We start from the raw sequence: 545385 nt of genomic DNA, 5'->3' as shown, positions 1-545385 counted from the left end.
TGAATTCCCCCCCAGCTAGGGCTGCAGTGAGCAAGGGACAAGGTGCGGAGAGAGGTACTATCATAGAATATCAGGGTTGGAAGGGACCGCAGAAGGTCATCTAGTCCAACCCCCTGCTCAAATTAGGACTATTCCCCAACTAAATCATCCCAGCCAGGGCTTTGTCAAGCCAGACCTTAAAAGCCTCAAAGGAAGGAGATTCCACCACCTCCCTAGTAAACGCATTCCAGGGCTTCACCACCCTCCTAGTGAAAAAGTTTTTCCTAATATCCAACCTAAACCGCCCCCACTGCAACTTGAGACCATTATTCCTCGTTCTGTCATCTGCTACCACTGAGAACAGTCTAGATCCATCCTTTCAGGTAGTCCCACTCTGACCCTTCCCAAGCCAGGGTGCAGCAAGACTGTTGGAAGTGGACCCCTATCCCTTGCTGTCACGTGCTGGTAGTGGGCCTTGTGCGTGTGGACAGTGGTGCTAAGGGCCAGTGCATGTTACTCTTCTGGGGGTAACTCTCCCTGTGGAATTGAACTGCACATACCCCAGGGCCCCTGCTTTGGCTCACCCTCCCTCCTTGATCTGCTCTGTCTGTGTCGCAGGCTACGACAGTGGGATTGTGGATAAGGTTTGGCAGGCAAAATCCCCTGCCTCTTTATAGGGTGAGAGAGAAACCCAGGCCCAGCTACCCAGCCTGCACTAGCCCTGCTGCTTTAGTGATCTCATCGCTTGTCTCACACACTGTGTTCCCGTGGCTCTTACCTGCTACAGCCCCAGACTCCAGCCTGGTCTTTCTTGCCTTTTGGCCCCTCTGGCTGGGCCTTCAGGGCTTTAATGCCTTATTTTCCCTTGCTCAAAACAAGCCAGTGGTGCTGTTGTCCTGGGCTCCTGGTGGGCTGGGAAACTCTTCCTGCCTTCTCTTCCGTGTCTATTGGCTCCTCATGAGCTGCGCTGCTGGCCGAAGCATGCACTGGAGTCCTTGTCCTGCATTGCTGCGGGGCACTCGGCTTCTGGGGGAAGAACACAATTGGCTGCTTCTCCTACCTCTGTAGATTGGCCTTTCCCCAGAGCTGCTGACACCCACTAGGACACAGAGATTTGTGTACCTCGGCCTCTCCTGTTTACCCCTGTGGCATGTAACCATCTGGTCTCTTGTTTGGTCATTGAGGTCAGTACGTGGGTGCTGGGTGGTGCTAGTGGTTTGTGATATACTGGAGGTCAGACCAGGTGATCTGTGGTCCCTTCAGGCCTTAAACTTCATGACCCTGTCCTAGATGGTCTTTCTGGATGTGCCCTGTGATCCTCAGTCTCTGCTGTTCGTGCATCCAGCAAACTGGGAGCACTTGGAGCTTGCAGCCCATCTAAATGGGAGAAGCATTGGCTGGACAGCCCTGGAGCCTGAGGCCTCTGTAACCCCCGAGCTGTGGCAGTGCTGGGTGCAAAGTGTCGCTTCCACATTGCTCTGGCCACTGTGAAGTGGGCACCTGGCCTTGAGAGCTGGGCTGAGTCCATCCTTGTCTTCCTGGAGGCTCCCACAGAAATGTGTGTGGGCTAGGAGCGCCCGGTGTTGCGTCTGATTCCATCTCCCCTGGAAACTATTAAAACCACATACGCGAATCAGTCCCCATTTGCAGGGCTCCTATAGGCGCTCCCCCTACCAACTCTGGGGAACAGATTGAATAGATTCATAGGCCAAGGTTGAAAAACTCAGATGAGGAGCTGCAGGATCCCGGAGCTGGGTTCTTCGGTCTGGGCTTAGGAGCCTGGCTTCATGCCCTTGTTCCCTTGAGAATCTTGGCCAGGGCCCTTCTGATTTCTAGTCTGACCTGCATGGCCCAGTAGTGTGTGATTGAACAGGAGCTGATGGTTTCTCCAATCTCAGACCCCAAGTGACAGAGAACCCTCCATTCGGTGGTCGCTTACCTGAACTGTAAATGCGTGCACCTTATTCCCACCTGAATTTTTCTAGCTTTAGCTTCCAGTTATTGGAGCACGTTCTGGCTTTGTCTGCTAGATTAAAGAGCTCTCTGCACCTAGCTGCTTATGAACTATCATCAGGTCACCCCTTAACCTTCTCTTTTCTAAGCTAAGGAGACCGAGCTCCTTCTATCTCGCACTGTAAGGTGGGTTTCCAGCCCTTGAGTCATTCTTGTTCTCTTCTCTAAACCCTCTTCAGTTTTTGAGCATCCTGTACGAAGAATGTGAAGCCCAGAGCTGGGTACGATGCTGCAATAATGGTCTTACCAATGCAGTGTCAGGTAATACCAGCTCCTGGAAATTCTCCCGGCTTGTGTTTCCCTGCATGGCAGAAAGGTCCAAGTGCTATGTGAAAAAAATTAATTCCAATTTGGCAGTCTCTCGCTGGAGTCTGTTTTTGAAGAGAGCTGTAGCTCACGAAAGCTTATGCTCAAATAAATTTGTTAGTCTCTAAGGTGCCACAACTACTCCTTTTCTTTTTATGTGAACAAACGTTCCTCAGACCCCCCCAAACAGGCTAAGCTGTGAACAACAGCGTTTTCCCCCAGAGAGCAAGGCCCTTCAGCTGCATCCTTCCTGCTCGCTGCTCTCACTGGCATGCATAATCTGTGAGGGTCAGGGTTGGGATCTGCCATGTCCTGTTGAGAATAGTGTCAAGTTTCTCTCTGGCCCTTCAGGGCTTTCTCCGGAGAGGGACGAAGATGATCACTTAGCCCTGGGAAAGCCGACATGCTGTTATCCCAGGGAGACTGCGAGGAATCCTGCAATGGGAAGGATTGGCTTGGCTGTTCTCGCGTCATTCCCTTTGGTCGGGGACAGCGCTGGCATAACGATGGCCAGTTGTGTCAGGCCGGAGAAGGCTGGCTTACAGTAACAGCGGCAAGGTGGCAGGGCTAGTGGGGTTCGTGGCCTGTCCGCGAGACCCCAATAAACAGGGATTTCTAACCCAGAGCTGGGGGGCTTCTTGCTTGTAGGAGATGCTCCCAGAAAGGCAACCATCTTGCATTGAGCCCCCATTTGTGTCTCCCTTACCTGCGCACTTTCCCAGTGGGCGAGGCAGAAGGGGCCGTGCTCACCAGGAATAGCCTTCCAGGCTGCTGGAGCCCATCACAAGGCTGCGTGCTCTCTCACTAAGAGTCAGTGAGTGGCAGTGAGGTGACGTTGGGCAGCTGACGGCAGGCGTGTTGCGGGGAGAGCCTGAGGAGCCTGGGGTGTTCGACCGCTGCTTCTGGAGGGAGGGAGGGAGTCCTGAGGTGACACTCGGAGAAACGGGCACTGGATGCTGCAGGATATTGGGCTAGTGTTTCAGATGCGCTGCTGCCTGTGGATGGAGACGTGCGTTCTCTTCACGCTGCCAGGGCAGTATCCAGGCCTGCTGCATTGCGTGTTCTGTGGCGCAGGCCAAGAGCGATCCTGTGCAGGAGCATCTCTGGGTCTCCGACCAGCAGGGGGGGCGGCTGTGGCTGTCCCCTGCCCAAGAGGGGCTCAGAGACTGCCGTGGCCAGGCTGCAAGCCCTGTCAGGAGCAAGCCCTGTGGCTGGGATTCTGGGGAGCGAGGGGCCTCGGCTCCTCAAGCCGCTGAGGAAGGGAGGAGGCAGACATTGGCATGTTTTATGCCCAGTGGCTCTGCACATGGCTTAGGCCTCCGAGTGTGCAGAGCCACATGGGGCGCAGCCCCACAGTGTTCCTGGCCTGGGGGCAGCGAGGGGCCATGCTGGGGTCTCTGCTGAGGCCTCGGCTGGGTTTAGTTCTTTTTTATTTGGAATCCACCGGGTTGCTCCCCGTTCTGGGAGGGGCTGAGTCCCTCCCTCGCAAACCTCTTCCTCCTCCCCGCCGCCAGATAGCTGCGCTGTCTCAGCCCTGCCTGCGTCCAGGGAGGGCGGTGCTCCAAAGGGCCCTTAGAAAGAGCTCAGGGAGGGCACCGGAACTGCCCCAGCTGTAGCTCCTAGCCTGGCCCGTAGGGGCAAAACCGCTGGCCTGCTACGGGGATAGGGCAGTGTGAAGGCAGGTCCCGCGCTGAGTTCCTCCCCTGACCCTTTCCCCAGGTTTCCTGCACTCTTCTCTGGCTGCCGCTCTGCAGGAGCTGACTTAAAGATGCAGCTGCTGTGTGTTGTGAGGAGCCGTGCGGGACAGTCCAGCCCTGCCTGGCCTCCATGGGGGGTGCTGGTGTCCAGGTCTGGGCAGGGCACCCTCTACCGCTACATGGCCCCAGTGGCTTGCTGCTTGGAGGGAGGGATTTGTGCTGCCTCTCTGAGGGGCTGGAGCACACAGCCTGGCTCAGGACCTGGCAGCCAGCCCCCAACTTCCTGTTTTGTTGAGCTGGAGTGTGAACGCCCTCCCTGCTTGGCTGCTCATTGGAGGAGCAGGGCCTGGAGCAGGGGAGCAGACTGTCTGAGGCAATGGATTTGGCAGCTTCCTGGGCGTCTGGTGCCCCGGCCGAGTTTTCACGCTGTGCCCTGGTGTGTGGTGGCTGAGGGGCTGACTCTAGACACAGAGCCATAGAATCATAGAATCATAGAATATCAGGGTTGGAAGGGACCCCAGAAGGTCATCTAGTCCAACCCCCTGCTCAAAGCAGGACCAAGCCCCAGTTAAATCATCCTAGCCAGGGCTTTGTCAAGCCTGACCTTAAAAACCTCTAAGGAAGGAGATTCTACCACCTCCCTAGGTAACGCATTCCAGTGTTTCACCACCCTCTTAGTGAAAAAGTTTTTCCTAATATCCAATCTAAACCTCCCCCATTGCAACTTGAGACCATTACTCCTCGTTCTGTCATCTGCTACCATTGAGAACAGTCTAGAGCCATCCTCTTTGAAACCCCCTTTCAGGTAGTTGAAAGCAGCTATCAAATCCCCCCTCATTCTTCTCTTCTGCAGACTAAACAATCCCAGCTCCCTCAGCCTCTCCTCATAAGTCATGTGCTCTAGACCCCTAATCATTTTTGTTGCCCTTCGTTGTACTCTTTCCAATTTATCCACATCCTTCCTGTAGTGTGGGGCCCAAAACTGGACACAGTACTCCAGATGAGGCCTCACCAGTGTCGAATAGAGGGGAACGATCACGTCCCTCGATCTGCTCGCTATGCCCCTACTTATACAACCCAAAATGCCATTGGCCTTCTTGGCAACAAGGGCACACTGCTGACTCATATCCAGCTTCTCGTCCACTGTCACCCCTAGGTCCTTTTCCGCAGAACTGCTGCCGAGCCATTCGGTCCCTAGTCTGTAGCGGTGCATTGGATTCTTCCATCCTAAGTGCAGGACCCTGCATTTATCCTTATTGAACCTCATTAGATTTCTTTTGGCCCAATCCTCCAATTTGTCTAGGTCCTTCTGTATCCTATCCCTCCCCTCCAGCGTATCTACCACTCCTCCCAGTTTAGTATCATCCGCAAATTTGCTGAGAGTGCAATCCACACCATCCTCCAGATCATTTATGAAGATATTGAACAAAACGGGCCCCAGGACCGACCCCTGGGGCACTCCACTTGACACCGGCTGCCAACTAGACATGGAGCCATTGATCACTACCCGTTGAGCCCGACAATCTAGCCAGCTTTCTACCCACCTTATAGTGCATCTCTGACCGCAGGCTGCCACTTGGCAAAGGCTCCCTGGGCTGTGCTGTGGGGGGAGTGCTGGGAGCTCGGGGAATGAAATCAGCTCGTACTCAGCTGCTTTGGCTCTTTCTTGCCTTTCCCACTGTTTGTGGGGCTGGAGGGGTGTGATAGTCCCCGTCCCCCACGAGGCTCAGCCTCCAGCTGCGCAGGATTGAGCGGGGTCCCTAGCTCAGCAGGGGTCGCTCAGTGGCTCCTCACGGCAGAGCTCTGCAACCTGACCCGAACGTGACTGAACGTGACGACGAGCGTTGGGTTTGGGTCGGGGTGTCACCTCCTCCTGCCTGTGGGGTTGGCACGGCCGGGGCTGCGTGCCCTGCCCCTGCCAGCCATTGCCGCCTGCCTGTGTTGCACTGCACAAGCTGTGCCGTGAGTGTGCCGGGGTGGGGCTCGGTGCATCGCAGGAGCTCCGGGAGGGGGTGTGTGTGTGTGTGTGTGATCGTGGCCAGTCCCTGCTAGCACAGGCAGCCCCCTCATGTTATCCTGCTTATAAACTTGCCAAAAGCCATTTTCAAACCAGTGGAGCAGGAGAGCTAACTGGGTCCCAGAGCCTCACTCCTCAGCGCTAGCCTGTGTCCTCGCGGCTGGTTTATCTCTGTTTGTTCTTGGGCCAGCATTGACCTTTAGCTTCAGCAGCTCTTCTCCCTCCCTGGTGTGTACTGCCCTGCTGGACGTGGAGAGAGCAATCCCATCCCTGCTCAGCCTGCCTTTGGCTCGGCTAATCCAGGCCAGTCTCCTCTCAGCACAGAGGCCCTCCATTTCCCTGATCATCCTAGGAGCTCTTCTTTGCACCTGGTCCTGTTTGATCAGTGCAGAGCTCTCGCCAGACTTCATGCTGCAAGGCATCAACTGCACAAGCAGCAGTGTGCCCTGAAACGGGGACTCCCTGAGGGCTGCTCGGGGAGAGAGGCAGGGAGCCCTGGGCACCTCCATAGCTGTTGGCAGTTTTGTGGGCTGTGCTGGGGACTGGAGTTGGGGAGCTGATGTGGGGGGTGGCCAGGATGCTGAATGCCAGCCCTGCTGTTTCCTGTGGCTTGTGCCGGTGGGCAATGGGCTACCTGTGTGGGTGAGAGGGAGTAGTGCTTATAAGTGTGGTAGGCCAGCTGCAGCAGTGAGCCCACTGTGGCTGTGCACCGGAAAGCTGTGTCCATGTGCTGGAGGAAGGTATGTTCTTACCACGGGTTTGCTAGCCCAAGGTGAACTCCCAGTGAAGATGGGGCAGCCTGCGGTTTTCACACATGTTCACAGGGGAGCGATAGCCATGGTAAAACACTCTGGGACTCACTTACCTGGGGACAGAGGCTTCCTCTCTCCAACTGCATTGGGGCCATTGTTTGTTGCCCGGTGTTGTGGTCACCTGCCAGGACTAGACCTGGGGCTGGGTACCATAGGAGAGCAGCGCCGTTCTCTCCAGAATCTCAACTGCTTGTGCCTTGGGCAGAGCAGGAAAGTGGATCAGCTCGCACCCTGGAGGTCAGTGGGTGGGTGGGCGGGCAGGGGCTGTCAGTGGCACACAAATGCTCCGGGCCCCTTGTGCCACACCGCCCTGGCCCCTTGTGCTCCCCATTTTATTAGACCGGAAATTAAAAGGAGCAGTGGCAAGGTTCATGGCTTCCAAGTCCCCACTAGACCCCGATTTCAGTTGTTATGTCCTGCCCCTGTTTGTACCACACCAGGGGTTCTCCAAACAAACAAGGATCCCGTTACTCTGCCCCTCCCTTGAGAGAGTGGGAATCCAAGTAAAGGCAGTGGTGATCTCTCTTTTTGCAGTTTTTTGGGTTTGCCCTTATGGGGCTTGGCTTCTCAGCTGGTAGAGTGTTTTTAATTGGGGTCTACCTTCAGCCCCTCCTCTTGGGGGCACCCAACCTTTTAGCTGGTCCATTCACTTCAGGGGTGATGAGGCCTGCAACTGTGTCCCTCTTGACTGATCTGTCTCTGTGGTCAGCAGTCTCTGATGTACAGCTGTCTTCTTCCTGTTCACGCTTTTCCCTTGTTAAGCTCCCCCCACCTCTTGGCCTGGTTAGCGCTGATTGAGCCCAGGGAGCCTGCTAGCCTCCTCTACCTGAGTGAGGGTGTGCCCCTGCACACAAGAGTTACATGCCTGCAAGCTACTTAAAAGGCCATAGTACTGGCTCAGCATAATGGGTGCCCCAAAGGAGAAAAGACAATGAGAGGACGAGAAGAATGCCACCATGGCTTAACAGCCGAATAGTAGAGGCCATTAGAGGCGAAAAGGCATCCTTTCAACTCTAAAAGTCTGATCCTAGTGAGGTGAACAGGAAGGAAAGCAAACTCTGGCAGGTTAAGTATAAAAGTGTAATAAGGCAGGCCAAGAAAGAATTGAGAAGCAACATGCCAAAGATGCAAAAATTCCCAGTGAGGATTTTTTAAAGTACATCAGAAGCAAGAAGCCTGCCAAACAGGCATGTCAATAGAATGTTTTAGTACAAATTGATACATTAAATAGTAATCAGTCACCAGGAGCAGATGACATCTGCCAAGGATTTTGAAGGAACTCGGATGTGAAATTGCAGAACTCCTAACTGTGGTATGCAATCTGTCACTTAAATCCGCTGCTGGGCCATGTGACTGGAGCGTAGCGACTGTGACACTGATTTTCTAAAAAGAGCTCCAGAGGTGATCCTAGCACTTCCAGGCTGGTGAGCCTACTGGGCACGTTGGTTGAAACTGTAGTAAAAAAAAAGAATGATCAGACACTGAGATGAACATGATTTGTTGGGGAAGAGTCAGCAGGGCTTTTGTAAAGGGAAATCCTGCCTCACCCATCTGTCAGAATTTTCTGAGTGCGTGAACAAGCATGTAGAGAAGGGTTTTCCAGTGGCTAGAGTGTACTTGGATTTTCAGAAAGCCTTTGATGTGATCTCTCACCAAAGACTCTTTAGCCTCTTACTCCACCTTTTCATATTCGCTCTGTGTGCGTGTGTGTATAGATATAGATATCTTTTCTTATTATATGTTCCATTCTATGCATCCAATGAAGTGGGCTGTAGCCCACAAAAGCTTATGTTCTAATAAATTTGTTAGTCTTGAACGTGCCACAAGTACTCCTGTTCTTTTTGTGGATACAGACTAACATGGCTGCTACTCTGAAACCTTAAGTAAACTGAGCAGTCATGGGATATCAGGGGACGTCCTCTTATGGATCAGTAACTGGTTAAAAGATAGGGAACAAAGAGTATGAATAAATGGTCAGTTTTCACAATGGAGAGCAGTGAGCAATGCAGTCCCCTATGTATCTGTACTGGGATCAGTGCTGTTCAACATATTCATTAATTATCTGGTTAAAAGAGTGAACAGTGAAATGGCTGAGCTTGCAGACGATAATAGATCTTGGAGTCAACGTGAATAGTTCTCTGAAAACTTCAGCCCAATGCGCAACAGCGGTATAAAAGGCTAACAATGTTAGGAAGCCATAGAAAATATCCTAATGCCACTATATACATGTGTGATACTCCCACACCTTGAATACTGTGTCCAGCTCTGGTCTCCCCATCTACAGGATAGTAGAACTGGAAGAGGTTCGGAGAAGGGCAACAGAGATGATCCATATGTGGAGAGAGCTGTTCATCTTAGAAAAGAGAAGACAAAGGGGGGATAATAGAGGTCTAGAAAATCATTTCTCTGTTCGCTGTCTCCACACCAGGCATGTTATTTACCCTTTCCCACAATACAAAGCCGGGGTCACCTGATGAAATTAATAGAGAGCAAGTCTATGACATACAAACAAGAGGAAGTATTACTTCATATAACACACAATTAACCTGTGGAACTCATTGCTATGGGTTCTTATGCTGGCCAAAAGTATAGGTGGGTTTCAAAGTGAACTAGATAAGTTCATGGAGGCTAGGCTATTGGCTACTGGCCAAGATAGTCAGGGACACAACCCTGTGCTTGGGGTGACCCTAAACCTCTGCATGCCAGAAGCTGGGAGGAGAAGATGTGTGGCTCTCTCAAAAATCGTGCTGTTCTGTATGCTCCCTCTGAAGCTCTGGTACAGGCCACTGTTGGAGGCAGAACGCTGGTCTAGGATCTGACCCTGTTTGGCAGCTCTTATGTTCTTAAGCTGAGAATGGAGGGGCATCCCACGGTTTCCACCCTGATAGGCCTGCAGATGCCTGACTATTGCACTGGGCTGGCCAGAGCGTGATATGTTATTGCCATGCTGTCTGGAGTGACTCCTAGCTGTGAGTGCCGACCTCAGGGCAGCCTGTCAGAAACAGAGCAGGTACCCCAAGTGGATGGTGTGTTCTGTAATTAGATTTCAGCAACAGACAGTCCCCTCCAGCCTATCTTAGGGCTTATCTACACTACGCAGCTTTTAGCAACAAGGCTGTGTTGACATAGTCTTGTCGCTAAAAGTCAGTGTGTGTAAACGCTATATTGGTATTTTGTTGGCACTGTTGCCAAATAAATACTTCCAGCCCCGCAAGCGGTGTTAGCTTTGTCAGCCGGAGGGCACTCCTGCCGACAAAGCCACGTTCACACTGCCACTAGCGTCGGCAAAACTTTTGTCGTTCATGGGGGGGGGCTTTTTTTAAGTACCTGTGAAAAACAAAAGTTTTGTTTCAGAGTAGCAGCCGTGTTAGTCTGTATTCGCAAAAAGAAAAGGAGTACCCGTGGCACCTTAGAGACTAACAAATTTATTAGAGCATAAGCTTTCGTGAGCTACAGCTCACTTCATCGGATGCATTTGGTGGAAAAAAGTTTTGTTGACAACATCGCAGTGTAGACAAGACCTAAGAGTCTCCAGCCTATCTCCCACCGAGACAAACAGAACTTTGTGATAATGGGCACTGAAACCAAAAATCAAACACATCAGGTTTCTCCCAGTCCCAAGAGACCAGTCACTTACCCAGGTCAATTGGCACTCTGGATCTTGCACCAAAGGCAACGCTGGCAGCCAATTCTATAGTAAACTTACTAATTAGCTAAGAGGAAACAAATAAGAGTTACTGAGAGGTTAAAGCAGGAACAATATCTGCACAGGTGAGTCAGTCTGTAACACCGAATGGTGGCAGTGACGTAATAAACCGCCAGTTTCCCAAAAGTATTTCAGGGGCTGGGTATCTCCGCTTTGCATCTAGTGCATTTCCCTGTAAGAATCCAAATAGTCCAGAAATGAGGGATCTTCCTTTGCATTCGTTCTTATATCATCTTCTGGCAGAAGACAAGCTGACCATTTCTCTACCATGGGGAGCTTTTCCTTTGATTAGGATGAGCAAGGAGCAATGCGCTTTGAGTCTCTGACCTCCCATTGTCACACACCATAGCCATTTGCTTTAGAATTAGCACCTTTTCTGAGAGTCCTTCCTTAGCATTCCCCAAGGCGTCTTTGCTGGCTTGTGAGTTGTTCAGTTCCGAGGGCATTTACAGTGTAAATGGTTGTGTCCCGAAGTCCCATGTTGCTATTATATTAGGACAGACACAGATAAGTAAAAACAATGCGTGTAATATCCCCTTAGTTTTATGAAGTTTAAACGCCCAATACACTAACCCAGTTATCACTTGGATCTATCCTAATACACCAGTAAATTGACATGAATACGCTGCTGCATGAGCTGGTCTGCCAGCATCACACTTATCACAAAGGGGAGGTCACAAAAATTGAGCAAGGTTTCAGAGGGGGAGCCATGTTCGTCTGTATCGACAAAAACAATGAGGAGTCCTTGTGGCACCTTGGAGACTAACAAATTTATTTGGGCATAAGATTTCGTGGGCTAAAACCCACTTCATCAGATGCATGGAGTGGAAAATACAGTAGTAGTTTTAAATACACAGCACATTAAAAGATGAGAGTTGTCTTACCAAGTGGGAGGTCAGTATAATGAGCCAATTCAATTAACAGTAGGATACCAAGGGAGGAAAAATTACTTTTGTAGTGGTAATGAGAGTGGCCCATTTCAAACAGTTGACAAGAAGGTGTGAGTAACAGTAAGGGGAAATTAGTATGGGGGAAATTGGTTTTTGTAGTGACCCATCCACTCAGTCTTTATTCAGGCCTAATTTGATGCTGCCAATTTGCAAATTAATTCCAGTTCTGCAGTTTCACGTTGGAATCTGTTTTTGAAGTTTTTTTTGTTGAAGAACTGCCATTTTTAGGTCTGTTATTGAGGTCCAGGGAGACTGAAGTGTTCTCTTACTGGTTTTTGAATGTTATAATTCCTGATGTCCAATTTGTGTCCATTTATTCTTTTGCATAGAGACTGTCCGGTTTGGCCAATGTACATGGCAGAGGGGTGTTGCTGGCACATGATGGCAGATATCACATTGGTAGATGTGCAGGTGAACGAGCCTCTGATAGTGCCGCTGATGTGGTTGGGTCCTATGATGGTGTCCCTTGAATAGATATGCAGACAGAGTTGGCACCAGGGTTTGTTGCAGAGTTTGGTTCCTGGGTTGGTGTTTTTGTTGTGTGCTGTGTGGTTGCTGGTGAGTATTTGCTTCAGGTTGGTGGGCTGTCCGTAAGTGAGGACTGGCCTGTCTCCCAAGATCTGTGAGAGTGAGGGATTCCCCCACCTTGAAGCAAATTGAATTCCAGAGCCTAAGGACTCTGCTGTCAGCCTCAGTGAACTGGCGCGATCTAGCCTGCCAGCTGCACACGGACCCTTCCACGCAGCCACAGCTCCCAGCGGCCTGCTGAGATCCACCAGGTCAGCTCCATGGCATAGCCTGGGTGGCAGCAGAAACCCCAGAGCCTCTGGCCCCCAGGAGCCCATTGCCTCTGGGGCACTTTGACTCCGCAGGGAGTGCCAAGGACCGTTTGAGGCCTCAGCCCTTGTCTCTGAGCCCTCTGTGGGGTTGCCCTCACTCACACACCCCCTCCCCTCGGGGGGGCAGAGGCTCTCCTTGGCCTGTTTGCTGCCAGGCTGCAGCATGGCTTTGCTCCCACATGCCAGTGAGCACAGCCGCTGCTTGCCCTTGTTCTGGGGGCAGAAGGATGCCCTCTCTCGTCCCCATGCACCATGTGTCTGTGCTGGTACATCTCCCGGTTGAGGAGCTGCCCAGAGGTCCCTGTGCCACTGCAGAGAGGCTCTGTGTGGGGAGGGCAAGGAGGCTGCCTGGTGTGGGGGTGCCTTTCCCCTTGGGGCTGGCAGTGAGCCCTTGGTGCAGGGCTCTGCACAGCCAGGCTGTGAGCCCTGCTGGGGAATTGCCTCCCATCCTGCAAAGTTTCTGCCTCGTTGGCAGGGTTCCCCATGGATTTGGTGACTGGAGCTGTGGCTAGGGCTAGAGGGAAGGAGGCCTTAAGGTCACACTGCCCAGCAGTACTGTAGCTGATCCCAGCCTACACTGTTCACTGTCCCTCCTCCCTGCTCTTGTCCCCTGGGCCCTGTGTTAGTGCTGGGATTGCATCAGGCAGGGCTGTGATCCGAGCCAGCCTCTGGAGCTCGGCCTCCCTGTGGATCCCCCAGCTCCTAGTTGGTATTCCAGGCAGGGCCATATCCGCATCAGCTGCGTGGTGCAGCTCCTCGCTGCCTCTGTGCTGGGACCCCGGGGAGGGCGAGTCGCCCCACAGCAGACTTGGCAGGTCCCAGTGTCTGGAGGGTGTAGCAGAGACCAAGCGGGCCTGACCGTGGAGTGAGCGGTCCCTCTCCCCACCTTCCTCGGTCCCCCGCAGTCCCTGCTTCCCAGCCAAGGTGCTCTCCCTCCAGCTCTGCCAGGGAGGGGGAGGGCAGTCTCGCTGTACACGTCTGGCCCGTGGTAGGCCGCGTGCACTGCCCCAGCTAGCTTGGGAAAGGGGTTTGGAGCTCCAGGGCCTGCTGTTGGGCTGTGGTGCCCCAGAGCTCAGGCGAGGACCCCTCGAGCTGTTCCAGACCTGAAGGCTGTGGTGCTGCTCTTGTGCCTGCCCGTCATTCGGGATTCCAGGCCAGGGGAGGGAGCAGAGCCTGGCATGTGCTTGCAGGCTGGGACCACAGACCAGGGTGGGAACCTCCTGCCCATTGAACATGCCCCGAGTGGCTCGGCAGCAGTTCTGCAGAAAAGGACGTATGGGTTACAGTGGACGAGAAGCTGGATATGAGTCAACAGTGTGCCCTCGTTGCCAAGAAGGCCAATGGCATTTTGGGATGTATAAGTAGGGGCATTGCCAGCAGATTGAGGGACGTGATCATTCCCCTCTATTCGACATTGGTGAGGCCTCATCTGGAGCACTGTGTCCAGTGTTGGGCCCCACACTACAAGAAGGATGTGGAAAAATTGGAAATCATCCAGCGGAGGGCAACAAAAATGATTAGGGGACTGGAACACATGATTTATGAGGAGAGGCTGAGGGAACTGGAATTATTTAGTCTGCGGAAGAGAAGAATGAGGGGGGATTTGATAGCTGCTTTCAACTACCTGAAATAGACTGTTCTCAGTGGTAGCAGATGAGAGAACAAGGAGCAATGGTCTCAAGTTCTCAAGTGGTAGAATCTCCTTCCTTAGAGGTTTTTAAGGTCAGGCTTGACAAAGCCCTGGCTAGGATGATTTAACTGGGACTTGGTCCTGCTTTGAGCAGGGGGTTGGACTAGATGACCTTCTGGGGTCCCTTCCAACCCTGATATTCTATGATTCTATGATAAGTTGCAGTGCGGAAGGTTTAGGTTGGATATTAGGAAAAACTTTTTCACTAGGAGGGTGGTGAAGCCCTGGAATGGGTTCCCTAGGGAGGTGGTGGAAACTCCTTCCTTTGAGGTTTTTAAGGCCCGGCTTGACAAAGCCCTGGCTGGGATGATTTAACTGGGACTTGGTCCTGCTTTGAGCAGGGGGTTGGACTAGATGACCTCCTGAGGTCCCTTCCAATCCTGATATTTTATGATCACGTGATCCAGGCCCTGTTGTCCAGTCCCAGGTTCTGGCAGTCAGTGGTTAGGGGACACCGAAGCATGGGGTTGTATCCTGAACATCTTGCCTAATAGCCATTGATGGACCTGTCCGCCATGAAATTATCTTTTTTTTTTTTTTTTAACTCTCTTATACTTTTGGCCTTCACAACATCCCCTAGCAATGAGTTCCACAGGTTAACTGTGCTCTGTTCATTCCCTCTGAAGCACCTGGCATTGGCCACCATCAGAAGACAGGATACTGGGCTGGATGGACCTTTGGTCTGAGCCAGTCTGGCCGTTCTTGTGTTGTGTGAAGAAATACTTCATGTTTCTTTTAAATGTGCTGCCTACTAATTTAATAGGGTGACCCCCAGTTCGTGTGTTAAGTGAAGAGGTAAATGACACGTCCTTATTCACTTGCTCCACCCCAGTTATGATTTTATAGACCTCCATCCTATTCCCCCCTTCGTTGTCTCTTTGCCTGGCTGAACGGTCCCAGTCTTATTCATCTCTCCTCAGCTGGGAAGTTGTTCCATCCCTCTAAATATTTTTGTTGCCTTTCTCTGTACTTTTTCCAATTCCAATAGATCTTTTTTGAGCTGGGCGACCAGATCTTCATGCAATATTCAAGATGGGGGCGTACCATGGATTTATATAGTGGCATTGTGTTATTTACTGTCTTCTTGTATATCCATTTCCTAACATCCTGTTTGCTTTTTTGACTGCTGCTGCACATTGAGGGGATGTTTTCAGAGAACTGTCCACAGTGACTCCAAGATCTTTCTTGAGTGGAAACAGCTAATTTAGACCCCATCATTGTATATGTAGAGTTGGGATTATGTTTTCCAATGTGCATTACTTTGCATTTACCAACACTGAATTTCATATGCCATTTTATTGCCTAGTCATCCAGTTTTGTGAGGTCCCTTTGTAACTCTTTGCAGTCAGCTATGGACTTAACTATCTGGAGTAATTTTGTCTTCTGCAAATTTTTCCACCTCATTGTTCACCCCTTTTTCAGGATCATTTATGAATACGTTGAACAGCATTTATCACAGTACAGAGCCTTGGGAGACCCTGCTGTTTACCTCTCTGAGTTGTGAAAACTGACCATTTATTCCTAGCCTCTGTTTCCTGTTTTTTAACCAATTACTGATCCATGAGAGGACCTTCCCTCTTATCCCATGACTGCTTACTTTGCTCAAGAGCCTTTGGTGAGGGATCTTGTCAAAGGCTTTCTGAAAGTCCAAGTATGCTATATCCACTGGTTCACCCTTGTCCACATGCTTGTTGACCCTCTCAAAGAATTCTAATAAATTGGCGAGGCAGGATTTCCCTTTACAAAAGCTGTATTGAATCTTCTCCAGCATATTACGTTCACCTGTGTCTGATAATTCTGTTCTTTGCGATAGTTTCAGCCAATTTGCCTGGTACTGAAGTCAGGCTCACTGGTCTGTAATTGCCAGGATCACCTCTGGAACCCTTTTTAAAAACAGCATCACATTAACTATCCTCCAGTCACCTGGTGCACAGGTTAATTTAAGCAATACCATGGTTATTTTTTCGGCAGTTTCATATTTGAGTTTCTTCAGCACTTTTGGGTGAATGCTGTCTGGTCCTAGTGACTTGATACTTTTTAATTTGTTCCAAACCCTTCTCTATTGAGCCTTCAATCTGGGACAGTTCCTCTGATTTGTCACCTAAAAAGAATGGCAAAAGTGTGGGAATCATCACCACGTTTTCCGCAGTGAAGACCAATGCAAAGAATTCATTTAGCTTCTCCACAATGGCCTTGTCTCCCTTGAGTGCCACTTTAGGCACTTGGAACATCCTGTGGCCCCACTGACTTCCTCATTTTTGTGTGGTTCCCCTTTTTGAAATGAAATGCTACTGTGGTGGGCTTCTTGGGAATTTTTCCGTCACAAGGATATTGAATTTAATTAAATTTTGGTCTCTGTAACTTCTTCATCCTTGTGATATGACTGGAGTACCTCATCCTGCTTCTTTCCAAATGCAGAAGTTGAACATTCCTGGCTTTCCTGCAGCATTATTCACATTTTCCCCATCTAATAATGGGCCTGTACCATTGGTAGGATTTTTATTCCTGACAGATTAAAACAAAGAACCCTTCCTTCCTTTTGTTGTTACCTAAATTCCCTCCAAGCTGTGTGGCTGCGCAGGAGTCTATTAAGCGCCGCACACGTGCTCAGGGCTGCGGTGGGGGGAGATGCCTCTCCCCTCCCCCTCCCCCAGACTAGGAGGTGCTGTGGGGAGAGAGAGCTTGGGAGTAGTCCTCTCTCTCTCTCTCTCTCCCTCCCTGTTGTAGCCCCGGAGCAGCCTGCACCCCAAACCCTTCATCCCCAGCCTGACTCTAGGGACTGCACCCCAGCTAGAGCCCTCACCCCCCAACGCCTCTACCCCAGCATCGAGCCCCCTCCCACTCTCTGAACCCCTGAGCCCCACACATCACCTCTATATTGGTGCACATAACAAAATTCATTCCGCATGTGTGGGGAAAAACTAGAGGGAACACTGGTGCTTACTCTGCCAGCCATGGATTTCTCCATGATGTCTTTAGCTTCCCTTATCAGTTTTGTACATGCCATAATTTCTAATCTATGTTGATTGCTATTTTGTTCTCCTTTTTCCCAGTTATATATTTATTTAAATAGCATTGTCCTTGTATGTGGTCCTGCTGCTTTGTGGTTTGGCTACCTGGCTGTCCACCAGCAGCGAAGGCTCAGTGCCGTCCACGCCAGCAGTGTCCTGGGGATTAAAGGGGACAGCTCTGCACAGCGTGGGCCTTAGCATTCTAAACCTGGAATGGGAGAGCAAACAAGCAAAGGGCGTAATCACCTCCTGAGTCAGCAGCTGCTGCTAAGGGATGAGTCCTTTTCTGTTCTCTCACAAGCCTGTCTTCAGGCAGCCCTGCCCCGCTCTCCCAGGGGCAGTCACGGAGTTGGCAAGCCCCTGGAAAGGCCTGTGTGGCATTAGCCTGCCAATTCTCCCTCCTCAGGCATCTGACTTCTCTGGCGGAGGGAGGGAGGGTGGGGAGGGGAGAGAGAGAGAGAGTGTGTGTGTGTGTGTGTGTCCCTGCCCAGCTAGAGGGAGGGAACCAGGAGCCCCATGCTGGGGACTGGATGGTGTCAGGCAAAGCCGCTGCTTCCTGGGGGTGGAGTTTCCAGCGCTAGGGGCCAAGGGAAGGGGGGTGCATGTGATGCTGGCTCCAAGTACCTCTGTGGGGGAGAGTCTCGGAGCAGGCAGATCTTCGCTCTGCCGGGCCAAGGCAGGACCAGAGGTGCCAGTGTTACTGGGGAGGGGCATTCGCCATCGCAACAGGGCGGCTCTCCCACCCTTGGAGGCTTCATGGCCAGCGGTGCTGTGCCTGCCAGCAGCTCTGCTGTGGCTCCCCAGGCCTCATGAGTGGGTGCATGGCTCACCGGGGGTGGGGGGATCTCTGCCCAGCGCAGTGCAGGCATCAGGTGGGGTGATGGGTTGGTCCCTTCTGGCCTTAGATGTTCTGAAGTCCCCCAGGTGACTCCCAACCCGTCAGGATTGCCCTGAGGAGTCCAGCTCCTAGTCCCGCTCTGCTGGGTCTGCCTCCACCCCCAGGGTCCACACTCGCCCCTCCCCAAGCTTTGCCTCCACACCTGCTGCCCCTCCCCCAGAGATACCTGGCCCGGGCTGCAGCCCTCACTGTGCTGCCCCACAGCCGAGCCCCATCTCCTGGAGGGTGCTGTGCCTGCTAACTCTGTAACGACTGCTGGGGCTGAGCAGGAGTTGGTGGCCAGCTGCTGTACCACAACAAAACCCACGTGGGCTCTGTGGGGCTAGTACAGGGCCTCGGCCTGGGGGGGCGTCCCAACTTCAAACCAGACTCCCTGCGGCCCTCCGCTCGGCCCTGCCTGGGAGGCCTGACGTGTGCCTGGGGGCTGGGCAGGGCAGAACCCATCGGGAGCGGGCGCAGGGCAGTGCCCTCCCACAGCGCCCGTGCCAGGTCACGGGCAAGTGCTGCCTCTTCCACAAACACCTCCCCCTGCTCGGGGGGCGCTGGGGTCTCTCCTCCCCTCTCCGTCCTTGGCGGGTTCCCTGCCCCCTTCAGGGCTCCCCAGCTCCGCTCCTGGCGGTGCCCCAGATGGGCGTTCTCAGCCCCTCTGCTGGGGGCTGGCTGTGATTGAGGGGTTACTTTCCCCCTGCAGGCCTATAACATCCACGTGAACGGCGTGCTGCACTGCCGGGTGCGCTACAGCCAGCTGCTGGGCCTGCATGAACAGGTGAGTCGCTCCCTGCCTGCCGCAGCCAGGAGGGCAGGTCTGTCCTCTGCTCCCCACCAGCCAAGAACAGCCCTGAGCTCCCCGGCAGCCGCTCCCTCCCTCAGCACCAGTCATTCCTGCTGGGCAGGTGCCCAGTGCCCTGCTGACATCTCCGGCCCCCCTTCCCTTGCAGGAGGAGAAGAGTCTGGCCCACGTGGAGGCTGGACTCTAAGGGTGGTCGGGGGGGAAGCTGAGCTGAGCTGAGCTGCTGAGAATCAGCCATTCCTGGCTCCGCACAGGGCAGGAGCTGTCTGAGGTGGCTCCTGGGCAGCCCTGGCACAGTCCCCTGCCAGCCCCAGAGCCCCGGTCCCCACAAACTGCTCCCTGCTGCGTGTAGAAAGGGCTGTCGCAGTCTGCAGGGCCGCTCTGGGCTGTCTGAGCTGGGAGTGCTGCTGCCGCGTGAGGCACTTACAGCCTGGGCTTCACAGCGCTGGGCCGTGCGTCTCTACGTCTCCCGGGTGGGCACAGTGTTCCCTCGTGGTGCCTTGATGAGCCATCTCTCGGGGTCCTGGGCGCTTAGAGGGATGGGCTCTCCCTCATGTTTGGGGCAGTGGAGTTAGATGCCATCCCATCCGCGTCTCCGGTTTGGAGGATGCTCCCTATGCCCCAGGAAAGGGTGGGGAAGACTCAGGCCAGGGGGCGATGGGCGGCCTATGGGTCTGTCCAGGCGTGCCCCTGGGGCGTCTCAGTGTTCTGTGCTCTCCTTCCAGCTAAGGAAAGAGTATGGGGCCAACGTGGTGCCCGCCTTTCCTCCAAAGAAGATCTTCACCCTCACCCCGGCGGAGGTGGAGCAGAGGCGAGAGCAGCTGGAGAAATACATGCAGGCCGGTGAGTGGGCAGGCAGAGAGCCCTCAGCGGCTGGCAGCAGCCAGTGTGTGCACATGGCCTGGGCGGAGAGCTGCCTGCAGGTCCCAGCACCTACCCTCCCAGGCCCCAGAGCACTGCTGGGCGGAGAGCTGCACTGAGAGGGCTGATCGCTCTGCTCCTCACACCACCACTGGCACAGACCTCGCTGCAGAGGTTCTGGCCGGGTGCGCTGCCATCACTGCCAGCGAACACCTGTGCCCAGAGACTGGCTGGGTGTCACACTCCATCAGCTCTAGCTGAGCCCTGCTTGGCTTGGGGCATCTCTCCAAGCGTGGAACCAAGCCTGGGCCATTAGGTGACCAGACTAGGGACCGAATGGCTCGGCAGCAGTTCTGCGGAAAAGGACCTAGGGGTGACAGTGGACGAGAAGCTGGATATGAGTCAGCAGTGTGCCCTTGTTGCCAAGAAGGCCAATGGCATTTTGGGATGTATAAGTAGGGGCATAGCGAGCAGATCGAGGGACGTGATCGTTCCCCTCTATTCGACACTGGTGAGGCCTCATCTGGAGCACTGTGTCCAGTTTTGGGCCCCACACTACAAGAAGGATGTGGATAAATTGGAAAGAGTACAGCGAAGGGCAACAAAAATGATTAGGGGTCTAGAGCACATGACTTACGAGGAGAGGCTGAGGGAGCTGGGATTGTTTAGTCTGCAGAAGAGAAGAATGAGGGGGGATTTGATAGCTGCTTTCAACTACCTGAAAGGGGGTTTCAAAGAGGATGGCTCTAGACTGTTCTCAATGGTAGCAGATGACAGAACGAGGAGTAATGGTCTCAAGTTGCAATGGGGGAGGTTTAGATTGGATATTAGGAAAAACTTTTTCACTAAGAGGGTGGTGAAACACTGGAATGCGTTACCTAGGGAGGTGGTAGAATCTCCTTCCTTAGAGGTTTTTAAGGTCAGGCTTGACAAAGCCCTGGCTAGGATGATTTAACTGGGACTTGGTCCTGCTTTGAGCAGGGGGTTGGACTAGATGACCTTCTGGGGTCCCTTCCAACCCTGATATTCTATGATTCTATGATTCTATGACCACTCACAGCGGCTGACTCTGGGCAGCCCGGCCTGGCTTTCCTTGGCTTCATGGCCCAGTAGCAGCCCTCCTATACCTCAGGCTGGCAGAGGTGGGCATGTGTGTGTGTCATCCATGACCCTGTGGGATCATATGCCCCAGCCTGGGAACAGTCTCTGGGAGGGGCCTGCAGTGACCCAGGTCCCCCGGGGTCTCGCTCTTCCCCCAGGGTGAGCCATGCGCCCTCACCACCTCCTGAGACTGGGCCCCTGGGCCTGCAGCCCCCTGCCCCACCCCGGGAGCTCCGGGCAGCGAGTCTGGGACAGACCCTGGGGGAGACGTGTCCCATCTGGGGGAGCAGCACCCCCCAGCCAGTATCTGCAGGGACACCCAGCCAGCGCGGGTGTATCCGTGGCCTGGCACATGGCACAGGCAGCCCTGGGGTTGCCCAGAGAAGTGAAGGTTCCAGCAGAGTCCGTTCCTGGCAGCAGGCGCCCAGCCCAGCTGCAGTGACCCCCGGGGTACAAGCTCTGTCCCCTCCATCTGTCCGATCTCCTTTGTCAGACTCCGAGGTGCCCCTGAGTGCTCCCCACAGCCCACACTTATAGATTCATAGATATTAAGGTCAGAAGTGACCATTCTGATCATCTAGTCCGACCTCCTGCACAGCGCAGGCCACAGAATCTCACCCACCCACTCCTATGAAAAACCTCACCCATGTCTGAGCTAATGAAGTCCTTAAATCATGGTTTAAAGACTTCAAGGAGCAGAGAATCCTCCCTCAAGTGACCCGTGCCCCATGCTACAGAGGAAGGCGAAAAACCTCCAGGGCCTCTCCAATCTGCCCTGGAGGAAAATTCCTTCCCACCCCAAATATGGCAATCAGCTAAACCCTGAGCATATGGGCAAGATTCACCAGCCAGATACTACAGAAAATTCTTTCCTGGGTAACTCAGATCCCACCCATCTAATATCCCATCTCAGGGGATTTGGCCTATTTACCCTGAATATTCAAAGATCAATTACTTACCAAAATCCCATTATCCCATCATACCATCTCCTCCATAAACTTATCGAGTAGAATCTTAAAACCAGATAGATCTTTTGCCCCCACTGCTTCCCTTGGAAGGCTATTCCAAAACTTCACTCCTCTGATGGATAGAAACCTTCAACTAATTTCAAGTCTAAACTTCCTGGTGGCCAGTTTATACCCATTTGTTCTTGTGTCCACATTGGTGCTGAGCTTAAATAATTCCTCTCCATCTCTATAAATATATCAGAGGGATAAATATAGGAGAGCAATCATATCTCCCCTCAACCTTCTTTTAGTTAGGCTAAACAAGCCCAGCTCCTTAAGTCTCCTTTCATAAGACAAGTTTTCCATTCCTCGGATCATCCTAGTAGCCCTTCTCTGTACCTGCTCCAGTTTGAATTCATCCTTTTTAAACATGGGAGACCAGAACTGCACACAGTATTCTAGGTGAGGTCTCACCAGTGCCTTGTATAACGGTACTAAAACCTCCTTATCCCTACTGGAAATGCCTCTCCTGATGCATCCCAAAACCGCATTAGCTTTTTTCACAGCCATATCACATTGGCAGCTCATAGTCATCCTATGATCAACCAGTACCCCAAGGTCCTTCTCCTCTTCCGTTACTTCTAATTGATGCATCCCCAATTTATAACTGAAATTCTTATTAATCCCTAAATGCATAACCTTACACTTCTCACTATTAAATTTCATCCTATTACTATTACTCCAGTTTACAAGGTCATCCAGATCCTCCTGTATAATATCCCTATCCTTCTCCGAATTGGCAATACCTCTCAGCTTTGTATCATCTGCAAACTTTATTAGCACACTCCCACTTTTTGTGCCAAGGTCAGTAATCAAAAGATTAAATAAGATTGGTCCCCAAACCGATCCCTGAGGAACTCCACTGGTAACCTCCCTCCAGCCTGACAGTTCGCCTTTCAGTAGGACCCGTTACAGTCTCCCCTTTAACCAATTCCTTATCCACTTTTTGATGTTCGTATTGATCCCCATCTTCTCCAATTTAACTAATAATTCCCCATGTGGCACGGTATCAAATGCCTTACTGAAATCTAGGTAAATTAGATCCACTGCATTTCCTTTATCTAAAAAATCTGTTACCTTTTCAAAAAAGGAGATTAGGTTGGTTTGGCACGATCTACCTTTTGTAAAACCATGTTGTATTTTGTCCCATTTACCATTGACTTCAATGTCCTTAACTAATTTCTCCTTCAAAATTGTTTCCAGGACCTTGCATACTACAGATGTCAAACTAACTGGCCTGTAGTTACCCGGATCCCTTTTTTTTCCTTTCTTAAAAATAGGAACTATATTAGCAATTCTCCAATCATTCGGTACTACTCCTCAGTTTACAGATTCATTAAAAATTCTTGCTAATGGACTTGCAATTTCAGGTGCCAATTCCTTTAATATTCTTGGATGAAGACTATCTGGGCCCCCCGATTTAGTCCCATTAAGCTGTTTCAGTTTCGCTTCTACCTCAGATATGGTAATATCTACCTCCATATCCTCATTCCCATTTGTCATGCTACCATTATCCCTAAGATCCTCTTTAGCCTTATTAAAGGCTGAGGCAAAGTATTTGTTTAGATATTGGGCCATGCCTAGATTATCTTTAACCCCCACTCCATCCTCAGTGTTTAGCGGCCCCACTTTTTCTTTCTTAGTTTTCTTCTTATTTATATGGCTATAGAACCTTTTACTATTGGTTTTAATTCCCTTTGCAAGGTCCAACTCTACTCGACTTTTAGCCTGTCTCACTTTATCCCTACATGTTCTGACCTCAATTAGGTAGCTTTCCTTGCTGATCCCTCCCATCTTCCACTCCCTGTATGCTTTCTGCTTCTTCTAAATCACCTCTCTAAGATGCTTGCTCATCCAGCTTGGTCTACAACTCCTGCCTATGAATTTTTTCCCCTTTCTTGGGATACAGGCTTCCGATAGCTTCTGCAGCTTTGATTTAAATTCTTCAGTCCAATCCACTTCCCTAACTAATTTCCTTAATTTTTGAAAGTCAGCCCTTTTGAAATCAAAAACCCTAGTTGCAGATTTATTTTTGTTAATCCTTCCATTTAGTTTGAACTGAAATAGCTCATGATCACTTGAGCCAAGATTGTCCCCTACAACCATTTCTTCTATGAGGTCCTCGCTACTCACCAAAATTAAATCTCAAATGGCATCCCCTCTAGTCGGTTCAGCAACTACTTGATGAAGGAATCCATCCGCTACCGCATCTAGGAAAATCTGAGCCCTATTATTATTACTAGCACTGGTCCTCCAGTCTATATCTGGGAAGTTAAAGTCTCCCATGATCACGCAGTTTCCATTAGTATTTACTTGATTAAAGACATTAAAGAGGGCTCTATCCATAACCAAATTAGATCCCGGAGGTCTATAGCACACCCCAAGCACCATCGTAGGAGAGGCTTTACTAGTTTTCTTCCCCAATGTAATTTTTGCCCAGACGGACTCCGTCTTATCCATTGCATCGCTTCTTATTTCTTTACATTCTACCTCATCATTGATATACAATGCTACTCCACCCCCTTTACCTTTGTTTCTGTCTTTCCTAAACAGCACATACCCTTCAATACCTGTAGTCCAGTCATGACTACTATTCCACCATGTTTCTGTTATCCCTAGAATATCTGGTTTCTTAGCCCCTCCCCACCGGGCCTTTGTTCCCAAGCTGGGGGATGTAGCTCAGCCCCCTGCGGAGGGGTGGGACCATCCATGGTGGTTGGTTGCCAGGTGTCCACGTCCTGGCCGTGGATCTGCCCTTCTCTTCTCAAGAGCTGCATGGAGATGGGACTTAAGGGCCCAGGCCGCCAGGCGCCATCCACACCTGTGTCTTCACCTGCCCCCAGACCTTCCCACCTGTTGGGAAACAGTGCTGCACACTGGGGAAACTGAGGCACGCACAGGCTTCATAAAATCATTACTAAAAATTCCCAGATTCATAGTCCATGTGCATGTGTCGGTTTGTGCTCTCAGTGCTGGGGGTTCCATGGGAGATGGGGGGTGCTCTCTGGGTATTTGAGGTACCATGGGGGTTGGGGGAGTCCATGAGGGGCCGGGGGTGCTCTCTGGGAGTGTGGGGTACCAAGGAGGGTCAGGGAGGTCTGTGAAGGATTGGAGGTGCTCTCTGGGAGTGTGGGGTACCAAGGTGGGTCGGGGGTTCCGTGAGAGCTCGGGGTTGTCTCTGGGAGTGTGGGGTACCAAGGAGGGTCAGGGAGGTCTGTGAAGGATTGGAGGTGCTCTCTGGGAGTGTGGGGTACCAAGGTGGGTCGGGGGTTCCGTGAGAGCTCGGGGTTGTCTCTGGGAGTGTGGGGTACCAAGGAGGGTCAGGGAGGTCTGTGAAGGATTGGAGGTGCTCTCTGGGAGTGTGGGGTACCAAGGTGGGTCGGGGTTCCGTGAGAGCTCAGGGGGTTGTCTCTGGGTGTGTGGGGTACCATGGAGGGTTGGGGATTTCGGTGAGGGTTCAGGGGTGAGCTCTCTGGGTGTGTGGTGTAACATGGGGGGATGAAGGGTGAGAATTCGGGGGCCAGGGTGGCGTTCCAGGGAGGAGTGTCTGGCTCTCTCTGGGCTGGGTTTCACAGGGCGGCGGGGGGGCGTCTCTGGGGCGGGGGGAGTTGCGGCACTCTCTGGGCAGGGGGGGCGTCCTGGGGGGGCTCTCTCTGGGCCGGGTTCTGGATGTGCCGCCTGACTCTGGGTTTGTTCCACCCTCAGTGCGGCAGGACCCAGTGCTGGGAGGCAGTGAGACCTTCAACAGCTTCCTGCGCAAAGCGCAGCAGGTGAGCAGGGGCAGAGGAAGGGGCGCAGGGGGCGGCTGGCTGCGGCAGTGGGGGGTGTCAGGGCTCCATGGGGTAGGGGCTACACCCAGCTCCCACAGTCGGTAGGGGGGACCTTGCAGTGAGACAGACCCCCTGGACACTCACTCTTCTTCTGGGGTCAGCCGTGCAGTCTCACTGCCTCCTAGCCCCTGGGCTCCAGCCCACCTGCCTCAACCCACGGAGGCTCCCGGCAGAGAGGCCCACACCGGCCAGGTATTCGGGGAGTCCGCCCCAGTGCGTGACACAGAGAGGCCATAGGAGAGCACAGAGAAGTGGGGGTTCGAGCAGCGCCCCAGTCCATCCCAGTGAGTCCAGCCCCAGCCGTGCGGTCATGAGCCCATGGTTGGGCTGTGTCTCTGTCTGCCTTCCTCAGTCAGATCCCGGGTCAGAGCCCCCCGGGTCGCCTGCCCCACCCCTTGCTGAGCCGGGACTTGCTGGTGCTGGTCTCTGGGCCCTCGATCAGCCAGCTCCGGGCTGACTGTTCATTCCACCCAGCAGGGAGGTGACGCCCACCTCGGGGCTCTAACCACACCCTCCCCCACCCCCACCCTGGGCAGTAATGCAATGTACTGGGGAAACTAAGGCACACCTAAACAGCCTAAAAAGAGCACTGAAAACTCGCCCTTGTCACGGGTGGTGGTATGGGCAGGGGCTGCGGGGACAGGGCGCAGAGCCCCTCACCTTGTCCCCATGTCCCAGGAGACGCAGCAGATCCCCACTGAGGAGGTGCCGCTGGAGGTGCTGCTCTCCAATGGCCAGAAGGTCACGGTCACCATCCTGACCTCGGACCAGACGGAGGACGTCCTGGAGGTAGGTGCGGCGGGGCAGAGGCGCAGGTGGGGGGCACAGGTGTGGGAAGAGCCTGGAGTGCGAGAGCAGAACTTGTGCTGGGGCAGGGGGTGAGCTCTAGGTCGCTTCCCGGTGTGCCCCCCCCCGGAGCTGGGCCGTCTCTGGGGTCGCTCACCAGCAGCCCCCACTCGGCCCCCCGGGCTGTATCTGTGGTCGCTCGCCAACACCCCCTAACTCCCCACCCCCGAGCTGGGCTGTCTCTGGGGTCGCTCGCCAGTGACCCCCCCCACCCCCTCGGCTGTCTCTGGGGTCGCTCGCCAGTGACCCCCCCCACCCCCTCGGCTGTCTCTGGGGTCGCTCGCCAGCGACCCCCCCCACCCCCTCGGCTGTCTCTGGGGTCGCTTGCCAGCAGCCCCCCCCACCCCCCTGGGCTGTCTCTGGGGTCGCTCGCCAACACCCCGTAACTCCCCCCCGGGCTGGGCTCTGTCTAGGGTCGCTCGCCAACACCCCATAACTCCCCCCTGGGCTGGGCTGTCTCTGGGGTCGCTCGCCAGCGGGGGCCGCCCCCTCCGGGCTGTCTCTGGGGTCGCTCGCCAACACCCTGTAACTCCCCCCCGGACTGGGTTGTCTCTAGGGTCGCTCGCCAACATCCCGTAACTCCCCCCTGGGCTGGGCTGTCTCTGGGGTCGCTCGCTCGCCAGCGGGGCCCCCCCCCTCCGGGCTGTCTCTGGGGTCGCTCGCTCGCCAGCGGGGCCCCCCCCTCCGGGCTGTCTCTGGGATCTCTGCCATCTGGGGTGCCCAGGGCAGCGGCCTGGCTGGAAGCAGGGTGCGGTGGGGGCTGCTGCCCCGGCAGGGCTCAGGGGCTGCGGGAAGAGGTGACTCTCTGCTCGCTCACCAGGCCGTTGCCTCCAAGCTGGACCTGCCCGAGGACCTAGTTGGCTACTTCAGCCTCTTCCTGGCAAGAGAAGCCAAGGACGGAGCCTTTTCCTGTGAGTGCCTCCCTCCCGGGGGCTGCAGCCCGGGAGCCCCGTGGTGGGCCTTGGGGTGGGGGAGGGCAGGGCAGGGCGCTGTGCGTGGGGCAGGCCCTTGGGAAAGGAGGGGAGGGCGACGGGCGTGAGGCAGGCCCCCGGGGAAGGAGCGGGGGGGCAGGGCATGGGGCAGGCCCCGGGGAAGGACGCCGGGCAGGGCGTGGGGCAGGCCCCCGGGGAAGGGGAGGGCGCCGGGCAGGGCGTGGGGCAGGCCCCCCGGGAAGGAGTGGGGGGGAGGGCGGGTGCCGGGGAGGGCGTGGGGCAGGCCCCCGGGGGTGGGGGCAGCTCTCCTGGTGTGGGAAGAGCCCCTGGCCTGGCTGAGTGCTGCTGTCCCTCGTCAGTCATGAGGAAGCTGCAGGAGTTCGAGCTGCCCTACGTGTCTGTCTCCAGCCTCCGCAACCCCGAGTACAGGATCATCCTGCGCAAGAGGTGAGTGGCTTGGCCGGCCAGGCTGCCTGGGGCCCCCCCAGCCCGGGGCAGGAACCTCGCTGGGCCGGGGGAGTGAGGAGCAAGGCTGGGCCCCTCCGCTCTGGAGATCGGTGACTCTTTCTGCCCTGTTCTCGGGGGCGCTGCCTGGCCACGCTTTCCCCAGCGCGGGTCACGCCCCACGGAGACTTCACCCGGTGCCGATCGGCAGGGCGCCCTTAGCTCAGCCGGGCCAGGCAAGTGCACGGCAGGCCGTGCTGGTGGGAGCAACGCCCCCACCACCACGCTCTGCCGAGAGCCGGTTCTCTCGCTGGGCCCTTTTCTCTGAGCCTCCCGTGCTCCCGGCTGGCTGGAACTGCGCTGGGTTCACCTGCTCGGCGTGCTTTGGCTCCAGGTGTGCTAGTGGCCTCCCACAATAAGGTTTGGTCACTTCGCTCCCGTTGTCTCTGCCAGCGTCTCCACTCGTGCTGATTCCAGCCAGTTCTTGTTAGAGGAGCTGCTCTCACCCAGGCAGCATCCCTGATGCTTGGCCATGCCTTGTTCCTTTTTGCACTCAGTACGCATAGAGCAGGGTACCCTGGGTAAACTGAGGCACACCTGTCCTAAAAATATTAGCAAAAGCTCCGCTGTGCACCATGCCTCGTTCCCTTTTACACTCAGCCCTGGTCTGCACGAGAGAATTGCTTTGGTATAACCGTGTTGTGAATAAGCCACGCCCCGAGCAACGGAGTGAGGCTGTGTAGACAGCACTGTGTTGGCGTGGAGTTGAGTTGTCTTCACCAGACACGCTGTAAATCTGCAGTGTAGACCTGTCCCCAGTGTGCTTAGTGAGCAGGGTAAACTGAGCCACATGCATAGAGCATAAAATCTCACCAAAAAGTCCCTTGTCTTGGGCCCCTGGGCCCGACACTGCTGCGCAGCATGGAGAACGAGAGCCTGGCCTAGCTATCTGAAAAGCCCTGGACCTCACAGGTTAGGGCAGGGCCTGAGGGGCTGGAGTGTGGCAATGCCCTGCCCGTGCCTCCCCCCTTAGCGGCACCCTCTCCCAGGTGTGTGGCTAGACCCCCTGCCACACACACACACACACACCTGCTCTTGTTCTCATTGTATGAAGCCTGTGTGTGCCTCAGTTTCCCCTGTGTGAGGCACTGTTACCCAGCAGGTGGGAAGGTCTGGGGGCTCTGGGGCAGGTGAAGACACAAGTGTGGACAGCGCCTCGTGGCCTGGGCCCTTAGGTCCCATCTCCATGCAGCTCTTGAGAAGAGAAGGGCAGATCCACGGCCGGGACATGAACACCTGGCAACCAGCAACCCAGAGAGACGTGGATTCCCTGCCTATCTGCAGGGGGCTGAGCCCCATCCCCCAGCTCGGGAGCAAAGGCCTGGGGGTGGAGGGGGCTAAGTGTGGGCTGTGGGGAGCAGTCGGGGGCACCCTGGGAGTCTGACAAAGGAGATCGGACAGACGGGGGGACAGAGCTTGAACCCCGGGGGTCGCTGCAGCTGGGCTGGGCGCCGGCTGCCCGCAACGGACTCTGCTGGAACGGGCCCGGTCTCAGGAGGTGGTGAGGCCGCATGGCTCACGCTGTGGGAAGTGAGACACCCTGGGGGGGCTGGCCCAAGGAAGGGCTCCTCCCTGAGCGTTCCAGAGCCCCGACCCTGTGGGTCTGTGACAATGTTGGTGGCCTGGGGAGAGCAATCAGAGCAGCAGCCGGGTTAGTCTGTATGCGTAAAAAGAACAGGAGGACTTGGGGCCCCTTAGAGACTAACACATTTATTTGAGCATTGGATGAATCCGATGAAGTGAGCTGTAGCTCACGAAAGCTTATGCTCAAATAAATATTAGTCTCTAAGGGGCCCCAAGTCCTCCTGTTCTTCCTGGGGAGAGCAGTGACTGGGCTGGGGTCACTCCACAGGGCTAGGAGTGGAGCCCTGCTCCCCCGAATGCCAGTCCAGTCTGTGGTCTGCTGGGCTCGCCGTGCCCCAGCCCTGGTGCGTGCCAGGGACCCGCTGACACCGTGTGCTCCGTCTCTCTAGTTACTGGGATTCTTCCTATGACGATGACGTCATGGAGCAGCGAGTGGGGCTGAACTTGTTGTATGCGCAGGTGAGTGTCCGCGTGGGCCCAGCCCAGCCTGGCTGCTCTGGCAGAGCTGCCAGGGGCACCGAGCCTGCCAGGCCCTCAGGCCCCTTGTCTGTGCTGCGGGGCCCGGCCCCACACAGGCTGCCCCTCATGGCCTCTGCTCCTTTGCAGACCGTGTCAGACATAGAACGCGGCTGGATCCTCGTCACCCAGGAGCAGCACCGGCAGCTCAAGTCCCTGCAGGAGAAGGTCTCCAAGAAGGAGGTGGGTGAGTGGAGCGTGCCGGGAAGGGAGCTGGGTTCACGCTGGCACCAGGGGTCTCAAGTAGGGTCTGAGGGGAGAGGCGGAGCTGGCTCAGGGTCTGTGGCCACTGGGCCCACTCCTTCACTTCCTGCACTGGGAGGAGTCTGGAGGTTCCCGCACCCCCTTGCCGGGAACAGCTGGGCAGAGGTGCTCCAGGCTGGTGGCAGTGAAGGTCCTTGGGCCCGGGTGAGGGGTGAGCCTGGCACTGAACCCGTACCCGGCTCTGCCTGCAGTTCATCCGCCTGGCGCAGACCCTGAAGTACTACGGCTATCTCAAGTTCGAGCCCTGCGTCACCGACTTCCCCGAGAAGGGCTGCCAGGTCATCGTCAGCGCCGGCAACAGTGAGCTGAACTTCCAGGTGCGGCTGCCCAGCGAGCAGATCAAAGAGGGCAGCTTCAAGGTGACGCGCATGCGGTGCTGGCGGGTCACGTCCTCGGTGAGTGCCCCTCGCCCGCCGTGGCTCGGGTCGCGCCCTCCCACAGAGCTGGGGGGTACCAGTCAGTCCATCTGGCTCACCCACAGTACCAGCCAGGCCCCTTGTCCGCCTGCCCCCCACAGCTCAGGTCGCACCCTCCTGTGTGGGATGCTGTGAGGGAGAGGTGGGGAGGTCTTGGAGGGGGGATGTGGGTGACTGGGGGTGGGGTCTGTGTGTGGAGGAGTCTGGGGGGGACTGGTCTTGGAGGGGGGACTGGGGGTGGGGTCTGTGGCTGTTTCCTGCTACGGCAGAAAGGCTACCTGAAGAGCTGGGCGCAGCCTCCCTCGGCCCCCCACCCCGGTGGCCCTGGGACTCAGGCTGGGAGACAAGGGCCCGGCTGGTGCCCCACTGGCAGGAGTGGGCAGGGACAGCCCCGGCCTCACCCTCCTCTTCCTCAGGTTCCCACAAGCAGCGGGCAGCCAGGGAGCAGCCTGGGGAAAGCGGAGGTGAAGCTGGAGCTGGCCTTCGAGTACCTGATGAGCAAGGACCGGCTGCAGTGGGTGACCATCACCAGCCCCCAGGTAAGGCCAGCTGCCAGCCTGCCCCAGGCTTCGCGCAGTGCTGCTCCCAGAGCTCTGTGGCTGGGGGGGCTGCAGGCTGGGCTGTGCTCTGCGGGAGATGGGGGGCCTGCTCGGGGCTGGCTGTGACGGGCGCTGTCTCCCCCAGGCCATCATGCTGAGCATCTGCCTGCAGTCCATGGTGGATGAGCTGATGGTGAAGAAGTCTGGCGGCAGCATCCGCAAGGTGAGGGGGCGGCTAGGCAGGAGGTGAACTTGTCCCTCTTGCATTGCTGCTGCCCCAGCCCCCCTCGGGATCCCCCGCCTGGCGAGGGGCTGTCCACCCGCCTCTGGGGCCTGTGTGGCCACCCAGCTGTCCCCCGCCCCTTGCTGAGCTGCTCTCGTCTGCTTTCCCCCAGATGTTCCGCAGGCGAGCCAACGGGGCCCTGCGGCGCTCAGACAGCCAGCAAGCTGTGAAATCCCCGCCCCTGCTGGTAAGTGCAGCCCCCCGCCCCCACCCTCCCTGCCCTGCGTGCTCACTCTGACCCATGTCCCTCTCTGCAGGACTCGCCCGATGCCAGCAGGGAGCCCCTGCTCAAACTCTCAGTGAGTAACTCACCACCTCGTGGGGGGTCGCGCAGCGCGGGTGGGCGGGCGCATGGGTCTAACCTGCCCTCCCTCCCTCCCTGCAGAGCAAGCTCACCTCCGTCAGCCTGCGGGGCATCAGCCACTCCGGCTCCACCAGCGACCTGGGCACCAACAACTTCCACGGCAACTATGCCTTCGAGGGGATCGGCGATGAGGACCTGTAGCCAGCTCCGGCCCCCCACGGCCACTGCGGCTCTGGGGAACGTCCCATGTGCCTCTGCTGGGTCACCATCTGCCTGCCCTGCCCCACTTCAGCCCCCTCCACCTGCCATTGCCTTGGGGGGAACCACCTCCCAGCTGCTGCCACCACCTTCTTGAGGGTGGCCCCTGCCCAGACTCAGCCCACGGAGCCCATTTCACAGGGGGACTAACGCTCCCCTGCACGTGGCGAGAGCAAAGGTTGCACACAGCCCCCATCAGGATGTGGGCCGGTCCAGCGCCATGAGGCAGCTGCCCCACCCCTGCAGGAGGGCTCAGCGGCCTGGGGCCAGGACTGGCCCGTAGCTTGCACTTAGAGCCAGTCTGAGGGCTGGCTGCCTGGGAGGGCAGGGGGAGGCAGCGCAGAGGCCTGGGGCTGTTCCCATGGCGACAGACGCCTCCTGGCCTTCATAAATGCCAAATTAGCAGATAGTCTTTGCACAAAGAAGAATGGACGAAGTTCAGCATTGGCTGCAGGCTGGTGCTGTGCCTGCCGCTTCTAACCCGCTCATAGACGCCTGCATAATCACCTAGGCTTGTAACCTGTAGCGCCCTGCTGTTCGCTGGGGACTGGAGCATTAATGGACATTAACCAATGTTTACACACTGCAGTGATTAAAGCGGATCATGATTGGTAACTGGTGTGTGGCTGTGGAGTGAGTTGGTGGCTCCATTGATACTGGCCTTGCCCTGGCTGTGGGGCTGGGACGTGTGTGGGGAGGGAAGCAGCCCAGAGAGGCCATAACTCCAGCTGGGCCCCGGCACCCCTCTTTGGCTGTCCCCAGGGAGGCTAAGCACTGCCATGCCTCCCTTTGAGCAACCCCCTGTAGGTCCAGGCCCTGGATGGCTCTTACCCCAAGTCAGGCCTGAGAGCCAGAGCCCCAGCAGGAGCAGGGTGCACAGGCCAGCGCTCCTGTGCCCTGCCCTGGGTGCTGTGAGGGCCAGGCACCCAGCAGGCCCAGAGAAGCTTGAGGCCATGTGACATCAGCACTTACATGGCATCGCACTCAGGCAGAATCGGTGGCAGTGTCGGGATGGGTGCTGGAGCGTGGGGCTCAGTATAGCTCACAACCCCCTGGGTGTGGCCAGCTACCCCAAAGAGTGAGGCCGGCTACCCAAACTGACTTTAATGCTGTTATACATAATATAAATTACACAGCCTTGAGACGCACCCTGGGTCGGTGGGCCAGGCCAGCCTCCCCACACCCCTCCCTCCCTGCTATACCCGAGGATGCTGGAGGGAAGGGGCCACACTTGGTGGTCACTGACAGGCTGCCTTGCGGGCTGGTGGCAGCAGCTAAGCTGTGCCCCGGAGTGCTCGGCCTCCTAGCCCCTGAACCCCCATTGCCAAGGTGGGGCTGGCCCAGGCAGAACGGCTGTGTATGAGCAGGGGGTCTATTCCCTCCCCCAGATAGCAGCTACGCACAGCTCCCTGCCTTCATGGGGCACTGCTGGGTCTGAGTCCCACGTGACAGCCCTCTAGTGACTACTGGGAGCTCAGACTAGACGAGGTTGCAGCCCCAGCTGCACCACGGCTGGGCAGCGGTTGTCCTGGCACTGCAGGAAGCAGAGGTGCAGCTGGGCACAGTTCGGGTGTGGAGCTTCCTGGCCCTAGCCCAGGTTACTGGGCAGCAATCGGTCTGAGTTCCTGCTTCCCACCCCTGAGGCCAGGCCCAGCCTGCATGGGGGGGGGAGGGAGAGGGGGAATCTGCAGCACTGCTGGGCCCTGCCCCCATGGCTGGCCAGCCCCCCACCCAGCACTACAGCCCCCTAAGGCCAGGCACTTGCTCCTCGCCATGTCCCCTAGGAAAGGACAGGCCCAGGAAGGCCATGCACCCAGGCTGTTGTGCCGGCAGGGGCCACCCGGCCCAAACCTCGTTCCAAGGAGCAGCATTTTAGCCCCTGGCCATGCTCCTGCTCTGGGCCAGGCCCAGGTCCTAGGGCAGGGAGGCAGCCGGGGGCGGCGGGGCCAGCCGGGGCTTGGCGCTCTGGGGGCTGGCCCAGCCCTCGGCAGCAGGGCCGTGGATCTTCTGGTGGCGCTTGTAGTTGTCCCAGTGGCCGGTGGTGTAGGGGCAGTGGCGGCAGCGGAAGGGCTTCTCGCCCGTGTGGCGCAGCATGTGGCGCTTGAGGTTCATGCTCTGGTTGCAGCGGTAGCTGCAGAGGCCGCAGTGGAAGGGCTTGTCGCCGGAGTGGATGCGGCCGTGCCGCTTGAGGTTGGCCAGGTTGCCACAGGCGTAGTCGCAGAGCTGGCACTTGTAGGGTCGCTCGCCCGTGTGCACGCGCTGGTGCCGCTTCAGGTTGTCCAGGTGGGCAGAGGCGTAGGGACAGAGGGGGCAGGTGAAGGGCTTCTCGCCACTGTGCGTCTTCATGTGGCGGGCCAGGTGGTTGGGGTAGTGTGTGGCGAAGGGGCACAGGCTGCAGGAGAAGCCCTTGGGGCCGGCCTCGGGGGGACTGTCACTCAGCACGGCCAGGCTGCAGCGGCTGCAGATCTGCTCGACCAGGCTCTCGTCCTGCACCAAGCCGTCGTCCAGCACCAGCCCGCACATGCGGCAGGTGAAGGGGAAGAGCAGCTCCGGCAAGGCGTCTGCCTCATCGGTCCGCAGGCGGGCGCAGCCGGGCAGGAGGGGGCTGCCCGCACCGCTCGCGCGCAGGCTCAGCTCTGGCAGCAGCGGCTCTGCAGGACGGGCAGAGAGGGCAGCTGTGAGATGGGGGGGTGGGGACCTCCTCCCCCCCCGCCATGTCCAGCCCCCTCCTCCCTTCCCCATGCACTGAGCTTCCCCAGTCACCCCTAGAACAAATCAAGTGGGAGAAGGGCAGCCCCCCGCTTCCAATGCTCCTCCCTCAATCCAATCCGAGCAGGGGGGGAGCTCCCTGCTCCCCCAGCTGCTGGCCACGGAAATCACTAAGGTTGCTCTGGGGACAAAGGCATTGCACACATCTCCTCCCCAGAGCGACTGCCAGGTGGGGTAGGAGTGGGCCCCGCAGGGGAACTGCCCCGGCTGCTTGACGGAGGGTTTGGGGCTCAGCGGGTGGGGAGCGAGCTGGGCTCCCAGGCCAGGTCAGCGGAGCGAGACCTGAGACAACTCCGCTCCCCCCACTGCCACAGAGCCTCTGGCTGCCCCTGGAGGCTAGTGACCACGCCAGTTCCTGGATGGGCTGGACTAGGGCTTCTCCTGCCGGGGCCCTGCAGCCCTACCCTGGACTGCCTGCTCCGGCCCACGTGATGAGCGGCTCCTGCCCCCTACCTTGGGCCGTGTCCTGGCAGCAGGGCCCCTCCTCCGCCTGGCGATGGCGCAGCATGTGGCGCTTGAGGTTGCGGCTCTGGTTGCAGCGGTAGTCGCAGGCGCTGCACTGGAAGGGCTTATCCTGGCTGTGGATGCGCTCGTGGCGCCGCAGGTTGCCCAGGCTGCTGCACGCGAAGCTGCAGGCCTGGCAGCGGTGGGGCCTCTCGCCCGTGTGCGTGCGCTGGTGCCGTGTCAGGTTCACCAGCTGGGCCGAGGCATAATCACAGTGCGGGCACTTGAAGGGCTTCTCGCCGTTGTGGGTCTTCATGTGGCGCTTGAGGTGGCTGGAGTAGTGGGAGGTGAAGGGGCAGAGCTGGCAGGAGTAGAGCACACGCTGGCCCTCGGCCCCTGCACACTGGGGGCAGCTCTGCCCCAAGCGCGCGGCCAGTTGCAGGCCACACTGAGGGCAAGGCGAGGCTGGGGGGCCAGGCTCCCTCCCCTCCTCGGGGTCACTCTCCACGCGCAGCTGGCGGTAGCAGGCGTCGTCGCTCAACGAGTAGGCCGGGATGGTGATCTTCCCCACCAGGGAGTCCACTGCAAATGCCGCAGGGAGAGGGGAGCAGTCAGCCCAGAGGCCCCACAGGACCCAACAGCCACCCACAAGCCCCCCCCCCCCCCCCGGGCTGGACACAAGAACGGCCAGGCCGGGCCAGCCCCATGGGCCAGCCAGCCCAGTGTCCTGTCTTCTGACAGCAGCCGGTGCCAGATGCTTCAGAGGGAATGAACAGAACAGCCATTTTCACGTGAGCCAGACCCTGTCATCGGTCCCAGCATTTGACAGCCAGAGGCTAGGTTACACCTAGAGTGTGGGGTTGTGTCCTGACCACATTGGCTAATAGCCATTGATGGACCTGTGCCCCAGGAACTTATTTCATTCTTTTTACCCGCTTATAGTCTTGGCCGTCCCAACATCCCCAGGTTGACTGTGTCGTATGAAGAAATACTTCCTTGTGTTTGTTTTAAACCTGCTGCCTGTTCATTTTATTGGTGAGCCCTAGTTCTTGTGTTATGAGAAGGCAAAAGTAACTCTTCCTTATTTACTTTCTCCACACCTGTTGTGCTTTCATAGACCTCAATCAGATCCCCCCTTAGTCGCCTCTTTTCCAAGCTGAAAAGTCCCAGTCTTGTTAATCTTTCCTCATGCAGCAGCCATTCCAGACCCCTCATCATTTTTGTTGCTCTTTTCTGTACCTTTTCCAATATCTCTCTTTTGAGATGGGGTGACCACATCTGCATGCAATATTCAAGCTATGGGCATACCAGGGATTTATATAGAGGCAACATGATATTTTCTGTCTTATCTGTCCCTTTCCTAAGGGTTCCTACGTTCTGTTTGCCGTTTTGACTGCTGCTGCACATTGAGGGGATGTTTTCAGAGAACAAGCCACACTGACGCCAAGATCTCTTTCTTGAGTGGTAACAGTTAATTCAGACCCCATCATTGTATATGAAGAGTTGGGATTATGTTTTCCAATGTGCATTACTTTGCAGTGATTGACATTGAATTTCACCTGCCATTTTGCTGCCCAGTCACCCAGTTTTGTGAGAGCCTTGTGTAGCTCTTCGCAATCTGCTTTGGACATTACCACCTCAGTGTTTACACCTTTTCCCCCCACATCCTTTATGAATGTGTTGAATGGCACTGGCCCTACTGCAGAAGCCCCCTCCTACCCATTCATGAGCCCTTCCCCTTGGGGCAGGGCCCACCCACCAGGCCACAGGGGCATTTGCACAGGACACCCCAGCAGACACCAGTTCCCAACAGATGGGCCTGCCAGTGCAGGGCCCCCCACTCTGTGCAACTGCACTGGTTCCCTCTACACCTGCTAGCCAGCGCTCTAAGAGGCCATTAAACCAGCATGAGAGCTGGCAAGGGGGCTAGCTGTACCTGCACTGATCGCCCACACAGCAGGGTCACCCCATGCCACAGCACAGCCAAAGCCAGGCAGCTGAGCTGAGAGAACCGTCCCTGCAATGCCCCAGCTGGACAGATGGCAGTCAGGGGCAATGCCAATGGGCTAAATGCTGTCCTGCTGGCAGCCTGGGCCAAGGGCGCTCCAGGCTTGCATCCAGTGGCCACCAGAGCAAGAGCCAGATGGAGACAGCTGCCCTCCAGGCCCTGAGAGAGGCTGGAGCAGCCCATGGACAGACACTGGGCCAGCAAGCTTTGCAGCAGTGGGCTCACAGAAATGGCATCATCCTAGACAGCACTGCTGCTCTAACAAAGCCGAACCCCATGCTGCCTTCTCACCACCTGCCCCCCTCTCCACAGCTTCCTGAATGGGGCCTCGCTGCTTGTCCAGAAAATGGATGAAACCCCAGGACCATCCCCTCACAGATGCAGAGGTTTCCTCTCTGTTTTCTTCCTCACTCCAGTGCCCCCACCCAGTCTCCTGCTCTGCCTTGTGCTCGCTCTCATCCTCTTCCTCTCCTCAGACTCCAGCCAGAACCAGCTTGCTTTAGTATCTCCCCACTTAAAAACCCACTCGCTTCTCCAACAACCACCACCCCAGCATCGTTTCCCCCTTCATCAGTAAGCTCACAGACTACACAGTGCTAGGGCGAAGCTGGTGGCTGGGGTATATATAGGTACCAGTGACATAGGGAAGGATAGGAGAGAAGTCCTGGAGGCTGCTAGGTTCGAGATTGGAGTCCAGGACTCCATAGGAGCCATTCTCTGAGATGTTTCCAGTTCCACACACAGGGCCAGGTAGAAAGGCAGAATTGCAGGGTCTCAATGTGTGGATAAGACCATGGTGTAGGGGTTTAGGGTTATTAGGAACTGGGGAACCTTTCGGGGAAAAAGGAGCCGATACAGGCAGGATGGGCTCTACCTAAACCAAAATGGAACCAGAGTACTGGCATGTCAAATTAAAAAGGTCATAGAGGTCTAAAGGTCTAAACTAAGGGCTGGGAGAAAGCCAAGAGATGCAGAGGAGCACGTGATTCAGACAGGGACATCCCTTAGGAGAGGATTTATTAATAGGGATTCTCTATGTCCTAGTAAAGGGGAGAGGACAGAAGCTGATAAAGTGCAGGCAGGAGTCAAACAAGAAAGTCCCATTCAATGACATCACAACAAGGCAGACAACTAAATATTGACAAATTTTGTAAGTGCTTGTTTACAAATGCAAGAAGTCTAAATAGTAAGATGGGTGAACCTGACTGCCTGGTATTAAAGGAGGCTGTTGATATAATTGGAAACACGGAAACTTGGTAGACTGCTGATAAACAATGCAACACAGTAATTCCTATATATTTTGTACCCTATAATTGAAAAAGCATAGAGTAAAAAAATCTTAAAATAACTCAAACTGTATCACAGAATCTCTATGGCTAGAAATTCCATGTGTGAACAACAAGAGTGTAGCAGTAGGGATATACTACTGACCACCTGACCAGGACGACGACGACAGAGATTGGAAATGCTCAGGGCAATTAGAGACTATAAAAATAGAAAACGCAGTAATGGGCAACTTCAACTATCCCCTTGTTGACTGAGAACAGGTCACTTCAGGATGGGATGCAAAGAGAACATTTCTAGACACCAGTAATAACCGCTGCTTGGAGCGGCCCATCCTGGAACCCCGGGGGGAGAGGCAAATCTTGACTTAGGGCTGCTTTATAGAACGCTGTAAATCGATCTAACTTATGCTAGTCCTGTTGTGTAAATTACATAACTCAAGTCAACATCACTTCGGTCGACGTACAGGGGTGTCTACACTGTGCTGTGTCGATGAGAGATGCTCTTCCATTGACATGGCTTCTGCCTCTTGGGGAGGAGGAGTGCACACCTTGAGAGGAGAGTGCTCTCCCATTGACTTAGCATGTCTTCACCAGACCCGCTAAATCGACTCCACTGCCTCACTCGCAGCAGTGCCGATGGAGCCGGTAGTGTAGACATGGCCTTTCTCCTACGTGGCACTCAGGGTCTGGTCCAAGCAGTGAGTATAGCTGAATCGTTCACTAATAGCGAATGCAATATAATTAAATGCAACATCCTTGTCGGGGGGAAATACGAAAGAAGCCCACCACAGTAGCATTTAACTCCAAAAAGGGGAACTACACAAAACCAAGGAGGCTAGTTAAGTGGAAAATAAAAGGAGCAGTCACAAGAGTGAAATGCCTGCATGGAAACATTTTACCACCACCATGACAGAGGCTCAAAGCATATGTATTCCCTTCCCCCCCCCCCACACCTCCAAAGAAGGAAACTAAGTCAACCAAAAGAATGCCATCATTGCTAAACAGAGCAAAAGCGGCAATCAGAGACAAAGAGACACCCCTTAAATATTGTAAGTCAGATCTTACTGAGGAAAGCAGAAAGGATAAACTCTGGCAAGTCATGTAAAGTTTAATTAGGCAGGTAAAAAAATATGAAGAGCAACTAGCAAAAGACTAAAAAAAAACAGCAAAAAAGTACGTACATCATCAGCAGGAGGCCCATCAGACAAGCAGTGTAGCCACTGGACAATTGAGGTGCTAATGGAGCACTCAAAGATGACAAGGGTATTGTGGACAAGTTACATGAATTCTTTGCATCAGTCTTCACTGCAGATCACCTGAGGGAAATTCCCATACTTGAGTCATTCTTTTTAGGTGACAAATCTGAGGAGCTGTCCCAGATTGAGGTGTCAGTGGAGAAGATTTTGGAACAAATGGATAAATTAAAGAGGAACAAGTCACCAGGACCAGATAGGATCCACCCAAGAATTCTGAAGGAACTCACATATGAAATTGAAGAACTAACTGTGGTATGTAACCTGTTGCTTAACTCTGTCTCTGCACCAGATGACTGGAGGGTAGTTAATATGATGCCACTTTTTTTAAAAAGGCTCCAGAGGCGATCCTGGCAATTACAGACGCCTGACTTCAGTAACAGGCAAATGGATTGAAACTATAGGAAAGAACGGAATTATCAGACACAGAGGAACACGACATATTGGAGGAAGAGTCAACCTTTGTTTTTGTAAAGGGAAATCATGCCTCAACAATTAGAATTCTCTGAGGGGATCAACAAACATGTGGACAAGGGGGAGCCAGTGGATATAGTGTACTTGGACTTTCAGAAAGCCGTTGACAAGATCCTTCAACAATGCTCTTAAGAAAACGTGGGATTAGATTAGGGGGTTAGATTAGATGACTCTTGCAGTCCTTTCTATCCCGATGATTCTGTAATTCTACAATAAGAGGGAAGGTCCTTTCATGGATCAGTAACTGGTTACAAAACAGGAAACAAGAGGCAAGAATGGTCAATTTTGACAGTAGAGAAAGGTAAACAGCAGGGTCCCACAGGGATTTGTACTGGGACCAGGGCTGTTCAACATATTTGTAAATGATATGAAAAAAGGGGTAAACGGTACAAAATGACTCCAGATAGTTAAGTCCAAAGCAGACTGTGAGGAGTTCCAAAGGGATTTTACAAAACTGGGTGACTGGGCAACAAAATGTCAGATGAAATTCAGTGTTGATAAATACAAAGTAATGCACACTGGAAACAAATCTGAACTCTACATACACAAGGATGGGGACTAAATCAGCTGTTACCACTCAAGAAAGATCTTGAGGGCATTGTGGACAGTTCTCTGAAAATATCTACTGAATGTGCAGCAGCAGCCAAAAAAGCAGACAGAATGGTAGGAACAAAAAGGAAAGGGGGAGACAATTGGCCAATAAATATCATAATGCCACTGTATAAATCCACGGTACGGCCATACCTTGAACACTGCGAGCAGTTCTGGTCGCCCCATCTCAAAAAAAAAAATTATACACACACACCCACACACACTGCAATTTGAAAAAGTAGATAAAAAGGCAGAAAAAATTATTAGGGGTATGGAATAGCTTCCACATGAGGAGATAGACTGACTTTTCAGCTTGGAAAAGAGAAGAGTAAGGGGGGTATGACTGAGGTCTATAAAATCACAACGGTGTGAAGAAAGTAAACTCTTCCTTATTCACTTTCTCAAAACACAAGAACAGGGGGTCACCAAATGAAATGAACAGGCAGCAGGTTTAAAACAAACCCAAGGAAGTATTTCTTCACACCACACACAGTTAACCTGTGGAACTCATTGCCAGGGGATGTTGTGAGGGCCAAAAGCATAACTGGGTTCATAAAAGAGTTAGCTAAGTTCACAAAGAAAAGGTCCATTAATGGCTATTAGCCAAAATAGTCAAGGATGAAACTGCATGCTCCAGGTGTCCTACTCCTGGAAGAATTCTGTACCACTGTGCATGTGCAGAATGACCTAGACAACTTAGAGGATTGGGCCAAAACAAATCTGATGAGGTTCAACAAGGACAAGTGCAGAGTCCTGCACTTAGAAAGGAAGAATCCCAGGCACTGCTACAGGCTGGGGACCAACTAGCTAAGCAGCAGTTCTGCAGAAAAGGACCAGGGGTTATGGTGGACGAGAAGCTGGAGATGAGTCAGCAGCGTGCCCTTGTCGCCAAGAAGGCTAACGGCATATTGGGCTGCATTAGTAGGAGCATTGCCAGCAGATTGAGAGAACTGATCATCCCCCTCTGTTCAGCACTGGTGAGGCCACATTTGGAGTATTGCGTCCAGTTTTGGGCCCCACACTACAGAAAGAAAGTGGACAAATTATAGAGTCCAGCGGAGGGCAATGAAAATGATTAGGGGGCTGGGGCACATGATTTATGAGGAGCAGCTGAGGGAACTGAGCTTATTTAGTCTGCGGAAGAGAAAAGAGTGAGGGGAGATTTGATAGCTGCTTTCAACTACCTGAAGGGGGGTTCCAAAGAGGATGGAGCTCGGCTGTTCTCAGTGGTAGCAGATGATAGAACAAGGAGCAATGGTCTCAAGTTGCCATGGGGGAGGTCTAGGTTGGATATTAGGAAACACTATTTCACTAGGAGAGTGGTGAAGCACTGGAATGGGTTACCTAGGGAGATGGTGGAATCTCCTTCCTTTGAGGCTTTTAAGGTCAGGCTTGACAAAGCCCTGGCTGGGATGATTTAGTTGGGGTTGGTCCTATTTTGAGCAGGGGGTTGGACTAGATGACCTCCTGAGGTCCCTTCCAACCCTAATCTTCTATGATTTATGTCCCCTGCAGATTCCTCAAGTCTCCCCCCACCCCCAAAAACAGATTCAGAAGAGGAGGTGCTGCAGTTTCACCTTTTGCCCACCAGGGGGTGCTGTGGCACTGTGCTGGCTCCAGGCTGGAGCAACTAGCTGCAGAGAGGGAGGGGGCAGCGGCTGCCTTCTTATAGCCCTCTGCCTGCGGAGCCAGGTGGGGAGACAGGATGTGGGGGGGACGACCAGAGTGGGGCACATGAGCCAGTGAAGTGACAGCATTGAGCCAGGGACAGAATGGGAGTGGGGGTGCAGGGACACCTGGGGATGGGGGGAAGGAGATGACTGAGCAGGGGTGCAGTGACACCTGGGGACTGGGGCAGATGTGCCTGACTGAATGGGAGAGGCTAGGGGTCAGCCAGGGTCTGCATGGGGAAGCTCCCTAACTCCCGAATAACATCCCCCACCCTGCCAAAAAACAACCCTGTTCCATACTTCTCCCACCCACACCCAACAACCCTCCAGGTTCACTCCCAGGCTCCTGCCCAGCAATTACTTCCCTCTCCCTCAGCTCTTCCTTTACCCGACTCCCCCCAGCCTTTGCACTGCTTCTGAGGGGTGCGGGAAATACAGTTCTGTGTTGTAGTTTAAATGAATTATTATTCAAAGGTCTGTATTAATACACCTAGTAAGGAATTTATTTGTCAAAAAACATTTCCTGAATCTTTTGTGTTGTCAGTATTGTTACAGACATATTTGCTGACAGGTATTTTGAAATAAATTACCAAAATAATTGAAACTGGTGTGGTTATATTGTGTTATTTTGACAAATAAAATATGCACAATTTTGAAATATTGCACGCAGAATTTTTAATTTTTTGTCACAGAATTCCACCAGGAGTAGTGTCCCTAACCCTTTGACTGGGACTGGATGATGGGATAGATCGCTCGATAACTGCTCTGTTCTGTTCATTCCCTCCTGAGCATCTGTCACTGGCCACTATTGCTCTGACCCAGTATGGCCGTTATGTTCACTTTCTATAATATCAGTCTGGAGTTCCTCTCCTCAACTCCATCCGAGGCCCTCTGACCTTGCTTCCATCCCTTACTCTCCACTGAAACCGTTCTTGCTGAAATCTCTGATGACCTCTCCCTAGCCAAATCTCAGAATCAGCACTCCATCCTCGCCCTCCTTGAGCTGTTAGCTGCCTTTCATACCGCTGACCATGCTCTTCTGCTTGAAGCCGTGTCTTGCCTTGGTTTCCATGTCTGTCCTCTCCTGGTTCTCCTACTGCTCCATGTGCTCATTCAGCGCATCCTTTGAGGGATCCTCTTCTCTTTCTGGGGGGGTTCCACAGGGCTCTGTGTTTGGTCCCCTTCTCTTCTCCCTGCACACCTTATCTCTGGGTCATCTCATCTGCAAACACACATTCAGCTACCATCTCCATTGTGACGGCTCACAGATCTACTGCTACTCCACACCTGTCTCCTGCCAAACTACACCTCGGCCTGTCTTGCTAACATCTCCTCATGGATGCCTAGCCATCAGATAAAGTGCAACATGGCTAAAACAGAGCTTCTTCATCTTCCCCACATCATCTGCCCTGCCACCTCCTTTCTGGATCACTGAAGACACCTCCACCATCTGGCTGTCAATCAGGCCTGTCACCTGAGCATCGTCTTCAACTCGGACCTCATTCTAGGCCCTCACTTGCAGGCTGTGTCTAAATCTTGCCGATTCTTTCTGCACAACAGCTCTCTGATCCAGCCTAATCTGTCCATCTGCCCCACTAAAACCTTCCGCCAGGCTCACATCTCAGTTACTACAACATCCTGCCCTCTGGCCTTGCAAAGGCAACCTTGTCCCACTCAGATCCATTCAGAATTCTGCTGCAAAGATCTCTGTCCTAGTCTGGCGCCCTCTGACCATGGCGCTCTGAATCCCTCCACTGGCTCCCCCTTCTCTACCACACCAAACCATCTGTGCAGAGCCTAGAAAGCGAGGACAAGCGATCTCTCTCTCACTCGCAACGGTCAAATCCTGCTGCTGATCAACCACTAGCACCCACTTGTTACATTTTAAACAAGCACCCCAGTGTTTTCTTCCTAGCTGCCTCTCACTTGGGGAGATCCCTGCAAAGTTCCACTAAACTCATTACCCTCCTTCGGCACCCGCTTTGCTCTGAGGCCTATGAAAACTCAGCCCACTGGCTATCATGCTGACCAATACAAGTTGCACTGTTCCCTTGTACCCCCACCATTGTCTGTGTCCACTAATTGTCTTAGGCCAGAGTGGGCAAACTACAGCCCGCGGGCCACATCCAGCCCACAGGACCGTCCTGCCCAACCCGAGCTCCCAGCCAGGGAGGCTAGACCCCGGCCCCTCCCTCGCTGTCTCCCCTCCCCTGGAGCCACGCCACCGTGCAGGCAGTGCAGCTTGCGCCTGCTCACCTCCCAGGCTTTCCAATAAGTCTGTCCTGCTGCTCTGAGTGGCATGGTAAGGGGGTGGGGGTTGTATAAGGGGCAGGAGGTCCTGGGAGGCAGTCGGGAATAGGGGGCAGTTGGATGTGGTGGCAGTTCGGGGGGGTGTGCAGTCAGGAGACAGGGAGCAGGGGGGGTTTGGATAGGGGTTGGGGCCCTGGGGGGGCAGGGAGGTTGGATAGGGAACAAGTGTCCTGGGAGCGGGCGGTCAGGGGACAAGGAGCGGGGGGGATAGATGGATGGGTCAGGAGTCTCAGGGGGCCTGGGGTGTGGATAGGGGTCGGGGCAGTCAGGGGACAGGGAACGGGGCGGGGGGGCCTGATGGGGGTGGGGTCCCAGGGGGGCGGTTAGGGGCAGGATGTCCCAGGAGGGGGCAGTCAAGGGACAAGGAGCAAGGGGGGTTGGATGGGTCGGGGGTTCTGAGGGGGGCGGTCAGGAAGTGGGAGGGGGTTGATAGGGGGCAGGGGCCAGGCTGTTTGGGGAGACACAGCCTTCCCTACCCGGCCCTCCGTACCGTTTCACAACCCCGACCCATTTCACAACCCTCGGGCCAAAAAGTTTGCCCACCCCTGTCTTAGGCAGCCAGCGCTTTGGGACAGGGTGTTCTGGCTGTACAGCCCCTAGCACAATAGGAGCCTGATCCATAGCTAAGCTCCTCGGCACGATGGGAACACAAATGAATAATACGAAGAGGGGCTGTCTTCAAGGACAATGCCCACCCTGGCACAGGGGTCAAAGTAGGTCGCTAAGTGATGGGGGCAGGGCAAACATACCGAGCAATTGGAATTGCTTGAGAAGCGGGGCTCACTAACCCAGCCAAATGTACAATCCTGCATCCAGGGACAGAGAGTTACAGCTCGGGGGACTATCCTGAGAGCAGAGAGTCAGAACAGGACTTGGGTATCTACTCTGACCTCTAACTGACCACGTGCTCCCAGCGGGATGCTCCATTGGAACAACTGGCTGAGGGCTGTGGTGGATTCTCCAGCCATTGACGTTTTTAGGCCAAGGCTTGGCGTAGGTCTACAAGTCCCACTCTAGCTCTTCTGAAAGTTGAGCCCAAGACAGGAATCACTGGGCGGGTTCTCTGGCCTGCATGATGCAGGAGGTCAGACAAGATGATCACAATGGTCCCTTCCAACAAGAGCGCTCTGCATCCTCTGTGACTATCCCAGAAAGAGTCCATGTGCTGCAGGGACTTACATGTGAACTGCTGTGGGTCCAGGAGCAGGGTAGAGAACAGGCCCACTCGCACAGCAGCAGAGCTCGAGGGATCTGCCCGGGGAGGCTGAGGGACAGCTCTGGTTAGAGCAGGCCCCAGTGTGACCAGCTCTGGGGAACCTGCCAAGGCTCCTGCACTGTTTAGTAGGGAGGGCCCAGCCCTTGTGCCAGTGCCACGCTGCCAAGCTCTCTTCTCACCCAGTGCACTGAGAGCCCACATAGTGCTTGGCAATGACACCTGCTGAGCCTCCTCCAGACTCCAAACCAGGAGCACAGGGCTAGCGAACACCAGGAGGAGATAGAGTTGCATGGCGGGGCGGGGCCAGTTGTCAGACGGGCATGCCGCGCAAGCCCTATCAGCACACCCAGCTGAGCACACGACCCAGCCTCTGCGCCACTAACCCCCAGAAACCTTTGTAGCATCATTGCACGTTGCCCCCAGAGACCTTGGAGCGCTCTGCAGAGGTCAGGGCCGCTATCCGGTCCGCAGATAGGAGCAAGGAGGCACAGAGTGCGGAACTTGCCACAGGTCAGTGACAGAGGCAGGAAGACATCCTGGCTGCCAGCCCAGGACCCCAGCCACAGCGACACTGCCTCTTATGGCCACCTGCCTAAATGACGTCTCTGCATCGATCTTCATTGCTGGGGTAATGAATTGCTGATTGGAGCTCAGAGATTGAAGGCCATTGCAACCATCAAGTGTGACCATTTGTAGAACAAGCCATAGACCCTCTTCCAGAGACTCCTGCATCAAGCACAGAACTGCTGGCTGAGCCAGAGCAGATCTTCAAAAAACAAGAGTGTCCAATCTTCTAACTTGTCCCAGGGCTGGAGAAACATCTGCACCTTATTTCCAAGCTGAATTTTTCCAGTTTCAGCTCCCAGCCACTGGCTCTTCTCCTGCCTTTGTCTGCCAGACTGAAGAGCCATCTGCTAGGAGAATCTTTTCCCCAGGGAGGTGCTTTTAGATCATGCTTTAGTCTTCACTTTCCCTTGGTTGAGCTAAATAAACTGAGCTTCTTCAGTCTCTCGCTGCAAAGCAGGCTTTCCAGATCTCAAATCATTCTTGTGGCTCTTCACTGAACTCCTTCCAATTCATCAATATCTTGTTTGCAGTGTGGGCGCAGCATCGAGTGATGGTTTCACTAATGCCACATACAGAGATAATATCACCTGCCGGCTCACACATCCAAGGATCACATTAGCCTCTTCACTACAGAGTGGCCCTGGGAGCCAACGTTCAGCTGGCCCACAAGTCATTTCCTGAGTCCCTGCTTTCCGGGAAGCTCTTCTGGCTCGTGAGCAGGATAATGCTCTGTACTAGTAGATAGACAACCTTGCATTGGGCGGTGTTAGAGACAGATGATGTTGAAATGACACCTGTTGCTGCAGGATCCCACTGATGCCTGGCAGGGCCCTGCGAGGATGCCAGGACCAGGGAGTTCCGCTTGGTGCATAGACATGACTTCATTTAAAACATACATTACAAATGCGTAGCTGGGAGGTGCAGCTTTGAGAAGCCAGGAATCCATCTATCATCTAAGGGTTTTTTACGGCCATTCATCGCACCAGCCGAGCATCTTCCACACCAGCTCAACAGCTCCAGCTGCACTCTCAGGGATTCTCTTTTCAGGGCCAGGACTCTGCTTGGGGCAGGTCTGGGGGAGTTAGGCGCGGGTGGGAAGAGAGAAGGGTGTTCCACCTGTGGGTGACAGGCTTTCTGAGAGAGGAAGGCTTGGCAGCATTTCCTAGATGACTGAAGGTCACATTCCCCTGATCTCTTCTGGAATTTTGTTCATTAGCCAGGTCCCCTCTGCTGCAACTGCTCTGCCATGCTGTTTCTGCACTCTGATCTGCACTGGCCCAGAAGAGCACAGCTCTTGGGGTGGTTCATAGATAAATTTGGTCTGTGATGTGCCTAGGGCTTGATCCATTGAAAGTACAGAACTGGAACTGCCTGGACACCTGACTGCCCCCGAGCGCATGCATTACAGGAGTCTGCAGCTACAGAAGCATGTGCTGTTTTACCAAGGGACTGTGTCTCATTCAGTGCACAGAATGAATGGACAGGGAATGAGGCAGCTGTTCAATATTTCTGTTTATCCTCCTAATTCAGCACATGAGCCACGGCCTCATTTACTGCACACCATCCAGACAGGGAATGACTGACCGCTCCTGGGCTTTTGTGTGTTACTTATCCCCAGAGTTTTGGAGCCCAGTAAGCATTCCTTCACCCCCCATTTTACAGACAGGGATCCAGGTCACAGGCAGGCTCCTGGCTGATCTGTGCTGGGTTTGCTGCACTGACATAGCTGTGTGGCCAACCCTGGTCAGCACAGGAGCGCAGCACATACACCGAAGGTCACTGCTCACAGCCCCAGGGCGGGAAGGGAATCCAGATCTTTGGGGTCTGTCCCATCCAGGCTGCCTCCGCCAGCACACTCCTGGCTCTGCCACGGGACTTGCAGCAGCCTCAGACCCATTTTCCCACAGCTCTGCCTGGTGAACTTGCCACGGCCCTGCAGCGACAGGTAGCACGTGACACCATCCCTAGTTATTGGCCATCGCAACCCATGTGCATGAAGGGTACCCAGGCGACCGTAGCGCTCTCATATCTTGACTTCGTCCATGTGCTCTCGCAGGTTCTCTCTCTCTCGACTTCCCTGTGCTTTTTACAGTGAGGAACAAAGCCCCTACCAGAAGCCAGGCAGCTCGGCTCCCCACCCAACCTGTTTCATAAGGAAGGAAGTAGCCTGCTCCTGGGCCCTGCCTCGCTCGGAAGGCACCATCACAGACCCCTGCCTTTCCTCCGCACCGAGCTCAGCGGTTGTGCACTTGTCCCACAGGAACCCAGGCCGCCTCCGAGAGAGTGGAACCCCCCACCACATGACAGTACAAGAGCCCAGAGCGAGGGGTCAGACACACCCCATCCACCTCTCACCCGACCTAGGCAAGCGTCAGCCCTGCCTCCACACGGGTCCCAGGGTCGCAGCTAATTAGGCACCTGGGCAGCACGATGGCAGATAAAAGTCAATGTAGCCAAGGGTGGGTGAGGCACATGCCCTGCCTGGCGAACTTGCCACGGCCCTGCAGCGACAGGTAGCACATGACACCATCCCTAGTTATGGGCCATCGCAACCCATGTGCATGAAGGGTATCCACGTGACCGTAGCACACTCATATCTTGACTTCATCCATGTGCTCTCGCGGTCTCTCTCTCTCGACTTCCCTGTGCCTCCCCACCCAGACACACGGGGACACATGTAGGAGTGCCGAGTCCTGTGGGTACTGCTCCCTTATGGCCCCAGGGGGCTCTGGGGACAGAACTTCACAACTCCCGCTCCCCCAGAAGCCCTAGCAGCAGCCGTTGGGCACCACAGAGGCTCCACATCCTGCTTGGGATGGAGGTGACTGCAGGGAGGGGCCTGTGCCAGGTCCCCAGGACCAACTTCCTCCCCAAAACCCCGGGCACAGGGCCAACTCACTCCCACCTTTCCTCCCTCAACCAGCAACAACAGCTGCTGCCTGGACTACCAGCCTCTCAGTGCCTAGCAGAGAGAGCAGGCCAGCTGGCTGGCAAGCTACTCCCTCCTCCTAGTGCAGGCCCTGCACTGGGGTCTAGCGGAGACCTGGTCTCACCCCGCTCCAATGAAACAGCCTCCCCCTTCACTGCAGGCCTACAGGGTCCCTCTGGAAAACACACGCAGCCCATAGACAAACCTTCTGAGTCTTTCTCAAAGCCCATGATCCTGTCGCTGCTGTCCTCAAACTCCAGGTCCTGGCCCAGCAGCAGGTCACTCTGCAGCACCAGGCCCCCTCCTGGCGTCTCCTCGAGAGTGTCTTCTGTGTCCACTGCAACACACGGAGCGCCAGCCAGTTACTGCTGGGGCACAAGGAAATGCGCTATCACAGGCTGAGGACTTGAGTGCCCAGCTCTCCTCTTTGCCGTCGCGCAACCATGGGAGGCATGGGAAATGGACATTACTGCTAGCGTCTTGGAGCCAGGGCTGGTCCCAGGCAGCTGGGCCCAGCCACATGGGGAGCCGTGGCTTCGGCAGTGGCTCCAGGGAGAGTCCTCCACATGCTACCAGCTGCATGTGAAGTGCCCTCCAAGCCTCCCATCCTACAGCATGGAGAAAAAGGTGAAACCCTCAGTCCCAATGCCCCTGCTCAGGCTGCCTTCAGCGTCATGGATCAGAGCTCCCATGGCATGTAGGGGAACTAGGCAAAACAAGGGAAGACTGGGGCAGCAGAGTGAAACAAATGCAGACACCTCCCTTTCCCCATGCAGCAGGGACTTCTCACCCGGTTCCTGCGTGAAGAGAAAGTTATACCCGAGGGGACTGGAGAAGCACTGACAGCCGGTAGAGGAGCCAGCCGCCCAGCCAGGCCTGCAGAGTGGAGCTCACCAATGCCCTCAGGTCACTCTGCAGGGCAGAAGCACTTCAAGTAAAAGGTCCAGGCACACCCCTGCACTCAGGCAGCCAGTGACAGCTAAGGGCCTAGCCAGCACCATGACCACCTACACACAACTAGCATTGCTGGTCCCAACAGGGTGGGGAACTTGGCAAGCTCTGTCCCCACATCCCAAAACCTAACACCTCTGCAGACAAGCCACAACGCTGCCAGGAGACACAGGTGACCAGATTAGGTTTCTCTGAGCCAGGGAGTTGCCAGTGTAGTCCAGGGGACGCTGAGCACAGCTGGGTGGTGGGAGAGAGAGTGTGCTGGCTTGTGTGAGCCCCGGGATGTGCAGCTTTCGCCCCACTGCACGGCAACTGGACTATCTGCAGTCCTGACCTGGCCCAATGTCTGCGGCCCCTGAGCCACGCCAGCTTTCCAGCCTTCACCCTCTCGCTCCCTTGGTGCTGCTGGGGAACTGAAACCCAAAGCGACTGGCCCAGGGCCACACAGGGAACCCATGGCAGAGCGCAGACTGGCTCCCAGGACAGCACCCTGCCCATGCAAGTTATTCCACCAAAGCCCATTGGTGCTCAGGTCAGATCTTGGGTTCTGCCATTCCACACACCCTTTCCTGCTCGTCCCCCTGCCATGTGGAGGCCTTCAGGAGAGGAGCCTGGAGCCATCTGCCTTGTACATTTTACTGGGAGGGGAGGAAGAACAGCTTCCCCGCTGGCTGCACCCCACCTGCTAAGAACGGGAAGAAATCGGAGACTCTGATGCCCGAAAGGAACCGCTCACACAGCTCCTCTGCCAGGGCTGGGGAGCTGCCCACCTATTCCCCCCCCTCATCCCTCCCCCCGCTATCCCCCAAGGGCTCTATCCCAGGCTATGGCTGCACCATGAGCTAAGACTGAGATTCCCTTGCTCAGGCTCTCAGTGAGCTAGTGAGAGTATAAATAGCCGTGTGGCCGCAGCAGTATGGCCTGGCTGTGCCAAGTCCATGCCCAACAGTTTCAGCTGTACCTCTGCGGCCGCTACCCATGCTCCTGCAGCTAGGCTGTGGCCTATACTCATGCTAACTTGCTGAGAGCTGGAGCGAGTACACGTACAGGATCAGGGGAATCATTGCCACAGCCTCCTCAGAAGGGAGTGGGGACGTCCCTAAGGGGAGACCAAGAGGGTCTCCTCTTCCGAGAAGAGAGCTGGCCAAGGCCCAGCGTAAGGGAAATGGACAGGACTGAAAGCTGAATGCGTGAGGGTCTGGGCATTGCCTCCGCTTAGATGGGGGTCCGTCTCCCAGTGCCCTACTGCTATGGACACACGGCACCTCTGGGCAACATGGGAAGGGGATCCTTGGGGTCCGCTGCAGCACCTGGCGCCTCGTGTCCCGGCCCCCCCTCGGACCAGCAGCACTGCGCTTGGCTAACGCAGGTTACAGCCGGGGGCACCGACACACCCTCCAGGGTTGCTCTGATGCCGCCTCACCTCAGCGCACCCCCCGGGAGAAGCCTCCGCTGGGTTCCCGGGACCCAGGCTGGGTCAGACCAATGGTCCAGCCCGCCCGGCGCCCGGCCCAAGGGAACGGACAGAGCCGGGCAATGACCAAGCCAGCCACCCCCTGCCAGCCACGGATGAACCCCAAGAGCTGCGTGCTGCTCCCCACGCCTCCTCCCCGGGGGGGTCCCCGCGCCTCCCCCGCCCCACGCCGGGGGCTCCCCCTCCAAGCCCTTGCAGACCCAGACCCCGACCCACCTTTCACGGGCTGCGGGTGTCGCTGCTTCCGGCGGGGCATCGTGTCCGGCTCCAGCCCGCCGCGTGCCCCGCCCCCGGCTCCGCCGCGCCGCCCCCGCCGCTCATGGGCCCCCCGGCTCGGAGCGGCCGGTAGCTCCGGCCCCACTTCCGCTTCCGGCCGCGGGGGACGCTGGGAGCCGCGGGGCCCTTCGGGGAAACGGCGGCCGCTGTGACGTCATCGGCGCGCCCACAGCCCGGGGCGGAAGCGAGGGGAGCGGGGCGGGGCCGGGGGGGTTACCGGAGGGGGGGGAGCGGGGCCGAGTGGGGGGTTTACTGGCGGGGGGGGGGGAGCGGGGCAGAAGCGAGGGGAGCGGGGCGGGGCCGGGGGGGTTACCGGAGGGGGGGGAGCGGGGCCGAGTGGGGGGTTTACTGGCGGGGGGGGGGAGCGGGGCAGAAGCGAGGGGAGGGGGGCGGGGCCGGGGGGGTTACCGGAGGGGGGGAGCGGGGCCGAGTGGGGGGTTTACTGGCGGGGGGGGGAGCGGGGCAGAAGCGAGGGGAGCGGGGCGGGGCCGGGGGGGGGTTACCGGAGGGGGGGGAGCGGGGCCGAGTGGGGGGTTTACTGGCGGGGGGGGGGGAGCGGGGCAGAAGCGAGGGGAGGGGGGCGGGGCCGGGGGGGTTACCGGAGGGGGGGAGCGGGGCCGAGTGGGGGGTTTACTGGCGGGGGGGGGGGAGCGGGGCAGAAGCGAGGGGAGCGGGGCGGGGCCGGGGGGGTTACCGGAGGGGGGGGAGCGGGGCCGAGTGGGGGGTTTACTGGCGGGGGGGGGAGCGGGGCAGAAGCGAGGGGAGCGGGGCGGGGCCGGGGGGGGTTACCGGAGGGGGGGGAGCGGGGCCGAGTGGGGGGTTTACTGGCGGGGGGGGGGAGCGGGGCAGAAGCGAGGGGAGGGGGGCGGGGCCGGGGGGGTTACCGGAGGGGGGGAGCGGGGCCGAGTGGGGGGTTTACTGGCGGGGGGGGGAGCGGGGCAGAAGCGAGGGGAGCGGGGCGGGGCCGGGGGGGTTACCGGAGGGGGGGGAGCGGGGCCGAGTGGGGGGTTTACTGGCGGGGGGGGAGCGGGGCAGAAGCGAGGGGAGGGGGCGGGGCCGGGGGGGTTACCGGAGGGGGGGGGCGGGGCCGAGTGGGGGGTTTACTGGCGGGGGGGGGAGCGGGGCAGAAGCGAGGGGAGCGGGGCGGGGCCGGGGGTTACCGGCGGCGGGAGGGGAGCGGGGCAGGGGGAGCGCTGCAGGTTGCTCCCTGGGGCAATTAAGGCAGGGCCTGGGGGCCGACCCAAGCCCATCAAGCCCCACGTTGCTCAGCTGCAGCTTTGTCCCCGTCGCTGGCTGCCGCTTCCAGGAGACCCCGAGGGTGTGGGGGCGTTTTGGGGTCACTGGCTGCCGCTTCCAGGAGACCCCGCATGTGTTGGGGTGTTTCGGGGTCACTGGCTGCCGCCCACCAGAGCCATGTCCCGGCAGAGTCGTAGGAGCAGGTAGCGGGAGGCGCAGAAACCAGAGGAGGAGAGACTCTGTTCCTGTGCCAGAAGCAGGACGCCTGTAACCCAGTCTAGGGCGCTGCTGGGTCCCCCCAGGTGAAAGGGAGCACTTAAGAAAGATAAGGACATTGAGGCAAAGAAATCCGGGAGCTTCTCAGCCGCCTGTACCGCTGATGGGGTTGGGAAGAGCAGCACCTTTCTGCTAATCCAGATGAGGCACAATCCCAGACTGCGGCATGAGGACCTGGAGCAAACTGGTCACCTAAGCAGCCGTCTGTCCAGCGGCCCAGCTGCTCCCTCCCCGGGTTCCGAGGGAGTTTGGGTATGAAATGGCTGAACAAACTATCCGATGAAGTGAGCTGTAGCTTATGCTCTAATAAATCTGTTAGTCTCTAAGGTGCCACAAGTACTCCTTTTCTTTTTGCGAATACAGACTAACACGGCTGCTACTCTGAAACCCAACATATGCATCCTCTCACTAAAGGCAGCCACTGTTCCAGAGGATGGAGAGTGGCAAATGTATTTCCTAATTCAAAACAATTCTCTAGAATTGATTCCGAAACTTACACCTCAGGCAGCCTCACATCACTACTGCGTGATTTGGTTAAAATGATCATTAACAGAACAAAATGCTTGGACAATCATGACCTGAGAGGCTCTAACCAACTCACTTTCAGCAAGGCTGTTCGAATTCTTTGAATGGAACAGTAAAGTACTTTCTAATGGAGAATTAGTTGACCTAATTTATTAGGCAAGACAAGGAGATGATAAAACTTTTACATGACTAACTTCTGTTGATAAGACAAGCTTTCTCCCTCCAGGAGCTCCATGTACTTCAAAAGCTTGTTTTTCTGACCCACAGAAGTTGATCCAATAAACGATATTCCCTCACCCACCTGCAGTCTCGCTCATATCCTAGGACCAACAGGGCTGCAACGACACTCTATATAAAAAGAAAAGGAGTACTTGTGGCACCTTAGAGACTAACAAATTTATTAGAGCATAAGCTTTCGTGAGCTACAGCTCACTTCATCGGATGCATGTAGCTCACGAAAGCTTATGCTCTAATAAATTTGTTAGTCTCTAAGGTGCCACCAGTACTCCTTTTCTTTTTGCGAATACAGACTAACACGGCTGCTACTCTGAACTCTATATAAAAGATTTTTGTAACAGACTCATATCCCCGCTGGTAACTGTCCCCTTGGGGTCAGTCATGGCATTATAGATGCTTTGTCTTAATCCCCACTCCCTGGGTGTTTCTAACAAGTTTAAGATAAGCTTTGTATCTAAGGTTTCAGAGGGGTAGTCATGTTAGTAGAAATTAGTATGGGGGAAATTAGTTTTTGTAATGAACCATCCACTCTCAGTCTTTATTCAGGCCTAATTTGATGCGGTCCAGTTTGCAAATTAATTCCAGTTCTGTAGTTTCACATTGGAGTCTGTTTTTGAAGGTTTTTTTTGTTGAAGAATTGCCACGTTTAGGTCCGTTATTGAGTGACCAGGAAGACTGAAGTGTTCTCTTACTGGTTTTTGAATGTTATAATTCCTAATGTCATATGTGTCCATTTATTCTTTTGCGTAGACTGTCCTGTTTGGCCAATGTACACAGCAGAAGGGCATTGCTGGCATATGATGGCATATATCACATTGGTAGATGTGCAGGTGAACGAGCCCCTGGTAGGACCTAACCACATCAGCCACGCTATGATGGTGGCTCTTGAATAGATATGCGGACAGAGTTGGCACAGGGACTTGTTGCAGGGTTTGGTTCATGGGTTAGTGTTTTTGTTGTGTGGTGTGTAGTTGCTGGTGAGTATTTGCTTCAGGTTGGGGGGTTGTCTGTAAGCAAGCACTGGCCTGTCTCCCAAGGTCTGTGAGAGTGAGGGATCGTCCTTCAGAATGGGTAGTAGATCCTTGATGATGCGTTGGAGAGGTTTTAGTTGGGGGCTGAAGATGATGGCTAGTGGCGTTCTGTTATTTTCTTTGACAGAGCCAGAAGGGTACCTAGAAGTTACTACAGGACAGGCCCAACAATCTTTCTTCACATCACCAGCTAGGTATTATAGTTTTAAGAATGCTTGATCGAGATCCTGTAGGTGTTTGTCTCTGAGGGGCTGGAGCAAATGCGGTTGTATCGTAGAGCTTGGCTGTAGACAATGGATCATGTGGTGTGGTCTGGATGAAAGCTGGAGGCATGTAGGTAAGTATAACGGTCAGTAGGTTTCCGGTAGAGAGTGGTGTTTATGTGACCATCGCTTATTAGTACTGTAGTGTCTAGGAAGTGAATCTCTTGTGTGGACTGGTCCAGGGGGTTGGACTAGATGACCTCCTGAGGTCTCTTCCAACCCTAATCTGCTATGATTCTATGATCTGCAGATGACTCAAAAGGATTAGGCTAGTCAGGACAGAGAGGGCTCCAAGGAATTTCAAAATGAAGCTCGTAAATGCCAAGTAATGCACCTTGGAGGGAGCCATTTAAACTACTTTTACAGGCTTCTAAATTAACTGCATTAACTCAGAGGGGCCTGGGCATCCCTGGGGGCAGCTCAGTGAGACCAGGCTTAATGTGCAGCTGCAGTCAAAAAGCAAACAAGATCAGAGTGCAGAAGGAAAGGGCCAGAGAATAATGAAGAGAAATTCCTAATGCCTTGTATCAATCAATGGTGTGGCCCCATCGGACATGGTTTGCAGTATCAGTCCCTGCATCTCAGACATGGTATTGCAGAGCAAGAGGGGTTGCTGAGGCAGGTGATGCCTGGGAAAACTTCTATGGAAAGAGATTGAGAACATTGGGATTGTTACCTTGGAAAGGTGATGAATGGTAGGCAGCAGAAGTATTTAAAACTGAATGGTCTAGAGAAGGGAGATAGGGAGCTTCTCATAAGAAGGGGACATTTGGTGACATTAAAAAGTGGGAAATAAACTGATTTAAAAACACTTTTCCATGTCTATTATTATTTATATTCCCAGTGTCTAGGAGCCAGTCATAGACCAGAGTACACTGTACTACACACTATGGAAAGGACACAGAATGACAGGCCTTGCCCCTAAAGACGTTACAGTGTTAACCTATGGAACAGACTGCCACACAAAGTCATTGAGGCCAAGAACGTGACAAGATTCAAAAAAGGATTAGAAGTTCCTGTGGTTACCAAGAATGTTCAGAGTTTTCATAATTAATGCTAACAGAATTCTGGCAGAGATATTAAACCTCCTGCTTCAGGGCTCAAGCCAATCTTTGATTATTAGAGACCAGGGTGAGACCCCTAATATAGAAGGCAAGTTACCCCCCCATCTGCAACTTCTTCCACTTCCTCTTCCCTTTATTGTCCCATCAGCTGGGGTTGGGTCATTGTGCAAGCCTCTGCCAGCTTCATCTCTCCGAGATGGCACTAAGGTCTTCCTGCCTTCTTTGATGCAATCCATCCATTGCTTCCTCAGATTCCTTGGCATCTCTTCCTTACCACTTTCTCCTACCATGCTATTTTCACCAGGTCCCCTCCATTCATCCTGTGCATGTGACTCCAACAGGGTCACACCTGGATTTTATCAGCCACCTCATGGGCTTTGACTTCCGTCTTAATACTCTCATTTTGAAATCTGTCTCTTACTATTATTATTTTTAATAGCATAAAGCCAGCTCATCTCTCATGCCTGCAGGTGTAGGATCTGCTGTCTCTTTTCTGCACCGAAGGAGCACCATTGTTCTGCACTCTTGGGCTTTCGGGCTCAATTGCGTACACCTGTCATATACAACCCCTGACGTGTTGTTCCAGCACATCCCAGTCTGGCCTGCAGCTCCCGCTCAGTCACACCATCTTCCATGACCCAGCCACCAAGCTGGCCGAACTGGTCCATCTGGTTTAATCATACTCGGTTAATCTCTAGGTCCAATTTCCCGCTACTGCCCCACATAACCTCAGTCTTGGTTGTGCTCATTTTCATCCCAGGCCTGCTTAGTTGGTCATACCCTGGCTTGCTATTTTCTTCAGGTCTTCTTTGGAAAACACCTTTATTGCCATATCACCTGCACATGGGATCTTCTCACCTTTGCCCCAGTGTCCTGCTGACTTAGTCCATCAGCATCACAAATAGCAGTGGACAAATAGCTGACCCTAGCTGCAGTCTCACTTTAACTTCAAAGGGGCCAGCGGCTGGTACAGGTCTCACTGCTACTCAGAACCAGGCTTCATTTGACCCATAGATGGGGGGTTGAAGTCAGTTTTCCTTCTTCTAGGTAGGCTGTGCTCCCAGGCTGAAGAGCCCCATTTGCCCTGAGCTATCTAGTTATTTTTAAAGGGCTCTGGATACAGGCCTGTCACACACCCACTTTTGGAGAGATCCCCTCTGCCCCATGTAAGCCAGTGCAAGCTGTCAGAGACACTGGCCTTTTATAGGTGCTGGGATCTCATCCCACCCCAGCCAACAGCCCTTGGACTGGAGGGGCGGGGGCGGATGCCTTCCTCAGCAAATCTTGTGTTCCAGTACTTGGACCCACAGAATCCCAGGCCAGTGCTGTGGCATCATGGCCCCAACCTTCAGCCGAGTGTCTCTCAAGAGGCTGGGGTGTGTTACTGGCCACCACTTCACCCTGCATATCCTGTTCTCCTCCATGGGAGGCAGCTCCACCGCCACACTAAACTCCATGTGATCCTGGCTCTAGAGATCTCCAGTGCTGGGAGAGGGTCTCCCGGGACTGGGCACAGCCCCCAGAGCTCCCGTTTCACACTCTGGGCTGGATTCACAAAGGCACGTGGGATTGCCAGGCCTAGCCATCTTGTGGGATCTTCAGCCTCGAGCTGGCGCTGGGCTTCTAAGGTGTGGTCTGAGCAGAGTTGGGCCCCTACAGAGATTCCCAGTAAGCTGAGCAGGGAGCCGCCTAATCTAGCCCGGAGGGACATGCCAAGGCAGGGGACTGGGTCTAGGCCCTGCGCCTCAAGATGTCGTTAGGCCCCCTCTCTGCCATTGCTCAGGGCCTCTAGGCACCGGCATTCAGCTAGGATGCTTGGTTGTGCCCCTCTCCTAGAGTTCAGTGCCTGAGCCAGGCCAACCCCGCTCATGGCAAACCAGAGCCACCCAGTGACTGAGGCACTCGCTGGAAGGGGGGCCAGAGTCAAGTGCCTCAGCTGCCCGATGTGGCCCAGGGCTTTGACCCCAGGTCTCCTGTCTTGGCAGCGGGCCATGGGTGTTCCGGGCAGGCTGCCTTGGGCTCTGCTGTACAGCCGAGCTACTGCTGGGCCAGACGGCCCTGGGGCCTTGTAAGGGGATGCTCCATCCAGCAGTCCAGGCGCTGATGGACATTGGGTATTGATTCAGCGTGGGGCTGCTAGGCACTGCCTGGCACATACAGTACGAGCCCACTGCCTAGGGATGCTCAGCCCGAGGCTGGCGGGGGGCTCTGGCTTGCAGCCAGCCCTCAGCACTCTTGCCCAGGGGTGGGGGGGGGGGGGAAACCACATTACCCAATGCTGTGCACCAGTGCACCCCTCCCCCCAGTGGGGCAGAGGCACTTGGCTGGTGGCAGCAGCACATTCAGCAATGGAAGTAGCGCCCCCCATCCCTCTGGCCCCCACCACATCACTTCTAGCCATGAGCAGTGTGTTTCCATTGTCTACAGTTTAGTTCAATGGCCCTCAGCACCTCCACTGTACAAATTGTTCCAGAACCCCTGACAATGCGTGTTGCATTGCAAAGGGCAGCATGTCACCCATGTCTCCCTGAGTGCCTGGCTGGGGCAGGGAGCGACATCTTCCAGAGGCCCTGAAGGCCCCACACCAGATAAGACAACACAGAAACTCGGTGGAACGAAGATAATCAATGGGACACAGTAATACCTGGATATAAAGATATACAGGGATGATGAATTAGTAGGGGTAGTGGCACTATTTGTTAAAGAAAGCACAGAGTTCAATAGAGTAAAAATCTTAAATGAATCAAACAATGCCACTGAATCTCTAGGGACAGAAATTCCATGCTTCAACAATGAGAATATAGAAGCAGGAACATACGACTGACCACATGTGAGCTGTAGCTCACGAAAGCTTATGCTCTAATAAATTTGTTAGTCTCTAAGGCGCCACAAGTACTCCTTTTCTTATCACCCAGATGGTGACAGTGATTGTGAAATGCTCATGAGAGAGGCTACAAAATGGGAAATGACTGCGGAAAGGGATCTGGGGGTCATAGTGAATCAAAAGCAAAATATGAGTCAACAGTGTAACACTTGCAAAAAAAAATGAACATCATTCTGGGATGTATTAGCAGAATGTTGTAAGCAAAACACAAGAAGTTACTCTTCTGCTGTACTCTGCTCTGATTAGGCTTCAGCTGGAGTATTGTGTCCAGTTCTGGGCACCATATTTCAAGAAAGATGTGGACAAACTGGAGAAAGTCCAGAGAAGGGCAATAAAAACAATTAAAGGTCTAGAAAACGTGATCTATGAGGGAAGATTGAAAAAAAACTGGGTTTGTTCAGTCTGGAGAAGAGAAGACTGAAAGGGAACACGATAATTTTTAAGTACATAAAAGGTTGTTACAAGGAGGACGGAGAAAAATTGTTCTCCTTAACCTCTGAGGACAGGACAAGAAGCAACCGGCTTAAATTGCAGCAAGGGCGATTTAAGTTGGACATTAGGAAAAACTTCCTGTCAGGGTGCTTAATAAATTTCCCAGGGAGTTTGTGGAAACCATCATTGGGGGTTTTTAAGAGCAGGGTTTTTTTTTTTTTTTTTTTTTTTTTTTTTTTTTTTTTTTTTTTTTTTTTTTTTTTTTTTTTTTTTAAGAGCAGGTCCTGCCTTGAGTGCAGGGGCTAGACTAAAAGATCTCTCGAGATCCTTTCCAGTCCTACGATTCTATGAAAAACAGAAAACTCAATAATAATGGGGGCTTTCAACTATCCCCATATTGACTGGGAACGTGTCACCTCAGGACAGGACACAGAGATAAAATTTCTAGACACCATTAATGACTCTTCCTTGGAGCAGCTAGGCCTGGCACCCACAGGGGGAGAGGCAATTCTTGATTTAGTTCTAAGTGGCGCACACGATCTTGTACAAGCAGTGACTATAGCTGAACCGCTCAGTATTAGTGAGCGCAATGTAATTAAATTGACCATCCTGGGTGAGCGGAAATACCACAGAAGTATTTAACTTGAAAAAGGGGAACTACATGAAAAAGAGGAGGCTAGTTAAACTGTAATTAAAAAGAACTGTCATAAGAGTGAAATGCCTACGAGCTGCATGGAAACTTTTAAAAACACCATAACAGAGGCACAAATGAAATGTATACTCCAAATTTAAAAAAAAAAAAAATCAACCCTGGCTAAACAGAGTAAAAGAGATGGTAAGAGACAAAAAGGCATCCTTTGAAATTTCGAAGTCAAATCCTACTGAGGAACATAGAAGGATAAACTTTGGCAAGTCAAGTGTAGAAGTATGATTAAGCAGGCCAAAAAAGAATATGAAGAGCCTGCCAAACAAATCAATAGGCTCACTGGATGACTGAGGTGTGAAAGAAGCACCCAAGGGAGACAAAGTCATAGTGGAGAAGCTAAATTAATTCTTTGCATCAGTCTTCACTGCAGAGGACGTGAGGGAGAGTCCTACACCTGAACCATTCTTTTTAGGTGACAAATCTGAGGAACTGTCCCAGATTGAGGAGTCAATAGAGGTGGTTTTGGAACAAATAGTTAATTTAAATATTAATATGTCATCAGGGCTAGATGGTATTCACCCAAGGGTTCTGAAGAACTCAAATATGAGGTTTCAGAACTACTAGGTGTAGTATGTAATCTCTTTCATAAATTAGCCTCTGTACCAGATGACTGACGGGTAGCTAATATAATGCTGATTTTTATAAAAGGCTCCAGAGGCGATCTCGACAATTACAGGCCAGTAAGCCTAATTTCAGTACCAGCCGAATTGGTTGAAACCAGAGTAAAGAACAGAATTATCAGACACAGAGATGAACATGATTTGTTGGGGAAGATCAACATGGCTCTTGTAAAGGGAAATCCTGCCTCACCAATCTATTAGAATTCTTTGAGGGGGTCAACAATCACTTGACCAAGGGGGATCCGCTGGATATAGTGTACCTAAACAAAGTCCCTCACCAAAGGCTCTTAAGCAAAGTAAGGAGTCAAGGGGTAAGAGGGAAGGTCCTCTCATGGATTGGTAACTGGTTAAAAGATAGGAAACAAAGGGTAGGAATAAATGGTCCGTTTTCCCAGTGGAGAAAGGTAAAAGGCAGGGTCTCCCTGGCCTCTGTACTGGGACCAGTGCTGCTCAACAGTCATAAATTGACCCATCTTTAAAAAAGGGAAGAAGGAGGATCCTGGGAACTACAGGCCGGTCAGCCTCACCTCAGTCCCTGGAAAAATCATGGAGCAGGTCCTCAAAGAATCAATCCTGAAGCACTTAGAGGAGAGGAAAGTGATCAGGAACAGTCAGCATGGATTCACCAAGGGAAGGTCATGCCTGACTAATCTAATCGCCTTTTATGATGAGATTACTGGTTCTGTGGATGAAGGGAAAGCAGTGGATGTATTGTTTCTTGACTTTAGCAAAGCTTTTGACACGGTCTCCCACAGCATTCTTGTCAGCAAGTTAAGGAAGTATGGGCTGGATGAATGCACTATAAGGTGGGTAGAAAGCTGGCTAGATTGTCGGGCTCAACGGGTAGTGATCAATGGCTCCATGTCTAGTTGGCAGCCGGTGTCAAGTGGAGTGCCCCAGGGGTCGGTCCTGGGGCCCGTTTTGTTCAATATCTTCATAAATGATCTGGAGGATGGTGTGGATTGCACTCTCAGCAAATTTGCGGATGATACTAAACTGGGAGGAGTGGTAGATACGCTGGAGGGGAGGGATAGGATACAGAAGGACCTAGACAAATTGGAGGATTGGGCCAAAGAAATCTAATGAGGTTCAATAAGGATAAATGCAGGGTCCTGCACTTAGGATGGAAGAATCCAATGCACCGCTACAGACTAGGGACCGAATGGCTCGGCAGCAGTTCTGCGGAAAAGGACCTAGGGGTGACAGTGGACGAGAAGCTGGATATGAGTCAGCAGTGTGCCCTTGTTGCCAAGAAGGCCAATGGCATTTTGGGATGTATAAGTAGGGGCATAGCGAGCAGATCGAGGGACGTGATCGTTCCCCTCTATTCGACACTGGTGAGGCCTCATCTGGAGTACTGTGTCCAGTTTTGGGCCCCACACTACAGGAAGGATGTGGATAAATTGGAAAGAGTACAACGAAGGGCAACAAAAATGATTAGGGGTCTAGAGCACATGACTTATGAGGAGAGGCTGAGGGAGCTGGGATTGTTTAGTCTGCAGAAGAGAAGAATGAGGGGGGATTTGATAGCTGCTTTCAACTACCTGAAAGGGGGTTTCAAAGAGGATGGCTCTAGACTGTTCTCAATGGTAGCAGATGACAGAACGAGGAGTAATGGTCTCAAGTTGCAATGGGGGAGGTTTAGATTGGATATTAGGAAAAACTTTTTCACTAAGAGGGTGGTGAAACACTGGAATGCGTTACCTAGGGAGGTGGTAGAATCTCCTTCCTTAGAGGTTTTTAAGGTCAGGCTTGACAAAGCCCTGGCTGGGATGATTTAACTGGGACTTGGTCCTGCTTTGAGCAGGGGGTTGGACTAGATGACCTTCTGGGGTCCCTTCCAACCCTGATATTCTATGATTCTATGATTCTAAATGATCTGGAAAAAGGGGCAAACAGTGAGATAGCAAAATTCACAAAAACTATCAAATTACTCGAGATAGTTAAGTCCAACGCTGACTGTGAAGAGTTACAAATGGATCTCACAAAACTGGATGATCGGGCAACAAAATGGGAGATGAAATTCAATATTGATCAATGCAAAATAATGCACATTGCAAAATATAATCCCAACTCTACATACAAAATGATGGGGTCTAAATTAGCCATTACATCTCAATAGAGAGATATTGGAATCATCGTGGATAGTTCTCTGAAAAGATCTGCTCAGTGTGCAGCAGCAGCCAAAAAAGCGAACAGAACGTTAGGAACCATTAGGAACGGGATAGATAATAAGGCAATAAATAACATAATCCCACTATGTAAATTCATGGTACGCCCACATCTTGAATACTGTGTGCAGTTCTGGTTGCCCCATCTAAAAGAAAAAGATGTATGAGAATTGGAAAAGGTTCAGAAAAGGGCAACAAAAATGATTAGGTGTTTGGATCAGCTTCCCTATGAGGAGAGATTAAAAAGACGGAACTATTCAGCTCGAAAAAGAGACAAACGGGATATGATAGAGGTCTATAAAATCATGACTGGTGTCGAGAAAGTGAATAGGGAAGTGTCATTACACAAAGTAAAACCATTTCCCCACCCCCCCCACCCCACTGTTCCTCACACGTTCTTGTCAACTGCTGGAAATGGCCCACCTTGATCATCACTACAAAAGGTTTCCCCCGCCCCGCCCCACCCCCCCGCTCTCCTGCTGGTAATAGCTCACCTTAGCTGATCACTCTCGTTATAGTGTGTATGATAACACCCATTGTTTCATGTTCTCTGTGTATATAAATCTCCCCACTGTATTTTCCACTGAATGCATCCGATGAAGAGAGCTGTAGCTCACGAAAGCTTATGCTTAAATAAATTTGTTAGTCTCTAAGGTGCCACAAGTACTCCTTTTCTTTTTGCAGATACAGACTAACACCGCTGCTACTCTGAAACCTGAATAGGGAAGTGTTATTTACCCATCACATAACAAGAACTAGGAGGTCACCAAATGAAATTAATAGGCACCTGATTTAAAACAAACAAAAGGAATTATTTCTTCACACTATGCACAGTCAACCTGTGGAACTTATAGCCACGGGATGTTGTGAAGGCCAAAAGTGTAACTGAGTTTAAAAAAAAAAAAAGAAAAAGAAAAAGGAGTACTTGTGGCCCTTAGAGACTAAAATTTATTTGAGCATAAGCTTTCGTGAGCTACAGCTCACTTCATCAGATGCATTTGGTGGAAAATACAGTGGGGAGATTTATATACACACAGAGAACATGAAACAATGGGTTTTATCATACACACTGTAAGGAGAGTGATCACTTAAGATAAGACATCACCAGCGGGGGGGGGGGGGGGGGGAAGAGGAGGAAAACCTTTTGTGGTGATAATCAAGGCGGGCCATTTCCAGCAGTTAATAAGAACATCTGAGGAACAGTGGGGGGTGAGGTGGGGGGGAGAAATAACATGGGGAAATAGTTTTACTTTGTGTAGTGACCCATCCACTCCCAGTCTCTATTCAAGCCTAAGTTAATTGTATCCAGTTTGCAAATTCCAATTCAGCAGTCTCTCGTTGGAGTCTGTTTTTGAAGTTTTTTTTGTTGAAGGATAGCCACTCTCAGGTCTGTAATCGTGTGACCGGAGAGACTGAAGTGTTCTCCGACTGGTTTTTGAATGTTATAACCAGTCCACACAAGAGATCCACTTCCTGGACACTACAGTGCTAATACACGATGGTCACATAAACACCATCCTATATCGGAAACCTAACTGACCGCTATTCCTACCTACTTGCCTCCAGCTTTCACCCAGATCACACCACACAATCCGTTGTCTACAGCCAAGCTCTACGATACAACAGCATTTGCTCCAACCCCTCAGACAGAGACAAACACCTACAAGATCTCTATCATGCATTCTTACAACTACAATACCCACCTGCTGAAGTGAAGAAACAGATTGACAGAGCCAGAAGAGTACCCAGAAGTCACCTACTACAGGACAGGCCCAACAAAGAAAACAACAGAACGCCACTAGCCATCACCTTCAGCCCCCAACTAAAACCTCTCCAACGCATCATCAGGGATCTACAACCTATCCTGGAGGATGACCCATCACTCTCACAGATCTTGGGAGACAGGCCAGTCCTTGCTTACAGACAGGCCCCCAACCTGAAGCAAATACTCACAAGCAACCACACAACAGAACCACTAACCCAGGAACCTATCCTTGCAACAAAGCCCGTTGCCAACTCTGTCCACATATATATTCAGGGGACACCATCATAGAGCCTAATCACATCAGCCACACTATCAGAGGCTCGTTCATCTGCACATCTACCAATGTGATGTATGCCATCATGTGCCAGCAATGCCCCTCTGCCATGTACATTGGTCAAACTGGACAGTCTCTACATAAAAGAATAAATAGACACAAATCAGTTGTCAAGAATTACAACATTCAAAAACCACTCGGAGAACACTTCAATCTCTCTGGTCACTCGATTACAGACCTGAGAGTGGCTATCCTTCAACAAAAAAACTTCAAAACCAGGCTCCAATGAGAGACTGCTGAATTGGAATTAATTTGCAGACTGGATACAATTAACTTAGGCTTGAATAGAGACTGGGAGTGTTCATTACACAAAGTAAAAAACTATTTCCCCATGTTATTTGTCCCCCCACTGTTCCTCAGACGTTCTTGTTAACTGCTGGAAATGGCCCACCTTGATTATCACCACAAAAGGTTTTCCTCCTCCCCCCACTTTCCTGCTGGTAATAGCTCATCTTAAGTGATCACTCTCCTTACAGTGTGCATGATAAAACCCATTGTTTCATGTTCTCTGTGTGTGTATATAACTCTCCCCACTGTATTTTCCACTGAATGCATCTGATGAAGTGAGCTGTAGCTCACGAAAGCTTATGCTCAAATAAATTTGTTAGTCTCTAAGGTGCCACAAGTCCTCCTTTTCTTTTTGCAAATACAGACTAACACGGCTGCTACTCTGAAACCTAGGTTTAAAAAGGAACTAGGTAAGTTCTTGGAGGACAGGTCCATCTATGGCTATTGCCAAGATGGTCAAGGACGCAACCCCATGCTTTGGGTGTCCCTAGGCCTCTGACTGCCAGAAAGTGAGAGTGGATGACAGGTCGGGATCACTTGATAATTGTCCTGATCTGTTCACTCCCTCAGAAGTACTTGGCGCTGACCCAGTACGGCCGTTCCTGTGTTCTCGTGGATTAAGAGCTGGCATGGAAGGAGATGTTTCTAGCGGAGTTCCACGGGGATCCATGCTAGTTCTGATGCCGTTTAACATTTCCATCAGTGATCAGGAAGTAAATATGAAAACCACTGCAGTGACGCAAAGCTTGGCACAGTGGTGAAGGACGAGAGGCAGGGCAGTCGCAGAGTGACTGGATCGCTTGGTAAACTGAGCCCATTCCAACAAAATGCATTTTAATACAACCCAATGCAAGGTCATACATCTAGGGACGAGAAACGCAGGCCAGATGTACAAAATGGGGACTGGATCCTGGAAAACAGGGACCCTGAAAAGGATTTAGGGGTCACAGTGGGCAAGCAATTCAACATGAGCTGCCAGCGTGATGCACTGGGGAAAAGGCCTAACGCAATCCTCGGATGTACACCCAGGCAAGGAGTGACTTGGAGGAGGGAGGTGATTTTTCCACTGTAGGTGGCATTGGTGAGGCCAGTACTAGAATACTGTGTCCAGTTCTGGGGTCCACATTTTAAAAAGGAGGTTGAAAAATCAGAGGGTGCAGAGAAGAGAGAAATTATCTGAGGGCTGGGGAAAATGCCTTACAGTGAGACTGAAAGAGCTCAATCTGGTTAGCTTATCAAAACGAAGACTGAGAGGAGACTTGATTACAGTGTCTAAGGAGAAAACACTGGTACTAACGGGCTCTTCAATCTAGCAGAGAAAGGCAGAACAAGAACCTATGGTTGGACGCTGAAGTCAGACAAATTAAAATTGGAAATCAGGCTCCAATTACTGTTACCAGTGCGGGTCACAAACCACTGAACTACCACAGCAATCAGTAGAGTCTCCATCTCCTGGAGCTGCAAGACTGAAGGTCTCTTTCGAAGAGATCTCTTCAGCTCCCCCAGAAGGGCAGCAGGAGGGAACACAGCTACGGTGGGCACATGAGCAGTGCTGGCACCTCCTGAGCAGTGAAAGTCTCCCAAGAGATCGGCTGAGAGCCCCATGACTGGGGAGAGCCCTGGGGAGGGACTGGATGATCCCACATCTCCACAGCCCCTTGGTCAGCAACGGCCTGTAGGAAACTCCTCCGTCAGTCCTTCCCCACATTGGCCAATCCCGATCCACGCAGAAGACCCGGGGTCGGGAGGAGAAGAGGGAAGAAGGAGCAGCTCAGTTTTCAGTAGATTGTTTCCAACCCAGGCACTTTGTGCTCTTTGCACCTGAGGGGGGCTGGAGAAGCAAGCTGCCAGAGATGGGTGCAGCGCTAGCACCCGCCCAACACACCGTGCTGCTGTCACATGGAAGAGAAGAGCTGGGTGGGCCCTGAGATGTTTGGGTGTCAGTCCTGCCTCTTGGGCCCAGGGTTCATATCAGCAACTCAGTAAAGACAAATGAGCTCAGGAGGTTTATCCCTACTGCCCATTTCTACACCCCCCCCCAAGCCATCCCCCCACAGCACTGCCAGCTTTCTGCTTGAACACTGCAGGGCCAGGGCTTAGCGGTGTCGCAGAGCTGGGGAGTGGGAGGGAGCCCAAGACTGGGGCCTGCAGACCAGGAGCAAGGTGCATGAGAAGAGCTGCAGCAGGAAAGGCAGTACTGGGTTGGGGCACCCACTATGCAATCGGCTCCTCGCATTCTCCTACGGTCTCCTAACCTGTAAAGGGGGAAAGATTCAACAGACAGACTTGGTTCTCCCCGCTTCCCGCCCCACCTCCTGTGAAAGAGCCAAGGACAAAGGTGCAGCTAAGTTTTCTGGGCGTTTAGTTTGAAAAAGTGTTGATTGAAAGTGTACAACAGAGCGAGGTGCAACAGTGGCACCCGAGTCAGATTGTTCCACAAATAAAAACAGAAAGGGTCTTAAATAAAGGGGGCGCAGATTAAAAAACCTCAACACTGAAAAAGTTCTTCCCCTCCAAACAGAACAGTCACAGGCACAAAAATGGCGACACCTACATGGAGACAACGTTGGGACGTCCATCCTCTAACCACTAACACGCTACTCACCTCTGCTGGGGCTCCTGTGTCCGCGGATCTGCAGCCAGCCCCACTCGGCAGCTCTCCTGTTGGCTCACTCTTTGGAATGGTTACAAATGAACAACATGACATGCCCTGGCTAGCCCACCCCACCCCTGTCCAGGACACAGACAAACGAGGCCTCTGCTAAGGCTAAAAAAAAGGACAAGACTTTGGAGTCTCGAGTTCAGCTTGTTTAAGAAACGAGTCTGGGGAGTGCACGACAAGTCTTTGTGCTGGGCCTGCTAGTCCAGCTTGGCCTTCTTGCTGCTGTCGCTGCCGTTCTCCTCCCCTGCTACCTGGGCCTCTGCCACCGGCAGTTTCCGTTTGCCACTGTCGGTGTGGGCTTGCGTGGAGCGTGGTTTGAAGCAGATAATGATGCAGGTCATGTTATCGCAGCCGGTGCCATCCCCTGATGTGTCGGGAGCCAAGCACTGATCCAGGAGCTGAGAGGGAACAGGACAAGTTAACAGCACACGGGGAGCAGCCAGCAGGACACCAGCCTCACACGCAGCCGAGGCAGTCCAAAGGGCCCCCGCCGGCTGACTCTGGGCTCCGGGGCCAGGCCCAGGCTTCAGCTCCTCCCAGGCGAGGGAACGGGACAGCTCAAGTTGTTGCTCAGTGCCTTGGGGGGCCGGCAGGCAGAGCCAGCGCGAGGCACCCCGAGCACCTCCAGGGGGCCCCTGTTCATTACTAGTATGTGTTGGGGCGCACCCCCCAAATATTCCTGCCTAGGGCCCCCGATGTGCTAATACCACCTCTGCTGGCAGGGCCCTGTGCTGCTCAGCACTGCCTCCTGCTGGCTGGTCAGGATAACACTAGGAAGGCAAAAACAACGAGGAATCCTTGTGGCACCTTAGAGACTAACAAATTTATTTGGGCATTAGCTTTCGTGGGCTAAAACACACTTCATCAGATGCATGGAGTGAAAAAATACAGTAGGCAGCTATAGACTTAAATGTGGCCATTCTTCAACAAAAAAACTTCAAAAACAGACTTCAGCGAGAAACTGCAGAACTGGAATTAATTTGCAAACTGGTCACCATCAAATTAAAGCCTGAATAAAGACTGGGAGTGGCTGGGTCACTACAAAAAGTAATTTTCCCTCTGTTGATACTGACACCTTCTTGTCAGCTGTTGGGAATGGGCCACATCCACCCTGATTGAATTGGCCTAATGAGCACAGACCCACCCCAACTTGGGAAGGTAATTGCCATCTTTTCACGTGCTGTATATGTTTCTATACATGCCTACTGTATTTTTCACTCCATGCATCTGATGAAGTGGGTTATAGCCCATGAAAGCTTTGCCCAAATAAATTTGATAGTATCTAAGGCGCCACAAGGACTCCTCATTGTTTTTGCTGATACAGACTAATATGGCTATCCCTCTGAAACTAGGAAGGCAGATGAAGTTGTTGGGTCCGTATGGATTTCGTCACCACCAAGCAATGGGCAGGCCCCAGATTCCTGTCCCAGTAACTCTCCCTGCAGGGAGTCACGGCCCAGCGAGCGTGCAGATGCCCAGCGAGCTGAGGAAGCCCATACAGCGAAGGGCAATTGGAGTCAGGCTGCTTACCTCTTCTACTATGCAGGAGAGAGGCCTCAGGTCTCCGTTCTCATCCTTCTGGCAGATCTTGGCCTGGATGAAATCCACCACTTCCTGGCTGCTCATCACATTCCTGCCAGCACAGCAGGAGAAGGGTCAGAACAGCTGGCAGGTCAAGGGAAGAGTGCCCTGCAGCTGACAGCAGGGAGGCCTGGATCTGCTGGTCCCCCCAACTCGGTTGTTCTAGGGAGGAGTGTGCTGGCTTGCTGAATGGGAGGGGCAGGGCACGCACCAAGGCAGATATTAAAGGAGATCCCCTTGTTCAGAGGCCATGGGCACCGTGGAACAGGAGAGATTGGGCTCTCAGTGCGCTGTGCCATCCTCTGCCCAGGGAATGGTGCCCCACTGGGGACAGCCTGCCTCGGGCTCTTTAACGAGCTATCCAGGAGGTCTCTAACCCATACTGAGGGCGTCATGGGGATATGCGCCTGGCCTGCTGCCCCATGCAAAGGCTGGGGCAGGATCCATCCCATAGGGGCTTCTGCTCTTCTGGCACTCACCAGATTCCGTCACATGCGATAACCATGAAGTCATGTTCCTCATTTATCGTCAGCACCTTGATGTCGGGTAAGGCTGAGATCATCTGCTCTTCCGGAGGCAGGTTCTTGTTCCTCTTGTAGAAGTGGTCACCTGGCAAGAGAAGGGAAGGTCAGTGCTGGCACAGTCTCCTCCAGCTACACTGCCCTGACTGCTGGGGAAGGGCTGGCTGAGAGCCCAAGCTAGCACTCCTGCAGGCACTCCCCCGTCCTCAGTCTGTGTTTGAGTTGGAGCATGGGGGCAGCTCTGCAGACCCTGGCAATTAAGCTGCTACATCACTGAAGAAGAGAGAGCACCCCAAAATAGAGCATCCCCAGCCCAGCCACACATCTCACCCCACTGCCTGTGCTTTTAGGAGCACAAACACAGACACTGCCCACGTGGACCAGACCAGGGTCCATTTAGTCCAGTGTCTCATCTCTGACAGGGGCCAGTACCAGCTGCTTCCGGAGAAGGGGCAGTGACCAGGGCCTGCCCCAGGGGAAGGTTCCCCCAGCCCCAGTAGTTAGAGGCTCATGCTCTGGGGCAGGAGGGTTCATGGCTAGTTCAGAACTCTGTTTGGGGGTCAGTATTTCCTCTGATAATTCCAGATATTCTCCATGCCTACAGAAATATTTAACTTCTTGCTGAATCCTGCTAGGCTTGTAGCCTCAATTATGTCATGTGACAGCGAGTTCCACAGGCCCCTTGTGTGAAAATATTTCCTTGGATCAGTTTTATTTTGCTGCCTTTCAATCCCAGTGAGTGTCCCCATCATTTAAACAGACACTTCTGATCTCCCTTCTCTCGATCATGCATTGTTTTAGAAACTTTAATCATGTCCCTTCTCATTCGTCTCCTTTCCAAGGGGTCAATCCACTGTGAACAGAAGAGTTTTTCCCAAGTCCTTGACCATTTCTTCTGCCCTTCTCTAACCCCCTCTAGTTGTGCAACACCCTATTTAAGAGGGTGATGAGAACTCCACATGGTGTTCAGATGAGCCCACACCACTGATTAAGGAATACACCATCCCATGCCTTATACACCCCAATATCTTTTTTGCTTTTCTGAGCCCAGCTGCGTGCTGAGTTGAGGTCCCATTGAGCTGCCAATGGCCCTCTCTGGCGCACAAGTAGTTCATGTTATTTTCTCCAATGTGCATCACTTTGCATCTCTCAGCAGGAAACATCACTGGCTATCAGTTTACCTGCTTACACAGCAGGCTCTTTGGCACCTAGCCCTACATGCCCCAGTCCTGGCTGACATACCTAACATGACTTGGGCCCCATCTAAATAATCCATCACTCACAAACCCACCGTGAAACAGGTGGTCTACGCACAGGTGCCATCCCCCAAGCTGCAGGGTGGCCTGGCCTGCCTCCTGGCTTCACTCACCGATTGCCCTGGAGAGGTTGAGGCCCCCATTCACTCTCCCATCCATGGTGACCTTGCCGCCGGCGTTCTTTATCCTGGCCAACTCCAGCTCATCCTCCGGCTTGTGGTCATAGGACATGTCCACGGCTTTGCCACCCTCCGACACCACACAGCGAGAGTCTCCAGCGTTGGCTACGATTAGCTGTTTCCCCCGAATAAGGGCTACCACGGCAGTCGTCCCGCTGTCAGAGCCAGGCTGAGAGGCAAGGGGTTTGGTGAGACTTCTTTCCAGATACACAATGCCCCTAGCCCTAAAGGAACCATTCAGGGGAGAGAAGGTACAGACCAGCCCCAGGAGCCCTTATAGGACATCAGATGTACCAGACCTCCCCTCCCAAAAGGTGCAGGGTCCAAAGAGGGGGCCACCGCAGGAGGCAGGGGAAGGGGAGGGGGCTTGGAATCTGTGTGAAAGGAACAGAACATGTGTACATTGTCCCAGGAGTGGGACATCTCCTCTCCCCCAGAGAAAAAACACCGTCCTAGGAACACCGGTGAGCTCAATAGCATGGCCTGCAGCTGTTCTCTCCTTTCATATGGAGGGGCAAGCGGTGGTGACTCCGGCCTCAGCCTGCCCCAAGCAGAGGCTGCACTGCAGGCTGGAGCCGACGGTCCTTGCAGCCTGCGCTTGGGTAGCGGAAAGGATGGAGATGTCTGCAGTCTCCATTCCACTGCATCGAGGCCTCTCAGCCAGCTGCCAATGCCATCCTCAGCTGGCTGGCTGGGGAGCTGCTCATGACCAGCGTTTGCTGTGTGCAGGTGAGAGACACAGCCAGCCTGGCTGCTCCCGAAGGCACTGCCGTGCTGTTCTGCAATACGCTCTGCGGAACTTAGGTCCTGGGCAGAGCTCAGACCAGATAGGCTAACCGTGGAATCTCCCTTTGCAGCTGTTTCTTGACTTTAGCAAAGCTTTTGACACGGTCTCCCACAGCATTCTTGTCAGCAAGTTAAGGAAGTATGGGCTGGATGAATGCACTATAAGGTGGGTAGAAAGCTGGCTAGATTGTCGGGCTCAACGGGTAGTGATCAATGGCTCCATGTCTAGTTGGCAGCCGGTGTCAAGTGGAGTGCCCCAGGGGTCGGTCCTGGGGCCCGTTTTGTTCAATATCTTCATAAATGATCTGGAGGATGGTGTGGATTGCACTCTCAGCAAATTTGCGGATGATACTAAACTGGGAGGAGTGGTAGATACGCTGGAGGGGAGGGATAGGATACAGAAGGACCTAGACAAATTGGAGGATTGGGCCAAAAGAAATCTAATGAGGTTCAATAAGGATAAGTGCAGGGTCCTGCACTTAGGATGGAAGAATCCAATGCACCGCTGCAGACTAGGGACCGAATGGCTCGGCAGCAGTTCTGCGGAAAAGGACCTAGGGGTGACAGTGGACGAGAAGCTGGATATGAGTCAGCAGTGTGCCCTTGTTGCCAAGAAGGCCAATGGCATTTTGGGATGTATAAGTAGGGGCATAGCGAGCAGATCGAGGGACGTGATCGTTCCCCTCTATTCGACACTGGTGAGGCCTCATCTGGAGTACTGTGTCCAGTTTTGGGCCCCACACTACAGGAAGGATGTGGATAAATTGGAAAGAGTACAGCGAAGGGCAACAAAAATGATTAGGGGTCTAGAGCACATGACTTATGAGGAGAGGCTGAGGGAGCTGGGATTGTTTAGTCTGCAGAAGAGAAGAATGAGGGGGGATTTGATAGCTGCTTTCAACTACCTGAAAGGGGGTTTCAAAGAGGATGGCTCTAGACTGTTCTCAATGGTAGCAGATGACAGAACGAGGAGTAATGGTCTCAAGTTGCAATGGGGGAGGTTTAGATTGGATATTAGGAAAAACTTTTTCACTAAGAGGGTGGTGAAACACTGGAATGCGTTACCTAGGGAGGTGGTAGAATCTCCTTCCTTAGAGGTTTTTAAGGTCAGGCTTGACAAAGCCCTGGCTGGGATGATTTAACTGGGACTTGGTCCTGCTTTGAGCAGGGGGTTGGACTAGATGACCTTCTGGGGTCCCTTCCAACCCTGATATTCTATGATTCTATGATTCCCCACAGCACATGCCCCATTCCAAACCCTCCACAGCTTCTGGGTGGGAAGACACCTGCTTCAGGCAGTATGCTCCGCCACAGAAAAGCTGTGTAGGAAATCAATGGGCAGCACACAGCAGAAAGCCTCCATGGCCAAAGGGCATTCTCCAGCTCCCCAGTGACCCGCGGGTGCTCCCCTGCACAGGACTAACAACGCTAGAGAAGGCAGAAATGGGATGTGCACCTCCTCTTTCCCCTCCATGCCTGGTAACATCATCTCTTCCTCTTCGTCCTCATCCTCCTCAGCCTCTTCTGTGTCATCTTCATCCTCTTCATTCTCTGCCTCCTCACTGCTGTAGCCATCCTCATCCTCACTGCACTCCTACAGAAACAAGAGAGACCATCAGACAGCAGGAATGCCTGGCTCTGAGGGCACAAGCCCCTCCGGGAGGATGGACAAGATGAGCTCAGCAAGAGGGAGCCAATGACCCAGCAGGTCTTTTCTCTCTCTGGTGCATAGGATCTGGGCAGCAGGTAGCAGCTCCCAGCTCATGCACTGGCCAGACTTCAGTGTCTGCAGCACCCTCGCTCCACAGGCCCACAGCGAGGCACTGCAGACGCAGGTGTTAGCCTGTAAATCCCACCTCGACGGCAGGCCTGGGGTGGCCCAATGCTCTCATAGCCCTCAAAGAATGTGGCGAGAGAGACATTCCCCACCCCCAGGAACGGCAGATGCCCCAGAGCTCTGGCGCCTACCTCACTATCCTCCTCTTCTTCGGCTTCATCTGACTCGTCCTCACTGTCTTCAAAAAATTTGGACTTGGTTGTGCCCTGGGGCTTTCCAGTGGAGGAGCAGGAAGGCCCCGCCTCCCCAGTGGAGGAGGTGACCGTCTCTTCACCCCTGCCCACTTCAGCCTGCTTTGCAGCACAGCTGTTGCCCCCAGCTTCGGCTCCGTCCGAGGTGGAGGAAATGCCTGTGGCTTCGTTGTTTGGCTTCCCATTCTTCCTCTCCCTGTGCTCGGCCAGCTCCTCTGGACTGGTCTCTCCATTCACGCTCATCTCCCCATCATGCTCCTGGCCCATCTCCCCGGCTGGTGGGAGTGGCTTGTTTCTGAGGTTCTTGACGCAGTTCTGTCCATAGCGGGTCAGCAGTTCCTCGATAGTCATTGTAGCTTCTTCGTGCAGAAGGGCCGCTTCCTCATGGTCAACTGCAAGAGAGAGGGAAAGTCAGAGCAGAAAACGCTGCCAGGGGGGCGGCAGCAGCACAGAAAGACAGGACAGATTTGGCTCCAAGCTGCACTAGCCAAGAGATGCCTTGTGTTCCAGCAGCACCCGCACACACACACACACACACACACACACACACACACACACACACACACACAGGGAGAGCGCTGTCCCCGCGCAGCTCCCAGGCCAAGCGGGCAGGCTGCCTGCAATGGGCAGTGGAGGGGGCGTCCATCACACTCACACAGCTGATAGGCACAGCGTGCACACTGGGCTCTGTGGACACACAGCAGCCAGCTCTCAGCCGCTAAGCCTGGCCGATGCTCACTAGCCAACATCATGGACATAGTGGCCACCAAGGAGGCACGTGAAGGGCCTTCCAGATTAGCCAATGGAATCTCAGCTCAAGGTGCTGGGGGAGACGGGGGGGCGCTCACAAGTGGGAACAGCTGATGCTGGCGAAGCATTTGGGTTTCGTTTCAGGGGGTCTGTGTTTGTGGGGGCCCCTGGTGATGCCGAGTACTGGAACACTGGCTGGTCTGTTTTCTTGTACAGATCAGACACCACAAACAAGAAAGGCTATGCTTCTCAAGGGCCAGGTCACTCTGCAGGGCTCTGGCACAGGTCGCTCGCCCACCTGAAATCCAGGCACTAGGGCCATGGGGAAACATGTAATGCTAAGGCACACCCTTCCCAAACACCAACCCGGGGCTAGGATTTCAAGGGAGAATCTTGCCGCTTCCCTGAAGCTGCCTTTTTGCTAGATTTTCCTTTGCTAGTCAGCTCGAAGATGGGAAGTGAAATGACTCTACCCAGAGTGCTGTCAGATGCAGAGAGCAAACTAAAGGGCTTTCCCCACCAGGTTTAGGAACCCAGGTGTCCCCAGCACTCGCAGAGAAATGCCATGGTCCAGTGCAGGTGCTCCTTTATGTTCACTCGAAGGCTGACAGCGAGGCCCCCACTAATTCTTGTTTCGTGGTCGGGGCTTTGCTCCTTGCCCTGACAGACATGCCCAGGGGGGAAAGCACATTTGCTTCTTTGAATGAAAAAGGCAGAGTCTTGGGCCAGAGTCACCTTGGGGAGGGGAGGGGGGGGCTTCAATTCACCTCCGTCCCACCACTTGTCCATCTGTCTGTGGCCCCCACCTCCCACCCAGAGCAGCGAGCTCAGGATGCTGCTGCCCATTTCACTGACATCACATCTCAGCTCAGACCAGTATTGCCATGGCCCAGAAAGCTCGAACCCTTGGCTGGAGCAGAGCACCTGCTGCAGATACGCTCAAGGGAGGGGTGTGTCAGTTAAATGAGCAAGCTTGCCAAAACAACTCCGACTCCCCCATGCCAGCCCGGAGCGCTGTGGGGTGAGGCGCCTCAAGGAGGCCGCTAAGTCAGCTCCAGCTGCACTGTGTTTAACTGGCTCCTTTAAACAACAAAACCGTTCCCTAACACAGTCACTGCCCTGCCCCTCCCACGGCTGGCGGCCAGCGCCTCAGTGCTCAGCCTCAGTGACTTACCATCATCTTCATCAGCCACTTTCTCCTTCTCCTCCTCGTCATCCTGGGGCCGCCCAGCGATCTGAGCGAGCTCCTTAATCACCTCCTCTGTGGTCAGCTTGGCATCGATGGCCAGGAAGGCGTCCTCCAGGGCCTATAGACAAACACACAGCATGGGGGCTACATGCTGTTCAGGGGAGCGCCCACCCCTCTCTCAGCAGCACCGGGATCGATCACGTCCCCAGCCCCTCCAGGAGAATCACTGAGGTGACTGACCAGGTTGGCCAAAGAGCGCATGGGGGGATGGGATGGCACTGGGGAGGGTTAGCATGAGGAACAACCCCTCATTCCTACAGGTCACTGGCTTGGCCAGACTGGTCTGCACCCAGAACATGCTGCCTAATGCCACGTTCTCCCAGAGCCCCACTCTGCCATCGCTGTGAGTCTCAAGTGGCTGGATTTCTCTCACCTACACTGCTGCCCATCAGTCCGATTCCTGCATTGATGTAGGAGGAGACTGAAAACTAGGGCAGCTCTGTGAGGATATGGAGAGCAGAGAGGGGGACTCTCTGTAGGGAACACAAGACATGGGCCAGAACTGAGCACTGCCTCTCAGTAACTTCAAGGGCGCTAAAGGAGAGATGAGGAACAGCTAAACAACAAGGCCAACAGTTAGTGAGAAGACCCAAGGTGAAGAAAGGAAGAAAGCTTCCCTGGGAGGCCCTGGCACACCCTCTGAGGGAGGGGCTGGGCAATCCCAGAGGACACCGGGACCTGGGTGGGAACTAGACACCCAGAGAGGCCTGTTCTCCTGCATTGGTGCCTACACTTATTCACTGCAGTGCCAGGCTCTTACCTTCTGTAGTTTGCCTTCCTTGTATGCCTTCTGGTCCTTGATTATCTCCGGGAGATACTTGGCACAATACAGGGCAACCTCTTCCCCTGAAAGAGAGCAGAGGCTGCTTGAAAAGCCTGCTCCTTCCAATGGCCATAGGCACAGAGCAAGCTGAGCTGTGACCGCCCCGAGGGAAATCTGGAGCCTCTGGCCAGGACGAAGGTCAGTGCAGAAACCATAGTAAAGAACAGAACTATCAAATACCAAGTTAAACAGAGTTTACTGGGGAAGAATCAACACAGCTTTTCTAAAGGGAAATCATGCCTCACCAATCTATTAGAATTCTTTGAGGGAGTCAACAAGCATGTGGCCAAGAGTGATCCAGTGGATAGAGTGTACCTGGATTTTCAGAAAGACTTTGACAAGGTCCCTCACCAAAGACTTTTAAGGAAACTTATGCTGTGGCTACACAAGAGAGCACTGATGCACCTACACCGCCCCAGAGAGCTCTCCTGTCAGCTTAACTACACCAGTCCCCGTGACAAGCTCTCCCACTGATATAGCACTGTCCACACTGGAATAAATTATGGCACTCAGGAGCGCGGCTAATTCACACTCATGAGCAACATAACTTACGTTGACTTAAGCTGTAGTGTAACCAGAGCCTAAGCTGTCATGGGATAAGAGGGTCCCCCAAGGATCTGTACAAAGACCTGTGCTGTTCAACACATTCATTGCTGATCTGGAAGAAAGAGTGAACAGTGAAGAGGCAAAGTTTGCAGACGGATACAAAGTTACTAGAGATAGTTAAGTTCAAAGCTGAATACAAAAAGTTCCAGGGGGAATCTCACAAAACTGGGCAATTGAGCAGGAAAATAGATGAAATTCAACATTGATAAGTGCAAAGTAATGCATGATGGGTTCGAACCTAGCTGTTATCACTCAAGAAAGATCTTGGAGTCAGTGAATTGTTCTCTGAAAACTTCAGCTCAATGCACAGCAGCAGTCAAAGAGGCTAACAGAATGGTAAGAACCATTAGGAAAGTGATAGAAAATAAGACTGAAAATATAATGCCCCTATGTAAGTCCATGGTACATCCACACCTTGAATACTGTGTCAAGTTCTGGTTATCCTGTCTCTGAAAGGATATAGTGGAGCTGGAAAAGGTTCAGAAAAGGGGAACAAAGATGATTAAATTTATGAAAGTGCTTCTATATGAGAGACTAAAAAGATTAGGGCTGTTCATCTTGGAAAAGAGACGACTAAGAGGGGATATGACAGAGATCTAGAAAATCATGCCTGGTGTGGAGAGAGTGAATAATGAAGTGTTATTTATCTTTTTCCACGATACAAAAACCAGGAGACACTCAATACAATTAACAGGTAGCAGAATGAATACAAACAAGAGGAAGTACCTTTTCACACAATGCACAATTCATCTGTGAAACTCACTGCCAGGGATGTTGTGATGGCCCAAGTAGAACCGGGCTCAAAAAAAGAAATAGTGAAGTTCATGGAGGGCAGGTCCATCAACGGCTATTAGCCAAGATGGTCAGGGACACAACCCCATGCTTGGGGCAACCCTAAAGCTCCGACTGCCAGAAGCCGGAAAGGGAAGACAGGATGGATCACTAACTGCCTTGGTATGTGCACTCCCCATGAAGCTCCAGTATGGACAACTGTCAGAGACAGGCTACTGTGCTAGAGGGACCATGGTCTGACCCTGCATGGCAGTTCTTATAGAATATAATTAATGCAAATCAACATGGGTTTATGGCCCTTGAAAACAGATCCTGTCAAATGAACGTGCTATCTATTTTTGATGAAACGACACATTTGGCTGATAAAGGTCATAGTGTTGATGTAACAGACTTAGATTTCTGTGATGTGTTTGACTTGGTACCACAACATTTTTATTAAAAAAAGGGAAGGTTAAGGGGTGACTTGACCCCAGTCTATACATACATACATGGGGAACAGCTATTTGATAACGGAGGGAGTCTTCAGTGTAGCAGGCAAAGGTGTAACAGCCCAATGTCTGGAAGCTGAGGCTGGATAAAGTCAGACCAGAAATAAGATGCAACTACTTTTTAAATTAAAATTTTTTTAAAAAATTAAAAAAAACCCACTGCAGATAACTAACCATTGGCACAACTTATCCTCCATCACTGGCAATTTTTAAATCAAGACTGGATAGTTTCCTAAAAGCTCTGCTCTAGTTCAAATAGGAATTAATACAAGGATTACCACAAGTGTTACACCAGAGGTCAGAGAGATGATCACAGAGGTTCCTCCTGGCTTTATGGTCTATAAATCTCTGGTTCCTAACTTAGGAGGACAGCAGAGGAGAGAGTCATTCTAAAACACCCTGGTAGGACCTAGAGAGACAAGGAGGCAGGAACATGGAGAGGCATACTGAGCTTTTAACAAAGATTGGCCAGACACACTCAAATGCGAGTTGCGGGTCTCAAATCACCCTAAATTGTGATCAGTAACTGCTAGTGGCTGTACCCCCTCAATCCAAGGCGCTGCAGCTACCCTCCATCTCTTTTAGCTGCTTCCCCCAACCCACCAGCATCACCTCAGACTGGTTTAGGATGAATCTCATCTGCACTCCAATCTCATTAGTACAATACCCTTCTCTCTGACTTTGACAAATACAGTCTTGTCTCACTCAGACCCCTTCAGAATGCTGCTGCAAATATCACTGTCCTAGCTGGGGCGCTCTAGGTCACCCCCCCTTCTCTACTGTAGCTAACAAAAGCTAATGGTCTTCACTCTCAAGGCCCTTCACGCCCTGTCAACACCAACCTGTCCTCTCTCATTCATTAGCAAAAGGCTGACTCTTGCCTCCGACTGGCCCGTGGTGCCGGCCTCAACTGCCCCCTTGGTACATTTTCAAGCATTCTCCCCTGCCGCCCACGTATTTGAGAGGAGCTCCCTCCAAACATCCACAAAGCTGCCTCGTTCTCCTCCAACACCCTCTGTTGCCATGAGGCTTCAAAAAAAAACCTGATCACCTCTAGGCTGCTGGTGTGTAGAGACCCCCTGCCCCTCCTGCTCACCAACGCTGACTCTCTGTTCCCTTGCCACCCCGTCTGGCTGGGTCCCTCTTGTCCTTACTTTGACTGTAAGCTATTTGGGGAAGAAGTCATCTTTTTGTCCCATGTCCGTAAAGCGCCTAGCACGGGGGTTCTGGCCCATGACGGAGGCTTGTAGCTGCTATGGTAACACAAGCCAATACTACCAACAAAACAAAACACAATGACACAATACACGGGGAGGCTGAGAATTCCGAGGGTTCAGTTTCAAAGTGAGCGCCCTGCTTGGATGCAGCAGCAAGAGACAGGGCAGAGCTTGCACTTACGATGGGGACTCCATGGCGACCGTGGGCCAGGCAGACAGCACGTGACTTTAGACAGTCGTGTCCAGCACCCAAACACCACCTGAACTCAAAGGCATTTCCAAAAAGTCCTTGATCTGTCTCTGTTCCCCAACTGCCAGCCAGAGGATAACAACCCTCTCCTACCTGGCAGGGCTGTTGCAAGATGCGAGCTGCTCAGATACGACCAGGGTGGGGTGGCAAATAAATAAATGCTGTTGTCCGCAGGCTCAGGCGGATGTCACTGTATTGGTTACACTGCAAGTAGAGATGCCAGACCATGTCTGCACAGAGATGGAGTCAGCAGCCACAGAATACATGCATTCTGATTGCAAACCGACCCTGGACAGAATCCATCCACCTAGGCATTTATATAAAGCTTAGGAATCTGTGGGTCCACGTATCTGGTACTGGTTTCGCTGGCATGCGGAGGCGAAGGGACTAGCTCGATGGTTCTCTAAGGTTTGCACTGGTGACCCCTTCACACAGCAAGCCTCTGAGTGCAACCCCCTTATACGTTAAAAGCACTTTTTAAAATCTTTAACACTATTATAAATGCTGGAGGAGAAGGAGGGTTTGGGGGTGGAGGCAGACAGTTCGCGACCCCCATGTAATAACCTCATGAGCCTCTGAGGGGTCATGACCCCTGGTTTGAGAACTCTTGGACTAGCTGGAACCTAACAGAACTTTTCCATCTCTTGGTCTCTATGGATACAGGCTTCAGTCTGACGAGGGAAGTGGGGCATGGGCAGCAGCATCAAGGCAAGGACCTTCAGCTACAGTCTAGAAACTAAAGCAGGATCAAGGCCACCAACTGCAGAGCCCCCCAGAGCAGCTTGCAAACCCCAAGTCATCCCCTCACCGCAGAACTGGAAGGGCCCCTTCCTCTAGGACCTGCTCTGTGTATGCATGTGCTCACCTCCAAGTGGTGACCCTCAAACCGCTCCCCCGCCCGACTGCACAGCTAGAAAAAACAGCCTCAGTCCTGGAATGCCTCCTGTGGACCCTTCAAGCCCAACTCCCACTGAACAGAGGAAGGTTGTGCAGATCCCACTGTGCCAACCCAGTGCCCTTCCTCCCACAGCCTCAGTCTGCGCTTTGCCCCAGAGAACACATCCCAAGAAGGGCTTTTACTGCCAGGGGGGTTTGCTCTGGAGGGGCAGCCACTGCAGCAGACCAGAGCAGTCCCATGTGAGAAGTTGCCCAAGTACAATTCCCTGGAAAGAGCGAGAGGAGCAGTTACCTCCGTGTCCATCGTAGACAGAGAACATGGCCGTCTCACTGTCCAGCTCAGGAATACAGTTGTGAGCATCCTGAAAGAGAAAGCACCAGGTCAGGAGTGTTGGGGTTGCACTGGCTCCCAGCAGATGACCTGGCATGAATGGAGCTGAGGGGCAGGAAAATATGGTACTAGCACAGACACACTCACATTTCACACCTGGAGATTTCTCCACTCCCACCCTGTTCTCACAAAACCAGAGGAGGGCAGGAACAGTAAGCAGCAGTGCCTGGGGCCGTGTCTCACTACAGCTGCTACAGCAGCACAGCTACATGCCACTGTGGCGCAGACACTTCCTTCAGTGACAGAAGGGGTGTTGCTGTCGCAGGAACTCCACCTCCCTTATCCATGGTATCTAGGCTGATAGCAATCCTTCATTGACCTAGCTATGTTGCCCCAGAGAGTGGGTCAGCGCAACTACAGCAGGCAGGGGGGTGAATTTGAGACCCCACTGAGACACTCCCAGACCCACAGCACACTCTCCATCTACAGGTCACCAGTGCAGCTCACTCCTCTGGGGAGGGGCATGCAAATCTTCAGCCTCCTGCCATGCACAGCAACCTCCTCACTCCTCCAGACTGAGAGCTCATTAAAATGGTAACTTGAGATTCTGCCAGTCCCGAGCCAGAATCCAGCCCTATCCATCCAGGCTCCCATCACCGTACCATCCGAGTGTATTTATCCCCACACCCCCTGTGTGGCAGGACAGGGCTATTGGCCCCATTGTACAGATGGGAACGGAGGTCCAGGGAGACCAAGTGCTTACCTACACAAGAAACCAACTAGGGCAGAGCTTTTCTTGACCTGCTGCTCACAAACCGGGAAGAATTAGTAGGGGAAGCAAAAGCGGGTGGGAACCTGGGAGGCAGTGACCATGAGATGGTCGAGTTCAGGATCCTGACACAGGGAAGAAAGGAGAAAAGCAGAATACAGACACTGGACTTCAGAAAAGCAGACTTTGACTCCCTCAGGGAACTGATGGGCAGGATCCCCTGGGAGAACAACATGAGGGGGAAAGGAGTCCAGGAGAGCTGGCTGTGTTTTAAAGAATCCTTATTGAGGTTACAGGGACAAACCATCCCGATGTGTAGAAAGAAAAGGAAATGTGGCAGGCGACCAGCTTGGCTTCACAGTGAAATCCTTGCTGATCTTAAACACAAAAAAAAAGCTTACAAGAAGTGGAAGATTGGACAAATGACCGAGTATAAAAATATTGCTCGGGCGTGCAGGAGTGAAATCAGGAAGGCCAAATCACACCTGGAGTTGCAGCTAGCAAGAGATGTTAAGAGTATCAAGAAGGGTTTCTTCAGGTATGTTAGCAACAAGGTGGTGGTCAAGGAAAGTGTGGGCCCCTTACTGAATGGGGGAGGCAACCTAGTGACAGAGGATGTGGAAAAAGCTAATGTAGTCAATGTTTTTTTTGCCTCTGTCTTCACGAACAAGGCCAGCTACCAGACTGATGCACTGGGCAGCACAGAATGGGGAGGAGGTGACCAGCCCTCTGTGGAGAAAGAAGTGGTTCGGGACTATTTAGAAAAGCTGGACGAGCACAATCCACGGGGCCGGATTCGCTGCATCCGAGAGTGCTAAAGGAGTTGGCGGATGTGATTGCAGAGCCATTGGACATTATTTTTGAAAACTCATGGCAAACTGGGGAAGTCCCAGACAACTGGAAAAAGGCTAATGTAGTGCCCATCTTTTAAAAAGAGAAGGAGGAGAATCCTGGGAACTACAGGCCAGTCAGCCTCACCTCAGTCCCTGGAAAAATCATGGAGCAGATCCTCAAGAAATCAATTCTGAAGCACTTAGAGGAGAGGAAAGTGATCAGGAACAGTCAGCATGGATTCACCAAGGGCAAGTCATTCCTGACTAATCTAAATGCCTTCTATGATGAGATAACTGGCTCTATGGATGAGGGGAAAGCAGTGGACGTGTTGTTCCTTGACTTTAGCAAAGCTTTTGACACGGTCTCCCACAATATTCTTGCCAGGAAGTTAAAGTAGTATGAGCTGGATGAATGGACTATAAGATGGATAGAAAGTTGGCTAGATTGTCAGGCTCAACGGGTAGTGATCAATGGCTCCATGTCTAGTTGGCAGCTGGTATTAAGTGGAGTGCCCCCAAGGGTTGGTTGAACAAACTCCTTTTGTTAATATCTTCATAATGATCTGGAGGATGGTGTGGATTGCACCCTCAGCAAGTTTGCAGATGACACTAAACTGCGAGGAGAGGTAGATACGCTGGAGGGTAGGGGTAGGATACAGAGGGACCTAGACAAATTAGAGGATTGGGCCAAAAGAAATCTGATGAGGTTTAACAAGAGCAAGTGCAGAGTCCTGCACTTAGGATGGAAGAATCCCATGCACCGCCACAGACTAGGGACCGAATGGCTCAGCAGCAGTTCTGCAGAAAAGGATGTATGGGTTACAGTGGACGAGAAGCTGGATATGAGTCAGCAGTGTGCCCTTGTTGCCAAGAAGGCCAATGGCATTTTGGGATGTATAAGTAGGGGCATTGCCAGCAGATCGAGGGACATGATCGTTCCCCTCTATTCGACATTGCTGAGGTCTCATCTGGAGTACTGTGTCCAGTTTTGGGCCCCACACTACAAGAAGGATGTGGAAAAATTGGAAAGCGTCCAGCAGAGGGCAACAAAAATGATGAGGGGACGGGAACACATGACTTATGAAGAGAGGCTGAGGGAACTGGGATTGTTTAGTCTGCGGAAGAGAAGAATGAGGGGGGATTTGATAGCTGCTTTCAACTACCTGAAAGGGGGTTCCAAAGAGGATGGATCTAGACTGTTCTCAGTGGCAGCAGATGACAGAACAAGGAGTAATGGTCTCAAGTTGCAGTGGGGGAAGTTTACGTTGAATATTAGGAAAAACTTTTTCACTAGGAGGGTGGTGAAACACTGGAATGCGTTACCTAGGGAGGTGGTGGAATCTCCTTCCTTAGAAGTTTTTAAGGTCAGACTTGATAAAGCCCTGGCTGGGATGATTTAGTTGGGGATTGGTCCTGTTTTGAGCAGGGGGTTGGACTAGATGACCTCTCGAGGTCCCTTCCAACCCTGATATTCTATGATTCTATGAAATGTACTGGCATGACTATACCATCATAGCACACCAGGAGAACGACAGTGGTAACATCGTACTGGTAGTTATGCTGGTAAGTTTCCCCATGTAAACAAGCCCCGAAGGACTCGGCCAAAGTCAAACAGGGAGTCTGTGGCCCCTCCCACTGCTGGGCTCCTTTCCCCAGTTCATAAGCAGCCCAGAGCTATGCACACTGGAGCGTCACCTGCTCCAGTCATACCTGACAGGAGGGAGAGAGCGTCCCACTGACCAGTGAGAGCAGGAAGTGGTATGGAGGCATCACCACACTCCCCAGGCCCTCACAGGAGATCCCTGTACACCTGGGCTAGAGATCTTTCCCCTCTCTCTGGCCTGAATGCGCCAAGCCTGTCCTGAGCACACCAAGTGGACTCTGCCCCGTGTAGCTGGGTAACAGTGTCCTGAAGGGCAGGCTGAGGAGTCCAGAACTGACGCTGTCCCCCACTGTTCTCTGGGCACTGGAGCGAATAAGAAATAGTGTCATGCAAATCCCACCTCCCAGGCAGGTGTGTCTGCCACGGCACTAGTGTCAGAATCCTGCTCATTCTCCAGCCACCCAGGCAACCTCCCAAGTGAGCCAAGCAGAAAGGGTGGCCCGCCAAGGGGACTGTTTAACACAAAAATGAAACCCTTCCTGGCCTTTATCTATAGGCACTCAGCCACTGAGGTAACGAGCACAGGACAATCACCTATACAAAGCAGAGTATCAGCCGTCTTAGTCTGTATTCACACAAAGAAAAGGAGTACTTGTGGCACCTTAGAGACTAACACATTTATTTGAGCATAAGGATGATGCATGCATCCGATGAAGCGAGCTGTAGCTCACGAAAGCTTATGCTCAACTAAATTTGTTAGTCTCTAAGATGCCACAAGTCCTCCTTTTCTCTATACAGAGCAGAACATCATAGCGCTGCAGACAAGGGCTCAAGACCAAATTCCTTCCCCGCCCCAGACCTGGGCCAGGAACAGCAGCTGGCAGTGACTTGGGCTGGAGTTGAAGCACAGACTGTACCTTTCAGACTAACAGTTCTCTGGCTGGTGCTCAGCCTGCAGGGGGTGTTTGTGTGAAATGCCTGGACATCTCTAAATGCTGAACACTCCCTCTCAACACAGGTGCTTTGTTCTTTGCTTGGTACTTGGGGATGGCTCTGGTAACAGTAGGCCATGGAGAAGGAGGGAAAAAGCTCCTCAGGTCACCTGCTGGATATTCTCCGAGCTGATTGCTAAGAACTCAGTGGCAGAAGCCTGGGAAGGGGACACTTGCAGGAAATCAAACAATGGCCAAGATAAGGTGTCATCACAGAAAACACCTCAGGACTTGAGAAAAGGTCATGCTGTTAACTGGGGGGAACCCAGCTGCCAAGCTGAGGCCAAGTCCCAGCCTGGGGGATACTCCGAGTATCCGGATGGGTGGGCAGCAACAGCTGGAGCAGAGTCTGACAGAGACAGAGCATACTGCAGCATACTGTCTCTGTCAGACTCTTGACTGGCCCCCTCCAGCCAGGAGCCCTGCCAGTTCTCACTGGGCGAGCAGGGGAGTCTGGGGTTTCCATGCAGGTGACAATCATTTTCCAGCACCAATCCACTGTCTCGTCTAACCTTAGAGGCTGGGGAGCCAGGGGGAAAGGGCAGCTCCCTGTGCTCTGCTCCCCTTCCAATCCCAGAATGGAAGGTGGAGGGAAGGAAATAGGCTGATCCAATGCATCCAACAGGGATTGTCATGGTTATCTGAATGCCACTGAGGGAGTTCTGTTGGGCTGGACCCAGAGTTCTGGGACAGGCTCGTTTACACTGGCACAGCAGATTAAATCCTACGCTAGGGTGACAGTAAGTGCATAGTTAAAAACTCGAAAATCAGGAAAAGCCAGAGGAACTTGATTTTGGCATGGGTCCTTCCTTTACTGTATCTTTATTTTTTATGGTATAGCAGAGAGACTAGAAAGGAGAATCTCCCCTGCAAAAGCCTTTGTTTATTTCTGTGGAAGTATCAGGAAATCTGTGTCTTGGCTCTTTTGCCAGGGGACTACTTGACTGAAACGTAGCGTAGCCTGGACGTTCTCAGCCCTTAACCACAGTGGTAGGGGTGTTGAATCCTTAGTAAGAGAGTTTGTTTCCATGGGATTTACATATGGCATTAATGAAAACAGAGTAAACCAAGTGAATAAACATCCCTTCATTGTAGTGGTGATGGCACTGTCCTACCAGGTCCCCAGTTGACCAGTGTCATTTCTAGATGGAAACAAGAGCTCCATTTAATGTCAGAACAAGCCAGGACCTTCTGTTTGTGTGTCAGACCTTCTTCATCCACTACGAGCAGCAAAATGGGCCCTAGCCCCAATAGGTCTTCCTTGTAGGTCACCATTAATGCTGAACACACAGCTTAAACCCTGCCCTCTTGGACCAAGAACTCAGCCTCTCCAGGGCAGAGCCATCTTTGTATTATATCTTTGTACAGCACCCTGCAGAGCAGGGCTCTAGCCCATGAGTGGGGCTCCTGGGCACCGTAATGCTACAAATAATATTTGGGTGGGGTGCGTGATGACACTGGTTTAATTAAATACAATCCAGTACAGCAGCTTCTGACATGTAAACGTAATGTAATCAGGAAATTGGGAGAGACAGCTACTGTGTGGTGACAAGGTGGGTGTAGGCGCCTACAAAGAGAACACAATGACTTCTGTACAGTCACTTGCCAGAAAATTCTAAGAAAGCTGGAGAGCTGGAATCACAAGAAAGCAGCCAGGATAAACCCTAGGTGGCTGAATGGCAGCTAATTCACAGCAAAAAATGGAAATTCTGTCACAAGAGATTTCAGAGTAGCAGCCGTGTTAGTCTGTATTCGCAAAAAGAAAAGGAGTACTTGTGGCACCTTAGAGACTAACAAATTTATTAGAGCATAAGCTTTCGTGAGAGCTGTAGCTCACGAAAGCTTATGCTCTAATAAATTTGTTAGTCTCTAAGGTGCCACAAGTACTCCTTTTCTTGTCACAAGAGAATTTACCACAGAGAAGAATCTCAGATTGTAAATGCTTTGGGCCAGGGACCATGTTTTCATTTTGTTTGTCCAGCGCCTAGCACCACACTGGTCCTACAGTAATACAAACAACAACGACAAGATACTTGGGCAGAAAGAGGGAGCTTAGAGCCTGTGATGGTGCTGCCTGTGAGAACCAGCCAAGGTCACTCAGTCAGGGTGAACTGCAAACAGAACAGGGCAGAAAACCCCCAAACGCTGGTGGGAATTCCACTACTTAGATTTACCGAAACAGCCCCAAACAGCTTCTATAGTACCTCCCTGGGTACTCAGAAGTCCAAATAATGCAGTTCCCTTAAAGTACCCAGCTGCAGGCCTCCATCCAGACACACGTCACACAACGGATGATAAATTCTGAAAATCTTATTTCATCATAGAAAAAAAAAAAAAAAAGGTTCTCCTGACCTCAAAGGACCAAGCGCCAGACCCAGGTCAAATGATAACTCAGATCTTACCCAAAATACACGCTTACAGTCAATCCTTATTAACTAAACTAAAATTTATTAAAAAAAGAAAAGAAAGAGCGTGCTGGTTAAAAGATCAATATACATACAGACTTGAGTTCAGTTCTTGAGGTTCAGATACATAGAGATGAGTTTGTAGTTGCCAAAAGTCCTTCTAGAAATAGTCCATGGGTTACAGTCCAATGTCCATGTTCAGGGTGACTCCAGTCAGTGACTGGGGATCTCAATCCTTATGGCTTAAGGTTTCCCCTTCTTGAAACCTAAAGCAGATCTGAGATGTAGAAGAATCGTGTCCAAAGGTTTTTATACATTTCCTGCAGCCATTTGGCCTGAGAAAACAATCGGCTTAACTTTCCTTCTTCCAAAGATCATGGCAATTAGCACAGGATAATTTATCCATTAAACAGTTCAGACACAGGTTATCAGAACCTTCAAAGAGACATATAGACAATAATACTATTTCACTCAAGTGTCTTCCTAAATGTTAATATTCCTCTTTTGATCTTTGAATCAAAGCTATAGCAATAAACAAGACTTGTTTGCTTACATCACAAGACCTGAACAAACTACCCTTCTATCTCTAACAATGCCAGCTGCATTTCAAAGCTCTATTCATTTACAGATCTTCCTAACCAGTCTTTAAAGTTCAGTCATGGGTCAGGTCAGTCTGTGAATTAATTTACTAACATAGCTGCTACTCTGAAACCTGTGAATTAATTAACTCTTTCTGGCCCTGTCACCTTTCAATGAGATATTATATTATACTCACAAAGTCACACCCCCAATGCAAAATTGATGCGGGAAGGGATGACACAAACATCACTGACTGCATCCCAAGAGTTCCCCATCCTGGGTTCGGTCTCACTGCAGCTTGTACTGGATTAGAAGCCATATTAGTGTATAACAGAAATGCTTTACCAAAGTCATGTTCAATAATATGATTGAATCTTTTTACAAACTCAAGTTAAAACTTGGTTAGAACAATAGTGGGTTAGATCTGCTCTTGCTGCATGGTTCCTGTATGTCTTATATGATCTTGCCAAGACCAAAAGAACATAGCTATTTTATCCACACAAGCTCTGGCAAATGTTTGAAACCCAATTAACATCAAGTCCATGAAGATATTAATGTTGTCCATAGTACAGGAATCTTGGAATTTAGCTGTGAAAGCAATATGGTTGTGTGCCTCAGTTTCCCTTTTCCTACAGCACATCAGGTTTGGAATGTCTTTTCCCCTGTGAAAAGTTCCAAGACTGTTTACAGGCATTAACTGTGCAATATCAGTATAACAAGGCCTTTTAATACACAAGATCACACTTTGTATCACTTTTAACATATTCAAGGGATTTTCCAAAAGGCACATTGTACATTTTTACAGCTTTGGTAATAGCAACACATTAGTTACAAGAATTACCATTAGCAATAACAAATTCATTGCAAGTGTCCATCTACAATCATTTTTGACAAGTGAGCTGTAGCTCACAAAAGCTTATGCTCTAATAAATTTGTTAGTCTCTAAGTGGCCACAAGTACTCCTTTTCTTTTGACTGCTACTGATTCCAAGGCTGGACTCAGTCTTAAAGAGATACCATCCATTTTCACTAACAAGCTAGACTCAGTGTTCTGTTGTTCTTCCCTTACCAACCTCTGCTTCCACATGGAATCAGATGTTAAGTTCACTGAGAGACTACAAGTCATATCCAAGGTGTCTTAGAGATGAGAGTATACCTGCCATCCCCTGCATTTTCAAGAGATTAGCTGCACAGCTGTTCTACTCTGCAAACTCAGCTACCAAGTCTTCCCTCTGAACTCAAGACACAGACAGTTCACTTACAGAATCAGCATGGAGACATTCCTCTCTCAACAACCTTGTCTCCCCAACAAGCTGGCCAAACACAGCCACCTGGTTATAGGACTGCTCAACTTTCTTAACAGCTAAAAGAAAAGGAGTACTTGTGGCACCTTAGAGACTAACAAATTTATTTGAGCATAAGCTTTCGTGAGCTACAGCTCATTTCATCGGAAGCATTTGGTGGAAATGCATTGGAATTTTTCCACCAAATGCATCCGATGAAGTGAGCTGTAGCTCATGAAAGCTTATGCTCAAATAAATTTGTTAGTCTCTAAGGTGCCACAAGTCCTCCTTTTCTTTTTGCGAATACAGACTAACACGGCTGCTACTCTGAAACATGGGGAAATAGTTTTACTTTGTGTAATGACCCATCCACTCCCAGTCTCTATTCAAGCCTAAGTTAATTGTATCCAGTTTGCAAATTAATTCCAATTCAGCAGTCTCTCGTTGGAGTCTGTTTTTGAAGCTTTTTTGTTGAAGAATTGCCACATTTACGTCTGTAATTGAGTGACCAGAGAGATTGAAGGTTTCAGAGTAGCAGCCGTGTTAGTCTGTATTCGCAAAAAGAAAAGGAGGACTTGTGGCACCTTAGAGACTAACAAATTTATTAGAGCATAAGCTTTCGTGAGCTACAGCTCACTTCATCAAATGCATCCGATGAAGTGAGCTGTAGCTCACGAAAGGTTATGCTCTAATAAATTTGTTAGTCTCTAAGGTGCCACAAGTCCTCCTTTTCTTTCAGAGAGATTGAAGTGTTCTCTGAATGGTTTTTGAATGTTATAATTCTTGACGTCTGATTTGTGTCCATTTATTCTTTTACGTAGAGACTGTCCAGTTTGGCCAATGTACATGGCAGAGGGGCATTGCTGGCACATGATGGCATATATCACATTGGTAGATGTGCAGGTGAACGAGCCTCTGATAGTGTGGCTGATGTGATTAGGCCCTATGATGGTGTTCCCTGAATAGATATGTGGACAGAGTTGGCAACGGGCTTTGTTGCAAGGATAGGTTCCTGGGTTAGTGGTTCTGTTGTTCGGTTGCTTGTGAGTATTTGCTTCAGGTTGGGGGGGCTGTCTGTAAGCAAGGACTGGTCTGTCTCCCAAGATCTGTGAGAGTGATGGCTCGTCCTCCAGGATAGGTTGTAGATCCCTGATGATGCATTGGAGAGGTTTTAGTTGGGGGCTGAAGGTGATGGCTAGTGGCGTTCTATTATTTTCTTTGTTGGGCCTGTCCTGTAGTAGGTGACTTCTGGGTACTCTTCTGGCTCTGTCAATCTGTTTCTTCACTTCAGCAGGTGGGTATTGTAGTTGTAAGAATGCATGATAGAGATCTTGTAGGTGTTTGTCTCTGTCTGAGGGGTTGGAGCAAATGCGGTTGTATCGTAGAGCTTGGCTGTAGACAATAGATCATGTAGTGTGATCTGGGTGAAAGCTGGAGGCATGTAGGTAGGCATAGCAGTCAGTAGGTTTCTGGTATAGGGTGGTGTTTATGTGACCATCGCTTATTAGCACCGTAATGTCCAGGAAGTGGTCCAGGCTGAGGTTGATGGTGGGATGGAAATTGTTGAAATCATGGTGCAATTCCTCAAGAGCTTCTTTTCCATGGGTCCAGATGATGAAGATGTCGTCATCAATGTAGCGCAAGTAGAGTAGGGGCATTAGGGGACAAGAGCTAAGGAAGCGTTGTTCTAAGTCAGCCATAAAAATGTTCGCATACCTTGGGGCCATGTGGGTACCCATCGCAGTGCTGCTGATTTCAAGGTATACATTGTCCCCAAATGTGAAATAGTTATGGGTGAGGACAAAGTTCAGCCACCAGGTTTGCTGGGACATTATCGGGGATACTGTTCCTGACGACTTGTAGTCCATCTTTGTGTGGAATGTTGGTGTAAAGGGCTTCTACATCCATAGTGGCTAGGATGGTGTTTTTAGGAAGATCACTGATGGACTGTAGTTTCCTCAGGAAGTCAGTGGTGTCTGGAAGATAGCTGGGAGTGCTGGTAACGAAGGGCCTGAGGAGGGAGTCTCCATAGCCAGACAATCCTGCTGTCAGGATGCCAATGCCTGAGATGATGGGGCGTCCAGGATTTCCAGGTTTATGGATCTTGGGTAGCAGATAGAATACCCCAGGTCGGGGTTCCAGGGGTGTGTCTGTGCGGATTTGTTCTTGTGCTTTTTCAGGGAGTTTCCTGAGCAAATGGTGTAGTTTCTTTTGGTAACCCTCACTGGGATCAGAGGGTAATGGATTGTAGAAAGTGGTGTTGGAGAGCTGCCTAGCAGCCTCTTTTTCATATTCCGACCTATTCATGATGACGACAGCACCTCCTTTGTCAGCCTTTTTGATTATGATGTCAGAGCTGTTTCTGAGGCTGTGGATGGCATTGTGTTCTCCACGGCTGAGGTTATGGGGCAAGTGATGTTGCTTTTCCACAATTTCAGTCTGTGCACGTCGGTGGAAGCACTCTATGTAGAAGTCCAGTCTGTTGTTTCGACCGTCCGGAGGAGTCCACCCAGAATCCTTCTTTTTGTAGTCTTGGTAGGAAGGTCTTTGTGGGTTAGTATGTTGGTCAGAGGTGTGTTGGAAATCTTCCTTGAGTCGGAGACGTCGAAAATAGGATTCTAGGTCACCACAGAACTGTATCATGTTCGTGGGAGTGGAGGGGCAGAAGGAGAGGACGTGATCGTTCCCCTCTATTCGACACTGGTGAGGCCTCATCTGGAGTACTGTGTCCAGTTTTGGGCCCCACACTACAGGAAGGATGTGGATAAATTGGAAAGAGTACAACGAAGGGCAACAAAAATGATTAGGGGTCTAGAGCACATGACTTATGAGGAGAGGCTGAGGGAGCTGGGATTGTTTAGTCTGCAGAAGAGAAGAATGAGGGGGGATTTGATAGCTGCTTTCAACTACCTGAAAGGGGGTTTCAAAGAGGATGGCTCTAGACTGTTCTCAATGGTAGCAGATGACAGAACGAGGAGTAATGGTCTCAAGTTGCAATGGGGGAGGTTTAGATTGGATATTAGGAAAAACTTTTTCACTAAGAGGGTGGTGAAACACTGGAATGCGTTACCTAGGGAGGTGGTAGAATCTCCTTCCTTAGAGGTTTTTAAGGTCAGGCTTGACAAAGCCCTGGCTGGGATGATTTAACTGGGACTTGGTCCTGCTTTGAGCAGGGGGTTGGACTAGATGACCTTCTGGGGTCCCTTCCAACCCTGATATTCTATGATTCTATGATTCTATGAGAGGCCCCGAGATAGGACAGATTCTTCTGCTGGGTTAAGAGTAGAGTTGGACAGATTAACAATATTGCTGAGTGGGTTAAGGGAACCAGTGTTGTGGCCCCTTGTGGCATATAGTAGTTTAGATAGTTTAGTGTCCTTTTTCTTTTGAAGAGAAGCGAAGTGTGTGTTGTAAATGGCTTGTCTAGTTTTTGTAAAGTCCAGCCACGAGGAAGTTTGTGTGGAAGGTTGGTTCTTATGAGAGTATCCAGGTTTGGGAGCTCATTCTTAATCTTTCCCTGTTTGCTGTAGAGGATGTTGATCAGGTGGTTCCGCAGTTTCTTCGAGAGTGTGTGGCACAAGCTGTCAGCATAGTCTGTGTGGTATGTAGATTGTAATGGATTTTTTACCTTCAGTCCTTTTGGCATGATGTCCATCTGTTTGCATTTGGAAAGGAAGATGATGTCTGTCTGTATCTGTACGAGTTTTTTCATGAAGTTGATAGATTTCCACTCCATACAGCTAAATTCAGTGCCTTGCATAATGCGTAAGGTATAGGGATACTCGTCTTCCACTATCCACGACTTCCCAAACTGCTGACTAGATAAAGCCATCAGCTCACAAAGCTGCCTAGGCTCATTCAAAATCTGCTTGTTCTCCTCTCCCTTTGCTTGTTCTAATTCCAGATTTACTTCTGAGACATTAGACCGACATTCAGAAACTTCATTCACAGCCAAACAGCTACTTTCCAAAGACAAACTTTTGGAAAAACCCTCCATAGACACAACCTGAGGATTAATCCTCCCCTATGCCTGGTTTGTGTTAACTTGACTGAACATAGCTTTAATATCATTTCCAATCGTAAGATCCTTAGGGATTGTGTTTTTCACTCCCGCAATCATGGTGCCCTCAAATCCCTTCCATTTCAGGTGGATCTTAGCCAAAGGCACCCTGACAAAATACTCAGATACAACACCACTTACACTTTTACCTGGCAAATAATCTTCCTCCCGATTAGTCTTGCTTTAACTAAGGTAATATCTGCTGCTGTGTCCCTCCATGCCATACACCTCACTCCATTCACTTCTGCACAGCTAATAAACTCTGCATTATTTTCCCCATATTTAGCTTTAATTTGAGTTTTAAGGTCAAATGCTTCACAGACCACAGAAACAGCATTTGCACACAGGGCACCAACACTGGGCTGTGTGTGGCTTGCCTGTGAGTTTATAATAATAGGATTAGCATTTACCGTGGCATTTGGGGTTGCTGGTTTTGGGCTGCCCTTCAGGGTTGGGCAATCTGGTCTCATGTGGCCAAGCACACTACAGTGATAGCATGTAACCTGTTTATTCTTGAGGAGAACGCTTTTTCCCTCTGGGCCCCCATGAGCTCCTTTATAAGAATCAGGGCCAAGTTTACTTTTCAATCCTGCCCTCCACTTGAACTGGGGAGAATGGTGATTAGCTTTCCCATGGGATTTCCACCCTTCCCAAGCCCTGTTTTGGGTATGGGCATCTGCAATCTCATTTGAGCAGGGGGTTGGACTAGATGACCTCCTGAGGTCCCTTCCAACCCTGATATTCTATAATTCTATGATTCTGTTATCTCTGCAGCCCGTAGGACTGACTCAGGGTCCCTATCACACACAGCTGCTCTCACATGGTCAGTCACAATGTCTAAGAACTGTTCCAAAGTTATTAAATCCAGCAGTTTTTCAAAACTCCCATGCACCTTTGCTCCCACAACCCACTTTTTAACAAAACCCATCAGCTTATGAGCACATTCTACAACAGTACAATCATTAAACATCTTAAACCTTCTAAACTTACTCCTGATTCTTACAGGGTTAACCCTGAATCGCCTTAAGACAGAATCTTTAAACCGCTCATAATCCAAGGCTTCTTGTTCCCCCAATTCATTAAATACCTCCCTGGCTTTTCCAGTCAGTCTGGTCAGCGGGACAGGCATTCGCTGACCATCGGGGATCTGGTAGAGATTGCAGAGACTTCAGAGGTAGACAAAGACTCCTCTATGTCCTCAGTATCGTTGTAAATGGGACACATCCTCTCCCAGTTCTTCTCACGGTGGTGGGGAAGTGGAGTACCAGGTGGCGATGACTTTCTCCGCTCTTCCATGACTTGGAGCTGAAGTTTGGCCATCTCCTGTTCCATCTTGTTACCTCTGTTGAGCTTTCTCCTCAGCAGCCAGCAGCCCCAGATGCCCCTTACGAGCTCGCTCTTCCAATTCAGCCTGCTTTTGCTTTTCCAGCAATTGAAGAACTGCTAGATTCTGTTCATGTTCCAGGTGCAGTGTATTTGCTGCTTTTTGCATCCTAATTTTTTCTCCATCTTCTGTAGCGTCCGGTAAGGGCTGTGCTCCTGCCCCCCGATCACTGACCATTAAAGGATCACTCAGTTCTTGATTTGCAGCTTTCTTTCTAAAGCTTACCCCCTTTTCTGAACACAAATCTTCCAGGGCTTTTTTGTCAAGACCCTCATATGCTCTTTGCTCACCCATTGCAACTGCTCTTTAACCAACCAAACTCTCACTACCAAAATTCAAATTTGGATAGCGTGGGGTTCTGACCCAAAGCTTAATTGACCTGGTTCTGTGGATCCTGCCAACTACGCCACTATGACGGTGCTGCCTGTGGGAGCCAGCTGAGGTCACTCAATCAGGGTGAACTGCAAACAGAACAGGGCAGACAAACCCCAAACACTGGTGGATATTCCAATACTTAGATTAACCCAGCCAGCACAAAGCAGATTCTATAGCACATCCTTGGGTACTCAGAAGTCCAAATAATGCAGTTCCCTTAAAGTACCCATCTGCAGGCCTGCTCCAGACACACTTGTCAAACATAGGATGATAAATTCTGAAAATTTTATTTCAACATAGGAAAGAAAAGGTTCTCCTGACCCCAAAGGACCAAGCCCCAGACCCAGGTCAAATGCCAAAATACACGCTTACAGTGAATTCTTATTAACTAAACTAAAATTTATTAAAAAAAGAAAAGAAAGAGCGTGCTGGTTAAAAGATCAATATACAGACAGACTTGAGTTCAGTTCTTGAGGTTCAGATATAGCAGAGATGAGTTTGTAGTGGCCAAAAGTCACCTTCAGCTGCCAACTAAAGCCTCTCCAGCGCATCATCAAGAATCTAAAACCTAACCTGAAGGACAACCCGTTACTCTCACAGATCTTGGGAGACAGGCCAGTCCTTGCTTCCAGACAGCCCCCCAACCTGAAGCAAATATTCACCAGCAACCACACAAAATCACTAACTCAGGAACAGAGTAGCAGCCGTGTTAGTCTGTATTCGCAAAAAGAAAAGGAGTACTTGTGGCACCTTAGAGACTAACAAATTTATTAGAGCATAAGCTTTCGTGAGCTACAGCTCACTTCATCGGAATGCATCCGATGAAGTGAGCTGTAGCTCACGAAACCTTATGCTCTAATAAATTTGTTAGTCTCTAAGGTGCCACAAGTACTCCTTTTCTTTTAACCCAGGAACCTATCCTTGCAACAAAGCCCGTTACCAACTGTGTCCACATATCTATTCAGGGGACATCATCATAGGGCCTAATCACATCAGCCACACTATCAGAGGCTCGTTCACCTGCGCATCTACCAATGTGATATGTGCCAGCAATGCCCCTCTGCCATGTACATTGGCCAAACCAGACAGCCTCGACATAAAAGAATAAATGGACACAAATCAGACATCAAGAATTAGAACATTTCAAAAACCAGTCGGAGAACACTTCAATCTCTCTGGTCACTCGATTACAGACCTAAAAGTCGCAATATTACAATAAAAAAACTTCAAAACCAGACTCCAACAAGAGACTGCTGAATTGGAATGAATTTGCAAACTGGACACAATTAACTTAGGCTTGAATAAAGAGTGGGAATGGATGTGTCATACACAAAAAGAAAAGGAGTACTTGTGGGGTTTTTTTTTCCTCCAAATGCATCCGATGAAGTGAGCTGTAGCTCACGAAAGCTTATGCTCTAATAAATTTGTTAGTCTCTAAGGTGCCACAAGTACTCCTTTTCATTACACAAAGTAAAACTATTTTCCCATGTTTATTTTTCCCCCCCTACTGTTCCTCACACGTTCTTGTCAACTGCTGGAAATGGCCCACCTTGATTATCGCCACAAAAGGTTGTTTGTTTTGCTTTTTCCCCCCCTCTCCTGCTGGTAATAGCCCACCTTAACTGATCACTCTCATTATAGTGTGTATGGTAACACCCCTTGTTTCATGTTCTCAGCATGTATAAATATCTTCTTACTATATGTTCCATTCTATGCATCCGATGAAGTGGGCTGTAGCTCACAAAAGCTTATGCTCAAATAAATTTGTTAGTCTCTAAGGTGCCACAAGTCCTCCTGATCTTTTTGCTGTCTACAATAGGGAAGCTTTCGAACATTTCTCACCATTGCTGAGAGCATTCCAGCTCCAGCAGTGCTAGCAATATTGGGAGCCCTAGCATAGATGGATTGTGGTGTTTTTAACACCAGGTCCTGTTCAGAGCACATTAACTGAGGGTGTTAAATCACTGGCACCAGCCAGGGACTGTCCATTACAAGTCCACCCCTACTCTTGATAAATGGACAATAGCTACCTGAGTGTCTCCAAGTGCCAAGATCTCTTACTCGTTAAAAACAAAAACAAAAACAAAAAAAACCAACTCCAGAGGCCTCCAAACAATACATTTAGCTTGTCTATGCACCTCTGTGTTCCTGTTACCCATACTCTTGTCCACTGGGTTCCACACTCACCTGTCACATGTTCCCTATTTAGACAATTATATATTTGCCCAGAGCCCAGCAGAATGAGGCCCTAAGCATGACCTGGGTGTCCAGGCCCTACTGAGATATAAATAAGTTAAAGTTGTCAAACATTTTCCATGTGAGCATTTCTACTACACAAACTTTTATTGGGAGTCACCTACAAATGTGTGTCACCCATCTACACTAGAATTTACAACTGTGCTAATTAACACCACCCAGAACTGAAAGTTCAAGTGCAAACATACAAAAATACATGTTACTCAGAGCTTCCACCCAACCCCATGGGAAAGTGAAAAATCTAATTAAAATCATGGAAAAGACAAATCTCAAAGCAAGTCAACTCATGGAGGGGGAGAGACTATGGCACTGGGACCCTAGGAAATGCAATGTGCTGGCCAAGTTCGGCTCAGTGCCACATGTGAGCCCACAGGCCATCACAGGAAATCTGCCGCTAGTGCAGCTCAGGGCACCAGTGTTTCTACCTCTGTAAACACACCCAAACCATAGCTACATTTAATGGTCCCACCACTGTTGCTGCTAGCAGGGAGTTTTGCCTATGAAGCTGGCCATACAGTACAGCTCCAGGCTCAGGCCTTGGTCCAATTTCAAGTGGTCAGGGGCAGATGTACCAGGCCTTAGAACCTTGACAACACTTGGAAAATTGTGCCAAAGTGTCTACTGCTGCTCCCATTGCTTTGGCTCCACCAGCATTAGGAACAGAGGCAGCCCTAGCAGAGTCACACCATCAAACATGCACCGTCTGTTGAGGACCGCTGCACCAGAGCAAGCACGATTGATGGCGTCAGACAGTACAGTAGAGTGAAGCTCCCAGGTCTGGCTCAACCCTGCAAAACCACGAATCTCTGGGGGTGGCCCCTCTTTGTGTATCGATGGCATGTCTGAAAGCACACATTTCTGAAAGCTGGAGGGCCTGTGTCCAATCTAGTGACATAGCCAAAGAGACGCAATTCTGCCTTTGAATGGAGTGAGTGAGCAGAGTCTCACCCACATCATCAAACCCACCTTATTTCAAACACTTCCAGCCTGTCTGCCCCAGGGCTCTCAGCATTGCTCCCACTAGTGCTGACACGGCCTACCTGCCCAACACACCCCTGCACCCTGTGCTACCTCAGTTCAACCTCCACCAACAGCCCCAAGCACTAACCGCCTAGCAGAAATCGCAGTGTGCATCCCCCCTGGGTACTAACACTGTCCTTATGCTACTACTCCACCTGTGCAGAGCTCATCAGCGCAATCGGACTGGGACACCACCATTCAGTCACCTGGGCACAAGCGCACACAGCATTCACCTGAAGGGTGCAGACAAAAGCTTCGTGGAGTTTCTCCCACACGTGCTGTGCTGAGCCATCTATTTCCATCCCAGTTTCTTTGAAAGGCAGCACAACTTTTTACAGCCCCCCTCCCCACCATGTAGTTCAATGAGAAATCAGAAAAAGCATCTGTTATGTTTTCACTCTCACATACAAAAAGGCTGAAAGGATTTTACTCAAATTTTGTAAACACTTCCCCCAAAAAGCCTCGAAAATTTCAGCCTAAAGGTGAAGGATTCATAGTCTCAAGTGTGTGACGAAAGAGGGACAAGATGGGTGAGGCAATATTGTATCTTTTATTGGATCAATTTCTGTTGTGAAAGAGAGAAGCTTTCAAGCTACACACAGCTCTTCTTTTTGTTACTAGTAAGATGGCTACAATATTTCAAAAGCTGTAAATCATTTGATACAACCCTACTTGGAAAAATAAATATCAGTGGGCTTGGATGTGACACTGTCTCAGAGACTGTGAACTAGCCAAAGGCTGAGTGTAGACAAAAAACTATAATCAATCAAACACCACTCTGTTGAGAGGAGAGCTGTACAGCAGGGAACAGAATTAGAATTAGCCCTTTCCTAATTTAACATCTTTGTTAATAATCTGGAAGATGGGAGCAAACAGCACATTAATAAAATTCACAGAGGGAGTTAAATGAAGAGAAGTTGTACATACTACTGAGGGCGAGAAACAATGTGAAGGGATGTGTGCAGTCTCCATAAAGAGGGAGTGTTACTAAGAAATTCCAACTGGTGATGAGAGCCTTACTTTGCTCCTGACCCTTGGCAGCCAGGTCCATTTTTACCCTGGTTTTAGTTTGGGCTGCGGACTGCAACCCTAACTAGTATGGTAGTTACGCTCCCATCTGGCTGCAGGAGCCTGCTGTATACCAAGGTCAGCCCCGGGACTTTTTTAACATAAGCAAGACTCTTGAGATATTAGATACACGGACACAGAATAAAATGAGATTTCACCTGAACAAATGCAGCCAATCCAGCTGGTGACAGACTCCAAAACCCAGCTCCTCATTGATTTATAGATTTTAACACCAGAAGGGATTATAAAATCATCTAATCAGACTTTCAGCATGACACAGGCCATGGTGTCTGACCCAGTTACCCCTGTTTTGAGCCCAATGATTTACATTTGACTAAAGAATCTTCCAGAAAAGCAGCCAGTCTAGATCTAAAGACATTAAGGGATGGACATCAAGGGATCCCTGCCCTTGGCAGTTTGTCCCAATGGTTCCTCACCCCACATTAAAAATGTGCAAAGGAGAAACAGGGTAGCAGGAATGGGTGAGACACTTGCAGCGGGGAGAGCAGAGAGGAAGCTAGCCAGGAGACTGCAGCGTGATATGGCTCCAATGAAAGGTCAGTACAGTTTGTGGCTACTAATACATCACATTCTACAGCAGGGAAAGGATGGTCTCTCACTCCTCAGCTCAGGGAAATCCCAGCTAGGATTCTGCTCTCAGCTCTGGCCCCTCAATTGCACCAGACTCATGTCACTGAGCAAGGAGCGGGCAGTCTGTCCCCTCTGTATGGCTCCTCTGGGACTACAAGAATATACTGTGCTCTGTTCTGGGCATTTAATTACCAGCAGGATATTGAGGGCTTGGCAGGAAGTTCAGAGATGAGCCACAGACATGCCCCAGGCTGGAAAAAGTGTGCTATGGGGTGTTAAAACAAGTGAAATCCCACCAACTCTGCAAAACAACAAGTGAGGGAAAGACACAATAGCATCCTGGGGATGTTTCACTATCAGTTTGGGGAAAGAGAGAATTAAATGTACAAAGAAACAATTAAGGGTGAATCTCAGGAGAGATGGACAGATCTGGCTGAGGAAGGGTCGGGAGACACTTAACACAGAATTCTCTGCAGGGAGCCTGTCCTGAGAGAGAGTGACGGGACCTAACAAGGCTTTAAAGGGGGCCTGTTGTACTTAATGTCACCCTCCCCTCCACCCTAGGGCTCCCCCCCCGGGGTCCCGCGCACCCCCCCATCTCTTCTCCCCCCCCGGGGTCCCGCGCGCCCCCCCATCTCTTCTCCCCCCCCGGGGTCCCGCGCGCCCCCCCATCTCTTCTCCCCCCCCGGGGTCCCGCGCGCCCCCCCATCTCTTCTCCCCCCCCGGGGTCCCGCGCGCCCCCCCATCTCTTCTCCCCCCCCCGGGTCCCGCGCGCCCCCCCATCTCTTCTCCCCCCCCGGGGTCCCGCGCGCCCCCCCATCTCTTCTCCCCCCCCCGGGGTCCCGCGCGCCCCCCATCTCTTCTCCCCCCCCCGGGGTCCCGCGCGCCCCCCCATCTCTTCTCCCCCCCCCGGGGTCCCGCGCGCCCCCCCATCTCTTCTCCCCCCCCCCGGGGTCCCGCGCGCCCCCCCATCTCTTCTCCCCCCCCCGGGGTCCCGCGCGCCCCCCATCTCTTCTCCCCCCCCCGGGGTCCCGCGCGCCCCCCATCTCTTCTCCCCCCCCCGGGGTCCCGCGCGCCCCCCCATCTCTTCTCCCCCCCCGGGGTCCCGCGCGCCCCCCATCTCTTCTCCCCCCCCGGGGTCCCGCGCGCCCCTCACCTCCATGGAGACCCGCCAGCCCTGCATGGCGCTGAAGCCGAAGTGCAGCGGGCGCGGCCCAGCCCCGGCGCCGTCCCCCGAGCTCTTCACCGTGCTGGGCTGGGACAGGTAGGCGCCCATGGTGAGGCGGGCCCGGGCCCTGCCGCGGGGCCGAGCGGGGACGGGCGGGACGCGAGCGGAGCGCGGGAGGGAGGCGGAACCAGGCACCACGGAGTCACCGACCGGAACCAGAGCAGCCGGAAGCGACGGCCATAGAGTCCCGCCGGGGGCGAGCGAGCGGCCGGAAATACCTGCCACAGAGCCGCCGCGGGCGGACAGAGCGGCCAAGGGCGGCCGGGCCGCAATCTAGGCCGCGCGCGGGCTCGGGGGGAAAGCTGGGGGCGGGGCCGGGAGCAGGAGCTCCGAGGCCCTGGGGGGCCCGGGGCCACCCTCCCCCACGTGCTCCCCCCACCCCTGGGACCCCTGTGTGTGCGCGCGCCCCTCCCCCACGGCATCCCCCCGGGCCCCTCTGTGCCCCTCCCCCATGTCATTCCCACCCGGGCCCCTCTGCGCCCCTCCCCCACTTCATCCCCACCCCTCTGGGGCCCCTGTATTTGCCCCTCCCCCTCATCATCCCCCACCCCTGGGGCCCTGCCTGCGTCCCTCCCCCCATGTGCTTCCCCCACCCCTGGAGCTCTGCGTGCACCCCTCCCCCACGTCATCCCCCACCCCTGGGGTCCATGTGTGTGACCATCCCCCACCCTCCAGGGACCCTGTTTGTGCCCCTCCCCCACCCCCTGGGGTCCCTGTGACCCTCCCCCATGTGCTTCCCAGGGCCCCATGTGTGACCCTCCCCCATGTGCTTCCCCCACACCCGGGGCCCCCCATGTGTGCCCATCCCGCAACATGCATACCCCCTGCCCTGGGGACACTTTGTGCACCCCTCACCTCCCCCACACACACATCCCCCACCTCCCAGGGATGCTGTGTGCACCCCCCATCTCTCAGGGACCCTGCGTGCACCCCTTCCCCATATGCTTCCCCTGGGGCCCTGCGGGCGCCTCTCTCCCACAAGCTTCCCCCCAATCCCCGGGGCCCTTCTGCGCCCCTCCCCCATGTGCATCCCCCACTTCCCAGGGACCCTGTGTGCACCCTTCCCCCACCCCCTGGGGTCCCTGTGTGTGATCCCCCCTGCCCCTCAAGGACCCTGTGTGTGCTTCCCATCCCCCATGTGTCCCTCCTGGGGACCCTGTGTATGATCCCTCTACCCACGTGCAACCCCTGCCTCTGTGACCCTGTGTGTGTCCCTTCTTACCCCGTGTGCCTCCTCCCACTGTGTGCATTGCCTGCCCCCCCGGGGACTGTATGTGTGCCCCCTCCCCCCATGTGTACCCCTGGGGACCTGGCCATAGGCTCCTGTTTGCATGCCACCATGGCCCATGGGCTGTTTTTGTATTCAGGATACCATGTCCCTGGAGTTGCTGTGGCGATGGGGGAGCTGGCACAGTTGCAGTTTGGGGCCCACTGCTATTGAGACACCCGACCTGACTAGCTTGAGGCAATCCTGCCTGGCTGCAACAGAATCCGTACCTTTTACAGTGTAGCAAGGCAACTTGGCTCCCAATCTCCCCATGAGCCCTCTGAGTGTGAGCTCATCCAGGCAGCACAGGACTTGCAACTTTCTGAGTGCTTGGAAAATTCCCAGCATTTTGTGGGTGCTACTGGGAACAAATATACTAGAGAGGGGGCAGTTCACAATCCAGAGAGTGTTAAACTGTGTTTGGTTGACACCTAGTTAATTCCAGCACTTAGGAGAAAACATAAAGTGAAAGGCTGATAAAATTCCCAAACCAGAGAGACCTGCCAAAGGGTGGACTGGAGACCTGATGAATTTCTCATGGAGAAGGGAAAGGTTTTATGTGGTCCCTGAACCCTTCCAAGCTTTTATACATCAGAAAAAGCAGGAATGGCACATATCCAATGTGTTTGATCAGTAGGTCACATTTAAGATGAAAGACTAAAAGTCTCTTGGTACCACTGAGGCAACTGGACACTGCTAAGAGCAGGATCCCAGCCTTCATTTGCCTTCGGATGGCCCCACCTCATTGGCACCTCCAGCAATTGCTGAGCTGGAAAAGTCCCAAGAGGGACATATTTATGAGCTTGTAACTGTGTTTAACGTGATGAATGTTTTGTGTCCGTTAAAGAGTTGATCATATCTCTTCATTTGTTCTTGGTCCTCAATTATATTCTCCCCCTGCACGTTCTTTCCTGTGGGCCTGATCCTCCTCTTCCCTATGCATGTGGGCATGGAAACTGGCACAGTAGGGGTCGTGGTGAAGTGGGAAGGTAGGAGGACCTTGGGCTTCCATTGCAAGGGGTTGCACAGGATACAGCTGTGGATACCATCTGTCTTCTCCTTGGAGTATTTTCTAGGAAGGAGCAGGCCCCATGGTCTGAGTACATTCCTGGGTGAAGTCCTTCAGAATCCTCACCAGTTGTGACCAACCATACGTTGCATAGAGTATTTTCCATATAATACTAGAAAACTGATAAATGTTGATAAGTGCACAGTAAGGCACATTGAAAAGGAGTACTTGTGGCACCTTAGAGACTAACAAATTTATTTGAGCATAAGCTGTAGCTCACGAAAGCTTATGCTCAAATAAATTTATTAGTCTCCAAGGTGCCACAAGTACTCCTTTTCTTTTTGCGAATACAGACTAACACGGCTGCTACTCTGAAACCTGTCAGTAATGCACATTGGAAAACATAATCCCAACTATACATATAAAATTATGGGGTCTAAATTAGCTGTTTCCACTCAAGGAAGTCAATTTATGAGAGCCAGACAGAAAGGGAAACATAATAATATCACCCTGATTCAGTGCTATGCTCTGACAAATGACAGTGATTAAGAAGTAAAGGACAAATTCTACCTTGCACTACAGGCGGAGTTAGAGAGAGTACCACACCATGACCTAACTATCGTCATAGGAGACCTGAATGCCAAGGTCGGTAAGGGCAACACAAACAATGACAGAGCAATGGGAAGACATGGGTGTGGCATCATGAATGAAAATGGAGAAAGGCTTGTTGATTTCTATAATATGAATGACCTAGTCATTGGCAGAACCCTATATGAACATTGTGAAATTCACAAGCTGACATGGTATTCTCCAAGTGGCAGAGATAAGAACCGGATTGACCATATCATGATCAATGGCAAATGGCGACACTCACTGACAGATGTGAATGTGAGAAGTGGTGCAGATGGTGGCAGCACCCACCACCTTGTGACAGCCTCTATCAAGCTAAAACTGAGAAGTGTGGGTCCACCAAACAAGGGACATAGACGTTATGATAAGCTAAAGTCCCTTGAAATATAGAAAACCTTCGTTCTGCAGTTAAAGAACAGGTTTCAAACACTTGCAGACCTTGATGAAGAGGGAATGCAGATGAGGAGATCAACAAGAAGTGGGACAAAGTAACAGCAATTTATAAACAGAGCAGTGAAGCCTGTCTAGGCTACCCGCAGAAGAGAAGGAAGGAGTGGATTACACCCAGCACATGGAACTCCAGAGAAATCAGATCAGCCCTGAAGAAAAAAGTTTTAGACACAAAAATCCCAGAAGCTAAAGAACAGATACCATGAGCAATATAGCAAGGCACACAGGGAGGTCAAATGCCTTGTGAGAGCGGACAAACTGCATTATATTGGTAATCTGGCAACACGAGCAGAGGATGCAACTGCTCATGGTGAACAAGGAACCGTCTATAAAACGACGTGGTTTATCAGTGGTAAACAACAGACACCAACAAATACACTCTACAGGAACAAACGAGGACACCAACTAACAACCGAAAAAGAACAAGAAATGCACTGGACAGAGCACTTCAAAGAATTGCTGAACAGGGCACCACCTAAAGAGGAAGCAAACATCCAGGAAGCAGAAAAAGATCTTGATATCAGACACCTCAACTAAGGAAGAGATCATTCAAGCCATCAAATCCTTAAAAAATGGGAAAGCTCCTGGCAAGGATAACTTGAATGCAGAATTGTTCAAGGTAAATCCTAAATTAACAGCATCTATCCTGGCCCCTCTGTTTACATCAGTCTGGGAAAGGGAAAAAGTGCCAGATGAGTGGACCAATGGGGTTGTAGTGAAGATACCAAAGAAAGGAACTCTCAGTGATTGTAATAACTGGTGTGGTATCACACTTTAATCTGTGCCAAGCAAAGTATTGTGTAAGATCATAGTTCAGCATATATCAGAAGCAGTTGATAGCGTTCTTAGAAAAGAGCAAGCTGGTTTTTGGAAAGGGTGGGGATGCACAGACCAGATCTTCACTCTCCGAAAAATAGTAGAACAGTGCTTAAAATGGCAATGGCAACTCTACATACATTTAATAGACTTTGACAGGGTTTTGATAGCATTCACAGGACCAGCCTATGGCGCATCTGTGGGAATATGGAATTTCTTTCCATATAATCAATGTCATCAAAAGCTTCTATTTCAACTTGACATGGAGTGTTGACCACAGTGAGCTCAGTTTTGAAGTCAAAACAGGAGTACATCTGGGATGTGTCATGCCTGCAATCCTCTTCAACATTGCCATCGAGTGGGTAATGCAGTGTAAAACAGAAGACATGACAATGACAAGAGGCATTAAGTAGACACCCTTCTCATCCTTTGAAGACCTGGACTTCGCAGATGGTGTCGCTCTCCTACCACATACCCAACCCCATATACAAGAAAAAACAACTCAACGCATTCAGCCAGAAAATTGGACTGAAAATCAACCTCAATAAGACAGGTTTCAGAGTAGCAGCCGTGTTAGTCTGTATTCGCAAAAAGAAAAGGAGTACTTGTGGCACCTTAGAGACTAACAAATTTATTAGAGCATAAGCTTTCGTGAGCTACAGCATCCGATGAAGTGAGCTGTAGCTCACGAAAGCTTATGCTCTAATAAATTTGTTAGTCTCTAAGGTGCCACAAGTACTCCTTTTCTTTTCGCAATAAGACAGATATCGTGATCTTTAATATTGCCTCACCATCACCAGTATGGATAGAGGATTATGTTCTCACCAATGTAGAAACATTCACATACTTGGGCAGCACCATCAGCCAGGATGGTGGAACAAGCCAGGACATCTGGAACAAAATCAATAAAGCCAGGAACACTTTCAGGAGCTTAAATACAGTCTGGAAATCATCAATATACAACACCAAATCCAAACTCAAGATTTATCAGAGCTGTGTACTTTCAACGCTACTTTGCAGAATGCTGAGGAAAGAGAAAGTCTGGGGAAAGAGAAAGTCTGACATGTCCAAACTATCTTCATTCCATAACCTGCCTCAGAAAAATCCTCCGTATCTTTTGGCCCAGAACAATCTCAAACTAAGATCTATTGACACAGTGCAGCCAAGAGGATCTGAGCACCATCATTGCCAGGAAGTGTTGGAGATGGATCTGTCGTGTGCTTCGGATGGAAACTGATTCCATCACCAGAGTAGCAATAAGATGGACACTTGAAGGCAAGCGAAAATAAGGCTGCCTAAAACCAACATGGCGAAGAGCTGTGGAAGCCAAGCTGAAAAACCTGGGGCACAGTTGGGGAACCATTGAAAGACTTGCCAGAAACAGACAGGAGTGGAGGAGCTTCATCCCTGCCCTAAATGCCAGAGCCGTAATAGGAACATGATGATGATGATGACACAAGAAAGAGATCTTGGAGCCATTGTGGATAGTTCTCTGAAAACTTCCACTCAATCTGCAGCAGCAGTCAAAAAAGCTAACAGCGTGTTGGGAATCATTAGGAAAGGGATAGATAATAAGACAAAATATCATATTTCCTCTATATAAATCCACACCCACATCTTGAATATTGCATGCAGATGTGGTCACCCCATCTCAAAAAAGAGATATTGGAATTGGAAAAGGTTCAGAAAAGGGCAACAAAAATGATGAGGGGTATGGAACAGCTTCCTTTAGGAGAGATGAATAAGACTGGGACTTTTCAGCATGGAAAAGAGATGACTAAGGGGGGGAGATGATAGAGGTCTATGAAATCATGAGTGGTGTGGAGAAAGTAGATAAGGAAGTGTTATTTACTCTTTCTCATAACACAAGAATTAGGGATCACCCAATGAAATTAATAGGCAGCAGGTTTAAAACAAACAAAAGGAAGTATTTTTTCACACAACGCACAATGCTTCCCCAAAAGTTTTTCCACCAAATGCATCCGATGAAGTGAGCTGTAGCTCACGAAAGCTTATGCTCTAATAAATTTGGTAGTCTCTAAGGTGCCACAAGTCCTCCTTTTCTTTTTGCGAATACAGACTAACACGGCTGCTACTCTGAAACCTGAGTATGCTCAGTTCATGTGAGCATGCTCAGTATACCCTAAGTAGCAAATTCGGTCAGGTAGCATTATTCACACTACATGGCTGCTGGTCAGCTGTGGGAGCCCCCAATGTCACAGAGGTTTCTGGAAGTCACAGATTCTGTGACTTCCTGACTTCTGTGACCTAATTGTAGCCTTAGGTATAAGCCAGGATGGGCAGGGATGGTGGCCCTAGCCTTGGTGTCCCAAGCTGGGAATGGGCGACGGGATGGATCACTTGATGATTGCCTGTCCTGTTCATTCCCTCTGGGGCATCTGGCATTGGCCACTGTCGGAAGACAGGATACTGGGCTGGATGGACCTTTGGTCTGACCCAGTATGGCTGTTCTTATGATCCTAGGGTGCTTTTCCCACTTAAGGCAGTGCTTGTGTAACCCACGCACCTCCTGGGTGTGGTTCTTCTGTCCCATATAGTGGCACTGAGACAGTTGGCTTTTAGCTCATGTGGTAGAGGCTCATGCACTAAGCTCCAGAGGCCCCAGGTTTGATTCCGCCTGCCGACGACCAACCGGGGTCTGTTGGTGTTACACTTGCACTGCCAGCCCTGAATTCTCACTAGAGAACCCATAGAAGAGTAGTAGGGGAATAATAAAATAGTGTTTGCTTTTGTTATATTGGAACAGTAACCACTCTAGGCTAATGTGTTTCTGCATTCTAGAAGTTGTTGGAAGAAGCTGGGGGTTTCTACAACTGCATAGGGGGATGGGCTCTTGTCACCTGGGGAAGTAGGGGAGACAGTTTGGATTGATAGTGTTAATTTTGCAACCATGAGGTTTAAAAACTTGATTTTTAAAAATGGAACCTTAGATTCTGGATCCTGACTCTGTAGTGATGAAAGCTACTCTGTAATGTAGACAGCTGTTACCAGAATAGGTTGGCCCAGAACAGGACTGTAGGCCCACATTAGATTTGGATTAACTATGTTTTTAAATTGAGTTGTGATATTGGCATGACCAATAGGCCCAAAGCACATGACCAAAAAGGAAATCATAAGAAAGAAGAGTTGTGTTAAAGTGACCCTTTGAAATACAAGCATTCCCTTTTTTAAGGTTTGAACTAAAGTACTAGAAATAAAACATCATTAATTGCAGTAAATACTTGGCTATATAAAAAACTCCTTCACCTGACCTTAGCTAAGGTTCAATAATTGGTAATGACATCACTTTATGTTAAGCATATAAAAATAAACTCTTAAAGGGTTCATTGCTAATAACTGCCTGACCAAGTTGGAGCTGACCAATGAGTCTAAGGACCCCTGGCTTTAGCCCATTTGTAAGTACCTGGATCAAATACTTTTGTTCTGTTTGGCTGTGGTAAATTGCTATTTATATAGGCTTTTTAGGCATGGTTAGCTCAATTGCATAAATACCATTTGACCTTTGGGAATTGAATAAAGGAATTTATGGTTAAATTAGTGTCATGGTAATACTCTGCATAAATAATAACTCCAACACCCAGGCAGGGGCTCCACAGAGCAGAAGGGAGGAGAGTAGAATCCAGGTAGCAATTGCAAGGCTTTCGCCAACCTACTGTAGGGAAGCATGTGTTCATGAACAGCCAGAATGAGATTAATAGATTCTAAAGCCACCAGGAAACATTGTGATAATCTAGTATGGCCTCCTGTAAAAAACAGGCAGAGAATGACCCACAATGATTCCTAGAGCAGATCTTTTATAAAACCTTTTTTATAAAACATTGCCAGTGATGGAGAATCTACCATGACCCTTAGTGAATTGTTCCAGTGGTTAATTACTCTCACTGTGACAAAATGTACGCCTTATTTCCAGTCTGAATTTCTCTAGTTTCAGCTTTCAGCCACTGGATTGTGTTAAACCTTTTTCTGCCAGACTGAAGAACCCATGATCAAATATTTGTTCCCCCTGTCAGTATTTATGGACTGCGATGTCCAGCCAAATAGACTGAGCACTATAAGGGAGGCTTTCTAATCCTTGAATCATTCTTGTGGCCCCTCTCTGACCCCTCTCCTGTTGATCAATATCTGACTTGAGCTGTACTTGACACCTGAATTGCACTCTAGCAGTGGTAGCACCAGTGCCAGATACAGAGGGAAAATCACCTCGCTGCTCCTACTGGAAGTTCTCCGTACCCCTGTTAGCCCCTTGGGCTGCAGCCTGGCCCATGTTCAGCTGATTACTCACCAGGGCCCCAACTCTCTTTGGGAGTTGCTGCCCCAGGCAGCATGCCTGGTGCCTGGATGGACGGGGGGCACTCATCTGTGGGGGAGGGCAGGCTGCGCCCATCCCCCTGGCCTCACGCCTGGTGCCTGCATGGACGGGGGGCACTCATCTGTGGGGGAGGGCAGGCTGCGCCCATCCTCCTGGCCTCACGCCTGGTGCCTGCATGGACGCGGGGGCCGCCAGCTGGGGGGCAGGGCAGGTGCGCCCATCCCCCTGGCCTCACGCCTGGTGCCTGGATGGACGGGGGGCACTCATCTGTGGGGGAGGGCAGGCTGCGCCCATCCCCCTGGCCTCACGCCTGGTGCCTGCATGGACGGGGGGGGCCGCCAGCTGGGGGGCAGGGCAGGCTGCGCCCATCCCCCTGGCCTCACGCCTGGTGCCTGCATGGACGGGGGGCACTCATCTGTGGGGGAGGGCAGGCTGCGCCCATCCTCCTGGCCTCACGCCTGGTGCCTGCATGGACGGGGGGGCCGCCAGCTGGGGGGCAGGGCAGGTGCGCCCATCCCCCTGGCCTCACGCCTGGTGCCTGGATGGACGGGGGGCACTCATCTGTGGGGGAGGGCAGGCTGCGCCCATCCCCCTGGCCTCACGCCTGGTGCCTGCATGGACGGGGGGGGCCGCCAGCTGGGGGGCAGGGCAGGCTGCGCCCATCCCCCTGGCCTCACGCCTGGTGCCTGCATGGACGGGGGGCACTCATCTGTGGGGGAGGGCAGGCTGCGCCCATCCCCCTGGCCTCACGCCTGGTGCCTGCATGGACGGGGGGGGCCGCCAGCTGGGGGGCAGGGCAGGCTGCGCCCATCCCCCTGGCCTCACGCCTGGTGCCTGCATGGACGGGGGGCACTCATCTGTGGGGGAGGGCAGGCTGCGCCCATCCTCCTGGTCTCACGCCTGGTGCCTGCATGGACGGGGGGGCCGCCAGCTGGGGGGCAGGGCAGGCTGCGCCCATCCCCCTGGCCTCACGCCTGGTGCCTGGATGGACGGGGGGGCCGCCAGCTGGGGGGCTGGGCAGGCTGCGCCCATCCCCCTGGCCCCGGGCCGCCCCGCCTCAGCCAGGGCCGCCGGTCAGAGCGTTCCAGAGGCCCCGCCCCCAGCGCGGTACCTGCCCGGCTGGAGGGGCGGGCTCTGCCCGGGCGCCCTCCAATCGGGAGGCGGCGGCGGCGGGCCGGGCGCGTGTCATTGGTCCGCCTGTGCGGGCCGCCAGCAGGGTGCGTTGCGCCGGGCTGCGGTTAGTGCCGCGGCTGTCGGCGACGTAGGGAGCAGCCCGGGCGGCGGCGGCGGCGGCGGCGAGAGCGGGAGGCGCCGGGCCCAGCCCAGCCCAGCCCGGTGAGTGCGGCCTGTGGGCGGCCGGGCCGACCCCGTCTGCTGCGGGCGGGCGCTGAGGGCCGCGACGGGCCTGGGGCGGCCCGGGCCGGTGAGCGGGGCCGGCGGCGGCGAGGGCCCGAGGCCCGGCCCGGCCCGGCGGGGCGGGGGGTCTCCGGGCGGGGCGGGGCGGGCGCTGAGCGGGGCTGCGGGGCTCCCGGCTCTCATCTGCTTCTCCCCGGGCGGGACGGAGACGTCCCATTAGCGGGAGCTGGGGCGGCGGGGGAGCCTGGTGCGCGGGGTCTGCCCCGGTAGCCGAGACCTAGCTTGGGCCCTTGCTGGGCAAGTCCCCGTCTGCTGCTCGCCACCTGGCCGGTGCGCGTGTGAGCTAGTGACGCTTCCCCGTGGCAGAGCTGGCCCCAAATCCGCCTCGTCCCTTGGTCCAGGGATCTGCTGCGTCGAAATGATTCTGGGAAGTCTCGGAGACCAGCCGACGGTGCTGCTGGCTGGGTCCCAGCCCACTCGCACCCATGTGTAGGGCTCGCTCTTGGCACGTCTGGTAATGCCCCGAAAAAGGCAGCTCTGCCTGCCTGAGCAGCAAGATTTCTCCCCCTTAACCAAGCCCTTGCTCTTTAGCCTTCCCAGAAAGCAAGGCATGCAGCCTAAGTGTGTGAGAGAGACTGAGGCCCCCCCAGTGATTGACTCAAAACTATCTGTGGGGGAATGGGAAACGAGCAAAACTCTTTGGCCTCTGCTGGATCAGATTTCACAGAGAGACTGTTCTCCCTAAGCGACTAGGGTGGCTGCGGTACTTCAGGAACATGTGGGGTGAGCTCACTGGTTGGGCCCAAAACAGATCTGCAGTGGTCAGACACTAAGTGCTGCTTTGCTAAGTCTTAGAAGAATCAAGTCAAATTCCTCGTCCTGAGTGAGCTGCCCTGAGCTGGAGAGTGGCTGTCCTTGGGGAATATCCGCTCCGCTTTCCCTAGTACAGTGCTGGGTGCTTGACTAGAGGTGGTATCTGATGAGCTTTGTCATGGTTTCCAGGTACTAGAGTTGCATCCCATCATGTCTGAAGGAGAAGCCAAGCAGGTTCCCAGCAGTGGCTCAGACACAAAGCCAGAATCCACATCTTCTGGGCCAGGAATGACCTCTGTGTCTCCACCAGTGACTTCTGCAGCTCCAGCAGTGCCCCAGGAGGAGGAGGAAGAGGAGGAGAGTGAAGATGAGTCTGAAATCCTTGAAGAATCTCCTTGTGGACGGTGGCAAAAGAGACGTGAAGAGGTCAGTGCCCACCAAATGAGCAAGGGGCAGGGAACTTGTAATGTTGTGAAGGCCAAGACTGTAACAGGTTCAAAAAAGAACTAGATAAATTCATGGAGGGTAGATCCATCAATGGCTATTAGCCAGGATGGGCAGGGATGGTGTCCCTAGCCTCTGTTTGCCAGAAGCTGGGAGTGGGCCATGGGATGGATCACTTGATGATTACCTGTTCTAGGCATTGACCACTGTCAGAAGACAGGATACTGGGCTAGAGGGACCTTTGGTCTAACCCAGTATGGCTGTTCTAATGGCCTCTATTGAGGGTGTGAAACACAGAAAATAGGGGAAGTGATGAGGATCAGAGGTAGGGGTCTATGTGAGCTGGTGAAATGCTGTACTTTCTTTTGGGTATAGCTAGTGTTTGGGGCTGGTGCAGAGTTACAATTCCCCAGGAAGACCAATGGTGGGATGAGGAAGCTCAGCCTCGGGATAAGGAACTGCTCTGTGGTCTGGCTAGAAGTGAACTAATCTGTCTGAAAAAAGAAAAGGAGCTCGCTTCATCACTGTAGCTCACGAAAGCTTGTGCTCAAATAAATTTGTTAGTCTCTAAGGTGCCACAAGTACTCCTTTTCTTTTTGCGAATACAGACTAACCCGGCTGCTACTCTGAAAACGAATCTGTCTGAGTAGCCCAGGGCATCTTGTCCTGTGGTTGTCATGTGACTACCTCAGAGTGAGCAGGACAGATTGCTGCCATCGGTTCTTTTTATTAGCGAGTGGTCTAGTCATAGAACCTGGTTCCCTTCCTGAGCTGAACTGTTCCCTACCTGTCTCAAAGTAGCTTTCTCCTGTTGGTTCCTTTACATCCTTCTCTCCCTCACCCTGTCGTCATTTCCAGATGATAGTTTGCTTTGCCCCTGTTTGTGTAAGAGAATGAGACAACATACTGAATGTACCTGAGCGCTACTGAATAGCACTTCACATGATGGTGGAGTTATCTCCTACCTAATCCCCTTTGGACGGTGGAATAAGAGAGAACTTCACAAGCCCCGTTTGAAAATGGTTTTCCTCAGTCTCTGGAATATCAAGTCCAGGGGCCTATCTGTGGTCTCTGTTAGTTAGGGTTTCTCTTTTTATCCAAGCTGGGTTAGAGCTGGTGCAGTTTACTTCTGCACAGAAAATGGGCAACAGAGAAGTGAGGGGGTTCCTTCCTCACTCTGAACTCTAGGGTGCAGATGTGGGGACCTGCATGAAAGACCCCCTAAGCTTATTCTTACCAGCTTAGTTTAAAAACTTCCCCAAGGTACGAACTTTGCCTTGTCCTTGAACCCTATGCTGCCACCACCAAACGTCTTACACAAAGACCAGGGAAAGAGCCCCCTTGGAGATGTCTTCCCCCCAGATATCCCCCTAAGCCCTACACCCCCTTTCCTGGGGAAGGCTTGATAAGAATCCTCACCAATTTGTACAGGTGAACACAGACCCAAACCTTTGGCTCTTAAGAACAATGAAAAATCAATCAGGTTCTTAAAAGAAGAATTTTAATTAAATAAGTAAAAGAATCACCTCAGTAAAATCAGGATGGTAAATACTTTACAGGGTAATCAGATTCAAAACATAGAGCATCTCTCTAGGCAAAATCTTAAGTTACAAAAAGACACAAAAGCTGGAATATACATTCCATTCAGCACAGCTTATTTTACCAGCCATTAAACAAAAGGAAATCTGATACATTTCTAGCTAGATTACTTACTTACTTATTTACTAACTAACAGGGGTTGTGAATCTGCATTCCTGATCTGTTCCCTGCAAAAGCATCACACAGACCCTTTGCCCCCCTCCTTCCAGATTTGAAAGTATCTTGTCCCCTCATTGGTCATTGTGGGTCAGGTGCCTGCTAGGTTACCTTAGCTTCTTAACCCTTTACAGGTGAAAGGGTTTTGCCTCTGGCCAGGAGGGATTTTATAGCACTGTATCCAGAAAGGTGGTTACCCTTCCCTTTATATTTATGACAGATGGTATTTGTAGCATCAGTGCACATGTCTCATCAAGCCCTTTGTTGTTGGTTATCCAGAGAGCATTGGCCAATTTGTGTTTTGCTGTCTTTGTCTTTGTCAAACCTTCTCTGATGTGGAGGTTACCACAATCATCCATCTCTCTGTCAGCTGCTGGCTGGACTCTTGTAGTTGTGGCTGTATTTTGGGCTTGACTTGGAACTTCAGCCAGTGCAAAATACTGCCTTTTACGTAGAGGTATGCCATGTAAACTTGACTCACATGCTGCTTGGTCTGCACTAAGCTCCTGATGCACAATAGGGTTTTGTTTGCCCTTTATAAAGCCCCCAGTGGGCTGTCACAGACTCTAGCTTCCTTCCATTCTCCACTGTGGCCCGTGCATTTCACGCAGTCCTAGATGTCTGTTACCAAAGCTGACCTCCAGGCAGGTGACATGACTTGTCTGTGAGGAGTCCTTGGGTCTGGGATTTGCTTCCTGATGCGGTCTGCTAAAACAAATGTGATCTTGAGGATCATACAAGACGCACCCCATCCTCTCTTCTCAGAGCTTGGCTTTACTAGGGAAAAAAAGTGCACACTTACTTCATGTCCGGTATTATTAGGTAACTTCTTAGGTGTTAAAACTACCACTGCTTTGTCTTCACTAAGTTAGAAGGTCAAGGTGAACCCAAGACTTGCTCATAGTCTTTATATTGACCTGTTAATACATGCAAAAACCATGTGGTGCCTTGTTTTTAATTTGATCTCATGTTAGCTAATACCAGGTAAGAGCACACCTTGTTTCCTAGTAAAGGCATACCCTTGATGGGTACAAGGAGGGTATGTACACTCTACCATAACTGCCTGCTTGTGTGTGGTGGGATGATAGTCTACAGTTATGCGAGCACATGTTGTTTCCTTCGTAGGGCCCCATCTTCCTAAGCACCCAGGATGAATGGTGGTTAAGGAATGAGGCAGCTGCTCAGTATTTCTGTTTAACATCTTAACTCAGTATGTGGCCCCGTGCCTCATTGACGGCACGCCCAGATATCCACACATGGAATGACTAATGGCTTCATGGCCTTTTCTGTGGTGCTTATCGCTGGTGTATTGGAGCCTAACAAACATTAAATCATTTCTCTGCAGCATGCTTGTGCGGTAGAGGGGGTTTTTGCAGATTAAGGCCAAAAGTTGCAAACTTCTCCAGCTGTACATTTTCCAGAATATTTGGCATTTCTATAAGCTTAGGTGGGAAAATGTGGCAATATTTAATAATGGAAAACCTAAAATAAATGAGCAAAGGGACCTGTCCAATGCCCCACAGTGAGCCAGGGGCAGAACCCCTGACTCTTCATTCCTCCAGATCAAACTGCCTTCCTGCTAGAGATGCTCAGCATCTACAGTTCCCTTTGATTTCACTGAAGTTGTGAGTGCTTACCACTTCTGAAAGTCAGGCTCCATGTATCTCAAGTGAGGCACCCAGAAAATGAGGAACACACAGCTAGTGGCTGTCTATGCAAATTTTGGCTTGACTTGCCCAATGGTCACATATGAAGTGTGTGGGTTGGATAGAAAACATTTTTTTCTGGGTGGTATTCCGTTATCTTAACCATGTGGTCTTTCTGCAGAAAAAATCTTCCTTAAGGCTTGCCTACATGGGGAAATTGACTGGACTAGTTGTAGCAGAATAAACTATTCATGAATAGTCCTTGTGTGGATGCTGTTCTGGAATAAGTCATTTTATTCCAGAAAAATTGCTATGGAAGTGCACTAATTATTTTGGAATTAAAGTGACTTTGATTCCAATACAGTGCTCACAGATGGAGCTATAGTGGAACAACTGTTCAGCTAATTTCTCTGTGTAGACAAACTTTTATACACTGTGCACCACCTCCTAATTTTTGCAGCAGTGAGGTAGTGATCCTGTTGAAAACCCTCTAGTCATTACACAGCTGATTCATTCCCTGAGCATCATCCATCCTGTGCACTGAAAGAGGCAAATGCCTGTGGAACAAAACAGTGTGTGATCATTAGACTACATCATGATGGATATGCATTGGGGAACAGAATTAAAGTTACACAGGCAACCTTCATTTTGGCATTTCCTTTCTTTTGGATCATTGACTTTGCGACCTAAAATTCTTTTAGTGTAGTTTGGTGTATGTAACGGCCTAGGTTTCTTTATAATTGTACAGAATTTGGCAATGGGTTTTAATCTAGTGAGACCATATGTAGCAGCTGGAGAACACTGGGGCCTTGGCAAGTCACCAAGAAGAGGGCAGGTTTTCACTAGGATTTGCTAATAGAATGATGATAGCTATTAAGTGCTTATCTTTTTTTATTGTACACTTTATTGGGTACCAAGGGAACATGTTCAGAAACGTTTTTTGTTTTTTTTTTTCCTTTCCACTTCACTCTCCTACCAGTCTTGCAATAGGACAACCCCCTACAAGGGGCTTGTAGTTACAAAGTATATAGTTTGAGTCACAAGTGAGGAAAAAAGTCTTAAAATGCTGCACATCTGTCTTCAGTAGTTTTCCTCCCACTTCCTTGTTTCTCAGCCATTCTTCCCCATAAATATGTACCCCTTGACTGAGCCCAAACATGGAAAGTGGTGAGTCAATGGAAACAAGTTTTTATAGTGACATCCCACATTCATAGCCAGAGAGCTGGTAAAATTCTATATGCCAGAGACTAACTCAAATTCTTTCTAAGAACTTAAAATTCTTTATGCAGGTTATTGAATGACAACACTTTGAATCAGTGAAATGCAGGATAGAAACATTAGAAAAAAGACCTAAAGTTTTAAATGAGAGTAATTAACCATGGGAACAATTTACCAAGGGTCATGGTAGATTCTCCATTAGTGGAAATTCTTAAATGAAGATTGGATGTTTTTCTAAAAGATCTGCTCTAGGAATTATTTTGGGGCAGTTCTCTAGCATGTGTTATACAGGAGGTCAGACTAGATGATCACAATGGTCCCTTCCGGCCTTGGAATATAGGAATTGTTAAGGCACACCTTCATGGGCTGCTCCGTGATCCTAAGTGCATAATATGGTTACCTAGCAGCTTCTCATCAGAATTGCCCCTTTGAAAATTGCCTCAGATTCCTACCTCGGGGTTTGTGTGTTCCTTGTGGTGGATTGGGGCTAAGGTTGTGGGGTCCCAGCTGTGGATAGCTGTGTCAACAAAACACTTAAACATCTCCAAGATCTATCTTGAGTGGTAACAGATAATTTAGACCTCATCCTTTTGTATGTATGGCAGCAGTCTTCCTCAGGTCTGGGAAATGTACTCAGTGTTGCACCTAAATACAAGGTTAAACAGATTGTGTACTAACTACTTATACTAAACTTTCTAAGGGACCATTTGAGGTGAAATGGCCTGTTAACACTCCTGTAGTCTTAGGACAAAAAGTCACCAGCTTAGTGAGATCACTTTGTAACTCTTTGCAGTCAGCTTAATTTTGTATAATCAAGTAATTTTGTATCATCTGGAAATTTTGCTACCTCACTGTTTACCCCCTTTTCCAGATTTATTATGAATATGTTGAACAGCGCAGGTCCCAGTGCAGATCTGTGGAAGATCCTGCAATTTACCTCTCATGCTATTTATGGCAGTTACTAGAAAACTACCTTTCCCTTCCCATGATGCTCACTGGGTATTTCACTAAGCAATGAAAACCAAAGAATGACCAAGAACCCCAGATCTCACAATGTTTCTCTGGCAGCTTTAGCTCATTTTTCTGCCTTCCTAGTGCACTGTCCAGAGAGTACATCGGGTCTTGTATGCATCCCTGGGCCAGAACAAATGAATCTTTGTCCACTAAAGCCCTATCTTTACAGAAAGGATATGTTTCAATGTTAGCTCAATCAGGTTATCTCATCAGGATTGAAAAGCCCTGTTGCAATACAGCCAAGGAAGTTGGAAGTTAGATTAGCTTGCTCTTTTAGCCTGGCCTTGCATAGCTAAAACATGGCTTCAAATGTGTTAAACAAGCATTTCATTAATGTCCACACTAGCCTTTACAAACATGTTAATTGACAGACAACCAACATGAGGTTAAAAACTCTGGTGTAGACATAGAACAGAATTTATTTTAATTTGTTGTTAGAACTTTCCAGCCCTGTAGTGTTACCTTGGGGTCTGCAGACCCCTTGTGACTGGCACTTGAACCAGATGCACCTGTGCACAGCTGGCATACTTAGCAGAAGTAAATAGTACTGGATCTGTGTGTTTGCTTTTCTCTAGTAACCAAGTTGCTTTCTCAGCTTGCTCCAGATGGGAGGACACTGATTGCATCCAATTACCCACAAGTGCCTGAAGTTTTTTTTTCAACCACCTTGAAAGAGCATCTAAATTTTTATTGATTACTGTAATTGTATCGAAGCTCATGATGCAGCCAGAGTCTGTGGTTGCCCTGAAGATTAAGGTTCACAGTCAGTGGTCAGTAGACTTGGAAGGGTTAATTTGATGGAGAAATTGAAATGGTTGTGGTGGCGCTGGCTTGAGATCACTTGAGCGCCCTGGGCATGCTTGGTGCTACATGCTGCACGGAAGAAGACAAGGAGCTGATATAATGGGGAAAGGGGGATGAAGAGGAGGGTGTAGAAGAAATTTTGGCTTTAATCCTATAATGACTTGTGGCTGCAGCAGGCTGTAGCAGTGTGATAGTGCCGGCTGGTTCCTTCCAAGTGCCTGCTGTGCAGAGCACATGCCCTCAGGGCCTGCAGCGTGAGAGTGGGATAGGTGATTCCACAGACTGCTCATCATCCAGTGCCTGTCGGTGCTGGGCTTTCTCCCTGCAGCCTCCCTGCGTCATGAGGCCCCCTGATGTCTTAAACTCAACCGGCTTCATTTTCCTCTGCCCTGTGATGCTGCTTCCCTTGCCAGAGGAGTCCCTGTTGCGCTGCCATGGAAACTGGGTATTGGGGAGGAAAAGAGCATCGGCCTCTGACCGGAGCAAGCAGCAGGGGTGAGCTTGCTCAGGGCTTGGGGGTGTTTGTGGGGAAACCGTGCGCCTCCCTGCAACTACCCTTGTGGGCAATAGATTCTGTGATCACAGGCTTGCCCGGATACTGGCAGGCTGAAAGGTGTCATTGGAGGCACCCTCTAGGGCTGTAGTCTACTGTGGAGTCACTTGGCATTAACTTCTCTGCAGCAGGGGGACATAAGAATGGCTGTACGGGGCCAGACCCATGGTCCGTCTAGCCCCGTGTCCTGCCTTCTGACAGTGGCTGGTGCCAGACGCTTCAAAGGGAATGAACAGAACAGGGGAATTATCAAGTGATCTATCCTGTCTTGTCCAGTCCCAGCTTCTGGCAGGCAGAGGCTTAGGCACACCAAGAGCATGGGATCGTGTCCCTGATCATCTTGGCTAATAATCTTGGAGGTACTGGGCCATCCTGATTATCACTACAAAAGGGTTTTTTTCCTCCTGCTGACAATAGCCCACCTTAATTAGTTGGTCTTATTACAATTGGTATGGCAACACTCATTTTGTGTGTGTGTGTGTGTGTGTACACTCTCTCTCTCTCTCTCTCTCTCTCTCTCTCCCTACTGTATTTTCCACAGCATGCATCCGATGAAGTGGGTTTTAGCGTATGCCCAAATACACGTACACGAAAGCATATGCCCAAATAAATTTGTTAGTCTCTAAGGTGCCACAAGTGCTCCTTGTGGTGTCCCCCCCCCCAATACAGCCTAACATGGCTACCATTCTGAAATCTGGTATTACTGTGTCCCATTGATTATCATTGTTCCACCAAGTTTCTGTGATGTCTATTATATCAATATCCTTATTTAGTACATCACTCGGGTTCACCCATCTTAATTCTTGTATTTGTATACAAATACTTATAAAATTTATCAGTATTTAGTTGTCTGCCTTCATGTGGTGTAATTCAATTGGACTGTTCTGTTTGACTAATTCTCTTCAGTTCCTACCTGTACTTAACTTCGATTCCTCTTCTCTTTGCTGAGTTGTAGAGAATCCACATTAATCTTCCTCTAAGGGATATGTCTTTCTGAACCGTATGCTTCTCCATATCTTTTGTCTGTCTTATGCCTTTAATGTAAAAACTCCTCTATGGCCTTTTAATTTGACATACCAGCAATCTGGTTTGGTTTAGGTGGAGCCCGTCCTGCCTGTATAGGGTCCTCCTTTCCCAAAAAGTTTCCTAGTTTTGGATAAACCTGAATCCTTCCTCCTTACACCATTGTCTCATCCACACAGTGAGACCCTGCAGTTCTGCCTGTCTAACTGACCCTGCGTGTGGAACTGGAAGCATTTCAGAGAATGGCTACTATGGAGTCCTGGACTTTAATCTTTTACCTAGCAGGCTAAATTTGGCCTCCAGGACCTCTCTTCTTTCCTACAGTGCTCCTAGATGTATTGAGAGGTCCACAAACTTTGAACTGGGCAGGCAATTTACCATACAGTTCTCCTGCTCATCACAAACCCAACTATCTGTATTTCTAATTCTAGATTATTATCTGTTACATAGGAGTCCCGTCCCCTTGAGTGGTATACTTAATGCACAAGGATACCATTACATCGTCTGTAAGGGTTCAAACTATGCAATTGTTTCTTTCCACTCCCTCTTGATGTTCTCCTTCCCAAATACATTCCCCCTCCTCAACAACACAGAGGCTGTTAGACTGTGGGTTGGATTGCTCTGCTGTGTCCTGGGTAGGGATGTGAATAGCGGCTAAAGAAAGTAACCATGTAACTGATAAAATTTTATCAGTTACATGGTTAAACGTTTAACCGAGGAACTAAGGAGGTCCACGGGGTGCTGCAGCACCCCCAGGTTTTAAGTGGGGTTCAGTTGCCTGCTGCTGTGCCCCTGTGGCCAGGTACTTCAGCTGCCGCCTCAGGGGTCAGTGGAATTTAATTGTTAACCGTTTTCTAAAACCGATAAGACTGGTTAACCGGTTAAACTTTTATATCCCTAGTCCCAGAAGACTTGTCTATGTACAGCTCTGTCTCCCTTAGCTCCTCCAGTTGAGTCACTCTGGTCTCCAGAGCCCGTACGCTGTCTCTGAGTGCTGGAGCTGTTTGCCCTGAATGCACGCACATTCCACCTGCCCCCAAGGCCAGTCGTACATGCTGCAGTCAGTGCAATAAACTAGATACCCCCTCCACTCGGCTACTGGACTTCTGCCTCCGTTATTTTTACTCTTGCTGTTTTTTTTGTTTTGTTTTTGGTTGAGGGGAGTTATTGGCCCAAGTTTAGAGAGTGTTTGTTAGGTATATCTGGCTCTCATGCTCCTTCTCTAAACTCTCTTGCAAAACTCTTGTTTGGTGCTCCTGTTTGCTAGTTCTTGTCTCTTATGAGCTGGCATTTTAAACCACATATTCTCCGTGAGTCAGGCCACCCCTTTGGCAAGGAATCCTAAAGGGTTAGGAATCAAAGCATGGCAGGCCAGACCCTCATTAAGAAGCTCTTGGCCTTGCCTAGCAGGTTGCTAGGCTCAGTACACAGCCCTCCAAACAGACCACACTAGAAACTTCAGTCAAGCAGGCACGCGGCAACCAAGCACACAACAGCAGACAGATAGCAAACTCACCCCAGGGGTCTTGTAGTTGCTCCTCCTCATCTGGAGAATTCCCTTGCAAAACTCATGTTGGCTGCTCCTGTTTGTTCTTCACACAACACCACACAGTAGGCCTGTGGAACTCCTTGCCAAGAGATATTATGAAGACCAAAAGTATAAATGGGTTTAAAAAAATTATGGAGGATAACCATTGACGGACCTGTTAGGAGATGGTAAAGGTTGCAACCCCATGCTCTGGGTGTCCCTAAACCTGTGCTTGTCAGAAGCTGGGACTGGATGACAGGGAATGGATCACTCAATAAATTGCCCTGATTTGTTCATTCCCTCTGAAGCACCTGGCATTGGCCCCTGTAGGAACACCGAATCCTGGGCTAGATGGACCATTGGTCTGATCCAGAATGGCTGTTCTGATGCGTAGCCATAAGGAGCTTTCTTGAGGTCTGCTCCACTGTCACCTGCTGATTATTGGATCACCAGCTCTGCAGGCTTCTATTTATGTGTAGTCAGTTGAGATTGACTGAGCTTCTAAGGAACCTTTCTGTGGACTGGAGTCCAAATAGTGATGAGATCCCCTGCATTAGGGCATTCTTGAGACATTTTTTGGTGGCCTCAGAGTGTGGCCACCAACTCTTGCTGGTGGCTGCTCTGACCATTTTTCCTAAAATACTTTAAGAAAAACAAATATGCACATATACGTGTCCAATCGTAATTTGTTTATGTAGGTTTTTATTGCAGACTCCAATAATAAAAATAATACACAGTTGTCTCTAGTCCTTACTGGACCGAAACAGAATAGACACAAATAAAGTGCTTTGCACATTCTTTTTTTTTATTGTTTTGCTTCTTTGGTTGCTTTTGGGGTGGAAAAGCCCACCTTGCTAGTTAGTAAGTCTATTTCTGTGAAAAGTGATATTTGTATGTTAGGTAACACTGCTTTGCCCACCACAATCACTGCCCAGGAGACTGTGGCTACATTTGAGAAATGCTGCCCTAATGTCTGAGCCACATGAGGTCAGGATAGCAGAGTTTGCTTTAAAAAAAAATAAAACAAAGTTTGCTGCTTAAAATAAAGTGCCCATGGATACTTGGGACTAGTTGGACTGGTCAGAGGGCTGGAGTTTGCCCTGTGAGAAGTGATAGAATACTTATGTCACTTGGTAGGTAGCAGTTTTCATGTGCTGTGACAGAGGAATAGCACTACGCACCAACTGTTGACAGGGTGAATCTTAGATGAGAACCCTTAATTTACAAGGGAAGTGCTTTTCATTGCTCATTGTCCTGAGCTAAGCCCTCAGGTAAGTTTAAAACAAGATGAGAACACGTACGTGGAGGAGGAAGGTCCACGATCTTTCTGATACTTCAGTAAAATAGTGTGCTGGGGCTAAAGCATCAAAGATGTCATCCAGAGGGCCCAGTCTGTTCAGAAGAGAGGCCTTGTGTGGCAAGGCCGTGTAGTCTCAGGAGTGGTTGCCATACTCTTTAAAGCTGCATGGATTGTAACATTGAGGACAGCAGTCCTCATTCGCCTTCTAATACCCTAGTTCATGGAAGGGCTGCTCCATGTACTGCTAGGGTTGTTTTGAGTTAACTTCTTTGCCTTGGTGACAGTGCTAAAGGAAACTAGATTTCTTCTTACCAGTACACTTGATTGCCCACCTGATGATGGTGGTCATTTTGCATATTCATTTAGCTATGCTGAAGGGTGCGGATATTCCCTCCCAACACATGTATCTTTCTTGATTTGGAGTTGTAGTCTTTTATGTGTCAAACCTTGGGACCTCTGGACTGCTATTTGTCAGAATATTTACTTTTTACTAGACACCTGTCAACAGCTACAGTCCATAGACTTAATGAGATACTGGCCAAATACTCAGTCCTCTATAAACTGTAGTCCATGTGGGAAATGTGATTTGGTTGATGTCCTCATCTCCACTTCCAGTCTCAAGTCATCTGTTTCCATCTTGAACAGGCCATTAACTTATCTGTTTTCCCTTTTACACCCTGCTATGACTACTTGGGTGTGAATTCACCTGGATATAGAAAAAGGCTTTCAGCTAATCAAAAGGCAGCAGCCATTGCAGGCCTTTAGTCTGTGTTTTCTTAGAATTTGCAAAGCTATTATTTGAAGATATACTTGTGTTTTGAAATAAAGTGTCCATAACTGAGGTATGATCTGGGAGAGCAAAATTACATTCGCTTCTAATTCTCTTGACGTGCCATCTAGAGCTGATTCTCATTTTGGCAGTTTAGTAGTTCCTGTTCACTTAGAAATTCTTAACCCACCTTCCTGGTGCAGGAATTGTACTGGTTGCTAATTTCCCACAAGTAGAAATATGTAGAGGCCACTGGAAGAAGAAAAAGGTTGCGTACCAGTAACTTCAGATTCCAAGATTTCAGAAAGAACCATCAGGATCATCTAGTCTGACCTCACGTGTAACACAGGCCAGAGAAGTTCCCCAAAATAATTCCTAGAGCAGTTTTTAAAAAACAAACATGCATACAATCTGGATTTAAACATTGTCACTGTTAGAGAATCCGCCATGAACAATGGTTAATTACCTTTGCTGTTAAAAATGTATGCCTTATTTCCAGTCTGAGTTTGTCTAGCTTCAGTTTCCAGCCATTAGATTGTGTTAGAACTTTCTCTGCTAGATTGAAGAGCTCATTATGAAATATTCCCCATGTAGGTACGGAGATCAACGTAGCCTTCTTTGTTCAGCTAAATAGATAGTCTCAAGGAGCTCAATCACTATAAAGCAGATTTTCTAATCCTTTAATCGTTCTCGTGGCTTTTCTTTGAACCCTCTCCAATTTATCAACTTCCTTCTTGGATTGTGGGCATCAGACCTGACCCCAGCATTTTAACAGTGGGGTGTGTGTGTGTGTGTGTGTGTGTGTGTGTGTGCGCGCGCGCATCCTCTCTGCACATTCACAGTTCAGCCCACCTTCCCCCACTTCGGTCTCAGGTCAAGAATTCCAAAAGTAAAGAAGGAACTGGGAGGTGGTTGGGGCCACTGCCCCTTATGTCTTCAGAACTGTCTGCAGGGTAGGGGGAGGAAGGGAAAAGTGGCCCCAAAGGACAGTCATCTCTAGAAGATGTTACACCGAGAGATGCCAATCCTACAAGTGTGCGTATGCAAAGGGCACTCTGACGACTGGTAGGTAACTTCTCTGTCTGTAGCGATAGGAAGGAAAGAGCAGGTATTCTGTTGGGCTATGTTACATTTTAGTTGATGCTGAGACATCTAGGACAGGCTGTGATTTGGCATTGGATGGAGGGACCTGAAGCAGTGAGCAAATTTGTAGTGGGGGATGTCTCCGTCATGGGACTTTCACAAACTAAGGAGGGTGTGATGTCTGGCCTCCTCTCCAAGGAGAACCCAACTTGTGACATTAAAGTCTGCCTTCTCAATCACCCAAGATGAGAAAACAATCTTGTCAGTACTGACCAAATGCCCTTTGCTGTGCTGCAGTGCTCCAGGTGGATTGATTTACATCAAGTGGAAAGCCTGCATTTAAATAGACTTTTAAAGAGGTGCATTCTCAATGGTTGATACAGCCATTTAAAGTTGGTCGATTTACAACGAAACAGAGTCTTTATGCTAGATTTGATAAATAATTTTTCTCCCTAGGAGGGTACATTATAACTACATACTTTTTATTTAAGCAGTTACGTTACTTAATATTTTCAGGTTCTTATTAATTCTGTATTTTTAGTATGTAGAAAACTGACTGATAAATTGCTTATTTATTAGATAAGTAACTTTTTTGCTTATGCTTTGTGTCAAGCTACTTTATGATGGTAACTGGCATTTAAATACAATAGCATATAACTTTTTTATTAAAACAAGCCCTTAATACAGTACATAACCTATTGTGCCATATTTATAAAGCTTGATCTCAAAAGTTAGAGGTTTTTCCTCTGATTCTTTCTTTATATAGAAAATCGGCCTTTAACTCAGTTTTTGATAGAGGCTCATGGATTCAGCATACTTTTTTTTATTGAAATGTTTTAAGAGGTTATAATAAATTTAGGCCTTAATTTAATACAAAATATATGTTTAGATTTCATTTAACAGGTTTATTTTGGAAAAAGAAAAACGTATTTAAATAATATCAATTTAAATCCAGTTTTGTTTTTTAAATCATTGATTTTCAGCAGCCAGGTTGGATGGCTGATCCCTGGCTGAATCAGTGCTGACCCAAGGGTCCCAGCATGGTGCTAAGGGTGTTGTGCTTCTGGTGGAGAGATGTAACACCGAAGTCCTGAGTGAGCGTAAGCAGCCCAGATTCCACGTGCAGTAGGAGAGATGAGGGCCTTGTGTGTTTGACAAATTCAAATATAAAGACTCTCACTGGCTAAAACTTCATGCAATTTCAGTCTGATATGGTGTCATTCATTTTCCTGATCTGTTTGTGTAGCTAGTTGTTGTTGGTAAACAGCAGCTGCTTTCCATCCCAGATGTAGGATCATGTTAGTGGTGTGATTCCTGTGTGTTTGTAGTGATGGCCAGGCAGAGGCAAATGGGAGTAGTCAGTGCCTTATTGTAAAAGGATTAAGAAATTGCAGCCATTTATAAAATGCATCTGTGCTCATCTTCCCCACCTTGTCTCTAAATTTGGAAGCACTTTGGGGCAGGGACAATCTCCTATGTATTTGAACAGTGCTTAATACAACAGGATGTGACCCAGATTTGGAGCCTCTGAGTGTATGTGGTACACTGGCTTGTTTGTTTTTTAAAATCACAATGAGTCTGAGTCTGGATCAGCTGACTTGGGCTCTTGGGGCATAGGCTGTGGGGTTATAAAATTGCAATGTCGAGGCTCGGCCTGGACCCTGGGGCTCTGAGACCTCCCATCTCGCAATTTTATAATCCTGTGAACCCAAGTCAGCTGACTTCAGCCAGCCATGGACATAGTGCACGTTTATTGCAGTGTAGACATACCCCAGGTGCCTCACAGAACCAAGACTTGTATGTCAGTAGAGCACTAGTAATAGTAGAAGGTGATCTAGAAATGACAGGCCCTGATGGAGGGAAATGGTCTGAGCAAATCATTGGGGTGTTGAAGTAAAAGAGTAATAGAAGTGTAAGGCTGGAAGAGATCTCAGAGGTCATAGAGTTTAGCCTCCTGCGCTGAGGCAGGACAAGGAACCCTAGACCATCCCTGCCAGGGGTTTGACCAGCCTGTTCCTAAAAACCTCCAGTGTTGGGGATTCCACAACCTCCCTTGAAGCCTGTTCCAGAGCTTGACCCTCTTACAGTATAGATTCTTCATGTATAACACACTGTCACCTCCCTCTTTCTCTGCCTTTCCTGAACAGACTCTATCACTCTCTCTACCAATAGTCCCGTCAGAAGATTGGTTAGTTAATCCATAAACTAAATTATTACTGAATACTTCTAGTTCTTGTTTGTTTTCTGTACTCCTTGCATTTGTCTGTAGGCACCTGAGGTGTTGAAAAGAGTCCCCCTCTGATTTCCCACATGTGGCTCCTATTACCCTATTGTAATTTTCTATGATCCCCCGGCAACATCAGCTGTACTGCTGACTTCTCCACCCTTGCTTCCAGAGACCTGTAGTCACTGCTGATCTGCTCAGGGTCACATCTGACAAATACCATAAGTACACACATGGATGAGCAGCATGGGGTAGCTATCGGGGGACAGATGAGCCATGGTAACCTTTCCGTAATGTCTCAGATGTGGGCTCTAGGCAGGCAGCACACCACATGGGACATCAGGTCAGTAGATCGAAACCTCCATCACCCTCAGAAGGGAGTCCCTGACAACTAGCTTTCTATGCTGCTTTCTCTTGGGTGCGGTGGCTGTGAGGCTCCCAGCCTTGTGGGGAGGTGGCTTCTCCTCCCCTCATGTTGCCAGTGCAGCATACTGGTGCTTGACCATGCTGGGTTGGGGATCTGGGGTTGGGGGTGGAGAACTGCTCCAAGTGGCCAATCTACTCCCTGCAGAGCAGACTGTTTTCCTCCATCCTCTGGTGATGCTCTAGTCATGTGAAGTCGGCTACCATCCTCGGTCCCAGATGCTTCGATGTGCATCCCATTGGTGAAGTCCTCTCACTTCCAGATTCCATGCAGACCTGCAACCTCCTCCTGCAGGTCTTACCGGCTTCTTGAGCGACTCCAGCAACAGCTATTTCTCAGACTGGGTGGTTCCACCTGCTTGGCTTGTGGCAGCAGGGACATGCGGGCCACGTTCCTAGTAGATCCTTGGCTGCTGCTGCATGTCATGGGAAAATGTACCTTACCAGTAGCAAGGGACTGCAACATTTCCTGCTGCTGTGACTTGCTCTTCCTCAAGTCTCTCTAACTGGCATTCAAGCACCTTTCCCTTACCCTCAGGCTCTCCTTGGCTCTTAAAAGCTTATCTGTACGAAGGCATCTTTGTCCCTCTCATGCTTTGTCTGCTCATCTCTATACTTCCTTGGAGCTCGTCTGTGCACTCTTCGCATATCTCTAGCGTGGGCATACTCGCACTGGGGTATAACTGTTCATTGGTAAGTCTGCTGATGCCTGCTGAAGTACTATCAACAGTTTCAATCTGTTCTACTTAAATTGGTGCAACAACTGTGTAGACAGCTGTGCATCTCACAACTGTCTTGATTCCCCTGTGCCTGAAATGGCTTCTGTGCTTCAAGCAACATCACTCCTTGCAAATCTCTCCTGACGCTTCATGTCTGCTTGGTTTCCACATGTGGGTCCTCTCTTCACACCCTGGATCTGCATGGGGGCATGATTCTGATAGAACTAGAAATATCATAAATGATACAAACAAATCAATGCTATGAGGTAACTTAAATTACAAGCTAATGTCTGTGCAAAAAGTTCTCTCCCTAGAGCATTCCCTCCTCTCCTGCCCACATGACCCCTGGTCTGCCTCTACACGTGTGGCTTAGAGTGTAGACTCTGCTGGGACAGACCATACCTTACATGAATAACCAAGTCTCAGATTGCACCCTGTGACTAAGTGGACTTGAGGCCGTAAGCTCAGTGTAGGAGGAAACTATAAATGAGTGACTGGTGTTTCCCTACCTTAGGAGCTTCACATCTGTCCCCATCTCTCTGTCCAGGTGAATCAGCGCAACGTCCCTGGGATTGATAGTGCCTACCTGGCGATGGATACAGAAGAAGGTGTGGAAGTTGTTTGGAATGAGGTTCAATTTTCCGAGCGCAAGAATTTTAAGCTTCAGGAGGTAAGTTAGGGTGAAGGCTGTCCTGCACCTTGTGCCAAGAATGTGTCCTGTGGCCAGGTGGGGATCATAGACCATGGTGGCTGAGTATAGTTACATAGCATAGAGTTTTATAAACCCAGCCGATCTGACAGGAGCGTTGAATTGCTCTGATTCTCCAACTGAACGTGCAGGCCTCTGGGCATGCTTGGAACTGAACTGTGTTGCGCTTCCAGTGCAGAAAGTATGACAGGCTGGTTCTGTCAGGCTCTTCTCCTTGGATGTGGAACATGATTTGAATCTGTCAATATCGGTGGCCAAATGTGCAGCCATAGTTAGGGGGCAAGGCTCGCAGTTTGTATCTAGCATTGGGGTCAGATGCTGCTAGTGTTAGGCACACCAGTGGGAACAATGCCATGGGGTAGTGCATGGCGTTGGAATGCCTGGGTCCTCAGACATGGGAGAAGAGAAGGTTGGGGAATCGATGGGAACGTTCCTTGGCTTAGGATGGTAATGTGGTTCTGCTTGTCTGGTTGTCATAGGAGAAGGTTAAAGCTGTCTTTGACAACCTGATCCAGCTGGAACACTTGAATATTGTGAAATTCCACAAGTACTGGGCTGATGTAAAGGAGAACAAGGCCAGGGTAAGTGGTGTAAGAAGCTCCTCTTATCCACTCGCTGGGGATACTGCGGGCTAGAGGGGAAGCTGCAGGTAATATCTCATCTTGTCCCTGCAGGTGATTTTCATCACGGAGTACATGTCCTCAGGCAGCTTGAAACAGTTCCTGAAGAAGACAAAGAAGAACCACAAGACAATGAATGAAAAGGTAATCTCTCCTCCTGCATGTGTGCCCTGCTTTGTCTGGGCCCGCTCTTTTCACAGGCCCCTGCTTATGGTTGAGGCTTGCTCTGTCCCTGTCTACTGTCCCTGTAGAAGCTCCATTCAGCTGCCATCCCTGGCAAAGTCAGCCAGCATAACTAGGAGTGGCTCTCCAGGAAAGCATCAGGCAGGTTGATGTAACTCTGCAGAGGGAATGAGCTAGTTTTGAGAAGTGCACAGATTGTGCACACCTCTCTCCTGCGTGTACCTGAGTGGAAGGAGGGGCTCTGCAGTCATCCTAGAGTACAGAAAGATGGTGGGGGATTTCTTGGTCACTGCATGAGTGTGGGGGCTGGGTTGAGCATGGGAGTGAGGATCCATGGTTACCATTCACCAGTACAGCTGGGATGGACTGGAGCTTAGAGGCCGGGCTGCAGCAGGAAAGGCGCCTTCCTCCAGATGAGCTGAATTAGTAGCAGTTAGTCCTACTTGCTGATTGTGACTTGTACTTCACCTTGTATTTTTAGGCGTGGAAGCGCTGGTGCACCCAGATCCTCTCTGCTCTCAGGTAGGTGAAGTAGGGAGATGCCCTGTGTATGAATGGCCAGCTGTTCTGGAGTTCGGCAGCCTGAGCCAGTCTTCCTGATTATCTGTGGGATGGAAGTGTGCAGCCTACTAATTAGGCAGTCTAGACAAAGCTACTCTTATTAGTAGACTTGGTTTCAAATATGACGACCTCCTCCCCACTTCCTCTTCTGCTGGTAATCCTGCTCCTCCCAGAGGCAGATTCAGACTGGACCTGTGGGCAGCTGGGGACACCGTGAGCCCCAGGTTACTTTTTAAATTGTAAACTCATTCACCCCATCACTAGCAAGTTACAAAAGTAGAGTGAAATATTCAGCCTTGCAAAGAGGAAGGCCTGAATCATCCCATCACTACCATTTTTGCCAAGCACAGATATCCAGAAATAGTGGGGCATCCAGTGAGCCCCTCAGGCTGTTAACTTGGCTAACAAAAGATGCAGATATAATCTCTACTTCTGGCTCTTTAAAGAGCCTGGGCCAAGGGCTGGGGAATAAGTTCCAGAACTGATGGCTCTCTGCTAAGAACCCCCTTGTCTAAACACATGGGCCCAAAGACAGTCAGCTCTAGGGATTTAGCTTACCTTGACTGCATGGAAACCACACTGATGTGCAAGGTATAAATACCTAGTAGGCCAAAGTGTGTGTGTGTAGGGTACCCGAGAGGCCCTTCTTGATCCAGGTATCTGAACTGTGTGTGTGCATGCATACTAGACTGCATGCTTGCTGGGACAAGGGCTAGGTCTAACGTCTGTACAATACTGGGTACCTTCTTGGTTCCCAGTAAATAAGATCAGAATGGGTGTCCCTTTTGGGGTGGACTTTGCTTTCAGACTCTGGTTTGTCTCGGTATAACGTCTGAACATTTTTGAAACCCCTGTGGCATTCTTCTCATCAGACATCAGGACAAGTAATATTTCTCTTCCTTCCCTTCCCACCCCATCCTCCATTTGTGGCATCCTAGGCTTTTGGGCTCCAAGAGTTGGTCAGCGATAGTTTCCTTTCCTTCTTTCCTGGGGTTCCTTAGCAGGAGCCAGTTTTATTGTGTCTTATTCTTTGTCTCCTCACCCAAAGACTGTGCACACCCAGTTCCTGAATTGTATCGCCCTGATATTGTAAATACTCTTGGCATATCATTCTGTAATGTTGCCTTTCCAGCAGGGCAGGGAGGAGCTGGGGTGTTCCCCTTCCCATTGCACTCTTTTCACCAGTGTTCTGTTCTGAATTCCCAGCTACCTCCACTCCTGTGATCCCCCGATCATCCACGGCAACCTGACCTGTGACACCATCTTTATTCAGCACAATGGACTGATCAAGATTGGGTCAGGTAAGACTCTCCAGAGGTGACCCTCAACAACAAAGCAGTTAACATGGTCAATCAGTAGTGGGCGCCTAATTCCTGAGCTACTGAGAAGCTACTGGAAGGGATATCTGGGGGAATGGGCTATGTCAGTACTAGCATTGCCCCTCACCAGACTGGGGAGAGGGCTGGGCAGGAGGGTCTGTCCTGCCTCTTCTGTTCCTGGGGCACAGAGGGGCTCAGTGGCACAAATTGCTTTCCCTTCCAGTCAGTTAGGTTTGGGTTTAGTTCGTGTCCTTGAGGCAAGGGATTAAAAGTAAAAATGGCACTGGAAATTCCCAGAGTCTTGGCTCTGGGCAGAGTCCTCAGTTGTTTAAGCCTCGCCTCAAAATCGGGCCTTTGTGCCTCTGCCTATTCACACTTAGTCACCCCCAGTGCTGTTGAGTTTTGAGAACTCCCTGGAAAATTGTCCACTGAAGCCACATGAGCACCCTCTTGGGGGCAACAACCGTTCAGAGCCAAAGTTATGGAAGGATTCTGTGGCTCCTACCCCCTTGGTTCCTTTCGCATGGCTAGCTGCTGACTGTGGGGACACAGTTCATCTCGTAGTGATGGCCTTGACCTGTACCTAACAGTATTGGTGCCTGTGCGCCCCTTCTACCATTTTTCAGACCTATTGCCTCACCACGCATGCCAGCCTAGAGTCACTGCATCTGGTCTGGGCCACAGGGCATCGTCTGACTGGACTAGGCCATCCAAGTGCAGAAAATTGGCTTCCAGTCCAGAAAGTCATCCCCACTGAAATGTGAATGCCAGAAGTTGGACAGGCATTTCCTAGGGAAGTGAAAAGCAACGTGCCTGCTCTCTGCCTCCATCTCATCTGTATTGCTGTTCTTAAGGCCTCTAAGACTTCGTCTGCAACCATGGTGCGCTGTCTGCCATCTAGGCATACCACCCTCCAGCTGACAGTGCTACTGTCTTTGGTCATTCCATCATCACTAGTAAATCCATCCAAAGGCCTAGGCCCTAGCCAATAGCATTCAGGCTGACTTGTGACCTATACCAGTTTGATGCTGCCAGTGTTTGGGGATTTGCCCTTTGAACTTGCTTGTTTCACCTGTCACCTAAAGAGAACATGCATACATGATCATGCCTACAGTTTTTGTGGCTGATCCTCCTTCACTGTGCTCCAAAGGGACACTGGTATCCTCATCTCAAATGTATACCACGTATGGTATCTGTATTCCTTCTAAATCAGACCACCAAACTCTGCTTCTCCCCGGAGGTTAGACTCCATACAGCAGGTGTCAGAGGCTTTGAACTCGCATAGAATGAAAATGTTGGAAATCCTCTACAAATGTTGTATTTCTTGGGGATCACTTTAGAAGATCATCCCGTCCACACCAGTGGATTAGGCTGTGTATTGAGCCCTATGATCTTTTAGCCAGAGTGGGGAGCTCTCAGGGCCCTGGTGCTTATTCCATTCTCTTTCTGATAAGCTCTGCATTTGGGAACACTTCCCAGGAGTTGCATGTCTGATTCCCCCTTGTTAGCAAACCACTTGCCCACCGTCATTCCCCAAGTTCAGCCCATTGATACTATAGGAAGGAGACTTGACTGGATCTGTGAACTATGCCTCCTACCTTTCCACATTGATAAGAATCGCAGGCACCTGCAGGTTTTCTGATTGAGTCAGCACTTCATTCAGAGAAGGAATCTACTCTTGACTTGGCATTTTAGATCTGAGGCTTGATTTGGAATGACTGTTCTTCAGTCTTTAACACTCCTCATACGCCTTCCTGGGGGTGTACTGCTTGCTGGATTCCCACAAACGGGACTATGCAGAGATTGCCTTGAAGAAGGTCATGATGGGATAGTCATGCTGCCTGCCTGCCTTTGCCTGGGTTTTGTTTTCTCTAGTGTGTATTGAAGCAGTTGGAGCCTTGCAGCCTTTCTAAGGACAGTGAAGTGCAAAGGTGCACAAGTGGTCTAACAGGTTGTGCTTTCTTAAAGATCTTCCCCCCAGCACTGGGGAGGGTATAGCCCATAAGCGTGAATATGCAGAGGCAATACTCAGAATTTGTTACTAGTAGGCAGCCCTCCCCACTCACAGCTACAGATTGTGCTGGCTGGGACCTTTTTTCCTTTTTCCTTACATACAGAAGAAGAATGATCAGAATCTCTCTGATTGAAGCATTTCTTTTAAGTAAAGGAGATGAACACTAAAATGGGTCTATGATCATAAAAGCTCCACTCTGTGTAGTAGCTCTCCTCCCAGTGTTCCCTAGAGTCAGAGCTGCCGATGTCAGTGACCACATTCCCACTCCTACAGCGCCCACACAGCTATGGGAGAGGGAGCTGGAGTCCGGTCTGAATAGTTAAGTGCATTCCAACTGCGTGATCTCTATTCCCTCTGACTATGGGAGCCAGCTAAACCAGTGTGACCCTCAAATCATAGGGAGAGTTTATGGTACTCTAGGATCCTTCAGGCAATAAATATGGAGCCTGTGTTGCCATTTAGTCACTTTTTAGGGACTAGCCAAACTTTGAGAACTCTTACTATCCTGTGTTTAATTGAAAGGAGTTGGTAAGCAGCTCAGCTCTGACAGTGTGAGGGGGAGCAATGACTGGCAATGCACAGAAAAGCAGAACTCAGATGCCACCTATATGCCCAGTGCTGTCCCTCATTGCGCTGCTCTGTTAGAACAGAAGGGCATGAAAGTGAGAGCAGGTTCAGTTCTCTTTGGGCTGAAGCAGCAGGTGAAGTCAGCACTGGGGAGCAGTGGAGCAGGAAGATGGGGGAAGCCACCACATTGCCCTGTTTAAAGGAAGAACACATAACCCCAGCTGGGCTGGAAGTGTTAAAGGTGCATGGTGCTTCTGGGGCAGCTGGCTCCTTTAAATAATGTAAAACTATTGATTGGGTGCTGTAGCCTCTAGTGCAGCTGCAGAAGCCAAGGCAGCTTGCTGCCTGCCTGGCAGCCCAGCTACGCAGTGCTCCCTGTGCAGTATTTGGATTGAGGTGGCATGTGCAGTGGCAGGACTGGTCCAGCTCTACATGCAGTCCTGGAGCAATACAGTCCCTTTTCTTCACCCATTCTTCCTAGGCATCCTGAGGGGGAGGTGGGACTTGCAAGAAGAAAGGACAATCAAGAAGCCCAGTCTGGGTAATAGTGTCTCAGAAACTGGTTGTGGGAGGGTTGGGGGAGTGGTAAGCTGCAGAGCAGTAAATAGAGCTGTGGATGTAGGGGGTCACCCGACACAGATGGGTTGGGCTGGACAAAAGATATGGGATAGTGATGGGTGTAGTCAAAGGCCACACAGTGCTGGGGCAGCAGTCCATCTGTTCCTGAGCCCATGTGGTCTTTTTCTCACACAAAAAGTGGGTTTAGGGATGGCGGAGAGGGGAGTTATTAAGGCACAGGGAGCGAGGGGGCTGGGAAGGCTGTGGCCAGAGCAAGGGAGATACCGGCACTTCTTTCTCCAAGTCAGAATCTTGTTTGGGGAAGGGGGGAGAGAATGTTTTGAGCTACTCCGTGAACTTCTTGTGTTCAGTTTAAATCACCTAGAAATAAAAGCTGCCTGCTTCCCCGTGTGTTTCACCAGATGATGTTCCCAGAGCCCCAATCTTACTGTCAGGAGGGCACTATGGTCAGGAGGGCGATTGCTTTTCCTCTCGCATTGGCAGCCGTGACAATAATCTCTCAGATGTTGCAGGGGGCTTTCTTTTGAAAATGCAGCTTGCTTCTGAAGGGTTTGTGGCCTGGAGATCCTTTGGGTGGGTCGGGGGAGAAAGGCACCATGGTGGCAGAGGTGGGGGTGGTGCTGTCTAGGAGGAGGGATCCTGGAGGAAGGAGATTCCAGGGAGATGTTGGGTTGGACCTAAGGGGCTGCCAGGCAGGGCCCTATAGGCAGAAGGGGAGAGAAGAATGTAATGTGAACTGGAAGCTCCAGTGTGGAATATGGCTGAGGGCTTTTCTCTCCAGGTTCACAGACTTCTTGGGAGTCACTTTGTGGGTGTTAGCAGAGGCCTGAGCCCAGGGGGCTGTGAAAGTGAGAGCCAGCCTGTGGTATGGTGGAGCTCTATAGGTGCATCATTGGGAACTGTTTGCTCTGGGTGAGCAATGCCTTGGATAGAGCAGCTTTTAAATGCATAGCAGAATTGGAAACTCTTAAACTGAAGTCTGGGTCTGATGATGAATTCTGGGGCTGCCCTCAGTGAAATCTGACTGGGTGGTGTATTGTGCTCCCTCAAAAGATTAGTCATTTCTACAGTGGCTGGGTGTGGGTGGCTTTGGAAAATGTTGGGGATTAGTCCTGCTTTGAGCAGGGGGTTGGACTAGATGACCTCCTGAGGTCCCTTCCAACCCTGATATTCTATGTTGGCCCCAAGGGCTGTAAGGGTAGCTTTGTGGGAGAGTCCCGAATATATTCATAGAGTCTGCCTTGAATCATTCACCACTTGCCACGAGCACCTTTTTGTCCTCTAAACGTGCTTGTTGGGCTTTTGGGTTGGATACATTCAGTGTCTCTCTCTACCCCAGCCATCACTACATCCCCACTGTGGGTGCTCAGGGAACATGAGACTTGACCTGAAGTTTCTGTTCATCCAGACAGCAAAACAAATTGAGTGCCAAGGCATGTGGTATGGGTGCAACTGCTAAAATCCATGTGCGGTGTTAGCTCTACTCCCAGCAACATGCTGCCCATATCTGCCTGCTGAGCATGGGCACAGGGACTGGTCACTGGACAACGGTGGCTGAGTGACGTGGTTGGAATTTCAGCCTTCTCAAAAGCCCAGAGCCTCAAACATAATGCCCTGGTGGGTGTGAGAGGCCCCCAGAGCCCACCTCTCCTTTGCCCCTCTACAGTTCTTGGTGTGTAGAGGCATCATGCTCCTGGCTTAGAGTCAGCAGGTGTAAGGGCTATTGAAAGGGCAGCCATCCTCTTCCTTTTGTCCTTGTTTTGCCTGGTTCTACCCAGCTGTCTGTATTGATGTTAAGTGCTTGCTGTTTCATCAACTCATCGACTTCTATCTTGTTTTACTTCCCGCTTACGGGCTGCTCTGTTACCAACAGTCTTTCATAGGATTTTTGCTAATGGTGAGCAAACTTCTCCGCTCCTGTGATGTGACTGTGTCACTATATATATAATGTTCATTTTATATATATATATATATATATATATAAAAATAACTTATCTATACGGTGTTCCCTTGCTATAAGGCTGGTGTATAAAACTGTCCAGCATAGGCCCCCCTACCAGCAATAGCCCTGTCCTGTGCTGGGAGATAATCTGTTCCTTGTGCTCCCAGCCAAAGCCTTACAGAGAGGGACACTGCCTTGTGTGACATCTTCTAAATGTTAGTTCTGTCCCTTCTCCTTGTTCTTAGACCGCACTAGTCTGTGGCCCCCATTGCATGCCAGCTCTTGCATGTCAAGCGAGATAAATGCATTGTTCTGACTGCTCAAAGCCAAGTTCTCCATGTACATTGGGCTCTTACGTGCTGCTCCCACTCTGCGGGGCTTGGCTGAGGGCCAGACTTAGACCAGGCTCTGCTTCTTGCTCGGACACCCTGCCGCTTGCTTGTAGCTTTGTTAACCCCATAGACATTTTGTTTTCAATCTGAATGTTTCAACAAAATGTGTTCTGCACCTGGTGACTAGACAGATCTTCCACCCAGGTGAGCCCATGGCTGTGAAATGAGGCCAATCTCTCCCTAGCCAGGCCTTTGGCATTCAGTGAGCTCACCTGAGCTCATGTGTGTTTGTGGGCAGGGAGTTTGCTGAAGCTTTTGGGTGGAGCAATGGCAGGGGCTGTTGGGTTGCCCCCTTGGTTTACTTAGTTCATAACCATGTTGGGTTTGACATGAGGAAACAAACAAACAAGGAGTCCACCCTTAGTGATCCTGTTCCACCTTCTGTCAAATGGGAATGATTTATGGTGCAATGCTCTGCTTTCCCCAAACCCTAGTCACTGCCATCTAAGGGGCTGTCAGAATAAACTCTGTGGGTTCCCCATGTCTGCAGATGTTCTACGGTAGGGGTAGACCAAAGCCTCTCCCAACGTGGCTGGTCCTGAGTCTTGTTGCATTAATGGTGAAGTTATTGGGTGTCATGTGGTCTTAGCAGTATAGCAGATCTCCTTAGCTCCCTTGCAGATCAGCCTCTGGAAAAAGAATTAGGTGGCAATATATTGTGGTGAGAGTCTGGCTCTGAAGTGTCAAGTGACTGGACAAATCCCTCTCTCCAGCAGGCCACGCTGGAGTGCGGAGGGGAAAGTGTGGCACACAAGAAGCATAGTGTCAGTAAGCACGTTGCAGCGCTGTAATGGGGACATAAGTTGGGACAAAATGCGACCTGTTGTTGGGAGAAGCTTCAGCACCATCACCCAGAAAATCCTTCTGCACTGGGCACTGATCGCCCACCTTATGGCTGCAGGGCTTGGAGCCCTCAGGAGGTGTTACTTCATAGTTATTACACCATCCTGCCTATAAACAAAGCTAAGATCTCAACCGATAACATATGGCAGTGCCCCCTGGGAAATGCTGTATTGTTAGCTACTCAGTGGTCTTGAAGACACCTGCAGAGGGGAAAAAACCCTCATGGGACCTCAGTTTTGCTGGAACAGCAGTGAGACCTCTTTCGAACCTCGGGCTTTCTCAGCCAATCTATTGAGATCTAGACCAAAAGACTGGAATGAGTTTTACTGCATTATCCCCTCACACTTTTGGCTCGTGAGAGCTGGGAATTAGACTCCTCAGTCACTTAGATGCACTTGAAAATGTTAGCCAGTGTGTAGCTGTTCTTCATGCATCCAGCTGGACTTGGTCATTTTTTCCACTCTTTGAATTTGTCACCTGGTGTTCAGGGCACATCATTGTCATTTTCATTTTCATATCTCTAACAGGCAGCATGCAAGTCGCATTTGTCACTTCACAGTGTAAGTGTTTACTGTTGCAGGAACTAGGACAGGGATTACTTTGGTATATTGGACTCCCTCCCCCCCCCGCCCTTAATGCCCAAGGTCACTAAACCATTCTGTCTTCTTTGCCTGAAGCTACAGTGGGTTTGATGTAAACATTGAAATGGTCTGTTAACTGATAGAAGTACTGACTCTGAAATATTAGCACCGAAATGACTTGGAGGATGTTGAGTGCTATACAGATGCCCAAGATCTGCTGGCTGTGCTGAAAAAGTTCTGGCTCTAGAAATGCCAGGCTTTGTGAATATTTTGTCTAGGGTAGACAGCCCTACGATGGGAGCACATCACACAGAGCAGCCATACAGGCTGTCACTGATTGTTAGCTTCTAATGTGTATTCGTATGAGGGCAATGGCTCACAAGTCAATAGCAATCCCTTCCCAGGCACATCTAGGCAGTTTGTACACTTGTAATGGTTTTAGTTTTCTTGCTTGTCTCGCGTGTTAATGAGATTCATGAGGACCAGATTTTTTTTTCTTTTTTCTTCCTTCCTCTCAGGAGATGTAATAATGTCCGGGTGACTAGCACGTGTTCTCCCAATGACCAGCTTCCCGAGGGCACCAAGTATTGACACCTTTAAAGGCTCTCTGTACAGGAGTCTCTCTCTCCCATTATACATGATCCTAGATGCAGAGCTCCCATAGCTCAGAGACCATGGTGAGAGTCCTGGCATAAGAACCTAGATAACTAGCTCAGTTTTTGGCTCTCTGAGGTAGTGGAGGCTGAAACAATACAGGCACACTCTCCTCTCTTCTGATCAGTAGCTTGCTGGCAAGTCCCACTGCCTCCAGCCAGTTCCTCCTCACCTGTGACCTGAAGGCTGTTTACCACAGGTGCTTGAGGCTCTACACATCTTAAACTCTCTCCCAGCCTCTTATTTGTATTGCAATGCCCCTAGAGCCCCTGAGATTTTTCAAGCCATAACTTACTTCAGCTTCCTCTTCTGATGCCAGTTGGGATCTCCCAGCAGCTCCTAAGCCTGTCCCCAGAGTGTGAGCGTTAGCCCATAGACCTCTTTGATTCCGAGCTACAGTTTGACTTCTGTCTTGAGTTACCTGTGCAGACGCCATACCATGGCAAGCATGGAGCCCACTCAGCTAACAGTCACCGTATGTCTCCTGGGTGCTGGCAGATGCGGTACTGCATTGCTACACAGCAACAGTTTATTTGCCTTTTGGCAGCAGACAGTGCAGTATGACTGGTAGCAGTCATCGACATAGTCCAGGGTGCTCTTTTCACTGACCTTGATGAGGTCAGGGGCACCTGGGCAAACATGGGAGTGATTCAGCCAAGTCATTTCCCATTTAAGTTTCGTTTCATGGCGATTGAGTCCTATTGGCCGTGCACTGTCTTTTTTTTTAATCTGCAGCCAGCAGAAAACGATGGCCAGCAGTCATACTGCACTGTCTTCTGCCGAGCACCCAGGAGATGACAATAGCTAGCGGTCGTATTGCACAGTCTGCTGCCAGCAAGATCTATAAAGATAGATGAAGTGGATCAAAACAAGAAATAGACCAGATTTGTTTTGTATTCATTTTCTCCTCCCTCCTTCTGTGAAATCAACAGCCTGCTAAACCCAGTTTTGAGTTCTATCCTTGAGGGGGCCATTCAGTTTCTTGCAAAGCCACCCCCTTTGTTGATTTTAATTCCCTGTAAGCCAATCCTGTAAGCCGTGTCGTCAGTCGCCCCTCCGTCCGTCAGGGCAACAGCAGACAATCGTTCTGCGCCTTTTTTCTGTGCAGACACCATACCACAGCAAGCATGGAGCCTGCTCAGATCACTTTGGCAATTAGGAACACATTAAACACCACACGCATTATCCAGCAGTATATGCAGCACCAGAACCTGGCAAAGCAAAACCAAGTGAGTAGGTGACGTCAGCATGGTGACGAGAGTGATGAGGACATGGACACAGACTTCTCTCAAAGCACGGGCCCTGGCAATGTGGGCATCATGGTGCTAATGGGGTAGGTTCATGTGGTGGAACGCCAATTCTGGGCTTGGGAAACAAGCACAGACTGGTGGGACTGCGTAGTGTTGCAGGTGTGGGACGATTCCCAGTGGCTGCGGAACTTTGACATGCACAAGGGCACTTTCATGGAACTTTGTGACTTGCTTTCCTCTGCCCTGAGGCGCAAGAATACCAAGATGAGAGCAGCCCTCACAGTTGAGAAGCGAGTGGCAATAGCCCTGTGAAAGCTTGCAACGCCAGACAGCTACCAGTCAGTCGGGAATCAATTTGGAGTGGGCAAATCTACTGTGGGGGCTGCTGTGATGCAAGTAGCCAATGCAATCACTGAGCTGCTGATATCAAGGGTAATGACCCTGGGAAATGTGCAGGTCATAGTGGATGGCTTTGCTGCAATGGGATTCCCTAACTGTGGTGGGACCACAGATGGAACCCATATCCCTCTCTTGGCACCTGAGCACCAAGCTGGCAAGTACATAAACCGCAAGGGGTACTTTTCAATAGCGCTGCAAGCACTGGTGGATCACAAGGGACGTTTCACCAACATCAACGTGGGATGGCCAGGAAAGGTACGTGACTCTCGCATCTTCAGGAACTCTGGTCTGTTTCAAAAGCTGCAGGAAGGGACTTTTATTCCCAGACCAGAAAATAACCGTTGGGGATGTTGAAATGCCTATAGTTATCCTTGGGGACCCAGCCTACCCCTTAATGCCATGGCTCATGAAGCCATACACAAGCAGCCTGGACAGTAGTCAGGAGCTGTTCAACTACAGGCTGAGCAAGTGCAGAATGGTGGTAGAATATGCATTTGGATATTTTAAAAGCGCGCTGGCGCAGTTTACTGACTCAGTTAGACCTCAGTGAAACCAATATACCCATTGTTATTACTGCTTGCTGTGCGCTCCACAATATCTGAGAGAGTAAGGGGGAGATGTTTATGGTGGGGTGGGAGGTTGAGGCAAATCACCTGGCGGCTGGTTATGTGCAGCCGGACACCAGGGCGGTTAGAAGAGCACAGGAGGGCGAGGTGCACATCAGAGAAGCTTCAAAAACCAGTTTCATGTCTGGCCAGGCTACAGTGTAAAAGTTTTTTGTCTTGATGAAACCCCCTGCCCCTTGGTTCACTCTACTTCCCTGTAAGCTACCTCCCCTCCCCTCCTCCCTTCGATCACCGCTTGCAGAGGCAATAAAGTCATTGTTGCTTCAAATTCATGCATTCTTTATTAATTCATCACACGAATAGGGGGATAACTGCCAAGGTAGCCCAGGAGGGGTGGTGGAGGAGGGAAGGACAAGGCCACAGAGCACTTTAAAAGTTTAAAACTTATTGAATGCCAGCTTTCTGTTGCTTGGGCAATCCTCTGGGGTGGAGTGGCTAGGTGGCCGGAGGCCCCCCGACCGCGTTCTTGGGCGTCTGGGTGAGGAGGCTATGGAACTTAGGGAGGAGGGCAGTTGGTTACACAGGGTCTGTAGCAGCCGTCTGTGCTCCTGCTGCCTTTCCTGCAGCTCAACCATATGCTGGAACATATTAGTTTGATGCTCCAGCAGCCTCAGCATTGAATCTTGCCTCCTCTCATCACCCTGCCGCCACCTTTCAGCTTCAGCCCTCTCTTCAGCCCACCACCTCTCCTCCGGTCATTTTGTGCTTTCCTGCACTCTGACGTTTTCTGCCTCCGTGCATTTGTCTGTGCTCTGTCAGTGTGGGAGGACAGCATGAGCTCAGAGAACATTTCATCGCGCGTGTGGGGTTTTGTTTTTTTTTGCCTTCTAATCTTCGCTAGCCTCTGGGAAGGAGAAGATCCTGTGATTCTTGAAACACGTGGAGCTGGTGGAGGGGGGGGAAAAAAAAGGGGACAGTGGTATTTAAAGAGACACATTTTTATAGAACAATGGGTATACGCTTTCACGGTAAACCTTGCTGTTAACATTCCATACATAGCACATGTTTTCATTCCAAGGTCGCATTTTGCCTCCCCCGTCCCCGTGGCTAACTGCGGGGAACATTTCTGTTCAGCTACAGGCAAACAGCCCAGCAGGAACGGGCACCTCTGAATGTCCCTTTAAGAAAAGCACCCTATTTCAACCAGGCGACCCTGAATGATATCACTTTCCTGTGGATAGCACGGAGAAATAGAGTGCATGTTTCATAGATACTAAGGTCAGAAGGGACCATTCTGATCATCTAGTCCGACCTCCTGCACAGCGCAGGCCACAGAATCTCACCCACCCACTCTTATGAAAAACCTCACCTATGTCTGAGCTATTGAAGTCCTCAAATCGTGGTTTAAAGACTTCAAGGAGCAGAGAAGCCTCCCTCAAGTCACCCATGCCCCATGCTACAGAGGAAGGCAAAAAACCTCCAGGGCCTCTCCAATCTGCCCTGGAGGAAAATTCCTTCCCGACCCCAAATATGGCGATCAGCTAAACCCTGAGCATATGGGCAAGATTCACCAACCAGATACTACAGAAAATTCTTTCCTGGGTAACTCGGATCCCATCCATCTAATATCCCATCTCAGGGGATTAGGCCTATTTACCCTGAATATTCAAAAATCAATTACTTACCAAAATCCCATTATCCCATCATACCATCTCCTCCATAAACTTATCGAGTAGAATCTTAAAACCAGATAGATCTTTTGCCCCCACTGCTTCCCTTGGAAGGCTATTCCAAAACTTCACTCCTCTGATGGTTAGAAACCTTCGTCTAATTTCAAGTCTAAACTTCCTGGTGGCCAGTTTATACCCATTTGTTCTTGTGTCCACATTGGTGCTGAGCCTAAATAATTCCTCTCCCTCTCCTATATTTATCCCTCTGATATATTTATAGAGAGCAATCATATCTCCCCTCAACCTTCTTTTAGTTAGCTAAACAAGCCAAGCTCCTTGAGTCTCCTTTCATAAGACAAGTTTTCCATTCCTCGGATCATCCTAGTAGCCCTTCTCTGTACCTGCTCCAGTTTTGAATTCATCCTTTTTAAACAGGGGAGACCAGAACTGCACACAGTATTCTAGGTGAGGTCTCACCAGTGCCTTGTATAATGATATTAAAACCTCCTTATCCCTACTGGAAATGCCTCTCCTGATGCATCCCAAAACAGCATTAGCTTTTTTCACAGCCATATCACATTGGCAGCTCATAGTCATCCTATGACCAACCAATACTCTAAGGTCCTTCTCGTCTTCCGTTACTTCTAATTGATGCGTCCCCAGCTTATAACTAAAATTCTTGTTATTAATCCCTAAATGCATAACCTTACACTTCTCACTATTAAATGTCATCCTATTACTATTACTCCAGTTTACAAGGTCATCCAGATCCTCCTGTATAATATCCCGATCCTTCTCTGAATTGGCAATACCTCCCAGGTATTGACTTTTTGTGCCAAGGTCAGTAATAAAAAGATTGGTCCCAAAATCGATCCCTGAGGAACTCCACTGGTAACCTCCCTCCAACCTGACAGTTCGCCTTTCAGTAGGACCCGATGCAGTCTCCCCTTTAACCAATTCCGTATCCACCTTTTGATGTTCATATTGATCCCCATCTTCTCCAATTTAACTAATAATTCCCCATGTGGCACAGTATCAAATGCCTTACTGAAATCTAGGTAAATTAGATCCACTGCATTTCCTTTATCTAAAAAATCTGTTACTTTTTCAAAAAAGGAGATTAGGTTTGTTTGGCACGATCTACCTTTTGTAAAACCATGTTGTATTTTGTCCCATTTACCATTGACTTCAGTGTCCTTAACTAATTTCTTCTTCAAAATTGTTTCCAGGACCTTGCATACTACAGATGTCAAACTAACTGGCCTGTAGTTACCCGGATCGCTTTTTTTCCTTTCTTAAAAATAGGAGCTATATTAACAATTCTCCAATCATTCGGTACAACTCCTGAGTGTACAGATTCATTAAAAATTCTTGCTAATGGGCTTGCAATTTCAGGTTCCAATTCCTTTAATATTCTTGGATGAAGATTATCTGGGCCCCCCGATTTAGTCCCATTAAGCTGTTTCAGTTTCGCTTCTACCTCAGATATGGTAATATCTACCTCCATATCCTCATTCCCATTTGTCATGCTACCATTATCCCTAAGATCTTCTTTAGCCTTATTAAAGACTGAGGCAAAGTATTTGTTTAGATATTGGGCCATGCCTAGATTAATCCCCACTCCATCCTCAGTGTTTAGCGGCCCCACTTCTTCGTTCTTAGTTTGCTTCTTATTTATATGGTTATAGAACCTTTTACTGTTGGTTTTAATTCCCTTTGCAAGGTCCAACTCTAGTTGACTTTTAGCCTGTCTCACTTTATCCCTACATGTTCTGACCTCAATTAGGTAGCTTTCCTTGCTGATCCCTCCCATCTTCCACTCCCTGTATGCTTTCTGCTTCTTTTTAATCACCTCTCTAAGATGCTTGCTCATCCAGCTTGGTCTACAACTCCTTCCTATGAATTTTTTCCCCTTTCTTGGGATACAGGCTTCCGATAGCTTCTGCAGCTTTGATTTAAAGTAATCCCAGGCATCCTCTACCTTTAGAGCCATAAATTCTTCAATCCAATCTACTTCCCTAACTAACTTCCTTCATTTTTGAAAGTCAGCCCTTTTGAAATCAAAAACTCTAGTTGCAGATTTATTTTTGTTCATCCTTCCATTTAGTTTGAACTGAAATAGCTCATGATCACTTGAGCCAAGATTGTCCCCTACAACCATTTCTTCTATGAGGTCCTCGCTACTCACCAAAATTAAATCTAAAATGGCATCCCCTCTAGTCGGTTCAGCAACTACTTGATGAAGGAATCCATCAGCTATCGCATCTAGGAAAATCTGAGCCCTATTATTATTACTAGCACTGGTCCTCCAGTCTATATCTGGGAAGTTAAAGTCTCCCATGATCACGCAGTTTCCATTAGTATTTACTTGATTAAAAACATTAAAAAGGGCTCTATCCATATCCAAATTAGATCCCGGAGGTCTATAGTACACCCCAAGCACCATCGTAGGAGAGGCTTTACTAGTTATCTTCCCCAATGTAATTTTTGCCCAGACGGACTCTGTCTTATCCATTGCATCGCTTCTTATTTCTTTACATTCTACCTCATCATTGATATACAATGCTACTCCACCACCTTTACCTTTGTTTCTGTCTTTCCTAAACAGCACATACCCTTCAATACCTGTAGTCCAGTCATGAGTACTATTCCACCATGTTTGTTATCCCTATAATATCTGGTTTCACTTCCTGCACCAGTAGCTCTAGTTCCTCCATTTTGTTACCTAGGCTCCTCGCATTGGTGTAAAACATCTTAATTTTTGCTGTTTGGCCTCGCTCACATTTTGTACCCTATTAGGCACAGTCATTCTACATCCAGTATAACCTATTAGACTAGTATCCACACCGCCCTCACTCCTTATATACATTCTCCTACCCACGGCTTTATCCTTTCTTACTTCGTCTTCTTCCCTCTCAATGCTAAAATCTGGCGTGGAGATTACCTGGACATCTCCCAACCATCTCCCCCTAATTCCTAGTTTAAAGCTCCCTTTGTCAGTTGTGCCAGCCTTGATCCTAGAAGTCTATTTCCTTCCCTACTCAGATGAAGTCCATCCCGAGAGAACTGTCCTCTGTCTGTGAATGCTTCCCAGTGGCCATACATCCCAAAGCCCTCTTTATAGCACCACTGCCTAAGCCATCTGTTGACAGTCATAATCTTGTCACACCTTTGTTGCCCTTCTCTAGGAATGGGAAGGATCCCACTAAAGATCACCTGAGCCTCAATTTCCTTAAGCGTCTTCCCCAGCCTAGCATAGTCTCCCTTAATACTTTCCAGCGAGAATCTAGCTGTATCATTTGTTCCCACATGAAGGATAACTAGGGGATTCTTTCCCGCTCCCTTTAGGATCCTTTTCAACCTCATGTCTACATCCCGTATCTTAGCACCCGGAAGACAGCACACCCTTCTATTCTCTGGATCAGCTCTGGTTACAGGCCTGTCTATTCTTCTCAATAAAGAGTCCCTGATCACATAGACCTGCCTTTTCCTGGTGACGGTGCTATTCTCCAGTCTCTCCCCTGTTCCCTCTGGCTGCAAGTTCTTTCCATTCCTATTTTCCCTTATAATCCTCTTCAACCCATCCTGTATCCTCCTGGGGCTCATATTTGGTGTAGTCTCCCTTGACTCTTCCCCTTTTCCTATAGGTCTAGCCTCTCTTCTCTTCTTCCTTTCCCTTCCACCTTCAACAAGTACCTGCTGAGCCCCTTCTTCATTTTGCAACTCTGCAAACATATTCCTAAGCTCTATTTCTCCTTCACTAGCCCTTCTTTTCCTCTGCCTGGTCCTTTTTAGTCACATGCTTCCACTGACTACTTTCCTCACCCAGTCTCCCCTCAAAATTACCCAGCCCTGCTTCCATCTGTGAGTCTGAGCTTTTCCCTTCAGATACTTCATATCTTTGCTCCATCATCTGCTCAAACCCCTTCCTAAACTCAACGAGACTTTCCACGTGCATCTCCAAACCTCGGATCTTTTCCTCCATCAGCTCTTTCAGACGGCATTTCATGCAGAAAAAACTCTTACCAGGTCCCCCCTCCAGGATCATGTACATACCGCAGCTTCCACATCTAGTCATCCTCAAAGTGTCTTCCACTACAGGAGTCACTCCCACAGCTGCCTCCGTATCTGTCATCGCCTTCCCACCTAAGTCCTGTTAATCTGGAAAACACAAGTCACACCAAAAAGACCACCCCCACCCCCAGCAAAAGCAAACCCCAAACAAGCACCACAATACAAACTCCCCTTTCAAATTCCCACTCACACTCCCCTGTTTACAGCTCTGTTTGCTAGCTCCTGTGCCGCTGCAGCTGTTTGAATGACAGCAAACATATACTGCAATGCTTTGTTCTACAATGATTCCCGAGTACGTTCTACTGGCCTGGTGTGGTAAAGTGTCCTACCATGGTGGATGGGATAATGCTGCCCTCCCCAGAAACCTTTTGCGAAGGCTTTGGGAGTACATCCAGGAGAGCTGTGAATGCCAGGGCAAATTAATCATTAAACATGCTTGCTTTTAAACCATGAATAGTATTTTAAAAGGTACACTCACCAGAGGTCCCTTCTCCACCTGGCGGGTCCGGGAGGCAGCCTTGTGTGGGTTCGGGGGTACTGGCCCCAGGTCCACGGTGAGAGACAGTTCCTGGCTGTCAGGAAAACCGGTTTCTCCGCTTGCTTGCTGTGAGCTATCTACTACATCCTCCTCCTTGTCGTTGTCGTCTTCCTCGTCCCCAAAACCTGCTTCTGTGTTGCCTCTATCTCTATTGAAGGAGTCAAACAACACAGCTGGGGTAGTGGTGGCTGAACCCCCTAAAATGGCATGCAGCTCATTATAGAAGCGGCATGTTTTGGGCTCTGACCCGGAGTGGCCATTCGCCTCTCTGGTTTTCTGGTAGGCTTGCCTCAGCTCCTTAAGTTTCACACGGCACTGCTTCGGGTCCCTGTTATGGCCTCTGTCCTTCATGCCCTGGGAGATTTTGACAAATGTTTTTGCATTTTGAAAACTGTAACGTAGTTCTGATAGCACGGATTCCTTTCCCCATACAGCGATCAGATCCCGTACTTCCCGTTTGGTCCATGCTGGAGCTCTTTTGCGATTCTGGGACTCCATCATGGTCATCTCTGCTGATGAGCTCTGCACTCCCCTGCAGCTTGCCAAGCTGGCCAAACAGGAAATTGAAATTCAAAAGTTCACGGGCCTTTTCCTGTCTACCTTGTCAGTGCATCTGAGTTGAGAGTGCTGTCCAGAACAGTCACAATGGAGCACTCTGGGATAGCTCCTGGAGGCCAATACAGTCTAATTGTGTCCACAGTACTCCAAATTCGACCTGGCAAGGCTGATTTCAGCGCTAATCCCCTTGTCGGGGGTGAGTAAAGAAATTGATTTTAAGAGTCCTTTAAGTCAAAAAAAAAAAAAAGGGCTTCGTCGTGTGGACGGGTGCAGGGTTAAATCAATTTAATGCTGCTAAATTCAACCTCAACTGTAGTACACCAAGGCAGAGAGACGTAATCACTAGAATCCTTTTTCATGAATATGTTGTCAGAGGTCATGCTGCTTTGTCAACTTAAATCACTCCAACTTTGTACAATCTCAACACCAACGTTAACACCCACAAAATAGTTTCCAGGTTCTGACACAAACTAGATGCTCCATAAATTGTAGTTAAAATCTATGCTTCTGTATAAGCTTATTTTTAAGACCCGAAGAGACAATTAAATCTGGTCTGATGTTTTGTATGTTACAAGCCATAGAACTGCATCCAGTATTGAGCCCAGCGACGTGCTTGACTAAAGCATATCTTCCAGAAAATCATCTCCTCTCATCCATGCAATGTGTGCCCCACATATTTACTGCACACCATCCAAACCCTGCAATGAATACACTATTTATTCATGGGTTTTCTATGACACTCTTGTAATTGAACCTTAGTACTTTACAAGGATTAATCATTAATTTTTCACAATTTCCCTGTGAGACGGTGGTATCCCCATTTTACACATGGGGTTCTGAGGCACAGATTAAAGCCCAAACTGTCAAGTGTCAGCTAATTTTGGTGCTCAGTTTTGAGAAGCAATGGGCCTGAGTTATCAGACTAAGCATTTTATAGGACTTTATATGCTCAGAGGAGAGCTCTCATTGACTTCAGTTGCAATTATGAGCGTTAGCTCTTTAAATCGGATCCTGGGTGACTAAGTTGAGTACCCAGAAAATGGGAAACACAGTGGCCTAGCTGTGAAAAGTTTTGGTGTATGTGACGTGCCCAGCCTCATGTAGTTTCTCTGTGTGGCGGAGGCATGGATAGAATCCAGTTCTCCAGGGCAGCATTCAGTTGCTTTAACTATGAGACTGTTTGTTTTTCTGCAGTCCCCTGCCTCATTCAGTACGTACTTTGCAACTCCTGCAAATGATGAGGTGCTGGTCCTGTAGACAACAGGCTCATTTGCTGCACATCCCTGATTCATTCCCAGAGCAAGTCTGTCCAGTGTGTGTGCTACGGTGGTGGCGGGGGAGAAGAATGTCGTCAGACAATTCAAGATGTACTGCGCACACACGAGAGATGCATTTGAGTTGCACAAGGAACTTTAATATTGGCATTCCCTAACTTGAGTGTTAAGAAATTAGGTGAAGTTCTTTGCAAACTCTTAAATTGAAAAAACAAATCACATGGAACAATATTGATTCCCAACCTGGGTCATCAGCAGGTTTGGGATCTCTGATCCTCAGCACAGCCCTCTGCCACTTGAGTAACTGGTAAGAGTAGGAATCTTATGTTCAGCGTGGCCCTGCTGCTAGAGGTGATGAGACTCGACAGCAGAGGAATGCCATGGCTCAGTAATAAACCTTGTAACTGGACTTATAGGAAGTGAGCATGCTGCAGTGGTCGGACTCTTTTTTCTGGAGCGATTCCCCCCAGCTCTTGCCTATGTTCTCTGCTCCTGTCCTTCCCTGCCCCCTTTTCTCAGCCCCTTGGTGCTTCTGCAGTCTGTCTAGTTTTGTTCCACTATCCCTCTGCATCTGGCTTTCTGCCTGGGCACCAGCAGGGGGAGCATGCACAGCATAGGAGAGAGTCTCCCAGCTCTCACTTCTGGTGCTTGGTGCCATAGCACCCCTGGCAGCTGGGAAGAGCAATTGCAAGGTAAGTCCTGCTCAGCCCCTTCAGACCTGGCATGGAGCATGCTCACTTACTCTGTGGGATTATACATAGATCCCTGGTTTAAAGCAGGGGTCTCAAACGTGCTATTTTCTGTAGCCCACCAGCTCCCTGTGGCACCCCCGCCCCCTCCAGCATTTACCTAGAGCGGCTCCAGCCCGGCGCACACCGGAATGGGGAACCGTGGCCAATGGGAGCTTCGGGGGAGGTACCTGGAGGAGCAGCCAGGGCAACACGCAGACCCCTGTGCCCCTCGAGGTCTCGGCCACTTCCTGGAGTGGTGTGGGGGCAGGACAGGCAGGCAGGGAGCCTGCCCTGACCCTGGTGCGTGCCAGGCTGGACCCACCTCCCAATGTACCCCGACCCCCTGCTGCACCCCACACACCACCTGCACCCTGAGCCCCCTGCCGCACCTTGCACCCCCTGGGGGCGGGGGGAGGAGCTGGGGTGGGGATTTCAGGGAAGGGGTTAGAATGGGGGCAGGGCTAGGGCAGCGGGGGTGGTGGTCAGTGGTGCGGCCCTCAGGCCAATGTACTAGTCCTCATGTGGCCCTCATGGTCATTTGAGTTTGAGACCCCTGGTTTAAAGTCAGAAGGGATCCCTGTGGTAATCTGTCTGACCTCCTGTATAGCACAGGCTATAGTGTGTGTGTGTGTGTGTGTGTGTGTATATATATGTGTGTATATATATAAACACAGGCTGCCCTGAATTAATTCCTGTTTGAACTAGGACAAATCTTTTAGAAAAATGTTATTTAAAAGGTAGAGACTCCACCACAGCCCTTTGGTAAGCACTTCCAAAAGTGCTTAATCCTCCCAGTTGAAAACATATGTCTTATTTGCAGTCTGAATTGGTCTAGTTTCAGATTCCAGCCCTTGGGTCTTGCTAGACTTTTTTCTGTTGGATTGGAGAGCCGTCTCCTATCAAATTTCTGTTCCCCATGTATGTACTTGTGTACTGTAATAGCCACCCTTTAATCTTCTCATTGCTGAGCTAAATAAATTGAGCTCCTGGAATCTCTTACTGTAAGACATGTTCTGTAATTCTTTAATTGTTCTTGTGGCTCTTCTCTGAACCCTCTTAAATTTATCAACCTTCTTGAATTGCAGACCCCAGTATTGGACATAGTATTCCAGGAACAGTTGCACCAGTAATAGAACCTCTCTATTTCTACTTGATTCCCCTGTTTATGCATCCAAGGATTGCATTAGCCTTTCTATCCAAGCATCACATTGGAGTTTATGTTCAGCTGATAATCACCATGGTCCCCAAGCCTTTTTCAGACTCACTGCTTCCTAGAATAGAGTCCACTGTCTTGCATAAATGGCCTACATTCTTTGTTCCTCGATGTGACTTTACATTTGTCCTTGTTGAAATGCATATTGTTTGCTTGCATGCAGCTTACCAAGCAATCCAGATTGCTCTGTATCTGTGACCTGTCCTCTTGATTATTTACCACTCTCCTATCTTGTGTGTCATCTTGAAATATCAGCGATGATTTTGTTTTATTCCAGGTCATTGAAAAAGATACCATGTAGCCTAGGGCTGAAATCAAACCCTGTGGCACCCAGCTAGAGAAACACCCATTTGATTTATAGATTTCAAGGCCAGAAGGGACTATTGTGATCATCTCATCTGACTTGCTTATAACATAGGCCAGAGAACTTTTCTAAAAGCATCCAATCTTGATTTAAAAATTCAGTGATGGTGAATCTTCCACAACCTTTGGTAAATTGTTTGTGGTTTAATTACCCTTACTGTCCAAACAAACACAACCCCCAAACCCCCTTGTCTTATTTCTGGTCTGAATTTGTCTAGCTCAGCGGATCTCACAACAAATTTTTTTGGTGGCCTCAGCGTGCGACCACCAACTCTTGCTGGTGGCCGCTCTGACAGTTTTCCCTAAAATACTTAATTAACTCTAGGAAAAACAAATATGCACATATACATGTCCAAATCATTGTAGTTTGTTTATGTAGGTTTTTATTGAAAACTCAACAATAAAAATATACAGTTCTGTTTTGATTTTTTTCTCCCCCCCCCCCCCCCCCCGACTTTCTAGCTAGTAAGTTTGCTACTGTGAAAATTGGTATGTGTATATTGGTTAATATCACTTTTCACAGCAGACTTACTCAGCCCCAGCAAGCTGGAGGGTAAATTAAGCCCTGTCTGGGGAGATAGAGAGTTGTGGGGGCTGGGTGGAGGCCTGGAGGAGGCAGCATGGGTCAGGGCAATCAATGGTGGGGAGGTGAGCACAGGATTGGAGCCTGGGGTCCTGCTGCACATCTGGGGACTGGAGGAGGCATTGGGAACAGGGGCAACATGGGAGGGCAAGCCCAGGGCCAGAGCCCGGTGGCTGGGAGATGGAGCCCACTGCTGCACAGCTAGAGCCTTCTGCCCACCACCCTGGGGCTGAAGCCTGAGCCCCACCACCCATGGGAAGGTGGAGAACTCGTACTGGTTGTCTGCATGTCCACTGTTTGGGACTCCGGAAGGGGTAGGGACCAGGCCCTGGGGGAGGGGCCACTGCTTCCTCTCCTCCATCATCACCCAGGAGACTGTGGCTGCAAGAAAAGCCCATTGTGGCCGCATTTGAGAAACGCTGGTCTAGCTTCGGCTGCCAACCATGGAATCATGCTATACCTATCTCTGCTAAATCAAAGAGCTTGTTATTTAATATTTGTTCGCCATGTAGATACTTGTAGATTATCAACTCACCCCTTAACCCTCTCTTGTTAAGATGAATAAGTTGGGCTCCTTGTCTATCATTATACAAGACCTGTTTTTTCATCCTTGAGTCATTCTTGTGGCTCTTCTCAGAACAATCTCCAGTTTATCAACATATTTCTTGAATTGTGCACAGCAGAACTGGACCCAGTAATCCAGTAGTGGTCACACCAGGGTCAAATACACAGGTAAAATAACCTCTTTGCTCCAACTTACAATTCCCCTATTTATGCATCCAATGATTGCATTAGCCCTTTTGGATACTACATCTCATGGCTGGGAGCTCATGTTCAGCTGGTAATCCAGTACAACCCCCAGATCTTTCTCAGTCACTGCTTCCGTGGATAGAGTCCTCCATCCTGTAAATATGGCCTACGTTCTTTGTTCCTAGATGGATATATTTACATTTGTCTTTTAAAACAGACGCTGCTTGCTTGCACCCAGTTTTCCAAGCAATCCAGAATAAGTGACCTATCTTCTTCTAATTTTTGTGTCATCTACGAGCTTTACCAGTGATGGTTTTATGTTTTCGTCCACGTTGATAAAAATGTTAAATACCATAATGCCAAGAACGAATCCCCTGGAAGCACACTTGGTTGATGACGATTTCACTTTTTACAATTATATTTTGAGACCCATCAGTTTGACAGGATTTTTATCCATTTAATATGTGCCATATTAAATTTATATTCTAGTTTCTTAATCAAAATACTTGTCGTATTAAGTAGGGATGTAAATACTGTTTAAAAAGCTAACCGTTTAAGCAATTTAAAATGTTGTTTAGGCCTGGAGGAGGCAGCATGGGTCAGGGCAATCAATGGTGGGGAGGTGAGCACAGGATTGGAGCCTGGGGTCCCGCTGCGCATCTGGGGACTGGAGGAGGCAGTGGGATCAGGGGCAACATGGGAGGGCAAGCCCAGGGCCAGAGCCCGGTGGCTGGGAGATGGAGCCCACTGCTGCACAGCTAGAGCCTTCTGCCCACCACCCTGGGGCTGAAGCCTGAGCCCCACCACCCATGGGAAGCTGGAGAACTCATACTGGTTGCCTGCTGCCGTTTAAGCAATTTAAAATGTTGTTTAAACGGTTAACCGATTGAGCAGCTGGGGTCGATGCGGCCAGCTGTGGTGCGGCTGGGGTCGTGGTTAACGATTAAGGCGGATTAACCAGTAAGACTAATGCTTACCGATTAACCTTTTACATCCCTAGTACAAAGTTAAGTGACTTACAGAAGTCTAAGTATATTACATCAACACTATTATCTTTGTTACCCAAACTTGTAATATAAAAAAATAAATTTGACTATTTTCTATACAATATTGATTGTCATATCTTCTTTTAATTCTTTATTAAGAATCTTGTGTCAGTCATTCCATTATTTGCCTGATTTGATTTTTGGTTCGGTGTTAGGCTGACTTGGCCTATAGTTATCCAGGCTGTCCTATTTATCTTTTTAAATATTGACACATTAGCTTTCTTCCATTCCTCTGGAACTTTCCCTGTTATCCAAGACTTATTAAAAATCAATATTAATGGTCCAGGGAGGCTTCTAGACAGCTCTTTAAAAACTTTTGGAGGCAAGTTATTCAGACTTGCTCATTTTAAAATGTCTAGCATTAGTAGTTGCTGCTTAACGTCTTCTGAGTTACTATTGGAATGGAAGGTTTCATCATGACATGACAGTTTGACTTTTTCCCAAATATAGAACAAATCTTTACTGAACACTTCAGTCTTTTCTGCATTATTGTTGCCAGTTCTACCATTTCCATTTGGTAATGGTTTGGATCAAATTTTTTGGGGGAGCTTTTTTTGGTATATTAAGAACCAGAACGAAACCGTGTTGTCTTGAACTCTGCTAGCCATAGAGTTCTTTTGCTTCCTTTATCAATCTTCTGTACTTTCTAGTATCTGGTTTATATTCATTACTGTCAACTTCCCCTTTCTTCCATTTGTTATATATGTGCTTTAGCTGCTTTCACTTCCATCTAAGACAGATTTTGTTGTTTGTTTTTTAAAGTGTGAGCTTTCTTGATTGTGGTTAAAGGTTTAGGCATTGCATTGACTGTCATGTGAGGGATGTGTTTGTCTACAGGTGATGGGGCTGTGTACTTCATTAAATAAGTCTATTTGGAGCTCTGACCCCACCGCTCAGATTTGGCTGATGACTTGTCCTTTTGGTTTCTGGATAGGGTACTTGATGGTGTATGGGATACTGTATGAATAAATGTTGTGTGGTGTTAGAGTACTTCATAATATCTGTGATACCTCAGTCACCTCCAGAAGGTAGCAATTCTCTTTTTCAGTCAGTTCCTTACAGTGGTAGAGGCTGGTGGCTGAGTCATGCTGTGTTGGGTGTGTTTTACCGCCAAGAGTTTAGGGCAGTGGTTTTCAGCCCGTGGTCCGTGGACCCGTGGGGGTCTGCAGACTATGCCTAAGATTTCCAAAGGGGTCCACACCTCCATTAAAAATGTTTAGGGTCCAAAAATGAAAAAAAGGTTGAAAACTCCTCCTTGTTTAGGGAAATGCCAGCTTAAACAGGCCCATCTGGCAGCATGCTGGCAAAGTGGCAAGAATTGTCAGCCTGATCTTCCATAATCAGAGTCCCTTCTCTGAGAATTATGCACCCCAACAGCTATTGGGAGTTGACAATTATGCTGTCAGCTCAAGTATCCCAGATGAGCATGGCAAGCAAGTTCTCCAACAGGCTAGGAAGAAAGACCATGATGTATATCTTTAAATACTGGCATGGCATCGGCATTACAGTGATGAGGCTCAGATAAGCCCTGAGGTAGGAGTAACTGGGCTATAATGAGATTACTAGTCTGTTTGAACTGGAATAGTGCCATGTCCAAAGGAGATTTCACACAGAACTTGCTGACAAAGGAGCTCTGTTATGTTCAAAGCTAGCTTTGATGGTTTCATCTTATCCGTCAGAATGTTCATTACTCAACATTAATTTTATGCTATGCTCTCTGGGATCTTAAAGTGGAGCAGTGAGTTGCCCAATTTGAGAGAGCATCAGTAGAAGTCAAAAGGGATCATTATGAACATCCAGTCTGACCACCTGCATCACACCAGTTAGAATGCCTCACCCAGTAGTTCTGCATCAAGCTATGACTTCTGGTTGAGTTGTAACAGATCTTTAAAAGGATCTCCAGCCTTGATTTAAAGATTCCAAGTGAGGGAGAATCCACTATGTCTTTAGGTAAGTTGTTCCAGTGGTTGGTTACGCTCACTGTTTTTTGTACTATTATTTTTTTTAAGTGACCCATATTTCTACTCTGGATTTTTTTAGCTTCAGCTTTGAGCTGTTGGATCTTGTTCTGCCTCTTTTCCTAGTTTGAATAGTCTGTTGCTGTGATGACATGCTTGCATTCTTTATGGATTGTGTCCATATCAGCCTTTCTATGGTTTTGCCCAGGACAGATGTCAGGCTAACTGGTCTGTAGTTACCTGGCTTAAGAAGGTTTTACCCTTTTAAAATACTGGCAGCATTTTTTCCAGTCCTCTGGAATGTCCCTGGTGGTCTAACATTTGTAAAACATCAATATTAATGGTTCAGAGAGCTCCTCAGCCAATTACCCTTGTCCTGAAGATTTAAAAACACTTAATTTTAACTGTTTTGGTTTATTATCCTCCCTGTTTACTGATGAAGCTTGGATCTGAAGTTTTCTCTTGATTGAGAAATTCTGCTTGATTTGCCCTCTGAAGTACCTGGACTGAACGGAATATCTGAATTCTAGCTGCTGTTCCAAAGAGGTACACATCTCCTCCTTCAACATTTAAGGCCATGTTCTCTTTTACTCAAGGTCACTGTTTTATTGGTATGTTATAATTACCACTTCACAGGAATTGGGGTTTGAAACCACAGTGCCTTCTGGCAATTGTGAACATTCTGAGTAATAACCTGATGAGATATTATAGCCCTGTGAGTGGGTAAGGCAGTGATGTATCAGAATTGAAGGTGCAACTTAGCCTGGCTGAAGCGAGAATCATAGAATATCAGGGTTGGAAGGGACCTCAGGAGGTCATCTAGTCCAACCCCCTGCTCAAAGCAGGACCAATCCCCAACGAAATCATCCCAGCCAGGGCTTTGTCAAGCCTGACCTTAAAAACTTCTAAGGAAGGAGATTCTACCACCTCCCTAGGTAACGCATTCCAGTGTTTCACCACCCTCTTAGTGAAAAAGTTTTTCCTAATATCCAATCTAAACCTCCCCCATTGCAACTTGAGACCATTACTCCTCGTTCTGTCATCTGCTACCATTGAGAACAGTCTAGAGCCATCCTCTTTGAAACCCCCTTTCAGGTAGTTGAAAGCAGCTATCAAATCCCCCCTCATTCTTCTCTTCCGCAGACTAAACAGTCCCAGTTCCTTCAGCCTCTCCTCATAAATTGTGTTCCAGACCCCTAATCATTTTTGTTGCCCTCCGCTGGACGCTTTCCAATTTTTCCACATCCTTCTTGAGGTGTGGGGCCCAAAACTGGACACATTACTCCAGATGAGGCCTCACCAATGTCGAATAGAGGGGAACGATCACGTCCCTCGATCTGCTGGCAATGCCCTTACTTATACATCCCAAAATGCCATTGGCCTTCTTGGCAACAACGGCACACTGTTGACTCAATATTAGAGATGTGGTTTCTTGGGCAATGCAGCACAGTACCTAAAGTGTAAAGTGATCCAGTGTAATGGCCATGTTTGGGCATTGCCTGTCAATTTCTTTTGTCCTTGTTCAGTGGGAGAGTGCCCTTGGAATGGGTCAGTCCATGAGAGTTGAGTGAAGTGCTTTTCTTTTGATATAATCTTGTGCAGGGGCATGTAGCTGCTGCAGTTGATCCACTTGTTGCCATGTTAGTTATGAATGAAACTAGAAAGAACAGTTTTCAGAGTAGCAGCCGTGTTGGTCTGTATTCGCAAAAAGAAAAGGAGTACTTGTGGCACCTTAGAGACTAACAAATTTATTAGAGCATAAGCTTTCGTGAGCTACAGCTCACTTCATCGGATGCATTTGGTGGGAAAAAACAGAGGAGAGATTTATATATACACACACACAGAGAACATGAAACAATGGGTTTATCATACACACTGTAAGGAGAGTGATCACTTAAGATAAGCCATCACCAGCAGCAGGGGGGGGAAGGAGGAAAACCTTTCATGGTGACAAGCAAGGTAGGCTATTTCCAGCAGTTAACAAGAATATCAGAGGAACAGTGGGGGGTGCAGTGGGAGGGAGAAATACCATGGGGAAATAGTTTTACTTTGTGTAATGACTCATCCATTCCCAGTCTCTATTCAAGCCTAAGTTAATTGTATCCAGTTTGCAAATTAATTCCAATTCAGCAGTCTCTCATTGGAGTCTGTTTTTGAAGCTTTTTTGTTGAAGGATAGCCACTCTTAGGTCTGTAATCGAGTGACCAGAGAGATTGAAGTGTTCTCCGACTGGTTTTTGAATGTTATAATTCTTGACGTCTGATTTGTGTCCATTCATTCTTTTACGTAGAGACTGTCCAGTTTGGCCAATGTACATTCCTTGTGGGACCCCACTAGAAATGCACCTATTGGATGATTCCCCATTTTCAATTACATGTTGAAGTCTATCAGCCAATTTTTAATAATTTTTTCTCATGTTGAAGTTGTATTCTGATTTTTAATCAAAAAGTCACGCAGTACCAAGTCAAATGTCTGCAGAAGTCACCCCTTAAACCTTCTCTTTGCTAAGCTAAATAGATAGACTCCAGGAGCTCTATCACTGTAAGGCAGGTTTTCTAATCCTTTAATCATTCTCGTGGCTCTTCTCTGACCCCCCTCTCTAATTTAACAAGCATTCTTACAGAAGTCTGTTACCGTACAGCAGTGATTTTATCAGTCACACTTATAAATTCATCATAAAGCTATCAGATTAGTTTGAAAGATCTGTTTTCCTTAAACTTATATTGATAGGAATTAATTAATTAGATTATCCTTGTTAATTCTTACTTGAGTCCCATATCAGCTGTTCCATTATTTTGCCCAGGATCAGTGTCAGACAGACAGGGCTATAGTTACCCAAGTCATTCTGTTTGCCCTCTTTGAACACTGGCACAAGATGAGCTTTCTTCCAGTCCTTGGAACTTCTCTCCTGTTCTCAGAATGATTGAAAACCACCATTAATTAAAAGGTGTTTAACTTTAGTAGTTGCTGTTTCCAGTCATCAGGAATTACTATTGGAATGGGAAGTATTTCATCATCTTGTATGATATGACTACATCTGGTTTTTACTGAACAAATTGATTGTACATGTCTGTATCTCGTTCTAGTAATGGACCAGTGCCGTTGTTAGGTTTCTTTTTGTTCCTAATAGACATCAACAATAAGGGATGAGAAACTCCCGGGCAGGTCATGGAAGTCGGGATTCTGGCTCCTCCCAGTGACCAAGCCCTCTCGCCACTGCTGTCTAGAGGGCCACATAGCTGTACAGTTACCATGCTTACAAGTACTGTGTAAGGACCCAAATGGAAACCTTAGCTTGGCAAACCCCAGGTCTTTGGCCCCACATGGGGAGGTCCTTGCTTTTACACCATATTAGAAATATTGTTCCTTTAGTAGCAAAGTGCCCCTAGCCCTCTCTGGGCATTGTTTCGGTGCTGATTCATGACTGACCGGCATGTGCTGAATCACCACCACTCTGCAGTGCTTCCCATCCTGATTTGGCCATTTGGCCTTTTTCATCTCCATCACTTCTCCAGGTCTCCTGTACCTCATGACTGGCTCAGCAGGGCAGTGTTGATGATGATTCACTCATCTAGCTCTCTGCCTCACTGGGGTTCTGGTGAACGGGAGGAATCTACTATTAATCTGTAGATTTGTGTCTGTGGGTGAGACCCTTAACCGTGGGGGCTTGTCCATGCTGCTTATGTGACCACATCCTCAGGAAGGGAACCAGCCTGACTTCGGGCAGCTGCTGCTCTCCCAGTTGCTTTCTGCGTTGCTGCAGGGTCCATGCACTCAGGATATGCCTTGCGATTGGCACTCTACTAATTCCAGGGTTTCCTCATAGTGTAAACTGCCACATGCTTGGTACAAGGGTGTGCTAGCCTCATGCGGTCTTTAATTTGCTGTCCCACTGACTGCTCTGGACAGCTTTTCCTGTGAGAATTTTGTCTTTCTGACAGTTTATAGGCATGTCTGATGCTTCCTAGGAGCAGCAAAGCAAATGCATCTGACTTCTCTGAGCATATTCTGTGGTGTGGCAATACTCCTAGGGATTTCTGTCCTTGCTCAGTCCCAATGGTATCCTTGGGTCAAGTGGGTATACAACAGCTATGGGCTGAGGGTGGGAGGCAATGTTGCTTCTGCTTCACTTGGTGACCACCTTCCCTTTGTCCGTCCCTTACCTGGGAGTGCAAGCCACTCCTGCTGCAGCGAGCTTTTCTTTACCAACTGTGCTAACGAAGTCCTCAGTTGAGGTTCTGCCATGCTGATCCCCCTTCCTACTAGTGAATCATCAGTGAACACTGAGGTTTAGCTAATGATGTTGGGCTGCTAAGCAAAAGTAGTTGCATTGTACTTACGCAAAACCCAACCGCTCTTTTAGAAGAGCCTGTAAATTAGTTTGGCCCAAGTTTGTAGGCCTGTCATTGGAAGTGGTTCCTGCCGGGTACTGTCCCCTCTGCTCATAGCTCCTGTGGGGTCACACCTCTGTTTAGAACTGAGTTGGATAAAGCGGAGAGGGGAGGCTGAAGCACAAGGGTGTTGTCTTTGTTCTTCCCCCATTCCCTGGGGGTAAATATCTCTGCTCTGCAGGCTCTCCACCGTAGTAGAAGGAGGGCCTGAGACCTACGGCCTTGTAGCAGAGGCCTAGGCTAACGTAGTGGTCAAAACTTTGCTGATATAAAGCAGAGTCAGGTTGTGAGCTATGAAGGGCCTGCTCCCAATCTGGCAAACAAAGGGCTGACATTGCAGAAACGCACCTTCCTAAGAAGTGCTGGACACACAGCATGCACGCAAACATATTCCGGAAGGGTCATACCAGAACACCTTGATATCAACACATTCCCTAAAGATAACAGGAACACACTGATCCATCCTAAAGATAAAGTCAGGATGACGGTGTGATGGATAGACACGTATAAGGTGATGGGTGGTAACTGGATACGTCAAAGCGTGTCAACTAACTATGTCAAAGGGGCAGTATGTAACTTGTTCTATGGATGTATAAAATGGAACCTCAAAGGGAACGTCTCTGGCCGGCCTAGAGAGGAATGGAAAAACCAGCCATTCACTGAGCTGTGTCCATTGTCATGGGCTTACATGTCTTAATATCCTCAGTCTGCCGGTGCTATTACTGCACTTCATAGACAATAAACCAGGGTGGGTGCCTTTGCTCCTTAATGGATCTTGTGGTCACTGGGTGGTTCGCTTGAGGTCTGCTGTGCCAGCTGTCTGTGCAGAGCTGGGACAGCACACGGAGAACACGCACACACAGCCCAACATCTGACAACACACTCTGCCTGGTGTGGAAAGTGCCTCATACGGTTTGTTCTTTGCAGTCATGGTCTCTGTTCAGGCAGAGACTTGGGTAGTAGGGGGCCCATTTGACGACTACTGTGCGGTGCCTTAGCCTGCCCTTGTGAAACAGACATCTGTGAAAGCTGCAGGGGCACTACCTGGAACCAGGTATATCCTTTGCTGTGACACTGATGTCTGTTTGGTGTTAGTGTACTGTCTGTGTTGCTAGTATCCTGCACTGCTTGCTTCCTGTTGGGCAGTGGGGTTGCTAGTGTTGGTAAGTTTCTCTGCAGTACTTTGTGAGGGAGGAAGCTATTTATAGCAGGAATGGGAGCAGCTGGAGTGTTACTAGAGAGGTCCCTGTTGTTTCAGTCCTTCATTCTGCTTTGGCGTCTCTGTTCTGGCAGGAGCACTGGGGTCTGCTCCTGCTCCTCTGTGCATCCCCTTGGGCGTATTGCTCCAAAGGAGAGGGTCACATGTCCCTTCATTGGTAAGCTGCTTTGCTTTTCCCCTTGGGAGATTTAGGGAGTCCAGGAACTGCCAGTATGGCTCAGGTCCATAATCCATATCCTCCAGTGGCCAGAGCCAGGTGCTCCAAAGAAAGATGTAAGAAGCCTCCTAATCCCTGGTAGTTACAGATTAGTTTAAGCCAAGCAGGAGGTTTAATCTTCCAGAACTATTGTTAATTATGAAGACACTGGATATTCTTGTGACCCAAGTAAATGTCCAGTCCCTCTTTAAATTTTGGTAGCGTCTTGGTCTCAAGGACTTCCTGTAGCAGAGAGTTTCACAAGCTAATTACTCATTGTGTGAAAAAGTACTTAATCAGTTTTGAAAATCCCACCTATATTAATCTCTTTGAATGTCCCTGTGTTTTTGTGTTATGAACCAGGGAGAATAGATTCTCCTAACTCCCTTCTTTAGACCGTTCATTATTTTAGACTTCTGTCATGTTCTCTTGAATTTATCTCTTAAACTCTCTCCAGAGCAGTTTTCCTAAGCCCTTGATCATTCTTGTCACCCTTTTCTGAACCCCCTCTAATTTTGCAGTGCCCTTGAGGATGGCATGACCAATCCTGCATGTAGTATACAGATGAGGCTGCATCACTGATTACATGAAGGCAGAATATTTTGATATTCTCTATGCCATTCCTTATGCATCCTAATATTGTGTGTTTTTCTTGACTGCAGCTGCGCATTGAGTCGTCTCCAGTGACGACATCCTCCTTCTCCTAGTTCTGTTCTTATTCCAGAGCACTCTGTTCATTCATAGAAACACAGATATAAGAGTTGAAAGCACCCTGTTAGGTCCTAGCCCCTGGGAGCAAGGGGCAGGATTGTCTCTACAGTCTGTTCTCCAAGGCTTTTCTGCAGCCCAGGTGACAGGGCTTTCTTGAGACTGTGGACTAGTCTGAGCTCACTCAGCGTGAAATTCCTTTTAGTTTCTCCCTGTCGTTCCTCCTTTGGAATAGAAAAATCTCTACCTTTTTGAAACAAGCACTGTATGGAGTCTCCCATTCAAACAGGTATGCTAGAAAGAATAGCCAGCTGTGATTCAGTTTGGAAGGCGTAACTGAGGCATATTCACTAGGCTTACTCCTGGGAGAATTGTGTGCCAAAAAATTAAAAATTCTGCGCACAATATTTTAAACTTGTGTATTTTATTTATCAAAATAAGTCACCAATTTCAATTTTGATAATTTATTTCAAAATACCTGTTGGCAAGTATATTTGTAACAATTGACGACAAAAATGATTCTGGACATTTTTTGACATAGATTCCTTACTAGGCATATTAATACAGACCTTTGAGTAACTCAGTTAAACTACAATACAGAAATGTATTTCCCACACCCCTCTCCCCAAACCTTTGCCCTGTTTTTGAGGGAAGTAATTGCTAGACGGGAGTCTGGGAGCAAACCTGAAAGGTTGTTGGGTGTGGGTGGAAGAAGAATGGAACAGGGTTTTTTGGGGGTGGGGATTGTTGGGGAGCCTTCCCCATGCAGACTTGGCTGATCCCTAGCCTTTCCCATTCAGTCAGGCACATCTGCCCCCTGTCCCCAGGTGGCCCTGCACCTCCAATCCTATTTAGCCCCAACCCCAGTCCATTCCCCCCACTAGCCCTTTGAACCCTAGTCTTTGACCCTCCCAGCAGCTCCGTGTGCCCTGTCCTCTGTGTCTCCCCCCATATCTCATGCCTCCTCTCCTGGCCCTGCGGGCATGGTGCTGTGAGGAATGCAGACTCTGACCCCTCCCTATCGGCGGCTGACTGCTACAGCTGGTGAGCTGGCTGTCCTCTGTTCTGGCACCACAGCAGCACCTGGTGGCTGAAAGGCATAACTGCAGAGCCTCTCTGGCAGAGTGTATTTTCTGCCGAGAGAAAAAACAAATCTGGAGGGGACATGAATTCTGCGCGTGCACAGTGGCGCAGAATTCTCCCAGGAGTAACTAGTGGGAGAATGTTCTGAGTTAAGTGTTGCTACTTTGTAGGATTATGGGTGGGACGGTGTGGATGCCTTGTCTCAAGGAGATGTGGTAGTGTTGGGAGGACTTTGGTGCAGGAGTGGCTGTGCTCCAGGGAGGGGTGAGTGCTAGGAAGGAGGGAACCCTTGTGTTCTCTATTTACCTTGATTTTTCCTCCCCACAACTTGTGGGGCTAATGTTTAGACTGCTGTTCTTTCTTGGAAACTTGTCCATAATCCCCTAATGGAGCAAGTTGTCTCAGGAGCTTATCCCCTCCCCTTGGAAGCCCCACATGCTCATGCTGCTCTGCTTGCCCTCACTGCTGGGTTTGGTGCCATCTTGCTGCTGCCAATAGGCCGAGTGCTCCTGGCAGAGGCCTCCTGCAGACATCCATAGGTAGACCCACAGAGGCACTGGGCTGGCTGGGCCTTCTCCATCAGGGTATCTGTTCTCTGTACTGGCGGTCTTTGTGCTTGACTCTGCCCTACTGAGAGACACCTCTTAGCAGAGAGGAATCTGCACCAGCAACAACTTGTTGGTCATGGAACAAGTAGCCTCATTGACAGCTCTGCAATCTGTCTGAAACTCAGTGCCTCAGTAGCCAAGCCTCAAGTGGCTGAATGCTGTGGATCTGAGCTGGGAGTCTTCAGGCTTGGCTGTAAACTTGAGAGGCCTTATTTAGCTGCTCCTTCCTCTAAAGGAGCCAGGGACTCCACAGTTGCTGTTTGAGCCCAAGACCAGGTCTCCTCAGTGAGTGTGCAGCCAAGGGAACAGGGTAGAGAAACATTCCAGTGCCCCTCTGCTCTCCTGTGCATGGGGAAGGAGCACCCACCTCCATGTGAGATGAGGGAGCTGGTGCCTGGGGTCAGTATGGACAGCTGTGCCATCCCCCTGAGCAGCCTGGGGCCCAGCTGGCAAGGATTACTGCATTGTAAGCATCTGTGACTCTTTTCCAGTGGCACCAGACACCATCAACAACCATGTGAAGACATGTCGTGAGGAGCAGAAGAACCTGCACTTCTTTGCCCCAGAGTATGGAGGTACAATACAGCAGCACAGTGCCCGCAGGCCTTGGGTGTGGCATGGCTGGCCTGTGTCTTGCTAGTAGCCGGTCTGTGGGTGGCTATTACCTGCATCTCCCATGAGAGGCTGCAGCTAAGGGGAGCTAATGCTACTCCCCCTGGGGCTGTGTGGCCTTGATCTGGAGCCACTGAGAGCCCTTGTCCCTGGAATAGTAGTGGAAGGGAGGGGGCTGCAGGATTTCACTGCCTGGTGTGGCAGCTCCTAGTGCTATAAGGTGCTGGGCCTGTCCTGTTGGGGACTGACTGTGGAGCCTTGTTCCTGTATTACAGAAGTCACCAATGTCACCACTGCTGTGGACATCTATTCCTTCGGGATGTGTGCGCTCGAGGTGAGTGGGCAGGGCTCCTCTTGTCTTAGCGTGAAGGGAGTTGGCATGGGGGTATGTTCTGGGCATGGGGAGGGATTTCTGAATGAAAAAAGAATCCTCTCTGATGGAGTTGCTCATTATCCCCCAATCCCTCAGCAGCAGTCCAACCATTTGTCACCAAGATCCATGCCCTCCCCCTGCTGCATCCCCCCCACCGGCAGTAACATGCTAGACAAGGATTTGGGCTGGTTGGGGCCTCTCCATCAGTGTCTGTCCTCTGTATTGGTCTCCTTTGGGTGGCTTTTTCTGTTCCAAATGTAACAAGTAACTTGTGGAACTTGGTGCCACAAGATATTGAGGCCAGAAGCTTACTAGGAGTCAAAGGAGAAGGATGAATTTTTATGGAGAATCTGAACCACCACAGTTTTGATAGTTTAATAAGGAATACGAAGCTTCCTGCTTCAGGGCATAAACCATCTGCCTGAGGTTAGACAGAACTGGCCCTGGGCAGTTTATTCTATAATTGTCCATTTTGGGGCTGCTTTTTCCTAACTCTGAAGCAGCTGGTGCTGGTTACTCTTGGAGCCAGGAGATGGGGGTAGATGGACCCCTGCTCTGATTTGGCCTGAACATTCCTATGTCCCTGTGTTCACCAGGCCTGAGCCAAGGAATCGGAAGTTCAGCAGAAAAAATATAATCTGCAACCGGTTTCAGGAAATAGATCAGGTAGAGAACTCTGCAGTCCGTAATTTAAGCCCCTGCAGCCTAGCAATAGAAGACGCAGGGAGGGGTCCAGATTAACACCACAAAAATAACCCTGCGAAGCAAAAATCTTAAACTACCTCCTTGAGTTCTAAGGGGTCTGTGGTAACAAGGGATTCTCATCTGACCTCGCTGATTGCCCATCGCTTCAGGGTTGTATGGAAAGTAGGTATTTCTCAATGCATGGAGCAGTGACAATGATACAGTATTTTGAAACCTGAGCCTGGGGAGCATGAAAATAAATTGTGGGAGTGACACATGGGGGCAAATAAATGCTCCGGAACAGCAAAGCAGAAAGTCTTGTCAGGGAGCTGGTGAGGCAGCTCCCTGCTGGAGACGAAAGGCAAGGAATGCAGAGCGCAGTCCAATAGTATTCTTCCCAGCCTGGGATACGAAGGCTCTGGTGCGGGCATAGAAAGAACTGAACAGTACAGAAGCCTTTGCAGTAGTTGACTTTCGCCTGCTTCCACAGAAGACCAAACAAAATGTGTACATGACAATTCCCCCAACTCTTGTCCAGGGCCTCAAAGTGCCCCCTCTAAGGGAGCAGCGTGTTTTCCTGAGGAGGAGTTCGCTGATTGTCTCCTCTGAGAAGAGCAGCAGTTTGTAACCTGAGTTGTTCACTGCAGAGGGGATCATGTTTTATTGGTCCTTATTGCCAGGGCTGCAGTGCTCTGCCCTGATGAGCTGTGCTCTTGGCAGAAGAAAGATCGGGTGCTTTGGAGACACCATCTATCGTGCAGACATTTGTCATTGGAAATGGCTGAGGCAACCTCCTCAGTGAATGCTGCCGGGTTTGCAGTTGAGTTAATTTTGATGGCATCAATGAGACCAGAAAGTCGCAGGTGTTTAACATGACCCTGTTGCTGCACAACGCTGAAGAGTTAGACATGGTTCAGAGTTTTGAGTACAGAGACCTCTGTGTGCTTAGTCCCATTGCAAACGCTAGAACAGTGGTCCCCAAACTGTGGTGTATACCCCCCAGGGGGGTGCAGAAAAACATTTGGGGTGGGGCCTGGACTGGGCCAGTCTCCAGAGGGGGCAGGGAGGGAGCTCCACCCACAGCCTTGCTCCTTTCTCAACCCCATTCAGCCCCCAGTCCTGCTTCGCCTCCAGGCCCAACTCGGCTCCTGTTCCTTCTCCACCCCCAGCTGCAGCCTGGCTCTGTCCCCAGCCTATTCTGCCCCCATTCCCTCTCCACCCCCAGCCGCAGCTCTGCTCTGTCCCCAGACTGGTTCTGCCCCCAGACCAGCTCCACCTTCAGCCCAAGCTCCGCTGCTGAGAAAGCCTTGGCTGTGCAGCAGTGGGGTTGGGGGCAGAGGCATGGACAAATTCCGTTACAGGCAAGGGGGCACAACTGGAAAAGTCTGAGCACCACTGCACTAGAACATTCATGCCAAAGTTGGAAGTTTATTGATTAGGGGAGACGGGGAAAAAAAGAATCAAACATAGAGCATTTTGAATTGGAATTGTTATGCAAAACAAACACAATCAGAACTTATCAGACCTCTTTTAGAGAGGATATTTGTCACTCTTATTTTGTCAAGCAGTCCTTAATGGAGAAGAAAGAGTTAGTGCTATTGAATTTTGAGTTGACTGTTGTGAGTGGTGGTTACTTTTCTGCCTTTGACAAAACAGACCAGCAGAAGAGATTAGAAAAGGGGCAGGAAATATGGCTTTTTTTGTTAATCTTGGGATGCAAGGGTCTTGGTGAATCACAGACAGATGTTCTGGGCTAGCAGGTCAGCCTCAACTTTGGACCCTAGCTCCCCTCTCTGGTGTGTGACGCTATCGGGCTGGTTTAGGGGGTCCCGCTCCATCACGGTTGCTTCTCAGGCTGGGCAGATGTGCATGCGCCACTTCATCCCACCATACCAAGACTGTGCAGGTCATTGCTGCTGTGAAAAGCAGTGGGGGATGGAAAGGAGCACAGGAGAGAGGGGAAAACAGAGTAGGATCTCATGAATATCAGTCTGGGGTCCTCACTGGTCTGGCCTCCTGATGACTGAGGCTCCTCGAGCACAATCAGTCAGGCTCTGGAGTGAAGCAATGGAATCCCCCAGGAGTCTGTTTCCTTGACATGATTCCTCAGAAGGGGGCAATGGGCAGAATAGTCCATCCCATAGTTTCTCTCTCAGCTAGGTCCAATTTCCAATTTGGTCCATTCTGATTCTTCTTATGTTGGTTCCCAGTGACGCTTCAACACAGTGCTTGGGTGGTGTCAGCTGAACTTTGTTTGGACTAATTCAGTCTCTATCTGTGCCTTCCTCGGTCCGCGGTTGGCATAGGTGATTGTAATGCTTTGAGCTTTCACCCTCTTTCCAATGCTGTTTTCAGGCGGCTAGACTCCAGTTATTACAACACTCCCATCTGTGTGTTGGGCTGCCATTGGAAGTGGATGGGGTAGCCTTGGTGGCTCTTTGAGGTTCCCTCTGAATTGCAACACTCCCACTGCTGAAAGCACTTTCTTAGCTACCTTTCTGATGGTATTGGGGGAAATAGCCTTTCCAGCTCGTTCTGGGTCACTGGAGTCACTGGGAGCAGGGACAATTTTGGCAAATTTATGGCAGCAGTCCAGATGGTTCCTGAGGGAGTGCAGCGGTGGAACCATTCCCTGCAGACAGCTCAGTTACTCTCCTACAATTAGATCCAGTATTGCCAGCCCCGAGAGCTCAAAAACCATGAGTAAGACCCCAGCAAATCTTGAGCTGGACTGGAAATTGGACCTAGCTGAGGGATGAAACTATGATTTTTAAATAACAGTGGGTGCTTTTATTTGCTTTCTGAGCCATTAGGCCATGTTAGAGTCCTGCTTTCAGGCTTGTCCCTACAACCATGAGGAATGAAAATATATAAGCAGAGATTCTCACTTAATCACATGCCTCCAGGGGCTGGTGCTTTACAAGAAACACCAAATATCATCTGATCAAATTACAAGAGTTGGCAATATGGAGTTTCCCTCCGTTCTCTCCCCGCCCCCGCAATTCCGGGAGTAACTCACTTGGGCTGAACTCTGGTAGAGTGACTAGGCCACCTGGGCTCAGCTGGGCCTGATGTTTGTTTTTGCTGGCAGATGGCAGTGCTGGAAATCCAGGGTAATGGTGAGTCATCCTATGTGCCCCAGGAGGCTATTAACAGCGCCATCCAGCTGCTGGAGGACCCCTTGCAGAGGGTGAGTACAAGGCGGTGTTAGGAATATGCCTGTTGACACGCAGGGCCCAGATTTGGCCTCTGGTGGCAGCAGCAGCACCCTCTTGGCTCTGTTGGATGTGCCTTCCTATGTCTGGCTTATTGCCTTGCAGGAGTTCATTCAGAAGTGCCTGGAGCTGGACCCTGGGAAACGTCCCACTGCTCGGGAGCTCCTCTTCAACCAAGCTCTGTTCGAGGTGCCCTCCATGAAGTTACTGGCCGCTCACTGTATTGTTGGACACCAGCGTGAGTATGAGATCCAGGGCACAACTTGCTCTGTGCTTTAGGAGACTCCAGCAGCCACCACCCTACAGCCATCCCAGCATTGGGAAGCCGGAAGCTTAGCCTGGAATGCGAGGCTTGGGATGGTTGCAGCACTTGAGTGTCCATCCCTTGGCAGTGCCTTGCCTGCTGCAGAGCAGTATGGCTGTCTCAAAGCTGCATCCCATGGCTTCCTGCAGCCCTCAGGCAAATTGGGCAGGGGTTGGGACAGTGTGGGTGTAATCTCCATCTTCTTCTTCTTCTGTGCAGATATGATTCCTGAAAACGCTCTAGAAGAAATGACCAAAAACATGGACATGAATGCAGTGCTGGCAGAGATCAACCACACAGACAGGGAAGGGGTCAGGATGATGTGAGTACACCTCTCTGCAGGAGAGCTAGCCTCCCCACACTGCTGCAGTGATCAGCAAGAGCTGCCCAGCACATCATGGTCTGTATTACTGTTGCACCTGGGAGCCCCAGTCCTTGGCCAGAACCCTCTGTGCCAGGCATTGTACAGAGACAGGCCCTGCTACCAAGAGCATAGTGCTCAGCATGTGAGGCTCCCAAACTCTGCTCCGGTGGGAGCCAACTCATTGTGTGGGGAATGACCCAAAGAGCCTGGGAGTGAGAGGAAGCCAGCCTGGCGGTCTCCATGGGGGTGGGAGGGTTGCTGCTGGTGCAGAGGAGGAGAAACTGGAGGAAGAGAATAGATGGTGGGGGTGTGGGAGGAGCAGTCTTTGGCTGCTCTGGGTTGTTCTGATCCAAATGGGACTACCCAGAGCAGCCATTGTTCAGTGTGCCTGGACTGATCCAGGGAGGGGATGTGGCTCCGGAAAGGCAGTGTCCCCTGGGCTGGGCTGGGCTGGGAAGCAGGAGCGATAGGCTAGCTCCGCTGACCTGCAGCTCAGTCTCCTCCCTGCTGGGTCAGGCTACCCCCAGAAGTCGGTGCTGAAGTTGGTGAACGCTTCAGGCCTAACCTGAGGTCACCTCTGTCATACTCACTGTACCCCAAGCCTTCAGAATCGGGGAAGTTTACTGAGTAACCAGTGAAAGGGTCTCTTTCTTCCCGCCTGCATTTTAAAGCTTCTCTCTACACCCCTGCTGGTAAGAAACTTGTTTTTCTTTGAGCTGTCGCCAGAGTGGATCCCACTGTAGGTGCATATGCACCTCATGCATGTGAGTGGAGTCTTGAGTAGCCGTGTCTGGGGCTGTGCATGTGCCCTGTGCCGCCTCTTGCGGCAGCACAAAGGGTAGAGCCGTCACGGCTGTCCTTCAGTTCCCTCTTGCTGCCTATGGCAGCCAGACAGAACATGGCAAATGTCTGACCCACTATCTCTGCTGCCTAGGGCAGAGCCCCACCCTGGACAGGTGTATATGCAAGTTCTCCTCTAGGAACCACACATCCAGGCTTGCCCAGCCTGTGACTGTCACTTCTGGGTCTAAAGTGACCCCTGTGGACTGCTCTCTGGCAGATTTAGCTTGAGCTGAGCATGCCTGGATATGTCCATCTCAATAGGGATCAGCCAATCAAAGGATGGGGGCAGGGTTTGGAATCTGCCAGGTGGTGTGGTGTGTACAAAGCAGCTTGTTCCTGTGCACAGGAGTGGGCTGGGGAGCCGGGGGCAGACACCGACAGCTTTTCTTCTTTGTCAGTGTCCAGTTCAATGGGACTGGGAAGATTCCGTCCCAAGGTTAGATGAAAAATTGGTTTTAAAGTCTAAGGAGGGTAGTGGGTGGGATGTTCACCATATGCCATCTGGCTGCAACTGCCAGGAGCAGAAGGAGGGTCATAGAATATCAGGGTTGGAAGGGACCTCGGGAGGTCATCTAGTCCAACCCCCTGCTCAAAGCAGGACCAACCCCAGCTAAATCATCCCAGCCAGGGCTTTGTCAAGCTGGGCCTTAAAAACCTCAAAGGAAGGAGATTCCACCACCTCCCTAGGAAACCCGTTCCAGTGCTTCACCACCCTCCTAGTGAAAAACTTTTTCCTAATATCCAACCTAAACCTCCTCCACTGCAACTTGAGACCATTAAGCCTTGTTCTGTCATCTGCTACGACTGAGAACAGTCTAGATCCATTCCCCTTTCAGGTAGATGAAAGCAGCTATCAAATCCCCCCTCATTCTTCTCTTCCGCAGACTAAACCATCCCAGTTCCCTCAGCCTCTCCTCAGAAGTCATGTGTTCCAGCCCCCTAATCATTTTTGTTGCCCACCCCTGGACTCTTTCCAATTTTTCCACATCCTTCTTGTAGTGTGGAGCCCAAAACTGGACACGGTACTCCAGATGAGGCCTCACCAATATCGAATATAGAGGAACAATCACGTCCCTCGATCTGCTGGCAATGCCCCTACTTATACAGCCCAAAATGCCATTAGCCTTCTTGGCAACAATGGCACACTGTTGACTCATATCCAGCTTCTTGTCCACTGTAACCCCTAGGTCCTTTTCTGCAGAACTACTGCCTAGTCATTCGGTCCCTAGTCTGTAGTGGTGCATGGGATTCTTCTGTCCTAAGTGCAGGACTCTGCACTTGTCTTTGTTGAACCTCATCAGATTTCTTTTGGCCCAATCCTCTAATTTGTCTAGGTCCCTCTGTATCCTACCCTACCCTCCACTATATCTACCACTTCTCCCAGTTTAGTTTAGTTTAGGGTTGAGGCTACTCTGCCCTTTTGTCCTTACACAGGGCACAAGGGTCCCAAGGGACATGGCTATTTCAAATTTCCAGTCTCATGTGCATGAAGTGCATGTACACCTACTATGGAATCTGCACAGACAACAAACACCTCAACAAACCACCGTTACTGTGGGGTAAGTAAACAAAAAGGAAAGGAATAATGTCACCTGATCACCTGGCTCCAGGAGCTGGGGCTTCAAGAGAACATGAAATATTGAGACAGGTGGCAACACTGTTGGGGAGGGAGTGGCTGCTTCCTTTTGGAGAGGAGCTCTGTCCCTTTTACCTTTAGAACACCACCCTGGTGGTGCACAGGGCTGTGCTCTGGGGGCTTACGCTACTTGTCGGACCTAGCTTGTCATGTGGGAGTGATGGGAGGCAGGAGGGGTGGGGTTGGGTAGATGAGGGTTGTAGCAGCTTGATTCCCCAGACACTCGGGTGACGCAGGTGCCATATATGTGAGGAGGTGGTGGTGTGGTGTCTGAGGTTTGTGCAGTCATATAAAGCAGGAGGCTCTTGCTGTGTGCCTGGCAGAGAGTGGAGCATTCAGGAGGGCTGGGGAGTGCAAGAAGTTAGGGGTTGGTCACCAGGAGTCTTTTCTCTGAATACCTTCTCATTCACAAGAGGCCTCTGACCTCTGGGATCTGCATTGTTGTTGGAGGGTCCAAGATTAAGCCCAGCCTTCAGTCAGGACACCAGGAATCCTGCCGCCAGTAGTGGAACAAGCTGGTGGGTCAGTTTCTTTCAACTGCTTTGTTTTATAACTAGTTTTACTCATTTTCATGCAGTTGTGACTTCATTTCAGCATCTAACTCCTCTTGCTCTCCTGAGCTGGGGAACTGAGGCTCTAACCCTCCAGTGCAGCCTCTCTCTAGCAGGCTCCCTCCATCTCCATCCCAGTAGTGCAGAGCCCCACAAGCATCAAGCAAAATCTAAGCGTGCTATAGGCATCTTTTGAGGCGCTGCAGAGGGCGAGCTATGCTCTGCTTCCCCAAGCTACTGACGCTCACTCTGCCAGGGCATGGGCCTTTGAATCAGACTGGCATACGAGGGTGTCAGCCCCTTGCCCGAAACAGCGACTGTCGTGGGAGGCCTGCCCTGGAGCATCTGGATTCCCTAGGGGACCAAAGCCCCTCTCAGCCTGCCCAGGGATAAGTCTTCCAGGCTCCAGGTCCCAAACAGACCACTGCTGGAAAACTGAATCTAGTTCTGGTGCCCACAATTCAAGAAGCATGTTGTTAAATTGGAGAGGGGGGTCAGAGAAGAGCCACAAGAATGATTAAAGGATTAGAAAACCTGCCTTACAGTGATGGACTCCAGGAGCTCTATCTATTTAGCTTAGCAAAGAGAAGGTTTAAGGGGTGACTTGCTGAGTCTGTAAGTACTTACATGAGGAATACACATTTATTAATGGGTCCTCTTGTCTAGCAGAGACAGGTCCAAAAAGTTCCAATGGCCAGAAGTTGAAGGTAGACAAAACTGGACTGGAAGTAAGATGTACATTTTTAACAGAGATGGTAATTTACTACTGAAACAATTTACCAGTGGTCATGGTGGATTCTCCATTACTGACCATTTCTAACCCAAGATTCTAGTTCAAACAGGAATTAATTGACGGAAGTCCTATGGCCATTGTTCTGTGGGAAATCAGAGTAGATCACAGTGGTCCCTCCTGCACTTATAATTTATGACAAAGGAAGTGTCCCTTTATAAAGTAATGATTTGTGTTGTTAATGAGCAGTTGGAGAAGGGTTATCAACTCCCTCCCTCCCATCCCAGCCATGCAGAGAAGCCTGGGACTCCTGGGAATCTCTGCCTCAGCTTGCAGTGTAATGGGAATTGCGCCTGCCCTGGCGTTCACCCCGAGACCCTTCCTTTGCCAGGGAGCATCGGAACGGCCAGACTGGGTCAGACCAATAGTCCATCTAGCCCAGTGCCCTGTCTCTAACGGTGGCTGCTGCCGGGTGCTTCAGAGGGAGAGAACAGAACAGGCAACTACTGAGTGATTCATCCCCTCTTGTCCAGTCCCAGCTTCTAACAGTCGGAGTCTTAGGGACGCCCAGAGCATGAGGTTGCATCCCGGACCATCTTGGTTGATAGCCATTGATGGACTTGTAAAAGTGGCAAAGAGTCCTGTGGCACCTTATAGACTAACAGACATATTGGGGCATAAGCTTTCGTGGGTGAACACCCACTTCGTCGGATCACATGCATGTGCTGCGCCCGCGCCTCCCCCTCCCTCCCCGGCAGCCTTGTGCCCTGGGGCTAAAGGGCTGTGCGGGTGAGCCGCCCTCAGTTCCTTCTCCACTCCTTGGCCTGAGATGGAGGCTCAGCAGCGTCCGAGTTGAGCTTGCCTCAACTGCATTTTCCTCTAGTTAGCATTAGTTCTTAGTTTCGTTTGCGGTAGTTAGCTGGAGTAATTTTTATAGTTTTTAGCATAAGGACCCTTGTCTCTCCCCCCTATTTCTTGTTCTCTTTCCCTCAGGGGAACTGAAACCCTGGGAGAGGGTATGCCTGGTTCTCCCAGGTTTAAAGGTTGCCTTGTGCACCAAGAGGCTGTCCTGGACAGGGATGGACATTCCTGGTTTATCCACTGCCTTGGAGAGTCGCATGTTCCCCAAAAGTGCAATTTCTGCCTGAAATTAAAGTTAAGCGCCAGAAGGAAATGGGAACTCCTGCTGTCTCCTTATGATTGGCCGTTATCTTTGAAAACTCATGGCGATCGGGGGAAGTCCCGGACAACTGGAAAAAGGCTCATGTAATGCCCATCTTTAAAAAAGGGAAGAAGGAGGATCCTGGGAACTACAGGCCAGTCAGCCTCACCTCAGTCCCTGGAAAAATCATGGAGCAGGTCCTCAAGGAATCAATTCTGAAGCACTTAGAGGAGAGGAAAGTGATCAGGAACAGTCAGCATGGATTCACCAAGGGCAAGTCATGCCTGACTAATCTACTTGCCTTCTATGACAAGATAACTGGCTCTGTGGATGAGGGGAAAGCAGTGGACGTGTTGTTCCCTGACTTTAGCAAAGCTTTTGACACGGTCTCCCACAGTGTTCTTGCCAGCAAGTTAAAGAAGCATGGGCTGGATGAATGGACTATAAGGTGGATAGAAAGTTGGCTAGATTGTCAGGTTCAACGGGTAGTGATCAATGGCTCCACGTCTAGTTGAGTGCCCCAAGGGTCGGTCCTCGGGCTGGTTTTGTTCAATATCTTCATAAATGATCTGGAGGATGATGTGGATTGCACCCTTGGCAAGTTTGCAGATGACACTAAACTGGGAGGAGAGGTAGATAGGATACAGAGGGACCTAGACAAATTAGAGGATTGGCCCAAAAGAAAACTGAGGTTCAACAAGGACTAGTGCAGAGTCCTGCACTTCAGATGAAAGAATCCCATGCACTGCTACAGACTAGGGACCGAATGGCTAGGCAGCAGTTCTGCAGAAAAGGACCTAGGGGTTACAGTGGATGAGAAGCTGGATATGAGTCAGTGTTCCCTTGTTGCCAAGAAGGCCAATGGCATTTTGGGATGTATAAGTAGGGGTATTGCCAGCAGATCGAGGGACGTGATCGTTCCCCTCTATTCAACATTGGTGAGGCCTCATCTGGAGTACTGTGTCCAGTTTTGGGCCCCACACTACAAGAAGGATGTGGAAAAATTTGAAAGAGTCTAGCAGAGGGCAACGAAAATGATGAGGGGACTGGAACACATGACTTACGAGAAGAGGCAGAGGGAACTGGGATTGTTTAGTCTGTGGAAGAGAAGAATGGGGGGGGGGGATTTGATAGCTGCTTTCAACTACCTGAAAGGGGGTTCCAAAGAGGATGGATCTAGACTGTTCTCAGTGGTAGTAGATAACAGAACAAGGAGTAATGGTCTCACAAGTTGCAATGGGGGAGATTTAGGTTGGATATTAGGAAACACTTTTTCACTAGGAGGGTGGTGAAACACTGGAATGAGTTACCTAGGGAGGTGGTGGAATCTCCTTCCTTAGAAATTTTTAAGGTCAGGCTTGACAAAGCCCTGGCTGGGATGATTTAGTTGGGGTTGGTCCTGCTTTGAGCAGGGGGTTGCACTAGATGACCTCCTGAGGTCCCTTCTAACCCTGATATTCAATGATTCTATTCTATATTGCTACAGACAAGTACTGGAGATCATTTCAACAGGTTACTCTGTTTCCCAATTCCCCCGTCCCTCCTCAGGGACCTCTTTCACAAGCACCTTTTGCGACAGGAAATCAACTCTCTCTCCTGAATCTGGGTGCTACAGAACTAGTTCCCACATGATACGGAGGGGATTTTAGTCCATATATTTCCTGGTTCCAAAAAAGATCTCCGATTACTCAACTGATTGATAACTATTCAGAGGTTCAAAATGGTAACTCTTGCAACAATAATTCTGTCATTGGACCAAGGGGACTTGTTCTTGGCAGTCAACTGTCAGGGTGCTTACATCCATATAGCAATCAGCCCTTCCCACAGAAGGGGCATACACTTCACTCTGAGTCAAGAATACTTTCAGTACAGGGTGTTCCTGTTTGGTGTCTCGTCTGCACCCAGAGTGTTCTCAGAAATTCTTTCTGTGGTAGTGGCTCATCTTCGCAAACAAGGAATTCTGATTTTTCCCATACCTTGATGACTGCCTGCTCTAAGGCAGTCCTTCAATGAAGCTTCAGTGGCCACTCAGAGGTTGTAGACCTAATTCTCAGACTGAGACTACAAATAAACATCCAAATGTCCACCTTAATCCCCATACAACATCTGGCATTCATAGGTGCTTACCTCAAAGCAGTAACACCCAGAGGATTCCTCCCTTCCCACAGGTTCATACCCCCTAGTCAATTTAGTCACTACAGTTCAAGTCAGCCCTCAAACATCAGCCAGAAATTGTCTTCAGCTATTGGGACGTATGGTGGCTGGCACATTTGTAATAAATCATAAAAAGAAAAGGAGGACTTGTGGCACCTTAGAGACTAACAAATTTATTTGAGCATAAGCTTTCTTGAGCTACAGCTCACTTCATTGGATGCATTCAGTGGAAAATACAGTGGGGAGATGATTCATATGAGACTTCGCATACCTTGCTTCCAAAGGTGGCTCAGAACTGTTTACTCACCAAGCAGACACAGCTTAAACATGCTACTCTCGTGCCTTTGGTAGTAAAAAATAAAAATCCCTCGCCTGGTGGAAGAACCCTCACAATGTTTGCACAGGGGTTCCCTGCGCTCCACCATTTCTAGAATCAGTAATAACAGATGCATCCCTACTGGGATGGAGAGCCCACCTAGATGCTCACACTGTTCAAGGCAGGTGGTCTTCTCTCGAGTCCACCCACACGTCAACTTGCTAGAACTGAGAGCAGTTAGAATGCTTGTATCCATTTCCTTCCACTGATCAGGAGGTAAATACATAAAACTAATGGTGGACAACATGTCATTCATGTTTTATATATACTGCCAAGGGGGAACGAGATTGCCTTCCCTCTGCACCAAAGCAGTGAGACTTTGGAATTGGTGCAGATGAAACCAGATCAACATCTCAGCATCTTACCTCCCAGGTGTACAGAACACCACAGCAGATGCTTCTCACAAGATCAAGAATGGAAGATAGATCCCACTATATGCCAATGCGTATTTCACTGTTGGGGTGTCCCACAGACAGTCTAGATCGCCACATCCAAAACCAAGAAATGTGCCAAGTTCTGCTCATGGTGGTCTGAGTCACCACTCCCTGGGAGATACCTTTCTCCTTTGTTGGAGTCCAGACTTCTGTATGAATTTCCCCTAGTTCCTCTGATGTTCAAATTGCTGTTCAAGATAAAGACATAGCTTAGGTTATTCTTGTAGAATCATAGAATCATAGAATATCAGGGTTGGAAGGGACCCCAGAAGGTCATCTAGTCCAACCCCCTGCTCAAAGCAGGACCAAGTCCCAGTTAAATCATCCCAGCCAGGGCTTTGTCAAGCCTGACCTTAAAAACCTCTAAGGAAGGAGATTCTACCACCTCCCTAGGTAACGCATTCCAGTGTTTCACCACCCTCTTAGTGAAAAAGTTTTTCCTAATATCCAATCTAAACCTCCCCCATTGCAACTTGAGACCATTACTCCTCGTTCTGTCATCTGCTACCATTGAGAACAGTCTAGAGCCATCCTCTTTGAAACCCCCTTTCAGGTAGTTGAAAGCAGCTATCAAATCCCCCCTCATTCTTCTCTTCTGCAGACTAAACAATCCCAGCTCCCTCAGCCTCTCCTCATAAGTCATGTGCTCTAGACCCCTAATCATTTTCGTTGCCCTTCGTTGTACTCTTTCCAATTTATCCACATCCTTCCTGTAGTGTGGGGCCCAAAACTGGACACAGTACTCCAGATGAGGCCTCACCAGTGTCGAATAGAGGGGAACGATCACGTCCCTCGATCTGCTCGCTATGCCCCTACTTATACATCCCAAAATGCCATTGGCCTTCTTGGCAACAAGGGCACACTGCTGACTCATATCCAGCTTCTCGTCCACTGTCACCCCTACGTCCTTTTCCGCAGAACTGCTGCCGAGCCATTCGGTCCCTAGTCTGTAGCGGTGCATTGGATTCTTCCATCCTAAGTGCAGGACCCTGCATTTATCCTTATTGAACCTCATTAGATTTCTTTTGGCCCAATCCTCCAATTTGTCTAGGTCCTTCTGTATCCTATCCCTCCCCTCCAGCGTATCTACCACTCCTCCCAGTTTAGTATCATCCGCAAATTTGCTGAGAGTGCAATCCACACCATCCTCCAGATCATTTATGAAGATATTGAACAAAACGGGCCCCAGGACCGACCCCTGGGGCACTCCACTTGACACCGGCTGCCAACTAGACATGGAGCCATTGATCACTACCCGTTGAGCCCGACAATCTAGCCAGCTTTCTACCCACCTTATAGTGCATTCATCCAGCCCATACTTCCTTAACTTGCTGACAAGAATGCTGTGGGAGACCGTGTCAAAAGCTTTGCTAAAGTCAAGAAACAATACATCCACTGCTTTCCCTTCATCCACAGAACCAGTAATCTCATCATAAAAGGCGATTAGATTAGTCAGGCATGACCTTCCCTTGGTGAATCCATGCTGACTGTTCCTGATCACTTTCCTCTCCTCTAAGTGCTTCAGGATTGATTCTTTGAGGACCTGCTCCATGATTTTTCCAGGGACTGAGGTGAGGCTGACCGGCCTGTAGTTCCCAGGATCCTCCTTCTTCCCTTTTTTAAAGATGGGCACTACATTAGCCTTTTTCCAGTCATCCGGGACTTCCCCCGTTCGCCACGAGTTTTCAAAGATAATGGCCAAGGGCTCTGCAATCACAGCCGCCAATTCCTTCAGCACTCTCGGATGCAATTCGTCCGGCCCCATGGACTTGTGCACGTCCAGCTTTTCTAAATAGTCCCTAACCACCTCTATCTCTACAGAGGGCTGGCCATCTCTTCCCCATTTTGTGTTGCCCAGCACAGCAGTCTGGGAGCTGACCTTGTTAGTGAAAACAGAGGCAAAAAAAGCATTGAGTACATTAGCTTTTTCCACATCCTCTGTCACTAGCTTGCCTCCCTCATTCAGTAAGGGGCCCACACTCTCCTTGGCTTTCTTCTTGTTGCCAACATACCTGAAGAAACCCTTCTTGTTACTCTTGACATCTCTTGCTAGCTGCAGCTCCAGGTGCGATTTGGCCCTCCTGATATCTTTCCTACATGCCCGAGCAATATTTTTATACTCTTCCCTGGTCATATGTCCAACCTTGCACTTCTTGTAAGCTTCTTTTTTATGTTTAAGATCCGCTAGGATTTCACCATTAAGCCAAGCTGGTCGCCTGCCATATTTACCATTCTTTCGACTCATCGGGATGGTTTGTCCCTGTAACCTCAACAGGGATTCCTTGAAATACAGCCAGCTCTCCTGGACTCCCTTCCCTTTCATGTTAGTCCCCCAGGGGATCCTGGCCATCTGTTCCCTGAGGGAGTCAAAGTCTGCTTTCCTGAAGTCCAGGGTCCGTATCCTGCTGCTTACCTTTCTTCCCTGCGTCAGGATCCTGAACTCAACCAACTCATGGTCACTGCCTCCCAGATTCCCATCCACTTTTGCTTCCCCCACTAATTCTACCCGGTTTGTGAGCAGCAGGTCAAGAAAAGCGCTCCCCCTAGTTGGCTCCCCTAGCACTTGCACCAGGAAATTGTCCCCTATGCTTTCCAAAAACTTCCTGGATTGTCTATGCACCGCTGTATTGCTCTCCCAGCAGATATCAGGAAAATTAAAGTCACCCATGAGAATCAGGGCATGCGATCTAGTAGCTTCCGTGAGTTGCCGGAAGAAAGCCTCATCCACCTCATCCCCCTGGTCCGGTGGTCTATAGCAGACTCCCACCATGACATCACTCTTGTTGCACACACTTCTAAACTTAATCCAGAGACACTCAGGTTTTTCCACAGTTTCGTACCGGAGCTCTGAGCAGTCATACTGCTCCCTTACATACAGTGCTACTCCCCCACCTTTTCTGCCCTGCCTGTCCTTCCTGAACAGTTTATAACCATCCATGACTGTACTCCAGTCATGTGAGTTATCCCACCAAGTCTCTGTTATTCCAATCACGTCATAATTCCTTGACATCACCAGGACCTCCAGTTCTCCCTGCTTGTTTCCAAGGCTTTGTGCATTTGTATATAAGCACTTGAGATAACCTGTTGATCGCCCCTCATTCCCAGTATGAGGCAGGAGCCCTCCCCTCACAGACATTCCTGCCTGTGCTTCCTCCCGGTATCCCGCTTTCCCACTTACCTCAGGGCTTTGGTCTCCTTCCCCCGGTGAACCTAGTTTAAAGCCCTCCTCACTAGGTTAGCCAGCCTGCTGGCAAAGATGTTCTTCCCTCTCTTCGTAAGATGGAGCCCGTCTCTGCCCAGCACTCCTCCTTCATGGAACACCATGTCCTGTTAGTTCCCTTTGACAGCTCAATCTGTAGCATGTCTGAACAGAACCAAGATCAGAGCGTCTCAGAGAAATATTGTCCCAAGCAGAGAAGAACCTGTTTCCTTTCATAACAGTTCACATAAAGGATATGGAAAAGAGAGATGTGAAGTCCTCCTTGTCCTTGTCTTATGGTGGCCAGGGAATCTCCATTGCACATGCAGAAAAGAACAGACCTCTTGAAGCAGATTTGGACTACCTACAGTTTTTCATGGCCGGAAGGGTTCTTTATGATCCTCTAGTCTGACTCCTGTACAACAGAGGTCTCTCAGTAATTCCTAGAGCACATCTTTTAGTAAAATATCCACAGCTTGGGGATTGGAATTGAGGTGCAGTTCAGCAAACCATCATTCAAGCTGTCCAGACAGAACTCAACCAGGAAACTTTTATTTATTGTTTAGTCAAGTTTCATTTCTGGTGCAAAGGGATATAGTAAGCACTTTGGGGAAAGAGCCATCTGTACAGGGCCTGGCACGGGGGCACTGGCCTCTAAATAATAATCATTGCAAAGTTATGGTGATCTTGGCTACACTAGTCTCCTGGTGGATGCTTGGAGTCCTACGAGCCAAGCCCTGTAGAAAAGTGGGTACCAGCCCTCGGAGCATTCTTTATGTAGGTACATGGGACTCTCCATTTGAGCATTATCCGGTGGTGATAGTCCTCAAACTGACCAAATTACACAAGCTTGTGGCTGGCTTTTCTACTTGCTGCTGTCTCTGAAAGGCAGGTTTTGCAACTGATGCCTCTATCTGTTATGCTGTAAGAGAGGGCTGTTCTTAGCTCCAGAAACCTTTCTGTCCAGGGGCCGCAGGGCTTCATAGTTGCAGCAGGCAAGAGGTTAAAATCCTGTTAGGCATTTGCGAAGCCATTCAGGAATCGGACAGGGGCTCTCTCCAAGGCCTAGCAGCATTGTGGGAAGAACATGTCTAAGCCTCATCTGAGGAAACGCTGTGCAAGGTTGGTGTCCGTCCCTTCACAGAAGGAACAGGTTTTGATCCGCGTTGGGTATGTGGTGGCAGTCTTAAGTTGCACACAGGAGCGTTGCTGTAGATAGTTTGGTGAGACCTGGGCTCTGTGCAGGGCAGTCAAGCAAACAGCGTGTTAGGATGCATGGAGAGCGGGATAGTGAATAGAGAACATTCTAATGCAGTTCTGTAAATTGGTGTGGCTTCAGGTGGGTTCTGGGTGGAGTGCTGGTCACTGACGCTTTCAGTGTTACCCCCGGGCTACAGGGTGAGTCACTCCCACCTGCTTACAGTGCAAGGGAGCCTTCTCTGTGCCCCCTTAGGGAACCTGCCCAAAACTAGCAGCTGCTGGCAACACAAGCAGCCCACTCCAGGCTCTGCAAGCCCTGTTCTTTCCTTCTGTAAGCGAACAATTTGCATACCCCAGCTCTTTGCCTCCAGGGCTCGCTTAGGGAGCCTGAGTGGAGATAATCTATGGGGCTAGTTAACCCCTTGAGTTCTACTGTGGCCCTGGGGCACAAGTCTCCCCAGCCTGTTTGTACACACCACTTCATTACACTCAAGTGCCCAGTCCCGCAACTTCTGGACACACGCAATGTACGGAGATTCGCTGCCTCTGTGGAAGCAGCATCCCCCCCCTTCACTAGCGTCACCACAGATCTGCTCTGTCCTTAACATACAGCATTGAGCCATGTCTCTAATAAAACCTAGTGGCAGTTTGGGACAAAGCTTGAGAGATTCAAATAGCAGCAAGGAGAAGAGCTGGAAACATCTGGTGACGGGTAAAAGAAAAACAGAAGATGCTCGTGTAGACTCCACGGTGTTAGCAAGTTCTTTTCTGGTCTGAGGGATTTCTCATGCAATGGTCAGTCTGTGCAACTCCTGCCCAGTCCAGAGAGCTGGGAGTCACTTTCCACTCATGCTGGCAGCACCTCACTTCTGTAATGGACAACATCTTGTGCCCTTCTTTCTCCTATTACACAGAACCAGACCTTTTGTCTCCTTTGTTATCAGCTTGTCCCATCGTCATCCCCCTGTTCAGGGTCTTTTTCTTGGGTTCTTTTGTGCTTTGTGTAAAGGTGCAAGCCTGCACCTTGTCTCGATCGTAGACTCTTGGTGGGGCTAGGTAGAAAGACATCTGTTGCTGTCATGTTTGATTGAGTGAGCTCTGAGAACCACCCCTCCTGCCCAATTTCACCTCCAGCAGCTTTGGGACACAATATTCCACCTGTCACATGACTCTTAATCTCTTCCACATGCACATCCCGCAATAACCATGACAACCAGCGAATTCGTAGCTTTCGGCAGGGACCAAATGGTCCCCTTTGCTGAAATACCATGAAGATGACAATCACAAGGAAAACATGCCCATCTAGGCAAGTCCCTGGGTACGTACTTAACTGTGTACCCGCCGACTGTGGCCAACATGGGGTACTTGGATCACCTTATCTCCCAGGACATTGCAGAACTGAAAGTGGTTCAGAGAAGAGCAATGAGAATGATCAAGGACCTGTAAAAATTCTCCAGGAAGACTGAAGAGATGGGGATTTTTACCTTAGAAAGGAGATGAATAAGAGGGGATGTGACAGAGGTATATAAAATCAATAGTAAAGAAGGGAGAGCAGGAGCATCTGTTCTCCCTGCACAAGAATGGCAGTGTTCAGTTATTAAAAGGGAAAGGAGGAAAAGAAACACCACACACACACACACACACGTACGTACATATGTACGTACGTACGTCGACCCCAAAGTGGGAAGTGGCTGAAGCCAGAATTTAGTAAATGCGAAAAGGGCTGGACACTGGATCAAAACTATTCAGCACGATCACAGTTGATAAGTGTGGCAGCAACATTAAACCTCTTCCTTCAGGGCTTAAATCAATCTCCAGCTATTAGATACCATGGTGAGGTCTATGTGGGGAGTAGATTATCCCACCTCTGCTACCCCAGGGTTCTCTCCTCTTCCTCAGCATTATCTAGTGCTGCCACTGTCAGAAGACAGGGAACCTGGTGTGATCCAGTCTGGAGGCTCCTGTGTTCATAAGCATCCTTTGGTAGGTAGGTGCTACTGGGTTGGTTCCCAAGTAAGTCCTTTAATTACAAAGATCTTGCTTTATATGGATGGAACTTCTACCTATTTCTGCCTGTTCTACTGCTCTGCTGACAGTTCTGCTTTATCCCTCTCCGCTAGTACAGCGTGAGTGATGAAGAGAAGCTGTGCAGCAGAGTGACTTCTCCGCTCGCAGGGCCTCTCCTCATTCATCCCTCCCTGGCAGAGGCTAAATGGCTGCACTACACTTTGTGATGTGTTAACATGCTGGTCAACACAGTGGGCTACCATTGTGTTAGGGCTTGTTAATTTCCCTTAATGCTCCTAGCGTGTTCAGCTTTGGAAGAGCCCCTTGGAAGGCCCAGGCTGAAGGGCAGGGCTTAGTCCTGGAGCCTCCATCCCCTGCATTGCAAAGGGGAGAGGCTCTACCTCCCTGGTTGTAATGAAGAGAGAACTGTCAGGCAAGCACCACGCCTGGCGTCTGGCACTGGGCAGGGAGGCGGTACAGGCTGGGTTTGGCTTGGCTTGTGACTTAAGTGCCTTTTTTTTTTTCCAGCTTCTCCCAGTCCCCGGCACTGGAGCTGGACAAGTTCCTGGAGGATGTGAGGTAAGAGGCCATCTCCCTCTATGCTGTGAGACTCCCTTGCCTGCAGCTGGCCCTGGGCAGGTCCCTGGATGCTGCCTCCACTCACCAGAAGGCAAGCGTCCTCCATAACACTGCTCCTCTTGCAGGAATGGCATCTACCCACTCACAGCCTTTGGGATGCCTCGGCCCCAGCAGCCCCAGCAGGAGGTGGTGAAGTCCCCCATTGTCCCCCCGTCAGTGAAGACCCCAACGCCAGAACCTGCTGAGGTGGAGACCCGCAAGGTGAGAGCGGGAGATGCTGCTGCTGCTCTCCCGCTAGTGGCTGCACGGTGCAGTGACAGCTGGAGTCACATGGCCTCTCTGCTTCCTTTCAGGTGGTGCTAATGCAGTGTAACATTGAGTCAGTGGAGGAGGGAGTCAAGCACCATGTACGTTTCTGTCTCCCTCTTGCACACGCATGTTCTGTACGGGCAGGGTCTTAAGGCCCCATTACTGAACACGCTGCTTCAAGTGTCTGCTCCCCCTTGGCAGCAGTGGTGGGGTGAACCGTGCTGTAGCCTGGACGTGCTGGCTCCTGAGCACTGCTGCCCTGGCAGGACTCCAGTACGCAGGGCCCAAAGCCACGACAGACTTGGTGATCTGGGGCAGAGCTTGGCAGCCCACCTGGAGCAGCGCAGTCCCTGCGGGATCCACGCTTCTCATGCAGGGGAGAGCGTGGCATTTCCTGGCTTGGGTGTGGTGCATTCTGTCCCATGGGGAGCTGAGGGGGTTGTACAGGGCCTGCTCCAGGCACTGCTCTAAGTACAGAGGGGGGCAGGGTGGGGAGTAAAGGGCAGGGGCCACCTGGGCTGTGGCAGCCCCCCAGATCATGCAGGAATTGCGGCTCCTTCTCATGCTCACCTTTCTCCTGCAGCTGACGCTGCTGCTGAAACTGGAAGACAAATTGAATCGACACTTGAGCTGTGACTTACTGCCCAGTAAGTACCTGCCCTTCCCCTCCCCTGGGCTGTGGGGCGTCCCCCGAGTCCAGGACTCACTCCTCCTCTCTGTTGTAGATGACAATATCCAGGAGCTGGCGGCTGAGCTGGTACAGCTGGGGTTCATCAGTGAGGTGAGCTACTGTCTCACACCTGCTGGCACGAGGGGGAGTTGGCCGCATGGGGTCCCCCCCCACACACCTCCCCAAGCTTATTCCTTTGCCAGCCCCTTTTCCTCACATAGCTGTGCTTGGGCGCTGCTCCTCCCCTCAGCACACAGGCTACAGGGTTCCTTGTCCAGCCGTCTCTACCAGTCTTCCCCTTCCCAGGGCCAGGCTCCTGCTGCTCCCTCTACCCCCGTCTCTCAGATGTGGGCTTGGTCAGGCCTATGGCCCAGCTTGCCTGACCCTGCCCTCTGCCTGCCCGGGGGGCGCCAGCTGGTGCTGCCTGGTGTGCAGAGTCGCGCTGCTCACTGCTCTGCTGTCCCTAGGCCGACCAGAACAGACTCACCTGTTTACTTGAAGAGGCGTTCAGCAAGTTCTTCTATGCCCGGACTGGAGCCCTGACGGCGGTGACCGTGTCGTCCTAGCAGCCCCTCCAAGCTGGCCAGCCCATGACCCTTTTCAGAGTCTGTCCATCTGGGTAGGGCACCAGCGAGACCCTAGACGCTGCGCTTGGAAGCTCATCCTGCATGTGCCGTCGCCAGGCCCAGCGACAGTCTGCCCTGCCTGCCTATTAAAGGGGACTTTGCGAGTCAGTATTATTTCAGCCGTGTTTTGTTGGGATTGTGTGGGGCGGCGTGGCCAGCCGGGCCGTGGGAATGTGCATGGTATTTGGTCTGTTGGAACTGTACAAAGTTTGGTGGGTTTTCTTTTGCACAGGACAGAAATCTTTTTATTTAAAGGTAGAAAAGAGGGGAGCCCCCTACCCCCATGTGCACCACATCTGGCATCTGCCTCTAGCACTGTACTGTACTCTGCCCCTGGGGCAGAGGTGAGGGAGTTCTGCAAAGCACCCTGCTCACCCTTGCCACAAGCAGCCCCTTGGCGCTTCACCCTGCGGCTCTCTATCCCTCTTGTTTACGTGTGTTACACAGCAGCTTGGCCGAGGCTGTGCTGGAGCCCTGGGGCAGGGGCCGTTACTGCTCTCCTGGACCTGGAGCGAGCTGGGCAGGGTTGGGGTTGGGGTTGGAGTTGGGAGCAGGTGCTTGCAGCACTCTCGGGTACCTCCTAGCACTCTTGCGGGAGGGGCACATGGGTGCTGCTCTTCCCCCTGCTGGCACTGGAGCCCCCCCGCTACGAGACTGGGCCCTGCGGGTGGGGAGGGGTAGCTGTAGTCACTGCTTCCCCTGGCGTTCATGGACTTCCTGCACCAGTTCTGCCCCACGTCTCCCTGGAGGGGTGGGGGGCCCTGAGCCCTGCTCCCAGTCCCCTGAGCCGGGCCTGTTCCTACCCACTCTGCTCCTACTGCAGCCCCTTCCCCAGGAGCTGGGGCCTCTGCCCTGGCAGCTGCCTCTGTCCCCGGAGCCTCCTGGGTCTAGTTTCTATCGTTTCCTATTTTTAATAAACTGTTTTGTAAATAAGTAAATATTGCCTCTTAGCCATGTGTGCGGGCCCCTGCCGGCTACCTCCGCCCTGGGGCTGGGCCCTGTCTGGGGCGGGGGGCCCAAGGGGGACGGGGGCAGCCCTGGAGGCTGATGCCTCAACCAGGGCTCGGAACCTGGAGGGGCCTAATGGGGGGCATCGACCCTCCCCCCAGGCGCTAAGGGGGCTCCGGGCACGCGTGGAGCAGCCGCCAAAGGGAGGGGGCGGCTCCTTCCCCCCAGCGCTGCCGGGGCCTGAACTCGGAGCGGGACCCCAGGCCCGGGCTCGCCGGCCTCGGAGGGGAAGGTGGAGAGAAGCGGCCCCCCCCGGAATCAATCGTTCGGCCGGGAGGCCGGACTCCTGGGTTCCGCGCGGGGGCGGGGCGGGGCCGGACTCCTGGGTTCCGGGCGGGGCGGGGCCGGACTCCTGGGTTCCGCGCGGGGGCGGGGCGGGGCCGGACTCCTGGGTTCCGGGCGGGGCGGGGCCGGACTCCTGGGTTCCGCGCGGGGGCGGGGCGGGGTCGGGCCGGACTCCTGGGTTCCGCGCGGGGGCGGGGCGGGGTCGGGCCGGACTCCTGGGTTCCGCGCCGGGCTGTGAGGCCGATCCGGGCTGGGCCTGTGGCTGCCGGCGGGGCGGTGACGGAGCCCGGAACCGGCGGGATGGGCTGCGGCCGCTGCGGGTTCGGTGAGTCCCGGAGCCCGTTCGGGGGGGGGCCTTCGTCGAACCCCCCCCAAACACCCATCTCCCTTACGGGCAGATTCCCGCCACTGCCGTGCGTGACCCCCCCCAGAGCACACTCAGGTGCCTCCCCCCCGCCGTGCGTGACCCCCTCAGTGCACACTCGGGTGCCTCCCCCCCGCCGTGCGTGACCCCCCAGTGCACACTCAGGTTCCTTTCGCCCCACCTGCGTGACCCCCCAGTGCACATTCTGGTACCTTTCCCCCTGTCATGTGTGACCCCCCAGTGCACACTTGGGTACCCTCCCCCCCTCCATATGTAACCCCCCATTGCACACTCAGGTGCCTCCCCCCCATTGCACACCCCCCCATGCCATGTGTGACCCCCCCCCACTCTCATAACCTCCCCCCATGTCGTGTGTGATCCCCCCCACATTCAGATACCCTCCCCCCATGCCATGTGTGATTTTCCACCCATTGCACTCGGGTACCCTCTCCCCCGCAATGCATGACCCCCCCAGAGCACACTTGGGTACCCTCTCCCCCGATGCCCATTGACACTTGGAGGTACTAGGCCCTTATGCAGTGTGTGATTCTCTCCATTGCCCCCAGTGGTACAAGCCCCCCTCCGGTGCCTGATGCCTGCCTCTCTTACAGACTTGGGGCACGGACCCCAGCGTCTCATGCGTTCTGGCATTACTCTGATCATCCTGGGCCACTTGAACTTCATCCTGGGTGCCATTGTGCACGGCACAGTCCTGCGCCATGTGGCCAACCCTGAGCGCACGGTCACCTCCGAGTACACAACCGCCAACGTCATCTCCGTCGGCTCTGGGCTGCTGGTGAGTGAGGCCCCACCGGCCGGTCCTGCTCCAGCACCAGTAGCCCCGGTGTCCCCTGGGGCTCCAGCTGCCTGCATGAGCCCCTACAGGCACTGTGGGGTCTGCTGATCTCCTAGCGATGTGCCCGGTGAGCTGGCAGGGCCCTGAGCCTGCAGGGACACGGCAGCACTTGCCTGCCGACCCCAGAGAGAGACAAGTGCTGGGCAGCTGAGCCCCGGCAGCGCCTCCCCTGCAGCTAGAAACTGGAGCTAGGGGGTGGGGAATTGAGGCCAATGCTGGCACCACTGGGCCAGTGCAAGGAACAGAAAGCAGAATCACTACTGCAGTGAGACATCAGCGATTCCAGTCCTGCCCCCTTCCACCCAAACCCCAGGTTCAGAGCAGGGGTGTGGCTGTTTCTGGGCCATAGGGCCCCTGATTGAACAATGCTTTTGCTTGCTATGCCCCAGGGACCAGCCACTGGGTCTGGGGCAGCTGCAGGGGGGGCATGCACTGGGGAAAGGACTAACCCTTCCCCCCATCTTTCCCTAGAGCATCACTGCTGGGATTGTGGCCATCTTGGTGTCCCGGAACCTCCTCAAGGCAGCCCTGGTGAGTGAGCCCTGGGGAGCAGGGGCCTGAGAGCTGGGAGGGCTGCAGGGCCAGGTGGAGCGAAGGCCAATGCTGGGGTCACAGCCAGGGGACGGGGGACAATGTTGGAGTCACAGCCTCGGGGGTGGCTGAGTTCGGGTAGGAAGCAGCATTCAGGGCTGTGGCCCAGCTCCTGCAGCAGCCACTCCCTGGACCTTGCTCTCTGAGGTGCCTGTCTCCTGCTGTGTGGGCCAGGCCTGCTTTCAGCTATGTCCTCAGCAGGCCACACCTGCTGCAGATAAGGCCCCAGCTCTTTCTATTCAAGCTGCTCCCTGTCCCTGTCTCCTCCCATGCCAGGTGCACGCAGCCCTCCCAAGCCCCCAGCCCCCACATGCCAGGCTGAAGTTCAGGCCCCTGGTGCTGGGCTCTGCACAGACCTCCCCTGGCTGAGTAAGGCCTCCCCAGCCCGTGCCAGGCACTCCCTGCTCTCCCCAGCTGAGGACAAGGCCCCACCTTGTGCTGCTGCGTAAATATATGACAGCCACTCCCTGCCACCAAGCACTAACAGGCAACCCCACAGCCCTTGACACAAGCCAGGGAGGCAGGTCCGTCCACCCCATTGCATGAGGCAGTGACTGCGCTGTGCAGCATGGCTGTAATGCAGGTGTCTTGGCTCAGACACTAGCATTGGCTCGGTGCAGGACGGCCCGTCCCCAAGGGAAAGCCAGGCGCAGAAGCGGGGCCTTAGGGCATTAGGAGGCAGAGGGGCGAGGAATGGCCACATGCAGAGGGCACCCAGGGTTTGTGTCAAGCCCTCCCCATGGCTAGGCTGGAAAAGGGCGCGTCTGACACCAGCTGTAAGCACAGAGGACAGTGCCAGGCGCAGTCACTGGGGGGTGGGGGAAGGGGCTGCCAAGAGCTGAGGCCAGGGCAATGGCTGCCAGGCACAAGTGCTCATTAGTGTTGGGATCAGTTAGCACTGGAGCAGGCGAGGCAGGGGAGACCCTGACCCCTGCAACTTCACATGGACACGGGTGGGGCTGCAAGGACCTGGGGTGCAGGGAGATGTGTGAGGTCCAGAGAAACGTTTGTCTGGGAGCACCTGCTCCAGTTGCTGGAGGAAGCTCCTTGTGCAATGGGAGGGGTCCCTGCTTGGGCGTGTGGGGCCCAAAACTGCTGCCCACTTCACCCCTGGGCTGCTGGAGCTGGTGAGTGGCCCATTGCGGGGGGGGTGGGGCTATGCCCCATGGCTGCCCGGCCTCCTACCCACCAGCTCTGGTCTCTGCCTACAGCACTGGGCCTTGCTGTGCGTCTCGCTGCTGAACTGCCTGCTCTCTGCTGCCTGCAGCTTGGGCTTGGCCCTGGCCATCTCCCTCACCATCGCCAGCAGGGGGCACCGCCTGGTTGTAGGATGCAACAGCTCCGCCCTTCCAGCCGACGCCCGGGCTGCCATAGCCACCAATGACTGCCCCTTCGACACCACCCGCATCTACGTGAGTCCCCCCGGTGGGCTGGGCTCCCCCTGCTCCCTGCATGCCCCCCTCCTGCATGCCCTGACCTGACTGCACACCCCACAGGACACAGCGCTGGCGCTCTGGTTCCCCTCCATGGTGATGGCTGCGGTGGAAGCTGCGCTTTCCGGCAGGTGCTGTGTGGTGTCCCTGATCCTCCGCGACATCGGTCCCTGTGCAGGCACCTACATCCGCCAGCAGGTCAGAGGTTCCAGCCAGAACTGCCCCCTTCTGCCCCTTGCCCTGCCAGAGACTCTCTCTCGGGGGGGTGGGGCTCTCCCCATTCGGTGCACCAGACAGATTCAGCTGCTGTAACCTTGAGCACAGCGTCCCAGGGGTTGTGTCCCCAACACCCATTGAGAGGTCTGCACCCCCCTCGGGTGTGAAGGGCATGAGGAGCCAGAGCAAACATGGGGTTGTGGGGGGTCCAAGGCCAGATATGTATGGGTTTTGGGGTGGGAGGGTCCAGATTGCAGTGCAGAGCCAGGGGTGTCTCCCCAGGGCTGATAGAGGGGCTGTCCCTCATCTATCCCCCATGCTCTGCCCACACAGCAGCATGTGACATTGCTCATCCAGCTCCAACCCTGAAAAAATCCACTCGATGCGCAGCGGCTGTCAAACCAGCTAACAGAATGGTGGGACCCGTTAGGAAGGGGATAGATAATGAGACAGAAGATGTCATAATGCCACTGTATAAATCCATGGGACGCTTACATCTTGAATACTGTGTGCAGATGTGGTTGCCCCATCTCAAAACAGATCTATTGGAATTGGAAAAGGTTCAGAAAATGGCAACAAAAATGATGAGGGGTCTGGAACAGTTTCCGTATGAGGAGAGATTAATCAGACTGGGACCTTTCAGCTTGGAAAAGAGACAGCTAAGGGGGGTTCTGATTGACGTCTCTAAAAGCATGACTGGTGTGGAAAAGTAAAGAAAGGAAGTGTTATTTACTCCTTCTCATAAACCAACAACTGGGCGTCACCCAATGACATTAACAGACAACAAGTTTAAAACGAACTAATGAAAGTATTTCTTCACACAACGCACAACTTGTGGAACTCATTGCCCGTGGATGTTGGGAAGGCCAAAGGTATAACTGAGCTGAAAAAAGACTCAAATTCACAGAGGGTAGATCCATCAATGGCTATTAGCCAGGATGGGCAAAGACACAATCACATGCTCTGGGTGTCCCTCACCTTGTGCCTTCCAGAAGCTGGGACTGGACCATGGGGTGGATCACTTGACAAACTACCCTGTTCATTCCCTCTGGGGCAGGGGTTGTCAAGCTTTTTCTTTCTGAACCCCCCCCCCATGCTATTAAAAACTCAATGGCCCACAACAACTGTTTTTCTGTATATAAAAGCCAGGGCCGGCATGTAGCAAGCAGGGCAATTTCCTGGTGCCTCATGCCACAGGGGGCCCTGCGAAGCTAAGTTGCTCAGGCTTTGGCTTCAGCCCCAGGTGGCAGGACTTGGAGCCCTGCATGGTGGGGTTTTGGCTTTCTGCCCTGGGCCCCAGCAAGTCTAATGCCAGCCCTGCTTGATGGACCCCCTGAAACATGCTCACGGCCCCACAGTGGGCCCCAAACCCCTAGTTGAGAACCTGGGCACCAGGCACTTGCCGCTGTGGGAACTGGAGACTGCGCTAGGTGGCCCTTTGGTCTGCCCGTTTGGCCGTTCTTATAACCCCTGCACACCTCCCTGGGGGTTCAGTCCCTGCCCCAGCCCTGGCACCGCACTCCCCTGGGGCGCTGCTGCCCTGGGTGCCTCGCTCAGGCCTCTGCATTCCTTCCCAGCTGGAGGAAGAGATGGCAACAAAGGAGGAGGCATCTGAGGACCGGCACAAGCAAGAGCTGTGCCAGCTGCTGGCTGTGGTGGACGGGGCCACGACCTAGGGGCAGAGGTGAGGGGAGTGTGTGGCACCACCTGGCCCAGCAGAGGGAATGGGGCACAAGGGGGAACCTGCTGGGTTGTTGGGTCTCTGACTGTCCAGCCCAGCCTGGCTAGGAGCTGCTTAACCCGGTGCAACTTCCGTCCAGGCACTGGGTACCCTGTCACTCCCCCTCCTGGCTGGGCAGGGCCCCATTCCTGGCCCACACCAGGGCTCCGAGTCCCGTGGTACCGCCCCCTCCCGGCCCACGCCGGGGCTCCGAGTCCCGTGGTACCGCCCCCACCTGGCCCACGCCGGGGCTCCGAGTCCCGTGGTACCGCCGCCCGGCAGGGCCCCATTCCTGGTCTGCAGGAGTCCCATGGTGCTGCCCCCGCAGGGCCACAGGATTCAGGAGTCTGCAGCCACCACAGCTGGACAGTTTCTTTCTCTTGCAGGTGCTGCTCCAGGAACCCCCCGGCGACATCAGCTGGGAGCGGGGTGAGTGAAGTGCCCTCATGCTGATGCAGCCCCATGGGAGAGGCAGAACACAGGGCCAGGAGGGAGGGGGCGGCTGCCCCTCTCTGCAGACTGTTCCTTGGGGAGCAGGCTCTCATCCACTGTGGCAGGGCCCTGCTGGTATCAGGGTGCCCGTGGCTGTCCCCCTCGTGTCATGAGTGTGCCAGTCCTGCTGCTGCCAGCCCTCCTGGGGGTCTTCCCACCATGCTGTGCTGCATTCCCACCCCCATATGGCCATGGGGGAAGGGATCCTGCCAGAGAGACCAGCAGGGAGGGGCAGGGACATCTGGACAGCCAGTGACCTCACTGCAGGTGGGACTGGCCTTTCTCAGCACCCCTCCCTCCAACTCTTCCCCTCAGCCTCACTCCACACTTGCCCCTTAGCTCGCCCCCTTCCCACTCACACACCCAGCCATGGCATGAACCGGCCCTCACCCTGGCACGCTGCGGGTGTGCTAGGCCCCAGGCCCCGGCAAGTCTGTGGCACTAGGACAGGCCAGGGCTCTGGGGCTGTACTGCATCTAGCACACAGGGCTTGGCTGGCCCTCAAGCACCATCCGAATAAACATGGTTAATAAACTTTCAGTGGTTTGGGACCTGGTTCCCCAAGTGACTCCCTGAGCCTGGGTGATCGGGCTGCAAGCGAGAGAGCCACTGGGTACAGCCCTTGGCTGTCCTCCGGGGGGGGGGGGGGCTGAGCCGCAATGGGAAGCAGGTTGTAACTGGGGTCAGTATAGCAGGGAGAGGAGTCTGGCTGTGGGTGGGTCTGTGTGTAGAAGGGGGGGAGCATGGCAATGGGACTGGTGTACGTAGAGAAGGGAGAGGCCTGGCAGTGGGGGTGGGGGTGTTTAGGGGGGAGGAACCTTGCAAGGGGTGGAGCCTACAGTGGGTGGAGCATTGAAGAAAGGGGAGGAGCCTGGCACTGGGGCCATGGTGGGGGGAAGGACTCTCTCTCTGGGGCCAGCCCGTTGCTCACCAGCTTGCTCGGTCCTGCCATTGTGCCCGTGCTCACTGTTCTGGGGGGGTCTCAGCCCTAGAGGAAGATGTGGGGTGCTGGACACTCTGCTTGCACAGTTGGGGCCTGCTGCTCGGCGCCCAATCATCCCCATGCACTTGCATCCCCCAGGCAGCGGAAGGGCCCAGCCTACCCTACGCCGCAAGTGGTAGCCCTGGAGGGCAGGGCCCCTGTGCTCGTTCTTGGTTGCTCTGAGCCTGGCCTGAGCCCCGTCACTTCAGGGCCCTCCAGGTGATGCGAGCCTGTATCGGGGTCCTGTGCTCACCCGCTGCCTGGCTGGAGGCAATGGGATGCTGCCCACTCCCAGGGGAAGCGCAGGACTCGCAAGCAGGGCCGGACACGGGATCCAGGATCAGAGCTGGGGTTCCACAGCCTACTTTAATGGGGAGCAGGGAGGGGGCAGGGGAGGCGCGGCCCCCACTCAGCCCTGGCGGCCGGCCCAGGGCACTGCCACGCTCATTGGAAGGAGAGGCTGCTGCTCGGCAGCCCCCCAGACCACTGGCCGATGAACTTGAGCACGTCTTGGCACACGGGGCTATGGGACGTCTGCAAGAGAGAAGAGCAGGTGCTGGGCACAGGCTGCGCGAAGCCACCCAGGCTTGGGGGATTCAGCGCATCCTCCCACTCCCTCCTGGGGGACAATGTGAGCCCAGCCCCCGAGCAGTGCCTGACCAGGCAGCAGCTGGGCCCAGCCCCCCTACCTCACATGCCTTCTGCCCCCAAGGTGGGGGCATTGCTACACTAGGGCAGCCAGGAGCCCGTCCCTTGGACTGGAGCAGGGTGGGGCACAGCCCTGGTCCCTGGGGCCCACTGGGGGTGAGCATGGGGCAGGGTCTGGGAAAGGGGGGAACCCAGCAGGATAAGGCACATGGGGGCTGTGTAACGCTGGGGGATGTTCACCTGAGGTGTGCCTGGGCCAGGCTGAGCCCCCGTCCAGGGGCTGAACCCAGCCACCGCTTCCCCTGCTGGGCCCAGCCAGTTCCCCTCGTGGGGAGCCAATGCCCCTGGACCCCCTGCCCTTTGTTGCAGCTCAGAAGCACTGGGCGGGGGGTGGTGGTGAATGACTGACCCCCCCCCCCCATTCTCCCTCCCAGGAGGCACAGGCCTGTGAGTGAGCCAGAGTCACTGCCTTGTCCTGTGCCCCCAGCCCCGTGCTGGGCCCCTCCCATGAAGACAGGCCCTGCTCTCACCCCAGTGCTGGGCGCTGAGCCCCTCCCATGAGGACAGGTCCTGCCCCCACATCTGTGCTGGGTGCTGAGCCCATCCCATGAAGACAGGCCCTGCCCCCCCCTCACCTTGACTGCCATCAGAAATTTGTTCCATGTGTCTTTGTTGGCTTCTTTCCCAGGCCGCTTGAACTCGACCTTGTTCCTCAGCACGGGGTAGCCTGGCCACAGACAGACGCCGCTGAGCGGGGCCAAGCTGGGCTGAGCCCAGCCCTGCCTGACCCCCCAGCCCTGCTGGCACCACTCCCAGCAGCCTGGCCCGGGCGCTTAGCCAACAGCGTGGGGACCCAGAGGTGCCATGTGGGGGCAGGGGCCCCAACACACAGCAATTCCCCTGCCATGATCCCAGGTGCCAGGACCCTGCCCCACACCCAAGGCCTTCGCCTGCAGTTCCCTCGCCAGTGTCTGATGCCCCCTACTGCCAATTCCACCCCCCCGGCCCAAACCTCCTCCCCACCAACCCTGCTCCCCCCAGGTCCCAATCCTTCTCCACGGTCCCAAACCTCCCCACCACCAACCCTGCTCTCCCCCAGGTCCCAATCCCCCCCACTACCAATCCGCCTCCATGGCCCAAACCTGCCACCGGGTCCCAATCCTCTACCACAGTCCCAAACCTCCCCCCGGGTCCAAACCTCCCCCCCATTGCCAATTCTGCCCCCGTGGGTCCAAAACCTCTCTCAATCCTGTCCCCCCTGCCAAGCCTGCCTCCCCCCAGGTTGCAACTCTCCCCCCCACTGCCAATCCTGCACCTCCAGGTCCAAATCTTGCCCCCCTACTCCCCAGGTCCTGATCCTTCCTCCTCTGTGCCAAACCTCCCCACCACTGCCAATCCGCCGCTCCCAGATCTCATTCCTGCCCCCTGGGTCCCAATCCTGCTCCCCCATCCCCTAGGAGCTAACTCACCGGTGAGCAGGCAAGGCAGGGAGCGCACGCCCGTGCTTGCGGCCACCAGTGAAGCCTCGTATGTGTCCCGCTCATCTCGGGGCAGAACCTGCTCCAGCCGCTGATCCATGGACATGGTGAGCACCCAGTCCCTGATCTCCTCCCGTGTCGCCTCCTGCCATGCAGCAGAGAGCACTGCTGACTCCGGGAACTGCCCTGCGAGCTGGCCTGGCCCCGAGACCAGGGCAGGGGTCAGGCCCCCAGATCATGAACCCCCACTGACAGAGGGGGTCCTGGTCACTTGTGTCCCCTGCCTGGTCCTGAGAGCTGGGAGGGGTGCAGGGGCTGGTCACTCACCCCCCACTCACCTGATCCTGAGAGCTGGGGCCTCATCCCTCGCTTCCCTTACCCCCTCAGTCCTGAGAGCTGGGGCCCTGGTCCCTTGAGCCACCTACCCCCGTGTTCCTGAGAGGTAGGAGCCTGGCCCCTCAACCCCCTAACCCTCTGGTCCTTAGACTTGGGGGCCTGGTCCCTCCCTCTCCCCACTCACCTGGCTCTGAGACCTGGGGCACTGGTTCCTTGCGTCATCCCCTAGTGCTGAGAGCTGGGGCCCTGCTCCCTCACTTCCCCCGGTACTGAGAGCCGGGGGCCTGGTCCCTCACTTCCCCCGGTCCTGAGAGCCGGGGGCCTGGTCCCTCACTTCCCCGGTCCTGAGAGCCGGCGGCCTGCTCCCTTGCACTCCCCTCCTCCTGTTGCTGAGCGTCAGATCCCGGACACCCTCGCTTACTGCTGAGAGCTGGGCCCTGCTGCCTCACTCCCTGCCTGTCCTGGGGCTGAGGGAAGCGGGAGGTGGAGAACATGGACGACACTCACAGCCACGTGCTGGTGCGCCGGGAGCGGCACCTCGAAGGGGATGTCCGTGTTCTGGAAGTCGACGTGGTCCAGGGCGTCGAGCGTGCCCTCTTCAATGGCCTGGGGGGCAGAGGGAGGTGCTGTGGGGGTGGGCAGCATCCTGCAGTGCCAGCCCAGGCAGGCCAAACCTCCCGCACCAGCAATGGCCCCAGCAGGGGCCCAGGAGATATGGGTGTGTCCGCTGGGAGTGGCAAAAGCGGCTCACATTAGCCCTGACCTTGCAGTCACCTGCTCTTCCACCCCGTGAGCCAGGCCCCATCCTGCCGGACCTACATTCTCTGTTCCAAGGGCACGTCCTGGCATTTAGCTCCGTTCACATGAGCCCAGCACACTGACGAATAGGTGAGGGAATAGCTTGTATTGGACCAGCTTCTGTGGGGGAGCAATGCAGGCTGTGGCGCTTACACTTGAGATACCTCAGAGGAAGACCTCTGTGCAGGGCTCTCTTGGTGCAATACAAGCTATGCCCTCCCCCACCTTGTCTGTCTCATACCCTGGGGCTGATCCAGCTACAATAGCCCTGCCTCCAGCTTACGATGGGAGCCAGATCGCTCGGTGGAATCCACGTGTCCCCATCATGATTTACCGAATTTTCTGTAGGCTGTAAGGTTTATCACCAGAGATTTTTATATTTTCTCCCAGATCCTCAAAGAAGATATTGAGTAACATGGAGCTGAGAGCAGCTCCTGGGCAGCATCCCATTAGAACCCCCCGACCCCCATTGGATGACAACTGCCCATTGACTTTTTGACATCCACTAGCTAGCCCCTGTTCAATCCATTTAATATGGGTGCTACTGATTTGGCATTGCGTTAATTTTCGTATGGCCTGTCGAGCAGGACTAAACCGCAGCCCTGACAGAAGTTTAGCAGCCAGGCTTATGAGAAGTTGTTTCTCTTATGAGACCTATTTTCCATAAAGCTATAATCAAATGCTGCTGTCTTTCAATTCTCAATGGAGTGTGTCCCAGCCAACAGGACAGCAACTGACACCCTTGGCCAGGGTGCCGGGGAACTGGGTCCCACAACTGGCCCCTGCTGCTAAGGAGTACAGGGTTAGAATGGAAACAGGCACAGGACCACTACTCGAGCAGCTGCTGCTGCAGTTTGGAACCTGAGTGACCCTCCTTGCCAGCTGCTCTGGGGTCTCTGCTGTGTGCCGGACCAACAGGAGTGCAAGGAAAGGGCCGAGCTGGATGCTTTCCTTCTTGGTTCTTGTAGGGGCAGCAGCTGAAGTATCAGGAAATGAGAACAGCTTCCCTCCCTTGTTCAGAGCCACCTCCATGCCAGACATCATGGCTCTTCTGGCCTGGAAGTCTCTTGGGTTAGGGGCCGTGCTGCTCCGGACACACAGCCAGGCTTTGCTCGTACAAGCCGTGGTTTCACTCTGTGCCATTTCCAACCTGCAGTGTTCAGCCAGATGCACCTTAACACAGGGCCCGCTCTCCCCTGTGGGTCCTCGAGGCAGGGCTGGAACATTCTCTGTCTTCCCATAGGCACCTCCCCTGCAGCCCCCCGACTCAGAACAGCCTGCCCCCTAGAGCCAGCGTTAGGAGTAAGCAGCCTGAGCAATTGCTTAGGGCCCCGAGCAGCTCAAGGCCCCCCGCATTCATTGTTAGTATCCTTGCTTAGGGCCCCCAGTGGGCTGGCACCAGCACAGCCACCCACCCCTGTGCCGCCTTTACCCTCATCCTGATGCGCTACTCACATCTGTGAGGTCCAGGAATCGGTTCAGGAAGATGAATGCCATGTTCTCCCAGCCGACCGCCTAGTGCAGAGAAAGCAAGAATGAGTGTGAGTGGTGGGAAGTGATACTCTGGGGAGCCCCGGCCAATCCCACCCACCAGTGATGTGGGGAAATGCCCTCTGGACTAAGAGCAGTAATAATTCAGCAGGACAAAGGGGGGCACCTGCATTGCGCCTTGCTGAGCAGCCAGGATTCGGGGGGAAAACGAGGCAAAGAAGGCTTGTGGGGGAGTGAATCTGCAGGGTTCAGAGAGAACAGCGGTATCCCCAGCTTGCTCAGCCTCAAGGCCCCTCAAGTCACAGCCCCAGCTACATCAGAGGCAGGTGTGAGACCATAAGTCCCCCAAAGCAGCAGATGTGTGATAACCTGCCCCCATGAGGGTCTCATCCTGGGTGCTCATACTTAGAGCTCAGATTATTTATTTGTGTGGTTGTTGAGTTTGCAGCAAGCTGGGGCATGAACTCACCGCACACTAGCCTGCCCTGAACTCCCCGTCCCTGGGTGCCTTCACCGGGCACTAAAGGTTCCCAGCATGCTTTGAGCTACTCCTGTTGTAAAGTGGAGTAGACAGAAGCACAAGCAGGGTGCCAGGGACAGTCAGCACATGGTGGGCTAGAGCACTGCAGACACCCCTAGTTTGCTGTGCAGTAACTGCATCTAGACATGAACGCAGTGCCTAGCAGCACTGCTCATGGGCCAGGCTCCCACGGCACTAGGCACTGTACAGACGCAGAATTAAAAAACAGTCTGTACCACAAAGCGCTGACAAGCCAAGCTTAACCCCTGAAACAGGTTAAAAATTCCTTCCACCATTTTTTTCCTAGCTCAGGTAATGCTGGATAGTCACATAATCCAGATAAACGCCCAGTCCCTTTCGGAATCTTGCCAAGACCTTGGGCTCAATAACTTCATGTGGAGATGATAAGCTACGCAAGCTAATAATGCATGGTGCAAAAAAGTATTCCCTTGCACTGGGTTTGAATTTCCCCCATTTGAATTGCATTTAATGCACCCTTGTTCCTATGTTATTAGACAAGAAGAGCAAAAGTGCCCGGTCTCCTTTCTCTAGGCCAGCCATTGTTTTAAGTGCTTCTGTCACATCCCCTCTTATTCACCTCTTAAGGGAACAGTCCCAATCGTTTTAATCTCTCTGAACCCCGTTCTGCAATAGTCTGAGATGAGGGACCCAGCACTGCACACAGTGCCCACAGGAGGCCGCGATACTGATCTATATGAAGGCACTAGGTTCTCCCAACACCCCCAACTTCCTGCTGCAGATGGCGTTTGCCTTTGGGATCCCCGTGCATGCTGAGCTGAGCTCTCGCTGCGCTGACCCAGCAATGCCCAGAGCCCTCTCCTGAGCTGCAGCAGGTTACCTTGCGCCCTTTCCTACATGCAGTGCTGTGCAGACGGTCTCTTCCCCAGCGCCAGCAGCAGGAGCCTGCAGTGACACACTGTTGCTCTAGGACAACTGCGCCCTGCACCCAGCAAACCTGGAGCCAGGTCACGTTGCAGGCCCTGCAGCCAGGCACATCAGTGCCCATTGGGTCTCCCCTCCCTGCCCAGGGTAAGCTGGGGAGCAGGAACACAGTCCCCCACCCCAGAGAACATGGTCTGGCACCTGCCAGCTCTTCTAGACATGACCGAGTCCTTTGCTGTAGCATGGCCTTTTGGGCGGGGCAGAGGCAGTCTGGGTTCCAGGGCTGGCTGCTGAGCCTTTCCCCATCCCCCTCTACTGGCTGCTTCGATAGGGGTGTGATGAGCTCTGACTTCACCTTGGACAGCAGGTCCTTCTGGGAGAAGTACTGATGTCAAGTATGCCTGGAATACGTTACCAATAAATTTGTTAGTCTCTAAGCTGCCACAAGTCCTCCTTTTCTTTTTGCGAATACAGACTAACACGGCTGCTACTCTGAAACCTGTTACTAATTACTACAGCTCCTGCTGGCCCTTGAACCAGGGACACACCCACAGTCACAGCCACCCACTGCTGTGCTGATTGCAGATGCTAGCTCTCCTACTAGCTAAAGACAAAGGAAGAGCAGCAATGCCCAGCTTAAATGGGAGACACCATCGAAGAAGGAATCCCAGATAAATGAAGTTGGCGTCTCAATCCCTCAGAGATAGAAAATGGCAAGTTTGAATAAAATCTCCGCCTTGCTGTTAGTCATTTAACCAGGGAGGGACTGTCCCTCTTCCCTCTGTCTAGTTATAAAGCCCCCCACAAATCTGATACTGGTATAAATCAAGGTCCCACAGGGAACTCAGAACTTGCTGAAGCCCCCAGGCAGCTGCAGAACATGGAAATGCAACCACACACTCAGACCAGGCCCTGGGGCAAACTCTCCCAGGGTTACCAGGCCTGAGAATGGCGAGATGTCATTGCAGACTCTGTGTTCTTTAACAGAAGAAACTGAATGTTTCCTTGCTGAGTCTGCACACGACAGTGGGACTATTTTGTAATACTGTTATGAGTCCTGTTTGTGTCTCAGTTTCCCCTATATGCTGCATTATTACCCAGTGGGTGGAAAAGAGCTGTTTGCTTTCAGGGCAGGCAAAGAGACAGAGGGTGGGTGTGGCCCGGCTACGTGGGCCTTAGTTTCCATCTCAGTGGAGCAGCTGAGGAGACTGGTGAATCTAATCGCCAGGACCTCGCACATAGCGACCAAGGACCCAGAGGGAGATGGACATCTCCACCTCCTTTAGGGAAGCTGAACAATCCCCTAGCTCAAGATCAATGGACTGGAGAGGTGTGAGAGGGGGGATAAGAGCTGGGGGCTGAAAGGAGTCGGGCTCTCACCTGACCAAGGAGGTTGGATGGAGAGACAGACAGAGCGTGAACCGAGGGGGTCACTGCAGCTGTGCTGGGCTGTAACCATCAGTTCTCTGGGCCACCCGATGGGCTGCCTGGGTCATGTGCCAAGTGAATAATAAACCCACCTGGTTTCACAGCACTAGGTGAGTGTCCCTGCAGACACTGGGCGAGGGGCACTGATCCCTGAGGAGAGGACACATCTCCCCCAGGATCTGTCTCAGCTGGACTCACTGCCTGCAACTTCTGTGGTGGGGCAGCAGACTGCAGGCTCAGAGGACCAGTCTCAGGAGGCAGTGAGGCTGTGTGGCTCACCCCAGAGGAAGAGTGAGACCCCTGAGGGTCTGGCCCACTGAAGGCCCCCTCCCAAGGACTGTTCCCAGGCTGGGGTGTAGCCCTGACCCTTTGAGTCCGTGACAGCTCTCTCCCTCAAGGAATTCTATTTGGGGATTTTTACTAAGCAATGCTATATGCATGCTTTCCCTTTGCAAATCCAAGGACATTGGTCTTAGAGACCTTCAGAGAAAGCTTTCCTTTCAAACCAAACACCTTCAGACAAGTGGTCCCTCATTCATTGGAGGATCACATGACATGTCATAACCTTATTAGAGATATGAAAGCTGATGAGTGGTGATTTCACTGCTTTATAGTATAACTGCTTTTCCTAAATGCTGGTCTTTGGCCAGGGTTTGTAGAACACTGGTGTGGTCCATATGTGCCTAGAACATCTTCTATTTGAACATAAGCCACAAACCTGTTCATTACATACCTCCATGGTTCTGGGTGACTTAATAAACTTGTCAATTGGCTAAGACTAACCAAGTACCTGATTTGAGAAATAATATCCCAGGTCAAAGCTGACCTGAGAGGAACCCAGCACAAACCATACTGAGATAGCGCTCCCTGGACTCAGTAACAAATGGTTTTCCACATCAGTTCTAGTTTGTTAAATTTCAGCTGTAAAATCCGACTTGCAAATCCACAAATTTTAACTTCTGCTTCCACTTCCCCTGTGCCCTCACTGGCTCACGCAGCTTGGCTGCTGTGCAGTAGTGGCCACTTTCTGCCCCAGGGATTCATGTCTGGGGAAAGAACCACTGCTGCAGCCCTGGCTCGGGATGATCATGTCTGAAGCCAAGAGCTGGCCCACAGGACTTGGGGTTCATCAACACAGAATTTTAAAGGCCACAGCAGCAAGCGTTGGACTTGGGCTTGCAGGCTTTGCACTACAGAGCTAAAAATAGCTGTTGTGATGAAGTGGGTTTTTTCCCCTTGTTGTGCTGTACATGAGCCGATGTGAATCTTACTGTTTTGCATGAATATGGCGTGTGCCTCAGTTTCCCTGCGTGCTGCACCAATGTTTAGGGTGGGAATAAGGGTGTGACTTTTGCTGAGACCCTCGGGGGCAGGTGAGGCAGATCCAGCTGCCTGCACATAAGTGATGGACGGTGCCCTTTGTAACCTGAGACCCAGGAGGTGGATGCGACCAGGTGACACTTTGCCCAGGAAGCAAGATAAAGACCAGAGAAGGGGCAACAGGCCTTTTGGAAGTTAGGCCACTGGAAGCCAGTCAGTCTCCTGTCTGGGACTTGGAGTGGGGGAGAGTCCAGGGCACCAGGCCTGGATCCCCGCAAGATGGACTTTACTGAATGGTCCTGCTTTCTGTGCTAACAAGCTCTGTTCTGATCTATGTTCCTGTCGACTAATAAACCTTCTGTTTTACACATTGGCTGAGAGTCACGGCTGACTGCAAAGCTGGGGGGCGGGGCCTTCTGGCTTTCCCAGGGGTCCCGTTCAGGTGGACCTACTGCGGGAAGCGCATGGTGAGAATAGGGGTCCTGAATGCTCTGAGGTCAGACCCAGAAAGGCCATAGCTGAAAACTCTTCTTACCCTAGTGATAGTGTGAGGGGAGGCATGCTATGCCAGAGTCCTGTCTGGCTTCATACAGAGCAGTTCCAGAGCACCGGGACTGTGTCTCTGTGACAGCTGTGTGTATGTTATGGCTCAGGCTGGAGCTCAGGCTCAGAAACCCAACCCCACCACAGCTTCAGAGCCCGGGCCCACCTGTCTCCATAGCTGTTTTTAGCGCTGTACCATGAGCCCTGCAAGCCTGAGTCTAGACCTGGGCTCCCAGACTCACTCAGGTTTTAGAAGTTTTGACGTCCCATTTGTCTCCCTGGGGCTGCCAAGTCCCATATCAACATACAGGAGTGGGAACATAAGAATGTCCATACTGGGTCAGACCAAAGGTCCATCTAGGCCAGTGTCCTGTCTTCCGACAGTGGCCAGTGCCAGGTGCCCCAGAGGGAATGAACAGAACAGGCAATCACCAAGTGATCCATCCCCTGTCACTCACTCCCAGCTTCTGGCAAAGAGAGGCTAGGGACACCATTCCTGCCCATCCTGGCTAATAGACATTCATGGACCTAGCCTCCTGGAACTTATCTACTTCTTTTTTGAACCCTGTTATAGTCTTGGCCTTCACAACAACCTCTGGCAAGGAGTTCCACAGGTTGATAGTCTGGGTGTGTGTGAAAAAAATACTTCCTTTTGTTTGTTTGAAACCTGCTGCCTAGTAATTTCATTTGGTGATCCTGGTTCATGTGTTATGTGAAGGAATAAATAACACTTCCTGATTCACTTTCTCCACCCCAGTTATGATTTTATAGACCTCGATCAGATCCCCCCTTAGTCGCCTCTTTTCCAAGCTGAACAATCCCAGTCTTATTACTCTCTCCTCGTATCAAAGCTGTTTCATCCCCTCATCATTTTTGTTGTCTATTTCTGAACCTTTTCCAATTCCAATGTATTTTTGAGATGGGGTGACCACATCTACACACAGTGTTCAAGATGTGGGCGTCCCATGGATTTATATAGAGGCAACATGATATTTTCTGTCTTATCTCTCCCTTTCTTGATGATTCCCAGCATTCTGTTCGCTTTTTTGGCTGCTGCTGCACATCGAGTGGATGTTTGCAGAGAACTCTCCACAGTGATGCCAAGATCTTTCTTGAGTGGTAACAGTTAATTCAGACTCCATCATTTTATATGTAGAGTTGGGATTATCTTCTCCAATGTGCATTACTTTACATTTATTAGCATTGAATTTCACCTGCCATTTTGTTGCCCAGTCACCCAGTTTTATGAGATCCCAGCATGGGTGTATTTTATGAGTGTGTGCACGAGTCCACGTGTCACTCACCACCACTCCGGTCTGATGAGCACAGTGCATGTGTGGCGTTCTTCTCCATTGCCCCAGTGGGCCATGCACTGACTGTGCAGCAAGGGCGGACAGGAGGCTTATGTTCAACATACCCCTGCTACTAGAGTGCGCCAGTAGGAGCCACCCGGGGGGCAGGTAGAGTGTGAGACACAACCTGCGGCTGGCGTGATGACACTAGTGCCCCAAGCCCCGCTGACAGTCTCTGTGGCTCGCCTCCCATCACACCCTTCCTGCACAGTCTGCCGAGTTGGGGGGAAAGAAGCTGGAGGGGCGATTGATGGCAGAGGAGGTCCAGGGCGGGGACTGGTCAAGGTAATTAAGGACCCTAGGTGGCATAGGAGGGCAGCTTTCCTGGGCCAGATCCTCCCGGTCCCCAATCAGGGGTGGGGGCCAGGGGTGCAACAAGGGGGGAATCGCTGACTCCCACAGCCCCATACCCATCCCTCGCTCCCTAACCCTCCCACCCTCCTCAATTTGAGGACACCCACTCCCCTGCCAGGCCTGTCACCCTCTCCTCATGCCCCCATGGGATACAAACTCATAGAGAACTCCCGGAGAAGGGGCATTTGCAGCCACATTTGCCGAGGGGCTGGTGGAAGGTGGAGGCAGGAGCCCACCAGGCAGGATGATGGGAGGGAGGGAAAGCTGCCAGAGAAGGACCGATTCCCCCACAGCAGACAGAGAGCCCATGGGAGCCAGGGACCAGGCCCTGCTGCCTCTGGCTCCTGCGAATCAGGCTGCCTCTTACCTTGGCTGCTGTGCCAGCTTCATAAAAAGCCTTGTCTGCGGGGATGAGCTCAGTGTGGCGCAGAAGGGAGATGGAGAGCTTGGCTGCCAAGACATCCTGCGGGCAAAGATGCCTTGAGAGCCACCATGTATGAGAGACAGTGACCCAGTCCGGATCCCCAGCACACAGTATCTGAGCCCCAGAGAGCCCTGCCCTCTCTCTGCCCCGTCTGTATCCCCAGCACCCATTGTCTGAGTCCTGGAGAGCCCTGCCTTCTCTCTGCCCTGCCCAGATTACCAGCACCCAGTGTCTGAGTCCTGGAGAGCCCCGCCCTCCCTCTGCCTGCCCAGATCCCCAGCACCCAATGTCTGAGTCCCGGAGAGCCCTGCCTGGATCCCTAGCACTCAATGTCTGAGTCCCGGAGAGCCCTGCCCTCCCTCTGCCCTGCCCGGATTCCCAGCACCCAGTGTCTGAGTGCCGGAGAGCCCTGTCCTTTCTCTGCCCTGGCCAGATCCCCAGCACCCAGTGGCTGAGTCCTGGAGAGCTCTGCCCTCTCTCTGCCCCACCCTGATCCCCAGCACTCAGTGTTCAAGCCCTGGAGAGCCCTGCCCTCTCTCTGCCTTGCCCAGATCCTCAGCACCCAGTGTCTGAGCCCTGGAGAGCCCTGTTCTCTCTCTGCCCCACCTGGATCCCCAATACCCAGTGTCTGAGTGCTGGAGAGCTCTGCACTCTCTCTGCCCTGCCCGTATCCCCAGCACCCAGTGTCTGAGTGCCGGAGAGCCCTGTCCTCCCTCTGCCCTGCCCTGATCCCCAGCCCCCAGTGTCTCAGTGCCGGAGAGCCCTGCCCTCCCACTGCTCTGCCTGGATCCCCAGCACCCAGTGTCTGAGCCTTGGAGAGCCCAGCCCTCTCTCTGCCCTGCCCGGATCCCCAAGACCCAGTGTCTGAGCCCCAGAGAGCCCTGCCCTCCCTCTGCCCTGCCCAGATCCCTGCCACCCAGTGTCAGCCCTGGAGACCCTTGCCCACTGTCTGTCCATCTATGGCTGGTTACCAAGGCCTGTGTCATAAAAATAAAGGGAAGGGTAACCATCTTTCTGTATACACTGCTATAAAATCCCTCCTGGCCAGAGGCAAAACCCTTTCACCTGTAAAGGGTTAAGAAGCTAAGGTAACCTAGCAGGCACCTGACCCACAATGACCAACGAGGGGACAAGATACTTTCAAATCTGGAGGGGGGGAAAAAGGCTTTTGTCTGTCTGTGTGATACCTTTGCCGGGAACAGATCAAGGATGCAAGCCCTTCAACTCCTGTAAAGTTAGTAAGTAATCTAGCTAGAAAATGTGTTAGTTTTCTTTGTTTTGGCTTGTAAATTCGCTGTTCTGGAGGAAATGTGTATTCTTGTTTTTGTGTCTTTTTGTAACTTAAGGTTTTGCCTAGATGGATTCTCTATGTTTTGAATCTGACCGCCTGTAAGATTATCTTCCATTCCGATCTTACAGAGTTGTTCTCTTATCTTTTTTTTGTTCTCCTAATAAAGTTCTGATTTTTAAGAATCTGATTGGGTTTTTTGGGTCTTAAAAATCCAAGGGGTTTGTGCTCATCTTGTTTATTTTCAAACCTCCCAAGGAAAGGGGGTGTAAGGGCTTGGGGGGATATTTTGGGAAAATAGGAACTCCAAGTGGTCCTTTCCCTGTTCTTTGTCTAAATCACTTGGTGATGGCAGCATACTGTTCAAGGACAAGGCAAAGTTTGTGCCTTGGGAAAGTTTTTAACCTAATCTGGTAAAAATAAGCTTAGAGGGTCTTTCATGCGGGTCCCCACATCTGTACCCCAGAGTTCAGAGTGGGGAAGGAACCCTGACATGGTGGCAGAGCGGTGGGATCATTTTGAACCAGAGATCATTTTGAACCAAAAGCACAGACCTGAAGAGTTTTTTGTTTTTTTTAACTGAAAGCAGTTAGAGTTTTTTTGTCCCTTTGCCTGGAGGCAGAGGTGTTAGTGGTTTTAAGAAAAGGATTTTTCTGTAGGCTGGGAACAGCTATCAGAGACAAAGGTATCAGGTTACAGCACTTCAAAACTTACAAGCAAAACAAAGAAAACTAACGCATTTTCTAGCTAGATTACTTACTAACTTTACAGGAGTTGAAGGGCTTGCATCCTTGATCTGTTCCCGGCAAAGGTATCACACAGACAGACAAAAGCCTTTTTCCCCCCCTCCAGATTTGAAAGTTTCTTGTCCCCTCATTGGTCATTGTGGGTCAGGTGCCTGCTAGCTTACCTTAGCTTCTTAACCCTTTACAGGTGAAAGGGTTTTGCCTCTGGCCAGGAGGAATTTTATAGCTCTGTATACAGAAAGGTGGTTACCCTTCCCTTTATATTTATGACAGCCTGTCAGGCGGAAGGCCTGTGAAGAGGGTGGTAAGGGGACCCTCCCCAAAGGCTGAATTCCTAGCATGCTGCTAGAGCTCCTCCTGTACGCTGGCTTGCAGCATGTCACTCTGCACTCTCACGGCAGGGATCCCTAAGGCCACCCCTGGTTCTGGCGGGGCCAGGGCACCATTCTCATGTTCCCCCGGGCAGCACCCTCTGCAATGGCTGAATGGACTGGGAAAGGCCCCAACCAGGTGTTTTGCCTCCAGGGCCCCCAGCCCATGGATCCCAGGGATGAAGGCCGAACAGAGGGCACGGCAGACCTTACCAGCTGCTTCACACCCTGCGCAGCGGAGCGGATGGCGTAGTAGTGTGATATCAGAAGCATGTTCTCAAACTCCTCGTGCGCGGGGGTGTTCACTTCACTCGACTTCATGAGGTTCTCACACTGCAGAGAGAGGGAGCATGTGAGCACATGGGGGCCGTGGCAGCCAGGCCATAGAGCGGGTAGGGCAGGGCTGGGGGTGGGTGGGCAGGGAAGCAGTGGGTGCTAAGCAGCGCTGGAAGGGGATGGAAGGGGCAGAGGGAGCTGAGATGTTGAGCAATGGGGGGCAGAGGGAGTCGTGGGTGTTGAGCAGTGGGGGGGAGGCAGAGGGAGCTGTGGGCGCTGAGCAGTGGGGGGTTGTCATAAATATAATGGGAAAGGTAACCACCTTTCTGTATACAATGCTGTAAAATCCCTCCTGGCCAGAGGCAAAACCCTTTCACCTGTAAAGGGTTAAGAAGCTAGGGTAATCTCGCTGGCACCTGACCCAAAATGACCGATGAGGGGACAAGATACTTTCAAATCTGGAAGTTGGGAGGGGAACAAAGGATCTGTCTGTGTGATGCTTTTGCCGGGAACAGATCAGGAATGCAGCCTTACAACTCTTGTTAAGTTAGTAAGTAATCTAAATAGAACATGCGTTAGATTTCCTTTTGTTTAATGACTGGTAAAATAAGCTGTGTTGAATGGAATGTATATTCCTGTTTTTGTGTCTTTTTGTAACTTAAGATTTTGCCTAGAGGGATTCTCTATGTTTTGAATCTGATTACCCTGTAAGGTATTTACCATCCTGATTTTACAGAGGTGACTCTTTTACCTTTTCTTTAATTAAAATTCTTCTTTTAAGAACCTGATTGATTTTTCATTGTTCTTAAGATCCAAGAGTTTGGGTCTGTGTTCACCTGTACAAATTGGTGAGGATTCTTATCAAGCCTTCCCCAGGAAAGGTGGTGTAGGGTTTGGGGGGATATTTTGGGGAAAGATGATTTCAAGTGGGCTCTTTCCCTGTTCTTTGTTTAAAACGCTTGGTGGTGGCAGCATAAGGTTCAAAGACAAGGAAAAGTTTGTAGCTTGGGGAAGTTTTTAACCTAAGCTGGTAAGAATAATCTTAGGGGGTCTTTCATGCAGGTCCCCACATCTGTACCAGAGAGTTCAGAGTGGGGAAGGAACCTTGACAGGGTTAGAGAAAGCCATGGGCGCTGAGCAGTGGGGGGCAGAGGGAGCAATGAGCGATGAGCAGTGGGGGGCAGTGGGAGCCGTGGGCGCTGAGCAGCGGGGGGCAGAGGGAGCTGTGGGTGCTGAGCAGCGGGGGGCAGAGGGAGCCGTGGGCGCTGAGCAGAGGGGGGAGCTGTGGGTGCTCAGCAGCAGGGGGAAGAGGGAGCCATGGGCGCTCAGCAGCAGGGGGAAGAGGGAGCCATGGGCGCTCAGCAGCAGGGGGTAGAGGGAGCCGTGGGCGCTGAGCAGAGGGAGCCGTGGACGCTGAGCAGTGGGGGGGGCAGAGGGAGCCGTGGGCGCTGAGCAGTGGGGGGGGCAGAGGGAGCCGTGGGCGCTCAGCAGCGGGGAGGCAGAGGGAGCTGTGGGCGCCGAGTAGTGGGTAGGCAGAGGGAGCCCTGGGTGCTGAGTAGTGGGTAGGCTAGAGGGAGCCGTGGGCGCTGAGCAGTGGGTAGGCAGAGATAGCCGTGCGCACTGAGCACCGGGGCGCAGAGGGAGCCGTGGGTGCTGAGCAGCAGGGGACAAACGGAGCCGTGGGCGCTGAGCAGCGGGGGGGGATACAGAGGGAGCTGTGGGTGCTGAGCAGGGGGCAGGCAGAGGGAGCCGTGGGCGCTGAGCAGCGGGGGGTAGAGGGAGCCGTGGGCGCTGAGCTGCGTGGGGCAGAGGGAGCCGTGGGCGCTGAGCTGCGGGGGGCAGAGGGAGCCATGGGTGCTGAGCAGTGCCGGAGGCCAGGGGGCAGAGCTCTGAGCTCCACTGTACTTGGAATCTCGCCAGCAGGGGCAGCGCGGTCAAACTCACCAGGTTGAAGAGGACATCGCGCAGGTCGGCCCAGCTAGGATAGGCCTCAGTGCTGTTCATGCCAGGTGCGTTCACCATCTCCACAAAGAGACGCTTATAGATGTTGAAATTCTGCATGAGAGGGGAAGCCACATGTCCTGGGCACTGGGTGGGAGCTGAGGGGAGCTCCAGCCCCCCCGCCGCCCAAGGGACGCAGACGGGGGTCCCAGCAACTCCACACATGCACGGTATCTTGCAGCGACGTGTCCAGCCAGTATGCAGGGAGCAGTGGTCCCAGAACTGCCCCCTGGCAATGTAGGCTCCTCCCCAGGCCTCTCCCTACAACCCGGAGTCTCCCAGGAAAGAACAAGACAAATGGTACCTAGCAGGACCTTGGCCTGTCCCCGCATGCAGTACACATGTGGGGTAGATCCTCAGCCTCCTCCCCACCTCGTCTGCAGAGGAGGGAGAGGGAACGGGAAGTGGCCGCAGACCCAGCATGGAGCAGCCCCTGTGGGTGCAGAGCTGGGTCCTACACCACCTTCCCTACAGACATAGCCCAGAGCAAGAGCGGCAGGGCCAGAGCACAAGGCCCCAGCCTGGGGCCCAGGTCTGGAGAGGATCCTGGTGCTGCACTGAACATCTCCTTTACCTGCAGGTTGGCAGGAGCTCCATGCTGGACATACAGACTCAGCGCTTTGTCATAGCTGCCTTCCCGGATGAGGTGGGTTGCGTACAGAGCGACATACTTGTGCAGGACCTTATAATTCTGGAGCAGGAACAGAGAGAGGAAGCAATGGCTGTGCCAGGCTTTAGATCCAGATCCTCTGTAGAACTTGCTCACCGTCTCATGATTTACCACTCCACTCATTTGGGTGACACTTCGGCATTTTACCAGCAAGTGATTTGATATATTCTGTCAGACCACTGATCTAGATATAGAACAGCACTGGACAGAGAACAGAGCCCTTCTGGACCTCACTAGAAACACCCCCTTAGACAAAGATTTCCTGTTCAGCACTTCTCGCAATCTACCATGCAAACAGCTTTTGCTCCATTTACTATTGCCTGCAATGATTTTGAATAATGCTAAATTTTTCATCATAATGTCATGTAGGACTAAGTCAAATACCTTACAGGGTATGTCTACGTTGGAAGAAAAGTCCTGTGGCATGGCCAGGCTGGCCCGAGTCAGCTGATTTAGCCTTGGGGGGTTCAGGCTGTGAGACTAAAAACTGCTGTGTAGATGTTGCGGGGCCCCAGAACCCAGGTTCCAGCCCAAGCCCGAATGTCTACACAGCAATTTGACATCCCCACAGCCCGAGTCAGCTGACCTGGGCCAGCCACAGGCATTTAATTACTGTTTAGACATAGAACCATTGAAGTGTAGGAGTGAAAAGGACCTCAACAGGGCATCTAGTCTAGACCCCTGCACTTAAGGCAGGACTATGTAATAAATAGACCATGCCTGACAGGTGTTTGTCTAACCTGTTCTTAAAAACCTCCAATGACGCAGATTCCACAACCTCCCTAGGCAATTTATTCCAGTGCTGAACCACCCTGACAGTTAGGAAGTTTTTTCCTAATCTCCAACCTAAACCGCCCTTGGTGCAATTTAAGCCCATTGCTTCTTGTCCTATCCTCAGAGGTTAAGGAGAACAATTTTTCTCCCTCCTCCTTGTAACATTTTATGTACTTGAAAACTGTTATCATGTCCCCCTCAGTCTCCTCTTCTCCAGACTAAACAAACCCATTTTTTTCAATCTTCCCTCATAGGTCATGTTTTCTAGACCTTTAATCATTTTTGTTGCCCTTCTCTGGACTTTCTCCAATTTGTCCACATCCTTCCTGAAATGTGGCACCCAGAACTGGACACAATACTCCAGTTGAGGCTAATAAGCGTGGAGTAGAATGAAATAATTACTTCTCATGTCTTGTTTACAACACTCCTGCTAATACATCCCAGAATGATATTCACTTTTTTGCAACAGTGTTCCACTGTTCACTCATATTTAGCTTGTGTCCACTAAGATCCCTTTCCGCAGGACTCCCTCCTAGGCAGTCATTTCCCATTTTGTATGTGTGCAACTGATTGTTTCTTCCTAAGTGGAGTACTTTGCATTTGTCCTTGTTGAATTTCATCCTATTTATTTCAGACCATTTCTCCAGTTTGTCTAGAGCATTTTGAATTTTAATCCTATCCTCCAAAGCACTTGCAACCCCTTCCAACATGTCTTTTCTTATTTTATTTTTTGTCCTTCTTATGTATAGTAGAGAAGTCCTTGCTTGGGCAAAATCCCCATGGAAATTTGAGTAAATTCATCTGGCAGTTTTGTCTTTTAGGATGGAAGAATCCCATGCACTGCTACAGGCTGGGGACCGATTGGCTAAGCAACAGTTCTGCAGAAAAGGGCCTGGGGATTACAGTGGACAAGAAGCTGGATATGAGTCAGCAGTGTGCCCTCGTTGCCAAGAAGGCTAACGACATATTGGGCTATATTAGTAGGAGCATTGTCAGCAGATCGAGGGAACTGATCATTCCCCTCTATTCAGCACTGGTGAGGCCACATCTGGAGTACTGCATCCAGTTTTGGGCCCCACACTACAGAAAGGATGTGGACGAACTGGAAAGAGTCCAGCGGAGGGCAACAAAAATGATTAGGGGTCTGGGACACACGAGTTATGAGAAGAGGCTGACTCTGACGAGTATTCCGTACCCGACCATGGGGGAGCAGAGCCTGATGGTGCCAGGGAGCGGTACCGGGGAGGCAGAGATCAGCGCTGCAACATCGTGGGCTTCCCTCGATGATGAATCAATGGTGGTGTTGCCATCGGTGCCACCGACGGTGCCACCATCGGCATTGCTGTCCTGACTGGTATCGTAATCGCCCACAGTGCCAGGCACGATGCCACAATTGGTGCCATCGCCGGTGTTACTGGCAGGGCCTGAGTTTGCGAGGCTAGGTACTGCGCCGTCATATCAATGAGGTCTCGAGCCACCTCATATGTGTCCGGACTGGAGGGGAGATCAAGGTCTTCCTCCAAATTGTCGCGGGTAGGAGACTCCATTCTTGTCGGACTCAATGGCTCTGCGCCTGGCGCCAGAGTCAACGGCGCCAGTTCTTGGGGACCAGACCGAGGGTGTCCCACCAGAGGACCACCCCACTGGAATCCCTGCTCAGCTTCCTGACCAGGGAACGTCCCGTCTGGTTTCTTTTTCTTAGGCGGCACTGGAGACTAAACGGCGCCGCTGCAAGGCACCGGTCTTGTGGGCTGGGGAGCGGTGCTGGTGCTCCCTGGCAGAGTCTTTCCTCGGTGCCGGGACATCCTGCACTGAGGCCGGTGTGCTGGGCATCGAGGGTGCCGGTGTCAGCTCAGGCTGAAGGGCCGACTCCATCAAGAGGAGCTTCAGGCGATAGTCCCGCTCCCTCTTAGTCCTGGGTCTGAAGCTCCTGCAAATAGGGCACTTATCTGTCTGATGGCCCTCCCCGAGGCACTTGAGACAGGTGGTGTGCTGTTCACTTGTTGGTATAGGTTTTGCACACTACTCGAATGCTTTAAACCCTGTGACCGAGGCATGCCCCAGTGCCAGGGAGAGTAGAATGGGGGGAAACCCCCCGAGTCAGCTAAACTAATCTACAACTATTAACGACTAACTAACAACTATTTACACTAGAAACAAGGGAACCACTAGGTAAGGCATTTGCAAAAGCAAGAGACTAAGCTGTTCCAATGACTCACGGGCGGTAGAGAAGGAACTGAGCAGGCAGCGGGTCAGCAGGGACATATATACACCGCCATGAGGGCGCCACTTTAGGGGTCTCCACAGCAGACCCAACGCGTACCGCTAGGGAAAAGCTTCCGGCAGTCATGCATGTGGCGCGTGCACACACCTATTGGAATGCACATGAGCAATCACTCGAAGAAGAATTGGGCTTATTTAGTCTGCAGAAAAGAAGAGTGAGGGGGGATTTGATAGCAGCCTTCAACTACTTGAAAGGGGGTTCCAAAGAGGATGGACCTAGACTGTTCTCAGTGGTAGCAGATGACAGAACAAAGAGCAATGGTCTCAAGTTGCAGTGGGCAAGGTTTACGTTGGATATTAGGAAAAACTTTTTCACTAGGAGGGTGATGAAGCACTGGAATGGGTTACCTAGGGAGGTGGTGGAATCTCCATCCTTAGAGGCAGGGTGGATAAAAATCAATTATTTTTTTTTTAAATCTTTTTTTTTTAATAAAATACTTTTTGAGGAAAAAACCTAACTAAAGATATCTTACATTATAGCTCAAAGATAGTTTTAATTATGTCATCATGGAAAGGGGATTATAAATTCTAATTCTATAGTATGAGACAATATATTCATGTAATGTTTAAGAAAAGTTTTGTAAATGAGTTTCAATAGTTCATGGATTAGGGACGCAATATTATGGGGTTCCAGTGGCTTCTGTTTCGAAAGATTAACCTAAATAATCTATCTACCCAATGGGTCTCAGTGCTTCTCAGTCTAGAAGAGACCATCAGAGATGCTTAGTTTTGCAGTTCTCAAACTGTGGATTTGTGTCTCCAGAGATAAAAATGCTCGTTAACAGCAAAAATGTTTTTAAACAAATAAATGAATATATAGAGGTGAGAAATAACAGACATCAACCCTATTGTCCCTCTGCAAATTTGTATACACAGAGTCAATCCCTTACCTCTCTCTAAAAGTGCAAAGTTTCAAAAAGTTCAATTAATAGAAGATTGCTGGGGGTGGAATAGATCTGGACAAGGAGAAGAAGTCTGGAGATAAATGTGAGAAGGGAGGGACAGGCGGCAGAAACAAAAGTGAAACTGTTTGAGCAGCATATTCCAGAAGTCTTGAGGTCTTTCTGAGCATAGCCTTCATTGACTTGAGATCTACCATACCATCCTCTCACTAAAAGGGAAAACTTATAATAGCTGCAGGCCGTAAAAGAGACCCAGTTTGGGACTATTTTAATGAAGTTCCTCTACTTGTGGGTAAGACTGGCATGCGTGCAAAATGCAAACAGTGCAACAAAGAAATGCAAGGCCTGATTGCCCGAATGAAACAACTTCATGAGAAGTGTTCCTTCTCAGGAGGAAGCTGCGTTGAAGATGATGAAAGGAACATGTCTGAACATGCAGGATCTTCAGGTTGGTAACAACCAACAAGAATGCACTTTTATGTAGAAATCCATAATTAAATCGAGTCTTCCTGCTAGTGATTTAAATCAATTTGATTTAAATCAAATCCACCCTGCTTAGAGGTTTTTAAGGCCCAGCTTGACAAAGCCCTGGCTGGGATGATTTAGTTGGGGTTGGTCCTGCTTTGAGCAGGGGGTTGGACTAGATGTTCCAACTCTAATCTTCTATGATTCTATGTGGGCATACTATGGTTTATATAGAGGCAATATGATATTTTCTGTCTTTCCTAATGGTTCCCAACATTCTGTTCGCTTTTTTGACTGTTGTTGCACATTGAGTGGATGTTTTCAGAGAATTATCCACAATGACTCCAAGATTTCTTTCTGAGTGGTAACCGCTAATTTGTACCCCATTATTTTATATGCATAGTTGGGATTATGTTTTCCAATGTATATTACTTTGCATTTATCAATATGAATTTCACCTGCCATTTTGTTGCCCAGTCACCCAGTTTTGTGAGATCCTTTTGTAGGTCTTTGCAGTCTGCTTTGGACTTAATCATCCTGATTAGTTTTGTATCATCTGCAAATTTTGCCACCTCACTATTTACCCCTTTTTTCAGATCATTTATGAATATGTTAAATAGTACTGGTCCCAGTACATATTCCTGGGAGACACCACTATTTACCTCTCTCCATTCTGAAAATTGACCATTTATTCCCTATCTTTTAGCCAGTTACCAATCCATGAGAAGACCTTCCCTCTTATCCCATGACAGCTTACTTTGCTTAAGAGCCTTTGGTGAGGGACCCTGTCAAAGGCTTTCTGAAAATCTAAGTACACTATATCCACTGGATCCCCCTCATCAATATGCTTGTTAACCCCCTCAAAGAATCTAATAGATTGGTGAGGCATGATTTCCCTTTAAAAAAACCATGTTGACTCTTCCCCAGCAAATTATGACAGGTTTCAGAGTAGCAGCCGTGTTAGTCTGTATTCGCAAAAAGAAAAGGAGTACTTGTGGCACCTTAGAGACTAACAAATTTATTTGAGCAGAAGCTTTCGTAAGCTACAGCTCACTTCATCGGATGCATTCAGTGGAAAATACAATGGGGAGATTTATATTCACAGAGAACATGAAACAATGGGTGTTACCATACACACTGTAAGGAGAGTGATCACTTAAGATGAGCTATTACCAGCAGGAGCGGGGGCGGGGCGGGAAAACCTTTTGTAGTGATAATCAAGGTGGGCCATTTCCAGCAGTTGACAAGAATATCTGAGGAACGGTGGGGGGAGGGGGAAATAAACATGGGGAAATAGTTTTACTTTGTGTAATGATCCATCCACTCCCAGTCTCTATTCAAGCCTAAGTTAATTGTATCCAGTTTGCAAATTAATTCTAATTCAGCAGTCTCTCGTTGGAGTCTGTTTTTGAAGTTTTTTTATTGAAGAATTGACACTCTTAGGTCTGTAATCGAGTGACCAGAGAGATTGAAGTGTTCTCCGACTAGTTTTTGAATGTTATAATTCTTGACGTCTGATTTGTGTCCATTTATTCTTTTATGTAGAGACAGTCCAGTCTGACCGATGTACATGGCAGAGGGGTATTGCTGGCACATGATGGCATATATCACATTGTACAACAGAACCACTAACGTAGGAACCTGTCCTTGCAACAAAGCCCGTTGCCAACTGTGTCCACATATCTATTCAGAGGATACCATCATAGGGCCTAATCACATCAGCGGCACTATCAGAGGCTCGTTCACCTGCACATCTACCAATGTGATATATGCCATCATGTGCCAGCAATGCCCCTCTGCCATGTACATTGGTCAAACTGGACAGTCTCTACGTAAAAGAATAAATGGACACAAATCAGACATCAAGAATTATAACATTCAAAAACCAGTCGGAGAACACTTCAATCTCTCTGGTCACTCGATTACAGACCTAAGAGTGTCAATTCTTCAATAAAAAACTTCAAAAACAGACTCCAACGAGAGACTGCTGAATTAGAATTAATTTGCAAACTGGATACAATTAACTTAGGCTTGAATAGAGACTGGGAGTGGATGGGTCATTACACAAAGTAAAACTATTTCCCCATGTTTATTTCCACCCCCTCCACCCCCCCACTGTTCCTCAGACGTTCTTGTCAACTGCTGAAAATGGCTCACCTTGATTATCACTATAAAAGGTTTTCCCGCCCCACCCCCCACTCTCCTGCTAATAATAGGTCATCTTAAGTGATCACTCTCCCTACAGTGTGTATGTAACACCCATTGTTTCATGTTCTCTGTAAATATAAATCTCCCCACTGTATTTTCCACTGAATGCATCCGATAAAGTAAGCTGTAGCTCACGAAAGCTTATGCTCATATAAATTTGTTAGTCTCTAAGGTGCCACAAGTACTCCTTTTCTTCCAACAAATTATGTGCATCTGTCTGACCATTTTGTTCTTTACTATAGTTTAAACCAGTTTGCCCAGTATGGAAGTTAGGCTTACCAGCCTGTAATTGCTGGAATCACCTTTAGAGCCCTTTTTAAAAATTAGCATCACATTAGCTATCCTCCAGTCATTTGGTACAGAAGCTGATTTAAATGATAGGTTACAAACTACAGTTAGGAGTTCTGCAATTTCACATGAGTTCCTTCAGAACTCTTGGGTGAATAACATCTCCCAGTGACTTAGTTCTGTTTAGTTTATCCATTTGTTCCAAAAAATCTCCTCTAATGACACCTCAATCTGGGACAGTTCCTCAGATTTATCACCTAAAAAGAATGGCTCGGGTTTGGGAATCTCCCTCACATCCTCAGCCATGAAGACTGATGCAAATAATTCATTTAGTTTCTCCGCAACGGCCTTATCATTCTTGAGTGTTCCTTTAGCATCTTGATTGTCCAGTGGCCCCACTGGTTGTTTAACAGGCTTCCTGCTTCTGATGTACTTACTTTTTTTTTTTTTGCTATTATTTTTGAGTCTTTGGCTGTTCTTCAAATTCTTTTTTGGCTTTTCTAATTACATTTTTATAGTTTATTTGCCAGAGTTTATGCTCTTTTTCTATTTTCCTCATTAGAATTTAACTTCCACTGTTTAAAGGATGCCTTTTTGTCTCTCACTGCTTCTTTTACTTTGTTGTTTAGGCATGGTGGCACTTTTTTGGTTCTCTTACTATGTCTTTTAATTTGGGGTATACATTTAAGTTGAGCCTCTATTATGGTGTCTTTAAAAGTTTCCATGCAGCTTGCCAGGATTTCACTTTTAGCACTGTATCTTTTAATTTCTGTTTAACTAACTTCCTCATTTTTGTGTAGTCCCCCTTCTGAAATTAAATGCTACAGTCTTAGGCTGCTGTGGTATTTTCCCTGCCACAGGGATGTTAAATTTAATTATACTATGGTCAATATTACCAAGCGGTCCAGCTATGCTCACCTCTTGGACCAGATCCTGTGTTCCACTTTGGACTAAATCAAGAATTGCCTCTCCTCCTGTGGGTTCCAGGACTAGCTGCTCCAAGAAGCAGTCATTTAAGATGTCAAAAGAAACTTTATCTCTGCACCCTTCCTGAGGTGACATGGACCCAGTCTATATGGGGATTGCTGAAATCCCCTATTATTATTATTGAGTTTTTTATTTTAATAGCCTCTCCAATCTTCCTGGGCATTTCACAGTCACTATTCCCATCCTGCTCAGGTGGTTGGTAATATATCCCTACTGCTGTATTATTATTAGAGCATGGAATTACTATCCATAGAGAGTCTATGGTACAGTTTGGTTCATTTAGATTTTTACTTCATTTGATTCTATGCTTTCTTTCACATATAGTGCCACTCTCCCACCAGCACAGCCTGTTCTGTCCTTCTGATGTATTTTGTACTCTGGTATTACTGTGTCCCATTGATTATCTTCATTCAAACAAGTTTCTGTGATGCCTATTATATCAATATCCAAAGGCACTCTAGTTCACCCATCTTGGTATTTAGACTTCTAGCATTGGTATATGAGCACTTTAAAAACTTGTCACTTTTTAGCTGTCTGCCATTACATGGTGTAATTGAATGGGACTTTTTTTCATTTGACCGTTTCTCATCAGATCCTGCCCATATTTTATTATCCTCCATCCTCTCCTCCTTACTAGAACATAGAGAATCTCCATTAACAGATCCTCCCCTAAGGGATGCCTCTGTCTGAACCATGTGCTCCTCCACACCTGTTGGCTTTCCCCCAGCCCTTAGTTTAAAAACTGCTCTATGACATTTTTAAGTGCCAGCAATCTGGTTCCAGTTTGGTTTAGATGGAACCCATCCCTCCTGTATAGGCTCCTCCTCTCCCAAAAGCTTTCCCAGTTCCTAATAAATCTAAAGCCCTCCTCCCTACACTATCATCTCATCCATGCATTGAGACCCTGCAGTTCTGCTTGTTTAACTGGCCCTGCGCGTGGAACAGGGAGCATTTCACAGAATGCTCCCATGGAAGTCCTGGATTTCAGTCTCGTACCTAGCAACCTAAATTTGGTCTCCAGGACCTCTCTCCTATCCTTTCCTATGTCATGGGTACCTACATGTACCACGACCACTGGCTCCTCCCCAGCACTACACATAATCCATCCAGATATCTGGAGAGATCCACAACCTTTGCAGGCAGGCAGGTCACCACGTGGTTCTCCTGGTCATCGCAAACCCAGCTATCTTTGTTTCTAATGATTGAATCCCCCATTACTATTACCTGTCTCTTACTAATAAATGGAATTTCCTCCCCTGGAGAGGTCTCCTCAGTGCGAGAGGATACCACAACATCATCTGGAAGGAGGGTCCCAACTAAGGGATCATTTCCCTCTGCTCCAGTTCGATGTTTTGCTTCCCTGAGACTTTCATCCTCCTCAACAGCACAGAGGCTGCCAGACCGGGGGTGGGACTGCTCTACTGTGTCCTGGAAAGTCTCCTCTATGTACCTCTCTGTCTCCCTTAGCTCCTCCGGTTCAGCCACTTTGCTCTCTGAAGCCCGTATACAGTCTCTTAGGGCCAGGAGCTCTTTGCACTGAATGCACACATATGCCACCTGCCCATAACCCAGGTAATCATACATGCTGCATTGTGTGCAATAAACTGGGTAGCCCCCACTCTGTTGCTGAACTTCTGCCTGCTTTCTCTTTTTACTCCTGCAGCTTGTTCCTTTGTTGTATTGTTTTTAATGGGGGTGGTTTTGGTTTTAAATTTAAAGAATGTTAAGTGTCTCTAGCCCCACCTCACACAACCCATATAAACTCCCTTGCAAAGCTCCCCTGTTAGCTGCTCCAGCTGAGGAGTTTTGGCAACAAACAGCTCCCCCTGTGAGCCTGGGAACTGCATCACAAACCCAGGAGAGAAAAGATGGTTACTCACCTTTGTAACTGTTGTTCTTCGAGATGTGTTGCTCCTATCCATTCCAATTAGGCGTGCGCATGCCGCGTGCATGGCAGTTGGAGAATTTTTACCCTAGCAACATCGGTGGGTCAGCTGTGGAGCCCCCTGAAGTGGCGCCTTCATGGCACTGGATATATACCCCAGCCGACCCAGTGCCCCCTCAGTTCCTTCTTGCCGGCTACTCCAACAGAGGGGAAGGAGGGCAGATTTGGAATGGATATGAGCAACACATCTCAAAGAACAACAGTTACAAAGGTGAGTAACCGTCTTTTCTTCTTCGAGTGCTTGCTCATACAGATTCCAATTAGGTGATTTCCAAGCCTTACCTAGGTGGTGGAGTCGGAGTGAAGTACCGTAGATTGTAGGACCGCTCTACCAAACGCCGCATCGTCTCTGGCTTGCTGGACGATGGCATAGTGAAAGGCAAAAGTATGTACTGAAGACCAAGTAGCAGCTCTGCAGATCTCCTGGATTGGAACCTGGGCCAGGAAAGCCGCTGAGGAGGCCTGAGCCCTTGTAGTGTGAGCAGTGAGGGGCGGGGTCGGAACAGCAGCCAGATCATAGCAAGCACAGATACAGGAAGTGATCCAAGAGGAAATCTGCTGGGAGGAGACCAGGAGGCCCTTCATCTCGTCCGCCACCGCAACGAAGAACTGGGTTGTTTTCCTGAATGGCTTCGTACGCTCAGAAGGCAAGGGCCCTATGAACATTGAGGGAGTGTAGCCGTTGTTCCTGATGAGTAGCGTGCGGTTTTGGATAAAAATCCAGGAGGAAAATGTCCTGGCTGATATGAAAGGTCGATACCACCTTGGGAAGAAAGGCTGGGTGGAGTCGTAGCTGCACCTTGTCCTTATGGAAGATCATGTATGGTGGTTCTGATATAAGAGCTTTGAGCTCAGAGACACGCCTCGACGACGTGATAGCGACGAGGCCTGCCATTTTTCAAGAGAGGTATAGGAGGGAACAGGCGGCCAACAGTTTGAACGGGGGCCCCATAAGTCTGGAGAGGACCAGGTTAAGGTCCCACGTGGGGACTGGCTGTCGTACCTGCAGGAAGAGACAGTCCAGGCCCTTAAGGAACCTACTGACCACGGGGTTGGAGAAGACAGATCTGCCATTCGCTCTTGGGTGGAAAGCTGAAATGGCCGCCAGATGAACTCTGATGGATATCACCAGGCCCTGTTGTTTCAGGCTCAGGAGATAGTCCAAAATGAGAGGCATGGACGCTTGGAGGGGGGGCCGTGCCGCGGTGAGAGCACCAGGATGAGAATCGCTTCCACTTAGCCATATATGTGGCCCAAGTGGAAGGTTTCCTGCTAGCCAACAGAACCTGCTGCACCAAATGAGAACAGAGGAGCTCTGAGAGCTCAGACATGCAGCATCCACGCTGTGAGGTGAAGGGATCGTAGGTTGGGGTGACAGAGGCAGCCGTGATCCTAAATGATCAGGTCTGGAAAAAGGGGCAGCGGCACTGGGGCGTCCACGGAGATCTCCAACAGCGTGGTATACCAGTGCTGTCTGGGCCACGCTGGGACGACCAGAATCAGCTGAGTCTTGTCCCTGCGCACTTTGAGCAGGACCTTGTGTACCAGGGGAAATGGGGGAAAGACGTAAAACAATCGGCTTGTCCACGGGAGTAGGAAGGCGTCTGTGAGAGAGCCCGGGGAGCGGCCTTGGAGGAAGCAGAAAGATGGGCATTTCCAGTTGCTGAGGGAGGCAAACAGGTCGACCTGGGGAAACCCCCACTTTAGGAAGATGGGGTGGATGACATCTGGTTGAAGCGACCACTCGTGGGAGTGGAAGGACCTGCTGAGGTGTTCTGGACCCCTGGGAGAAAAGATGCCACCAGGTGAATGGAGTGGGCTATGCAGAATTCCCACAGTTGGATGGCCTCCTGACAGAGTGGGGAAGAACAGGACCCCCCTTGCTTGTTGATGTAGAACATGGCCGTGGTGTTGTCTGTGAGGACTGCCATGCAACGACCCTACAACCGTTCCCAAAAGGCATGACACTCAAGACGCACCGCCATCAGCTCCCGTACGTTGATATGGAGAGAGAGCTTGGACGGGGCCCACAGACCCTGCATCTGGATGTCCCCGAGATTGGTGCCCTATTCCAGGGTTGATGTGTCTGTGATGAGGGACAAGGATGGCTGAGGGCTTTGAAAAGGGGTTCCTTTGCATACTGCCCTGGGGTCTAGCCACCAGCGGAGAGAGGCCAGGACCTTTTCCAGGACTGTGACCACGAGGTTCAGGCTGTCTCGAGCTGGGCGATAGATTGATGACAGCCAGGCTTGAAGTGGGCAGAGCCATAGTCTGGCATGTCTAGTCACATATGTGTAGGAAGCCATGTGCCCTAGAAGACTCAAGCACGTTCTTGCCGTCAAGGTTGGGAAGCTTTGAAGGCTCTGGATGAGGTCTGACAAAGGTTAGAAACGAGTGTCCGGCAGGAAGGCTCGGGCCCGGATGGAATCTAAGACCTCCTTGATGAATTCTATTCTCTGGGTTGGCTCTAGAGTCAACTTCGCCACATTGAGGAGGAGGCCTAATTGACAAAATGTGTCGAAGGTGGGACTGCACCTGTTCTTTGGTGCGGCCTCGGATGAGCCAGATGTCGAGATACGGGTGTACCTGTATCCATCTCCGATGAAGGAAGGCTGCCACAACTGCCATACATTTGGTGAACACCTGGGGGGCCATGGAAAGACTGAATGGAAGAACTGTGAACTGATAGTGCTCGCGGTTGACCACAAAGCGGAGGAAGCATCTGTGTGCTGGATGGATCGCTATGTGGAAATACGCGTCCTTCATGTCGAGGGTGGCGTACCAGTCTCCAGGGAAGCTATATTGGTGCCCAAGGAGATCATGCAGAACTTCAGTCTTACCATGAATTTGTTGAGTCTGCGCAGGTCCAGGATAGGCCAAAGCCCGCCCTTTGCCTTGGGGATTAGGAAGTAACAGGAGTAGAAGCCCCTGCCCCATAGCTCCCTTGGAATCTCCTTGATCACCCCCTTGCCGAGAAGCGTCTGAACCTCCTGAATGAGGAGCTGCTCATGAGAGGGGTCTCTGAAGAGGGATGGGGAGGGAGGGTGGGGAGAAAGAAAATTGGAGAGAGTATCCCCTTTACACTGTGCAAAGAACCCAACGGTCCATGAGGGACCAAGCATGGTGGAAATGGGATAAATGATTCAGGAAGGGTGGGGTAGGATCCTGAACGAGGCCCAGTACATCGTCCTCAGGCATCCCTTCAAAAGTTTTATTTAGGACCTGCTGAGAGCTTGGATGGGTCCTGGCTCTGCCCGGACTGGTGGTTGGAGAGTTTTTTCCTGCCACTACGTCCCCGTCTCCTGTAAAAATCCTGCCTTGGCTGAGGAGGGGGTAGGATTGTTGAGGCTGAGGTTTAAAGGGCTTTCGCTGGGTAGCCAATGTGTGCATGCCCAACAATCTCATTACGGCCCTTGAGTCTTTGAGGCTTAGAAGCCTTGAGTCAGTTTTGTCTGAGAACAGGCCTTCGCCCTCGAAGGGAAGATCATGCAATGTTTGCTGAAGCTCTGGTGTTAAGCCAGACGCTTGCAGCCGAAAGATATGCCGCATTGCGATCCCTGAAGAGAGGGTCTGAGCAGCAGAGTCCGCACCGAGGCCTGCAATGAGGTCCGTGCCACCATTTTGCCTTCTTCCACCAGGACCCCAGACATCTCTCTGGACTCCAAAGGAACCAGCTCTTTGAACTTTAACATGGAGTTCCAAGAGTTATAGTTGTATCGGCTCAGGAGTGCCTGCTGGTTCACAATCCGGAACTGAAGTCCACCCAAGGAGTAGACTTTGCACCCAAATAAATCGAGGCATTTGGCCTCTTTTGATTTTGGCGCCAAAGCTTAATGACCATGCCGCTCCCTCTCATTCACTGAGGCCACCACCAATGAAAAGGGCTGTGGATGTATGTACAAATAGTCATATCCCTTGGCAGGGACGAAGTACTTCCACTCCACCCCTTTAGCAGTCGGAGGAATGGATGCGGGCATTTGCCAGATTGTTCTGGCCATAGTCTGGATTGTCCGGATGAGTGGTAGGGCCACTCTAGATGGAGCCTCTGTGGATAAAATGTCAACCACGGGGTCCTCCACTTCCATAACCTCCTCTGCTTGGATGTTCATATTTCGCACCACTCTACGTAAGAGGTCCTGGTAGGCACGGAGGTCTATTGGAGGGGGACCCAAAATAGCAGTTCCTGTCACTGCCTCGTCAGGTGAGGATGAGGTGGAGACCACGGGAGAAAGACGATCGTCTGGGGCCTCTTGCTGAGCTGGGTCTTGTAGTCCTGAGCCCGCAGCGTCAGTGTCCAGACTGGGAACTGGAGTTGGAGGAGGGTCTGGAGCCAGGAAGGATGAAACCACAGCCTCCATGCCCCCAGGAGCAGGACGGCTGCCAGTGGCCTCTGGCACTCGCGGCTTGGAGGGGACTGAATGAGAAGCCCCAGATGGAGAACACTGGGCCTGATGGTACGCCCAGGGCATCCAAAAGGGCCATTGAGTAGACCCTTGAACAGGACCTTGTCCCTGCGCCTGCCAGTGAGCAGCCCCTGAGTCCAGGTGGCTGTGATCTAAGTGATGGCGGTCCAAGAGACGCGACCCCGCATCTGACTCTGTTGAATGAGAGGTGGAATGCGATGGCCACGGTGGTGCCAAGTGGGTCTGCGCCGAGTCACGTCGACATGATGGAGATCGGTGCTGCGAAGCTGGAGATCAGTGCTGCAAAGGTGGAGAGCGGTGCTGTGATGTTGGGGAGCGGTGCCGGGACCTAGACCGGTGCTGGGGTCTGGACCTAGTTCGCAATGATGACTGCCATCGGGAGTAGCTTCTGGACTGGGTTCTGCTCCTGGACGGTGACTGGCATACGAAGCAATGCCAAGAATGGTGCCAGGAATCTGATCGGTGCTGCGAGTACGACCGGTGCCGTGAAGGAGAGCGGTGCCAGGACTGCGAGCGTCGCCCGGACCGCGAGTGATGTTGGGAGTGGGAACGGTGCCGAGAGCGGGATCAGTGCTGCAGATCAACCGACAGTGTCGATGGGTGGATAAGGGCCAGCTTGCCCGAGGATGGTACCACATGAACAGGAGCCGGTGCCTTGGTCTGCTGAGGGGATGCCGACACTGTCATAGCAATCAGATCCCTTGCAGCCGCAAAGGAATCAATGGTGACTGGACCTCAACCACGCTACGAGTCGCGGAGTCCAGTTGCACTGGACTCAATGGCGCCGAAGTCGCCACTTGTGCCCCTGGTCGCTTCGCCATGAGACGCGGCTCTGAGGGCAGATCCAGGGAAGCTGGTGTCTGCTGGAGTGGGCCCGCCTTTTCCGGTCTGCAGTGCTGCTTCTGGCCAGGCGAGTGGGAGCAGTGCCAAACCGATGATGTCTGTTGTGGTGCCAGGAATGCTGGTGCCGCAGGTCTCCATCAGAGTCCAACCACGGTGCAGTTCCTACTGTTGCCACCGGGGAGCTGCACACTGAAGTGCTCAGTGCCAGGTCCTGGCGCGCTGGAGGTTGAGGGCTAAGAGCCGCCTTCATGAGGAGCTGTCTTAAGCGAAAGTCCTGCTCCTTCTTAGTCTGGGGCCGAAAACTTCTGCAGATCCTGCACTTCTCTGTCTGATGAGATTCCCCCAGACACTTTAGGCAAGAGTCATGGGGGGTCGCCTGTTTGCATGGGCTTGGAGCAGAAAGCGCAGGTTTTAAATCCTGGAGCCTTGGGCATAAGCCCAAGCTACCAGCGGGGAGAAGGGAAAAAACCCTTCCAACCCCACTAACTATACTATACTATAATTACAACTATTAAACACTATAACTATAAACTATTAACAAACTGTAGGAAAAAATGCTAGGGAGAGTGGAGAGCAGCAAAGCTGAGCTCCACAGTTCCAACGACCGTCATGGGCAGTAAGAAGGAACTGAGGGGGCGCTGGGTCGGCTGCGGTATATATCCAGCACCATGAAGGCACCACTCCAGGGGCTCCACAGCCAACCCACCGAGTGTTGCGAGGGAAAAATTCTCCGACGGCCATGCATGCGGCATGCACACACCTAATTGGAATCGATAGGTGCAAACACTCTAAGAAGAACTCCCAGTGATCAGCAACCCTATGGAACTAATAAGTTATTTAAGAGGGAAAAGGTTTCAGAGTAGCAGCCGTGTTAGTCTGTATTCGCAAAAAAGAAAAGAAGTACTTGTGGCACCTTAGAAACTAACAAATTTATTTGAGCATAAGCTTTCGTGAGCTACATGCATCCGATGAAGTGAGCTGTAGCTCACGAAATCTTATGCTCAAATAAATTTGTTAGTCTCTAAGGTGCCACAAGTACTCCTTTTCTTTTTTTTAAGAGGGAAAAGGTACAGGTAAGAACAAACAAACCTATCTTCTCACTCCCAGAATGGAGTATTAGAGATTTGCAAGCAGGGGGGATGAGCCTTCAGCTTCATTCCACACCTGTCCTCCTCACCTTCTTCTCCCCTGCCCTGCTGCCTTCCCCTCCCATTAGTTGCTCTCCTCCAAACAAAACAAATCCCTCCCCCCAGAACCCTGTGGCACTAATCTGGTTTGTGGTGTGTGACACCTCTTCCTTCACCCTGGGGCTTTTGGGGCTGTCAGCTACTCTGGGGCTGTTCACCACCCAGCAGAAGGAGGCCCTGTTCGTGGCTGACCCTTGGACCCCACCACAGATGGTGAATACAGGTTGTGCCATGCCTGCTCCTATTAGCTGCCCCATGCCGGCAGGGAGGGGAGGAAGGAGTGCCAGACAGACCCAGAAAAGGGAACAGACAGTGGCTTAGGACGGTAACCAGCTCTGGGAGAGGAGTTGCTGGAGCTGATGGGCATAGTCCGTTCCAGAAGGACAGCGTCCACCAGAGTTATACACGCACAGCACAATTGGCCACATCTCCGAGAGAGCAATGGCAAAGGAAAAACCAACACCCCGGCTAGCAGATTTGTCCCTCCACATAGCCCGCAGCCCCTCTGCTGTCTGCCCCAGCGCCCGCCTGTGGTTCTCAGCCTCTCCCACTCCCCTTCACAGTGGCAGGACCGTGACTACTCAGCACCTTCCAGGGCTTCACGCTACTTGTACCAGCTCTGGACAGGAACCTGGGCATCATGGGGGCGCTCAATGTGCAGGAGAATACACAGCACGTTAGGATGCATACAGAATTGGCTAGGAAATTGGCAAAGTGGAAAGGTTCAGAGTGGAACTACAAGAATAATGCAAGGTCTGGGAAAGCTGCCTTCCAATGACAGACTCAAACTATTGAGTTTAACAAAGAGAGGGTTTGGAGGGGACTTTTATAAGTATCTCAGTGGAGGAGAGTGAGCTTGGAGAAGAGGGTTACTGCACCTCACAGAAAAGGGCAGAATGAGATCCAGTGGCTGGAAGCTCAGGTAGTATGTCTCTTTCTAGCTCAGCCAGGAATCACTGGTTGGGTCTATGGCTGGTGCAATGCAGGTGGTCAGACTAGATGTCACCAGGGCTGGAGGAAATGCATCCTAGAATACCCAAGGAGCTGACTGATGAGATAGCTGAGCCATTAGCGATTATCTCTGAAAAGTCACGGGAGATGGGAGAAATTCCGGAAGACCAGAAAAGGGCAAATATAGTGCCCATCTATAAAAAGGGAAATAAGGACAACCTGTGGAATTACAGACCAGTCACCTTAACATCTGTACCCGGAAAGATAATGGAGCAAATAATTAAGCAATCAATTTGCAAACACCTAGAAGATAATGAGGTGATAACTAACAGTCCGCATGGATTTGCCAAAAACAAATCGTGTCAAACCAATCTGATAGCTTTTTTTGACAGGGTAACAAGCCTTGAGGATAGGGGGGAGACGGTATATCTTGACGTTAGTAAAGCTTTTGATACTGTCTCACATGGCCTTCTCATAAATAAACTAGGGAAATTCAACCTAGATGGAGCTACTATAAGGTGGGTGCAAAACTGGTTGGAAAATCGTTCCCACAGAGTAATTATCAGTGGTTCACAGTTATGCTGGAAGGACATAATGAGTTCGGTCCCGCAGGGATTAGTTCTGAGTCCGGTTCTGTTCAATATCTTCATCAATGGTTTAGATAATGGCATAGAGATTACACTTATAACGTCTGTGGACGATACCAAGCTGGGAGGGATTGCAAGTGTTTTGGAGGATAGGATTAACATTCAAAATGATCTGGGCAAACCGGAGAAATGGTCTGAAGTAAATAGGATGAAATTCAATAAAGACAAATACAAAGTACTCCACTCAGGAAGGAACAACCAGTTGCGCACACGCAAAATGGGAAATGACTGCCTAGGAAGGAGTACTGTGGAAAGGGATCTGGGGGTCATAGTGGATCACAAGCTAAATATGAGTCAACAGTGTAATGCTATTGAAAAAAAAAGCAAACATCATTCTGGGTTGTATTAGCTGGAGTATTGTAAGCAAGGCACAAGAATTAATTCTTCTGCTTTACTCCACTCTGATTAGGCCTCAACTGGAGTATTGTGTCCAGTCTGGGCGCCACATTTCAGGAAGGATGTGGACTAACTGGAGAGAGTCCACAGAAGAGCAACAAAAATGATTAAAGGTCTAGAAAACATGACCTATGAGGGAAGATTGAAAAAATTGGGTTTGTTTAGTCTGGAAAAGAGAAGACTGAGAGGGGACATGATAACAGTTTTCAAGTATGTGAAAGGTTGTTATAAGGAGGAGAAAGAAAATTTGTTTTTCTTAACCTCTGAGGATAGGGCAAGAAGCAATGTGCTTAAATTGCAGCAAGGGAGGTTTAGGTTGGAGATTAGGAAACACTTCCTAACTCTCAGGGTGGTTAAGCACTGGAATAAATTGCCTAGGACGGTTGTGGAATCTCCACCATTGGGGATTTTTAAGAGCCGGTTGGACAAACACCTGTCAGGGATGGTCTAGATAATATTTAGTCCTGCCATGAGTGCAGGGGACTGGACTAGATGACCTCTCGAGGTCTCTTCCAGTTCTATGATTCTATGATCACAATGGTCCCTTTTAGCCTTAAAAATCAATGAATCCATGAACAAGATGTAGAACAATATGCAGAATATTCCAATGCCTTTATATGAATCAACAGTGCAGGCTCATCCGGACACGGGAGTGCGGGTCCCCCATCTCAAAGGGTGTCACAGAGCTCAAGGGGGTTATAACAGAGTGATAGGAATCATCAAGGACCGGCAACAAGTCTGCCACGCAGAGAGACTGAAAGGGTTCTCAGACTCATAGATATTAAGGTCAGAAGGGACCATTATGATCATCTAGTCTGACCTCCTGCAAAATGCAGGCTAGAGAATCTCACCCACCCACTCCTGCAATAAACCTCTCACCTATGTCTGAGCTACTGAAGTCCTCAAATCATGGTTTAAAGACTTCAAGGTGCAGAGAATCCTCCAGCAAGTGACCCGTGCCCCATGCTACTGAGGAAGGCGAAACCCCCCCAGGGCCTCTTCCAGTCTGCCCTGGAGGAAAATTCCTTCCCGACCCCAAATATGGCAATCAGCTAAACCCTGAGCATGTGGGCAAGATTCACCAGCCAGATACCTAGGAAAGAATTCTCTGTAGTAACTCAGATCCCACCCCATCTAACATCCCATCCTAGGCCATTGGGCCTATTTACCATGAATAGTTAAAGATCGATTAATTGCCAAAATCACGTTATCCCATCATACCATCTCCTCCATAAACTTAGCGAGTTTAATCTTAAAGCCAGATAGATCTTTTGCCCCCACTGCTTCCCTTGGAAGGCTATTCCAAAACTTCACTCCTCTGATGGTTAAAAACCTTCATCTAATTTCAAGTCTAAACTTCCTGGTGGCCAGTTTATACCCTTTTGTTCTTGTGTCCACATTGGTACTGAGCTTAAATAATTCCTCTCCCACTCCGGTATTTATCCCTCTGATATATTTATAGAGAGCAATCATATCTCTCCTCAACCTTCCTTTAGTTAGGCTAAACAAGCCAAGCTCCTTGAGTCTCCTTTCATAAGGCAGGTTTTCCATTCCTCGGACCATCCTTTTCTGTACCTGTTCAAGTTTGAATTTATCCTTCTTAAACATGGGACACCAGAACTGCACACACTGTTTCAGATGAGGTCTCACCAGTGCCTAGTATAACTGTACTAAAACCTCCTTATCTCTACTGGAAATACCTCGCCTGATGCATCCCAAGACCTCATTAGCTTTTTTCACGGTCATATCACATTGGCAGCTCATAGACATCCTGTGGTCAACCAATACTCCAAGATCCTTCTCCTCCTCTGTTACTTCTAATTGATGCGTCCCCAGCTTATAACTAAAATTTTTGTTATTAATCCCTAAATGCATAACCTTACACTTCTCACTATTCAATTTCATCCTATTACTATTACTCCAGTTTACAAGGTCATCCAGATCCTCCTGTATGATATCCCGGTCTTTCTCTAAATTGGCAATACCTCCCAGCTTTGTATCATCCGCAAACTTTATTAGCACTCTTATGCTTTTTGTGCTGAGGTCAGTAATAAAAAGATTAAATACGATTGGTCCCAAAACCGATCCCGGAGGAACTCCACTGGTAACCTCCCTCCAGCCTGACAGTTCACCTTTCAGTATGACCCACTGTAGTCTCCCTTTTAACCAATTCCTTATCCACCTTTCAATTTTCATATTGATCCCCATCTTTTCCAATTTAACTAATAATTCCCCATGTGGCACGGTATCAAACACCTTACTGAAATCTAGGTAAATTAGATCCACTGCGTTTCCTTTGTCTAAAAAATCTGTTACTTTCTCAAGGAAGGAGATCAGGTTGGTTTGGTACGATCTACCTTTTGTAAAACCATGGGTTGGGATTGTTACCTTAGAGAGGAGACGATACAAGTGTCTATGGAGAGCTGGGGCACAGCACGGAGGTGTGTGTGTAAATCTACAGCGCCCTAGCCTGCCACGCCCTAACTGGCTGCGTGGACCCTGCCAACAATCCTTATGGCTCGGTCTGCACGTGGAGCTGGGAGCTACCTGCACTAGCCCTCACAGATGGCACTAAACAGCCATGCAGGTCCAGTAGCATGGGCAGCAGCCAGCAGTGGGAGGGCTTAGCTGCCTTGAGTTACAAACCTGCCTGGAGCCCGGGGAACACACTCAGGACAGCTCGCCTGTGCTGATGCTTGCCACTCTCCACTCCTGTTGTCAGCAGGCTAGCTCCACCAGAGCCGCCATGATGTGCCAGCACTCCCAGCTCCAAGTGCCATGTAGCCTATCCACAGTGCACTTGGCTCTAGAACTGCAGATCAAAGCACACGACAGAGCCCTGAGTGCACAGTAGCAGGGGCCCAGATTGTTCCGTGTAGACAAGCCCTAAGATACTGCGCGGTCCAGAGAAGGGAGACTGGGAGCATCTCGTCTCCCTACCCCTCAGCATGAGAATGCAGGAACATTCAACGACATCAAAAGGGGGGAAATTCAGAACTGTCCCATCTGCCCCACTCCTCTCCCTTACTCTTGTTCTCCCCCTGTTTGCCCCGCAGAACCTGGGCTCTGGCACTCGGCCTAGCCTGCACAGCCGTGGTGGGGACAGAGCTGCGAGAACAGTGGCCAGGGTTGGAGTGGTACCTGCTTGGCCGCGGTCTCCAGGCACTTCTCCCACTGCTCCCGCTCCGCATACATGTCCAGGGCAGCCATGACATCCACCCCCACTAGCTGTGGAACAGGAGAGAGCCACAACACCCTGAGAATGCATTGAGCAGGGAAGGTACCCCCTGGTGTGGGTGCCCAGCCCCCCACTGCTCCCCAACACGGGCGCCCAGCCCCCTCCCCCAGCACGGGCACCCAGCCCCGATGCATCACACCGTTCCCCAGCACAGGCATCTAGCTCTCCACTGCTCCCCAGTATGGGCACCGAGCCCCGATGCATCACGCTGTTCCCCAGCATGGGCACCTAGCCCTCCACTGCCCCCCAGCATGGGCACCCAGCCAAACATGTATCACACTGCTCTGCATGTTAGCACCCAGACCCCCAAACTATGCACCACCCCCAGCACAGAATGGCCCTGCCCCCTCACCCAGCTCCATGGGAGGATACCTTGGGCACAGAACGACCCCAGCCTCTTGCCAGCCCTGTGGGAGGGCCCCTTGGGCACAGAACGACCCTGGCCCCCTGTTCAGCCCCAGACAAAAACATTCTTACCGAATCAACTTTGCCCTGAGTCTTTAAATACTCCTTATAGCGCTGGTCCACATATTCCTCGGACCTGCCAGGTAGAGGAGATTTGTTGGCAGCCAAACCAAGGGTGCCCTATGGTCACCATGGGGAGGTGCCCAGAGTGGAGCACAGGGGCCCGGCGGGGGTCCCACTGCAGCTGCAGTGACAGGGACAGGGAGTGACCCAGCTGGGTTGTGTCTGCCAAGCTCCTGAGAGAAGCAGGACCCTGGAGGAGGAGCAGGCCCTTGTGGCACCTGGGGTGAGGGCAGAAATACACCCCCAACCCGTGGCAGAAGGCTGCGAGGGATGGAGGCGCCTGGGAGGAAGGCAGTAGAAAACTGCGCGCAGGGAGACAGGATCAAGAGCACTCCAGGTGGAAGGGGATGGAGACAGGCAAAAGGGAAGGGGGGGGGGGGAAGGACTGTAAGTGCCTTAAGGGCAGGAGTGGGAAATGGGACTGAGGGTGACTGGGGGACAACAGGGGAGTGGGGAAGGGTGGGAAAGAGGGGAACCTTCAGGGGGCACTGGGGAGGACAGGATGGAGGAGAACCTGCACGGGGCAGTGACAGGGGTATAGGATGGAGGGGAACCTGCAAGGGGCAGTGGGGAGGACAGGACGGAGGAGAACCTGCAAGGGACAGTGGGGAGGACAGGATGGAGGAGAACCTGCAGGGGGCAGTGGGGAGGACAGGGTGGAGGGGAACCTGCAGGGGGCAGTGATGGGGAGACAGGATGGAGGAGAACCTGCAAGGGGGCAGTGGGGAGGACAGGATGGAGGAGAACCTGCAAGGGGCAGTGAGGAGGACAGGATGGACGGGAACCTGCAGGGGGCAGTGACGGGGGGACAAGACCGAGGAGAACCTGCAGGGGTCAGACGGGGGGACAGGACGGAGGAGAACCTGCAGGGGGCAGTGGGGAGGAAAGGAGGAAGGGGAACCTGCAGGGGGCAGTGAGGAAGACAGGACGGAGGAGAACCTGCAGGGGGCAGTGATGGGGGACAGGACGGAGGAGAACCTGCAAGGGGCAGTGAGGAGGACAGGACGGAGGGGAACTTGCAGGGGGCAGTGACGAGGGGACAGGATGGAGGGGAACCTGCAGGGGGCAGACAGGGGGACAGGACGGAGGAGAACCTGCAGGGGGCAGTGAGGACAGGACGGAGGAGAACCTGCAGGGGGCAGTGACGGGGGGACAGGACGGAGGAGAACCTGCAGGGGGCAGTGGGCAGGACAGGACGGAGGAGAACCAGCAGGGGGCAGTGACGGGGGGACAGGACGGAGGAGAACCTGCAGGGGGCAGTGAGGAGGACAGGACGGAGGGGAACCTGCAGGGGGCAGTGACGGGGGGACAGGACAGAGGAGAACCTGCAGGGGGCAGTGATGGGGGGACAGGATGGAGGGGAACCTGCAGGGGGCAGACGGGGGGACAGGATGGAGGAGAACCTGCAGGGGGCAGTGATGGGGGACAGGACAGAAGAGAACCTGCAAGGGGCAGTGACGGGGGGACAAGATGGAGGAGAAACTGCAGGGGGCAGTGAGGAGGACAGGATGGAGGAGAACCTGCAGGGGACAGACGGGGGGACAGGACGGAGGAGAACCTGCAGGGGGCAGTGAGGAGGACAGGACGGAGGAGAACCTGCAGGGGGCAGACGGGGTGACAGGACAGAGGAGAACCTGCAGGGGGCAGTGAGGAGGACAGGATGGAGGAGAACCTGCAGGGGGCAGTGATGGGGGGACAAGACCGAGGAGAACCTGCAGGGGGCAGTGGGGAGGACAGGATGGAGGGGAACCTGCAGGGAGCAGTGATGGGGGACAGGATGGAGGGGAACCTGCAAGGGACAGTGAGGAAGACAGGACAGAGGAGAACCTGCAGGGGGCAGTGAAGGGGGGACAAGACGGAGGAGAACCTGCAGGGGGCAGTGAGGAGGACAGGATGGAGGAGAACCTGCAGGGGCAGTGGGGAGGACAGGATGGAGGGGAACCTGCAGGGGGCAGTGATGGGGGACAGGACAGAAGAGAACCTGCAGGGGGCAGTGACGGGGGGACAAGATGGAGGAGAACCTGCAGGGGGCAGTGACGGGGGGACAGGATGAAGGAGAACCTGCAGGGGGCAGTGAGGAGGACAGGATGGAGGAGAACCTGCAGGGGGCAGACGGGGTGACAGGACGGAGGAGAACCTGCAGGGGCAGTGAGGAGGACAGGATGGAGGAGAACCTGCAGGGGGCAGTGACGGGGGAACAGGATGGAGGAGAACCTGCAGGGGGCAGTGGGGAGGACAGGATGGAGGGGAACCTGCAGGGAGCAGTGATGGGGGACAGGATGCAGGGGAACCTGCAAGGGACAGTGAGGAAGACAGGACGGAGGAGAACCTGCAGGGGGCAGTGACGGGGGGACAAGACGGAGGAGAACCTGCAGGAGGCAGTGATGGGGGACAGGACAGAAGAGAACCTGCAGGGGGCAGTGACGGGGGGACAAAATGGAGGAGAACCTGCAGGGGGCAGTGGGGAGGACAGGATGGAGGAGAACCTGCAAGGGGCAGTGGGGAGGACAGGATGGACGGGAACCTGCAGGGGGCAGTGACGGGGGGACAGGACGGAGGAGAACCTGCAGGGGGTAGTGAGGAGGACAGGATGGAGGAGAACCTGCAGGGGGCAGTGACGGGGGGACAAGACCGAGGAGAACCTGCAGGGGGCAGTGACGGGGGGACAGGACGAAGGAGAACCTGCAGGGGTCAGACGGGGGGACAGGACGGAGGAGAACCTGCAGGGGGCAGTGGGGAGGACAGGATGGAGGAGAACCTGCAGGGGGCAGTGACGGGAGGACAGGACGGAGGAGAACCTGCAGGGGGCAGTGACGGGGGGGACAGGACGGAGGAGAACCTGCAGGGGGCAGTGGGCAGGACAGGACGGAGGAGAACCTGCAGGGGGCAGTGAGGAGGACAGGACGGAGGGGAACCTGCAGGGGGCAGTGATGGGGGGACAGGATGGAGGGGAACCTGCAGGGGGCAGACAGGGGGACAGGACGGAGGAGAACCTGCAGGGGGCAGTGATGGGGGACAGGACAGAAGAGAACCTGCAGGGGGCAATGACGGGGGTACAGGATGGAGGGGAACCTGCAGGGGGCAGACAGGGGGACAGGACGGAGGAGAACCTGCAGGGGGCAGTGATGGGGGACAGGACAGAAGAGAACCTGCAGGGGGCAGTGACAGGGGGACAAGATGGAGGAGAACCTGCAGGGGGCAGTGAGGAGGACAGGATGGAGGAGAACCTGCAGGGGGCAGACGGGGGGACAAGACGGAGGAGAACCTGCAGGAGGCAGTGATGGGGGACAGGACAGAAGAGAACCTGCAGGGGGCAGTGACGGGGGGACAAAATGGAGGAGAACCTGCAGGGGGCAGTGATGGGGGACAGGACAGAAGAGAACCTGCAGGGGGCAGTGACGGGGGGACAAAATGGAGGAGAACCTGCAGGGGGCAGTGGGGAGGACAGGATGGAGGAGAACCTGCAAGGGGCAGTGGGGAGGACAGGATGGACGGGAACCTGCAGGGGGCAGTGACGGGGGGACAGGACGGAGGAGAACCTGCAGGGGGTAGTGAGGAGGACAGGATGGAGGAGAACCTGCAGGGGGCAGTGACGGGGGGACAAGACCGAGGAGAACCTGCAGGGGGCAGTGACGGGGGGACAGGACGAAGGAGAACCTGCAGGGGTCAGACGGGGGGACAGGACGGAGGAGAACCTGCAAGGGGCAGTGGGGAGGACAGGATGGAGGAGAACCTGCAGGGGGCAGTGACGAGAGGACAGGACGGAGGAGAACCTGCAAGGGGCAGTGAGGAGGACAGGACGGAGGAGAACCTGCAGGGGGCAGTGACGGGGGGACAAGACGGAGGAGAACCTGCAGGGGGCAGTGATGGGGGACAAGACAGAAGAGAACCTGCAGGGGGCAGTGATGGGGGGACAAGACCGAGGAGAACCTGCAGGGGGCAGTGAGGAGGACAGGACGGTGGAGAACCTGCAGGGGACAGACGGGGGGACAGGATGGAGGAGAACCTGCAGGGGGCAGTGGGGAGGACAGGATGGAGGAGAACCTGCAGGGGGCAGTGACGGGGGGACAGGATGGAGGAGAACCTGCAGAGGGCAGTGAGGAGGACAGGACGGAGGAGAACCTGCAAGGAGCAGTGGGGAGGACAGGGTGGAGGGGAACCTGCAGGGGGCAGTGACGGGGGGACAGGATGGAGGAGAACCTGCAGAGGGCAGTGAGGAGGACAGGACGGAGGAGAACCTGCAAGGAGCAGTGGGGAGGACAGGGTGGAGGGGAACCTGCAGGGGGCAGAGGGTAGGACCAGACCCAAGGGTTACCTGGGTTCGAGCTCCTTGGCCACACGTTTTGCCTTGTTCCATTCCTCACCCTCAATGAAGGCATCGATAGCTTCTCGGATGAGGTCCAGGTTGAGGTAGAGCTCAGCTGCCTGCAGGACCACAGCAGGGTCACACTTGGGCACTGTCACCTGGGGCTCCAAGGCCAGAGGCCATCTGGGCCCACTTCTACAGAACCCATACCTACCATCATACCATGGGGCCAGAGCCCCGACTGCAGCCTCTGGGCACTACTGAAACATGCTCCACAAAATGAGAAGATCAGAATGGCCACACTGGGTCAGAGCAATGCTGCATTTAGCCCAGGTCCTGTGTGCCTTTACAGGCCAATGCCAGAGGCTTCAGGGGGAGTGAATTTTGTATCATTTGCAAATTTGGCCACCTCACTGTTCATCCCCTTTTTCCAGATCATTATGAGCATGTTGAACAGCACTGATCACCAGAGAGGCCTGCTATTTACCTGTCTCCATTGTGAAGACTAGCCACTAATTCCTACTCTTTGTTTCCTTTCTTGTAACTTGTTACTGATCCATGAGAGGACTTTCCCTCTTATGCCATGATTCCTTACTTAGCTCAAGAGCCTCTGGTGTGGGACTTTGTCAAAGGCTTTCTGAAAGTCCAAGCACACTATGGTGATTGGATCACCCAATATTTCACTCCCCTAGCCTCAGGACACGGCACCTGCCTCCTTCTCTGGGACACAATGCCCGCCCACTTCCCTTCTCGCCCCCGCCCCCAGGTCAGCACACAGCGACTGCACAGCCGAGGAACTAGTTGTTCCAGTAATTAATGACTCTCACTACTAAACATTCACACCTTATTGGCAGTCTGAATTCTTCTAGCTTCAGCTTCCAACCATGGGCTCATGTTAGCCCTGTCTCTGCTAGACTGAAGAGCACGTTATTAAATGTTTGTTCCCCATGTAGGTACTCACAGACTGTAACCAAGTTATCCCTTCACCTTTCATTCCCCTGACATTAACACCTCTCTTCAGCACTGTGCTGAAAGCAGCAGCCCTTACCGTGCTGTACTTCTTCATGGCCACCAGCTGGGGTCCCACCAAACGAGTCACCTCCACACTCCGGGGCTGGCCCAAGAATTTAATGGCTAGCTCAGCTGCCTGCAGGACAAAAGGCATCAGCGGTGCAAGGGATAGGAGCTGTCAGAGAAAGGGACCCTTTGGGGAGAGCTGGCCCCAGGCCCCGAGATTGGAGGGAAGCCCCCTTTGGGGAGAGCCGGACCTCGGCCCCGAGATTGCGGGGAGGGGCCCTGTCACGGAGAGTCCAACCCTGGCCCTGGCCTCAGGCGATGGGGTTGTTCAGAGCACAGCCCTCAATGGGTCACTGGTGCCCAGATCATCTCTCGGGTCTCAGTCAGCCTGAAGACCCCAGAGACACTTGGGGGTTGGGCATGGTGTCTCTTTGGGTGAGGGAGCCAGTGTATGGTGAGGCCCCTGGGGTATCAGTGGAGGGCCAGGGGCTCAGGACTTACCTTCAGCCAGCACTTCTCCACCAGCAGGCTGTTACTGGGATCCTGTACCTTCAGGTAGCAGTCCACGGCCCTGGCGTATTCCCCAGCCTGCTCCCACTGCCGGGCCTGCTCCAGCATGCCCTCCACGCCTCTGCCAGGACCAACACAGGACGTGAACCCCGTGCTGGGCACGGGGAGATGGTGCAGGGATCCTGGCGGGGCCAGGCCTGGGCATGAGCCCTGCACACACAGGGAGAGGCAGGTGCAGGAATGGAGAGAGGTTCAGCTGGGCCTGTCTCCTGCCCCCGCCCGGTGCTCAGGGAGGCAGCAGCGATGGGCTCTGGAGCCTCGGCTCAGCCCAGTGCCCCCAGCCGAACAGCCTTGGCCTACCTGGTACCTTTCTTGGCAACCTCCCTGTCGTACTCCTCCTGCAGCGCCTCCAGCTGGCTGGGGACGTACTCCTTACAGGTCCGCAGGGCGTCGCTCCACATGCTGGCCTCCTGCACCAAACACACCAGGGCCGGAGTGGGGAGGGTCTTTGCTCAGCCTGCTGGGCTCCCAGGCACCCCAGGGCTGATCCAGCCCCCAACTCCACCAGTCCAGCCCCTCACCCCCTCACTGCTACTACCATGGAGGGGACACCATAGCCCTTCCTGACCCCCCCACTCCCTCACAGCTACACCTGGGGAGGGGGCACCCACAGCCTCTCCCAATCCAACCTCCCAGTCCCCCACAGCTACTCACAGGGCAGGGGTTGTGGGTTCTAGGCCCAGACCCTGAGCTCTCGGGGGGACGGGACAGGAGAGGTGGTTCCTCGTCCACATACTGAGCTCTTGTATGGGAACGGGGTGGGGGGACATGGGAGGGTCCCCAGCCAGACACTGAGTGCTCAGGAGGATGATGCAGGGGGTTCCCTGCCCAGACACTGAGCTCTCAGGAAGGAATAGGGGTGGGTTCCCCACCCAGACACTGAGCTCTGTGGGGTTAAGCGATGTAACCACTGGCCGCACCCACCTTGTAATATTTCACGGCCAGCTCCGGCCGCTGGGCCCGCAGGAGGAAGGCCTCTGCTTTCTGAAATTCCTTCTGTTCCAAGGCGAAGCGAGCCTGCCCCACGAGCACATCAGCCACGCTGTCTGGGTCGTGGGCCTCAGCCACGCGCTGGGCAGCGTCCCAGTTCTGGCTGTGGACAAACCTGGGGAGCCAATGAGACATACCAGCCTGGGTTCAACAGATGGGAGGGGAGGGAGCACGAGATCGACTGGAAAGAAGAGCTGCCAGGCTGGGGTCCGGCAGGGGAGCAAGGCCCCCTGGCCTGGAACCTGGATGCAGTTAGCAGGGGGCACTCACATTAGCACTGCTTCCTTGGGCTTCCCAGCTTTAATGAACTCGGCCTCAGCTTCTTCGAACTTGCCCTAGGACAGAGGAGAGCAATCTGCTTAGGCACTGTGGCCTCCCGCTCCTCCTCGGCCAGGAGGGGCAAGGACTTCACCGAGCTGGCTTACACGCTCCAGGCTCCGAGCTGCTGCCACGCCACTTCCCTGGGGAGGTGTAAGAACCTGCCTCGTGCAGGCCCCCGGGCAAGCGCTCTGCAGCGTGGGCACAGTGCAGGGTCGTACCTCGTCCTCCAGGAACATGGCGTACTTGAAGTGGATCTCGGGTGTCTTCTGCTTCAGCGAGAGCCGAGCCAGTTCGAATGCAAAGTCAAAGATGCTGTGATGAGAGGAGAGGGACGGGGTGAGCCAAGCTAGGTCCTGGCTGTGCCCCACGTGGGGCAGAGCCCGGCCATGCCTCCCGCACAGCGGATGGGAGGGGAAGGGCTGGTGCTGGCAGGCAGAACCCAGGGCGAGGTGGGAGGCTTGTGAGGGGAGAGCTGGGGCTAGCACCCAGCACAGCAGATGGCTGTGCTGACTGATGGTGCAGGCAGTGAGAGAGGGCAGGGCAGGTGCTGGTGTACGACAGGAGGCGGCCCCAGCAGGTGGCAGCTTGTGGTGCTGCTGGTGAGTTGGCCCTGGCCCCCGCCCCTGAAGGTGGAAGCTCTGCAAGGCCTCACCTCCCTCAAGCCAAGACGGGAAAAGCTCCTTCCTAGCCCCGCAGGGGGAAGAGGCCACAACAGCTCCTCCTCAGTCCCAATGGGATGCAGAAGGAGCCTCCCTCCTGGGGCCTGTAGCGGCTGTGAGTGAAGGGCATTCGCCAGGCCTGGCTTTGCTCTCCCTGTGCCAGGAGGCAAGCTCCTGGTCTCAGGACACTCACCCATTGTCTGCTGCATGGTCGATGGCCATTTCCAGGAGCCCAAACTTATTGAGGAGTTTCACGGCAGCTTCCCCTCCAAGGCTCTTTGCCCACAGATAGGCCACATGCTTGTAGGAATTCGCCCCCCCGTGGGCCTTGGCTACCTGTCCAAAGCAAACAGAGCTGAAGGACCAACTGAGTCTCCCAGGGGCTCCTTGCTGGAGCAAGCTGAGTCCGTGGCTCCCACCCCAACATAGAGACCCTTCCCCAAGTTATGGCCTCCCTGTGGCTTGGTGAGAAGGAGGCAAGGACCTGCAGGGGACAGAATGCAGAGACCTCCCTGCCTCCTCAGCATTGCTCACCCAAGAGGGCAGCAGATGTGGATCCCAGCATGCAATGCTCCATCCTGACCCAAGCACCTCATCCATCATCACACTCAGCTTATGTTCAGACCAGTGGGGAGCAGTGCATGCTGGGACTTGCCGTGCTGCCAGTAATATTGCAGCTAGACACATGCAGGGACCTGCTGGTGCCATGCCATGCCCTGTCCTCTTGTTAAAGAGCTGCTGTTACCCTGTACGCTTCCTCCCACATGTCATTCACTCTGTACATGTTCACTGTGGCCTTCCAGTCCTTGGCTTCCAGGTAGTGGTACTCAGCCTCCTGCAGGCGGCCCTCAGTCTCCAGCTCCTGTAAGGAGGCGGTGTGTTAGGGAGTGTTTCTAGCCCTCCCGCTGGGATGACAGATCCTGGCCCGAACCCCAAGAGCTTTACCTTTCCCAGATGCAGGTGTGTGTCACTCAGCAAGTCCTTGTGGTACTTTGCTACCAGGCGAATCATCTCATCATACATCTTACACTTCTTATACATGGTAATGGCCAGATCAGGTTCCTCCACCGTGATGTACAGCCTGAGAACACAAGCACGGAAATGCTGAGACTGTCGCTGGGCCGGGTCCTGGGATACGGGCATGGCAGGCGTAGACTCTGTCACTGGTCCGGGCCCCGGGGGCGAGGAATAGCTCAGTGGTTTGAGCACTGGCCTGCTAAACCCAGGGTTGTGAGTTCAATCCCTGAGGCGGCCATTTAGGGATCTGGGGCAAAAACTGGGGATTGGTCCTGCTTTGAGCAGGTTGGACTAGATGACCTCCTGAGGTCCCTTCCAACCCTGATATTCTATGATTCTATGATTCAGGCGCAGACTCTGTTGCTGGGCTGGGCCCAAGAACCCATCTCCTCCCAGGCCAGCTGGAGCAGGGCATGGGCTGAATACTCATCAGACAGGAAACGGTGCACGGCATGTTGTGTTGATGAAAGGTGTGGAACTAAGTGCTGTGGAGATGGACGGCTCCATGTAACCTACCCACACAGAGGATGGCAGGACCACCTTCTCATCCTGTCCCTACCAGTTTGCCGCCGCTGTCCCCTGAAGGGACCCTCCTGGGTCTCTGGGGCCCAGTCATGCCCTGGCCTCCCTGCTGAGGTTGCCAGCAGTCCTGGTGGTTGATGACAGCTAGGTGATGTGGACCCCAGCTCACCTTGCTTAGGCCACTGAAGAGTTTATGTCACTACTGCCCTGGGATCGACTGGACCTGGTGACGTACAAAAGAATGGCCCAGTATCCCATTTCCGACCACGCCCTCGGCAGTCCTGTCCTGGGCTGACCAGAGCCAGTGCCCGTAGAGGAGAAAGGCTTTGTATTGCATTCCCAATCCCCAAGCCAGCCAGTCCACTCAAGCTGGGATAAGATAGGAGCTGGCACTCACTGGAGGGAAAAGGCCCTGACCACCCTCCTGAGCCAGTTGCTGGATCTGGTCCAGCTCCTCTCTGCCCATTTGCAAACAGATGCACAAACTGTACAACAGCTCCACCCCTAGGAATCCTTCCTGGCGTCTCAGCTGGAGGTTGCCAGTGGCTTGGTGCCGCCCTGCAGAATTCCCCACTGGATTGGTGAACTTCTGGCCTCTCTTGTGTACCCAGAGGCCTGTCAGGCTCCCCCTGCTTGTTTTTTATAATAGAAATCTCAGTCCCAGTTCCTCTCTTTTTGCGGAAGGGTTGTGTGGATGGTTCAGGTGCCAGAGATCAAACCCCATACTCGCTGAGGGGACAGCTTTAGCTAGACCAAACACTTGGGAGAGAAGACCCAATGTCCCTTCAGAAGGGCTGAGAAAGGTCTCATCATTCTCTGCTCCTCCAAGGAGCCCTCCATAGAACCAGGGGAGAGAGGGTAGGGCGTTCCTGACTGGTCCCAGAGCAGGAAAGGAGACTTGGTTTGGGGGGAAACCCAGAAAAATCACACTGGTTGCTGCAGTTAAGAAAAATGGAAGAGAGAAATCTGGAAAAGTAACTGCAGCTCCTTGGCCCATGGCAAGGCCAGCACATTCTGCCCCCGCACAGGGAAGAGTCCCTTCTCCTTGCCCTGGGGAGACATGCTGCATCATGCTGGTGCCCTCCCAGAAACCGGGAGTGGCAGCAGTGAGGCTCAGAGCTGGGCAGGGAATGATTACAGGTGGCACACAGGCGAACACCCAGCCCAAAGTTTGTATTGGGGGCTACTGGCCCAGCCACCAGCCTCACACAGCTGGGGAGAAGTTAGGACAGGACAGCCTGGCAGGGTTGCCTTGGGCTACAGAGGCATGTGAAAGGGCTCAAGGGCCATGTGGCTCAGCAATGACTTGTGACCTGCAGGGGGTTTCTGTTCCTCACCCTCAGCCTGGAACTCCCCTCTAGTCCCAGGAAAGCGCCTTTGTTCTCCCATCATAAAACCAACCTCACAGCAAGACTCCCAAGACTCCTAATTCTTGGCAGGCCTGGCTGGGGACTGGACTCTGGAGAGATTCAGCCCTGCTCCAAGTCCCCTGGGCCGCTACCGAGGCCTAGCCCCCCACCCATGGTGTCCAGGCAGACACTCACCGCTCTGCTTCTTTGTATTTGCCCTGCTTCTCCATCTCTTGAGCCTGGGTGATGTAGAGCACGGACACATCTTCCTGCCTCATGCACTTGGTCGCCAGCTGCAGGGAGACACGAAACAGGTTCCAGCCTCCTACCCAGCAACCTCAGCGTAAAGGGGATAATGAGAATTTGGGGAGAGACCCACAATCCCCTCACAGATCTGCTCTGGCTCCCTGCTGAGCTAGCCAGGCAGGCCACGGCATAAAACCAGCCATTCCCCCCAGGAATACCAGGTAGGTGTGTGGCGGGCTCAGCTCAGAAGCCCTAGGCACTGATTCCAGGCACCCACTGAGCACTCTGCACATGCTGGTGCCCATGGCCAATCTCACTGGTCTCCATTTTGGATGGTTTGGAGACAGACACTGACCCCTTTCTCCCTGGGGAGCAGATGTTGCATCCACTGCAGACTGTGGGTGCTTGGTCATGCAGCTCAGTGAGAGCGGGGCTGAGCCCGGGGGGTTGCCCAGTCCTTTTGAGAGGTGCTGTTATTCAGGCCAGAGCTGGAAGTGGAGGGAGACAAAGAGCAGGCACAGGGTGCAGTGGCCTGTCCCATTCTGTGGCTGGGAGCTCACGGCTCCCGCCTGCAGCGACCCTTTGTGAACACAGTTCTACATGCAGGCTGCTGAGCCCAGGGCATTAGGACCTCCTGGTATGGAGACAGTTACTGCTTTGGAAGGTGGCAGCAGGGCCCAAGAGACTCAGCCACTCTCAGCCTCTATCCGTACCTTGTGTGCCTGCTCCCAGAGCCCCGCCTGCGTATACATTTCAATAGCGTCCTTGGGCCGATCTCCTTTGATGTACAGCTCCTCTGCGATCTGTGGGGAACAGGACAGCCAGTGAGTCATCTCTGGCTGTTGTGGGGCTGGGAGATGCTGGGAGCTGGCATCTCACCTGGTACTCCTGCAAGGCTGCGTAGTGCTGGGCAATCCTGGGGTAGTACTTGACTGCTATCCTTTTCTCTTGTGAATCCAGAATGTAAATGGCCTTCTTCCACTGCCGGGCCCCAATGGCTGCCTCAATGGCCTTGATGGCGCACCTAGTGAGGGCAGAGATCCTTAGCAGGCCAGGGAAATCAGATCCGGCTGAGCTCTGCTCACGTTAGGGACAGGCAGCGAGACTGGGAACTGTGTGAGGAGACAACGAAGCAGCCTCGCTGCTAGGGTCACCTGCATGGATGTCTGCACAGGGGACTGGGGAGAAAGAAGGGTCAGGGAGAATGGCTGGCAAGGAGAGGAAGGCGTCACCAGACTTGGCACATGGAGGAGAGAAAGTTCACCAGCACCTTAAAGAAACGACCTAGCACAGGCTCTGGGCACCTCCCGCACATCACGAGGGAAAGGCAGTTTAGGCTCTGAGCCTAAACTCCAGTTTCCCCATCACAAAACCACTGTACACTGTGGCACAAGATGGTACGATCAGTGTCCCAAGCTGGGATAGCAGAGGGCTGTGAGCACCAGCAGAGCTGGGTGTGAGGGAGGGAGAGAGCTCAGGGCTGGGACAGCAGAGGGCTCTGGGCACCAGCGGAGCTGGGTGTGAGGGAGGAAGGGAGCCCAGGGCTGGGATAGCAGAGGGGTCTGGGCACCGGCAGAGCTGGATGTGAGGGAGGGAGGGACCCCAGGGCTGGGATAGCAGAGGGCTCTGGGCAACGGCAGAGCTGGGTGTGAGGGAGGGAGGGAGCCCAGGGGCCTGTGGGTCTGGCCTGCAGGGCATCAGAAGAACCGGGGAGGGGAGGGCTGGTGTGCTCCACGCCAGTCACGTCAGTAAGATTCAGCTCATGTAAGCCCACTCGTGTAAGGAGACTCACCCAAGTCACTGCTTTCTGAACTGCGCAGCTGCCGAGGCAATGCTCCAGCCTGGCCTTACCTGGCTTCAATGTAATGGTTAATGGCAGCATCCAGCTGCTTCTGCTGCACCAGGTGATCTCCCCAGGCCTCCTCCAGCTTCAGCACCTCCGCAGGGAAAGCCACGCGAGCGAGCTCCACCGCTGCAAGGGAGAGGAACTTGTCACAATGGCCACCAGCTAGGGAGAGGACGCTGATCTGGCAGTACTGAAGACAGGCCCTGGGAGGCATGGGGCTGATTCAAGTGGCGCCTGGCCTCCTGCTGGCTGATAAGCCCAAGAGGAACCTGCCCTGGGGCCACGAGTGACTACAGGAGAAAGGAACTTGGGACTGGAAGGGATGGCCTGGGGCATCGAGTCCAGTGCCCGCTTTGCAGGCAGCCTCACCAGGCAATCCTGGTCCTCAGCTCATGGAGCTCCAGCTCAGAACTAGAGCTGTTGAATGAGGGTTGGAAGACAGGCAGCAGTGACACACAGCCAGGTCCTCTGGGCTCTGGGGCAGCCGCTTGTGCAGCAACAGGACAGGGCATCCCTGCATCCCAGCAAGAGGCATTGGGGTACTCACACCAAGAAAGGGGGATGGAGACCACGGTACCTTTCAGGAAGGCGCAGGCCTTGCGGTAACACTCCAGAGCCTTCTGGGCGTTCCTGATCCTCTCAAACAGGTCTCCAGCCTAACACACACAGGCTGTCAGACAGGCTGCAGAGCTGCTGGCCCACCTGCCACATGTCACACGAGGCTGGGGGCCAGTACCAGAGCTCCTAGGCCCCCACCACTGCCTCAGCCATGCATCCCACCAGGTCCAGACCCCCAGGCCCACCCCACAAGCCATGCACCCTGCCAGCCGCAGGGCCAGTCCCAGTCCAGAGCCCCAGGCCCACCCCACAAGCCAGGCACCCTGCCAGCCCCAGGGCTGGTTGTCCTGGAGTCTCCTGTCCCAAGCCCTCGATCTCAAGGGCACGGGTATCTGGAGCTCTGTGCAAGTGAGGCTCCAACTCTCCTGGGGTGGGGGACGAGGGGAGTGTTGGGGTAAAGCTGTTACTCTGTGAGTGTGGAGACTATGTATGAGTGATGCTGGGGAGAGATGAGGCTCTAACCCTCAGGGGTGGAGTTGGGGCGAGGCTCTGACCTGGGGGAGTGGGGTTGGGGAAGGAGTGAGGCTCTGACCCGGGGGGAGGGGGTTGGGGAAGAGGCGAGGCTCTGACCTGGGAGGTTGGGGGAGGGGGGAGGCTCTCACCTGCTCGTACAGTTCCCCTTTGATCAGCGCGGTGGTGATTCGGTTGATGACATCCCCATTGGCCAGGAGCTGGTCCCTGGCCATGGCCAGCCGAGCGGCTCGGGCTGGCAGCCCAGCCCTCAGGTACAGGCCCACGGCGGCCAGGGGCTCCCCTTGGCTCTCCTGCACCTCCCCAGCCTTCTCCTCCTGCTGCGTGTCCAGCAGCCACTGGTAATAACCCTGACGCAGCTTCTCCAGTGCTGGGTGCCCCTGGTGTGGATGGGGGGCAGCGTCTGTCAGCACAGGCCAGCTCCCCCAGCCCGGCCCCACCCCTCCTGCAGGCTTCTCCCAGTGCCAGGCACAGACGCTGGCCAGAGCCCCCCAGAAACCTTGATGGGCCCCCACGTTCCCCTCCACTCCACCCCACAGCTCCCCAAGCTCCCTTCCCCTCCCCTCTGCCCCACAGTGCCCCCTGAGCTCCCCTCCCCACCCCTTAGCCCCAGTGCCCCCTGAATTCCCCTTCCCCCTGCTCTGCTCCACAGCGTCCTCTGAGCCCCTCCCCCTCTGCTCCGCCACACAGCGACTCCTGAGCTCCCCTCCCCTCTGCTCCACCCCACTGTGCCCCCTGAGCCCCCCTCCCCTCCCCTCTGCCCCAGTGTCCCCTGAGCTCCCCTCTGTTCCACCCCACAGCTCCCCCTGAGCTCCTCTCCCCTCCCCTCTGCCTCTTGAGCTCCCCTTCCCCCTGCTCTGCTCCACAGCATCCTCTGAGCCCCTCCCCCTCTGCTCCACCCCCCAACACCGAGCCCCCTCCCCCTCTGCTCTGCCCCACAGCGCCCACTGAGCCCCCTCCCCCTCTGCTCCGCCCCGCAGTGCCCCTTGAGCCCCCTCCCCTCTGCCCCAGTGTCCCAAGTTCCCCTGTGCTCCACCCAACAGTGCCCCCTGAGCCCCCCTTCCCCCTGCTCTGCCCCACAGCACCCCCTGAGCTTCTCTCCCACTCCGCGCAGCCCCATAGCACCCTCTGAGCTTCCCTCCCGCTCTGCTCAGCCCCACATGCCTCCCTCCCGCCATGAGCCCCTCTCAGTTCCATCCCCCAGCTGCACGGCCCAGCAGGATGCGCTGCCTTTCCTCCCAGGCCGCCTCACCTGCCAAGCCCACAGCCCCCAGGCCTGCCGCAGACCCGTGTACCCTCCCAGCCTTCCTTGGACAGCCGCAGGAATCCTCCTTCCTCACCCCATCCCTGGCGCCACAGCCAAGCCCCTCATTCACCCCCTGCCCTGTCCCTCCATTCCTTTCTGCAGCTCTGCGCACACGTGGCGCGATGACACCCTCTCCCCCCTTCTCTACAGCGGAGGCCTTGCCCAGGCTGGGAGCCCCCAGGCACCTCCCCACTCAGCCATCTGGCACTGAACTGGCTCATCCGAGTCCTACTGGGAGCCTCCCAGGCAGGTGCAGGCTCCCCGTGATAGAATCCACACTCAGGCATTATCCCCCCAGCGGCGATGGAGCACCCCAGCAGGACCCAGTCCACGGGCAAGGGAGGGCAAAGCGCAGTATGCACTGTACCTTGGCCTCTGCCACCACAATGCACTCGTCCCACATGTGCAGCTCCTGGTACATTTCCATGGCCTCCTCCACTGCGTTCTGGGCACAGAGAGCAGAGCATTACTATGGGGCGGGCTTCTTTTTCTGCTGATCGGAAGCCTGAGCCTGGGGAACACCCTGCCACATGGGGTTAGCTCCCAAAGAGAGGCCAGGCTGGGAACTTCAGCCAATGAGTCTGGAATGCTGGGCAGCAGGGTAAACCTCATAGCCAATAAATGAGCCCCCCGCACCTCAGGGAAACCTTGCTCCCACTGAGAAGAACCGTGAGAACGATTAAAGGTTAGAAAACCTGCCTCACAGTGACAGACTCGAGGAGCTCAAGGTGAAAGGGTGACTTGGTCACAGGGCTAACAGAATCCAGTGGCTGGAATTTAAAGCTACACAAATTCAGACTGGAAATAATGTGCAATTTTTTAACAGTGAGAGTAATTAACCACGGGAACAATTTACAAAGGGCTGTGGTGGATTCTTTAAATCAAGACTGGATGTTTTCCTAAAAGCTCTGCTCTAGGAAATATTGTGGGGCAGGTCTCTGGCCTGTGTTCTACAGGAGGTCAGACTAGATTATCACAATGGTCCTTTCTCTAGGGAACTATGAACCCCACCACACTGCAGGGCAAACCTCACAGCCAGTTGTGGAGTGGTTATACAGTTCCTAGTCCCAAGGGTCACCAGACAGAACCAGGATGTGTTGCAGTGGAGCTTAAGAAATGTAGGAAGGAACTTCCTGGTGAGGGAGTTCTCTAGATGCTGCTTAAGGCTTATATATAATATATATATGAGATATATGCCATCATGTGCCAGCAATGCCCCTCTGCCATGTACATTGGGCAAACTGGACAGTCTCTAAGTAAAAGAATAAATGGACACAAATTAGACGTCAAGAATTATAACATTCAAAAACCACTCGGAGAACACTTCAATCTCTCTGGTCACTCGATTACAGACCTGAGAGTGGCTATTCTTCAACAAAAAAACTTCAAAAACAGACTCCAACGAGAGACTGCTGAATTGGAATTAATTTGCGAACTGGATACAATTAACTTAGGCTTGAATAGAGACTGGGAAGGGATGAATCATTACACAACGTAAAACTATTTCCCCATGTTATTTCTCCCCCCCAACCCCACCCCCCACTGTTCCTCAGATATTCTTGTTAACTGCTGGAAATAGCCTACCTTGCTTGTCACCATGAAAGGTTTTCCTCCTTTCCCCCCCCCCTGCTGCTGGTGATGGCTTATCTTAAGTGATCACTCTCCTTACAGTGTGTATGATAAAACCCATTGTTTCATGTTCTCTGTGTGTGTATATCAATCTCCCCTCTGTATTTTCCACCAAATGCATCCGATGAAGTGAGCTGTAGCTCACGAAAGCTTATGCTCAAATAAATTTGTTAGTCTCTAAGGTGCCACAAGTACTCCTTTTCTTTTTGCAAATACAGACTAACGCGGCTGCTACTCTGAAACCTGCTTAAGGCTTGGCGCTCTGTGCTTATGTCCTCACAGCACAGGGTGTAGCAGTGGGAAACCCCTCTCTCTCAGGGGTAAAGGAAAGAGAATCCAGAGCAGCAGAGTGGTGCGGGAGTGGGAACAGTGGAAAACCAGGGAGCAGAGCTGAGAAAGCTGCAACAGGAAGGATGCAGAGTCCTCTCAGCTCAGCAACAGGGCCCATAGCACAGGGGACTGCGAGAGAAGTTTGATTTTGGAAACTCAGGCAGCAGCCTTGCTGGATCTGTAGATCGGAGTGATTCCAGATGGCTTGTGATTCACAGAGAAAGCACAAGAACAGCAGGTACATGCCCTGATGTTTGCCATAAGTGATACTGCTGCTGTGTGCCCGACCCCTCCCGGCTGAGGAAAAGCAAGAACACTCCAAAGCTGTGACAAGGTGGGATTTTCTGTAAGATTTTTGTGAATGATGCACATGGCAGTGACTCCCTGGTCTAGGGACTGCTGCCATGGGGGCAGAAGGGGTAAAAAGCTGCCCTGGAGCAGAGCCGGAGACATGAGATCTTGTGTCAGGTAACTGTCTGGGGTGGGAGGAATGGTTGGCTGACACCAACCCACATCAATGGAGGATCCAGAAAGAGCCCCAAATACTGAACAATTAACACCTATCCAAGGGAAACTCCAAGACCCGTTCCTGCCATGAGATTTGAACTTTGTGTTGTCAAGATTTATGGGTCCCTCATTTGAGCCTTTGGCTACGTGCTCGCTGCTGCATCCATTAATGAAAGTGCCATTTCTGGTTGCTGTTACCTCAGCCAGAAGAGTAGGAGAGCCGCATGCCCCAGTACCAGCATAGCCTGTAGAATTCTGAGGTGCAGTCTGACCTACTGAGTCGAAAGTGCTAGAGGCCATATGCCCCAAGGAGCCTCAACTTCACGTTGTTGTGATCAAGTGAGCTTTCATAGCTGTAACAATTGATCGAATTGCCAAAACTATAACAGTTCAGAAAAGAACTAGATAAGTTCACGGAAGATAGATCCATCAATGGCTATTAGCCAAGATGCTCAGGACGCAACTCCATGCTCTGTGTCCCTAGCCTCTGACTGTCAGAAGCTGAGTGTGGACGACAGGGGATGGTCGATAGTTGCCCTGTTTTGTTCATTCCCTCTGAAGCATCTGGCACGGGCCACTGTCCGAAGACAGGACACTGGGTTAGATGGAGCATTGGTTTGACCCAGTCTGGCCATTCTTATGGATTGTCTGAATCCTCAGGTACGGAAGAAAAACTCTGGCTTGAGACAAGTCCAGTACAGCCCTTATACACTCTATCCTCTGGATGTGGGGAAGCAGACATTCTCTGCACTGACTAGCAGTCCCAGAGCACTGAATGTTGACTGGATCAGGAATACACAAGAATACCTGGAGTCTGGATCACAAGCCAATCATCTAGGTAGGGGTAAACTTGGATTCCTGATCTTCTCAGGAAGCTAGCTACTACTGCCATAACTTTTGTAAAACCCCTGGGCTTTATCTCCTCCCTGGATCCGGGGACTGCTGATGATTTTGATTTACCACATATCTGAGGTACTTCTTGTGAACTTGGTTGATTGCCACATGGAAGTAGGCATCTTTTAAGTCAAGGTTGGCACACCAGTCCCTGGATCCACGGAGGAGATAACAGAAGTTAGGGTGACCATGAGAGACTTTTTCTTTTTTAAGAATATGTTGAGTTGGCACAGGTTTAAAACTGGACTGAGACTGTCCCCCTTCACTTTTGGGTTTAGGAAGTAATAGGAATAAAACCCCTTCCCTCTTGGCCTGTGTAGAACCTCTTCTCTGGCCCCTGACCGAAGGAGAGATTGCAGCTCCTGGAGAAGGAGCTCCTCCTAGGCGTGATCCCTGCAGAGGAATATAGGCGGGGAGGGAGAGGAAGAAACAAACTGAAGGATATATCCCACTTCCACAATGCTCAAAACCCGCTGGTTGAAGTAAGGTGGGAGCAAGCACTGAGGAAGTGGAACAGATGGCTTGCAAATGTGGGGGAAATAGGGTCTGGAGAGATGGAGACTGGCTTGGAATTTTCGACTGGCCCATCAAAATGACTGCTGGGCAGTTCCCAGGTGTCTTGAAGGGCACAGAGCTGGAGCCAAAGCAACAGGATGGAGAGGCCTGCACATCTAACCCCTGCACTTATTTTTTGACAGGTCCTGACAAGGAGGTGGAGTGGAAAAACTGCGGATCTGCTGAGGTCAATAGCACTTTCTGACCCAGCAGACAATATTTTGGCACCTGAGGCAGGCAGCTCAAATGACGCCCCCATGTCCCCTCGCTTGGGCCAAAACTTTGAAAGGTCTCAATTCTGCCTTCTTCCTGTTCTACTCTTCTCATGGTACTGTTCTGCCACCTACCCCAATAAAGGAGAACTAACAACTTAAAATGCCTTGTTCAAAAATTTTAAGTAACACTTAACTTTCTAAGGCCGGAACAGCAAATGTAACTCTTCTTGTCTGCATAGTAAACACTGGCATTTTTATCTGTTTGAATAATCAAACTGGTGCTTTCCGTGCCTTCTTGGTTGCAAAGATTTGAACTGCTTCCTGAAGGTCCACAGTCTGGGCCAGCTCATGCTTTGTTGAGATGGTTGCAAGGCCGACCAGCCTCTCCTGTGTCATTGTGGAGCGTAGATGTGTTTTTATTAACTTCAGCTTGGAGAAGCTGCATTCTCCACTGGCAACTGTTACAGGAAGTGTTAGAAGTATGCGCAGAGCAACAAAAGCATTTGGAAAGAGGGTGGTCATCTTATTTGTGCACATCTATTCCAGAACAGCCTTTGGAGTTGATCCAGCTGAAATGTATCTTGAAAGGGCTTTCAGTTCATCACCTAAATCACTCGCATCAATATCATGTCAACACTGTCTCTAGTGCCCTGCATTGCTGGTGCAGGTCTTCTTCAGGTATAGTGAGGAGTTTTGGAATATCATACAATGTCCCATATATACTGCTGTGTTCCTTGAGCTGCATGAAACATTCTTCAACTGACTGTATTGCATAATCTAGCACCTGGTTAAAGAATTCAACTTTGAATTGTTGTTTGGAGTATCCGTATAATGGCAACTATGGCATCATCTATCTTCCCAATTTGGCATTTGATAGGCTTTATCGCCTCCACTCAACTTTCCCATCGTGTGGCACTCAGTGGTTTCACAAAAAGAAAAGGAGTACTTGTGGCACCTTAGAGACTAACAAATTCATTTGAGCATAAGCCTTCGTGAGCTACAACTCACTTCATCGGATGCAGTGAAGCCGATGAAGTGAGCTGTAGCTCACGAAAGCTTATACTCAAATAGATTTGTTAGTCTCTAAGGTGCCACAAGTACTCCTTTTCTTTTTGCAAATACAGACTAACATGGCTGCTACTCTGAAACCTGTCAGTGGTTTCAGTGTCAGAGAGGATGTTCCCAGATGTTGCTTCAAAATTTGCCATTTATGAGTTGAGGCAGAGAAAAATACATAGATGCTTTGAATTACATTAAAAAATTCAGCAGCCTCACTAGAAGCTGATGCTGCATCACTGACCACCAAGTTCAATGAATGAGAACTGCATGGGACAAAAAAAGCTCAAGGGTTTAACTCTCAGATCTGCGTCTGCACTCCTTTGTTCATTCCTCTCATGTTGGCACCATTATCGTAGCCCTGACCTCTCGTGTCAGCTATCGCAATTCCGGTATCTTCCAGCTTTTTAAGAAGCACATTTGTCATACCAGCTCCTGTAGTATCATCAATGTCAATAAATTCTAGGAAATGCTCTCTGACAGTCACCATTGTGGGGACATTTTCACTAGGTTCTGTTGCTGTTACAAAACGTACCAGTAAAGTCATTTGATCCTTATGGCTGATGTCAGGTGTGCAGTCCAGAATAACAGAGTAGTATCTTGCTGACGTCAGATCTACCACAATCTTCTGTTTGACTTTTATTGCCAGTAACTGTATGATCTCATTTTGAATTGTTTTTCCAAGGTAATGGTGTGTGTACATTTCTTGGGTGGTGACTCTTCTTAGATGCTCCTAGAGTACCGCATCAAACTCAGCCATCAGCTCCACAATTTTAAGGAAGTTTCCACTGTCTGGCACATACAACTGATCTGAAGTGCCACGCAGTGCTAGGTTTTGGGTAGCAAGCATTCTCACAATGGCAATGAGCCTTTTCAGAACATTTTGCCAATAAAGTTGGCAAATCTTCTCATGCCAGATTTCTAGCCAGATTTTTCCAGTCCTTTGTTCCTGTAGAACCCAATGTGGCTGGAACATTAGACTGGAAGAGTTTGCAACAAAAACAGTATGCAGCATTCTGGGTTTTTGAGTACATAAGCCATGGCCTCTCCACTTTGTCACCATTGGGGATTTCACACCAGTAATATGTTGGATGGAAACTTCTATTTTCATTGTCTTTGGGGAACATGAAGTTTTTCACTTGCTGTGGCCCATGCAGTACAAGGACCCTCAGGCTCAAGTGGGTCCACAGTCCTGGATCATCTAGACTTAAGGAACTAAACTCAACAGCAGCTGTTTCTTGCGCCTCCACCACACTCTTCTCTGATCTACACTTTTCTTCAGGAATGTGCAGGGTTACATCCATTTGAGATGGAGATATGGATGCTGCAGTAGCTGCCAGGTCACCTGCACTCTGATTACCTGGAAGATCAGGCATCTCCTCACCACTCACATCCTCACTGGGGTCGGAAGGCTCACCGTGAACATTTGTGTCTATGTATCTCCTTCCTGCTTAGCTAGAAAAGCTTCCTTTCCTTGCTTTCTTTTTCTGAATGCTGCCCCAGAGGGGCGTTTTCTTCTTTCACTCATGACTGCTGTTCGGGGCCAGCTATAGTGGCTCCCAGCACTCAGTTGAAGGGGACAAATAAACAGGCTGGTAGCAGGGCCTGAGTGAGGGAAGATATCAGCGGCTTAATGGCCTAACTGGCTCCTACTACTTCAGTTGGCTGCCTGTTCTCCTCAAGTGGGTTCAGGGAAGCAGCAGGAAACAGGAAGCTCCCCAAGAAGCTGGGGTTAATCAGCCCAGGTTCCTGGGGGTGCTAGAGGGATACATAAGAGGCTCCTGCTCCTCTCTCTCCCTGCAGCTCCTGCTGCTTTCTGTTATTCCCTCTCACCTTTTCTCCTGCCTGCCTGTTACGTCTCTTGTGCCCTCCTTCCTCCAGCACAGCACTCCACCATCTCTGTGCATCCAGAGCAGAGAGAATTCAGATGCACCAGCAGCAGACATCATTTTCTGGGTCCTAGTGGTGCCCCCCCCAGTGTGGCATCTGAGGCAGCCGCATCAGTTCGCCTCATGGTAAGGCCAGCCCTGCCGGCAGGTGTGTACAAGCCCATAGAGCTTGTTGTCCACTTGGTCTGAGAACAGAGAAGGACCCTCAAACGGCAAGTCATGAATAGTACTCTGGACTTCACAGGGGAGACCAGAAGACTGTAACCATGAGGATCTCTGCATGGCAACAATGGAAACCACGGTTCTAGCAGCTGAGTCTACCACGTCCAGCGCAGCCCTTCAGTGATGTTCTCAGTACTAGTCTGCCCTCGTTCACCAGGGAAGAGAACTTCTGCTTTGCAGTCTCAGGAAGCAGTTCTTAGAACTTCTCCATGGAACTCCATACATTAAAATAATAGAATCAAAGAATTGTGGGACTGGAAGGGACTTCATGAAGTCATCTAGACCTGTCTCCTGCCCTCAAGGCAGGACTAAGTATTATCTAGATCATCCGTGACAGGGGTTTGTCATAAGGCCCCAGCAGAGCCTGCTCGTTGGCAATTCAAAGCTTCAATCCTATAGTTGAATAAATGTTCCTGCCAAACAAGTCCAATCTCTTTGAATCGGGGGGTGACAGCCTGATGCCCCATCACTCTCTCTCATTAGCTGCTGTAACAACTAAGGAACCTGGAGATGGGTGGGAATAAAGATATTCAAAGTCTTGGGAGGGCACATAGTGCTTCTGCTCTGCTCTATTTGAGGTGGGAGGCAATGAAGATGGGGTCTGCCATAGCAACTTTACAGATGCCAATATTGCCTCATTAATTGGCAGTCCCATCCTAGAGGGACCTGCCATTGATCAAACATCAATCAGGTGAGATGAGGACTCCCTGACCGCCTCGACTTGCAGCCACCCTCCCACACAATTCCTGATAAGCTTTAAAATCATCACGAAGGGTGAAGTTGCCTCTGAGGAAACCGCCTTGTCCAGAGAGGAGAAGGAGGAAGCCAAGACTGGACATGGTTGAATTTCTTCTACAGGCTGTTCCTCTGCTTTCAACGCCTCTTCTTGATGCTTGGTCCTGAGCCCAGTACTGGACATGGGATGGGGCAGCTTGGTGCAAGGAGTTCCCCCCCGAGATGAGGGCACTGAGTAGGCACGACGAGGGGAGGATCTAGAAGTTGGGGGGAAAACCCAGGGATTCCAACAAGCCACCGATAAAGGCCTGGTCCCCAGTGACCTCCTGGCCAGAGTTCCACAGTAATGCCCACGGTAGGGTTACGCTGGTGGGTGGAGAGGGAGGAGAGAGGGTGGATCTGCGGGATTCCGAGAGAGTTCAAGGGCAACAGGGGCAGCCGCAGCAGTGCATCCTCGTGGCCCAATTCCCCAGCAGCAAGTGTCCTCATGGCCCAATTCCACAGTGCTAGATTTGAAGGGGCAGAAGTTGGTGCCGAGGGAGAAGAACCTTCAGCTAGAGAAACAGAAGCTGAAGAATTGCAAGAGGCAGTGACAGCATGAACTGAATTTGGAGAAGCAGAGGAGCAAGAGGTTCCATAGAGGAGTATGTGTGGAGAGATCATGAGAAGCCAATTCCCCAGGGAATCTATGTACCAACTTGCCAAACAGACAGAGTGAATATTGGGGACTATGAACAAATCCAAAAGGCTCTACTGCTTAAGTTTGACTGGAAACCTGAGGCTTATAGGGAAAGGTTTCAGGGTGTACAAATGACTCAGGATGTGACGTATACAATAGCTACCACCCTGATGGGAGGAGATGTCCACAAATGAGGTAAAGGTGCAGATGTTGCTACATTGGAACATTTATATGGCCTAGTTGGGTTAGAGCAACTCTGTGAGATATGTCCCCATGAGCTTAAATGTGGTTAGTGGAGAGGAAGCCTGAGGATCTGTGTAGTCCAGACCAATTGGTGTCAGAAGTTGTGGACAGTAGGTCCAGATATGAAAAGACAATAGGTCCAGAGGGGACTGACCTAAGCATGGGTCATATAGAGTCTCAGAATTTAAAGCCAGAAGCGACCACTAGATTATGTAATTTGACCACCTGAATATCACGTCACCAACCACCACCCAGCAAAGGCACACTAAACCCAACAACCCAAATGAGACCAAAGTATTACAGCCCACAGGAGACTAGACAATCATAGAATCGTAGGACTGGAAAGGACCTCAAGAGGTCTTCTAGTCCAGTCCCCTGCACTCAAAGCAGGACTAAGTATTGTCTAGACCAGGGGTTCTCAAACTTCATTGCACTGTGACCCCTTTCTGACAACAAAAATTACTACATGACCCCAGGAGGGGGGACCAAAGTCTGAGTCCACCTGAGCCCCGCCACCTTGGATGGGAGGGCCAAAGCCAAAGGGCTTCAGCCCCAGGCAGGGGGCCTGTAACCTGAGCCCCACCGCCTAGCACTGAAGCCCTCAGGCTTCGGCTTTGGCCTTGGTGGGGCTCAGGCTTCGGCTTCAGACCCAGGCTTCAGCAGGTCTAAGCCAGCCCTGGTGACCCCATTAAAATGGGCTTGTGACCTATTTTGGGGTCCTGACCCACAGTTTGAGAACCGTTGATCTAGACGATCCCTGACAGGTGTTTGTCTAACCTGATCTTAAAAATCTTTAATGATGGAGATTCCACAGCCTCCCCAGGTAATTTATTCCAGTGCTTAACCACCCTGACAGCTAGGAAGTTTCTCCTAATGTCCAACCTAAACCTCCCTTCCTGCAATTTAAGCCCATCGCTTCTTGTCCTATCCGCAGAAGTTAAGGAGAACAATTTTTCTCCTTCCTTGTAACAACCTTTTATGTACTTGAAACTCTAATCATGTCCCCCCTCAGTCATAGTGGATCACAAGCTAAATATGAGTGAACAGTGGAACACTGTTGCAAAAAAAGCAAACATCATTCTGGGATGTATTAGCAGGAGCATTGGAAGCAAAACATGAGAAGTAATTCTTCCGCTCTACTCTGCGCTAATTAGGCCTCAACTGGAGTATTGTGTCCAGTTCTGGGCACCACATTTCAGGAAAGATATGAACAAATTGGAGAAAGTCCAGAGAAGAGCAACACAAATGATTAAAGGTCTAGAAAACATGACCTACGAGGGAGATTGAAAAAATTGGGTTTGTTCAGTCTGGAGAAGAGAAGACTGAGAGGGGACATGAAAACAGTTTTCAAGTACATAAAAGGTTGTTACGAGAACAAGGGAGAAAAATTTTTCTCCTTAACCTCTGAAGACAGGACAAGAAGCAATAGGCTTAAATTGCAGCAAGGGCGGTTTAGGTTGAACATTAGGAAAAATGTCCTGTCGGAGTGGTAAAGAGCTGAAATAAATTACTTAGGGAGGTTGTGGAATCTCCATCATTGGAGATTTTTAAGAGCAGATTAGACAAACACCTGTAAGAGATGGTCTAGAGATAATACTTAGTCTCGCCTTGAGTGCAGGGGATTGGATTAGAAGACCTCTCGAGGTCCCTTCAGTCCTACGATTCTATGACTCTGTGTCCACCCTGCTAGTGACAAACTCACAAAATCTGAGGGAGGGTGTGAAACTGTTCTGTATTGTGTTATGAAACCTGTGCTGTAAGAATCTTTGAAATGCCTGGGAGGAGAGCTACCAAGGGGGTGGGAAATCAATTTTGGCATCCATGAATAACAACTGTGGTTTGAACTTCCCAGGTCTCTCTCGAAAGGAAAAGATGTGACAAAATGGGAATTTCTATACTATTTTATGAGCATATTGTTGGCACGCAGCATGCAGTGTTGTTGTAGCCATGTTGTATCCAGCATATTAGCGAGACAAGGGGGGTGAGGTAATATCTTTTACTGGACCAGCTTCTGTTGGTGAGAAAGACAAGCTCTCAAGCTACACTTGCTAAACAAACTGTTCCACCTTGTATTTAGCTGTGACACTCTGAGTACTATTGCCAGACCTGAAGAAGAGCTGTGCATAAGCTTGAAAGCATGTCTCTTTCACCAACAGAAGTGGGGTCCAATAAAAGATATTACCTCACCCCCCTTGTCTCTCTATGTGGGGACTTACTGGACTAAGGATTGCTAGCCAGTGGGTGTGAAAGGGCTGAAAACCTGCTCGTGGGGCAGAGACAGAGACTTGAGATGTTTGTGTCACGTAACTGTCTGGGGTGGGAGGAATGGATTGTTAAAAGGTGTGACGTTATTGACATGAACTGTGACCGTAAAGATCATTGTTGCAACCAAGGTCCTATAGTTGCACCAAATCTTATACAAAAGAGGTCTATAGAAGAAAGATGTCTATAGAAAGGTTTCAGAGTAGCAGCCATGTTAGTCTGTATCCGCAAAAAGAAAAGGAGGACTTGTGGCACCTTAGAGGCTAACAAATGTATTTGAGCATAAGCTTTTTGTGAAGCTCACTTCCTCGGATGCATTCAGTGGAAAATACAGTGGGGAGATTTATATATACAGAGAACATGAAACAATGGGTGTTACCATACACACTGTAACAAGAGTGATCAGGTAAGGTGAGCTATTACCAGCAGGAGAGCAGGGGGGAAAAAACCTTTTGTAGTGATAATCAAGGTGGGCCATTTCCAGCAGTTGACAAGAATGTGTGAGGAATGGGGTGGGGGGGGGAATAAACATGGGGAAATAGTTTTACTTTGTGTAATGACCCATCCACTCCCTGTCTTTATTCAAGCCTAAGTTAATTGTATCCAGTTTGCAAATTAATTCCAATTCAGCAGTCTCTTATTGGAGTCTGTTTTTGAAATTTTTTTGTTGAAGAATCATCAAGGATTCAAGAATCATCAAGGATCTACAACCTATCCTGAAGGACGACCCATCACCCTCACAGATCTTGGGAGACAGGCCAGTCCTTGCTTACAGACAGCCCCCCCAACCTGAAGCAAATACTCACAAGCAACCACACAACAGAACCACTAACCCAGGAACCTATCCTTGCAACAAGGCCCGTTGCCAACTCTGTCCACATATCTATTCAGGGGACACCATCATAGGGCCTAATCACATCAGCCACACTATCAGAGGCTCATTCATCTGCACATCTACCAATGTGATATATGCCATCATGTGCCAGCAATGCCCCTCTGCCATGTACATTGGCCAAACTGGACAGTCTCTACGTAAAAGAATAAATGGATACAAATCAGACGTCAAGAATTATAACATTCAAAAACCAGTCGGAGAACACTTCAATCTCTTTGGTCACTCGATTACAGACCTAAAAGTGGCAATTCTTCAACAAAAAAACTTCAGACTCCAACGAGAGACTGCTGAATAAGTAGGGATAAGGAGGTTTTAGTACCGTTATACAAGGCACTGGTGAGACCTCACCTAGAATACTGTGTGCAGTTCTGGTCTCCCATGTTTAAAAAGGATGAATTCAAACTGGAGCAGGTACAGAGAAGGGCTACTAGGATGATCCGAGGAATGGAAAACTTGTCTTATGAAAGGAGACTTAAGGAGCTGGGCTTGTTTAGCCTAACTAAAAGAAGGTTGAGGGGAGATATGATTGCTCTCTATAAATATATCAGAGGGATAAATATAGGAGAGGGAAAGGAATTATTTAAGCTCAGCACCAATGTGGACACAAGAACAAATGGGTATAAACTGGCCACCAGGAAGTTTAGACTTGAAATCAGACGAAGGTTTTTAACCATCAGAGGAGTGAAGTTTTGGAATAACCTTCCAAGGGAAGCAGTGGGGGCAAAAGATCTATCTGGTTTTAAGATTCTACTCGATAAGTTTATGGAGGAGATGGTATGATGGGATAATGGGATTTTGGTAAGTAATTGATCTTTAAATATTCAGGGTAAATAGGCCAAATCCCCTGAGATGGGATATTAGATGGATGGGATCTGATTTACTATAGAAAACTCTTTCCTGGGTATCTGGCTGGTGAATCTTGCCCATGTGCTCCGGGTTTGGCTGATTGCCATGTTTGGGGTCGGGAGGGAGTTTTCCTCCAGGGCAGATTGGAGAGGCCCTGGAGGTTTTTTTGCCTTCCTCTGTAGCATGGGGCATGGTTGACTGGAGGGAGGCTTCTCTGCTCCTTGAAGTTTTGAACCATGATTTGAGGACTTCAATAGCTCAGACATGGGTGAGGTTTTTCATAGGAGTGGGTGGGTGACATTCTGTGGCCTGCGCTGTGCAGGAGGTCGGACTAGATGATCAGAGTGGTCCCTTCCGACCTTAGTATCTATGAATCTATGAATTGGAATTAATTTGCAAACTGGATACAATTAACTTAGGCTTGAATAAAGACTGGGAGTGGATGGGTCATTAGCATTGCCTGCAAAAAGATGAATCATTCATGGACATATGACTTGCCCAGGGGGCTACAAACTCCATCTTGTTGCTGTGATTTTGCACAGAAGAACAAAGGGGTTTCCGCCCACAAGAGGGAGAATATAAAAGGCCCTGGAAGCCCCTCCATTTTTGTCTTCAGCTGACTCAAGAAATGGCCTCTCCAACCCGAAGAGATGCCTGAAAGAAACTGGAACAAAGGACAGTAACTACAAGGGTGTGAGTGATTGCTAGACCCAGACTAGGAAGGAGTCCAGTCTGTGAAAGAAGCTTACTGGAACATCTCTGGGGGTGAGATTTCATCTACAATCAGTTTCTTACTGTATTAGGCTTAGACTTGCGTGTTCTATTTTATTTTGCTTGGTAATTCACTTTGTTCTGACTGTTATTACTTGGAACCACTTAAATCCTATTTTTTATATTTAATAAAATCACTTTTTGCTTATTAATTAACCCAGAGCAAGTAATTAATACCTGGGGGAGCAAACAGCTGTGCATCTCTCTCTATCAGTGTTATAGAGGGCAGACAATTTATGAGTTTACCCTGTATAAGCTTTATACGGAATAAAACAGATTTATTTGGGGTTTGGATCTTATTGAGAGCTGGGTGTCTGGGTGCTAGAGACAGGAGCCCTTCTTAAGCTGTTTTCAGTTAAGTCTGCAGCTTTGGGGTGCATGGTTCAGACCCTGAGTCTCTGTTGGAGCAGACTGGCGTGTCTGGCTCAACAGGCAGGGCTCTGGAGGCCTAAACTGGCAGAGAAAATGGGCTCAGAGGTAGTCTCAGAACATCAGGTGACAGTCCCTAGGGGGTTTCTGTAATCTAACCCATCGCAAAAGGACTGTCTGAAACCAACCCACATCAACAGAAGATCCGGAAAGACAAAGAGAGCCCCAGGGACTGAACAACTGACCCCTATTTATGGGAAACTGACAAAGAGACAGAGGGGGAGGGCCAACAAATGGATTCCACGTCTGCTTGGCTTTGTGGTGTGCTGGCTTGACCAGGCTGGACTACGTCTATGCAAACTTAAGGACTTTTTGACGCTGCTTTCCAGCTGACTAATCCTGCTCTGTTTTGAAATAGCTGCCTGGTGTCACTGCTAACACCTGAGGAGGTGCATTGGTCCCTGAAGATTGTATGAGTCTCTGTAATCTGTCTCAGGTGGATTCATTGGGCAGGAATCACAGTGTGAAACAGTAGTGCTGGAGCCCAGAGGCTCAGTTTAGGAGATGTGGCGGCCGCGTGGCCTTCCCTTAAGGAAAAGAAGGACTCTTGGGGGTCTGCAGGGGTTCCTCCAAGGGACTGCTTAAAAACGGGGCAGAGCACAGATCCTGTGGATCTGAGACAAAATGAAAGAGGCTTTTGAAGCCCATTTCATAGGTAGGCAGGATATTATGTGTGAAGGGCCAAATTTAATAGAGGGTGACAGGAACAAGGGGAAACAGTAGGGTTGCCAACAATACAAAGACTACACCTAGTAGAGAAACTGGAATGCATTAATGGCAGAAAGCAACCTGTACAGGAAATGTATCCACACATCTTCCCAGGGCCAGGACTGCTGTCAGGGGAGTTCAAAAGAAAACTGGTGCCTTTAGTGACTCCCTTTGCTCTCACAGCCCCACACCACATCTCCACACCCTGCTAGCAAAAGTCAAAGAATTCAAGAGAAAGGAAGATATGGGGGTTTCCCAGACAGAAGAACCCACCGACTGGCGTGCGAGAATGGTTGGAGTATTAAAAGCCCAATGGCAAAATCCAGATTTGCATGGACTTTACACAATAAAATAAACATGTGCAGAGAAAGAAAAGACACATGCTTCCTGCAATTGACCAGACATTAGAGATTAATTTATCCCTGCGGCAGGTACTTCAGAAACAGATGCTCTCCAAAATCCATGAGGGACACTAAGGTATAAACAAGTGCAAGGTATTTGCACAACAATTGGATGGTCTCTGAGAAGGCAAATTCAGACCTTAGTAGAAGGCTGTGAGATATGTAACAAGGAAAGAAAACAATCGCCAGAGCCACTGCTCTCTACAAAGCTACATGACAGACCATGGCAGTGGGTAGCGACAGTTTTTCTGGAAAGGACACATACATTATTGTAGCTGATTGACTTGGCTATCCTTACACAGAATTCATCAGCACAATCATCCAGAAACTAAAGTCAATATCTGCAAGACAGGGAGTTTCTGAAGTCCTCATGTCTGATAATGGGCCTCAATTCACCTCTGAAACATCCCTAGCGTTTGCACAGGACTTCGATTTTGAAAGTCATACTAGTAGTCCACATTACCCCAAGAGCAATGGGGAGATGGAGAGGTCAGTGCAGACATTACAAAGACTTCTGCAAATACCAGTGGACCCACAAAAAGGACTCCTGGCATATCAGTCAACACTGTTTGCCTCTGGGCTACCTCCGGCAGAACTTCTGATGCAGACAGTGACGGAGGCTTTTACCTGTGGCACTGACTCAGCTCAAACCTCAGTGGCCTGACCTGAAGGAATTTTGAGAATGGGATGCTGAAATAAACATTCGGCAGCAGCAAAACTTGAATGTTTGGCATAGAACAAAAGCAGGGCCTGGACTGAGACCAGCAACAAAGTTCAGCTTAAAGGCTTGCAGACATTTGGAACGTGGCAGAAACTCCCAGATCCTACCGAGAGACGATTCCAAGAAGACTTCTCTGGAGGAACTGGCTCCATCTTCAATATTTCCCAATCCAACAGAGGATCAGGACCCTGCAGGTACTCTGTGAGGACGTGAGAGCCTCTCTTAAGAACTCCACATCCAAACTCAACAGAAATGAGAACACAGTCTGGATGTGTGGCCACATCCCCTCCACAACTTGATCTTTAGAATACTGCTCAGGACTATTTAAATGCAATTGAAAAGGGGACATATTTGTGTAAACAGTTTTAAGGAATGTTCAGTGTATTTTGAATTACTGTGTGTAAATTCTCTGGTTATTAATTTAAGTTTTAATGTTTTATTATAAAGAAAGGAAGGTGTGGAGGAGTTACAGAGCTTCTATTCTCCACGAGAATTATAGCAAAAGTGAAAGTGATGTATTTTTACTATTTCTTGCAACATGACTTACACGCCAGCAGCATAGGGGAGACTACACTATTGACCCAATAAAGAGGAAAGAAACAATGTGAAAGGAGCAGACAGACCAAATATACAACATTAGAACAGTGCACAACCCGACTGGGAGACCAAAGCATCTTTGGAGGGAAGGTAGGAAAAGTTGTGCAAGATGTGGCAAGATACCAAGCCACAGGTGGCAACAACCAGCAAAAGAAGCACAATATAGGAGATGCCACAAAATAAGCACAACATTTTGGATGTGTTGTAGTGGGCAGCTCAAAAAACATAGGAAAGAACTTCCTGGTAGAGACTTCTCCGGATGTTGCATATGTCTCCTCACACGACATCAACGAATGAGACCCCCACTCCCGTATCTCAGGGAAAAGGTCACAGCCAATTAATCAGATCTCAGCCCCCACTCCCCAGGGCAAACCCCATAGCCAATGAACGAGCCCCACCCCCGCAGGGCAAACCCCACAGCCAACAACAGACCCCCAACTCCCTTCGCTTACCTGCTCTAGGAAGATCATCTCTGCCAGCTTGTAATTCTTCTCCAGCATGGCCAGGCGGGCACGCACTTGGTAATAATCTGTGCCGTCCCCACCCTATAAACACACACAAACATTTCAGAAGAGCTGGGGGACATGGCACTGGGCATGGTGCAAGAGAGGTGGCTGTGGGAGGCCAGCAACTGACACCCTGTGAGGGAGGCAGCCGTAGGAAGGGGGCTCTGGGCGCCCCGTGAGGGAGGCAGCCAGGGGAGCACACTGGACACCCCATGAGGGAGGAAGATGGGGGGCATTCTGGGCACCTCATGAGGGAGGCAGCTGGGGGGGCACTCTGGGCACACATGAGGGAGGCAGCCAGGGGGGCGCTCTGGGCACCCCATGAGGGAGGAAGATAGGGAGGCACTCTGGGCACCCTGTGAGGGAAGCAGCCGGGGGTGGGGGGCGCTCTGGGCACTCCGTGAGGGAGGCAGCCGGGGAAAGGGGGTGCTCTGGGCACCCCGTGAGGGAGGCAGCCGGGGAAGGGGGGCGCTCTGGGCACCCCGTGAGGGAGGCAGCTGGGGGAGGGGAGCTGGGAGGCCTGGGTGAAGGACAGTGTGAGCAATTCCCACATGGCTCAGGGTCTCCAGAGACCCCTGCCAGGCCAGTGTGATTGGCTGCACACTCTCCATGCCAGGGGATGTAGGTGTGGTGCACGCACTCACACACGCTGCTGCACAGCAGAAATGAAGTTTGACTCACGTATTCTTTGGCCACCTGGTCGGCAATCTCATTGATTTCATGGAGGAATCGCGCCTTTGACACGTGGCCCAGCGCTGAGAAGCATCTGGGGAGAGTGAGGAGGGCGGAGTCACCAGCAGTATGGGCTGCCAAGCATATACTTGGGCTTTCATCTGCCCTCAGACCCAGAAGGCGAGGCGAGGGTTCAGAACACTGGGGCAGGTAGTCACAACGAAGTAAGGCCAAGCCATAACACAGTCTGACTCCACAGGAGGGAGCTTGAGCCCCATGCTCTGCCTGTTTTCCACCCCCACAGGGCCATGAGCTCTGCTCTGCAGGAGAGAGCGCCAGCCATGTGCACTGTCCACATTATGATCTATAGCAGAGCTATGCTACACGGGATGTGTCCCCCACCTCTGCCCCAGGGCCTAGGATGATAAGATGGAGCCAGCTCCTGGGATGGAGAACACCGGGCACCCCACTGCAGGAACTCTGGCTCACAAGTAGCATTGAAAGGCACAAGATCCAGTTCCCCTTGGCTAAAACCTGGGCCACTGGGATTGGGCCTTTAGGGGCAAGAAACTCCCAGAAGGAAAGGTACCAGGGGGTATTTGGTTCCTCTCTCTACCTCTCAGCAATGTGCAACTGCTTGGCCTCCAGGGCCAGTCTGCTTAGGGTCTTCCACATGGCTTCGGTCTCTGTGGACATTTCCAGCGTCTCCAAGAATGCTGCTGCCCTGGGGAGAGGAGGATTTGCAGCACATTAGAGAAGAGGGAGGTGGGTTACCATGTTACCCTGCAGCCAGGATGAGGGCAGGTCACTGTGAGGTCTTGGGGCTGAGCAGCCCTTTAGCTGGGTCTGTCCGAGGAGTGTCTGACGTTCTTTTCCACTTTGGAAAATGCTGATGGATTTTGTTCCACACAATCACCACCCTTCGCTTGTTCTGGCCACAGACAGGGCTCTAGCTGGTGCTATATTAACTGCTCAGTCCCTGTCCTGCATGTCACTCCAGAGGCCCCGAAGCCCATCCAGCCCTGCCACCCACCCTCTAGCTGAGTCTGAAACCAACTCCCTCATGCAAGAACAGGCTGTGGGCAGCTCAAAGAGCCCCATCTGCTGGGCCACTCTGGGGATCCGTTGAAAAGCATCGCAGGTCTGCGGAGGGCAGTGACAGGGGAAGCCTGAGGATGGCACACCAGGGCTAGCCGTTTCTTGCTGCTTATAATAGTCACAGACGCATCCCGCTGTTACTCCTCTGGCTACAGCAGGGAAATCCTGTCCCCCCTGAACTCCCAGTGACTTCACTGGGGCCAGTGTCTCATACAGCGAGCCTCTGGGTGCTGAGAACTAGGCTGGCTCTTTTCAACCATTTGGCAAGAAGCACAAAGAAGTGCCATGTTTTACCTCAGAAGCAGCTCAATACCGCACCACCCCCTCAAACCTACCTCCCACTGTTATGCAAACAGAGGAGCCAAGGTGCAGTTCCAGCCCCACAGGTCCACAGAGCCCCACAGATGGCGTCTGCATCCATTCACAGGTCCATGTGGACTCAAGAGGCTTTTGCAGAGCTTTCCATCTCTGAAGAGACCTGACATATGCACGCAGTCTGGAACAGGCCCTCACACACATGGCTCAGAACCTGCACTCGTCCCTTTGCACAGGTTTAAGAACATAAGAACGGCCAGACTGGGTCAGAGCAAAGTTCCATCCAGCCCAGTATCCTGTCTTCCCACAGTGGCCAGTGCCAGGTGCCCCAGAGGGAATGAACAGAACAGGGAATCATCAAGTGATCCATCTCCTGTCCTCATTCCCAGCTTCTGGCAAAGAGAGGCACCATCCCTGCCCATCCTGGCTAATAACCATTGATGGATCTATCCTCCAGGAACTTATCTAGTTCTTTTTGAACCCTGTTATAGTCTTGGCCTTCACAACATCCTCTGGCAGAATTCCACAGGTTAACTGTGCATTGTGTGATGAAATACTTCCTTTTTTTGTTTTAAATCTGCCGCCTATTAATTTCATTGGGAGCCCCTGGTTCTTGTGTTATGAGAAGGAGTAAATAACACTTCCGTATTCTCTGTCTCCACACCCGTTGTGATTTTATAGATCTCTATCATATCCCGCCTTAGTCGTCTCACATCTATTAGCACATACTCATGCTCTGGCTGTGCTCTCATATTTGCACACATATCCTAGGACATCACACCTGGCTACTGCACTCCCTTCTGCTACTTATATTGGGCTCAGGGAAGTCTAGGCAGATTCATTCTGTAAGCTGCCACACCACTCACAGCTCCTGGCTCCGCTCCCCTCCAGCTCTCTGGGGATTTTCTCTCGCTGTCTGGGACCCTCTTCTTCCCTTGAACGAAGCTGGCACCATGTCTGGTGGCTATCCTCAGACATTGGTCCTGCTTTGAGCAGGGGGTTGGACTAGATGACCTCCTGAGGTCCCTTCCAACCCTGATATTCTATGATTCTATGATCTCCCTCCTGCCCACGCCATTCTGTTCAGTGGCCAGTTGCCCTGTCCCCCACAAATCGCACCGTCTGGGCCGGATGGCTCCCTCACGCCTGCTCTCCCTCACTTCCACCCACCCTTTAGCTTCCTTGTGAACTCCATTGTCCACCGCACCCTGGGTCACTGGCTGCCAGGACTCACCTGCTATAGTCCCCATCATCAATGGCTGTTCCAAACTCAATGAGCCCCTCGTCCAGCGTGTAGGACACCGTGTTCACCCCTTCTGCCACTATTACCTCAGTCTTCCCATTGTTCCGCTCCAGGTTCACGATATCCCCCTGAAAAAGCCCCAGACACCTCAGCACCTCCAATCTCAGCTCCCATTCCACCTTCCACTGTGTGCGGGGAGAGGGCCGGGGGCCACTGGGACAGCTCTGCCTTTGTCTCCTACAGGTAGATGAGCTCAGCAGAACTGACCCCCACTAGGCACTTGGGCTAACCCCACCGTCACAAGCAGAACTAAAAGAAAGGCCATTTCGCCCAGTGAGCTCCCCCACTTCATCCGCCCACTTTCTGCTCTCTCCATCCCCTCCTGCCCCCACAGCTTTCAGGAGGGTCAGACCCCAGGCTTCCTCCTGTTCCCCTTTCAAAGCACCCCCCATCTGTTCTCGCTGCATAAAATACTGAGCTGCCCAGCACCCTCCCAGAACTCCTACACATGATGGTGGGGAGCTCTGCGGGAAGTGAGAAGACTAGAATTTTACCTTCAGCGGGAACATGGTAACTCGCTCTGGGGCATCGTTGTTGTACCAAATGCAGAGGCTGTTTCTGTTCTGAGCCACCACCACGTCACTGCCTGGGACCCACTGCACATAGGAGCAATAGTTCAGGATCGTGGTCTTGGTGCTGCTCTCAATGTCATAAAGCTGCAACTAGATGAGGAAAGACACAGAATCAGCAGAGTCTATGATTGGCCTGTGACCCACCCCGGCAAGGACACTGGCACCCTGTATCCGCCACCTAGTACTGTGACACAGCCACATCTCACATGCTGAGCCAGGTCAGGCCTTCTCAGCACCTAGATGGGAGATTTTCTAGGCACAGACATCTGCTGCAGAGACTGCGGTGAGTAGGTCAGGGAGGGGGCAAAGCTCTCCCCTCCGGGCACTACGGATCCCAAGAACCCAGTATTGTGCTAGGCTGTGCTGTGGGTCCATTCCCAGAGAGAGCCGATTGTGATGAGCTGGGGAACCTGTCTTCACAATTTAACAAATTCCGTGTGAGATTATGAACTCCCTGTATGTATCTTTACCAAGCTGCATGCTCCAGTTTGAATATACAGCCCTTATATATTGAGTATTAGCCCTTAATAAATCCAGGGTCTTTATTAACAACATGATTTTTAAGGTCTAGCAAAGTTATAAATAAACTCCCAGGCTGGTCTGCCGAAAGTGCTGTGCAGGTTTCGTTTGAGGATGAGGACTTACCAGACCGATGTAAGATAGCTTGCAGCCTGTCTGGTATTGATGGGTCTCCTCTTACGAGCCCTCAGCCTCAAAGGAAACCTGCACCAGATTTTCAAAAGATGAGCCTGGGACCTTAAATTCATAACTCTGCTAGATGCTAAAAATCATGGTCTTAATGAAGACATTGGATTTATGGCATATTACAACAATCTGTAACCCACTAACCCCTTCCTTTTTTGTCCTATGACCACAGCGGTGTTAACGGGCCACTTCACCTTGAATGGTCTCTTACAATATGTGCTAACTACTTATGCTGAAAAGACAATTACCTTTTCCGTAACTGGTGTTCTTCTAGATGTGTTGCTCATGTTTATTCCACAATAGGTGTGCGTGCTCACCATGTGTACCCGTGCCGGAAGTTTTTCCCCTAGCACCCATAGGGGGAGTGCCCCCTCACCCCGCAACCCCTGGAGTGGCGCCTGCCTAGCGCGGTATAAGGGGAGCTGTGCGCTCCCCCCAACCCTCAGTTCCTTCTTGCCAGACAACTCTGACAGAGGGGAAGGAGGGTGGAACAGACATGAGCAACACATCTTGAAGAACACCAGTTACGGAAAAGTGTTTTCTTCTTTGAGTGATTGCTCATGTGTATTCCACAGTAGGTGATTCCAAGCTATATCTGTTGGAGGTGGACAGGAGATCACAAGTTCCCAGGACGAAGGACAGCCCTGCCAAACCTGGTGTCACCCCTGGTTTGGGGGACGATTGCATAGTTTGTGGTGAACGTGTGAACTGAAGACCACGTGGCAGCTCTACAAATGTCCTGGATGGGGACATGGGCCACAAAGGCAGCCGACGAGGCCTGCGCCCAAGTCGAGTGTGCCTTCACAATGGGTGGGGGAGGACACTCGCCAGCTCATAACAGGAGCGGATGCACAAAGTGATCCAATGAAAGCCGCTGAGTGGAAATCGGCTGGCCCCTCGCGCGCTCAGCCGAGGCGATGAACAGTTGCGAGGTGTTTCTGAACAGCTTGATCCGCTTGAGGTAGAAAGCTAGAGCCCGCCACACATCGCACGTGTGGCGATGGCCCTCCTCCCTGGATGCATGAGGCTTGGGGCAGAGGACCAGTAGAAAAATGTCCTTACCCATGTGGTAGGCAGAGACCACCTTCAGAAGGAACGCGGGGCGTGAGCTGGACTTTGTCTTTATGAAAGACAGTGTATGGTGGCTCGGAGGTCAGGGCCCTGAGCTCCGAGACTTGCCTAGACGATGTGATAGCTACCAGGAAGGCCACCTTCCACGAGAGGTGAGACCAGGAGCACATGGCCAGTGGTTCAAATGGGGGCCCTGTGAGATGAGCCAACACCAGGTTTAGGTCCCACTGCAGGACCAGGGGTCTAGAATACGGAAAAAGACAGTCCAAACCCTTAGGAACCGGCCAGTCATAGCATGGGAAAATACCGTGTGCCCTTGCACCAGCGGATGGAAGGCCTGATTCTCATGGGTGACTTTAATTTTCCTGATATCTGCTGGGAGAGCAATACAGCGGTGCATAGACAATCCAGGAAGTTTTTGGAAAGCGTAGGGGACAATTTCCTGGTGCAAGTGCTAGGGGAGCCAACTAGGGGGAGCGCTTTTCTTGACCTGCTGCTCACAAACCGGGTAGAATTAGTGGGGGAAGCAAAAGTGGATGGGAATCTGGGAGGCAGTGACCATGAGTTGGTTGAGTTCAGGATCCTGACGCAGGGAAGAAAGGTAAGCAGCAGGATACGGACCCTGGACTTCAGGAAAGCAGACTTTGACTCCCTCAGGGAACAGATGGCCAGGATCCCCTGGGGGACTAACATGAAAGGGAAGGGAGTCCAGGAGAGCTGGCTGTATCTCAAGGAATCCCTGTTGAGGTTACAGGGACAAACCATCCCGATGAGTCGAAAGAATAGTAAATATGGCAGGCGACCAGCTTGGCTTAATGGTGAAATCCTAGCGGATCTTAAACATAAAAAAGAAGCTTACAAGAAGTGGAAGGTTGGACATATGACCAGGGAAGAGTATAAAAATATTGCTCGGGCATGTAGGAAAGATATCAGGAGGGCCAAATCGCACCTGGAGCTGCAGCTAGCAAGAGATGTCAAGAGTAACAAGAAGGGTTTCTTCAGGTATGTTGGCAACAAGAGGAAAGCCAAGGAAAGTGTGGGCCCCTTACTGAATGAGGGAGGCAAGCTAGTGACAGAGGATGTGGAAAAAGCTAATGTACTCAATGCTTTTTTTGCCTCTGTTTTCACTAACAAGGTCAGCTCCCAGACTGCTGTGCTGGGCATCACAAAATGGGGAAGAGATGGCCAGCCCTCTGTAGAGATAGAGGTGGTTAGGGACTATTTAGAAAAGCTGGACGTGCACAAGTCCATGGGGCCGGACGAATTGCATCCGAGAGTGCTGAGGGAATTGGCGGCTGTGATTGCAGAGCCCTTGGCCATTATCTTTGAAAACTCGTGGCGAACGGGGGAAGTCCCGGATGACTGGAAAAAGGCTAATGTAGTGCCCATCTTTAAAAAAGGGAAGAAGGAGGATCCTGGGAACTACAGGCCGGTCAGCCTCACCTCAGTCCCTGGAAAAATCATGGAGCAGGTCCTCAAAGAATCAATCCTGAAGCACTTAGAGGAGAGGAAAGTGATCAGGAACAGTCAGCATGGATTCACCAAGGGAAGGTCATGCCTGACTAATCTAATCGCCTTTTATGATGAGATTACTGGTTCTGTGGATGAAGGGAAAGCAGTGGATGTATTGTTTCTTGACTTTAGCAAAGCTTTTGACACGGTCTCCCACAGCATTCTTGTCAGCAAGTTAAGGAAGTATGGGCTGGATGAATGCACTATAAGGTGGGTAGAAAGCTGGCTAGATTGTCGGGCTCAACGGGTAGTGATCAATGGCTCCATGTCTAGTTGGCAGCCGGTGTCAAGTGGAGTGCCCCAGGGGTCGGTCCTGGGGCCCGTTTTGTTCAATATCTTCATAAATGATCTGGAGGATGGCGTGGATTGCACTCTCAGCAAATTTGCGGATGATACTAAACTGGGAGGAGTGGTAGATACGCTGGAGGGCAGGGATAGGATACAGAAGGACCTAGACAAATTGGAAGATTGGGCCAAAAGAAATCTAATGAGGTTCAATAAGGATAAGTGCAGGGTCCTGCACTTAGGATGGAAGAATCCAATGCACCGCTACAGACTAGGGACCGAATGGCTCGGCAGCAGTTCTGCGGAAAAGGACCTAGGGGTGACAGTGGACGAGAAGCTGGATATGAGTCAGCAGTGTGCCCTTGTTGCCAAGAAGGCCAATGGCATTTTGGGATGTATAAGTAGGGGCATAGCGAGCAGATCGAGGGACGTGATCGTTCCCCTCTATTCGACACTGGTGAGGCCTCATCTGGAGTACTGTGTCCAGTTTTGGGCCCCACACTACAAGAAGGATGTGGATAAATTGGAAAGAGTACAGCGAAGGGCAACAAAAATGATTAGGGGTCTAGAGCACATGACTTATGAGGAGAGGCTGAGGGAGCTGGGATTGTTTAGTCTGCAGAAGAGAAGAATGAGGGGGGATTTGATAGCTGCTTTCAACTACCTGAAAGGGGGTTTCAAAGAGGATGGCTCTAGACTGTTCTCAATGGTAGCAGATGACAGAACGAGGAGTAATGGTCTCAAGTTGCAATGGGGGAGGTTTAGATTGGATATTAGGAAAAACTTTTTCACTAAGAGGGTGGTGAAACACTGGAATGCGTTACCTAGGGAGGTGGTAGAATCTCCTTCCTTAGAGGTTTTTAAGGTCAGGCTTGACAAAGCCCTGGCTAAGATGATTTAACTGGGACTTGGTCCTGCTTTGAGCAGGGGGTTGGACTAGATGACCTTCTGGGGTCCCTTCCAACCCTGATATTCTATGATTCTATGATTCTATGATATGGCTGCCAGGTGCACCTTGACTGACGAGGGCACCAGACCCTGGGCCCACAGGTGGAGGAGGTAATCAAAGATAAGCTGGATCGGGGCAGTCACCAAGGAGACACCCCTAGTCTGCTGCCCACCTAGAAAACCGGGACCACCTCGTCAAATAAATGCCAAATAAGCACGGTGAGTGGAGGGCTGTCTACTTTCGAGGAGGATGTGCTGAACCTGCTCTGAGCACATCCTTTCCTCTCCATCTAACCACTGAGCAGCCATGCTGTGAGGTGAAGAGCCGCCAGGTTGGGATGGAGGAGGCGGCACTGGTCCTGAGAGAGCAGGTCTGGGCAGAGCGGCAATGGCCATGGCAGAGCTACTGCCAGGCCTGTGAGGGTCCTGTACCAATGCTGCCTGGGCCACGCCAGGGCAATCAGGAGGACCCGGGTCTTGTCCGTCTTTATCTTCTCCATGACCCTGCTGATTAGAGGGAATGGGGGAAAGGCATAGAGAAGCCGGCCTGACCAGGACAGGAGAAAGGCATCGGGGATAGTGCCCCTCCCCAGGCCTCCCCTGGAGCAGAACTGGGGGCATTGCCAGTTCTGCCGAGTCATGAACAGGTCCACCTGGGGAGTTCCCCACCTTCAGAAGAGCCGGTGGGCCACTTCCGGGTGGAGGACCACTTGTTTTGCGAGGAAAAGTCCCTGCTCAAGAGATCCGCCCTCTCGTTCCGGGTGCCCCGTAGGTGGAAGGCCTTCAGGTGGATATCGTGGGCTATAGAGAAGTCTCACAGCCTGAGGGCTTCATGGCAGAGGATTGGGCCCTGCCTTGCCTGTTGATATAGAACATTAAGGCCGTGTTGTCCGTGAGGACCCTGACTACCTTGCCCTCCAGGTGTGAGCGGAAGGCCATACACGCCAGCCGCACCGCCCTGAGCTCCTTGACGTTTATACGTATGGTCAGGTCTTCAGCTGACCACAGGCCTTGGGTCTGAAAGTTCCCCACATGGGCCCCCCAACCCAGGTACCATGCATCGGACACCAGCTTTGGAAGACCACCACCGTAGGGAGGAGATCAGAGAGTCCGGCACGGTGAGGACCTTGTCCATCCTGTCCATGGCCTGGGAGAACTTCGAGGCCAACCAGAGCTGGAGGGGCCTCATCCTGCATCTGGCGTAATGGACCATGTACGTGCACGCCACCATGTGACCCAAGAGTTGTAGGCAAAACCAGGCTGTTGTCACTGGGAACCTTGTGACCAAGTCAATGAGACCTTTCAAGGTCTCAAATCTGGCGGGAGAGAGGTCCTGGCCGAAACTGCATCCAGGAGCACCCCGATAAACTTTATGCGTTGGACCGGGACTAATGTGGACTTGGTGTTATTTACCAACAGGCCCAAGGCGGTGCACGTGGACAAGAGGAGCACCACGTGATCCCTCACCTGATAAGCCAATCGTCCAGATAGGGAAATATCTGGGCCCCTGCCATCTAAGGTAGACCGCTACCACTGACATGCATTTTGTAAACACCCTGGGGGCAGTGGACAGACCAAACGGGAGGACCGTGAATTGGTAGTGATTCTGTCCCACCATGAAACGGAGGAAGCGCCCATGCCCCTCAAATATGTGGATGTGGAAGTACGCGTCCCTGTAGATTGAGGGCAATGAGAAGTCCCCGGGATCCAGGGAGGGGATGATGGAGGCCAGGGAGACCATGCGGAATTTGAACTTCACCATGTACTGGTTCAGACCTCAGAGGTCCAGGATGGGCCTGAGCCCCCCTTTGGCCTTTGGGATAAGGAAATAATGGAAATAGAACCCCTTGCCCATGAACTCCTCAGGCACCCCCTCTATCACTCCTTGACCTAGGAGCCACCACACCTCCTGCTCGAGCAGAGCTTCGTGCGAGGGGTCCCCCAAGAAGGACGGGGGTGGGGAGGAAGTAAACTGGAGGGTGTAACCCCAAGAGATGGTGTTGAGGACCCATCGGTCCGAGCTTAGCCGCGACCATTCCGGGAGGAAAGCACACAACCGGTTGGAGAAGGGAAGCTTTATTGGGGGTGGACCCCTGATGAGGACTGGCGGGATATCCCCGAGCGTCCCATCAAAAGCGTCTTTTCCCCGCCTGCTTGCCCTTGGAGGACCCAGGCTGGGGGCCAGGCCGAGACTGCCTCTGAGGGGGTCTCCTGCTGCTTCTTATGGGAGGCCTTGTACTTTGGGAGGGCGGCCTGGGCGGGAGTCTGCTGCGGCTTGAACTTAGGTTTTGCTGGAGCCAGGACACAGAGGCCCTGAGTCTGGAGGGTTGTGCGGGAGTCTTTCATGCCATGCAGCCTTGTATCTGTTTCCTCCGCAATCAGAGCTTTCCCATCAAATGGGAGATCCTGCATGGCAGACTGCGCCTCGCTGGACAGCCCAGTGAGCAGGAGCCACGACGCCTGTCTCATGCATACTGCGGAGGCCATTGATCATGCGGCCGTGTCCTCAGCATCTGAGGCTGCATGCAGGGACTCCCTAGCGGCCGCTGCCCCTTCCTCCATGAGCGCCTTGAACTCCTTCCTATCGTGCTCCTGGAGGGAGTCCTCAAACGTGGGCAGGGAGCCCCACAGATTGAATTCGTACCGGCCCAGGAGAGCCTGATGGTTTGCCACTCGTAATTGGAAGCTCGAAGATGAATAAATCTCCCCTTCCCAAAGAGTCCAGTCTCTGAGAGTCTTTGTTCTTTGGGGTCGGGGCTCACTGACCCTGCTGTTCCCAGTGGTTGACTGACACCAGGGAGTGAGCGCGGGGTGAGTATACAAGTATTCATGACCCTTAGCGGGTACAAAGTACTTGCATTCTTCCTTTTAGAGATGGAGGCCAACGAGGCTGGTGTTTGCCACAGGGCATTTGAAATCTTAGACACCCCTTCATGGAGAGGCAAGGCCACTCCACCCAGTGCCAATGGTGACAACACGTTAAACAGGGAGTCTGAGGGTCTCCTCCATCTCCTTTGCCTGGAGATGGAGGCTTGCTGCCACCCTCTTTAAGAGTTCTTGGTGGGCCCTGAAGACCTCCAGCGGGATGGAGGCGGGCAGGGCTGCAATTGCCTCATCCGGGCGGGGCGAAGAGGCTGGTGTGGTGCTCTGGGTGTTGGCCGGCACCGGAGGGTCTGCCCCCTCGTCGGACTCCAGGCATGGTGTTGAGGATGCACATCCCACCGATTCCTTCCTTGGGGGTCTGGAGAGGGAGGCCGACGGTGCATCTGAAGCTCCAGTCACCGAGTGAGCTCCCACTGGGAGCTGCACCAGAGGCCATGGTGCCCCACTGATACCATTGGGCCAGCAACGACGCTCGGTGCCACTGCACCCGCTGTGACACCTGTGGGGCCGGCTGTTCGGGTTGGCTGGCCTGACCCATCGAAGGACGGCTACGAATGGAGACCAGGTTGGCGTAAGATCTGCTGCTGTCTCTGGACCAGGAGGAGCGGTGGTGCCGGGATCTACAATGGCCATGGGACCGCGATCTTGACATGGAGGACCGGTACCGGCAGTAAAAGCTGCTCCAAGAATGGCCTCGACGGGCGGACCCGCAACGGCGCAACGCTGGTGATTGACGCCCAGGGCTGCGATGTCTTGGTGGAGACTTGGAGCGGAAGTCCGAGCAGGAATGGCATTGATGACTGTGCCGTGACTGACTGCGGTGCCCTCTCCGAGACGAGGACTGATGGTGACGCCCGCCGCGGTCCCGCCGATATTTGCTCCTTGAGGTCAACTGGTGCCGCGAGTCCCGTCTGGCCAGAACCCAGCCAGACAGTCTGGTCAGCGTTGAGGGCGATCCACCTGGACTCTGCCTCGAGCGATCGCTGGGTGGCAATTGGCATTGGGAACATTCCCTCGACTGAGACCGGGCTGGAGGCGACTGCGGAGATCCCAACAGAGGCTTGTCTCTAGAGCACAGGGCCGACATCAGCGGCGCTCCGGACACCAGCATGGACATAACATCCCAGGCCGCCTGGAGGGCTTCAGGCATAGACAGCATCCGGACATCCGGAGAGGCCTGTTCCAAAGGGGCCAGGCTACTCCGCTCAACGTGAGTCAGAGGCCTAGGGCCCGGTGGGGATCCAGGACTGCCCAACATGGGCCTAGCCTCTGTCCCAGACTTCCCTTGGTGCCGCTGTGAAAAGGGAATCTTCCTGGCCCTCTTAGAGTGCCCCGTGGATGGGGAATGGTGCCGACTGGTCGATGGCACTGGAGGGTCGCTGCATACCGGTTCGGAGCGGCATGCTGGGGTTGGAGTCAGTGCCAACTCCATCAGGATGGCCCGGAGTCTAATGTCCCTTTCTCTTTTGGTCCAAGGCTTAAACGACTTGCAAATCTTGCATCTTTCACTAATATGGGTTTCTCCTAAGCAGCACAAACAGTTTGTATGTGGGTCACTTCTTGGCATAGAATGCCTACAAGAGCCGCACGACTTAAACCCCAGGGCGCGGGGCATGCCCTGGCCCAGGCTCACTGACTAACTAAACTAACAAAACAGCTAACTAACTACAGGTACTAATGCTGAACAAACAGTTCTGGGGATGAGCTACAGCAAAGCTGGAGCACAGCAGTTCCAATGCACCTGCACTGACAGCAAGAAGGAACTGAGGGTGGGAGGAGTGCACAGCTCCCCTTATACTGCACCAGGCAGGCACCACTCCAGGGGCTGCGGGGGGCGCTCCCCCCTACGGGTACTGCTAGGGGAAAAACTTCCAGCACCGGTGCACTTGGCGAGCATGCACAACTATTGTGGAATACACATGAGAAATCGCTCGAAGAAGAACTATCTGTTCTACCTTGCATTTAGCTGTGACACTGTGATTGCCTTTCCCGGACCTGAAGAAGAGCTCTTTGTAGCGCGAAAGCTTGTCTCCCTCACCACTAGAAGATGGTCCAATAAAACGTATCACCTTATCCATCTTGTCTCTCTAATACCTGGGACTGACACAGCTACACCAACACTGTATTCAAGGTCTCAAAATGTAATTACAAACAGGGAATTATCATTGAGCGGGCATGTTTCCAGTGGGGTCCTGCAGGGATTGGTCTTGGCCCTATGTTATTTAACATTTTTATCAATGAACTGGAAGAAAACATAAAACCATCATTGATAAAGTTTGCAGAGGACACAAAAATTGAGAGAGAGGTAAACAATGAAAAGGACAAGTCACTGATTCACAGCAATCTGTACCACCTGGTAAACAGGACGCAAGCAAACAGCATGCATTTCAATACAGCTAAATGTAAATGTATACTGTGACACTGACAGGACAAATGCCAGTTCATGTCAGGGTCTCCATGTCTCAACTGGACAATGACGACACGTAGCTGGACTCTGTCGGCTCACTTGTGGGTTAATATTGATAAAACAGGTATTAGAATTACAAGAAAGTGATTAGTGTTTAGACTTTATTGAACGCTTGTTAGTTGCTGCTGCATAAATCTTATTGAGCTATCTGTGCTCCACACTGCAATGTAATATTTGAGTGGTTGCCCTGTGAACCTCTGTAGCTGTATGAATTATCACACACATTAATTAGTGGGAAGAGCTGCTCTCTTCTACAGAAACAGTTATGCCCCTCCCAAAAGAGGAGACCCATGGATACCAGACAGGATATGGGTGGATCTTACAACTGGAAACTCCCTACATCTGGGTTGAGGAATTGTCAACAAAAGGACTAAAAACTCTTATTTTTGTTCTGCTCTCCTCCCTGTGAAGATGAGTCGTGCCAGTGGACTCCTCCCAAGTCCCATCAACTGAGTTTGAAGCTCAGAGCACATGACAGGAGAGGGATAAAAACCTATGCTGCTTGGACTCAGGGGAAGAAGGAAGGTGTTTCTAAACATAAGCAAGAAATCCCCAGCTGCTTAGCCTGAGCTAGCCCTAAAGCTCAAATAGAACTTGCTGATTATAGAAGCCTGTTACCTTTTCATACCTAGACATATGAATGAGTTAATGTTTGCTCGCTTTAATCTTGTAAATAACTCTCTGATTTCCTTTTCCAATTTAATACATCTTCATATAGATTTACTATAAGGCTACAAGTGTTGTCTTTGGTGTGAGATCTAAAGTGCAATTGACCTGGGATGACTGGTCCTTTGGGATTAGGAGTAACCTGATTATTGCTGTGATTTTTGGTGCAAGGGGCCATCTAACACAGAGATATGCTCACCTGGGTGGCAAGAAAGACTGGAGAACCCAAGGGGACTGCCTGTGACTCTGTGTTAAGGCTATTAAAGTACCTGAGGAATTTGCCCTTGGTGCAGGTGGTTGGTGAAATCTACGTTTAGAACTCACAACCAGTTAGGGGTTTGTGCCCTGATTTTTAACAGTCAATCCAGCCCCTGCGCCGTGGCAGGACCAGTAACCCTAGACCAACCCTGACAGGTATTTGTCCAACATGCTTTTCAAAATTTACAATTATGTGAATTCTACAACCTGCCTTGGAAGCCTATTTCATAGCTTAACTACCCTGAGATTTAGAAAGTTTTTCCTAACGTATAACCTAAATCATCTTTGCTGCAGATTAACGACCATTATGTCTTGTCCTACTTTCTGTGGAAATGGAGAACAACTGATTGCCATCCTTTTTATAACAGCCCCAAGCATAGCTGAAGACTGTAATCACCTCCTCCAGCCCCTTCTTTTCTCAAGATGAAACATGTTTTTGTAAGCTTTCCTCCTAGGACAAGTTCATAGAATCATAGAAGATTAGGGTTGGAAGAGACCTCAGGAGGTCATCTAGTCCAACCCCCTGCTCAAAGCAGGACCAATCCCCAACTAAATCATCCCAGCCAGGGCTTTGTCAAGCCAGGCCTTAAAAACCTCTAAGGATGGAGATTCCACCACCTCTCTAGGAAACCCATTCTAGTGCTTCACCACCCTCCTAGTAAAATAGTGTTTCCTAATTTCCAACCTAGACTTCCACCACTGCAACTTGAGACCACTGCTCCTTCTTCTGTCATCTGCCACCACTGAAAACAGACTAGCTCCATCCTCCTTGGAACCCCCAGGTACTTAAAGGCTGCTATCAAATCCCCCCTCAAAACCGGCCCCAGGACCGACCCCTGGGGCATTCCACTTCATACCGGCTGCCAACTAGATATTGAGCCGTTGATCATTACCCATTGAGCCTGACAATCAAGCCAGCTTCCTATCCACCTTATAGTCCATTCATCCAATCCATACTTTTTAAACTTGCTGGCAAGAATACTGTGGGAGACCATGTCAAAAGCTTTGCTAAAGTCAAGATATATTATATCCACCGCTTTCCCCATATCCACAGAGCCAGTTCTCTCATCATAGAAGGCAATCAGGTTGGTCAGGCATGACTTGTCCTTAGTGAATCCATGTTGACTTTTCCTGATCACGTTCCTCTCCTTCAAGTGCTTCCAAATGGATTCCTTGAGGACCTGCTGCATGATTTTGCCAGGGACTGAAGTGAGGCTGACCGGTCTGTAGTTCCCCGGTTCTCTTTCTTCCCTTTTTAAAATATGGGCACTATATTTGCCTTTTTCCAATCGTCTGGGACATCCCCCAATCACCACGAATTTTCAAAGATAATGGCCAATGGCTCTGCAATCACATCAACCAACTCCCTCAGCACCCTCGGATGAATTAGATCTGGACTTATCATTTTTGTTGCTGTCCTCTACTAGTCTCTCTCCAATTTGTCCACTTATTTCCTTAAGCATGGCACCCAGAATTGGACATAGTTTTCCAGCTGAGGCCTCAACAGTGTCGAGTAGAGCACGACAAATTAATTCCCATTGTGACATTTCACCCCATAATGCCTTATAGAAATATGCTTATGAGTGTAAATATAACATAACTGGAATATATTTTATGCTAGATATGCCATGTAACAAATCTCTGCAAAGGTTATATTCTACTGCATGTATTCATCCTATTCATATGCATGTATCTTTTTTATATCTGAAGTTATGAGCGTTGGCTCTATGCTTGTATTTAAAGGGTTCGCAGTTGAAGGCACCTAAGGCAGACTTGGTCAACATAGTGTGAAGGGGTTATTCAAGTAAATGGAAATCCACTTGGCTTCCTTGATAGACGCCAATCCACGTCTGAGCTTTCCTGGGAACGTTCCTGTAGAGAACTGAGTCATGCATGGACATGTGACTTGCCCATGTGACTCCAAAACTCCATCTTGTAGCTGGGATTCTACACAGGGGGAGAGAGGGGTTTCCACCCACAAGAGAGAGACTATATAAGCCCCTGGGAAACCCCTCCATTTTGTCTTCAGCTGGCACAAGGGATAGCCTCTCCTCCCCAAAGAGATGCCTGAAAGAAACTGAAACAAAGGACAGTAACTACAGGGGTGTGAGTGATTGCTGGACCCAGACTAGGAGGAAGTCTAGTCTGTAATAGAAGCTTATTGGAACATCTCTGAGGATGAGATTTACCTGCATTTAGTTTCTTACTGTATTAGGCTTAGACTTTCGTGTTTTATTTTATTTTGCTTGGTAATTCACTTTGTTTTGTCTATTATTACTTGGAACCACTTAAATCCTACTTTTTATATTTAATAAAATCACTTTTTACTTATTAATTAACCCAGAACAAGTATTAATTCCTGGGGGAGAAAACAGCTGTGCATATCTCTCTATCAGCGTTATAGAGGGCAAACAATTTATGTATAAGCTTTAAGTATAAGCTTTATACAGAGTAAGACAGATGTATTTGGGGTTTGGATCCCATTGGGAACTTGAGTGTCTGGATGTTGGAGACAGGAGCACTTCTTAAGCTGTTTTCAGTTAAGCCTGAAGGTTCTGGGGGACATGGTTCAGAGCTGGGTCTGTGTTTGTAGCAGGCTAGCATGTCTGGCACAACCAGGCAAGGCACTGAAGTCCCAAGCTGCCAGGGAAAATGGGCTCGGAGGAGTCCCAGCACATCAGGTGACAGTTCCTAAGGGGGTTTCTGTGACCCAACCCATCACACCCATCTCTTATATATAAGACTCCTGTTAATACATCCCAGAATATTAGCCTTTTTCACAGCTGCATCACATTATTGACTCATATTCAATTTGTGATTCACAAGAATCCCTAGATCCTTTTCAGCAGTACAACCACTAGCCAGTTATTCCTCAGTTTGTAGTTGTGCTTTTGATTTTTCCTTCCTAAATTAAGTACTTTGCACTTGTCTTTTTTGAATTTCATCTTGTTGATTTCAGACCAATTCTCCAATATGTCAAGGTCATTTTGAATTCTAATCCTTGTCCTACAAAGAGCTTGCAACCTCTCCCAGTGTGGTATCATCTGCAAATTTTATAAGCATACTCTCCACTCAATTATTCAAGTCATTAATGAAAACACTGATAGTACCAGACATAGGGTTGACCCCTGCAAGACATGGGGAACAAATATTTAATAATGGTTGGTCAATCTAGCAGAGAAAAGCACAACACAATTCAACTGCTGGAAATTGAAACTAGACAAATTCAGAGTGGAAATAGGACACACATTTTTGATGGTGAGAGTAATTAACGACTGGAATAATTTACCATAGGTTGTGGTACATTCTTCATCAGTGATAATTTGAAAATCCAGATTAGATGTTTTTCAAAAAGATCTGCTCTAGGAATTATTTTGGGGAAGTTCTCTGGCCTCTGTGAGACAGGGGAGCAGACTGGGTGATCACAGTGATTCCTTCGGCCTGGGAATCTATAAATCTGTGAAACTTGGCTGTCTCTCCAGGGAAAGGTCAACTGCAGTGTAAAGCATTGTGTTCAGGATGTTTGTTGTTTTCTATAAGATCTGTGTATTTCTCGTATGATTATGTAAACAGCAACGGTGTTACAATCCTGTGCAAAGTGTGTGTTTCATGTGTTACAGCTATCACGCGCCCCTGAAGAGGTAAACTGTGGGCCTGGAACACCCCCTGGCTGGAGTTCGGGGAAAGGGTGCATTTAAACTATGGGCATGTCTAAGAGGTCAGTACTGATTCCAGGGGCTGAGCAGTGTGGTAGCAGCTCTCCGGAGAGGGTGCTAGACAGGGGCTGTGGTCTGAGAATGTGACTAGAGGTCCCAAAGCAATGGTAGTGCTTGGATGCTGTGCAGTGTCCAGAGGATTAAAACACCTGGGATTGAGCAGCTGGATCCCCTCATGGAAGTCTGGCAAGTGGCCAAGAGGGGACACTAGATTACAGCTGTGACACCCACCTTACCCACCACCTTCCCTGCTCCTGAGCATGCCCAGCTCACACCCCATACCCTGGACATGCCTGTCTCCCACCTCACCCTCATCTTCTTGTCCCTGAAGAGAAGTTTGTGGCCCGTCTCATTCAGCTCCAGCCAGTCAATCTTGCTGTCATGGCTGATGGTGCCAATGTTGTAGCCACCAACAAGATCCACTGGGAAAGGGAAAGAAGAGAGGCTCAGTATGAGAATGTTCTGTCAAGCCAGGAGGTGACTGGCACGGCAGAGCTGCCAGAAGCCTTGCTGCAAAGGAGGTACTCAGTCTGTGGGCAGGCGAAGGATGGAGAGGGATTATTTAGAGCGGTACAAGGGGGACACAACTCAGAGCAAGGGGATGACACTGAGAAAGGGACATGTAAACTGCATATCAGAATAAGTCCCGACAGCGAGCTGTGTCAGACAGGGACTCGTCTCCCAAGGATGGAAGCCCATCCATCTCCTGAGACATTTAAACTAGTACCAAACAGAACACTAATAAATTCCCAGGCAAAGAGTGTTGTTCAACAAAGTGAGAGGTTCCAAACTGCTCTCTGTGATCAGCGTGTGCTAGAAAATCTGTCTCCTTGCCCCCAGAACACACCAACATTTCAGTAAAGTGGGAAATTACTTACCTTATAGTAACTGATGATCTTTGAGATGTGTTGTCTATACATCTTCCACTCACGGGGGTATTGTGCACCCCCTAGCGCCAGAGATAAGACATTTTCTTCTTACTAGCAGGTCCCCCGTTGGTCTACACATACACTATCCATCCCACTCAAGCATAAAGGGGTGGGGTGAACCAACTGCCAGTATGTTCCTTCGACAGCCAAAATCTTGCAAGGCCTTCATATAGTGGGGAAGGAGGATGGGTCATGGAATACATACGGACAACACACATTGAAGAACATCAGTTACTATAGGTAAGTAACCTCTTTTTCTTAACTGAGTGGTTGTCTATATGTCTTCCACTCATGGAGACTGAAAAACAATTGACAGATGGAGGTGGGTACGTAAGTGTTACGTAAAGACAGATCTAAGTAACAAAGCTGTAACAAAGGTTACATCTTCTCTAGTTGCCTGTCCAGCTATATAATGTTTCATGAGAGTATGAATAGAAGCCCATGTGGCTACCTTAGGAACGCCTAAAACCGAGACATTACTAAAGGAAGCTATGGAATCATCTTAGGGTATGTCTACGCTACAAAATTAGGTCGAATTTATAGAAGTCAGTTTTGTAGAAAGCGTTTTTATACAGTCGAGTGTGTGTGTCCCCACACAAATGCTCTAAGTGCATGTAGCTGGCGGACTGTGTCCACAGTACCGAGGCAACCGTTGACTTCCGGAGCTTTGCACTGTGGGTAGCTATCCCACAGTTCCCGCAGTCTCCACCGCCCATTTGAATTCTGGGTAGAAATCCCAGTGCCTGATGGGGCTAAAACATTGGCGCGGGTGGTTCTGGGTACATATCGTCAGGCCCCCGTTCCCTCCCTCCCTCCATAAAAGCAAGGGCAAACAATCATTTTTGCGCCTTTTTTCTTGAGTTACCTGTGCAGACGCCATACCACGGCAAGCACGGAGCCCGCTCAGCTAACCGTCACCGTATGTCTCCTGGGTGCTGGCGGACGTGGTACTGCATTGCTACACAGCAGCAGTTTATTGCCTTTTGGCAGCAGACAGTGCAGTATGACTGGTAGCCATCCTCGACGTAGTCCTGGGTGCTCTTTTAATCGGGCGCCTGGGCAAACATGGAAGTGACTCAGCCAAGTCATTTCCCTTGTTTCGTCTCATGGTGATTGAGTCCTACCAGCAGTGCACTGTCTTTTAATCTGCAGCTAGCAGAAGACGATGAACAGTAGTCATACTGCACTGTCTTCTGCCGAGCACCCAAGAGGTGACGATGGCTAGCGATCGTACTGCACAGTCTGCTGCCAGCATGATGTATAAAGATAGATGAAGTGGCTCAAAACAAGAAATAGACCAGATTTGTTTTGTATTCATTTTCTCCTCCCTTCCTCTCTCTGTGAAATCAACGGCCTGCTAAACCCAGTTTTGAGTTCTATCCTTGAGGTTTTGAGTTCTATCCTTGAGGCGGCCATTCAGTTTCTCGCAAAGCCACCCCCTTTGTTGATTTTAATTCCCTGTAAGCCATGTCGTCAGTCACCCCTCCCTCCGTCAGGGCAATGGGAGACAATCGTTCTGCGCCTTTTTTCTGTGCAGACGCCATACCACGGCAAGCATGGAGCCCGCTCAGATCACTTTGGTAATTAGGAGCACATTAAACACCACACGCATTATTCAGCAGTATATGCAGCACCAGAACCTGGCAAAGCGAAACTTGGCGAGTAGGCGATGTCAGCGTGGTGACGAGAGTGATGAGGACATGGACACAGACTTCTCTCAAAGCACGTGCCCTGCCAATGTGCGCATCATGGTGCTAATGGGGCAGGTTCATGCGGTGGAACACCAATTCTGGGCTCGGGAAACAAGCACAGACTGGTGGCACCGCATAGTGTTGCAGGTCTGGGATGATTCCCAGTGGCTGCGAAACTTTTGCATGCATAAGGGCACTTTCATGGAACTTTGTGACTTGCTTTCCCCTGCCCTGAGGTGCAAGAATACCAAGATGAGAGCAGCCCTCACAGTTGAGAAGTGAGTGGCAATAGCCCTGGAAAGCTTGCAACGCCAAACAGCTACTGGTCAGTCGGGAATGAATTTGGAGTGGGCAAATCTACTGTGGGGGCTGCTATGATACAAGTAGCCAACACAATCAAAGATCTGCTGATATCAAGGGTAGTGACCTGGGCAATGTGCAGGTCATAGTGGATGGCTTTGCTGCTATGGGATTCCCTAACTGTGGTGGGACCATAGACGGAACCCATATCCCTCTCTTGGCACCGGAGCACCAAGCCAGTGAGTACATAAACCGCAAGGGGTACTTTTCAATGGAGCTGCAAGCACTGGTGGATCACAAGGGATGTTTCACCAACTGCCAAGAATGACCTTGAGCGGATCACTGCGGACTACGTGGCTCTGGGAAGAAGGATAAAGGAGTTGGAGGCGCAAGTGGTGTTCTCGTCCATCCTCCCCGTGGAAGGAAAAGGCCTGGGTAGGGACCGTCGAATCGTGGAGGTCAACGAATGGCTACGCAGGTGGTGTCGGAGAGAAGGCTTTGGATTCTTTGACCATGGGATGGTGTTCCATGAAGGAGGAGTGCTGGGCAGAGACGGGCTCCATCTTACGAAGAGAGGGAAGAACATCTTTGCCAGCAGGCTGGCTAACCTAGTGAGGAGGGCTTTAAACTAGGTTCACCGGGGGAAGGAGACCAAAGCCCTGAGGTAAGTGGGAAAGCGGGATACCGGGAGGAAGCACAGGCAGGAATGTCTGTGAGGGGAGGGCTCCTGCCTCATACTGGGAATGAGGGGCGATCAACAGGTTATCTCAAGTGCTTATATACAAATGCACAAAGCCTTGGAAACAAGCAGGGAGAACTGGAGGTCCTGGTGATGTCAAGGAATTATGACGTGATTGGAATAACAGAGACTTGGTGGGATAACTCACATGACTGGAGTACAGTCATGGATGGTTATAAACTGTTCAGGAAGGACAGGCAGGGCAGAAAAGGTGGGGGAGTAGCACTGTATGTAAGGGAGCAGTATGACTGCTCAGAGCTCCGGTACGAAACTGTGGAAAAACCTGAGTGTCTCTGGATTAAGTTTAGAAGTGTGTGCAACAAGAGTGATGTCATGGTGGGAGTCTGCTATAGACCACCGGACCAGGGGGATGAGGTGGATGAGGCTTTCTTCCGGCAACTCACGGAAGCTACTAGATCGCATGCCCTGATTCTCATGTGTGACTTTAATTTTCCTGATATCTGCTGGGAGAGCAATACAGCGGTGCATAGACAATCCAGGAAGTTTTTGGAAAGCGTAGGGGACAATTTCCTGGTGCAAGTGCTAGGGGAGCCAACTAGGGGGAGCGCTTTTCTTGACCTGCTGCTCACAAACCGGGTAGAATTAGTGGGGGAAGCAAAAGTGGATGGGAATCTGGGAGGCAGTGACCATGAGTTGGTTGAGTTCAGGATCCTGACGCAGGGAAGAAAGGTAAGCAGCAGGATACGGACCCTGGACTTCAGGAAAGCAGACTTTGACTCCCTCAGGGAACAGATGGCCAGGATCCCCTGGGGGACTAACATGAAAGGGAAGGGAGTCCAGGAGAGCTGGCTGTATCTCAAGGAATCCCTGTTGAGGTTACAGGGACAAACCATCCCGATGAGTCGAAAGAATAGTAAATATGGCAGGCGACCAGCTTGGCTTAATGGTGAAATCCTAGCGGATCTTAAACATAAAAAAGAAGCTTACAAGAAGTGGAAGGTTGGACATATGACCAGGGAAGAGTATAAAAATATTGCTCGGGCATGTAGGAAAGATATCAGGAGGGCCAAATCGCACCTGGAGCTGCAGCTAGCAAGAGATGTCAAGAGTAACAAGAAGGGTTTCTTCAGGTATGTTGGCAACAAGAAGAAAGCCAAGGAAAGTGTGGGCCCCTTACTGAATGAGGGAGGCAAGCTAGTGACAGAGGATGTGGAAAAAGCTAATGTACTCAATGCTTTTTTTGCCTCTGTTTTCACTAACAAGGTCAGCTCCCAGACTGCTGTGCTGGGCATCACAAAATGGGGAAGAGATGGCCAGCCCTCTGTAGAGATAGAGGTGGTTAGGGACTATTTAGAAAAGCTGGATGTGCACAAGTCCATGGGGCCGGACGAATTGCATCCGAGAGTGCTGAGGGAATTGGCGGCTGTGATTGCAGAGCCCTTGGCCATTATCTTTGAAAACTCGTGGCGAACGGGGGAAGTCCCGGATGACTGGAAAAAGGCTAATGTAGTGCCCATCTTTAAAAAGGGAAGAAGGAGGATCCTGGGAACTACAGGCCGGTCAGCCTCACCTCAGTCCCTGGAAAAATCATGGAGCAGGTCCTCAAAGAATCAATCCTGAAGCACTTAGAGGAGAGGAAAGTGATCAGGAACAGTCAGCATGGATTCACCAAGGGAAGGTCATGCCTGACTAATCTAATCGCCTTTTATGATGAGATTACTGGTTCTGTGGATGAAGGGAAAGCAGTGGATGTATTGTTTCTTGACTTTAGCAAAGCTTTTGACACGGTCTCCCACAGCATTCTTGTCAGCAAGTTAAGGAAGTATGGGCTGGATGAATGCACTATAAGGTGGGTAGAAAGCTGGCTAGATTGTCGGGCTCAACGGGTAGTGATCAATGGCTCCATGTCTAGTTGGCAGCCGGTGTCAAGTGGAGTGCCCCAGGGGTCGGTCCTGGGGCCCGTTTTGTTCAATATCTTCATAAATGATCTGGAGGATGGTGTGGATTGCACTCTCAGCAAATTTGCGGATGATACTAAACTGGGAGGAGTGGTAGATACGCTGGAGGGGAGGGATAGGATACAGAAGGACCTAGACAAATTGGAAGATTGGGCCAAAAGAAATCTAATGAGGTTCAATAAGGATAAGTGCAGGGTCCTGCACTTAGGATGGAAGAATCCAATGCACCGCTACAGACTAGGGACCGAATGGCTCGGCAGCAGTTCTGCGGAAAAGGACCTAGGGGTGACAGTGGACGAGAAGCTGGATATGAGTCAGCAGTGTGCCCTTGTTGCCAAGAAGGCCAATGGCATTTTGGGATGTATAAGTAGGGGCATAGCGAGCAGATCGAGGGACGTGATCGTTCCCCTCTATTCGACACTGGTGAGGCCTCATCTGGAGTACTGTGTCCAGTTTTGGGCCCCACACTACAAGAAGGATGTGGATAAATTGGAAAGAGTACAGCGAAGGGCAACAAAAATGATTAGGGGTCTAGAGCACATGACTTATGAGGAGAGGCTGAGGGAGCTGGGATTGTTTAGTCTGCAGAAGAGAAGAATGAGGGGGATTTGATAGCTGCTTTCAACTACCTGAAAGGGGGTTTCAAAGAGGATGGCTCTAGACTGTTCTCAATGGTAGCAGATGACAGAACGAGGAGTAATGGTCTCAAGTTGCAATGGGGGAGGTTTAGATTGGATATTAGGAAAAACTTTTTCACTAAGAGGGTGGTGAAACACTGGAATGCGTTACCTAGGGAGGTGGTAGAATCTCCTTCCTTAGAGGTTTTTAAGGTCAGGCTTGACAAAGCCCTGGCTAGGATGATTTAACTGGGACTTGGTCCTGCTTTGAGCAGGGGGTTGGACTAGATGACCTTCTGGGGTCCCTTCCAACCCTGATATTCTATGATTCTATGATCAACGTGGGATGGCCAGGAAAGGTGCATGACGCTCGCATCTTCAGGAACTCCGGTCTGATTCAAAAGCTGCAGGAAGGGACTTTCTTCCCAGACCAGAAAATAACTGTTGCGGATGTTGAAATGCCTATAGTTATCCTTGGGGATCCAGCCTACCCCTTAATGCCATGGTTCATGAAGCCATTCATAGGCAGCCTGGAGAGTAGTCAGGAGCTGTTCAGCTACAGGCTGAGCAAGTGCAGAATGTGCATTTGGACGTTTAAAAGCACGCTGGCGCAGTTTACTGACTCGGTTAGACCTCAGCGAAACCAATATTCCCATTGTTATTACTGCTTGCTGTGCGCTCCACAATATCTGTGAGAGTAAGGGGGAAGACGTTTATGGTGGGGTGGGAGGTTGAGGAAAATCGCCTGGCTGCTGGTTACGCACAACCAGACACCAGGGCGGTCAGAAGAACACAGGAGGGTGCAGTGCGCATCAGAGAAGCTTTGAAAACCAGTTTCATGACTGGCCCGGCTACGGTGTGAAAGTTCTGTTTGTTTCTCCTTGAGGAAACCCCCCGCCCCTTGGTTCACTCTACTTCCCTGTAAGCTAACCACCCTCCCCACCTCCCTTTGATCACCGCTTGCAGAGGCAATAAAGTCATTGTTGCTTCACATTCATACATTCTTTATTAATTCATCACACAAATAGGGGGATAATTACCGAGATAGCCCAGAAGGGGTGGTGGAGGAGGGAAGGACAAGGCTACACAGCACTTTAAAAGTTATTGAATGACAGCATTCTGTTACTTGGGCAATCCTCTGGGGTGGAGTGGCTGGGTGGCTGAAGGCCCCCCCACCACGTTCTTGGGCATCTGGGTGAGGAGGCTATGAAACTTTGGGAGGAGGGCGGTTGGTTACACAGGGGCTGTAGCGGCGGTCTGTGCTCCTGCTGCCTTTCCTGCAGCTCAACCATACGCTGGAGCATATTAGTTTGATACTCCAGCAGCCTCAGCATTGAATCCTGCCTCCTCTCATCACCCTGCTGCCACCTTTCAGCTTCAGCCCTCTCTTCAGCCCGCCACCTCTCCTTCCGGTCATTTTGTTCTTTCCTGCACTCTGAGATTGTCTGCCTCCATGCACTCGTCTATACTCTGTCTGTGGGAGGACAGCATGCGCTCAGAGAACATTTCATCGCGAGTGCATTTTTTTCGCCTTCTAATCTTTGCTAGCCTCTGGGAAGGAGAAGATCCTGTGATCCTTGAAACACATGCAACTGGTGGAGAAAAAAAAAAAAGGGGACAGTGGTATTTGAAAAGACATTTTATAGAACAATGGGTACACTCTTTCACGTAAACCTTGCTGTTAACATAACATACATAGCACATGTGCTTTCGTTACAAGATTGCATTTTGCCTTCCCCCACCGCGTGGCTAACAGCAGGGAACATTTCTGTTCAGCCATAGGCAAACAGCCCAGCAGGAACGGGCACCTCTGAATGTCCCCTTAAGAAAAGCACCCTATTTCAACTAGGTGACCATGAATGATATCACTCTCCTGAGGATAATACAGAGAGAGAAAGAATGGATGTTTGAATGCCAGCAAACATACACTGCAATGGTTTGTTCTACAATGATTCCCGAGTACGTGCTACTGGCCTGGAGGGGTAAAGTGTCCTACCATGGTGGATGGAATAAGGCTGCCCTCCCCAGAAACCTTTTGCAAAGGCTTTGGGAGTATATCCAGGAGAGCCACGAATGCCAGGGCAAATTAATTATTAAACATGCTGGCTTTTAAACCTTGTATAGCATTTTAAAAGGTACACTTACCAGAGGTCCCTTCTCCGCCTGGTGGGTCTGGGAGGCAGTCTTGGGTGGGTTCGGGGGGTACTGGCTCCAGGTCCAGGGTGAGAAACAGTTCCTGGCTGTCGGGAAAACTGCTTTCTCCACTTGTTTGCTGTGAGCTATCTACAACCTCCTCCTCATCGTCTTCCTCGTCCCCAAAACCTGTTTCCGTGTTGCCTCCATTGAAGGAGTCAAACAACATGGCTGGGGTAGTGATGGCTGAACCCCCTAAAATGGCATGCAGCTCATCATAGAGGCGGCATGTTTGGGGCTCTGACCCGGAGTGGCTGTTCGCCTCTCTGGTTTTCTGGTAGGCTTGCCTCAGCTCCTTAAGTTTCACGCGGCACTGCTTCGGGTCCCTATTATGGCCTTTGTCCTTCATGCCCTGGGAGATTTTCACAAATGTTTTGGCATATCGAAAACTGGAACGTAGTTCTGATAGCACGGATTCCTCACCCCATACAGCGATCAGATCCCGTACCTCCCGTTCGGTCCATGCTGGAGCTCTTTTGCGAGTCTGGGACTCCATCATGGTCACTTGGGCTGATGAGCTCTGCATGGTCACCTTTGCTGATGAGCTCTGCATGGTCACCTGCAGCTTGCCACACTGGCCAAACAGGAAATTGAAATTCAAAAGTTCGTGGGCCTTTTCCTGTCTACCTGGTCAGTGCATCTGAGTTGAGAGTGCTGTCTAGAGCGGTTACAATGGAGCACTCTGGGATAGCTCCTGGAGGCCAATACCATCTAATTGAGTCCACAGTACCCCAAATTCGACCCAGCAAAACCGATTTCAGTGCTAATCCCCTTGTCGGGAGTGGAGTAAAGAAATTGATTTTAAGAGTCCTTTAAGTCGAAAAAAAGGGCTTCGTCACGTGGATGGGTGCAGGGTTACATCGATTTAACGCTGCTAAATTCGACCTGAACGCCTAGTGTAGACCAGGGCTTAGGCTCTTGTAGAATGGGCCCTAATTGCTAACAATAGCACAATTTAATACATCTTGAAATCCAACTTGAAAGTTTCGGAGAGGAAATCGGTTTATCTTTAACTCTCTCGGCATATGCCAAATAATATGGAAGAACAACTAAAAGATTTAGTTCTGTTCAGATAAAAGGTGAAATAAAGCGCTAGCTACAGCTAAAGAGTGCAGAGTCCTTTCCATTTTATCAGCATGAGGTTTTGGACAAACTATTGGTAAATTAACTGCCTGGTTAACGTGAAATTCAGACACAATCTTAGGCAGGAAACTAGGATGAGGTCTTAATGAAACTTTACCTCTATGAAATATCATATAGGGAGGACCTGACATCAAAGCATTAATTTCACTCACGCTATATGCAAAAATACTGTTTCCATGGACAGAAGGTTTAACAGAGGGGTAGCTAAAGTCTTAAATAGAATTTTCATTAAACTAGACAATACAATATTCAGATCTCCAGGGATCCTTCATATGTGGAAATACTTTAACCAGACCCTAAAGGAATCTTTTAGAAATAGGATGAGAAAATATATTAAATCCAACAATTTTAGGATGATAGGCAGATACTGAACATAAGAATGGCCATACTGGGTCAGACTAATGCTCTACCTAGCCCAATATCCTGTCTTTGGACAGTGGCCAGTACCAGATGCTTCAGAGGGAATGAAAAGAACGGCATTTTCGAATGATTCATCCCCTGTTGTTTAGTTCCCGCTTCCGGCAGTTGGAGGTTTAGGGACACCCAAAGCAGGGAGTTGCGTCCCTGACCATCTTGGCTAAAGAAGAGCTCTGTGTAAACTCAAAGGTCGTCTCTTTCACCAGAAGAAGTGGATCCAACAAAAGATAACCTCACCCACCTTGTCTATTACATGAAGGGGTGAATAACACTTCTCTATTCACTTCCTCCACACCATTCATGATTTTATAGACGTCTATCATATCCCTGCTCACGCATTTCATTCCTAAGATGAACAGTTTCAGTCTTTTTAATAGGTTTCAGAGTAGCAGCCGTGTTAGTCTGTATTCGCAAAAAGAAAAGGAGTACTTGTGGCACTTTAGAGACTAAGAAATTTATTTGAGCATAAGCTTTCGTGAGCTACAGCTCACTTCATTGGATTTAATCTCTCCTCATATGGAAGCTGCTCCATAACTCTAATCGTTGTTGCCCTTCTCTGCACCTTTTCCAATTCTAACGTATCTGTTTTTGAGATGGGGTGACCAGAACTGCATACAGTATTCAAAGTGTAGTATAGAATGGATTTATATAATGGTATTATGATATTTTCTGTTGTCTTATCTATCCCTTTCCTAACAACCCCCGTTATCTTATTTGACTGCCAGTACACACTGAGCAGATGTTTTCAGAGAACTATCCATTGAAGAGTCTAAAATCAATTTCTTGAGTGGTAACAGCTAATTTAGACCCCAACATTTTGTATGTATACTTGGGATTATTTTTTCCAGGATGCACTACTTTGGATTTATCAACATTGAATTTCAGCTGCAACTTTCTTGCCCAGTCATCCAGTTTAGTGAGATCCCTTTGTAACGCTCCACAGTCTGCTTTGTTTACTATCTTGAGAATTTTGTATCATCTAAAAATTTTGCCACCTCACAGTTAACTCCCTTTTCCAGATAATTTATGAATATGTTCAACAGCACTAGTTCCAGTACAGATCCTTGGGGGACCCTGCTATTTACCTCTCTCCACAGTGAAAACTGACAGTTTATTCCTACTTTTTGTTTCATATCTTTTAACCAGTTATGGATCCATAAAAGGACATTTCCTCTTATCCCATGGCAGCTTACTTTGCTTAGGAGCCACTGGTGAGACACCTTGTCAAGGGCTTTCTGAAAGTCCAAGTACACAACATCCAACAGATCACTCTTGGCCACATGGTTGTTGATCCCCTCAAAGAATTCCAATAGATCGGTGAAGTATGATTTCCCTTGACAAAAATTACGTTGATTCTTCCTCAACAAATCATGTTCATCTACGTGTCTGATAATTCTATGTTTTACTGTAGTTCCAATCCATTTACCTGATATTGAAGTTAGGTTTACTGGCCTGTATTTGCCAGGATCGCCTCTGGAGCCTTTTTATAAAAACTGCCATGTCAACAGCTACTCTCCAGTCATCTGGTACAGAGACTGATGTAAATGATACGTTATGGTACCTCAATTAGTAACTGCAATTTCATATTTGAGTTCCTTCAGAACTCAAGTGAATAACATCTGGTTCTGATGACTTGTTACTGTTTAATTTATTTTTTTTTTTCCCAAACCTCCTCTACTGACACGACAGTCAGGGACAATTCCTCAGATCTGTTATCAAAAAAGAATGGGAATCCCCCCTCATGTCCTCTGCAGTGAAGACCAATGCAAAGAATTAATTTAGCTTTTCCACAATGACCTTGTCTCCCTTAAGTGCTCCTTTAGAACCTTGGTTATCCAGTGGCCCCACTGATTGTCTGGCAGCCTTCTTGCTTCTTATATACTTTAAAACATTTTTGCTATTAGTTTGTGTGTCTTTTGCTAGTTGCTCTTCAAATTCATTTTTTGGCCTGCCAAAGGGAGCAGATGAAGGGTATGGGTGAAGGAGGCAGGGGTCCTCACCACTAGAGCACTTCCTCATGGCCAGGGGTGCTGTAGCATCTCTCTCCCAGTCTCGCATCCCCTGATGGCAGGTGCTCTAGTCCTCTGGTAGTCATGATTTAGTCTGCCCCTTCAAGGGTAACAGAAAGTCCAACAAGTCCAAGACCATTTATCAGGTCTTCAGCCCCAACTCTGTGCCCGGTGGTCCTCAGATCCTTCTCCTAGGGCTTTCAGTCATCTTTATTTCCTTCTCAGGGACTTCACATCACCTTCTCTGGTGGCTGATAATGGGAGGGTTTGGATTCCCCTCCCACTACACTGGATTCAAGCCCAGGGACCCTATAACCAGGACCAAGAACTGCTTAGTCCAACTCCTTGCTGCCGCTGCCTCTCTGGGCTTCTTCCTACTGAGCCTTTTTCTCAGGCCTTAGAATCATAGAATCATAGAATATCAGGGTTGGAAGGGACCCCAGAAGGTCATCTAGTCCAACCCCCTGCTCAAAGCAGGACCAAGTCCCAGTTAAATCATCCCAGCCAGGGCTTTGTCAAGCCTGACCTTAAAAACCTCTAAGGAAGGAGATTCTACCACCTCCCTAGGTAACGCATTCCAGTGTTTCACCACCCTCTTAGTGAAAAAGTTTTTCCTAATATCCAATCTAAACCTCCCCCATTGCAACTTGAGACCATTACTCCTCGTTCTGTCATCTGCTACCATTGAGAACAGTCTAGAGCCATCCTCTTTGAAACCCCCTTTCAGGTAGTTGAAAGCAGCTATCAAATCCCCCCTCATTCTTCTCTTCTGCAGACTAAACAATCCCAGCTCCCTCAGCCTTTCCTCATAAGTCATGTGCTCTAGACCCCTAATCATTTTCGTTGCCCTTCGTTGTACTCTTTCCAATTTATCCACATCCTTCCTGTAGTGTGGGGCCCAAAACTGGACACAGTACTCCAGATGAGGCCTCACCAGTGTCGAATAGAGGGGAACGATCACGTCCCTCGATCTGCTCGCTATGCCCCTACTTATACATCCCAAAATGCCATTGGCCTTCTTGGCAACAAGGGCACACTGCTGACTCATATCCAGCTTCTCGTCCACTGTCACCCCTAGGTCCTTTTCCGCAGAACTGCTGCCGAGCCATTCGGTCCCTAGTCTGTAGCGGTGCATTGGATTCTTCCATCCTAAGTGCAGGACCCTGCACTTATCCTTATTGAACCTCATTAGATTTCTTTTGGCCCAATCCTCCAATTTGTCTAGGTCCTTCTGTATCCTATCCCTCCCCTCCAGCGTATCTACCACTCCTCCCAGTTTAGTATCATCCGCAAATTTGCTGAGAGTGCAATCCACACCATCCTCCAGATCATTTATGAAGATATTGAACAAAACGGGCCCCAGGACCGACCCCTGGGGCACTCCACTTGACACCGGCTGCCAACTAGACATGGAGCCATTGATCACTACCCGTTGAGCCCGACAATCTAGCCAGCTTTCTACCCACCTTATAGTGCATTCATCCAGCCCATACTTCCTTAACTTGCTGACAAGAATGCTGTGGGAGACCGTGTCAAAGCTTTGCTAAAGTCAAGAAACAATACATCCACTGCTTTCCCTTCATCCACAGAACCAGTAATCTCATCATAAAGGCGATTAGATTAGTCAGGCATGACCTTCCCTTGGTGAATCCATGCTGACTGTTCCTGATCACTTTCCTCTCCTCTAAGTGCTTCAGGATTGATTCTTTGAGGACCTGCTCCATGATTTTTCCAGGGACTGAGGTGAGGCTGACCGGCCTGTAGTTCCCAGGATCCTCCTTCTTCCCTTTTTTAAAGATGGGCACTACATTAGCCTTTTTCCAGTCATCCGGGACTTCCCCCGTTCGCCACGAGTTTTCAAAGATAATGGCCAAGGGCTCTGCAATCACAGCCGCCAATTCCTTCAGCACTCTCGGATGCAATTCGTCCGGCCCCATGGACTTGTGCACGTCCAGCTTTTCTAAATAGTCCCTAACCACCTCTATCTCTACAGAGGGCTGGCCATCTCTTCCCCATTTTGTGTTGCCCAGCACAGCAGTCTGGGAGCTGACCTTGTTAGTGAAAACAGAAGCAAAAAAAGCATTGAGTACATTAGCTTTTTCCACATCCTCTGTCACTAGCTTGCCTCCCTCATTCAGTAAGGGGCCCACACTTTCCTTGGCTTTCTTCTTGTTGCCAACATACCTGAAGAAACCCTTCTTGTTACTCTTGAAATCTCTTGCTAGCTGCAGCTCCAGGTGCGATTTGGCCCTCCTGATATCTTTCCTACATGCCCGAGCAATATTTTTATACTCTTCCCTGGTCATATGTCCAACCTTCCACTTCTTGTAAGCTTCTTTTTTATGTTTAAGATCCGCTAGGATTTCACCATTAAGCCAAGCTGGTCGCCTGCCATATTTACTATTCTTTCGACTCATCGGGATGGTTTGTCCCTGTAACCTCAACAGGGATTCCTTGAAATACAGCCAGCACTCCTGGACTCCCTTCCCTTTCATGTTAGTCCCCCAGGGGATCCTGGCCATCTGTTCCCTGAGGGAGTCAAAGTCTGCTTTCCTGAAGTCCAGGGTCCGTATCCTGCTGCTTACCTTTCTTCCCTGCGTCAGGATCCTGAACTCAACCAACTCATGGTCACTGCCTCCCAGATTCCCATCCACTTTTGCTTCCCCCACTAATTCTACCCGGTTTGTGAGCAGCAGGTCAAGAAAAGCGCTCCCCCTAGTTGGCTCCCCTAGCACTTGCACCAGGAAATTGTCCCCTACGCTTTCCAAAAACTTCCTGGATTGTCTATGCACCGCTGTATTGCTCTCCCAGCAGATATCAGGAAAATTAAAGTCACCCATGAGAATCAGGGCATGCGATCTAGTAGCTTCCGTGAGTTGCCGGAAGAAAGCCTCATCCACCTCATCCCCCTGGTCCGGTGGTCTATAGCAGACTCCCACCATGACATCACTCTTGTTGCACACACTTCTAAACTTAATCCAGAGACACTCAGGTTTTTCCACAGTTTCGTACCGGAGCTCTGAGCAGTCATACTGCTCCCTTACATACAGTGCTACTCCCCCACCTTTTCTGCCCTGCCTGTCCTTCCTGAACAGTTTATAACCATCCATGACTGTACTCCAGTCATGTGAGTTATCCCACCAAGTCTCTGTTATTCCAATCACGTCATAATTCCTTGACATCACCAGGACCTCCAGTTCTCCCTGCTTGTTTCCAAGGCTTTGTGCATTTGTATATAAGCACTTGAGATAACCTGTTGATCGCCCCTCATTCCCAGTATGAGGCAGGAGCCCTCCCCTCTCAGACATTCCTGCCTGTGCTTCCTCCCGGTATCCCGCTTTCCCACTTACCTCAGGGCTTTGGTCTCCTTCCCCCGGTGAACCTAGTTTAAAGCCCTCCTCACTAGGTTAGCCAGCCTGCTGGCAAAGATGTTCTTCCCTCTCTTCGTAAGATGGAGCCCGTCTCTATTGCCTTCTTCCCTGCAACTCTCTAGGTTCACCTTTTTCTCAGGGCTGGGACTCTCAGGGCCCTCCCCTGGAACCCTCTAGCAAACCCAGATCACCTGCTGCCTTCCTTGGTCTTAGCCTTTCATGCCTCTTAAATTCCTCTTGCTGTTCCTGCATTGAACAGCTCAGAGGGCCCTCTCCTTAGAAGTCTGTATCATGCCTTTTATCAGGGCTTAACACTGGAGCCAGTGGCTGCTTCGTCTCTTCCCTGGCTCTCGCCAGACTTCTCTATTCAGGGGAGGATCCCGGGTCATCTCTTCCCCATGGGCTTCCTCTTGGACCCTCCTGGTATCCTCACTCTCTCTAGTCCCAGAGAGTGACTGCAGACTCTCTGCTTCCAGTCCCCTTCTGTGGTCAATTTCCTCTGTTCACAGTCCTCTCCCAGCCCTTCCTCAGCTGGACTTATCCTCAGTTAAGCTGGCCTGCTCTCCAGTGCAGTCTGGTACGGTAATTGGCCTCTTAGGCCGTCATTATCCATTCACAGCCTGTATGGGGCACACACCCCATTGCAGGATGAATCCACTAAAAAAATGGCTACCCACCTTTTCATAACTGTTGTTCTTCAAGATGTCTTGCTCATGTCCATTCCATTGTAGTTGTGTGCATGCCACATGCGCAGTTGTCGGAGACTTTTCCTTTAGCGCGATATCTGTATGGTCAGCTATGGCGGACTCTGGAGTGATGCGCTCATGCTGCGGTATATCTGGCGCCCCCAGCCCTACACCCTCTCAGTTCCTTCTTGCTGAGAACTCCGACAGAGGGCAGGAGGGCGGGTAATGGAATGGACATGAGCAACACATCTCAAAGAACAACAGTTATGAAAGATAGGTAACTGTTTTTTCTTTGAGTGCTTACTTGTAGATTCCATTGTAGGTGACTCACGAGCAGAATCCTCAGTGGGGGGCTCGGAGGTCACAGTTTTGCAGATTGGAGCACTGCTCTGCTGAAAGCAGCATCATCTCAAGCTTGCTGGATCAGTGCATAATGCAAAGCGAATGTGTGACGGACGATCAGCTCGCAGCTTGACAAATTTCTTGGATCAGCACTGAGCGAGGAAGGCTGACGAGGATACTTGCACCCTAGTCAAGTCAGCCATCACGATCGCCGGTGGGGGCATCTTCGCTAGCTCATAACAGTAGTGGATACAGGCAGTGATCCAAGATGAGATTCTCTGGGCAGACACTGAGCAACCCTTCGTTCTATCCACGACAGCAACAAACAACTGTGTAGACTTGCAGAAAATCTTTTTTCGGTTTATGTAGAAAGCCAGGGCTCATCTGATGTCCAGGGTATGCAGCCTGCATTCCTCATCGGTCATGTGAGGCTTAGGACAAAGGACCAGCAAATATATGTCTTGACCAGTATGGAACTGGGAGACGACCTTGGGTAGAAAGGCCGGGTGCAGGTGCAGCTGGACCTTGTCCTTATAGAAGATCGTGAACTGTGGTTCTGATGTGAGCACTCTGATCTCGGACACTCTACAGGCCGAAGTAATAGTGACTAAAAAGGAGACCTTCCAAGAGAGGAGGGAGCAGGACGCCAGGGGTTTAAAGTGGGGACCCATGAGCCATGACAGCACAAGATTCAGGTCCCAAGGGGGAACCGGGTCCTGGACATGCGAGTAGAGGCACTGCCTGTTGATGTAATACATTGCAGCAGTATTGTCTTCCAGGACCTGACCACCTTGCCCTTCAGGTGGGGCAAAAAAGCCTGGCAGGCCAGGCGAACCACTTTGAGTTCCCTGACATTGATATGAAGGGCTAGATCGTTTTGTAGCAAGTGGCCCTGGGTGCTGAGCTCCCTCAGATGAGCTCCCTAGCCCAGGTCCGATGCGTGAGAGACCAGGGTAAGCAATGGAGATGGGGTCACAAAGGGAACTCCTTGCAGCACCGAGTTGGGATCCCGCCACCAGTCCAGACAGTAGAATGTGGCTCGGCATCATGACCACTCGGTCCAGGGTGTGCCTGCTGGGAATGTACACCGAGGCTGGCCACGGTTGCAGAGGCCTCAGATGAAGCCGGGCATGGCTGACCATGTATGTGCACATGGTCATGTGTACCATCAGTCGCAGACATGTGTGGGCCATGGTGAGTGAGTGGGCTCTTACGTGGGAGATCAAGTCCACCATGGCCTGAAACCGTGCTTCCGGAAGGGAGGCCCTGGTACGCGTGGAGTCAAGAACTTCCCCGATAAACTCTATACATTGGACTGGGGTTAACGTGGACTTTTCTGTATTTATTAACAGGCCCAGGTTGAGGCAGGTGGAATGTACCAGATCGAGGCTTCTCTGCACCTGCTCCGGAGACCTGCCCTTGATGAGCCAGTCATCAAGGTACGGAAACCCATGCCACCTGAGGTTAAGCCGCTACTGGTGCCATGCACTTGGTGAACACCCTGGGAGCCGACGATAGGCCAAAAGGGAGTGCCGTGAACTGGAAATGGCATCCTCCCACTATAAACCGGTGGAAACACCTGTGCCCTGGGAATATGGAAACATGGAAATAAGCGTCCTTCAAGTCGAGAGCAGCGTACCTGTCTCCTAGATCCAGAGAAGGGATAATGGAGGCCAGGGAAACTATGCAGAACTTCAGCCTCTTGAGAAACTTGTTGAGGCGACACAGGTCCAAAATGGGTCTTAGGCACTGTAACAGGGTTCAACTCACCACTGCGGCACCTCCAGCTGGCCGTCCTGGGAATTAGCTGGGGGTTGCCAGTGCATCCTCCTCAGGTATCTCGCCCGTTGTCACTCCTGTCTCTGCGTCTAGGACCTGCATCGCTCCCTGGACCATGTCGTCCTCTTCTGGAAACAGCCCTCTGGCTGTGCCCCGTGCCCCACTCGGTTTTTTCCCCCCTTCCAGGGGACCGATGGTCCTCAGTCCTACCACTTGCCTCAGTGGCAGACTGCAGTCCAAGTTCTAATCACTCATCTCAGTGGCAATCTGCAGTCCATGCACTGGTCATTCCTCTCCGTGGCAAGTAGGTGCGGGACCCGGGCCCGCCCACTATTCCGGGTCCTAACCCAGGGACCCTATAGCTGCCATGGGCTACCTGTCCTCCAACTCCAACGTCTTCTTTCCTGGGTCACGTCCCTGCAGCTGCAGCACCTCCTCTGCCCTTGGATCAGGGCCTCAGTTGGGCAGCCGTCAGCCCGGAGCTTCCTCATACTCTACTGACTCTGCCCTGCACTGCTATGTCCATAGTGCTCCAGCCCTCTAAGCAGCCAGTCTTCCTCCCTCGAACTCCAGGGAGTGACTGTCTTCTGCTCTGCTCAGCAGCCCCTTCTTATACGGGCCAACCTGGCCCTGATTGGCTCCACCAATAAACCTTCTCCTAACTGGCTGGCACTACAAGCCTTTTCTTTATTGGCTGCCTCCCGCGCAGCCTCCACAGGGTTGCTTTAACCCCTTACATACCAGTGAGGGGCAGCCACCGCATCACAGGCCCCCTTTGGCCTTTGGGATGAGGAAATAATGGGAGTAGAAGCCTCTTCCTTGCATGTCCCGAGGAACTTCCTCCACCACCCTCAGGTACTGGAGTTTTTTGACCTCCTGAACAAGGAGTTGCTCATGAAAAGGTTCCCTGAAGAGGGATGGGGAAGTGGGATGGGTGGGAGGGAGGGGCAGCCATGAATTGTAGTTTATAGCCCCGGAATACTATATCCAGGACCCAGCAGTCAGAGGTTGCACTTAACCACGCAGAAAGGAAAGGGCAGAGACGATCCGGGAATGAGTGGGAAGGATCTGGGGAACTGACTGGGGTGTTGCTCCTGGGCGCACCCTCAAAATGCACACTTCTGGCCCCCAGGGTGAAATGCATGATAGAGATCTTGTAGGTGTTTGTCTCTGTCTGAGGGGTTGGAGCAAATGCGGTTATATCGTAGAGCTTGGCTGTAGACAATGGATCGTGTGGTGTGATCTGGATCTCATGAAAGCTTATGCTCAAATAAATTTGTTAGTCTCTAAGGTGCCACAAGTACTCCTTTTCTTTGTGCGAATACAGTCTAACACGGCTGCTACTCTGAAACCCCTCATTTATGGGCATGGCTATTCTGTCACATGCAGAAGCATGGAAAACAATTAAAATCTTATGAGAGTTCTTACCTGTCAGGTCAGAATTGAAAACCTGCTACTGCTATGACCATAAGTGGTACAACCTGTACTGGTCAATGCTGAGTGCTGGGCAGCGGTTAATTAACCCAGAAATCTCAGGAAGAGCCAACAGCTTCAGGCAGACAAGCGCCTGAGGAGAGTAGTGGAATCCCTGATGGAGGAAATGCTATCAAAAGGCGAATGAGCAAATTCACTGTGTTTCTGCCAAGGGCATCCACACAGGACAGACTGGGCCCTTTGCTGAGACTACTAACCAATCGAGGAGTGGAGCCCCGAAAGGCAGGCAAATGGAAGATCTCCTCTGCACTGGCAACTCCTGCAGCACAGCTGGTTCCAAATGTATCGACTCCCGTCCTTCCTTTGGTCCAAACCAGTGAAGCTGAGAGGGGGACGCTGACATGGGCAAAGTAGCGCCTCCATATCAACCATCCAGGCTATTGCAGCAACATCACACAGAGAGGACACTCCACCCTTGCTGGCAGCATTGACACAACACAGAAGGTGGCAGTTACAGGTTATAAGCTCTCACTTGATTGGTGTAGAAGATGGCGCCACAAGTCACCTTTGATGGTGGGAGGAATCACTGCGTTACACTGGTCAGCCACCGCCCACCACAAAGCCAGGCAGCCCCTGGACAGTTAGGTGCTGACCCACCACAGTCTGTCTGCCTCATGGGGTGTATGGGGCTAGACCAAAAGCTGAAAGGCAGATGGAAATCTGGCACCTGGCAAAAATAAGAAACCAAGAACTTTCTGCCTTGGAAGCTGGAATGTCAGGACCATGTGTCCAGGATTGACCAATGATGACAACCTACAATATACAAGCAGCACACAGAAGTCAGCTTTGATAGACCATGAGCTGTACAAAGTCAACGCTGACTTTGCAGCACTCCAGGAAATGAGACTTGCAGAGCTGGTTCTGTCCAAGAGGCCAATTATACCTTTCTTTGGTGAGGTAAAAGCAGTGAAGAAAATCGCCTGCATGGTATTGGTTTTGCTGTGAAAAACAAGTGGGTAAAGCTCCTAGAAACACCCATTGGGAAGTCAGAGCACATCATCTCACTTAAACTTCGACAACCATAGGCTCTGTGAACATCATTAGTACTTATGCACCAACACCTAAATCTAGTCCTGAAGACACATTTAATGACTTTCTGCATCAAGTTATCAAAAGAATACCATCAACTGAGAAACTTTTCCTCCTCAGTGACTTCAATGCAAGAGTTGGAGCAGACAACAACTCATGGCTAGATTGTCACTCACAGGGAGACCCTTTTCTCTCTTTCTCCTGGAGATCCTGGATGTCAGTCTGTGGCTTCCTGGATAAACGTCCTGCCTGCTGCCATTCTGTCCACTAAGTCCCGGCAGGCCCTGGCATTGCAATCAATGCCATCCCGCCCAGAGGTAAGGCAGAGGGGACACTGCTAGGCACTGTGTCCCTGGTTTCTCTGCTGAGAGAGTGACTTGGAAGACACATCAAGCAGAACTAGTGTTCCCAGAAACGCAGACATGGAAGCCAAGGGATCCCTGCAAGAACTTTTGCCTTCTTAAGCCACGAAGCAGACCTAAGTCTATTGTCAGCTCTGCTCTCTAAAGAGAACAGTGACACAGGGGCCAAATCCCACTGGTGCACGATACTCATATGGAAGAAAACCGAGGATAACTTTGAGATTTAAAGAGCTCAATCTGTTTAGTTTAGCAAAAAGAAGACTGAAAGGTGACTTGAATTATAGTGTCTAAGGACCTTCCTGGGGAGAAAGCCTCTTTAGTCCAGTGGAGAAAGGCAGAAAAGAACCAATGGCTGGAAACTGAAGCCATAGAAATGTAAATTAGAAAGAAAAACTCAATATTTTATCATTACAGTTGATTAATCTCTGGAGCAAACTACCAAGGGATGTGGTGGGTTATTCGTCTCTTGAAGTTTTCAAATCCAGACTGGCTGCCTTTCTGGAAGATGCTTTAGCCAAACAGAAAAGTTACTGGGCTCAATACAGTGGTAAGTGGGTGAAATTCAGCTGCCTGCAGGGGTGAAAGGAAGGGGGTACGGGCCAGTACGGTGTACCGGTAAAAGGTAGCTGCCAATATCAGCCCGTACCGCTGACTTTAAAGTGCTGCCACAACAGTGCTTTAACATCGCTGCCCCTTTTGTGCCCCAGATTGGCGGCTCTGCCAAGTCCCTACCAGAAGGCCGCCAATGTGGGGGGGCAAAAAAGGGGCAGCGACGACCCAGCAGGACCGCCAGTGGGGGGCACAAAAGGGGCAGCGACGACCCGGTAGGACTGTCGATGGGGGGAGCAAAAAGGGCAGCGATGTTAAAGCACTGCTGTCTCCCTGGCCACTGACAGTGCGGCAGGGGAAGTAGCTGCCCCGGGGGCTCGATTTAAAAGGTCCTGGGGCTCCCTTTAAATCTCCACTAGAGCCCCGGGCAGCATGGGCCAGGGAGCGCAGATGGATGGGCTGCGGGATGCTGACCCCTCAGCTCCACCCCTTCCGCCTGAGGCCACGCCCCTTCCTGCATTTTACTTTCACCCCTGGCTGCCTGTGATATACAGAAGATCAGACCAGATGATTGAATGGTTCCCTCTGGCCTTTAAAAATCTATTAAACCTGCTCCTCATGAAAATCTCATCCCAGCCCCAATTGTTAGAGACACCCTGAAGCAGAGGGTTTTACAGCCCTGCCAACATTAATGTTACCTGGTTTATCTCTGGATAGTCTTTTGTTATCCAGTTAAAATCCATATGCGGAGTGAATTTACACGAGGTCAACCCCTTTCTGTCTGGGCTTTAGCCTCAGGGTTTGGCACCAAGGGAGGCTTAGGGGTCATGCTACTCATGCCTGGGGAAAGCTTTTCGGGAGTGGGTCCCGCAGAGCCTCTTGCAGGAGCCACTCCTGGAGCAAAGTCCTTCTTATCTTTATAGAAAGCCTTACAGGCATCGTATCCCTTGGCCAAGACCCCTCCTTGAGGCAGGAAGGCACTTTTAATTCCCACCAAAGACGGCTCATCGTGGGGAAGAGGAACACCTCTTCAGCTGCAATCTCTGGGGAAGATCCACCATCCTGGGCCTGGCCCAAGAAATCCAAACACAGCAAAACCTCAATACACACAGCCAAACCCTCTCATGAACTGACATGAGTCTAAAATGTTTTCGATTAATTATACTACCAAAGAACTATTTCAAGTGTACCCGATGGTAAAGGGAGAGGTTGGTTCTGTGCCCACTCCAGCTAGCAGAGAGGAGCTGAGGACAGGGATTTACACTCTTGGTCTATGTAGTCCAGGGTGCAGGGGAATTGTGCATCCCTGTCACCTACCACTCAGGAACGACCTGTACTGACCAAACGGCCAGCAGGGGGCTGGGGAGCAATGCCAGGAAGGCAGGAACATTATTCAGAGTAGCAGCCGTGTTAGTCTGTATTCGCAAAAAAGAAAAGGAGTACTTGTGGCACCTTAGAGACTAACAAATTTATTTGAGCATAAGTTTTCTGATGAAGTGAGCTGTAGCTCACGAAAGCTTATGCTCAAATAAATTTGTTAATCTCTAAGGTGCCACAAACATTCCTTTTCTTTTTTGGGAACATTATTGTTCATGATGGTGACAGACAGCAATTCTCTCTTCTTCTGCTCTTATGCACTATTTACGGCTGGCAGAGACCATTCTGAACATCGAGTCTGATCGGCACAGCACTGGGCCAGACAACCCCACCCGCGATTCCTGCACTGAACGTGTAGCTGCTGGATGAACTGCAGCATATTTCTTAGAAAGACACCCAGTCCCCGTTTAAAGACTCCAAGTGCTGGGGAACCTGCCACACTGCCTGGTAAGTTGTGCCCATGGTTAATTGCCCTCACTATATAAATGTGCACCTTATTTCCGATCTTTGTTTAGTTTCAACTTCCAAGCATTGGATCTCCTCCTGCATTTGTTTGCTACACTAAAAAGTCTCTCCTATGAGAAATCTCTTCCCCAGGTGAATACTTGTAGACCATGATCAAGTCACCTCTTAACCTTCTCTGTGTTAAGCTAAATAAACAGCTTCTTTAGCCTCACTGCACGACAAGCATTCCAGACTGCAAATCATTCTTGCCCTACTCCGTTGTTCTCTACACACTATTCAACCTGAGCATCCAGAACTCAAGTCCTGCGATCCCGGATGAGGTGGGGTCCCATGGAAACTGCACCATGACATCACATACCTAAGGCATCGGGGCAGAACGCGCTGATACATCCCAACTCTTGGAGCTTCACCTGGCAGCACTAACACCCATCTCAGTTATGATGACTGACAGCCGCACACACAGACAGGAGATATGGTCCTGCCCCAGAGACACACCATCCTCACCAGACAGGTAACAGACCCGTGAGCAGGGCAGCCTCCCCGTCAGACATGGGTGCAACTTGACTCTAATGATTCGCCTCCCGGAACAACGTGAATGTAGACAGGGGCAGGGAGGACGAGGGTCACCATTCACCTGCTGCTATAGTCTTGATGTCGATAAGATATGCCAGCCTCTTGTTCTCCTCCATCCCTCTTTGCCTTCTCTCATTGATGCGAACACTGTAATGGAGAAGAGTGAAGAATGACTGACAATGCTGTGCACTTGCCAAACCACATGGGGCATTTCCCACCCTCCCCCAGAACCACCCCTGGTGTCCCCCTCCACCCATGGAACCACATCTCCTGACCTGTGGCTCTCCATCCCCACAACCACCACAGTCTACCCATCAGGTCCCATGGGGTACTATACAGCCCTCAGTCCCTGCAGATTGGTGGTTCTCTACTGAGAAGGGACAGTTACTCAGGTCCCTGAAATTCTGCCTCTGAAACATCTTGTATCACGGATCGGTGGGATAAGTCCTATGCCCCATCTTAAACAGTCTTTTGGAGGAACCCCATCTGTGTGCCAGACTCCCCGGGGGTCTCACTCTTCCTTCAGGTTAGGCTACACAGCCTCACTGCCTCTGAGATCGAGCCCTGGCACTCCAGAATTCCTGCTTCACATTGGGAGCTCTGCTCAGCAGTTCAGCTGAGAGAGACTCCTTGTTAGAGACTTGTTTGCTCTTCAGGGATTAATGCTCCCTAGCCAGTATTTGTGGTGACACCAAACTGGCCTTTCAAAACAGAGTAGGACTTATTAGGCAACTGGAACACAGCACTGGAAGGCCTGAGGTTAGCATTCAGAAATAAAGGTTAAAGCATCACCCATTCTGGTCAAGCCAGAGCAGCCCACCAGCCAAGCCGTAGTGGATTCCGTCTCAGGCTTGGTCCCTCTTTAGCTCCTTAGGCACTCCCAGGGGAGAGCAGCCAGCCTCCTCCAGAAGCCCACTCTTGCTGGTTATGTCTCAAAAACCTCCTTGCTCTGTGTCATTGTTTGCTAGGTGTCAATGTTCTGGTCATTGGAGCTTTCCATTGCCTCTTTTGGATTCTCCTCTCAGCAGGTTCCAGACAGTTCCACAACCACCTCATTCACTGACAACAAGGCAATATCCTCACCTCACGTCCTGTGCTGCCCCCCTAGAGGAAACTTAACCCTTTTTCCTCCCCGGGATAATAATGCAAAGGACAGAGAGAAACTGAGGCACACATAGAATTCATAAAACTGTCACAGATAATTCCCATTTCATTGCATTGTATGGGCAGGGTTCTCAGGGTTCTTATAGCACAGGCTCAGCAACCCGTGAAGGCAGTGGAAGCAAATGGAGCAGGAGCCAGGAACCTCACATCACCACCCACTTGGGAGCGCCTGCACATTAGAGACAGCTTCCAGGAAGTGCAGGCGCCAGACTCCCAGGCTGGTACGCCACAAATTATACTAAATAGGCTCCGAACACAATAATGAGAGCAAATTAATAGATTCCAAGACCAACAGGGGCCATTTTGACCACGTATTCTGACCCACTGTATAACACAGGCCAGAGAATTGCCCTGAAATAATTCCTAGAGCAGATCTTTTAGAAACACATCAAATCTTGACTCAAAAATTGTCAGTGATGGAGACTCACGGCCTCTGGTAAATTGTTCCAGTGGTTAATTACTGTTAAATGTACACTCAGGATTGGAAGTTGTTTTAAAAGATCTGCTCTAGGAATAGTTTTGGGAAACTTCTCTGGCCTGTGTTATACAGAAGGTCAGACTAGATGATCACAATGGTCTCTTCTAGTCTTAGAATCTATAAGTCAACGAACAATTCTACCATTTCTATCTAATAATGGACCAATACCATTGTTAGCTTTCATTTTGTTCTTAAAATACTTAAAAGACTCCTTCTTATTGTCCTTAACTCTGTTAGCCATAGATTTCTTCTTGTCTTCCTTTCGTCCTTTATCAACCTTCCTAAAATTCCTAGCATCTGATTTATACTCTCAGGACCCATAACATGGGCTGTCTGAGTTTGACCTAGTGGTTGGAGCCATGGGTAACATTGGGATCATGGTCACACCAAGAGTTAAGTCACAGTCAGAAATCACACCAATGGTTAAGCCAGAGTTGGAGTCAGAAGTCACATGAAGGATCAAAGCCAGAGTCAACAACTGGGGCCAGGGCAAGGAAGCAGGAACCACGCTGGGTAGCAGCAACCAGGCAAGGAAGCAGGGACCTGGGCTTAGAGTTCTGAGTAACAACAGTTTGTCTGGTACTGAAGTTAGGTTTTCCGGCCTGTAATTGCCAGGATCACCACTGGAACTTTTTAAAAAATTGGCATCACATTAGCTAATTACCAGTCATCTGGTACGTAGACTGATTTAAGCGATATGTTACATAAATGCATGAGCTGTAGCTCACGAAAGCTTATGCTCTAATAAATTTGTTAGTCTCTAAGGTGCCACAAGTACTCCTTTTCTTTTTGCGAATACAGACTAACACGGCTGCTACTCTGAATACTATAGTTTGTTGTTCTGCAATTTCACATCTGAACTCTTGGGTGAACATCATTTGCTACTGGTGACTTATTACTACTTAATTTATCAATTTGTTCCAAAACTTTCTCAGTAAGCATTGAAGATCATTCCAAGTTCTCAGTGATTCAGAAACAGGTAATGCCATTTTTGCATAGAGTGCCATGTTCCCTTCCCTTTTGCCACACAATCCTTCCTAAACAGGTTATAACCATTAATTTTAACATTCCAGTCATGGGAATCATCCCTTCAAGTTTCAATAATACCAATTCCATTCAATTTATGCTCATAAATAGTTATTCCAATTCCCTGTTTGTCTGCTTCCTCAGGGGCCCTTGGCATAGTTATGCAGCCCATACACAGAGAGCAAAAGAATAGTGCAACAGACAACCCCCAGAAAGACCAAATGCACCACTCACCAAGTCCTGCTACCTCCAAGCACAGAGGCTGCAGCTATGCCCTTCAATTCTCCTGTTAGCTGCCTCTGTTCACTCAAAGGGTGCAACCCAAACCTCCTCAGGGATGGAGAGCACCAATTCAGAGCAGAGGAATCTGTCGGAGGATGATCAGGGATGCCGAATTACAGAAGCACCACAAATAGCCTTTAGTCCCCTAAGGAACATCCATGATTGATAAGTATACCAAAATGGCCAAAACTCTTACAACCACCTCCTGTCTCACAGACTCAGGACCCTGCAAAGTGTTTGCTGCAATCTAGTCCAGAAAGTCAGCATCCTGCCTCTGACAGCATGGCCAGCACTTTGGGCTAGGCTGCACTGCCACAACAGTCCAGAGCGGAGCATAAGCACAAGGATTAGGCCTGACTAAGCCATACTTAGTGCTCAGTTGACTCAGATGCCACAGATGGAGAAGCAAGGATGAGGCATTAGCGATTTTCTGGCTTATTGAAGCAGCTGGAAAGGGTGAGTGACCAGAAGCTACCTCAAGACTGGGCTGGCAAACACAGAGATGGAAGAGTGAGCATCCCAACTCCTCACAGAGAAATGAGCAAGCATTAATAACATAAAAATGGCCACACTGGATCAGATCAAAGGTCCATCTAGCCCAGTATCCTGTCTTCCAACAGCGGCCAATGCCAGGTGCCCCAGAGGGAGTGAACAGAACAGGTAATCATCAAGTGATCCACCTCCTGTCGCCCATTCCCAGCTTCTGGCAAAGAGAGGCATCAGTCCTGCCCATCCTGGCTAATAGTTATTGATAGACCTATCTTCCATAAGAACATAAGGAAGGACATATTGGGTCAGACCAAAGGTCCATCCAGACCAGTTTTCTGTCTACTGACAGTGGCCAACGTGAGGTGCCCCAGAGGGAGTGAACCTAATCGGTAATGGTCTAGTGATCTCTATCCTGCCATCCATCTCCACCCTCTGACAAACAGAGGCTAGGGACACCATTCCTTACCCATCCTGGCTAATAGCCATTAATGGACTTAGCCTCCATGAATTTATCCAGTCCTCTTTTAAACCCTGTTATAGTCCTAGTCTTCACAACCTCCTCAGGCAAGGAGTTCCACAGGTTGATTGTGCTCTGAGTAAAGAAGAACTTTCTTTTATTTGTTTTAAACCTGCTACCCATTCATTTCATTTGGTGGCCCCTAGTTCTTATATTATGGGAACAAGTAAATAACTTTTCCTTATTCACTTTCTCTACACCACTCATGATTTTATAGACCTCTATCATATCCCTCCTTAGTCTCCTCTTTTCCAAGATGAAAAGTCCTAGCCTCTTTAATCTCTCCTCATATGGGACCCGTTCCAAACCCCTCATCATTTTAGTTGCCCTTTTCTGAACCTTTTCTAATGACAGTCTATCTTTTTCGAGATGAGGGGACCACATCTGTATGCAGTATTCAAGCTGTGGGCGTACCATGGATTTATATAAGGGCAATAAGATATTCTCTGTCTTATTCTCTATCCCTTTTTAATGATTCCTAACATCCCGTTTGCTTTTTTGATTGCCGCTGCACGCTGTGTGGACGTCTTCAGAGAACTATCCACGATGACTCCAAGATCTTTCTCCTGATTAGTTGTAGCTAAATTAGCCCCCATCATATTGTATGTATTGTGACAGGGCAAGGCCAGATGGATATCGAAAAGTAGTGGGAGATAGATACATTAGCTCCAGGCTAAATAAATCCCTGGTACCAGGATAAGTGAAATGGCAGCTGCTCCAGGCCAATTAAGAACTTTCCAGAAGGCAGGGAGAAGACTAGGTTGATTGGGACACCTGAAGCCAATCAAGGGCTGGCTGAAACTAGTTAAAAGCCTCACAGTTAGTCAGGTGGGGGTGCATGTCAGGAGCTGTGGGAAGAAGTTGCACAGTTGGAGGGGCTGAGTAGTACACACCACATCAGGCATAAGGAAGGAGGCCCTGAGGTAAGGGTGAAGTGGAGCTTGAGGAAGTGAGGGCTGCTGTGGGGGAAGTAGCCCAGGGAATTGTACATGTCATGTTTCTACCATAGCTGATACTCTTAGGGTCCCTGGGCTGGAGCCCAGAGTAGAGGGTGGGCCTGGGCTCCCCCCCACCTTTGCCCCCTGATTAATCACTGAGACTGGGAGACAACAGAGACTGTGCAAGGAAGGATAACTTCTCCTCACCTCCCTCGCTGGCTTATGATGAAAATGGCTCAGTAGAATCATAGAATCATAGAATATCAGGGTTGGAAGGGACCCCAGAAGGTCATCTAGTCCAACCCCCTGCTCAAAGCAGGACCAAGTCCCAGTTAAATCATCCCAGCTAGGGCTTTGTCAAGCCTGACCTTAAAAACCTCTAAGGAAGGAGATTCTACCACCTCCCTAGGTAACGCATTCCAGTGTTTCACCACCCTCTTAGTGAAAAAGTTTTTCCTAATATCCAATCTAAACCTCCCCCATTGCAACTTGAGACCATTACTCCTCGTTCTGTCATCTGCTACCATTGAGAACAGTCTAGAGCCATCCTCTTTGAAACCCCCTTTCAGGTAGTTGAAAGCAGCTATCAAATCCCCCCTCATTCTTCTCTTCTCCAGACTAAACAATCCCAGCTCCCTCAGCCTCTCCTCATAAGTCATGTGCTCTAGACCCCTAATCATTTTCGTTGCCCTTCGTTGTACTCTTTCCAATTTATCCACATCCTTCCTGTAGTGTGGGGCCCAAAACTGGACACAGTACTCCAGATGAGGCCTCACCAGTGTCGAATAGAGGGGAACGATCACGTCCCTCGATCTGCTCGCTATGCCCCTACTTATACAACCCAAAATGCCATTGGCCTTCTTGGCAACAAGGGCACACTGCTGACTCATATCCAGCTTCTCGTCCACTGTCACCCCTAGGTCCTTTTCCGCAGAACTGCTGCCGAGCCATTCGGTCCCTAGTCTGTAGCGGTGCAGACTGTGACCCTTGTCTCTAGAGAGAGAAGGGTTACATGCAGGGTCACAGTGAGCCTCTGAGGCTAGCAAAATCCACCAGGAAAAGCAGGACCCACGGAGGCAAGGACAGAGCTTTGTCACAGTATAATTGGGGTTATTTTTTCCAATGTGCATTACTTTACATTTATCAACATTAAATTTCATTTGCCATTTTGTTGCCCAATCACTTAGTTTTGTGAGATCTTTTTGAAGTTCTTCACAGTCTGCTTTGGTCTTAACTATCTTGAGCAGTTTAGTATCATCTGCAAACTTTGCCACCTTGCTGTTTATCCCTTTCTCCAGATCATTTATGAATAAGTTGAATAGGATGCGTCCTAGGACTGACCCTTGGGAAACACCACTAGTTACCCCTCTCCATTCTGAAAATTTACCATTTATTTCTACCCTTTGTTCCCTGTCTTTTAACCAGTTCTCAATCCATGAACGGATCTTCCCTCATATCCCATGACAACTGAATTTACATAAGAGACTTGAACATGAACATATCCACGAACATATCTAGTTCTTTTCTGCACCGTTATAGTAAAATTAGCTGTTACCACTCGAGAGAGAGGCCTTCAGTTGCAAAGGAGAGAGAAGTAAAGAACAGATTTTTTTAGGAATAGAGCAAGACTCAGTGGCATTGAGACCTTCCATTTAGTGCCAGTCAGACCAGCTGGCCTCCAGGTGTGGGTTCCTCTTCAGAAAGAGGAACATCAGAGCCATGCACAAAAATGCATGGGACAAATGTACTTCTGTCCTCCTATAACTGTGCACCCACTAGCCATAACATTGTCCACAGGCAGCAGATTTACTGAGGGTATCTGCACTATGGAGACTATGCCAGCATAGCCCTGCAGTGTAGACATAGACTACACAGACAAAAGGGGTTTCTCCATAGGTATAGAAATATCAACTCCCCAAACAATGGTAGGTACGTTGACAGAAGCATTCTTCTGTTGACGCACATGCATCTACACTGAGACTTAAGTCGGCATAGCTATGTCAGTCAGAGATGTAAGATTTTTCACATCTGACAAATGTAGCCACCTCAACCTAACTTTTAAGTGCAGGCTAAGACTCAGAGACCATTCAGGAGCAACATGGGTCTCCTTGTGTCTCAGGGCTAGGACTGCAATGGGACAATTTAGGATGTGATGGCCCCCGATCAGTCGTATGCAGTCTCAAGGCGGTACCTGTGGTGGGGATAAGGAGGGGTGTGACACTTACCTGATGAGATGAGGGTTCATAAACTCTGTGCGGACAGATCCCAGAATTTCATTGCTTCCATATTCCACTAAAGTCAGCTCTCCGGCATTGAAGATCATGCATACCTGTAGGGAGACAGAAGACAGGACTCCTACAGCAGGCAGTGTGAGAGGAAGGGCTCAGTGGAGGAGCACAGGTACTAGCTGGGTTTGTGGAAGGGATGCCCTGCACCCTGACCTGGATTCACCCTCTAGAGCCAGGACGAGAGCTTAGTCTCTGGAACTCATTCCATCCTTGGTCTCACTGCTGTGTCTGCCATTAATCAGTACCAATGGGCTCAGGTTTTTTGTCCTGTAGGAGCCAGGCTGTAAGCTAGTAAGCCGATTCCTCCAAGCCTCTTAGCTGTGCCAGGTGGAGTAGGATTTCCCCCAGTGAGTCAAATGTCTGCTTTCTGTATGTCTAATTTCCTCCCAGTGTCTTTCTCCTCTGCCCTACCCCTCTGCTGCCTAGGCATTGTTTCCACCCCTCCATTGTGGAAACACTGCTCATGCAAGATCCCATACCAAAGGTTTGTTCTGCTCCCTGAAACATGGGCAGGGTAGGGAGCAGACCACAGGCTGCAGGAGTTGGGTGGACAGCATGAGGCATGGCAAAGAAATGGGCCACCCCAGGGGACAGACTTCATGTTTGCAGTTTGTGAATAGTGTATTCAGCCAGGAGAGGGAAGAGTTTCACCCAATCCAACTCACATTCTCGTTGTCAAAGAAAAATTTCTCGTTCCCTCCGGATCCTTGCCAGGCCACCTGCAACACAAGGGTGTGGAGTGAATGAGCACTGCCCCGGTGGTCCTTTGGCTGCTGTCACTGCACTGCAGAAATCTCAAGCTGCAGGCACCACGGGACCTGGGGTCAGCAAGATGGGATTCCAACTAGCGATCAAAGCAGCAGAAGCATTTCAGCTCTTACTTCATCTCGATTGTTACATCTTGCTTGGGTTCTGAAATCTCACTATTTGGCTCTGTGGAACTAACCTCCTCCCACTCTCTACAGCAACATAGACAAGCCTGGTGTCTTCCATGCAAACAGCCTGACTAGGCACAGTGAGGGATGCTGCACAAGAGTTCACCTCCCAACACTTCAGGTGCCTGCACGGCCAGCGAGCAGTTTGCACTGCCATTCCTCCTACTTTTCCAGGTAATAAGACCCCCATACCCATCACTGGCTCCCCACTGAGCTGGCGTCAAATTCAAGCTCCCTGCCTTTGCTCCCAGGGCCCCAGCTTGCACCTTGGACCTGGACTCCTTTCACATTCCCTCCACTAACAACACAGCTTGTCTATCCCTTCATCTCCTTCTCTCACAGGCCTTCTCTCTGTGCCTTCCTCCATGCTGCCCCCATGCATGGAACGCTCCCTAAGCTACCTCCCTGGTCTCAGTTAAACTCCTCCATAGAACTCAGTGGTACCGAAGTCCAGGAAAAAGGAGAGGAAGGAACAGAATCTCTGCCTGCCCTCTCCTCACCTCACTGTTTTTGCTCTCACTTGCTGTGTGTTATGCTGACTACAGATTTCTCTCCCTTCTGTGACAGAAGGTGCCTTTCCCCAGTCTCTCTGGCTACGTCTACACTGCAGCTAGGAGCTGTAATTCCCAGCTTGGGTAGACATGCATTCACTAGCTACTCGGCGGCTACCCAAAGCTGCCGCCTGTGCCACTGTGGCCATGCTGCTATTTTTAGTGCGCTAGCTTGAGCAGAGTAACGTATGATATCTACCAGCGCTGAGAATTACAGCTCCCAGTTGCAGTGAAGAGGTACCCAGCACACCTTTGGCAACTGAAAATAATTAATAACAATAGTTGTAGTGATGTCAAAGGGCATTAAACGGACTGAGGCAGCAAACCCAGCCAACCAGAGAAAGCGGCTGCAGTTGGCCCTTCCTCCCGCAAGCAGGGACTTTCAGTCAAAGCTTCAAGGAGCACAGGCAAGATAAACTGACCACGCCAAGACCTGATTCCTTACTAGAAACAAGTATGGCTGGACACCTGACAGGGATACTGTGCTTGATGCTGAGCACTGGAGAGAGAAACCTGGAGACTAACTCCAGTCAGCCCCTGCTCTGATTACCAAACAGCAGTGTCCACAGGCTCAAGTTTCTGAACAGGTGCTATTGTTCCCAGCCCAGTTTAGCACTGTTACTGGAGGTCATACATACGGCATCCCTTCCCCTGAGGATGCTACCGAAGCTAGGGAACTGATGTCAGCAGGAGCTGCAATGGAGACAAGAAGTTCAGACTTGGCTGCTGAGCACAAAGCCCTTGACCCAGTTTTGGGAAGGGCACTGAGAGTGGGTGAACCCTGTGTTCACCTGGCCTTTGTAGCACACTGGCTTCTGATTTGCTTCCAGGTGTAATACAAGGTGCCGACTAAAGAGACATGCCATATATGTAAACAAAGCATCTCTTGATCTCTTATTGCTGTGACCTTCAAACTTCCCCCACATCCTTAGTCTATCACCCCCTCTGGGGCAGGGGAGCCTGTAAAGACTCATCCACACCCACAGGTATTACACAAATAAAGATAGGTTTCAGAGTAGCAGCCGTGTTAGTCTATATCCGCAAAAAGAAACAGAGTACTTGTGGCACCTTGTAGCTCACGAAAGCTTATGCTCAAATAAATATTTTAGTCTCTAAGGTGCCACAAGTATTCCGTTTCTTTTTACAAGTAAAGATGAATCTCTGTACAGTTTGAATTGTGGCTGTTGGAGAGACTGCCCCTCTCCCTGAGCACTCAGACCAGCTGTGGTGCTCTCACTGACAGTCTGTCAGGAACTGTATTTGAGCAAGACTGAACTAATGGTTGGAACCCAGAGTAGTATTGAGGTTGGGAGTCACAGCCAGAGTCAGTAATTGGAGTTAGGGCAAGGGTGCACAACACTGAATGAGGTGAGGTAACAGGAACAAGGAGCGGGAACCAGGTGAGACAGCAGAAACTTAGTCTCTGGGGTCTGGTCAGCAGCAGACCCAGCTACCAGTTGCTCAGACAAGGTGTGTGGCAGGAACAGGAAGCTTTAAAAGATGTCCAATCAGCAGTCTGCTGCTAGTCAGCTGAGCCTGCTGAGTCAGTGGATGCATCCTCTGTTTGCACAGCATCAGCAGCAGTTTCCCTGTCTGGCCTTCACAACATCCCCTGGCAAGGAGTTCCACAGGTTGACTGTGCGTTATGTGAAGAACTTCCTTTTGTTTGTTTTAAACCTGCTGCCTAATAATTTCATTGGGTGACCCCGAATTTGTGTGTTATGTGAAGGAGTCAATGACACTTCCTGGTTCACTTTCTCTACACCAGTCATGATTTGATAGACCTCGATCCTCTCCCCGCTTCGTTGTCTCTTCTCTAAGCTGAACTGCCCCAGTCTTTTTAACCTCTCCTCATATGGAAGCTGGTTCATACCCCTCATCATGTTTGTTGCCCTTCTCTGTTCTTTTTCCAAATCCAATATTCCTTTTTTGAGATAGGGCAGCCAGAACTACATGCACTATTCAAGGTGTGGGCATACCATGGGTTTATACAGTGGCATTATATTTTTTGTCTTATTATCTACCCCTTTCCTAATGGTTCCAAACATTCTGTCTTCTTTTTTGACTGCCACTGCACACTGAGTGGATGTTTTCAGAGAACTATCCATGACGACTCCAAGATCTTTCTTGAGTGGTAACAGCTAATTTAGACCCCATCAGTTGGTATGTACAGTTGGGGACTATGTTTTCCAATGTGCATTACTTTGTATTTATCAACACTGAATTTCATCTGACATTTTGCTGTCCAGTCACCCAGTTTTGTGAGATCCCTTTGCAACTCTTCGCAGTCTGCTTTGGACTTCACTTTTTGGAGTAATTTTGTATCATGTGCAAACTTTGCCACCTCACTGTTTACCCTTTTTTCCAGATCATGTATGAATATGTTGAACAGCACTGGTCCAAGTACAGATCCTTGGGGGACTCCACTATTTACCTCTTTCCACTGGGAAAACTGACCATTTAGTCCTACCCTTTGTTTCCTATCTTTTAACCAGTTACTGACCTGTGAGAGGACCTTCCCTCTTATCCTGATCACTTTGCTTAAGAGCCTTGAATCCTATTAAATTAAATAGGATGGGACTGGTTCCTGGCAAAATGTTGTTATTAGTTGGAAGTCGTTAATATCAGGGTTGCTATTAGGGAGCATATACTGTAATTATTTTTACTGTATCTATTGCATAGCACCCACAATGTGCTAGATACTACACAAGCCCATAAGGAGACACAGATGCTATCCTGAAGAGCTTATAACTTGCACAGCCCAGACAAACATACAAGCTGAACATGTTAATAGAGATGTCACAAATCCTGCCCCTGGGCTCGGGCTCCTTACTAGATTGGAACTAAGGCCCCCATAAAGACCTGTCATGCCAACTGAGCCTACAAATTTACCCCAATTGTCAGCTCAACTGTAAAAAGTATGTAAAAGTTTGTAAGATGTTACAATAAATATTAAGGGAAAAGATATGAAAGGGAGACACAACACCCATCACTCTCTTTCTGGGTCCTTAAAAGAAAATGATTTGGTGGGGAAAGTATGGGAAGAACAAAAAGAACAGCTGGAAAGAACAGCAGACGCTACTGGAGCGAGCTTCACCATCACGGCTGCCACTCCTGCCGTTTCCTAGGACCCTGGCCTTCATCATCCTGATCCTGTGAGGTGTCCTGGTCAGAATGGGGGGCGGGGGGATGGACGACCAGATGACTTTGCTACCTTCACCAGCCCCAGCTGAATCTCAGACACCACCTGGGATGACAGTTATTACCATGGTCCATACCATCTCACAGATGGTCAAACAGCCGGATTTTCCTTCCAAAAACTGCCTCCAGCTAAAGGGCAAGGGAACAAGGGATGCTGTTCAAATGAAATTTATTTAATACTTTAAATTTCAAATGCTTAGCCTATTTATTCCACCTAAATTAACAGAACAGGGCCCAGATCCCACTACCAATTTTCTCAGCTAACCAGTCCCCTCCAACTTATTAAAACCACTAGTTGTTTTTAACCAACACACTATTCAGACACCTGTGAGTCTTCCTGGGAATCCAGAGACACCAGGTCAATCACAACGTTCTGCAGCAAGTTCCAGTACCTCACTGAGCTTGTTGGAGTTCAGATCCCCCAGCAGCAGTGTATCTGAGGTATGGGCCACAAGGTACCTCTCCTTCCCCAAAATCTTCACCTCATCAATCTCATAGCCATAGTGGGATTTCAGCACCACTCTGGTTCCTGTGGAGAGGTTCTTCACAATGACCTGGAGAGAGCAGGGCAAGAGGTAAGGAAGCTGGCTGGCCCCTACAGGAGCACAACACAAGAGCCCTAAGGAAGGTTCTTGTTTATCTGTCTAGATAGTTCTATGCCCCAGCCCCTCACACACACAGCACCCCTGCAGGAAAAGGGACCATTCCCCCCACCTCCCACATTGTACCCATGGGGAGCTATGGCACAAGGAGACTGAGTGATTTGTTAACGGGCACACAATGAGACTATGTTAGAGCCAGGAACTGATGCCAGGTCTGTCATCCCAGCTGCCCTCCACCACTCACCCACATTGAATCTTGTTCCTAATATATGCAAAAATATACACACTTCCCAGCAAACTGATGGAGACGGATCCCTTAGCTAGCAATGGGATTTTACCCTCGCCTGGTAATGCACTGTGTTGACTTCTGTGCATATTTTCCAAATTTTAGGGGCCAAAGTTTGGCTTGGGGTGGGCAGGAGGGCAAGGGCAGAGGCTGGATTCCATTTACAGACTTTTAAATGTTTGGGTGTTTTAGAAGGCACAGGGCTTTCCAAGCCAGTGGAATTGTTTAAGCACTTTGCTGAATTCCAATGGTACCCTTAACTCTTTTGAACAGAATTTTTTAAACAAAGCCAATGTTTTATTGGGGCTGGGTATAAGCAGGAGCCCAGCTGTGAGAGCTTATGAAACCCATCACAGCAGACTGCAGGGAAGGTCTGGGGACTGGGAGCGGGCTGTGGAGGCAGACCTGGGTGAGACAGGAGAGTAGCAGACAGTACTGAGGACTAAGCATGCCAGGTGACTGATTATCACAGCTTCACTCACAGACACCTGCTTCACACAGGTGATGAACTGCTTACCTGGCTCGGCCCCACATATGTCATTTCAAATTTATTCTTGTAAATGCTCCTGCGAAGGCAGCAGTCAAACTGCTCCACCCCTCCACAAAGGGTGCCCTGGGGAGCAAACACAAGGCAGGTAGAGTGCAGCAAGTGAAGATCCTTAGATACTGTAATCAAGTCACTCTTCAGTCTTCTTTTCGATAAGCTAAACAGATGACGCTCTCTCACTCTAAGACATTTGCTCCAGCCCTTGAATAATCTTTGTGGCTCTTTTCTGCACCCTCTCCAATTTTTCAACATCCTTCTTAAAAAGTGGACATCAGAACTGCACGAATATTCCAGTACTAAGCTCACCAATGCTGTATACATAGGTAAAATCTCCTCCTGACTCCTACTCACTACTCCCCTGCTTATCTATCCAAGGATCACATTCGCGCTTTTCACTAGCATGTTGCTCTGGGCGCTCATGTTCAACTGTCTGTCCAATATGATCCCTAGATCCCTTTCAGAGTCACTGATTTCCAGGATAGAGTCTCCATTCTATAGGTATGGCCTACATTCCTTCTTCCTAGAGGTCTGACCTTCTATTTGGCTGCATTAAAAACACATTTTGTTTGAATGGTCCCAGCTTACCAGCTATCCAGACTGCTCTGTATGACTGCCCTGTCCTCATAGTTATTGACCATTCCTCCAGTCTTTGTGTCACCACAAATTGAATCAGCAGTGATTCTGTATTTACATTACATTTGGATCATTGAAGAAAATCATAGAATCATAGAATCATAGAATATCAGGGTTGGAAGGGACCCCAGAAGGTCATCTAGTCCAACCCCCTGCTCAAAGCAGGACCAAGTCCCAGTTAAATCATCCCAGCTAGGGCTTTGTCAAGCCTGACCTTAAAAACCTCTAAGGAAGGAGATTCTACCACCTCCCTAGGTAACGCATTCCAGTGTTTCACCACCCTCTTAGTGAAAAAGTTTTTCCTAATATCCAATCTAAACCTCCCCCATTGCAACTTGAGACCATTACTCCTCGTTCTGTCATCTGCTACCATTGAGAACAGTCTAGAGCCATCCTCTTTGAAACCCCCTTTCAGGTAGTAATGTAGAAAATGTAGAATAGTGTCAGGCCTAGTACGATCCCTGTGGAATCCCACTAGAAACACCGCCATTGAATGATGGATTCCCCATTAACAACTACTTTGTGAGGTCTGTCAGCCAGTTCTTAATCCATTAACAAGTTTTTTAAATCATTAAATCATTTTTTAAATCAGAATATCATGCGGTACTAAGCCAAATGCCTTTCCACAGTCTCAGTAATTACATAGACTCAGTTATCCTCATCAACCAAACTTCTAATCTTATCAAAGAATGAAACCAGGTTTGTTTTAAAGATCAAGGTCTTAAATGTGTAAGGGGAAGCAAGGAACAGCCTTGTAGGGCACATCTTTTACCCAGGGACTCTCAGCCTGGGATAATTTTGAGCAGAATCCCTAAGGCAGAGACAGGGGCACTCTCTGGTCCCTGGAATACAAGGGGTTAATGCCAGCTCAGCTCATCCCCACACCACCAGGTGCTTTGGGGAGACAGAGGGCAGACTGCATTTGGGAAGGCCAAGCCCAACCCCTTCTGTTATTTTCCCTGGAGGAAGGGATCTTGCTGCTGCCGCTGAACCATCACTTGTGCTATTTCTCAAACTCATACGACTCTCATCAGATACCAGATTGCAGCAACTTCTTTCCCACCCTAAATCCCAGCCCACCCCTCCTCCTTGTGTTTCAAGGTCCCATCCCTCCCCCTTGGTCTCTGGCTGGCCCACCCAGTGCCATGTCTCGTTGACTGCAGGGACACAGATCAGACTCCACCATGCAGCAGGCAGGACTGTCACTCCAGCACACCTCAGGGCGGCTCTGGAGGACTGCTTGAGGCTATTATTCACGGTACGCACCGCACAGAGCCGCGAGCCATCCCTCTTCCATGCTAAGGCTGTGATAGTGTAAAGGTGTGCGATTTCTTTGGGTTTGGCTTCCTCCCAGGCATTCCTGCGGGGGCTCCAGTTCAACACCCTCAGCCTGTGGGAAGAAATGAGGAAGCAGTGACCTTGAAAAACTGCAAGTGGCAGGCGAGGAAGGCTGTTCTAACGGAAAGGCCCAGCCATTAGGCACCATACCTGTTGTAGCTGCCAATGACAACTGACTGGCCCCCGGGGCTAGTGGCTGCTGTGGTGAACTCCTTCTCCAAGGGGTCCCGGCTATAATCAAAGGTTTGAATTATGTGGCCTTCCTTTCCATAAGCTATAATCTTCTTATCACAGCCTGCAGCCACAACACTGCTGGAAGCCCAGGTGAGGGCATATGGAGGGCAGGGGTGCGTCACCAATTTACCCTACAATAAACAAGACAGAAAGTCCTGAACAGAGCAGAAGCACCAGCAGCAGACTGAGCAGACCAGATACAAAGCCCCCTGCGAACCATCAGCTGCTTGTTTAAAAAGTATGTTTCTAGAAGGTTTCTAGGGCTGACTGCCAAAGTTGCCACGGAAACAGCCTGAAACCAGAGTTTTGAGGAATGAGCTGCCCCATCACCTTAATGTCTGTTAACTCTGAACTCTACTGTTGACAATTTAAATGTCGACATTATTAACTAGAGTGTTGTACACTTCATAGCTTCTACCAAAAGACAGACAGAAAAACAAACAATTAAGCGATCAAGTTGACCTCACTTTGCTCGGCCAAATATTTCACTGCTGATCATTGCAGCAAAAACATCCTGATTGCATGGATATAGCATTGCAGGACACAGGGCTGGATCTGGGGTTGGGCACAAAGGGGAGCCTGGTTGCTCTTCTTAAGTTGCTGGGACCAGGAACTATTACTACGACTACTAATAGTAATGGAGTTCAAGCCCCCTAAAACCTTCTGTCACCCCTGCTGCTGTACACAGGGGCAGGGAAAGAAAAGATGCACCCCACACCCAGATGCCAAAACCCACCATTATTTACCATCGTGACTATGGTTTTCTAGGGACACAGGAACTGCCAAACTGGACCAGAACCAGGGCTCATCTAGTCCAGGAAAAGTAAAAGAACCCCACAGTAGCGGATGTAGAACAATCTGTCCCCCACATTAGGTCTCTCTGGGTACGTCTACACTGCAGTTGGGAGAGTAATTTTCAGCCTGGGCAAAGTTACTAGTTTGATCGAGCTAGCACACTAAAAACAGCAGAATAGCTGTCAAGGTTCCTTCCCCACTCTGAACTCTAGGGTATAGATGTGGGGACCCGCATGAAAAACCCCCCTAAGATTATTCTGACCAGTTTAGGTTAAAAACTTCCCCAAGGTACAAACTTTGCCTTGTCCTTGAACCCTATGCTGCCACCACCAAGCGTTTTAAACAAATAACAGGGAAAGAGCCCACTTGGGACGTCTTTCCCCAAAATATCCCCCCAAGCCCTACACCCCTTTTCCTGGGGAAGGCTTGATAAGAATCCTCACCAATTTGTACAGGTGAACACAGACCCAAAACCTTGGATCTTAAGAACAATGAAAAATCGATCAGGTTCTTAAAAGAAGAATTTTAATTAAAGGTAAAAGAATCACCTCTGTAAAATCAGGATGGTAAATACCTTATAGGGTAATCAGATTCAAAACACAGAGAATCCCTCTAGGCAAAACCTTAAGTTATAAAAAGACACAAAAACAGAAATATGCATTCCATCCAGCACAGCTTATTTTACCAGCCATTAAACAAAAGGAAATCTAACGCATTTCTCGCTAGATTATTTACTAACTTAACAGGAGCTGGAAGGCTGCATTCCTGATCTGTTCCCTGCAAAAGCATCACACAGACAGATCCTTTGTCCCCCACCCTCCAGATTTGAAAGTATCTTGTCCCCTCATTGGTCATTTTGGGTCAGGTGCCAGCGAGGTTTCCTTAGCTTCTTAACCCTTTACAGGTGAAAGGGTTTTGCGTCTGGCCAGGAGGGATTTTATAGCACTGTATACAGAAAAGTGGTTACCCTTCCCTTTATATTTATGACAATAGCCATGACTACACAGGCAGTGGCATGGGCTAGACACTCAAGTATGTACCTAGGGGTTTGGGCAGAACGGTACTCATGCAGCTAGCTTTTGCCTCCACACATGTAGCCATGGCTATACTGCTATTTTTAGCACACTAGTTCGATCAAAGTGAACAAGGGTATGTCTACCTGAGCCGAAAATTACTCCCCGAGCTGCACTGCAGACATACCAATGTAGTTAGAGGCTTAAGCTCTGAAAGAGGTTTAACATCCCTGCCAGAATTTGGTTAGCATTCATTATGACAGCTCTGCATATTCTCACTAGCCATATAAACATCCAACCCCTTTTTGAATCTTGTTAAGTTCTTGGTCTCAAAAAACTTCCTGTGAGTTCCATAATCTAATTACATGTTGTGTGAAAAAGTATTTTCCTTTATCCATTCTGAATTCCCCCCTTTCCCTTTCATTCAGCGTCCCCTAGTTCTTGCATACAGTGTTGTCCCTGCACAGATACACTCATGGGATGCACCTCCTGGGAAGCAGTGCCTGTTGAGGCTGCACAACCAATCTCATGTGGCAACAGATATTCAAAACTGAGGCTGTAAGAGGATCAGCTGCCTCAATTCCTCTTGCTAAAGCGAAGTGCTTCATGAGAGCAGCCCTCCAAAGAAGAGGGGAAGGCAGTGGGAGGGGAGTAGCATGAATATTACTCTTGGGGGAATTTTGTGATATTGCGTGCTTGCATAATTAATGAGCCCTGCAGATTTCTAATTTTTTGCGCAGAAAAAAGCTTCTGCCGACACGTTGCTGCGATTCTGCCTTTTGCCCACAAGAGGGCGTTGTGGCACAAGAACAACAGCAGCTCCCTGCAGAAAATAACTTCTGCAGTGCTGCCTTTTGCCCACCAGAGGGCGTTGTGGTGGTAAAACAAAGCTGCAGCTCAAGGCCAGCAAGGGAAGAGAGAGAGCTGCCTTCTTTGCAGAGCTTGTTAGACCAGGTCAGAAGACAGAGGCTATGGGGAGACAGAAAGCGTGGGGTGCTGGAGGGGTCAGACAGGGGCTCATAAGGGCTAGTGGGGGAAGACAGACTGGGACATGTGCTGAATGGGAGTGGAAAAGTGGCACAGGGCCACAAGGGGGAGGGAGGGGCAGAGCTACATAGGGACAGGGGCGTGGTTGGGTGGGGGCACAGAGACACATGGAGACGGGGGAAGATGTGCCTGACTGAATGGGAGAGGCTAGGAGTCAGCCAGGGTCTGCATGGGGGAAGCTCCCTAATAAATCCCTGTTCCATACTTTTCCCACCCATACCCAACAACCCTCCAAGTTCACACCCAAGCTCCTTCCCAGCAATTTACTTCCTTGTCCCTCAGCTACCCCTGACTCCCCCAGCCTTTGCACTGCTTCTGAGGGATGTGGGAAATACAGTTCTGTATTGCAGTTTACATGAATTACTTAGAATTCTGTATTAATACACCTAGTAAGGAATCTATTTGTCAAAAAACATATCCTGAATCTTTTTTGTTGTCTGTATTGTTACAGACATACTTGCTAACAGGTATTTTGAAATAAATGACCAAAAATAATTGAAACTGGTGTAATTATATTGTGTTACTTTGACAAATAAAATATGCACAATTTTAAAATACTGTGCACAGAATTTTTAATTTTTTGGCGCAGAATTCCACCAGGAGTAGAATATGCAGCAGCAATGCATGGGGAACCAAACAGTTCTCTAAGGTCACCTCTGCATATTCCCACTTGTGGGTAGCCAGCAAGTCCTAGTCAAAGAGATTGCAGATCTGCCCCGCAGAGCAAATATCAGATCTAGATGTCATAATACAGCAGTACGGAGTATGTGTGAAAGAACTCTCTGGTAGCAGCCCTGCAGATTTCTGTAACAGAAACATTACAGAGGCAGGTCTGTTATAATTATTATTATTATTAGTAGTAGTATTACCATAGCACTAGGAGACCTTGTCATGGACCAGGACGCCACTGTGCTAGGTGTTGTACAAACAGAACAAAAAGACAGTCCCAGACCCAAGAGCTGACAATCTAATGTAAGCCAAGAGACAATATCTAGATATAGACAGACCAACAGGAAACAATGAAATGTTATAAACAGGCCGTGGACTCAGTACACCTTTGCCCTGGCAGAGTGATCTCTAAAACCATCAGGTTCTGTTACCTTGGGTAACATATATGCACAACCTAATCCAGCCAGAGAGAGAAGGGCCGAGTGGAAATGGCATTCCCTTTCCCCTGGCCAAGGCCATGGGGTCCAGCTTTCTGTGATCAGAATGAGGTTTTGGGAAGACCATTGGAAGATGACTGGTCTGGATGAGGACACAAGACGAATTTGCCCCTGTGGCACGTTGTGAAGGAGGATCAGCCACTTACTTTTCCTGTTACTGCAATTAAAATGCTGCTCTGAGTGACAGCTGGAATAATAAGTACTCTTCCACCTTCCTGTCCACTATGGAGAGCTTGAAAAGCTTGGCTTAGGACTGTTTGGTCTCAAGCCTTCTCAGGAGGAAGCCCAAGGTGATCATTACAAATGGAAATCTCCAGTTAAAATCTGTTGGTGTAACTATGAAGAACACAACAGGGGGCAGTGGGAAGAAGGCAATACACATACCCCACAGCTCTCACAACTTGAGTGCTGCTCTCCTGGGCACCAGGGTGCTCCCAGAGCTCCACAGATATGTGGATAGCCTTGGGTCTCACAGGCACTGGGGTAATTCCCCTTCCCACACAAATTCTGAAATTGATACAAAACTAGATCTAGACACCCTTCCATGGTTTAATCAGTGCTCCATTAGCCACACAGTGATGACAGCAGCCTGCTGCCCCTCCTCTGACCTGCCCTCCCTTCCGCAGGTCCCACTTACTCTCCAGGCCTGATGTGACTGCGGAGGAAGGATGTGTGCAAGAAGGAGTCTTTTCCAAAGACCCATTCAGTACCTGTGATTCACCTGAGCCTTCGTCATCAAAGAAGTAGCGCACAATGGTTCCATCTGCATGGCCAGACAGGATCCCCTTCCCCGACACGCTGTCAAGAGACACCAGGACAAGTCGGAATAGAGTCACAGCAGCATTCATGGTCCCACTTTTCCCTCCCATCCCCAGCTGATCTGATTCTCATGGGGTTGCAGGAGCCAATGGTAGCCCACTGTTTTTCCTTAGTTATTTCTTGATAGTGCCCACAATCTGCCCGATGGCACACACATACCAAGAAGGTCTGGATCCTGCCCCAGAAAGCTCAAAGTCTCTGTAAAGACAAAGCAGACAGACATGGGGAGAGGAAGATGGGAAGGGAAGGGTATAGGGACCGGGTGGCATGTCCTGATAATGCAATGTTACAGTATTATGGTAAAACACACAGAAGCTGGGAACCCCAAGGGAGGGGGGCTCTGGGCTTATTTATCTTTACAGCGGAGCCTATGACGCTGCCCCATGAGCACTAAGGAGGCCTCTTTAGAGACAGCAACTGGGTCAGGAGACTGAGCAGGGGCAGTGGGAGCCTGCAGCACCACCATACTCACTTGGAGGTTAATGAGACCACAAAAGAATCTGTCCCGTAAATGGTGGAGGACTTGTTGCTCTTTGTATTTGCTAAACGAACCTGAGGGAGAGAAGGACACTGGTCAGTGCAGTCTCTGTCCTCATGTCAGAAACAGGGATTCACTCATGGTGCAGCACAAGATGGCTTTTAAACAGAACAAGGGAGAGGCTCTCATCTGTACTGGGCTGGCACTTTTAGGCCAAGCAGCAAAGTAAGAAATCACATGGAGCTCCATGGTCTCTGGTGGGAGGAATGGAAGCTGGAGTGGAAGAATAATTCACTCTCATGCCATGCTGCACAGTCTCCTGAGAGACTCACAGGGAATTGGTGCAGGAGAGCAAGTAACCAGTATAATCCCTTCACTGCTGAGCAGTACCCAGGGCCCATAACTCAGTGACAGCATTAAGCTTCTCTACCTTCCCCTCAGCGAGTCCAAAGACAATGATGTTCTCTGCTGGCCACAGCAAACAGGTCACTGCGCTCTGTCAGGGAAAGGCACAAAGAGGTTAGCGCTCTCAGCCAAGCTAGAAGGCTTCCTGGCGCACAGGCAGCAATGCCACTCCAATTAGACACAGAGCTATAGGCACATGGAGCCTGGAGCAGATATTAACGGGACAGCACCCAGAATCCTGAGTGAGACTGAGATGAGAATCCCCATGGAGGAGCCTGGATTGGGCCCATTTGTGACACTGTATGGAATATGGGTGACCATTTAGAATATTATGGATACCAATATTACAAAATTGCAATGAGTCACACAAGATATGCCATATAAGGTATCAGTGGAAAAGTTATAATTGCCAAATATGATACTCTTGTTTATATGTAAAAAGAAAAGGAGTACTTGTGGCACCTTAGAGACTAACAAATTTATTTGAGCTTAAGCTTTCGTGAGCTACAGCTCACTTCATCAGTGAGCTGTAGCTCACAAAAGCTTATGCTCAGATAAATTTGTTAGTCTCTAAGGTGCCACAAGTTCTCCTTTTCTTTTTGTGAATACAGACTAACACGGCTGCTACTCTGAAACTTGCTTATATGTATGTATCATCTTTGTATGAGTTATAAATAGGTGTGATATATTGATATCTTAAACGTGTGCTGTGTATCTGGGTGATACCACCAGACAGATTGGCATCAGCATTATCTAGTCTGCTTAATGGCCCATCAAGGGCAATCAGCTGTACAATGAATCCACTGAGAGAAGGCACAGGCTATGAGTAGGGCTCCATGTCCATCACAGAGGTCAGTGAAGTCACGGATTCTGTGACTTCCTGCTACCTCCGTGACTTCTGCAGCAGCCGGTGTGGCTGACTGCAGCGCCACCCAAGCAGCTGGCGCCAGGGACTGCCCGAGCAGCTGCCGATGGGGCTGGCCCAGGGAGCAGCCACAGCTCAGTGGCTCCCGGCAGCAGTCCAAGGGTGGCCAGAGCAGTGGTTGGCCCTCCAGGGCTTCCCCTCGGTGGCAGCTGAAGCAGCAGCGGGCCCCACGGGGCTTTTTCCTGGCCGCAGCCCCCCGCCCCTCCCAGGGTTCCCCCCAGCAGCGGTCAGAACAGCAGCAGGCTCCCCCCAGGGCTTCCCCACAACCCCACAGCTGGTGCCGCAGGCCCCATGGGCTCCCCCCCCAACATTCAATCAGGATATTTATGGTATAAGTCATGGACAGATCATAGGCTGTGATTTTTTGTTTCTTGCCCATGAGCTGTCCATAACTTTTACCCATGATTAAATGGTAGCCTTAGTTATGAGTCAACAGGATATGTAGGGATATGACTGGGGACTCCAAGAACTTTTCCATGCCCATGTGCTGTGAGCTTATGTTTGGGACAAAGGAAGTACAAGCCACTTGACAAATGATATAAAAGGCAGCTGCATCTTCTCCATTTTATCTTCAATCCTGCTTCTCACCAATGGAGGAACTTCTCTACAAACCGAAGCTTGAACAATGGACTTATAGACCCATTCTGACACATGGCCAGAAAGGGTTAAGCAGCTTGCAGGCTAATTGACCCAATTCAACCTTTAGAAACATGTTGGAAAAGTATCTAAACGGGGGATAGCTCCGTTTTGTGGACAGCCAGCCAGCCAGCTAGTTGGCTATGGAATCCCTCTTGGTGGTTGTTCTCTGCTTTACCTGTAAAGGGTTAACAAGCCCACAGGTAAAAGGAAAGGAGTGGGCACCTGACCAAAAGAGCCAATGGGAGGGCTAGAACTTTTTAAAATTGGGAAAAAACTTCCCTTTGTTTGTGTGTTGTTGCTCTGTGGGAAAGAGGGGAACAGGGAGCAGTTATGCTGTAAACAAGTTAAAATCCAGATATGAAAAACCATCAGATCACACCTAGAGATTGCTTATCTGAAATCCCAGATATGTAAGTAAATTAGGGAATGTCTAGGAAGAAGCGATTAGGTTTATTTCTGTTTATTTCTTATTGGTTTGTGGACTCCTCTGTGCTAACCCCAAATGCTTTTTGTTTTGCTTGTAACCTTTAAGCTGGACCTCAAGAAGGTTATTCTTGATGTTTAATTGTTGTAAGTTGTTTTTTTAAATCTAGCAAAACCCTAAGTTCCAGAGGCATGTTTTTTCTTTTCGTTTTTAATAAAATTTACCATTTTTAAGAACAGGATTGGATTTTTGGTGTCCTAAGAGGTTTGTGCATGTGTTGTTTAATTAGCTGGTGGCAACAACTGATTTCCTTTGTTTTTCTTTCTCAGCTCTTCCCGGGGGGGAATGAAAGGGCTTGAGGGTACCCAACAGGAAGGAATTCCCAAGAATTCCTAGAATTCTTGCTGGTTTCAAAGGGGTTTTTTGCACTTGGGTGGTGGCAGCATCTACAAATCTAAGGTCAGAGAGAAGCTGTAATCTTGGGAGTTTAATACAAGCCTGGAGTGGCCAGTATTAACTTTTAAAATCCTTGCGGGCCCCCACCTTCTGAACTTGAAGTGCCAGAGTGGGGAAGCAGCCTTGACAAGGGCTGTGACACTGCACCCCATATTCTTCACAGTGATATTACTAGGATATGATTACGACATAATTATGATGTATTTTATGCAAGATAAGTCATGTGAGATGTCATTGAAAAGGTTATGTTTTGCTAAATATGACTATATTTGTATGCATGTATAATTTTTGTATCTGAAGTTATGAATATTGATTATGTATCTGTACTTCAAATGTAGTTACACCTTGGTGATGCCCACCAGACAAGATGCTTTCATTCTAGATAGTGGGTGAGCAAGGGCCATTAGGGAAGAACAACAGGCCTTAGGAGAAGCTTACCTCCCACCCAGTGAGCCTTCCTCTGAATGCTCCAATCAGTTTGTGAGTAATGGCTGCTATGACTCAACAAGGACATGTGATGAGACCACGTCTCTGAACTCCATCTCGGGATGTCAGTGTTTTTCCACAGACCGGTCTCGGACCCAAGTTTTGTAATAAAGGATTCCCGCCATATGCAAAAACTATATAAGGCAGGGAGTGACCTCATCTGGTGTTCTTCACTCCCCATCTAAGAAGACTCCTGGAAACACCTAAGGAAAAAAGACTGAACTGGGAGAAGTGCTGGACCCAGGCTAAAGGGATTTTTAGCCTGTGAATGAAACACCTGGGGATTCCAAGCTGTAAGCAAGTACAGTTTGCCCCTTAAGAATCTGCAGCCTGCTTGTATCATCTCTTAGGGTGAGAATCTGCTATTCATATCCAATCTATTTAGTATATTAAGTTTAGTTGGTGTTTTTTGTTTATTTGCTAGGTAACCTGGTTTGATCCATTTGCTATCACTTAAAAATCTATCTTTTGTAGTTAATAAACTTGTTTTTGCTTTATCTAAACCAGCATGTGGGAATCATAACTCAGGGGCAAAAGGCTATTGCATATTCCTCTCCACATTGAGGGAGGGGGCGAATTTTATGAGCTTATGCAGTACAGTTCCCTGTGCAGTGCAACATGATGTAATTTTGGGTTTATACTCCAGAGGGGGTGTGTGCCTGAGGAGCTGGGAGTAGCTTTCCCATGAATGGCCTGGCCAGACAACCTGTTTGTAACTGCAGCTGGGTGTGTCCATACCTGTATGTATGCTAGTGAAAGTGCAGGCTGGAAGGCTTTGTAGCTTGTCACAGCAGTACAGTGTTAGAGGGAGCCCAGGCTGGTGGGTCAGGGGGCTCAGTGGTACCCCAGTTTCAGATGGCACCCCGGAGGGAACCTGTCACACGGGCCATTTCACATTAGATGGGCTAGAACTTTGAAATGCAAATCTATATTGCTAGAGAATTAGAAGTGATACTAATTGTACATGTTTACTTATATCTTGTTAAATGTAAACAGAGAGTTCTTGTCTATTACTATAGCTTTTGATTCAGAGATCAAAAGGGAATATTGACATTTAGATAAATCTTGGGTGAAATGATGTCATTGTCTATATGTCTCTTTAAAGTTTGTAGTAGCAGCCGTGTTAGTCTGTATTCGCAAAAAGAAAAGGAGTACTTGTGGCACCTTAGAGACTAACAAATTTATCTGAGCATAAGCTTTCGTGAGCTACATGCATCCGATGAAGTGAGCTGTAGCTCACGAAAGCTTATGCTCTAATAAATTTGTTAGTCTCTAAGGTGCCACAAGTACTCCTTTTCTTTTTAAAGTTTGTGGTAAACTGTCTATGAACTTCTCAATGAATAATTAACTACATGGATTAACATAAGGTAACTACCAGTGATGCTTAGGAAATAGAAAGTTAGTTCAAAAGCCTGTTGTTCACTCAGGACTGTATGGTCAAGAGGAAAACTATATATAAACGTTGGGGACCTGATCCTTTCATCTCAGATCTGCTTGATGCTTTATGTAGGGAAAGCTGAGTCATAAGACTGAGATCTCCAGTCCCGTCTGGATCATCCTGGATATGAACATTGGACTATAACCCATGGACTAATTCTAAAAGAACTCTTTGCATCTACAGAGCTCACCCTCTCTACTGTGAATCTGGTCTCAGAACTGTACTCATGTCTGTATGTATACTGATATTTTAACTAATTCTCTCTTTTCTTTTTAAATTTTTCATTCAGTTAATAAGAATTGGCTGCAAATGTACATTTGGGTAAGATCTGGAATATTCATTAATTTGGGAGGTAATGTGTCCAATCCTTTGGGATAGGTAGAACTTTCTTATTTGACTTGGCTGTCTGGGAGTGAGCCCAAAGGCTGGGCTGCTTTAAGGGTACTGTGTTTTAGCTTCTGGGTAACCAGTACATAAGAATGGCCCTACTGGTTCAGACCAAAGGTCCATCTAGCCCAGTAGCCTGTCTTCCCACAGTGGCCAGTGCCAGGTGCCCCAGAGGGAATGAACAGAATAGGCAATCACCAAGCGATCCATCCCCTGTCGCTCATTCCCAGCTTCTGGCAAACAGAGGCTAAGGACACTATTCCTGCCCATCCTGGATAATAGCCACTGATAGCTAGATTCATGGAAGATAGGTCCAACTCCCTTTTGAACCCCATTATAGTATTGGCCTTCATAACTCCCTCTGGCAAGGCGTTCCAGAGGTTGACAGCGCATTGTTTTAAACCTGTTACCTATTTATTTCATTTGGTGACCCCTTGTTGTTGTATTATGAGAAGGAGTAAATAACACTTCCTTATTTACTTTCTCTATACCACTCATGATTTTATAGATCTCTGTCATACCCCCTAGTCACCTCTTTTCCAAGCTGAAAAGTCCCAGTCTTATTAATCTCTCCTCATACGGAAGCCGTTCTCTACCCCAATCCTTTTTCTTGCCCTTTTCTGAACCTTCTCCAATTCCAATACAACTTTTTTGAGATGGGGCGACCACATCTGCACGCAGTATTCAAGGTGTGGGCAAACCACAGATTTATATAGAGGAAACATGATATTTTCTGTCTTATCTATCCCTTTCTTGATGATTCCCAACATTCTGTTCACTTTTTTTGCCTGCCATTGCACATTGAATAGATGATTTCAGAGAAATATCCACAGACTCCAAGATCGCTTTCTTGAGTGGTAACAGCTAATTTAGACCCCATCATTGTATATGTATAGTTAGGATTATGTTTTCCAATGTGCATTACTTTTCATTTATCAACATTAAATTTCATCTGCCATTTTGCTGCCCAGTCACCCAGTTTTGTGAGATCCTTTTGTCGCTCTTCACAGTCTGCCTGGGACTTAACTATCTGCAAATTTTGCCACCTCACTGTTTACCCCTTTTTCCAGATAGTTTATGAATATGTTAAATAGGACTGGGCCCAGTACAGATCCCTGGGGGCCACCACTCTCTCCATTCTGAAAACTGACCATTTATTGCTACCCTTTGTTTCCTATCTTTTAACCAGCTACCATCCGTGAGAGAAACTTCCCTCTTATCCCCTGACTGATTATTTTGCTTAAGAGCCTTTGGTGAAGGACCTTGTCAAAGGCTTTCTGAAAATCTAAATTCACTATATCCACTGGATCTCCTTTGTCCGCATGCTTGTTGACCCCCTCAAAGAATTCTAGTAGATTGGTGAGGCATTATTTCCCTCTTACAAAAAACATGTTGACTATTTCCCAACAAATTATGTTCATCTATGTGTCTGACAATTCTGTTCTTTATGATAGTTTGAACCAATTTGCCCAGTACTGAAGTGAGGCTTACTGACCTGTAGTTGCCAGGGTCACCTCTGGAGTCCTTTTTAAAAATTGGCCTTACATTAGCTATCCTCCAGTCATTTGGTACAGAAGCTGATTTAAATGAGAGGTTACAGATGATAGTTAGTAGCCCTGCAATTTCACATTTGAGTTCCTTTGGAACTCTTGGGTGAATACCATCAGGTCCTGGAGACTTTTATTACTGTTTAGTTTATCAATTTGTTCCAAAACTTCCTCTAATGACACTTCAGTTTGGACAGTTCCTCAGATCTGTCACTCAAAGAATGGCTCAGGTTTGGGAATCTCCCTCACATTCTCAACAGTGAAGACAGATGCAAAGAATTAATTTAGTTTCTCTGCAATGGCCTTATCATCTAGGAGAACTCCTTTAGCATGTCGATCGTTCAGTGGCCCACTGGTTGTTTACCAGACCTTCTGCTTCTGATGTATTTAAAAAAAATGCTGTTACTACTTTTGGAGTTGTTGGCTAGCTGATCTCAAATTCTTTTTTGGTCTTTCTAATTATGTTTTTACACTTCATTTGCCAGAGTTTATGCTCTTTTCTATTTTCCTCATTATGATTTATCTTCCACTTTTTAAAGGATGCCTTTTTGCCTCTCACTGCTTCTTTTACTTTGTTGTTTAACCATGGTGGCTCTTTTTTGGTTCTATGTTTTTTAAATTGGCATATACATTTAAGTTGAGTCTCTATTATGGTGTCTTTAAAAAGTTTCCAAGCAGCTTGCAGGGTTTTTACTTTTGGTACTGTACCTTTTAATTTTTGTTTCACTAACCTCCTTATTTTTGTATAGTTCCCCTTTTTGAAATTAAATGCTACAGTGTTGGGCCACTGTGGAGTTTTCCCTGCCACAGGGATGTTAAATTTAATTATATTCTGGTCACTATTACCAAGCTGTCCAGCTATATTCACCTCTTGGACCTGATCCTGTGCTCTACTTAGAGGCAATTCTTGATTTAGTCCTCTTCTTGTGGGTTCCAGGACTAGCTGCTCCAAGAAGTAGTAATTTAAGGTGACAAGAAACTTTATCTCAGCATCCCTTCCTGAGGTGACATGGACACAGTCAATATGGGGATAGCTGAAATCCCCCATTATTATTATTATTATTGAGTTTTTTATTTTTATGGCCTCATCTCCCTGAGCATTTCAGAGTCACTAACACCATCCTGGTCAGGTGGTCTGTAATATAGTCCTACTGCTATATTCTTATTTTTCAAGCATGGAGTTACTATCCATAGAGATTCTGTAGTACAATTTAATTAATTTAAGATTTTTACTTCATTTGATTCTATGCTTTCTTTCACATATAGTGCCACTCCCTCACCAGCACGACCTGTTCTGTCCTTCCAATATATTTTGTACTCTGGTATTACAGTGTCCCATTGATTATCCTCATTCAACCATGTTTCTGTGATGCTTATTTTATTAATATCCTCATTTCATACTAGGCACTCTAGTTCACCCATCTTATTATTTAAACTTCTAGCATTGGTATATAAGCATTTTAAAAACTTGTCATTTTTTGGCTGTCCCCATTGCATGACGTAATTGAATGGGACTTTTTTTTTTTTTTATCAGATTCTCCCTGCATTTTATCATTTTCCATCCTCTCCTCCTTATTAGGACATAGGGAATCTCCATTTATAGGTCCTCCCCTAGTGGTTCTGGAGTCCCAAGCTGGCAAAGAAAACCGGCTCAAAGGTAGTTTCAGCACATCAGGTGACAGTCCCAAGGGGGTCTCTGTGACCGAACCCATCACAGTCCCACAGGGATCGGTTGTTGGCCCTACGTTATTTAACAGTTTTATCAATGACCTGGAAGAAAACAAAATCATTAGTGATAAAGTTTGCAGATGACACAGATTGGGGGAGTGGTAAAATAATGAAGAGGACAGGTCAGTGACACAGAGCAATCTAGATTGCTTGGTAAGATGGGCACAAGCAAATGATGTGCATTTTAATACAGCCAAACGTACCACTTTACAGTTAGGAACAAAGAACACCATACTCAGGCTGTCTACACTAGAAGTGCAACAGTTGCAGAGCTGCGGCTATACCTACATGAATGGAAGGGGTTTTCTGTTGATGTAGATGTATTTTATGATGTTTACACCAGATTGTGTACTTTTGGATAATCTAAGCACTACACGCAGATGTACAGCCACTCTTCCCTTAACCTGTGGCTATTACTATATAATAATTAATTATATAATTTAAACATTAGGTTTAATAAAAATTTTAAATCTGTTCTTATCAGTTTAAAATCTACCTCCCTGAGCAGTGGTACCTAGGTTGATGGAAGAATCTACAACAAAACTGAGGTTGGCTTAACCGTAATACTTTGATCCAATTCTGTTTCTGTTTGGATTTGGTGTGGGGGTGGCGTTTCATGGCCTGTGATATACAGGATGTCCAACCACAAAATCTCATGTTCCCTTCCGGTCCTAAAACTCTAGGAGCTCCCAGTACAATGCTGTGGCCAAAAGGGCTAATACAATCTTTGGCTATATAAGCTGGGGAATCTCAAGTAGGAGTAGGGAGGTTCTATTATCTCTGTATTTGGCACTGGTGTGACCGCTGCTGGAATACTGTGTCCAGTTCTGGTGCCCACAGTTCAAGAAGGATGTGGAAAAATTGGAGTGGGCTCAGAGAAGGGCCATGAGAATGATTAAAGGACTGGAAAATATGCCTTACAGTGATAGACTCGAGGAGCTCAATCTATTTATCTTAACAAAGAGAAGATTAAGGGGTGACTTGATCACAGTTGCAAGTACCTACACGGGGAACACAAATTTGACTGACTAGTGGGTCAAAGAAGCACTTCATTGCTTCTTCAGGTCGAGCTCATTTCAGATGCCCTCCCATCCCATTCTATTTCAAGGACTTGCTGCAAGCCCTCATCCCCTCCTTCATACTAGGGCCTCTGTGTGCCCCCTTCCCTTTAATATCAGGGTCCCCCATTTGTCCCCCCAGCCAGGGATGCTGCGAGTAACTTTATTCCCCCTTCCCTCCTTACCAGGGACTTCCCTTTAATCCACGGACTCTGTGTGCAACCCCATTCCCTTTACCAGGATCCCCATTCTCCCACACCAAGCCACAGGTTCTGTGTTCACCCCTTCTCACACATTACTTCTCCTCTTTCTACCTCGGAAATAAGTCCTTCAGGGTGCCAACATATTAAACTGTATTGAGAGAAATGAAATAAAGGTATTGTCATGCTGCAAGATGCTAATGGATGCCATTCAATCAGTTCTTCGATCTATAGACAATTGCAGAGGTGCTTGAAGATGGATCCCCTGCTATCTACTTAGCAGAGTCACAAGTTTCCCCCCATTTTTTCCTTCTGGTTTTCCAATTTTCCCCAAAAGCAATAGGGTTCTGTTCACTGATGCCTAAAACATTCCATGGAATTTTGGAACCGATCAGAGATGCCAGTCAGAAGTTGTCGTGTTACATCCAAAACCGAGAAATGCCATTGGGTTGGGGATAGGGACTCATAAGCTTGGCCAATAACAGAAGGCTCTGCAGTCTAGCAGGCAAAGGTATAACAAGGTCCAATGGCTGGAAACTGAAGCTAGACAAATTTAGACTCAAAATAATGGGCAATTTTTTACAGGGAGAGTAATTAACCATAGGAACAACTTATCAAGCGCTGTGGTGGATCCTCAACACTGGCAATTTTAAAATCGAGATTGGATATTTTTCTCAACAACATGCTCCAGTTCAAACAGGAATGAAATCAGAGGAGTCCTTCGGCTTGTGTTATCCAGGAGGTCAGACTAGAGGATCACAATGGTCTCTTCAGGCCTTATGAATCAATAGCTTAGTCTCAAAGGAAGAGAGCAGAGGCCCCAGAGCTGGGAGCTTAAACACACAGGACTAGATTTTCAAAAGTAATTAGGCACCTATAGATGCAGATAGGTGCTTAATATGGTTTTGGAAGTCCCTCTGGGCACCTATCTGCATCCTTAGACAGCTAAATACCTTTGACAATCTGGCTCATCACATCTGAGAGCCAGAGGAAAGACCCATAGTAAGCCTTGCCCTTAGGCTGCAGCGTAAGGGAGCTGGAAGGGAGGTTGGGACTTACCGTCTGAATGAACTTGTTGCAGATCACCTTCTTATCACCCCTTCAGAAAGAGAAATACACAAACATAATTACAGTTAGGGCTGGTAACACTTTAATGAATAAGGTTGCCTGACACTTCCATTAAAAGACCCTGTTTTCAGTTGCTTATACTTTTGCCATGTTAATTTTATACTGTTCTAGTTTTTTTAATCAAATGTCATGCAGTACCAAGTGAAATGCTTCATAGAAGACAAAGTATATTACATCAGCACTCTTATCTTTATCAACCAAACTTGTAATCTCATAAAAAATGACCTCAAGTTGACAGGATCTATTTTCCATAAGCCCATTTTGATTGGATTAATTATATCAACCTCATTTAATTCTTTACATCCTGGGGGACTTCAATTTGAATGATATATGTTGGAGGTCTGATGCTACCAGTATGAAAACATTCACTGAAATTTCTAAATATGGTAGATGACAATTTCCTAACTCAGAAAGCACTGCATCCAACATGGGGGAACTCTATATTAGACCTTGTCTTGACACATACAGAGGAACTGATCAAAGAATTAAAATTAATGATAGCTGAAAGTTAAAAGTGAATGGTAGCTTAGGTACAAGTGATTATGGTTTGATCACATTTATAATATGCAAACAGAATAAAGTCCAGAGAAGTAACATACATACACTTGGTGCTTTAAAAAGGCCATTTTCACCTCACTCCCAGTCCTACTCCTGCCTTGCCTCATTCCAGGTAACCCAGATATGACCCTCGGCTCAAATTCCTGACTTCAACTCTGACCCCTGGCTCTGGCATCTCATACTGGCTCTGACCCTGGACTCCTATTCCTGGCAGCAACTCGTGCTCTAATCACTAGACCCGACTGCTCACCTCCCAGTCCCTGACAATGTCTGATACAGGACGCAGTTAAAGAATTAAAGGAGGACAACATAATTAATGTCAATCAATATAGGTTCATGGAAAATATGGAAAAGGTAATAGTGTTGACGAAAGGGCATTTGACTTGGTACCACATGACATTCTGATTAAAAAACTAGAAAGCAGGGTGGATTTGATTTAAATCATGTTTTAAATCACTGGTCAGGAAGACTCTATTTAATCATGGATTTCTACATAAAAGTGCATTCTTGTTGGTTGTTACCAACCTAAAGATCCTGCATGTTCAGACATGTTCCTTTCCATTATCTTTAACGCAGCTTCCTCCTGAGAAGGAACACTTCTCATGAAGTTGTTTCATTCGGGCAATCAGGCCTTGCATTTCTTTGTTGCACTGTTTGCATTTTGCACGCATGCCTGTCTTACCCACAAGTAGAGGAACTTCATTAAAATAGCCCCAAACTGGGTCTCTTTTACGGCCTGCTGCCATTATAGGCTTTCCCTTCTAGTGAAAGGATGGTATGGTAGATCTCAAATCAATGAAAGCTACGCTCAGAAAGACCTAAAGACTTCTGGAATATGCTGCTCAAACAGTTTCACTTTTGTTTCTACTGCCTGTCCCTCCCTTCTCACATTTATCTCCAGACTTCTTCTCCTTGTCCAGATCTATTCCGCCCCCAACAATCTTCTATTCATTGAACTTTTTGAAACTTTGCACTTTTAGAGAGAGGTAAGGGACTGACTCTGTGTACACAAATTTGCAGAGGGACAATAGGGTTGATGTCTGTTATTTCTCACCTCTATATATTATTTATTTAAAAACATTTTTGCTGTTAACAAGCATTTTTATCTCTGGAGACACAAATCCACAGTTTGAGAACTGCAAAACTAAGCATCTCTGATGGTATCTTCTAGTCTGAACACTGAGTCCCATTGGGTAGATAGAAAAATTAAACCTAAATAATCTATACAAAGAAGCCGCTGGAAACCCATAAGATTGGGTCCCTAACCCATGAACTATTGGAACTCACTTACAACACTTTTCTTAAACATTACATGAATATATTGTCTCATACTATAGAATTAGAATTTATAATCCCCATTCCATGATGAGATACATTATAGGTCAAAGATATCTTAATTAAAAATGTCATTAGATAGGTTTTTTCCTCAAAAAGCATTTTATAAAAAAAAATGATTTAAATAAAAAAAATCCCAATTTTTTTTATTTTTTAAAGAAATCATTGATTTTTATACACCCTGCTAGAAAGAGATCAAATTAACATGGCACACATTTAATAGATTAAAAACTGGCTAACTGATAGGTCTCAACTGTAAATCATAGAACCAGAAGGGACCTTGAGAGGTCATCTAGTCCAGTCCCTGCACTCAAAGCAGGACTAAGTATTATCTAGACCAGTGGTCCCCAACCTTTCTGTGGCTAGAGCATATTCATGTTCCCAGAAGAGTGTGGCGGGCGCCGGACGACCAGCTGCCAAAATGCTGCCGAGAAGAAGTGTGACCACCCAAATGCTGCCGAGAAGCAGCGGCATCAAGAAGCGTCCCCGCCCAAATGCCGCCGAGAAGCAGCGGCATTTCGGCGGCGATGCTTCTTGGCGTTGCTGCTTCTGGGCGACATTTTGGCGGCTGATTGTCCAATGGCCACACTCCTCGGCAGCGGGTTGTCCGGCAGAAGCGCTCCCTTGTCAGTAGGCGTCTGCACATAAATGCTCCAGTGGGCGCCACGGCGCCCACGGGCACCACGTTGGAGACCACTGATCTAAACCATCCCTGATAGGTGTTTGTCCATCCTGCTCTTAAAAATCCCCAATGATGGAGATTCCACAACCTCTCTAGGCAATTTATTCCAGCTCTTTACCACTCTGACAGTTAGGAAGTTTTTCCTAATGTCCATCCTAAACCGCCCTTGCTGCAATTTAAGCCCATTGCTTCTTGTCCTATCCTCAGAGCAATTTTTCTTCCTCCACCTTGTAACAACCTTTTATGTACTTGAAAACTTATGTCCCCTCGCAGTCTTCTCTTCTCCATACTAAACAAACCCATTTTTTTCAATCTTCCCTCATAGGTCATGGTTTCTAGATCTTTAATCATTTTTGTTGCCCTTCTATGGACTTTCTCCAATTTGTCCACATCCTTCCAGAAATGTGGCGCCCAGAACTGGACAGAATACTCCAGCTGAGGCCTAATGAGCGCAGAGTAGAGCGGAAGAATTACTTCTCATGTCTTGCTTACAACACTCCTGCTAATACATCCCAGAATGATGTTTGCTTTTTTTGCAATGGCGTTCCACTGTTGACTCATATTTAGCTTGTGACCCACTGTGACCCCCAGATCCCTCATCAAATTGGAGTGTTTCTCTTGAGGGCCTACAAAGGTCAGTTCTTGGCCCTACACCACATAACATTTTTATTGACGACCTAGAAGTAAACTTAAAATCATCATTGATAAAGTCTTCAGATGACAGAAAAATTGAGGGAGTGGTAAACAATGAAGAGGACAGGTCACTGATACAGAACAATCTGAATCACTTGAGAAGCTGGGTGCAAGCAAACAATATGCATTTCAATACAATGAAATGTATACATCCAGGAACAAAGGATCCAGGCCATACTTATAGGATGGGGGACTCCATCCTGGGAAGCAATGACTCTGAAAGGAATTTGGGGGGTCAAGGTGGATAATCAGCTGAACATGAGCTCCCAGTGTGTCCAAAAGGGCTAATGCAACCCTTGGATGCAGAAACATGGGAATATCAAGCAGGAATAAAGAAGTTATTTTACCTTTGTATTTGGCACTGATGTGACTGCTTCTGGAATAGTGAGCCCAGTTTTAGTGCCCACAGTTCAAGAACGCTGATAAAATGGAGAGGGTTCAGAGAAGAGCCACAAAAATGGTTATAAGATGGGAAAACATGCCACACAGTGACAGACTCATGGAGGTCAATCTATTTATCTTAACAGAGAGAAGGTTAAGAGGTGCCTTGATTATAGTCAGTTTTACTACCTTAACAGGGAACAAGTATTTGATAATAGCCTCTTCAATTTAACAGAGAAAGATCTAACAAGATCCAATGGTTGGAAGCTGAAGCTAGACAAATTCAGATAGGAAATAAGGCCTAAAGTTTTAAATGAGAATAATTAACCACTGAAACAATTTACCAAGTGTCATGGTGGAAAAATTGCCTGTGATGGATAATCCATCAAGATTGGATGTTTTTCTAAAACATCTGCTCTAGGAATTATCTTGGGGAAGTTCCATGGTCTGTGTTATACAGGAAGTCAGACTAAATGATCACAATGCTACCTTCTGGCCTTGGAATCTTATTTTGGAAATTATTTTATTATTATTGTTAATTTAGTTATTTCCACAAATTTCAGTCTTCCGAAACAGGCCCTTGTTTGGGCCACTCCCCTGCTATATGTTCTCAGGGCAGTGAGACTGGGTACTGAACAGGCACAGAATTCTCTTACTTTGTGTAGGCGCTTTCATGCAGCAGCAGGAACATCTCCCTGCAGAGGGATAAAGCCCAAACAGCTCCCTAGAACCACACGCAGGGAACGCAGACCATCATGGGGGGGACAGACGGGGACTAGGCCTTTAGAACAGTTACTTCCCAGAACAACTGTAGTTCTTGTAGGTAAGGGCCTCCACAGATCCATACTGCAGGGGATGTGTGTGTTCTGGATGCATCAGCACTGACCTTCTAAACAGCCATGTCCACTGGGGCTGTGCACTCTGCCCATTTCCTCACTCCCCACTCACCTCAGCATACATAGGAAAATATGGTGACCTACATTTGATTTGCAGGAGGCCACAGCTTGAGAGTGGAGGAATTTGACTTCTGCCACATTAGTACGACCTGCAGTAGAGCAGGAAAGGCACAAGCAAGCCATGAACCAAAACAATATGCCTGATGGGGCTCAATATCCCTAACACTAACTATAGGAACGACAGACATTGAGAAAAGCCAAACTTCTATAAAAGGGAGCTGAATTCGTATTGCCCCAACTGTCCCCAGAAGGAATTGAGAAGCAGTCATGTCTGTACTCCTTATAAGGACTCGGCAAAAGTCAGAGGGCACAAAGAAGTAGGCAGGGTGTGCATAGGCCCAGTAGCCTGCTCCTCCAGACCTCTGGCTGCCACATACCTGCAGAAAGGATCTGACAGGTAGTACTTGAAGAATCTTTATGCTGTTCAACAAAACCACTCAATGTAACCAGTGTAATGGGGAACCGCAGTCCAGGGTTGGGTAAGGTATGATTTGAAGGGGAGGTGACGGCTAGTGTAGAATGAGATCTGGCTGAACACCAGGGCAAAAATCCTAGGCGTGAAGAACACATTGTGCATTTCCAAAGCAGCCTGCAGTCCTGGAAGAAAGGAGGCACCACACACACAGGTGCATGGCACCACAGGGATGGCATCACACACAGAGGGATGATATACCAAGGCCCTCACCATTCCTCTCCGATCTTGTAGACGTAAATGATGTTGTCTGTTTGTCCAATGGCGATTTTGGTAGAGTCAGGAGAGAACACCATGCCTTTCACCATGTAGCTCTTCCTGCCATACTGGGGAGAGGAGAAGGGAAGAAGCATGGACCGAGGATGAGGTTAATAAAACATGTCCCAAAAGAACTTCAAGACAGACCCAGAGTAAGGGTCACAGGTCAACCTATTCAGTGGTGTAAAGGCTCATACAATGTACAAGCTGATCCCATTCCCATCCCACCTCCCTGGTGTGAGCTTCCTACAGTTATGGACTACACTGATCCAGTGTTGCCAGGCACCTGGCTGTGGGTTATTGCTGCTATATACAGTATCTAGCAGGGAGATTAATGAGAGTAACTAACCACTGGAATTTACCAAGGACCATGGGGGATTCTCCATCACTGACAATTTTCCAATCAAGATTGGATGTTTTTCTAAAAGCTACATCCTAGGAATTAGTTTGGGGAAGTTCTATAGTCTGTGTCATACAGTAGGTCAGACTATATGATCACAATGGTCCCTTCTGGCCTTGGGATCTATGGAATGAGGGTGGATCAGTGTGAGTGAGATACCCCAGCAAAGCAGAGCCAGCTGAAGGATTAGGTAACCTGTTAGCTCAGTATGGTTTCTCTCTCTGTGCAAGTTGTTAACTGGATGCATGCTAGGCAATTAGAGATATGGCTCCCTATTGCTGTGTTCATGCACACAGAAGCACAAGCTTACTCCCATGGCTGCACATGGCCAAACACCACTGTCAGACCACAAACAAAAGAATGCACTCTCAAATACGCACAGGTGCATGCACTCTCACAGTGGCAGCCCTTAAACACACACACACAGATATACACACTCACAGGTAGGTGGATGGCACATACACTGGATATAAAAACAGTCGAAAGCTTATGCTCTAATAAATTTGTTAGTCTCTAAGGTGCCACAAGTACTGCTTTTCTTTTTGCGAATACAGACTAACACGGCTGCTACTCTGAAACCAGTCATACTAGATGTGACAGAATATATCCTTGGGTCCAAGCCTTAAACACTATTGTAATAATCTTTGTACAAAGTATGCCTTGTGATGTATCACTTGAAAACTCATAATTTGCTGGTCATTATTATCCTGGCAAAAATGCGTGGTGTTAAGGAAAAGTGGCAACATTTTATGTGACGTTATAAGGTTTTCCAGTATGATGTTATTAACGTGTTCCAAATCACAGCTCTCCCCAAGCAGAAGTTGGCAAATAGATCTGTCCTAAACAAAGGAATGTGTGCTCTGTTTAATTACAGGAAGCTCAAATAGATGAGAAAAAGCTGCAGGGAACGTACTTTTGCATAGACTTTTTGTTTCCTGGTACCCAGCTGGAAATGTTTTACAAATGGAGGGACTGAAACTATAAAAAGGAAAGGAGAACGCCCCAATATACCCCTCTCTTCCCTTTCCCATCACATTCGCTACACCTGAAGCAACAAAGGAAGCCTTCACTGGATTCTGAGGGAAGGAGTTCTGAACTACAGGGTTTGGTCAGTAAGACTGCTGAAAGCACATGGTGAGAAACTTTGCTTGAATCTGATATAGTTTGTTAATTTGGCACCAGTAGGGTTTTAACTTCACTTTAGGGCTGTCAAACGATTAAAAAATTTAATCACGATTAATTGTGAGATTAAAAAAATCACGATTAATTGCAGTTTTAATCGCACTGTTAAACAATAATAGAATACTATTTATTTAAATAGATCATAAATAGGGCATAAGAGCAGGTTAGACAAACACCTGTCAGGGATGGTTTAGATAATATTTAGTTGTGCCATGAGTACGGGGACTGGACTAGATGACCTCTTGAAGTCCCTTCCAGTCCTACGATTCTATGATACTATGAAGATGGTCAGAGACGCAACCCTATCCTCGGGGTGTCCCTAAACTTTTGACTGCCAGAAGCTTGGACTGGATGACGGGGATGGATTGCTTGATAATTTCCCTATTCTGTTCATTCCCTCTGAATCATCCAGCACTGGTAACTGTCAGAAGAGAAGTTACTGGGCTAGATGGACCATTGGTCTGACCCAGTATGGCCATTCTTATGTTCTTATGAAATCGATATTTTATATTCTGATCCAACCCCTGTCTCATTTTGGGTACAGGCTACAGACCTCCGTTTCACCAGCCACCAAGAGGACCAGTAAGCTATGCTGAAAAAAAAAGCTACCTGTAGATATCTCCAGGTGTTTGTTTGCTGACAGTTGTGAAGCATTTAAAAGGACTGAAAAGCTGCCATTTCTCAAGCTCTGAAAAGTCCAGGTGATACACAGTACACACTATGATCATATTACAAAGACTGAAAAATCATCTCTGAGAGTTCAAAAGGAAATGTGTTCTGATGTGTGTGCTAAAATATTAAAAAAATTGTTGATGCAAACATTCAATTATAAGGTAACAAAAACAAAAGGGGAAACATCTGTATAAGGAAAATCAGTAGATTTATTAATAGTTTTGTGGAAAAGTTATTCCTAGTATTCCAAAAACTATATACAGTACTTTATACTATATAAAATGTGTTTTGTGTGCACTGCTTGTTTTACTAAGAAAGTGTACAGTAGTCTCTCTAAGGTTTAACTCTGTGTCATACTTTCTGAAAAGTTTTGACAAGACAGAACTTTGGCCTCTGCTTCAAAAAAGAGTTCAGCTTAAGTCCAGGAAGTAAGGGATGGTATAATTATACAGAATATTGCTTGAGCATTCCCTCCCCTGTCTCCTTTACAACAGCATAGAAACAGTCTGGGCCTGTAGTTGTACTCTGATGGGAGCAACATTTGAGGCTGTGTTTTGGGGCTATGCAGAATGTGGTGTAGCATTTCAAGCTGTTATGAGCCCTCTGAAAAGTATGGAGCAACTTACAAGTTGCTCTGCTACTAAAAAACTGCCCTGCATAGCAGCATGTAAAGTATCAGTATGTCACAGACCAAGAGTGTTGGATGCCCAGTTACTCAGAAGTAAACAAACAATCTTTTTACCTTTGCATCAGCAGGCTTGGTGGAAAATTTGTCCCTTCTCTCTCCATGTTCATCATACAGAAGCACAACCCTGTCTACAGTGCAGACAGCAAACTTGGCATTGTTGTAGGACCAAGCCATGCAGGTGACCTTTGCAGCACCATCCTAGAAGAAAACATAGCCATTGCCAGTCTAGACCGGACCAGGGTCCATAAGAACATAAGAATGGCCATACTGGGTCAGACCAAAAGTCCATCCAGCCCAGTATCCTGTCTGCCAACACTGGCCAATGCCAGGTGTCCCAGAGGGAGTGAACAGAACTTCCAGTGATCCATCCCCTGTCACTCATTCCCAGCTTCTGGCAAACAGAGGCTAGGGGCACCATCCCTGCCCATCCTGGCTAATAGCCATTGACTCCAAAACCTCTTTTCTTGAGTGGTAACAGCTAATTCAGACCCCATCATTTTGTATGCATAGTTGGGATTACGTTTTCCAATGTGCATTACCACACATTGGAGCAGGAGGGCCCGCAACCCACCCCGAGCTCTGGCTTGAGCGTCGGTATTTGCTCCGATGTTTCTGGATGGACCCCTCTCTGAACGCTACCAGGCTCTGGGCCTCAGTCACGTCCTGTGGCAGGGAGTTCCACAGGCCCGCTGTGCCGTGTGTGAAAAGATTCCCAGACTCCAACCCGCCAGGCCACCCTCTGCCCCCCCCAGACCCGCCTCGCCCCTCACGCGCCCGGGCTCCTGGGTCCCGCCCGCAGCTGCCCGGGAGTCGGGGGCTGACCTGGGGGGTGAGCAGCGTCCGCACGTGCCGCAGCTGCATCCCGAGGCCTCTAGCGCCAGCCCGGCCGCGGGGCCACTCGGGCTCGGCGTCTCCCGCCTCCGCGCGTTGCCCCGGTAACAGTCTGCCGAACACCACAGCAACTCGGCAGTCGCACACCCAGCACGCACACTGGCTACGTCACCGGGAGCGACCCGCGTCGCGCATGCGCCAAGCCAAGCCGCACCTCAGGGCGACGGAAGGGTTCGGTGAAGAGACTCCACCCTCACGTGCAACGGTCGGCGGCTTCGCCTCACCCACAAACTCCGCCCATTCCACAGAGCTCCGCCTCCATCAACCTTTAGCCACGCCCTTTCCCACAAGCCGCGCCCACTCCGGCAGCCTGATCCCACACAGCAAGCCCCGCCCCCAGAGCCAGTCGCGTGCTCGATCTACTCAGCGTGTCCTGGGGTCCCGCGGGGCCTGGGCGGGAGCGCGCGCGCGCGCCTCGCCTCCCCCTCCCCCGCCCCCGCCCCGTCAGGGGCTGCACGGCAGAACCGCGGGGATGGAGGCGCTGCGGGCGGCGGGCCGGGCCGTGCTGCGGAGCCCCCGACTCGCCCGCCACGGCCTGGGGCTCTGCTGGCACCGCAGTAAGTGTGGGGCGCTGGTGGGAGCGGTCCGGGGGCGGCGAGGGTCGTGGGGGTGTTGAAGGTGAATGGGGGGTACTGAAGATGAGGGCAGGGGGGTGCTGAGGGGAGTGGGGGTATTGAGAGTGGAGTGGGGATACTGAGGGGGGCTGTGGGGGTATTGATGGCGGGGGCAGGGTGGGGGGCTGTGGGGGTATTTCACAGTGGAGATACTGAGGGGGGCTGTGGGGGTATTGATGGCGGGGGCAGGGTGGGGGGCTGTGGGGGTATTTCACAGTGGAGATACTGAGGGGGGGTTGTGGGGTATTGACGGTGGGGGCAGGGTGGGGGGCTGTGGGGGTATTTCACAGTGGAGATACTGAGGGGGGCTGTGGGGGTATTGACAGCGGGGGCAGGGTGGGGGGCTGTGGGGGTATTTCACGGTGGGGATACTGAGGGGGGCTGTGGGGGTATTGATGGCGGGGACAGGGTGGGGGCTGTGGGAGTATTTCAGGGTGGGGATACTGAGGGGGGCTGTGGGGGTATTGACGGTGGGGGCAGGGTGGGGGGCTGTGGGGGTATTTCACAGTGGAGATACTGAGGGGGGCTGTGGGGGTATTGACAGCGGGGGCAGGGTGGGGGGCTGTGGGGGTATTTCACGGTGGGGATACTGAGGGGGGCTGTGGGGGTATTGATGGCGGGGACAGGGTGGGGGCTGTGGGAGTATTTCAGGGTGGGGATACTGAGGGGGGCTGTGGGGGTATTGACGGTGGGGGCAGGGTGGGGGGCTGTGGGGGTATTTCAGGGTGGGGATACTGAGGGAGCTATGGGAATACTGTGGGTGAGGGAGGTGTAGGGTACTGAAGGGGATTGTGTGGGTACTGAGGGTGGGGTTGGGGGCTGTAGGAGTATTGAGGGGCAGGGTGAGGGTATTGAGAGTGGGGGGCAGTGACAGCACGGTCTTAGATCTGTGGGTGAATCTAGCTGTTGGGGCTCTTTTTCTTTCAGCTTGGTGGGGGCACTAAGGGTGGAATGGTAGGGATTAGAAGGCGAATGGAAGCAGCAGGCATGGTTGAGGGGGGCCGTGGTGGGGGTGAGTCTTGGCAGGTGGGGCCCTTTTTGTTCTCCCCCCAAGTTGAGTGCCAGGGGCTAACAAGGCCAATTCAGTTAAGTGCTGTATATTTTTGTATCCATGAAGGGGACTGATGATTAGGGAAAGACAGCTTGAGTTCTTGGCTCCCAGGAGTGAGGCAACTCCTCTTTCTTTTGAATTTAAAGTCAGTTCCCTCATAATGGGAGGGAAAGAGGAAGGGAATTGAACTCCTCATTGCCCTCCCTTTCAACAGCAAGGAATCAGCACATTAACTGGCTATTTCTGTTAAAATGATCAGTAGTAAAATAATGAATGATGACACTGGGCTTCAGAGTCAAGATCCCATTGGGATAATTTGGACAATTACACCTCTCGGGATATTGTTTGAGGCAGATTCAGGAACACAACACTGGGCCTGTTGCAGCACAGGAAGGGTGGGGAAGAGGGACATGGCTGGAAAATTACAATTCCCACATAAAAACAACAAGGAGTCCTTGTGGCACCTTAGGGCATGGCTACACTTGCAGATGTAGAGCGCTTTGAGTTAAACCAGCCTTCAGAGAGCGCAGTAGGTAAAGCGCTGCAGTCTGTCCACACTGACAGCTTCAAGTGCATTGGTGTGGCCACATTTGCAGCACTTGCAACAGCATTGGGAGCGGTGCATTATGGGCAGCTATCCCAGCATGCAAGTGATTGCAACATGCTTTTCAAATGGGGGGGGTGGAGTGTGACAGGGAGTGTGTTGTGTGTATGTGGGGGGAGAGAGAGTGGGTTCTTCTGGGGCTGAGAGCATGTCGGCATGCTGTCTTGTAAGTTCAGACAGCAGCAGACCCCCGCTCTTCCCCCAGCCTCTCTCGCGCACACACACAGCATTCCACACTAATGGCTTGCTTTGTCTCGGAGCAGATAAGTAGCCGGCTGTCAGAAACGGAGCTTTCAAAGGGCATATCCGCATTCCTGCAGCGATTCAAAAACAATGACAAGAGTGGCCACTTGACTTAAGGGGATTATGGGTCATTTCCGGAGGCTGATCAGAGTGCAGTAATGCAACAGCTCGTTCACACTGGCGCCGCGGTGCTCCAGTAGAGGTGCAGCAAATGTTATTCCACTTGCCGTGTGGAGTACCAGCAGCCCTGTACCGCAGAGTCAGAGCGCTCTATGTGCCTTGCCAGTAGTAGAACAGCTTAATCATTCAACACCCGAGCTCTGCTTTTCAGTGCCCCTTCTCCATCACAGCTACTTCCCTTCCAGCACCCCCATTGTTCCACTCAGCTCTCCCCACCCCAGGTGCCTTGCAGTCAACATCTCCTTCCTTCTGATCAGCCAACAAGCAGCCTTAGTTTGCAAATGCAAACTTGGACAAGTAGTGAGGTAGTGCGCCCGGGGCTCCTTTATTGCGCTGTAACTCGCAAGTGTAGCCAAGTCCTTAGAGGAAAAAACCCACTTCATCAGATGCATGGAGTGAAAAATACAGTAAGCAGTTTGTTGCCAGCTGTGTCCGCATATCTATTCAAGGGACACCATCATAGGACCTAACCACATCAGGCACATCTTCAGGGGCTTGTTCACCTGCACATCCACCAATGTGATATATGCCATCAGGTGCCAGCAATGCTCCTCTGCCATGTACATTGGCCAAACCGGGCAGTCTCTACACAAAAGAATAAATGGACACAAATCAGACATCAAGAATTGTAACATTCAAAAAACAGTAGAAAGCACTTCAGTCTCTCTGGACACTCAATAACAGACTTAATTCTTCAACAAGTCTTCAATTCAACAAAAAAACTTCAAAAACAGAGTTAACGAGAAACTGCAGAACTGGAATTAATTTACAAACTGGACACCATCAAATTAGGCCTGAATAAAGACTGGGAGTGGATGGGTCACTGCAAAAAGTAATTTTTCCTCTGCTGATACTCACACTTTCTTATCAACTGTTGGAAATGGCCGATGTCCACCTTGATTGCATTGGCCCCATTAAGACTACAAAAGTAATTTTCCCTCTCTTGATATTCACCCCTTCTTGTCAACTTTTGAGAACAGGCCACTTCCACCTTAACTGAATTGGTCTTGTTAGCACTCACCCCCCACTTGGTAAGGCAACTCGCATCTTTTCATGTGCTGTGTGTGTGTATGTATGTATGTGTGTTTGTGTGTGTATGTGTATTTATATATATAATATACAGCTTACTGTATTTTTCACTCCATGCATCTGATGAAGTGAGTTTTAGCCCATGAAAGCTTATGCCCAAATAAATTTGTTAGTCTCTAAGGTGCCACAAGGACTCCTCGTTGTTTTTGTTGATACAGACTAACACGACTATCCCTCTGAAAGCAATTCCCACACAATAAGCCTTGAAAGCATTAAGCTGGGGCTGCTAGAACACAGGGCCCAGCTGTGCTAACTGAAAGCAGTATTACTGCAAACATTCTCACCTCACCTACACTGAACTGCTCAGCATGTACTCACCATCACCTGTCTCGCCACCCTTGTGAATGCCCCGTGGCTTCATACTGATGTGAGTGAGGTCTGGCATCGGGTCCCTGTCTCAGTGCGTGAGATATTCAGGGGAAACACAGCAAACGGGGGAGTGCTGCTACTGCTGGAGAGTGATCTGGATTGGTAACTCAGTAGAAATGAGGAATCAAAATTTGCATTTGCGAACTGAGGCTGCTTGTTGGCTGGTCAGAAGGAAGAGGGAGATGTTGACTGCAAGACATCTGGGGTGGGGAGAGCTGAGTGGAACAATGGGGGTGCTGGAAGGGAGATAGCTGTGATGGAGAAGGGGCACTGAAGAGCAGAGCTCGGGTGTTGAATGATGAAGCTGTTCTTTCCTTGCTCTTAGTGGCTTGGGCTGTGCCTTTTCTGGGGAAAGGGGCTCTATGCTTTCTGGATAGTGGGGTGGGCAGGCCAGACTGTCTTCAGGAGGAGATTGTGCAGAGCCTGAATGCTCTGGTGAAAGCACTTTGTGCTCCTGGCCCTGTTCTGCCTTTGGAGACTCACTTTTTTTCCAGACCCCCAGCTCCCCTGAGTGCAGATGAAAGTGGAACAGTTGGTGGTAGCAGGACCATGTTGCTAAGATACAGGAAGCTGGAAATCTCAGCAGCCTCCCCTCTCTGGAGAGCTGCAGAGTGGGAAGAGTTAGAGTAGTCTAGCAGGTGAGGCCTGAGCCAGCATGAGACCAGCCCCACAGTGATGGCTGGAGATCTCACACATATGCACCCTGATACTCCAGTGGGATGGGCTTCCCCAATCCATAACCATGCAGGTGGGGACCACACATAAAGCTGAAGGGGCAAAAGGATCTTAATATGGGACATAGTCACTGAGCCAGCCTGACCTGGGGAATGCCAGCCCAGCCATGTATGTGGAGCTGGGGAGAAGGGAGGCGCTAGCCTGGCCCCATTTATTTAGTTTTCACTTACAATTGAATCCTCCCCTTTCTAACTAGCGGTTTCTTGCCCTACTTTTTGAATCAGGGTCACTTGCTTCAGCTAGTGAAAGATGCTGCAGGAGGCAGTGACTGAGAGGGTTCCCTGGGAAGGCTTACACTGTCCAGATTGTACAGAGCACAGAACCAAGCTGTTCTCCCACTGATTCATGCCTGCCATGCACTCAGAGCAGCCTCCTTGTTAATGTGCCTTCTGTCTGTTGTACCTGCTGAGAGGCAGGGACCTGGATCCTTGGACTGTGGGCCATGTAGGCCCTGTACAGATTGTGTCCAAAAAATGCCATATAAAGCTATTATCCTGGACTCCAGTTGATAAGTTTCCACTCATGCCCCTCTTCTCATGCTCAGACTTTTGCATATTGCACTTTTTCCACTGAAATGTTGCTTGTAACTTGGGCTTTGCCCAGAGCGGAATGGCCCTGGAAAGTTTTAGCAAAATCTTGGGGGAATGAAAATTGCATGGAAGGCAAAAAGTAGGTCAAGAAACAAAAATGTGCTCCTGTTGCTTTAATCACACTTTTGCCTAAGGAAGCTGCCTTGTGATCGTGGCTAGTGATGCCTTAGTGTAGTCTCCAAGGTATACATTAATGTATGTGGCCCTGTCTCACCCATTCCCCAGTTGTGTTCCATATTCACCATCATATCATGTTCCTATTGAGATAGTGCCTCCACCAGAGTTCACAATCTTATGTTTATACAGCACTCGGCACAACGGGGCACCAGTTCTGCTGCTGAGTGTTACTGTAATGCAGAAAATCATGTACAAGATGATAGCAGAAAATCTGATTGTCAGACAAGAGTGATTAAAGCAATAGGAGCATATTTTGGTTTATTTAGATCTCCACAAGTCTTCTGACCATGTGCTCCCTACGCACATGTAGAATTAATTCAATTACAAATATTACAGAAAAAAATGAAGATTATAAACTTTCTTACGCGATTAATCCACTTGGATTATAATACCCTCAATAGCAAGCTGTTTTGGAGCCTATTCATCCACCAGGAGAGTCTATGAATAAGATTATTGCTAACTTCAAACCAAGTGGGGCTCAAATCTAACCCAGTGATTTAGGAGAAGCATAGATCTGAGTGCTGGTGGAATATTCTGCCTGCCATGAGTGCTGCATCCGGCACTAGCTGGAATTTCCAAATGCTACCCCATGTAGAGCGTGCTGCTGTGATCCAGGCTCGAGTTTGCATTGGTCTAGTTAACTGGGCAGATACGTGCCCTCAGAAGGAAAGTAATCACCTCTAGCTAAGCACAGTTAGAAAAAGTGCTGTTGGCCAGGCTGCTGCCTGGACTCCAGAAGCAGCTGGGGAGCCAACAAGTTCCCGAGCTGGGAGCCTGTGCAATGAATGGCAGGGAGCACAAGGGGGCCAAAAGAGCCGTTTCTGCCACTTGCTTCCTTCCTCTCTCCCTCCAGCCTGCATAGGATACCTCAGTGCTGTCTGGGCTGAGTCTCAGGCAGGTCCCAGTCTGCGAGGCCGTGGCTAAATTGTTTAGGCAAGAACTCTCTAGAGCTGGGTCTCATCAGCATCCTTAAGGCACTGCAGCTTGTATCTCCTTATTCATAGTTCCAGAGCCACCTTGACAAGAGGGCTGGCAGAGTAGAGGCCCACAAGCGCTCAATTGCCAATGCTCAGAATGAGAGGAATGAACCCTTCTAGCCCTGCAAGGATCTGTTTGGGGCCTGTCCCTATTGAGTGCATTAGGAGCTCTTACCCACACAAAATTCTCTGTTACACACGCTGTAGGGCACCCACCTTTACCCAACCATGTGCTCAAGGTATAAGGCACCCAACTCTACCCTAAATTTGTTACCCGCAGACTCTAGGACACCCCACCTCTACCTAGTTCCTAGGGCTCAAGGCATAACCTGGTTGATTTAGGCACCCCCACCTTTTGCAAGTTCATAAGGGTCCAGGCCATCCATACCCAATTGCTAGGGCTCAAGGCATAATCAATGGCAGGTTTATGGGGTCTTTTACCAGTGAAAGAGCTTTACACAGTAATATCCTTAACCTCTATTTATTAACAATCACCAAAACAGAATGCACACACTAAGCATACCATGCTCACCACTCCCAATAAGGCAGGTGAACTTTTCTTGATGGCCAGTTAGGATCAGGTCATCTGGGGACTTCAGCTTCTGTACAGTGTGACTGACAACGTGTTGAGGTCTGACAGCTCTGATCTTGGGGTATGTCCTGGAGTTGGTTCCAAAGAACTTTGTTTTGGACCTCAGTTTATATAGTGAAACTTGGGTCTTGCTTAGCTGTACCTTAATCAATCATTTTACTAAAATATTACTAAACAATTTTCTAGCCAATCCTAACAGTGTAAAGCAATTCTTTAGCCAATCACGTCCTGCTACCCTAGCTGATTTACATCTTACAACGTTAGTTATGCAACAGACAAACAATCAAAGAACTAGATAGAGACAATATAGATAAACGATAAATGGGGACCATAAAGACAAAACAATAAAGAAGTAGGATTTTCACAACCGTAACTGTTGACCAATTGATTTCTTGCCACAGAGAATGCTATTAAACAAAGTTTTCTTTAACCATCTTGAGATCTGTTTCTTTTTCTGGTGATGGGCACTATTAGGACAGGTTCACCTTCTTAACAGCCCGATATTACATTGGTTTAATGTAATGTAGATGGAATGTGAAGATGTGACTTTCTGCTTCTTGGCTCATGACTCTTGCTCTCTTAGTACGGCTACAGGAAAAGGCCTCATCATTACAGAGTGGGGTTGGGCTCTTGATCATAACCTGCTTAAAAGCATCTGAAATGTGGGCTTTCACACTGTCTGTGGGAAACGCCTTTGTCCAAACCATTTCCAGCACTGAACTGAGCCTCTGACACATGGACTGGGGCCTTCCTGGAAGGGATGAAATATGGTTCTGAAAAGAGGCTCATCTGCAAGGAGCAGGAAAGACCCTGCCCTGTGCTGAGGAAATCCATGCCAATCTGATGTTCACAATATTAAGAGCCCCAGGTTGACTCACCAATAAGAACAGCCATACTGGGTCACTGATTCATCTTGCTCTGTACCTTCTGTGGCCAGTGTCAGATGCTTCAGAGGGTGTGAGAAGAGGGCAACTACAGTATAGAATGGTCCATCCCCTGTGATCCATTCCCATTACCCTTACAAGGGTAAGGCCCTGGCCTCCTGTTTCTTGTCATTTCTATAGTTCCCCTCCCTGTAACTAACCTAGCTGGTGCTGTTAGCAACCATCTTCCATGGATTTTAAACAGTAGGTTTAGAGCCTCAGTTCCCCCTGTTAAGCTACCCATTTGTTTCTATTACTGGCTACTGGGCAGAGTAGAGATCAATGAAACATTCACATTAAAAGTTGCTTCCATATATCAAATGTGATGGTACTTTGACCAATAAATAGGTCTGTCATCTTCAGAGATAGAGACTTATTTATCCATTTATCAAAGACTTAGATCCTGTGGGAGCCAAGCTGAAGCTGGAGTGGCACAAATGGAGATTCAGATGTATTCATACCCTATTTCTAAGCCACATGTCCCACATACTGTAGCTGCAGCATGTGTAATTATGTAACTCATTCCCCATAGCCTCCTGCCATGAGAGTGCAAAGCTCTGTGGTTACTTCTTTCTCAAAGAAGCTAACTGGACGTGCTAGGAGAAACCGGGGGCTGGCCATTGGGAACTTTCTTCATTCTAAACAAACATTCTATGTCTTCAGGAAAAATGCTTGCAGCTTGAAAGGCAGCAGGATGTGGACTTCAACAAAGACTAGTGCCCTTATGCCCCATCTCTCCCACATGCTGCACCCTAGGTCTGGATGCCCTTTCCCCTCTCCTTCTCTGAGTCCCTCCAAAAACCACCTCTCTTCCACGTACCTGAGTTCTCACCTTTGAGAAGGGCTAACAAAATCTTTCCTTGAGCCATGGTGCTGCCTAGCCTTCATGGTGCAGGCATGTCCTATCCAACTCCTGCTCCGACTGTTTAGCTCTTGGGCTAGTAAGACCATGCCCCAGCAGAATTATGACTTCTGGATAACAACAACAGGGACTCTGATTTTAATTTAACCTAGCTGTGACTGTTTAAAAATTATGCATTGAGCAAGTGCAGTAGAGAACACTATTGTGTGCATGGTGCACTTGTGGCCACTGAGTTAAGGGCCAGTCCTTGGGAATGGGCGATGGGATGGACCACTTGATGATTACCTGTTCTGTTCATTCCCTCTGAAGCACCTGGCATTGGCCACTGTGGGAAGACAGGATACTGGGCCAGATGGACCTTTGGTCTGACCCAGTATGGCTGCTCTTATGTTCTTGCAAGATGCAGTGCACCCACCGCTCCCAGCAAAGTCAATGGAAGCTGGGAGCACTCAGCACAACATCTCACAGGATCAGGCTCTGTGTAGGCACCAGTTGGGTCAAGGAGCTTACAAGTTCTGCTGGCAAAGCAAATGTCTCCGGAACAAGGAGCTTAGAGCATCATAGGATTGATTTTTTTTCCCATTTAAAAGCAAAAAACTGAGAAATTAAATGCACACCCTGGTGCTGGTAGCATCACTGAGAGGGGGATCTTCAGAAGGAGAAGTGCACACAGCACCATTAACTCTGCTGCAGGGCACCTACTGCAAATAGTAACAAATTGCTGGAGAGAATCAAGCTAGGAACAGTGCATCTGATACCAGCATGGCAGCTGTTTGTGCATGTAATCACTCACACTAAGTACACTATCTATGCCCCTGCAGAGCTCCCGGAGAACTGGGCCGACATGCAGGAGCCCCTGCTGGAGGGGATAGGCTTCACACTCAAGTACCTGGGCATGACGCTGGTGGAGAAACCCAAAGGAGAAGACATGGCAGCCAATGCCATCCGCCGGATCATTGCTATGGTAAGAGATGCCCCCCCAGTGCTGGACTTCAGTATGTCTGCCTGCCTGGTGAGAGAGGTTGAAGAAAGTATTTAGGTACTCAGCCCCACAGAAGTAGGGGGAACTGGACTAAGTGATTGTTTCCCAGGCCTTATGCTGCTCTTAGCTCCTCACCTTCTGTTTCTAACATGCTCATGGTCCCACAGCCCATGTGTCCTGCCCTCTGAGTCAAGCCTCCAGAGCATCAGATGGCAACTGGCCCCTGTCCATGCAGAGGAGGGGGCCCAGCAGGGGCCTTGCTCTCTGCAGAGGGAGACTCTCAGTTCCACTTGCATGCAGGGGAGGGAGAGAGCCTACCTCTCTGCCTGCCTCTAGCCCCTTCTCTGAGAATCTCAAAGCACTTTCCAGAAGGGAAGCTTGATCAGTGACTTCAATCCTGTTACATAGATGGGGAGTTTGAAGTGCAGAGAGGGGAAGGGATCTGCCCAGGGTCACGCAGTATGGCAGAGGCATGAACAGAACCCAGGAGTCCTGGCTCCAAGGGTAGTGCCAGAACCCCAGGCCCAGCCTTTCCCACCTCCTATGATACTGACATTTGCTAGCTGAGATCCCAGTGCCTGGGGTGCTGCAGAGGGTCTGGACTGCTAATTCCAAAGGAGAGTGACAGGAGCCAGAATCACGCACCGGGTTTTGGTCAGTGACTAAAGTGCCCCCTGTGCATTTCCCCTCTCCCCGTCTCCAGGCTCGCGTGGGAGCCAAGAAATTCCAGAAGGTGATTCTGACTGTCTCTCCGAGGGGCATCTCACTGCAGGACGCTGAGACCAAGGAGATGATAGAGTGTGTCTCCATTTACAGGTGTGTGTAGGGGAAGTGGAACAGAAAAGTGAAAGGTACTAGGCTACTAGGAATAGGGGGCGGGAGGATTTTGTCAGCTAGGAGGTGGTCCCCTGTGCCCTTTGTCAGTGGGAATGTCTTCTCTTCACCTTCCTAGTCAGCAAACAGCCCTCCAGCCCTGTCCCATCGGTGACCCTAGTGCCCTGTTCCAGCCCCAAGCTCAGTTGACTTTGCACTAGGCTGTGGTGTGGGACTTTATGGAACTGTGCGCACCCTGGCAGGCTGCAGTGGGACAGGTGCAGGTGGGTGGCTCCACGTGCTGTGCATTGGTAAGAGAGAGATGCCAGGCCACACGTGCTGTGGTGGGCATAGGGGTTGGGGGGATGTGGTCCCGCACATCGTGGGAAGGAGCTGCGTGTAGAAGGTTCTAGGCTTCAGCAGCCTGTGTTGGGGGGCACAGAGAGTGGAGAAAGGTCTGTGTGTTGGGAGGCAGGGTGTCTGTTGGGCTGGTCAGGGCGGAAGAGGGTTATTTGTGTTGGGGGTGTTGTGGAAGTGGAAGAGGGATGTGTGTCATGGAGTTGGGTGGGTGTGTGTGTCAGGAGTGTCTGTCCGGGGTGGGGGCACAAGGAGGGAGTCTGTGTGTTGAGGGGGCAGAAGTAAGGGAGTTTGTGTGTGTCATTCTTAGGATGGAAAGGCCTCCTCCAAGAGGAAGGTTTTGCAGTGCTTCATAGGCTGAATCTGGATGCCCCTGCTCTCCCCTGGAAGTTTGTTACATAGCTTGTTCCTCTCCTCTATGCTTTATCTCCAGATCCCACATGCTTTGTCCTGGGCTGTGTGATCTGTGCCATCCCACAGCAGCAACACTGTCACGGGGGTTCAGCGATTAAATTCAGTCTTTGTAGCTGGAGCTTAATCTAGTAATTGCTCTGAAGATTAGAATGAAGGCCTTAAACTGTCATTGGAAGCTGACTAGGAGCCTTCCAATAGGAGGAGTGAAGGCAAATAACCTGACTAGTTTTGACAGAGCTTGATAAATTTATGAACTGGAGTTGTCTGATAGCAGGGGACTTGGTGACCCCAGAGGTCCCTTGCAGTCCTTTGTCATTTGTTCCTATGGAAGACAGTGCTGGGACTTGAGCACAGGCCTGATATGCTCATAGGGTATGTCTACACAACCTGCAGCAGCGAGCACCCAGCCTGGGTGGACACACTTGTGTTAGCGGGGCTTGCGCTAGTGCTCTAAGAATAACTAGAATTGCAGCACTTTGAAGTTGCGGCTCAGGCTGGAACTTGGGCTCTGAAGGCCACCCTCCTCCTTAGGATTCAGAGTCTAAGCCGCAATGTGCTGTCTACTCAGCTATTTTTAGAGCACTAGCGTGAGCCCCACTAGCCCAACTCTGTCAGCCCCAGCTAGAGGGCACTGCCATGGGCTGTGTAGACATAACGTAAGTGGCATGGGCCATGGAGAAGGCAGCCAGCCATGTACTGACTGGAGCCTGTGCATCATCATCACATTCAGCTTCAGACAAAGTTATTGCAGTTATCCAGCCTGGTGGTGATCCATGTGTGGATCACTGTGGCCAGGTCCTCTTCTGGCAGAAGGATAAGGTTCCCTAGCAAGCTGGAGGTGAAAGGAGGCTACCTGGTTGTCCAGCTCAGTGAGGAGTCCAGCAGGACCCTGAACCTAGATGCAGCTCAGAATAGGGACTGTCAAGACAACGTCTTGGACAGCTCTTCAAGGTGTTCCCCATTCCACCCACCATCACTTCAGTCTTGCCTGGGTTCAGCTTGAGCCAGCTGCTCTTCCTCTATCTTTAGCTAATATCCTGGCCTTGGCACAAGCTGGATTCAGGCCAGGATACAGGATGGAAACTGATTTAGTGTCACTGATGATGATCTGCTGTGGATGGATGGAGGACTGATTCTGAGCAAGACAAAGGTGATGCTGGTGTCAGAGGAAAGTACTGTAAGGAGTTCACAGCCCCAATACAGTCTCCACTGGTGGGAGGTTCATACCCACAATTGGTCAGTTCAGTTCAAACTGTAGTCTAGGAGACTCCTGGATTCTTCACTGATGCTGAGCTCTCACTCAGCAGCAGCTTTAACGCTGTATACTATCTCCATGGCTAGAAGACCCTGCACCATCCTGGTAGATGATGACCTGCCTCAGTTATACCTGCTTCATTCCCCACCATCTGCATTACAAAATGCAATACACCTGGAGCAGGAGCCTTCAGACCTTAGGGAACTCCAGCTAGCTCAGCCTTCTGCAGCACATCTCCCTAGCAACATGGGCTCCTGCAATCACATCACACCTGTGCACCACTCCTGACGCTGGCTGCCCATAGAATATGCGGTCAAGTTCAAGGTCTTGGTTCTGGGCTTAAATTCATGGTGTAGAGCGGGGTGCAGGTGGAGGAGGCAGGCAGAGAACAGTTTATAATCCTCCAGGATCTCGGGCAGCCTTTATGCCCCTTGCCGGTAGATCAGGCTATCTGGTCACTCAGGGCAGGAAACATGGTAGGGCCAGCACCAAATTACAGCCCCTAACGAGTGCATCGACCCCACCGCTCGCACTCAGGGAGCCTGTTGAGTGTTCCTGTGCTGGGCTGCCATGGCCAGCATGGGGCTGGTAAAAGGGAGCAGCATATCCCCTCCCTGCTTGCCGTGGGTATTATATGCTGTTGCCCCTCCTGACTCATCTCTCATGGGCGACCCCTGTGTAAGACTCCCCAGCAACATATCAGCTTAGCCAGCTCAGTGGTGCCCAGACACCCCAAGCCCAGGCTGAACCCTGGGCCTCTGGCTGCTACCAAACCTGCCCAGTCACTTGGAGCTAGCACCGTCCCCCTGAATGGCTATTCCTTCTTGCAGGATTTCCTACTGCACCACGGACAAGCTGCAGAACAAGGTGTTTGCCTACGTGGCGCAAAGCCAGCAGAGTGGAGCACTGGAGTGCCATGCCTTCCTCTCACCCAAGAAGAAGATTGTAAGCACCTGCCCTTAGCAAGAAGAGGTCCAGGATGGGTCCAGCAAGTCCCCTCTGCCCAGGAGAGGGAAGATCCCTGCTTCCCCAGCACCTCCAGGATCAAACCATCTGTCCATGCCATGTTTCAGAGGGTGCCATCCCTACTCTGCTGCCTGATGCCCTTCTCCCAGAAAGAACAGCATTCTTCCCATCACCTGTCACAGATCCACAGGACCTGTGCTATGCCCCCACTTTTAAAGAGTCTCTTGGAGGAACCCCTTTAGTGTGACACATCCCCAAGGATTTCCCACTTGTCCTTCAGGGTTGGCCCTCCATCCTCACCTCCTCAGACACTGAGCCTCAGACACAGAACCAGTCCCAGATTTTTCCAAAAATGTGTGTTCTGCACTGTCCAGCCCTCTCCTGGCAGTTCAGATGTTAAAGGTTCATTGCCCTTGTAAAGGGACAGTATTCAACAATTCACTACTATAGCCAGAATTATAAACAGATCAGTTTAAACACAGCAATGGATTAGTTTAGATTAAAAATGAAACAAGGTTGTTTAACTGCAAAGAGAGAGGTTTTAAGTGAGTACAAGTATGAAGGATTAAAGTCGAAAATGTTTACAAGAAAAATAAAGATAAAATGCTTTCTAGTAACTAAAACTTTACAAGCTAGACATGGTTCAAGGTAAAATCCTTACCACATGTTCCCAGCAACAGGGCTGACCAAATTCTCAGCTCAGGATCTCCTCCCAAAGTCAAAGGGCTGCTTCCTTTGTCATCTTAGGTGCGAGAGAGAGAATGAATGAACCTGCGGTGTTTGTGTCCCTCACTTTTATAGTTACCCTTTGAAATGCATTTTCCTGAGGGTTACCCCTAAATAAAGCTCATTCCAGCTGTGAGGACAGAGACATGGAGGCTCAAGGTGAAAGAGGTTCCATGTTGTTGTTTGCTAAAATGCAGATTGCTCTGTTCCTGCCCCCCTTTGTTGCCAAAGCATGGCCACTTGACCAGTGATTGCCAATCACCTTTGATGACAGCTGGCTAGAGGTGTCAGCTTGTCCTGCGTCTTTGAGAAACCGGTTTACCCCCTGTCCAGACTTGTCTGGTAAACACGTTGTAGTTATAATTTCAGCTCATGTTCATAACTCTTAATACAGATTCCGTACATATACTCCACAAGAATATTGATGATAAATGTGTTACTAGTTTTTAAATGACAGGTTTCAGAGTAGCAGCCATGTTAGTCTGTATTCGCAAAAAGAAAAGGAGTACTTGTGGCACCTTAGAGACTACCAAATTTATTAGAGCATAAGCTTTCGTGAGCTACAGCTCACTTCATCGGATGCATTTAAAATGATACCTCACAAGACATATTTTGCACAAAGACTATTATAGTATGTGTAGGGTGTGACACACACCCTTCATGTCTCCTACTCTGCCAAAAGAGCAGTGTTAACCCTTTGTCACCCACTGGGTAGCAAAGCGAAGTAAAGGAGGAAACTGAGGCACACATAGACTCCATAAAAATATTACAGAAAATTCTCACTTCATCCCAGCCCCCCAGCGTTCCCCTTTCCCATCTAAAGTGTCTGTTATTCCCAGCTGACTTGCACCTTCTACTGGCTAGGCCTTCAACTGCCAGCCCCTGTGACTCATGTAGTTATGAGCCCTCCAGCCCCTGGTGCGTCTCAGCTGGAGAGAGACGGGCGAGAGAGAAGAAGTTCCTGGGAGGAGGGAGTTGGGGTGTGGGACTGGTTTTCCCCCATAGGCCAACTGACTACAGCACCCTCTATTGCTGCCCCCCACCCCAGGAAACTGGCTAGTCCCTTCTGGACTGGCCAGTGCCCTGTGAATTTATGAAAGCAATGAATGCAATATTATCCTGATCCCCATCCCCACAGCCTAGTGATCCCAGGACTCTGTTCTGTTCCTGACACTTCACTATGCTTGTGCCTTTCCCCAGTGCCCTGCAGACCTGATCACTCCTCCCTGGGGAAGAGGCACTCTGTATGCTCTGATACATCCCCTCCCTAGAGGACTCTACCTTACTTTCTTTCTCCTCCCTTTCAGCTCTGGGAGTGCTGGATGTTGTGGGTGGTAGGGGTGCTGAAGGAAAAGATGATGGGTTTGTGGCCAAGGGATATGGGGGAGGTGGAAGCAAGGATGCTGGGGATTTGTGGGCAAGAGATACTGGCAGGTTAAGGGGTGCTGGCCTTGGGGTCATGGGGCACTTGTAGAGGTTCTGGGTGAGCAGGAGGTTCTGGCGGGAGGGGGTGCTAGTGCAGGAGTGGGTGCAGGCAGGCTGCCTCGTTATTGACCCCCTTGTGTCTCTTGCATATAGGCCCAAGCCGTGACTCTGACTGTGGCTCAGGCCTTCCAGGTGGCACTAGATCACTGGGAAGCAGCACAGGCAGGTAGGAGAGAACTGTCCCCTGACACCTCCCTCTGACCAGCCCAGGATTCCCCTTGGGACTGACCAGGGCTCTTGCTGGGGAAATACACCACAGCATGAAGAGCAGCCTTCTCTGAGCCAGCAATCCTGGGCCCCTTTCGACCCCCACCCAAGTCCCTGGATCTCTGGCAGTGGCAGTTCCCAGCTTGCTTTTAATCATTTAACACTTCCCCCATCTGCTGACTTTAGATGCAGCTTGAAACCCTGGAGACCCCTGGGAGCCCACATGAAACTTGTCCCTGGGCCTTGGATTCCCAGCCTCTTCCTCCTCTGAGCAGGTTCTAAGGCAGGGGTCGGCAATCTTTCAGAAGTGGTGTGCCAAGTCTTCATTTATTCACTTTAATTTAAGGTTTAGCATGCCAGTAATACATATTAACATTTTTTAGACGATCTCTCGCGATAAGTCTATATATTATATAACTAAACTATTGTTTATGTAAAGTAAACAAGGTTTTTAAAATGTTTAAGAAGCTTCATTTAAAATTAAATTAAAATGCTGATCTTACGCCACTGACCCACTCAGCCCGCTGCCAGCCTGGGGTTCCGCTCACCTAGGCCAGCAGCAGGCTGAGAGGGGCCTGGGCCGGGACCCCGGCTGGCAAGGGGCCGGCAGCCAGAACCCCAGACTGGCAGCGGGCTGAGCAGGGCCGGCGGCCAGGACCCCAGACCAGCAGTGGGCTGAGTGGCTCAGCCCGCTGCTGGTCTGGGATTCCGTCCTCCGGTTTCTGTCACCCAGGGTCCCGGATGCTGGCCCCGCTCAGCCTGCTGCCTTTCTGGGATCCTGGCCTGCCCACAGAGTGGGTACCTACATTCTACCTGGTTCTATACCATTCTCTTCCTCTCTCTGCACTGAGCTAAAGTGGGAGTGCACTGAGCACAGGGCTAGGGGTGAAGGAGCAGGCTGGTGGATGGGGTGTAGGGTCTGGCCAGGAGCTAGAATGAGGGAGGGGGCTCAGGGTTGGGGCAGGAGGTTTGGGTGTGGAGTGCTTACCTGGGCAGCTCCCATTTGGTGCAAGGGGTGCAGGTGGGAATGTGGCGGGGGGGTGCAGGAGCTCCCATTTGGTTCTCAGGGTGGGGGTGAGAATGTGGGGGGTGCAAGAGTCAGGGCATGGGGAGAGGCTGGGTATATGTGGGGGGTGCAGGAGTCAGGGAAGGGGGTTGGGGGTTGTGAGGAGCGTGCAGGTGTCAGGGCATGGGGTGGGGGGGCTAGGTATGTGGGGGGGCTGGAGTCAGTGCTGGGGTTGTGGGGGGAATGTAGGGGTCAGGGCAGGAGACTGGGGTGTGGGGGGTGCAGGAGTCAGGGCAGAGGGCTGGGGGTATGGGCTAGGGTCTTGGGGGTGCTCCCAGCTCCCTGCCCAGAGCAGCTCACGGCAGGGGGCTGGAGGGGATATGCCCTGATTCCACCCCTCTACCCCAAGGCCCCGTCCCCATGTCTTCTCCACCTCCTCTCTGGAGCAGCGAGCATGCTGCGGCTCTGCTTCTCCCTCTCCTGCGCAAGGGCCATCAGCTGATTGGCGGCAGGGAGGGAGAGTAGGAGGGGCAGGAACCCAGCACACTGGGGGAAGAGGCGGGGGAGGGGGGACATTGCCTGCCCTGCCGCAGTAGCCGGCAGGACCAAGCTTCTTCACCCTGCCCCCCGTGGGAGACGAGCGGGCCGGGGTGGGCAGGATTTTTAATGGCACTCTGCTGCCTGCCTGGGTCCCCCGGTCACAGGCCCCGCTCAGCCCGCTGCCAGCCTGGGTTCGGCAGCGGGCTGAGCAGGCCGCGAGCCTTGGACCCGGCAGGCAGCAGCGTGCCATTAAAAATCGGATAGTGTGCCATCTTTGGCACACTTGCCATAGGTTGCCGACCCCCGTTCTAAGGTATCTGCCTCACCTGTCCCCAGGACCCCCAGGCTCTATCTCTGTGTCTTTCACCCTGTTTCAGGCTCTGGACAGTCCCACCCTGAGTGTACCCTGGAGAGCAACAGGCCAGGCAGCACAAGTGAGCCAGCTCCGGTCCCCATGGGGAGCACCCCATTCAAACACCACTTTGAGGTACTGTATATCCAGATCATTGCCCCTGTAAGGTGCAGACTGAGTCCTCCTGGGGTAGCGAAGAGTCTGGCCTGCCAATCCCCACCACAGCAGAGAGCATTGCAGCTGGGCCTGGCTCCCCCCAGGTATATCCAGGGCTGGGATTCTGGTCACTGGGCATCAGGGAAGGTCAGAATGCTAGGGAAAAGCAATTCCTCCCCTGCTGTCTCCCCCTGGCTGAGACACTCCCCCCCTGCCCCCCCGCTTGGCTTGTGCTGCTGACTCCTGAGCCCTCTCACATGCTGGACAGAGCCAAGCAGCATGGCAGGCTCTGGTGCAGGAGGAGGGTGAGCTCTGTGCTCTGAGTCCCTTTAACTGACTTTCAGGGATGGGCAGGGCAGAGGTTTGTTGAGTGGTCCTTGCTGTGGAAGCTGTCACGTGAGGCCCTAGCAGGTCCAGGATTGCAGTCAAGCTGGAAGGGCATATTCAGTGGGGTTCCTTAGGGATCAGTTCTGGGTCCAGTTCTGGTCAACATCTTCATCAGTGATATAGATAATGGCAAAGAGATTACACTTATAAAGTTTGCGGATGATACCAAGTTGGGAGGGGTTGCAAGTACTTTGGAGGACAGGATTAAAATTCAAAATGATCTGCGCAAACTGGAGAAATGGTCTAAAGAAAATAGGATGAAACTCAATAAGGACAAATACAAAGTACTCCACTTAGGAAGGGACAATTTGCTGCATACATACAAAATGGGAAATGACTACCCAGGAAGGAGTACTGCAGAAAGGGATTTGGGGGTCATAGTGGATCACAAGCTAAATATGAGTGAAGAGTGGAACGCTGTTGCAAAAAAAGCAAACCTCATTCTGGGATGTATTAGCAGGAGCATTGGAAGCAAGACAGGAGAATTAATTCTTCTGCTCTACTCTGCGCTGATTAGGCCTCAGCTGGAGTACTGTGTCTAGTTCTGAGTGCTACATTTCAGGAAAGATGTGGACAAATTGGACAAAGTCCAGAGAAGAGCAACAAAATTTATTAAAGGTCTAGAAAACATGACCTATGAGGGAAAATTGAAAAAAATGGGTTCGTGTAGTCTGGAGAAGAGAATATTGAGAGGGGACATAACAGTTTTCAGATACATAAAAGGTTGTTACAAGGAGGAGGGAGAAAAATTGTTCTTCTTAACTTCTGAGGATTGGACAAGAAGTAATGGTCTTAAATTGCAGCAAGGGTTTTTTAAGTTGAATATTAGGAAAAACTTCTTAACTCTCAGGGTGATTAAGCACTGGATAAACTGCCTAGAGAAGTTGTGGAATCTCCATCGTTAGACATTTTTAAGAGCAGGTTAGACAAACACCTGTCAGGGATGGTCTAGATAATACTTAGACCTTCCATGAGGCCAGGGGACTGGACTAGATGACCTCTTGAGGTCCCTTCTAGTCCTACGATTCTATAATCCTATGAGCACCAGGCCCTGTTGTGCTCTCTGGACAGCCTTATTCTGTGTGTAACGGGCTTCTCTGATGCAAGTCTACGAACTCATGCCCCAGTTCAGACCCCAAGTGCAAGTACTCTGTGGTCTCCTCTGGGCACCAAGAGAGCCAGGGTAGGAATTCTGTGTTTTCTCCCCTCCAAGCACCATGGCCTTTCCTTTGTGCCCTAGCCCAAACAATTTCACCACACACACTTGCAGATTAAGCTGTGGTTCACAGGACCAGGACCCTCACAAAAAGCTCTTACGTAAATTAAGTTGTCATGGGATAAGAGGGAAGATACTTTCATGGACTGAGAACTGGTTAAAAGACAGGGAACAAGGGTAGAAATAAATGGTAAATATTCAGAATGGAGAGGGGTAACTAGTGGTGTTTCCCAACGGTCAGTCCTAGGACCAATCCTATTCAACTTATTCATAAATGATCTGGAGAAAGGGGTAAACAGTGAGGTGGCAGAGTTTGCAGATGTTACTAAACTGCTCAAGATAGTTAAGACCAAAGCAGACTGTGAAGAACTTCAAAAAGATCTCACAAAACTAAGTGATTGGGCAACAAAATGGCAAATGAAATTTAATGTTGATAAATGTAAAGTAATGCACATTGGAAAAAATAACCCCAACTATACATACAATATGATGGGGGCTAATTTAGCTACAACTAATCAGGAAAGAGATCTTGAAGTCATCGTGGATAGTTCTATGAAGGCGTCCATGCAGCGGCAGTCAAAAAAGCATGTTTTTTTTGTTGGATGTTTTGTTGGATGGGATGTTAGGAATCATTAAAAAAGGGATAGAGAATATCTTATTGCCCTTATATAAATCCATGGTATGCCCACATCTTGAATACTATATACAGATGTGGTCCCCTCATCTCAAAAAAGATAGACTGCTGTTAGAAAAGGTTCAGAGAAGGGCAACTAAAATGATTAGAGGTTTGGAACAGGTCCCATATGAAGAGAGATTAAACAGACTAGGACTTTTCAGCTTGGAAAAGAGGAGACTAAGCGGGGATATGACAGAGGTATAGAAAATCATGAGTGGTGTGGAGAAAGTGAATAAGGAAAAGTTATTTACTTGTTCCCATAATATAAGAACTAGGGGCCACCAAATGAAATTAATGGGCAGCAGGTTTAAAACAAATGAAAGGAAGTTCTTCTTCACTCAGCCCACAGACAACCTGTGGAACTCCTTGCCTGAGGAGGTTGTGAAGGCTAGGACTATAACAGGGTTTAAAAGAGATCTCATGGAGGTTAAGTCCATTAATGGCTATTAGCCAGGGTGGGTACGGAATGGTGTCCCTAGCCTCTGTTTTTCAGAGGGTAGAGATGGATGGCAGGAGAGATATCACTAGATCATTACCTGTTAGGTTCATTCCCTCTGCGGCACCTGGCATTGGCCACTGTCAGTAGACAGGATACTGGGCTGGATGGACCCTTGGTCTGACTCAGTATGGCCTTTCTTATGTTCTCACCATGCTGATTCTCAGGCAAAGTCAGTGCTCTTTTCAAGTACAAAGCTTCAGGGGTTTATTGTCCTGTAGCTTGGGGCCGCGCGTGGGAGGTGTGTCCGGGGCATCAGGCCTGCATGTAGGCGGTGTGGCAAGGTCATTGGGGCCATGTTGCCGAGTGGGAGCAGTACCCCAGACGGAGTCATCTATTAGGATTGAAGCTTTCCTCTTTCTTGATTTGCCAGGAGGATGAGGAGGAGGAGGAAGACGATGATCTCGATGAAGCCTTTTCTGGGTAGGTGACCATAGGATAGTGAGACCCACCCAAGCCCAGAGCTATCCTGAAGTCTGAGGAGGTGGGGCCGTTTCTTGTCTTTATATGAGATGAGTGCTCCAATTTCTCCTCCCCATGAAGATGTCAGCTGTGGATCCTGCTCCAGCCTGTTCCAGGGGTGCTGTTAGCTTTACTGGCATAGTCAGATATCAAAGGGGAACTGCATTGAAACAAACATTTGTGGGGAAGAGGGGTTGTCTCTGTGGCTTCATCTTCCTTTGGAGAAGTCCCTGGGGAGCAGTGCTGAATGCTAACGCCCCAGAGATTCTACTCCTGGGGGAATTCTGCATGCACAGAATTTATGTCCCCCGCAGATTTCTTTGCTTCCCTGCAGAAAAATGACTTTCTGACAGGGAAGCTAAGGGAAGCCACAAGAGTGGTCATGTGACCCTCCCCAGCAGTATGTTTCGGGGGCCCAGGGCAGCTGGCAGAGAGGTAAATCACTGTAGGGCAGGAGGCAGGACTGGGGAAGACCCAGCTGGTGGCTCCTACCCTGTGCCAGGCTCAGCTGCTAGTCTTGGCTGGGCTGGGGAGGAGTGGACTTCCTCTTCCCTTGCACGGCATCCGGGGCTGGGTCATACCCACCCCCAGATTTCTCCCCCGGCTGAAGGAAGCTCTGCAAACACTCCCCCTTGCCCCACTTCCTGCAACCATCACTCAACTCCAGGGGGTGGGATTCCTGTACAGGGAGCTGCTCCCCTATCCACCCAACTGCTGTGCATCCAGACCCCCCCTCATACCCAGACCCTCCCACCAAGCTTCACAGCCCCGCACTCAGAACCTGTCCCCCCTGCTGATGAGCCCCACTCCCCCTGCACCTGGATCACCCTGACAAGCCACCCACACCCAGATCCGCACCCAACCAAGCCCCAACCAGCTGCATCTGGACCCTCCACTGAGCCCCCTCACACACTTACCCCCCTGCCAAGCTCTATTCCCCCTACACCCAGACCCCTCCCACTGAGCCCCAACCACTTTCACCTGGACCCCCTGCAGAGTCCCATTACCATTGCACCCAGAACCTCTCACAACAAGCCCCCCCCGCACCCAGATCTCCAACTGAGCTGCCCGCACCCAGATTGCCCCACATAGAACACTCTCAACTCCCACCTGGATCCCCCCCCACACTAAGCCCCTCCACACTTGTGCCCTGCCTTGCTGAGCCTGCCTGCCCACACCTGGTACCCTGGCACAGAGGGGCACTGTCCTGGAGTGTTTCTGGACACTGTGTCAGGGTTGGGTGCACTGTGTCAGGGTTGGGTGCAGCCTCACTGCTGAGTCAGTGTTCTGGGGGGAGCTGCACAGTGATCTCCCATCTCTGTGCAGCCAGTGACCTGTGCTCCCCAATGTTATGCTGGATCCTCCACATTTTTTTTGACAAATAACTTTTGCAGAATTTTGCAGAATTTTAAAATATTGTGTGCAGAATTTTTATATTTTTGGCATAGAATTTTTATTTTTTTGGTGCAGAATGTCCTCGGGTGTAAGAAATGCACTCTTTGGGCAGGGCAGCAGAATTCTCTGCATTATGGGTAGTGAGGAAGCTAAAGGGGAATGCAAGCTGGTGCATCCAGAGCAAGGTGGTAGCTTGTAAAGAACAGATTTCAACCGGCCACATTGGTTTGATTGTTTAAATTAGTCACAGAATGAGCAGAGTTAGAGAGCCATGATGGAGTTGGGGGAAGACCTGCAGATAGGGGGCACCCCGAAGGTGGGGAAGAGGGCACTCCTTGGAGTTTGGGGAAGCCTTTGATACTATAGCTCTAAAACTCTTGCCTGAGATTGTCTTGTCCAGGAACATGGCTCATTCGGTGCCCTGAGCCCCGACTGAAGGATAATTAGTCCAGCAGAGTCTGTGCATCTGGGGACCCAGAGATTGCGGTGAGGTCCAGGCTCATATAGAATCTTCATTAAAGCTCTCCGAGGAATGGGGATGATATCACATTAATGACACTAGATGGGGAGGAGCTGTGAGACCAAAATAATCTGCCCAGCCACCACAGTGACAGGTGCACAAGGAGATCCTGCAGACGATGTCTGTCTGTGAGTCATAGATCCCAGATCCCCACCCAACGAAGCCCCAACCAGAAGGGGCCATTGTAATCCTCTAATCTGACCTCCTATATAACACAGGCCAGAGACCTGCCCCACAATAATTTCTTGATTTAGAAATTACCATTGATGGAGAATCCATCACAAACCTTGATAAATTGTAACTGTGAGGCAGTGCAGTGCCTCATACAATCCCCCTTCTCTCTGGAGGAGAGAGTAAAAAGAATGGGACTTTTCAGTTTGGAAAAGAGACGACTAAGTGGGGAAAGGATCGAGGTCTATAAAATCATGACTGGTGTGGAGAGAGTGAATCAGGAAGTGTTATTTACTCCTTCACATTACACAAGAACCAGGGGCCACCTAATGAAATTAATAGGCAGCAGGTTTAAAACAAACAAAAGGAAGTATTTCTTCACAGAACACACAGTCAACCTGTGGAACTTTGTTGCCAGGCGATGTTGTGAAGGCCAAAACTATAACAGAATTCAAATAGATGAGTTCATGGAGGATAGGTCCATCAATGGCTATTAGCCAAGATAGTCAGGGATGCAGCACCATGCTTTGGGTGTCCCTAGATTTTGATTGCCAGAAACTGGGACTGGATGACAAGAGATGAATCACTCGATGACTGCCTGTTCTGTTCATTTCTTCTGAAGCATCTGGCATTGGCCACTGTTGGAAGACTGGATACTAAGCTGGATGAACCTTTGGTTTGATCCAGTGTGGTGGTTCTTATGGACTGGGTGCTGTCACTGAGCCAGCTCAGCTTGTGGGATCTGATAAGGTCACAGCACAGGCAGATCAGCTGCAGTGAACAACACATTGCCTTTTCATCTTATCTGCTCTGGCGAGTGCGTGGCGCTCCCTGCATGTGCCTGAGGCTCCCCATGGGTATACGGACCTGTGTATTTGTTGTGCTATGGCATTGATGGCCAGATGCCACCGCAGTCCTGTTTCACAGAAGGGTGTAATGTGTGCTCTCTTCTTTGTTCCAAGCTGCACTGAGGCAGGCACTCAAGACACAGCAGGTAAAGGGCTTTCTGTTGTATTTCTTCTCCTCTGTTCCCACCCAAGAATTCACTGTAGAGGCATGCTCCGGGGTGCAGTGTGGCGGGGGGTATACATAGGCCCAACCCAGAGGGCTCCTGCAAGTTCTGACTGCTCTCCAGTCCCCCCATCTCCTCCCTTGGCCCCATCCCCCCAGCCATCCTCTCACAGCTCTGGGGCTCATGCCCTTTTGTGTTTCAGACTTTGTGTCTCCCACTCCAGGAGGCAGCTCGTCCATCATGTGCCTACCACAGAGCTGGGCCCCACCTGGCATGCCCCCAACACAGCAGGATGAAATGGGATGGGGGCACTGGAGGCCAAGCACCCACCTGCCACAAGGGACCTTCCTCTAAGGTTTCCACAGGCTAGTGAGGCTTTGTCAGTCTTCCAGTGTTTATATATCACCATAATGGGTTAACCAGTCAGAATCCTCTCTGTGCCGGAGGCTCAGACCAGTCGGCACCTGGAACGTGGACCAAGGAGCATCTCTTCCCCACATTGTGCCTGAGGCATTGCTCTCCTCTCTGCCCTGTGCCTTTGGACTAACTGGTAGCTCTGCTTGCTTTGCTCCTGGGACTTGGCCAGGCAGGTTTCCTTGACTCTTTTGTACGTTCATTTTTGCTTGTACTAGTGAAGCTGCCATGCCAACAACCTCTGGGCTTCCCCACAACTAGGCTCAGCCCAGGCAGTGGCAGGGCTGGCTTCCCACACCCACTGGCCTGCTCTGTGCCACCACCCAGCCTGGCAGGGACTTCCACTAGCGGGAGAAAGGGAGTGCAGCATCCATGGCCTGCATACTGCTCAGCCTATTCATGGAGGGTGCCAGTAATGGTCAATTGGAATTGGTGAGATGGGGCCACCCAGCCCTATGGGCCCCAGAACAGCTCCCTGGCGCACTGGCTGGGCTTGACCCCATGACCAAGGGTGCTGCTTGTTCCCAGTACTGACTGGGCTGGTAACTCAGTTAAGGCCTTTCCCTGCTCTGCTGTCTGGTTCTGGGGCACAGCTGTCTCAGGGCTTTGGCCTCATCCTCATGCTGGGTAAATGCAGCATGCTAGAAAATGCATTAGCCAGCAAACCGAGCTGAGCACCACTCAGCACCCAGCATTTGCAGGGCAGTTGTGTTCCATGTTGTGTTCCTGAGCACGACTGCCCTATGCATATGGGTGTTCCCCACTGTTAGCTGGGCATGAATTCCAGTGTGCTCACTATGGTTAGCTGGGCGTGAGTTTCCAAATACACTCAGTGCACAGTGGTGCTCACCGCTGTTAGCTGGGCGTGCACTCTCAGGCACACAGAGTCCAGAGCATTGTTCAGTTTTCTCTGGCTCACACGTTTTCTTTCTTGCTGTGTTTGCTCTGTGTAGAAGAGACCCATAGGTCCAGTCTTTCCTGTCCCTGTAGCTGAAGCATGGAAGTGTGAACTGAAGGACTGTGTGGATGATGCCCCCTGCAAGCCCTTTATCCTTACTGCCTCTCTCCTTTGGGATAAGGGTCAGCAGATTCCTGCTTCTTAGGGAAGTCCTAGATTTAAGGGCAGGAGGGAGTCCTCTGAGCATCTGGTATGACCTCCAGCCTAGCCAGGCCAGAGGGTGCTGCCCACAGATTCAGGCAGTGGAGGAAGGGGGGTTATTCTCTCCTTCTGTGTAGGTGTCACACTCCTTTGCTGATAGTCCCAGAGAACCCATTTCTTGTAGCCCAGAGAGGACACAAAGCCATGGGCTCTGCTTGCTCCCCTTGCGTCTGTGGGGTGGAGGTCCCCATAGCTCTGACACCTGCAGCCCCCACACCCTTACTTCAGACTCTCACTGTCATGTAGTGAAATCACTGGTTTTTAAATGAAAATGCCACCTTTGTAGAGTGCGATAAAATGAGTTTTTTAACATTGTAAGCTTGACTCTGTCCTTGCGGCCTCTAGCATAGATTTCCTGGGTCCCTCTGAGTTTGGGAGGAGAAGGGTTACTGAGGAAGCAGGCCAGTGGCTCTTCGTGCCCCTTGCTACCTGCTTGGTTTGGTTTGTAAACCTTCAGCCCTGCCCCTTGTCAGGAAGCTCTCCCCCCGCTGCCTGAGTGATAGTGATAGCTTCAGTAGATGATGACACGTCACCCTGGGATGAAGACAATCAAAGAGACTGTAAGGCAGCAGCGGAAGGTCCCTGCCCTGAGCCATACCACTAGGCACCAGCTCTCTGAGGCGATGCTAAGGAGTGGTAGGTCCCACTACCTCTTCTGTGTGATTTGTCTACCCCAGCTCCATGACAGGACTGTGAAAGCACGGGCCACAAGCCTGGGTCAAAATGCCTAGTCCCAGATAGCAAGGGGGCAAGTGATCCCTACCAGCAGGGGCTTCTGAGGGCAGTGAGATGTCCAGGCTCCACCCCCCACACTTGTCTCATTAAGTGAGGTCCCTTTAGGAACACAGGCTAATCCCCCATCCCTCTGCTTGCACTTGGTATAATCTGGTGTGCATGCCCCTTTGTCCCAGCAGGAGATTCTAAGCCCTTCCATCCCCCCTGCCAGCTGGTGTCTCCTGCAGCATTCCCCTCCCAACAGTGCAAATGGGGGAGTCCTGCTCCTGGCCCATGAGGAAAACAGCTTGTGCAGGTTTCTCTTCTCTGTGCTCTAGATCCTGCATCTTGTGTCTCTTGCTGCCATTTTCTCTGAGACTCCATCCTGGGAGCAAACAAGGCCTTTGCTGTTCCCCCTTCAGCTGCCAGCCCCATTTCTCTGTCAAACTACTGTTCTGCCAAGTGCAGGTGGACTGGCAGCCCCAACCAGTGCCATGGAGCTGCAAAGACGGAGGGTCAGTTCTCCCACTTCAAGGCCCTGTAGAGCAATGGGACCATTAGGGGAGGGGGGCAATGGGTGAATCACCTTCCCCAATAGGGACTCCTAGCAGCAGCTTCCAGTAGGGACCCAGCCTGGGCTGATGTCCTGTGCAAGGGAAGTGTGGGGTAGGATGGGATAGCAAGTGCTACGCTTGCTAGGAATCACCAGCACACTTTGATCTGGCAAATGATAGAGAACAGCAGAGGGTGGGCTGCCAGCTTCTTGTGCATATATGCGAGAGTGATCATGCATGCCACAGGACTGGGGGGGGTGGGGGGGTGAGAGAGAGATCCCCTCTCTACAGGTGACTCAGCCAGGAACAGCATTATCGCTGGGTTCCAGCCATCAGCAGAGACCCCCAGGCAGCAGTTCTGGTCACTGCCCATACTGTCTGGAGAGAAGCAGAGGCCATCTCTCGGATGGGAATGGACAGATGGCGGAGGGCCTGCTCCCCAAGGGGAAAAGTGTGCTGTCTCCAGAACTGCCCTGCCCCCAGGAGCGGGTCTGTGCTGAAGGTGGCTGGTGGGAGCATGAGACGCTCTAGCTGCTGGAAAGGGGAGGCCTTTCTTCTTTCAGGAGCCAGCAGTTGCGGAGCTGAAGAAAAATCCAGGAGCAGAGCCAATGGGACTCCTATCCCTCAGCTCCAGTACAGCCTCTGCTGTCCCCCATTTTGCCATTGTCACTGTCCTGCATGAAAAGCTCTGTTTCTCTTCTGTTCCCCCTGCCCAGCCCTCCAGCACCATCCCATCCTGTGTTAGTGGGTCTGTCCCTCAGCCTGGGCAGCTGGCTCACAAGCACTGTGCACACACTGGACTAGCCACCACAGTGACCCTTCTGCCTTTGAGCCAGAGACTTTTATTGAAAAGACCCTGCCACAGGGAGTCACTTGCCCTGCCCCCAGTATTCCCATGGCAGGAGCCAAGCAGCACCTGGAGGGAAGAGTCCTGAAAGTTCTTTGCTTGAAGGTTAAGTTCCTGGAAGACACTGGATCCTGTGATTCTCATTAATCCTGGGGCTGCACAGACAGCATCCCAGCCCCTGGGGGAGCAGGCTACAAACCTGTCATTCCTCCAGTGGAGGCTGTTCTATTTTCTTCTGATGGAGGAAGGCAGATGTGGGGTAGAGGGGCTGAGGTTGGTTTGGCCTCAGCCTTTTGGCTAGGAGCAATGCTGGTTCCAAATGACAGAATTCACTCCACGATGATGCCACATGGACCCTGGGGTTTGGGTGCTAGCAGGAGGTGTTCAGCTTTAGCCATCCTGGATACTCCTCTGCCCTGAACTTGAGGGTTAATTGGTGGGTACAAGAAGTTGGTGGGTTTCATTGGTGTTTCCAAGTTGCTTGGGTCAGCTCCTTTCCAGCAGAAGGGCCTAGTGGAATAAGCACCACCCTCTCCCATGGGAACCTGGGCCACAGGTGCTGCCTGCTCTGGGGGGAAGGAGTAACAGCTGCAGCCAGAGAGCAGTGGGGAGTGCGGCAGGAGTGGGACTATCACCCTATTGGACTGGAAGCGTTTTCCCTACGTGACAGCTGAGCACAGGCAAGGATTCAGGCTGTAAAGACCCGCTGAGCCTGAGTCTGTGAGCATGCTGGGCTAGGGTTGTGACTGAATGGACACTGTATAACTCAGGTGTAGAATCCTGCCCACCTGGCCCCTGTTGGTAGAGAGATTTAACTCCAGGATTCCAGATGGCCTGGAAATTGTATGTCATGGCAGTGTCCAAGGCAGTCATTGGAGGGCACAGGAGGCTGCAAAGGGTTGTGGTGGGGGGAGAACTCTGCCATGTTCAGGGCTGATGATGTGATGGGGGTGGGTTGGAGTAGCACATTTCCTAGTTGCGTGTCAGGAAGGAGGAATGGCTCTCTGCACAGACTCTGACACCATTGTCTCCAACATACAGCAGATGCTGTGTGTCTGGGAAGCCCTGGGACAGCCTATCTCCCTAGGGATGGAGACCAACCCCTTCTAGGCCATGCACTGGTGTATAAAGGAACTACCCCCTCGCACGCTCCATAGGGACCTAACCTAAAACCACGCTGCAATCGGGGCAGGGCCTGCAGTGAGGCCTTCAATGCCAGGAGCAATAGGATAGAGCTGGGGCAGGCACCAAGAGTGAGGCCTTGGCAGAATGAGGGGGTATGGGCAGGGCCCTGAACTGAGGCCTTTGCCTGATGGGCGGAGGCAGATGGGCCACAGGTAGTTTGCATTGAGGCCTTTGCCCCCCAGGGGCATGGGGATTCAGCATGGTATTCTCTCCCCTGCCACACACATTTCTCTGGGGCCTGCGGATGTTTCCCAGTGACATAGACTCTGGCTCTATGTAGCCTGCACCAGAGCTTCTGCATGCTGGAAGCCTCCGAGGGAGCCAGAGGAGAGGAGTCAGAGCTATATGTGCTAGATTTCCCTCCCACACCCAGAGCTGAACCATGACCTGGAGACCTCCCAGGCAATGCAGTTAGCAGGGGATATGTTTTTATGGGCACTGGGTACATCCCTGCTGCCCTACAAACTGGGTAGGCGTGAGATGTGATAGGGAGAACTCTCCCCTGCATCCCGCTGTCTCTGCGGCAAGGCCCTGCTTTGCTGGGCAAGCACGAGGCAGCATTGGCCCTTCCTGGTCTGAGGTCCTCACCTCCCTGGGGTGGTCACACTCATACTAAGAGAAGCTCATCTGAGCTGCCAGTAGCTGAAGTCAGCTCAGTGACCCAGCCAACCTCCTGCCTCCTTGGGCTGGAATACCATCTCTGGTCACGTCTGCAGGGGGAATGGGGCCATCCTGCAGTTCAGATTCCAGACTTTGGGGAGTGCTGCGAAAACCTCCCCAGCTCCGATCAGTTCTCTTGGCAGCCGTTCCTGAGCTAGCACCTGCTCCACCTCTGTGGGCCCCACAGTCTGGGCTTGCAGGCTTAGGGGGCTGGAAAGTGGGCTCTTCTCTGGGACCGTAAACAAACAGAAAATCCCTCTGAGGCTCCAGGCATGCTGAATGAGAGCTAGGCCCCTTCTATGGCTCTCTGGTGACTGGAGCTATGTCTGCAGCCTGGCTTAGGTCTGGCCATGCCTAAGGCTGTAACAGGCATGAACATGAGGACACACTGCCGTTTACATAACAGCTGCTGAGTGACAGGGCCATGAGAGCCCACTTCCACGACATTATGCCTGCATCAGCAGGAGGCTCCTACATCCCTTGAAATCCAGATATTGCTGTTTGTTCTTTCGGTGCTGTTCCAGGCTCCCCATTGACTCCCGAGCAGCCCATGGGCAGTTACATGATGGGTGTGAGGCTGAGTTCTGCATGCATCATCCCAACGGTCTCCATGCAGATCCCCTCATGGGGAGAAGGCCTTGGAAGAAGCATCATTTCTGATAAACAAGTCTTTGCATGCTGAAGGTTGCAGGCTGGCAGCCTGGTGTTGTCCTTTTATCCCATGATCTTCCTCAGCTCTGGCAACATTCCTAGGGCCCTCGGATCCAGAGCTGAACTGTGCTCACACCTCAATGATATTGATAGATAGAGACTTTTTCTACAAGAGAAAAAAAAAATCAGCATTAAGACCAGATTCCCCCTGGGTTCAGTGCACCCTGCGCCACAGGGATCCGCTGTGCTGAGCTCTTTTGGAGATCTGGTCCCAGTTGTGGGTACTGAGCACTTCTGAGAGTTCCACTGATGTGCCAAGTGGGGGGTGTGCTCCCCTCTTCCATAAGCCCAGTGACAGCATCCTCCCCCCCTCCCCGGGCCAAGCAGTGGAGGTGCACCCCAGCTGTGTGTGGAGCAGCGGCGCACACCCTGCCTCCCCTGACCTGGTGCCGTGCTCTGGCTTTAGTCTCTCTTGAGTCTCAAGTTTTATAAAGAAACCTTGAGGAGAGGCTAAAGCACTTCAAGATGAACTGACTCCCTGCACAAAATGCAGATAAACAACCTTGCGACCCCTTCCCCCATCCAACCAACTGCTACCATTCCCTTCTGCCCCTGATTAGCATTGCCCCCCTTCCCTCCCCAATAAGCCCAACCCACCAGCACTGCCCCCCATGCCCCTAAGAAACCCAACTGACCAACACAGAGAAAACATTACAGAAAAAAAAAAACAACACCCAAATCCCTCCCCAAACAGGGATTTTGTCCCAAAATGAGAGACGAGCCAGCCACCCCAGTCTCTAGGGACTGGGCGATTGCTAGGAGTTTCAGGTGGAAGGTGCTCAGATACGTGGTGATGGGCAGCTGTATGAAACCCTGAGATAGACAGATAACTGCTTGTATCACATGGATGGAGTTCATGGGGATGGAGTTCTTTCCAGGCCATTAGTAACAAGGGAGAATGTTAAAAAGCATCTATTAGGGATAAACATTTTAAAATCAGCAGGCTATGAGAACTGTCACAGAAAAGTAAAAAAGAGTTGGCTGAGGATCTCTGACTGCTGGTGTTCATTGTTAGTAACTCAGACCACTAGAGAAATTCCAAATGACTGGAAGAGCTCTAGTGTTGTGCCAGTATTCAAAAAAGGCAAGCAGGATGATTTGGATAACTATAAGCCAATCAACCTGATATCAATCCCAAGAGACTAATGGATAAGCTGATATGGGGTTGTATGGACTGTGTCATACAGGAGGTCAGACTAGATGATCACAAGTGGTCCCTTCTGGCCTTGTAATCAAAGAAGAATGAGTATCAGGGAGCAGGCAGCTTGCTGTGGCTGGAGGTGGAAATGATCACACCCTCTGGTTACAGAGCCATGTGCCGGCCACACTGTTCTTGTCTAAAATTCATTAAACAACAGAACCGGCAGCCTCAAAGGAGCCCTGTTATCCCATATTTATTATTACCAGGGTTAACGCCAAAGAGCCATGGGGGTTGGGGATCCCTTCCATTGGCTGCTGCCCATGACTATACCAAGAGACAGTCCCTGCCCCAAACTGCTCCTTGTCTTAAGAAATCTGAGGTCTCTTACCACACGGCCACCCCCAGTGACTCGCACACACAGACCCCATGCCCCAGTAACCTGCTCCCCCTGTTACCTTGCTGCGCAGTAGCCCCCCTGTGGGTCGCTCTGGGGTGCTGTGCTCTGAGGATGGCTTGGTCTTTTCCTTGTTGTTGTTGGAGTCGTTGTCCTTGATAATGTCATACTGTCTGCAGAAAAGCGCAATCACCGCTGCAGGGAGAGACAGGTGTGGTTTGAGGGGGTGTCCCCAACACTGTGCCCAACACTACCCCCTGCCCACAACACTGCCCCAAATATCACCTTCTTCTAACACCACCATCCCCCAACACTGTGCCCTTCCTGCAACTCACATGTCTCCAACACCACCCCCCTGGAAGTACCCCAACACCATCCCCCCCCCAACACCACCCCTCCTCACAACTCCCTTCCCCCCAATACCTCCAACACCACCCTTTCCCACAACTCCCCCAGCAGCTCACCTTTCCCCACAACACCTCTTCCCTACATCTTGCCCAACACCCCTTCCCCGCAACACCCCCAACACCATCCCTTGCCCACATTGCCCTAAATACCACCTTCTTCCAACACCACCATCCCCAACACTGCCCTTCCCCACAACTCCCCCAACACCATCCTTCCCCCAACACCATCCCTCCTCACAACATCCCGTCTTTCCCAACACCAACCCCACCCTACAACACCCCCTGCAACACCACCCCTTGCCCGCATTGCCCCAAATACCACCTTCTTCCAACAACACCCACCTCGAACACCACCCCTCCTCACAACTCCCCCAGCATCCCACCTTTCCCCACGACACCCTTTTCCCACATCTCCCGCAACACCACCCCTCTCCACCACTCCCCCAACACCACTTCTCCCCACAACTCCCCCAACACTACCCCTTCCCCACATTGCCCTAAATACCACCTTCTTCCAACATCACCATCTCCAACACTGTGCCCTTCCTGCAGTTCACTGTCTCCAACACCATCCCCCCAACACCCTACCCTTTCCCACAACTCCCCCCTAAAGTATTTTCCAGAAAAGCAGCATGGCTTGATTTTAAGACATCAAGAGATGAGACTCCACTGCTTCCTTGAGAGTTTGTCCCAATGGCTCATCACCCTCACTGTTAAACGTGTGTGCCTAATTTCTCCTTTGAATTTGTCTGGCTTCATTGGTTCTTATTTGCCTTTTATTGGTAGACCAAAGAGCCTGTTAGTACTCGGGGTTTTCTCCCCATGAAGGTAATTAGACAATTCACCTTGTAATCTTCTTTTTCATAACTAAACAGATTGAGCCCTTTAAGTCTCTCACTTGTTTTCTCCAGCCTTTGAATAATTTGATAGCTATTTTCTGCATGGTCTCCAATTTTTCAACATCCTGTTTAAAATGTGGACACCAGGACTGGCCACAGTATCCAGTTTCAGTATCATCAATACCATGTGCAGAGGAAAAAGAAGAAAGAAAAAAAAAATCTCAACAAAATCTCATTTAATCAAAAAAATCTAAAATTGTAGAAAGAAAGACATTGTTCACAAAGGTTTGGTTTCCTTCATAAAGCCTCTGCCATCAAAAATACATTTTGATTAAAACTTTTGCCTAGCTCTTGTGTTGCCCCCTACCCTGCCCCCATTAGACCTCACACTCCTGCAAAATGGCAATTGTCCATTGGAATAACTGACCAAGGGGAGTGGTGAATTCTCCTTTGCTTGGAGTCTTTACATTAATCCTGGGTGTGCTTTTAATAGCTCCATGGGAAGTAATGGGCCAGCTGCAGAAATCACTGAGGCAGGTTCTCTAGCTTGTGTTATGCAGGTCAGACTAGATAATCATGAGTCCCTTCCGGCCTTAGAATCTGGGAATCTCTGTGTAGACTGCCCCAAAGAGCCCTCTCCCTCTTAACCTTCTCCTGGATTAAGTAGGTTGGGCTTCTGGAGTCTTTCACTCTGAGGCACATTTTCCAGGCCTCAAACAGGTTGTCAGCACTGCAGCTGGGAGTGTGTCTCCCAGCCCGGATGGACAGACTTTCGTTAGCGGGGCTGGAGTTAGAAATAGCAGTGTGGCCATTGCAGGCCAGTAGCAGCCTGACCTTGCAAGCCCTGGATCTGAGCACTGGTGTCCAGCCAGAATCTCTCCTGCTGTTGCATTGGCCACACTGTTATTAATAAAAAGAAAAGGAGTCCTTGTGGCACCTTAGAGACTAACAAATTTATTAGAGCATAAGCTTTCGTGAGCTACAGCTCACTTCATCGGATCCATGCTCTAATAAATTTGTTAGTCTCTAAGGTGCAACAAGTACTCCTTTTCTTTTTGCGAATAGAGACTAACACGGCTGCTACTCTGAAAACTGTTATTAATAGCGCATTAACTCCAGTGTGCGTCTGTGTACTCAGGCGTGAGGCTCGTGCCCAGTTGCAGTGTACGCAGACCCACACTTCATGTAACTCTCTTCTGAACCCTTTCCAACTAGTTGCAATCTTTTTTGAAGGGTAGGCTCAGAACCGGACACGGTATCTAGCAGTGGTCCCATTAATGCAAAGCGAAGAGGAAACAACACCTCCTTACTCTTGCTTAGACATCCAAGGATCACCAGAGTCCTCTTAGCTACAGCACCATGGAGGAAGATCAGGCTCATAAGAACACAAGAATGGCCGTACTGGGTCAGACCAAAGGTCCATCCAGCCCAGTATCCTGTCTGCCAACAGTGGCCAGTGCCAGATGCCCCAGAGGGAGTGAACCTAATGGGTAATGATCATTGATCTCTCTCTTGCCATCCATATCCACCCTCTGACAAACAGAGGCTAGGGACACTATTCCTTACCCATCCTGGCTAATATCCATTAATGGACTTAGCCTCCATGAATTTATCCAGTTCTCTTTTAAACTCTGTTATAGTCCTAGCCTTCACAACCTCCTCAGGCAAGGAGTTCCACAGGTTGACTGTGCGCGGAGTGAAGAAGAACTTCCTTTTATTTGTTTTAAACCTTTCATTTGGCGGCCCCTAGTTCTTATATTATGGGAACAAGTAAATAACTTTTCCTTATTCACTTTCTCTACACCACTCATGATTTTATAGACCTCTATCATATCCCCCCTTAATCTCCTCTTTTCCAAGCTGAAAAGTCCTAGCTCTTTAATCTCTCCTCATATGGGACCCGTTCCAAACCCCTCATCATTTTAGTTGCCCTTCTCTGAACCTTTTCTAATGCCAGTCTATCTTTTTTGAGATGAGGTGACCACATCCGTATGCAGTATTCAAGATGTGGGCGTACCATGGATTTATATAAGGCAATAAGATATTCTCTGTTTTATTCTCTATCCCTTTTTTAATAATTCCTAACATCCTGTTTGCTTTTTTGACTGCCACTGCTCCCACACTGCGTGGATGTCTTCAGAGAACTATCCACGATGACTCCAAGATCTCTTTCCTGATTAGTTGTAGCTAAATTAGCCCCCATCATATTGTATGTATAGTTGGGATTATTTTTTCCAATGTGCATTACTTTACATTTATCAACATTAAATTTCATTTGCCATTTTGTTGTCCAATCACTTAATTTTGTGAGATCTTTTTGAAGTTCTTCACAGTCTGCTTTGGTCTTAACTATCTTGAGCAGTTTAGTATCATCTGCAAACTTTGCCACCTCACTGTTTACCCCTTTCTCCAGATCATTTATGAATACATTGAATAGGATTGGTCCTAGGACTGACCTTTGGGGAACACCACTAGTTACCCCTCTCCATTATGAAAATTTACCATTTATTCCTACCCTTTGTTCCCTGTCTTTTAACCAGTTCTCAGTCCATGAAAGGATCTTCACTCTTATCCCATGACAACTTAATGTACGTAAGAGCCTTTGGTGAGGGACCTTGTCAAAGGCTTTCTGAAAAATCTAAGAACACTGTCCACTGGATCCCCCTTTGCCACATGTTTGTTGACCCCCTCAAAGACACGATCTCCCTTTACAGAAACCATATTGGCTTTTGCACAACAATTTATGTTCTTCTATGTTTCTGACAATTTTGTTCTTTACTGTTGTTTCAACTAATTTGCCCGGTACTGACATTAGATTTACCAGTCTGTAATTGCCAAGATCACCTCTAGAGCCCTTTTTAAATATTGGCATTACATTAGCTATCTTCCAGTCATTGGGTGCAGAAGCTGATGTAAAGAACAGGTTACAAACCATAGTTAATAGTTCGACAATTTCACATTTGAGTTCTTTCAGAACTCTTGGGTGAATGCCATCTGGTCCTGGTGACTTGTTACTGTTCAGTTTCTCAATTAATTCCAAAACCTCCTCTAGTGACACTTAAATCTGTGACAATTCCTCAGATTTGTCACCTACAAAAGACAGCTCAGGTTTGGGAATCTCCCTAACATCCTCAGCCGTGAAGATTGAAGCAAAGAATTCATTTAGTTTCACCGCAATGTATTTATGATCTTTAAGTGCTCCTTTTGTATCTCGATTGTCCAGGGGCCCCTCTGGTTGTTTAGCAGGCTTCCTGCTTCTGATGTACTTGAAAAACATTTTGTTATTACCTTTTGAGTTTTTGGCTAGCTGTTCTTCAAACTCCTTTTTGGCTTGTCTTACTACATTTTTACCCTTAATTTGTCAGTGTTTATGCTCCTTTCTATTTACCTCACTAGGATTTGACTTCCACTTTTTAAAAGATGCCTTTTTATCTCTCGCTACTTCTTTTACATGGTTGTTAAGCCACGGTGGCTCTTTTTTAGTTTTTTACTGTGTTTTTTAATTTGGGGTATATATTTGAATTTGAGCCTCTATTATGGTGTCTTTGAAAAGTATCCATGCAGCTTGCAGGGATTTCACTCTAGTCACTGTACCTTTTAATTTTTGTTTAATTAACCTCCTCATTTTTGCGTAGTTCCCTTTTCTGAAATTAAATGCCACAGTGTTGGGCTGTTGAGGTGTTCTTCCCACTACAGGAATGTTAAATGTTATTATATTTTGGTCATTATTTCCAAGCGGTCCTGTTATAGCTACCTCTTGGACCAGGTCCTGCATGCCACTCAGGACTAAATCAAGAGTTGCCTCTCCCCTTGTGGATTCCTGTACCAGCTGCTCCAAGAAGCAGTCATTGAAAGTATCAAGTGATTTTGTCTCTGCATTTCGTCCTGAGGTGACATGTACCCAGTCAATATGGGGATAATTGAAATCCCCCACTATTATTGAGTTCTTTATTTTGATAGCCTCTCTAATCTCCCTTAGCATTTCATCGTCACTATCACTGTCCTGGTCAGAAAGAAAAGGAGTACTTTTGGCACCTTAGAGACTAACAAATTTATTTGAGCATAAGCTTTCGTGAGCTACAGCTCACTTCATCAGATGCATTTGGTGGAAAATACAGTGGGGAGATTTATATACACACACAGAGAACATGAAACAATGGGTTTATCATACACACTGTAAGGAGAGTGATCACTTAAGATGAGCCATCACCAGCAGCAGAGGAACAGTGGGGGGTGGGGTAGGGGGGAGAAATAACATGGGGTGGTCGGTAATAGATCCCTACTGTTATATTCTTATTAGAGCATGGAATTACTATCCATAGAGATTCTATGGAACCTGTGGATTCATTTAAGATTACTACTTCATTTGATTCTATATTTTCTTTCACATATAGTGCCACTCCCCTCCCCCCCGCATGACCTGTTCTGTCCTTCTGATATATTTTGTATCCCGGAAAGAGGCTAGGACTTTTCAGCTTGGAAGAGAGGACACTAAGGGGGGATATGATAGAGGTCTATAAAATCATGAGTGGTGTGAGAAAGTGAATAAGGAAAAGTTATTTACTTGTTCCCATAATATAAGAACTAGAGGCCACCACATGAAATTATGGGCAGCAGGTTTAAAACAAATAAAAGGAAGTTCTTCTTTACTGAGCGCACAGTCAACCTGTGGAACTCCTTGCCTGAGGAGGTTGTGAAGGCTAGGACTATAACAGGATTTAAAAGAGGACTGGATAAATTCATGGAGGTTAAGTCTATTAATGGCTATTGGCCAGGATGGGTAAGGAATGGTGTCCCTAGCCTCTGTTTGTCAGAGGGTGGAGATAGATGGCAGGAGAAAGATCAATGATCATTACCTGTTAGGTTCACTCCCTCTGGGGCATCTGGCATTGGCCACTGTCGGTAGACAGGATACTGGGCTGGATGGACCTTTGGTCTGACCCAGTACAGCCATTCTTATGTTCTTATGAATGATTATGTCCCATTGATTGTCCTCACTCCACCAGGTTTCTGTGATGCCTATTATATCAATATCCTCCTTTAACACGAGGCACTCTAGTTCACCCATCTTATTATTTAGACTTCTAGCATTTGTGTACAAGTACTTTAAAAACTTATCACTGTTTATTTGTCTGCCCTTTTCTGATGTGTCAGATTCTTTATGTGAATGTTCTCGTCTGATCTGGCCCATACTTTATCCTCTTCCATCCCTTCCTCCTGAGTAAAACCTAGAGAATCTCTATCAACAGACTCTCCTCTTTGTCCGATCCATGTGCTTCTCTGCAGCCATCGGCTTTCCCCATCTCTGAGTTTAAAAACTGCTCTGCAACATTTTTAATGTGAAGTGCCAGCAGCCATCTGGATCCGGTTTGGGTTAGGTGGAGCCCTTCCTTCCTGTATAGGCTCCCCCATCCCAAAAGTTCCCCCAGTTCTTAATAAATCTAAACCCCTCCTCTCAACACCATCGTCTCATCCACGCATTGAGACTCTGAAGCTCTGCCTGCCTACCTGGACCTGCGTGTGGAACTGGAAGCATTTCTGAGAATGCCACCATAGAGGTCCTGGATTTCAGTCTCTTTCCTAGCAGCCTAAATTTGGCCTCCAGGACGTCTCTCCTACCCTTCCCTATGCCATTGGTACCTACATGTACCACAACCACCGGCTCCTCCCCAGCACTACATAAGTCTGTCTAGATGCCTCGATGGCTTAGTTGGTTATCTGTAGTCAGGGTCAATTGACTTTCACCAAGTCCAGCTCCCTGCACTGTGACACGACCAAGTAAACCTAGACTGTCCCTGACAGAGGTTTGTCCAACCTGTTCCTAAAAACCTCCCATGATGTGGATTCCACAATCTCCCCTGGAAGCCTGTTCCAGAGCATAACTACTCTTAGAGTTAGAAAGTTTTTCCTAAAACCTAATCTAAATCTCCCTTGCTGCAGATTAAGTTCATTATTCTTGTCCCACCTTCAGGTCTCAAGTGTAAACTTGAAAGTTTGTCTCTCTTACCAACAGACATTGATCCAATAAAAGATATTACTTCACCCCCTGGTATCTCTAACATCCTGGGTCCAACACAGCTACAGCAACACTGCATACGGACTTTGCCCTTGTCTTTACTGAATTTCATCTTGTTGTTTTCAGACCAATTCTCTAATTTGTCAAGGCCAATTTGAGTTCTAATCCTGTCCTCCAAAGTGGTTGCAACCCCTCCCAGCTTGGTGTCTTCCACAGACTTTATAAGCAGTCTCTGCACTCCATTACACATATCACTAATGAAAACAGCGACTGGTACTGGACCCAGGACTGACCTGTGGGATATGCCCCCTGGCGTGAGAGCGAACCATTGACAACGGCTCTTTCAGTGCAGTCTTTCAATCAGTTTTGCATCTACTGCGGAGTTTCATCTAGCCCAAATTTCCCTAGTTTGTTACAAGAATGTCATTGGGGACTGTGTCAAAAGCTTATTTCACATCTACAGCTGCCCGCTCCCCACCCCCACTAGAGCCGCAGCCCGCTGCATCTCCTGCGCCCGCCTTCACACCCATGTGCTGCCTTCCAGCCCAGCCCCTGTATGGAATCCAGAGGGGCCAGAGGCCCACAGGGTGGGACCCTGGGTGGTGGCCAGTGAGCACCGGCCCCTCCCCCTTTCCTCACCTGCCCACATGAGCAGCACAGTCACGATGATGACAATCTCCCCGGTCTGGAGCTGCCGCTCCTTGTCCAGCCCTTCCACAGTGATGTCACCTGCAAGACACATGCCGAGCAGTGTGGAGTGGCCCTGGGCTGGTGGGGCTGTCAGGTTGTGCAGCCCCCACCAGGCTTTGGGTGGATGAGAAACAGCATCCAGCCCAGGCACAGAGCCAGAGGAGACTCCCAGAACCGTAGGAGCCAACAGGACACAAGTGGAGGGAGGGGAAATATGGCTCTGGGTTTCAGCTCCCAGCTGTGTAAAGGGCAGGGGACACCTGAGCCAATCAAACCTTTGCTGCCCCCGAAGCATCTGAGGCTGGTCAGAGGCAGCAGGCTGAACTGGCTGGCCTGATCCCGGATGGTCCCTTGAGAGTTAAAGCACCTTCTCCTTTTCCCAGGAGATGGGGGTATAGTCGGGAGAGGTGTGAGCTCCAGGGAAAGGGGGCATATACCCACCAGCCAGGGGGACCTGGGGCATGGCTGCGTCTGTGTCTGACAGGCCTGTGTGTGCTGGGGAGCAGGATGCTGACAGATCTCCCCCACCTGCCTCCCTTCCATCAACACTCCAGCATGTGCCACCCACCCTAAGGGGCACACACCTCCTGCCTAGCAGCAGCTCCTTGGTTTCTGGTTCGGCCTGGGATGATGATGATGTACCTCCTGCTCATGTCAGAGTCCCAGGATCAGTGCCAGCCCTCGGCAGCTGGCTGGGGAGAGCGGAGGCTGCATACGAAGGTGGTCAGTGTGCTGTACAAAGAGTGGCGCTGTCTTTTTGCAGACTGGGAGTGTGAGTTTTCTAGTGCGTTTGCCAGGTGCTAAGCAAGCCGAGGTCGCTGTAGTCGTGCCTGCAAGCTGTTTAACTGCTTTGCGTTTTACAGCAACAGGGCCATGTCACTGTCTGGGGCTCTCTGGGCCCATTTAGTCCATTGAGACTGACACAGCCAGGGCCTGCAGAGTGACATGGGAAGCCAGAGAGGGGCCAGGGGTCAGCGAGGGCAAACACTGGGGTGAGACTAGGGACTGGGATGGCACCTGGAGGTGTGGTGAAAGCACTCAGTGCAAAGGCTCTGCTGCCCCCTTTAACACAGATCAGGCCAACCTGGTCCTGTGTGCACAAAACTCAGGCTCCAGTCCAGACCCAAGCTGGCTCCGGCCCTGCAGAGAGTAGCACTGGGCTGATGGCACTGGCTGCCTTTCAGAAACCAGCCAGTTTACCCAGAAATCCCTCTTCTAATGGGGAAGCCCATGGTGGGCATCTGCCAGCCCAGCACGCTCTTCCAGGGGGAAAGTCTGAGCCCGCTGGCCCCTGGGAGAAGTCACTGGGGAGACAAGCAGGGCAGGGCCGTGAGCCAAGAGCTCACCAGACAGCCATTGTCTGAAGCAGGAGAAGAACGAGTGCTGAGCCTGGGGCTCCAGGGTTGGGCGCTGAGCTGTCCACCCTGCACCACGCCCTTGCCCCGGCCAGCTCCTCCCCTGGGCAACAGTGCCCAAGAGAAGCATCAACACAACTCCCCATCCGGAGCAGGGTGTGGGGTGGAGCGAGCTCTGGGCTGCGGGGGACAGACTGGACCCAGCCTGGACGGAGATGCTGGAGAGTTTCTCTCCTGCCAAGGGCTTACAACAGCCACATGGCAGGTTTAATCCCTTGTTGGACCTCCCCAGTGTCACATGCCCAGGGATCCTTGTGACTGGCTACACCAGGCTCTCACAGTCCTAGCACCCCCACCCCAGGCCAGGAGCACTGAACGTGGGTCCTCCAGGCCTGCTAGAGAGGCTGCAGAGAAGCAGCCAATCAGAGCGCAGCAGGCTCAGTTAAAAGGCACAGCAGGGGCTATATCTCTAGTTGCTAGCTGGTAGCAAAAGTGGGAGAAAGGGCTGGCTGTGAGTGACATGCTGCAGGTGAGGATGCCTGGGAGGGACCCTGCTCAAGTGGGGAACAGACAGACACCCCAAGGAGGTGATGGGATGGGACAGAGTGAGAAGCAGCCCAGGGAAGGCAGCAGTGACCATTAAAGGGAAGCAGTACATGGCTGCTGTCTATAGGGATGCTGAGTTGGGAACCTGGGACCCAGAGTAGTGGGGCAGGCCAGGTTCCCCCCAGAGGAGTGACCTAAGCCCCAAGGAGAGGAGAAAAGGCATTAAATGCCCAAGAAAGGGGCTTGGAGTTTAAACAGGGCTGGGGCTGAAGACCCTGCAGAGGGCCAGCCTTTTGTTGGACTTTATTATCCTGGAAGGGGACTGAACTCTAACGAGTGACCTGGCTGCAGAGCGGGGCAATAAGAACCCATAAAGAAAGGGAGCCCCCAGGCAGGAAGCTGGAGGCCCCGCTCTGTACCAGGGCAGGCATGGACATCAAGCCCAAGAGGAGCTGAGAACTAAGCCCAGAGATAGGCACTGGGACAGGTCCTTGTGGACCTTCTCCCCTGGAAGGGGTTCATCCATCTGGTCACCTATTAAACGAGTGACTTGGCTGGGGGGCTGAGCCACTGAGGACCCGCCTGATCAGAGTGACAGCCAATGGGGTGCTGGCTGCACAGAAATGGAAAGTGCAGGGTCACACCCAGCCAACAGGAGGCACTCATGAGAAGTGTGCCCCATCACTTTCCTCCAGCAGGGAAAAGTGCTCCACCCTCAGGACTGACCCTCTGCAGGGAGCTGGTGGGAACAGACAACTTGGTATAAGCCCCCTGCAGCCCAACATGACAAGGGAGCTGGTCCCCATTGCTCTGCCCCTGCTCTGTACTGGGGAACTTGGGTGACATTAGCAGGTGTCTAGCGCTGGCAAGGCTGCATGCCAGGCAGTGCTGTGCCTCTCTAGGATGGGCTTTTCCAGTAGCGAGGGACTGCTTATCACCCTCACCTCTGTTGCCTTGGTGCAGGATTTAGCGGAGGAACCTGTGCAGGTGCCATTCCATGGCAGGATGCCCCAGATGCTCTGGGTCTGAGCTGTGCAGCAGGAAATGTCTCTTCCTCTTCCCCCCCCCCCCCCGGCCTTGTGTCTCCTGGCTCCTGTGGAGCGTGGCTCCATGTTGGGCAGAGGCTTGCCTCTATTCTGCCTGCGTGGCTATAATACCAGAGGTGCTGTGCTAGGTCCTGCCATGGGCTTTACTCCCCTTCCTTTGGTCCTGGGGCCTCTGTTCCTGATGCTCCCAGACTGACAAACCTGCCACAATGGGGCACTGCATGAGCTATTGCAACAGCCTCGTGATTCAAGCTGTGTCTCCTTGTCCCCCATTGCGCAGCCTGGCCCCAGGATCCCTGAGCGTGTAGCAGGGAATGAAAGGCTTCTGCGAAGGTAGCTTCTGCACCAAGTATAGATGGCTCCTCTCCAGGATCGGGCACAGCCCCTGCCAAGAGCCCCCAGGAGCCTCTTTCCAGCCTGTCTGCAGGCCCCCCTCCCGCCCCCCCCCCCACACTCCTTCTGCCACCTCACTTGGGGATAGGCTGAACAGTGAGGGATCTGACTTTAACCGGTGCTACTGTGAAGCTCGGCATTGCAATACAGCACAAGCCCTAGCTGCCCCCACGGGGATTCCCACGTGACAGCCCCGACTCCCCTCAGTTACCAGAACCTGCTTCCGTGGGCTGTGGGGCCCTGCAGGGAATTTTCCTCACAGGGCCCAGTGACCAATCTCCCAACCAGAGCATGTGGCAGTGGCACAACGAGGGCTCTGCCCTTACCTTGGTTGGAGCTGTTGGAGGGGAGGCGATCGGTCTCTTTCAGGGTCCGGAAATGGACCTTCTTGCTGGCCTGGCTCTCTCCATGCAGGCTGATGCTCTGCACCTGGATGATGTAGTCTGCATCCTCCGCCAGGTCCCACAGCACACAGGCCCGGTTTGTGGTGTTCACCTCCCGGATGAACCGCTGCATTTGCCCATCCTGCCGCTGCCAGAGTCAGAGAGACACTGTCAGTCACAGGGAGGGCTCCCCTGCCCTTCTGGAAACGTGTTAGTGAGGGCAAGTGGCCAGCGTGGGTGGGTGGAAGCATGGTGACTCTGAGCTCCTAGGAAACTCTGCTGGGCTGTTCACATGTAGGGCAGGGATAATCATGTGAATAGCAGTATTTCTAGAGTACCCCATGCCATTGTACAGTCACAAGGACAAACTCCTCCCTTGCCAAACCCTGCCCAGAGTGGGGATCCCACCCAGGGCAGCAGGGAGGGGATGGGGCTTAGGACCAGCCTGAAGCACACCGCTTTTGTAGAGCAGTTTCAAGGTGGGGGTGGCCAGGAGGGTGGGGCCAAGTGAGTCCTGCCCCCGGAGGCCCAATGGCCTGCTGGCCCCAGATAGGATGATGAGAGATGAGTGGGGTCAGAGCTTATGCCCCAGCAGTGGGATGGCCAGAAAAGGAAGAAGGAGCCTGCATAACCCATGGCCAGCACTGCTTATGGTGCATCCTTTGGGTGGGGTGGGGTTGGGTTCCCGGGAAAGCCCTCCCGAAGGGAAGGGGCGGCAGGGTGGAGACTATGGGGACAAGGGGCAGAGACACCTTGGGGGCAGAGCCTAGCGTACCTGCTGTGAGATGGCATAGCCAATGATGACGTCTCCTTCTGGGACATCCCATGAGACAGTGGCGGAGTTTGCCTTCAGGTGCGTAACAGTCACATTGACTGGGGCTGGCGGCCTATCTGTGAACCAGGGGAGGGAGCGGAAAGCCAGTGTGCAGGAGAGTGGGGACAAGACTGAGATCACTTCGAGCACTATAAAATTACTGAGCTGCTTCGTTGCCTGGGTCCCAGCTCCAACCAGCCTGTACAACAAACTGCATCTGAGGATGTCAATAGCAACAGTCCTTCTGCCATGGTCTGACTGGGCTTCACAGCATGAGCAGACTGCATAGCCAACCACATAGATTTGGCCTAATCTTTCTGAGAGTCAGAGTGGGGAAATGGAGGAGCCATGGGCAGGGCTGATGAGGGAGAGACAATTGTACCAGGGCCTCAGTTCAGGTCCCCCTAAAGCAGCTGTAGCGTCTATGTAAATAAAGTTAAATGGGAGGGAGTGGGCCCCCAGCGAACATGATGTACCAGCAGCCCAAATTTCCCTCAGCTGGTCTGTTCATGGGTCTCCCATGGCAGAGATGTGGGTTCTCTTCCCTGCTCTGCCAGGTGTGACCTTTTGCAGCCTCTGAGAGCTGATTGTAGGATGGAGGGACTGATGCTTATCAGCCTCCTTACTCAGTGATAAGGGTGCAAAGGGCAGAGAGCTAGGGACACCTGCTGCCCTGATTCCCAGCCCAATGGACCTCTCCCTAGGCCAAACTGGGAGCCCTGCCATTCTCCAGGCCAGGTCATCCTTTGCTGAGCCAGCTGGAAAGTGGCCACTTTGTGCTGGTGTTTTCTTTTCCGATAAGTAGAAATTGTTCCCTACAGGAGGAGGGCTGAAAGGCTGCAGAGCCCTGGGGGCTTGCAGCACCCAGAACGGGGATGTGCAGTCCGGGTGAATCCCAGTGTTGGTGGATGCTATGGCTTCCATGTGAAAGGGGTGCAAACCCAGGCCATGCATGAAAGCAGCGGACGATGACTGCAGCCGTGAGCCCCGGCAGCACTGCCTGCTCCCAGGGATGTTTTAAAGCACATTACAGTTTCAGCTCCAGAGTTCAAAGGTCCTGTCAAAGGCAAAAGCCTGATGCAGCCACTTCCAGTGCCTCTCCAGTTGTTGTTTGTGGGCCTGTTGTCCTGGGGGCTAGAGGAGACGTGGTCCCTGCCCATCTAAGGAGAGTCCTTTAAGGGCTCCCTAAGCACCCTGACTGCCTGAGGATTCCCACTCACTGGGTTTCCTGCAGGGCCCCAGCCCCACCATGACAGGTTTTCACCACTCTGGGCATTGCTTTCCCTTCACCCTGCTTTTGTTTTCACTTCCTGAGTAAGCTCTGAAATAGCAGCAGAGAAACTCCCACAGCAGCTTTTGCAGCAGGTCTCTGTCCTGAGCGATGTGACCCAGCAACAGAAACCGCCAAAGCCAGCCTCCCTTAGTGCTTGGCGAATGTTGCATATGTGCCTGTCTGCACACCTAGGCACAAATCTTGTCCCTATCATCATGCACAGATGTTAGTGCATGCCCAGAGTGACAGGGCATTGTGTGTTTGAACATCCAGCCCAGCCAGTCCTGGAACAGGGGCTGCATGGCAGTGAGGTGATGGGAGGAGCAGGACTGGCAGAGGGACTCATTGATGAAAGAGGACCCAGAGAGATTTGAAACAAGGGCAGGGAAATAGCCTGAGGCTCCAGCTGGAGAGAGGCAGCAAACCCATTAGTATCCCCTGACTTGGCTCCTTGGTACCTGGGCTCCTAGGAGCAGCCCAGCAGGGACACGTGTCATGGCCCAGGCAGCTGAGAGCAGCTGAAGGGAGTGTGAGTTGAGGAGGTAAAGCCATTTCCTCCCCAAATGTAGGCCTCTGCATCTAACTGCTTCACCCTGGGCAAGGGCTGCCAGTGGGGGCTGCATGGGGTAACTAGCATCCGTGCATGCTGGTAGGGAGGGGATTTGTGCCTGGGTGTGCAGACAGGCACATACTCAAAGTTGCCCAAGCACTAAGGGAGGCTGGCTTTGAAGCCAAAGCTATTTCTGTTGCTGCGTTGCATCGGTTAGGACAGAGACCTGGTGCCAAGCTGTGCTGGCCTGTCTGGAGTTGCACTGTGCTCAGCTCCTCTGAGCCCACAGGTCACCAAGGACTCTGGCATGAGTGCTAGGCCCTCCTGCATCCTCCAGCCCAAGGAAGGAGACCCTCAAACTCATTATGGCCTTGGGCCCTCCTAGGGCTCAGCCCAGGCGGGGCAGGGATCTATTCATTCTGGCCCTGGGCACCCCACCTCCATCCACAAAGTCACGCAGGCCTGAGGCTACAGGGGTAAGGGCACTGCTGCTCAGGCCTGGAGGAGGCACATGGGAGCCGATCCTGTGCTCTGTGACCGACTGGGGATTCCCACAGGTGGCAGCCAGGAAAGCGGGGTGAGGGGGGCGTGGTGCTCCCTTTGCTAATTAACATTTCTATTAATGACCTGGAAGAAAATGTAAAACTACACCAACAATTGAGTGAGTGGTAAATAATGAAGAAAACAGGTACTGATTGCTTGTGAAGCTGGGCACAAGCAAACAATATGCCTTTTAATACTGCTAAATGTATACATTTGGGAAGAAAGAATGCAGGCTGTATTTACAGGATGGGGGAACTCTACCTGGGGAAATAGTGTCTCTGAAAAAGATTTGGGGGTCGTGATGGATAATCGGCTGAGCATGGATTCTCAGTGTGACACTATGGCCAAAGAAGAACTTGTGGCACCTTAGAGACTAACAAATTTATTTGAGCATAAGCTTTCGTGAGCTACAGCTCATGCTCAAATAAATTTGTTAGTCTCTAAGGTGCCACAAGTACTCCTTTTCTTTTTTACTATGGCCAAAAGAGCTAATGCCACCCTTGGATGCATAAATGGGAATCTTGAGTAGGAGTAGAGAGGTTATTTGGCATTGGTGCGACCACTGATGGGATACTGTGTACAATTCAAGAAGGATGTTCACTGGGCTTAATTTGTGCCAGGGCTTGGCAGCTCATAGCCTTGGCACCTCTGGGTTGCATCAGTTACGAATGTAAAAAATTTCTTGAGTCCCAGCACCTTTTACATTACAAATTAAGCCCTGGATATTCCTCAATTGGAGAAGGGTTAGAGAAGAGCCATGAGATGGATTAAAGGATTAGAAAACCTGCCTGAGAGCTCTTGGAGCCTATTGCTAAGCTTAATTAGCTGAACCCAGAGAAGGTTAAGGAGTGTGTGAGGGGGTTTCTGCTCCACACAAGACCTGAGTAGGTAAAAAGGTCCATTAACCCCATGACAGGCTGCACCTGGAAGAGAGTCTGGGCTGATATGCTTAGATTAACTGATGATGATGCCCAGCTGGGCAGGGGCAGGCTGAGCTAGTATAAACCAGGAAGTAATGCACAAGAGGAGGCTGTGGGTAGGAGTTCTGTAATCATTCCCTTGAGAGGGGAGCTGCCAAGAGACAAGGGGGTGGCCTTGGGGGAGTGAGCCCTGGGGTCTTGCCTGGGAAATACAGACTCTGGCAAGAACCTGAGAGCAGGTGAAATACAGGGCCAGCTCTAGGTTTTTTGCTGCCCCAAGCTCTAAGTGCAACTGCTGAAGCAAAAAAAAAAAAAAAAAAGAAAGAAAAAGGGATGGCCCGAATGTCACCCCTGGAATTGTGCTGCCCCAAGCAGTGTTTGATTTGCTGGTGCCTCCAGCCAGTCCTGGTGAAATAGCCCCAGGGAGCAGAGGAAACTCTGGTAACCTGGATGGGAGCCCAGGGAAACGGCCGCAGGGTCTGAGACACAGGGTCCCTGGACTGGAACCTGGAATAGTAGGCGGGCCTGGGTTCCCCTATTGGCCCTGGGGAGGTGGATTGGAAGACTGCCTGAGACAGCTTATGCAGAGGGACTTTGTCACTGTGGGAGGGGAGGACTATAGTGAGCTGGCTGAAGGGCCAAGTCATGAAGAGGGAGCATCAAATGGGTTGAGAGCTAATCCCCAGATGAACCACAAGGAGGCGCCCCACTGGTGAGTAGTAAACCCTGTGACAGGGCAATTAGATTACAATCCATCGGTACCTACATGGGGAACAAATAGTTAACAATGGGCTCTTCAGTCTAGCAGAGATGGGTACAACGTGATCATGGAAATGAGGGGAATTACCCACTGGAACAATTTCCCAGGGGTTGTGGTGGATTCTCGAGCACTGACGACTTTTCAATCCAGATTGGCTGTTTTTCTAACAGCTGCTCTAGGAATGAGTGGGGCAGCTCTCTGGGTTGTGTGATATGGGGGGGGGGGTCAGACTGGCTGATCATAGTGGGCCTGTCTGGCCTGGGGATCTATGACTTTAAGCAGATAATCCCGGTCCAGGGCTCTATTCAAGTGCCTTGCAGATAGGCAGGCCAGTTAAGGGTCCAGCTGACACAGACAGTGGTGCCAACATTCACTAGCTGATCTTCTCAGGATCTGTGTTAATCCGTGCTGGTTTGCTATTTATTAAGGGTCACAGTGTGACACACGAGTCCCCTGCGCACGCACACATGCATAAACGAGCACATGGATGGATGCATACGCGCACACACTCATTGCTGAGCAGGTGCTCGTGAGAGGAGCCCTGTTGCAGTCCAGGGATAGGCATGTGCAAAGCTTCCCCCCTGGTCCTCCCCCCCCCCCCCCGAGTGCTGTGCCATGCCAAGTGCTGCGCTAGCCTGAAGGAGGCCTGGCTCAGCCCTGTCCAAAGATCTCGCAGTCCAAGGTGACGAAGAGGAAGTGTGGGGAAGACTGTGATATGCGCAGCTGAGAGGCGGGCTGACCCTCTGCTTGATCTGGGAGTGCCCAGAGGCCCCATCAGTGTCAGACCTGCTGTGTGCTGCACCCCCCTTGGGCCCCCACAGTCTGTCAGTTCTCAGTCCTTTTCCTGCAGTGGGACTCCAGGATGGATTTGGATGGGGGCAGAGCCTGCCTACAAGGGTGTCCCAACAAGCACAATGTGGTGGGCCCATTGGGGAGGGGCGGGGAGGAGATGGGGGTGGCTGTGTAGGCAGAGTGGATGAAATGGGGAGGAGGAGTGACATGGGTCTGAATGATAGGCCAGGCTGAGGTTTGGAGGGATCTGCATGAACTGGAAGCCAGAGGGGAGGTTGGTCTGCAGGGCCAGAGAGCAGAGGGTGGCAGGTGTCTGTTTGCCCAGGACCCATGTCAGGTTTCCCAGCCTAAGAGCACACTAGCTCTCCTCCTGTCTTCTGGGATTTCCTCCATATTTCAAGATGTAATGAAAATTAGCAGCAGGGGGCCAGAGAGCTCCTCAGGCAGTCCTTTGAGGATTTGTGGGGGCTGCTGACTGAGTGTGGCTTTGCAGTGGTAATCCAGGAGAAGCCTGTGGCAGAACCAAAGGCAGTGGTGTGGCTGTGTCAGCGTGGGAGCACTGTGGCTGGAGTGGGGGGGGTCCCCCAGAACAGAGGGGGACAGTATGGCTGGGTTGGGGAGAGGGAGGCTAAGGTCTCAATGAGGGGCAGGGTCACATGGTTGGGTGATTCAGCTGGGGGTGCAGTACATCTGACCCCCCTGAAAGTTCCACTAAGGGAAACCCTTTCTGATGGCATGTCTGCCCCACTTCCCCACCTCTTGGGGTAGCCAATCAGTGCTGCAGCAAGGGAAGACACATCTTTCTCTCCCCTCCCCTGCAGGAGCCAGGGAACATTTTGCTCTGGGGAGAGGCGAGGCAGCAGCGACACCATCCTTATGGGTCATTGGCTGGTGGGATTGAACCGGGGACCTCTGGCGCTTAGTCAGGGATTAGCTTGGGGGTTGGACTAGATGACCTTCTGGGGTCCCTTCCAACCCTGATATTCTATGATTCTATGATTAGTGCATGAGCTAAAAGCCACCTGGCGCTTAGCTAAGGCTGTGGGCAGACTCCTTTTTCTCTCTCTCAGTGGCCTCTGTGCACTTGGGGTGGAGTTCTGTCCCCTCAGGAGGTGTGTGGGTTATGCTTGCAGAACGGGAGGGTGGAGGAGGAAGCAGGAAGATTCCAGCAGCTCAGGGCCACTATGCACCTCTCCCACTGGGCACGGTGGGTCGGCCCACTCCCTTGCTCCGTCCCCTGCCGGGCGCAGTGGGTCAGCCTGCTGCCTGCAGCCTGGCTGTGGGGACAGAACCCTGTGGCAGCCCCAGGCCTGGGAGAGGGGGCTGAAAAGCCCAGGAGCTGCAGGGGCGGGGCGGGGGCTGGGCAGGTGTGGGCAGTGGCAGGTTTAGAGTTGGGGGGGAGGGCCTGTGCACAGCAGGGGGCCCAGTCAAGAAAAAGAACATTCTCATCTCCCACCCTGTCCCCCGCTTTTCATTCTTTTTGGATCCCCCTTGTCCACGTTTGTTGACCCCCTCAAAGAACTCTAGTAGGTTGGTGAGGCATGATTTCCCTTTCGAAAAGCCATGTTGGCTTTTAATTATGTCTGATAATTCTGTTCTTTACTATAGTTTCAACCATTTTGCCTGGCAACTAAGTTAGGCTTACTGGCCTGTAATTGCTGGAATCGCCTCTGGAGCCTTTTTAAAAAATGGGTGTCACATTAGCTACCCTCCAGTTGTCTGGTACAGAAGCTGATTTAAATGATAGGTTACATACCACAGCTAATCATTCTACAATTTCATATTTGAATTCCTTGGGAACTCTTTGGTAAATACCATTTAGTCCGGGTGACTTATTTCTGTTTAATGTACCAGTTGTTCCAAAACCTTCTCTACTGACACCTCAATCTGGGACAGTTCCTCAGATTTGTCACCTAAAAAGATAGTCTCAGGTGTGGGAATCTCCCTCAGCCTCTGCAGTGAAAACTGATGTAAAGAATTAATTTACCTTCTCAGCAATGGCTTTGTCTTCCTGGAATGCTCCTTTAGCACCTCCATGGGCCAGAGGCCCCCCTAATTGTTTGGCAGGCTTCCTGCATCTGATGTGCTTAAACATTTTTTTTTATTGTTAGCTGGACGATGTTTTAAATGTAATGAGCTGGGGCATGTAAAGGCCAACTGCCCCAAGAACCCCAACAGATTACAGTTCATTGCACCTGAATCACACCAGAGGTCCTCAGGCCCAGATACTTCACAGATACCCTCGGAGCGGAGGGAAACTGAGTGTGGGCAGGAAGAAGGTCACAGCGTGGAGGGACACCGGAGCACAAGTGTCGGCTATCCATGCTTCTTTAGTGGACCCCAATCTAATCAACCCGAGTTCCAAGTGATGATTCAACCCTTCAAGTCTAACTCTTTCAATTTGCCTACAGCCAAGTTGCCTGTCCAGTACAAGGGCTGGTCAGGAACATGGACTTTTGCAGTCTATGATGATTATCCCATCCCAATGCTGTTGGGGGAAGACTTGGCCAATCATGTGAAGCGAGCCAAGGGGGTGGGAATGGTCACCCGCAGCCAGGCTAAACCAGCCGTCATGCCTAGCTCTGTTCTGGAAACTTTTACCAGGACCCGGTCAGAGGTGATGGACCTGGACCCCAGACCAATGTCTGCAACAGCAGTAGTGGATCCAGTCCCAGAGACCCAGACAGAACCAGTCCCAGATCCGGAACCGGCGGAACAACCAGCACCAGACCCATTGCCTGCACTGAACCCAGTACTTGCAACCCCAACACCAGAGGGCCCCACCGAACCTGAATCGGCAGCAGCTGATACACCTACCCAAGAGGCTCAGCCGGAGCTGGAACCCCAACATAGTGCACCAGTGGAGAGCAGTTCACAGTCAATGGAAACAGCCCCATCCCCTACATCGCTTCCAGAGGGACCAAGCATAGGTCCACAATCCAATGAGGAACTGATGTCTCCAGCATCAAGGGAACAGTTCCAGACTGAACAGGAAGCAGATGAAAGCCTCCAGAGAGTTTGGACAGTGGCACAGAGCAACCCACCACCTCTCAGCTCTTCTAATCTTTCCAGGTTTGTTGAAGAAAAGACTTTTTTTTTTATACAAGGAAACTCTTTCTGATGGACACCAGGAAGACTGGCATCCTAGGAGACAGTTGGTAGTTCCAACTAAGTAACGGGTCAAGCTCTTGAGCTTAGCCCACGATCATCTTAGTGGCCATACTGGGGTGAACAGGACCAAAGACTGTTTGGGGAGGTCATTCCACTGGGAGGGAATGGGCAAGGATGTTTCTACCTATGTCTAGTCTTGTGAGGTGTGCCAAAGAGTGGGAAAACCCCAAGACCAGGTCAAAGCCCCTCTCCAGCCACTCCCCATCATTGAAGTTCCATTTCAGCGATTAGCTGTGGATATTCTGGGTCCTTTTCCGAAAGACACCCAGAGGAAAGCAGTACATACTGACTTTCATGGATTTTGCCACCCGATGGCCAGAAGCAGTTTGCCTGGGATCTGCCTGAGAGGAGGTACGCTAAGGGCTGCATTAAGGAGGCTGTGTTGGTGAGTACCTGAGTGTCTGTTGTGGGGACATAGAATCATAGAATCATAGAATATCAGGGTTGGAAGGGACCCCAGAAGGTCATCTAGTCCAACCCCCTGCTCAAAGCAGGACCAAGTCCCAGTTAAATCATCCTAGCCAGGGCTTTGTCAAGGACAGTTTGACCATGTGCTTGATTGGTTGTTTGAAAAGTGAATTGGGAGTGCTTTTTTCCAGGTGAGCCTTGAGTGGGTCTGACTGTTATACAAAGCCAGTCAGCTGCGAACCAGCTGAGCAGAGAACAGCAGAGAGGCTAACAGAGGGAGTTAGCCTGGGAGTTTACCCGGGGAGAGCCCACGGAGGCTTACATCTTGCCGGTTTCTCTAAGTAGTTACTACAACTCCTGAGGAAGCTCATAGAAGAAAGGTAATATGGATGTGCCATGTTTGTCTTTCTTCCACAGGACAGAAGCAACTTTGTCTGTACAAAGTGCAAGCTGGTCTCCGTATTGGAAGAGAGGGGTTCAAGGTCTGGAGCAACAGGTATTGACCCTGCATTGCATAAGAGAAACTGAAGACTTTCTGGACAGACATCAGGATATGCTTCTATGGACACAATGTTCTGAAGATTCAGAGGAGGCTGTACTGCGGGGACAGGAGGATAGTGAAGAAATTTGGCAGCATGTGACCTCCAGAAGAAGAAAGGGGAGCGTCCATGTACCAGCAACGCAGATACAGGTAAGTAACCATTTTCATGTTCTTTCCACAGGTACTAATGCGGAGAGTGGACTAAATGACACATCTAAGGGAAAGGAACAGAAGGAAACTCTGCCGATTGGAAGGCATGAGATGCACTGTCCTAGGGTTGGGGGTTCCACGACCACCGCTCCCAAGAGAAGGAGGCGGGTGGTGGTGGTCGGGGACTCTCCCCTCAGGGGGACTGAGTCATGTATCTGCTGTCCTGACCGGGAAAACCGAGAAGTCTGCTGCTTGCCAGGAGCTAGGATTCACGATGTGACGGAGAAACTGCTGAGACTCATCAAGCCCTTGGATTGCTACCCCTTCCTGCTTCTACACATGAGCACCAATGATACTGCCAAGAATGACCTTGAGCTGATCATTGCAGACTACATGGCTCTGGGAAGAAGGATAAAGGAGTTTGAGGTGCAAGTGGTCTTCTCGTCCATCCTCCCCGTGGAAAGAAAAGGCCTGGGGTAGAGACTGTCGAATCGTAGAAGTCAATGAATAGTTACATAGGTGGTGTCGGAGAGAAGGCTTTGGATTCTTTGACCATGGGATGGTGCTCCAAGAAGGAGGAGTGCTAGGCAGAGACGGGCTCCACATAACGAAGAGAGGGAAGAGCATCTTCGCAAGCAGGCTGGCTAACCTAGTGAGGAGGGCTTTAAACTAGGTTCACCAGGGGGAAAGAGACCAAAGCCCTGAAGTAAGTGGGGACGTGGGATACTGGGAGGAAGCATGAGCAGGAGAGTGCAAAAGGGGAGGGCTCCTGCCTCATACTGAGAAAGGGACGATCAGGAAGTTATCTCAAGTGCCTATACACAAATGCAAGGAGCCTGGGAAACAAGCAGGGATAACTGGAAGTCCTGGCACGGTCAAGGAATTATTATGTGATTGGAATAACAGATTATTTTTGGGGGATAACTCACATGACTGAAGTACTGTCATGGATAGATATAAACTGTTCAGGAAAGACAGGCAGGGCAGAAAAGGTGGGGGAGTTGCATTGTATGTAAGGGAACAGTATGACTGCTCGGAGCTCAAGTATGAACCTGCAGAAAAACCTGAGTCTCTGGATTAAGTTTAGAAGTGTGAGCAACAAGGGTGATGTCATGGTGGGAGTCTGCTATAGACCACTGGACCAGGGAAATCAGGTGGACGAGACTTTCTTCAGGCAACTCACGAAAGTTACTAGATCGCAGGCCCTGGTTCTCATGGGAGTCTTCAATCACCCTGATATCTGCTGGGAGAGCAACACAGCGGTGCACAGACAATCCAGGAAGTTTTTGGAAAGTGTAGGGGACAATTTCCTGGTGCAAGTGCTGGAGGAACCAACTAGGGGCAGAGCTCTTCTTGACCTGCTGCTCACAAACTGGGAAGAATTAGTAGGGGAAGCAAAAGTGTATGGGAACCTGGGAGGCAGTGAACATGAGATGGTCGAGTTCAGGATCCTGAGACAAGGAAGAAAGGAGAGCAGCAGAATACTGACCCTGGACTTCAGAAAAATAGACTGACTGACTCCCTCAGGGAACTGATGGGCAGGATCCCCTGGGAGAATAACATGAGGGGGAAAGGAGTCCAGGAGAGTTGGCTGTATTTTAAAGGTTTCAGAGTAGCAGCCGTGTTAGTCTGTATTCGCAAAAAGAAAAGGAGTACTTGTGGCACCTTAGAGACTAACAAATTTATTTGAGCATAAGCTTTCGTGAGCTACAGCTCACTTCATCAGATGCATCCGATGAAGTGAGCTGTAGCTCACGAAAGCTTATGCTCAAATAAATTTTAGTCTCTAAGGTGCCACAAGTACTCCTTTTCTTTTTGTATTTTAAAGAATCCTTATTGAGGTTACAGGGACAAACCATGCCGATGTGTAGAAAGAGTGGCAAATATGGCAGGCGACCAGCTTGGCTTAACAGTGAAATCCTTGCTGATCTTAAACACAAAAAAGCTTACAAGAAGTGGAAGATTGGACAAATGACCAGGGAAGAGTATAAAAATATTGCTCGGGCATGCAGGAGTGAAATCAGGAAGGCCAAATCACACCTGGAGTTGCAGCTAGCAAGAGATGTTAAGAGTAACAAGAAGAGTTTCTTCAGGTATGTTAGCAACAAGAAGAAAGTCAAGGAGAGTGTGGGGCCCTTACTGAATGAGGGAGGCACCTAGTGACAGAGGATGTGGAAAAAGCTAATGTACTCAATGCTTTTTTTGCCTCTGTCTTCACGAACAAGGTCAGCTCCCAGACTGCTGCACTGGGCAGCACAGAATGGGGAGGAGGTGACCAGCCCTCTGTGAAGAAAGAAGTGGTTCGGGACTATTTAGAAAAGCTGGACGAGCACAAGTCCATGGGGCCGGATGCGCTGCATCTGAGAGTGCTAAAGGAGTTGGCGGATGTGATTGCAGAGCCATTGGCCATTATTTTTGAAAACTCATGGCAAACTGGGGAAGTCCCAGACAACTGGAAAAAGGCTAATGTAGTGCCCATCTTTAAAAAAGGGAAGGAGGAGGATCCTGGGAACTACAGGCCAGTCAGCCTCACCTCAGTCCCTGGAAAAATCATGGAGCAGGTCCTCAAGGAATCAATTCTGAAGCACTTAGAGGAGAGGAAAGTGATCAGGAACAGTCGTCATGGATTCACCAAGGGCAAGTCATGCCTGACTAATCTAGTTGCCTTCTCTGACGAGATAACTGGCTCTATGGATGAGTGGAAAGCCGTGGACGTGTTGTTCCTTGACTTTAGCAAAGCTTTTGAAACGGTCTCCCACAGTATTCTTGCCAGCAAGTAAAAGAAGTATGGGCTGGATGAATGGACTATAAGATGGATAGAAAGTTGGCTAGATTGTTGGGCTCAACGGGTAGTGATCAATGGCTCCATGTCTAGTTGGCAGCCGGTATCAAGTGGAGTGCCCCAAGGGTCGGTCCTCGGGCCAGTTTTTGTTCAATATCTTCATAAATGATTTGGAGGATGGTGTGGTTTGCATCCTCAGCAAGTTTGCAGATGACACTAAACTGGAGGAGAGGTAGATATGCTGGAGGGTAGGGATAGGATACAGAGGGCCCTAGACAAATTAGAGGATTGGGCCAAAAGAAATCTGATGAGGTGCAACAAGGACAAGTGCAGAGTCCTGGACTTAGGACGGAAGAATCCCATGCACCGCTACAGACTCGGGACCGAATGGCTAGGCAGCAGTTCTGCAGAAAAGGACGTATGGGTTACAGTGGATGAGAAGCTGGATATGAGTCAACAGTGTGCCCTTGTTTCCAAGAAGGCCAATGGTATTTTGGGATGTATAAGTAGGGGCATTGCCAGCAGATTGAGGGACGTGATGGTTCCCCTCTATTCGACATTGGTGAGGCCTCATCTGGAGTACTGTGTCCAGTTTTGGGCCCCACACTACAAGAACGATGTGGAAAAATTGGAAAATGTCCAGCGGAGGGCAACAAAAATCATTTGGGGGCTGGAGCACATGATTTATGAGGAGAGGCAGAGGGAACTGTGATTGTTTAGTCTGGGAAAGAGAAGAATGAGGGGGGATTTGATAGCTGCTTTCAACTACCTGAAAGGGGGTTCCAAAGAGGATGGATCTAGACTGCTCTCAGTGGTAGCAGATGACAGAACAAAGAGTAACGTTGTTGTGTACTCAAGTTGCAGTGGGGGAGGTTTGGGTTGGATATTAGAAAAAACTTTTTCACTAGGGGGGTGATGAAACACTGGAATGCGTTACCTAGGGAGGTGGTGGAATTTCCTTCCTTAGAAGTTTAAGGTCAGGCTTGACAAAGCCCTGGCAGGGATGATTTATTGGGGATTGGCCCTGCTTTGAGCAGGGGTTTGGACTAGATGACCTCCTGAGCAACACCAGGGCTAAAAGTGCGTGCCAGGCACTAGCAGACATTTTTGCCATGGTAGGTTGGCCCTCTGACATCCTCATAAATGCAGGAACTAATTTCCTGGCAGGAACTATGGAAAGCCTTTGGGAAGCTCATGGGGTAAATCACTTGGTTGCCACCCCTTACCATCATCAAACAAATGACCTGGTGGAGAAATTTAATGGGACTTTGGGGGCCATGATATGTAAATTCGTAAATGAGCTTCCAATGATTGGGTCCTAGTGTTTGCCTAAAGAGCTGTACCACATCCTAGTTTAGGGTTTTTACCATTTGAACTTGTATATGGCTGCGAAGTTAAGGGGCCGTTACAGTTGGTGAAGCAGCAATGGGAGGGATTTACACCTTCTCCAGGAGCTAACATTCTGGACTTTGTAACCAACCTACAAAACACCCTCCGAACCTCTCTAGCTCTTGCTAAAGAAAACCTACAGGATGCTCAAAAAGAACAAAAAGTCTGGTATGATAAACATGCCAGAGAGCGTTCCTTCAAAGTAGGGGACCAGGTCATGGTCTTAAAGGCACTCCAGGCCCATAAAATGGAAGCGTCGTGAGAAGGGCCGTTTACGGTCCAGGAGCGCCTGGGAGCTGTTAATTATCTCATAGCATTCCCCACCTCCTACCGAAAGCCTAAGGTATACCATATTAATTCTCTAAAACCCTTTTATTCCAAAGAATTAAAGGTTTGTCAGTTTACAGTCCAGGGAGATGACACTGAGTGGCCTGAAGATGTCTACTACAAAGGGAAAAGTGCTGGTGGCATGGAAGAGATGAACCTCTCCATGACCTTGGGTGATTGCAGCGACAGCAGATCCAGGAGCTGTGCACTAGCTACACGCTGACGTTCTCAGTCACTCCAGGACTGACTGAATGGGCATACCACTCCATTGACACAGGTAATGCTCACCCAATTCAAGTCCAACTTTACCAGGTGTCTCCTCAAGCTAAAACTTGAGATGAAGCTAAAACGGGAGATCCAGAATATGTTACAGATGGGTGTAATCCGCCCCTCCCACAGTGCATGGGCATCTCCAGTGGTTCTAGTTCCCAAACCAGATGGGGAGATACGTTTTTGCTGGACTACCGTCAGCTAAATGCTGTAACTTGCCCAGACAACTATCCAATGCCACGCACAGATGAACTATTAGAGAAACTGGGACGGGCCCAGTTCATCTCTACCTTGGCCTTAACCAAGGTGTACTGGTGGGTACCGCTAGATGAATCCGCCAAGGAAGGGTCAGCCTTCATCACCCATGTCGGGCTGTATGAATTTAATGTACTACCTTTCAGGCTATGGAATGCACCCACCACCTTCCAAAGACTTGTAGATGGTCTCCTAGTGGGATTAGGAGAATATGCAGTTATCTACCTTGACAATGTGGCCATATTTTCAGATTCCTGGGCAGAACACCTGGAACATCTACAAAAAGTCTTTGAGCGCATAAGGGAGGCAGGACTAACTGTTAAGCCTGAGAAGTGTCAAATAGGCCTAAACAGAGTGACTTACCTTGGACACTAGGTGGGTCAAGGAACTATCAACCCCCTACAGGCCAAAGTGGATGCTATCCAAAAGTGGCCTGTCCCCAAGTCAAAGAAACAGGTTCAATCCTTCTTAGGCTTGGCCGGTTATTACAGACTATTTGTACCGCAATACAACCAAATCGCTGCCCCACTGACCGACCTAACCAAAAAGAAACAGCCAAATGCCGTTCAGTGGACTGAAGAATGTCAGAAGGCCTTTAACCAGCTTAAAGCGACACTCATGTCTGATCCTGTACTAAGGGCCCCAGACTTTGACAAACGGTTCCTAGTAACCACAGATGCGTCCGAGCGTGGTGTGGGAGCAGTTTTAATGCAGGAAGGACCGGATCAAGAATTCCACCCTGTAGTGTTTCTCAGCAAGAAGCTGTGTGAGAGGGAAAGCAACTGGTCAGTCAGTAAAAAAAAAAAAAAGAATGTTACGCCATTGTCTAAGCTCTGGAAAAGCTACGCACATATGTTTGGGGACAGCGTTTCCACCTGCAAACCGACCATGCTGTGCTACAGTGGCTTCATACTGCCACGGGAAATAAACTCCACCAAAAAAGTTTTTTTGTTATCTCTCCAAGATTTTGATTTTAACATCCAACACATCTCAGGAGCTTCTAACAAAGTGGCTGATGCACTATCCCATGAAAGTTTCCCAAAATCAACTGGTTAAAATTGTCCTTGAGATGTGGAAAATATTGTTAGTCTTTATATACTTGATAGTATATTTAGAGGTGCATGTGTCTTATTAACTCTGTTTTTTCCTAGAGCTCCAGAAAGAAATCCCAGCCTGTGTTTCACCCATCTGTGATTTGGGGGGCATGTCATAAATATAAAGGGAAGGGTAAACACCTTTAAAATCCCTCCTGGCCAGAGGAAAAACCCTTTTCACCTGTAAAGGGTTAAGAAGCCAGGATAACCTCTCTGGCACCTGACCAAAATGACCAATGAGGAGACAAGATACTTTCTAAAGCTGGGGCGGGGGGGGGGGTAGAAACAAAGGCTCTCTCTGTCTGTGTGATGCTTTTACCGGGGACAGAACAGGAATGGAGTCTTAGAACTTAGTAAGTAATCTAGCTAGATATTTGTGTGTTTCTGATTTCTTTAAATGGCTGAGAAAATAAGCTGTACTGAATGGGATGTAGATTCCTGTTTTTGTGTCTTAAGGTTTTTCCTAGAGGGATTCTCTGTTTTGAATCTGATTACCCTGTAAGGTATTTACCATCCTGATTTTACAGAGGTGATTCTTTTTACTCTTTCTTTAAGAATTTGAATGCTTTTTCATTGTTCTTAATATCCACGGGTTTGGGTCTGTGTTCACCTATGCAAAATGGTGAGGATTTTTATCAAACCTTCCCCAGGAAAGGGGGTGTAAGGTTTGGGAGGATTTTGGTGTGTGTGGAGGGAAAGACCTTTGCAAATGGGCTCTTTCCCAGTTATATACCGGTTAGACGTTTGGTGGTGGCAGCGATGAAGTCCAAGGGCAAAGGGTAAAATAGCTTGTACCTTGGGGAAGTTTTAACCTAAGCTGGTAAAAGTAAGCTTAGGAGGTTTTCATGCAGGTCCCCACATCTGTACCCTGGAGTTCAGAGTGGGGAAGGAACCTTGACAGACTCTGACTAGTTGCTCTTCAAATTCTTTTTTGTCCTGCCTGATTATATTTTTGCCCATGTTGTGCCAGAGTTTATGCTCCTTTCTATTTTCCTCAGTAAGATTTAACTTCCAATTTTTAATACACCCTAAAGGATGTCTTTTTCCTTCTGACAACTTGCTTGACTTTGGTTAGCCATGATGGCACTTTTTTTGTCCTTTTACTAGGTTTTTTAATTAGGGGTATACATTTAATCTGAGCCTTTGTTATGGTGTCTTTAAAAAGTTTCCATGCAGCTTGCAGGCATGGCACTCTTAGAATCATAGAATCATAGAATATCAGGGTTGGAAGGGACCCCAGAAGGTCATCTAGTCCAACCCCCTGCTCAAAGCAGGACCAAGTCCCAGTTAAATCATCCCAGCTAGGGCTTTGTCAAGCCTGACCTTAAAAACCTCTAAGGAAGGAGATTCTACCACCTCCCTAGGTAACGCATTCCAGTGTTTCACCACCCTCTTAGTGAAAAAGTTTTTCCTAATATCCAATCTAAACCTCCCCCATTGCAACTTGAGACCATTACTCCTCGTTCTGTCATCTGCTACCATTGAGAACAGTCTAGAGCCATCCTCTTTGAAACCCCCTTTCAGGTAGTTGAAAGCAGCTATCAAATCCCCCCTCATTCTTCTCTTCTGCAGACTAAACAATCCCAGCTCCCTCAGCCTCTCCTCATAAGTCATGTGCTCTAGACCCCTAATCATTTTCGTTGCCCTTCGTTGTACTCTTTCCAATTTATCCACATCCTTCCTGTAGTGTGGGGCCCAAAACTGGACACAGTACTCCAGATGAGGCCTCACCAGTGTCGAATAGAGGGGAACGATCACGTCCCTCGATCTGCTCGCTATGCCCCTACTTATACATCCCAAAATGCCATTGGCCTTCTTGGCAACAAGGGCACACTGCTGACTCATATCCAGCTTCTCGTCCACTGTCACCCCTAGGTCCTTTTCCGCAGAACTGCTGCCGAGCCATTCGGTCCCTAGTCTGTAGCGGTGCATTGGATTCTTCCATCCTAAGTGCAGGACCCTGCATTTATCCTTATTGAACCTCATTAGATTTCTTTTGGCCCAATCCTCCAATTTGTCTAGGTCCTTCTGTATCCTATCCCTCCCCTCCAGCGTATCTACCACTCCTCCCAGTTTAGTATCATCCGCAAATTTGCTGAGAGTGCAATCCACACCATCCTCCAGATCATTTATGAAGATATTGAACAAAACGGGCCCCAGGACCGACCCCTGGGGCACTCCACTTGACACCGGCTGCCAACTAGACATGGAGCCATTGATCACTACCCGTTGAGCCCGACAATCTAGCCAGCTTTCTACCCACCTTATAGTGCATTCATCCAGCCCATACTTCCTTAACTTGCTGACAAGAATGCTGTGGGAGACCGTGTCAAAAGCTTTGCTAAAGTCAAGAAACAATACATCCACTGCTTTCCCTTCATCCACAGAACCAGTAATCTCATCATAAAAGGCGATTAGATTAGTCAGGCATGACCTTCCCTTGGTGAATCCATGCTGACTGTTCCTGATCACTTTCCTCTCCTCTAAGTGCTTCAGGATTGATTCTTTGAGGACCTGCTCCATGATTTTTCCAGGGACTGAGGTGAGGCTGACCGGCCTGTAGTTCCCAGGATCCTCCTTCTTCCCTTTTTTAAAGATGGGCACTACATTAGCCTTTTTCCAGTCATCCGGGACTTCCCCCGTTCGCCACGAGTTTTCAAAGATAATGGCCAAGGGCTCTGCAATCACAGCCGCCAATTCCTTCAGCACTCTCGGATGCAATTCGTCCGGCCCCATGGACTTGTGCACGTCCAGCTTTTCTAAATAGTCCCTAACCACCTCTATCTCTACAGAGGGCTGGCCATCTCTTCCCCATTTTGTGTTGCCCAGCACAGCAGTCTGGGAGCTGACCTTGTTAGTGAAAACAGAGGCAAAAAAAGCATTGAGTACATTAGCTTTTTCCACATCCTCTGTCACTAGCTTGCCTCCCTCATTCAGTAAGGGGCCCACACTTTCCTTGGCTTTCTTCTTGTTGCCAACATACCTGAAGAAACCCTTCTTGTTACTCTTGACATCTCTTGCTAGCTGCAGCTCCAGGTGCGATTTGGCCCTCCTGATATCTTTCCTACATGCCCGAGCAATATTTTTATACTCTTCCCTGGTCATATGTCCAAGCTTCCACTTCTTGTAAGCTTCTTTTTTATGTTTAAGATCCGCTAGGATTTCACCATTAAGCCAAGCTGGTCGCCTGCCATATTTACTATTCTTTCGACTCATCGGGATGGTTTGTCCCTGTAACCTCAACAGGGATTCCTTGAAATACAGCCAGCTCTCCTGAACTCCCTTCCCTTTCATGTTAGTCCCCCAGGGGATCCTGGCCATCTGTTCCCTGAGGGAGTCAAAGTCTGCTTTCCTGAAGTCCAGGGTCCGTATCCTGCTGCTTACCTTTCTTCCCTGCGTCAGGATCCTGAACTCAACCAACTCATGGTCACTGCCTCCCAGATTCCCATCCACTTTTGCTTCCCCCACTAATTCTACCCGGTTTGTGAGCAGCAGGTCAAGAAAAGCGCTCCCCCTAGTTGGCTCCCCTAGCACTTGCACCAGGAAATTGTCCCCTACGCTTTCCAAAAACTTCCTGGATTGTCTATGCACCGCTGTATTGCTCTCCCAGCAGATATCAGGAAAATTAAAGTCACCCATGAGAATCAGGGCATGCGATCTAGTAGCTTCCGTGAGTTGCCGGAAGAAAGCCTCATCCACCTCATCCCCCTGGTCCGGTGGTCTATAGCAGACTCCCACCATGACATCACTCTTGTTGCACACACTTCTAAACTTAATCCAGAGACACTCAGGTTTTTCCACAGTTTCGTACCGGAGCTCTGAGCAGTCATACTGCTCCCTTACATACAGTGCTACTCCCCCACCTTTTCTGCCCTGCCTGTCCTTCCTGAACAGTTTATAACCATCCATGACTGTACTCCAGTCATGTGAGTTATCCCACCAAGTCTCTGTTATTCCAATCACGTCATAATTCCTTGACATCACCAGGACCTCCAGTTCTCCCTGCTTGTTTCCAAGGCTTTGTGCATTTGTATATAAGCACTTGAGATAACCTGTTGATCGCCCCTCATTCCCAGTATGAGGCAGGAGCCCTCCCCTCACAGACCTTCCTGCCTGTGCTTCCTCCCGGTATCCCGCTTTCCCACTTACCTCAGGGCTTTGGTCTCCTTCCCCCGGTGAACCTAGTTTAAAGCCCTCCTCACTAGGTTAGCCAGCCTGCTGGCAAAGATGTTCTTCCCTCTCTTCGTAAGATGGAGCCCGTCTCTGCCCAGCACTCCTCCTTCATGGAACACCATCCCATGGTCAAAGAATCCAAAGCCTTCTCTCCGACACCACCTGCGTAGCCATTCGTTGACCTCCACGATTCGACGGTCCCTACCCAGGCCTTTTCCTTCCACGGGGAGGATGGACGAGAACACCACTTGCGCCTCCAACTCCTTTATCCTTCTTCCCAGAGCCACATAGTCCGCAGTGATCCGCTCAAGGTCATTCTTGGCAGTATCATTGGTGCCCACGTGGAGAAGCAGGAAGGGGTAGCGATCCGAGGGCTTGATGAGTCTCGGCAGTCTCTCCGTCACATCACGAATCTTAGCCCCTGGCAAGCAGCAGACTTCTCGGTTTTCCCGGTCAGGGCGGCAGATAGATGACTCGGTCCCCCGGAGGAGAGAGTCCCCGACCACCACCACCCGCCTTCTCCTCTTGGGAGTGGTGGTCGTGGAACCCCCAACCTCAGGACATCGCATCTCATGCCTCCCAACCAGCGGAGTCTCCTTCTGCTTTCTCCCCCCAGACATATCATCTGGTCCACTCTCCGCATTGGTACCTGTGGAGAGAACATGAAAGCGGTTAGTTACCTGTGTCTGTGTTACTGGAACCCGGACATTCCGCTTACCTCTTCTGGAGGTCACATGTTGCCAAGCTTCTTCACTGGCCTCTTGGCTCCTCTGTGCAACCTGCTCTACATCTTTAGAGCTTTGTGCCCCTAGAAGGCTATCCTGAGTTTGGTCCAGAAAATCCTCAGTCTCTCGTATACAACGCAGGGTCGTTACCTGTTGCTCCAGACCTTCAATCTTCTCTTCCAATATGGAGACCAGCTTGCACTTTGTACAGACAAAGTCGCTTCTGTCCTGTGGAAGAAAGACAAACATGGCACATCCAGTGCAGGTCACAACAGCTGAATTCCCCCCTTCCATATCACCTACCTACTACAGAGCTTCCTCAGAGACGTTGGCAAGATGTAAGCCTCACTGGGCTCCCTCCAGGCGAACTCCCAGGCAAACTCCTGCTGTGAGCTGCTCTGCTGTCCCCGCTGCTCCGCTGGTTCGCTGCCGCTCAGCTGGTTCGCGAGGCTCCGGCTATTTTTAAACAGCCAGGCTTCCCTGACGCAAACACACAGACACCCTAATGCCCGCCCCCTGCAGGCTAGCAGCCAATCAGACACTCACTCAGGCTCCCTCCCAGCAAACACACGCTCGGATACTTCCTCAGCAAGCAAACACACACACTCGGATACTTACCAGTCCCAGGCAAACTCCTGCTGTGAGCTGCTCTGCTGTCCCCGCTGCTCCGCTGGTTCGCTGCCGCTCAGCTGGTTCGCGAGGCTCCGGCTATTTTTAAACAGCCAGGCTTCCCTGACGCAAACACACAGACACCCTAATGCCCGCCCCCTGCAGACTATCTTTTTAATTTCTTTTTAATTTTGTGACTATCTTTTTAATTTCTGTTTAACTAGCTTCCTCAATTTTTTTAAAGTGAATTTTCTGAATTTAAATGCTACTGTGATGGGCTTCTTTGGTATTTCCTTCCCCCAAGGATGTGAAATTTAATTACATTATGGTTGCTGTCATAGGCGTGCACAGCACATTTCATTAGGGTGTGCACCCAGGGAAAAAAAATTTTTAAAGGCAAACAATTATTGTATACTCAATCATAAAGGACATTTTTATTCATCAAACTAAAACTAAAACTTAACTAAACTTTTACTTTATAAAAAAAACACTTAAAAATGAGACACAAAATACCAAATTTTACATGTTTGATAACCAGGCATATACAAAGATAGTCAATTTTCATGATCTTTATCTTTAACCAGATAATGAGCTAACCCAAATTGACCAAAACAGATTAAGGTTTCTTCATCTTCCTGTCCTAGAGAATGAGACATTGCTCACCAGGTGTTATGGACTTAAATTCCTCAATCATCTCACTGTAATTCACAGATGAAGCCAATTCTTGTTCAATGTACAAAATCATGAGTGAGTTGAAGCACTGTTGGGACATTGTACTTCTTAGTTTGTTTTTTACTTGTGCTAGTTTCGAAAAGGCTTTTTCACATGAACAGCTTGTAACAGGTAAGACTGCAAAGCATTGAATAGATTTGTAAAAGGCCTGGAACATGGAAGACTGATCCAATTCCATGAGCCAATCAAGCCACTCTGGTGGTGGTCGTAGTGCTACCTTTAGGAACAGGTTTCAGAGTAGCAGCTGTGTTAGTCTGTATTCGCAAGAAGAAAAGGAGCACTTGTGGCACCTTAGAGACTAACAAATTTATTTGAGCATAAGCTTTTGTGAGCTACAGCTCACTTCATCCGATGAAGTGAGCTGTAGCTCACGAAAGCTTATGCTCAAATAAATTTTAGTCTCTAAGGTGCCACAAGTGCTCCTTTTCTTCTTTAGGAACAGATCCATCATAACCCCACAGCAATCCGACTTCAGCTTCCAACTCATCCAAGGACACTTTAAATTTGTTGGCAACAATGCTCATATTGTCCCTGCCAATGTCTAAGCTCAGCAGTTTTCCCATTGCGGTCACAGTTTTACAAGTCTCCTGTTCAAATTGCTGGTCAATGCTGGTAATCGTTGAGTCTAGGAGTGGGGAAAAGGAAGTTATTCTCTCCTGTTCCTCTTCTGTATCAAAGTGATGCTGGGACTCAAATGCGTCATCAATAAAAGTGGACGTTTTTCTCTTCTTAACTGGGGGAATCGATATATCATTCTCTACACACATTTTCACACTGTCATTGAAAATATTCTGGGCCACTTCTCTTTGCAGCCAAAGAGTTATACAAGCTTTTCATCCCTGTCATTGCAGTAAGTAAGTTGAGATCTGGAGCTTGAAGAGCCTTATTCACTTTTACCACCATCTGGAGAATAGGGTGCATCATGTGAAGGGCAAAGATGAACTTGAATGAATTTAGTTCATGGATATGGCCCCTGGCTTTTATTTTAGCATCAGCAAGGTGAGTTGTTTCAATAATCTTTTGTAAAGCTTTTAAAATGGAGTAGTTTTGTTTTACAGCAGCCACTGTTTCTGCTCTGCATGCCCATTTTCTGTTTGACAGTGACTTCAAAGTCTTCAACTGGAATCCTACTTCTTGTGAAATCTTCTCTATTACTGCATGTTGCACAGGACTCCCCTCCATGAAGGCATAAAGAGTCTGAATGAGTAACACCAAAAAAATCAAAGACAGTTCTGTTTTGTTTACTTGAAGTGCATGCATCTACTACGACAAGGTTCAAACAATGCACATAGCAGTGTACATGGAGTATTTCACTGTTTCTTCCTTTACGTTTCATTTGAACTCCCACAGTACATGCAGACATAGTAGATGCGCCATCAAAACCGACACATCACTGATGACCTGTCAATTTTAAGAATGCCAAGGACGTCATTTAACTGGTCAAAAATAGACTAAGCGTCAACTGTTAGTCTCTGAACAGATACAAAATGTTCAACTGGACTGTTTTTCATTGTCAAAATACTGAACTACAATGGACCTCTGTTCATGGAGTCCACTGTCAGTAATGTCATCAGCAATTATTGAGACCACTTTTCCAATTAGCGAAGACACAATCTTTTGTTGCACAACGTTGTGCAGGGCCACAATTTAAATCATTCTGGATGTGATTACTCAGTTAGGTAGCATTTTGAGGAGATTGTTGCACATGCTTTGTCATTACGGGATCATATTTTTGGAGCATGTTGACAAGATTGAGAAATAAACCTCTCAAAACTGTCAGCTTTTTCATTGTGGCCTCCGAATGGTCGTCTGCCTTTCGCCAAACCCAGAACAATGTCAATCAGTCGCTCCATTACACTTCGGTTATGGCACCGTTCTTCTTCTTGTTTAGAAGGCCTGCTTGCCCTCATCCAACAATACATCAATGGGTTTCCCTTCATTAAAACTTGACCATGAAGAACAGCTCAACACGAGATTTTGACAGCTAGTGGTTTTTAAAACATTCGTTAGCCCCATGCCAGTTTCTGAATCCCTTATCAATAAATGCTGAATCAGTGTGACCTAGGTTTGCTGCTTCATTAGAGGAGAAGAAACGGCAGTAAAAGCAAAATGCTGTGTCCTTTTGATGGGCTATATTCTAACCACCTAGACTTCTCATACCAATCAGACTGAAAACTTCTTTGTTTATTCCCTATTTTACTTCTAGGAAACATGCTCAATCTAGGCTGCTAAGGTCCTCTAGATAATCGAGACTGGCATTCTAATCTATTTTTTGGAATATCACAGACTGGGTCATCAGATGGAATGTTTGATGGCTTTGAATAGGAACTACACTGACCTGAACTAAGAGACAGTCTGTTTCTGTTGGTCATTACTCAGTTTATTGCACGCACTGGAACTGGTGGCAGCATTCTCTTCGTGTAAATTCTTAACCGAAGAGTCTGAGGTATTTGCACAACTATCAGCACATTCATTATAATTCAGTTTGTCTGCTCCTTTTCCTATCTTAACAAACCAATCCATATTTTAAAATTAAAAGGGGGTATCGTATGATTGAATTAAAACGTAAAGCCACGGGCTTGTTATGCTATTTCAATAGAGTACACGCGACAAGGATTACAAATGCTGTTGACGCTGTGCTGGGCATGCCGGACGTGTGGAGGTCAAAGAATTATAGAGGTCAAAGAATTTTCTAGAATAGTAGTCGGAGGGAAGGACCAATGGTAATGCGGCGCCGCAGTAGGGGGGACGCATGCTGCAAGCGAACGCAGGCTTTAGATACATTTCTACAACATCTATATTACGCAATTTGGCACTTATTGCATAACACAACCATCCATACTTTAAAACTAAAAGAGCATATCATGCGATTAAATTAAAACACAAAGCCACTTTTTTTTTGAGACATTAGGGTGCGCCTGGGCACACCTGGCACACCCCGTACGCATGCCCGTGGTTGCTCTTACTGAATGGCTCAGCTGTATTGACCTCTTGGACCATATCCTGTGCGCCACTTAAAACTAAATCAAGAATTGCCTCTCCCCTTGTGGGTTCCAGTACTAGCTGCTCCAAGACGACCTCATTAATTATCTCTACAAATTTTATCTCTGCATCCTATCCTGAGGTGACATGTACCCCATCAATATGGAGATAGCTGAAATCCCCCATTATTACAGAGTTTTATAGCCTCTCCAATCTCTTGGAGCGTTTCACATCACCATCACTATCCTGGTCAGGTGGTCGGTAGTATATTCCTACTGCTATATTCTTATTATCCAAGCATGGAATTTCTATCCATAAAGATTCTATGGTACTGTTTCATTTAAGATTTCTATTCTATTTGACTCTGGTTTTTTCCCCCCCATTTAGTGCTACTCCCCAACCAGCACAACCTATTCTGTCATTCCTATATATTTTGTACCCTGATATTACCATGTCCGATTGATTTATCCTCATTCCACCAAGTTCCTGTGATTCCTATTACATCAAATTCTCACTTAATACTAGGCCCTCAAGTTCACCCATCGTAGAATTTAGAGTTCTTGCATTTGTATATGAGCACTTACAGAATTTGTCACTTTTTAGCTGTCTGCCATTATGTGATGTAATTAAAGGGGACTCCTTTTTTCATTGGATTTTCTCTTCAGTTCCTGTCTGTACTTTATCAACTCTTAAGTACCATAGGATGAATTTCATCAGGCTCTGCTGACTTGAATACATTTAACTTGTTCTTTCTCTATTAGGGAAGGTGTTGCTTCCCCCTTATTGTGAATATTAAGTGTGTTGTCTGCCTGAATCACATGCTCCTCCACACCTGTCAGCTTTCTCTCAGCTCTTAGTTTAGAAACTCCTCTGACCTTTTTAATTTTACATGCCTGCAGTCTAGTTCCATTTTGGTTTAGGTGGAGCCCAGCCCTCCTGAATAGGCTCCTCCTTTCCCAAAAGTTGAAGCAATCTCAGAACCATTAGCAATTATTTTTGAGGGTGGGTGTACCCTCAGAGGACTGAAGAAGGGAAAATGTAGTACATACCTTTAAAAAGGGAACAAAGAGAACACAGCCTAATTAATCAGCCTAACTTCAATACCTGGAAAGATGCTGGAACAAATTGTTAAACAATCAGTTTGTAAGGTCCATAAGATTAAGAGGGTTGTAAGGAATAGCCAGCATGGCTTTGTCAAGAACCAATCATGCCAAACCAACCTAATTTCCTTCTTTGATAGGGCTATTGGGCTAGTGGATGTGGGGAAGCAGTAGACATGGTACAACTTGATTTTTTTTTTTTAAATTAAGGCTTTTGACACAATCCCACATGCCATTCTCATAAGGAAACTAGGGAAAAATGGCATAGATTAAATTACTATAAGGTAGGTGGACAATCAGTTGAAAGATCATACTCAAAGAGTAGTTACCAATGGTTTGTTGACAAACTGGGAGAATATATCTAGTGGGGTTCCCCAGGGGTCAGTCCTGGGTCTGGTACTAGTCAATATCTTAATTCATGACCTGGATAATAGAGTGGAGAGTATGCTTATAAAATTTGCAAGTGACCCTAAACTGGGAGGGGTTGCAAGCACTTTAGAGGACAGGATTAGAATTCAAAATGACCTTGACAAGTCAGAGAATTGGTCTGAATTTAAGAAGATGAAATTCAGTAAAGACAAGTGCAAAGTACTACACTTAGGAAGGAAAAATCTAATGCCCAATTACAAAATGGGGCATAACTGTCTAGGTGGCAGTACTGCAGAAAAGGATCTGGGAGTTGTAGTGGATCACAAATTGAATGAGTTGTCTATGTGACGCAGTTGCAAAAATGGCTTATTTTCCAGGGTGTATTAACAGGAATATAATCTCTAAAACATGGAAGGTAGTTGTCCTGTTCTACTTGGCACTGGTGAGGCCTCAGCTGGAGCACTGTCCAATTCTGGGTACCACACTTTAGGAAAGGTGTGGCTAAACTAAAGAGTCCCGAGGAGACCAATAAAAATGATAAAAGGGTTAGAAAACCTGACCTACAGCTACAAGGAAAGGTTACAAAAACTGGGCATGTTTAGTCTTGAGAAAAGAAGAGTGAGGGGGGACCTGATAACAGTCTTCAGATATGTTAAGGGCTGCTATAAAGAGGATGGTGACCAATTGTTCTCCATGTTCACTGAAAAGTAGGTCAAGAAGTAAGGGGTAATGAGCTTAATCTGCAACAAGGGAGATTTGTTATGCATTAGGAAAACTTTCTAACAATACAGATAATTAAGTTCTGGAACAGGCTTCCAAAGGAGGTAGTGGAATCCCCCGTCATTAGAGGTTTTTAAGAACAGGTTGGACAAACAACTCTCAGGATGGTCTAGGTTTACTTGGTCCATTCTCAGTGCAGGGGGCTGGACTTTATGATCTCTCAGGGTCCCTCCATTGTGCCTTTTCCCCCCTCACGTGGCTTATTTTGTGTTTATTGACATCGAACTTAACTTGGCATCATGTTGCTCATCGCCCAGCAGGGTTAGGTCTCTCACATTGCTCACACCTCTCTCTGGTCCTAACCTAAGTTCCCGCTAAGCCACACGACCACGCAGCTCCTATGAAGCCTTGCACAGGGGCTCAGGGCTGTGGCGGGGAGAGATGCCCCTCCCCGCTGGCCCCAGAGCAAACCTCCCCCCAACGGCCGGGGCAGAGGCCCCAGCGCAGACCAACCTGGGAGAGGAGCCCCTCCCTTGGCCCGGCCCCAGCATGGATCTGCTGTGATGTGGGAGAAGAGCCCCACCCTTGGCCCAGCCCAGCCCAGCTCCGCTGGAGCTGCCGCGGCCAGGGCGAGGCACCGCTCCCCCAGCTCTGAGCTGCTGGTGCAAGAGAGGGCTCATGGGAGTCCTCTCTCCCCATCGCAGCCTCAGGGCAGCCTGCATCCCAAACTCCTCATCCCTAGCCCCACCCCACAGCCTGCACTCCCTTTCACCCCAGCCCTCTGCCCCAACCCTGAGGCCCCTCCTGCACACCAAACCCCGTGGCCCCACCCCCACCACATAAATTTTGTTATGTGTACCAATATGAAGGTGATGTCACACCTCACCTCCGTATTGATACACATAACAACATTCATTCTGCACATGCATGTAAAAAATTAGAGGGAACACTAGTCCTGACTAACCTAAAGAATTTTGTGTCAGCTGCAGACTTTGCTATTCCAAGGCTCGTGGATTCTAAGGCCAGAAGGGATCACAGGGATCCTCTAGTCTGACCTGCTGCATATCACAGTCATTAACTTTTGTTTGAAGAAAAGTGCATTTTTTAGAAAAACATCCAATTTTTATTTAAAAATTGCCAGTGGTAGAGAATTCACCACAACCCTTGATGTGTTATTCCAATGGCTAATAACCAGTGTTACAATTGTGCTTTGTTTCTAGTCTGTTTGTGTCTGTCAGCTTCCAGCTCCTGGACCTTTGTTACAGTGAAGAGCCCTCTACTACCAGATTTCTGTTTCTTGTGTAGGTTCATAGAGACACTTGCTCTTGGGAAAGCTCCTTGCTAACCCCAGGCAGCTGCTGGCTGGGTCATCTAGTCCCTAGTACTCCCCCCCATGGCATGCAGTTATCACACACCCACATCTGCCCCCTTTCCAAAGAAGGTCATAGGCAAGAAGTGAGGTCTGAAGAAGTGCATGCAGTTTGGAAGACCTGCCTGAGGGTTGTCTCCTCAGCCCAGAATTACTCTACTCTTTTTGCCCCCCAACCCCCTCCACACATCCTGTATGGAGCCATGATGCCTGGGGCAGTCACTGCTGTATCTCCAGTCGCCCTTCCTTGTGCTCAGTACAGAGGTATGTAGTGGGCCCAGTCCTGCAGCTCCCAATGAAGTCAGTGCAGCCGCTGCAATGGGAACCAGAGCATGGCCTGGATAGTGTGAGATGGGCAGGAGCAATAATGGCTGTGTTCCTTGGCTGCCGGGCAGCCCCTTGGGCTCTAGGGAAAGCTCCCTGCCCCCATATCCTGAGGGAAAGCTCCAGAGTCTCTCTCCAGGGGTTTAGGAGCACCACTCTCCATCCTTTTGGACCTCTGCAGGCTCTGAATGGCTGGACACACTCTCATCCATGTTATCGCATAAGGCCTTGTGCCTCACCCACCAGCCAGAGCAACAGCTCCAGAGCCAGTGCCCGCCCTAAACTCTTTCCTCAGCTGCCCTCGCCCTCCCCGGGGGAAGGCTGGGCGCTTCGGCTCTGCCTCCTGGCTTCCCAATCATGAAGCCTCACAGGCAGGGAGAGGATTTGCCACAGCTTGAGTGGGACACAGGAGGCAGCAAGGTGGCTTGTGGGAAATGGGGGCAAGGATCTGGCTTCCACAGCTATTCAATCCATAGCTATCCAGGCCTTTTAGAAATGTTGTAACACCGAGAGAAGAGAACACTATATGGGGGTGAGTTGAAATGGCAGCTAACTGGACCCTGACAGAGCTGATGGTTGTAAAGAGCTAAAGTTCCCTCCTTCAGGATGCCGTCCTGCCATGTGGCAGAGTGAATGTCAGAAACCACAGAGCCCAGCCTCACCCTGGTCCCATCCCACTGAACATCTGCCCAAGTGGTTCTGGCTTCTTGTCTAACCCCTGTTAACTGAGGGCAGCATTTCCAAAGGTGCCCACTGAGTTTTGGTGCCTGCTGAAACACCTGGGGTCTGATCTTCAGAGGTGCTGGGCGCCCTCAGGCCCAGGGGAAGCCAAGAGCAGACCAGCGCCTCCGTGAATCAGGACCTAGGACTAGATGGACAAAAGGAGTTAGGCACCTAGGTCCCAGGTTTGCACAAAACTCCCACTGAACCTTGCAGGTGTCTAAACTCACATGGCGCGTAGGTATATGCACATAGGTGCCGACTCCATGAGTCTGGGCTGGAGCACCCACCAGCAGCCAGCTCCCCCCAATCAACTCTTCCCCCTCCCTCCCAGCACCTCCTGCCCGCCTGCCGTGATCAGCAGTTTTGCAGTGTACAGGAGGTGCTGGGAGGGAGGGGGAGGAATGGGGAGGGGGGCGCGCTCAGGGGAGGCAGTGGAACTGGGTGAGAAGAGGCAGGGCAGGGATGGAGCAGGGGCCGGAAGAGGTAGGGTGGGGATGGGATCTTGGGGGAAGGGGAAGAGCAAGGGTAGGGCCTGGGGTGGAGCAGTGGTGGGAAGAGGCAGGGTGGGATAGGGCCTGGGGCCTGGAGGAAGCCAGCTTCTGTGTGTCTGCAGTAAAATTCCCTTGGCACCTGTGTTTCCACCTCTGAGCAGGTGACCTGCTGCCTCCCTCCAGGCATTTGCACACCTATCACCCACCTAGGTGAGTCCCAGGCTGGGGGAAGATAGGTGTCTGGCTGATCCCGTAGGTGACCTCAGGGGTAGAGGAGCTCCCTCATAACTTTTAGGGAGAGGGGAGGTGCTGGTTTGGGGAGAAGGGATTTGAGCTACCTGGCAGGTGAGTGCTCTATCCACTGGGCTGTGGAATACTCTGATGGGGGCCTGCTCAATCTCTCCTGTGAACTCTGGATAAATCATTTGGGCTGGGGATCGAGGGCACACAATGAGGTGAGAAAACTCACTTAGACAGGGTGTGGGTGACCCAGGATCCAGGACCCCTGCCCCAGAAAGCAAAGAGCAGAATTAAAAGGTCAATTTTCACCCTGGCTGAAGTTAACAGCAACATGGCTCAGACTGGTCCTGCATTGTTTACTATATTTATTAATGAGCCAGAAAGGGGAGAGAGTGTCACAAAGGGATGGTTAAGGGGTGATGACACAGACTGTAAGTACCTACATGGGGAACAAATATTTGATAATGGTTGCTTCAATCTAGCAGAGACAGGCCTAACACAAGCCAATGGCTGGAAGCAGAAGCTAGACAAATTCAGACTAGAAATAAGGCACAATTTTTTAACATGATTATTAACCATTGGAACCACTTGTCAAGGGCTCTGGTGGCTTCTCCCCCACTGGCAGTTTTTTAAATAAAAAGGTGATGTTTCTCCAAAATATCTGCTCTAGTTCAAACAGAAATTAACGCAGGAAAATCCTAGGGCTTGTGTTATGCAGGAGGTCAGAGGAAGTGATCATAAGGGTCCCTTCTGGCCTTGGGATATATGAATCTATGAACAGTGAAGTAGCAAAATCTGCAACTGACACAAAATTCTTTAGGTCAGTCAGGACCAGAGAGAGCTGTGAGGAACTTCAGAGAGACCTAATCCAGCTGGACAATGGGCAATCTGAAGGCAAATTAAATCCAATGGTGATAAATGCAAAGTAAGGCACATTGGAGTGAAATGTTTAAACAATCTGTACAGTTTACAAGGTTCTAAATTAAACTGTACCAGCCCTCAAAAGGACTTGGGTGTCACTGTAGACAGTTCAATGAAATCTCTGCTCAATGTGGAGCTGTTGGCAAAAAACAAAACTTACTCACACAAGCAGGGGCAATGAAGTTACACCAGGGGTGAATTGGGCCAGTGGGGCTGCTTGTATGAATATGGTAAACAAGATTTGTTCTTCAGCAAGGAGGGGGAACTCTTTATTGAGAAGAATAGACAGGCCTGTAACTAGAGCTGATCCTGAGAATGGAAGGGTGTGCAGTCTTCCGGGTGCTAAGATACGGGATATAGACCTGAGGTTGAAAAGGATCCTAAAGGGAACGGGAAAGAATCCCCTAATTATCCTTCATGTGGGAACAAATGATATGGCTAGATTCTCGCTGGAAAGTATTAAGGGAGACTATGCTAGGCTGGGGAAGACACTTAAGGAAATTGAGGCTCAGGTGATCTTTAGCAGGATCCTTCCTGTTCCTAGAGAAGGGCAACAAAGGTCTGACAAGATTATGACTGTCAACAGATGGCTTAGGCAGTGGTGCTATAAGGAGGGCTTTGGGATGTATGACCACTGGGAGGCATTCATGGACAGAGGACAGTTCTCTCAGGATGGACTTCATCTCAGTAGGGAAGGAAATAGACTTCTAGGATCGAGGCTGGCACAACTGATAAAGAGAGCTTTAAACTAGGAATTGGGGGGAGATGGATGGGAGATGTCCAGAAAATCTCCACGCCAGATTTTAGCATTGAGAGGGAAGAAGATGAAGTAAGAATGGATACAGCTGTGGGTAGGAGAATGTATATAAGGAGTGAGGGCGGTGTGGATACTAGTCTAATAGGTTATACTGGATGTAGAATGACTGTGCCTAATAGGGTACAAAATGTGAGCGAGGCCAAACAGCAAAAATTAAGATGTTTTACACCAATGCGAGGAGTCTAGGTAACAAAATGGAGGAACTAGAGCTACTGGTGCAGGAAGTGAAACCAGATATTATAGGGATAACAGAAACATGGTGGAATAGTAGTCATGACTGGACTACAGGTATTGAAGGGTATGTGCTCTTTAGGAAAGACAGAAACAAAGGTAAAGGGGGTGGAGTAGCATTGTATATCAATGATGAGGTAGAATGTAAAGAAATAAGAAGCGATGCAATGGATAAGACAGAGTCTGTCTGGGCAAAAATTACATTGGGGAAGAAAACTAGTAAAGCCTCTCCTACGATAGTGCTTGGGGTGTGCTATAGACCTCCGGGATCTAATTTGGATATGGATACAGCCCTTTTTAATGTCTTTAATAAAGTAAATACTAATGGAAACTGCGTGATCATGGGAGACTTTAACTTCCCAGATATAGACTGGAGGACCAGTGCTAGTAATAATAATAGGGCTCAGATTTTCCTAGATGCGATAGCTGATGGATTCCTTCATCAAGTAGTTGCTGAACCGACTAGAGGGGATGCCATTTTAGATTTAATTTTGGTGAGTAGCGAGGACCTCATAGAAGAAATGGTTGTAGGGGACAATCTTGGCTCAAGTGATCATGAGCTAATTCAGTTCAAACTAAATGGAAGGATTAACAAAAATAAATCTGCAACTAGGGTTTTTGATTTCAAAAGGGCTGACTTTCAAAAATTAAGGAAATTAGTTAGGGAAGTGGATTGGACTGAAGAACTTATGGATCTAAAGGTAGAGGAGGCCTGGGATTACTTTAAATCAAAGCTGCAGAAGCTATCGGAAGCCTGTATCCCAAGAAAGGGGAAAAAATTCATAGGAAGGAGTTGTAGACCAAGCTGGATGAGCAAGCATCTTAGAGAGGTGATTAAGAAGAAGCAGAAAGCATACAGGGAGTGGAAGATGGGAGGGATCATCAAGGAAAGCTACCTAATTGAGGTCAGAACATGTAGGGATCAAGTGAGACAGGCTAAAAGTCGAGTAGAGTTGGACCTTGCAAAGGGAATTAAAACCAATAGTAAAAGGTTCTATAGCCATATAAATAAGAAGAAAACTAAAAAGGAAGAAGTGGGGCCGCTTAACACTGAGGATGGAGTGGAGGTTAAAGATAATCTAGGCATGGCCCAATATCTAAACAAATACTTTGCCTCAGTCTTTAATAAGGCTAAAGAGGATCTTGGGGATAATGGTAGCATGACAAATGGGAAGGAGGATATAGAGGTAGATATTACCATATCAGAGGTAGAAGCGAAACTGAAACAGCTTAATGGGACTAAATCAGGGGGCCCTGATAATCTTCATCCAAGAATATTAAAGGAATTGGCACCTGAAATTGCAAGCCCATTAGCAAGAATTTTTAATGAATCTGTAAACTCAGGAATAGTACCGAATGATTGGAGAATTGCTAATATAGTTCCTATTTTTAAGAAAGGAAAAAAAAGTGATCCGGGTAACTACAGGCCAGTTAGTTTGACATCTGTAGTATGCAAGGTCCTGGAAAAAATTTTGAAGGAGAAATTAGTTAAGGACATTGAAGTCAATGGTAAATGGGACAAAATACAACATGGTTTTACAAAAGGTAGATCGTGCCAAACCAACCTAATCTCCTTTTTTGAAAAAGTAACAGATTTTTTAGATAAAGGAAATGCAGTGGATCTAATTTACCTAGATTTCAGTAAGGCATTTGATACCGTGCCACATGAGGAATTATTAGTTAAATTGGAGAAGATGGGGATCAATATGAACATCAAAAGGTGGATAAGGAATTGGTTAAAGGGGAGACTGCAACGGGTCCTACTGAAAGGCGAACTGTCAGGTTGGAGGGAGGTTACCAGTGGAGTTCCTCAGGGATTGGTTTTGGGACCAATCTTATTTAATCTTTTTATTACTGACCTTGGCACAAAAAGTGGGAGTGTGCTAATAAAGTTTGCAGATGATACAAAGCTGGGAGGTATTGCCAATTCAGAGAAGGATCGGGATATTATACAGGAGGATCTGGATTACCTTGTAAACTGGAGTAATAGTAACAGGATGAAATTTAATAGTGAGAAGTGTAAGGTTATGCATTTAGGGATTAATAACAAGAATTTTAGCTATAAGTTGGGGACGCATCAATTAGAAGTAACGGAAGAGGAGAAGGACCTTGGAGTATTGGTTGATCATAGGATGACTATGAGCTGCCAATGTGATATGGCTGTGAAAAAAGCTAATGCGGTTTTGGGATGCATCAGGAGAGGCATTTCCAGTAGGGATAAGGAGGTTTTAGTACCGTTATACAAGGCACTGGTGAGACCTCACCTAGAATACTGTGTGCAGTTCTGATCTCCCATGTTTAAAAAGGATGAATTCAAACTGGAGCAGGTACAGAGAAGGGCTACTAGGATGATCCGAGGAATGGAAAACTTGTCTTATGAAAGGAGACTTAAAGAGCTTGGCTTGTTTAGCCTAACTAAAAGAAGGTTGAGGGGAGATATGATTGCTCTCTATAAATATATCAGAGGGATAAATACAGGAGAGGGAGAGGAATTATTTCAGCTCAGCACCAATGTGGACACAAGAACAAATGGGTATAAACTGGCCACCAGGAAGTTTAGACTTGAAATCAGACGAAGGTTTTTAACCATCAGAGGAGTGAAGTTTTGGAATAACCTTCCAAGGGAAGCAGTGGGGGCAAAAGATCTATCTGGCTTTAAGATTCTACTCGATAAGTTTATGGAGGAGATGGTATGATGGGATAATGGGATTTTGGTAAGTAATGGATCTTTAAATATTCAGGGTAAATAGGCCAAATCCCCTGAGATGGGATATTAGATGGATGGGATCTGAGTTACTATAGAAAATTCTTTCCTGGGTATCTGGCTGGTGAATCTTGCCCATATGCTCAGGGTTTAGCTGATCGCCATATTTGGGGTCGGGAAGGAATTTTCCTCCAGGGCAGATTGGAGAGGCCCTGGAGGTTTTTCGCCTTCCTCTGTAGTATGGGGCATGGTTGACTTGAGGGAGGCTTCTCTGCTCCTTGAAGTCTTTGAACCATGATTTAAGGACTTCAATAGCTCAGACATGGGTGAGGTTTTTTGTAGGAGTGGGTGGGTGAGATTCTGTGGCCTGCGCTGTGCAGGAGGTCGGACTAGATGATCAGAATGGTCCCTTCTGACCTTAGTATCTATGAATCTATGAATCTAAGTATCTATGAATCTAAACTGCACTGTTTACATGGCAGCTAAGTCAGGGCTCTCCGTTCTCCTGTGCTCGGTTCGGCAGGGGGCCTCCAGTGGCAGGAACGGGCAGGAACGGATCAGTTTAGCCCGTCTCGGTGGCTTCTTCTGCCTTCACATGTCGGAAATCAGACCCGACTTCCAAGCGCTCTCCTGGGGCCGGGGGGCAAAGGGGCTGCGGGGAGAGCAGCGCGGGGTGAACCCCGGGAGCCGGCCGGGGCTGGCTGGCTCGGATCACTGCGGAACCTCATTCCTCTCTTGTAATCTCGGTTTAAATCCTCCAGCGCTGCCGCAAGCTGCTCCCGCAGCCCGGCGCTTGCTGCAGCCTGCACTCCCCTGGCGCAGCCTGCGCTCCCGGAGCCCTTTGCGTGGCAGGGGCTTTTCCATTCGGTTACAACCCCGGCCACGCACCGAGCAGCCGCTGCCGGGTCCCCTCCTGCCGCTGCCGCGCGCCGGGCCGGGATCTGGCCGGCTGCTGGGCTCGGCGCCGGCTTCACCCCGGGGCAAAGCCGGCCAGAGGACCCCGGCCCCGGCCCCGGCCCGCCCCCGGCCCGCACTCACTTGCTCGCACCAGGCAGAGGTCGCAGCTGAAGAGCACCAGCACGGCCGAGTTGAGGCAGGCGGGGAAGGGGACCATGGCCCCGCCGGGGGCAGCCCGCAGGGGCCGCAGGAACCCCGGGCTGGGGCCGCAGGAACCCCGGGCTGGGGCCGCAGGAACCCCGGGCTCCGTGTCCGCCGCGGCGCGATCGGCCCCCAGGCCGGTGCGCAGGGACAGGGGCCGCGGCCGGGGCATCAGCCTCGCAGGGGGGCGGCGCCGCCGCGACAGGGGCGCGCGGCTCCCCGCCGGCGCCCCGCACCGGAGCCCGGCGCAGCGGCGCCCTCCGCCATCAAGGCCCCGCGCCCAGGGAGCCGGGCGCGCAGCGGGGCGGGGCGGGGGCGGGGGCGGGACGCGGCTGGCACCGGCCGAGCGCAGCGCGCGGGCTGGAGACCGGCGGGACCTGCGGGGCCAGCACCACGGACAGCTCCGCCCAGGCCTCCTCCCTGGCCCCCCCGCGCCGGCCGGCCCCGCCCCCCAACCCGCCCGCACCGGCCGGCTCCGCCCCAGGACCTCCGCGCCGGCCGGCCCCGCCCCCAGGGCCCCGCCCCCGCGCCGACCGGCCCCGCCCCTAGGGCCCCGCCCCCGCGCCGACCGGCCCCGCCCCCAGGGCCCCCCACGCGCCGGGCGGCTCCCCCACCCCCAGCACGGGGTGGCTCCCCCCTGGTAACCATCCCCCAGTGCCGGTGGCTCCCCTGCCCCAGGCCCCCCCAGCGCCAGGCAGCTCCCTACCCAGTGTCCTCCCAGCGCCAGGAAGGTCTCCCTCCAGTGCCCCCCAGCTCTGGGCAACTCTCCATCCCCAGTACCCTCCCGCAGTGACATGCTGGTGCACTTGCTGCACCTCGCTCAGTGCCACCCGTTACCTGCCTCACACGACGACACACTCACATGGTGGCACACTCACCCCACCTTACACCCTGGCATGCTTGCACGATGGCATATGCTCCCCACCTGGCACAGTGACACCATCTCCCCACCTCACACAGTGACACACTCGCACGGTGGCGCACTCTCCCTGCCTTGCACAGTAGCACACTCACATGGTGAAGGTCTCCCCACTTCATGCAGTACTCCCCCCACTTGGCAAAGTGACATGCTCACACAGTAACACACTGACTCCTGCATGGGTGTGTTCATGCTGTGACATGCTCTCCCTGCCTGACATGGGGATGTTTGCTCAGTTGATGCATTTCCCCCATCGCCTGTGATGATTCTCTCCGGGTCACCTGGCCATGCTCTTCCCCTGCCCTCGCTGGCTGTCACACAGTAGCTCTCCTTGAGTTACATGTCCTTGCAGATATGAACTTGTCCCCTGGGCTGGTTCTGAGGTCTGGGAAACGCAGCCCCTGCCACCATCCCGCCCCAGCCATGGTGTGACTGACCGGGGGGTGGGTGGGGAAGGCGATTTGCAGGCCTGGGTGAAATTCACCCGGTGGAGACGGACAGCTCAGGGCACAAAGGTCCTGGGGAGATTTCTGAGGGCTGTGGCCCTGTGATGAGCTGCACGGGGTGTGCTGCAAGCCCAGTGGGTGAGAGACCCCAGCTGGCTAGGTTCAGGCCTTGGCAGAACTGGGGAAGTGGGTAACTCCTCCCCTGGGCTCCGTGAGCTCGGCTGCAGAGTTCCTTCATGCCCATGTACAGAACGCCACTAGCTATCACCTTCAGCCCCCAACTAAAACCTCTCCAACGCATCATCAAGGATCTACAACCTATCCTGAAGGATGACCCATCACTCTCACAGATCTTGGGAGACAGACCAGTCCTTGCTTACAGACAGCCCCCCAATCTGAAGCAAATACTCACCAGCAACCACACACCACACAACAGAACCACCAACCCAGGAACCTATCCTTGCAACAAAGCCCGTTGCCAACTCTGTCCACATATCTATTCAGGGGACACCATCATAGGGCCTAATCACATCAGCCACACTATCAGAGGCTCGTTCACCTGCATAGCTACCAATGTGATATATGCCATCATGTACCAGCAATGCCCCTCTGCCATGTACATTGGCCAAACTGGACAGTCTCTACGTAAAAGAATAAATGGACACAAATCAGACGTCAAGAATTATAACATTCAAAAACCAGTCGGAGAACACTTCAATCTCTCTGGTCACTCGATTACAGACCTGAGAGTGGCTATCCTTCAACAAGAAAACTTCAAAAACAGACTCCAACAAGAGACTGCTGAATTGGAATTAATTTGCAAACTGGATACAATTAATTTAGGCTTGAATAGAGACTGGGAGTGGATGGGTCATTACACAAAGTAAAACTATTTCCCCATGTTATTTCTCCCCCCAACCCCCCACCCCCCACTGTTCCTCAGATATTCTTGTTAACTGCTGGAAATAGCCTACCTTGCTTGTCACCATGAAAGGTTTTCCTCCTCCCCCCCCCCCCCGCTGCTGGTGATGGCTCATCTTAAGTGATCACTTTCCTTACAGTGTGTATGATAAAACCCATTGTTTCATGTTCTCTGTGTGTGTATATAAATCTCCCCAACTGTATTTTCCACCAAATGCATCTGATGAAGTGAGCTGTAGCTCATGAAAGCTTATGCTCAAATAAATTTGTTAGTCTCTAAGGTGCCACAAGTCCTCCTTTTCTTCATGTACAGAAGGGTGCAGCATCCTCACCTGCTAAATTGGATGCCACCTTGTGCTCTGTACACACTCCTATGCACCCAGCAAGACCCTGGTTTATCAGGGAGACCAACACAACTCAGGGACCCGGGGAGGAGCTGTCCAAGCTTTGAAATGACTCATCCAAACATTGCCCTCCCCAAGTCCTGTGTTTCCAGGTTTGGGGCCACACTGCCCCTCCCCCTGTAGCAGGAATGTCACTCACAAACTGCTTCCACATCTTCCAACCTCCAGGCCCCCCAAACCTGTAACAAACCAACCACACACCCCTCAAAATAGAGATTTCTGCCCCAGAAAGAGAGGTGCCAGTGACTGCCCTGGCTAGCATGGTGGGTTTATGACAGGCACAGATTCTGTGGTGATGGTGGCCATAGACAGCTCTATGCCATTTGAGGCTGGTGAAATGGCTCCTCCACCTGTCCATAGCCCATGATGTGGCCTGGCCTAGCTGGCACAGGCAGGTAACAGCTGGGCTACCCATACAGGTGGTCTGGCAAGGGTCCAAGTTGCGCAGTGTGTAGACCTGCTTATCCAGGGCAAAGCCAGGCCTGCAGGGGGCCTTCCCACAGCTTGCCCTGCGCAGTCATCTCTGCACAGGGGAAATACACGGACTACCCCATGCTGCAGGGCGCAGGGCTAGCTAGAGCAAAGCGAGCTTGGGTACAGCTACACCTGTGGTACAGGGCATGGAAAGTGGACGCTGGCTCCTCTGGGCATTTCTCCCTGTGGAAAGGAGACATGCAAATCTTTGGTGTTTCAACTCCTTAGGAATCCCTGCCTGTACTGGTGGGTTCTCATCCTGGGAGCGTGCTGGCTCCTGGCCAAAGACTCTCCTTTGCCTGGTCTTTTCTGCTCATCTCTCCACTGAACCAAACACAGGCCCAGCCAGACCTACATCATGCATTCTGAACAAAGCGCTTCATTATTACAGCACATAAAGATTGCTCTGTCCTCGCCACAGCCTCCTCTGATGGGTTAGCAGCGCCAGAGCCTGATCTCTGCATGGGGGGGGAGGGGGCTCAAACTCTGCGCTATCAATATTTACAGTTAGCTGTTCATCATGAGCTTTAATTGCACTGGGATACCACATACTGCTCCCTCTTCCTTAGCTCCTGAGGGAGGAGTGTGTTTGGCCAGAGCTGATAGCATGAGCTGCTGGGAAGTCTGCTTGGCCTGGCGTCAGTGGGTCCATATGCTGAGATCAGGGGAGGGGAGGAGTAGTTAGGTGGTCACAATTTTTTTTAATGGACAAAGAGGAATTTTCTCCTCCTAGAAAGTCCTCCGGGCAGGTTGCAGCTAGAGCAGAAAATGAGCGAGAAGCTGGAGCTCTGGATGTTAACAATTGACTGGTGCTGATAAACATCAGAGGTGCTGCACAGAGAACAACCTGGGGAGGATTGTGCTCAGTGCACATGCCAGACGCAAGGATTAGAACCAACACCCAGCAGGCGGCGGCATGAGGACAGTTGAGCACAGTTACTCCTCTTAGCAAAGAATATGTCTGGGGGTATCGATCCTTTTCCTTCTGTCTTGCAGAGCACACTCAGTCTGTCTAGGGGAAGAATGCGGGTCAGAGGAGGGAAGGCCTCCCTGCACAAAGCTCCACTGATGGATGGGCCAGTAGAGACCAGCTGCCTATGTTTTGACCTCCCTGAGGTCTGAGCCTGCTCAGAGAAGGTCTAGATGACTGCAATTAAAAACCCACAAGTGGTCCCTGTCAGCTGACTTGGGCTCACAGGGCTTGGGCTAAGGGGCTGCAGCTGAGCTCTGAGATTCTCCCCTCTCGCAGGGTCCTAGAGCCTGGGCTCCACCCTGAGCCCAAACGTCTACATTGCAACTAAATGGCCCCTTAGCCCGAGCCCTGGTGCCTGAGTCAGCTGACATGAGCCAGCCATGAGTGTCTAATTACAGCGCAGACGCAGACATACCCACACATGGCTGGAGCTGGTCTGTGATACAGCTCCCATCAGAGCTAGCAGGAGTGGAGCTGCAATGCAGAGATTTCCTTCCGGCTGCCAGTGCAGAGAGCCTCCCACAACACTGGTCACTGTGGGACCATTCCCTAGATTCCCCAGTGCTTTAGCTACTTTTAAATGCTTTAAGCAAAGGGGGCTCCCCTGCCTCTATAGGGTCAGTGCACTGCAGGCTTAGATTTCATTGCACCTCTCAGCTCTTCTCTAACCCCCAACTGATATGAACAAGCAAAGCGTGTGACAAATGGCTAAGACATGGCACACCTGGGGTTTGTTGCACATGGCACCATTATTTACAGACTGTAATGCCTTTTCTAAGCATCTGTTTTAAGCGTGTTTCCTCTGTGTGTGGGTTAAATAAACCCATGCTGCAATTTGCTACGGGGGAGAGTGAAGGGAGGGGCGTTGTTCTGAGAGGAGGACCCCCCCAGGCTATTTGGGAACAGAGTCTTTTGGGAGAGGGACCCTGCCTGGGCTTCTTGTAGAGTGTCTGGGGAAGGTGTTTTCAGTCATTATTGGTAGATTATAAGGCCAGAAAGGACCACTGTGATCATCTAGTTTGACCTGTATGACTTCCCTGAATTAATTTCTGTTGAATTATTGGAATCTGAACAGCTGGTCAGGGGAAGAGATGGGGACATATTTGGCCACAAGCCTGACTGGTAATGACCAGCCATTTCGTGTCTAAGTTAGTGTGGACAAGTGTTGCAGTTACCAGGCTCTGGGTGGGGCCCTTGTTCTCAGGTTCAGGTGGAGAAGCCATGAGTGATGGCTGCACCCAGCTCCAGGAACCAAGGGCTGAGACGTTCCCACATTTTGCTGGTGTAGGTGGTTTATCAGATTGCTGCGGAAGAAGTGTTTAATGACAGGGTGCTGGAGCAGTTTGGCAGGACTGGATAATTCAGCTCTGCAGGTACAAGTGAAGCTACAGTGACTGAAGTCCCTGGTGGAGGCCAGGTCAGCACCCTTGGAAATAGAAGCAGGGTCCAGAAAGACAGATTGGCCCTGTGAACTGCCTGGGGCCCCCAAATGGGTTGCTGGGCCTATGCAGATGTGAGCAGAGGTGAAGGGGGGCCAAAGCCCAAGGCAGTGGCAGGCAGCCCCAGCCCCAGCAGGAAAGATGTTTAGGGTAGCTACACCTGATGCCTTCAGGAATCAACTGGGGGCACCTGTTTAGGCCTAACCCAGCACTTGCAGAGAGGTGTCCGTGACCCAGTTAGACTAACTCCTCAGTAGGGAGAGAAGCTCTGACTTGTCAGGTGGGTGGTGTTGTGTCTGGAGTGTCGTGCAGGCAGACAGCATCCAGTGTTGTGGAGAGGCTGGCAGAAACAGCTACAGAGCTGGGTCAGACCCCAGCAGAGTGACTTACCTGCTGGGTATGTAGGAGTTTGGAGCAGCTTGTTGAGCATTGCCCCCAAATAGCGGTGCTGTGGGAAGAGTAAAGAGAGTCAGGAGTGTGGCATTGTACCTGGCTCATGGTGCTGACACTAGATCCCCATCCAAGGCATGTCTACACTGCAGCTGGGAGCCGGTGTGAGTCAACAGACTCATGCTAGGGGGCTCAAGCTAATCCTAAAATAGCAGTGTGGACACTGTGGCTCGAGCTTTCAAGCTCACCTGTCCCCCTGGGTCTGAGCTCAGGTGGCTACCCCAAGTTATTGCTGGAGCTGCCAACTCCATGCAACTATTTCTGGTGTGCTAGCTAGTGCAAGTCTGTGTTCCTAGGCTGGGACCTTGCTCCCAAGGGCTGTGTAGACATACCAGAGGTGACCCAGCCTGGAGGCCTAGAAAATGAAGAGAGCAACCCAAGAATGTCATACCCACTAGGTGGGAGAAAGTCTCAATGAAAGAATTGTGGTTCCCCAAGGTAGTAGTTACAGCCTGTGTTGATAGAGTCTGAGGCTGAAAGGGAATATTATGAGCACCTAACACAGCAAAGCACAGCTCAGAGAATTTCACCCAGTGATTCCTACATCCAGTCTGTAACTGGGGGTTGAAGGATGTTCTGTGGGATATTGTACTGACAATATTTACTACAGGGTCTCCCGTCACTGTTGTGCGACCAAAAGCTCTGAACAAATGGGGTGTTTAGGATGTAGAGACTGGGCCCAGCCAGTGGGCAACTGATGGCTGCAAGTGATTTGGCCAGTACTTGGTCAGACCTCATTGAAAACTAGAACTGCAGGGTTGGAGGTGCCCCAGGAGATATGGGTAGCTGTAATCCAAGATGACTTAATGCAGGGTTTGGACTTTCTCTAGGACTCTTAACAATCAACTAGATTTGCTGAGAGACTGTCTAATTGTGGGAAATGAGGGCCTTTGGGTTTAATCTATTTAGGGGGCAGTATGGGAAAGAAGGTTGCTTTCCATCCAGGAGTGGCCTCTGCAGTTCTGACAGGTGTATTGGAGGTGTGTCAGTATGCAGGATCCCAGCTAGCATAAGGTCAAAGGGCAGCTTCATGGCAGTGGTGTGTGGGATTATATGAGGGTATTCTCCCAGGGACTGGGCACCTTGGATTAATCCGGGATGGTCAAGGAGATCAACATACATCAAGCTCAGATGATTAAACCACCCCATGTCATATGCCTCTTGTCCACACAGAGGCAGCTGCAGGAGTTATTGAACTATCCAGAAGTCTGTGGGCATCCCCCATGGTGCTGGTGGGCATGGTCAGTCCAGCACGGTTCTGTGTTGATTACTGACTTTTAATTATGTGACCCACGAGGGCTCATACCCAGTCCTCCACACTGATGATGTGCTGCAAGCACTAGCGGGCTCCCAGTGGTTCTCTTCACTGGTCTCTAGAGCAGCTCAAGGCAAATCGAGGAAGAAAAATCTTCCCCTGCAAAGACCACCTTTCCCACGGGACAGGGTTTGTGGCAGGTGGCTGTAATGCTGTCTGGATTGTGTAATGTCCAGCTACGTGATGTTTGAGTGATTAATGGAGCATGTCTTGGGGAGTCTGCCATCTGCTGGGTGTCAAATGCTCTTGGATGACATCCTGGTCCATATGCTTCTGAGCTCATGCTGATAAGGCTGAGGAATGTGCTGGAACAGCTTTGAAGAGCAAACCTACAGCTCCACCTTGCAAAGTGCAAGGGCTTCCATGGGATACCTGTTCCCGGGACATGTTGGTGGGGAAAGGATTTCTACTGACCCAGAAAAGGTGGTTGCAGTGGCAGAGTCGCCTGAACCCCAGGATGTCCCCTCGTGACTGGAGTTAAAGGAGCTTTCCTCTTACTATTAGAGGTTTGTATGAGGCTGGTGTGTGTGTGTGTGCACACTGAGGTAACTGCCCCACTGTATGGACTATCAGACAAGGGGTCTTCGTGCACATGAACAGCCAAGTGCAGCCAGACCTTCCAAAAAAGAGCCAAAGAAGGCTGTGATCACTGCACCAGTGTTGGCTTGCCCCTGCCAGGATGTCCACTTGTACTGGTGCTGATGCTAGCAAGATTAGAACAGGAGCTGTGCTTTCCTACATGTGGAGGGGAGAAGAGCAGGCTGTAGACTATTATAACAAACCTTCAAGAAACCAGAATAGAATGGAACTACTGTGGACCCATAGGGAGCTGCTGGCAGTAGTCAGCGCTACAAGAGATTTCACCCATACCTAGTATGAGCAGCAGTTTACATTTTGGACTGACCATGCTGCCCTGCAGTGGCTGTTGGGCTTCCAGCAACCTGAAAGGTGGTCACCATGTTGGCTGGAGAAATTGCAGCAGTACCATTTCAAGGTGCATCTGTCAGGGGTCCAGCATTGGAATGTAGATGCCCTTTCTCGACTCCCTTGCTTAGAAAGCAGTTGGCAGCATTGCCTCCACCAGGAGCAGAAGGAGGAGGTCCAGGGATAGGTTGTCCTCATGGAGGTGGGGAGAAGCTGAGGCATGATGTGATGTGGCATGATGTGATGCGGCGGGGGTACCCCATCTAGTGTGAGGCGAGTGCACCCTGTCACACACGGACAGTGCAGCAGATGAAGTTGGAGGATGGGGACATAGCACTCTTTTTACAGGCAGGACAGAGGCCCTCTTGGTGGGAGACAGCTTCTCGCAGAGACCTGGTTAAGGGTTTGTGGGCCCAGTGGAACCCTCTGGAGTGGTAGACATGAAGTTGCAGACCTGGGGGGAGGATCAAATGGAGGGCAGCTGATTTTGCCAGACCTGAGAGGTGGCTGTGTTGACAACGGCGCATGATTTGCCTACAGGAGATCACATTGCATCACTTTGGGATCACGGAGACCACAAGTCAAGTTCAGTAAATATTCTACCAGCTCAGGAGTTAAGAGGAGCGAAGAGTTGGTGTGGGAGGTGTGATGAGTGTGGGATGAAAGGGACCCCCTGGTAGGCCCACTGCACTGATGCACCAGAACAGAATTGGGCACCAATGCAGCCAGCAGCCACTGATGCGCTGGGAACCCTGCCAGAGACTGAAAGGGGAAATCGATTCGTCCTAATCACCATGCAGTACTTCTCCAAATGGCCAGAGGCATTTGCCTTACCTAATCAGGAAGTAACAACAATTGCTGGGGTCCTGGTGATGGTGCTCCTGGAGAACTGCACAGAGACCAGAGGAGGAACTTCTGGCTGAAAAGTTCCAGGGGATCTACATGAACAGTAACATGGTGGAGAGCTACATCTGCACTCTGGGGAATGGGTCTGCCTGTTCCCAGCTCCAGGGGAGCCCATGCTGTGGGGTGAGATCATGGACTGCATTCGTTTGCTGGCTTCTTTGATAATGTGGTCTTGCCTCTCCTTTGGATACCCTTGGTGCTACAATGTGCTTTAGCTCACCAAGAAGATGCAGGAATTGCTGGTGAAATCCTTTGGGCCATGTAATGTGGGGGTCAGGCTAGATAATCAGGATAGTCCCTTCTGGACATAGAAGAATCTGTCAGTCTGAGAAGAGAAGAGCTGTTTTCCATGGATGAGGGGAGCTGGAGGCCAGTGCAATTTTCACAGGAGGAAGTGGAAGAGGGACTGGAGCCTCCCAGCTTGTGAAGCGCTGAGTGAGCAGCCCAGGTCCTGCTCTATTCCCTCCCCCTTTCTGTGAGAAACGTGGCCGCTTGGGTCTGTCCAGGGGTTGTCTGGCTGCTTAACAAAGTCCTGCTTCTGTGAAGCCCCGTACTGGGCAGTCTTCCTCCTTCCCATTTGGATGCCTACAGAGCTCTCTGGCTGCAACTATGAATGGTGCTTAACACTGGGAGAAAAGTGAATGTGATTTTGTTTCTCCTTTCTCTCCAGCCAAGGAAACTTTGAGAAAATCTAAATATCTGGGGTGAGGGTACAGGGTGAGGGGAAGCAGACTCCCTGAACTGGCTTGCCACTGCTGCGGAGACAAGGCAAGGCTGAGATGCTGCAGGTATGGAGCGGTGATTATTTCAATGGAACAGCTATGTGGAAATAACAGTGATGTATTGGTGACTTCACGGGTACCATTCTGGAATTAAAGCGCTGCTGGCAGCAGCATGCAGGTGACTAATGCTCGTTTCTGCTTTGAGCAGGGGGTTGGACTAGATGACCTCCTTAGGTAGGATTTGCCCATTCATCATTTCACCCAGTAACAACCAATCTGAGCACTCCTCAGTCAGCTCCTTGAGTATTCTAGAATGCATGAAGGCAACAACTAATGTACCAGGACTGAGATATATATTGGGGATGGTAAATTACCTTGGTCTCTTGCCACAGAGGACAGGACAAAAAGGAAAGGATGGATTAGACTACTGGTGGGCAACCTGTGGGCTGCATGCGGCCCATCAGGGTAATCCGATTGCGGCTGCAAGACATTTTGCTGACGTTGACTGTCCGCAGGCACGGCTCCCTGCAGCTCCCAGTGGCCGCAGTTCTTTGTTCCCAGCCAATGGGAGCCGCAGGAAGCGGCAGCCAGCACGTTACTGTGGCCCACCGTGTCCCGCAGCTCCCATTGGCCGGGAATGGCGAACCACAGCCACTGGGAGTTACAGGGGGCTGTGCCAGCAGATGGTCAATATCAGCAAAATGTCTTGCAGTCCTCAATCGGATTACCCTGATGGGCCACATGCAGCCCGCAGGTTGCCCACCACTGGTTTAGACACAACAAATCCTGCGTCTTGGCAGGGGGTTAGATAAGATTCATAGATTCATAGATAGTAAGGTCAGAAGGGACCATTCTGATCATCTAGTCCGACCTCCTGCACAGCGCAGGCCACAGAATCTCACCCACCCACTCCTACAAAAAACCTCACCCATGTCTGAGCTATTGAAGTCCTTAAATCATGGTTCAAAGACTTCAAGGAGCAGAGAAGCCTCCCTCAAGTCAACCATGCCCCATACTACAGAGGAAGGCGAAAAACCTCCAGGGCCTCTCCAATCTGCCCTGGAGGAAAATTCCTTCCCGACCCCAAATATGGCAATCAGCTAAACCCTGAGCATATGGGCAAGATTCACCAGCCAGATACCCAGGAAAGAATTTTCTATAGTAACTCAGATCCCATCCATCTAATATCCCATCTCAGGGGATTTGACCCTGAATATTTAAAGATCCATTACTTACCAAAATCCCATTATCCCATCATACCATCTCCTCCATAAACTTATCAAGTAGAATCTTAAAGCCAGATAGATCTTTTGCCCCCACTGCTTCCCTTGGAAGGCTATTCCAAAACTTCACTCCTCTGATGGTTAAAAACCTTCGTCTGATTTCAAGTCTAAACTTCCTGGTGGCCAGTTTATACCCATTTGTTCTTGTGTCCACATTGGTGCTGAGCTGAAATAATTCCTCTCCCTCTCCTGTATTTATCCCTCTGATATATTTATAGAGAGCAATCATATCTCCCCTCAACCTTCTTTTAGTTAGGCTAAACAAGCCCAGCTCCTTAAGTCTCCTTTCATAAGACAAGTTTTCCATTCCTCGGATCATCCTAGTAGCCCTTCTCTGTACCTGCTCCAGTTTGAATTCATCCTTTTTAAACATGGGAGACCAGAACTGCACACAGTATTCTAGGTGAGGTCTCACCAGTGCCTTGTATAACGGTACTAAAACCTCCTTATCCCTACTGGAAATGCCTCTCCTGATGCATCCCAAAACCGCATTAGCTTTTTTCACAGCCATATCACATTGGCAGCTCATAGTCATCCTATGATCAACCAATACTCCAAGTCCTTCTCCTCTTCCGTTACTTCTAATTGATGCGTCCCCAACTTATAGCTAAAATTCTTGTTATTAATCCCTAAATGCATAACCTTACACTTCTCACTATTAAATTTCATCCTGTTACTATTACTCCAGTTTCCAAGGTTATCCAGATCCTCCTGTATAATATCCCGATCCTTCTCCGAATTGGCAATACCTCCCAGCTTTGTATCATCTGCAAACTTTATTAGCACACTCCCACTTTTTGTGCCAAGGTCAGTAATCAAAAGACTAAATAAGATTGGTCCCAAAACCGATCCCTGAGGAACTCCACTGGTAACCTCCCTCCAACCTGACAGTTCGCCTTTCAGTAGGACCCGTTGCAGTCTCCCCTTTAACCAATTCCTTATCCACCTTTTGATGTTCATATTGATCCCCATCTTCTCCAATTTAACTAATAATTCCCCATGTGGCACGGTATCAAATGCCTTACTGAAATCTAGGTAAATTAGATCCACTGCATTTCCTTTATCTAAAAAATCTGTTACTTTTTCAAAAAAGGAGATTAGGTTGGTTTGGCACGATCTACCTTTTGTAAAACCATGTTGTATTTTGTCCCATTTACCATTGACTTCAATGTCCTTAACTAATTTCTCCTTCAAAATTTTTTCCAGGACCTTGCATACTACAGATGTCAAACTAACTGGCATGTAGTTACCCGGATCACTTTTTTTTCCTTTCTTAAAAATAGGAACTATATTAGCAATTCTCCAATCATTCGGTACTACACCTGAGTGTACAGATTCATTAAAAATTCTTGCTAATGGGCTTGCAATTTCAGGTGCCAATTCCTTTAATATTCTTGGATGAAGATTATCTGGGCCCCCCGATTTAGTCCCATTAAGCTGTTTCAGTTTCGCTTCTACCTCTGATATGGTAATATCTACCTCTATATCCTCCTTCCCATTTGTCATGCTACCATTATCCCCAAGATCCTCTTTAGCCTTATTAAAGACTGAGGCAAAGTATTTGTTTAGATATTGGGCCATGCCTAGATTATCTTTAACCTCAACTCCATCCTCAGTGTTAAGCGGCCCCACTTCTTCCTTCTTAGTTTTCTTCTTATTTATATGGCTATAGAACCTTTAACTATTGGTTTTAATTCCCTTTGCAAGGTCCAACTCTACTCAACTTTTAGCCTGTCTCACTTGATCCCTACATGTTCTGACCTCAATTAGGTAGCTTTCCTTGATGATCCCTCCCATCTTCCACTCCCTGTATGCTTTCTGCTTCTTCTTAATCACCTCTCTAAGATGCTTGCTCATCCAGCTTGGTCTACAACTCCTTCCTATGAATTTTTTCCCCTTTCTTGGGATACAGGCTTCCGATAGCTTCTGCAGTTTTGATTTAAAGTAATCCCAGGCCTCCTCTACCTTTAGATCCATAAGTTCTTCAGTCCAATCCACTTCCCTAACTAATTTCCTTAATTTTTGAAAGTCAGCCCTTTTGAAATCAAAAACCCTAGTTGCAGATTTATTTTTGTTAATCCTTCCATTTAGTTTGAACTGAATTAGCTCATGATCACTTGAGCCAAGATTGTCCCCTACAACCATTTCTTCTATGAGGTCCTCGCTACTCACCAAAATTAAATCTAAAATGGCATCCCCTCTAGTCGGTTCAGCAACTACTTGATGAAGGAATCCATCAGCTATCGCATCTAGGAAAATCTGAGCCCTATTATTATTACTAGCACTGGTCCTCCAGTCTATATCTGGGAAGTTAAAGTCTCCCATGATCACGCAGTTTCCATTAGTATTTACTTTATTAAAGACATTAAAAAGGGCTGTATCCATATCCAAATTAGATCCCGGAGGTCTATAGCACACCCCAAGCACTATCGTAGGAGAGGCTTTACTAGTTTTCTTCCCCAATGTAATTTTTGCCCAGACAGACTCTGTCTTATCCATTGCATCGCTTCTTATTTCTTTACATTCTACCTCATCATTGATATACAATGCTACTCCACCCCCTTTACCTTTGTTTCTGTCTTTCCTAAAGAGCACATACCCTTCAATACCTGTAGTCCAGTTATGACTACTATTCCACCATGTTTCTGTTATCCCAATGATATCTGGTTTCACTTCCTGCACCAGTAGCTCTAGTTCCTCCATTTTGTTACCTAGGCTCCTCGCATTGGTGTACAAACATCTTAATTTTTGCTGTTTGGCCTCGCTCACATTTTGTACCCTATTAGGCACAGTCATTCTACATCCAGTATAACCTATTAGACTAGTATCCACACCGCCCTCACTCCTTATATACATTCTCCTACCCACGGCTGTATCCATTCTTACTTCATCTGCTTCCCTCTCAATGCTAAAATCTGGCGTGGAGATTTTCTGGACATCTCCCATCCATCTCCCCCCAATTCCTAGTTTAAAGCTCTCTTTATCAGTTGTGCCAGCCTCGATCCTAGAAGTCTATTTCCTTCCCTACTGAGATGAAGTCCATCCCGAGAGAACTGACCTCTGTCCATGAATGCCTCCCAGTGGTCATACATCCCAAAGCCCTCCTTATAGCACCACTGCCTAAGCCATCTGTTGACAGTCATAATCTTGTCAGACCTTTGTTGCCCTTCTCTAGGAACAGGAAGGATCCCGCTAAAGATCACCTGAGCCTCAATTTCCTTAAGCGTCTTCCCCAGCCTAGCATAGTCTCCCTTAATACTTTCCAGTGAGAATCTAGCCGTATCATTTGTTCCCACATGAAGGATAATTAGGGGATTCTTTCCCGCTCCCTTTAGGATCCTTTTCAACCTCAGGTCTACATCCCGTATCTTAGCACCCGGAAGACAGCACACCCTTCTATTCTCTGGATCAGCTCTAGTTACAGGCCTGTCTATTCTTCTCAATAAAGAGTCCCCGATCACATAGACCTGCCTTTTCCTGGTGACAGTGCTATTCTCCAGTGTCTCCCCTGTTCCCTCTGGCTGCAAGTTCTTTCCATTCCTTTTTTCCCTTACAATCTTCTTCAACCCATCCTGTATCCTCCTGGGGCTCATATTTGGTGTAGTCTCCCTTGACTCTTCCCCTTTTTCTATAGGGCTAGCCTCTCTTCTCTTCTTCCTTACCCTTCCACCTTCAACAAGTACCTGCTGAGCCTCTTCTTCATTTTCCAACTCTGCAAACCTGTTCCTAAGCTCTATTTCTCCTTCACTAGCCCGTCTTTTTCTCTGCCTGGTTCTTTGAGTCACATGTTTCCACTGACCACTTTCCTCACCCAGTCTCCCCTCAAAATTCCCCAGCCCTGATTCCATCTGTAAGTCATAGAATCATAGAATCATAGATTGCAGAGCCCTTGGCCATTATCTTTGAAAACTCGTGGCGAACGGGGGAAGTCCCGGATGACTGGAAAAAGGCTAATGTAGTGCCCATCTTTAAAAAAGGGAAGAAGGAGGATCCTGGGAACTACAGGCCGGTCAGCCTCACCTCAGTCCCTGGAAAAATCATGGAGCAGGTCCTCAAAGAATCAATCCTGAAGCACTTAGAGGAGAGGAAAGTGATCAGGAACAGTCAGCATGGATTCACCAAGGGAAGGTCATGCCTGACTAATCTAATCGCCTTTTATGATGAGATTACTGGTTCTGTGGATGAAGGGAAAGCAGTGGATGTATTGTTTCTTGACTTTAGCAAAGCTTTTGACACGGTCTCCCACAGCATTCTTGTCAGCAAGTTAAGGAAGTATGGGCTGGATGAATGCACTATAAGGTGGGTAGAAAGCTGGCTAGATTGTCGGGCTCAACGGGTAGTGATCAATGGCTCCATGTCTAGTTGGCAGCCGGTGTCAAGTGGAGTGCCCCAGGGGTCGGTCCTGGGGCCCGTTTTGTTCAATATCTTCATAAATGATCTGGAGGATGGTGTGGATTGCACTCTCAGCAAATTTGCGGATGATACTAAACTGGGAGGAGTGGTAGATACGCTGGAGGGGAGGGATAGGATACAGAAGGACCTAGACAAATTGGAGGATTGGGCCAAAAGAAATCTAATGAGGTTCAATAAGGATAAATGCAGGGTCCTGCACTTAGGATGGAAGAATCCAATGCACCGCTACAGACTAGGGACCGAATGGCTCGGCAGCAGTTCTGCGGAAAAGGACCTAGGGGTGACAGTGGACGAGAAGCTGGATATGAGTCAGCAGTGTGCCCTTGTTGCCAAGAAGGCCAATGGCATTTTGGGTTGTATAAGTAGGGGCATAGCGAGCAGATCGAGGGACGTGATCGTTCCCCTCTATTCGACACTGGTGAGGCCTCATCTGGAGTACTGTGTCCAGTTTTGGGCCCCACACTACAGGAAGGATGTGGATAAATTGGAAAGAGTACAACGAAGGGCAACGAAAATGATTAGGGGTCTAGAGCACATGACTTATGAGGAGAGGCTGAGGGAGCTGGGATTGTTTAGTCTGCAGAAGAGAAGAATGAGGGGGGATTTGATAGCTGCTTTCAACTACCTGAAAGGGGGTTTCAAAGAGGATGGCTCTAGACTGTTCTCAATGGTAGCAGATGACAGAACGAGGAGTAATGGTCTCAAGTTGCAATGGGGGAGGTTTAGATTGGATATTAGGAAAAACTTTTTCACTAAGAGGGTGGTGAAACACTGGAATGCGTTACCTAGGGAGGTGGTAGAATCTCCTTCCTTAGAGGTTTTTAAGGTCAGGCTTGACAAAGCCCTAGCTGGGATGATTTAACTGGGACTTGGTCCTGCTTTGAGCAGGGGGTTGGACTAGATGACCTTCTGGGGTCCCTTCCAACCCTGATATTCTATGATTCTATGATTCTATGATACCTTCTCCTCCAACAGAACTCCCACTCAAACTCCCCTGTTTAGAGCTCTGTTTGCTAGCTCCTGTGCCGCTGCAGCTGTCTGATGACCCTTGGAGTCCTGTCTAGCCCTGTGGTTCTATGATACCTACAAGACCTTTCTACACTGGCAAACCCTCTGAATGAACTGTTAAAGTCCAACGCATCTTGGCTATGGGGCCAAATCAAGACAATTTCTTTCACCTTCGTGAAGGTAATATCTCAGCAGCTCCAGTTCTCAGTACTATGATGTGAACAAACCCACCCGATCAGTGCAGACCCAAGCAGTTCTGGCCTAGGTGGTGTCTTGTTGCAACAACAGGGCTTGGAGTGGAAGCCAGTTCCATTTTTCTCTTGCACACTCACAGAAGCAGAACATGATACGTAGAGGTTGAAAAGGAGCCTGGCAGGCGAATGGGCAGGTGAGAACTTTTACAGATCCCTGTGTGGACTGGATTAGTATACATTGATAGCAGACTATTAACCGCTTGTTCCCCTCATCAATGGAAAAGACCTGGATCAAACACTGCTAAGATGCCAGCACCTATTGCTAAGGCCTGGTCTACACTACGAGTTTAGGTCGAATTTAGCAGCATTATCTTGATTTAACCCTGCACCCATCTACACGACCAAGCCCTTTTTTTCGACTTAAAGGGCTCTTAAAATCGATTTATTTACTCCACCCCTCATGAGGGGATTAGCATTGAAATCAGCCTTGCCGGGTCGAATTTGGGGTACTGTGGACGCAATTCGACAGTATTGGCCTCCGGGAGCTATCCCAGAGTGCTCAGTTGTGATCGCTTTGGACAGCACTCTCAACTCAGATGCACTGGCCAGGTAGACATGAAAAGGCCCATGAACTTTTGAATCTCATTTCCTGTTTGGCCAACATGGTGAGCTCACCTGCACAGGTCACCATGCAGAGCTCATCATCACAAGAACCATGCAGTCCCAGAATCGCCGAAGAGCTCCAGCATGGACCAAACGGGAGGTACAGGATCTAATTGCTGTTTGGGGAGACGAATCCGTGTGGGCAGAACTCTGCTCGAAAAGACAAAATGCCAAAATATTTGAAAAAATCTCCAATTGTATGAAGGACAGAGGCTATAACAGAGACCTACAGCAGTGCCGTATGAAAATTAAGGAGCTCAGGCAAGCCTACAAAAAAAACAGAGAGGCAAACGGCCGCTCCGGTTCAGAGCCCCAGACTATGCCACTTCTATGATGAGCTGCATGCCATTCTAGAGGGTGCAGCCACTACTACCCCAGCCCTGTGCTTTGACTCCATCCAAGAAGTGGGAGGCAACACAGAAGTGGGTGTTGGGGGCGAGGAAGATGAGGAGGAGGAGGAGGAGGAGGAGGTTGTAGATAGCTCACAGCAAGGAAGCGGAGAAACCGGTTTCCCCAACAGCCAGGATCTGTTTAACACCCTGGACCTGGACCCAGTACCCCCCGAACCCACCCAAGGTGGGCTTCCAGACCCTGAAGGTGGAGAAGGGACCTCTGGTAAATGTACCTTTTGTAAATATTATACATGGTTTAAAAGCAAGCGTGTTTAATGATTAATTTGCCCTGGCATTCGTGGCCAGTACAACTACTGGAAAAGTCTTTTAACATGCCTGGGGATGGAGCAGAAATCTTCCAGGGACATCTCCATAAAGCTCTCCTGGATGTACTCCCAAAGCCTTTGCAAAAGGTTTCTGGGGAGGGCAGCCTTATTCTGTCCTCCATGGTAGGATGCTTTACCATGGCAGGCCAGTAGCACGTAGTCGGGAATCATTGCAGAACAAAGCATGGCAGCGTATGGTCTGGTGTTTGCTGGCATTCAAACAACATCCGTTCTTTATCTCTCTGTGTTACCCTCAGGAGAGTGATATCATTCATGGGCAGCTGGTTGAAATAAGGTGGTTTTAGTAAGCAGACATTCAGAAGCGCCTGTTCCTGCTGGGCTGTTTGCCTGTGGCTGAATAGAAATCTTCCCCGCTGTTAGCCATGCTGTGTGGGGAGGGGTGAAGCCACCATCCCAGAGAATTGTGTGTGTGTGTGTGGGGGGGGGGGTGTTAGTTGGGTTTCTGCTGCACGTGAACCCGGAAACCGCAGCCTCTCCTTTTAAATTGCCAACACATTTTAAATGGCCAACCCAACGGCTCCTTCGTATGGGAAATGAGGGCACTGCTGTTTGAAACCATTCCCACATGTTATGAAAGTTAAAAAAGCCAAAAGACTGTGGCTTATAGTGGCTGCCTACAAGCTGAATTCTGCTGCCCGGCTCTGCGTGAGTGATCTCTCACACCAAACCGGCATACCCTCAATAAGAGGCAAAATGCGACCTTGTAATGAAAGCACATGTGCTATGTAATGTTAACAGCAAGGTTTACCATGAAAGAGTCTACCCGTTGTTCTATAAAATGTGTCTTTTTAACTACCTCTTCCCCTTTTTTTCTCCTCCACCAGCTGCATATGTTTCTCCTTCCCAGAGGCTAGTGAAGATTAGAAGGCAAAAAAAAACGCACTTGTGATGAAATGTTCTCTGACCTCATGCTGTCCTCCCACACTGACAGAGCATAGCACAATGCATGGAGGCAGACAATCTCAGAGGGCAGGATATGACCGGGAGGAGAGGTGGCGGGCTGAAGATAGTAGGTGGCGTCCGCTTGCTGACAGAAGGCAGGAGTCAATGCTCAGGCTGCTGGAGGATCAAACTCATATGCTCCAGCGTATGGTTGAGCTGCAGGAAAGGCAGCAGGAGCACAGACCACCGCTACAGCCCCTGTGTAACCAAACGCCTTCCTCCCCAAGTCCCATAGCCTCCTCACCCAGATGCCCAAGAATGCGGGTGCTGGGGGCCTCCGGCTACCCAGCCATTCCACCCCCAGAGGATTGCCCAAGCAACAGAAGGCTGGCATTCAATAAGTTTTAAAGTGCTGTGTGGCCTTGTCCTTCCCTCCTCCACCACCCCACCCGGTGCTTCCCTCCTCCACCACCTCTCCCAGGCTACCTTGGCAGTTAACCCCCTATTCGTGTGATGAATAAATAAAGAATGCATGAATGTGAAGCAACAATGACTTTATTGCCCCTGCAAGTGGTGATCGAATGGAGGAGGGGAGGGTGCTTAGCTTACAGGAAAGTAGAGGGAAACGGGGGTGGGGGGTGTTCCATCAAGGAGAAACAAACAGAACTTTCACACCGTAGCCTGGCCAATCCTGAAACTGGTTTTCAAAGCTTCTCTGATGCGCACCGCGCCCTCCTGTGCTCTTCTAACTGCCCTGGTGTCTGGCTGTGCGTAATCAGCGGCCAGGCGATTTGCCTCAACCTTCCACCCCGCCATAAACGTCTTCCCCCTTACTCTCACAGATATTGTGGAGCGCACAGCAAGCAGTAATAACAATGGAAATATTGGTTTCGCTGAGGTCTAACCAAGTCAGTAAACTACACTAGTGAGCTTTTAAACGCCCAAATGCACATTCTACCACCATTCTGCACTTGCTCAGCCTATAGTTGAACAGCTCCTGTCCAGGGTGCCTGTGTATGGCTTCATAAGCCATGGCATTAAGGGGTAGACTGTGTCCCCAAGGATGACTATAGGCATTTCAACATCCCCAATGGTTATTTTCTGGTCTGGAAAGTAAGTCCCTTGCTGCAGCTGTTGAAACAGACCAGAGTTCCAGAAGATGCGAGAGTCATGTACCTTTCCTGGCCATCCCACGTTGATGTTGGTGAAACGTCCCTTGTGATCCACCAGTGCTTGCAGCACCATTGAAAAGTACCCCTTTCAGTTTATGTACTCACTGCCTTGGTGCTCCAGTGCCAAGATAGGGATATGGGTTCCATCTATTGCCCCATCACAGTTAGGGAATCCCATTGCAGCAAAGCCATCCACTATGACCTGTACGTTTCCCAGAGTCACTACCCTTGATAGCAGCAGCTCAGTGATAGCATTGGCTACTTGCATCACAGCAGCCCGCACAGTAGATTTGCCCACTCCAAATTGATTCCCGACTGACCGGTAGCTGTCTGACGTTGCAAGCTTCCACAGGGCTATTGCCACTCGCTTCTCAACTGTGAGGGCTGCTCTCATCTTGGTATTCTTGGGCTTCAGGGCAGGGGAAAGCAAGTCACAAAGTTCCATGAAAGTGCCCTTACACATGCAAAAGTTTCGCAGCCACTGGGAATCGTCCCAGACCTGCAATACTATGCAGTCCCACCACTCTGTGCTTGTCTCCCAGGCCCAGAATCGACGTTCCACTGCATGAGCCTGCCCAATTGACACCATGATGTGCACATTGCAGGGGCCCGTACTTTGTGAGAAGTCTATGTCCATGTCCTCATCACTCCCGTCACCGCACTGCAGTTGCCTCCTCCTAGCCTGGTTTCGCTTTTCTTGCAGGTTCTGGTTCTGCATATCATGCTGGATAACGAGCATGGTGTTTATAGTGCTCATAATTGCCACAGTGATCTGAGCGGGCTCCATGTTCCCAGTGCTATGGCGGCTGCGCTGACAAAAGGCGCAAAATGATTATCTGCCATTGCTCTGATGGAGGGAGGGGCAACTGATGACATGGCTTACAGGGTTGGCTTATAGGGAATTAAAATCAACAAAGGGGGTGGCTTTGCATCAAGGAGGGACTCGTCATCAACTAAGTAGCACTCGCTAGACAAGGGACATGGGTTCCAAAACCCAGTGAATAGAGAGAGGTTGTGGACAGGTGTTTGTGCTCCTTCTAAGGGCCCTAAATGCCAAGGATAAATGCCAATGGAAAATACACTAAAAAAGGTTTTTTCCCCCCCGCTCTCCTGCTGGTAATAGCTTACCTTAAGTGATCATTCTCGTTACAGTGTGTATGGTAACACCCATTGTTTCATGTTCTCTGTGAATATAAATCTCCCCATTGTATTTTCCACTGAATGCATCCGATGAAGTGAGCTGTAGCTCACGAAACCTTACGCTGAAATACATTTGTAAGTCTCTAAGGTGCCACAAGTACTCCTTTCCTTTTTGCGGAAAAAAACACGGCTGCTACTCTGAAACTTGAGATATTGCTGATAGATAAGGCTGCGTGTCTGTCATGGAGGTTGCTGAAGTCATGGATTCTGTAACTTTCCATGACCTTTGTGACTTCTGCAGTGGCCAGTGTGGCTGGCCCTGGGGACCACCTAAGCAGCGACCCTGCGGGCAGCTGGAGTAGCAACCCTGGTGTTGGTTGCACCAGCTGCTGCTTGGCGGCCCTCAGCTGCTGGTCCCGGAGACTGTCCAAGCAGTGGCTGGTGCCACTGGCCCTGCAGATGGCCCCAAGGACCCCCAAGAGCAGCGGTGCCGCAGAGGCCCCAAGCTAAGATTTAGTCATAGGTATTTATAGTAAAGGTCATGGACAGGTCATGGAGCGTGAATTTTTGTTTATTGCCCATGACCTGTCCATGACCTTTACTAAAAATATCCATGACTAAATTGTAGCCTTACTGATAGGGAAATGCACCTTATCATAAAAGAGGGAAGGGAGGCACAAGTCTAGAAGGAAGAGAGTGACTGCCTTGGTCTCCATCCTCTTTGTTTCTAACATGTTTGTATTTTAAAAAGATGTTGAAAAATTGGAGCTGTTGCAGAGAAAACAGCCACAAAAATAATTTGAGAGCTGGAGAAAATGCCTTACAGTGGGAAACTTAAAGAGCTCAATCTGTTTAGTAAAGAAAAGAAAAAGAGATTGAGAAGGAACTTGATTACAATGTATAAGTCCATTCATGGGGGAAACTACTGGGTACTACTAAAGGGCTCTTTAATCAAATGGAGAAAAGTGGAACAAGAACCAAAAATTGGAAGTTAAAATCAGACCGATTTAAACAGGAAATTAGGCTCATGCTTAACAGTGTCAGTGATTAATCACTGGGACAAACGACCCAGGGAAGTGATGGATTCTCCATCTCTTGATGTCGTCAGATCCAGACCGGCTTCCTAGTCAAATACAAGATATTGGTCTCAATACAGGGGTAACTGGGTGAAATTCTTAGGCTTGTTTTATACAGGTCAGACTGGATGAGCAAATGGTCCCTGCTGGCCTTGACATCTGTTAATCTTTCATGCCAATTGAATCCACTTTCCCGACTTCAATAACAGCAGGAGGGGGAGAGAAACAGACATGGATGCAAGGGTGAAAAGATGTTTCCAGATATCCTTTGCAATAAGGTAGAGGCACATAGAGAGAGTCTGTTCCAGATCTTCGGAGCTGTAGAGGAGCAGTCTCTTGCAACCAACAGTGGGGAGTTATTCAGGGTGGATTTAATGGATGAGGGAAGAATTGGCATTGCCTAGTGGAGAAAATGAGAACAAAACCACTTTTGCGCTGGAAAGCAGTGTGCTGTGAGGAGACCCTGCTGGAGAATGCTGCGGGGCAACTGGTAGCAAGCGGAGTGGTTGAGAAGAACAGTAACTGATTATGGGGTTGCTCCGATTGAAGTCAGTGGCAAAACTCCCATTGTCTTCAGTGGTGCAAGATCAGGGCCATAGAGGGGTCTGGGTTTGTCTGGAGAAAGGGGAGAGAGGATCTGGGAGCTAGCAGGTCACCAAAAGCCTTACAGCATGTTTGAGCTCAGGAGCATGCAAACTCCCACAAGGGAGCTCTGAGCCTCTGTCTCTCCCAGCTTTCAAGTGCCTCCCAGATTGCTAATAATTGTCCAGAGCCATAGCTAACCAGATATGTCAGCTGCCTGCAGAGCTCTGGGGTCAGCCGTTCAAGGAGAGGCATTCTAGGAACAAGCCTCAAGTGATGCTGGGTGCATGTGTCAATGTGAGCAGATGGGGCAGTGTGACCATAGGGGAATGGCAGGGCCTTGGAAGGCATGATTTAGTCAAGACACTGATCCATAGGTGCTGGAACTAGGGGTGTGGGGGTCCTGCAGCACCCCCTGGTTTGAAGTGCTTTCCATCATCTCCAGGGTTTACAGTTTGGTTCAATGGCTCTCAGCACCCACACTATACAAATTGTTCCAGCCCCCCTGCACTGACCCAGCAGCTGTGAGGAGGAGAGACCATCCCAGCAATACTGTGCAAGAAGCTGAGAGTGCTGCTGTCAGGGAGTAGAGGGAGACAGATATTGGTGCTGAGGAGCCAGGGAAAGCCACAAGAGATGGTTCTAGTTGGATCTTCAGTCCCTGTACCTAGCGCACCCATCTCAGACCCTAACTGCCTTTTGCACAAATGTGTCTGGGATTTTGCTCATCAAAATAACCTGTTAATTAATGTGTATCTACCCAGGAGCACTTGGGATTTGAATGTATGAGCACAAACTCAAGCTAGCTGGTATTACTGAAACCTGATGGGAGGTCCCATGACTGGAATGTTAAAATCAATGGTTATAACTGAGTTAGAAAAGGTTCAAGTGGGTAAAAAGGGAGGGGAAGTGGTACTCCATGTCAAAAATGGCATTACCTGTTTCCGAGTCAGGGACGCTAGAACTGGGGTGCAGCAGCAGCACCCCCTGACTTGAAGTAATAGTATCAACCGAATGCATGGTTCCCATAATATACAGGGTTTACAGTTTTGTTTCATGGCTTTCAGCACCTCACAGCCACCCAGTCTGAGTCACTGATAACTTGGAAGAAAATGCTCTTGAATGCTTATGGATCAATGTAGGAGAAAAAGCTGTGTGATTATGGGGGACTTCAATTTAAATGAAATGCTGGAGGTCTCATGCCTAGGGCTCCGTGTCTGTTACACAGGTTGTGGAAGTCACAGATTCCATAACTTTCTGCGACGTATGTGACTTCTGCAAGGCCAGTGTGGCTGACCCCACAGCCACCCAAACAGCTGACTCCCAGGCCAGCTGCTCAGGTGACTCCCAGGACAGTCACACCAGCTGCGGTCCCTGGCCGGCTGGCCGGAGCAGCTGTGGTCCGCGGCCCCCGGCAGTGGTTCCCCGCCAGCCAGCCGGAATAGCCGTGGTCCACAGTCCCTGTCAGCTGGTGCTGCTGGCCCTGGGTGCTCCCCCACATGCTCCTCCAGCACCCCCCCCCCAAGATACTAAAAATACCTGTGATTAAGTAAGTCATGGACAGGTCACTGGCTGTGAATTTTTGTTTATTGCCCATGAGCTGTCCATGACTTTTACTAAAAATACTTGTGATTAAATTGTAGCCTCACTCATGCCTGCCAGTATGAAAACATCCTTGGAATGTCTAAATATTGTAGATGGCAATGTCCTAACTCAGAAAGTGTTGCATCCAACACAGGAGAATTCTATAGTAGACCTCATATTGACAGATAAAGAAGAACTGATCACAGAACAAAAATTAATGGTAGTTTAGATACAAGTGCTCATGACTTGATCACTTTTTTAATGCACAAACAGATTAAAGTCCAGACCAGTAACATACATATACTTGGTGCTTTAAAAAGGCCAATTTCACAAAGCTGAAAACAATGATGAGCCAGATCAGCTGGGAGGAAGAATTTAATCAGAAAAATGTGAATGATACTTGGGAATTGTTTAAGAACATCTTACTAGATGCTCAAAATGCCACAAGCCCACAATAAAGGAAGAAGACCGTATTGCTTAAAAAATGACCTGGGTTAGAGCAGAAGTGAAGCAAGCTATAAAAAATATACATAATAAATTGAAGAAAGGGGAAGGTGATAGTAATGAATATAAATCAGAAGCTAGGAATTGTGGAAAAGTGATAAGGGAACCAAAGGGACACAAGGAGAAATCTGTGGCCAGCAGAGTTAGGGACAATAAGGAGTTTTTTAAAGTATATTAAGAATAAAAAAAATCCTATTGATCCATTACTAGATGGAAATGGAAGAATTATCAATAATAATGCAGAAAAGCCAGATGTATTTAGTAAATATTTTTGTTCTGTTTTTGGGGGAGAAAAGATGTTTAAGTCAGATCATATGATAACTCTTTCAACTGCACTAGTATCTCAGAGGATGTTAAACAGCAGTTAGTAAAATGAGACATTTTTAAATCAGTAGGTCAAATAACTTGCATCCAAGCATTTTAAAAGAGTTGGCTGAGGAGCTCACTGGACCATGAATGTTTATTTTCAATAAATTTTGGAAAACTGTGGAAGTTCCAGAAGACTGGAAGAAAGCTAATGTGCCAATATTTAACAAGGATAAATGGGATGACCCAGGTAATCATAGGCCTGTCAGTCTGACAACAATCCTGGACAAGATAATGGAGTAGTTGATATGGGATTTGATTAATAAAGAATTAAAGGGAGGTAATAAAATTAATGTCAATCAACATGGGTTTATGGAAAATAGATCTTGTCAAACATACTTGATACCTTATTTTGATGAGATTACAAGTTTGGATGATAAAGGTAATAGTGTTGATGTAAAATACTTTTAATTCGTATCACATGACATTTTGATTAAAAAACTAGAATGATATAAAACCACATGGCCCACATTAAATGGATTAAAAGTTGTCTAACTGATAGGTCTCAAAATGTAACTGTAAACAGGGAATCATCATTGAGCAGATGTATTTCTAGTGAGGTCCTACAGAGATTAGTTCTTGGCCTTACACTATTTAACATGTCACAGATGCGGAGCAATCTGGATCACTTAATAACCTGCATTTAATCAAACAATATCCATTTTAATACAGCTAAATGTAAATGTGTACATCTGGGAACAAAGGATGCAGGCTGTACTTACAAGATGGGGGACTCGATGCTGGGAAGCAGGGACTCTGAAAAAGATTTGGGAGTCAGGGTGGATAATTAAGGGAATGTAAGAGCTCTCAGTGTGATGCTGTGGCCAAAAGGGCTAAAGTGATCCTGGGATCCATAAATAGGGGACTCTTGAGTAGGAGTAAAGGCATTATTTTACTTCTGTATTTGGCTCTGCTGTGACCGCTGCTGAAATAATGTGTCCAGTTCTAGTGTCCACGGTTCAAGAACGTTGATAAGGTTACGGGTTGGCTTGATTATATTCTGTAAGTACCTACATGGGAAACAAATATTTGATAATGGGCTCTTCAGTCTAGCAGAGACAGGGCTAACACCATCCAATGACTGGAAGCTGAAGCTAGCCAAATTCAGACTGGAAATAAGGTATTTGTAACAGTGAAGGTAAAATTAACTATTTGAACAACTTACCAAGATGTGATGGGATGTTCATTCCACACCACCCCTAAAGGGGTTAAAGTGGCTCAGAAGGGGGTAATTAATCTAGTAGGTGGCACTTGGGGGAGACTTAGGCTTGACTGGCAAGCAGTAATTGAAGATGGAGCCCACCTGGGCAGAAGTAGGTGGGGGCAGGATGGTATAAAGTCAGGAAGGGCGAGCAGAAGGGGCTGTATTATGGAGGTCTGCAGTCACTCTCTGGGTCTACTGAGGAGAGAAGGAAGAAACTTAGAGGGTGGAGCAGAAGCCCTTGGACCCTGAGGGAAGGGGTTTACCCAGAGAGCTGGTGAAGAAAGAGGCCTGCAGAGGGTGGAGTAGGAAGAAGCTCAGGGAAATGGCAGCAAGGGTTGTGACAGTGCAGACCTTAGCTGCTGGTTTTAGGATCCCTGAGCTAGAACCTGTAGTAGTGGGTTGTCCTGGGTTCTGCTACGACTCACTGGGAAAGTGGCATGGTCTTGATTAGGAAGACTGCCTGGAACGGCACCCAGACAGTGAGTCTAGTAAGACTTTGTCATGCCGGAAGAGGAAAGCTATACAGTGACCTGGTCAGAGGGCCAAGCCACAAAGAGGAAGCACTGCAACACTCAGAAAGCAAGAGGGGCCATGGCATGAGCGGGTGATGGAAAGGGGCCTCAACCTGGACAGAACTAATTGCCAGCTGCAGCCCCAAGGAGGTGACCCAGTAAACTCTGAGACACACTGGCCATGTGGGTTTCTCCAGCACTGATCACTTTTTAATCAGGATGGGATATTTTTCTAAAACACAGGGGAAGTTCTATGACCTGTGTTAGACAGGAGGTCAGAGTAGCTGATGATCCCAGTGTTCTGGCCTTGGGATCTATGAATGTAGTAGGGCTGAGTTTTCCCTTCAGATGTCAGTTTGATGTTTCAGTGACTAAAGGAATTTCCAACAAGAAAGTCCCCAGAACATAAGCAGTTAATCCCACCCCTTGACCTCACATAGCACATCCTTGGACTTCTTACCTCCTGAGCTACTACAACAGCTCCTTGCCTCCAATTCTCCAATCTATTTCTGCTTCAGTGCAGACACAGGTAACTCATCCTGGGAATCAGGAAGTAAAAACTTATTTATAAAAACAATTAAATATTCCCCTCCACAAATGCTGTCACCCTCTTTTATTCACACTGAGTAAATAGCCCCTTTGGAAAGAGTGAGGAGTAATGTGACATGCAGCCCACAGACATCAGCCCAAACTGTGCAATTAATCTATACTTTATGACGCGGCAGCTTGGTGTCTCTGAGTGAGAACCTTTTTGCTGAGATCTGAGTTGGTTCCTGTTCTGGCCAAATAAACCATGTATCTATCAATAGTTCTGCAACTTTTTAACAAGATTTGGATAAAGAAATACCATCTGACCTTTGAACATCCCTTCCAATGCAATTTCACCAGTGGTGGATTTAGAGTTAGTGGGGCCCTATGTATAGCTTCATTTTCGAGGCCCCCCCTCGGGACCCAGCCAAGAAAAAGAACATTCTCTCTTATCTCCCCCCACCCCTGTTTTTCATTCTTTTTTTCTTCCTCCTCCTCTTCATATATTTCTAGTAATGGGAAGTAAATTAAAATAACGTGAGGTACTTTGATTGGAGCAGGGGGCTGGGGTGTGGGAGGGGGTAAGGGGTGCAGGCTCTGGGAGGAAGCTTGGGTGCAGGGTGCAGGCTCTGGGCGGGGGCAGGGAGCTGGGGTACAGAAGGTGGGCAGGGGGCGGTGCTTACCTTGGGTGGTGCAGCTCCCAAAGCAACCAGCATACCCCCTGCCACAGCAGCGGCTCCTAGGTGGGGGGTCTCCGCACACCACTGCCTGCAGGTGCTGCCCCCGCAGCTCCTATTGGACACAGTTCCCGGCCAATGGGAGCTGCAGAGTTGGTGCTCGGGGTGGGGTCACCACGTGGAGATACCTCCCCACCCCCAGGGGCAGCAGAGACATGACGGTCCCTTCCGGGAGCGAAGTGGCGCAGAAGGAGGGAGGCAGAGAAGCCCTGCTGCTGGCACATCTCTGTGCGCCCCTTGCGTGGAGGGGGGCAGCAGGTCTCTGTGCGCTGTCCGGGGTGGGGAAAGTGCACAGAGATTCCCCCTGCCCCCGCTAGGGGCGCACAGAGACGTGCCAGCAGGCAGCTGCTTCCGAGAGTGACATGGGGCCTCCGGCCATGGCATGCAGGAAGCCTCTGATTTGTCTAGGTCCCTCTGTATGCTATCCTTACCCTCCAGCGTATCTACCTCTCCTCCCAGTTTAGTGTCATCTGCAGACTTGCTGAGGGTGCAATCCACGCCATCCTCCAGATCATTAATGAAAATATTGAAAAAACCCAGCCCCAGGACCGACCCTGGGGGCACTCCGCTTGATACTGGCTGCCAACTAGACATGGAGCTATTGATCACTACCCGTTGAGCCTGATAATCTAGCCAGATTTCTATCCACTTTATAGTCCATTCATCCAGCTCATACTTCTTTAACTTTCTGGCAAGAATACTGTGGAAGACTGTGTCAAAAGCTTTGCTAAAGTCAAGGAAAAACAAGTCCACTGCTTTTCCCTCATCCACAGAGCCAGTTATCTCATCATAGAAGGCATTTAGATTAGTCAGGCATGACTTACCCTTGGTGAATCCATGCTGACTGTTTCTGATCACTTTCCTCTCCTCTAAGTGCTTCAGAATTGATTCCTTGAGGACCTGCTCCATGATTTTTCCAGGGACTGAGGTGAGGCTGACTGGCCTGTAGTTCCCTGGATCCTCCTTCTTCCCTTTTTTAAAGATGGACACTACATTAACCTTTTTCCAGTCGTCCGGAACCTCCCCCGATTGCCATGAGTTTTCAAAGATAATGGCCAATGGCTCTGCAATCACAACCGCCAACTTCTTTAGCACTCTTGGATGCAGCACATCTGGCCCCATGGACTTGTGCTCATCTAGGTTTTCTAAATAGTCCCGAACCACTTCTTTCTTCACAGAGGGCTGGTCACCTCCTCCCCATTCTGTGCTGCCCAGTGCAGTAGTTTGGCAGCTGACCTTGTTTGTGAAGACAGAGGCAAAAAAAGCATTGAGTACATTAGCTTTTTCCACATCCTCTGTCACTAGGTTGCCTCCCTCATTCAGTAAGGGGCCCAAATTTTCCTTGACTTTCTTCTTGTTGCTAACATACCTGAAGAAACCCTTCTTGTTATTCTTAACATCTCTTGCTAGCTGCAACTCCAGGTGTGATTTGGCCTTCCTGATTTCACTCTTGCATGCCCGAGCAATATTTTTATACTCTTCCCTGGTCATTTGTCCAGTCTTCCACTTCTTGTAAGCTTCTTTTTGGCATTTAAGATCGGCAAGGATTTCACTGTTAAGCCAAGCTGGTCGCCTGCCATATTTACTATTTTTTCTACACATCGGGATGGTTTGTCCCTGTAACCTCAATAAGGATTCTTTAAAATACAGCCAGCTCTCCTGGACTCCTTTCCTCCTCATGTCATTCTCCCAGGGGATCCTGCCCATCAGATCCCTGAGGTTGTCAAAGTCTGCTTTTCTGAAGTCCAGGGTCCGTATTCTGCTGCTCTCCTTTCTTCCCTGTGTCACGATCCTGAACTCGACCATCTCATGGTCACCCAGGTTCCCACCCACTTTTGCTTCCCCTACTAAATCTTCCCGGTTTGTAAGCAGCAGGTCAAGAAGAGCTCTGCCCCGAGTTGGTTCCTCCAGCACTTGTACCAGGAAATTGTCCCCTACACTTTCCAAAAACTTCCTGGATTGTCTGTGCACCGCTGTATTGCTCTCCCAGCAGATATCAGGGTGATTGAAGTCTCCCATGAGAACTAGGGCCTGCAATCTATTAACTTCTGTTAGTTGCCGGAAGAAAGCCTCGTCCACCTGATTTCCCTGGTCTGGTGGTCTATAGCAGACTCCCATCACGACATCACCCTTGTTGCTCACACTTCTAAACTTAATCCAGAGACACTCAGGTTTTTCTGCAGGTTCATATCGGAGCTCTGAGCAGTCATTCGGCTCTCTTACATACAATGCAACTCCCCCACCTTTTCTGCCCTGCCTGATCTTCCTGAACAGATTATATCTATCCATGACAGTACTCCAGTCATGTGAATTATCCCATCAAGTCTCCGTTATTCCAATCACATCATAATTCCTTGACTGTGCCAGGACTTCCAGTTCTCCCTGCTTGTTTCCCAGGCTCCTTGCAATTGTGTATAGGCACTTGAGATAACTTGCTGTTAAGTATAAGGCAGGAGCCCTCCCCTTTTGCGCTCTCCTGCTCGTGCTTCCTCCCGGTATCCCACATCCCCACTTACCTCAGGGCTTTGGTCTCCTTCCCCCGGTGACCTAGTTTAAAGCCCTCCTCACTAGGTTAGCCAGCCTGCTTGCGAAGATTCTCTTCCCTCTCTTCATTAGGTGGAGCCCGTCTCTGTCTAGCACTCCTCCTTCTTGGAACACCATCCCATGAATAAAGCAGACCAGCCAAATTAGGCTGTGTTTAATCTTGCACCTTACCCCACTGGCACTTGTCCATTTAGAGTAAACCTTTCCTTTTGCTATGCCAAGGATAGGTCTCCCCCAAAAAGAGCAGGAGGGGGAATATCTTAACGGTATAGGAGGAAACCATTAGCTATTAGCATCCTGACTCTAGTGTTTGTATTGATACCACTTGCTAGTTAGATGCTGGATGAAAGATGTCAAACCAAACAATAGCCCTGAAGCTTTCACTTTCATGATATGGTCTCTCTACGGCACAAAACAAAAATAAAGCATACTTCCACCTCCACATTCCTAGTATCCTTTTTTTCCCTTAACAATATTTTTCAAATCCAGAATTGCTTTGTCAGCTAGGAGAAAATGAAACATTTCAGTGTTGTTTTTCCCCTAAGCATAGCTGAAACCTAACCAAATAAATGCTTGGGTTTTCCAGTTTGTTGATGCCCCTGATGGTGACTTATGGCTCCAGTTGAAAGAGTTTCCAGCAAGTTAAAATTAAACTTCTTATAGTTTGCTTCCTAATAAAAGGCCAGATTTTGCCACCCTTATGTTGGGTAGTATCTTACACCACATAAATCACATTGATTTAAGTGGGATTACTCACAAAGTAGGACGGGGTGAGTAAAGGTGACAGAATTTGGCCTAAAGTGATTTGGGATCCTCTAACCAGCATAGTAATTGCTGTTATAAAATGCATAGACTCACAAAAGACATCTTATACTTGATGCTTTTAGCATGTCTAGGCCCAATTTTCAATATGCGCCCCAGTCTATGTCTGTGTAATCTTACTGAATTCACTAAAGCTTTTAAGTCAATCATGGTGCAGAAAAGACAGAAGTATTCAACAAATATTTCTGTTCTGTATTTGAAAAGAAGCAGGATGATGTATTCACATCTTACAGAGAAAATTAAATACTTTCTACTCCATCTATAAGTAACAGTTGTAGTTTAACATCCTCCCTACAATTAAAGATTTTTAAATCAGCAGGACCAGATAACTTGCACTCAAGAGTTTTGAAAGAATTGGCTGTGGTGCTTGCTGAAGTATTAATGTTGATTTTTAACAAATCTTGGAGCACTGGGAAAGTTCCAGATGACTGAAAAAAAGTTACTGTTGTGCCATTACTTTACAAGGGCAAATAGGACGACCCATGTAACTAGAGGCTGGTTACCTTGACATTGTTCCCAGGCAAAATCATGGAAAGGCAGATATGGGATGCAAGTAGTAAAGAATTGAAGAATAGCATCATAATTAATGCCAATTAAAATGGTTCTATGGAAAATAAATATTGTCAGACAAATTTGTTTTTTGTTTTGTTTTGGGTGAAATGACAAATTTGGTTGATAAAGGTAACTGTTGCCATGACATGATAGATTCTGTAAGGCATTTGACTTGGTCCTGCTACAGCTCACTTCATTGGATGCATTCAGTGGAAAGTACAGTGGAGAGATTTATATACACAGAGAACATGAAACAATGGGTGTTACCATACACACTGTAAGGAGAGTGATCAGGTAAGGTGAGCTATTACTATCAGGAGAGCGGGGGGAACCTATTGTAGTGATAATCAAGGTGGGCCATTTCCAGCAGTTGACAAGAATGTCTGAGCAACAGCGTTGGGGGGGGGGAGAATAAACATGGGGAAATAGTTTTACTTTGTGTAATGACCCATCCACTCCAAGTCTTTATTCAAGCCTAAGTTAATTGTATCCAGTTTGCAAATTAATTCCAATTCAGCAGTCTCTCGTTGGAATCTGTTTTTGAAGTTTTTTTGTTGAAGAATTGCCCCTTTTAGGTCTGTAATCAAGAGACTAAAGAGATTGAAGTGTTCTCTGACTGGTTTTTGAATGTTATAATTCTTGACGTCTGATTTGTGTCCATTTATTCTTTTACGTAGAGACTGTCCAGTTTGGCCAATGTACATGGCAGAGGGGCATTGCTGGCACATGATGGCATATATCACATTGGTAGATGTGCAGGTGAACGAGCCTCTGATAGTGTGGCTGATGTGATTAGGCCCTATGATGGTGTCCCCTGAATAGATATGTGGACAGAGTTGGCAACGGGCTTTGTTGCAAGGATAGGTTCCTGGGTTAGTGGTTCTATTGTGTGGTGTGTGGTTGCTGGTGAGTATTTGCTTCAGGTTGGGGGGCTGTCTGTAAGCAAGGACTGGCCTGTCTCCCAAGATCTGTGAGAGTGATGGGTCGTCCTTCAGGATAGGTTGTAGATTCTTGATGATGCGTTGGAGAGGTTTTAGTTGGGGGCTGAAGGTAATGGCTAGTGGCGTTCTGTTATTTTCTTTGTTGGGCCTGTCCTGTAGTCGGTAACTTCTGGGTACTCTTCTGGTTCGGTCAATCTATTTCCTCACTTCAGCAGGTGGGTATTGTAGTTGTAAGAATGCTTGATAGAGATCTTGTAGGTGTGTGTCTCTGTCTGAGGGGTTGGAGCAAATGAGGTTGTACTGTAGAGCTTGGTTGTAGACAATGGATCGTGTGCTGTGGTCTCGATGAAAGCTGGAGGCATGTAGGTAGGCATAGCGGTCAGTAGGTTTCTGGTATAGGGTGGTGTTTATGTGACCATCGCTTATTAGCACTGTAGTGTCCAGGAAGTGGATCTCCCATGTGGACTGGTCCAGGCTGAGGTTGATGGTGGGATGGAAATTGTCAAGGAACCATGTCAAGGTTCCTTCCCCACTCTGAACTCTAGGGTACAGATGTGGGGATCTGCATGAAAGACCCCCTAAGCTTATAGAATCATAGAATCATAGAATATCAGGGTTGGAAGGGACCCCAGAAGGTCATCTAGTCCAACCCCCTGCTCAAAGCAGGACCAAGTCCCAGTTAAATCATCCTAGCCAGGGCTTTGTCAAGCCTGACCTTAAAAACCTCTAAGGAAGGAGATTCTACCACCTCCCTAGGTAACGCATTCCAGTGTTTCACCACCCTCTTAGTGAAAAAGTTTTTCCTAATATCCAATCTAAACCTCCCCCATTGCAACTTGAGACCATTACTCCTCGTTCTGTCATCTGCTACCATTGAGAACAGTCTAGAGCCATCCTCTTTGAAACCCCCTTTCAGGTAGTTGAAAGCAGCTATCAAATCCCCCCTCATTCTTCTCTTCTGCAGACTAAACAATCCCAGCTCCCTCAGCCTCTCCTCATAAGTCATGTGCTCTAGACCCCTAATCATTTTTGTTGCCCTTCGCTGTACTCTTTCCAATTTATCCACATCCTTCTTGTAGTGTGGGGCCCAAAACTGGACACAGTACTCCAGATGAGGCCTCACCAGTGTCGAATAGAGGGGAACGATCACGTCCCTCGATCTGCTCGCTATGCCCCTACTTATACATCCCAAAATGCCATTGGCCTTCTTGGCAACAAGGGCACACTGCTGACTCATATCCAGCTTCTCGTCCACTGTCACCCCTAGGTCCTTTTCCGCAGAACTGCTGCCGAGCCATTCGGTCCCTAGTCTGTAGCGGTGCATTGGATTCTTCCATCCTAAGTGCAGGACCCTGCACTTATCCTTATTGAACCTCATTAGATTTCTTTTGGCCCAATCTTCCAATTTGTCTAGGTCCTTCTGTATCCTATCCCTCCCCTCCAGCGTATCTACCACTCCTCCCAGTTTAGTATCATCCGCAAATTTGCTGAGAGTGCAATCCACACCATCCTCCAGATCATTTATGAAGATATTGAACAAAACGGGCCCCAGGACCGACCCCTGGGGCACTCCACTTGACACCGGCTGCCAACTAGACATGGAGCCATTGATCACTACCCGTTGAGCCCGACAATCTAGCCAGCTTTCTACCCACCTTATAGTGCATTCATCCAGCCCATACTTCCTTAACTTGCTGACAAGAATGCTGTGGGAGACCGTGTCAAAAGCTTTGCTAAAGTCAAGAAACAATACATCCACTGCTTTCCCTTCATCCACAGAACCAGTAATCTCATCATAAAAGGCGATTAGATTAGTCAGGCATGACCTTCCCTTGGTGAATCCATGCTGACTGTTCCTGATCACTTTCCTCTCCTCTAAGTGCTTCAGGATTGATTCTTTGAGGACCTGCTCCATGATTTTTCCAGGGACTGAGGTGAGGCTGACCGGCCTGTAGTTCCCAGGATCCTCCTTCTTCCCTTTTTTAAAGATGGGCACTACATTAGCCTTTTTCCAGTCATCCGGGACTTCCCCCGTTCGCCACGAGTTTTCAAAGATAATGGCCAAGGGCTCTGCAATCACAGCCGCCAATTCCCTCAGCACTCTCGGATGCAATTCGTCCGGCCCCATGGACTTGTGCACGTCCAGCTTTTCTAAATAGTCCCTAACCACCTCTATCTCTACAGAGGGCTGGCCATCTCTTCCCCATTTTGTGATGCCCAGCACAGCAGTCTGGGAGCTGACCTTGTTAGTGAAAACAGAGGCAAAAAAAGCATTGAGTACATTAGCTTTTTCCACATCCTCTGTCACTAGCTTGCCTCCCTCATTCAGTAAGGGGCCCACACTTTCCTTGGCTTTCTTCTTGTTGCCAACATACCTGAAGAAACCCTTCTTGTTACTCTTGACATCTCTTGCTAGCTGCAGCTCCAGGTGCGATTTGGCCCTCCTGATATCTTTCCTACATGCCCGAGCAATATTTTTATACTCTTCCCTGGTCATATGTCCAACCTTCCACTTCTTGTAAGCTTCTTTTTTATGTTTAAGATCCGCTAGGATTTCACCATTAAGCCAAGCTGGTCGCCTGCCATATTTACTATTCTTTCGACTCATCGGGATGGTTTGTCCCTGTAACCTCAACAGGGATTCCTTGAAATACAGCCAGCTCTCCTGGACTCCCTTCCCTTTCATGTTAGTCCCCCAGGGGATCCTGGCCATCTGTTCCCTGAGGGAGTCAAAGTCTGCTTTCCTGAAGTCCAGGGTCCGTATCCTGCTGCTTACCTTTCTTCCCTGCGTCAGGATCCTGAACTCAACCAACTCATGGTCACTGCCTCCCAGATTCCCATCCACTTTTGCTTCCCCCACTAATTCTACCCGGTTTGTGAGCAGCAGGTCGAGAAAAGCGCTCCCCCTAGTTGGCTCCCCTAGCACTTGCACCAGGAAATTGTCCCCTACGCTTTCCAAAAACTTCCTGGATTGTCTATGCACCGCTGTATTGCTCTCCCAGCAGATATCAGGAAAATTAAAGTCACCCATGAGAATCAGGGCATGCGATCTAGTAGCTTCCGTGAGTTGCCGGAAGAAAGCCTCATCCACCTCATCCCCCTGGTCCGGTGGTCTATAGCAGACTCCCACCATGACATCACTCTTGTTGCTCACACTTCTAAACTTAATCCAGAGACACTCAGGTTTTTCCACAGTTTCGTACCGGAGCTCTGAGCAGTCATACTGCTCCCTTACATACAGTGCTACTCCCCCACCTTTTCTGCCCTGCCTGTCCTTCCTGAACAGTTTATAACCATCCATGACTGTACTCCAGTCATGTGAGTTATCCCACCAAGTCTCTGTTATTCCAATCACGTCATAATTCCTTGACATCACCAGGACCTCCAGTTCTCCCTGCTTGTTTCCAAGGCTTTGTGCATTTGTATATAAGCACTTGAGATAACCTGTTGATCGCCCCTCATTCCCAGTATGAGGCAGGAGCCCTCCCCTCACAGACATTCCTGCCTGTGCTTCCTCCCGGTATCCCGCTTTCCCACTTACCTCAGGGCTTTGGTCTCCTTCCCCCGGTGAACCTAGTTTAAAGCCCTCCTCACTAGGTTAGCCAGCCTGCTGGCAAAGATGTTCTTCCCTCTCTTCGTAAGATGGAGCCCGTCTCTGCCCAGCACTCCTCCTTCATGGAACACCATCCCATGGTCAAAGAATCCAAAGCCTTCTCTCCGACACCACCTGCGTAGCCATTCGTTGACCTCCACGATTCGACGGTCCCTACCCAGGCCTTTTCCTTCCACGGGGAGGATGGACGAGAACACCACTTGCGCCTCCAACTTCTTTATCCTTCTTCCCAGAGCCACGTAGTCCGCAGTGATCCGCTCAAGGTCATTCTTGGCAGTATCATTGGTGCCCACGTGGAGAAGCAGGAAGGGGTAGCGATCCGAGGGCTTGATGAGTCTCGGCAGTCTCTCCGTCACATCACGAATCTTAGCCCCTGGCAAGCAGCAGACTTCTCGGTTTTCCCGGTTTTCTCGGTAAGCTTATTCTTACCAACTTAGGTTAAAAGCTGCCACCACCAAAGTGTTACACAAAGAACAGGGGAATTGCCCACTTGGAAACATCTCCCCCCCAAGCACTACATCCCCTTTCCTGGGGAAGGCTTGATAAAAATCCTCACCAATTTGCAAAGGTAAACACAGACCCAAACCCTTGGACCTTAAGAACAATGAAAAAACAATCAGGTTCTTAAAAGACAGGTTTCAGAGTAGCAGCCATGTTACTCTGTATACGCAAAAAGAAAAGGAGTACTTGTGGCACCTTAGAGACTAACAAATTTATTTGAGCATAAGCTTTCATGAGCTACAGCTCACTTCATTGGATGCATCTGATGAAGTGAGCTGTAGCTCACGAAAACTTGTTCTTAAAAGAAGAATTTTAATTAAAGAAAAAGTAAAAGAATCACCTCTGTAAAATCAGGATGGTAAATACCTTACAGGGTAATCAGATTTAAAACATAGAGAATCCCTCTAGGCAAAACCTTCAGCACAACTTATTTTATCAGCCATTTAAACAAAACAGAATCTAACGCACCTCTAACTAGATTACTTACTAACTCTTTACAGGTTTCAGAGTAATAGCCGTGTTAGTCTGTATTTGCAAAAAGAAAAGAAGTACTTGTGGCATCTTAGAGACTAACAAATTTACTTGAGCATAAGCTTGTTTGAGCTACAGCTCACTTCATCGGATGCATTCCTTTTGTATCCTTGCAACTCTTTACAGGAGTTCTGACCTGCATTCCTGCTCTCACTACAAAAGGTTCCTCCTTCCCCCCACTCTCCTGCTGGTAATAGCTCACCTTACCTGATCACTCTGCTTACAGTGTGTATGGTAACACCCATTGTTTTATGTTCTCTGTGTATATAAATCTCCCCACTGTATTTTCCACTGAATGCATCCAATTAAGTGAACTGTAGCTCATGAAAGCTTATGCTCAAATAAATTTGTTAGTCTCTAAGGTACCACAAGTCCTCCTTTTCTTTTCTTTTTGCAAATACAGACTAACACGGCTATTACTCTGAAAATGTCATTATGCAAGGCACTGAATTTAGCCGTATGGAGTGGAAATCTATCAACTTAATGAAAAAACTCGTACAGATACAGACAGACATCATCTTCCTTTCCAAATGCAAACAGATGGACATCATGCCAAAAGGACTGAAGGTAAAAAATCCATTACAATCTACATACCACACGGACAATGCTGACAGCTTGTGCCACACACTCTCAAAGAAACTGCGGAACCACCTGATCAACATCCTCTACAGCAAACAGGGAAAGATTAAGAATGAGCTCCCAAACCTGGATACTCTCATAAAAAAACAACCTTCAACACAAACTTCCTCATGGCTGGACTTTACAAAAACTAGATAAGCCATTTACAACACACACTTTGCTTCTCTACAAAAGAAAAAGGACACTAAACTATCTAAACTACTACATGCCACAAAGGGCCACAACAGTGGTTCCCTTAACCCACTCAGCAATATTGTTAATTTATCCAACTATACTCTTAGCCCAGCAGAAGAATCTGTCCTATCTCGGCGCCTCTCCCTGATTGGATGAGAAATCTACATTGGATGAGAAATGTAGATTTGTGGACAAAGAGGAAAGGCTGGATCTAAACTATTTAGAAACTATTTAGAAAAGCTGGACGTGCACAAGTCCATGGGGCCGGACGAATTGCATCCGAGAGTGCTGAGGGAATTGGCGGCTGTGATTGCAGAGCCCTTGGCCATTATCTTTGAAAACTCGTGGCGAACGGGGGAAGTCCCGGATGACTGGAAAAAGGCTAATGTAGTGCCCATCTTTAAAAAAGGGAAGAAGGAGGATCCTGGGAACTACAGGCCGGTCAGCCTCACCTCAGTCCCTGGAAAAATCATGGAGCAGGTCCTCAAAGAATCAATCCTGAAGCACTTAGAGGAGAGGAAAGTGATCAGGAACAGTCAGCATGGATTCACCAAGGGAAGGTCATGCCTGACTAATCTAATCGCCTTTTATGATGAGATTACTGGTTCTGTGGATGAAGGGAAAGCAGTGGATGTATTGTTTCTTGACTTTAGCAAAGCTTTTGACACGGTCTCCCACAGCATTCTTGTCAGCAAGTTAAGGAAGTATGGGCTGGATGAATGCACTATAAGGTGGGTAGAAAGCTGGCTAGATTGTCGGGCTCAACGGGTAGTGATCAATGGCTCCATGTCTAGTTGGCAGCCGGTGTCAAGTGGAGTGCCCCAGGGGTCGGTCCTGGGGCCCGTTTTGTTCAATATCTTCATAAATGATCTGGAGGATGGTGTGGATTGCACTCTCAGCAAATTTGCGGATGATACTAAACTGGGAGGAGTGGTAGATACGCTGGAGGGGAGGGATAGGATACAGAAGGACCTAGACAAATTGGAAGATTGGGCCAAAAGAAATCTAATGAGGTTCAATAAGGATAAGTGCAGGGTCCTGCACTTAGGATGGAAGAATCCAATGCACCGCTACAGACTAGGGACCGAATGGCTCGGCAGCAGTTCTGCGGAAAAGGACCTAGGGGTGACAGTGGACGAGAAGCTGGATATGAGTCAGCAGTGTGCCCTTGTTGCCAAGAAGGCCAATGGCATTTTGGGATGTATAAGTAGGGGCATAGCGAGCAGATCGAGGGACGTGATCGTTCCCCTCTATTCGACACTGGTGAGGCCTCATCTGGAGTACTGTGTCCAGTTTTGGGCCCCACACTACAAGAAGGATGTGGATAAATTGGAAAGAGTACAGCGAAGGGCAACAAAAATGATTAGGGGTCTAGAGCACATGACTTATGAGGAGAGGCTGAGGGAGCTGGGATTGTTTAGTCTGGAGAAGAGAAGAATGAGGGGGGATTTGATAGCTGCTTTCAACTACCTGAAAGGGGGTTTCAAAGAGGATGGCTCTAGACTGTTCTCAATGGTAGCAGATGACAGAACGAGGAGTAATGGTCTCAAGTTGCAATGGGGGAGGTTTAGATTGGATATTAGGAAAAACTTTTTCACTAAGAGGGTGGTGAAACACTGGAATGCGTTACCTAGGGAGGTGGTAGAATCTCCTTCCTTAGAGGTTTTTAAGGTCAGGCTTGACAAAGCCCTGGCTAGGATGATTTAACTGGGACTTGGTCCTGCTTTGAGCAGGGGGTTGGACTAGATGACCTTCTGGGGTCCCTTCCAACCCTGATATTCTATGATTCTATGATTCTATGATCTTAAAGAGAATTTACGGAAGGAACCAGCAGGGTCCCTGGCCTGGGGGTGAGGACCTGGAGAAAAAGCCAGGTTTCAGGTAATGCCCAGCTTACGGGCTGGAGTGACAGGGAGGATGGCCATGTTCTCCACAGTAACTGAGAGAGGAGGCAGTGGCAGCACGTGGGGAAAGATGAAGAACTCTGTGTTGGCAGTGTGGAGCTTAAGCTGAGGGTGTCTGAAGGGCTTCTTACAGCTGATACTGATTCCACAGGATGGGGGCAGTGACCCAGATGTGCCTCCTCTTGCTGCTTAGTGCCTTGGGGGAAAACCACAGCAAATGATAAAATAACTGCGTTCAGTAGCTACCCAAGGGCTCTAAGCTCAAGGCAATTCTGCCAGGCATGGAGAGGAAAGGGAGTCCTAAATGAATATCTGGGCCCACAGACTATCATTTTCACTGGGATTCAGTCTTGTCCCTAACAGAGTCCATAGAACCCTAGAAATGTAGGGCTGGAAGGAACCTTGAGGAGTCAAGTCCAACCCCCTGTGCTGTGACAGGATCAAGCAAACCTAGACCATCCCTGACAGGTGTTTGTCCAACCTGTTCTTAAAAACCTCCCATGATCCAGATTTCACGGCCTTTCCTGGAAGCCTGTTCCAGAGCTTAACTACCCTGAGAGTTAGGAAGTTTTCCCTAAGACCTAACCTAAATCTCCCTTGCTGCAGATAATTCAATTACCTCTTGTCCTGTCCTCAGTGGACATGGAGCACAGTTGATCACCATCCTCTATAACAGCCCTTATCATATGAAGACTTATCAGAGCCCCCCTCAGTCTTTTCTCACAACTAAATGTAACCGTTGGTTGGGCTAGAGTTTACTGTCCCTCTGTCACAGACCCACAGGGTCGGTGCTCTGGCCCCAGCTGGGAACAGTCTCTGGGAGGAGCCCTTCAGTTGGCCAACCCTCCCCCAGGGGTCTCACTCTTCCCCTGGGGTGGAGCCACGCAGCCTCACCACCTCCTGAGACTGGACCCCTGGGGCTGCAGCCCCCTGCCCCACCCTGGGAGCTCTGGGCGGCAAGTCCCACTGAACCAGACCCTGGGGGAGACGTGTACAATCTTAGGGAGCAGTGTACCCCCTCCCACCCATGTCTGCAGGGGCACGCAGCCAGCACGGACAGACAGGCGGGTGTATCCGTGGCCTGGCACATGGCACAGGCAGCCCTGGGGTCGCCCAGAGAAATGAAGGTTCCAGCAGAGTCCGTTCTGGGCAGCTGGCGCCCAGCCCAGCTGCAGTGACCCCCGTTGTACAAGCTCTGTCCCCGCGTCTGTCCGATCTCCTTTGTCAGACTCCTATGTGTATCCTCAGAAGCCCTCAGCAGCCAACCCTTAACCACCTCACCCCCACCCCCCAGTCCTTTGTTCCTGAGCTAGGAAGATGTTGCTGTGCTTAGAATCATAGAACCATAGAGTTAGATGGGACCACAAGGATCATCTAGTCTAGCCCTCTGCCAAGATGCAGGATTTGTTGTGTCTAAACCATCCAAGACAGATAGCTATCCAGTCACCTTCTGAAAACCTCCAGTGAAGGAGTTTCCACAACCTCCCTAGGCAGTCTGTTCCATCATCATACTGTTCTTACAGTTAGGAAGCTTTTCCTGAGATTTAATCTAAATTTGCTCTGCTGTAGTTTGAACATATTGTCTCTTGTCCTGCTCTCTGTGGCAAGAGAGAACAACATTTCTCCATCTTTTTTATGGCAGCCTTTCAAGTATCTGAAGATCGCTATCATGTCTCCCCTTAATCTCCTCTTTTCCAAGCTAAACTTACCCAGCTTCTTCAGCCTTTGTTCACATGGCTTGCATTCCATCCCTTTGATCATCTTTGTCACTCATCTCTGGATCCTTTCCAGTTTCTCTACTGCCTTTCTATATACTGGTGACCAAAATTGGACACAGTACTCCAGCGGAGGCCTAACCAGTGCTGAGTAAAGTGGTATTATCATCTCCCGTGACTTGCCTGCTATAAATCTGTAAATGCAACCTAAAATTGCATTTGCTTTTTTTTGCAACAGCATTGCATTGTTGACTCATGTTGAAGATGAGATGCACCACAATTCCCAGGTCCTTCTCAGCCGTGCTGGTGCCAAGACAGTTTCCCCCCCATTGTGTATTTGTGCATTTGATTTTTCTTCCTTAAGGGTAACACCTGTCATTTGAATTTAATTTTGTTGTCTATACTTCAGTTCATTTTATCAAGATCCCTTTGAATTTTATCTCTATCATCCAAAGTCTTTGCAACTCCATCCCCCCAGCTTTGTGTCATCTGCAGATTTGATCAGTTTGCTCTCCATTCCTATATCCAGGTCATTAAAAATGTTAAACTACAGTGGACCCAGAACTGATCCCTGTGGAACCCCAGACCTCCCTCCAATCCAACATCATTCCATTAGTAGTTACTCACTGAGGTTTTTTAACCAATTACCGGCCTCTGCGGGCAGCAGGGCCCCAGGAAGCTCCCAGCTGTCATGGGTACTCTACAGCTCCCAGCCATCATGGGCAGTGGAGCCCCTGGGAGCTTCCATCCACCACCGGTGCTCAGCAGCTCCCGGGTGCTGTGGGAGCCCCGGAGCATGGAGCCACCGCAACTGGCAGGAGTGCCCCAGAGCAGGGAGCCGCTGCAGGCAGAGGGTAGGGGTTTGCTGGAGCTCTGAGCCACCACAGGAGGCGATGCCCCAAGCTTGGAGCCACCTGCGGTGCGGGGACCCTGCAGCTCCTAGCCAGGCCCCTAGGTGGTGTGAGGAGCCTGACGCACCCCATTTTGTCATGCATATTTTTAGTAAAAGTCAGGGATAGGTCACGGGCTTCCGTGAATTTTGTTTATTGCCCGTGACCTGTCCGTGACTTTTACTTAAAATATGTGTGACAAAAACTTAGTCTTACTTATTAGACTGTCATGAGGGACTATGTCAAAAGCCTTGCTGAAATCCAGGTATATTATGTTCACTGCATTCCCCCATCCACCAAATCAGTTAGCCTGTCAAGGAAAGAAATCAATCTGGGATGGTATAATTTGTTTTTAGTAAATCCATGCTGGCTGCTAGTGAATTTAAACTAGGAATTAGGGGGAGATGGTTGGGAGATGTCCAGGTAATCTCCACGCCAGATTTTAGCATTGAGAGGGAAGAAGACGAAGTAAGAAAGGATACAGCCGTGGGTAGGAGAATGAATATAAGGAGTGAAGGCGGTGTGGATACTAGTCTAATAGGTTATACTGGATGTAGAATGACTGTGCCTAATAGGGTACAAAATGTGAGCGAGGCCAAACAGCAAAAATTAAAATGTTTTTACACCAATGCGAGGAGCCTAGGTAACAAAATGGAGGAACTAGAGCTACTGGTGCAGGAAGTGAAACCAGATATTATAGGGATAACAGAAACATGGTGGAATAGTAGTCATGACTGAACTACAGGTATTGAAGGGTATGTGCTGTTTAGGAAAGACAGAAACAAAGGTAAAGGTGGTGGAGTAGCATTGTATATCAATGATGAGGTAGAATGTAAAGAAATAAGAAGTGATGCAATGGATAAGACAGAGTCCGTCTGGGCAAAAATTACATTGGGGAAGATAACTAGTAAAGCGTCTCCTACGATAGTGCTTGGGGTGTGCTATAGACCTCCGGGATCTAATTTGGATATGGATAGAGCCCTTTTTAATGTTTTTAATCAAGTAAATACCAATGGAAACTGCGTGATCATGGGAGACTTTAACTTCCCAGATATAGACTGGAGGACCAGTGCTAGTAATAATAATAGGGCTCAGATTTTCCTAGATGCGATAGCTGATGGATTCCTTCATCAAGTAGTTGCTGAACTGACTAGAGGGGATGCCATTTTAGATTTAATTTTGGTGAGTAGCGAGGACCTCGTAGAAGAAATGGTTGTAGGGGACAATCTTGGCTCAAGTGATCATGAGCTAATTCAGTTCAAACTAAATGGAAGGATTAACACAGATAAATCTGCAACTAGAGTTTTTGATTTCAAAAGGGCTGACTTTCAAAAATTAAGAAAATTAGTTAGGGAAGTGGATTGGACTGAAGAATTTATGGATCTAAAGGTAGAGGAGGCCTGGGATTACTTTAAATCAAAGCTGCAGAAGCTATCGGAAGCCTGTATCCCAAGAAAGGGGAAAAAATTCATAGGAAGGAGTTGTAGACCAAGCTGGATGAGCAAGCATCTTAGAGAGGTGATTAAGAAGAAGCAGAAAGCATACAGGGAGTGGAAGATGGGAGGGATCAGCAAGGAAAGCTACCTTATTGAGGTCAGAACATGTAGGGATAAAGTGAGACAGGCTAAAAGTCAAGTAGAGTTGGACCTTGCAAAGGGAATTAAAACCAATAGTAAAAGGTTCTATAGCCATATAAATAAGAAGAAAACTAAGAAAGAAGAAGTGGGGCCGCTAAACACTGAGGATGGAGTGGGGGTTAAAGATAATCTAGGCATGGCCCAATATCTAAACAAATACTTTGCGTCAGCCTTTAATAAGGCTAAAGAGGATCTTGGGGATAATGGTAGCATGACAAATGGGAATGAGGATATGGAGGTAGATATTATCATATCTGAGGTAGAAGTGAAACTCAAACAGCTTAATGGGACTAAATCGGGGGGCCCAGATAATCTTCATCCAAGAATATTAAAGGAATTGGCACCTGAAATTGCAAGCCCATTAGCAAGAATTTTTAATGAATCTGTAAACTGAGGAGTAGTACCGAATGATTGGAGAATTGCTAATATAGCTCCTATTTTTAAGAAAGGAAAAAAAAAAGTGATCCAGGTAACTACAGGCCAGTTAGTTTGACATCTGTAGTATGCAAGGTCCTGGAAAAAATTTTGAAGGAGAAATTAGTTAAGGACATTGAAGTCAATGGTAAATGGGACAAAATACAACATGGTTTTACAAAAGGTAGATCGTGCCAAACCAACCTAATCTCCTTTTTTGAAAAAGTAACAGATTTTTTAGATAAAGGAAATGCAGTGGATCTAATTTACCTAGATTTCAGTAAGGCATTTGATACCGTGCCACATGGGGAATTATTAGTTAAATTGGAGAAGATGGGGATCAATATGAACATCAAAAGATGGATAAGGAATTGGTTAAAGGGGAGACTGCAAGGGGTCCTACTGAAAGGCGAACTGTCAGGTTGGAGGGAGGTTACCAGTGGAGTTCCTCAGGGATCGGTTTTGGGACCAATCTTATTTAATCTTTTTATTACTGACCTTGGCACAAAAAGTGGGAGTGTGCTAATAAAGTTTGCAGATGATACAAAGCTGGGAGGTATTGCCAATTCGGAGAAGGATCCGGATATTATACAGGAGGATCTGGATGACCTTGTAAACTGGAGTAATAGTAATAGGATGAAATTTAATAGTGAGAAGTGTAAGTTTATACATTTAGGGATTAATAACAAGAATTTTAGATATAAGTTGGGGACGCATCAATTAGAAGTAACGGAAGAGGAGAAGGACCTTAGAGTATTGGTTGATCATAGGATGACTATGAGCTGCCAATGTGATATGGCTGTGAAAAAAGCTAATGCGGTTTTGGGATGCATCAGGAGAGGCATTTCCAGTAGGGATAAGGAGGTTTTAGTACCATTATACAAGGCACTGGTGAGACCTCACCTAAATACTGTGTGCAGTTCTGGTCTCCCATGTTTAAAAAGGATGAATTCAAACTGGAGCAGGTACAGAGAAGGGCTACTAGGATGATCCGAGGAATGGAAAACTTGTCTTATGAAAGGAGACTTAAGGAGCTTGGCTTGTTTAGCCTAACTAAAAGAAGGTTGAGGGGAGATATGATTACTCTCTATAAATATATCAGAGGGATAAATACAGGAGAGGGAGAGGAATTATTTAAGCTCAGCACCAATGTGGACACAAGAACAAATGGGTATAAACTGGCCACCAGGAAGTTTAGACTTGAAATCAGACCAAGGGGTCTAACCATCAGAGGAGTGAAGTTTTGGAATAGCCTTCCAAGGGAAGCAGTGGGGGCAAAAGATCTATCTGGTTTTAAGATTCTACTCGATAAGTTTATGGAGGAGATGGTATGAGGGGATAATGGGATTTTGGTAAGTAATGGATCTTTAAATATTCAGGGTAAATTGGACTAATCCCCTGAGATGGGATATTAGATGGATGGGATCTGAGTTACTCAGGAAAGAATTTTCTGTAGTATCTGGCTGGTGAATCTTGCCCATATGCTCAGGGTTTAGCTGATTGCCATATTTGGGGTCGGGAAGGAATTTTCCTCCAGGGCAGATTGGAGAGACCCTGGAGGTTTTTCGCCTTCCTCTGTAGCATGGGGCATGGTTGACTTGAGGGAGGTTTCTCTGCTCCTTGAAGTCTTTAAACCATGATTTAAGGACTTCAATAGCTCAGACATAGGTGAGGTTTTTCATAGGAGTGGGTGGGTGAGATTCTGTGGCCTGCGCTGTGCAGGAGGTCGGACTAGATGATCAGAATGGTCCCTTCTGACCTTAGTATCTATGAATCTATGAGTGAGAACCAGATCATGCTGAGTTGGAACCTGCCAGTCAGCCTCCCACATTGTCTCACCCAGTTCCCTGAAAAGCTATGCGGCTCCTTGGAGCAGGGTGGGAAGCCCCTGGCAGAGCTGAGGGCAAGGCCCTCTCACAGGGATGTCAGGCCTGGGGTTGGATGGGGAAGCCCCAGGGCAGGGCTGAGGGCCAGGCCCTCTCATGGTCCTGCTTTGAGCAGGGGGTTGGACTAGATGACCACAGAACATGATCTGTGCGAGTTTTTTCATGAAGTTGACAGATTTCCACTCTATACGGCTAAATTCAGTGCCTTGCATAATCACAGGTTTCAGAGTAGCAGCCGTGTTAGTCTGTATTCGCAAAAAGAAAAGGAGTACTTGTGGCACCTTAGAGACTAACAAATTTATTAGAGCATAAGCTTTCGTGAGCTACAGCTCACTTCACTTCATGAAAAAACTCGCACAGATCATGTTCTCTGTGTGTGTATATGTAAATCTCTCCTCTGTTTTTTCCACCGAATGCATCCGATGAAGTGAGCTGTAGCTCACGAAAGCTTATGCTCTAATAAATTTGTTAGTCTCTAAGGTGCCACAAGTACTCCTTTTCTTTTTGCTATTTCTATGTATACTTCCTTGGTGCCATGCCCCTCCTTCCACTTCCTGGATGGATCCCTCTTGGGTTTTAGATTGCTAAAAAGCTCCTTGTGCAGCCACATTGGCCTCTTGTGGCTCTTCTTTCCTCCGCATGGGAATAGCTTGATGTTGAGCCTTGAGTATTACATCTTTTAGGAACTGCCAGCCCCCTTTGACTCCTTTTGTTCCTAATTGGTCTTTCCATGGGACCTTGCCTGATATTTCTAAATTGGTTGAAATCAGCCTTTCTGAAGTCCATTGTCCTTGTTTTGCTGTTCTCATGTCCTTCCTTTCCTAGGATCTTGAATTCTATCAGATCATGATCACTTCCTGCCTAGTTTCCAACCACCTTCATGCTCACAACTAATTCATCCCTGCTGGTCAAACCAGATCCAAAATGGACAGCTCCCTACTTGTTTCCTCAATTTTTTGTTACAGAAAGTTGTCCCTTACACATGCTAAGAAATGGCAGGACATATTATTTTTTCCTGCAATAGTCTTCCAACAAAGACCAGGGACGCTAAAATCCTCCATGAATACTAGCACTACTTCTTACAGAGAGGTGGGGCAATCCATGGTCACTAGTTGCCAGGTCTCAATGTCATGGTGATTGGATTTGCCATTGTCTTCATGGATTCTCCACTGATACAGGATTATGGCCCACTTAGTCCGAGACAGCTAGGTGCCACTCACCCCTGGATCTTAGCCTGCCCTGAGAGCAAACAGGCCTCCCCCCACCAAGTAGTAATGAAGCATATGGAGAAACTGAGGCACACATAAGGTTCATAAAAATACTACAGAAAATTCCCACTTCATCACAACTATACAAAAGGATATGGAGAGACAGCACCGGTTGTTAAATTTAGAAGCCCTTTTAGAACCGGTTGTTCTGCGAGGGAGAACTGATTCTAAAAGGGCTTCTAAATTTAACCGGCCAAAAGTGGCGCCTTAGGTGCCGACTCCGTGGGTGCTCCAGCTCTGGAGCACCCAAGGGGAAAATTTGGTGGGTGCAGAGCACCCACCAGCAGCTCCCCACCCCCGTCCCCAGCTCACCTCTGCTCCGCCTCCTGCTCCTCCCCTGAACGCGCCACCCCGCTCTGCTTCTCCCCCCCCCAGGCTTCCTGCGAATCAGCTGTTCGCACGGGAAGCTGGGGCAGGCTGAGAAGCAAGCAGCAGCTTCCCACTCAGGCCCAGGGAGGCGGAACGGAGGGGAGCTCAGGCCGGGGGGGGGGCAGGCGGGAGGAGGATCACCCGCGCCGCAGCAGGTAACCCGGGGTGGTGGGGCACCGGGAACTGCTCCCCACCCCAGCTCATCTCTGGCACCCTAGGCCTGAGCGGGAAGCTGCCACCTGCTTCTCAGCCCTCCCCGGCTTCCCACTGAACAGCTGATTCACGGGAAGCCAGTGGGGGTGGGGGCGTGTGGAGAAGCCGAGGGGGGTGGTGCGTTCAGGGGAGGAGGCGGAGATGGACCAGATGTGAGCTGGGGCTGGGCGCGGGGCAGGGAGCTGCCAGTGGGTGCTCTGCACCCACCAAATTTTCCCCGTGGGTGCTCCAGACCCGGAGCACCCAGGGAGTCGGCGCCTAAGGCGCCACTTTTGCTGTGATCAGTGGGGGGAGTGGCCGCTCTCCCTGCTCCCCCCCAGCTACGCTCCCCCGCCCCTAGGAGCCAGAGGGACCTGCCGGATGCTTCCTGGGAGCTGCCCAGGTAAGCACCGCTGGGACTCCCCAACTCGTCTCCCGGCAGGTGCCTCTGGCTCTTAGGGGTGATGTGGACACCCATTACGGTGGCCCACGAGACCCTCCTGCCTGGTTCTGGGGGCAGTCAGGGGACAGGGGAGGGGGGTGGATGGGGCAGGGGTTCGGGGGGGCATCAAGGGGACTGGGGAGGGGGTTAGATGGGGCAGGAGTCTCGGGGGGAGGCAGGGGTGGGCAATGACCCCTCGTGGGATGAGGAGGGAACCTGTTGTTAAAATTTTGGCAGCTCATCACTGCATCTGAGGCATTTCAGTAAGGATTGCACAGGGTCAACCTCCCCACAATCCAGTCCAAAAAGAACAAGAGAAATGAATTCTTAAGTATCAACTTTATAAAATCTTATAATGATAAAGAAATATAATAGCTTACTGTCTATTCATAGCAAGTAATTCAGAATCCACATACATTATATTCAGTTAGACACAGATATTAATAAAAGAAACAAATTTAAATCAAAACAGGTCAGTCCCTGTGGAAACATATTGAGAAGGAACTCAGAGTTCCAAAGCTTAGGCTGAGTTTACTTGAGTCTAGAGTGTTTATCAGCTTTCTACAATCTGCTGAATTAAAAGCACTGCAATAATAATTTTCCACCTCTTGCTTGCAGAAATTTTCAGTTGGGGGAAGCCATGCACACTCTGACTCTTCTTCTGCTGAATGGCTGGAATTACTTCATTCGCCAGTTAGTTAACTAACCAACCAATCAATATTAAGTATATAAATTAAAAATCCTGCTGCAAAATGCTTCAGAGTTAAGGGAAAATAGTCTGCTGCTTTCGGCTCCTGTGGCTGAGCTTCTCTCAACCCACAAAGGTCACGCATCCTTTTGTAAAGCAGCTGCCCTGACTACTTGCCCTCAATGAAATCTTAGTTCAGCTACAGGGAGCCTGCTGAGGATGCCCAGAACTACCACCCCCCAGTTTCAGACACTTCTGGGCATGGACTGCTAATTGTGCATCTGCCTAGCAATAACAATCCAGACACAACTCATTCCTCCCCCCCACTTCCCTGCAGATGCTGTAGGCATGTTGCTAGATGTCTGAGACACGACTGTTACATAAGCATGCCCAGTTTTTAACCTTGCCTCATAAGTCTGAGGGTTTTTTAAACCTTTTATTATTTTTGTTGTCTCCTGTGGATTCTCTTCAGTTTGTCCACAACTTTCCTAGAGTGTGTCACCCAGATCTGGACACAGTGCCCCAGCTGAGGCCTCACCAGTGCCGAGCAGGGCAGGGCAATTACTTCCAATGTCTTATATACATGTTTTACATGCCTGTTCATACACCCCAGAATTATATTAGCCTTTTTTGCAGCTACATCACACTGACTCATATTCAGTTTGTGGTCTACTATAACCCCCAGATCTTTTCAGCAGTACTACCACCTAGCCTGTTATTCCCCATTTTGCCGTTGGGCATTTGATTCCCCCTCGCCTTCCTAAGTGTAGCTTTTTGCATCTGTCTCTATTGAACATCATCTTGTTGATTTCACAGCAATTCTCCAATTTGTCAAGGTTGTTTTGAATTCTAATCCTGTCCTCCAAGGTGCTTGCAACCCCTTCCAGCTTGGTGTCACCTGCAAATTTTACAAGTATAAGCTCCACTCCATTAGCCAAGTCATTAATGAAAAAATTGTATGCTACCAGTGCCAGGACTGACCCCTGCAGGATCACAATAGATTAACCCACCCCGTTTGACAGCAAACCATTAATGTCTATGTGTTGAGTATGGTCTTTCAATCAGTTGTGCACCACCTTATAGTAATTTCATGTAGACAACATAGCCCTAGTGTGCTTATGAGAATACCATGTGGGCCTGGGTCAAAAGCCTTAAAATCAAGATATATCATGTCTACAACTTCCTCTCCTCCCCCATCCATGAGGCCAGTAACCCTGTCAAACAAGGAAATTACGTTGGTTTGGCATGATTTGTTCTTGATAAAGTCTTGCTGGCTATTACTTATTCTTATTATCCTTCAGGTGCTTACAAACTGATTGTTTAATAATTTGTTTAAGTATCTTTCCAGGTATTGAAGTTAGGTTGACTGGTCTATAATTCCCTGGATCCTCTGTATTCCCCTTTTTAAAGACAGGTACTCTTTGACCTTCTCCAGTCTTCCAGGACCTGACCCGTCCTCCAAGAGTTCTCAAAGATAATTGAAAAGGTGTACTTGTGGCACCTTAGAGACTAACAAATTTATTTGAGCATAAGCTTTCGTGAGCTACAGCTCACTTCATCGGATGCAAACAGTTCTGAGATTGCTTCAGCTAGTTTCTGAAGTACCCTAGGATACATTTCATCAGGCCTCGCTGACATGAAGGAGAGCTAATAGCTGAGGACATCAAGAAAGCTAAGTAGAGGACATACATTTTTTTAAGGACCTCTGGATTAAACCTAGGTCGGCAGAGCCTGGGATGGCTGATGTTCCTGCAATGCCTTTGGGAGGGCATGCAAAGCTGCATCCAGGGAGCATGGTGGAGAGTAGGTGCTGCAGGCAGTACCTCACAAAGGTCCCAGACTGACGGTACCCTGCGGCCCTCTGATTGGCCACGTGGACTGTTTAACTCTGGAAGGTGCCTCAAGAAGTTGTCTGGGCAACCACATGTACTTCTGGCCTGCTGCAGCACCAGACCTTGACAAATTAGAGAATTGGTTCCATATCAACAAGATGAAATTCGATAAAGACAAAGACAAAGTACTACAGTTCGGAAGGAAAAATCAAATGCACAACTACAAAATAGCTGGGTAGGCGGCAGTACTGCTGAAAAGCACCAGGGGATTGTAGTGGATTGCAAATGGAGTACGAGTTAACAATGTGATGAACTTGCAGAGCAGGTTCATGTAATTGTGGGGTGTATTAAAAGGAGTGTGGGCTGTAAGACATGTGAGGTAAATGTCCCACTCTAGTCAGTACTGGTGAGGCCTCAGCTGGTTCAGTTCTGGGTGCTGGACTGTAATAAAGATGTGGATAAATTGGAGAGAGTCCAAAGGAGAGCAACAAAAATAATAAATGTTTAGAAAAGCTGACCCCTGAGGAAAGGTTATAAAACTGGGCATAGAGAAAAGAAAACCGAGGGGGACCTGACAACAGTCTTCAGATATGTTGAGGACAAAGAGGACGGTGATCAGTTGTTCTCCAGCTCCTCTGAAGGTAAAAGAAGTAGTAATGGGCTTAATCTGCAGCAGGGGAGATTTAGGTTAAATTTTAGGGAGAACGTTCTAACTTTCAGGATAGTTAAGTTCTGGAATATGGATTTCACAGCCTGCCTTGGAGGCCTGTTGTTGGCAGTTTACAGAACACACCTGTCAGGGATGGTTCAGAGATTTACTTGATCTTGCCTCAGCCCTGGTTGTGATGATCTCTCAAAGCTCCTTCCAGCCCTACATGTGTGTGAGTCTGTGAGTCTTCTCTCTCCAGCTCTCCCTCAGCCCAAGGTCATTCTTGGTTCAGCTGGATCCCCCTCTACTTGGATCCCCTGGGAGCTCTCCAGCACTATGAAAAGGAGTACTTTTGGCACCTTAGAGACTAACAAATTTATTTGAGCATAAGCTTTCGTGGCTGCTACTCTGAAACCTGTCTCCAGCACTATGGGGACTCTGTCTGGCCCTCGATCCCAGGGGGTGGCTGTTAGTGGGAGCTCTCCAGCACCCTGGGGACTTGCTCTGCCTATTCCTGGCAGCTAGGAGACAGAGGAGCAGCTGCTTTGCTGGGTCACAGGGGTCTCAGGCCATGTTCCTTCCTATGGTGTCAGGATGTTATGGCTCCTTTCAGAGCTGACATCTTTGTCCCTGGCCAGACTGTTCTCTGCCTCTGGCCAGTTCTCAGTCTCTCCCTTCACCGCCTAGTGGTATCTTGGTTTCATGGCTCCAAACATGTTTTCTTCCTGTCTAGTTCCTCTAGAATTGCTCCATTCGTTCTCATAGCCCCTTCCTGTTTTCTACACCTGTCTCATCAGGAGGCCCCACCTGCCTTGTCTCTCCTGACCTCCCTTCGTACATCATCCACGTCTGCTCCTGTTGGACCCCCTCAGTCTTCTGCCAGACAGGCAGCTGGCTCTAGGCCCAGCTCCTTCACCCACCGGGATTACTCTGCTCCCTCTCTGTCTGGGACCCTCCCTCTTCACTCCTCAAGGCTCCTCCGAGCCCTGGAGAATGCATCTTGGGTAGGGAGAAACCACCTCTTGGACTGGAGCACCCAGGCCTTCCCCCTCCTGACAAGGCCATTCATTTTCCTGAATACTAAGTGTAAGATATGAAATCTGGCATCACAAGTTGACTCTGAAATTAATTAGCTGGTGCTCATGCTGAATCAGCACTGGAGGCTCTCGGAGTTGGGCACAGCACAATTTATGGTGGTCTCGCCTCCTCAGTCTGGTTTGGGCAGCACTCTTTAGAGCTGGAAGCTACTATGTAGAGTCCCTGGACTTAACTCTTCTGCTCACATGGCGCTAGGTGCACCATACCCGGCATTGCAGTACGTGAGCCCCTAGGCATTGGTGATGCACCAAGGTAGGTGCAGTGTGTTTTGAGCCAGGGACTGGGGGAACAATGTGGGAGGAGGCAGGGGCTCAGGCCAGCATAAGGGACTATATGAAATTAAAGGTTGGGATTGGATAAAGGCAGCCTGGATCAGTGGAACCTTTCAGTGGCAGTGCCCATTGCAGAGTTCACCCACACACACCCTGCTCCTCCCTACTTTGAGAGTGTCTACATTGCCATTGGAGGTGTGATTGCAGAGTGAGAGGCAATGTCTGTGCTAGCTTTAATTTATTTTAGGGTTGCCTGGTTTCTGGTTTTTGACCGGAACGTCCGGTCGAAAAGGGAACCTGGCAGCCTCTGGTCAGCACAACTGACCAGACACTAAAAAGTCCAGTTGGCCTCTGCCAGTGGGGGAAAAGCAGCAGCTGTGGCTGGAGCCACATGCTCTCTGTTCAGCTGCTGACATCTGACAGAACAGTGACAGGCTTCCAGACCAGGCTCCCAGAGGTAGATGCCACCGCCCGGAGTGGGGGGGATCCTGTCCGCCCCTGCTTGTGCCCTGATTGTCCCAGCCCCTTGCTCTGAGGACTGGCCCTCACTGTGCCCTGATTACCCCAGCCCTGGTCCCTCGCTACAGGGACCAACCCCCACCATCCCCCTCTGTGCCCTGATCCTGGCCACTTGCTCCAGGCACTGATCCCTGCTGTGCCCCAGCCCCTCACTATGGGGACTGACCTCTTCCTGCTCTGGCCCCTTGCTCCAGGGACTGGCCCCTGCCGTGCCCCAATTGCCCTGGCCCCTTGCTACAGGGACCAGCCCCTGCCATGCCACACTCTACCCCAGCCCCTCACTCTGGGGACTGCCCCTGTTCGCCCCACTGTGCCACAATTAGGCAGGCCAGGCTCCACATCAGCTCCTCCCAGCCTGGCTCTCCAGGCAGCAGTTGAGTCCTGGAAGAGGCGGGGAGTGAGCTTAGGCATGGGGAGGAGTGGGGCATGGGGTGTGTGTGTGACAAGCGAGCAATGGAGGGAGGGGGGAGAGGAGTGAGTGGGGGATGGGGTCTTGGGGGAAGGGACAGGGCTGGACCTATGGGGAAGAGTCGGGGCAGAGGGTGGGGCAAGGCTGTTCGGTTTTCAGCAACTAGAAAGTTGGCAAATTATCTCTGAAAACTTGTGGTGATTGGGGGAGGTCCTGTACGATTGGAAAAAGGCAAATATAGTGCCCATCTTTAAAAAAGGGAAGAAGGAGAACCCGGGGACTGACAGACTGGTCAGCCTCACCTTAATCCCTGGAAAAATCATGGAAAAGGTCCTCAAGGAAACCATTTTAAAGCACTTGGGGGAGAGGAAGGTGATCAGGAACCATCAACATGGATTCACCAAGAGCAAGTCATGCCTGACCAACCTGATTGCCTTCTCTGATGAGATAACTGGCTCTGTGAATATGGGGAAAGCAATCGACATGATAGCAAAGCTTTTGATACAGTCTTCCACAGTATTACCAGCAAGTTAAAAAAGTATGGATTGGATGAATGGACTATAAGGTGGATAGAAAGCTGGCTAGATCTTTGGGCTCAATGGGTAGTGATCAATGGCTCAATGTCTAGTTGGCAGCCGGTATCAAGCGAAGTGCCCCAGGGGTTGTTCCTCGAGCTGGATTTGTTCAACGTCTTTATCAGTGATCTGGATGATGGGATGAATTGCACCCTCCACAAGTTTGCGGATGACACAAAGCTGGGGGGAGAGATAGATACACTGGAGGGTAGGGATAGAGTCCAGAGAGACCTAGACAAATTGGAGGATTGGGCCCAAAGAAATCTGATGAGGTTCAACAAGGACAAGTGCAGAGTACTGCACTTAGGAAGGAAGAATCCCATGCACCGCTACAAGCTGGGGACTGACTGGCTAAACAGCCGTTCTACAGAAAAGGACCTGGGGATTACAGTGGATGAGAAGCTGGAGATGAGTCAGCAGTGTGCCCTTGTTGCCAAGAAAGCTAATGGCATATTGGGCTGCATTAGTAGGAGCATTGCCAGCCGATCGAGGGAAGTGATTATTCCCCTCTATTCGGCACTTAGTGAGGCCACATCTGGAGTATTGCATCCAGTTTTGGGCCCCTCACTACAGAAAGGATGTGGACAAATTGGAGAGAGTCCAGCGGAGGGCAATGAAAATGATCAGGGGGCTGGGGCGCATGATTTAGGAGGAGAGGCTGAGGGAACTGGACTTGTTTAGTCTGCAGAAGAGAAGAGTGAGGGGGGATTTGATAGCAGACCTCAACTACCTGAAGCGGGTTCCAAAGACGATGGAGCTCGGCTGTTCTCAGTGGTGGCAGATGACAGAACAAACAGCAATGGTCTCAAGTTGCAGTGTGGGGGGAGTTCTAGGTTGAATATTAGAAAACACTATTTCACTAGGAGGGTGTTGAAGTACTGGAATGGGTTCCCTAGGGAGGTGATGGAATCTCCAACCTTAAAGGTTTTTAAGGCCCAGCTTGACAAAGCCCTGGCTGGGATGATTTAGTTGGTGTTGGTCCTACTTTGAGCAGGGGGTTGGACTAGACACCTCCTGAGGTCTCTTCCAACCCTAATCTTCTATGATTCTAACCCTAATCTAGCTAACATGACTGAAAATAGAATTCCGGATGCAGCAATTCCCAATAGGCTTGGAGAGTCAGCGTTACTGTCTCATCTCTGCTATTTTGAGCCGGGCTCAGTGCTGGGTTTACAATGGCACCAGTGGCGCCATGGAGCCAGGCCAATGCTCAGAAGGGGTCCTGACCTGCTCTGCTTGCACTGTGCCCTGAGACCCTGCTGGCTCCCTCCACCCTGCATCACTTGCTCCTCTCGGCCTGCCCTCTGGCCAGTCGAGGACTCCTCTCTGCCCCCTAGCCAGACCTCAGTGCACCTCTGGCTCCGGGCAGTCTCAGCTTCCCACCACCGGTGGGGCCCCGCCTGTCTCCCTGGAGCTGAGCTGCCTGGCACTGGTGCAGAAGCCTGGGCAGTCTTGGCAGTCGTGGGGGGGGGGGGGCTTGGCTGGGCCCCTCCAGGTAAGTGGGTCCTGAGGGAGCCCGGCCTAGGTAGGTCCTGGCCTGGTTGATTGCACCAGACACAGTTGCCTCCCAGCAGGGCCAGTGAGTGCAGCCAGGAGGCAGGGAATGGGTCTCGGAGGGTGGGGGGGTGCTGGGCTGTGAGGGGGCGGGGAAGATCTGTGTATGTTGAGGCACTAGGGAGTGGGGGCTCTGTGGCGGGTGCTGGGAAGTTGTCGTGGGGCTATAGACGGGTGGTGTTGTGCAGGGCGGTGTGCATTTGTGGGAGGGTCTCGGGGAGTGCTGGGCATAGCGAGTCCAAGGGGGCTCTGGCCATAGGGAGTCAGGGAGATGTTGGGTTGGGGGCTGTGTGGTGCGGCATAGGCCTACCCCTGACAGAAAGGGGCACGCTGACAGCACAGGGCTGGGCAGGACATTGTACATCTGGCAAAAAATAGTACCCTCGCACTGGGCTGGGTGGAGTGGGGCCGCCCCTGCCATGCCATGCCCCTGGCTGGCCCCTCGCTCCAGGGACCGATCTCCCTGCGCCATGCTCCATTGTCCCTATAGGGCCCCACAAATATATTTGGCGCCAGGCCACAAGAGGTTAATCCAGCCCTGGCCAGGCTAGATAGATTAGAGCTGGCGTGGGTATATTTACCCAGGCTGCAGTCACACCTTTGATTGAAGGATAGACATACTCTGAATGGTTGCAGGGCATGGATATGAAAAGGAGGATGGCACCCCAACTACCTCAGCTCCTTCTGACTGTGACTGCAGATGGACAAAGAACCTCTCCAGGTCCTTCAACCCAGATTTATCAGAACAAGCCATTCCCAGAGCCACCTCCTTAGTCCAGTGGGTTCTTAACCAGGGAGGTAGCCATTAGCTATTTCAATTATAAGAACACAAGAATGGCCATGCTGGGTCAGACCAGCAGTCCATCTAGCGCAGTGTCCTGTCTTCCAACAGTGGTCAGTGTCAGGTGCTCCAGAGGGAATGAACAGAACAGGGCATCTATCAAGTGATCCATCCATCTCCTGTCGTCCAGTCCCAGCTCTGACAGTCAGAGGCTAGGGACACCCAGAGCATGGGGCTGTATCCTGGCCATCTTGGCTAATAGCCATTAATGGACCTAGCCTTCATGAGCTTATCTAGTTTATTTTTGAACCCACTTTTTTGGCCTCCACAACATTCCCTGGCAACAAGTTCCATGGGTTGACTGTGCGTAGTATAAAGTACTTCCTTATGTTTGTTTCAAACCTGTTGCCTGTTAATTTCATTTGGTGACCTGCAGTCTCTGCCTTTGTGTTTAGTTCAATTCACAAGCCTCCTTGCAAAGTGGACGAAGACATGAAGGAGCATCCACGGGAGCTGGGGTCCTGGTAAGAAGAGAGAGCTAAAGCCTTGGTGATGAGGGGCTGAGGTGTGAAGGTGTCACAGGCCAGAACAAGGAGCGTTTGCTCTGGGAGCCGGCAGGGAGAGGTGTGGGGGGTGAAATGTAATGTTTGCAGCTCCAGTTTGGACAGATTGGATAATAGATTCATAGATTCATAGATACTAAGGTCAGAAGGGACCATTCTGATCATCTAGTCCGACCTCCTGCACAGCGCAGGCCACAGAATCTCACCCACCCACTCCTATGAAAAACCTCACCCATGTCTGAGCTATTGAAGTCCTTAAATCATGGTTCAAAGACTTCAAGGAACAAAGAAGCCTCCCTCAAGTCAACCATGCCCCATGCTACAGAGGAAGGCAAAAAACCTCCAGGGCCTCTCCAATCTGCCCTGGAGGAAAATTCCTTCCCGACCCCAAATATGGCGATCAGCTAAACCCTGAGCATATGGGCAAGATTCACCAGCCAGATACTACAGAAAATTCTTTCCTGGGTAACTCAGATCCCATCCATCTAATATCCCATCTCAGGGGATTTGGCCTATTTACCTGAATATTTAAAGATCAATTACTTACCAAAATCCCATTATCCCATCATACCATCTCCTCCATAAACTTATCGAGTAGAATCTTAAAACCAGATAGATCTTTTGCCCCCACTGCTTCCCTTGGAAGGTTATTCCAAAACTTCACTCCTCTGATGGTTAAAAACCTTCGTCTGATTTCAAGTCTAAACTTCCTGGTGGCCAGTTTATACCCATTTGTTCTTGTGTCCACATTGGTGCTGAGGTTAAATAATTCCTCTCCCTCTCCTATATTTATCCCTCTGATATATTTATAGAGAGCAATCATATCTCCCCTCAACCTTCTTTTAGTTAGGCTAAACAAGCCAAGCTCCTTAAGTCTCCTTTCATAAGACAAGTTTTTCATTCCTCGGATCATCCTAGTAGCCCTTCTCTGTACCTGCTCCAGTTTGAATTCATCCTTTTTAAATATGGGAGACCAGAACTGCACACAGTATTCTAGGTGAGGTCTCACCAGTGCCTTGTATAATGGTACTAAAACCTCCTTATCCCTACTGGAAATGCCTCTCCTGATGCATCCCAAAACCGCATTAGCTTTTTCACAGCCATATCACATTGGCAGCTCATAGTCATCCTATGATCAACCAATACTCCAAGGTCCTTCTCCTCTTCCGTTACTTCTAATTGATGCGTCCCCAACTTATAACTAAAATTCTTGTTATTAATCCCTAAATGCATAACCTTACACTTCTCACTATTAAATTTCATCCTATTACTATTACTCCAGTTTACAAGGTCATCCAGATCCTCCTGTATAATATCCCGATCCTTCTCTGAATTGGCAATACCTCCCAGCTTTGTATCATCTGCAAACTTTATTAGCACACTCCCACTTTTTGTGCCAAGGTCAGTAATCAAAAGATTAAATAAGATTGGTCCCAAAACCTATCCCTGAGGAACTCCACTGGTAACCTCCCTCCAACCTGACAGTTCGCCTTTCAGTAGGACCCGTTGCAGTCTCCCCTTTAACCAATTCCTTATCCACCTTTTGATGTTCAAATTGATCCCCATCTTCTCCAATTTAACTAATAATTCCCCATGTGGCACGGTATCAAATGCCTTACTGAAATCTAGATAGATTAGGCAGAGATGGTCTCAGGAGGCCATAGCCAAGGAGGAGGAGTGAGGCGTGAGGTGACTGAGGCCTTAGAGAGGAGCTGCTGGATTCTGGGGGTGTGGAGGTAAAGCCAGCACGCTCCAGCAGTGTGTCTGGCAGTGGGAGTGGGGACAGAGGCAGGAGGAAGCTGTGCAAATGCTGTCTATACAATTGTGTGCTGGTTTCCTTTAGTAGGAAAGTTCTTGTGCTGAAGCAGACCTGGCCTCAGTTTAGAGAATCTGCTGGTGGTTTCACTCCTGGCTAGGGGTCACACTGGACCCATGTTTCTCCTCAAGGCAAGGCTTGTTCCTTCGCTCTGGCTGTGAGAGGCTTAGCCAAGTAGTCAGCAAAGAGGTCAGACTTCTGAACTCTATAGATAAGGGGACAGCGTCCACCTGCTGGGACTGATCTGCCTTGTTTAGTGACTGTGACCTTTTGACTGCTGTTGATCAAATATCTACAAGTCAATGTAAAATTCAACCAGCTCAGAATAATCAGCCAGCAGATGTGAGTGGCTCAGCTGCCCTTGTCCCATCCCAGTGAAACGTGATTATTTGGGGGCATGATCACACCAGACACAGACTCGTCCTGAACCCTCCCTCTCTGGCTCCTTGCGACAGGAGGACAAAGTCCAGGTCCCTCCCATTCACTCCTGCTTCATTGGTTTTAAATCACTGATGGACACATTAACTTCCCAGGTATGCAGAGATGACTACAGTCCCAGGAGCAAACAGCAAAACCAGGTGTGAGGTGCTCCCAAGTGGGATAGGAAGGGATTGCTGCTATATGTGCTTTTCTAAACTGGGCTCAGTTTGGGCTACAACACTGTACATGGGATGCCCAGTGCTCCCTCTAGGAACCCCTGTCTGGGCACAGCGAGGAGCCAGGCTGGGGAAAGCGTGAGTGTGTCAGCTGGCTGTTCTCCCTGGTGCAATCGCCGTGAGGCTGCCTGGCCTGGTCTGTGCAACACATCTCCAAGTTTGGGCCCCTGCATTCCAGAACCTGGCCCAGCATTGCCTCATTCAGCCAATCTGAAAGAAGAGCTGGTGGGGGTGGGGATAGGGTAATAGGGAGGTGGAGCTCAGTCCCCTCTCTGCATGGGGATTGGTGTGAGGGTGGGGGGAAGTGGGTTAGGTTAATGACCTGCTCCATGCTCCCATTGTTCCAAGACCCAGCCTTCAGCAGGGCTGGAGGATCCAGGAAGGGTCGAAAGGGAAATGCTGTGGATCCCAGAGAGCTTCTGAGGCTCATTATCTGACATGGCTGCCTAGACTCCAAGGAGAGACTGCTGAATTGGAATTAATTTGCAAACTGGATACAATTAATTTAGGCTTGAATAGAGACTGGGAATGGATGAGTCATTACACAAAGTAAAACTATTTCCCCATGAAAAATGCATCCGATGAAGTGAGCTGTAGCTCACGAAAGCTTATGCTCTAATAAATTTGTTAGTCTCTAAGGTGCCACAAGTACTCCTTTTCTTATTTCCCCATGGTACTTCTCCCTCCCACCCCACCCCCCACTGTTCCTCTGATATTCTTGTTAACTGCTGGAATTAGCCTTGCTTGTCACCATGAAAGGTTTTCCTCCTTCCCCCCTCCCCTGCTGCTGGTGATGGCTTATCTTAAGTGATCACTCTCCTTACAGTTTTCAGAGTAGCAGCCGTGTTAGTCTGTATTCGCAAAAAGAAAAGGAGTACTTGTGGCACCTTAGAGACTAACAAATTTATTAGAGCATAAGCTTTCGTGAGCTACAGCTCACTTCATCGGATGCATTTACAAATGCATGAAGTGAATCCGATGAAGTGAGCTGTAGCTCACGAAAGCTTATGCTCTAATAAATTTGTTAGTCTCTAAGGTGCCACAAGTACTCCTTTTCTTATTTCCCCATGGTACTTCTCCCTCCCACCCCACCCCCCACTGTTCCTCTGATATTCTTGTTAACTGCTGGAATTAGCCTTGCTTGTCACCATGAAAGGTTTTCCTCCTTCCCCCCTCCCCTGCTGCTGGTGATGGCTTATCTTAAGTGATCACTCTCCTTACAGTTTTCAGAGTAGCAGCCGTGTTAGTCTGTATTCGCAAAAAGAAAAGGAGTACTTGTGGCACCTTAGAGACTAACAAATTTATTAGAGCATAAGCTTTCGTGAGCTACAGCTCACTTCATCGGATGCATTTACAAATGCATGAAGTGAATCCGATGAAGTGAGCTGTAGCTCACGAAAGCTTATGCTCTAATAAATTTGTTAGTCTCTAAGGTGCCACAAGTACTCCTTTTCTTTTTTCTCCTTACAGTGTGTATGATAAACCCATTGTTTCATGTTCTCTGTGTGTGTGTATATAAATCTCTCCTCTGTTTTTTCCACCAAATGCATCCGATGAAGTGAGCTGTAGCTCACGAAAGCTTATGCTCAAATAAATTTGTTAGTCTCTAAGGTGCCACAAGTACTCCTTTTCTTTTTGCGAATACAGACTAACACGGCTGCTACTCTGAAACCTCTCTTGCTATTGTTCTCCATGGGCAGAGCCGACCCACAACACTTTGGCACCTGAGGCAAAAAAGAAAAGGAGTACTTGTGGCACCTTAGAGCATAAGCTTTCATGAGCTACAGCTCACTTCATCGGATGCATTCGGTGGAAAATACAGTGGGGAGATTTATATACACACACAGAGAACATGAAACAATGGATTTTATCATACACACTGTAAGGAGAGTGATCACTTAAGACGAGCTATTACCAGCAGGAAGGAGGGGGGGAAGGAGGAAAAGCTTTTGTAGTGATAATCAAGGTGGGCCATTTCCAGCAGTTAACTAGAATGTCTGAGGAACTGTGGGGGGTGGGGTGGGAGGAGAAATAACATGGGGAAATAGTTTTACTTTATGTAATGACTCATCCACTCCCAGTCTCTATTCAAGCCTAAGTTAATTGTATCCAGTTTGCAAATTAATTCCAATTCAGCAGTCTCTCGTTGGAGTCTGTTTTTGAAGTTTTTTTGTTGAAGGATAGCCACTCTCAGGTCTGTAATTGTGTGATCGGAGAGATTCATAGAATCATAGAATATCAGGGTTGGAAGGGACCCCAGAAGGTCATCTAGTCCAACCCCCTGCTCAAAGCAGGACCAAGTCCCAGTTAAATCATCCCAGCCAGGGCTTTGTCAAGCCTGACCTTAAAAACCTCTAAGGAAGGAGATTCTACCACCTCCCTAGGTAACGCATTCCAGTGTTTCACCACCCTCTTAGTGAAAAAGTTTTTCCTAATATCCAATCTAAACCTCCCCCATTGCAACTTGAGACCATTACTCCTCGTTCTGTCATCTGCTACCATTGAGAACAGTCTAGAGCCATCCTCTTTGAAACCCCCTTTCAGGTAGTTTGAAGTGTTCTCCGACTGGTTTTTAAATGTTATAATTCTTGACATCTGATTTGTGTCCATTTATTCTTTTACGTAGAGACTGTCCAGTTTGACCAATGTACATGGCAGAGGGGCATTGCTGGCACATGATGGCATATATCACATTGGTAGATGCGCAGGTGAACGAGTCTCTGATAGTGTGGCTGATGTGATTAGGCCCTATACAGTGTGTATGGTTAAAACCCATTGTTTCATGTTCTCTGTGTGTATATAAATCTCCCCACTGTATTATCCACCGAATGCATCCGATGAAGTGAGCTGTAGCTCACGAAAGCTCATGCTCAAATAAATTTGTTAGTCTCTAAGGTGCCACAAGTCCTCCTTTTCCTTTTTGCGAATAGAGACTAACACGGCTGCTACTCTGGCACCTGAGGCAGGCAGCTCAAATGACGCCCCCGTGCCCCCTTGCTTGGGCCAAAACTTTGAAAGGTCTCAATTCTGCCTTCTTCCTGTTCTACTCTTCTCATGGTACTGCTCTGCCACCTACCCCAATAAAGGAGAACTAACAACTTAAAATGCATTGTTCAAAAATTTGAAGTTAATACTTAACTTTCTAATGCTGGAACAGCAAATGTAACTTTACTTGTCTGCATAGTAAACACTGGCATTTTTATCTGTTTGAGTAACCAAAGTAGTGCTTTCCATGCCTTCTTGGCTGCAAAGATTTGAGCTCCTTCCTGAAGGTCCACAGTCTGGGCCAGCTCATGCTCTGTTTAGATGGTTGCAAGGCCGACCAGCCTCTCCTGTGTCATTGTGCAGCGTAGATATATTTTTATTAACTTCAGCTTGAAGAAGCTGCATTCTCCACTGGCAACTGTTACAGGAAGTGTTAGAAGTATGCGCAGAGCAACAAAAGCATTTGGAAAGAGGGTGGTCATCTTATTTGTGCACATATATTCCAGAACAGCCTTTGGAGTTGATCCTACTGAAATATGTCTTGAAAGGGCTTTCAGTTTATCACCTAAATCACTCGCATCAATATCGTGCATGTCATCAGGTGTGAACACTGTCTCTAGTGCCCTGCATTGCTGGTGTATCATAGAATCATAGAATATCAGGGTTGGAAGGGACATAAGGAGGTCATCTAGTCCAACCTGCTCAAAGCAGGACCAATCCCCAACTAAATCTTCCCAGCCAGGGCTTTGTCAAGCCTGACCTTAAAAACTTCTAAGGAAGGAGATTCCACCACCTCCCTAGTAAACGCATTCCAGTGTTTCACCACCCTCCAAGTGAAAAAGTTTTTCCTAATAGCCAATATAAACCTCCCTCACTGCAACTTGAGACCATTACTCCTTGTTCTGTCATCTGCTACCACTGAGAACAGTCTAGATCCATCCTCTTTGGAACCCCCTTTCAGGTAGTTGAAAGCAGCTATCGAATCCCCCCTCATTCTTCTCTTCCGCAGACTAAACAATCCCAGTTCCCTCAGCTTCGCCTCATAAGTCATGTGTTCCAGTCCCCTAATCATTTTTGTTGCCCTCCGCTGGACATTTTCCAATTTTTCCACATCCTTCTTGTAGTGTGGGGCCCAAAACTGGACACAGTACTCCAGATGAGGCCTCACCAATGTCAAATAGAGGGGAATGATCATGTCCCTCAATCTGCTGGAATGTCCCTACTTATACATTCCAAAATGCCATTGGCCTTCTTGGCAACAAAGGCACACTGTTGACTCATATCCAGCTTCTCATCCACTTTAACCCCTAGGTCCTTTTCTGCAGACCTGCTGCCTAGCCATTCGGTCCCTAGTCTGTAGCGGTGCATAGGATTCTTCCGTCTGAAGTGCAGGACTCTGCACTTTTCCTTATTGAACCTCATCAGATTTCTTTTGGCCCACTCCTCTAATTTGTCTAGGGCCCTCTGTATCCTATCCCTACCCTCCAGCGTATCTACCTCTCCTCCCAGTTTAGTTTCATCTGCAAACTTGCTGAGGATGCAATCCACACCATCCTCCAGATTATTAATGAAGATATTGAACAAAACCGGCCCGAGGACCGCCACTTGGGGCACACCACTTGATACCAGCTGCCAATTAGACATGGAGCCATTGATCACTACCCATTGAGCCCAACAATCTGTCCATCTTATCGTCCATTCATCCAGCCCACACTTCTTTAACTTGCTGGCAAGAATACTGTGGGAGACCGTGTCAAAAGCTTTGCTAAAGTCAAGGAATAACACATGCAATGCTTTCCCCTCATCCACAGAACCAGTTACCTCATCATAGAAGGCAATTAGATTAGTCAGGCATGACTTGCCCTTGGTGAATCCATGCTGACTGTTCCTGATCACTTTTCTTTCCTCTAAGTGCTTCAGAATTGATTCATTGAGGACCTGCTCCATGATTTTTCCAGGTACTGAAGTGATGCTGGCTGGCCTGTAGTTCCCCGTATCCTCCTCCTTCCCTTTTTTAAAGATGGGCATTAAATTAGCCTTTTTCCAGTCGTTCGGGACCTCCCCCTATCGCCATGAGTTTTCAAAGATAATGGCCAATGGCTCTGCAATCACATCCGCCAACTCCTTTAGCACTCTTGGATGCAGCACATCTGGCCCCATGGACTTGTGCTCGTCCAGCTTTTCTAAATGGTCCCGAACCACTTCTTTCTTCACAGAGGGCTAGTCACCTCCTCCCCATTCTGTGCTGCCCAGTGCAGCAGTCTGGGAGCTGACCTTGTTTGTGAAGACAGAGGCAAAAAAAGCATTGAGTACATTAGCTTTTTCCACATCCTCTGTCACTAGGTTGCCTCCCTCATTCAGTAAGGGGCCCACACTTTCCTTGACTTTCTTCTTGTTGCTAACATACCTGAAGAAACCCTTCTTGTTACTCTTAACATCTCTTGCAATCTGCACCTCCAGGTGTGATTTGGCCTTCCTGATTTCACTCCTACATGCCCAAGCAATATTTTTATACTCTTCCCTGGTCATTTGTCCAACCTTCCACTTCTTGTAAGCTTCTTTTTTGTGTTTAAGACCAGCAAGAATTGCACTGTTAAGCCAAGCTGGTCGCCTGCCAAAGTTGCTACTCTTTCTACACATCGGCATGGTTTGTCCCTGTAACCTCAATAAGGATTCTTTAAAATACAGCCAGCTCTCCTGGACTCTTTTCCCCCCCATGTTGTTCTCTCAGGGGATCCTCCCCATCAGTTCCCTGAGGTTGTCAAAGTCTGCTTTTCTGAAGTCCAGGGTCCGTATTCTGCAGCTCTCCTTTCTTCCCTGTGTCACGATCCTGAACTCGCAAAAAGAAAAGGAGTACTTGTGGCACCTTAGAGACTAACAAATTTATTAGAGCATAAGCTTTCGTGAACTACAGCTCACTTCATCGGATGCATTTGGTGGAAAAAACAGAGGAGAGATTTATATACACACACACAGAGAACATGAAACAATGGGTTTATCATACACACTGTAAGGAGAAATGCATCCGATGAAGTGAGCTGTAGCTCACGAAAGCTTATGCTCTAATAAATTTGTTAGTCTCTAAGGTGCCACAAGTACTCCTTTTCTTTTTACTGTAAGGAGAGTGATCACTTAAGATAAGCCATCACCAGCAGCAGGGGGGGGAAAGGAGGAAAACCTTTCATGGTGACAAGCAAGGTAGGCTAATTCCAACAGTTAACAAGAATATCAGAGGAACAGTGGGGGGTGGGGTGGGAGGGAGAAATACCATGGGGAAATAGTTTTACTTTGTGTAATGACTCATCCATTCCCAGTCTCTATTCAAGCCTAAGTTAATTGTATCCAGTTTGTAAATTAATTCCAATTCTACCTTGCTTGTCACCATAAAAAGTTTTCCTCCTCCCTCCCCACCCCCCCCGCTGCTGGTGATGGCTTATCTTAAGTGATCACTCTCCTTACAGTGTGTATGATAAACCCATTGTTTCATGTTCTCTGTGTGTGTGTATATAAATCTCTCCTCTGTTTTTTCCACCAAATGCATCCGATGAAGTGAGCTGTAGCTCACGAAAGCTTATGCTCTAATAAATTTGTTAGTCTCTAAGGTGCCACAAGTACTCCTTTTCTTTTTGCGAATACAGACTAACACGGCTGCTACTCTGGATCCTGAACTCGACCATCTCATGGTCACTGCCTCCCAGGTTCCCTTCTCCTACTAATTCTTCCCGGTTGTGAGCAGCAGGTCAAGAGCTCTGCCCCGAGTTGGTTCCTCCAGCACTTGTACCAGGAAATTATCCCCTATACTTTCCAAAAACTTCCTGGATTGTCTATGCACCGCTGTATTGCTCTCCCAGCAGATATCAGGGTGATTAAAGTCTCCCATAAGAACTATGATCTATTAACTTCTGTTAGTTGCCGGAAGAAAGCCTCATCCACCTGATTTCCCTGGTCCAGTGGTCTATAGCAGACTCCCACCACGACATCACCCTTGTTGCTCACGCTTCTAAACTTAATCCAGAGACACTCAGGTTTTTCTGCAGGTTCATATCAGAGCTCTGAGCAGTCATACTGCTCTCTTACATACAATGCAACTCCCCCACCTTTTCTGCCCTGCCTGTCCTTCCTAAACAGTTTATATCCATACATGACAGTACTCCAGTCATGTGAGTTATCCCATCAAGTCTCTGTTATTCCAATCACATCATAATTCCTTGACTGTGCCAGGACTTCCAGATCTTCCTGCTTGTTTCCCAGGCTCCTTGCATTTGTGTATAGGCACTTGAGATAACTTGCTGTTAAGTATGAGGCAGTAGCCCTCCCCCTTTTGCGCTCTCCTGCTCGTACTTCCTCCCGGTACCCCACGTCCCCACTTACCTCAGGGCTTTGGTCTCCTTCCCCCAGTGAACCTAGTTTAAAGCCCTCCTCACTAGGTTAGCCAGCCTGCTTGCGAAGATGCTCTTCCCTCTCTTTGTTATGTGCAGCCCGTCTCTGCCTAGCACTCCTTGTTCTTGGAACACCATCCCATGGTCAAAGAATCCAAAGCCTTCTCTCCGACACCATCTATGTAGCCATGTGTTGACTTCCATGATTCGATAGTCTCTACCCAGGCCTTTTCCTTCCATGGGGGGGATGGATGAGAACACCACTTGCGCCTCAAACTCCTTTATCCTTCTTCCCAGAGCCACATAGTCTGCAATGATCCGCTCAAGGTCATTCTTGGTAGTATCACTGGTGCCCACGTGGAGAAGCAGGAAGGGGTAGCGATCCGAGGGCTTGATGAGTCTCGGCAGTCTCTCCATCACATCGTGAATCCTAGCTCCTGGCAAGCAGCAGACTTCTCAGTTTTCCCAGTCGGGTCGGCAGATAGATGACTCAGTCCCCCTCAGGAGAAAGTCCCCGACCACCACCACCTGCCTCCTCATCTTGGGAGCAGTGGTTGTGGAATCCCCATCCCTAGGACAGTGCATCTAATGCCTTCCAATCAGTGGAGTCTCCTTCTGTTCCGTTCCCTTAGATGTATCATCTAGTCAACTCTCCACATTAGTACCTGTGGAGAGAACATGAAAATAGTTGCTTATCTGTATCTGCGTTGCTAGTACATGGACGCTCCCCTTTCTTCTTCTGGAGGTCACATGCTGCCAAATTTCTTCACTGTCCTTCTGTCCCCGCTGCGCAGCCTGCTCTGAATCTTCAGAACATTGTGCCCATAGAAGCATATCCTGACGTCTGTCCAGGAAATCTTCAGTTTCTCTTATGCAATGCAGGGTCGATATTTGTTTCTCCAGACCTTGAACTTTCTCTTCCAATATGGAGACCAGCTTGCCCTTTGCACAGACAAAGACACTTCTGTCCTGTGGAAGAAAGACAAACATGGCACATCCAGTGCAGGTCACAACAGCTGAACACTCCCCATCCATATTATCTTCCTTCTACGAGCTTCCTCAGGAGTTGTAGTAACTACTCCTAGAAGCTGACAAGATGTAAGCCTCACTGGGCTCTCCCCAGGCGAACTCCCAGGCAAACTCCCTCTGTTAGCCTCTCTGCTGTTCGCAGCTGACTGGCTTTTTATAACAGTCAGGCCCATTCAAGGCTCACCTGGAACAAAGCACTCCCAATTCACACTTTTCAAACAACCAATCAAGTACATGGTCAAACTGTCCCCACAACAGACACTCAGATACTCACCAACACAGCCTTCCTAATGCAGCCCTTAGCGTACCTCCTCTCAGACAGATCCCAGGCAAACTCCCTCTGTTAGCCTCTCTGCTGTTCGCTGCTCAGCTGGTTCACAGCAGTGTAGGTCTTCTTCAGGTATAGTGAGGAGTTTTGGAATATCATACAACATCCCAAATATACTGTTGTGTTCCTTGATCTGCATTAAATGTTCTTCAACTGACTGTATTGCACAATCTAGCACCTGGTTAAAGAATTCAACTTTGAATTGTTGTTTGGAGACTCTTATGGGATTATCCCATGCCTCATAATCAAAATGTCTTCTTCTTTGGTGACTCTTGTATTCTTGAATGGGTGGAAAAATAGCTTCAGTGTGAAGTTCCTCTGCCAACTTCTGTGCACTCTTCAGAACGTTTTAAAATCCTTCATCTGACCAGTAAGTCCGTAGATATGACTTTGCTTTGTCCAGTTGTTTCACGGCTCCAGATATATCAAGGTCCACACCTTGGAGTCTCTTGCTTACAACATTTATTTCAAACAGTATGTCATGCCACAACACTAAGCCACATAGAAATTTGAAGTTACGTATGTTTCTGGTGATTCCATTTCCCTCTGCCACTGTTCTCCCATGAACAGTTCCTGTCATAGCATTATCTTCCGTAATGGCAACTATGGCATCATCTATCTCCCCAATTTGGTGTTTGATAAGCTTTATTGCCTCCACTCAACTTTCCCATCATGTGGCACTCAGTGGTTTCAGTGTCAGAGAGGATGTTCCCAGATGTTGCTTCAAAATTTGCCATCTATGAGTTGATACAGAGAAAAATACATAGATGCTTTGAATTACATTAAAAAATTCAGCAGCCTCACTAGAAGCTGATGCTGCATCACTGACCACCAAGTTCAATGAATGAGAACTGCATGGGACAAAAAAAGCTCAAGGGTTTAACTCTCAGATCTGTGTCTGCACTCCTCTGTTCATTCCTCTCATGTTGGCACCATTATCGTAGCCCTGACCTCTCATGTCAGCTATCACAGTTCCCGTATCTTCCAGCTTTTTAAGAAGCACATTTGTCATACCAGCTCTTGTAGTATCATCAATGTCAATAAATTCTAGGAAATGCTCTCTGACAATTAGCATTGCAGGGACATTTTCACTACGTTCTGCTGCTGTTACAAAATGCACCAGTAAAGCCATTTGATCCTTATGGCTGATATCAGGTGTGCAGTCCAGAATAACAGAGTAGTATCTTGCTGACGTCAGATCTACCAAAATCTTCTGTTTGATTTTTATTGCCAGTAACTGTATGATCTCATTTTGAATTGTTTTTCCAAGGTAGTGGTGTGTGTACATTTCTTGGGTGGTGACTCTTCTTAGATGCTCCTAGAGTACCGCATCAAACTCAGCCATCAGCGCCACAATTTTAAGGAAGTTTCCACTGTCTGGCACATACAACTGATCTGAAGTGCCACGCAGTGCTAGGTTTTGGGTCGCAAGCAATCTCACATTGGCAATGAGCCTTTTCAGAACATTTTGCCAGTAAAGTTGGCAAATCTTCTCTTGATGCTGATCATCTGTGGTGGCCTTTAACTTTAGTCTCATCTCAAGCTCTTTCCACTTGTGGAATGCTCTCTGGTGATTTGCTGCCTTCTCATGGCATGCCAGATTTCTAGCCAGATTTTTCCAGTCCTTTGTTCCTGTAGAACCCAACGTGGCTGGAACATTAGACTGGAAGAGTTTGCAACAAAAACAGTATGCAGCATTCTGGGTTTTTGAGTACATAAGCCATGGCCTCTCCACTTTGTCACCATTGGGGATTTCACACCAGTAATATGTTGGATGGAAACTTCTATTTTCATTGTCTTTGGGGAACATGAAGTTTTTCACTTGCTGTGGCCCATGCAGTACAAGGACCCTCAGGCTCAAGTGGGTCCACAGTCCTGGATCATCTAGACTTAAGGAACTAAACTCAACAGCAGCTGTTTCTTGCGCCTCCACCACACTCTTCTCTGATCTACACTTTTCTTCAGGAATGTGCAGGGTTACATCCATTTGAGATGGAGATATGGATGCTGCAGTAGCTGCCAGGTCACCTGCACTCTGATTACTTGGAAGATCAGGCATCTCCTCACCACTCACATCCTCACTGGGGTCGGAAGGCTGACCGTGAACATTTGTGTCTATGTATCTCCTTCCTGCTTAGCTAGAAAAGCTTCCTTTCCTTGCTTTCTTTTTCTGAATGCTGCCCCAGAGGGGCGTTTTCTTCTTTCACTCATGACTGCTGTTCGGGGCCAGCTATAGTGGCTCCCAGCACTCAGTTGAAGGGGACAAATAAGCAGGCTGGTAGCAGGGCCTGAGTGAGGGAAGATATCAGCGGCTTAAGGGTCTAACTGGCTCCTACTACTTCAGCTGGCTGCCTGTTCTCCTCAAGTGGGTTCAGGGAAGCAGCAAGAAACAGGAAGCTCCCCGAGAAGCTGGGGTTAATCAGCCCAGGTTCCTGGGGGTGCTAGAGGGATACATAAGAGGCTCCTGCTCCTCTCTCTCCCTGCAGCTCCTACTGCTTTCTGTTATTCCCTCTCACCTTTTCTCCTGCCTGCCTGTTACGTCTCTTGTGCCCTCCTTCCTCTAGCACAGCACTCTACCATCTCTGTGCATCCAGAGCAGAGAGAATTCAGATGCACCAGAAGCAGACATCATTTTCTGGGTCCTAGTGGCACCCCCCACAGTCTGGCACCAGAGGCAGCCACCTCAGTTCTCCTCATGGTAAGGCCAGCCCTGTCCACGGGTGCTGTGGCCCATGACCAGCCAGGCCCTGCTCCTGGGGAGAACTGGAGGCGTGCCATCCCCAGGGTCTCCAGGGATGGCAGCATCCTCAGACCAGATCAGTTTGGGAGGAAGGCTGTTATGGGTGCCTTTTCCTGTGGACTGAGAGATGCCCTGGGTTGGAGCATATTCCCAAAGTAAGGGTTCAGAGTTCCTCAAGACCAATAGCGAAGGGCAGGAGGCTCTATTTGCTTCCTAAGACTCAAATTAATATATGCATTTTGTTTATTGCTGTAGACTTCCATTGGTTCATACACAAAAGGCACCAGGCACTTTGATGATGCATTTAAACAGTCAGACCAAACCAGCATCTCGCCCCCTAACAGGCCCCATCCAAAGCTCCTCCCTCCCCACAAACCAGCCCATCAGGGCTTCACTCCTCACACTGTGAGCCTGGCAACATTCCCTGAAGGTCTGTAGAACCAGACTATTTTGCCCTATAATGTGGGGAGCAGATTACAAAGCTGAGAGCCCTGCTGCCAGCCCCTTCTCTTATAACAAGTGGGCTCCAGCTGAGGTGCCTCTGCTTATCTGGAGTGTGGCCCGGTGGGGAGAGCAGTGTCTCTCAAGTAGGGATGTCCCTTTAGGGCTTTATAAGTCAGAACAAACACCTCCAATTCCACCTGGAAACCACTGAGTGGCCAGTGCAGATTCCAGAGCACCAGCACCACATGGAGTCCTTCAGGAAAGTGCTGCTCAGGAAACAAACTGCCACAGACTGCCCCAGCGGCAGTAAACTCTAGGCTCCTGTAGTAGTCCAGCCTGGCGGTGCTGCAGGCCAGGACCGCTGAGTGGATTGGCAGCTCACCTCAGAGCTCCCTCCAGCTTGTGTCTCTGGGGAGGAGATGCCCAAGTACAATACCCTCCTTCCCCATGCTGCCTCCAGCATGGCTGAGCTCCTCTAGCCACGTGGCACAGGAGAGAAAGCTGGCAATGGTGTAGGGGGAGGACATCCTGGAGCTGTTGACCCTAAGAGGTCTGACTAGAACTAACAAGTTTGCAGTGAGGAGCTTTGCCGTGCCAGAGGTCTGGTGGGCTCCACTTCTCCACTTTACATCTCGCTGGTCACCAGTGGGTGCTAGGGCTGAAGCAAGTAACACAGAGCTGCTCCAAGCTTGAATCAAGAGTGGACTTCTCCTGTGCGGCCCAGCCCTGCCTGCCCCTCTCTGCTCAGCCTCAAGACTACACTGGAGCAGGAGGTGTAACTTCCCATTGGGGCAGACATACCTGCACTAGCTCTGATCAAGCTATTGTGCTAAAAATAGCAGTGCAGCCACGGCTAGTTTTTGATCAAGCTATTGTGCTAAAAACAGCTGGCTAGCCGCCACACATACACGCCTATCTGACCCCTAGGTACGTCCCTGGGGCAGGTAGCCTATCCCATCGCCCATGCAGCCGTGGCTACACTGCCATCTTTAACACTCAAGCTTGATCAGAGTTAGTGCACTTATGTCTTCTCTAGCTGGAAATTACACCTCCAGTTCCAGTGCAGACATACCCTCAGTCCAGCCCAGCCTTCGCTACCCGGTCCTGCCCGGCTTACTCTACCCTGCCTGGCCCTGCCCTTGCTGCCCAATTCAGCCTGGTCCTCTCCAGCCTGTGAAGTATTAATTTAGATGGAATAAATGGGACAAAGCTGTTAACAGAACCAATGTCCAACATTAATCAGTTTTAACCAAGGCTTGGCGTTTGGTGTACAGAGGCCTCAGCTTGCTTAGCACAATGGCCAACACCCCATTAAACAGCATGTTCACCTGCTGTTACAGCTACAGAAAAGAAGGCAAACAGGTAAAGCAGCTGAAATATGAGCGATGAAATAAGGCTTACATATGACCATTTCTTCCCTTTCCTTTAGGAACAGAGTGTTTTAGAAGGAAAAACCCAACCCTTGGTTGACAGGCTCTTAGATGGTATCAGAGATGGCAATCGTTGTCCTTCCTAGAGTGAGAGGTTCATTGAGAGAGGCTGGAGCTGGCGTTATTGCCGCCGCTGCTGCTGTTTCAAGTCCTTTCCTCCCAGGTGGTGGTTAAGATTCAGATGGAGCTGGTAGGGTAGCAGTGTCATTGGGCTCCTTCTTGCTGGCCTGGTCAGGACATTTCTCAGGCTCAGGGTGGTGATGGTCCAGAGTCCCAGGAAACAATGTGGGGGGGGGGGACACACACCATGATGGTGAAGCTTTCTTCAGTAGCTGCTCCATTCTTTTGTACTTTCCCTGCAAAATCTCTTTCTTTTAATGCCCCACAGAGGGAGTGCTGGGTGGAATAGCCCATCCCCTCGTTAGTGTGGGTGCCAATTAGGCCTAATGTCTGACATATCAATTTTGGATCATTAGCTTCCGCTACACAGCTCCTGTTTTTAACAAGCAAAATTTCAACACAATTCTTGACTCATATTAACTTGGCTGTTTTATTTAGAGCAGGTCAGTTCTTGTGATGCCCTTTCACACCATTTCCCACCAGCAGTTGTTGGTATAGGGTTGTATAATCTCAGATGAGCGTGTATGGACTTGGTACAATTGAGCTCACAATTTGTGTAAATTTGTGGGCCCAAGTGCCACAACATCTCCCTGGGGGTTGAAAGCTTGGGCTTGACTTTTGCCCCCTCCTGCCCCACCTCGTTATTGTGGGGTATCTAGGTGGTGGGATAAGGGTGTATGATCATTGCAGAACCCTAGAGGGCAGATATGTGCAGGGGTCTGGACACAGAGAATGGCCGACACCCTATTTCCTGGCAACTGATGGCCTGGCCCTTCCCCCCTGCAAGGTGAGAGCTAAAGGGTTGGAGAACAAAGGAATAAGGTGACCTCCTAGCCTGGGAAAGGGACAAAGCCCAGAGCAGGAGGGTCTGGAGAGAGTTTCAGTTTGGGGCTGGCTGGGGACATGGAGTGAAGTGCAGACGGGATTGTCTGGCTCACTGGCCCCCAAAATGGACCCGGCTGAGGGGTCCTGTTCTCTGCACCTACAAGCTCTGTTTTAGACTATGTTCCTGTTGTCTAATAAACCTTCTCTTTTACTGTCTGGCTGAGAGTCACGTCTGACTTCTGGCCTCAGAGTCTGGTCCTTCTGTGCTGAAGCACATCATGGAGTCACGTCTGACATCTATTACTATTCTTTTGACGTGAAGTCAAAAACCAGTTGGAGAACACTTCAATCTCTCTGGTCACTCGATCACAGACCTAAGAGTGGCTATACTTCAACAAAAAAGCTTCAAAAACAGACTCCAACGAGAGACTGCTGAATTGGAATTAATTTGCAAACTGGATACAATTAATTTAGGCTTGAATAGAGACTGGGAATGGATGAGTCATTACACAAAGTAAAACTATTTCCCCATGGTATTTCTCCCCCCCACCCCACCCCCCACTGTTCCTCTGATATTCTTGTTAACTGCTGAAATTAGCCTACCTTGCTTGTCACCATGGAAGGTTTTCCTCCTTTCCCCCCCCCCGCTGTGGGTGATGGCTTATCTTAAGTGATCACTCTCCTTACAGTGTGTATGATAAACCCATTGTTTCATGTTCTCTGTGTGTGTGTATATAAATCTCTCCTCTGTTTTTTCCACCAAATGCATCCGATGAAGTGAGCTGTAGCTCACGAAAGCTTATGCTCTAATAAATTTGTTAGTCTCTAAGGTGCCACAAGTACTCCTTTTCTTTTTCCTTTTTCTTTCTTTTTCCTTTCTTTTTTCTTTTTGTTAATCTATCCAACTATACTCTTAGCCCAGCGGAAGAATCTGTCCTATCTCGGGGCCTCTCCTTTTGCCCCTCCACCCCCACGAACATGATACAGTTCTGTGGTGACCTAGAATCCTATTTTCGACGTCTCAGACTCAAGGAATATTTCCAACACACCTCTGACCAACATATTAACCCACAGAGACCTTCCTGCCAACACCACAAAAAGAAGGATTCTAGGTGGACTCCTCCTGAAGGTCGAAACAGCAGCCTGGATTTCTACATAGACTGCTTCCGCCGACGTGCACGAGCTGAAATTGTGGAAAAGCAGCATCGCTTACCCCATAACCTCAGCCATGCAGAACACAGTGCCATCCACAGCCTCAGAAACAACTCTGACATCATAATCAAAAAGGCTGACAAAGGAGGTGCTGTCGTCATCATGAATAGGTCAGAGTATGAACAAGAGGCTACTAGGCAGCTCTCCAACACCACTTTCTACAAGCCATTACCCTCTGATCCCACTGAGAGTTACCAAAAGAAACTACAGCATTTGCTCAAGAAACTCCCTGAAAAAGCACAAGAACAAATCCGCACAGACACACCCCTGGAGCCAGGACCTGGGGTATTCTATCTGCTACCCAAGATCCATAAACCTGGAAATCCTGGACGCCCCATCATCTCAGGCATTGGCACCCTGACAGCAGGATTGTCTGGCTATGTAGACTCCCTCCTCAGGCCCTTCGTTACCAGCACTCCCAGCTATCTTCGAGACACCACCAATTTCCTGAGGAAACTACAGTCCATTGGTGATCTTCCTAAAAACACCATCCTAGCCACTATGGATGTAGAAGCCCTCTACACCAACATTCCACACAAAGATGGACTACAAGCCGTCAGGAACAGTATCCCCGATACTGTCACGGCTAACCTGGTGGCAGAACTTTGTGACTTTGTCCTGACCCATAACTATTTCACATTTGGTGACAATGTATACCTTCAAATCAGCGGCACTGCGATGGGTACCCGCATGGCCCCACAGTATGCCAACATTTTTATGGCTGACTTAGAACAACGCTTCCTCAGCTCTCGTTCCCTAATGCCCCTACTCTACTTGCGCTACATTGATGACATCTTCATCATCTGGACCCATGGAAAAGAAGCTCTTGAGGAATTCCACCATGATTTCAACAATTTCCATCCCACCATCAACCTCAGCCTGGACCAGTCCACACAAGAGATCCACTTCCTGGACACTACGGTGCTAATAAGCGATGGTCACATAAACACCACCCTATATCGGAAACCTACTGACCGCTATTCCTACCTACATGCCTCTAGCTTTCATCCAGATCATACCACTCGATCCATTGTCTACAGCCAAGCGCTACGATATAACCGCATTTGCTCCAACCCCTCAGACAGAGACAAACACCTACAAGATCTCTATCATGCATTCCTACAACTACAGTACCCACCTGCTGAAGTGAAGAAACAGATTGACAGAGCCAGAAGAGTACCCAGAAGTCACCTACTACAGGACAGGCCCAACAAAGAAAACAACAGAACGCCACTAGCCATCACCTTCAGCCCCCAACTAAAACCCCTCCAACGCATCATCAAGGATCTACAACCTATCCTGAAGGACGAGCCATCGCTCTCTCAGATCTTGGGAGACAGACCAGTCCTTGCTTACAGACAGCCCCCCAATCTGAAGCAAATACTCACCAGCAACCACACACCACACAACAGAACCACTAACCCAGGAACCTATCCTTGCAACAAAGCCCGTTGCCAACTCTGTCCACATATCTATTCAGGGGATACCATCATAGGGCCTAATCACATCAGCCACACTATCAGAGGCTCGTTCACCTGCGCATCTACCAATGTGATATATGCCATCATGTGCCAGCAATGCCCCTCTGCCATGTACATTGGCCAAACTGGACAGTCTCTACGTAAAAGAATGAATGGACACAAATCAGACGTCAAGAATTATAACATTCAAAAACCAGTTGGAGAACACTTCAATCTCTCTGGTCACTCGATCACAGACCTAAGAGTGGCTATACTTCAACAAAAAAGCTTCAAAAACAGACTCCAACGAGAGACTGCTGAATTGGAATTAATTTGCAAACTGGATACAATTAACTTAGGCTTGAATAGAGACTGGGAATGGATGAGTCATTACACAAAGTAAAACTATTTCCCCATGGTATTTCTCCCCCCCACCCCACCCCCCACTGTTCCTCTGATATTCTTGTTAACTGCTGGAATTAGCCTACCTGCTTGTCACCATGGAAGGTTTTCCTCCTTTCCCCCCCCTGCTGTGGGTGATGGCTTATCTTAAGTGATCACTCTCCTTACAGTGTGTATGATAAACCCATTGTTTCATGTTCTCTGTGTGTGTGTATATAAATCTCTCCTCTGTTTTTTCCACCAAATGCATCCGATGAAGTGAGCTGTAGCTCACGAAAGCTTATGCTCTAATAAATTTGTTAGTCTCTAAGGTGCCACAAGTACTCCTTTTCTTCTTTCAACAAACCCTAGCAATCCTTTTCCAGGTACCACTTCCCATCCCAGAAAGTTCCCCACCTACAAGGCAAGCGATGATACTGAGGCCTTCTTAGAAAACTTCGAAAGGGCATGCCTTGGGTACAGTATCTCTACAGACCAATACTTGGTAGAGCTGAGGCCACAGCTCAGTGGACCCTTAGCTGAGGTGGCGGCTGAAATGCCTAAGAAACACATGAACCAGTATGAACTGTTTAAAACCAAGGCGAGAATCAGAATGGGGCTAACCGCCGAGCATTCCCATCGGCGGTTCAGAGCCCTAAGGTGAAAACCAGACGTGTCATTTACCCAACATGCCTACTACATTGTGAAACATTGGGATGCCTGGATATCAGGAGCAAGTGTTAAATCTCCAGAAGATTTGCACTTCCTAATGCAAATGGAGCAATTCTTAGAGGGTGTTCCTGAGGAAATAGAAAGATGCATCCTAGATGGGAAGCCCACAACTGTAATCGAGGTGGGGGAGATTGGAGCCAAATGGGTGGAGGTGGCAGAGAGGGGGAAAAAAACTGGTCGCAGTTGGAGCGGATAGCAGAAGGGACCCACACCCTACTATCGGGGTATGCCCAAGGCCCCACCTACTCCCCCCAAGGAACCCTCCAGCCATCTTATTGCCCTGCCACACCGTTCTCCAGCAACCCACCTCGCCCCAGTGACCCATCAGCTAGACGATGTTTTAAATGTAACGAGCTGGGGCATGTGAAGGCCAACTGCCCCAAGAACCCCAACAGATTACAGTTCATTGCACCAGAATCACACCAGAGGTCCTCAGGCCCAGATATCTCCCAGATACCCTCGGAGCGGAGGGAAACTGTGAGTGTGGATGGGAAGAAGGTCACTGCATGGAAGGACACTGGAGCACAAGTGTCGGCTATCCATGCTTCCTTAGTGGACCCCAATTTAATCAACCCAGAGATCCAAGTGACGATTCAACCCTTCAAGTCCAACTCTTTCAATTTGCCGACAGCCAAGTTGCCTGTCCAGTACAAGGGCTGGTCAGGAATGTGGACTTTTGCAGTCTATGATGATTATCCCATCCCAATGCTGTTGGGGGAAGACTTGGCCAATCATGTGAAGTCAGCCAAGATGGTGGGAATGGTCACCCGCAGCCAGGCTAAACCAGCAGTCACACCTAGTGCTGTTCTGGAAACTTCTACCAGGACCCAGTCAGAGGTGATGGACCCGGACCCCAGACCAATGTCTGCAACAGCAGTAGTGGATCCAGTCCCAGAGACCCAGACAGAGCCAGAACTGGAACTGGCGGAATAACTAGCACCCAATCCATTGCCTGCATTGAACCCAGTACTTGCAACCCCAACACCAGAGGGCCCCACCAAACCTGAACCATCAGCAGCCAATAACCCTACACAAGAAGCTCAGCCGGAGTCTGAACCCCAACATAGTGCACCAGCGGAGAACAGTTCACAGTCAACGGAAACAGCCCCATCCCCTACATCGCTTCCAGAGGGACCAAGCATAGGTCCACAATCCAATGAGGAATTGATGTCTCCAGCATCAAGGGAACAGTTCCAGACCAAACAGGAAGCAGATGAAAGCCTCCACAGAGCCTGGACGGCAGCTCGGAGCAACCCACCACCTCTCAGCTCTTCTAATCGATCCAGATTTGTTGTAGAAAGAACTCTTATACAAGGAAACTCTTTCTGGTGGACACCAGGAAGACTGGCATCTTCAGAGACACTTGGTAGTTCCAACTAAGTACTGGGTCAAGCTCTTGAGCTTATCCCACGATCATCCTAATGGCCATGTTGGAGTGAACAGGACCAAAGACCATTTGGAGAGGGGAGGGAATGGGCAAGGATGTTTGTACCTATGTCCGGTCTTGTGAGGTATGCCAAAAAGTGGGAAAACCCCAAGACCAGGTCAAAGCCCCTCTCCAGCCACTCCCCATCATTGCAGTTCCATTTCAATGAATAGCTGTGGATATTCTGGGTCCTTTTCCAAAAAAGACACCCAGAGGAAAGCAGTACATACTGACTTTCATGGATTTTGCCACCCGATGGCCGGAAACAGTAGCTCTAAGCAACACCAGGGCTAAAAGTATGTGCCAGGCACTAGCAGACATTTTTTGCCAGGGTAGGTTGGCCCTCCGACATCCTCACAGATGCAGGAACTAATTTCCTGGCAGGAACTATGGAAAGCCTTTGGGAAGCTCATGGGGTAAATCACTTGGTTGCCACTCCTTACCAACATCAAACAAATGGCATGGTGGAGAAGTTTAATGGAACTTTGGGGGCCATGATACGTAAATTCATAAATGAGCACTCCAACCATTGGGACCTAGTGTTGCAGCAGTTGCTCTTTGCCAACAGAGCTGTACCACATCCCAGTTTAGGGTTTTCACCATTTGAACTTGTATATGGCCATGAGGTTAAGGGACTGTTACAGTTGGTGAAGCAGCAATGGGAGGGATTTACACCTTCTCCAGGAACTAACATTCTGGACTTTGTAACCAACCTACAAAACACTCTCCAAACCTCTCTAGCCCTTGCTAAAGAAAACCTACAGGATGCTCAAAAAGAACAAAAAGCCTGGTATGATAAACATGCCAGAGAGTGTTCCTTCCAAGTAGGAGACCAGGTAATGGCCTTAAAGGTGCTCCAGGCCCATAAAATGGAAGCGTTGTGGGAAGGGCCATTCATGGTCCAGGAGCGCCTGGGAGCTGTTAATAACCTCATAGCATTCCCCACCTCCAACCAAAAGCCTAAGGTATACCATATTAATTCTCTAAAACCCTTTTATTTCAGAGAATTAAAAGTTTGTCAGTTTACAGCCCCGGGAGGAGATGACGTTGAGTGGCCTGAAGGTGTCTACTATGAAAGGAAAAGTGCTGGTGGCGTGAAAGAGGTGAACCTATCCATGACCCTCGGGCGTATGCAGTGACAGCAGATCCAGGAGCTGTGCACTAGCTATGTGCCGACGTTCTCAGCCACCCCAGGGCTGACTGAATGGGTATACCACTCCATTGACACAGGTAATGCTCACCCAATTAAAGTCCAACCTTACCAGGTGTCTCCTCAAGCTAAAACTGCTATAGAATGGGAGATCCAGAATATGTTACAGATGGGTGTAATCCGCCCCTCTAGCAGTGCATGGGCATCTCCAGTGGTTCTAGTTCCCAAACCAGATGGGAAGATACGTTTTTGCGTGGACTACTGTAAGCTAAATGCTGTAACTCGCCCAGACAACTATCCAATGCCACTCACAGGTGAACTATTAGAGAAACTGGGATGGGCCCAGTTCATCTCTACTTTGGACTTAACCAAGGGGTACTGGCAGGTACTGCTAGATGAATCCGCCAAGGAAAGGTCAGCCTTCACCGCCCATGTCAGGCTGTATGAATTTCATGTATTCCCTTTCGGGCTGCGGAATGCACCCGCCACCTTCCAAAGACTTGTAGATGGTCTCCTAGCGGGATTAGGAGAATATGCAGTCGCCTACCTTGATGACATGCCATATTTTCGGATTCCTGGGCAGAACACCTGGAACATCTACAAAAAGTCTTCGAGCGCATAAGGGAGACAGGACTAACTGTTAAGCCTGAGAAGTGTCAAATAGGCCTAAACAGAGTGACTTACCTTGGACACTAGGTGGGTCAAGGAACTATCAACCCCCTACAGGCCAAAGTGAATGCTATCCAAAAGTGGCCTGTCCCCAAGTCAAAAACAGGTTCCATCCTTCTTAGGCTTGAATAATAAATCTCCCCTCTGTTTTTTCCACCAAATGCATCCGATGAAGTGAGCTGTAGCTCACGAAAGCTTATGCTCAAATAAATTTGTTAGTCTCTAAGGTGCCACAAGTACTCCTTTTCTTTTTGCGAATACAGACTAACACAGCTGCTACTCTGAAACCAGTCAACGGAAAAAGAGTCCTATCATAGAATAATAGAATATCAGGGTTGGAAGGGACCTCAGGAGGTCATCTCGTCCAACCCCCCGCTCAAAGCAGGACCAATCATGTAACAGGATGTACATCATGTAATGGTAGACAGCTAAAAAGCAACAATTTTTTAAAGTGCTTATATACAAATTCTGGAAGTCTAAATAATAAGATGGGTGAACTAGAGTGCCTCATATTAAATGAGGATTTTGATATAATAAGCATCACAGAAATGTGGTGCAATGAGGATAATCAATGGGACATAGTAACACCAGGGTACAAAATATATCGGAAGGACAAAACAGGTTGTGCTGGTGGGGGAGTGGCATTAGATGTGAAAGAAAGCGTAGAATCAAATCTTAAATGAACCAAACTGTACCATAGAATCTGAATGGATAATAATTCCATGCTCTAATAATAAGAATATAGCGGTAGGGATATATTACTGATCACCTGAGCAGGATGGGGATAGTGACTGTGAAATACTCAGGGAGATTAGAGAGGCTATAAAAATAAAAAACACAATAATAATGGGGGATTTCAATGATCCCCATATAGACTGGGTACATCACCTCAGGACAGGATGCAGAGATAAAGTTTGTTGACACCTTAAATGACTGCTTCTTGGAGCAGCTCGTCTTGGAGCCCACAAGAGGAGAGGCAATTCTTGATTTAGTCCTAAGTGGAGCACAGAATCTGGTCCAAGAGGTGAATATAGCTCAGAGGTGGGCAAACTACGGCCCACGGGCCACATCCGGCCTGCAGGACCCTCCTGCCCAGCGCCTGAGCTCCTGGCAGGGGAGGCTGTCCCCCACCCCCTCCCCGCAGTCTCACCTCGCTGCTGGCGCAATGCTCTGGGCGGCGGGGTGAGCTCCTGGGGCAGCAGCAGCTGCAGAGCCCGGCCTGACCTAGTGCTCTGTGCTGCATGGTGGCGCCGTCGGCGTGGCCCGGCTCCAGCTGGGTGGTGCAGCTGTAGCACCGCCAGCCACTGGCGCTCCAGGCAGCGTGGTAAGGGGGCACGGAGCAGGGTGAGGGTTGAATAGAGGGCAGGGGAGTTCGGGGTGGTGATCAGATAGCAGGTGTGTGGATAAGGGTCAGGGCGGGAACAGGGGGTTGAATGGGTGCAGTCAGGAAGGAGGGGGAGTGGGATGGGGCAGCAGGGGGCAGTCAGGGGCAGGGGTTCTGGGTGCAGTCAGGGGATAGGGAGAAGGGGTAGTTGGATGGGGCAGGGGTCCTGGTGGGGCAGTCAGGAATGAGAGGAGGGGTTGGATGGGGTGATGGGGGGCAGTTAGGGGTGGGGGTCCAGGAGCAGTCAGGGGACAGGGAGCAGGGGGAGGGGTTGGATGGGGCAGGAGTCCCGGGGGCGGTTAGGAGTTGGGGGCTGAGCCATGACTCCCTCCCCTAACTGGCTCTCCATACAATTTCCGAAACCCGATGCAGCCCTCAGCCCAAAAAGTTTGCCCGCCCCTGACATAGCTGGACCTCTTGGTAATAGTGACCATAACATAATAAAATTTAACATCCCGGGGGCAGGGAAAACACAGTAGCCCAACATGGTAGCATTTAATTTCAGAAGGGGACTACACAAAAATAAGGAAGTTAGTTAAACAGAAATTAAAAGGTACAGTGCTAAAAATGAAATCCTGGCAAGCTGCATGGGAACTTTTTAAAGGCATCATAATAGAGGCTCAACTTAAATGTATACCCCAAATTAAAAAACATACTAAGTGATCCAAAAAAGTGCCACGGTGACTAAACAACAAAGTAAAAGAATCAGTGAGAAGCAAAAAGGGCATCCTTTAAAAAGTGGAAGTTAAATCCTAGTGAGGAAAATAGAAAGGAGCATAAACTCTTGCACGTGAAATGTAAAAATATGATCAGGAAGGCCAAAAAAGAATGGAAGATCAGCTAGCCAACGACGCAAAAAGTGACCGCACAATTTTTTTTAAATAGATCAGAAGCGGGAAGCCGGCTAAACAACCAGTGGGGCCCCTGGATGATCGAGGTGCTAAAGGAGCACTCAAGGACGATAAGGCCATTGCAGAGAAACTAAATGAATTCTTTGCATCTGTCTTCATGGCTGAGGATTTGAGGGAGATTCCTAAACCTAAGTCATTCTTTTTAGGTGACAAATGTGAGGAATTGTCCCAGACTGATGTGTCATTAGAGAAGGTTTTGGAACAAATTGATGAATTAAACAGTAATAAGTTACCAGGACCAGATGGTATTCACCCAAGAGTTCTGAAGGAACTCAAATGTGAAATTGCAGCACTACAAGCCGTGGTATTTAACCTATCATTTAAATCAGCTTCTTGCCAGATGACCTTAGGATAGCTAATGTGACGCAAATTTTTTTAAAAGGGTCCAGAGGCGATCACAGAAATTACTGGTCGATAAGTCTAACTTCAGTACCGGGCAAACTGGTTGAAACTATCATAAAGAACAGAATTGTCAGGCACAGATGAACATAATTTTTTTGGGAAAGAGTCAACATGTTTTTTGTAAAGGGAAATTGTGCCTCACCAATCTATGAGAATTCTTTGAGGGGGTCAACAAGCATGTGGACAAGAGGGATCCAGCGGACATAGTGTACTTAGATTTTCAGAAAGCCTTTGATAAGGTCTCTCACCAAAGGCTCTTAAGCAAAGTAAGCAGTCATAGGATAAGAGAGAAGGTCTTCTCGTGGATTGGTAACTGGTTAAAAGAAAGGAAACAAAGGGTAGGAGTAAATGGTCAGTTCTCTGAATGGAGAGAGATAAATAGTGGTGTCCCCCAGGGGTTTGTATTGGGACCAATCCTATTCAACATATTCATAAATGATCTGGAAAAAGGGGTAAACGGTGAGATGGAAAAATTTGCACGATACAAAGCGACTCAAATTAGTTAAGTCCAAAGTAGACTGTGAAGAACTATAAAGGACCTGGGGATTACAGTGGATGAGAAGCTGGATATGAGTCAGCAGCGTGCCCTCATTGCCAAGATGGCTAACAGCATATTGGGCTGCGTTAGTAGGAGCGTTGCCAGCAGATCAAGGGAAGTGATTATTTCCCTCTATTTGGCACTGCTGAGGCCACACCTGGAGTATTGCATCCAGTTTTGGGCACCCCACTACAGAAAGGATGTGACAAATTGGAGAGAGTTCAGCGGAGGGCAATGAAAATGATTACTTACACTTGAGCTATAATTTTTAGTTCTGTGATCAGTTCTTTATCTGTCAAGACAAGGTCTAATACACTATTCCACCATGTTGGATGCAACAGTTTGATTTAGGAAATGGATTGTGGTAGTATTCAGAAATTTCAATGATGTTTAGTACTGGCAATATGAGACCTCCAGCATGTCACTCAAATTGCAGTTTTCCTATGATAATGCAGCTTTTTTTCTACATTTTAGACAGGGATATAAGGAAGCTGTGATTTGGCATTTGTAGCAAAGGCCAACTAATGCCCCATCTTGTGCTTTACCTGTTACAACAGTGATCCATGAACATTCAAAATGATTTTATTGAGTTATCAGTGACTTGGAAACAGGTAATGCCATTTTTGACATAGAGTGGCTCTCCCGCTCTCCTTTTGCCCACTAAAGAAGTAGAATCCAATCTTGTGAATCATTCTACGGGGTTTCAGTACTACCAACTAGATCACATTTATGTTCATGAATGAGCAATTTCCATGAGCTGGGAGTATCATGGGCTCCCCTAACCCACCCTCGTTCCCCCTCTCCCCTGAAACAGGCAGGGGTAGGATCCTGCTCAGGCCAGTGTAGGGTTGCCAGGTGTCTGGTTTTTTACTGGAACGCCCAGTCGAAAAGGGACCTTGGTGGCTCCAGTCAGCACTGTTGACCGGGCAATTAAAAGTCTGGTCAGCGCCATAGCGGGGCTAAGACAGGCTCCCTGCCTGCCCTGGCTCCATGCAGTCCCAGAAGTGGCCGGCATGTTCCTGCAGCCCCTAGGCACAGGGGTGATCAGGGAAGCTCCGTACATTGCCTCCACAGCTCCCAGTGGCTGGGAACCAGTAGTGCTGGAACATTTTAATAATGGGGGTGCTGAAAGTCAGCCCCTTGTCCACTCCCCCTGCCCCCCCAGAGCTGGGGCTGGGAGCAGGGGACCCAGACAGAGGTAAGGGAGCCAAGGCTCTGGCCACAGCTGGGGTCGAGAGCAGGGCTGGCAGCCAGGACCCTCAGGCACAGGGCCAGCAGCCGCATACATGGCCAGAAGCAGAGGTGTGGGGCCGGCTGCTGCAAGGGGGGCCAGAAGTAGAGGTACGGAGCTGGTGGCCGGGACCCCCGGTCATGGGGCCAGGACCTATGCTGGCAACTGCAGACAATGGGCGCTGTAGGGGCAGCACCTGCGGGCAGCACACAGAGCCGCCTGCGCCTAGGAGCCAGACAGGCCAGCCGCTTCTAGAAGCCGTACAGAGCCAGGGCAGGCAGGGAGCCTGCCTTAGCCCTGCTACGCCACAGACCAGGAACCACCTGAGCCCGCACGTCAAGCCTCTGCCCCAGGTCGGAACCCCTTCCTGGAGCCTGCACCCCAACTCCTTCCTACACCCCAACCTCCAGCCCTAGCCCTGGGCCCCTCTTGCACCCAAACTCCCTCCCGGCCACTATACCCCTCCTGCACACTATACCCCTCCAACACCCCAACCCCTGTCCCAGAGCCCCCCCATGCCAAACTCTTCCCCAGCCCCACCCCAGAGCCCACCCCCCCAGCCAGAGCCCACCCCCCTCCTGTACCCCAACCCTCTGTCCCAGCCCTGAGACCCCCCTGCACACCAAACTCATCCCCAGCCCCAACCCCCTCCTGCACCCCAACCCCCTGTCCCAGCCCAGAGCCCCATCCCTAGCCCCACCCCAGAGCCCACATTCCCCCAGTCGGAGCCCACCCCCCTCCTGCACCCCAACTCCCTGTCCCAGCCCAGAGCCCCCCCACCGCATGCCAAACTCTTTCCCAGAGCCCACCCCCCATGCCAAACTCATCCCCAGCCCCCACCCCTCTCCTGCACCCAGAACCCCTCATTTCTGGCCCCGTCCTGGAGCCCGCACCTCAAGCCCCGCCTCGGCCCAGTGGACGGGCGGGAGGGAGGTGCGGGGGAGAGCCTCGGGGAAGGGGGTCCGGGCTGCGGATCAGAAAGCCGGTCACCCGCGCCCGCCGGCGGGTCCCCCAGCCCCCAGGGCCAGGCCAAGGCCAGCGCCGGCCGGTTGGGAGGCGGCTCCTAGCCCTGGGGCGGGCGGCTCGGCGCGCCCGGTGGAGCGCGGGGCCGGGCCGGGCCGGGCCGGGCGGGGGGGTCCCGCTACGGGCGGGGGCGGGGACAAGCGGCCTGACCCGGCCCAGGTGTGACGGGAGCCCCGCCCCCACGCTGGGGCGTCGGCCTATGGGGGCGGCGGGCCGGGCGCCCAGCCCGGCCTCATGAATATTCAGTTTTGTGAGGTGGGGGAGGGGCTAGCGCAGCCCGGGCCCCAGTGCGGGCGGGGCGGGAGCCGGAGCCGCCCCGTCTCCAGGCGACGGGGAAGCGGCGCGGGGTGAGGGGCCCGAAAACGCAGCAACCGGGGAGGGCCTGGCCGGGGGCCCAGGGTGAGGGAGCGCGGGGGCTGCGGGGGCAGGAGTGGGGGGGGTGCGGGGCCGGGGGCCCAGGGTGAGGGAGCGCGGGGGCTGCGGGGGCAGGAGTGGGGGGGTGCGGGGATTCAGGCGCACGAGGGGGGGTGCGGGGCCGGGGGCCCAGGGTGAAGGAGCGCGGGGGCTGCGGGGGCAGGAGCGGGGGGGGTGCGGGGCCGGGGGCCCAGGGTGAGGGAGCGCGGGGGCTGCGGGGGCAGGAGTTGGGGGGGGTGCGGGGATTCAGGCGCACGAGGGGGGGTGCGGGGCCGGGGGCCCAGGGGGAAGGAGCGCGGGGGCTGCGGGGGCAGGAGCGGGGGGGGTGCGGGGGCCGGAGCGGGGGCTGCGGGGGCAGGGGCGGGGGGGGGGGGGGGCCGGGGGCCCAGGGTGAGGGAGCGCGGGGGCTGCGGGGGCAGGAGTTGGGGGGGGTGCGGGGATTCAGGCGCACGAGGGGGGGTGCGGGGCCGGGGGCCCAGGGTGAAGGAGCGCGGGGGCTGCGGGGGCAGGAGCGGGGGGGGTGCGGGGGCCGGGGGCCCAGGGTGAGGGAGCGCGGGGGCTGCGGGGGCAGGAGCGGGGGGGTGCGGGGGCCGGGGGCCCAGGGTGAGGGAGCGCGGGGGCTGCGGGGGCAGGAGCGGGGGGGTGCGGGGATTCAGGCGCACGAGGGGGGGTGCGGGCGCCGGGGGCACAGGCTGAGGGAAGCAGCAGGGCGGGCCTCAGGTTGCTGGGGGAACCGGGGCACGAGGTAGGGGCGCTGCGGGGTCCTGGCCTGAGGTGGCGGGAGTCCAGGGCACCGGGCTGGTACCAACGGGGGAGCTGGGAGGGAGCCAGGGTCCTGGCATAGGGTGAAGGGGAGCTAGGAGGTGGGAGAGACGGGCCTGGGGTTGGGGTGAAGGGAGCTGGGGGGTGAGGGGGGGGTCCTGGCCTGGGCTCATGGATGCTGGGTGGTAGGAGGTGGGGGGAGATAGGCCTGGGGTTGGGGTGAAGGGAGCTGGGGGGTGAGGGGGGGGTCCTGGCCTGGGCTCATGGATGCTGGGTGGTAGGAGGTGGGGGGAGATGGGCTCAGGGTTGGGGTAAGGGGAGCTGGGGGGGGGTCCTGGCCTGGGCTCATAGATGCTGGGTGGTAGGAGGTGGGGGGAGATAGGCCTGGGGTTGGGGTGAAGGGAGCTGGGGGGTGAGGGGGGGGTCCTGGCCTGGGCTCATGGATGCTGGGTGGTAGGAGGTGGGGGGAGATGGGCTCAGGGTTGGGGTAAGGGGAGCTGGGGGGGGGTCCTGGCCTGGGCTCATAGATGCTGGGTGGTAGGAGGTGGGGGGAGATAGGCCTGGGGGTGGGGTGAAGGGAGCTGGGGGGTGAGGGGGGGGTCCTGGCCTGGGCTCATGGATGCTGGGTGGTAGGAGGTGGGGGGAGATGGGCTCAGGGTTGGGGTAAGGGGAGCTGGGGGGGGGTCCTGGCCTGGGCTCATGGATGCTGGGTGGTAGGAGGTGGGGGGGAGATGGGCTCAGGGTTGGGGTAAGGGGAGCTGGGGGGGGGGTCCTGGCCTGGGCTCAGAGATGCTGGGTGGTAGGAGGTGGGGGGAGACAGGCCTGCGGTTGGGGTGAAGGGGAGCTGGGGGGCGGGGGTGGTCCTGGATTTGGCTCATGGATGCTGGGTGGTAGGAGGAGATGAACTGGGGGTTCTGGCCTGGGCTCATGGATGGTGGGTGGTATGAGGTGCAGGGTGAAAGGGCCCTGGGATATGGTGACGGAAGTGGTAGCAGACTGGCATGAGGTGAGGGGAGCTGAGATGAGGAGTACAGAGTGAAGGGGAGTTGGGGGCACAGCAGGCTGGAGTGGAACGCCCTGTCCTGGGGCAAGGGGGTACAAGGGTGGGGGCTTTCCTTGTCAGTGTTTGGCTTTCCAGCACAGGGGATGTGCCTGTCCTAGGGAAGCTATGACCCCAACACCACACACGGAGAAAATGTCAGCAGCAATTTCCTTCCTAGATCCTCTCTGCTTTAGTGGTGTAGCAAAAGGCATGGGGGTACTCATAGGTAATGGGATTTTCAGCAGAAACAAGAGGCTTCAGGAGGCACCTCTTTAACTTGCGATACCAGGATCTTTTGCAGTCACCACCACTGTTCTCCAATCACCCGCCCTCAGCTACCCTGGTCTATGAGCTGCTCTTGATGCTCACTGGGGAGAGGTGGGTGGAGGCTGTCTTTTACTGTATCTTTTTCCATTGTCTCTCTCTTGAGGCCTCACTATGCCCCCCAAGAGAAGGCAGAAACTGCAGCAAGAGCAGAAGGGGCAACCAGCTGTAGCTGCACCCCTGGAGGCAGTTTCTAAGGGGGCTGGAGCTAGCAGAGAAGAGGTGCTGCTACAGCAGGAGTACAGCTGTCTTTGCAAGGAGCTGGAGGACATGAAGGGGGCATGTGTTCAGCTTCGGGAGGAGAACGAGTTCCTGCAGCAAGAGGCCCAACGTCTCCGTGCTGAGAGCCAGGAATTCATGTGCTATGTGGCCAAGCGGGCCCAGCGGCGCCAGGATGCCATCATCTCCCTGAATGATCAGAACAAGCAGGCCATAGAGGAGATACGCAGGGAGCAGCAGGAACTGCTCACCCTCTACCAGAGGAAGGAGGCAGCTCTGCAGGAACAACTGTTGCACAAAGAGGGTGAACTTCTCCACCTTAGCAAGGAGGTTGAAGGCCTGCAGCAGATCCAGGCACTGCAGCAGGAGCAGGCTGCCCATATCAGGGAGCTGCAGGGAGAGCTGGTGGCCACCAGGCAGCAGCACACTCAGCGCCTGCAGGAGACCAAATGCCATTTCCTGCAGGAGAAGGCAGCCTTTGAGCAGAAGTCCCAGCAGCAGGTGCTCTGCCTGCTGCGACAGGCACAGGAAGTGGTTGCACGGTGCATGCAGGAGCATAGCAACCAGGTGAAATGCGAGAACCTGGAGCTTCAGCAGGAGCTGCACCAGCTCATCCAGCGATCACGCACACTGCATTTACACAAGCGCCGGTTAGAGGAGCAGGCACAGCAGCTGCTGCGAGAGCGTTGCTACATGCAAGACATGGCTCGCCTGTACCACACCCACCAGGGCAAGAAGTAGGCTCAGCTGTGACCCCAGGAATGAGCTAACAGAGAGGTGGCCACTGCTCACTGCCATAATAACCTGCTTTTGGTATTAGAATTATTTAGGACCACATTCTTCATTAAGAGCTTTGTTAATAATCTGAAAGGGAAAATAAAATTCCCAGAGATACTGAACTGGGAGGAGCTATAACTTCCAGCAAAAAGAGATTTGAGCCAAAAGGCTTTAGTGAGACATTGACAGGGAACAATTTATCCAGCTATCTCACATGGGTCTTATATGGCCCCCATTGCTGAAGTACCTGAGTGCCTCACCAACTTTAACATATTTATCCACACAGCAGCACTGTGAGGTAGGGTAATGCCATTGTTGGATGTTTTTCTAAAAGATCTGCTCAGTCTAGGGGACGTTTTCTGGCTTGTGTTATACGGAGGTCAGGCTAAATGATCACAGGGGTCCCTTCTGGCCTCTGAATGTGTGAATCTATTATCCTCATTTTACAGCCTATGGCAGCACAGGGAATGAATCTAGGTCTTCTGAGTCCCAGGCTAGCATTCTAACCACTGTGCCCTCCCTCTCCACAGAGATAGATCCTGGGCCAGCTCTTGTGCTATCCTCCTGAGTCTTGTGATTTTTAGAGAGAGACAAATCTTTTATTGGAACAACTTCTTTCTTGGTGAGAAAGACAAGCTTTTGAGCCACACAGAGCTCTTCTTCAGACCATCCCCCCACCCAGAAATGTGCCCCTGAAGTTCCATCTCCCCAGCCTGGAACATATCCCCAATGTATATCTGCAAGAAGAAGAGCTGTATAGCTCAAAATCTTGTCTCTCTCACCAGCAGAAATTGGTCCAATAAAAGATATTATCTCACCCACCTTGTGTCTCTCATATCCTGCGACCAACACAGCTACAACTACACTCTTGTGATCTTTGGTATTTCTGGAATCCTGTGATTAGGAGAAAATCTGAGGTGTGTGTTTTTTTTTTTAAAATAAAGAACTTAGTTTTTTCCTGTCTAATACCAGAAGAACAAGGGGACATTCAGTGAAATAAAAAGGTAGCAAATTCAGAACTAACAAAAGGAAATACTTTTTCACACAATGTGTAATTACACTGCGGAACTCTCTGCCCCAGGAATCATTGTGCAAGGATAAGGCCTTTTCCTGTAGCCATATTATAGGGCCTAAAGCCTAAGCTTTTGTCTGCAGCCATATTAGAAGAGCAGCAGCAGCAGCCATTAGCTAAGAAGCAGGAAGTCACATCCCATCTAAATTACATTAAAACAATGTAATAGGCTGTTAAGAGGGAGATTCTGGTCTAATAGCACCCACTATCACCAGATAAAGAAACAGATCTTAAGATGGTTAAAGAAAACTTAGTTTGATAGCATTCTATCTGGCAAGAAAAAACTTACCAATAGTTGTGGTTGTGAAATCCTCATTCTTTCTTGTATTGTCATTATGGTCCCCACTTCCCTATTGTTTGTCTGATGTATGATTTCTGGTTCTTTGATTGTTTCTGTCTCTTACATAATTAATTTTGCTAGGTGTAAATTAATAAAAGTGGTGGGGTATAATTGGCTAGAGAATTTTGTTACAATGTTAGGATTGGTTAGTAAAATTTTAGTAAAATGATTGGTTAAGGTAGAGCTAAGCAGGACTCAAGTTTCACTATATAAACTGGTTTCAGAGTAGCAGCCGTGTTAGTCTGTATTCGCAAAAAGAAAAGGAGTACTTGTGGCACCTTAGAGACTAACAAATTTATTAGAGCATAAGCTTTCGTGAGTTACAGCTCACTTCAGCGGATGCATGAAGTGAGCTGTAGCTCACGAAAGCTTATGCTCTAATAAATTTGTTAGTCTCTAAGGTGCCACAAGTACTCCTTTTCTTTTTACTATATAAACTGAAGTCCAAAAGAAAGTTCTTTGGGAACCAACTCCAGGACACAGCCCCATCAGAGCTGCCAGACCTCAACACTCTGTCAATGACACCGTGTAGAAACTGGAATCCCCCAGATGACCTGATCCTGACTGGCCCTCAAGAAAAGTTCCTCTGTCTTATTGGGAGTGGTGAGCATTGCATGTGTAGTGTGCATTCTATTTTTTATGATTGTTAATAAATAGAGGATAAGGCTAGTACTGTATAAGGCTCTTTCACTGGTAAAAGGTCCTGCAAACCTGCAGAAAATTGACAGGGCCCTAGGAACAGGGTAAGTGTGGGTGCCCCTAGAGTGTGAGAGTAACAGAGAGGTAACAGTTGAGGCCAGGCATGTAAGATTCAAAAAGGGATTGGACATTTAGATAGGTTAATATCCATAGTTATATTTAATAGTAACAAAAATTTAGAGGTGATAATTACTGTAGAATTCTGTCCTTGAAGGAGTGTAAGGAGACCTAGACCAGCACATTCCAGTCTTCCTTGGGGAAGAAAGGCATTAATTCATTGTTGCTTCTAGCAGTAGAAACAGGGTCATGGATTCCTGCAGTCTCTTAGGGAGTCCCCATTTCTGATGCAGCGATTTTTCTCTCAGGTGGAATTCGAAGTATTTTTGTATCATCTGTAATGACTTTCTTCACCCTCAGCTCCTGGAATTTGCAGGGAGGCTACAGGGTCGGTGCTGGGGATCATGGGTACTTGGGAGGGACTCTGCAAACCCAATTTAATCTGAAGATTTTTATTCCCCAGCATGTCTCTATTGAGAGTCCAGGGAATCTCAGCAAGAGGAGCTCCAGCTGGGCTGGGTTGCAACTGGGATTCCAAAGGGAGCTGCGTAAGGGTCATCTTTAGCCTAGTCTCTTCATTCTCACTCTCCAGTGAGGCTAACTGCCCTGGCAGTAACAGCCCTAGAGGTCTCAGCTGCATCACTATCAGTTCTGTGCATAGTTACTGACCTACAAGAGCCCGCTGTTCCAAGAAATTTCTGTCCTTCCTGGACAAAGTTAGATTTTGGAATCTCCTCTCCACTGGCATGTGAAAGCAGTTGTGATTGTGACTGTTCTGGAGGACTGATGGCCCTTAGGAGTCCCTGGGAAAATCCCCATTGGCACCTATGGGGTAATTTTTGAGACCCACTGATCCTGCTTACAGGGCTTTTTTCTGCTCCTGAGCTGGGCTTTTTCTCCCAGTAAGTGAGTTGGTCAGGGGGAGTTCTCATGGCAGGAGAGGATTCCTGGAACATGTAGGAGACACCCCATTTCATCTCTAGCTTTGTCCTGAGCTCCAGCTTCTGGTTACATTGTCTTTTGTTATTTCTGAACTGCGTGTCCATGAAGCTAGTTCCAATTTCACTCTGAGCCCCATTGAGGAGAGCTGGTTGTGTGCTTGGTGGACTTGTACCCTGCAGAAATGTCTCCCAGGAGTCCTCAGTGTCTTCTGAAAGGTTACAGTTCTCCTTCCCTCCCTGGAACTCCAGGTACTTTTCCTTTTTCTCCCCAATCACTGGCAGCTCAGTTGCATCTGGGTTGAAATGCATGGACCATTCCAGCAGCAGAGACTCCTCTCCTGTTTTATTCTGTGGACCTGTTCTGGTCTGATGTCTCTGAAGATTTCCCATACTTCCAGCTATAGTGTTCTCAGATGTAGTGTCTAGAGTCGCTGTGGTTTGTCCACTGCCTTCAGATCTCTGTGCTGTCAGACAGATCCTGCTAGTACAGGCCTCTGAGCTCCCAGATGAAGCTTCACATACTCCTGTATGTGTAGAGGTAGATATAGGAACCTTCTCATCAGGCATGGACTCCTGTTTGGCTGCCTCAGGAGGAATAAACCATTTCAAAGACTTCTGGATTCTCTTGGGAAGGCCCCATTTGTGATGCACCATTTTCTTTCTCAGGTGTCGCTCAAGGTGCTTACGCCTTTCTGCCCTGAAGAGTGGCCGCTGGTACTCTTTAGACTCCAGCAGCGCTGTGCATTCCAGGAACTCTAGGATGGATGGGATGGATGCTGCCAGGGAGTTCAGGATTATATATGGCAAGCTCCACAGGAGCTGGAGTCTCTTTTTTCTGATGTGTGTGTTTAGCTGCTCTCTCACATCCTTGATGAGCAGCAAAGGATGAAGCAGAGGAGACTCTACAATAGCACCACTGCCTCTGCTCAGAGGAGGTGGAAAGGGACAGGGGGACTCCATGCCTCACCACTGCTCCTGGTGATTCTTTGTCTTGGGAGGTGGTAGCTTTAGGTCTTGTTTCTCTCTCTCTCTTGATCCAAGGTTCTGAGGCTACAGCATGAAAGCTGCTGAAGACTCAGGTTCTAATTCCTGGCCTGTTAATTATAAAGATGATTGGGACACAGACACCACTGATGCCAACTGGCAAAAGCATTCACTGTTCTTTACAAGCAACTCCTGGCTCAGACCTGACAAACTTACTACACATTATACATGGCTTTCATGGGAGTTATCCTTGAAGGACAGTCTCTGCTGAAAGCTTGTAACTTATCAATACTTATGATTGTGAGATGTGTATATGGGTAATGTTTAAGGAATAATGTAACTATATTGAAAATCATGCCCTTTATGGTCTTGGAGTAAAAGGTAGTCACCAGGGAATCATATGTCTTGGTGAGGACCCATTCAAGCGGGAGGGAGTTGTCACTGTGCCATGGCTAGTTGATTATGTAATATATTGTTCAATTCCCTACCCTTGCCTCATCCCAGAACAGTCAAAGGAAAACCATCAAAGACAACAGCTGGCAATCAAAACCACATGGAGGTAAAAGGGAACATTATAGCAGACAGGCGAGTGCCCTGTATGTGAATAAAGGCAGAAGACTGATTAGATTAGATACATCAGAGTGGAGAAAAAGACATTGCATCCACTCACTGAGGTGCTATCTTGTTGAACAGGAGTGTTTCATGAAAGATTGGGTTCTGGTTCCTGGGCAGCCAGCCAGCTCTGCAACAGACTGAACTTTGGTGGGGAAGGGGGAAAGGTTACTATTAATAAGTGTAGGCCCTGGTTTATTTTATGATTTTTTTTTGTATTCTAATAGTTTGTTTCCATCTCTTGCTGTGGTTACTAGTGGAACCTCTAGTCATTCTTGCAATAAACCAAGACGATTTATTTAAGTGCTTACAAGTGCAGTTTACAGGAGTGGTGTTTTTAGGTAAAATTGGGGTACACTGGTGCTTTGGGATGAGAGGCTCTGGCGTTTCTGGGAGTAGCCAGTGTCAGGGCCTGGATATCACAGAGGAATACTTCAAGGGGACTCAGGTGCACCTCTTGTAAACCTGTAAGGTGAAGGCTGTGCTGGCATAGCCGAGAGGGGAGAGCTTTAGAGGCTCATGGGTAGGAGTGTCAGGGAGCTGACATCCAGATTCCACAGGGAAGACTCCACAAGATCGACCGGCCAGCACTCTAGAGCTTCAGGGAGCACCGTGTGATTTGTATAGAAAAAGGTCCACTTGCCAATATCCCTGGCCTTAGTCCATGGCAGTTTTTCAGTGTCCACAAAAACCCTCATCAATTCGGGAATGGCCAGTGCAGGATGAGTGTCATTCAGCTGAATTGCTACCTGATCTGGAAAAGAATCAAATATAGTTCAAACGTTTTCTGTGCTTCCAAAATTTGGATGCTTTAAAACGTCAGATTATATCCTGGAGGGCGGCAGCCACAACGAAGTACTCCTGCTTCAGTCGCAACTCTTTGCCTTTGAAAAAGTTATCGTTCGAATAGAGGACATGTGATATGTTCTCAGCCAAATTTCTGTCCAAAATGGCTTGAATGTAATCTCCAACATTAAAGTCTTGGAGGTTGAAGTCATTAGGTGCCCGAGCAGACCAAAGCCACATGGTGTTGACCGTGTTATTCATGTATCCAGGCACAGGGGTATCATAGGGCAAGGCAAGGACCACGTGCATATCGACCCACTTCTGTCCACTCTGTGTTCCATTCTTCCATAAAAGTATGGAAGGCAGCATGTACTCGGGATGGGCTTTCTCCCAGGGGTTGCTGTATCTAAACCAGTCGTTGGCTTCTTCCACCTGCCATCCATCTTGGATCTTCTGGTTGAAGATTCCATATTCATATCTGATGCCATACCCATATGCAGCAAGCCCAAGTGTTGCCACTGAGTCAAGAAAGCAGGCAGCCAGTCTTCCAAGACTTCTGTTGCCACGGCCAGCATCCTCTTCAATGTCCTCCAGCTCTTCTATATCCAGCCCTAGCTGATAAATTTACTCATCACAAACATTCTTCAATCCAAGGTTTATCATGGTGTTCTGTAAGGTAGGGCCCATGTAAAATTCTAGAGAGATAGTAAAAACTCTCTTGGGATCCTTCTTGTAGTAATACTGCTGGGTGCGGATCCACCTGCCCACCAGATGGTCGTGCACGGTGTGCGCCAGGGCGAAGTAGTAGTCGCGGGGGATGGCAACGTTGCGGTCCTTGACCAGGGTGAAGTGCAGGTGCTGGTTGAAGCCCTTCTTCAGCTTGGCCACTTTCTCCACCCCCACAATGTCGCAGATGCTGATCTGCTCCCTCTTCTCCTGATCGGTCAGCGGGCGTGACATCTCCACAGTCCTGGGACTGCTCTCAGGGCGGCTGCTCGCACATCTGCCGGGGCTCAGGGAGCAGCGGTGCTTCACCCATCGGTATTTATAGCCCACAGTTGGCAGCAGCCCACACCACTCCTGGCAGGGTTCCTCTCCCAGGGGCGGGGGCAGGTGGCTGGCATTGCTCTGTGCAAACAGCCTCCTCCTGGGCCAGCTGCAGTCCCTGGGAGGCGACGTGGTGGGCGCTGCCCGTGACAGCAGAGAAACCACCCCAGCTGGTGCCTAGAGGGCACAGCCGTCTGCACAGACACATGGGGGAGGCAGACACATGGGGGAGGGATAGCTCAGTGGTTTGAGCATTGGTGTGCTAAACCCAGGGTTGAGAGTTCAATCCTTGAGGGGGCCATTTAGGGATCTGCCAAAAACTGGGGATTGGTCCTGCTTTGAGCAGGGGGTTGGACTCCTGAGGTCCCTTCCAACCGTGGTATTCTATGACTCCCCCTCACTAGAAGCAGGGGTAATGAGATGATCTGCAATCCTGGGAACCCTGAGATCAATCACAGTGCTATTTCAAATACAGGGGAAAGCTTTTGTATTTCTCTGTTGAAATGGAATGTGAAGAGTGGAGACTTGTATATCCTCATCCAGACTGCTGGTAAACAGGGAAGAAACACCTTCCCCATCCCGAAGCTCTGCAGAGTCTTGGGGTTGAAGGAGGGAAGCCTAAAAGAGAGGAGACTCTTGTGGTTCAATAGACTTCATAGGGGAAGGGAAGCAAAGGGAGCAGTGGGTTTAGGATGTCTTCACCCATCAGTGCTAAGATTGTTGCCACCCAACACCGCACTGCAGCATTTCATAGATTCATAGATACCAAGGTCAGAAGGGACCACTCTGATCATCTAGTCCGACCTCCTGCACAGCGCAGGCCACAGAATCTCACTCACCCACTCCTACAAAAAACCTCACCTATGTCTGAGCTATTAAAGTCCTTAAATCATGGTTTAAAGACTTCAAGGAGCAGAGAAGCCTCCCTCAAGTCACCCCTGCCCCATGCTACAGAGGAAGGCGAAAAACCTCCAGGGCCTCTCCAATCTGCCCTAGAGGAAAATTCCTTCCCGACCCCAAATATGGCGATCAGCTAAACCCTGAGCATATGGGCAAGATTCACCAGCCAGATACCCAGGAAAGAATTTCTGTAGTAACTCAGATCCCATCCATCTAATATCCCATCTCAGGGGATTAGTCCTATTTACCCTGAATATTTAAAGATCAATTACTTACCAAAATCCCATTATCCCATCATACCATCTCCTCCATAAACTTATCAAGTAGAATCTTAAAACCAGATAGATCTTTTGCCCCCACTGCTTCCCTTGGAAGGCTATTCCAAAACTTCACTCCTCTGATGGTTAAAAACCTTTGTCTGATTTCAAGTCTAAACTTCCTGGTGGCCAGTTTATACCCATTTGTTCTTGTGTCCACATTGGTGCTGAGCTGAAATAATTCCTCTCCCTCTCCTGTATTTATCCCTCTGATATATTTATAGAGAGCAATCATATCTCCCCTCAACCTTCTTTTAGTTAGCTAAACAAGCCAAGCTCCTTGAGTCTCCTTTCATAAGACAAGTTTTCCATTCCTCGGATCATCCTAGTAGCCCTTCTCTGTACCTGCTCCAGTTTGAATTCATCCTTTTTAAACAAGGGAGACCAGAACTGCACACAGTATTCTAGGTGAGGTCTCACCAATGCCTTGTATAATGGTACTAAAACCTCCTCATCCCTACTGGAAATGCCTCTCCTGATGCATCCCAAAACCGCATTAGCTTTTTTCACAGCCATATCACATTGGCAGCTCATAGTCATCCTATGATCAACCAATACTCCAAGGTCCTTCTCCTCTTCCGTTACTTCTAATTGATGCGTCCCCAGTTATAACTAAAATTCTTGTTATTAATCCCTAAATGCATAACCTTACACTTCTCACTATTAAATTTCATCCTATTACTATTACTCCAGTTTACAAGGTTATCCAGATCCTCCTGTATAATATGCTGATCCTTGTCCGAATTGGCAATACCTCCCAGCTTTGTATCATCTGCAAACTTTATTAGCACACTCCCACTTTTTGTGCCAAGGTCAGTAATCAAAAGATTAAATAAGACTGGTCCCAAAACCGATCCCTGAGGAACTCCACTGGTAACCTCCCTCCAGCCTGACAGTTCGCCTTTCAGTAGGACCCGTTGCAGTCTCCCCTTTAACCAATTCCTTATCCACCTTTTGATGTTCATATTGATCCCATCTTCTCCAATTTAACTAATAATTCCCCACGTGGCACAGTATCACATGCCTTACTGAAATCTAGGTAAATTAGATCCACTGCATTTCCTTTATCTAAAAAATCTGTTACTTTTTCAAAAAAGGAGATTAGGTTGGTTTGGCATGATCTACCTTTTGTAAAACCATGTTGTATTTTGTCCCATTTACCATTGACTTCAATGTCCTTAACTAATTTCTCCTTCAAAATTGTTTCCAGGACCTTGCATACTACAGATGTCAAACTAACTGGCCTGTAGTTACCCGGATCATTTTTTTTTCCTTTCCTAAATATAGGAGCTATATTAGCAATTCTCCAATCATTCGGTACTACACCTGAGTTTACAGATTCATTAAAAATTCTTGCTAATGGGCTTGCAATTTCAGGTGCCAATTCCTTTAATATTCTTGGATGAAGATTATCTGGGCCCCCCGATTTAGTCCCATTAAGCTGTTTCAGTTTCACTTCTACCTCAGATATGGTAATATCTACCTCCATATCCTCATTCCCATTTGTCATGCTACCATTATCCCTAAGATCCTCTTTAGCCTTATTAAAGACTGAGGCAAAGTATTTGTTTAGATATTGGGCCATGCCTAGATTATCTTTAACCTCCACTCCATCCTCAGTGTTTAGCGGCCCCACTTTTTCTTTCTTAGTTTTCTTCTTATTTATATGGCTATAGAACCTTTTACTATTGGTTTTAATTCCCTTTGCAAGGTCCAACTCTACTTGACTTTTAGCCTGTCTCACTTTATCCCTACATGTTCTGACCTCAATTAGGTAGCTTTCCTTGCTGATCTCTCCCATATCTTTCATATCATTTCATATCTCCCTTACCCGGAAGCTCGGGAAATGCTTCCTCAGCTAGGACCCGGCAGTTTCTCAGAGTGCCCTAGTGCCCAGCAGCACTGTCCTCCAGTCTGAGACTACGACAGCTTTATCTCCAAGAAGTTCTGATGCTAACCACCACCTCTGTGAGATCATCAATGTATCACATCTGTGCTGGGCTGGAACTTCTCTGGTGGTAGCCTAAGTCTATTTTCTTGTACGCTAACCAGACTGGAGCAGATGCTGATCAGAGAGCACCCCTCCCTCTATGACTAGGCCCTAGCATGACAGTACATTACACTGGAACAGTCATCCTCTAAGCAATATGATGAAATTCATGAGCCTGGAAGCTAGAGCTATTTCAGGAGACAGACATGTTCCCGCAAGAGAGAAAAGACCTGGGGGGGGAGAGGAAGGGGGCCTCACGATGGCCAGCATTAAATGCACAATTCAGACAGCTGAATTAACCCTCCCCTTAGCAATGTATTATGACTCTTACACATGCAAATCACAAAGCCCTGTAAACTAATCAAGCTATTGTTTCTATAGGTTAGAGGGGACAAGGAGCTCTTGTTATTGCTATTTTTAATCAATGTGCGAGTTGCTCTAAAACAATGGTCTCCAACCTTCATGCCCAAGATCACTTTTTTAATTTAAGGGCAACCCAGGATCTACCCTGCCCCTTCCCCGAGGCCCTGCCTCATCCCCAAAGCCCTGTCCATTTCATCCCCCCGCCACTCTCTGGGCTCGCTCCCCCCACCCTCACTCACCTTCACCGGGCTGGGGCAGAGGGTTGGGGTTTGGTAGGGGGTGCAGGCTCTGGGCTAAGCCTGGATCGGGGGGTTGGGTGCAGGAGGGGGTGAGGGGATGCAAGTTCTGTGAGGGAGTTTGGGTGTAGGAAGGGGCTCCGGACTGGGGCTGAGTATTGGCGGTACTAGCTCTGGGAGGGAGCTCAGGGCTGGGACTTGGTGCAGCCTCCTGCTGGGCAACACTTACCCCAGCAGCTCCCAGTTGGCAGTACAGTGTAGCTGCCACTCAGGCAGGCTCCCATCCTACCCCGCCCCCATGCCTGCGGTTCCTGGGGTGTGGGGGGGAGCGGGGGGGGGACATGTGGCTCTGCGTGCTGCCCATCTCTGCAAACACTGCCCCCACAGCTCTCATGGATTTACTAAGAACAAATCATACCATCCCAGCTTGATTTCCTTCTTTGACAGGGTAACTGGTTTGGTGGATAGGGGAATGCAGTGGATATAATATACCATACCTGGACTTCAGAAAGACTTTTGACACAGTCCCTCATGATATTCTGATAAGCAAGCTGGAGAAATGCAGGCTCATAAACTGGAGAAGTGCAGGTTCATCAGAACTACCATTAAGTAGATACATAATTGGTTAAACAACTGCAAACAGTAACAATTAATGGAATGATGATGGCGGATTGGAGGGAAGTCTCAAACTGGGTTCCACAGAGATCTATTCTGGGTCTGGTGTTGTTTAACATTTTTATTAAAGACCTGGATGTAGGAATAGAGAGCATACTGATCAAATTTGCAGATGACACAAAGCTGGGGCGGGGTGGGAGGGGAGGAGTTGCCAATACTTTGGAGAATACAGCTAATATTCAGAGGGATCTTGATAAATTGGAGAACAGGGCTAGACACCATAAAATGAAATTCAACCAAGACAAATGTAAGGTGCTACACTTAAGAAAAAAGAAATGCACAAATACAGAATGAAGGACAACTGGCTTGGCAGCAGCACTGCTGAAAAGGACCTGTGAGCTGTGGTAAACCACAACTGCAACATGAGTCAACAATGCAATGCTGCTTCAAAAAAAGCAAATGCAATTGTAGTTTATATTAACAAAGGAATAACAGGCAAGTTGCGGGAGGGGATAGTACCACTTGGCGCTGGTTAGGCCTCAGCTGGAGTACTGTGTCCAATTTTGGTCACCAATATATAGAAAGGATGTAGAGAAACTGGAAAGGATCCAGAAGTGAGCGTCAGAGAACATCAGCAGGATGGAATGCAAGCCAGCAGCTGAAGGAACTGGGTATGTTTAGTTTGGAAAAGAGGTGGTTGGGAGGGACGGGGACATGATAGTGGTTTTCAAATACTTTAAAAAGATGGAGAAAAATTGTTCTTGCCACAGAGGGCAGGACAAGAGGCAGTGGGTTTAAACTACAGCATAACAGATTTAGATTAAACCTCAGGAAAAACCTCTCTTACTGTAAGAACAGTAGAACAATGGAACAGATGCCTAGGGAGGTTATGGAAGCCCCTTCCCTGGAGGTTTTCAAAAAGACTTCTGTCTTGGATGGTTTAGACTCAACAAATCCTGCATCTTGGCAAGAGGTTAGACAATATGATCCTTAGTCCCGTCTAACCCTATTCTATGTCTCTGTGGTAAGCTAAGGACTTTCAGTGCTGTGTTCCAGTTGACTAATAAATCTTGCTCTGTTTTGCAAATGCTGCTTGGGTGTCACTGCAAATACTTCCTGAGGTGCATTAATTCCTGAACCGTACAAGCTATTACCAGGAGTCAAGCCCAGTTGGACTTGCTGAGAAGAGCTCACGGTGTGATGCATGAGTGCTAGAACCCAGATGCTCAGTATAAGAGGCCATGAGGTGCTATGGTTTACCCCCAGCTTAAGGAGTGGTCTCTCTTGGGGGTCGGCCACACTGAAGGGGTTCCTCCAAGAGACAGATTAAAAGCTGGGGCATTGCACAGATCCTGTTGCTCTGTGACAATAACTAAATTCTATTAATAAGGCAAATAGATAGCAAATCAATCTACATTGGAAGCTACGAAGTATGGAAAATTGAAAAGGGAAAGACAGACATCAGGGAAAAATTCCTGGTAGGAAATGCTAGGGTCAATAAGAAGGATTTTTTAAAAAGTATATTAGGAACACAAGAAATCCTAGCAATGGTACAGGCCCATTACTAGATGGAGATGATAACATGGTTAATAATGATACAGAAAAGGCAGAAGTGTTCAATGAATGTCTGTTCTTTATCTGAAAAGACGCATTATGATCTATTTGTATCACATGTGAATAATGAAGTACTTTCCAGTCCTTTAGTAACTAAAGAGGATGTTAAATATCATCTAGTAGGGATAAACATTTTAAAATCAACAGGTCCAAATAACTTGTGCCTAAGAGTCATAAAAGAGTTTGCTGAAAGATCTCTGGCCCCACTGATGTTAATTTTTAATAAATCTTAGATACTGGGGAAATTCCAGAAGACTGGAAGACTGCTAATATTGTGCATCACAGTTCAGGACACCTACACCTGTTTTCCCTTTCTATAATCCAGCAAGCGCACCCATGCTATACTCCAGGCTCTTCAGCTGTCATCTCTCAGGTGGAAATATGCGTCTCCCGACAGCAGTACTGTCACACTGCACAACTTCCTGCCTAGCCTGTGAACTCCCTAGCAAAGTCATGATGCCTAAGCAGGCTTGTTTTACTTTTCTCCTCAGGGATGGTAAACAGTGCAATTGCTATAGTTAAGCAACCACACAGCTCTTTCTAAGCAAGTACATTTATTCTAAAGGTAAAAGCATTACAGAGGAAATATATTAACAAGAAAAGCCCTTACACACGTTAATAAGCTTACTAGAGATTAGCTTGTCCCACAGAGAAGGGCTCTGATTGCTGGTAAGAACATAAGAACAGCCACACTGGGTCAGACCAATGGTCTATCTAGCCCAGCATCCTGTCTTACAGCAGTCGGTGGCGTCAGAAGAAATGAACAGAACAGGGCAATTATCGAGTGAGCCATGCCCTCTCATCCAGTCCCAGCAGTTGGCTGTCAGAAATTAGGGATACCCTGAGCATAAGGGTTCTGTCCCTGGCCATCTTGGCAAAAGACATTGATGGACCTGTCCTCCATAAACTTATCTAATTATTTTTTGAACCCAGTTATACTTTAGGCCTTCACAACATCCCGTCAATGAGTTCCAAAAGTTGTGTGAAGATGTACTTCTTTCTTGTTTTAAACCTGCTCCCTATTAATTTCATTGGGTGAGCCCTTGTTCTTTTGTTATGTGAAGGAGTAAATAACACTTCCTGATTCACTCTCTCCACACCAGTCATCATTTTACAGACTTCTGTCACATCTCCCGTTAGTCGTCTCTTTTCCAAAGTGACCAGTCCCAGCCTTTTTAATCTCTCCATGTACGGAAGCTGCTCCAGACCCCTACTTATGTTTGTTGCCCTTCTCTGTACTTTTTCCAAGTCCAATATATCGTTTTTGAGGTGCGGGTCACTAGAACTGCATGCAGTACTCAAAGTGTGGGTGTACCATGGTTTTATATAGTAGCATTATGCTATTGTCTGTCCCATTAGCTATCCCTTTCTTAATGATTACTAAATGTAGGCCTTGCTGGAGTCCACATATAAACTAACAACATGAACCAAAGGGTGTGAACCAGAGTAGTCCTGGCCTTGGCAAAATAACCACACACTAGATATTGGCCAACTAAGTTAGCACATTCCTGACCGGAGAGCATGGTACAAAAACCACCTAAAGTTCTCAAGTAACTACATAAATGCATTCTTAAAAGATGGTACAGGAACACATCAAGCCCCTCACAAGGTAAGGATGGGCTGACAAAATAATGGATACGGATGTTTTGTTCAAACTAGCAGGTACAAGGTGTAGGGTTAGTAACTAGCAGTGTCTGGAGTGCAATACATATCAACGTATACAGGAAGTCATAGGAGGGGCACCTTTGTCCAGCCTAGGGGGCAGCATCCTGTTGCACTGACTGAGCTGGTACCATTGTCACAGGCATAGATGTGTTGGTGTACCTGAAATCATGGAGCCAGGGTGCTAGTACCAGGCTTTGTTCGCAATAAACCTGGCTGAGGGCCTCTGCCACCAAGCTGAGCCTGTGGTCTTTCTTTATGAGTAACCCTTAAGTCTGCTGAATTAGTGGACTACGCTCTCTCCTTGTGAGGCTAACACCAGAGCTCCATGAACAGACGCACAGAGCGGCTGTAACAGCTTAGCAGCCTTGACAGCCACAGCAACATTCCTCAGCACTTAACAGCCTGTTCGCTTTTTTGCACATTGAGCAGATGTTTTCAGACAGCTAGCCGTAATGACTCCAAGGTCTCTTGCTTGAGTGGTAACAGCTAATTTAGACTCCATTGTGTCATATGTATAGTTGGGATTATGTTTTGGGCAAATGGTTTGAACTGCTGCTGCTTAGTTTAAGAGCTGGTCTGCTGACCCTTCTAACCAATTGGGTAGTGTAACCAATTAGGCCAGCTGTGCTCATTAGGTTGCCTGGAGACTGGCTTAGGTGCAGTCCCCGATTCCTGACAAGCAGTATTGCCCCCCCAATCCAAGGGCACCTCCTAGGTCTAGGACCCAGTTTCTTGGGGTACTTCTGATGGTACTCTCACAATAGGTCCTGAACATGGATGTTTCTATTGGTTCCCAAGTCTGTTCATCCAAATTGTAGCCTTCCCAGTCAACCAGGTACTGGAACCTTCTCTTAACTTGCTGAGAGTCAAGGATTGGGTGGACCAAGTACTCCTCCTGTCCACAGATTGGGTATGGGTTCTTGGCATAGGGCTTTAAAAGTGAGATATAAAAGAGGGAGTGAATCTTTAAGAACTTGGATAGCTGTAACCTGAAAGCCACCAGTTCATCCAGTCTATAACCTTGAAGGGGCCCAGGTACAGGCAGTCTAGTCTGGTGGACAGGCACCTCGATCAGAGTTCTGGGCAGAGAGCCACACCTTGTCCACTACAGCCAGATTAGGGGCAGCCTAAAGGTCTTGGTATTCATAGTGCTTATAGGTTTCTTTTGTGGATTGCAAGTATTCATTGCATTCCCGATTCACTAAGAATAGATGTGTGCTAAATCTGTGGCAGCCAGTACTGGAGAAGTCGGGCAAATCTGGGTGAAAGCAGGGGTGAAAGTTACAGATTGCGAAGAATGGGCTGTGGAGTCCAAGAATGTGTGGACTGCATTGTTATATGCAAATTCAGGGTAGCACAGCAAGGGAAGCCAGTCATCCTGGAAATAGCTCAAAAAAGCAGTAGCGATACTACTCCAAGATTTGATTGAGACTCTGTTTGTCCATTAGTCTGTGGGTGATAGGCAGATCAGGTGAGGGACTCTATACCAAGAAGTCTCAAATTCCTGTCAGAATTGGGAAATGAACTGGGGACCCTGGTCCAATATAATGCTCATGGCTAAGTCATGGTCGCAGAAGGCATTTTCCAGGAAGTGCTAAGCCATCTTCCATGCAAGAGGAACAGCCGAATGTGGGATGAAGTGCACCATCTTTGGAAGTAAGTCAACGACAACAGGATTACCAAGTGTCCCTGGGAGCTTGGCAGTTCTACATTGAAGGCCAGATTAGTGTATACCAGAAATCTCAGATTTCAATCCTCTGAAAAGGGGAAAGGAGGAAGGCAAGTTAACCCTTGAAAGGCAAGGTTCCCTTGCAGACTTAGATTCATAGATACTAAGGTCAGAAGGGACCATTCTGATCATCTAGTCCGACCTCCTGCACAGCGCAGGCCACAGAATCTCACCCACCCACTCCTACAAAAAACCTCACCTATGTCTGAGCTATTAAAGTCCTTAAATCATGGTTTAAAGACTTCAAGGAGCAGAGAAGTCTCCCTCAAGTCACCCCTGCCCCATGCTACAGAGGAAGGCGAAAAACCTCCAGGGCCTCTCCAATCTGCCCTAGAGGAAAATTCCTTCCCGACCCCAAATATGGCGATCAGCTAAACCCTGAGCATATGGGCAAGATTCACCAGCCAGATACTACAGAAAATTCTATCCTGGGTAACTCAGATCCCATCCATCTAATATCCCATCTCAAGGGATTTGGCCTATTTACCCTGAATATTTAAAGATCAATTACTTACCAAAATCCTATTATCCCATCATACCATTTCCTCCATAAACTTATCAAGTAGGATCTTAAAACCAGATAGATCTTTTGCCCCCACTGCTTCCCTTGGAAGGCTATTCCAAAACTTCACTCCTCTGATGGTTAAAAACCTTTGTCTGATTTCAAGTCTAAACTTCCTGGTGGCCAGTTTATACCCATTTGTTCTTGTGTCCACATTGGTGCTGAGCTTAAATAATTCCTCTCCCTCTCCTGTATTTATCCCTCCGATATACTTATAGAGAGCAATCATATCTCCCCTCAACCTTCTTTTGAGTTAGGCTAAACAAGCCAAGCTCCTTAAGTCTCCTTTCATAAGACAAGTTTTCCATTCCTCGGATCATCCTAGTAGCCCTTCTCTGTACCTGCTCCAGTTTGAATTCATCCTTTTTAAAATGGGAGACCAGAACTGCACACAGTATTCTAGGTGAGGTCTCACCAGTGCCTTGTGTAACGGTACTAAAACCTCCTTATCCCTACTGGAAATGCCTCTCCTGATGCATCCCAAAACCGCATTAGCTTTTTTCAGAGCCATATCACATTGGCAGCTCATAGTCATCCTATGATCAACCAATACTCCAAGGTCCTTCTCCTCTTCTGTTACTTCTAATTGATGCGTCCCCAACTTATAGCTAAAATTCTTGTTATTAATCCCTAAATGCATAACCTTACACTTCTCACTATTAAATTTCATCCTATTACTATTACTCCAGTTTACAAGGTCATCCAGATCCTCCTGTATAATATCCGGATCCTTCTCCGAATTGGCAATACCTCCCAGCTTTGTATCATCTGCAAACTTTATTAGCACACTCCCACTTTTTGTGCCAAGGTCAGTAATCAAAAGATTAAATAAGATTGGTCCCAAAACCGATCCCTGAGGAACTCCACTGGTAACCTCCCTCCAGCCTGACAGTTCGCCTTTCAGTAGGACCCGTTGCAGTCTCCCCTTTAACCAATTCCTTATCCACCTTTTGATGTTCATATTGATCCCCATCTTCTCCAATTTAACTAATAATTCCCCATGTGGCACGGTATCAAATGCCTTACTGAAATCTAAGTAAATTAGATTCACTGCATTTCCTTTATCTAAAAAAATGTTACTTTTTCAAAAAAGGAGATTAGGTTGGTTTGGCATGATCTACCTTTTGTAAAACCATGTTGTATTTTGTCCCATTTACCATTGACTTCAATGTCCTTAACTAATTTCTCCTTCAAAATTGTTTCCAGGACCTTGCATACTACAGATGTCAAACTAACTGGCCTGTAGTTACCCGGATCACTTTTTTTTCCTTTCTTAAAAATAGGAGCTATATTAGCAATTCTCCAATCATTCGGTACTACTCCTGAGTGTACAGATTCATTAAAAATTCTTGCTAATGGGCTTGCAATTTCAGGTGCCAATTCCTTTAATATTCTTGGATGAAGATTATCTGGGCCCCCCGATTTAGTCCCATTAAGCTGTTTCAGTTTCGCTTCTACCTCAGATATGGTAATATCTACCTCCATATCCTCATTCCCATTTGTCATGCTACCATTATCCCCAAGATCCTCTTTAGCCTTATTAAAGGCTGAGGCAAAGTATTTGTTTAGATATTGGGCCATGCCTAGATTATCTTTAACCCCCACTCCATCCTCAGTGTTTAGCGGCCCCACTTCTTCTTTCTTAGTTTTCTTCTTATTTATATGGCTATAGAACCTTTTACTATTGGTTTTAATTCCCTTTGCAAGGTCCAACTCTACTCGACTTTTAGCCTGTCTCACTTTATCCCTACATGTTCTGACCTCAATTAGGTAGCTTTCCTTGATGATCCCTCCCATCTTCCACTCCCTGTATGCTTTCTGCTTCTTCTTAATCACCTCTCTAAGATGCTTGCTCATCCAGCTTGGACTACAACTCCTGCCTATGAATTTTTTCCCCTTGCTTGGGATACAGGCTTCCGATAGCTTCTGCAGCTTTGATTTAAAGTAATCCCAGGCCTCCTCTACCTTTAGATCCATAAGTTCTTCAGTCCAATCCACTTCCCTAACTAATTTCTTTAATTTTTGAAAGTCAGCCCTTTTGAAATCAAAAACCCTAGTTGCAGATTTATTTTTGTTAATCCTTCCATTTAGTTTGAACTGAATTAGCTCATGATCACTTGAGCCAAGATTGTCCCCTACAACCATTTCTTCTATGAGGTCCTCGCTACTCACCAAAATTAAATCTAAAATGGCATCCCCTCTAGTCGGTTCAGCAACTACTTGATGAAGGAATCCATCAGCTATCGCATCTAGGAAAATCTGAGCCCTATTATTATTACTCGCACTGGTCCTCCAGTCTATATCTGGGAAGTTAAAGTTTCCCATGATCACGCAGTTTCCATTTGTATTTACTTGATTAAAGACATTAAAAAGGGCTCTATCTATATCCAAATTAGATCCCAGAGGTCTATAGCACACCCCAAGCACTATCTTAGGAGAGGCTTTACTAGTTATCTTCCCCAATGTAATTTTTGCCCAGACGGACTCTGTCTTATCCATTGCATTGCTTCTTATTTCTTTACATTCTACCTCATCATTGATATACAATGCTACTCCACCCCCTTTACCTTTGTTTCTGTCTTTCCTAAACAGCACATACCCTTCAATACCTGTAGTCCAGTCATGACTACTATTCCACCATGTTTCTGTTATCCCTATAATATCTGGTTTCACTTCCTGCACCAGTAGCTCTAGTTCCTCCATTTTGTTACCTAGGCTCCTCGCATTGGTGTATAAACATCTTAATTTTTGCTGTTTGGCCTCGCTCACATTTTGTACCCTATTAGGCACAGTCACTCTACAGCCAGTATAACCTATTAGACTAGTATCCACACCGCCCTCACTCCTTATATACATTCTCCTACCCACGGCTGTATCCATTCTTACTTCATCTGCTTCCCTCTCAATGCTAAAATCTGGCGTGGAGATTACCTGGACATCTCCCAACCATCTCCCCCTAATTCCTAGTTTAAAGCTCTCTATCAGTTGTGCCAGCCTTGATCCTAGAAGTCTATTTCCTTCCCTACTCAGATGAAGTCCGTCCCGAGAGAACTGTCCTCTGTCCGTGAATGCCTCCCAGTGGCCATACATCCCAAAGCCCTCCTTATAGCACCACTGCCTAAGCCATCCGTTGACAGTCATAATCTTGTCACACTTTTGTTGCCCTTCTCTAGGAACAGGAAGGATCCCGCTAAAGATCACCTAAGCCTCAATTTCCTTAAGCATCTTCCCCAGCCTAGCATAGTCTCCCTTAATACTTTCCAGCGAGAATCTAGCCATATCATTTGTTCCCACATGAAGGATAATTAGGGGATTCTTTCCCGCTCCCTTTAGGATCCTTTTCAACCTCAGGTCTACATCCCGTATCTTAGCACCCGGAAGACAGCACACCCTTCTATTCTCTGGATCAGCTCTAGTTACAGGCCTGTCTATTCTTCTCAATAAAGAGTCCCCGATCACATAGACCTGCCTTTTCCTGGTGACAGTGCTATTCTCCAGTCTCTCCCCTGTTCCCTCTGGCTGCAAGTTCTTTCCATTCCTATTTTCCCTTATAATCCTCTTCAACCCATCCTGTATCCTCCTGGGGCTCATATTTGGTGTAGTCTCCCTTGACTCTTCCGCTTTTCCTATAGGACTAGCCTCTCTTCTCTTCTTCCTTACCCTTCCACCTTCTACAGGTACCTGCTGAGCCCCTTCTTCATTTTCCACACAACTCTAAAATACCAAAACCCCAAGGATGTGGTTTAAACTAAAAGCCTATGTTAAGGAAAACCCTGAGGTAAAGGAAAAACTACAAAGGTTCAAAAGGAATATTGAACAAGATAGACCATTTTTTAGGTTATCTAAACAAAAGGCATGGCTTAAAAATGATTGAGATTGTACACTTGTGTTAAATTTGCTGTTAATATAATTTTGCTGATGCCAAAAACTATAAAAATGTATAATGTGCATAACTTATGGGAAAAATCCTCAAACATGCTGAAGTGCTACAAAAAAAAAAACACACTATGTAATAGAAACCCTTATAATGACGCTGTTTGGTTCAGTAAGAACACACTTTGCATTAGAAAGCTTAATAATGTTGAGGTTTCACAGCTAATGCTTATGCACAATCCTAAAACTTTCCACAGCAGAAAAACCATTACAAGCTTGGACTGCTGTGCAAGAAGGGAAACTGAGGTACAACATCTCACAGCCTTCATGGCTGAATGTCAAAGTGCTCTCTGAAGAACACTGATGTCTAAGTTAAGTTAACACATAGACCAAACCTGAAATCACTAAAGTGTTTCACAAGGTATGGACTAAGTTGTCAACTCGGGCCAAGGCATGCATCAGTGATTTGGCCTTACAAAGAATTCAATATAAACACAGCTCCTATCAATATTGGAAGGTCCTTAAGGTGTATCCAGGAGCTCTAATTGCTCCCTTCCACACCAATCTCGCGTTGGGGGTGTGACGTTATCCGATTAAAATATAAACTATGCAAACAATTGTTGCTACCACTGTTATATAATTGCAACAAATCTTATACAAAATGTGATGCATGGCCGGAAAGTGCTAAGCATGCTGCGGGATAAATGATCCAGATTCAACGTTAGAGACATGTTAGAAAGATACGTAAATGGTAATTAGGGCCATTCCATGCTAGATAGGCTAGAACTTTGCAGTGCAAACCTATAGTGTTAGACGTTAGAAGTGATACTAAGTGTATGAGTGTACTCATAAATGTTAGCCAGGTAAACAGACAGTTCCTGTCTGTCACTATAGCTATTGAATCAGAGATCAAAAGCTACAGTGAACTGTGGCCACTGGAAGCTGTGAGCAACTGTACCTGCAGACGCTCATGTAAACAAAGTGTCTTGCGGCCCACCAGGGGCTTATCCTGAACAAGCTGCGAACCAAGTTTGGGAACCCCTGGCCTAATATCAACATCCAGTCTATAGATCGTGTTATACCTTTCTCTGCTAGAGTGAAGTGCCCATTATTAAACATTTATCCCCCCGTAGGTACTTATAGATTGTAATCAAGTTCTCTCTTAACCTTCTTCTTTGTTAAGCTAAATACATAGACTCAAGGAACTCAAATCTCTGTAAGACATGGTTTCTAATCCTCTAACCAGGCTCTTCTCTGACCCCTCTCCAATTTAACAGTGCCACCTACAGAGATAAAAATCTCTCTTCTCCTACTCAAGAAGCCCTTGAGGAATTCCACCATGATTTCAAATAATTTCCATCCCACCATCAACTTCAGCCTGGAACAGTCCACACAAGAGATCCATTTCCTGGACACTACGGTGCTAATAAGCAATGGTCACATCACCACCACCCTATACCGGAAACCTACTGACCGCTATGCCTACCTACATGCCTCCAGCTTTCATTCAGACCACACTACATGATCCATTGTCTACAGCCAAGCTCTACAATATAACCGCATTTGCTCCAACCCCTCAGACAAAGAAACACCTACAGGATCTCTATCAAGCGTTCTTACAACTACAATACCCACCTGCTGAAGTGAAGAAACAGATTGACAGAGCCAGAAGTTACCGACTACAGGACAGGCCCAACAAAGAAAATAACAGAACGCCACTAGCCATCACCTTCAGCCCCCAACTAAAACCTCTCCAACGCATCAAGGATCTACAACCTATCCTGAAGGACGACCCATCACTCTCACAGATCTTGGGAGACAGGCCAGTCCTTGCTTACAGACAGCCCCCCAACCTGAAGCAAATACTCACCAGCAACCACACACCACACAACAGAACCACTAACCCAGGAACCTATCCTTGCAACAAAGCCCGTTGCCAACTCTGTCCACATATCTGTTCAGGGGTCATCATCATAGGGCCTAATCACATCAGCTACACTATCAGAGGCTCGTTCACCTGCGCATCTACCAATGTGATATATGCCATCATGTGCCAGCAATGCCCCTCTGCCATGTACATTGGCCAAATTGGACTGTCTCTACATAAAAGAATAAATGAACAAATCAGATGTCAAGAATTATAACATTCAAAAACCAGTCGGAGAACACTTCAATTTCTCCGGTCACTTGATTACAGACCTGAGGGTGGCTATCCTTCAACAAAAAAGTTTCAAAAACAGACTCCAACGAGAGACTGCTGAGTTGGAATTAATTTGCAAACTGGATACAATTAACTTAGGCTTGAATAGAGACTGGGAGTGGAGGGGTCATTACACAAAGTAAAACTATTTCCCCATGTTATTTCTCCCCCCCCCACCCCACCCCCCACCGTTCCTCAGATGTTCTTGTCAACTGCTGGAAATGGTCCACCTTGATTATCACTACAAAAGGTTTCACCCCCCACTCTCCTGCTGATAATAGCTCACCTTACAGTCTGTATGGGAACACCCTTTGTTTCACGTTCTCTGCGTA

General features: G+C 49.7%; 10 protein-coding genes, 1 long non-coding RNA gene and 1 pseudogene across 36 annotated transcripts; 7 read left to right on the top strand and 5 right to left on the bottom strand.

Annotated features, from left to right (window-relative positions):
• Window positions 1-4356: 4356 nt before the first annotated feature.
• SNX17 (sorting nexin 17) lies at window positions 4357-32568 on the top strand. Of its 4 annotated transcripts, none has more exons than XM_043509925.1 (15): window positions 4357-4431; window positions 18610-18684; window positions 19434-19551; window positions 25383-25447; window positions 26186-26296; window positions 27174-27264; window positions 27645-27732; window positions 29763-29832; window positions 29980-30072; window positions 30345-30548; window positions 30986-31108; window positions 31254-31331; window positions 31504-31578; window positions 31649-31690; window positions 31777-32568. In XM_043509925.1, exons 1-15 carry the CDS (start codon window positions 4372-4374, stop codon window positions 31894-31896), a joined length of 1413 nt encoding a protein of 470 aa, XP_043365860.1. In that variant the 5' UTR covers window positions 4357-4371; the 3' UTR covers window positions 31897-32568. The 4 variants fall into 4 exon arrangements, with proteins under 4 accessions (XP_043365860.1, XP_043365859.1, XP_038250620.2 ...); XM_043509924.1 differs by lacking the exon at window positions 4357-4431 and adding an exon at window positions 17522-17614; XM_038394692.2 differs by lacking the exon at window positions 4357-4431 and adding an exon at window positions 17593-17708.
• An 888-nt stretch (window positions 32569-33456) lies between these two features.
• ZNF513 (zinc finger protein 513) lies at window positions 33457-52272 on the bottom strand. 3 transcript variants are annotated; one of them, XM_038394685.2, is made up of 4 exons: window positions 52112-52272; window positions 49676-49807; window positions 35176-35748; window positions 33457-34604 (listed from the first exon to the last, which is right to left on the bottom strand). In XM_038394685.2, exons 1-4 carry the CDS (start codon window positions 52149-52151, stop codon window positions 33868-33870), a joined length of 1482 nt encoding a protein of 493 aa, XP_038250613.1. In that variant the 5' UTR covers window positions 52152-52272; the 3' UTR covers window positions 33457-33867. The 3 variants fall into 3 exon arrangements, with proteins under 3 accessions (XP_038250613.1, XP_043365858.1, XP_038250619.1); XM_043509923.1 differs by having other exon boundaries at window positions 49676-49838; window positions 52112-52249; XM_038394691.2 differs by having other exon boundaries at window positions 49676-49835; window positions 52112-52249.
• A 16076-nt stretch (window positions 52273-68348) lies between these two features.
• Window positions 68349-103047, bottom strand: PPM1G (protein phosphatase, Mg2+/Mn2+ dependent 1G). The gene is made up of 10 exons (XM_038397666.2): window positions 102793-103047; window positions 82381-82450; window positions 77776-77861; window positions 76941-77073; window positions 74957-75408; window positions 74445-74582; window positions 72137-72371; window positions 70726-70855; window positions 70196-70298; window positions 68349-69063 (listed from the first exon to the last, which is right to left on the bottom strand). The coding sequence occupies exons 1-10, from the start codon at window positions 102910-102912 to the stop codon at window positions 68863-68865; spliced, it is 1668 nt and encodes a 555-aa protein (XP_038253594.1). The 5' UTR covers window positions 102913-103047; the 3' UTR covers window positions 68349-68862.
• Window positions 103048-112129: 9082 nt separating this feature from the next.
• Window positions 112130-112705, top strand: LOC119852549 (glycine-rich cell wall structural protein 1.0-like). Its single transcript, XM_038393828.1, has one exon. The coding sequence runs from the start codon at window positions 112130-112132 to the stop codon at window positions 112703-112705; it is 576 nt and encodes a 191-aa protein (XP_038249756.1).
• NRBP1 (nuclear receptor binding protein 1) lies at window positions 112536-188316 on the top strand. 4 transcript variants are annotated; one of them, XM_043509920.1, is made up of 18 exons: window positions 112536-112691; window positions 113725-113961; window positions 130586-130708; window positions 131227-131328; window positions 131422-131511; window positions 132032-132072; window positions 133318-133412; window positions 166672-166755; window positions 167068-167126; window positions 170941-171039; window positions 171170-171302; window positions 171588-171690; window positions 186553-186603; window positions 186729-186864; window positions 186957-187010; window positions 187496-187559; window positions 187638-187693; window positions 188050-188316. In XM_043509920.1, exons 2-18 carry the CDS (start codon window positions 113746-113748, stop codon window positions 188146-188148), a joined length of 1605 nt encoding a protein of 534 aa, XP_043365855.1. In that variant the 5' UTR covers window positions 112536-112691; window positions 113725-113745; the 3' UTR covers window positions 188149-188316. The 4 variants fall into 4 exon arrangements, with proteins under 4 accessions (XP_043365855.1, XP_043365856.1, XP_038253363.1 ...); XM_038397434.2 differs by having other exon boundaries at window positions 112552-112701; XM_043509921.1 differs by lacking the exon at window positions 186957-187010.
• A 1353-nt stretch (window positions 188317-189669) lies between these two features.
• Window positions 189670-195713, top strand: KRTCAP3 (keratinocyte associated protein 3). Of its 2 annotated transcripts, XM_038397432.2 has the most exons (7): window positions 189670-189826; window positions 190477-190661; window positions 191193-191252; window positions 192524-192724; window positions 192809-192943; window positions 194539-194645; window positions 195068-195207. In XM_038397432.2, the coding sequence occupies exons 1-6, from the start codon at window positions 189802-189804 to the stop codon at window positions 194635-194637; spliced, it is 705 nt and encodes a 234-aa protein (XP_038253360.1). In that variant the 5' UTR covers window positions 189670-189801; the 3' UTR covers window positions 194638-194645; window positions 195068-195207. The 2 variants fall into 2 exon arrangements, with proteins under 2 accessions (XP_038253360.1, XP_038253361.1); XM_038397433.2 differs by lacking the exon at window positions 194539-194645 and having other exon boundaries at window positions 195068-195713.
• Window positions 195714-196488: 775 nt separating this feature from the next.
• On the bottom strand, window positions 196489-350745 carry IFT172 (intraflagellar transport 172). 3 transcript variants are annotated; one of them, XM_038397429.2, is made up of 48 exons: window positions 350699-350745; window positions 349931-350074; window positions 346890-347002; window positions 341531-341570; window positions 331209-331274; window positions 330773-330852; window positions 330192-330279; window positions 325377-325591; window positions 325155-325278; window positions 323226-323321; window positions 322213-322374; window positions 317799-317852; window positions 317071-317174; window positions 310013-310098; window positions 286277-286389; window positions 271379-271546; window positions 270816-270952; window positions 268785-268892; window positions 268178-268262; window positions 267443-267535; window positions 250774-250851; window positions 249232-249480; window positions 248589-248667; window positions 248017-248137; window positions 247045-247189; window positions 246879-246968; window positions 246115-246212; window positions 243977-244112; window positions 243777-243893; window positions 243225-243367; window positions 242591-242684; window positions 242322-242386; window positions 241986-242166; window positions 241362-241471; window positions 240993-241122; window positions 240523-240621; window positions 239484-239593; window positions 235118-235181; window positions 234544-234630; window positions 213007-213123; window positions 212376-212486; window positions 210369-210488; window positions 207694-207789; window positions 200871-200930; window positions 199125-199223; window positions 198273-198426; window positions 197439-197530; window positions 196489-196689 (listed from the first exon to the last, which is right to left on the bottom strand). In XM_038397429.2, the coding sequence occupies exons 1-48, from the start codon at window positions 350735-350737 to the stop codon at window positions 196600-196602; spliced, it is 5250 nt and encodes a 1749-aa protein (XP_038253357.1). In that variant the 5' UTR covers window positions 350738-350745; the 3' UTR covers window positions 196489-196599. The 3 variants fall into 3 exon arrangements, with proteins under 3 accessions (XP_038253357.1, XP_043365854.1, XP_038253358.1); XM_043509919.1 differs by lacking the exon at window positions 249232-249480; XM_038397430.2 differs by lacking the exons at window positions 346890-347002; window positions 350699-350745 and having other exon boundaries at window positions 349931-350057.
• LOC119853879 lies at window positions 348301-349335 on the top strand. Its single transcript, XR_005292256.2, has 2 exons — window positions 348301-348468; window positions 349061-349335. It is a non-coding gene; the product is annotated as an uncharacterized LOC119853879 (long non-coding RNA).
• A 405-nt stretch (window positions 350746-351150) lies between the features above and the next one.
• Window positions 351151-377258, top strand: LOC119853231 (low density lipoprotein receptor adapter protein 1-like). 13 transcript variants are annotated; one of them, XR_006279613.1, is made up of 10 exons: window positions 351152-351324; window positions 360595-360737; window positions 361459-361571; window positions 364425-364539; window positions 366865-366937; window positions 368861-369011; window positions 372181-372230; window positions 374186-374312; window positions 374978-375349; window positions 375591-375707. XR_006279613.1 is itself a non-coding variant. In XM_043509930.1 (9 exons), exons 1-9 carry the CDS (start codon window positions 351240-351242, stop codon window positions 375735-375737), a joined length of 909 nt encoding a protein of 302 aa, XP_043365865.1. In that variant the 5' UTR covers window positions 351151-351239; the 3' UTR covers window positions 375738-377258. The 13 variants fall into 13 exon arrangements, 6 of the variants coding, with proteins under 6 accessions (XP_043365865.1, XP_043365866.1, XP_043365864.1 ...); XR_006279615.1 differs by having other exon boundaries at window positions 351156-351324; window positions 368902-369011; XM_043509930.1 differs by lacking the exon at window positions 374186-374312 and having other exon boundaries at window positions 351151-351324; window positions 375318-375349; window positions 375591-377258.
• Window positions 377259-379034: 1776 nt separating this feature from the next.
• Window positions 379035-431375, bottom strand: FNDC4 (fibronectin type III domain containing 4). Its single transcript, XM_038396055.2, has 6 exons — window positions 431129-431375; window positions 395597-395712; window positions 394765-394969; window positions 391048-391137; window positions 383208-383341; window positions 379035-381717 (listed from the first exon to the last, which is right to left on the bottom strand). Exons 1-6 carry the CDS (start codon window positions 431358-431360, stop codon window positions 381682-381684), a joined length of 813 nt encoding a protein of 270 aa, XP_038251983.1. The 5' UTR covers window positions 431361-431375; the 3' UTR covers window positions 379035-381681.
• Window positions 431376-519173: 87798 nt separating this feature from the next.
• LOC119853462 (coiled-coil domain-containing protein 166-like) lies at window positions 519174-522582 on the top strand. 3 transcript variants are annotated; one of them, XM_038396558.2, is made up of 2 exons: window positions 519174-519260; window positions 521562-522582. In XM_038396558.2, the coding sequence occupies exon 2, from the start codon at window positions 521570-521572 to the stop codon at window positions 522413-522415; it is 846 nt and encodes a 281-aa protein (XP_038252486.1). In that variant the 5' UTR covers window positions 519174-519260; window positions 521562-521569; the 3' UTR covers window positions 522416-522582. The 3 variants fall into 3 exon arrangements, with proteins under 3 accessions (XP_038252486.1, XP_038252485.1, XP_043365853.1); XM_038396557.2 differs by having other exon boundaries at window positions 519197-519312; XM_043509918.1 differs by lacking the exon at window positions 519174-519260 and adding an exon at window positions 521220-521357.
• A 2116-nt stretch (window positions 522583-524698) lies between these two features.
• Window positions 524699-528902, bottom strand: LOC119852730 (annotated as a pseudogene).
• Window positions 528903-545385: the final 16483 nt, after the last annotated feature.

The sequence above is a fragment of the Dermochelys coriacea genome, chromosome 3, assembly GCF_009764565.3.
Source record: "Dermochelys coriacea isolate rDerCor1 chromosome 3, rDerCor1.pri.v4, whole genome shotgun sequence".
In the NCBI taxonomy this organism is placed as follows: Eukaryota; Metazoa; Chordata; order Testudines; family Dermochelyidae; genus Dermochelys; species Dermochelys coriacea.
Note: the sequence above shows the minus strand (reverse complement) of the source record. Positions and strands in the feature narration are given on the sequence as shown.

What these genes read in the sequence shown, in the direction of transcription:
- LOC119853231 (XM_043509929.1), top strand. Translation starts at nt 351,240, where the DNA reads ATGGAGGCGCTGCGGGCGGCGGGCCGGGCCGTGCTGCGGAGCCCCCGA. An exon ending in TCTCACCCAAGAAGAAGATT is followed by an intron (nt 364,540 to 366,864) that starts GTAAGCACCTGC and finishes TCTTGCATATAG; the next exon opens with GCCCAAGCCGTGACTCTGAC. An exon ending in CTGGGAAGCAGCACAGGCAG is followed by an intron (nt 366,938 to 368,860) that starts GTAGGAGAGAAC and finishes ACCTGTCCCCAG; the next exon opens with GACCCCCAGGCTCTATCTCT.
- PPM1G (XM_038397666.2), bottom strand. Translation starts at nt 102,912, where the DNA reads ATGGGCGCCTACCTGTCCCAGCCCAGCACGGTGAAGAGCTCGGGGGAC. An exon ending in GCTGGCGGGTCTCCATGGAG is followed by an intron (nt 82,451 to 102,792) that starts GTGAGGGGCGCG and finishes TTTCTCTTTCAG; the next exon opens with GATGCTCACAACTGTATTCC. An exon ending in TCTCCTGCATAGTAGAAGAG is followed by an intron (nt 69,064 to 70,195) that starts GTAAGCAGCCTG and finishes GTTCCCTCTCAG; the next exon opens with CTCCTGGATCAGTGCTTGGC.
- IFT172 (XM_038397429.2), bottom strand. Translation starts at nt 350,737, where the DNA reads ATGCAGCTGCGGCACGTGCGGACGCTGCTCACCCCCCAG. An exon ending in ACTCCAACAAGCTCAGTGAG is followed by an intron (nt 317,853 to 322,212) that starts GTACTGGAACTT and finishes CTTGTGTTGCAG; the next exon opens with GTGGCCTGGCAAGGATCCGG. An exon ending in AAGCTGGCACAGCAGCCAAG is followed by an intron (nt 200,931 to 207,693) that starts GTAAGAGGCAGC and finishes TCTCTGCACTAG; the next exon opens with GCGGTCGGCTGGGAGAACAT.
- LOC119852549 (XM_038393828.1), top strand. Translation starts at nt 112,130, where the DNA reads ATGGACGGGGGGGGCCGCCAGCTGGGGGGCAGGGCAGGCTGCGCCCAT.
- NRBP1 (XM_043509920.1), top strand. Translation starts at nt 113,746, where the DNA reads ATGTCTGAAGGAGAAGCCAAGCAGGTTCCCAGCAGTGGCTCAGACACA. An exon ending in TGGAGGACCCCTTGCAGAGG is followed by an intron (nt 171,040 to 171,169) that starts GTGAGTACAAGG and finishes ATTGCCTTGCAG; the next exon opens with GAGTTCATTCAGAAGTGCCT. An exon ending in GAGCTGTGACTTACTGCCCA is followed by an intron (nt 187,560 to 187,637) that starts GTAAGTACCTGC and finishes TCTCTGTTGTAG; the next exon opens with ATGACAATATCCAGGAGCTG.
- SNX17 (XM_038394692.2), top strand. Translation starts at nt 17,628, where the DNA reads ATGCTGGCTCCAAGTACCTCTGTGGGGGAGAGTCTCGGAGCAGGCAGA. An exon ending in AGACGGAGGACGTCCTGGAG is followed by an intron (nt 26,297 to 27,173) that starts GTAGGTGCGGCG and finishes CTCGCTCACCAG; the next exon opens with GCCGTTGCCTCCAAGCTGGA. An exon ending in TGAAATCCCCGCCCCTGCTG is followed by an intron (nt 31,579 to 31,648) that starts GTAAGTGCAGCC and finishes CCCTCTCTGCAG; the next exon opens with GACTCGCCCGATGCCAGCAG.
- FNDC4 (XM_038396055.2), bottom strand. Translation starts at nt 431,360, where the DNA reads ATGCCCCGGCCGCGGCCCCTGTCCCTGCGCACCGGCCTGGGGGCCGAT. An exon ending in CTCCAACAGCTCCAACCAAG is followed by an intron (nt 391,138 to 394,764) that starts GTAAGGGCAGAG and finishes TGTGTCTTGCAG; the next exon opens with GTGACATCACTGTGGAAGGG. An exon ending in GGGGGCTACTGCGCAGCAAG is followed by an intron (nt 381,718 to 383,207) that starts GTAACAGGGGGA and finishes TTTCTCTTGTAG; the next exon opens with AAAAAGTCTCTATCTATCAA.
- KRTCAP3 (XM_038397432.2), top strand. Translation starts at nt 189,802, where the DNA reads ATGGGCTGCGGCCGCTGCGGGTTCG. An exon ending in CTGCGGCCGCTGCGGGTTCG is followed by an intron (nt 189,827 to 190,476) that starts GTGAGTCCCGGA and finishes CCTCTCTTACAG; the next exon opens with ACTTGGGGCACGGACCCCAG. An exon ending in GCACCTACATCCGCCAGCAG is followed by an intron (nt 192,944 to 194,538) that starts GTCAGAGGTTCC and finishes ATTCCTTCCCAG; the next exon opens with CTGGAGGAAGAGATGGCAAC.
- ZNF513 (XM_038394685.2), bottom strand. Translation starts at nt 52,151, where the DNA reads ATGCCCCGCCGGAAGCAGCGACACCCGCAGCCCGTGAAAG. An exon ending in ACACCCGCAGCCCGTGAAAG is followed by an intron (nt 49,808 to 52,111) that starts GTGGGTCGGGGT and finishes CGTGTGTTGCAG; the next exon opens with TGGACACAGAAGACACTCTC. An exon ending in CTTTGAGAAAGACTCAGAAG is followed by an intron (nt 35,749 to 49,675) that starts GTTTGTCTATGG and finishes CGGCATTTGCAG; the next exon opens with TGGACTCCCTGGTGGGGAAG.
- LOC119853462 (XM_043509918.1), top strand. Translation starts at nt 521,258, where the DNA reads ATGACCCCAACACCACACACGGAGAAAATGTCAGCAGCAATTTCCTTC. An exon ending in AGGCATGGGGGTACTCATAG is followed by an intron (nt 521,358 to 521,561) that starts GTAATGGGATTT and finishes CTCTCTCTTGAG; the next exon opens with GCCTCACTATGCCCCCCAAG.